The sequence below is a fragment of the Lycorma delicatula genome, chromosome 7 (assembly GCF_047948215.1).
Source record: "Lycorma delicatula isolate Av1 chromosome 7, ASM4794821v1, whole genome shotgun sequence".
NCBI classification, from domain to species: domain Eukaryota; kingdom Metazoa; phylum Arthropoda; class Insecta; order Hemiptera; family Fulgoridae; genus Lycorma; species Lycorma delicatula.
In genome coordinates, this window is record NC_134461.1 from 94420214 (window position 1) to 94996929 (window position 576716).

Sequence of the window (576716 nt, forward strand, 5' to 3'; positions counted from 1 at the left end):
TACTGTGATTCTAGAGGCTAAACAGAAAAAAAAACGAAAGGCTATCTTAAGTATTTATTATATTATATATGGTAAGATCTATGATACTACTTCTTCCATTTCCATAGCGGATTTTGTTTAGTTAAACAAACATAGAAAAGACTGCCAAATCAATTTAAGATCTTAATTAATTTAATGGTTGGTTAACAACTGGGATGCACATCTAGTTTCAATCTGTTTTAAACAATTCTCTCAAGTGTTTTCTTTTTGTGATTTATTTTTATGCATATTAGCTCCCACTCTTTTTATTTACCTGTTACTATTTGGAAAATGTCTAAACTTTGCATTTCCAAAATACTACTTATAACATGTTAGTAGTAGTATCAATTCATAGTAGGGGAATATAATATGATAGATAATTTTTTATAACTGTGTATTTAAAATAACGTAGCACGAATCACCAGCCTGTTACACTGAACAAAATCTTTCAACACTCATTCTTTGTTTCCACGTTTTACAAACAGAATTTTTCAACATTTGTTCCTCATTAATTTGTATTTATATATAGTATTTTTAAATTTTCATTAACAACTTTTTTTGTCTCATTCGCACTTATGTTTGCAATGCGTAAGCTAAAATCTTCATTTAGATTAGAGTGAGTAATGACTTTATAGGTCAAAGCAGATGTATAATAATGAACATTAACAACAAAATAATTGAAGCTTTGGCTTCGATTATGACCAAATTTTTGTAGAAAACATGATGTTCATTTCAATGAGTAAAATAAATGAAATTTTGCAAATGGGAGAAATGAATTATTTTTTCAGACAAGTCATACATGTACTCAACACAATGTGTGTTGTGGCTGAATTAATAGCTACAAAAACCTGTATTCAAAGGGTCAAAGCTGATATTGGTGCACACAAGCAGTACTGCTGGATAAATTATGAATGCACTTTTGATTTTTAATTTAAGCTAGAAGCAAGGAGAATATTGGAAAAGAATATGAATGCTAAGAATGATGAAAAATGAATAGAAATAATGTTAATAACTAACCATCCACCTAGTTCAGTTTTTGTAACTGGCAACATTCATTATCATAATGTAAAATTATTCAATACACCAAATTCAAATTGTAGGAAACAATAATTGTTAGGCAGTTCTAAACAGAAATAGTCTTTGCTCAGCACCTAAGTTAAAAACTGAACTGCGTGATTAAATAAGCTTTACTATGAAGATTACAACTATAACAGTATATTGGAGGATTACACAATGTATTAAAATTGCCATTGAACTCTGAACACAATCCAAGTTAATTTGGGTGAAAATAAAAAATGCAGAAGAAAATGTGTTACATCTGCAAAAAATAATTAAATTAATGGCTAAGAAATCTTCTGAATATGGAAACAGTGTGTTAATGATAGCAAAAGCAATGATGATATGGATGGAATAGAGCCAATAAATTATTATTTTTTCCTTTTTATTAAAATAGAAAAATGATTTTTAACATAAATTCAGCACACTTGCTTGTGTCTACATTCCTCATGCTCACTCCCTGATCTAGCCATATTTCCCATCCTACACAACGGAGCTTTCTAAAGTTTGATGATAAATACTAAATTCTAAATGGCAGAAAACCTGATCAGGTAAATAAATATGGTGTATGATGATTTTAATGTTAACTTTCTTAATAATTGTTGTCTTGTGATTGATGAATTCTTAACTCAATTTGAGTTAACGGAACTAAATATCTATCTACCAGCTTGCTAGAATTACAAGAATGTCTGTAATCTGCATTTACAAAATTAACTAAGGATTATTTTTTATCCTTTTATGGAGATTTATGGTCTCTCAGAACATAATTAACTATCTTTATCAATAGAATTATTTATTAATGAAAACATGCAATGTGATAGGAATTACTTTTTTCTTTTAAAAAGGTAATAAATAAATAATCAATTAGAAATTTAGCGTTGCATTAATGTTTTTCATAAGTCCATTATGTATCTTATTTATAAAAGTAACTATTATGTACTGATCAGAATAAAATATTTGACATCATCTTCAATTCAGGTGGAGGAGCGTTTTTTAATAATAAGCAGTCTTATTAGCACTATGCTACGCAAAGAACAGTGATATTTCTGTCATGCCCCAGTAGATTTTTTGTAATTTCATTTAAATCTTATAATCATATTGTGTGTGACTGGTACTGTTAAGTAAAAGTGTGGAAGTAAACCACACTTGCATATAATAGAAAAGCACCTAATTTGTTTTAAATTAAATTTGAATTTAATTAGGTAGGGAACTAATGACTCAGAGTACTGAACTTTATACAGTACATAACCTAGGAATTATTTTTTAAGCATTCAGAACCATAGTTAGGTATTGTTTCAGAGGATGAGATGAAATGACAATTTTGTAATGTTTCAAAACTCAGTACCTCCAGATGAAAGACCAAGATGCTACCACTCGGGTCACAGAGGCCGACGTACAGTTCATAACTTAATGCTTGCTAACCTCTTCTAATTAAACTTAAACATTAAATTGGCTTATTGTTATGCTAAGGATTTTTCCTTAACTGATGGGAAAAGTGTTTTTGTTTTCTTCTGTGATAAGTAAATAGTATCTTCATTAAATCTACCTGACCTTATGCAAAATGTTTAAAGATTGGTGGGCCTCAGAAGACCTCAGAAAATTGCATGATTACATGAGTTAAAATTTGCCCTTTAAATTTTATTCAATAGAAAGATTGAAACGTTTATCTAAGGGAGATGCAGATAATGGGAAATTTTGAATTTAATGTCAGCAGTCCTGTAGGTGTACCCTAAGTGGGAGAAAGACGTTAAACTGCAGAGCAGTAACATTACATAGCAGGACATTTAGTTGTGATGGAGCAATGGAATGCTGTAAAGTGTTCATTGCCATAAGGGCATTTTATCTACATTGTGATAGTTGCACAAAGAGTATTTTGTACATTATGAGTTCCCACCCTGTGATCCTTCCTCACACACAATCAAAATTTAATTGTGCAAAGAATACTCCATAACCTGAAATTTCATCCTTACAAAATTCAAATTGTCCAAGAACTGAAACCTAATGATTTTGTATTGTATTTGCAATTTTGTGAAAAACTGTTGTCTAAAATCAGTGAGAATGCTAACTTTTTGAAAATCTTTGAATGTCAGATGAAGCCCATTTTCACTTAAATGGATATGTGAATAAGCAGAACTTCCATTACTGGGCACAAAGAAACCCTACTCAGCTTCACCAGCGTCCATTTCTTTTTTTTTAACCTCCGGGACCACCGTTAAGTATTGCTTCAGAGGATGAGATAAATGATTTGTAGCGTCTGTTAAAATGCTATGCCTAACCGGGACTTCTGGAAGAAAGGCCGAGAAGACGGCACCAGCGTCCTTTACAGTGCTAAATTTACTGTATGATGTGGAGTTTCGTGTCGTGGGGTAGTAGCCCTAACTTCATTGAAAATGAAGTGGGCTCTACTATTACTGTGACGTCTCTACGTTGTGTCAAGATGCTAGAGACTTTTTTGCTTCTAGCAAAATTCTAAATCAAATTCCTAGCAATTTTTTGTTTTTCTTCCAAATCGTGGCCTTCAGCTAACCTGGTTTCAACAGGACGGAGCCACGTCCACAGTTCCCTACAGTCTATGGCAGCAGTGAGACGTTTGTTTGGAAATTGCATAATTACAAGGCCTGCTAACATCGTTTAGCCGTCCAGTCTCTAGACCTTTCAGTCTGCACTTCTTTTTATGGAAATATCTGAAGAGCGTTGTGTACTAGACTAAACCAAGAAGCCTTGCCCAACTCAAAGCACAGATTGAAAAGGAAATCGAAAACGCTCAAAAAGAACACATGCGCGGTGCTATGCAAAATTCTCAGAATTGACTTACTGAATGTGTACGCAAAAAATGGACAGCATTTAAGTAAAGTAATTTTTAAAAAGTAATGTATATTGAAATTTACATTCTTGTAGAACATATTTTTAACATAAATTTAAGTAACTACTTCATTGTTCTATTTATTTAACATTTTCCTGTTTCTCGCGCCATCCTACATACTTTGTTTCAAAATCATTCATTCCTTACTTTCTCATTTTTCTTTAAAAAAATTTTAAAATCAACCAAATGAATTATAAACGAAATGCAAAAATACAGTTCATTTGTATTATAATTGTTTCACTGAAAAATTTCATAATATTTTCAGAGTGGTTTTTTGTTCCCTTAACTGGTCTGTATAAGCGCTGATTTGTATAATTGTAGTAGAAACGTCAAAATAATACATGCGTTTTATGAATCTGCATTATATATCTATATTACTTTTAGAAATTAGATATTCTTAATTAATGTTCTCACTGGAATGAAATTGTACCGAAAGCCATGTATGTAAACATGGCCACAGTTTTATACGCAAAATTCAAGGCTGGCTCTTGTGGAGGATGTGAGTTGAGGTTATGTTATTCGGTGTACGTTTAATAATAAATTGTTTATTTTTAAAAATGTTTTTTGTTTAGTGCTGCTGGGCGGCGATTCGTACCGTAATAATATTTTTTATGAAGTTTTGAGTAGGGATTAACTTTTTTAACAATTTCGTATACGATAAATTAATTATAATTTAGTGTCATAGCGTGTTGTATTTTTTAAGGTTAGAGGAACTGAACAGCGTGGATTTTTCAGAAAGTAAACTATGCTGATTACTACCAATAAAGTGTTATTAAAGAAAACAAAAAGAGGAAATATTTTAAAGGTAATTTACGTATTTATATTATATATAAAGGTAATATATAACCTATATAAGGTAAAAGGTATTTATATTCTTTCTTTGCACGTATTTTCAGGCTGTGTCATTTTATAATTATTGTTTCTTAAAAACAAAAATGTAATTCACGATTAATAATGTATTAGGATGAAATGATGTGTACACTATTGATTCAAGTAATGTACTTAATGGGATTTTATATAGTATCTAATAACAAAATTAACAAGAACTTTATTAAACCGAAATTTTCGCCGAATAAAATTTCATATAAAAATGTAACAATTATACTAGTTTTACTGTGAGAACTCTTCTGTTGCATAAAAACTGCTGTATAGAACAGTCTGTTCAGAATTATCTGATATTAACCATCTATTATGCATTTTTATTACTGTTGTCTTAACCAATATGTAATGACTCATTGGTAATAATATTCACAGCTATGTTTTTTACACAGTGGTTTACAACAAAAAGTAATTCTTAGGGTTAAAATAGTATATAATAATTAACACAAAATATTTACAGACTGGTCAAAAAAATTCCTTTACATGATGTAACACAGAAATCTGAAACAGTACCTGAAATGCGTCTGATATAACCTTACTGTATGAAGGAAGTTTCATTCCTTAACAAGGATGAAAATTATTTTATTCTTCGGCTTTGATTGTTTGGTATAGAATTACCTTCTCTTTTACACAAAGAAGGAGCTCCAGCTCATTATGCTCGATTGATAAGAGAATTGTTCATAGATTGGCATGGACTCCAGAATTCAGTGGCCAATTACAAGTTCAGACTTAACTTGTGACAACTCCTTTTGAGACATAATCAAAGAAAAAATCATCAATTTGAATCTATAGAATGTTGATAAGCTGAAATCTGTTTTTATCCTATCTAAATCTGTCTTTGATCCTTCCACATGGAAGAAAATTTCTTAGTGCACTTGGTAACTGATAAAAACTTTGTGTGGACAGTGGAGTAGCACATCACGTATAATTTATGCTTTGTATTAAAAATATTAAATAAACTAATTACAAATTATTCATATTTATTTCTTTATATGGAAACAGATTTTGTGGCCACTCTGTATATGTTGTAAGTATTGAGAATTGTCTAAAAGATATAGGGCATATACACATCTATTCATTAACCATAACATGGAGATTTACCTCATCAAAACTAAAATCTCAACAATATGAAATTTAAAAGCACCTTAAATTTGACAAAAAAACTAACTTATTAAAAAAACAAACATCCTGTAGTTGAATATATTATTTGATTACATACCAAAGAGTAAAGTAAATTTTTTGAGACAATACTACCTACAACTCTTTCAAAGCTGCTATTAATTAGCTACAAAAAATCCCTTGAAAGAAAAATCTCAATGTAAATTGAAAACAAGTTGTTTATAATTTTAAAGATATTTTTATTTCACTTGTTGGAGTAAACAAAGACCCGATTGAAGCGGTGAACTATTTTGTGTGCAGGAGTGGAATGGACAGTTAATTCCTGTACTATGTAGAATTATGGTCAACCTAATAATGGGATTAGTATTGCAGTCAACATTTTTACATAAGGTGCCACTTACTTTCTGGCTTAGGCCTTTTTTTTCTTTAAGAAGTTTAATATTAAGAATCACCTGTTATCGACTAGAAAAGATGTAGATGTTAACAACAGTTGTACTATTAGCTGAGTGCCGCCCCTAGTTTTACCTAACCTTGCTAGTTGGTACTGAATGAAATGTTTTTATTTTATTTGCAGGAGCACACAATAAGCTATTCATAACTTGTCACTGAATTATTCTGAAGGCGTACCTTAGATCCTTATGGTAGCCCTGAAAAGGGCTGTTCAGGCTTTTTGCAGTGGTGGCCCTTTTCAGGGCCACTTGTAATTAATATAAACCAAGGTGATGTCAGTTAAATGATAATATCCAGGGTAAAATGTGAAGTTATGATTTTTTTCTGCATTTCATTAGCATTATATAACTATCTATTTCTTGACATGTACATACAATATCATGCACACATAAATTTTAAAATTATTGATTTAACACTTTGTTTCTAAATAACCTTGAATAAATATAATATTCACTGGTTATTGCATTCATGTCTAATCAGATCAGCTGCTTACTATGATGAAAGTGAATATATCAGATTTTAATCACATGATTTTCATCAGTTTTTTCTTATGTTAATATATTTTAATTTTGCTATTGATTATGTTCAAGGTTTTGCACGACTTTGCAAAGTTATAATTATTGATGTAACACTGCTACTGTTCTTCCAGAATGTTGTATTTTTTGCACACAGTAGCTTTTCTGAGTAAATACATTTAAATCACAACAGTTATAGTTGCTCTAACTTGCAGTAATAGCCACTTGACCAAGACATTACTAAAATCTTATCATTATTGATCTGCTTTATAAAAAGAGGTACTGACAGGGTAGACAGTAATGGAGCATCTATTGACATTGTAAAGAAGATCATGGTTTTAGGAATTTGCAAATTACTGTAAATTACATTTTTAAAAATGAATTTTTCAGGTTTTTTGAAAATTGCATTTTAAATTACTTTAAGAAACTGTGAAAAGTTTAATGAAATAACCGAAGATTGAATGTTAAACTCCTGCAGATGTTGAAAAACAATTGAGTGGATGAGTAGAAATTAACAGCAGTTTACCTATTGCTGAAATCATGAGTGATGTAGAAATTGTGCATCCATTATTCAGAAAATCCACCATATGGAAGATGCAAACAATGATGTTGACAAAAGAGATGTTGAACTAGACTGAGAATCAATAAATAAAAAGCTTTAGAAGCAAAACACTTTAGAAGCATGGCGAGAGAAAACATTACAGGCATTTGTATGCCTGTAATGGCATACAATGTATGGTATCTGTAATGCCTGTAATGTAAAATACTAAGTATTTTGAAGTAAAACTGGTACGTACAGTGATGCAAATGAATATAAACAATATTTGTTATAGCTTTTTATAATTGTAATAAATTTTAGTATATAAGGTAGTACTGTAATTAAAAATTTAAATCATAATCGTGTATTTTTTTCGTAATTTTGTAATGAAAATAAAAACTCTTGTGAAAGAAAAATACAGTACAGTATTGAAAAAAAATTGAAATGATTCATATTAATAAAGACATGGTCTACTAATTTATTTATGGCTGTGTAATGCCTCCAGTGTACACAATAGCCTGGTTTATTGATGTTGTAAATTCGATTTCAAATAGTACAGTCAATGATTATTATGATCAAAACATGAAATCTTATTGTGATTTTAATAACTAACGACGACAGTATATTAAATTCTAACCATAAAATGGTGAACTTCTTTTTTGCTGAAGAGTACGGTTATATTTCTATATGTTATTTTGATTTTTATGGTTTTTTTTTTTTAAAAACATTGTAGATTTTAGTACTAATTGAAATTTATCAAATTCATCCTCCATATCTCACAGTACCATGATTTGAAATATAATTTAGCAATTTGAATTTTGTGTAAGACATACTGTAATAGGATTGATTCTTTGATTTTTATTAAATGTATGTAGTCCTACCATTGTCTTCTTGCATATTTGTGTGTATTTACTTTAAAAAAATTGAGATCATCAGCATTAATATACAATAATTTTCAGATTGTGAGAGAACATTATTTACGCGATGACCTATGGTGTGGTGCTGTAATATGTGAGCAGTGTGCTCAGAGTGAACAACAATGTGTACTTGAAGAGTCGCCAGTATCAGACAGCACTGTGTTCATACAACCTCACTATCTTCTTTTGGATACCAATGTTGTTCTTGACCAGGTACAGTTTTCTGAATTGAGGTTTGAAAATAATAAAATGGCTGTATAAAAAAACTGGATAGTTACATCATTAAGTATTTACTTGTCTTTGATGATTGAGGGTGATGTTTTGTTCAATAAGCTTAATGAGTTAAATAGTATTACCAATAAATAGTTATAACATTGTGTAACTTGTGACCATTAACTTATAATCAAGGAATAAGTATGTCTTATATGAACTGTAATAATAAGTGACTTGTTTGAAGGGAAATTGTTAGATTGAATTATTAAAAAATTAAATCAATTTTAATTATTATCTTATCACAACATGTCAGTTATATTTTATTTTTGTCTAAACTATCATTTTTTATTGATTTAAAAAAATAAAAGTTACATTTATAAAATTAGATTAACATAAAAAACATCTAATCATCTAATCTAATTAATTATTATCTAATACATCTAATCTAATTATTTTAGCGCTTTCTGTTTCATATACCATGAATTTATTAGTTTAATTATTTTTTCAATTCATTTGTGAAAAATCCTTAAAAAATTATTTTTGCATTCTTTCACTTTCCATGCCAAAAGAATTTTATGATACTTATTTTACAGTGACAAGTAAAAATGAAAAATCTTACTTGAGAGAATTGATCCTGATCTGTCTTTCTCTTGACTCACTATTTTTTTGTTTGCCTGTTTATTGGTACTGGTCTGTTCTTTTATTGAAGGAAAGTGGAAGGTTTTTTTAATATACCCTTTGTACAGATGATATTGCTTTGTTGGATTATTAGTTTTGAAGATCCCCTTGTAGTTTGTGATGATTCTTTTTTATATATTATAAAATTTTTGCCGAAAAATTTTAATATTACAATTGGCAATTAGCTGGAATGTATAATCTAATTTTCCTGACTGTAATTTAGATGAAAATTTTGATTATTTTTTACCTTCTGGGTTTGCAGAATTTTTAAATGAATTTTTTCATAAGCAGCTGTTTTTGGTTTTTAGTGTAGTTGGTCAAAGAAAATAAATAAATGTATGTTTCTAAAATTGAACTGAGATGTTTATTTATTTTTTCAGATAGATGTATTGGAAGAGGATGTTTTACAAAATGTAATAATATTACAGACAGTATTAGATGAAGTTAAACATCGTTCATCTGCTGTATACAGACGATTTAAAGAAATAATTTCAAATCCTAAAAGAAAATTCTATGTTTTTGTTAATGAGCATCATCGGTATGTAATAACAAGGATTTTTGTTTTAATTAAGCAAGCACTTAGTGAATAAAATTATAGTTTTTATACTAAACAGATCTGACATTTTATTCTTGACTTGCCATTTTTTGATTTGCTTGCTTGTTTTTGTACTTGAAAGCAGATATTTTTTAAATATGCCAAACTGTTTGGCAGATGCAAAAAATGGCAGAATGACCTTACAAAGTTTGTAAGAACTTATTAAAGAAATTGATATTCATCCTTTCTTTTGAAGAAGTGAAATTATATCTTTCATATTAAAAAATGAAAAATTAGCATCTTTGTAACTAAGTGACTAATAATCTTATAAATTTATAAGTAAGTGATTTTGTTGAACATTTTATTATAAATACAATCAGTTTTTTAAAATGTATGTATATATAATTAAAATATAATGCAATACATATTTGTAAAACAACAACTTTATTTATATTAACAACTTTAAAACCATTTCAGATAGAATATTAAACATAAACATTATGTTATTAAACAGCGTTAAAACACATTTTAAAACTAAAAACACACTACAAAATTGATTAAATAATTAAATACAGACACACAGCCTTAAGAAATAATATATTCAATAACATTGTTATGTTGTTTCCTAACATATTTTGGATATTAGCCCCTAATTTAAATTTAAGATCCAATGTTGCATAACCGATACAACCCACAAGGATGTGTTATACTGATATTTGGCAGTCATAGCAAACACAAAGGGCTGGATTGGTCTTAGTCATGAGATGTCTATGAAACTATTCACACAGTTACCAATTCCAGGGCTGTGGAGACTGTTGCACCATCAATTAAGTGGTTGGAAGAAAATGGTGTTACAGCTTGTGAACTTCTAACTTTGGAATAACTACAAGAGACAGCTATAAGATTATCTTTTCAAACAAAAAAGCAAATGACAATTGACAGTTTTTTCCTCTGTTGTAACAAGTACTGTTTTCTGTACTTCTGGAACCACCATAAGGTATTACTTCAGAGGATGATATATATGAATGTAAATGACAGTTCAGAGTACTGTGACAGTATAGTACAGTACTACACTATGACAGAATAGTATGACAGTACAGTTTGTAATCTTGTACAGTCTCAGGCAGTATGTTTTTCCTTTCTTAACCATCTTACTGTATCTTGTATCTAAGTAGGCCTACTGTTTACAACTCTTTGATTTGATGACTTAAATGTTGAACTATACAATTCAAATATTTAGTGTTTCGGTAAGAAATTATATGTTTTAATCTTAGTTTACTGTCTTAGCTAACTTGTTTTTGGGAAAAATAAAGTGGCCTATTGTAATTTTGACAAATTTGATTCATATTATATAACTTTACTCTGACATGGTTGTTTTTGGTCGTCTGGCACTACTGTATTTCTATCTGTTCGAATTGGAGAGGTTCTACTGTATTTGGGGAAAAAACACTCTATAACTGGAATACTGTTCTCAAATGTTAAATTAGGTGAATACATTCAGAAAAAAGTAGTTATTAGGCATTTTAACAGATTTATTGATAAAATTTATTTTTCCGCAGTTCGCAGAAAAGTAAAGTTGGTAAAAAACAATCAAAAAGGGTCCTTTTCTTTTGTGTATTTCTCATACATTTTCAAGGAAAATTTCAGTAATGAAATAAAATGGGATAGTTTGAAAGAAATTAGATTGGGGAGTATAATAAACCACCTATAGTTATTTTGAAGCAAATTGTTAATAATTTTTTGAACTTATTGCTTAGATAAAATGATTGTTTATTTTTAACCTTTTCATTGTTAATGTAGTAGCCAACCATCAGGACCCTCTGAGCTGAATTAATTTTTTAAATGTTTCAAGTTTTATAATTAAAAATAAGTAAATAAAAATTAAAAAACCTTACCTTATGTTAGGAAAAAGAAAACTGATGACCAAAAATGTTAAATTTTGACTCTGAGCAAAAAAACACACAGAACTATCACTGAGATGATAATCACTTTCAAATTCACTCAATTTGGAATATTCATCTTCTGATTCACACGTATTTACAGCTTCTATAAGCTCCTCTTCCATAAGAAAACACTTACCACTTCTTCAATCACTATTTGGATAGTGACTTTCATCGCTATTTGGATCTGCTAGTAATACTAGCAGACACCTACTGTGACATGCATAAAAAAATCCACAATCTTCTTTGATCTCTTTAATTAACTGTTTTTTTGTTTTTAATCTTTTTTCACTTTTAAATATTTTAAGATAAGAATTTAATTTTTCTAAATAAATATTTAAAAGTTCATCATAATTTACTATTCTGACTTTCTCCTGAACACTTTCATAAAGAAAATATATTATGTCAAACGCAGATGAATATCTTGGTAATTGGAAATCAGTAGGTATAACATGAACTGATTTGTTTATTGATATATTAAACATCATATTATTGCCCAAAAATCAGCATTAGTTCATTAAATTCACTTTCTTTAGGTTTATACATTTTTACAAAAATATCCCATAATTTCTTCCCAAATTTCAACATTGATTTTGTATATTTTTTTAAAATTGGGCTAAATTCCCATTCTCATTGGCAGCGGTTTTAAGACATTTTTAACTAATGAAATTCTAAACTCTTTCATTTCTTCTTGAAATGCTTTTCCTTTTCTACTTCTTTTATCAATTCAGGTTCCACTTTGTATATTTTTATTGAAGCCATCTAGAATTTTACTGGAGATGATAAAGTTAAATCGCATTAATCAGAATTTAATTGTTTTATTTTATTACCCAATACGTAACCTTTTGCTGTTAATTCTTCTAAAATTAAAGTATTTTCTTTTGTTGAATAAAATGATTTTGTTATAAAAATGTCATATTTATCACCAAACTTGGAGATCCATATTTTGATATTAGCTTATTGTAATTAATAAATTCAATTTTGCATTACCCAGCATTTGATACAAGGGTTTTTTTTTCAAGGTCCGATCGGTCGCAAAATAAAAACCCGCGCAAAGATTAAAGAGACATATCGCAAAGAGAGTATGGCCTTCAATCACACCGCATCACTTCGTTTAGTTTTGAACACGCAGCTAGCACGTAAGCATGTCTATAACAATAGCATCTCCCACCAAGTGTGAAGTGCCTGCAGTAATTCGATTTCTTCAGGCTGAGGGGTGTAATGCAGCTGAAATTCATTGACGAATAAGTAATGTGTATGGTGAAACTTCAATGAGTGACAGCAAAGTGCGACAATGGTGCAGGAACTTTAAAGCAGGATGTACAGATGTTCATGATGCAGGCGGTCAGGGAAGGAAGTGAGTGTCAACCGATGATCTCGCTGAGCGAGTGGATGAGGCAATTCGAGAAAATTGCCGGTTCACAATTTCTGTATTGAGTGATTTGTTTTCTGAAATTTCAAGGTCAGATCTCTACACCATTGTGAGTGAGAGACTTTAGTACCGCAAACTGTGTGCGAGATGGGTTCCCAAGATGCTGTCCGACCATCACAAAACAATGAGAATGTGGACGCCTTCCTAACATTTCTCCAGCGCTATCACAATGAAGGAGAAAATTTTTTGAACAAAATTGTCACAGGGGACAAGACGTGGTCCATTTCGAAACTGAAGAAACAAAAGAACAATCCAAACAGTGGATGCGTTCTCATTCTCCCAGTAAACCAAAGAAGTTCAAGCGAATCTTCTCGCAACAGAAAGTGCATGGCTACTGTGTACTGGGACCAGAATGTAGTTCTCTTGGTGGAATTCATGGAACGTGGCACGACCATCACTGCAGCCTCATACTGCGTGACTCTTCAACGTCTACAAAGGGCAATTCAGAATAAGCAGAGAGGAATGTTGTCATCAGGCATTGTCTTTCTCCATGACAATGCTCGGCCGCACACTGCAGCTGTAACAAAGAAGCTCCTGCAGCGTTTTCATCGGGAAGTGTTTGATCACCCACAATACAACCCGGACTTGTCTCCATCCGATTTTCAACTCTTTGCTCACATGAAATGCTGGCTAGGAGGACAACATTTTGGCACAGACATCAAGCTGCAGACCAGCGTAGAAACATGGCTGAAAACACAGGCGACTCCATTCTATGATGAGGGTATTGGAAAGTTGGTACCATGGAGAGAAATAGCGTAACTATGTAAGTACTTGTTACAAATAAAAAAATTTTATTTTCACTGTGGTTATAATTTAGTGATCGATCGAACCTTGAAAAAAAAAATAACCCTCGTATTAACTCTCCCTCTAATTTGATATTAACCCTCAAGTGGTGGTTTAATAATCAGTGAGATAATTTTTATTAATTTTCATCGTTTATTTTGTATTATATTTTCCTTGAAATATCAAGCAAGCATAGTTTTTACCGTTTGCTACCTACATATTTATGTCTATATTTTCTATTGAAATAATATTTGACATAATTTTATTATGTTGTAATACAGTTTTTATGTAATCTTTTAGTAACCAAGTGTGTGTCATTCTTCCTTCCATTTTCCTCCTAGAATAAAAAATTATTTAACATCAAAAACTGGATTAATTTCTTTTATTATTATTTTATGATAAATTTATAAACTACTGTTTAAGTAAATATTATATTTATTTTTGTGTATTCTATGGATTAGCTGCAAATGATAAAAATAATTTTTTTAAATTTATTTTGTACATTTGAAATTGAAAAACCAATTTACTGATGTTTTAAAAATAAGTATTAATGATTTAATTAATGCTCAAATATTTCACTATATAAAGTGATGACTTTTTATTTGTTCCCAATAACCACAAAAACTACTGAACCAATCATTAAAATCTTTTTAGTGTAGCTTACTTATCTAAAGCTTACTTACTGAATGTTTACTACAGTTCAAATCTCACCAATCTCGCTAATATACAAAACATAAATAAAAAAAGGAAAAATAAATAATCTAGAACTTCTTTTACAACATTGATTGTCTTTGTTCATAATTGATTATTATTTATATCAATATAGACTATTTCAGAAATTTATTATGTATGTTACTAAATTTAATGTTATTATCTAATCTGGCGGTGACCTGTGAGAACTCACCCCCACACGAGTAATAACACTTTAGATTTTTATATCCCGTACTAAAAGTTGCATCCACATAAGCCATATATATAATTGGCATAGATTTGATTTTCATTTTGGTATTACTATTTTCATAATGACTTGGTCAGCAAAATTATTAGCATGACAACTATAATTAATCACTTTTTGCAACCACCTGATCAGAGTATAAATAAACAGTCTGTTTACTTTCTAAAAATATTTTTTTTCAGGATACTCCATCATCTGTTAAAAATATTAATTAAAAATTATTATCACATTTTAAAATATTTACAATATGACCATTTTGTGTACTAAAGGTTACATTCCAATTTCATGATCTGATTATTCATAATATTCCTCACGATTTTAATACAGAAGTGGACATGAATATGTTAATATAATATGATACTTTGTTTTTTAAATAATATTGTAACCAGTGTTATAGTATCCTGAAAAACGTGTTTAGAAATTATGTAGTCAGAGTGTATCTTTTCTAATTTGTGTTCTGATGGTGTCACTTACTAGTAGAATCAATAAATACATTGTTCTGTTTCATATTCTCACACTGAGCTTTGCTTAGTGTGAGAATATATTAATACAATTATATTATTTGTTGCTTTTACATATTTTTTTTTTTTAATACTAGCATTTCTTATGAAATTGATAAATGTGATCCATCTGAATTATTAGCAGCACTAGTTGGAGTTGTTTTGTGTGAGAATAATGAAATTTATTATGTAGCCAGATATTGAGATGAAGAAAGGACGAAGCAAGATGAAATTTGTAGGACTGAATAATATCCCTCTATATTTCCATGAGCTTAGGATGTTTATATGCCTTAGTATATTTGACTAAGTGAAAATTGCAACGCTTCTCACTTTTCTTAGTAAGCATTGCCTGAGATGCTTGTTATTCTTGTAACTCTACCATTTTCAGGATAAGCTGGTGTTCCACATCATTCATCTACAAGTTTTATGGTTATGGATTTACCATTCACACACAAAAAGGATCGTATCTGATCACATTTTGAGAGTAATTAAATTTTATATTTTTGTAATATTTTTCAAAATAAATTTTACTAATACATTACTGTTATTCTTCATTTTATATTTCAATTTTAATGTAAAATAAATTAAATTTTTTAATTTGTTATTTTAAATTGTCAGTTTTACTGTAAAATAAGCATAAAAGATTAAAAAAAAAGAAAACTTTATTATTGTCATCTTTTATTAATTAGTTTACTTTAAATTAAATATTATTAATTTTTTTTACTATATTAAAAAATATTATCAGTTAAATGATTACTCTTGTTTTAATTTAAGAGAGACATATGTTGAACGAGAACCAAAGGAAACTGTTAATGATCGTAATGATCGTGCAATACGTAGAGCTGTGTCGTGGTATGAAGCTCATTTGGCAGCCAGTTACCAGAATAAAATCACGTGTGAAGGGGAAGTACGAGTTTTGTTATTAACTGATGATGTTAATAATAGAGATAAGGCTGTTAATGAAGGATTGCTGGCGTCCACTGGTATGTTTCATCTGTTTTTAAAAATATCATAAGTGTTATTAATCTTTTCATTGCTAATATAGTAACCAACCATTATGACCATCTGTGCTGAAATATTTCAGAAAATGTTTTTCTCAAATTATCTGTGACGGGCTTTATTTTGTACAGTCGATCACCAACAGGCTGATTATTGTTATTATTGAAATGCAACATTCGTAACAATAACAGGTATCGATCACGAGAAATGAAATCAGAAAATTGAGAGGGTGGCTTACGGGAAATCAGTGGTCCAGTATTCCACCAACGAAAAGTTTTTCATTCTTGCATAAGCATAGTAACATCAAAGAATATGTATAATTCTTCTGGCATTACGTCTCCATTTTTATAACCTTGAGTTGGGTGATGTTGGCATATTTTGTGTTACAAATAGAAAATATTTATTAGTTTCAGAACAAATTTTTTGCATTATTTCAAGGGAGAAAAGTAACTGAAAAATGTTCAAAGCAGTTGGTTCATTTTGGAAAACCACATATGAAATTCCTGACAAACTGTCCCTCAAAATTATACACTTCTAGATTGAATGCGTCATTACTACACCATTCAAATGAAGCAGATTCAGGATTTTTTTTTCGTGACTTGCTGTGGAGCTGGTTGGTCAACTACAGAACTTAGTATCACTGGAATGATAATCACTTTCAAATTCACTCAATTTAGAATATTCATCTTCTGATTCACATGTATTTACAGCTTCTATAAGCTCCTCTTCTGTAAGGAAACGCTTACCACTAGTAGAAGTCATTTCGACTACCCCTGGTACTCCCCCACAACAACACGAGAAGGAGCAGCTGAACTCTGTGCTTGTTGCACTGAGTTTTTCACATGTTTTTTTTTTCTTCACAGAGAGCAGCAGAATGCAGATAGACACTTGAAACAAGGTTAGTTGTATTCATAATAGATGGCAGATGCTGTCTGCCAAGTTTCATTGACGTAAGACAATCGGAACACCTCTTTATCAGTTTGAATTTACACGAGATTGCGCTTTAAAGATTGAGCAATTAAAAGGTTAATGTCTCTTTTAAAAAAAAGATGAGTTATTTTAACCGAAAGTGTGTTTTTTTGTAGTTTTATGTAAATTGTATGTCAGAAATTGAAAACAATTTAAAATAGCTTGCAAGATTTTAGAGTGAATGTATATAAAAAATAAGTGGCTTTGGCTTGGAAATATTTACTTTAATCCTCTGGATTATTTCAAAGAAGATATAAAGTATGCAAAGTGTTGTTTTGATGATGCTTGCAGTGTGATAGTCTCTTACCAAAAGATAAATTTTGAGGTTGAAGCATTTGCTAAATTTAATTTTTCTATGTTTAATTGTTAAAAAGTTATTTAAGGGTTCTCTTACTTTATTAACTCTATGTAATTTATGTCATGTAGAATTGATATTAATTTTTTATTAGAACATTATATTATCTGCATAATGTTTCCATAATATTTTTTATGCATATTCTTTACTATGTACCATTGAAAACGTCAAAGTTTTTGAATTTATATTTCTTACATTTTTGCTGAAAGTCCCAGTGGAAAGCCAGTTCTTATAAAGTCTTTTTATTGAGCATAATGAAATCATCCTCTTTGAAAATAGAATAGGAAATGGAATACTATGAATGTAGATTATTTTATATATATATATATACGAGGGCTATCCAGAAAGTAAGGAACGTTTCCACCTGACACCGTCAGGCGTACACCAATCGCGTATATATTGGTGTGCTCATGCTCGGCACCTCAGTCAGCGTCCAGCCGTGACAACGGGAACATCTCCACACTGCCCGTTTTTTTATATACAGATTTGAAATGTGTGCTGCAGTCGAAAATCCCGCCAGTTGTGAGGTGCGGTCTGTGATTTGTTTTTTGTTGGCAAAAAACTTAAAAACAATAGAAATTCATCAGGAACTGTGTGAAGTGTATGGGAACAACGTAATGAGTGAAAGTCTGTCAGGAAGTGGTGCATTCAGTTTAAAAATGGCCGAATAAACGTTCACGATAAAAAGAAGAGTGGACGTCTGAGCATTGTGACTGACTGAACTCTTGAACTCGTTCAATTGGGAAATTTTTCCTCATCCCCGTACAGTCCAGATCTTGCTCCAAGTGATTTTCACTTGTTCCTGAAAATGAAGACCTGGCTAGCAACACAGCGTTTTGACGACGATGAGGAGCTCCAAGTATGCATCACTGAGTGGTTGAGATCACAGGCAGCAGAATTCTATGACACAGGAATTTTAAAGCTTGTCCACCGCTATGATAAGTGCCTGAATTTGTATGGTGATTATGTTGAAAAGTAGTATTTTAGTCCTTCTTTCACATTTATATAATAAAAAGTTTTTCTTGTACTTGGTTTTTTAAAATTCCAAAACGTTCCTTACTTTCTGAATAGCCCTCGTATTTTTTCAAGTATTAAATCGGTTTGTAATTTATATATATTAGTTATTATTTTCAGTAATCATTAATTATAAGAAAACCTTTATTTATTGAAACTTAAAAGTAATTTTAAGTTCAGTACCCTGGACATCCCAGCACATCAATAACTGTAGACAACATCGAAAAAATTAAGAAAATAATTATGGGCAATTGCCAAATCACTATCAGAGTCAATAAGGACTACTATTTGGAAGTTTTATATCATTTGCAAGAAACGATCCAAAGAAAACGCTCGGATTCGTGGTGAAACAATTCATGGCAATTGCACGATAATGAAGCACCTGCTCTCACTGCACTGCTTGCTTGTGAATTTTTGGCCAAAAACAAAACCGTTATGATGTCTTAGCCTCTGTATTCACTGGACGTGGCCCTATGTGGCTTCTTCCTATTCCCCAAGATGAAAAGAACCATGAAAGAACGTTTTGCCAACATTGAAGAGATAAAGACAGAATCACTGAAGGAGTTGCCATACTAGGAATTGCATTCCAGAGGCGCTTAGAAGATTAGAAAAAGTGATGGCAAAAATGTATTATATCTGAAAAGGAGTACTTTGAAGGTCAAAAAACCAATATTGATGAATAAGTAAACAATTTTTGAGAAAAAGTAAAATTCTGTGTATTTTTTTTATCAAACCTCATATTGCTGAAGGAAACAAATAATATGAAATATTAGTTACATAAAACATTATTTGAAATCTGACTAATGTTGGTATGTTACTCTTTCAATCTGTATGCTCAACAATTTTTACTTGAAAACATCAAATAATATGAAAAATGTTTGTTAGAAATAATTCTTTTTTGTTTGCTTTTTTTTTACAAGATTGTCTATTCATTTATTCATCCATTAATAAAATAATGAAAAGTTTGATTGTATAACTTTACTAGATATTTCAGTTTCTGTAAATTAATTCATGTCTGCTTATGAGAACATAGTTATGGCTTTGGCATTACCATAATACATAAAGAAACTATAAAAATGTAACAGTGATCAAACTTGATATGGAAAAAAGTAGTTGTGATTGTTTCTCTGCTATTGTTTCATGACAGATTCATGTTCTTTGGTAGTCAGATAACTTGGAAATTAAAAAAAATTTGTTGAAAATTAAACAATTTTCAATAGACTTTTTAATGAAATTTTAACCTTAAGACTAAATTAAGATCACAAACTATTTGAAGAAAAATTAACAATAAGATTAACAAAATTAAATCAAAGCTTCATTTATAAATGTAATTACTAGTTACTTACTACTGGTTGTATTATTTTACTCTATTTTTTGTGTAACTATTTTTTTTGTTCATATGCTGCATATTCATCCACACTCACTTAAAATCATTTTGTTTCATGTTTTATTTCACTCTATTTTTTCTTAAACACCAAATCAACATTAAAAGAAAATTCTGGTTCTCCTTTTGTGCTTAAACATGTTCTACTGTATCCTTTGTTTTTTGCCCTATTTTGGTTGATTATGTAAAGGTTAAATGTTTCACCATAATTTTTACAAATCTTAATTTTGAAAATTTGTTAAGTTTGTCTCCTTGAGTAATGTATAAATGAGTGTATATGCTTTAAGAGGTCACTGAGAAAAATTTTATTTGTTTGTTGAAATTTGTGTATTACAGCTGCAGATTATGTTAAAAGCCTAAAGGATAATGTTAATTTGATTGATAAATTATCGCGCCGTGATTATACATTAGAGAGCAGTAGTAAAGAGCCACTGTTTCCATCGCATTTGTCATTGTCTGAGATTCATGAAGGTATTAAAAGTGGAAAACTTTATCAGGGTTCATTTCTTGCTTCTCGTGAAAACTTCCTAGAAGCTCAGGTTAATGTTGAAGATCATGAAAAACCGGTAAGTACTAGTTTCTTAATTTTATTTAATAATATTTATTTAATTATTTATTATTATTATTTAATACTCTTTACCACTAAAAATATAAAAGACATACTCTGAATGTGACCGGCTATTTGTCTTCACATAGTTACATATAAATTCCAAGAGATGGCAGGAGATGTGCTTTCAGTTATTTTGAGGCAAGAATTCCTGATACAAGATTATTGGGAACCATTTTACTTCAGTTATCAGATGAGTTCAATGACTGTGCATATGTAAAAAGACACATGCATTATTTTTTCATGTTTTTCGCTCATTTTTAAGTAATTTGTTCACAAACTATTCCTTCCAAAACTTCATTTTCGGCTTGCTTCGTTTGAATTCAAACAAAATTTTTGAGACAAAAATTCAGAAGGTAATGAATAAAAATATTTATATTATTATTATAATAAAACCATATTATACTATCCCCTGCCTTGGTGCAATATTTCTTCAAAATTGCTGTTTTATATTACCATCAACATTACTACTGTTATTATTATTATTCAGTGTCTTTTACATGAAAAGAACTCAATCTAAAACATAACCAAAATCATCACCTTTAGTTTGTAAATTCTAGTGTGCTCAGTGAGACTTGTGCTGTTTTCACATAAACTTTTTCTTTTGAAATAATTATACAGTGTTCCGTAACCAGACTGGTGGCAGAATTCATCAAAAACACAATGTATATATTGTTTTTTATGATGCATGAATGCATGTTTTAAGTTACTCTAAAATTGTTTTCACATGAACTTTTTTGTTTTGAAAATGTTTTCTACCTACAGCCATAAAACATCGCCGTCTGCGAAGGTTTAGATCTCATATGAGGTCGTTAAGATTTTCTTGAGTCAGTAAGTGAGGCTCAGATGACCTGCTTTGTTATAAAAGTTATATTACTACAATCTGTTTTTTTTCTTTTTTACTTCCATCAGACTGAGCTCTCTTCATCTAATTTCACATGTTCTGGAGGGTTTGGTATGGGCAATTATTTGCAGTGTGGAACTGGTCTCATTGCAGATTGCAAGTTAGGGTACACCACTTTATGTTTTGATTTTGACGTAATCCCTTTAATGCTCTTTAAGCAGAAATAACCTTATGATTTGGGTTCCCTCCAAATCATAGGGATAGTAAATGGCATGTGGCGTGTGACATTTATCCAAGCAGTGAGAAGCCTAGAACATGATACACAACAGATATGTGGGGCCCAGCCCTTGTTTGGTCCCCAACTTTACGCCCAAAATAAAGTTCATAACATTTTTTTTACTAATGGAGTAAGGTTTCACCTTTGGGACTTGAGCATCACTTCAACACATATATAACAAAAATTGTTAGGTTGATTTAATCTCGAGGCATTTTGTAACTAATGACTAATTAAAAGAAATAAAGTTGTAAATATGTAATACACAATAATTCAGAACACAAAGCACTCATAATGATGTGTTTACTGGTTCATTACTATCTCATAACTGGCATCGTTCTGATGAATGTGTGCTACTCTAGATCACGTTTGTATTCGTCTATACACGTATGAACTTGCATAACAGTAGCAATGCTACCCTTTGAGTTAGCTCATTTGGTTCCATCATATTTACAATGCTGTAGGAGCTTTTACTTGACAATGGACAAATAGATGAAAAAACGTTTTAAAATATTAAAAAAAATTAAAATAACAACTGTAGGTGATGGAGAAATTTCTAATATATATTTGAAAACAGGGTAAAAAACTGCATTAAGTACACCTATTGATACTCGTGAGACAAAAATCACTTTTTGTCTCACAACAAATCAGTTGAGTTAATCTTTTGTGGATATGAGAGAATTAAATCACAGAAACACTTATTTTCTTTGAATAGAAGAAATATGTCACCATAGAGATGCCAGTTTATGTCTGCATATTTCTTGGTGAATAAATATGTGAATGTTTTTCAAGTTCTAATGATATTTCTGCCAGAAGACTATATGACTAGGATGAACCCCATCAGGTAGGTCTGGTCACTTGAAGTGTTTATTGTGTTAAGGTTATGATTTTAATTGTGTTTTTTTTATTATTTACTTTTATAGTATATTGATGGTTTCTTGTGCAGTATTTGGTATAGAGATTTGTTATAACAAAGGAGGAAAGCAGTTTTAATTTTGTTCTTAAATCGTTTTGTGTTCTTTATGTATAATATGAACTAGTAGTTTGTCTGAATGTCTGGTGAGACATACAGACAAAACATCACATACATTTTATAATATTTTTATGTAGTGTTAGGTTTATAGTATATTATTATTGTGGAGTTTGGTTTTAGAGTTTTTAAGTAGGTTAAGTTATATGTGATTGCATTTGGCTTCAGTTTAGTGGCAATTTATAATTCAGTATGTTTGTGAAATTAGATATTTGTTCAGCGAGTACAAATTCGACTGTATGTTAGCGTTAGGAAAGGGTCGTGAAGGTAAGGTCTTTGTCCAAGAAACTTAAGGTCTTCTGTTGTTATTTTATTTGGTAAAAAAAAATTTTTTTTTTTTAAACATTGTCTGAATTATGGTGAATTATATTTTGTATTATTTTATGTTATGCGTTTTTAATATAATAGTATGATATTAAAATTATACAATTAAATGTCTGATTTGTATCACAATCATCTTAAAATAAGAATTATATAAGTAGTTACAGTTTCTCATATAAAGTGCTTTATTCTAAGAGCCTAACTGAAATAATAGTTTGCTAATAATAGCAGATTAATATAAACATCAAACAAAGTTAATTTTTTTTTACTGTGTTTAGATTTTGGTTCAAGGTCGTGAAGGTTTGAACAGAGCAGTTGATGGTGACACAGTTGCTATTGAATTACTACCAGAATCAGAGTGGTCTATTCCTAGTGAACTTGTCTTGCAAGATGAAGAGATTGATTCAGGTTTGTGCTTGCTTGTTTGTTCATAATTTTGTATAATTGCATAAAAATTTAATTTTTACACATCCTATGTATAAATGCTCTGAAATGACTGGAAATTAGTAAAATTTCTATTGTACTCGATGAGTTATCCATTTCTTCAGAGTTTGATTGATTATAATTATATAGCATTAAAACTACTGTTTATTATTAAAATGTTTGATGTGCAGTTTATTTTTTGTGCTGTAGTGGCTACAGTTAAAGTGAAAATTTTTAAAGTCTTATCACAGATTTATCTGTATACATTTACTGTATTTGTGAACTTCAGGAGATTATGTTAATATTTTATGCATGCAAACTACCTTCTCTAATTAGAACAAAGTAAAGACTATTTTATTAGTGTAATGTTCAACTTACTGAATCAAGAAAGAATTAGATTAAATTGAGGATATGTTATTGACTCATTTATCTAAGAATAAAAATTGAACTGATTCATAGTAGATAAAAATATTAAATTGATCAAAATTTTTTTTTTTGACATACTGATTTTGATTTTCTTTTTTCAGGTGATGTTCTTGAAAGAGAAGAAGAAGAAGAATTGGGAAAAGCTAAGAAAAAAGATGTAGAGAAGCAGCCAACTGGCCGTGTTGTTGGTATTATAAGAAGAAAGTGGCGCCAATATTGTGGAATTCTACAAGAGAATCCTGTAAAAGGGGTAACTACCAAAATTCATTGTCAATTTTTTTCTTATATACTGAAACTGAATCCTTTATATTCTTTTAAACTTGTGAGTTATGTTTGAATCCACCATTTACTGGTTAGTATTTCTCTTAGACATGGCACTTTTTTTTTGTTTTGCCGTAATCAGATAAATATATTAAAATCGAGTCTAAATTTTCAAAGTAGCATAGATTTATTTTCATTTATTCCATATGCATATTGTGAAAAAATTAGACATTAAATACTGAAGTGTTAACTGCAGTAAGATTTCAATGGAATTGCTAGTCATCATAAATGTACATGGAGCTGGAAAGAGATGCAGCTATCAAGAGTAATCTTCTTTTTTTAATTAACAATGAGGTTGTAGTCTTTGTAATGTCATTGGAAATAAAGTGTACTGAAGGTAATTGAGGAAATCTTTTTTTTAATAACTAATTTTTTTTAGTCTTTATTATTATTATTATTATTGTCAAAAAAAAGTTAAAAGACATCAACTTAGACTATAAAATAGAATTGATATTTTTTATAAATCATAAATGGGACTTATCTACAAAGAAACTATCTTTCAATTTGATATCATGGTATATCATGGCATTTGCTTAGTAGTGCTATGCAGTAGAATTCTTCAGCATCTTTCTCACACTACTTTCTTGTGATTTTATCTTGTCATTTTTAGTTTATACACTAGTTTTGTGTAGTGCTCAAGGTGATATTTCCTTGAAAGGTAGTGAAAAAATGAAAAAAAAGGTATTGAAGAACAGCACCTTTTGTCTGGGTTAAATTCTGTTTTAAATCTGGAAAATTGTATTGTTATAATTTGCTAGCTTTTGGAATGATCAGGTGATTAAATCTGTTGAGAAAAATGTCTTGACAAGTGATAAAATTGCATATTATGATTTGGAAATCAGAGTGCTTTGATTGATTGATATGAATGAAAAAATCATTGCAGCAAGTTTTCCATATCACCAAGTTTTTGAAGCACATTACTGGTGATTCATAGCATCCTTTTTTTTTCTTTTAAGCAAAATTAAGTTTCTTTTCCTCATAGTTATACATTAATTATTTATATATATGTCTTGTATTTTTTTATTTGCAGTATGTTCGTCATATGTTTATACCTGCAGAACGAAAGATTCCAAAAATAAGAATTGAAACTAGACAAGCAAATATTCTTATGAAACAAAGAATCATTGTTGCTATTGATTCTTGGCCTCGTACTTCTAGATATCCAATAGTAAGTAATGAGTCTGCTTTCTTTTTGAATGGTTTTTGTTGAGCTATTTTTTTCTGCATAATTTGTTTGCTGTTTGTTATAAAATATCCAGTTGTATCATGTGGCTTTACATACAGTCACAGTTGTTAAAATGGCTTTCTTTGTAATAATATTTTATATCTGTTATTATTGATTTTTTTTACCAGCTGTTATAATAATTGATACTAAAGTATACATTGTTCCAATCCTGTTCTCTGAACTATTTTCATTAGTTCTATTAATTGCATGATTTAAGGAATTGGCTATCTCTTATTGTTGCCTTTTTATATTTAAACAATCATTTTTAAGAAAAAACCTACATTATTATTTTTTAATTAATTGATGAAAATGGAAAAATACTAATTTATTAATTGTTGAGCTTTAAAATGTGTTAGGTAAATTATCCTTGAGTACAGTAAAAACACCTTTTTTTTCTGTTAAGCTACATAATTAATTTCGAAACCTACTCTTTCCGTTGATTGTGTATTTGACATACAACGTTTTTTAATCTCCTTGGTGATATTTAATATGGTATATAAAAAAAACTAGCAATTCATTTTTTTAAGATATAGTCATTTTAAGTTCTACGTGTATTTTTATAATAAAATAATTACTTTTTATTGAAAAAAAATAATCAAAATTATGAATTCTCTTTTCATATTTTTATGGAAAAGTATTTATTTCTAATTTAATCACATTTTCCAATGTTTAAAGCCAGATTAATGCTTACAACTGTGGATTCTTCTTTGCCATGGCCTTTATGATATTAATATGTTTTGGAAAAAACAAGAAGAGGAAAGTGAATAAAAAAATAAAAAATATGAATAAAAAATACAACATTTATATAAAATATAAATAAAAAAATGCTTTCTGAACATCCTAAAAGCTCAAGATTGTAACTTCAGTAGCCTGGAGAAAGAAAAAATACAACATATGAATGTGTACAAGACATATACAAAAAAAAAAGTCCAATTTTTTGGGCATATTAGTGATTTTAGTCATATTCAGTAATTTCTTCATTACCATATTAAAGGAAAAACAATTATAATAATAAATTTTAATGTTACGATATAAATTTTTTTAATGAAATACAAAATTACTTGTTTGAGATTATGTTTAAAACTTTTAATATTAGTAACACAATTTCAAAAAATGTTTTCAACTTTTTAAAATTTGTGGCTTGTGTATCAGGGAGCTTTTTTAGTAATTATTCACAAAAATTGATTTTAAATAAATTAAAGTCAAAATAATTTTTTTTTCAGGAAAGGGTATTAAGTTATTTTAATGAATTTATTGTTAAACAGAATACATTTTGATCCTTAAAATGTTTTGGGGGCTCAAATTTAAGTGGAAGCATTTGGATAAAATTAATTTGTAATTCTCTAGGTGCTGATAATAAATTTTAAAAAAATAATGTTTTTAAATTGTTTTAAAATATGAAGATAATAATAAACAAGTAATAATTATAAATAAACTATAATTCTAAATAAACAAGTTGTACTTCTTTTACAAAGGGAGTGAAAACTTTTGGCTAATTTTTTTTTCATATTAGAGAGTAAGTAGACTAGCAAATATCAAAAAATTAAAATTTTTCTGTTTCAAATGCGATTGGTAACTTGAAAGATGGATTTAGATTTATAAATTTAGTAAAAAAATTTTTTTTAAATTAAAAAATATTTTTGTTACCACAGACTGTTAAAGAGGAATGGGTAACAAATTTTTAAAGTGATTTGAAGGGCTGTAGATGTGTAGATGTAAAAAACTCCCATTAACTCGCTTTTCTGAAGCAAGATATAGCTAAAAAAAAATAAATAGTCATTTTTTGAGGATATAAAATAAAATGTTTTGGTAATTTTTGATCTTGATTAAAAAAATCTTGAAATTTTGTAAAAAAGTTTTTGATAAAGTGCCTCAGCAAAGATTACAAATTTTATTTCAGCCAAAACACCCCCACCCCCTTTTCCAATTTTTGAAAAAATATTTTCTTTCCCTCAGAAGGTAGTACCTGCCAAGTTACTATTGAGTTTGAAGGAAATCAGTCAGCAGGGTGCAGAATTATAAGATCGATTGCAGGCCAACATATAAAGTATATATGAACAAACATCTAAAAAAAATAGATTTTTTGGATTTGGGAGCATTAAAATAAAAAAAAACACAGATGATTATTTATTTACAATTTATTTAAATCCTCTTTTTTCTTTTTTTTTTTTAATGTCTCCTTATGATGCAAGACTTAGAAAGTGACAAAGTTTTAAAAAAAATTATTTTACCAATCTATATTTTTTTCAGTTATAGCTCTAGCTGCAATAACAACATATACTGCTATAGCCAGGAAAGTAAAAAAGGAAACATTTGTCACAATTTAGCTGAGTTAAGATCTTATGAATTTTTCACTAACATGTTAGCTATTCATTTAAAAGTGGTCTACTGTTTCATTTGAACATTTGATTTCAGTTTACAAATGGTTTACAATTATAATGTGTAAGAAGTTAGCAGACTTCAGCAGAATGGAGGGGATTAGTTCTCACGTATGCATGATTTCTGACAAAGTTGTATCTCTGACTGCAGTTGTATGTTGGCAATAAAATGAATAATTTAAGAACTTGTGTTTGTTGTAGAAAATTATGCTATTAAACTTGTATGATTGTTCATTTGGGTACTTCTATAATCATACAATTCAGATGATGTAGCCTAGCCATTACCCATTCCTACTCTGTAAAGCAGAGATACTACTTTTGTTCTAAGGAAACCTTAGGAATGTTCACCTTTTCTCATGTGGCCCTTTATATTCTGCAACAAAAACAGTTTTTTTTTGCTGAAAATAATTATTAAAATGAATGCAATATTGTTGATCAGTAATGTGCAAAATCTGATCGTGTATTTGACATGCATCAATAATTTCTTGAAAAATGTAGTACACGTGACAAAAGGTTTCTTTTAGTAAAAACAATTACTTTCCCATTTCCATATCATCTAGGTCACATTTCTTATACAGAAGATTAAAATTAATTTTTCTATGAAATTCATGGGATTTGGGGAATGTACAAGGCATATTCATAAAGTAAGGGCTTTTAATTTATATTTAAATATTAGCAGGTCTGAACATAGTTTCACGCATGGAGGGCCATCAGTTACAAAGCCATTGCAGTTGTTGTTTTGATTTAGTAGTTGTTTGCCTGCCAGTGAATGCAGATTGCAATGTCTGCCACAATTGTTTCTCCCTACAATTGTGAAGTGTGTGCTGTGATTTGATTTATGTGTGCAAAAGGATCTTTGCTGCTGAAATTCATTGGTAGTTGTGCCTGGTGTATGGACAGTAATGAGTGATGGAAAGGTTAGATGATGGTGTGGAGACTTTAAAAATGGCCACACTAATGTGCATGACGAAGGAAGATTAGAGTGGCATGCCCAGTATTCAGACCAACAAAATCATTGAACAAGTGAACCGAAAACTGTGATGTGATCAGCGATTGAAGATTACTGCTCTGACTGATGAATTTCTGCATGTTGGACGCATCTCTATCTACACGATTAGCACAGAAAAGCTCGGCTATCACAAATTGTGTGCAAGGTAGGTACCAAAAATGCTCACCGACCAACACAAAGAGCAAAAAATGTGCAGTGGACAAGTGTTTTTGGACCACTATTGACAAGATGGAGATGATTTGTTTTCCCACATTGTTATGGGCGACGAGACATGGATATCCTACACCAACACAGAATTGAAACAATAGTCAATAAGGTGGTGCCATTCAAGTTACCCAAAACCAAAAAAGTTTAAGCAATCTCCATACTCGAGTCGAAAAATGTTGGCTGCCATCTTTTGGGATGAAAAGGGAATCATTTAGGTTGATTTTTCTGGAACATGGATCAACAATTACAGCTGACATGTACTGCGAAATGCTCACCAAACTGAGATATACGATCCAAAATTGATGATGTGGGAAACTGTCGTCCGGCGTAATTCTCCTTACTTAACCAAGAAGAAGATTCAAGATTTACATTGGAATTTTTTTGACCACCCTGCATATAGTTCTGACTTTGAACTTAGCAACTACTTCCTCTTCTTGCATTTGACAAAGTGGCTTGGTGGACAATGGTTTGAAAACGATGAGGAATTCAAGACTGCCGTTGTCAACTGGTTCAATTCTCAGGTGGTGAACTTCTAATCAAATGGGGTGGGGGGATTAAAGAAACTGGTGCAGTATTTTGAAAAGTGCTTAGAACTGAAAGGCAATTATGTGGAAAAGTGAAGTAGTTTTATAGTAAACTAAAACCATAAGTAAAAACCATTTCTCAAGAGTTAATTTTTTTAATAACCAAGTGGTCTTTATTAATATGACTCATAGTAAGGATTTTCTGGTGAATCCAAGATCCTTTCTTTTCTTTCGTTTTCCTGTTTAGCCTCCGGTAACTACCGTTTAGATAATTCTTCAGAGGATGAATGAGGATGATATGTATGAGTCTTGTACATTCTCAGTTTGACCATTCCTGAGATGTGTGGTTAATTGAAATCCAACCACCAAAGAACACTGGTATCCACGATCTAGTATTCAAATCCATGTAAAAATAACTGGCTTTACTAGGACTTGAACACTGTAACTCTCGACTTCCAAATCAGCTGATTTGGGAAGACCTGTTAACCACTAGACCAACCCAGTGGGTTGAATCCAAGATCCATTGAAACTGGATTTATATAAAAATAGTAATTATTTTTTATAAGCTTTTAAGCGAGTCTTACTAAGTTTCAATTAAATGAAACATTTTATACCACATCTAATCCGAGTGTAGATAGTACTCTGACTTTATTTTTAGGGTGGTAAAATTTCCTTTTTTTGCCAAAATGCATTCATTCCTAGTTTTATCTCATTTTATTGGACTAGATTCATACGTTTCATCTTCTCATTCATCCCTCAGAATGTTTATTTTATGTTTTAATTTTATAGTTAAAAAATTAAGAATTTTCTCTGTAGGTATATGTCCTTTGAGTAAATAAATAAAAATAGAAATTTTATGAGTAATGCATTGGTTGTTATTATTTTTATTAGGGGCATTTTGTTAGAGCACTTGGTAAAATTGGTGATAAGGATACAGAAAATGAAGTTTTGCTTCTTGAACATGATGTACCACACTGTAAATTTTCTGAAGCTGTTCTCAGTTTTCTTCCAAAGATGCCATGGTCCATCACTGAAGAGGTAAGCATTAAAGAGTGTTAATTGAATATTTCTATGTAATAAATTATTGTAATACATTGTCATTAAGAGGTAGAATAATTTATTTATAATAATTTTTATTTTTAAGTTTAATATTTTCAGAAATTTAAGAAATAGAAATTAAAAGTTATCGTTCATCTGATATAATGATATTATTGTTCATATGAATGAACAATATAAATTGAATAAAAACAACATTTTTTCATATTACCTGTAATAAATCTTTCGTAAATATGTTTGTCCAGAAAGAAAAGATTAACAAAAGATATTTAAGGATGAAGTCAAAGGTATTGACTTCATCAAAGGTATTTATGTTTTAACAATGAAGTAAGGTAGAAAAAAATGATAAAACCTGTTCTGTCTTAAAGTAAATTATACTCATGTAAAATCCATTTACCAAACTCTATAATTAAAGAAATAATGGCCTGAAAAAAGTTGAAAAGCGTACACATTCATTGAATTACTGTTAAATTATGTATCTGTAGAAGAAATTACAGATGTTACTAGGCTTCTACAGTTATAAGAGGATTTTTCTTGGACAAAGATATTTTGAAACCCACCAGATTAGTTTAATGGTTAAACTGATCATAGCAAAATCAGCTTCAAAGGCAACAGTTCTAAGTTTCGAGTCCTTGTAAAGGCAGTTGCTTTTATATACAAGGGCTGTTAAAAAAAGTAATGGTAATAATGACCCTGAGGAAAAATGTGTTGCAAAGGGTGGTAATACTGCATACCATCATGTATACTGTTTTAGCCATCTATAACAGTCAGTTTCAAGTCAAGTGGTGCAGTGAGTGGACCATTGGTGAAGATGTTATGAACCAGGTGACCTTCTACAAGTGGTATAGTGTTTAAGGATGTTAGAGAGAGCATTGCTGACAAGCTGTGCAAGAGGCGCCTTTCAACTTCTCACACCGAGGTTGTAAAGAATACAGCTGCCGCTACCATCTGCGAAGAATAATAAATTACTGTTAGGGAGCTTGTCACTTGTCTGGACATTTCAGTTGGCAGCCCATTTTTTATTTTGCCTGATGATTTTGGGCGACGCGTGTGTTGCAGATGGGTGCTGCGCCTGCTCACACTGGATCAAATGCAACATCGTGTCTGTATGTCAAGATCTGTTATTGTGATTTGGTGGGGAGAAGCAAATGAAGAAATGAATTGACTAATAACCGTAGATGAATCTTGGCTGTATCACTATGGTCCGGAACTGAAACAACAAAATTCTCAATGGAAAAAGGCACAGTCGCCACCTCTGAAAAAAGCAAAGATAATCACAGTGTCGATAAGGTTATGATGATAATCTTTGATTCCAAGGGTTTTTTGAGGGACAGCATGTTGAGGGCCAGGACAGCATGTTGTCTCTAGGAAAAAACGGCTGCACAAGAACTATACAAAATTTTACTGCATCATGATAACGTGCAGCCCCACGTCGCTCATACTGTAGTTGATTTATTGGATGCTCACAGCATCACAACTGTACCCCACCCACTGTACAGTCCAGATTTGGGCCCTTGCAACTTCTCTGAAGTCTAGTTTTTGCTCAGGGGACGGAAATTCAAGACCAATCACAGGCCATCAAAGCTGTGTAGGTGTGCTGCAAGGAGCTCGATAAAAATGGTTTGGCGTTCGTATTTAAAAAGTGGCAGGAACAGTGGGAAAAGTGTATTAGAACCAAGGGGGTAACTTTGAAAAACTGAATAATAATTTTTTTCTGTTGAGTTTTTATCGTTACTTTTTAAACAGCCTCCGTATATATGGTTTTGAATGCTAGACTGTGTATACCAGTGTTCTTTAGTGGATTTCAATTAACCAAACCTCTCAGGAGTGGTTGACCTAAGTCTTTTCCAGACTATATGTTTATCAGTGCATTTACACTTACGTTGCAGCTACATCAGGCTTGGCAAGCCAGTAACAATAATTGCATTTTCCTCTATACAAGCATTCAGACCTGGCAGTAGCTGGAAAACTGGATGAAGAAAACAACAAAGATAATTTGAAAAGTTTAGGCTACTGAAAAATTCTATACTATTGATTGTCAGTTATATATTGTTCAAATAATTTTAACAGCAGTTCCATTACTTTATAAGATGTAGGTTGAGTTGAGTGAAGAACGAAGTAAAAATTACTTGGTTAATAATAACAAACAAAATAGATATATAATCAGTTGGTTGTTGTGTTTTGATGCAATCAAGGTTGTTTTATATATAAGGACTTATAGTTACGCAAGAAGTTAGTTTGGACGTTATAAATTTTAGGAACAGACATGCATTGGTTGTTGAAATGTAGTTCATCAGACTGAGAATAAGTTAGGATAAGTTCATATATGTAAGTAGAACCAGATCATTGCAAAAGGTTTTGACATTAAACTCCCTTCAGAGTCTATTTCTTTTCTCATACAGAGGGGAGATATTGGTTTGTTGAGACTGCTTTCATTTATGTTCCTGTAAAAATCTGGTGCTTATCTGGTGGTGTATTGAGATTATATTTTTTTATTTGAAAAATTTGAAATTTTTATTTATTCTCATTTCATTCTGTTGAAATAGATGTAAATATTTTTTTCAGTCCTGATTATTATTTATCATTATCTAATAAGAAAAATGAATATTTCTTATCTTATCTGTTTATAAAATAATATTTTACTTTTTACCTAAGGAGAATTTCAGTTTTTTAATTTGTTATAAATTTTGTTAAACATTTATTAATTTAATATCACTAAAAGATAGTAAAGTTTAATTTAATAGGCTTATGCTCTGAATTTCAACACAAATTTGAATATATTTAAATATTTGACAGAGTTATTTAATGCAATTTTTTCTGGGGCTTTCAGTTTGCCCATGCCATGGTGGCCCTCCTGGCATTCCTATTGTTTCCTGCATAACTTCCTGTTTCCTATATATAATAGTAATTATTATAATAATTTTCTGCAAAATTATAATAATAACTAGAACAATTGTATAGAGGAATAATACTTTTCTTGAAATAGTTAAAACTGGAAATCAACATTTCCTTTTATATATGCTTTAATGATGAATCTATTCTTGGGGAGGTCGTTAACTTGGGCTCTGAATTCCATTCTGGCCTATAAATATCCATGATGATAATTATAAAATAATTTTACCTCTAATTACTAAGGCTTTAAATTTTCTTAGTGGTCTTTTAAATTGTAATGAGAAAAGGTAAAGTACGGAAAACAATACAGACGAATTAGATGTGTTTTCTCATTAATTAACAGTAAGAAACATTGAGATTAGTGGGTGAGGGAAAATACTTAGAGTTAGAAGACCTAGTATTTGAGCTAAACAAGAGGTTGAACAATTTAACAACTGAAATTGAAGTATTAATTAATAATGAAGAAGAATAATTAGCTTGAAGAATGAGTGATTTGGACAATCTATTGAAAATTAGTGAAGATAATGAAAAATTGATTGTTATAGAAACAAATGGTCTTGTGAATTTCAGATATTAATGGATTTGAATGGTCATAATGATTCTGACAAGAATTGTTTTTCTGATTCTTTTTGCAATGTTCAGTTGTATAATAGTGTCGAATTTTCCGAGAATAAAATTCAGGATCAAGAAGGGCCTGTTAACGACAATGTTTTATGTAACAAAAGCTCTATTCAGATGGTGATTGTAGTGGCTGCCAATCAGGGTCTTAATTTATCTAGAATTTTGGATGAATATCTTCACTCTCTGTATAAAGTACATGGATTTGTTTATCTTGCAGCCAAGGCCAGTAATATTTATGATTCTATCGGAAGGATTCATAAGCTGTCGCATTTGAAATTTAATGACACTATTGTTCTTCGTGGCAGTAATGATTCCATACACTTTTTAGATAAAGCTAGAATTACTCATTTTATTGAGGTTTGGGAGAGCTTAGTGGTGAATTGCATTAATGTAAACTATTGTAGCAACCATACTTAATAGATATGATATACTGCGTAATTCTAAAATAAATAAATTAATCAAGACTCCTAATATTAAACTATTTAATTTAAGTCAATTATTTGGTTTCAAACTAATAAATTTGTGAAGAACTGAAAGCTGGTTTCAAACAAGACATGGAATGCATTTAAATTTGTTAGGTAAAAGATTGATGGCCAGGAAGATTGAGAATTTGTATTGTGTAGTCGTAAAAATACTGTGATAATGGACTGATGCTAGAAATGCCTAATAGTAATACATGTATAGCAAGCAAGATATACAGTGAAGGTGTAAATCACTCTGGATAACAACACTCTTTATGCTATTAACGAAATAGGCTTTGGTACATCTATCTGTGGTGCGGCTGGGTCAGTTCTTGATTTAACGGATTGCAATTCTTATTTTGTTGGTTTCAGCCTCATTTCTACAAGGGTAAAAATAAAGAGAAATAAACTTTTTGATGTATTAAAATTAGACTGTGATGTGTTGCCTGTGGATTGTGTTTTAGACTAGGATCTCAAGAGGGTAAAGTTGAAGTGATCCGCCTTTTTTTTGATAACACTGTGATGAATGGTGACTAATAGTTGTAATGTTAAGGTCAATTTGCACCATCAAGACACCTAAAAAAATGTTGAAAGTAATTATCAGTATGTAGTAAAATAATAACTTTCTGAGTGTTCATTTTAATTCTCAAAGTTTTAAGTGTAAATTTAGTGATACTGAGGAGTTTTGTTCATATTACAAGCCTGATGATGTGTTGTGTTTAAATGAGCTCTTTCTCAGGCTGAAAAAAAGTTAAGTTCCATAAGTACATGTACTTGCTAGCTCCTACTGTCAGAAGGGATATGTAAAGAGTGGCTGTTTTGCTTAAGGCTCAACTGTTTGATGTTATTGACTTGGGTGATTAATGCATTGATAAAGATTTTCAAACCTGTGGTCTTTATCTTTTGTATGAAAATAATATTGTAAATATCTCAATTATCATTTCTATGCTGGAGCTCGTGATGTTTTTCATTTTCAGCTAAGAGTTGTGTTTGGCTGATCTTATAAAAAATTAGCTTAATGCTGCAAATTACTAATTATTGATTTGAATGAATCTACCAGGGATACTAGACTTATGTGCAGCTTGCTCAGGTCCTTTAACTTGTATTATACTAGCCTTGCTCCCACTAGAAGAAACTCTTGCCTTGATTATATTATTACTACTTTTAAATCTAGTTATAGTGCATTTGTTAATCAGTTGTTTCTTTCTGATTATGATACCATATTTTTGCATCTATCACAAATTGTGGATAAGAAATGTTTTGAGCTATCTTCACTTAGTAATTTATCTGATTGTTCAACATTCTGTTATTTATATTGAGAGACTAAGTGTTGCTGATTATGAGCGAGGTAAATTTGACTTCTTTTCTGCTATTAAATGCTGAAAGTTTGGCTTGTATGTCTTTTCTTAGGGGTTTTTATGAAGTGGAAGGTCTCTTTATTTTTTCTCTTCAAAAAAAATGTGTTTCGGCTAACATAAGGAAGACTGAAAAATGATATACTATCAGATGGGCAATCAAGGATAAAATGATTTATTTAATCTCTTTAAAAGTATGCAGTCTGTTTTAAAAATAATTATGTGCAATTAAAAAAGCTCAAAGTGGAACAAAAATTAGCAAAGAAAGTATGTGAAACTTACATTTCTGGTGCTGCTAACAAATTTGATGCTGCGTTGCAGATAAAGAAAGAAAGAATGAATGTAACTATACTAAAGTTAATGGAATTGTAATTAGTTCTGATGAGTTCAATTTTTATGGTATCAATCACGTTAACATGATTACTTCCAAGAGTGAAGGTCATGTTAATGACAATGATAGAGGGATAATTTGTGAATTTGACTGGAAGCCTGTAAGTAAAGCTGGTGTACACAGAGTGGTTATAAGGTTTACAAACACCAGGTTTTCTGGTTGTAACTTTCATCACTTCATTAAGACAATACTTTTTTATATTATTGCTTCTCTGATTTTGGTAATTAAGTAAAGTTATACCTGTATATTGGGGCTGAACCAGGCAGCTATCACCCTATTAGTCTTGTTCCTGTCTTTTCCAAGTCATTGAGAGCTTGTATGAACTGTTCTTTAGGTGCTTTAATGAATATGAGGTTTTATCACCTAATCTGTTTGGTTTCTGTCCTAACAAGTTTACAACTCGGGCACTGAGTGTATCACAAAATTATTAATAGATATATTTGAAAGTAAAAATATTCTTATTCCTTACATTTTGTAATCTATCAGAAGTCTTTGAGTAGTAGCGTCTCAGTCTTTCATCTGGAGGTCCAGGGTTCATTGATCAGGGAGTTCCTGATCAGGCATATCATTTTCATACGCACTACAAATCATTCATCTCATCTTCTGAAGGAATACCTAACAGCGGTCCCAGAGGTTAAAAAAAAGCTTTTTATACTATTTCCCATAAACTGCTTTTTGAAAAGTTATCTCCTTATGGAATATTAAACATGCATTGAGGCTTCTTCAGTCATATTTAACAAAAAGAAAGCAAGTTGTAGTTATACATGGTGTCCTGCAGCTCAATTTTGGACCCCTTCCTGTTTTTGATCATGATGAATGATCTGCCTCTCATTATTATTTTCTCATCATTATTTTTTTAAAACATGTTATTTGTTTTAAACATTTCTACTGTTTTTTTAAATTTAGTTAGGGCCTGCATATTATTGTACAAAAGGTCACAAATAACCCAAGGATGTGGAATCCCTAATTATAAATAAATATTGCACTGATAAGTAAAATGTTTTTGTACAGGTATGATTACTCGAAGTAGAGTTCTAAGGTTCATATCCTAGTAAATACAACTGCCTTTACTACTTTGACTTATTTTACTTTTATATAGATTTGAATACTAGATTGTGGATACTGGTGTTCTTTGGTAGTTGAGTTTCAATTAACCGCACATCTTAGTAATGGTCTACCTGAGCCTGTACAAGACTACGCTTTATTTACATTTGTACATATCATCCTCCAAAGTAATACCTTTTGATGGTTTCATAGGCTAAATAAAAAAAGAAATTTCTTTCTTTTTTCGAAAGGTATGCTTACCAGTACTGTGTTTTTTCTTTATGTTATGAGCATAAAATAAAGTAAAATTATATATAGGCCTACTAAACATACTTACTAACTAGAAAATGATACCAAAAACATGGGAGAACACATAGGCTACTCGCACCTAATATTATACTATCAGTACCACTAATTTCTTTTAAATTAAGGATTAGTGAGATACAGAATTATTTCATCACAAATAAAAGATTAAACAATTACAACACAAAGCACTAACTACATACATTGAATAACAACCAAAATGCTTCTCTCCATGTACAGGCATAGTAAATATATGCATTGCCATACAGAGACACTTGGGCGCCAACGTACCAGAATTTGTAGGGATTGAGGGCCAAAAATTTTTTTTCCCAATGGGTTTTTATTAAATGAAAACAAAACCCAAGTGTGATGTTTGGTTTGATAGCATGTTTGAAAATCATGTTGATAGTGGTAAACTTATTGGCTTTCACTTAGTAGACCCCACTTGGAAATCATTCCAAGTTTTGTTTATTCTGTGGAAGTTGAGATTTTGTTTCAAGCCATATGGTGTATTTTAACCATTGAAAGCCATTGTGTATGGATATAACACAAGAAATAAGGATATTAGATTTTTGCTTCCTAAGTGTGCGAAGGAAGTTGCTTGTTAGCAAAAAAGTTAATTAGGCAGGCCTTGAGCATGAACTTGACTCTATTTTTGACTGAAGTTACTTCTTTCCCAGAAAAGGACAATGCATATAGTATTGCAATTTTATTTTATTATTTTAGGTAAGTATAGTACTTTTGATCAAATATGTTTTTAATATTTGCTTATAAAATATTTTTAGGTTTGATTAATAAAAACTTCCATTATAGGCTCATGAATATAATAGCTCATATGAATATGAATGACATTTAATTTAATGACATATAATTTAATAATAATTTCTGGTATTATCAGTGTATATATAATTTTAATTTAATTGCATTAGTTATTAAATATTGTCATTAATTGTTATTTTATATGTGTACATGATTGTAAAATTGTAAAAGATAAAAAGTCCTCTCATTCTAAAAATAGCATATAAAACACCAGAAATAAAATAACATTACACAGTACATTGAAAATAAGTTCCAATAAATATTTATTAATACATTTTTATAGTTTTTAGTTATTTTCCAATTGCATTTATAAGTACAGTAATTTTGTTTCATTGTATTCATTTTGTATAATATTCATTTTTAAATATAACACATTTCTTAATTTTAAAATTTCTTAATTTTTTTTTTTTGGTGGTGATTCAATTCAAATTAAAGTTTTTTTTAGAGATAGTTTCAGTTTAGATAACTATGTGACAAAAATATATGTATCTCTCTATTCTCTGTGGTGGCACTATTTGATGATGTGCTACTTGTATTTGCAGTTGTGTTGTTAGTTTGAATCTGTGCTGCTGGCACAATAGCTTCTCTGTTCGGGCCACCAAATAGTGTTCGCAGCACACTTTGCATTTCAGAATTCAATTCAACTGCTGCTCTTATACTGTCATGCGATCTATCGGTCGATTCAGATTCATCTGTTGTGTTGTATGCTGGTGTTCGGTTGTTTACTACTTCTATTTTAGGAAGTTCAGTCTTTGATAATCTTGGATGTTTTGTTTTTTTCCTTTTTGTTTCTTGTTGTTCTGTTACTGTAGTGGTGTTAGTCGATCCATTTTCTTTTTCTCCTGCTTTTTTTATTTCCTTACGATTTTTTCTCTCTGTGGTTTCTTTCAATGTCCATGTTATTACTTTATTCATTTTCTGCGTAGCTAAGACCTTTAAGTGTTTCATTGCCAGGAGTTTTCCCTGTTAACATAAATTTAGACATTTTATAGTTGAAAAATAATCATTATTTTATATAAGTTTTGATATGTTTAGAATATTCTTATAATGACTGTTCTAAGTTATGGAAAGACTATGTTTGTTGATGAGAGAGTAGGCTGTTTTTTAAATATTGTGTGATTTTTATAGTAAAAATTATTAAATTTTTTGGGGTATTATATTGGTTTGGACGGCTACATTCCTAGTTTATCTAAAAAACTTTCCTTTTCCTTTTATAATAAAGAGTACTTAGTTCTGTCACATAACAAAAATTAGTTGTGTAAGGATTGTTGTGATCATACGTGTGGGAATTTTGTATTGTTTTACAATCCCAGAGTATTAATAGCATGCAATTAACTAATAATTATGATTATTATTTTGTGAATATTACATTATTTATTAATTAATTACCATGTTTTTATACAGTTTGCTATCTATTAATTCAACTCCAAGTGTTAACCTAACTCTGGTAATTTTTCTATTGAAATATATAAGGGGTTTATAATAATTAAATTTATATGTATGCTGTTAAGATATATTCACTGTGAACCTGTTGAGCAATCTTGTTTGGCCATTATTATATTATCATTGATAGACTTCTGTGTTAACTGGTCACTCACTTTTTAATGCTCTGTAATGTTATAATTGTACATATGAGTGCTTCATAGTGGTGCTCTTAAACTTAACAGCAGCTCTAATTGGCATAATATTCAGTGACTGTTTCTTCTCTGGCTGAAAGATTGAAAGATTTATTGCCATCGTAACAGATTAGGAATAATCATAACTTTAGATTCATAATAGTGATAAATAAATTGCTAATGAAAAACTGCTGCTGAAAAATAATAAGAATTAACTATGTTATGTGCTATAAAAATGCTTAGCACTGGCAAGTACATAGAGTGAAACTGGATTTTTATTGATCTAGACTATCAGGCCATTAATTTCAAAATAACTTTTGTAATGCCAATGCCAATTCCAAAAAAGAATTGTTTTACTTTAACTTTATTTTATATTTAATGTAATTTTTATGTAATAATAGTAACTATTATAACAACATTTATGTACTGTTCATCTGCTTACCTCAATGTCACATAAAAAATTTTCGATGGCTTCTAATTTTCTTGAATTCTTTATTATTTCCCATCTAGCAAACATGCCTCTGTCATATACTGATATTACAGTTTCCATTTCACGTGCCTCTAAATAAAAAATGCACTCAGTTATTTTCTGTATTAAATTAAATATAGTAGTTTATCCTTAAACATTTCTTGGGTGTATATTTCTATGAATATACATACACCTAGGTGTATTTTAAAAATTAATAGAATGACTGATTTTTTTCTGTGCTGTGGTTTTATTTAATAAAATTTTAATTGAACGAAGTGAATTTTAATGTAGAAAAACAGACGTGATCTTCAACCATGAACTTATCTAATTTTCCTGATTTATTTTACAAAATGTAAATTAAATCCCATGTACATCACAGCAGTACATTTATATAATGTTATTTATATAATCCACCCTATTATTTTTTAGACTTAATTATACTGAATTTGCTTTTTACAATTTAATGGACCTTCCTGGCTTTTCCTCTTCTGGCTTTCAATTATTATTTAAATTCCATCAATTTTATTTAAGTATTTAACATATTCCTGGCAGTACTTCTAAAGAAACCATTATGGCCTCACACACTGATCTCTATTATGATTAGAGCTCTGAATGTGTACAAAAGATCTGTTTTATAGAAAACGTTTTAAATTTTAGTGAAATTTTGTTAAGGTTTGGTGGAACTGTGCCAGCTTTCCTTGGAATGGGGGCTGTTTCCTTCACTCAGGAGCGTTAAAAGTGATGTCCATCTTCTGTGTTCTAGTCAACATGTTTGACCATACCATGTTCCTGGCTACTCTTGTTAGCTGAACCCTGCCTATTTCCTAATGGCATAAGTAACTCCAAAAAATCCTGTAGAATCTCTATAATGGTACTGTCTTGTTATACAATCAGCAGTTAAACTCATTCTCTTGCAGTAAAGCTATGAACTGTTGGATAATTTCTTGGTAGAGGGCAGCATCCACAGTTTTAGATGCTGCCTAACAAGGGTTCTATATTCTTTGGCGAAACCACGCTTAGCTGTCTGTTTATGGGAGATAGAAAAACCCCTTTAGGTTTTTAGTATTCCAGGTCCAGTAATGTCTGGCTAATTAACATATAAACCACCCTAGCTTTTGTGTGTGCATTCAATACAGATTATACCACCTTACCACCTCACTGCAGAGGAGCGCAGAGATTTATCAAGAGACTTGTATAACTGCTGCTCCTGAGAGAATCATCGTTAAAAATGACCTGTGTTGGGTACAAACTTCTCATCACTGGTGCTTCCTTTCGACTCCCTGAACTTTTGTCATTAATTATGCAACCTTGTTCATTGTTCAAAGCCAATGTTTGACACTTAGCCCTCCCCACTTTAGCAAGTGTCCTCCTAAAGGATGGATGTAAAGTTTTATTTGGGGAAAAACTAAAAAATTCTAAAAACTAAGTCTTGTCATTGTCACTTAGACACATTATCTTTGTACATGCTTGACCAAGAGGTACATGTTGTACCTATGTACAGAGGATAGTATTGAGGGGCTCTGCATCACTCGGACACAAGTTATACAATAGGATTAATTTTTTTACATGCCATTACCAAAATATTTTGTTAGACAATGTCATGAAATGCCATTATGGACCTAAATATTATAGAGTGATCATCACTGTGGTTTAGCTTGGCAATGGAATTTTTATTTTATGCGATTTTAAAATAACATAATTTTAAAACTTATACAACCACAATAGCTGTCTGTAATTTATAAATAAGTTATTATTCCTGTGATTTATTTTTTGTAGAAATATATCAAATATTGCAAACCACTTTGATTGATTTGCTTTTAAAAAATGTAGGTTTGTTTATTTCTATGATAATTCAGAGGGAGTGAGTGAGTAGAGGAAGTACTTAATTTTTTCCTTTTAAATGAATCTTCTCAAAATTAGGTGGCTCATTGTAATATTCCAAAATTGACTATTATAATAGTCAATTTTAATTATATACACATAGTGTAGTAGGCTTGCTGTAAAAAATTACATCACACATCACTAACCTATGTACAAAAATCTTTATTAAAAGGCTTGCTGTAATCTAAAATTAGATTTAATTTTAATTAAAAGGCTTGCTTTCTCTAGTTAACAATAACAAGTTTTATTGTACTTCATTAATCCAAGATTTCCTTCTAATTTTCTTTTTGAATAAGAATTCTTTAAATATAACATTATTTCATATTTAATTACATTCCAGTACTAAGTAGTGATATTGATACAAAATTGAAAAATATCTTAGCACAAGTTTGGTTTATTCTTTCATTGAAGTTTGTTGAAATTAATTTTTCTGCTACATTGATAATTTTGATTGAATTTCCATTTTTGTATGTTCAGACAAAACTAACAGTTTGAATGGATCAGCTCACTTTACCAAGTTATATTATCACAATCCACATTTTATTTTCTATATTCCATTTATAATATATTTATTTATTGATTTATTATTTATTGACGTATTGTATTTATTCTATTCTACACACTTCTGTATTCAAGGAAAATTCAAACAATTAGAAATTAAGTTATTTTTTATGTTCTAAATAATAAGTTGAATATATCTAATAAAATTAAAATGTATTGATATTATTATTAAATTACAAAGAAATAATAATTATAATTTTTTTCTTGTGTTATTAAAAACAGGAACTACAAGTTCCTGTTTTACTTTAAGTTATTATATACTGTTGGGAGGGAAATGGTAGATGGGCATCACACATATATTTGCATTCATGCACATATGCACACATTTTTACGTGAAATTAAATTTAAACAATTACAATTTTTATTTAAACTGAATAAAAATACAACCGTAATAAGGCCGTAACTAAAAGCTTTGCCCTGACTTGAGACAAGTCATTCCCAAATTGGCATATCAAGATAACAAGCATTCTATGCCAAGCTTATAAGGCTTTCTACGTCCACTGAGTACCCATTACTTACTCAGTTTTGACTCAGCACCTCAGCAGACAAAGTATAAGCAACCCTTAAGTATATTTCCTTCTGCCAAGAAACAACAATATACTGTAGACTGAAAATCAGTCATAACAAGATTCAAGGGACTGGCAGTATGTGTTCATTATTTCTGGATGTTTGTTATGAACGAATGAGCCTGTTCATTGGAAAAATTCTTCCCTCTTAAACATAAAGTAGATTGCTAAACATAAAGTAGAAATCATCGCTGACATTATTTGTTTCACAAAATTCATGCAATTTTAAACTGTTGAACTGTATGGACAGAAGTGATGATTGGCTTCTCAGTCATCATGTTATCTTTAATTTTGCTTTCAATTTCACTGATTTGTCTGTTTCATTTCATTAATTATTTCTTCAACTGCTGGACTTTCAGTTATTAACATATCATCTTCAGCATGCACATAATCATCTATATTACATTTTTGGAATCGTGGGTCCATATCCACTCAGAGTGGATTCTGGTTCATAATCATTTTTAGTTGCAGTTGTAGCAAATCTGGTCTTTTTGAAACAATTTTGAAATGTAGTTTTGTAATCTGATAGCATCCAAAACACATTTGGATTAATTTTTTTTTTCTTAGCAGTTTTATTAATTGTAATACTAGTAAATGTTTGAAGTGAAGTTTAAAAGAGTAAATAATAATACCTTGAGCCATCATTTGTAGCTTTGCAGTAGTGTTTGAAGGCAAAAATACAATTTTTATGTTAGTGAGGTTTTCCAGTGTTATATGTGCTTGAAACTTATCAATTAATTGCAGGAAATAATATTGCAGTAAAATTGTTAAGTCATCAACATCTTTGTACTTAACCAGATGTTTTTGATGTTCTTAAAACAATGGGGGTTTCTTGATTTTCCAATAACCAACAGATTTCTTTTTTCAGTTCATATTCAAACAAGAACAGTAAACCTTATTTTTGAATGCATTCTGCAAACCCATTTTTCTTCTTTAAATTTTAATGTTTTGTCTGGAGTTAATTTATAAATAAAATAAGGTCATTTCATCAGCATTAAATACACATTCCCATTCATGACCCAATTTATTAGTAGCCATTTTTCACTCAGCCAATTGCTAATATAATTAGCTATGCTGCCTTCTCCATTAATTAAAAAAAAAAAAATGATTTGCTGTCCGTTTTTAAATTGGTTCAGCCACCCATTGCACAAACAAATCCTTTTTATCCTAGCTGGTCAGCAAATTTTTCTCCTAAATTTTTAAAATGGGTTCATTTATGGGAATATTTCACTTTTCTTCACTTTGAACCACATGTAGTCTTTCAGAAGCTATCCTTAATTTATCATGGTTCTTCCAAATCATTGAGATTGTGAAACACATAAGTTTTATACATGTCAGAATTATGTCATCAATTTTCTAATTCCTGAATAATATCTAATTATTATTAATAACTAATAAGTATTATTATTTTTATTATTATTATTATTATTATTATTAATAATACTTATAGTAAATATCTTATTACTAATAAGTAATGCCTAACATTATTTCTGTACCGTAAAAATTTACCACAACATGTTTGTGCAAAGTACACTGATTTCAGCTGAGTTAACACATGAATGTTCTATGCAAAGTAGCAACAAAATATGGTGGTAACTAATTAATTATTAATAACTGCGGTTACATATGCTAATTATTTATTTAAAGATTGACTATCTGAACTCTACTGTAAAATTACTCACTTCCCATGGCGTACCTGTATAAACTTCGTAATAGTGGAGGAATGGAATATCCCAGAATCCAGAAATATCCATTACAAAATTGTACATAGTTTATTACTGCATCTGGTTGTTTCTTTTAACTGAATGATGTCATAGTATTTATGGCTTTTTTCATTTTTGTATATGTATTTTAAAATTATTTGTGTTTTTAATTATTCAGGGAACAAATTTATTATTCAAAAGAAAGTAATTTGCTCATTTAACTTTACTATTAGCAACAAACTTTACTATACATTAATAATGTAGGAAATTTAACTAATTTTTTATTGGTGTTCGTTACAACCAGATTCTCGATACAAACTACCTTGTTATTAGGAACTTCATATATATTGCCTCTACTCTAATGGAAAATAGCGTAAACATAGTATAAAGTATAATTACATATTACAAAGTATAATGTAATTATATTTATACTGAAAGCATAAAATTGACTGAAAGATTATGATAAGCTTGTTAATCTTTATGAATATTAATTTTTATGAATATTTATTAATTTATCAAAAATAAAAATTTGAACTAAGTTTAGGCATTATTTTCTTATAATTACTTTTGTGCTTTTTTTGGAAATAATTAATTTTTTGGTTTCTTACAGTACCTCTGCTACTTGTATTTCTTTCCAATGACGTTTACAATTTTTTACCTTCATCCTTTAATTTTCTGAGCAGTTTCTCTGCTGCAATTTTTTCTTTCCTTATTGCTTTTCTTTGAGTTTTAATTCTTTCTATATTGTTTGTTGCTTCTCTGACTTCACCATATAAACAATCAAGTTCTTTTGCTTCCTCGTCTAAGCTTTCTTGGAGTTGACTGAAATGTACATAAAAAAATCTTTTGACTGAAATGTACATAAAAAAATCTTTTGAATAACTACTTTTAATAACATTTGAATTAAAATTAATAATATAATATTAGAGTTTACTGCTGGAAAATAACCTCTATTAAAATAAAATGTACCTGTTAATTTATAGATTTCCATAAGACCTAAAAACAGCAAAACATTAAAAAGTGTTCTCTCAGATTCCCTAAATATTTTGGAATTTTAATTACAAAGCTTACTACATTCACTACAGATACAGCTTGATTTTATTGGTTAATTAATAAATAGAACAGATCTAAATTATGGTGACAGAGTTCAGCTTTTACAAGAGGTATGTGATTTATTTAATAATAAATTTACAATAAGTAAAATCAAGACAATAAAAAGGTTTTAAGAGACCAATGCTGTAAAGAATGGTCCTCACACTAGTAGACAGAGAACTGTCACAACTGAATGCATATAAAGTCATTAGATGTATTGCAAACTTTGCTGTTGTCCATTATGAAAAGTTATTTTTCAGTTCAAAAAATAAGAGCGAAATAAATTTCGCCCTTAGGAGCTACATCTGGTGCAAGAACTATCACAAGATGATTTCTAACCACAGAGTTGAGTATTGTGAATAATGCAAAAATTATTCAGACGCAAATTTTTTAAATTCAATAATATCTACTGATTGAGCGACATTTATGTTAAATGGTCTTGTGAATAAGCAAAACTGTCAATATTGGAGTGATAATAATCTCAGACGGATGTGCTCATACACAGCACCCTCAGAAAGTGAACGTTTGGGCGGGAATCTTTGGTCATCTTACAGGAGATGCTTTCTACAACTTGTTAGCCAATAGGATTTTACCAACTATCCAGGAAAATGTTGTACAAGAATTAAATAACGTATGGTTTCACCAAGATGAGACACCACCTCATTATTATCTAAGGGTACAACAAATTTTAAATGAACATTTCCAAATTGCTGGATAGGTCATAGAGAAGCCATAGATGACCTGCCAGAAATCCAGAAGGACCTATCAACTTTGGATTTCTTTTTACGGGGGTACCTGAAACAATGTTTACAAAACAGAACTTGTTGACGAATCGAAAAGAATAATAATTCACTTATCGCCTTGTGTACTGATAATAGAAATATAATTTCTAAAATGTTTAACAATGATATTTATATATAAAAAAAATATTTTTTGTTGATTAAATACTTAACGTCAATAGTCTTATGTATTTAATTCTTTGTACAATTAAACAATGTTAAAATTTAAATTAAATTTCAATGAAATTGCAGGAAGTGTGGATTAAAGAACCCAAAAAATTAAATTTTTTCTTTTTCTCAACAGTGAACCCAAAAAATTAAATTTTTTCTTTTTCTCAACAGTTTTTGTCCAGTAGTTATTTAAATTTGACGTTCTTAAATCAGTAATGATTTAAATACAGATTTATAAGATTTAACTATGGTTTTAATAATTTAACGAATAATTTCATATAATAGAATTTCATTTTTTAACATAAAAATAAAAATGTTTTCAATTTTAGTGTTGTCTTTAGTGAAATACATTGTAAGATAAACCGTATATTTAAAATTAAGAAATTCATTCAATGTAATTTAATAGAATTCTTTTTAGTAAGAAAGCTTATTTCTAATGATAAAATGGGCCTAGACAGAAGAGATGTGTATCAGTATTGCCAGACTTGGCGGTTTATTTAAGCTATGAAATTTGATTAAATTTTGTTCAGTAAAATAACATAGGTTTTTCTTGCTTGTACTGCATATAATTATTACAGAATGCTATTTGTTTAAAACTATATCTAAAAGAAACAGTTGATAGGTAAGTTAAAATAAAAGAATTGAATAATTCTTAAGTAACTGTTATTGTTAAAATCTTAGAATGTAAAAAAAAAAATCCATTTTCAATGATGATTGACTTCCTTTATAAAGATTTTATAGAGTTAAGTTTTTGGAAATGTAAGCAATTTTTAATTTATATAATTTGAAAAAAAGTTGTAATGTACTACATATAAAGAGTATCTTGTGAATGTGTGTTGTGGCAGTCAAATCAACTACATTTTTTCACAAACTATTTTCAGTGATTTTTTTTTTTTATAATTGGCCAAATGTTCTTTATATTTAATTTTTTTAAATTTCTTGTATAATCACTTAAAATAACTGTTTCATTGAGTGTACTATTTCCTTTAGTCATGGAGAGTTTTACATAATTTTGTTATTGGCATGTTCATTTCAAGGAATTAAGTTATATAACTAAGTTTTCTAGTAGCATAAAATAATTTTGTAGGAATCAGTATTAATACATTTCTTAAATAAGTCTTGGAATAATGAAGTTTTCAAATTTATTTCCATGGCTATTACCACATATTTCATTATCACAACATCTTAGGGTATTCTGCATATTATTTTGGTTAATTTAGACTGTTTTTATTCCCCTTTCAGTTTGTCTATATTAAAACCATGTTTATTAACTGTTGAGTAAACTTTGACTTATTTATTAGTACTTATAGTAAAGAGTATATGAAAAATTACATCATACTTTTCTTGATAACCAATTATGTTTTAAAAGAAGTTACTTATAAATATTATGCCATTCATCCTCGTGCTGTCAAAAAGGAATCCCCATATTACCGTATTATTTGAGTTTGTTTTCAGAACTGGTTCATTTCTTTGCCTAAAAATATTATAATACAACTAGAACTTTATTATGGTGCCAATGCTATCTTTGCTCTTCTCATCTTATTATCACCCTGTACAGTATCTTTAAAATTATCTATTATATTGGCATATGGCATATAGCATTCAGCAACATTAATTCTTAAACATATTTTTAATTAGAGCCACTAATTGTCTGTTCTGTGAGTTGCTATACTGGTATGGGCATCCAAATCAAGTATAGTATACTTTAATACTTTAATACTTTTTCTTTACTCTCAGCTATCATTTCTTGTTGGCAATTTTGACCAAGATGAATGTAAATAGTACTGCTAAGCGGTTGGAACTTACTAAATGATTATGCTTTACTTTGTCCATTTTCACAACTTTTGCTTTGGTTTTCTTATTTCATTGAATCCCAGTTTTATTCATATTTTCTTCTAAGAAATTTACAATAAAAATAGTGTATTCCTTTATTTTGTTTGTGGGTGATCTGTTGCAAATTTCAGTTGCTTTCAGATTTTCTTCTTTACTATAAATCTATCTTTTGTGTTGCTCTGTTACATACTATAAAATTCTTGTATACTGGTGTCTTGTGAATAGATTACATCAACAAACAAATTAAATATCATTCAAGAAATTGATAAGGGTATAAGACGGGCAAAAGTTGGATAATAATATGAACTGTCTCGGCTGCTATTGGCATATTTCTAAAAAAAAAAGTAAAGAAATTGAGGATACTGTTAGGTATTCTTTCACAATACTGCTCATACATACTTCTTCTAGTAAAAAAATTGACTGTGTTTGTGTTAAAATTTGTTCATGAAAATATTCCTACTTTGGCTCAACAATCAAGATAGTTTGATTTATATTAAATAATGATGCTCATAAAGTATCAATGAATGTTTATTATTTTTCATGATCAGCGCAGAAATATTTTGCATGGAGTTCAAAGGAAAAGTAATTCCATATCTGTAAATTACTTAAATTTACAGTATGAAGGGATAAAATTTTAAACAAGTAAAATGATACATAACATTTACTTTTTAATTGCGCTTCATCCAGTTTGTGTTCAGATACAACAAATATAAAATGAATGTAATTATGTGCATTTAGTTAACTTTCTGTTAATATTTTATTGTTTTTATTCGTTGAGTATAGCTAGTCAATTACTGCGTGCACTAACAAGAAGGTAACCTTCAAATTTTCCCTCCAAGTGTTTTAAGTGTTTGTTAATAATCAGAATTGAGGTAGGATTCGAAAATTAAGGTAAATTCTCCTTTTTTATTAATTCTTTTATTATATTGCGAGATAAAAATCATCAAATTTAATCTTCTTACTTTCTTTCCAGCTTTAGAATAGTTTTTGTTCTGTTTGTACATAATGCCTCCCTTTTTCATTTTCTTTACTTACAAATAATTTTATTATAATTTTATTCTTTACATACTTTACTTTCATATTTTGAAAGTCATCTTTATGGCATAAGATTCTCTGTCATTTGCTGCAGTAGCTTACAATAATTTCAAATTGAATGTTGTACTTTATGAACAAAATTATACTACATGGTTATTGGGATTTGCCAATAATTGATTTAATTGAAAATTGGGCAGTTAGTTAAACTGAAACATTTTCTGAGAGCAAATATATAGGTTATTGATTATACCTATATAAAGATAAGAAATGTATAAAATAGAATCTCTCATTTATTCATGGTTTTTTCATATTTTTTTCTTTAATTCATAATTTTTGTTGCTAATATGTATTTTAATAGTGCTTATATTCTATTCATGATGTGTTGTGTTCATGTAAAATTCTGTAAAATGTTTATTAGTTAACTATAATGCAAAGAATAAATTGTGAAGTTTAAAATGTGTATTTAAAAGTTTATAAACTTCACATTGTGAAGTTTAAATTGTGATAATAAAGCAAACAAATAAACTCAAGCGATAGAGTTATACTACTTTGTTATTTTACCTTGGAAGATTGTAAGTTAGACTTGTTATTTCCTGAATATTCTTTACACATTGTACAAAACTGTGCAGCTGTTCACAGAATGCAGCAAAATTTTCTGGTGATATTTTTTGTTGTTGATTGAAGAACTCTAATGATAATTTGCTGTCCATTTGTTGAAATAAAGTAGATATTTGCTCATTTATTTGGTGACCAGATGTTGACATTTCTGGTTGTGTTAATGAATCAAATGAAGGTTGTTGCAGTGAAGTAGTCTTTGTCTTCATGTTTGTTGATGTTAGGTTATTTATATTACTGTTATTCATAGTTGAAATTGTGTTGTTTGTGATTGTTTACTTGTTTCTCATGTTTATTTTTATTCCATTGTCTGCTTACGTAAGTCTTCCATGTTAGTTTAGCTTTATCTTTTATTTTGTTTTTAGGTGTTTAGCTTAAGTTTCTAATACATTTTTTATCCTCTCTCGATGTAGAAATTGTACTACTGAAATAATAAATGGTTAATTTAAATAAAACTTATTAATTTTAATCTTATTTAAATGTGATCTTTGTTCATTAAGTGAACACCACTTCATTTATTTTTGCATTTACTCGAAAATAGACTTATACCTATATTTTTATATGCATATTCAACAGTCCTGTTGTGTATAAATAACTGAAAAAAAAATTATTAAAAAGTATCATATAGGCAAACATAACATCACTGGAGAAAAACTTCCAAATATGTTCAATTTAAGTGTAGAAAAATTTAAAGTGGCCACAACTACAATGAAAAAGCTAATAATAACAATAATAATAATAATGACTTGTTTAAACAAAATTGCCACATTGCAAACTCTATAAAATTGATTGAAACCGTCTTCTGGATCAGGCATTTCAATCTGCAGCATTAACTGCAGATAAAATTTACTCTTCATTTTTCCACCACTTAATCAAGTAATTCATAGAATGATATAATCATTCTTTAGATTTTTACTATCTTCCATAATACCAAGCATTGCATAAAAATAGTTATGCTATTAAAAAAAAAAATTGATACTTTTTAATAAAGAAATTAATGATTTACAATATAGCAAATTTTTCTGTTGCTAGATTATATTAAGAATTGTATTGCTTTAATTTAAAAGAAACTAAAAAAAGTATGTTTTTTCCACAATATTCGTAATAAAATTCATAATCTGCTGATCTTAGAACTGGCAGAGCTGTTAATATTTTGATAGTTTTGTTTCTTAAATAGTTCTGTCTAAAGTAATTAAAGGTCATATATTAATTACATTTGATTGTTCAATTTTGGTACCAATTAAGATCTTTTCAGTCTGATTTTTCTTCTATATCTCAAGTTTTTGATGCTATAATTTTGTTACCTGACACAGGAGCTTGAATGTTGACCATCTTAGTTGCTATATAATTGTTTTATTCATAAAAATTTTTTATAAACTGTCTATATTACATACCAAAGCTTTATGCATTACAAAACGCATAGAAAAACATTACATAAACTAAATAAACAAAAGTAACATTTGTTTATTTTGCTTTATACAGTATGTTCAGAAAGTTGCTGTGCACTGGAATTACAGGATGTAATGATGAAATTTTCTTTATTAATTTGTATTTTATTTCATTATTTTATAGAAATGGGTATTACTGTATCTGGAATAGTTTATAAAATATGTTGAAAATGACTCTTCCAACGTCAGTACAACACTGCTTACATTTCAATTTATTTTTAAACATTTTAACCAACTGATGTACTTCAATGCTCGTACATATGTTGTTATTGCAGTTTTTAATTTATCAATCATTCATGGTCTGTTATGATACACTGCTTGTTTTGCTGCTCTTCATGGAAAGTAATCTGAGGGAGTCATATCAGGTATCATGCAGGCCATAAATTCCTCAAAATGGTTTGTTCACCAAAGACATTTCATAAAGAAGTCATTAACCTGTTAGCTGTAATACACTGTGCCGCAATCTTGTTGGAACCAACCGTGATTGATTTTCACTTCAGTTAACTAATGAAGTTTATTAAAGACAGCACAATAACAATCATTGTTAACTATATTTTCTAAAAAGATTGGACCTACAATGTGCATTCTACTCACACCGACCCAGATTTCAATTTTCACTTTATGTAAAAATTAATTCACGAGGGCTAGTTGTTAATAATAGTTGTGTATTTTGTGAATTAATTTACCCTCCCAGATAATAGCTTCATCGAAAAACATAATTCCACAGGTAAATGTGGAATTTTGGTCAATAAAATGTTTAAATCATTAACAATAATGTAGACTTTTGGCATGATCTGTAGGTTTCATTTGTTGAACACACATTACTTTGTAGGGGAAAAATTTCAGTTCTTTTCTTACAGCTTTATATGCACTAGCAAGTCTGATATCTTGCTGCTGTGCTAACTTATGCATTGACTTTGATGTTCTATTGATCATAGCATCTGAAATATTAAGCAACTTCTTTTCGTTTAGTTTAGGTCTTCCACTTTGATCAGCCTCCCATAGGGCTTGTTAGCTGAAATTTTCAATAAAAGTTCAAACTAAATTGTGATGAGGAACAGACATATTTTTAAACTTTTTAAACTTGTGCTTCACTAAATCAGTGTACTTGTCACTTTCACGAAAAACATTCGATGAGAAACATGTGTCACTCTACCAAAAGAACTGTTTGTTTCTTGCAATTATTGATTCCAATAAATGAAATGAAATCCAATAAATGAAATGAAGCAAAACGAAGCACATTTAAACGAAAGAACAGAATGCACCGTATAATTATAAAGTTTACTCCACAGCGACTTTCCGAACATCTGTGTAATCATCAAAGTTGGAAACAACTTTTATTGTAGGCGAACATCCAGGTAAGTTATTTTCCGATAAACAAGCAGGTCAATGCCATATGGTTTCAAACTAAAAAACTTGTAACATTAACCTCAGTTATGTAGTGAACAGTAGTTAAGAAGTATATAAGAAATAAAGTACTAAAACTTTTTTTGCAAACAAAAATTCCTTAAGGGTAGTAATGAAACTAAGTACTAATACATATTATATTAACTAATTTGTTTTCTAAATATCTTTTTAAATAAAATGTTATAATATGAATTTTTGTTAATTTTAAGTATGAATTTAGTTTTCTTAAAGTAATTTTTGTAAAATTCACAAAGACATCTCCAGAAATGAAAGATAAGCAATTCTTGAAGTAATGAGAGGTAATGGCTATGCTTAAATATATTCAGTAAGTAGAACATTTTATGAAAAAGTAAAAAAATTAAACAAAATTTTTTTCTTAAATTTAAAATGAAATCAAATATATAACACTTTAGCATTAATTTTTTTATGTTTTAAACTGATACAATTTTGCTCTAATATGTTTTATAGTTCACTTTTCTTTATTAGATTTAAAGTTATATGTACAATATAGAAAAACATTTTATGCACTCAGACCAGCTTGCTCTACATGTTGAGGTTCTTTCCAATGATGGGTACTTGTAAATGTAGTATTATATTTTAATTTTATCTTTATATATATATTTTAATATATATTATTTTTATATATTTTAATTAGTTAAGTAGATAATTTGGTTATTAGCTACTATTTGCATGGATTATGCTAATCTTTTCTATTTTATTAAACAATTTATACTTATATTTATATACACTTACTTGTTCTTTTTACTTACTGTAATTTCTGTTGAATTCTAGATGATTTTCTTGGATTCAATGAATTGTACTGTTCATAGTATATATAATTATTATTTTACTTTATTTCCACTTGATTTTATTTATTATTGGTAATGTAATTGTTTCTTTAATATCAATAATTTTGCAACTGAAATTATTTATCATATGGTTTGTTTTTGTTTAAATTAAGTGATCACATGTAGGCATATAATTTTCTTCTTTTTTATTGAATATAATTATGGTTTAATTAATTTTAGTATTTAATCTTCTTACATTATATAAGTTATTTTTCCTTTAATTTATACCGTATTAGAAGAGGTATTTATTTTATAATCATATAATGAAGAGTAAATGTGATGAAATCAATCATTTTTGTTTCCAAGAATAATTTTTTACACCTACTTTAAAGAAGGAGAAGATTCTATTTAACCATATTTTTTTTATCGATTTGTATGAATCTTTTTATAAAATTAAAAAATTTTCTGTGGAAAAAACTTGTCTTCATAAAATATTTGAAGTTAATTTTTGTTATTTTTATTATTTTTAGTACTGTATTTTTATATGAAAATTTTAGTTCGTGCTTTGTAGTAAGCATTTTTTTTTTATAACTTCTTTGCATTACTTCCACTTATTACTTCCTCAGCATTACTAGCTGATGCTAGTTTGTTGAATTGTTTCTTGTGAATAAAAACTAATAGATGAAAAAATTCATCCATTTTTTTTTAATATAGAGGTTTACAGACCTCTGTGTACTTCATAAAACACTGAAAAATGTTTAAAAAAAATTAAACCAATTAAAAAATATAGTAAAATTGTAATTTATATTTTACATAAACTTTAAATTTTGAATTTAGTGTTAAATTAAGAATAAACTATTCACCAAATTGCTTGGTGATCCTGATGTAGAATTAATTATTAAAAATCAGCAACAACACCATGAACATACTTTGGCAACATGTTATGACACTTAGTAGTTTGTGAACAAAGCTATGACACAAAAATAAAATTACAGTTTATGCTGTGATTTTGAGGCTTAATAATAGGGAAAATATTGTGAACAGTTTTATTTTACTTTTCAAGCACTTTTCTTTGAGACTATGACATTTCACTTTAGTACTGAAATATCGTTAAAAATTGAAGAAAGACTGAAATATGTACTCTTTTTTATTATTTTTTTTAATAGGTTCACATTTAAACCTATATGAAATAAGAAAAAAATGCCTTTAAAACTTTACGTAATAAATAACCTTTTTTCACAGTCTTGTTCAAATTTTGGTGTTTTTAGATAAGTGATTTCATTAGGTATTGGCCATTTTTCATAAAATACAAGGTATGTTCAGAAAGTAACCACGCTTTATTTTTTTAATTTTTATTATTAATTTTGCAGATTATTGGTCCTTGTCCACTTCAAAGTACTTCCCTCCCCAACTCGCACACTTTTCCCAGCAGTGTTTCCACTTCGCAAAGCAGTCCTGGATAGCTTCATCTGAAATGGGCTTTAAGGTCCATGACGAATTGGCTTTAATGTTATGAATAGTCCTTTCACCATTGATTTTAATAAGAAAAAATTGCAAGGCACCAGTAGGGAGGCTGAGGAAGTACAGTCATCTGATTTTTGGCACAAAACTCCATTGTCGTGGTGGAGAACCATAAGTTGTCTCGCCACAACTCTCTTTTTCACATAGATATTTTCACATAAATGTAAAATGCCTTTATAGTACGCACCGTAAACATAAAATGCCTTGATAGTACGCACAGTTCATGTTTCACCTAGAGGCAAGAATTCAAAATACCCAATTCCATTAAAATTGAAAAATCAGAGAGCATCACTTTGACACTGCATCGAAACTGACATGCTATGTTGAGGCATGGAGATCCATTATGATGATTGAACTTTTGTCTTGATGTCATAGCTGCAAACCCAACTTTCGTTTCCTGTTATGATCCTTTGCATGAATGCTTCATTGTCATTGGCTTGTTCAAGAAGTTGCTGACAAACATCCACTCGATGTTCTTTCTGCTGTTCGATCATCAAACAAGGAACAAACTATGCTGTAACTCGATGCATGTTCAATTTTTCAATCAAAATGTCATGGCATAATCTAATTGAGATGCTAACCTCCTTTGCAAGTTCTCTGACAGTGAAACGACAATTTGCACCCATCATATCGTTGATTTTTCGAACGTGGGTGTCGTCAGTGGAAGTCAAAGGCCTTCCTGGTCAAGGGTCATCTTCAGTTGTCTGACAACCGCTTTCAAATGATGAAAACCATCTCTAACATTGTGTACAACCCAGAGCATCATATCTGTAAGCTTGTTTCAGAAGTTGAAACATTTTTGTGGAAGTTGTCCCTAGTTTCACGTAAAATTTTACATCGTATCATTGCTACTGAAAATTGCACATTATAAAAATCACTACTGACACTTAAACACGTTGCACACAAATAACAATAACACAGAAACTATTCAGAATATCAGCAATCTAAGAGTGTGTGGTTACATAGGGGGTTATGCAGAACACCATGCTGCCAACCGCAGATCACTAAATGTCTTATTGGCATGTAATTAAAAATGTTCTGTATTTTTCTGAACAGACCTTGTAGCTGTTTTATTCATGGATGTTTGTTTTTAAAAATGAAAATAACTAGTATGTACATTTTAATAAGGTTTCTACGAGTTGTGAATAGTAATTAAAAATGATTATTTTGTTGTGAATGTACAGATATTATTTTAAATACGATTAAATATATGAAATATGTGATTAGTTATTTTGCATCAGAACAGACAATGTACAGATCTTCCAAGAAATTACTAGCTTGGCATGTATTATTTTATAAGCAGCTCCATGATTCAATCCATGCAATTTTTTGTTATATGACTAAAGCATTTCTTCTGTAGCAGTTAGTTATTAAAAAAATTGTTTTTTTCAAATCATCTTCATCATAAAAATAATTGATCTGTATTTAAAATTTACTTTTATAACAAAATAAAACATACACTTATATATACATTTTACTTTCTATTATTATACATCCACATTCTAAAGAACAGTAGACTGTTCTGAGTGTGGCACTACATGATAATGCTGAATCTTAATTGCTCTCTGTCCCTTCTGTGAATTATTGTACTTATTGTCATCTTTAGAGGTTTCTTGACTATAATCAAATAAAATAAACTTTAAAATAAAACCTTAAAAATATTTCCAAGTTTAAAACTTAAAAAAAATATGTTAAAAATTACAAAAATTAAATAAAATGGACTAAGGACTATTTCAGTTAAAAAATGTAAACAATGTTGTTTTATACCCTATACAGTTTTTCTGAACGGTATAATTTTTATTATTTAAAATATTATTTTTAAAAATCTATTATTTTTATAATTAGTTACCATTTAAGTGCTAAACAAAAAGAAATAAATATTTTTATTGACTGTTTAGATTCTTTAATACATGTTAACAGATGAGGTTAATCATTAACAACTATTTTAATTTTTTTATCTCGCTGTTTATCCATCAAGGTTGTTTATATTTATTTTTTCTTGAAAGAATAAAATTCAACATATATTTTAAATTGCAGTTAGTTGCTGATTTTGGTGTAAAATTAATCTTAGGAAGTATATATCTTATTTTTGAATCTTCAATGCTAAACAGATTTTTAAAACCACATAATCTTAGTATGACAGATGCAACACAAAAATTCTACGTGCTGTATTAATATCATGGCTTTAAGTCATGTGTTGTGGTTTCAGTTCCTGGAAATTTTTTCAGTTTTCATTAATCTATTTCATATTCCTTATCAAATTACATCTGCAAATTAAAACATATCTTTTACATTGAAAATAAGTCATTGAAGTACATGTAAGTCATTGAAAATAAATTTAGTTAAATGCCACCGTTTAATAGAAAACATTTTTTTATTTAAACAAATTTAAAATAGTTTAAATTGTTATTAAATAGAAAACACAATTTTTAGAAATTGTTTTCTAAAAACTGTTTAACTTTTGAAATCAGCGTGTTGTATTAGTGGTCACAGTGTAGCCATTGTTGTGTGTATGATGTATAAGATTATTTTGATGTGTTTGTAAGTCTTAAGTCATGTTTGAGATTCAGTTAATTTTAATTTGATTTGAACACCTCTGTGACAGTATACTGGGTGTGGCTGTAGTTGCTGGTGTTGGGTTTCAATTAACAGCAGTATCTCAGGACTTGCATATTTGTATCTGGATGTAACACAGATTGTTACAGGGCTCAAATGTTATCAGTATTGTGGTTTCAAATGTATTTATTTCTAATTTATGAAAATGGTTAGTAATTTCTTTTCTTTAATTATGCCTGTCATTTGATGTGTTATGCTGTGTTTTTTCATTCCTGGTTTTTTTTTACAGGATTTAAAGAAAAGAGTTGATCTAAGGAACCTTGATGTTTGTTCAGTGGATCCACCAGGCTGTACTGATATCGATGATGCATTGCACTGCCGTAAACTTGATAATGGAAACTATGATGTATGTTATTTATATACTATTCTATTTAAATTATTTATTTATATAAAATCCATGAGTCAATATACATATATATACTGAGTTTTTACCAAAATTTCTGGATAAGCTACTATCAAAAAATTTTTGTAGTGTAATTATTTTGTTATCTCAAGCTGTAAAAAAATCCTGCTTATAAGATTTTACTGTTAATTGTGATACTAGTATATTCTACTTTGAATAGTGTAAGTGGATTTAAAAGTTGGCATTCAAAAAAATTTGGTAATGTTAAAATAACCTCTTCAACAATATATGTTACCTTAAAAGTAAAACCAAAAAAAAAAAAAAAAAAAAAAAAAAAACTAAAGAAGTTTAAAAAGGTATTTGTTTTTTTGTTTATCTTAAACTGTAGTTAAGTAAAATTTGTACTTCACTCTGTCTATGCAAGTTGATATTTATTCTTCTATATTGGGTTTGTTTTTTCAAGAAATGTAGAAACCTATGATTTTTAACATTTTGAAATTTGAGCCCAAGTATACATCCACAAAGTACATAGTTCACATTCCTGAAGCAAAAACATGCATAGCCTGATTTAATTCTATATTAAATCAGTTGGTTAATTTTCATTGTTTACAGCTGGTTAATTTTCATTGTTGAGTTTCAAAGACTCATTCAATGAACAATTTCACTTTGAATCATTTAGTTTATCACAATCTTTCAGATATTAAATAAAATATTAAATACACTTCAGTTAGTTTTGAATTTGTGGCAGTGGTGTATGTTTTTTTCATTCATCACTGCCTTATTGAATGCAGTTCTGCTTTATGTGATTTCATTTATATTTTGTTGTATAATTTTTAATTTTTTGTTTTGAAAAAAGATTCATAGTTTAAATAATACGGTAAAATAGAATAGAAAATTGAAAAGCTTAGACACTTGTGAAGAAAGTAGGCACTTTACTTTTGTTAAGCTCTTCTAATATTTTCAAGAAGTCGTAACTTGCTATGAAATAAAATAAAATTATTATTTTTAATTTAAATAATGCATTATTTTTAATTTTCTGAGGATATAAAATATATTTTTCTCTATATTTATAATGAAAGAATATAATCTTTTTTCATAAAATGGTATATAACATTCTCAGGATTGCAGTACATGCACGGTTATATGGTTCAGGATTCAAGCAGTTAATGTTTATCTTATTTTTTATTCAGGCTTATCTTTTACATCCTTATTGATTTATAGTGTGACTGTATTTATTCATTCATCAAAGTATATCTAAGATTTATTAACTTGATAAAATAATTGACGTTTTCAGTTAATTAACTCATGAAATTATAAATTTATTTATTTTTGTTTTCTTATTAAATAACGTATTTTAGGTTGTGTGAGTAATTATTAATTATGCTATAAGTAGTATTATTTTTAATATATTATTGTTGTAAATATTCCTGTCAGATTTTAGGATTTTATATGAACAGTTATGATTGATTTTAGAAAACTACTAAATTCTTTTAAGTAAAAAAAATACCCCTTAGATTAAGTTAACAGTTAAGAAGCTTTTGCATTTTATTCTGTATTGTATTTTTTGAAACTAAGTGTAATAAAATAATAACATTTTGTATTATTATATATGTGTACAAAATGAATAAGTAATATTAATTATTTTTTGTGTTGCAGGTTGGAGTTCATATAGCGGATGTGAGTCATTTTATTAGGCCAGGCAATGCACTGGACAAAGAAGCTGCTCTTAGAGCCACTACTGTGTATTTGGTTGATAAACGTATTGATATGGTTCCTGGTAATAATCATTTATTTCATTTTAATCCATTGTCTTACTTGTGTGTTTATGTAGAGTTGACTGATATAGTACTCATATAGTATAGTAATCCTTTTTATCATATGTAAGTTGTATTATATGGGTTCCTTCAGTTAACAGATCTTTTCTGCAAATGAATTCTCGGTCAAAAATTAAAAAATGTTTCATATGAAAACTGTTATAAATTCTATTTCCTTTAATTCTTGTCCTGTATAATTTTTTCTATGTAATACATCCCCAGTAATGTAAACCCAAAAACTGTTCCTGCAAATGAGGGACAAATCCCCCACTTGAAATTTCAAAGAATTTCTTATGAAAGTTGTTGAAAATTCTATTTATTTTAATTATTTTCATTGATTAAAATTTTCCCTAAGTGCAAACTATTGGAGTAAAATATGAAAAAAAAATTTCCAAAAGAAGGAACCCTCATCCCCATTTCAAAATTAAAAAGAAAATTTCCAAGGAGTTGTGTCAGATTTTAGTTTTATGTGTTAAAATTTTTGCTAGAAGTAAAACTTGAGCATTAAAAAAAAAATACTTTTACAGTTTAATATTTTTACTTTTATACTTTCCTTGCAATTAGTAAAGTATAGTAATCAGTGAAAAATAGGGTATGGGTTATTGATATTTGGAATGTCAATTCTGGTTTTAAACTTATAGTAATAATATAATAAAATTTCATCCACCATCACAAAAGAAAGAAGTATTAGTTGTAGATTTTTTAGTTTCTTCCATTTAATATAGTAAAGAAAAATCAAACAAATTTTCTTAGAAGGTGATTTTGGAGGTGGGAATCTGAAAAAATAAAAGATACACTGATTTTTTGAATTTTTAAAACTTTTTAGTTTATTTAAACATATAATGATAATTTTACAATAAAACTTCATCATAAATTACCCCCACTCCAGAAAGGAAATCTTAAGTAACTTTTTTCATATATAATTATTTTTGTACTTTATAAGAATTAATAATCAACACCAGGAAAGTATTAAAACTTTGTTATCAGATTTTTTCTATTTTTTGTAAAATCAATTATAGTAAGTAAGTGGAAAAAGTTTATTTTTCTTAAAGAAGGACTGGCATACTGACAATTATTTCAAGTGTGAAGAAGTAGCTTTTAGAATTTATAGCTAAAATTTTAATTATATAAATTGCCACATCTGGTCAAAATAAGCTCATGGTGCAAGTTTTATTAAATCAGATTTTGCCTTAATTCCATATAAACAAAAAACACATTAGATAGCGGGCATAAATATCTTGCTTCAGTGAGTTCATGCAGTGTACATGAAATTCATTGTTTGTTAACCCTCGTGGTAATTTTTAACTTGTTGCTTTACATTTTTTGGGCCAATCTTATATTGAGACATATGTAAAACATCTGAGGTACAAGAGTTGCCATTCTGAGTTGTTTTCTTTCAGAGTAATGTTGTATTCAATATACAATCAATCCCGGTGGTGTTTGGCTTACTGATAAGCAACATTTAACATTAATGTCATTTAACATTAAACGAATTAAGTAAAACATTTTGCCTCAGTTCTGTATGAAATGCTAAAATATTGTGAAAATAGATTGTAGGTTAGCAATGTACAGAATAACTGAAATTATATTTATGTGATCACTATAAAAAAATTGCACATTCATCTACCTGTGAAAATTGTAGAACTGTAATTTTCTATTAAGTTGATCTCTTATATGATTAGTCACTAGTTATGCTGATTCTCTATAAAACATTATAGTCTCTAATTTTAAGTCTTATTGTTCATATAATAATAAGTTATCTGCCTAAATTTGTGCCTAAAACTATCTTCTGTGTTCTGTAAATGCAGGGGCAGAATGATTCAGAACTGCCTGGTAGTTGCTTAGATCTAAGTAAAAATTGGTGCATAAAAACAAACATTCTGATTTATAAAGCTGAATAAGAAATATTTCTTCCTCTTTGCCTATTACATGTTGGAAAATTTCTACAAAATAATTAACCACTTAGAATAATGAAATCTAAAGAATGCATGTAATCTGTGTTGGTGGGATTTTGTGATTTGTATTGTTTGGAAATATAATATATAATTTTTAGTAGTCTTATTTTGGAGTATTATAATCGTTTATATAGCTCCATTTAAGCTACTTGAAATTTTTATTTACATCTTTTTGCATACTCCATGGAAGAGCAGTTTTTTATTGGTGCATTGTGTTTGCAGTCAATACAGAACTGTTGATACATTATACATATACTAATCTCATCCTTAGACGGTTGTGTTTATGATATTTTGGAGATACAGTTAAACCCATTGTTACAATTACAATTACAAATCTGTAATAAATTATCTGTCCAAATTACTTAATTTTCTCATGTAATTTTGTGTTACAGAACTGTTAAGTTCTAATCTGTGTTCCTTACGAGGTAATGAAGAGAGATTTGCATTCTCTTGTATCTGGGAGATGACACCGGATGCTAAAATTATTAAAACAAAATACTGTAAGAGTATTATAAGGTCAAGAGCTGCATTAACATATGAAGAAGCACAGCTTATTATTGATGATCCTCATCAACAAGATGTTCTTGCTCATTCACTGCGTGGTTTACTTGCATTGTCAAAGATTTTAAAAAAACGTCGTATTGATAATGGGTAAGTGTCAGATTATTTAAATATTTAATTGTAAGTATAGATGTATTGTGTAGTCATTTTCCTTTATTAAATTTAATTTTGTAGTTTTTTACAGATTTTATAAGTAAATAAAGTATAAGTTTTAAAAAAAATAAAAATAGTTTGATTGTTACTTATAAGAAGAGAAAAATAAATATTGTAAAGATATTTTTACCTTATTATATAGTTAACTGTGCATTCAATCTGTTTATATCAATCTGTAGTGTTTGTAAAACATAATGGAGTAAATAATTAACTAGTATACCATTTGACACAGGGGAAAATGACTTCCTAAGTTTAATGCTTCAATGACCATATTATATAATAGTCCATTTGTTAAAGTAGTTTTTTCATACTACAATCTCCTTCATGTTATAAAAAGTTATTAGTCATTCATTTATTTAAATTTAACTAATTTATTTTTAATTCTGTACTTATATTTATGTTTTATTGGCTGTATAAATTATTTATTTGGTGAATATTTCTTAGAGGTTCTCTATTCATATACTGTTTGATTTGATTTTTTAAATTCAATAAATAATTTTTTAATTTATTGAGAGTTGCAATTTAATAGTATTTACTGTTTAAATATACTTTATTAATTTTTATACTGTATTGTTAAATTCTATTTATGAAATTAATGATTAACTTTAATTTACTGTATTAGTCTTGTAATACTTTTAGTATGTTCTTTAATTCAGTCAGGCTTTACATTGATAGATTAATCATTTTACATTTAATAACTTGTTTAAATAGTTTTCTAAAGTGTAAAGTAATTTTCTAAAGTGTAACAATTACTTTACACTTAAGTTATATACGAGGTGCGACAATAAAGTAATGAGACTGATGTGAAAAAAAATGTTGCTTACCGCTTTAGTCATGTTTAGTGTTGTCTCCTTCAAAGTAGCTTCCCTCTGATTGCACACACTTATTACAGCGCTTCTGCCATTGATGGTAACATTTCTGGAACTCATCTTCTGCAATATCCTCCAAGACCCTCGTCACAGCTTTTTGGACATCTTGTGTTGTTTGAAAATGGTGTCCTTTGACCGCCATTTTGACTCTTGGAAATAGAAAAAAGTCGCACGGAGCGATATCTGGTGAATAAGGTTGCTATGGTAGTACTGAAATTTGTTTTGAGGTTAAAAATTGCTGTACTGACAGATGGGATGGCGCATTATCGTGATGCAGAATCCAATTATCAGCAATGTTGGCACGGACCCGAAGAACTCGTTTATGAAGTCTTTCTAAAATTTCTTTGTAGAAATATTTGTTAACTGTTTGTCGAGGAGGCACCCACTCTTTATGAACAATTCCCTTGGAATCGAAGAAGCACACAAGCATGCATTTCACTTTTGACTTTGACATGCGAGCTTTTTTTGGTCTGGGTGATCCCTTTGAGCACCATTGCGAACTTTGGTGTTTTGTCTCTGGATCCTATTGAAAAAACCAACCTTCATCACCAGTGATAACACGGCTCAACAAATCTGGATTGTTTTCTGTTTGCTCTAACAGATCGGCTCCCACATTTTTCCGTGTTTCTCGCTGTTGTTGTGTGAGATTTTTGGGGACCATTTTTCCACAAATCTTTCTCATACCAAGATCTTCAGTTAATATTAGACGAACCATTTCTCGATTGATGTTGAGTTCTTCTACAATCATTTTCACAGATAATCTTCGATCAGATCATACGATTTCACGCACCCTGGTCAAGTTGACATCTGTCCGTGAGGTTGATGGTCGTCCACTGCGGTCTTCATCTTCAACATTCGTTCTGCCTTGACTAAAAATTTTATGCCACCGAAAAATTTGAGCCCTTGACATAACCTCCTCTCCGAAAGCCTTCTGAAGCTTACCATAAGTTGTCGTCGCGTTTTCACCCAATTTAACGCAAAAAGAAATGGCATACCATTGTGCAGTATTTTGCGGTTTCATTTCTGTGACGAGAGACACAAACACGTGTTCACTTATTACAGCACAACTTACGACTGAGCAGTCGCATTAATGTGCTGCTTGGACTAGAAGTAGCTTATAGACCAACGTCAAAGATCAAAGGCCAAGACCAAGGCCTACGCAAGCTGCAGGGTTGCCACATCTTGCAAAGAAAAATCAGTCTCATTATTTTATTTTCGCACCTTGTACATTTAAACAACTTATGTTTTATATACTTTACACAACAATGTACAATGTATATTACGCTTTCATGTTATATACATTTGTTATCTTTTCATATAATTTATTTTTTTTAATGATATATCAATTTTTTGTTATTTTGTCTTTTTGATCCTTAATATTAAGTGAAAATAATAAATAAATAAAAAATGTATGTAAACAATTATTCCAGTCATTTAGATTTAACTTACATTATTCCTCATACTGATTATGATATATATTCAAAATAAATGGCAAGGCATTTTTCATATGCTACAAAAATTTCATATCCCACCCACAAGCTTCAAGTTTATGTGGCGATATCATCATGCAAAAAAAAAAAAAAACATTATAATGATATATAATAATTCATACATTTTTTATGTGAAAAAAAATTGTTGAACAGTTAAAATATAGTTAGAAGTAAAATAGTAACAGTAACATACAATTCTGTAATGCAAAGAGATTTTTTTTTTTTTTTTAAAGAGGAGCTCCATTTATGGGCTCCACCCTGGAGCCTGTAAAGGGTGGAGATTTATTAAATCTCCATCCCTGGCTAACCACCCATTCTGGAAACCGCAGATGTGCTCATTACTTAAGGAGGGCGTATAATGCCCATACACACAATTGGGACACCACTAACATACGTAAAAACCCATACAATCAACAACACACCTGAAGAAGCAACAACCAAAAACATCACATGTGCATCCTACAGACATACCTCTATCAGAAAAGAAAATATAGAACAAACACAAAAGAAACACCCACAGCAATCACAAAAAAAAAAATCACATCCACACTCCTCACACAAACTCACACCCAGCAGTGTACACAAAATATCACTAACCGTTTATTTACAGCCACTATCAGCTGCTCTGACCCTGCGAGCACACCATCAGGCTTCAGGGGAGTGCCTGCAGTCTCATCACACCAAGACGACTTCCAGATGCTCAGGAGACCCCCTAGGCGCTCAAGCCGCGAGCCTGTCCTGCCCGGCACCCTCCGATGCCTCATTCTCCGTCAGGACTCCCCCCATGCATATAACTTCTTGTTTACTTTCTTTACATAAAACTTCACTGTCTTCCGCTCATTGGGTTCTCTCATCAGTACACTCTGTGTTTCTTCTGACTGAAACATGGACTCGACACTAAGGGTGGCCAGCATTTCTTCACGTTCTCTCCCAAAGCGTGGGCACCAAAAGTACACACAGGAGGGGATTTCCTCCTCTACGCGTTCAAAACAGAGATTCAAAAAATCTTGACAGAATCTGAACAAATACAATCTGTAGCCTCCATGGCCCATCAGGAACTGCATTAAACTACCCCAATGAGCCGTGGGTTCTCCTACACTAGCTCCTGATGTCTGATTAAGCGATATGTCCATTGTCCCTTTGTTCCTCTGTCCCAACACTCGTGTCAGATTTTCATCAACTCGTCTGTGATCTCGGCCATTAATCGCCTTTTATCCGCAGGAAGCAAAGGTCCCTGTTCTTGTAGTCTTTTCTTTTACATGATTATCACATCTATAGACATAAGCCCTGCCAGGACTTTGGCCACTTCCTTGGAGACTGTGAGATATGCGGATATTATCCTTAAACAGCTTCTTCTATGCAGTGCCTCTAATCTGCCTAAGTATTTGGCATATCTAATTACATTGGCCCATATCTCGGCCCCATATAGCATTGTAGAGTATGCCGTCCTAGCCAGCAACCTTCTCCGCAATTGTGAGGGTCCTCCATAATTAGAAAGGAGACCAACTATCAGCCTCAGAGTCCTCTCCACCTTACTTGCAGCCTCTATAGCCTGGGCTTCAAATCTCTACCTTGCATCCATCCAAAGACATTTTATCGCTGGTCTTGAGATGATCCTTAGAAAGACTGAAAGAGATCTTAAAAAGACTTAGCTCATGCTTGAGAGTTGTCTTTTATTATATTTCCCTGCATTCCTTTTCTTATTTTGATTGATTTTGATTTAGGCCTTTTTGACTTTATTTCTTATGAATGGTGATTTTCACATGGATAGTATTTGGTATTACAGACCTAAAAAAAACTTTTAGTTTACATAAAAATAAAACTAAATAATGTAAAATGAAATAAAACAACCAGAAATATAAAAACTCACTAAACACTAAAAACAACGCACTAAAAAATAAAAACAATAATGCTTTTTCAGTTCTTTTTTTAAGTTTTTAAAATTTGTGGAGATAAAAACGAGTTTATGGTTTTTATTAGTTTTACTTTTTAATTAAAAAAAAAGGATGTAATGCATATAATATGATTGTTTCAGAGCATTGCAGTTGGCTTCACCTGAAATACGATTTCAAGTTGATAGTGAAACTCATGATCCTATTGATGTACAAAGTAAAAAATTACGAGAAACGAATTCAATGGTCGAGGAATTTATGTTGTTAGCTAATGTTAGTGTTGCTGAAAAAATATTAGAAGAATTCCCAGAATTTGGTATGTTGAGAAGACATCCAAAACCACCACAGAGTAATTTTGATCCGTTGGTTAAGGCTGGGCGTCACTTGGTATGTTTGTTATTTTTTGTAAATACATTTTCTATTTATGTTCATATCAGATAGATAGACCACTCACTTTTTGTTTTTTCCTCTAGCAGCTGTCTTTCATGTATATCTCTAAGTATTAGCAAATAATTTTAAAAAAATTTAAATATATAATTACAAAGTGTACATATTGTTTTGGTAGAATAAAAGGTATGAAGTTTCTGTAAATATAAATTAAGTCAACCAATGTTCTTTTAAATTTAAATTATCTGTTGGTATTTACAAGATACATTTTAAATATATCTATCTATAAATTCTATAATTTATGAGTGACAATTGAATGCTGTGTTAATTTTAAATATTTTTTTTGTTTGCCATTATTCATATTCTCTAAATTGGACTGGATTGTTTTATTATGAATAAATTTACTTTAATGGTCAAAGTAGATGATTCAAAATGCTAGAGGAAGACTTTTTGTGTTGTTATCTTCTGTTTCTTCTTAATATAGATTGTACAATGTTTGTGTTCAGTTTTATATCATTATTGATTTAGGTCTTCAAGAATTCTTACGTCAAATAGAATTGTATTTTCGTTATGCCTGAATTCCATTGTTCTGTCTTTGTTTTAAGACATTCCCAGATGAGAATGTCAGTTGTCTTTTTAAAAAAAAGACATGTAAAGTTTTTTTTGTATCGTCTAAATTATTTCTGATCAGAATTTTCTAAGTAGTTTTTTTTTTGTCTTCAGTCATTTGACAGGTTTTATGCAGCTCTCCAAGATTCCCTATCTAGTGCCACTCGTTTCATTTCAGTAGACCCCCTACATCTTACATCCCTAACAATTTGTTTTACATATTTCAAATGTTGCCTACCAGCACAGTTTTTCCCATCTACCTGTCCCTCCAATATTAAAGTGACTATTCTAGGATGCCGTAATATATGGCCTATAAGTCTGTCTCTTTAACTGTATTTTTCCAAATGCTTCTTCTTTCTTCATCAATTTGTCTTGCTTCCCTTTTCCCTATACTTTTTCTGAAACCAAATCGGTCTTCTCCTAACACTTCTTCCACTCTCCTCTCAATTCTTCTGTACAGAATTCTAGTTAAGATTTCATTAAAAGATTGTCAGCTTAGGTTTGGATTTTACCCTTATTATAATGGTTCTGTTCGTTATGCATTTTGAAATATTCTACTCTCTTCCACATCTTCTTGTCAAAACCTACCCTTTATTGTCAAAGCCTGCTCTTTATTTGAAGCTGAGTTAATTATTCTAAAATCATCTGACAAAAAGTCGCTTTCCTCTTGATACCAAACCTCGCTAATTCCTACTACATCTATATTTAACCTCTTTCCCTCTTTAAATTTTCTAACTTACCAACCTATTTTAGACTTCTAACATTCCACACTCAGACTTGTAGAATGTTACTTTTTAATTTTCTGGTGACCCCTTCCTTAGTAGTCCCCACATGGAGATCAGAACGGGGAACTAGTTTACCTCCGGAATATTTTACCAAGGAAGACACCTCCATCTTTGTTACATGAAAATGCAGAGTTACATTTTCTTGGCAAAAAAAGCAGCTATAGTTTTCATTGCTGTCAGCTGTGCAGTACTCAGAAGATTGAGTGATGTTGATGTGGCCGTTTAAGTTTTCCTGACCTACACTCTTTAACAACTACTGAAAGAGCTGCTGCCCTCTTTCAGGAATTATTCCTTAGTCTGGCTCTCAACAGATACCTCTCTGATATGGTTTGCACCTTCAGTCCAGGTACTCCGTATCACTGAGCACTCAAGCCCCCTCACCATTGGCAAGGTCTCATGATTCATAGAGGGAGAAGTACTGTTTTAGTAGCTATTAAATCTTCATTACTTTAGATTCAGATGTTTGAGAACTATTCATAAATTAATTTTGGCTCTGCATTAATACTGTTTGTTTTGAGAATGTTTTTTGTTGTTATTTTCATGAATGTTTTGTTAGTACACCACGTAGCTTAAAATTAATAATCTGTGTTAATAGTTTCATAGTGTTTTTATATACCATATGTTCAAATGTATACCACTGCATTTGCAGTCTTATTGTTAATTATATACTTTTTCTTTTAAAATGCAAGTTTTGTGGTATAATATCTGTGTAAAAAAATTTTAGGGTTTTGAAATTGACATAATGAGTGGTAAAGGATTGGCCAGTTCATTGGATATGGCACATAAACCAGATAATGCTTATTTCAATACGATGTTAAGAATATTAGCAACACGTTGCATGATGCAAGCTATTTACTTTTGTAGTGGAATGCTTCAAAAAGATGAATATTTCCATTATGGTTTAGCTACGCCTATATACACACATTTTACATCACCTATCAGGAGGTACGTATATTTTTAATTACTTCTACATAAAATGTATTGTTTTGTTATAAATTGTTAAATCACTATTAAAAAAGGAATGTGTCTGAATACTTTGTATTGATTTCTAACAATTAAAGCTGATTCTCCAAGTTGGTAGTTAAAACTTCAGTATGACTTGCTGATGAATATCAGCCTTAGACAAAACTGAAGTACCTCAGTGGTACTTCAGTCAGATTAAATTCTTCTACAGAATTCCTTTCTATATTCTTTATTTCTACCTTCTTGGATTGGTATCTTGGAAATTGCATCAGCTGCTGCCATAGCTTCATCCAAGGTGTCATGCTGATTCCATCTTCTTATTGAAGCTTAATAGAGAAGCAAGTCTGCCCTGTAAAACTGTAAAGAATTACATTAAAAATCGTGACTAATGGCTGAGATACATTTTGGTTCAAACCAAATTTATTACTACTTTTAAAGTTTACATTTGATTCACACTGGTAAATGTTAATTTTAAATCATGCATTTCCACAGTTTTGATTCATTTTGCTCTACAATTCTTTTTTACATTTTTATTCTATGAAGGCAACATAGTGATTTCTTAACATATAAGAAATCCCTTATATGCATAATAGTATATAGCATACAATATTATTTTGTTATTGACAAAGCAGTAAAAAAATTAAACACTCTTGACATGTCAAACATTGATAGGGTTGTATGGGCCAATTGGCAAACAACTAGGTAGGAATTATTGTTGATGAGTTAAGCATTGAATTATTTTAATTGTTCTTACAATCTTAAAAATTAATACAATTGTTTATTCTTTTTATTTTAGATATGCTGATATTATAGTACACAGACTGTTGGCAGCATGTATTGGTGCTGATGTAACTTATCCAGATTTAATGGATAAAAAAAAGACTCATGGATTATGTCATAATCTAAATTATCGAAACAGAATGGCCCAGTATGCTGGACGAGCTTCTGTTGCCCTTCATACCCATGTAAGTAATAGTTTATTTATCTCATTTGTATATACATTATTTATTTATAGTTTTGCCACTAGGCTTCAGTAAATAGTGAGCTTGCCACTAAGTAATATAGCCTTTTGGAAGGGAGTATTATGAAAAATGTTTATTTATTTTTTAATGAAAATATACATAATATTATAATAAATGATAACATAAATGGATATATAAGGTCTATTCTAAAAGTACCTGACCATAGGCTGTGGAAAAACAAATATCATATCTGGTGGCTTTCAGTTGTAGTCTCATTTGTGAAGTAGTTCCTTGTGACTTCATACACTTAAACTGGCAGTCTTTCTATTTCCAGAAACAATTTTCATAATTCTCATTTGGAATCCTTATCAACTGTGTAGTATTAAGGTCACCTGCCACTTGTGATTTCCACAGGTCTGCACCAAACTCTTGTACCAAACTGCATCCTAAGGTCAACAGAACCTCCAGGTAGTACTGTTTATTGACAGTTTGGCTATCTGGTGCTTTTTTCATGACAACTCCGCATAGTTAAAAAAAAATCTGCAGCAAATTCATTTTGCTCCTCACTTATATATGAAACTTATTAAAAACAAATACATAATGATCAAAGGACCAAAATAGGTCTCAGTTGGTGAATTCTGTTAATGATTTATATTAATGTTGATGATTATAATGAAAGTAACTGAAATAACTTTAAAACAAAAAATATACTTTTAAGTTGTTAACTTTTGATATTGATGGTACCTTAACTATCTTTGGTAGATCTACCATCATAAGTGGCCTTCAAAAGTATTCTTATGAATTGAAATAATCAAAATAAACTAAATTATTAAATCTTAGCTGAATAAATAAAGGAAAATGGTTCACTAAAACTAAAACAAAAGGTGTTTTTCATTTTTGTTTCTTTGTTTAGACATGAAAATGATTTTAAAATAGACAAAATTTAAACACATTAATAAAAATTGAAGTAAAAAAAAGTATAATAAAATAGGAAAAATTATCAGTTTGAAAATTCCATAAAAATAACTTGAAATGGTAAGTGTAACAAGATAGTAAAAATTTGTGTACGATACAGAGACCAATCGTGTATATCAATAATTGTACAACAGACTACATGTACGAGGTCTGTAAATAAAGTAATAAGACTAGTTTTTTTTTTGGCAGGAAAGTGGCAACACTGTAAAGTTACTAGTAAATTAGCTGATTTATATTAGGTATTAATATTTTTAGTCTATTTTTGCCACATGAGACGTAAACAAATTTTTTGTGAAACAAGTTTTTGTTGTGCATTACAAAAATGAGTGATACTAATTATGAGCAACGTTGTGCAATCAAGTTTTGAGTTAAAACTCGTGAGAATGCTACTGAAATTTTTTCAAAATTGAAAAGGGCATATAGAGATGATGGTCTGTCACAAGCTCAAGGTTTTAGGTGGTTTAAAGCATTTTCAGATGGCCAGGAATCAGTTGTGAACAATCCACGCTCTGGAACACTGTTAACATCAAAATTGACGACAATGTTGAACAAATCAGAGACTTGATATGGTATGACCGGCAATTAACTGTCAGAATGATTGCAGAACAATTGAATTTGAACCGTATCACAGTCCATAAAATTTTGACAAACAAATTGGACATGAAAAAGGTTTGTGCAAAATTGGTCCCAATAAACCTCTTTGTTGAACAGAAAACAACAGGCTGGAAGTGTACCGCGATCTTCTAGGGCAAATTGAAGCTGGTCCTGATTTTCTAAAAAAAATGTTATTACTGGTGATGAATCTTGGATATTTGAGTATGACCCAGAAACAAAACGCCAGAGCAAAGAGTGGCCAACCACCACGTTCCAAAAATGAACAAATCAAAAATCAAAACTATGCTAATAGTGCCTACTATGCCTTATGGCATTTTCCATAAGGAGTTTTTGCCTACAGGACAGACTGAAATCAATATGTTTACTGAGAAATTCTTGAAAGACTGTGGAAAAGAGTTGCCTGTACAAGACCAGCCATCAAAAACAACTGGATGCTGCATCATGACAATGCACCTTGTCACTTCACAAAGAAAAACATTCCTGTTCCTCAACCGCCTTATTCACCTGACTAGAGTCCCTGCGATGTTTTCCTGTTCCCGACTTTAAAAAAAACACCTTAAAGGACACCATTTTGGAACAATAGAAAACATAAAAAAAATATATAACCAACCATCTGAAGGATATTTCAGTTTCTGAATTGCAACACTGCTGTGAAGAGTGGTAAAACCGTTTGAAGCGTTGCATGGCTTCCCAGGGAACTATTTTGAAGGTGATAATAAGAGTTCATGCATAATTGGATTGTAAATAGAACATTTTTATGAACCAGTCTTATTACTTTATTTATACAGACCTCGTAACTTTGTTCCTGAGTGTAGTGCACATAACACAGGTAACACATTTGTACATAGTCAGCAGTGAAAGTGATAAGAATATGAGTTATTTAGGTGTAATTTATTTTAGAGGACTGTGTTTAATTGTGTTGATAAGTCCATCCACAGTAAAATTTTTAGCTTTGGTTCTGTACAAAATTATTTATTTTGATCTCCAGAAGGGTTCATAATCCTTCTGTAGATTGATTTTTCCATTCCTCTTTCATGATTCTTGATCTCTTTTTTTCTCAGGATTGATACCATAGGATTATCAGTCGATCACAAATTCCTTTCAAGATGTTTGAGTTTATTTATTTATTTATGTGTTTATTGATGATAAAATTTTATATTTTTTATGATTTAAAATTGTTAAATTTTTATAATTGAAGAGTGCTGGTAATTAACCTGCTGATAACACTTTTAGTATCATCAAAGAAAAAAGTTAAACTTTTTTAATGTAGTGAACAAAGTAAATATTTATAAGTGAACATAATTATAAATTAAATTTTCCTTTATTTTCAGATGTTTTTTAGACATCGTATACAGGATGAAGAAGCTTATGTTCTATATGTAAGAAAGAATGCATTGCAGGTTTTAGTACCAAAATATGGACTAGAAGGTGTGCTTTATCTTAAACCTCCAGCAGGTTCAGCAAAAAAACAACATCCTGAATTTATTTACAATGATGAGGTATGGTACATAAATATTGTATTTTATATACAGGTGAAAATTTTTTTTTTTTGTGTCCACCTGAGTAAAAACCTAATCAATTCTGGTAATTTTCTTCCATATCTCATTCCAACATAGTAGCTAAAAAAATAATACGTACCATCAATTCTTTGATGTTAGTAGTAGATTTTAGGACTTTGTTTAAGGACTTGTTTAACTGTAAACAATGACAAACATTGCAGCCGCAATGTTTGATTTAGTATCTTATTTTGTTCTTAATACTTATATGTTGTAGTGTGCTATTCTAATTTCTTGATGATAACATTCTTATTTCCTTTATTTTAATCTTCTAAGCTGTACTATAAAAATATAGTAAAATATATATATAAAAATTTTTTTTAGGGAGGGGGTAAAATTTGATAATTTTATTACTGAATATGATTGGAAAATGAGACCATCTTTTATTTTACAATAATAATATCACAAAAGAAAATAAAATTATAAATTTCTTCATCCAAATGACTGCCTGTTCCTTTCTCTAAGTTCTTTGATATACTAAAGTAGTTAAAAATATAAACAATAAATTACATTTTATTCCCAACATTATCAAACTATTCTTTTTAATGTTATCTCCCAGTGACTGTAAAGCACTTCTGTAATTGTAGACGCTTCTTAATTCAATCTCAAAGAAATTTTTATTTCTTTTCAAAGCTCTTTATCCAGCTTCAATAATCCTGTCATTATTATTGGAGATTTTACAATTTAAACATTTTCTCAGTGATCCAATTTAATGATAATAGAACATAACTGAGTCTGCTATACACAGATGAGGAAGAACATCCCATTTTAGTTGACTGTATTAAAGCACTAATGTAAAGATGAGCATTATTATCTAGAAGGGAAGAAATGAAACTGAATTATATCTAGCATATAGCTGAATTCACTTGTTCGTTCACTAGAGTTGACTGTTCATTAATATTTTTTAAGTATTAATGAAGTTGGTGTGAATTACACCAACTTCAGCAGTTGGTGTAATTTTCAATTACCATTCAGAAAATGGTAATCACTGTCTTGCTTTCTGAAAAAAAAAAATGTTTTTGCTTTGTTTATAGAAAGTCACTGTATTTCTCTGCTGGAACTTTGTTTTCTTCAATTTAAGATTAAATTCCTGTACCCATTCATGGATATTGGAGTCTCTTCTCTGGTCACAATAGAGTTGAACATTTTTCTTCTCTTTCAAAGTGTTGAAAAAAAATGAATAATACCTTTGAATCTTTTTTTCTTATACACTGATATAAGGAGACAACTAATAGAAAAAAAAAGTAAAGAACCAAAAATTAAATTAACAATTATAACCTAATCATTAAAGGTAGCCAATCACTATTTTGTACTGCAACTCTACATTCAATATTTTCTCAACACTCCCACATCTATTCTTTGTATACGTTTGTACAGTTATTAGCCAATTACTCTGAAAAACCTTATCAGTTTTTATCCCATGTTTCAGAAGGGTTAATTCTTAAATTCAAGAAAGATTTGAATAATGATTCATTCCACATACGTGGCTGAACATCAACATCATTCATCGACTCATGAAATGAGAGGTTTTAATAAGTACAGCTCGCTAGTTTAGACATGTCTACTAAAACAGTTACATCACAGATATATTATGAAAAGAAAGGGAAGAAAATTCTCTTATATTTGAAGCATCCTCCAGTTTGCTGTAGTGATAAATATAGGAATGAAATAAAGGAAAATTTTTAAAGAATTTTTTTGAAGTAATTATAAAATTTGTATGATCATTTATATTTAAGTTATTTGCTTGTAGTTATATATATTTATATTTGCACTTATATATATTTAAGTGTGTTGCTTGTGTATTTTGAGTCAGAAAAAACTCTGGTATTAATTAATGATTATGTTTCTACTTTTCAGAATCAGACACAGAGATGTGGTGATATAATTTTCCATGCCTTTGATCCAGTAATTGTACAATTAAGTTTAGACACAAGTAATGTACAACACGAAAAGTTAGTATTCAAAATGGTTTCCCCAGTAATACCTGGATTTAGTGTATCACCACAACAAGATCAGGGTCAAGAACAAGAACAGCAAGAAGATGGAGAACAGCAAAATACTTCTGCTGCTAATTTAAATGTTGATAAAGATACAACTGAGATATTGGGTAAAAGGAAGGATGTTACTCAAAGTAAGCAATCAAAAAGGAAAAGGAAAAAGTGATAATAAATATTATAATAATTTTATTATTATAATTATTTGTGTAGAATTTTGACATTAAAATTAATGTTTTATTTTTAAAATTTTATATTTATATGGACTGTTGCAATTTTCCTTTTAAGTGTCTGGCTTATGAAATTTCAACATAAGCAAATTTCCTTCTCCATCAACTGATTAATTGCCAGCTTGATTTTGTGTGACATTCTGCACTGCATGCTGCGTGTGTTAAACGCTGTATGTTTGCTTTGTTGTCATGAGGCTTGCCTGACCTGCCAAATGGGACAGTGAAGATTGATTCATTTTATACTATTTTATAAATTTACTGAATAACACAAGACAATATTCAGTGATACTAAAGAATTTTTTCTTTTTCTTCCTTTTATTTCTGCAATAAGTGCATTGTTCTGAAAATTTTCAGAGAATTTTTTGGTGGTTTTCTCCAATATAAATATCAATTTAATTTGCCTTGTTTCTGTTTATTATAAATGTTATTAATTTACTGAACATTGTTATTTCAATTAATTCTTTATTATATATGTATGTATTTATTTAGCAACTTATTTATAAATATGTAATCACATTTGTTTTGTAATGCAATATTCGGTACAATTATAATTCTTTTATGTTTAATTTATCTGCATTACTATTGTTGTGTGGGTGTTTATTTAATATTATTAACAATTTGTTTTTTTGTTGTAAATTTTAGTTCTCATGCTCACTGTTTTTTTTTTGTTTTTCATTTTTATTTCAAATAGTTAATTTTCTCTTCATCTTTTATTTTTTATGTTAACCTAAGTTTTAGCATAGTTTATATCTAATTTACTGTTAATTAATGTTCATTTTTTAGTGTATATTTATTTAATATACACTAAACTTACTTACCCTATGCACTACACTATACTTTGCTACTACTTGTATTTTTATTGAAAAATGTGACAAGAGTATTTTGTCGAGTTTATAATGATTGCTTTAGTCAATAACTTATGTTTTAATTCCTTCAGTTTAAATTTTACATTGCTCCTCCTGTTGGCCTTTGTAATAGTATTTAGTGCACAATCCACATTGCAGTTTAATTTGTATACTTCTGTATTGCTCCATTTATCAGAGCATTTTGTTAGTTTGCTGTATGATCTGGTCATTTTTTTTGTATTTTTGATATTAACATAGTCCTTTACTGAAAGCATTCTTAAATTTTCATATTTGGTGATTCTTGTCAGCATTACTCTATTTAGATGTGTTTTTGCTTTGTTGTTCAGAGCATGAAGAGATTTTTAGAACATTTTTGAAATTGATAAACACAGGAAAAATTATGATAAAATCATAATTTATTTATGGAATTTCAAAATTATCAAGTTTTGTGCTGTGTGTGTGGGAATTGGTTCTTCTTTTTTTGTAATACAGATCTGTTCTGAAAATAGAGGGTCTAGTTATACTGTAAGTATAACTGATGAAGATTAAGCTAAAGTACTGAATATTCTTGTGTTATTCCAGAAAGTCTATAAAATAGTATAAAATTAATCAATCTTCATTGTTTCATTAATATTAAGATTATTAATATACTCTTCGTGAATCACCCCCTGCATAACAATTGCTGCAATAAATCTATCCTGATATTATAATATGCATGGAACAATAGTAATATTTAAGAAATGTGAGAACTGCTTCTTTCATATATTTTATACTAGTTTATTTGAATTGTTTCTGTCTATTGATACAGTTAAGGATTATGAATGTGCTCGATGAGCTTTTTGACACTAATCTGAACATTGAGTTGGTTTTTTCTAAAAACATCTTTAAACTCTTGGAACTCTGCAAGAGTATTTATTTAATTATCCTATGTGAGAGTTAAACTACTGTTATTAAAGTAGGGAGATATATAGAAAGTCTTCTTTTTTTTATTAAACAAATGTAATTTTAGAATATATTTTTTCTGTATTTTTTTAAATAAATAATTTTTTACATAAAAAAAATGTACAATAGCAACTTACACCAGTTTCCAAGATTAAATAAAATCCTTTTTTAATTCAATAAATATATAACCTGATTTCTAATGTAGTATAACTGAAAAACAATTTATGTACTTCTCACAATATATTTTTATAAAATAAACTTAGAAATATTATTCTTTACATTATATTCTCTTATTTAAAAATTTATATTGAACTTAACAAACATATGTTATGATTTACATAATATATTTGTAATAAAAAGAAAATCACGTATGTCACAAAATATAATAAATAATCATAAGATAAAGTAAAATATATAGAACCAAGGTGATTCTTTGATAATGTGTTAAAAAACAAACAAAGAAAATCTGTAAATATAGCTAAGAACTTTTATATCTTGGAAATAATTTTTTGTAAAAATTATATATTTTAAAATATCAGCAATGCAGTGAATGTAATTTCACATATGAATGTGTATTTGGTGAATGTAAAGCCATATGATTTAGAGTAGGATTATATTCAGGAAAACAATGAAACTTGAAATAACAAGTATGAGTCACATGTCACATAGATGGAAGACGTAAAGTACTTTAAGTTTTATTCATCCTAAATTTTACTGGAAAATAAAAATTACTTCTTTAAAGCAAATGTTTTTAACTGTATGCCTTGCAACCTGACAACAATGTCTCAGGGGTAGATCCTATAGGTAAATAAGCTAAAATGCAGTCAAAATCACTTTCAATGAAGTGACTCCTGTAGATGATGTAAAAACTACAGTACATGCATGCTGTAGGCATTGCTTTGCTTAAAGGCTACATCAATAGCAGTCAATGTCACAGTTACACTTCTGTTTAATTAACATAACTCAAACAACTTTTAGCTGTTGTTTTAGAACGTCGTCATTGATAATATGAGCAAGTTAATTTAACATAAAAGAGCTATCAATATGTTGATTACAAATTTTAATTAAAGAAATGAATGATGTCTAGGTTTAAAAAATGTTCAAAACAAATGTTTTTTCATTATGTAATGAATTTTGTATGAAGTGGAATTGAAACATATACATATACATATAAAATATATCAGAGGTAAATTAAAATATTTCAAGAATAAATCAACATATATAATATATTAATATAGTGTGTGTGTGTGTGTGTGTTAATGTGTCCGTCACCGTTACATTCATTTCATAACATTACATATAGGGGTATGTTATATGTATGCTGTGTATATGTGTATATATTTATGTAAGTAGTGCAGATGCACATGTTTGAGTGTGTTTAGGTGCAGTCAAATGTTTGGGTGACTGAAAATTAACCAGATGATAAAAATTATACAAGTTCATGAAGCTTTTTAAACTAAAACAGTACAAGAAATGGGAATAAAATTTAAATTTTATACTAATTTGTTTTACATACTTGGTTAAATTCAGTAAATGAAATGTAACCCTTTTCAAAACTGAGATAATATAACTTAAAACAATAGAGTTCAGATGAATACCATTCAATTCGCTACTAATACAGGAACTGGAAGCAGTTAAGTACTGTTGTTTAGAAACAGATATTGAAGAAAAAATTAAGCTATCATCTACAACTTGCAGCACCCTTACACATGTGCACTTATAACAGATTTTATATAAAATAACTAACTAAATGTAACATTAAATAATCTGACAGGAGGAAAAAAAAAACAATATGTAACAAAACACTTTGGTTATTCATTAATTGCTTAAATATAAACTATACAATTTACAACTATAAATAATAATAATAATATAAACAATAATAACTATAAAGATAATATATTTACTTAAAATTTATAAAATAAACCTTATCTGTTATAAAATTTGACAATACTAATAACAATAATACCATAATAATCATAACAAACTTTTGGTTTTTCATACCCTTATAAAATGTATTCCTATGTATAAATGTAATTGTTAGTATCATGTATAAATATATAAACATTCTTATATAATAATATAAACATAACAATAGGTTTTATGTATAAAACTTGGTGAACAAATGTCAAGGCAGATTAACAAATAGAAAAAGTCGTATAACTAAAACATCAATAGGAATAACCTTTATTATATAAGAAATACCTTTTCAAATAATATATATTTAGTCTTTATAAACCTTTTAAAATATTTATTTTATTTATTTAGTTAATAAAATTTCAACAACAGGGGACGACAATAATTTCTTCAACAGGAGACGACAGCATTGGAAAAAGAAATGGATTCTTGCAATACAACATATTGCAGCATTGAATCCAGAAATAAAAATAAAATAAACTGCTTACCACTAGTTTTGTTGATACTGCTGCTCATTTTGTGATAATGCAGAACAAATCCAGTAATATGTATTATTATTATTGGAATTTGAATGTATGTGTTACCAGTGTACTTTTGTTAGTGAGGGGAGTTTATTCAAGAATGAAGTAATTAACTAGATAAGATCATCTAACTTTAATAGGATAAGTCATTGATACTGTTTATGGCAGTACGACTAATTATTAAAGTCGCAGGAACATGCAATCCGTACAGAATTATGAATATTTCTAGAATATTATTGACATTGTTAATCCACCTTAAAAGCAACACCATTCTAATAAAAATGGTGATGAAATCTATTTACAGTCCTAAAATTAAGGCACTCTCATCGGTCACAGGTTAGTAGGACGTTTTTTCCTAAATAAACTGCTCAGTACATTGGGTCGTTTGTCTTTCCGTGCTGTGTTTGATGGTTGTTCGCTTTCACTAGAACTCTCACTCTGTCTGCGCTGATCGTTTAATTGTACACTAGGATTTACACCGGCTTGTGTTTGGTATGTACTACCAGGTGCTGGTGGTGGTACATAAGATGGAAGTGTGGCTGAACGATTGTTGTTGTATATAACACCCGTATTTGTACCAGTTCCACTAGCAGAAACCTAAAATAAGTAGACAAAAAAATGAATACCATTATTATGGTATTATATAATGCTATAATGGTATAATGCCATAGCAGTTTACAAAAATTACTTGGATTTAGTGTTAGGTTAACAAACAAGGGTCTTGTATAACAAGAAATAGGTTGTAGCAAGTCTGTTAATGAAGTCAATCAAAACTATTTCATAACAGGAAATAAAAACATAGATAAATGCTTAATCAAATATACAAGAGAAGACATTGACACTTAATACAAAATTTTAAGGGAAAACAGAAATTGTCACTTATTAATATTTAATTTAATGTGCATCACATTTACTATTTTACTTATATGATTGATTAAACGGTGATAGTTGTCAACAATTTCATTTCATATCATTTTGTTCAGTTACTGCTGTGACAGGATGACTAGGTCTTCTTCTACCTTAACCTTTTAATAGATCATGTAGCCTTGGAACTGGTTACGTGCAGCGTCAGTTTTAAATCGCTGTTACAAAATCATTTAATATGGGATCTAAATCGGTTAATTTTTTTTATATTCACAAAGGAATTAGTTTTATTAGACAATTTTAACGACGTTTATACAATGTAAAATGTTTTATTTAGATTAGAAAGAATATGACCATTTTTTCTCAGAAATGTGCTTGTGTGTGTGTGTGTGACTTGTGTATTATAATTGCTGAGGATTACAGATTTATTTATTATTTACAAAAATAACTTATCTTACTAGCAACATATCGATGTATTGAAACACATAATAAATTATGATATACGGCACACAAAAAGAAATAAGGAATTTGTGGTCATAAATACATCACTTTTACTTGAGGTCTATAAATATCTTTTCTGACAAATGATATCGGAAAACATGTAACACACATCGATTCGTAATGAATAACAGTATACAGTAAAAATGTTTTTTTGTCAATCTGAATAGCCTTTTGAGTGGTGGGGATTTTTATAAAACGTTTTCTGAATCTACTTTCACTTATACTAACATATGTTACTAACTGTGATTTATGACATGGGTTTTTCGTCATATTTTGTCCAATTTTCAACCGATTTGCTTGAAAGTATTATTTTTAAAATCAGCAAATTATGTTTCATAAACACAAAGCGAAAAAAAAAATTTCGCTAATAAAAAACATGGTAGAAATGCGCAAAAAAAAAATTGCAATTAAATTATCGTAATTTTTGTACTGTTTCAATTTTTTTTTGTTACAGGCATTAAAAATATCCAATTGTAATGGTTATTTTTTTGTCAGAATCTGTTAAATCTCTTTAATATACTGTAATTTTTTGAAATTTTTTTCACAAGAGGGTAGCATAAGACTATGAAGGGAGGCAATCAGATACCAACATATTTTCGCTGAGCGCTAATCAACCGCGGATCATTGTGATGGGAAAAGGTTAAACAGTGTTTACACCATTTAAACACTAGTACAAAGAGATCATACACATTATCACCTTACATTTTCAACAACAGTTAGACGCACTGATTAATTTTCTCAAGGAATTTGGATTAATATGCCATTCAAGTTTAATGTAAAGAGATTACTCAGGCAAAACCACTTCAAATGTGCTTCTTTTATAACTGTTTATAGAATAACTGCGAGTGAAAATAAGCAACGCTGATGAACCTTCAACTGAAGGTTTTAGTAGCGGTTGTCTAAGTCTGAGTTTTAGTAGCAGAAGACAGAAAGAAGTCATCATTCATGACATTATCATGAATGAAGACTCCTACATTAGTAGGAGTATAAGACCCACAGCACAGTCCATGCCTCATTTAATAGCCACACTTCATATAATGGCATACAATTAATTTCTTCATTGCTGAAATGTCATATAGACAAAATTTTAAAATATGAAAACTAATCTATTAACAAAGATTCCTTAACAATAATCCAATGAATTACAATTTTAGAGTCAAAATAATTATTTTTGTTCATAACAGAATAGCCCTATGCTTAATGTTTATGGTGTTCACACTGTTAATAAAACTAGTTAACTTTATAGAAACTTAAAAAAAATTAAGTATTTGCAATTAATTTCAAACGGCATGTTGTATGTGTGTACACACAATATACATAAAATCAGTGACTAAACTATCAGTATAATTTGATTGTACTTACTGGTCTTTGAGCTGCAGTTAAATTTCCATATACTGAAAAAAAATGAAAAGACACTTAAGTACAAAATTAAAACCAAATAAACATTATAATAATATAATGCAATACATATTAAAATGTTCAATATTCATATTTACTATTTTTCATAGCTTTATTCAATATGTAAAAATGACAATTGTTCATCATTGTAGAATAAAAAGAGATCTAAACAATATATTTAACCAAAAATTTTTAAAACTACAAAAAATAACTAACTACACAATATTATATTTACCAGTTCCATGTCTGTATGAGTTAACATCATTAGGCCAAGGTTCTCTGTGTGGTACAGATCTGTTAGGAGGAGCACTCACTGGCAATGGTGGTGGCATTTCTATATTTAACAAGAATATTACAAAAATACATTACTAGTAGCTAGAAATGAAAAAAAAAACATAAGTAATAAAACATAAACAAGTAAGTAAAAATGTTATAATGCTATCTAAAGGTTGTTTGCAGAGTAGTGTTTTAGGACCCCTGCTCTGGGTTGTTGAATTCAATTCTTTGATGCGGCTGAGGTTATCCACGATGCCACTTCATTGTGTATGATGCAGATGACAGGTTTTTGCTGGTTAAAAGAGATTTGAGTAATGAGATTTGAATTCAGGGCAACCCAGGCTTGCAAGATACTCCAGTTGTGGAGTTTGCAACATAAGATGGTGTTTAACCCAGAGAAAAACGATGATGTTGCTCAAGGGCAGACTGGCTGTTATGCAACAACTTCATGTATCAATGGCAGGTCATTGAATTAGATATGTCCTGCTGCAGAAATATCTAGGTGTTATCCTTGATAAGAAGCTAAGATTCAAAGAGCACTTACAATATTCTTCCTTCATTCGGTGTTTGGAGAGCAGTTCAGCCTGATTGGGAGCTTAATTTAAGAACCATGCATGTTCTACATAAGGGTGTATGCTGCATCTGTCTGGGCTCATGAAATGAGATAGAAATATTATAAGATTTTGTTGAGGGCCCAGAACCTCATATTTTTATCTGTGATTGGTGCCTGTATGACTGTCTCTCAAGAGGCAGTCCTTGTTATTTCTGATATTAAGCCCATTGATATCCTTGCAACTGAGCACCAATTACACTGTGATACTAAGATAGACCAACTTAGCACTGGGCACATAAAAGAAATATACAATCAGGGTTTCTATTTATGACAGGTCAGATTGACTGAATCGCCTGATGGTCGTTACATGCATCACATGGGATTTTACCTGACATGAGAAGTAGAAGACATTAGAAGTTAGGTGGATTTCTCCCAATTGACATATTACAAAATTTCTTTCTGAACATGGTACTTTTTGAGATAGGTTGGTCAGACTGTTTGGTGTGATTAATTTAGGCTTGTGTGCAGAGTGTAGAGCCACTGATGTGTACTATGTCTGTCTCAGGTACGAAACTGAACGTACCAAAGTAGTAGAGAGCTTGCAAGGATCAATTGTGGTTTTGATGAGCAAATAAACTGGAAAACCAAAAGGGAATGGAACATATTTGCTGGCTTCCTGGATTCTTAACCCTGTGGTGGATGGCTGAGGGGAGTCTGATGCTGTTATAGATGTATGGATAAAAATTGCAACCCAGGTGGCTAGAGACCTGCCTAGGTGCTTACTTCGCCAAGGAAGGCAATTTAGCACCAAGCCCTGGTTAGCTTAGATATTTGCCATTAGGATGAGATGGATGTCTGGAGAACTGTGTGATGTGGGAGGGTGCAAGTTTGACCTTACTCTCAAAAGAGGACCAGAGCAGAGAAAGATAGGGTGTTTTTATTAGAGGCTTATTATATTTGTGAATCTGTTTCTTGATTTTTAAGTAAATCAAGAAAACTTGATATTTACTTTGATTTCAAGAAAACTTGAGTAAATAGAATTGTAGGGAAAATTGTCGTTGCAATCAACATTTGTTTTGTTAGTATGAGGATAGTATTTCTGGTGTTTAAAGACTCAATCAAGAAATGACCTGAATGCATAGTCTAATAGAAGTTAGATAAAGGAAGAGTTTTTGTGTTAAACCTTCAGTGTTAGAGGAAGGCACAGGGATTGCACTTCTGCGAATTGGTTAATTTGGTAGTAAAAAGGGTTGTAAGTTATGGTAGGTGGTCATGGTTGGAAGAGGCCATACAAAGGTGACAGTAGGTTGTGTAAATGCACTGATCCAAATATCTGTGGATCTGCAGGAAGCTTTTTAGCTTTAAACATTTACTTTTGTACAGGAATCAGCTGAACAATAAGACTGTTTGGTTTCTTATGATTCTTAATCATTGTGATTTTGAAAACATTCCTTTATGTCTGCCTATATATATATATATATATATATATATATATATATATATATATATATATATATAAAAACAGGAGTTGTGAGACCTTTTTGCTTCTAATAATTTTACATTTGCATAAATCTTAAATAAGTAGGTGTACTAGTTTCAAGTTCTGTGTCAACAAAGATAAGGTACCAACAGAGTATAAATAAAAATTGTGTATTCTACAATAGAACAATTACCATGATGTGTAGGTAACTCCATCGTTGACCGGCTATGGGTTTCACCATTGTGATGTGAAGTTATGGTGGTATCACCACCCTGATATGACTGTGGTCTCACTACATTATTATTATCAATACCATCTGTAAAATAAAAACGTATAATTAGTAATATGCATACTGAACAAATTAAGTCATAACAGAACTTATCCAGTATTTTAAACTAACACTTAAGAATGAGTACTAAAAAATTCCCAACCATAAAGGGAAAGGTTGTAGTAAGCCATACTTATGCTACTTCGGAATTCAAACTGAAGTATTTCTACTTTGGGGCACCAAAAAAAAAAAAAAGTAAACACTGGTACTGAAATATTGTTGCTGCTACTTATTTAGAAAAAAAAAAAATATATATATAATATACTTAGCAAAATCAATTCTTTTGTTATTCCATATTCCCCTCTGTATTAATTACGTCAAAGACAAAAGTATAAAACGGTTTACCACCAAGAATACAAAATTCAATAATTCTTACCTTATGCTTATTGTTATTTCATAGTGTGCTTCCAGGGCGGAAGCACACTATGAAATAACAATGAGAACTATGAGGTTAACCATAAAAAAAACTTTTTAAAACTTTTTCTTTTTAAAAAATCACACAAATTTAAAACATTAAAATTGTAAATATATAAAAATATATAGTCATAAAAATTAAAAAAAGTTTTATTATGTGGCTACTCATTGAGTGCAGTACTGCATGTGTGGCTAGCCACATAAAAAGTTTTTTTAAAATTATTTTTATGACTACATATTTTTTTTATATGTTTACATTTTTAATGTTTTAAGTTTAATGTGTTATTTTTTAAAAAGACGTTTTTTTTAACTGATTGTGAGGGAAACTCTTGAAAGTGCTATTATGAAATAACAATAGGCGGAAGGTAAGAAGCATTACTGAATTCTGTACTCTTGGTGGTAAACTGTTTTATACTTTTGTCTTTGATATACATATATAAACATAATATTTAAAAAAAAAAAATAACTTAAGAAAGTCTGAAACTATAATGTAATAAAGATAAAATCATTTATTTCAATTTTTTGTTAACTTTGTTGGCTTCAGAAATGCAACTTTTACCATGTTGAATCAAGAATATAATCTGTCATTGACAATAAATTATTAACTGCTTTCAATCTTGTAAGATGTCTTCACTACTGAAGTTTTCACTGTTCTCTTTATATAACTGTCATATAATCTCTGCTTTATATGATAGCATATAATCTCTAAAGTGTTTTATTATCAACATTCAAATCTGCTTCTGTTAACTGTATTGCTCATTGGCAGACAATAATAGATTATACTCATTTCAAAGTTGATAACAATGTTATGACTCTGATCAAAGTACCATGTTAAATTTACCAATTCATATATATTTAGCTCGGGTAAATATGGTTCTTATTCAAATCACCTTAATTCCTTTTAAATCCAAATTTTTTCTATCTAAATTGATCACACAGTTATTTTCTAAAAAAAATAATTAAAATTGACAGTTAAATATTAATAAAGAATGTAAATGACACACCATTCTTAAATATACTCATACTATAAACAAAATTAGAGAATGAATAAATGAAAGAGTAAAAAACAGAATTCTTTTTTAAACTTATAATTTAGAAATAAATAGTTTATATATTTATTCATATGGAATCTAATCACAACATACATCATAAAATAACAGTACTTTTTGTTTTGAAAATATGTCTTTCAATTTTACACACTGTTTACTTCATTGATGTCAAGAGTTAATATCAAATGTAATATGAAAAGATATGAAGATAAAGTTCATTATTATTCATATATTTTTACTGAAAGTTTTAAAATTAATTACAACAGTTTCAATAATATTCATACGTAGAAAATTTGGCAAAATTGATTGAGAAGTGTTACTAAGTAATTATCATATTTACTCTTATTGAACAGCTGCTATCAATCAATTTTCATGAATAGGACCTAAAAAAGGTTTTTAATTCTTTATAAAAATAATTTTTTTTTTTACCCAGTAAATAAAGTAAAATATAACACAAAATCGGCTAACCTTGTCTAGATCTCATTTGTACAGGAATGTTATGATCAATACTGTTATTAGACAGTACTGCTGCATTACTGACACCTCCACTGGATGTTTTGACAGGTACTGGAGGAGGTGCACCCCGAGGGGGTATGACAGGAGGTCTCTCACCAGTCCCTCCAGATGAAGTGCTATTTCGATGATGATAAGCACCCTGCATACCAGAAGAACTACGACGACGTGTCAGTTCAGGTGTAGAACCACGACTGGAACTAGAACTGATATCACCGCCACTCAAAGGAGGTAATCTATCTACACTAGGTGAACCCTAGAAAGAAAATTAATATTAAAAAATACAGGATGATTAAACAAAATAGACACTTTGTAAAAAAGATACTTCTAAAATATGGAGATATTACTTATGTAATATCTCCACTTATGTAATTTTACTGGAAATTTTTTAAAGTTTGTATGTATAACTGTTCTATGTAGGCACCCTGAATCACATGGCAAATATCAACACAGTAATTCAATTCATACCAAACCATCAAAGAATATCCAGCTCAACACTAGCAATAATATTTGTGGTATGTTGTTTTAAGCCATTTACATCTAAAGGGGGGGTGAGACACAGTTTTGTCTTTTATAAAACCTCACAAAAAGTAGTCTCAGGTATCAAGTCTGATCTTCTTGGTGGCCAACATACCAACATCATGTTTTAGTCAATCCAACAACTTGGAATGAATCCACCCAGATAATTTCAAATTTCTTTATGCCAATGAGCTTCAGCACAACAACAAAGTTTTCAGTATCTTCCTCAAATTTAGGCATTAATCGTTCATTTAAATGTCACGGGTAAATTCTGCCAGTTAAGAGTATGTTTGTGAAAAAAGAATTGTCAGTCCATATTTTTGCAGGAAGAGCGCAAAACTTTAGCTTCACATATATGTTGCAAAGTTTCTATAGGGTTTTCAGTTTCCCAATTCATATGTTTTTCTATTAAGCTTTTGAAAATGTAAAATCTATACTTGTCACCAAAAATTAGGTGCTGAAAGAAACCATCTTTATCAACACAGAAATCTTTATATAAGATTTTATTCCTGTCACTTAAACTTTATAGTAACAACAATTTTCAACTTTCAGCAAAATTTTCCACACGATCAGTGGAAGATAAAACTTGCTGAGTTGATTAGCAATTGATGTTGAAATGCAGTTGGTTAGCAGTTAAAACCATTCTCTATAAAACCATACTATTTACTGTCTTTAAATATAAAAGTTAAATCTTTTATAAACCATCAGAAGTATCTAGTAATCACCTTTGTTTTTATCAAGGCATGCAAAATGGTTCTTATCAAGTATATTTTTAAAGTACTGGAAAACTTTTATTACATAATTAAATCACAAAGACCATACTTATGATCTAATTGAGCCCTTCTTGACAAAACTGCGTTAGGCAGTGTTGCCTGAAGTGGAGCTGAAAAACTGACAATGATTTTTTTACTAATATGAGTCATATTCATAAAGTAAGGGCCATCGGCTTATATTTAAATATTTGCGGGTCTGAACACAGTTTCATGCATGCAGGGTCATCTATCGGCTACTTAGAAAGCCACTGCAGTTGTTGTTTTGATTCAGTAATTGTTTGTCTGCCAGTGAATGCAGATTGCAATGTCCGTGACAATCATTTCTCCCACCAGTTGTGGAAAGCGTGCTTGATTCAATTGTTGTGTGCAAAAGGATCTCCAGCTGCTGAAATTCATTGGGAATCATGCCTAGTGTATGGACATACAGTAATGAGTGAAGGAAAGGTTAGACAATTGTGTCAAGACTTTAAAAATGGCGGCACAAATGTTTGCTACTGTTTAGTGGGAAGGAAAGGGCATCACTTTGTTTGATTTCATGGAACGTGGATCAACAATTACAGCTGATGTGTACCGCAAAACGTTCACCAAACTGAGACATGCGATTTAAAATTGACAACGCGGCAAACTATAGTCCGGCAAAATCCTCCTTCACAATAACACGCGTCTTCTTGCATTTGAAAAAGTGGCTTGGTGGACAATGGTTTGAAAATGACGAGAAACTCAAGACTACCATTGTCAACTGATTCAATTCCCATATGACAAACTTCTATGCAGAGGGGTTAAAGAAACTGGTGCAGCATTTAGTTTTAGCAAACTAAAACTGTAAGTAAACACCTTTTCTCACAAGTTAATTTTTTTTAATGACCGAATGGCTCTTACTTGACGAATATGCCTCATTTCACAACTTTTTCTCCTATTTAGAAGCAGAATTCAATTACTGTCTCACAGCTTCAATAAATAATAAATTAATTTACCTTGTGATTTTCATCATAACTGAGTAACTGCAAGCTGGGAGGTAGCTGCGCATGAAATGATATTTTATTAATCCAGTCTTCCATTTCAGATTCACTTGATGCAAGGAACAAAAATTCAGAACCATCTGTACAACACAGCCTGAACACATACTTCCTCTTTGTATAATCTTCAGCTTTTTCGCATTTTGCCTTAAATATAATAATAGGTGAAGTGGCAGCTCTGCTTGCTACAAAATCATCTTGATCTTTGAAAAAACATAACAACTGGCCACACAATACTGTAAAATAAAAAATTAGAAAAAATGTTATGAAATAACAAAATAATGTTAAGATATAAAATTATCCTCTACTATATAAAATTAATGTATATTATACCTTCCTAGCACTATGAGAATTTATGATAGAAAAGTAAGTGCCAGATGGCAAGTGTAACAACCAACAAAATAAATATTGTTCATGTTTATTACATAAAATCAGAAAAGTACAGTTAAAAGACAACTAGTGAAAATAAACAATTATTTATAACAATTCAAAAAAACAGTTTTTTTTACATTGTGCAAAATCCATCCAGATTATCTTTTCCAAGTTATTATTCATATAATAATAACAAAACATATAGTATATGTTTTAGAAATGTCATGGGCAAATAGCTCAAAAAATGGTTTTCTGGAAGGATTAGCATATATTTAAAAAGTAAGATTCCTTTACATTTGTTAAAAAAAAGGAACAAGTGCATTTAAATTAAGAAAAACTAAAACTGAACATTTAAAAATACATCTCTTTACCTACAATTATTAACAAATAATTAAGCATTGTTATTAGCTTAAAGTTTTTGAGTCCATTCAGACAGTAATCTAAATTTGGAAATTATTTTAAAGTCTTAGTAAAACTTGATTTTAAATAAGTTTTATTGTTAATAGAGTTGTTGATTTTGAAACCAGAAAGGCAAAAGTTTACTATATACATCTTTTTCTTTCATTGATCACATATGATATTATAATGTGGGAGGCTAATGCTGCAGTGGAAAAAGGTTTTTAGAGTAGAAAAAAGAATTACATAACTAATGACTGAACAAAGGTACAACCTTTAGTATGTTTTTAAAGACATCTTTAAAAAAATATAATTTATCTTTCCCACATATTTTTAAATTGATTATATTTGTCATGGAAAAAATGAAATTATTATAATAATAATAATTTACCATGCATGTTATAACGTAACATTAGATTCAAAGAAATGTTTCACTTTCACTTTTGGACTCAGCCTCAAGTAGTAAAAAACTAAGTCCATATTATGTAGATATAAGATTATTTAAGAAATCAACAAAAAAAATATTTAATCTGTCCTTGAAAAAAGTAATTTCCAGTGTATGTTAATAAATTTTTCTGTATGTTAATAAACTTTTCTAAGTAGAGTTTTTACTCAACTGATGAATATTTAAGACTGTTTTCAGAGTTACATAATAAATCTTAAATTTTGTTTCTATCATAGTGTGACGTTTTATGTTCTGTTTTTGTGTTTACCATACTTCTAATCAAGAATATGAGATTTTTCTTTACTGTGCTGTTTTACTATTGCTTTTAATTTTAACTTTATAGCTGCTGTATTGGGTCATTCCACATCAAATCAATGAAAATAGATGCACTTTTCAGATTCCTGTCCAGTAATTCAAATAAAATTTACAGGTTTGGCTCTACCCATGAAGTGATGCAAAAATTTTTTTTTAGATTTTTCAGTCACTCAGTTTTTTGTGTAGGACCCTGTAAAAAATTGCTAAAAGCAAGGTTCGAGTAATTATAAAAGAATAGATTTCTCAGCTCCTAAGACAGAAAGCTCATTCTGGCGCCATTTAAAGTTCTTGGAATAGGCTTTTATATGGTATGTCACTAGACAAGGTTTTGTGATATTAATATTTCAAGGTTACCAAAACATTATTTGACCTTGAATATATCCAAAGTGTATTTTTTTAAATTAAAAAAAAATTTTTTTTTTCTTGTGTGTTGTACATGTGGTAAACATTTCATAATGGGATAACATTAAAAAATAATTTTGTAGTAATTAGGTACAGCAGAATATTCCAATTATCCCTAAGTGGCAATTGCTAACTGAGATTCAATCAGTGAAAACCTTCCCCTTCCAGACTGGGTCACTTGAGAAGGGTTGCATGTCATGACATGCACTCCTATTGCCAGTAAAAGAATGTACATATTTCATCCTGTTGAGACAAGTAAAAAGTAATATTCAGTCTGGATTATTATTTGAAACAGAAGGTTCAGAAGGTGTACTCCCCAAGAAGATTGACCATATCTATAAAGTGATGCAAAAAATTTTTTTTCAGATTTTTCAGTCACTCTTTGTTAACTGAGCTTGCCTTTCTCTACAGGTTTGGAATTTTATGACTAATTCATCACAGACTTGGATCAGAATACAGTAACCAGCATGGAACCATCAACTTCTACAGCTTCAAGTAAAATGTACTGTTGCAGTCCATTTGAGAAGTCGTCATAATTCCTGTAAGAAAAACCTGACAAGTGTAAGCAAGAACTTGATGCAAAAATTTACTTTTCGTTACAAAATTTGTGGTACTTGCCACAAACAGTTAGAAGCATCTGCTAAAAATAATGCTGAAGAATCTACTTCTGATGAAGAATTCCAACAATTAGATCCTTTGTGTTCTACGGAAAAAGATGAAGTTATAAATGCTTTGAACAAAAGTTTGATTGTTTTAAATGAATCTCTATTCAGAAAAAACGACTATATGAAAGAAAATACCCTCAGAGAAAGCTTAAGAAAGCAACAGTAGTGTTCAAAGGCAAAATATTAAACATGGATTCATATTCTGAACAAGATGCTATTCCTCTCTCCTCTGACCATGAAATTATCAACCAATTGAAGGAAAGATTTCATACTACAGATGATAAGAGCATCAGGATGCAAATATTGACAATGCAAATAAGACATTCAAGATGAATTTGGAGTATCAGACTACACTGCAAGGAAAGCTAAAAGCCTGGTTAAAGAAAAAGGCGTCATATCATGTCCTGATCCTAAATCTGGTAAAACTTTAGATTTTGAAACAGGAGAAAAAGTAACTGATCTGTATGAGAGTGAGGAAGTAAGTCGAATGATGCTCAGAAAAAAACATTTTATTTACCTACAGATAAATGGAACATGAGAGCATGTTCAGAAAAATTAATTCTGTCCATTAATTAAAATTAATCTCCATGAAGCTTTTGCATTTGTTTATACAGAGGTATCCATTGCTAAAAATATGATTTTCAGAGTTCTGTGAACTCAGGCCTAAGTACTGTGTTCTTGCAGGTGCAAGTGGAACCCACAGTGAACCAAAATGCAAAACTATGGTTATGCATTGGTAGAATGAAAGAACTGATAGAAGGTGATAAACCAATTAAGTCTTACAAAGATATGATGTTTGTATAGTGTGCTAATCCAACTGAAGCTTGCTACTTTGGAAATTGTAAAAATTGTCCTGGTTTGAAGAAGTCACGGGAAGGATTGAGGAAGCTTTCGAGCTCAACTTTTTTTTTTCTTTTATTTCTTTCACTTTTACAGAATTAATAATTAATGGAGTAATCCTAATACTAATTATAATATTACTTAACTTAATCATACTTAATTTAACATTGTTTTATAATACAATTTAATATTTATTACTTAACTTAACTTAATTATACTTAATTTATATTATTTGTAAAAGATGAAAGATTAGGTGTCCACAAGGGGCTTGCCCGTTTTGTGGCAAGCCCCTTTTCTATTATATTAATCTTTTTAGTTTGAGTAAGGGGAAAAGTAAACAGTTTTATCTTATATAGGAGGATTAGTTTTGGTTCAATTCATGATTTACTCTGGTGAAAACTTATCTTTTCTGCAGTTAAGTATAGAGAAGATCAATCGTCGCCAAATATTTATGTTTACTAATAAACCTTTCATCCAGTGCTACCCATTAATATATATATGTAAAAAATCTATAACTACGTTAAGACCAATAGTATAATGTTTTCAACTGCATTGAAAACATCACAAACAGTGGGTACAAGTTGAAAAAATAACATCACTTGAGACATTAGTCAAACCTACTCAAGAAATCAGTATACTTTTTGAAAAACTTCCAAAACTTCTTCAACACTCATATCTTGCTAGTCAACAGTCCAGTTACTTCACCCATCTGAAGCAATCCCTGAAAGAAAGTGAATATCTTGTAATCTGCAACTTCGCTGAGAACTATTCATTCACTCTCCAGGATGCAGCCCAAGGTTTCCACTGGAAAATGCACAGGCAACAGTTCACCCTTTCACAATCTATTTCAAAGATCCAACAACAAAAACATTGATGTATACATCTCTTGTTACAATTTCTGACTGTCTCACACATGACACAACAGCAGTGCACCTTTTTCAGAAATACTTAATTGGTTGCAAGCGGTCTTATTTTATCACAAAACCAAACCTGATGTACTACTACAGTGATGGTGCTGCCTCTCATTACAAAACACTCAATTTTCTCAACCTCTGTTACCATGATCAGACTTTGGGGTCAAAGCAGAATGGCTTTTTTTTTGCCACATCTCATGGCAAAAGTGCTTGTGACGGTGTGGGAGGGACTGTTAAAAGGCTTGCAGCTAGAGTAAGTCTTCAAATTACAAATTGCAGTTAAGTGGTGAGTACGTAAAAGTTCATTATTTTATTTGATTATGATTACATTGCAATCCCATTATGAAATGTTTACCACAAATACAATACATTAGGAAGCAATTTTTTTTTTTTTCAAATTTAAAAAAATACACTTTTGGATATATTCAAGGTCAAATAAATGTTTTAGTTACCTTGAAATATTAATGCCACAAACTTTTGCCAAGTGATATATTACATGAACGCCCATTCCAAGAGCATTAAAATGATATCAAATTGAGTTCTCTAGCTCTTATAGAAGCTGAGAAAATTAATTTTTTGTAGTTACCTAAACGTTGGTTTTTGTAATTTTTTTATAGGGTCCTACATAAAAAACTGAGCGACTGAAAAATCTGAAAGAAATTTTTTTTGCATCAGTTTATAAATATGATCAATCCTGTGAATTTTGTTGAAATTGGTGATGGTCAAGTTGTGAGGCTTGTTAATTTGACATAGAATGACCCTAATTACTTTTTCTATTTACTGTATTGACAAACTGCCAATTCCAATAGGCTTTGCTGTAATATGATGTGTCATGTAGTACTAAATAAACCTAATCAATCTCATGCTGATCAATGAATTTAAATGTAGGATTACCAGTGTATAAAGTTTTCCATGACCGTACAGCAGCTTTCTTTCCTCCGCTTTGCAGTTCATGTTTTCTATCAAGTATACCTTGTATCTCAACTGGTGGTAACTGATCAAGTTGTTCCAATTTTTGTAGTTTACGAAAACTTTGCGTCCTCCGTCTGGTTGTAAAACTTGGTGTCCTCTTTGGCTTTTTAAGGTCGACTTTCATACTTTCAGCACGTTTAATATCACCTATAAACAGTAAAATTATATAAATTAGCAGCTAATCTTCATCTGAATATGGTTGAACAAAGAACAATTGATGCTAAGCAATAGTCAGGAAGTGAAATTATATCATGAGTTTCTGATATTTTGGAAGACAATCACTTTCAAATTATGCATTAATACTTGCCTCCATATTAAGTAAAGTACTTATTATGTTATACATGCTTAGATTATACAATTTCTTATTTTCAATTTAATAGTGATCTGCTGTCAAATTGCATTACTTGGACAATGTGGTTTTTACTAATGTCACTTCCAAGACTAGAAGAAAAAGAATTTTCCACTACTGCCTGGAATTTAGGTTTCAGTCCTTTGCTGACATATTGAAGGACTTTGAGAGGAACAGTGGGACAATGTAGATATTGGTAATATTAATTTAGCATATGAATTATTTTTAAAACATACTTTTTCCATGTTACATTTTTAACAAAGTATTCCCACAAAAAAAATTAAATCAGATTTAATGGTATAATAATCTAAATGTAATGAAAAGGTATGTGTTACTCTCTTCTAGAATTAGTGATTAACCAAAAACCAAGATCTTCATCATTTAAATAATTGTAACAGAAAAAAAAGTATATTACAAAACAAAATTGTGATTAGTTTATTTTAAATGCACCAAATAGATGAAAAATTGCACTTTATTTTTATTCAATTCGTTGCAGTTAAATTCAACTTCAAGATATGATAATAATGTGCCAATCGCATTGGCAAACTGTTTTAAATTTAAAGCACATCAAAACTTGAATATTATACACACACACTTACATACAAAATTAACATGTATTTTTTCCTAATTTGCAAAGTCATTTGACATGGAAATTATCCAAATATTAATGAATAAAGTGAAATTTTTAATGAATACCAGTATTGTAGTAATATTGTATTTATCTGTCATATTATAAAAAGAGTTTAAGTATTATAATAAAAAATACACTATGTTATTAATATATATATAAATAACAATTACGTTGTTTTAAAGATTTGTTAAGTACACAAATGTTCAGCAGCAAGTATTTTTATTTACATACCCTAACCTGATTTAATGCCTTATAAGTTTTGCTTTTTAAAGTATTTTCTTATATATGTCTATGTATTTAATAACCAATATTATAATGACTTACCTTTTCTTAAACGATCACCAAATAATGATGAAATACTGCTGGATTTCTGTAAAGCTGCAGGTGATCCAGAGGCATCAAGTCTAAAATTAAACATAAAAATTAAAATATCATAAAATAACTAGTATTTTTTAAACAACATTTTAAACAGGGCAATTGATTTTTGGAACAGGTAATAATGTTTATACCAACAACAGTTTTTTTTTAGAAAATAAAAAGAGATCTGTTTCTTTAAACAACCTGTTCACTCATAAAAGTGATCCCATTTTATTATAATAAAGCACTTAAGAATATCTAACTTGATCCACCAACAGATTGGTTTTTGTTATACATACAGGCTATCTATGTAGCTAGATAGATAAACATCACCCTCAATATGCATGGACCAGCTTAATTTGTTGTTTTTATTTAATAATGCAATAACTGTGAGTGGATTTATAAACTACAGCATCAAAATGAATTATTTAACGATATTTCAATAAGGCCACATTTTGAACAAAAATTGCTTTAGTGTAATTAGACAAACTCATAAGAAATATAATATTTGAAAATGTTATATATTTTTCTCTTATAAGGTAACACTATTATATAGATAGCATATAGGCATAATTAGTTTACCCTGAATCAGTAAGATATTAATTAAAAATTAATTGTACAGTTAAATAACGTAAAAAAGTACACATATTAGTTAATTGCTTACTTTAGATTACCCATAAGTATAATTCATTTTATTTAATATTATCAATAAACAAAATTAGAGATAAAAATAAAAATGAAAGTATGTAATGAGATGCTTGTTTAACTCTTTTTGGCTGGTTAGAGTAGTCACAGAGGTTATTCACTAGAAGTTTATAAAATTTGTATTAAATCATTAACACACTTGCCTTCTGTGCAATTAAAATTTAATTAATTTGAAAAAAAAACGAAATGTTATAATTTTTTTTTCATAATTAGGTAGAACATTTGAAAGTAAAAATATTACATAAAGAAGCTTCTAAGTACAGCTCTGTAATAACTTAACCAAATAACAAAAATGAATTTTATAATCTCAAAGCCTATTCTACACAATTTTTTTAGATGAAATTAATAAAAAGAAAGGTGTATATAAAACAACATCCTTTCAAAGAGATGTTACTTTTAAATTCTAATAACCCTAACAAATGCACACGTATGTACAGGAATGAGATTACTCTGTCCTTGTTATATGTAAGAAATTAAAGGTCAACAAGTAGCACAAACATTGAACAGTGAACTATTTCATTATCAATTTTCTGAACGTATTACAAAATATATAAATATATGTAATTAATTATACAAATATAATTAAGACAAAAATATAAATTTACAGTAAGAAAGAAGAAATGTTAAACCAACTATTAAGAATAAAAAATAATATACATAAAGAAAAATGAAGAAAAAACAACTTAAATTCCATAAAGAAAGCAATATACTAAATTATGGTTAATAGATTTTTTTTTTACTAATTTCATAAAAACAGTAATCCAAGGATGATTTAAAAAGTAAAGAATTTTTGGCTGCAATAAATTAAAAATAAATCATAATTAAAATATAAATAAATTTGATATTTACAGAAAGATTTTTTGCTTTTCTCTGTAATGGACATTTAAATTAAATCATTTATTACATGTCACTAACTTTGCATCATTATACAAATCTGCCTACCTAAAAATTCTTTTTGGAATAAAATGAAAATTACTGGAAACCAGACTGAGACTGGACACTATATATATACAGACTTGAATAATTTCCAGCAAATCTTTTTAAGCAGGGCTTGAGTTGCAACAGCCAAGTGTAAGCGAGCATTATTGTAAAACAAAAAAAATGTACTATCATTTTTGGTATTACAGAATAAAGTAATGAATATTTTAAAATAAGCCTCTGAATTTATTTTTGCTGAACTTGGCATGAAATCAACAACTAAGAGGTCTTTCTGTTTCACAAAAAACATTTGCAATCAGCCTATATGCTCATAGTTTACTTAATTTCCTTTAATTTTGAAAGAGTTCCTGAACTAAGTACACCAAATCCATGCTCCATAATTAGTAACATTATGGTTATGAAATTCAGCATGTTACTCCTTGTAACACAAGATAAATGTTGAGGCAACTTCCATTTGTCTTTTCTTCATTGAGGAAACAATCTGGGACAATTTTTTTTTCACCCAAGGTATTAACTCTAAATTTCTTATAGGAAAGCACTTTAGATATGAACAGTGAACTATGTGACCCTCAACAATGACTTGTATGTCATTATTAATTTCATTATCAATTTTCTTCTTAAATTTTTGGCCACAAGAGAGAGTCATTGACTGATATTCATTTTCATTCACATTGTTTTAAATAAAGATTTTAATTTACATCCCTGGAAGTCTCATTATGTCCAGTAATTCTTTCCTGAGAACTGAGACCACCATATGGAATTTTCAGAAATCATGTTAGGGTGGAAGGAAGATAATGCTGATCTGTTTGATAACATTCTATGACCAACAAGGCTATTTTCCAAGTCAGTGGTTTAATAGGCATAATTTTCACTATTGAGAGGTGCTGATCCAGGTTGAAAAAATGCAGTCATGTCCAAAAGTAAGTAGAATGGTGTGGATTGACATTGACCTAAGTCCTATCTTTAACAGTGAACACTGTTTGCATATGCTCATGAACTTTGTTGCCTTTTAACTCATTGGATAACACTTTGCACTGCTCTTATTTATGTAGGGCGATGCACCTGCAAACTTTGCTCTTGTTTGCAAATGGCTGGACATTCAGTTTCCAGGAAGACTGATAGGCCATCATGAACCAACTGAGTGGCCTGGTAGAAACCCTAACTTAACATCTTGTGACTTTTTTTTTGTGGGGTTGGGCTAATGAAGTTTACAAGACTGCTCCAAGAACTCTTGATGAAAGAATATGTGATGATTTGAACGCAGTAACCCACTATTTCTTAATAAAAGCTGTAGATAATGTAGCAAAACATTTACAGAAGTGTATTTACAATGCCGGTGCTTATTTTGAATTTTAAGGGGGATTATTTGCAATGGTAATACATGTCCTTAAGCTTCTTTCAAGGCCAAATACACATTAGATTTATATACATACTACTTAGGATGGAATTGAAGTTAGGTACTGACTCATCAGTCACTCCATATAGTTAATACTTTAGTTAACACCTTCATTCTGTTATCAGATTCTACAATGAAAGTGGTTAGATAAAAACAATTAAAAAATCATAGATGAAGATTTTAATTTTATGAAAGATCAAATATTAAGAACATAAGCTAAACTGTATCAGAAAATAAAAAGCAAAAAAAAAAAAATATAAAGCAGAATGCACTTTAATTAAAAGACTTCTCATGTATTTGTATTACCTTAAACTGTTATCAAACTGTACAAGAGCAGATCTTGAACGAGCGAGCGAATGACCTGACCTGTTAGGACTATCACCACCAATAACAGAAATGTTATCAACCGATGCAGTTTCAGATTCTGTATCATCAGAATCAAAACGTGTAGATGCAATAGAAGTAGCAGCAGTTGAAGAAATAGGAATACTAGTAGAACCATGCAATAACATTTTAGGCTGAATAGGTGGTGTATCCAATAACATGCTTAAAAACCGTGCATTAAAAAAATTACAAATATGATTAAAATCATGCAATTTATTATTATTACTAATAATAAACAGCAAACTAAATATACATATAATTAAACCACTACCAATAAAATCACCAACAATAAAACTAAACATTACTTTACAAATTATTTTGCTAATTATAATTTCAATCAACTTTTCAATGAGAATGATTAAACTTATGAACCTAACTATACTCACACATCTACTTGAAATAAAAATTGCACAATAAAAGTTTTTTATGCTTATTTTATTATCTAGCTGAACAGATCTAAAATTTACATAAAAAGAAAAGTTTGGTCTAGGGTAATTTCAGGAAATACATTACCATTCTCAAACATTCTTTCACAAAAAAAAGAAGGGTTTCTTAAAAAGCTTATTTCTTGCTGAATGACAAAGCTTGGCCTTTTCAAACCAAGAAATGAATCACTTTTATGAGAGGTCTTAACCCTCATACTTACATGAAAAAGATTTAATTACTGTAATATTTGAATTATTCTTTTTAAGAACAACCTCCATCTTCAGAGTTAAATAAAAAGTTCATAAAAAATCAGTCACCAGTGTGCTTCAAGGCCTCTAAATTAAGAAAAATTATATCAAACCATTATTTAAAAAAAAAAGTCACTGCAACTAAGAGTCCAATTATAACAAGGTTGTGAAGGACTGATTCTGTGTGGTCATGCTCTTGGAGCAACTATTTTTTGTTACAAAAATTGGAATATTGTGATATTTGAAACAAACTATTCCTTCAGAAAAAAGTTAAACACAAAAATTAATTTAAACTATATATTTTCATTTTTTAATTAATAAAATTGTAAACATTATGGTATTATAACTATGAGGCATTTTCATAAAGTAAGGGTCATTTGGTCATTAAAAAAAATTAGCTTATGAGAAAAGGTTTTTATTTAGTTTTAGTTTACTACATATATACTTCACTTTTCCATATAATCGCCATTCAGTTCTAAACACTTTTCGTAAAGTTGCACCAGGTTCTTTAACTTTGTATAGAAGTTCGCTGAATAGAAGAATTGAACCAGTTGACACGGCAGTATTGAGCTCCTTGTCGCTTTCAAGCCAATTTTTCAAATGCAAGAAGAGGAAGTAGTCGCTAGGTGCGCAGGACTAGATGGAGGGTGGTCTAAAAGTTCCTAACAAAAATCTTGAATCTTCTAGGTTAAGGCAGCGGTGTGAGAACGCATGTTGTTGTGAAGGAGGCTTACGGGACGATAGTTTCCCATGTCGTCGATTTTGAATTGCATGTCTCAGTTTGGTGAGCATTTTGCGGTATATGTCAGCTGTAATTGATCCATGTCCACAAAATCAACCAAAATGATGCCCTTTTTGTCCCAAAAAATAGTACCCAACATTTTTCGACTTGAGTATATTAATTGCTTAAACTTTTTCGATTTTGGAGAACTTTAATGGTGCCACTGCACTGACTGTTGTTCGATTCTGCATTGGTGAAGGATATCCATGTTTCGTCACCCACAACAATGTGGGAACACAAATCATCTCCATCTTGTCGATAGCGATCCAAAAACGCTTGTCCACTCCACATTCTTTGCTCTTTATGTTGGTCGATGAGCATTTTCGATACCCACCTTGCTCACAATTTGTGATATTCAAGCTTTTCTGTGATAATTGTATACAGAAATTCATCAAGCACTAATCGTCAATTGCCAACCACATCGCAGTTTTCGGTTCACTTGTTCAATGATTTTGTTGGTCTGAATACTGGGTCTGCCACTCTACTCTTTGTCAAGCCATTTTTAAAGTCTTGGCACCATTGTTTAACCTTTCCTTCACTCAATACTGTAGGTACATACACTAGGCACAACTCCTGATGAATTTCAGCAGTTGAAGTTCCTTTTGAACATAAAATTGAATCACAGCGCGCACTTCACAACTGATAGGAGAAATGATTGTTGCGGACATTGCGATCTGCATTCACCGGCAGGCAAACGACTACTAAATAAAAACAACTGCAGTAACTTTGTAAATAGGCAATAGATGGCCCTGCATGCATGAAACTGTGTTCAGACTCATTAATATTGAAATATAAGTCACAGGCCTTAATTTATGAATATGCCTCATATTTAAAATAGTGTTCTGTTTTCAGAAGCCTGAAAAAATTCACTTGCATTAGACTTATCCTTCGTAACCACCTTCAATTTACAATCAAATCATTTTTTAAATATGATTTCTATAGAGACAAAAATGGACCAGAGAATCCATTGCCTTTTGCCCTTGGAATTATAGGTATCTTGAGCATTCGCTAATTAAAAAAAAAAAAGAAGAAATATTGCAATTTTCATACCTTACAATACTTAAAAATAGCTAGTTCTACAACTTTCAGAATATATCAAGAAGAAGCATCATAGAAGTTATGCCAACCGCCAAAATGCTGCATTTAATAAACTGATTACAAAAGTTAAAAAATGTTGGATGATGAACTGGATGGCACTGGCATTCAGGAGTGACTAAAGACATGTAATCTCAACTATAATTTAGCAGTCAGTCTTGTCTGATTACAAGGCTGAAGAGTCTTGAATTATTGTTATTAACTGAAAAAAATCCACGATAGCCAAAGCAAACTAATAATATGGGCATTCAAATCCAATTAAATTACTATTAACTTTATTATCAGGATTGAATCAGGTTCTATGTTATCACACAATTAACTAGTGAACAAATTAAAGCAAGAACAATGTTTTTGTGGTGTGCAATTCCTCCCTCTCCAGGATTATAGATATTTACAGTAGCACATCACATAAAATCAAACTTCCCATTGACTGTTTAGATGAGATATCATTTATCTTATATTAAATATGTAACTTAAATTGGGACAGGTAAATTCATCATAAAATTTTATTTTATAATTTCCAAATTCAGTAAAATGTTGATATTCATAAAATTAGTAATTATTAGCTACAAAATATCAAACATTAACATAACAAATAAATCAGTAGTTTTAGATGACATAACCTTCATTTATAAAGAAAACATACATGCTGTTCTATATACACTATGATTAAGAACCATGCTGGATTCACTTGATAAAAATAAAAATTAATTAATTCTGATAACATGCTCTGACACCAATTATTATACTACATTATTTTTTTTTTTTTAAAAGCTACCTGTTATTTTTATCTGGTGTTTGTGTTTCAACAATGCTACCAGCTGGTGATCCAGCACTTCCATTAACTTCATCAATTCTTCTACCTTCCCTTCGTCTCTCCTAAAAATGAAACAGTGTCGTATATAAATATAATTAAAATAAATCTCTTTTTAAAATTTTATTTTGAAAATTATTTCCAAATATGATTGACAATTTACTTTGTCTGAAAGAAACTACATTAACTGAGAACTGTCAAAATAATTTTAATAATTATTAAACAAATTATAGTGTGTTCCTTGTAAAACTTGGAAATATCCATTACAAAAACTTTACCACAATTCTTTGTCAGTAGTTTATGCTATTTATCACAAAAGAAAATTAAAAAATCGTTAAAAAAGGTAAGGGAAGTGATTTCACTCCCTAGTCATCTTCACACATTAAGAACAGATATTAACATTAAAAAGTATGATTTTGTTTTTTTTTTTTTTAATTTTTCACTACAGAATTATTCTCAGATGACAAATTCATTGATGTCTATTGAACTGTCTCACACACACATAAATATATATACGAGGTGCTACCCAAAGGTTTGGGGAATTTGAATTTCGAGCATGAACCATTGCTGGTACGACCTGCTGTCGCTAGATGTAGCTAACAGTACTCTTTGTGAATCAGTATTCCAACAGCTGTGACAGTGAGAGGCTGCATTGTTGACTTTCGTGCGATTGTGTAACGTTGTGTTTTACTGCTTCGGCGAAGTTCTAAATGGCAGATTTTAAAGAGCAAAGAACCTGCATCAAATTTTGCTTCATGCTTAAAAAAACTGGTGCAGAAACCCATCGTATGCTTGTGGAAGCATTTGGTGACAATGCTATGAGTAAAAGTAAAACTTTTTTGTGGTACAAACGATTCAAAATGAATGAACGACAGTCGATGACGATGAGCGTTGAGGAAGACCATCAACAAGCGTAACACCGGAAAACATCGCGAAAGTGTGAGAGGCTACCGTTGCAGATCGTAGACAAACAATCCATGATGTTTGTGCAATCGTATAAATGTCATATGGGTCCGTGCAACGCATCTTGTTGGACAATTTAAAAATGAGACGCATTGCTGCAAAATTTGTACCAAGACTGTTGAACAGTGACCAGAAACAAAATTGTGTAGCAGTCTGAAGTGAATTGAAAACTTCAGCCAAAAAATTCTCCACCCACCCTATTCGCCTGACCTTGCCACGTGTGACTTTTTTCTCTTTCCGAAAAAAAAAATTTCAATTGAAAGGCCGTCGTTTTAACACAATTGAGGAGATTCAGGTAGAAATCCAGAACGTGCTTCAAACACTTACACCTGCAGACTTCCAGGGATCCATGGAATCATGGGAAAAATGCTGGGATCACTGTATCAATGCCCAAGGGGATTATTTTGAAGGAGACAGTGGAAATTATAAGTTATGGTAAGCTATTTTATTTTTATGGTAAAATTCCCTGAACTTTTGGGTAGCACCTTGTATATAAAGTATATTAAGAGTAAGCATTATTTACAAATGTAGCTGAGGCTTCAGTTATATCTGTTTGTTGAGCTCCTTCACATAAGCAACAGATACCTTTACAAACAAAGCAGTTTTTTGTTTACAACAATTTGATTTGTATTTTTTTAAAGTTTAAACAAACAAAGGACAAGTGAAAGTAAAATAGATTTTATTAAATTTTTGAATGCAAGAAATGTGAATCAGCACACATATTTTGCCAATTAGTGAAGTTTATAGTGAAAATGCAATAAATGATGAAATGGTGAGGAGATTGGTAAAACAGTTTAATGAAAGAAAGATCACAAAAACATCTGTGCTGTGGCATGGAAAGGACAACTATCATTTGTTAATGATTTGTGATCCAACACATAAAAATAAAAAAATGAGAACAGATGGTATATGATTTCATCCACAAATTTAAATAACTATTCTGTTTTAAATTGCAATAGTTTAAAATAATGTAAATTATGCTCACTCGCTGGGGGTAAGTGTAAGGATAACTCCACAGATGCATGATTTTACGCAAGTATTCGGGGATTGATTCTAGACAGTGATAAATGTTTTATTGATAGTGGAAATGATGTTTCAAAGCAGTTAAAGGTTGGTTTAAAAACGGACTGTTATTATCCACTTATAAGCTTACTAACATTTATTTCCCAAACATCTTTTGTATAATGTAGCAATAAGAAGTAAATAATTTTTAATTGGTTCATTCATTTATTTGCAATAAATTAGAGCAATCACAAAATAGATTGAATTTAAATGCTCATATTGGTGTGCTCCAATAGTACTTCAGGATTCAACGAATGAGACTGTTTAAAAAAAGGGCTGATTTGAGTCTGAACAAGACCTATGTCTCATCTAATACAATGGTTCAAATAACTACTGTCGAAAGTTCAATTTCTCAAAAAAAAACTTTAAAAAAATAAGTATTTAATGTTAATTATGAAAACATACATCAGCAATCCTTTGGACTTCTCTTCTCTTGCGAGCTTCAATTCGTTCTCTTTCAACACGTTCTTTTTCAGCTTGACGTGCTGCGTGTTCAGCCTCTTGTTGAGCTTGAAATGCTTGTTCCAACTGAAACATATTTTAACAATTTTTTAAATAGTTCAGTTATTTCACAATACTTCAATTTTACTTCAGTAAAACACGTAACAGACTAGAGCATTACTAATTTATGGATAAAAGCTCAAGTGAAACCAACTATATTCAATTATAGTATATTCAAATATATAACAATTATATTCATTTTTTTTTCTTCATCAATAACAACAATCATATATCGAAACCAAATTAACTCTTTTTTTTAAGTATAATGATCCAAGATTCTAAAAAAAAAAAATGCTAATTTTACTGTGAACTGAAATTAGTCTTATTTTAGAACATTTAAGCACAATTAAACTTTTTGTAAGCAATAATAATAATGAAGTATAATGTTGGAGCCATAAAAATATAGCTTTTTTGAAAATTTTCAATTTAAGAAAAGTAAAAGTTTAGTAGTTTTTGATGATTCAAACTGCTCTTTGACATTCCACAGAAAGTATATACATGTGCATGAATGATATGTCGCCATTCATGCAGCAATTCTTTCGGACTAACCTTTGTAATTCATTTAAAATGTATTCAATGATTTTAATGGGTTTTTTTATAGTAAAGCATTATGTTACATCCAATAATAATTCTCTCCAACCAATATTTTGAAAAAGAAAAAATTGATAATTCAATGTGCTTAGTCCCACGCAAGACTCAATCAAAGAAAATTATTGTTTTGATGTCCTCTTTCTTTACCACCTAATTTTCTTTATATTCATTTCTTCTTCATGGAAATGTATGACATAAATTATATAATATGTAAATCTGAGTATAATGCTGCCATATTATCAATAAAGAAATGGTTGATGGGATAGTGATTTATTTCTTAGGAACTAATGGGGAGTGATTTTTCTTGTGGAACTGTCTGTTTTTATCTAGAGATAATAAAAATCCTAGTAGCTTACAAGCATATTGGGTCAGGTTGGATCTCTTAAATTAAAAAGAAAAAAAAAATTGAGAGTTATAAGTCACTGCGTACAATGGAATAGAAGATAATTTAAACAATTTCACTAATTTAATTAAATTATATGTCAACATGAAACAAATAATTTTTTTAACAATATTATTTATTATGTAAAGGAAAACTGATTTTTGTAACAATAATTTAACACAATAAATAATTATTTATATGCAGTAATGCAACATTTATAGCAAACCAGTTATAAAAAAAAAATATTTTTTATTTATAAATATTTTCAATGATACAACCAAGATCTGTAATTTATATACAAACAGATAGATGAAAGATAAACAGATAGGTCATATACATAAAGACTTAACAGCACCACCACGTCATTATTAAAAAGATGTGACCTTGTTACCTTGCTAAAAGGTTATTCAGAACCTGACTATTATACATCTGAGTATATATGATATAAATCTGATACCAGTTTCCTGTCTTATAAGCACATTCCTAATGGTACTATTAACAATTTCCTTTAACAATATATTTAATAGTAATTTTTTAACAATATTTTTAATGATAAAAGCTTACAAAAAAATTTTTATTGACATGATTAATTTTAAATTTACACAAGTCCAGTACACCAAATTTTAAAATAAGTGACATTTATCATCTTAATTGCTGAATGTAATTTTGAGCAATTTTTGACAAAATAATGTGTAATTATTAACAAAGGAGCTAAACTGAAAATTGCTATTTTATGTAAAATAAATACATTTAACAAAATTAACTTACCAATGTAATTCTTTTCAATGCCACAAATTTATCTTCCTGTGCCTGAATAGTTTTTTCAAAGTCATCATGTTTTCTTATTAGATCTTCAACTTGAGCTATAGAATCTCCTAATTTTCCATCGTGTAAAGTTGGCTCTCTAGACTGGAGCCAATTCTCCAGCTGATCAGCTTCCCTTTTGAACATCTTTAAAAAAATAAATATTTATAAATACTTATTTAACACAGTAATACAATTTCTTTTGAATATAAAAAAAGTCTACTAAATATATAAGTGATAAAGAAAAAGACAAGCAAACCCAGTTATACTTTTAGTAAAAAGAAATTACTATATGGAATCCTTCAGAGATTAACTTTTTTTTACAAATTAAATATTAACTCCCAAACTTATTTCAATTTAGTTATGCACTTTAACACTAAACACTGAGTGGTTGAGTCTATAGCAATGGAACAGTTTTATGTGGCCTACCCATAAGTTCATGATGAAATTTAGAACATATATAAACTTATTTTGATTGATAAATAATAATAATGCATTATTTGTGGATTATGTAGTCAGCAATGGGTAGAAACACTACTCTATGGATAAAAAAATGTCCCAGCACTTTCCTGGATGGATGACAGGAAACCATTGTAAAACCTTGAGCAAAGCAATATCACAAATCCACAATTAATTAAAAATGAAATACAGATATGGTTTAAATCCTCTTAATAATTTAAAATATAAATGTATGAAATAATATTGAAGTAAATTCAAGGACAAACAAAATAAATAAAATAACTACAAAATAAATTAATAATTAATATTCATTTAAAATAAATGAAAATTCAGAAGGTATTAATGGAATTTATTTGAATATACATATACATTCAAAAGCAAAAACAAAATTTAGCAATTCACCACAGTATAGAACCAAATAAGAGCTCTTATCTTATTTTTTTTTCATTTTTATTATTTTCCCTAATATATCAATAGTGCTTTCGAGGAATTCCTCATCAGTTGACAAAAATTAAAATTTAAAAATTACACATTAAAATACTAAGTTAATGCATATATAAATATGTATAGTCAAACAATTATTAGTGGCTAGCCACTAAATACAGCACTGTTCTAATTTAATATAAAGTTTAATTAACACTGCCAAAAGTGCTGCTGCTACCTGTGCAACTTTAATAACAGCATTATTATCAAATTCTGTCTGCAGATTGATTAGGCTGAATTTCCCTTCATATTTATAAATATGGTATTTTTTGCAAAATGTTCAATTTTTTATTATTCTAACTAACTTGAAAATACTTTCATTTGTAATTTCAATTATTTTCAAGTTAGTTTCTAAGTTAATAATAGTGTTTATTTATTATTAGATGGTCTAATAATAAACTGAACTAAAATATCTAAAATGTACCAAAAACCTTTCCTTAAGGGATCAATTAGTTTTTCCAATATTTTGCTTTTGAATTAATTAGTATAGAGTAAAATATGGACAATTTAAAATTTGATTTTACCTAATTAATATATATATATATATATATGTGTGTGTGTGTGTGTGTGTGTGCATGTGTTAAATGATGATGCATAAATTCAGGTTTTTTCATCAACAGTAATATTGTTAATATAAATTAAAATCTGTAATTTTATTTTAAACATATTGGTAGGAAGATCTTTTTAACTGGTTTGATAATTTATTAAAAAAATGGCAATGGAACCATAATAAGGCCCTTTTCTTGTAAGCTAAAGTATTAATTAGATTAATTTATTTACTTGGAAAAAGGTTCTGTTGACTTGTTTGATAGAGATAAATATAGTTGTTATAGCAGTTTACTTAACTACTGGTGAATATAGTTGTTGAAATGAATATGAAAGAATAAATGATTGTTGTTTTTAGTCAATCTTTTGCAATCATAAAACATGGGCAAGTTAAAAGTTTTAATTTACTAAATATCTGCATTACTTAGATAAATTATTATTATTACACATTAATTTATACAGTCCTGTGTTATAAGTTATACTAATTATTTTCTACAATAAATCTATCTATAAACCTAATATCATTATTTTACAAGCGTATAACCTAATTGCTTTCTTGGACTGTCCATAACAACTAAGTTATATTTATATATTTTTTTGTTTTTTGTTTTATTATATAAAAAAGTAAACTAGTAAAAAATGTTCAAAGTGTTTCATATTATGGAATTTTCTTTATTAATTTATTTTTTTATTTTTGTCTTTATATCTGTATTTATTAAAAATTAATTCAAATTTATGATGGTTTTTTACTAATTAAAATGAGCATCTACATTTTACATTTTAATTTTTTTAAATGGATCTTGAGTGATTGTGGTGGTGATGGTTCTTTGATATTTCAATAACGTTCTTCATTATACTTTAAGCAAGTTTTTTTTTATACTATACATGCAATGGTAAATGTCTTTTTAAATCACTATGATGTAAAGCAATTAATAAAGTAAATTGATATTTAACTTAATAGATTTTATAATTTATAATCAAAAAACCTTTATTAACAATGCAATAAGACAAGAAAACTTTATCATATTATCTGATTCACCGTTCTAAGCCATATTGTAATATTTGAATCACTCAATTCTAATGTATGAATAAAATTAAAAAGATGAGTGCACCTGTGTGTCCAAATTTTGTTCATATATTGTTTTTCTTCTTTCCCATGTTTCATGCAACAATGCATTTCTTTGTTCCAGTACGCGGATTTTATCTTGTATCTCATTGGCCAAGAAATGTCCCTGAAACATAAAATTATAATGTTATGATTATATACATCAAATCAATGTGTAGATAGCAATATATAGATCAATAAAAAATTAAGGAGCAAGGCATTCTCTACACATAGGTGAATTTAAAAAAAATTCATAAAGTTAAACAAAAGCTAATGATCAGTGATATAAATAAATTGTTTATAATTATAGAGAAAAAGAGGCTTTTTTATAAATAAAAAAAACAGCATGAAATATGAATAAGGAATAATACCTGTTTAATAAGGGTATTTCCAGTAGCATAAAAATCCGTAAAAGCATCAGATCTACTGTTAATTTCAGCTCTATGTTCAAGATGCCGAGATATTAATAACTCAGCACCAGAAACATCATGTGCCAATTCAGCTGATGTCACTTTAGCTATCATTTCATTGATCCAAGCCCTAAAAATAAAAACAAAAAACAAAGAGATGATTATTTCATAAAGAAAAACTCTGATGTGGATACCACATGACTTTCTTGTATGCCTATTAAATTACTTATACACATATTTTTTAAATGAAAAGAACAAAAAAAAAAATTATTTCATAAATAACTTCTGATATTTTTTCTTCTTTAATTTATTGTTATTATTGAATTATTATTCATTTTAAAGATTTTTTTACAATCAGAGGTTAATAATTATTAATAGATCAATATATTTAAATTAAAAAAAGGATATAAAGTCAGATTTGAACCAATGTGCCTTCTCCTTGTAAAATCCAAATATTTTATTAATTAAAATTTTATTTGGCTATAACTCTGGAATCAATGAAAATAAGTACCACTTAGATATATCGTTGAAAAGCTCTCAATGAGGACTTATTACTGCAGTTAAGAAAAAGTCCAAAATCCTATTTTTTTTTATTCTGGGCTTTTTTGGACACTTTTGGTCCAGTCGATTGCAATCAAAAGAGGAGGTGCACAACTAGATATTACAATAATCCTAAATCCAAAATTTCAACAACCTACGACTAATCGTTTTTTTAGTTGTGCACGATACATATGTACGTATGTACAGATGTCACTCACTAGTCAGTGATGAAACTAGTCAAAATGGATTCAGGGATGGTCAAAATAGATATTTCCATTGAAATCTGAAAACCTAAATTTTTCGCGATCATAATACTTCTTTATTTCATACAAGGAAGTAAAAGAGAGAGAAAAGCATTAATCTTTTTACAAAAATATAACAGTTTTTTTAAAATAACGTTAAATGCTCAAAATATAAAAAATCACTTACAAACCTATGAAGAAATACAAATGAAATAGATAGTACATCTGAAAAGAAATTTCCAATAAAACATGCAAGAAAATGTTAAAGAACGGAAATAAAATATTTCTGGGAAATTCAAAATTAAAAAAAACAAAGAACATATAGATTTTTGAAAGGTGTGTTTTAAAAGAAAATAAATGCACAGAATGTGAGAAGCAGCAGATTGTGACTTTGCAGATAATTAAGCAAACAACTAAATATTTTTTAAAAATCTATCAGAATAAACAAACTATTTGAAATTTTGAAAATGAACTCTGCATTTATCTTTCAGAATTGCATAGCACCTAAGCAATCTATTACATTTATTTACTAAAGAGGATGTGGGATGTAACAGCTTATACAAAATTCGGTACTTAAGTTATGTAATAATTGTTCTGTAACCTATTACTGTATTATTTCCACTCATCTATTATAATTATTAATATTTTATACAGGCCACACACAGCCCATTTTAGCTCAAAGTAAGAAATACAAACAGAAACTCTCAAAAGATGGGTATTGCAAATTATAGACATCTTTGGTTTTCAGAACTTACGATTAGACACCAAGTTCTTTGTCTGTAACCAATGTAATACAATATTTGGGAAACTAAAAATAGGCTAATCAGAATATTGATTACATAATTAAAAACTGATAAGAACTAATTAATAACTGCCTCACAAAATTCAAACATATTGATAGGTTTTGGCCAATGAGATGCAACCAGCATTTGAACTGCCGGCTGAATCCCTCACTAAGGTTTGATATCAATTTTTCAGGATCTCTCCAATTGGAAAAAATGAACTTTGGATTTTGGCTGCAATATATAAAAACTCTTTCATGATTTCAGAACAAAACTGAAAAACCAAAGTACATTAACACGAAATCAACCATTTCATGACTGCTTTCATTAAATTAATTTTCTTTTTTGTTTTTAAAAATGAAAAAATAATTTTTTAGTCAGTGTAAATAGGAATTTATACATACATCAAATCTCTGTATTGATCAAAATATGTCTGTAGTTGTTCTGCTTGTTGGAGTTTGTCTTTCCGTTGTTCAGCTTTTTCAAGTAGCTGAGTCCAAGCATCAAGACATTCTTCATGTTTAACTTCGATGTGTTCCCTAGCATCAGGAAACAAGCCAGCCAACCTACCAGCTTCTTCAACAACAGATTCAACTTGTTCTTTGACGGCAGCAAGATCAGTTTCAAAACCTTGATGTTTTCTAACTAGTGCCTGTATAGTCTCTAAATCTTGTCCATAACTTTCTGATGATAAAGTGGCATCTTTCTCTTGAATCCAAGTGATGGTCTCATCTGCAGTACGATCGAACACGTGGACCTGCTTAGCACCTGCCAAAGCCTACAAGTAACAAAATAAATAATATGTTACTGAACCATCTATGCGTAACCCAAAAGATCACAATCCTGTAATAGCAAACTACTTCAAGATGTAATAGTAATGCTTAAATAACAATAATAATGCACTAAATAATACTAGATTACAAAAGAAATATGAGATTTGGCAGTACCTAATCTAATAATCCTGCACTCAAAATTGCAAGATGCATAACACTTCTGAGATGTAAAATAAAACATATTACTGTGTTTGCAGATTGATAAAGAGGTAATAATTTCCAACATACCTCCTGACGGGCATGTGCCAGTTCCTTTAGATCATCCCAAAGTTGCTGAGTCTCTTCAAGTTTACCCTGGATACGTGCAGCATCAGGGTTACCCTCAGCGACAAGAGAACGACCAGTTTCAAGACATGAAGCAACACGACTCTCGCTGCCACTCAAACCGCTAAGAAAGCTTTCAAAGGCCTGTTAACATTAAATTATAAAATAATCTTTATTTTAAAACTTTATTTAACTTTATATTTTTAATCTTTATTTTTGAACTGTATATGTGTGTATGTTCTTTTATTTATTTTACTGAAATTAATCTTTTTAAGATTCATATTATCCCTCTGTACTATTAAATTATATTTAAAATCTATTAAATAAACCACCTAGTACAGAATATTGAGATGAAACATATCTTACCTTATGTCTTATCTCAATATTCTGTGCTAGGTGCATTATTTAACAGAATTTAAATATATATATATATATGACATTATTCCTCGAAGCCAAGAATGAACCTCACTTAAATACAACAAAGTATTTAGACTAAGATTTATGAGAATAGTTCATTTCTCATTCAAACATTTAACTGCCAATTAATGTTAAAAGGATAAAAATGACAATAAAGTAAAGAATCAACAAACATTCAACATGTATCACTGATTGTACATTAATTTACTAAACAAATTTTAATAGGCTAATGACTGTTAATTCCTGAAAATGTTACAGCGAGGATATTGAGGATAGCAACACAGAAATAGAAGGCTCTTTAATAGAGCATAAAATTGGAAAGTTTACACAAAGTCCTTTCAGATTACAATAAGAAGGATTAGGAAGATTATAATGTTCAGTCACTCATCAGTCTCCAAAGATAGCAAAATCATCAATTTTATTTGCGAGTTTATTCTGGCACTCTTTAGATATTTAGAATTGGATAGGCAAAATTATTTTCTTTGGGAATGTAAAGTAAGCATCATGGCTAAATGTATTAGGCTGTTTCCACACCCTTCCATTACAAAATAAAATAAATATCAATAAATGAAAACCATAAAAGCAAATTGTTAATTTACCTTTGATAAACTCAAGTCATATAATTCAATCATATGTTAAGATGAAAGTAACATTAAATATATCTACAACCATTTCAGAGACAATTTTTTTTTAATTAAATTTTTTTATATGCACAATTAATTTCATTTTTCTGCAGAAAATATGTAGATCTAATGTTGCATTAGTAAACTTAACATTGAAATAATGCTGTCCACCTTTCTTACTTTCTACAAACTAAATTTCAATGAAGTAAAGCCCAAATGAATTTATCAGATATTAGTTTGTAAAAGTTAAAGTTATTTGACCTTAGTAATAATAATATAAAATAAAGGAGGTTAATATAATAATTAGTCAGAGATACAAACTTGTATTAGCAATTCAACATGTTCAACATCTCTGCCATAATCTTCAGAAGCGGCAACTGTAGTCTGATCACCGATCCATTCAGCAACTTCTTCTGCCTCTCTAAGGAACCGGAATAACTTTCTACTCTGAACAAGTCGTGCTTCACGTTCTCTGGATAACTGCTGCATTAAACTCAGTTCATTTTCTATATCACTCTAAAGGATAAAAAAAATTAAATCCAGTCACAGTAATATATATATATATATAAGCTAAAATTACCAAACTAATTTCCAGTGATCAATTTTTGTGGTATCCTGCATCTTCAGTTGTTATTAAATTCTTAAACGAATATTATGTTAATTTGTCAAAATTGTTTTTTGAAAATTTTGAAATTTGTTATGGGTGATACACAAATTCTGCTGTCTAATACTTGAAAAATTTTATTAAAATGTCATAAATAAATGTCATATTAACAAATCATAAATAAATATGTTTTAATATAATTATAGAGTTTATTAACAACTGAAGATGTTGGATCCTGCCACATCGATTCTTGGAATTAATACGGTAAGTTTAAATCCATTACCGTTTTGGTGGTTTACATTTAATTTAATATTAAATACATAAATCAATATCCAGTCAATAGGCCTTTAGTAAGTTTAAGCTAAATTTCTTATCAAATTTATAAAAGTAAGTGAATTTATTTTTAAACAATATGTACAAATATTTTAATGTAATAATGAAGCTCACCTTTCAAGTCAATTCTTTTTTTCAAGCTTTTTTAATATTATATCTTTTGTATTTTTTAATTGTACTTTATTATATTTTTTTAATATTAAACTAACTAATATAATCTAATACAAAATGAATTCTGTTTTTTTTTTTATCTTCAGTCATTTGACTGGTTTGATGCAGCTCTCCAAGATTCCCTATCTAGTGCTAGTCGTTTCATTTCGGTATCCCCCCTACATCCTACATCCCTAACAATTTGTTTTACATATTCCAAACGTTGCCTGCCTACACAATTTTTTCCTTCTACCTGTCCCTAGAATATTAAAGCGACTATTCCAGCATGCCTTAATATGTGGCCTATAAGTGTCTCTTCTTTTAGCTACATTTTTCCAAATGCTTCTTTCTTCATCTATTTGCCGCAACACCTCTTCATTTCTCACTTTATCCACCCTCTGATTTTTAACATTCTCCTATAGCAACACATTTCAAAAGCTTCTAATCGTTTCTTCTCAGGTACTTCGATCGTCCAAGTTTCACTTCCATATAAAGCGACACTCCAAACATATACTTTCAAAAAAATATTCCTGACATTTAAATTAATTTTTTATGTAAACAAATTATATTTCTGACTGAAGGCTCGTTTTGCCTATGCTATTCTGCATTTTATGTCACTCCTGTTTTGTCCATCTTTAGTAATTCTACTTATATAACAAAATATACCAAATAACAAAATTCTTCTACCTCCATAATCTTTTCTCCTCCTATTTTCACATTCAGTGGTCCATCTTTGTTATTTCTACTACATTTCATTACTTTCATTTTGTTCTCATTTATTTTCATGCGGTAGTTCTTGCATAGGACTTCATCCATGCCATTCATTGTTTCTTCCAAATCCTTTTTAGTCTCAGCTAGAATTACTATATCATCAGCAAATCGTAGCGTCTTTATCTTTTCACCTTGTACTGTTACTCCGAATCTAAATTGTTCTTTAACATCATTAACTGCTAGTTCTATGTAAAGATTAAAAAGTAACAGGGAAAGGGAACATCCTTGTCGGACTCCCTTTCTTATTACGGCTTCTTTATTATGTTCTTCAATTATTAGTGTTGCCGTTTGGTTCCTGTAAATGTTAGCAATTGTTCTTCTACCTCTGTATCTGAACCCTAATTTTTTTAAAATGCTGAACATTTTATTCCAGTCTACGTTATCAAATGTATTCTGTTATGAAACCAAATTAATTGAGAAAAATGAACAATTAATTAACTGCACATTTTTTTGCTTTCCGTCTCCTGGTTCCACTGAATGTTTTGTATAGAAAACACATTGTTATGCATTATTTACTTACCCTTTACAAAACATCCTAAAACTTAAGTAACACTATTCATAAAGATTGAAAAGAAAACTGTGAGTACCACATATGCTGCTCATGGCCTGCTAGAGAATTTTGTGAGTATCATATATAGTATACTTTCACGTTAGCACAACCTGAATAATTTTTACATAGTAACTTGCTATACTTAATTTACACTTAGAATGGAAAAAATAACCCATATTACTGAAAAATAGACCATGTGCCTATAACTTAGAACATGTGCATTCCAGTAAAAAATTAGAAATGAAAATGATAATAGAAAAATGAGTGAAATTTACACTTCCAGTAAGAAACTATTGCAAAGAAATAGTTTATACTTCTAGTAGACCAAGTGGAAGTATAAGATATTATACTCTTATTTATATTTCTTATCTTAATATTTAGCACATTATTCTTTATGTCACATTTCATTGCCTTTGTTTTATTCTTTTATTTACCTTTAAACTGATTTTCTTTGCAATGGACCACTATACCAATCACCCCTTCAGGATTGCTAGTTTCAGTAAAAATATCAATGTCATTAACAAGAAGTCGTAGTATATTTTTTGAACCTGGGCTATTTATCCACTCTCAAATTTTTTTTTAAGTCTCTTTACTACATCTTTCAAGTATATATATATATATATATATATATATATATATATATATATATTATAAAGCAATAAAAATGCTTCTTCAAAATATATGTATATATAAATTATAATTAATATTTAAAATTCAACAATTCATTTTAATTAAGATAATTTTTCAAATATTTTGTCAAGTAATAATTTCTTCAAAACATGAAGTACAGCAATTGTACAACACAAAATGAAAAAAATAAATTTCTAGTTATTACAAACCTGCTTTTTAGCAATACATGTGCTATCAAAATGTCCTCTATCAACAAGCCCATGACTAAGTTTAGCTAATCTTCCCACAGTATGTTGGAATGCACATAATTCTCTTTCCAAACCTTCTAATTTCTTCAGCAGGCTCTGTACAGAATCCTCATCTTTACCAAAATCTTGTGACGTCAATAATGGTCTCTTTTCTCTTAACCATGCTTCTGCTTCACTTGCCTCGGCATAAAACTGTTAAAAAAAATATATAAATGATTAACAAGACAAAGGAAAAACTATTATTACATTCAGCTGGCTTAAGCTGCCAGCAGTGTGTAGTTTTTTAATAAGGATCTTTGATTAAACAGCAAGATACATATTAGAAGAGGAATGAGGAAGTAACAATATCCTACTTGCACAATTAAAAAATTTCTTCAACTTAGATGGCTAAATCCCTAAATCAACAAAAACGATTATTAAAAGCTGTGAAGCTGTTAATAATTATATTAATATGCTGTTGATAATTTGATCTGGTTTTAGTTATTGGGATAACATTCCATGAATTATTTTTATCTGTATGAAATAGATATTTTCCATACCTTTTGATATTACTTAGCAGGAATTTTTTTTATAAGACATAGGATCCAAAATTCACTATAACCCCACCGAACAGCTATACTGAGCTGTAAAGTGGATGAATATGAATTGTTTGGAATTAAAATCAGAGTATAAAAATTTAGTTTTCTCCCAATATAAGGTAAATGATGGGTTTTCTCGCTAATTAAAGGGACCTTTTAACTGATCAGAAATGTATAATATATAAATTATCTCAAATAATTTTATTACTTTAAAGAATATGCATTATCTTAATCTTACTGGTGAGAAATATTTCATTAATTTACTTAAATGTTGCATGTAATGTTACAATGTTATTATAACAAGACCGATCTAGTTATTAATTGACCTACAGCTATAGTTACCTAATATTATCATTACAAAGAATATAAAATACAACTGTTGTGAAAGAGATTTAATTCAAATTAAATAATACATTTAACAAAATGAATCAGCTTTAATGTATACTACGAAAATGCACATGATTTATCAATAAACTTACCATTTGAGATTCAACAGCATCCAAAAGACGTAATCTTCTAACACTAGCCAAATCTCTTAATTGACCTAACCTCTCCTGCAGTTCAGAACAACTGGTTTCTATTCTGGCAGCAGCAAAATGTCCACTTCTTATCATCTGCTGAGCTCGACTGGCAAGTGCAGCAACAACAGGTTCCCTTGATGCAATCTCAGCTTCTAATGCCTAAATTCAAGAAAAATTCTATCTACAAAACTTTATTTTTAAGACTATATAAGAACAAATAAAAAAGACTGTTGTTTTAATACTTTCGCTTAAAAAAATCCTTGAAAACAAATTATATCAGAAGTATATTATAAAATATAATATACTTGTTTATTCTCATGAAAAATATTTTAACAGAGTTTTCTTTTTTATTTTTTCTGTTTAGCCTCTGGAACCACCGTAAGATATTACTTCAGGGGATGAATGAGGATGATATGTATGAATGTAAATGAAGTGTAGTCTTGTACAGTCTCAGGTTGGCTATTCCTGATGTGTGATAAATTGAAACCCAAATCTATATAAAACTACCTGTACTAGGGTTTGAATCTTACAACTCTCGACTTTGACATCAGCTGATTTGCAATGATGAGTTCACCACTAGATCAACCTGCTCTAGTTTAACAGAGGTCTGGAGTTTAGCAGAGTTATTACTATATTATAAAAGTGAACTAAAATCCATATAAATAAAAATGTGTGTATTAAGATAATTTCACTGCCTTTTTAACAAAAGAAATTCACTGCCATAATTGAAAAAAAGTGCATTTAGTAGTGCAACCTTAGCAGTTAATGCTACTTAAAAGCAAGCAAAATACAAGAAAATAAAGTAGTAAATAAGGTTAGGTTATAAGTTAATGCAAAAATTATCTACAATTCCTGTAATAATAAAAAATTAAAATAATACATTAAATTTTTGTAATACAGTAAAACTCTTGATTTTTTTTCATGGGAATGAAGAGAAATTATTACCACAAAAATGTTACTGTGAAATATAAAAAATTGATGTTTTTTAGGTGTTTCATAAACAAGAGAATCCTAGTTATCATTATTTTACACTTTTTCTTGACTTTCTATATGGCAATAAAAGTCCAAATTGCATCCTTTATTACTCTTAAGTGATTTGAGTGTTACTCACCCTTTACTGATTTGAGTGTTACTTTCTTCCTTTCCTAGCAGGATTGCTTTAACATGACAGGAAAGGAGAAAATAACACTCAAATCAATTATGATAATCCTAGAATAATATAATATTGTGAAAATTTTACTCCCATGACTTCTGAGACTCAATTGATCATAGAAAATCTAAATATTCACAAACCTTAATTTATAAATAGTTACTTTAATTTTTTTTCGAATTTATTGAAATACGGTTTAAGTACAATATAGGCAGAAAATACTTCTTTTTTTTTTGATGGACCATTAAAATAATTTTTTTCTCTACTATACAGAATACATATTATATAAAGATAATACATATTATGATAGGTTATCTCTAAAAGCAAAAACCATTTCATTATAAAAAAAATTATGAAAACTTTATAAATATTTTTTGTATTTCACTTACACTACATACCTTATACTACTTCTCTATAAATTAAGACCTCATTAATTAAGACATTTAACGTAGCAACATACCAGCTTCAATATACCCTCGTTGTATTCTTCTGCCACCAGTCCAATCAGCACTGATGAACAGCATTTTTAAGTTCGTCACCCACGAATTGCTTACCACTCAAAAGTTCTTTCAATTTCCCAAACAAATGGTAATCAGAAAGAGCTAAGTCCAGACTATATGGTGGGTGATCGTAAATTTCCCATCCAAATGTTCTAAATCACATGTCGCACCCGCAACATGTGAATGTGCATTATTGAACAGCAGGACAATGCTGCTGCCCATGTTGCTGATTTTGAATGGCGCACTGTAACTTAGATAAGAGTTTCACAGTAGGCTTCTGTATTTATAGTCGTTTCACGTGGCATGAAATCAATCAGCATACGCCAAACTGATCCCAAAAAACTGTGGCCACCAGTTTGCATCCAAGTGGCTGTGCCACTTGACCTTTGTTGATCCGGTTGGTGATTGAGGATGATGCCATTCACTTGACTGCCGTTTCTCTCTGGTGTGTAATATGAAATCCACGTTTCATCACTGATAACAACTGAATTAAGGAACTCATCACCTTTTCTCTGTAGCGCATCAAAAATTCCAAAGCAGATCCCATTCGGATGTTTTTGTGATGTTCCGTTAAGACGTGCGGCAACCAGTTGCACAAATCTTTCTGAAGCTAAATGGTAATGAACAGATGCAACCAATTACAGCTCTTGAAACATCAGGAAAAAGATGGGCCAGATTGGATATCGTTGAGTGATTATCTTGTCTGATTTCATCATTGACACATTTCAACAATTTCTCAGTGATTATTGAAGGCCTCCCAGAACGTTCCTCATCATGCACATTAATTTTGTAATTTGTAAACCTTTCACACCATTTTCGGACATTTCTTTCATTCATTACATTATCACCATACACAGCAACAAACTACCTATGAATTTCAGCCAGTTTAACGTTTTAATAGTTTAAAAAAACATATGACTACATATTTCACAGTCGCCAGCAACATCAATTTTCCTATTCATTTTATAAAGTAATAACTCAAATGTAATCAAAGATACTACAACTTACAAACAACAGTGCAGTGTGTACAGTACTAGTATGGCAAGAATGACACAGGTTCGCCAACCTTAAGGAGAGAAATTTCCCAGCGGACTTTACTTTAGAGATATCCCTCATATATACAGTACACATAAATAAAAAAACAAAGATTTTATAACAAAAATCATTCATAAGTGCCATTAGGTTACCGATAACCTAACATTTAAATTGCTTATGAAATTTGCTCTCACTAAACACATAAGTCTTACGAGTAAAACTCAATGAATTAATTTTGGAAATTGATTCAAAAAATCTTTTTATTCAAATGGTCACTTGCTTGGAAATACTGTATCCACGTGAGTGATTAATCCAAGACTGTCAGCCAAATGTAATCATCATAATAATAATATCAAGTGCTACATTTTGAACTAAAATTCTATCACAAAATTAATGTAATTTGATTTTGAATAAAACTGATGCAATAAAGAAACAATGATCCATTGTACCTTAATAATATTGTTTAACCATACAGTGGACAGAATAAAGAAAAATACAATAATAGTAAATTAAATCCCATTTGCTACTTTGTACACTTTAGTAAGTACAGACTGCTTTATGGATATAATTTTCATCTCACATGAACCTTTTTTATACAAGATCTTGAACATTGTCAAACCAATAAAACTACATGTTACTCTGAATTATGTTCAATTCATTCAAATTAGGATGACTATTCTTTATATTCTAATACGAAAGTAAGCTACTATACCTTTCTGTTATACCCAATACATGAAAAACACAATTATATTAAAAAATAACAATTAGTGAATAATGTATTGAAATTACTTAACAGAAGTAATGCGAAAACAAACTGACAAGAATAGATGAGAGTATCTGCTATCCATTGCAGTTCATCATCGGTATCTCTAAGGAACTGATGATATACAATAATAACCATGATACTGAGAAAGTTGCTAAAACACATTACATTATAATTTAATGTTTCAGCACATCAAAATAACTTCATTTGAGTCAGATGCAGCTAAAAAATTAAAATATGTAAATAAAAGATAACATAACAGCCACATATAATAAAAATGTTTCCAGTAATAAAATTAAACAGTGATAAATGTTTTTTTCTTTAAGTCAACTAATTTCACATTCTAGCGATTCAGTGATAATGACAATAGAAGTTAAAGTAATTTAAAATGTAATTACCTGATGTTTCTTTTGTAGGCTTTGCACAGCATTAAGGCTGTTACCTAGGTCTGTAGAAGAGGCAATTGGCTCCTTCTCTGCTATCCATTGCAGTTCATCATCAGTATCTCTAAGGAACTGATGTAATAAAAGTGCATCCTCCAAGTTATCCCTTCTGATCTGCATCGGTTCTTGAAGTGAACGATACCTGAGAAACACAAAACAATTAATAAATATATATTAATCACTACATCAAAATAATACACGATTCTACATAAATTCTATCATCTGCAGCAATCTCGAAGAAGGTATAGTTTACAAATGCTCAGCCACAGTGTTTATATAGTAGTCATATATATAAACATAACTACTTCCATCCAGTTTCACACTTAGTTTCACTCCCATCCACCTACATACCAGAACCCTAGAGGTTTTTGAGGAATTTAAAATAAGTTTTAATTTTCATCTCGGACAAATAAACTACATTTCACATAAAGACACAAAATAAACTGAACTAAACAAAAGAATTAATTAAATTCATGTTTATTTTAATGATTTAGTATCATGAACACCATCAAATTTTACAGAAAAATAAGATTTACATTATCTGATTTTAAATGAAAATAACCTTTTAGATAAACCAAATTTAAAAGAATATTAGAAATATATCATAAGAAAAGAGAAAACAACAAAGTAAATACAATAACCTGAACCTAATTAAGCTTAAAAATACAATTTCCTTTTTTGTAATTAATTTCAATAAAATCATTAAGTCATGTTAGATACTAATGAGTTGAACTGAACAAAATGCTTTAGTAAACAATCTTAAAAAACTAAATAACAAAAATATGCCAACTCGATTAATGACGATAATATGAAATTAAATATCTTGCACCAAGTTTATTTGGGTACTGCAGTTCAATTTTAGGTGGGCTCTATTTATAATCTGGTTTCATAATGTTTATTTCCCTAAAACAAAATTCACACAGTTCATGGCCAACTTAATGCAAAATATCCTGGGTAAAACTAAATATTATACTTTCTCTCACAATTTTACTACAAAAAACTTACACCATCACCATCCATTCATTCAAAACTCATAACTTCACTACTACTCAGCAAGCAGCTTAAACTCTCCTAATGCCCATACCTAAATGTGAACCTAATACACTAATACAGAAGATTAAAGACATGGAGATATTAGACCTACATGAATGGTCCTAACCTAAATATGAAGATAACCATGGAATAAAAATTTATAAAATTTGATTATTATTCTAAAATACTATATCTTGACATTCAATGTTAATAGAAGTCTTTGCCCTTAGATTATGCCTTTATCAATAACACCACATAAATAGGTCAAATCATGAAATATTTCTAAAGTATAATATTCAAGTATATTAAAGTATAATATAAGAACTAAATCAGGTGATATTTAAGTATGGAAACAGCTTTATAATGCATATCTGAGACGTATTTGGAGGCAGAAAGAAATGGAGTTCTACATATTTAAAAAAAACCTACATAATGGTGGGTTTTTAATTTTTTTCTGCCATCTTGGATCCACAATACTGAGTCAAACTTAATTTTTTTAAATGGAAAGGTGGACACATAACACATGATTTCGATTTAAAATTTTACAAGAAAAACAATGGTGAAACCCATTTTTCTGTTAATGCCTTCGTTATTGAGTTATAAGTATTCAAATTTGCAGTGACAGAAAAACCATGTTAACAATAAAACAAGGTAAAACATGCTACATGAATAATTTTATTGCATTTTAGATTCATAATGCATACAATAACAAATTTTAAACAGTGCTTCTATATTGATAATAATAAACAGTAACTAACAATTAACACAACAATAAATTAAATGGCTATATCAACTGATATTATTTTCTAAATAAAAATTAACTCCCAGTATTAATATCGGCTGATATTTGTTACTTATAAATTAAAAAAATTATCTGGAAATATTTAAAGTAGATAATATCAGTTGATATAGCTGTTTAATTTGTTGTGTTGTTAATTATTAATTACTGTTTATTATTATCAGTATAATGGCACTGCTTAAAAGTTACTATATGCATTATGAATGTAAAATCCAATAAAATTCTTCATGCAGCCTGTTTTACCTTGTTTTATTGTTAACACAATTTCTCCGTTATTGCAACTCTAAATGCTTATAACTCAATAACAAAGGTATTAACTGAAAATTAGGTTTTACCATTGCTTTTCTTGTAAAATTTTAAATCGAAATCATGTACTTAAAAAAATTAAATCTGATTCAATATGGCGGAAAAAAATTAAAAACCCAACATAATGCAGATTTTTTTTTAACTATGTAGAACCTATTTCTTTCTGCCTCCAAATACCTCTCAGATATGCAGTATAAAGCTGCTCCCATTCTTAAATATCACTCTAAACACTAAAATCATAATAAAGCCCTTAACTTACATAGAACAGATTATCAACCAAAAAGTAAAACAAGCATTAGATTATAAAGGCCTGAGATTTCTTTACATATCAATTAAAAAAGTTTAACCTTTTTTTCAATTTTATATGACTGCAAAGCAAAACAGTATTTTACCTGTTTATAACAGTATTAGCTCGCTCCTGAATTTCATCTTTCATAAAATGATTTGAAGCAAGAAATTGTGTAGCAGTATCTTTAAGTTGACTACACTGTTCTCCATGGCTTGTGACATCATTCTCTAATAAAGCATGTCTTTTCAAAAGATTGCCAACACTTGCCAAATCTTTACCATGATCTTCTGATTGTAACTGACCTTCTACTTCATCTATCCAAGATTCTAATTCTTCTAAAGTTCTGTTGAAAACTAATGCCTTAAAAAAAAAATCAAAAGAAAAAATGTACACCAACGTTCAGCAATAATGCAAATAAATTAACAATATATAGTGTGAATTACTTTAATGAAAAAAATAATATAAAAGGAATTTTTTTATTTATTTAATTCTTGAATAGATCAAATACAATGATAAAAAAGCATAACATTTACAAACATTGCATATTAATCTTAAACAAATGGTAATTATTTACTTAGTGTAGGATAGTATTATGCAATTTCAAGATCAAGGCTTTCATTGACCAAGGAAATAACAACCTAACAACATTTAACAGGCAATAAACTCCCTCACAGTCTACAATGATTCAACAGATCATTAAAGGTTTTAGTCTTTTCCTAAATATTTCTTTTATTATTTACAGATTTCAAGTTGTAGTAAATGACTGAAAAGTTTAATGTATGCCTTCTTATAAAGTTAATGAAACATTTTTCTGTCTCCATGGCAAAACTTATGGTGATATGAATAATTGTCCTAAGCGTGTCGTGAATTCAATTCTTGTAATTCAACATTATTAAAAGTAGCGAAATCATTCATCTTCATGCAGTACAGAACACTAATATACTAAATACATATTCTCATTTTCATGCAGCACATGCTTCATTATAAAGATCATAGGGGAAGTAATATTTGTTTGTTAATCTTTACTGTGCAAGAGGTCTACATAACCAATCTCAGACACAAGTCTAGTCTGTGTGAGTTCTCATTGTGTTCGTTACAATTTTACTGTTTCTGCTCATGTTTAAATTAATAAGAAAATAGAGAATGCTGGAATATGTGAAATGAGATGTTTGTTTCAATATCTTAATGCAATTGTACTATATTCAGTGTCAAACAAAAGTCTATGGAAATGTGATGGATCAATTATCAGTTTGGTGATGTTGAAATTTTAATGCATGGAGAGAGAAAATTAGTGAAAACTTTTAATGTTTCTTGTACATTAACCATAAAATTGCCACTGTTTATCTCAATCACAGAAAAATTTATGCAAGGAGGGTTCTTCATAAGTTTGGTGAAGACAAAAACTATACAGGTGTTGTGTTGTCATTTTTTAATTGCTACGCAAAGGATAGAAATGAATTCCTAACACATATCTTGATAGGAGATGAAATCCAGGTTTTGTTTGCTACACCTGAGACTTGGTAGCTGTTTTGAGACTGACTGCTTAAAGTTTTTTGTTTGGATGGTGAACAGGAGTGATACCATTTTATAACTGATGTTTAGTCTCAGGTGTAGCAAACTAAATCTGGATTTCATCCCCTGTCAAGATGTGTTAGGATTTCATTTCTATCCTTTGAATAGTGATTTAAAAATAACACAAGTACTAAAACTTTTCCAAAAATTTAAAACATAAGTGAAAGTTTTTCAGAAGAATTAAAACCCCTCTGGGTTAGTTGCGAGAACAACTAACATGTTACATGTTAACAAGTTCCATTAAGGATAAATTTCATATAATTTTGGTAGCACTGAATTCAAATCACAATGTAAATCAATTATAAACAAGCTCATAACTAGTCTCTTGTATATTTTTTGTTTCATTTGACATTAGAATAATGATTAACTGTTAGCAATATAGGTTCTCTTTGTTAATTACATAGTTATTTGTGAAAACGCTTGCCACAATGGATCATTCTAAGCTTAGCCTAATTTGTAGATTTGTTGTTACCTAGTTATGTTATCTCTCTGAATGCAATAATTTTTTTATGACTAAAACCAGATGTTTTAAAAAGTACATTTTTTATAAAATCAGCCAAGCATTCTATGTTGTATTAAAGAGAAACACATATTGAGTTACATATCTGTTTTTAATGTATAATTAAAAAAACTTGTTTGTGTTGAAAAGTTAGAAAAAGCCGAGTCTACTTTAAAACATGGTTCTGATGTTTTAAAAAGCATTCTTGGTGTAATGTCTGAAATAATGATAGTGTAAAACATTACATGAGAAACAGAGAAATTTTAAATAAATAGAAGAATATAGAAAACCAAAAAATGTTACTACATACCTGATAAGCATCATTAAGTCTTTCTCTCTTCAAAGTACTAGCATCTTGTAAAGAACGCCATTCTGCTTCAAGTTCATCCAATCTTGCTTGTATTTCCATACCAGCAAAGTGTCTAGCAGATATGAGAGATTCGCCCTCTGAAGTTACACTACCAACACGACCTCTGTTAGCGGCTAATTCTGACTCGAATGCAGCATGCTTTTGTATTTTGCTTTGCAAATTAGTTGGATCCCTGTAATTTTCATCACCTGCTACTTGTTGTTTTTGTATTAACCATCCTTCAACCTAAATTAAAAAAAAAAAAAAACATAACAACTGAACATTTGGAACATCAAAGCTTTAAAAATTTAATTATGTGCACATACATATGGTGCAAGTGACGGGTTTAAGAAATAATTTCAGCAAAGGATAACAAATTTAATCAAAAATTATAAGTTCATTATATCAAATTGAATTAAACTGTTTGTGGGGTGGCTTGCTATTGTCATAATTTATAAAGGATTTTCCACAACTCCAAGAAACTTTCTAAGAGTAGCGCAAAGAACAAAATGGGGTAGGTGAGTAGAGAAAAAACTATCTTTTCAGTAGAGGACTGAACAATTTAGTCAAATTGGATGCTACTCATACCACACAATTTTAGGAATAAACAAGGGTTATTTAAAAGTGTGAGCCTCCTCTCAGAAGGCTCTAATTTCTGGAAAAATAACAATTTTTTGCAGCATATTTTTAAACTGGTCAATGCAAAATAATTGATCACTTATTAATATGCAATCTCATCTTGAATAAGGATCTGCGAGGAATTGTGGGCAGGATACATACTGCTACTTGAAGGGAGCCTTAACCTATCTTCTGGGTGTTTGTCTCATGCTGTAATACTCCTAAGTACTTTACTGTTTTTTTCTCATCCTTCAAGCTGTTATTCCTTATCTGTGATTAATCAATTTAATCAATGTTTGATTAAGGGGGTGTAGGTAGGACTTTCTAGATTCGTGCCAGTTTGCTACAACAACTGGATTAATGACAGCTGTGTTAACCTTCTGCCAAACTGTTTTTAGTATCAGATAAGAGCTTCTTTTCACTCCTACCTACAAAAGTAATACAATAGTTCATTTTTATGTATTTTTTTAAATATCTGTTTTACTTATATATTGTTTCTTAAGTAGTTTTTTTATATAGATTATACCTAAAATTTAACTTAATTAACACATATCAATTAGAAATTCCCAATTATCTAAATTAATATAAAAAGAAAATAGTCGATCAAGATATTACTTCACACATTTAAAATTGTATTTCAATAAGTACTACTTACTTCATACATATTTCTTAGGAACTGATGTAACTGCCTCGACTCAAATAGACGCCGTCTCCGTACAGCACATGACTCTTTCAGTCTATCTCGTCTAGCAGTAATAGCATGCAATCTTTGAGTAATACCAGCAGTATCATAATGATGATCAGCCAACACTTCAGTGCCAAACTTTTCTAATTCCTCAATACGACTCAGCTGTGCAGACACTGTTTTTTCAAATGCTTCATGTTTACGTAACAAGACTTCAACTCCAGACAGTGAATCCTGAAATTGGAAGAATATGAGAATGCCTTTTTGTATTTTTCAATACACTATCCATCTAAGTGATAAAAAAATTATTTTAATCAACGTAGTATTTAATTTTTCAGATTATCTCATAAAATACTCTATTGTAATTCCATTACGTAACTGAAGAAAGTAAGGTTTAATATAGTAGTATAGTACATACTTACACCAAGGTCATCATTGTTCAAGAAAGCTTCTTTTGTTGCAAGCCAATTATCAGCTTGATCAGCTTGTTCTCTGAATTGTTGTAATTGATGAGCCTGATTTAATCTCGCTCTTCGTTCCTCCCAAGCTGCACTTAATGTGCGCCGTAATTCTTCTAATCGTGCCAGATCCTCTTCAGGTGGTGGATTTAATCGTAAACCAAATTCTTTTAATGCTTTAAATGTCTCTTGGCGACCATCAATCTCTGCCTGAAGTTGAAAAACAAATAGATAACTGTAGTACACTGAATTTTTAACAAATATTATTCTTATTTAATAAAACATGAGTCATTCATTTACTTAACAATTACCCTTTAAACAAAATGATTTGATGATTTATTTTACAATCAAATCTATAATAGAAAACCAAATTAAACATTTTTGTGGTATACATTTAAAAAGAAAAAGTACAAATTATTTATCACATGGTTAAAGTGTACATAGTGTACATAACTGAAAATACCACTCGCAAATAAAAAAAAATTCCATCAATAAAAAATTTCCATTAGCATAATTTTGATGTATAATACAACATTATAACTGAAATGTTCTTTCACAGCATTACCACTAGTTAAAAGATAATCAATGCATATTAAAATATACTTTTAAAACAAAACTCTAAAATTATATTGGAATTAGTATCATTAACAAGTTTTTTAATCCTTAATCCAAAACATTATATGACTGATGTAAATTGAAACCTAATAAATTTTTTCATTATAATTAAAATAGAATACCTTTCTTTCATGGTGTAATTCTAAAGCAGCCTCAGCCTCAGCAATGGTAGCTGGTAACTCAGACGATCCCATCCTTTTAATAGTGTCTAACACCCATACTTCTAATTCTCTTAAATCAGCCCTAAATTTATGAGTAGTATAAGCTGCTGTAAGGCGATCACGTCTAGCACGACTTAATCCTTGTAACTGTCTCCAATTATCTTGCAGTTCTGTCAATTTGGCACGTATTGGAGTTGACATATCTGGATATTTCTGGACTAAACGACGACATTCTACATCATGCTCCTGATTAAGAAAGTGATAAATAGATAAATTAAAACTATTTCTGAACAATAATTCAAACAATTTTATGAATACACTAATTTAATAGTAATATAAAAATTACATTTGACTGCAATATAACATTAGGTTAAAATCTTAGTATAAGCAAACAATTTTACAAGAGTAATTTTTGTTTAATACATTAAAAACTGAACCCAAAATTAATGAAACCAGTCTCATTACAAATACTAAAATCTATTAAAAAAATATAAAATAAAAAAAACAAATCCAAAAGTAGCTTACTTAAAGAAATTACAGACATACTCTTATCATCAAGCTTTGGTTTAATGGTTTATCGGAAATAATTTAAAAACACATGTTTAGAAAGCTATCCATCATCGTTGGATAAAGAAAATAGGAATCACTAAAGAAGTTAAAAGAGATGTTTGAATATTTTGAAGAATGCTGAAACTTCATAGATATTACAAGTAATGTACAAAACAAAAAGTTTTAAGATAGATCAGAGATAAAAAGAAATTTGAAGCAAAATCTTAAAAATTAAAATTGTTTAATATCAATAAATTTTATCTCAACATTCTAGGATTAGTTAGATAGCTTGGTATTTAATGGAAGAAAGGTAAAACAAACCAAAGAAGTTGGTGATGAGAACTGAAGTGAAAATTAAAAAAATAATGAAGTATTCCTGACAATGTTACAAAATTTTAAAAGATTTTGTGACATATATCAACATAATGGATCTTGTGACCTGATTATATTCATAATTTTTTAATTATTTTTAAATTAAAAGTTACAATTTAAAACTTAAATTTATTACTTTAATTTTTTAAGTAACATTAAGTGCATTAATTTCAGAGAGAACCATCTCTAGGCCTAACAATACTTGTAACTAATACACATATCAACCAGTGCACTAATACCTAAGTTCTAAACCTTTTAAAATTACTTATCCATAATTAAATCACCTTTAATTTTCCATCTATTGCTGTCATGTCACGTTCCAGTGCATCTTGTTTCCGCTGTAAATGTTCAACAGCAGCCAAATCTCTTCCAGTATCCTCATTAGACATTGCCACTGCCTTTTCAGCCACACGTTGTGATGTATCATCTACATCTCTGTTAAAAGAATGTATTTCCAGTGCACCAGATAAATGTTCTCTATACTCACACAAAGCTCCTTGTAAAGCACGCCATCTATTAAATAAACAAAAAAAATCATAAATCAATACTTCACATTAAATTGAAATGAAGAAAATATTAGACGTACTTAAAGGTAAAATACTAAAGTAAAATAAAAATATATTCTATAAAATGCACACACACAAACAAATAAACAATTTTAAATATCATCAGAGCTACAGCAAATAAAAATATTAAAACCAATAAAAATATTATCCAAATAAAAATAATACCATACTGCCTAAAAAATGATTATAAATGCTAATTAGAAAATTAGAATGTACTGTAGGGTGAAAGACAATATGGTAGTAAAACACAGTGAATCAAAGGCTAAACTGACCATAAAATGTAAAGGACAGATGAAGAATAAAAAGTATCCAGATTAGAATATTCTCCTACTTTTTATTTGGGAGGATAAGAAAGCCTGGTATTACCTGATATGCACTTCACCATTAGGCTTATTGTGCAACCACTCAATAGGAACTGGAATCATGAGGTTAGTGAACAGGCACTTCCCCACACCAAAGATCTATTGTTCTACAATCTTGGAATCCTCAGTGTCATATCTAGCATCTGCCAAATCTACTATTATATAAACAAAAAAAGGAAAAGATGTGAACCAGATAAGGAAAAGAGGCAGGTTAATTTACAGAAGAAAAAATCTGACTTAAAAAACCCCAGGAATTAGAAATAAATTTAAAAATATTAACAGCAACATATCACATTAAGAATCAGAAAAATAATTTGTTTCTTTGTTTTGTTTTCAACATTTAATCATAAAAAAAAAATTGGCAACACAAACATCAACTAAAACGGAAATGCAATATTTAGAAACGAATGCAACTAATAAAAAAAAAAGACATGGGTACAATCAAAATTGAAAACGGTACTCACTTATTATTAAAGTGTTCACGACGCTGTTGAACTGCTCTAGTATCACTACGACCTTGCCTAATAAGTTTATCAGCCAAAGAATTAATCGCTTTAATACGTGAATCATCAACCCGCATATCACTATCAACGTCATCTAATTTACGCTGCAAAGCCAAACAATGTTCATAATCACGACCCATATCACCTGCTTGTACCATCATTTCTTTATCTCTGATCCATGCTTCAATTTTTTCAACCTGATTATTAAATTCCAATATATCCTGAGCTTCTTCTAGGCCACGACCACGATTATTTGATTCTTGTAATAGATTACGCCATGCTGTAAGTAATCGATCCAAAGCAGTTTTAATATCTCTTGATCCTTTATGTTTCTTCTCCAGTAACATTTCACCTAAAAGTAAATGATAAAAAAACAATATTTAAGTAAAAATTACATTACTACTCTTGATCAATTTTGCATAAATAATACAGAAAAAATTTTGGAGAAACTATTAAAATTTAACTTTCTTACATCCACTATCAGAGATGTAATATTAAGAACGATCTTGTGGTTCATACCACACCTTGTATTCATATCATGTTTATCCAGCTACTCAATCTCATTCAATATCATCAATTTCTATCTAGTTGGCCACAAACAAATGCAAAGGGTTACACGTGATTTTATTTTTTTGTATGGCTCAGAAATTTTTCTAAAATTATTTTTTAAATTTATAATATTAAAATACAAAATATTATACTATCTATTAACTCTATCCATTCAAGTGTTGACTAACTGTCAGTGGATCAAATATTCACAAATAGTTGATAGCAAATTTAGAGCTTGAAGCTAGATGACTTCTCACTCCACTTGTGTTTCATTGTTAACCTTAGCTTTAGCTGATTTGTTATGAAACTGGTTAAAAATTATTTAGTTAGCTAGTAATAAACTCAATAATTTATGAAGCAATGTTTTAAACCGGTGAATGGTTTTTCAGTTTCAATTATATATTTTTTTTATTATTGCAAAGAATACAGCAATCATAAATAAAAGTAAAATACCAAATTAGTTCAAATTAAACCAAACTCAATAATTTGTTTGTGTCTACATGTACAATATTCTTGATTTTTTTTTTTTTAATAGGATAAATAACTTATCGTGTTAAAATAATTTTTTTTTACTTATTCTGGTTCCAGTTTAACTTCTGAATGTAAAATGAGATCAGAATTTTGAGCAAAAATCAAACAGAAGTATACAAATCCATTTAGGTTTGAAAGTGTTTATTTAAAAATATCACTCAATAAATATTTATTATATTCTTAAGTCTGTTTTCCTCAATTGTCATTGATTCCAACTATATAAAAGGTTTAGTCTCTTTGCAACTACTGCATTTTATTTGTACACACGAACAACAGACAATAATTTAGGGCAGGTTATATTTCTTATTTAAGAATAAAACTAAATAAGTTTATGTTTAGTTTTGTTCTAAATTTATTTTACTTTTGTAAATAGAATAAAAATTGTTTGTTTTATGTAATTTTCTTATTTAAAAAATGAATTTTTAAAAACATTATTTGTAAATTAATCTAATAATCACCCAGAAACATTTCTAAATTATACTCTATGTTTATGAGTATCTTGAATAAACAAATATTTTTAAATCTGATACTGAACCAGAATGTATGTAATGTTTTTGTCTTTTAAATATATTCTGGATTAATATTGTATAAAAGTAAATAAAATATTTATCTATTTCTGTTTGTGCAAAAGAACTTTTATACTGCAGAGCAACGATATTAAATGGGCCCTAAATTCTAGTAATTAAGTTAAAATAGTAAAACAAAAAAAAAAAACCATATTATATGTGATTACTGTTTTCTTTTGATTTTCCCATTTTAAAACTGTTCTTTTAGAAGCAATAAATTTTTGAATGAAATCCATTATAACAGATATCAATTTTATTAACCAGCCAAAAAATCCTACCTCAACCAATGTAATTAGTAGATATATATACTACTTCACTGAAATTAATTTTTTTAAGATTCATATCATTCCTCTGTACTGTTAAATTATGTTTAAATATGACAGTACTTCCATGGGATCCTACATCCTCAGTCATGATTGAAATAATTCTGTTATTGCATAATACAAATCTAAAATAATTGATAAGTTTTTAGATTTTTATTATGTAATAATGAAATTATTTCAATCATGACTGAGGATGTGAGATCCCGCTAAAATAGTTTCATAAAAGATTAAAATAAGATATGTCCTTACCTCAATATTCTGTACTAGGTGGTTTACTTAATAGAATTTAAATATACGAGGGCTATCTGAAAAGGTTTGAGCTTCAACATGAAGATGGCAGCACTCTTCAACAAAAGTTAGGGAATGTATTTGCACATGCGTTGAATGATAAACTTTCAGCCATTTTGGACACTCAGTTGTTGTTTGACAATCGTTTGAGTAAGTCATTGTGAGTGTTTTTGTGTAAATCAAATATCATGTTGTGATTAAATACTTGCATTTGAAAGGTAATACACCTACACAAATTAAAACCGAATTAGATGCTGTTTACGGGGACTCTGCCCCATCATTTGCCACGGTGAAAAGATGGGCAGCTGTATTTAAACATGGTTCTACTAGCTTGGTTGATGATGAGCGTTCGGGATGGACAAAAACTGTAATCACCACCGATATCATATAAAAGTTCACCAAATGGTACTGGACAACCGACGAATTAAGGTTAGAGAGATAGCAGAGGCTATGGGCATATTGAAAGAACGTGTTTGTCATTTATTAACTGAAGAACTGGATATGTGTAAGCTACCCGTGCACTGGGTGCCACATCTGCTCACTTTGGACCAAAAATGCATTTGAATGAACATTTCCAAGTCCCAAAAAAGACGAAGATTATTGCATTGGTCGGGAAGGTGATGGCAACTGTTTTTTAGGATAGTAACAAAATTTTGTTTATCGATTATCTTCAAAAAGGTAAAAAAATAACGGGACAGTATTACGCATCATTACTTGACAAGCTGAAGGCAGAAACTGCAAAAAAATGACCATTTGAAGAAGAAGAAAGTGCTTTTCCATCAGGACAATGTGCCTGCTCACACTTTGATGGTTGCCATGGCTAAAATTCATGAATTGCACTTCGAATTGGTTGACCACTCACCGTATTCACCAGATCTGGCCCCAAGCGACTTTTTCTTGTTTTCTCACCTTATAGTTTTGCTTGGAGGAAAGAGATTTTCATTGGACGAGGAGGTTATGACATATGTAAATGCCTATTTTTCAGAGAAAGTCTCCAGCTACTACTTGGAATGGTTAAAGAGCTTAGAGCATTGCTGGAAAAAGTGAATCAACTTGAAAGGAGAATTTTTTGAAAAATATAACTAACTATATTTGACAGAAAGAATATGTCTTTCTACATTAGGCTCAAAATTTTTCAGACAACCCTCGTATATGTTATTTTACTCTATAAATCAGGTAATTTATAAGGAAATAAATTTTATTTATTTATTTAGTTATAATTAACAAGAACAGTTGAGGTAGGCTTTGTGAAAATTTTTTTAATGTAATACTGTTTTCAGACCTTTATCCTTGATTGTAGTAATACGTCCTTGGTTGGCAGTCAGTTCTGCTTGGAATGCTTGATGTTTCTGTAACTTCTTAATTTTATCTTCCAAGCTACTGACTTCACCTTTACTAGCTTCTACTTCTAATTTCTTTTGTTTCTCGTCAATCCAAGATTCAGCCTAGTAAAAATCAAAACAAGATGAGCTTTATAACAAAAAAAATCCATAAGTAATCTCAGTATTTTGCATAAGTAAACAAGAATTAAGTAAAATTGAAAGGACAAGTTTAAATTAAGCCTTATTTTTCCTCTCCTGAAAATAACAGAATGCAATTAAAAATATATAGCATATAAAATAAAAATCTATAATTAATTTGTACACATGTAGTATGTATGTGTGTTTGTATGTGAACACACATAATGCACAGTATATAACAAATTTTAGACTGTTTCACATGCACAGAATGTACATGTACATTCTATTTGAATTCTAAACTTCAAATATATATATAAAAAAAACAATTATCGTGAACTTACCTCAGCAACATCTCTGACAAACTGTGCATGTAGAAGAGCATCCTCGAGACGTTGTTTACGTGCAGCACAAAGCTGTTTAACAGCAGCTCGTCTAGCCAACACCTCACTGAGTCTTTTTGCAATCAGGCTACTTTCAAAGTGGTTTTGAGCTAATAATTTATCACCATGCTCTTGTAATGCTTGTACTTTTTCTTCCTGAGTAGCAAGTAACTTTTCAAAAGCATCATGCTTCTTGACATGGGATGTTACTTCATCAACTGAATCCCCTAAAAATTAAAAATAAAAAGTTATTTATAAAGTGTTTATTAAAACAAATAATTTATAAATTAGGAAAGAGTAAAATTAAAAATTACTTCTTTTAATAATAGGCTCCACACAGATGTCATGTAAATATTATTTGTAAGACTGACAAATAAATAAATTACATATATCATACTAAGTAATTTATGAAATTTTATGGTTAAATTACACAATGTTCTATGAATTAAAGTGGTCCATAACATTTTTATTTTTATTTTATTACCACTGAACACTATGAAAGCAAGCTTAGTATCACAAATAAAAAAAAGAATGCTCTGCTGTATGATCTGAATGGACTGTTTTTGTTATAAATGAGATGAGAATGAGTTGTTAGAATGAGATGTTATAAATGAGATGAGAAGCCCTTAAGTCATCAATATTATTATATAATTAAGTAAAACCAAGCCTTTAAGTATATCATGCTTCAACAATACCAATACTGTTTTAATTTCACTTACATTGATAAGTACTGTTTACTTATAATTATTTTAAATTCATAGATCTAAAAATTTATGACAAATAATTTTTTCATCATAATAAGACTACAAAGGATGCTGTATAGTTTATATAGCTAACAAGATCTTAAAGAAAGATTTCTTTCTGTTCCGTGCAATTCAGATTCATCGACGAATAGAAAAGTCGGGGTTGACGTTAATCTATGAACTGTTGAAAATCCAAAAACTCTTGACCAATCTGGTAAAGAGGTATTGAATGGCCCTTAACTTTTCCAAAATTCTCAAAGCCAAATGATTACCTTTATAACTTATTCACATTTTGTTCCAAGTCCAACATTAAACCTTTCCTGAGCCTTTAATAGAAGCCCACATTGATCTGCTTATATAACTTAACAATTTAAACAGCTCTTTACTAATTTACCAGTAATAATACTATTTCAAGATTAAAAAACATAAGTTACAAAGGCATAAACTGATAAATAGAAATTTACCAAAATCAATGCCAGCAAGTGCAACCTCCTGAGAACCACAAAGTGTATCAATTTGTTTAGCGTCCCTGAGGAAGAAATGCAGATCAATCAATTGATCCAGATGCACCTTCTTATGCTGCCATGCTGCATGTAAACGTTTGCGCTCTTCTAATAACTGTGCAAATCGCTCTTGAATCTCCTGAAAAAAATATCAACAATGAGAAAATTAGGTTATTTAATTATTAAAAATTAATAAGGGATAAATTTTTACAAGTGTATAGCAATTAGTGAAATGAGAAATGATTAATTCAAATTAAGTTAAGTATTTTAATCAAACATTTATTTTTGGGAATAACTGGTGAGTTTCAAGTACGAAAATAGTCAAAATTTACAAATGCATTATTATTACATACCAGCGAACTAAAAAAAAATAACCTTCATTCATGTAATAACCAAAACAAGTTTTAAAACGGAAATAAAATACACTAAGACAATTCATAAATATTATCCAAAAAAGGGATATTTATTCTATTCTTCATTAAATATTCATCCTTTTTAATTTCACTGAATTCCATATTAGCTTTAATGTAAAAAACACCATAAAAAAAGCTTTAAAATTATAATGAAATCATAGACAAGCCATGAAAGTTTTACTTATGTTCACCACACTTCCAATTCATACAGACACTTATAAAAGAGTCCAATAACAAATGTTTGGTGTTAAAAAACAGCACTGAAAGGTGGATTGAAGATCCAAACAAAGAGTTTTTAAGATCAATCAGAGAACAAATAAACCATACAGCAAATTCTTTCTAGAACTACATTGGTACATTATAAACTACTCCTACGGTTAATTGATTCATTAATGAATCAAAGTCTCTTTAGGAAGAGACAAAATATTGGGATTAAATTTTAAAACATGTTTGTACTGTACTTATATAATTTTTTTTATGTATAACTTGAAATAAATGTAGATTTTTTCATGAATCGTCCTCAACAGGATCGGTTTGTAAGTCGAGAAAGAAGTAGAATACTAGAGAGGTTTCAGACCCTGGAGAAGCTGTCTAGACCAAACCATGAGTCTCAACTCAAGCTAATAAAGGATTAAAACAGAAAAAAGCAGTCATGGTAAAAACATTTGTATACTCAAAAAAACATAAGACTGCATCCACATAGAATCCCTACTAAAAATTATAACAACTTTGGACTTCGTTCCAAATTAATAAACATGACAAGTCAAAAGTGAAATTCAGAGGTAAACCCTCAGAACATTTCAGATCAAAACAGGACTATGCCAAGGTAATGGACTCTCTCACCACTACTACTCAACTGCGCTCTGGCAATGGTAATGAGGGAATGGCTCAAAAAATGCCCCCAAAAATAAAAATAAGCCAAAAAATCAAAACAAACTGTTTTGGTTTTGACGACAACCTGGCACTGCTAGCAAAGAACATCAATGGCTAAAACACAAATGTAAGAACTTCAAAACACTGCAAATAGAATTGGCATCAAAATATCATTTGAAAAGACAAAAATTATGGCCAAAAACTAACCAATAAAAAGAAATAAACATAAGTGATAATAAAGCCAAAACAGTAACCAAAATTAAATATCTTGGAGAAATAATAACAAACAAACTAAATGAAAAAATCTCATTCCAAATAAGGACAAACAAACTTGCTAAAGCACAAAACTTAACCTCGTACATCTGCAGTAAAAAATATTTATCTATAAATGCAAAAATAAGACAATATAACACAGTTATAGAACTGGAAGCCACCACATATGCAGCAGAAACACTCTTCCACCTGAACAAAAAATCCAACAGACCAATCCAAACAAGACCAACAGACTCCAGAAAATCGAAAGAAGAATTGGAAGAACCTGCATCAACAAAAAATACTAGATAGAAAGATGGGCAGTGGTGGATCAAGCCAATTACAAAAAGTTAGAACCCATCATTGATACCATACATAAGAGGAGACTAGGATTCTTTGGACACATTATGAGGACTTCTGAAACAGCTGGTATAGTACAATCTCGACTCAAAAAACACCAAGACAGGATGCAGCTGGATCATAGAAATAAGCAAGGATGTTATCTAAAGAAAATTGGCCTTACACCAGAAGACGCCTCATAAAATTCAACAAAAAAAATCAAGGACAAAAACACTTGCTTCACATTTACAAGAAAGAAACTCACAACATAAACATTTTCAACACCAGGAAGGTCACGGAGGTTAGAACAGTTGAAAAAGTACTAAGAGGGCTGCAAGGCCCAAACAGACCCTTCAAAGATACTCGAGTAATGGAGTGACTAAAGTGATTGTATGTGGTCATAAAATATCAGGAAAAAACGTTCACCAATGTTAGAGTTGTAAAAATTAATCTAAACTTGAATATAAATGTATTCAATTTTGAATATAACATTTTCAGGCCATGATATACCATCATTACCCTTCAAGGGATGTCACAAGAAAAAATTAAAAAGTCATGTAATTACAATTACAGTAATGTTAAATATTCTGTTAATTGTTTAATAACATTATTCCTTATCATAGTCAGATCTAAAATCTTTAGCAGTGATTATAGACTAAGATTTTAGAAATAATGTAAAAAATATGACTTTTAATTTTTACATGTGAATATAAATTTATGAAGACTACGGCCAAGAAATGATATCCTGAGAACTGAAGTAAGTCCCTCTTCAAATTTATCACATCAACCTAGAAAGCAAATAATTAAAGATGTAGGTAGTATTTAACAAATAAACTAAATTAAATGATTATGTAAAGCAGATTAGAAAGAAACAGAATAGTGAATTAGACATTAAGTGACTGTTGATAAAGAAAAATTCATTAATTACCTGAGAAGCATAATGATTTGCTTGAACCATTCCTTCTCCCAATTCCATAACTGAACGAAAACTTTCTTCACGGGCTTCTATTTCAGCTTTAACAGCTTCATGTTCAGCTTTTAATGTTTGTGCACTTGCTGCATCACGCACCTTTTCTTCATGCATCATTGCAGTTCTGAGCCCTGATGCCCAACCCATTAAATCTCGAACCTGAAGAAATAAAAAATGCATATACACCATTAACGGGATACAACATAAGTATTATTTTTTCACAAGGCAAATTCTCATTAAGTGATAGCACATCTAAACAAAACTGAGCTAATAGTTTCTTATACTATATAAGTACTCCTTACAAGGCTTTGGTAAAAATGCCAATGTGAATTCAGTTAATTTAATTTAACCTGAGCCATTAATAATAATTTAATTTAATCCACCATTCCAATTAATTTTACCTGAGCCAAGAACCTATGTAAATCACAACTAGCTTGCAACATTTCTCGATGGTGAGCAGATCTCTCTTGTAAAGCACTCCAGCTTGAAACTACAACAGACTGTTGCTGAGCAATGTGAACAGCATTGTTACCTGGATACAATGCCTGTAATCTTACTGCATCTTCTACCAATACCTGAATAACAAAAAGAAAAACAGTTTTTAAGCAATCTTAATGAAACACCACCCTCTAAAAATTATTTATATATTGCTATTCAAAAATAAATTGATCAATACTTCTTTGATTACATACTTCTTTTTTACTGTGTGAAAAATATCAAACCTGATATTAAGGATAGATAAAAATACTATTCTATCACAGAGATTTGCAAATATATAAATATATTAGCAAATATATAATGAGCTTACCGACAAATTATAATAGTGTGAAAACAGTCACATTCATTTAATACAATGTACAGTAGACTAATTATGGAAATGATAAAAAATAATGTCTACACTACAAATAGAAATGTTTGTTGAAATATTAAAAAAACAGCTTTGGATGTAGGTACTAATTCTTAGTCCAGGATTCAAATAGTAATTTAACTAGGTTCAGTTGAGAGTAAATAATCCCTAGGCCAAGGCAAATAAACCAACTTCCCAAATGCCTTTTCCCCTTTCCTTTTTGTTTATTCTTTTTTTTTTAAATAGGTACCATAGGAATATCATCAACACATTTCCATCTGATGTAAAGCTGGGATCTTTTCAGTAGAAAGTAATTGGAAATAAACATAATTTAATAGTCATCTAGTTTATTTTGTACACTCCTGGGTTGCAGTATAATTAAAGTATACATTAAAAACATACATACAAATATATAACATCTTTCAAGTTTTAACTCAAAACATAAAATATTCAATATTTTTGAACAATATAAAGTTTTATAGAATTAAAAATTTGTCATATATAACATAACATATATCATTTTATTTTTTTAAGTACATTAAACTGATTTCCTAAACAATTTAAAAAGAATACCATTAACCCTTACGGCCTCAAGCCTATTTTGTAAGTACTAGTTAAAAGCCTCAAGCACGTTTTTCAGAAAAAGTAGATCTTTGGTAGAAATGCCACAGAAATAACAATATACATGATAAAATTATGAAAAAAATTGTAATTACTCAGTAAACTATGTAGATTGTGGTGCTGTGATCCAAAATGGTGTTACACCCTTGATTAATTATTTAAAAAATAAAATTCAACTTTTTTTCCCAAGGAGTTGCCTGTGATGATACTGTACTCCAGTAACTCTAATCTTTCTAATTATCCCCATATTCAGTATGCAAGCTATAAAACCTTTCATTTCAGAAATGGTAATATTTTTCCATTTTCGGTATGGTTCAGACAGCCTATCTCTATTTGCATTTAAATATTGATTGGCTGATCTATTGGTTTCTTTCACCATCAGTTCAAATAAATTAAGTGTAAATAATAAATAAAAATAAATTATAGGTGTGGAACCTGGATTAGGCATATGTTTTAGGCCGGGGAGTTCCAAAAATTGATGTGGAAGAGGGACATTATCTTCCGGTTCAATGATGTTTCTGTATGCCTCATCTTCTTCTGAATCCCCATCACTATCGCTTATGATTAATTCATCATCTTCTTCAGCCCCACTGTCACTAGATAATTCGAAATCGCTATCAGATCATCAACAAAAAAGTTACTAATTTCTGCATCGGTAAGACATCTACTAGGCTCGGACATTATAGAAAAAAAACACCGAACTAACGAATAAATCTGAATGTTTTACAGATCACGGTAACTAAAACTACAACTAACACTATAATTGAAACTCTAATTTCATAAAATAATATTATAATACCTATAAAAAATCCCTTATAAACACAAGGAGTAACCAAAACATAACCATGAATGTACGGAACAAACTTCTACATCAGAGATTACCGGAATTTTGAAATCGATTATTCTCTAAAATACGTATCGTAAAATGAAAACAACCTACACTATCGATATACAATTCTACGAATTGTAAGCTTTAAGAAAAGATACTATATGAGCGATCTAGCAGTAACATAAAGAAATATATGAACATAAAAACTACATACCGATATATCGTACAGGTGAGACTTTTAGCACAAGCACTCATGTACGATATATCGTTACCTTGAGGCTCTAAGGGTTAATAACAGTACCATCTGCAATAACATTGAGGAAGAAACTGGATTGTAATTTTTATTTAATATATCTCAAATAATACACGTGCATGTGCATGTGCATGTGTGCATGCATGTGTGTGTGTGTGTGTGTGTGTGTGTGTGTGTGTGTGTGTGTGTGTGTGTGTGTGTGTGTGTGTGTGTGTGTGTGTGTGTGTGTGTGTGTGTGTACCAGGTAATCTAGAAGCCAGTATGCTAACCATATAACATAGTTAAAGGTATAAAGAAAGCGAGTTATAATTTTTATTAATCAATAAAATCAGTTGTAAGATTATTCCTGGGAAAAAAAAGATTAGGTATTCTTGACTTCAAAAAGTAGTACCTTTGACTGATGCTAACCAACCAATTTTGAACAATTTTAACAATCACAAACTTTTATTTTATATGGGAAGTTATTTTAATACTGTGATTTTTTTAAATTTATTCTAGTAATTTTTAAATCAGATATAAAAAAAAAATTGTAGAGGTGACATTTTTTCAGCAGACAATACATTAATTTTCATCAATTATAAATCGATTATTTTCATTCAGAAGTTAGATTTGATTTGCTAATGCACAAGGTTATTGCTGCTCAGGTAAATGATGGGTACCTCTAATTAAACTAATGCTGCCATTTAAGTGTCTCAAGAATTAAATTTACAAGAACACACAAGTACCTTTTTAGCGAAAATCAAAATATTAATTTCAGAAATAGAATCGAATATCTCGTAATGAAAAATTTTCACTTTTTTGTTATCAGTGTTTTATGATCAATCCTTGCATAGATGATGTGTATAGTTAAAATTTTCTTACATTGCTGTAAAACAGCCTAAGCAAGAAAATTTTTATTTATTTTCGCATACTTCTCTGTAACAATATCGTTAATAAATCTAGAACTATATATTTTCGTTTTACAAATTAAGATTGCCCTTAAAAACCAATGAAAACAATTAGTTGCTACTATGACTTTTTCTTATTAAACTTAATAGTTTTTAATATGAAAAAATAATAATTTTAGAATACCCATAATTTGATTTCTTACGAGACTCAAGTAATATATTAAAAATAAATCCAGTCTTATATTCTTTTCAATTTAAAAACTATTTTCTAATTTCCCATCTCCTCTGATTATTTTAGTTAACCCTTCCATTTACATTACTCCCAAATAATGTTATGTTTAAACCAAGTCAATAATTAAGGAACACTGTGAGTGCTTCTCATCAGAGTGAATATCTATTTAGAACAAAACAATATCCTAAAAAAATTAATTAAATTTATTAAATTAAGCACACCAACTAAGTCCATTACATTACAGCTAGTCTTTTAGTATTTTATGGGCTATTTTACCAACGTTTTTGCTGGATTAGGTAAGAATATTTATGACCAGATGATAAAAACAATAGATATTAGAAATGAATAAATCAAAAATCCATCTATTAATCCATATATAGTGCTCATAAACAGTATGTCTGAAAATTTCTTGAACTAAATTAAATAAAAATATACATTTAAAGATAAACGAATTTACTCACATCAGCCCTCTACATAGAACCCTTCTCTAGTTATACACTCATTGCAGTACCAGTAGAGCCTGTCAAATGCTCTGGAGAAATCACTTTGTGGGATTGCCTTTAACTGTTCAGTGTAAGCCCTTTGGCCAGAATGTTGTCGAAAAAACGGCCTTTCATCTTCATCTTGAGTTTCAGGAATAGAAAATAGTTTGCTGAAGTCAAGTTGGGTGAATAGGATGGGTTAAATAAGATGGTGATTTGAATTGCGGCATAATAACGTGTTAAAACTGTCCGAGAGATGGTTCTACTTGTATTGACTACAGAAATTTAGTTCAGGAACTTTTCAGACCTACTGCGTATAGGAATCAACAAACTAATAAGTGTGGCCATTGAAACAACTATAACTAAATATATCTGAAACTGTAATTACTAATGTGGATAGGTATTATTATATTTACTGGCTATAAAAATCTACTGCACATTTTGTACAGTGATGTTATTTTAATTCATCTATACTGAGATATTAGATATTGTTACATCAACAAAGAAACAAAAATATTTACCTGCAACTGTGCCTCTAATGCAACTAAATCATTCTCAAATCCTTCATGTCTTCTGATCAAAGCCAAAACTGAATTAAGATCACGACCAAGATCATCCGATAAAGCAGCTTCCTTGTCTTGTATGCGCGATAAAGCATCAGCAACATCACGATGAAACCTATGGATTTCACCAGCTGCTGATAATCTTTGTTCTCTATTTTCAATTAAACTCAGTAATTGCTGCCACGATTCTCTGAAATAAAATATTAAAATCATTTAAAAACTTTAGATATATCAAGAATAAAAATTAAAATGACAAGATATCTGGTAATAAAATTAAGAGCATTAGTTGTATCTGAGATTAGTCAAAGACAAAACACATCCTGAATATATAACATATTACACTAAAAAGCATAATCTGAATAATTTTATTTATGCCATACTACTTTGGTGTAGGAAATTTTTTTAATGGAGTTGTATTATAACTACTGAAAAATGTTCAGCTCTTTTATTTCTTGTTTAAAAAAAATAGGCCAAATCAACTTTTAGCAAATTTAAATAAAACCTTTTAGAATTCCATTAGAACCTATCTTTTTTTTTAATTCCTGAATGTTGTGTTCAGTTGTGTTGAAGTTCAGTTCACAGAAACATGTTTCTAACAATCAAGTCGAGGATTATGTTTACAATTACATTTAACCGATTAAGATTACTTACTCTGCATACCAGGTGTGTAAATATGAAACCGGAATTTGCCCATAGATGGCCCTAGCTGTCAATGTAGTTACCATCAAACTGCATCATTGGTGCCATTTTCTTTGACAGCTGACAAAGATTTTCAACTTACAACAATACAAGTTTCACACAACAGCATGGTTTTAATTAGCATTGAACATGTCGGGTTTTGTACCTACAAACTATGATTTGTGGACAGCACTGATTTTCTGTTACCATTTAAAGAAAACTGCTGCAGAATTGCATCGAATGCTTGTCGAAGCTTATGGTGAGCATGCTCTTGGTAAATCACAGTGCTTTGAGTGGTTTAAAAAAAGTTCAAAAGCGGCGATTTTGACATAAGAAACGAAGAACGTGGAAGGACCATCAAAAAAGTTTGAAGACAGCGAATTGCAAGCATTGTTAGATGAGGATGATGCTCAAATGCAACAACTCGCAGATCAATTAAATGTAACACGAGAAGCCATCTCCAAATGTTTAAAAGCCATGGGAATGAACCAGAAGATGGGAAAATCGGTTCCACGAACTGAATGAGACAGCAAGAAAACCGAAAAACCACTTGCAAAATGCTGCTCGCCAGGTATAAAAGAAAGTCATTTCTCCATGAAATTGTGACAGGTGATGAAAAGTGGATATAATTCGAGAATCCTAAACGTAAAAGATCATGGGTAACTCTAGGCGAACCATTGACATCGATTTCAAGGCCAAATCGCTATAAAAAGAAGACAATGGTCTGTGTTTGGTGGGATCAGAAGGATGTAATCTATTATGAACTGCTAAAACCTGGCAAAACCATTAATTCTGAATTCTACAGACAACAAATGATCGATTTGAATCAAGCATTATATGAAAAATGACCAGAATATCAAAAAAAGACAAACAAAGTGATTTTGCTTCATGAAAATGTACCATCACACACAGCAAAACTGGTCAAGGAAACAACTGAGGCATTCAGTTGGGAAATACTTTCGCATGCAGTTTAGTCACCAGACTTGGCACCATCCGACTATTATTATTATTTATAATCCTTTGATTATTTGAATTAAAAATATTAATGTAGTTTGGATTATAGCACTGCTGAATGTTTATTTTACTGTTTTATATTTCCAATATGGTCTACTTGAAATTAAATAATTTTATTAAAAATGAAATTACCCAAAATGAATTTGGGAAAAAGTAAGCGTGTTTACTTTATGTTATAACATTTTTCAATGAACATGAATAATTATAATTTAAGTAGATTATTTATGTAATATTAAAGTTATAAAAAAAAATTCATAATTTTTTTTTCTTTATAATTTAATAAAAAATTATGTAAGTATTATTTAATATAAAATGTTGATATTTATTATGCTATAAATTAATAATAAAGTGAACAGTTTCATTAATGAAATGATATTTCATTAGAGTTGATGTAACAGATTCAGTTAGAACTCACTTAACGCCCAGGCAAGAATATATATAAAAATATGATTATAACAGGGCATTTTGTCCTATAAAATGTTAAGTCAATAGATTCTATGTAAATTAATATAGATGAGAATCATTAGGATATTCAATCTTTTACAAAATAATGTAAAAAGACTCGAAGATATTTTTACTGTTTTCCTTTTTTTTTAGACTTTTAGACTAAAAAGTTCGCAATTAATAAAATAATCTATGAAAAATTTGAGTATTTATAAATTTTATAATCACAAATCAATTTCAAACTTTTAATTCCTACTTGAACATAATAAACTATTTTATCATGTAAAAAAGTTCATAACTATGGAATCTTGAAATTACAATTTTATATATTATATTTTATACAATTTTAAATTAAATTAAATTTTAAATTATGATTTCTAGTTAGGTATCACACCACAGATTTTCAAGTTTTATCTGATGAAATGAGCAAAGAATGTTATTAAGCTCAAACACAATTTTAACCATATTTTACAAATAACTAAGACAGACATTGATTTTTATACAGAATAATAATTCTAAAAACTATAAATACAAAAAAAATTTAATTAAAAAATATACCGGTTTCACATTGCATATTAGTTGCTCTTAAAGAAAATGATCCAAATAAAAAAAAATATATTTTTAAATATATACTGAAAATTTACCTTAAAATAACACAACTGCTGTAACACCTTTCATTTTCATTTGTTAATTAAAACTTCATTATTATTTTACACAAATCTCAAATCACACAAATCTGATACATATAAATTAAACCTTATTTTCCCACATTAGACATGAGAACACTTAAATTTTAATGACTCATTTTCAAATTATGCAGAACTTGATCTAATAGAAAATATTTTTAGAGCTGTTCATGCAGATCTTTCATCAGAAGAGTAATTGGTAATGCTGTTTATATTAACAATGCTAATTTGAAAATTAATAGTTAATAATATCTAATATTCCTTATTTTCATGTGTTTTAACAGACAATGTGTTTTAAAACCAACTCAGCAAAAAAAAAAAAATAACAATTTACCTAAGCTGTTCCTGGTGTTTTTCAATATCAGCAGTGTACGGACTATCATTTGCAATCAGTTTGTTTGCAAGTTGTTCACACTGGTTGAACCTATCAGAACCAGATTCAACTCTATGTTTTAGATCATCAAACTTGCTTTGCAATATCTATAAATTAAAAAAATAAATAAAACAAGTTAATTGTTTTACAAATATAAATCTTTTTTTTCCTTTATGTAAAAAAATATAAATATAAAAACATCAAATAATTTTCAGAAATAATATTAAAAAGTTATAACAAGTAGAAAAGTAGCCAATTATAAATTCAAAAACAAACATACGTTAATGAATTTACAGGCAGACCATATAAGAAATAATTTGTTTAAATTAACAAAGAACAGTCAATAAATTTTGTCAAACTGGCTGAATTGCTTATAAACAGATCTGAAAACTTAATTCAACTACAATAAACTTTTAAGAGAGTTACACAGCTTTTAAAATATTAAACTTTAATTTGTATTATATTAACTCAAGTAATTTTAAAAATTTAGTATTTTTTTCGCAAAAAAATACTATACTTTGGAGTATCTCCAAAAATGCAATCTTCAAAGTAAATAAGAATAAAAGTAAGAATACCTTTTTAAAACTTCTACTGCTTAGGTGACTACATTAATTTGGATAATATTAAAAAATTAAACAGTAGTCATTCATAATAAAATTTTCAACAAAATCTAATAATACACTTGTTAATAACACTTGTAAAAAAAATCTCTTAAAACATCCTAACGTCCTTGAAAGAAAGCATAAAGGAAGGAAAGCAGAAAGGCCTACTCTAAAATGTCAAACAAGTTCATAGAATAGTAGTACTAAACCTTAGGATATGTACTTGTATCAGAAGTATATAAGGAGGGGAACATCAATTAAAACAGAATAAATAATTATTTATGCAAAGATCTAAAATTTAGTATATTCCCATACACTAAACATTTAAACATGCAATGTTGCCATGTTATGACTGATTACTAATATTTCTCTCCAAAAATAACAAATATATCACCTCCAGAATTGGTCAAATAATGTATGTTATCAAAAATAAATGCATTGGTACAACATTTTTATAAGCACCAAATGTGTGAAAAATCAGTATTTCTGGACTAAACTTTTTTTGTCTTGTAGAAGGTAGAACATTAAATTAATACTCGTATATTCCAGATTCCTTGCACTGATGACAGAACTCCAACTGGCCAACTGCAAACAATCTAATATAACTGTAACTTTATTTGATATAACAATCTAATATAACTGTAAACAACTAAATAAAAATCTAATTAACTGAGTAACAAACAAAATGCCTCATGGTTGAGCTAACCATTATAAATGCCTAATTAAAAATTAACATATTAAGGTACTCCTGAACTGAAGCAGAAGTTCTGCAACAAACAACTGTTATGGATTTAAACAACCCAATAGTGTTAAAACTGTGTTTTCATGTAACACTATAATTTCCCATTTCATAACACATATATCTAAAAATTTTCATTTTTATTGTGAAAAAGTTTCACCGTCTTAATTAAAACCCTACTACTGTTAAATATTTTTTCATGAATATTTTACTAACCGAATAGAACAGCCAGACGATGAAAAGATGTAAAAAGATAAAAAAAAATGCAATATTTAGAGAAGGCCTTAATGGAGCAATTGTAAAAACAAATTACACAGATTATGTTGATAAGCAAAAAAGTGCTTAATTTGACGTTTTTATATAGTGTACACTAAATTTGAAGGAAAGGGCATTCAGAAACAAATGAATCAATAATAGGTGAAGACTGAATTAAGAATTCTACAATGTAACCAAAATAGTAGTAAATAAAATCTATTTAATCAAAAAATATAAATTTCATCTAAAATAAAAAAAATGTATTAAAACTCTACTAAACTAAACTGAACTGAGAAAAAGATTGACTCATTCTGATTGGTTCTAAATCAATAAAACATAAGCATTCTGGACCTAGCCACTGTTAATAGAAATATATGTATCATCATCTGTATACAGCATAACCATGGAACAGCAATAACACAACCGTTCACAATTATTGTGACCACATCATTCAACAAGCTAAAACAATAATAGGTTGGACAGTGAAGTTACCAATTACATACCAGCAGATGTTCATAATCCTGTCCATAGTCATCTGAAGCAGCAGCTTGCACTTGGTCTCTGATCCATTGGTCAAGCTCAGCACTCTCTAACAAATACTCATGCCTACACATACTCTCCATTAATCTTTGTTGACGTGCTGTAGCCAATTTCTGTAATGTTCGTAACTGCTGCTGTATAGCTTGTTGTTTACTGGCAATACCTTTAGCATCAGGATGTTTAGCATTGACCATCGCATTTGCAGCATTACCCATTTCCATTACAATACCACTGTATGTGTCTAATTCAAGTTCTAAGGCCTAAAACAAATAAAATTACTCAACAAAAATAAACAATCTATCAAGTAATTTTTTTATTGCTAGTGTTTTACTATTAAACCAAAATTCTAGAGTTTGTGAAAGCTTTTTTCTTCTACTTATACTAATAAAAGGAATGTTTAAACAAGAATACAAAACACAATTAATTAACCAAATACCTATGTTTTGTAAGGAAAAAATTCATCCACAAAATGTAAATTAAAAAAATTACTTTTTCATAACAGATTACATATAAGTTTTTACAGTAGCTTAGTTCTAGTATAAGATTGTCATTTGAAACAACTTTAATTATGAAACTTAAAATGGATATCTTCCTTATACTTAACACTATAATAACAAACATTACATTTTTTTTAATTAGAGATTTTACATAGAAAATTATTTTGTTTTTCAAATGCACTAAATATAACATATGATATTAAACACTGAAACAAAGCATTTATTAAAATTTAACCTTTTTTACAATAAAAACAAATCTTTCTTAATTTAAAAAGGTAAATCAAAAGGTTGCAGCACTATTTTTGATTCAAATAAAAAACTACTGTTTTTAGGCTGTTCTGTACTGTTCTTAGGCTTGTTTAGTTTGTTATTACAGAGAAATTAGCAGAAAAATGTTTTCTTCAATAAAATATAAATGCCAAAAAGTATCTCAATTAATTACAAATCATATTAGTACCTGAAATGCTATACATCAAGTTACAAGACAGAAAATGGGCTTTCATAGTAAAACAGGTTTTTAGCACTTTAATAATTTATTAAGAAAATCGTTAAAAATCTAAAAAGTAGCAAACCAAGTTTAATTGTTTTAATCACTCTTTTTTTTCTTTTTAAATAATTAAAACAAAATATTAGTCGCTCCATAATCCTTCATGGTAGACTGACAGCATCTTAACCTTCCATCCCAAAGATCCTGGGCTTAGATCCCAGTTGGGCTTCGCATTTTTCATAAACAAGAATTTTCCATATTGCAATTATACATTAGCATCAAGTTAATGTAATGTATTAAACATAGAAATTATAAATGATTTAAAGCAATAAAATAAAATTAAAAACAAAAGACTTTCTGTTCCCAAAATGGTAAAATTTAATTTCTTATAAATAATGAATACTTCTTAAAATTTGGTGTACTGTGCAAAGATTTTTATTAGTTTTTAATGCTTTTACAGTACAAGATAGACATACAGGACACATAGGTTTTTAAACTTAGGAAAATTTTTATACCTATTATCAAGAAACTAAAAAAGATATTTAATACAAAAAAAATTAAAAATTGGGATTTTATTTTAAAGAATATATTATGCAATTTTTACAACATTTAAATACAAAACTGATAATTATAAAGAACAGGTAATTCATGATATACTCTTACATTTAATATATCTAAGTGATTAGAAGATCTTTGAAAAATAATGTTATCAAATCAAAGAAAAATACTTTTTTTTAAATCATCAACTGCATTTTAAATTTAACATCATATATTTAAAACAACTAAATATCAAATTTTAGAAGTTGATTTCTTTATTACCACAAGCAATAAAACACTTCATTACATCTATCCAAGATAAAGAGTGCCAATTTTGAATCAACTTTGAAAAATATGAAATCAAACTATAACCTTTAATTAACATACAAATGTTAATATGTTATTCTTTACATGAAAGAGATACATACTTTGTGTTTAGTAAGTAACTTCGAAGCAGCATCTCTGTCCCTGCCATAATCAGTCGAGCTTAGAACATCATTCTTTTCAGACAGCCAACTTTCAACTTCACTGGCTTCAAAGAAAAACTGTTGCGCTTTCAATGAAAGATCAAGTTTACGGCTTCTAGCTGCTGCCTTATCTTGAAGATCTTGCCAGGCATCTTGCAATCCTGTACAAAGTGATGCCACCTGCAACATATACTTTTATAATTACTTTTATCAATACCTTAATAAGATTATCATGAATGATAATTGAATAAATTTTAAACAATTAGAACATGATTCAAACTGGCAAATTTTAGATGAAGAAGGCAAGGTTCTACTAATGAGTTGCTCACCTCCCCTAGCTAACTTAGTAAAAATACACTCGTCTTCATTGATAAGGAAATTAAATGCAGTAGGGCACACTTGTGTACCACTACTCAATTGTTTATGAAATGAAATTAGGCTACAGAAAAGCTCTAATAAACAGTCTCTCCAGTCATTCCCTTCAATAGATTTAGAAAGGCTTTGAGACAGGGAATAATTTCATGTTCAAGATGGTAAATGTACATTTTTAGTCAATTTAAGTTTCAGCACTTACTAAATATTAAAATAATAATATAAAAATGTACTGTAAATAAATTATATTAAATTACTGTCTACATTAACTAGGAAAAATAAATTGAATTTAAAGTAAAACCAACACTTAAAACCAATATTGAGAAACACCCTTTTATATTACTTATAGTACTACCTCTTTTGTTATAGATTCCACATATTATCAACCCCAAGGGGTAGTTTAAATTAACTAATTCTGGTATACATACATGTTTTATAAATATCAAGTAGCTTAAAGAGGTTTTTTTAACAAAGAGTAATGGACAGTTGGTCAGTTCCTTTTCCTACCAAAATAAATTATGTATTAGATAAATAAAAATATACAATGTACATATGATGTACCTCAACTATATTCAAACAATCATTTCATCCAGGCTCATTCAGTATACCAAATGTACAAAAAAGAATTTTGAATTTTAATTTGTTTTAATATCTCTTCGATGAGGTGTACAGTATTGATTAAAGGCTACAATTAAAGAGCAAAATGGACGCTTTAATTGACACATGACTGTAGATTGATTCCCTACCTTTCTGCATGATAGCATCACTAGCAAAATGACAACTCCTGAACAGAACACACCTTCTGTGTTTTGTAGTTAGCTAATCGTGAATCTGTAGTTACAATTCAACAATCATTCACTAAAAAGTTTAATGTAATCCTCCAAGCAACAGTAACATACATCAATGGCATAATCAGTTTAAAATGCTGGATCTGTGTAAAGGAAAGAGAATGGGACAACAAAGGGTGTCTGAAGAAAATGTTGAATGTGTCAAGGAGTCTTTCCCTGCATGTCCAAAGAAATTAGGAGATGAACTAGCAGTGGCAGTGATAACAGTGTGGAATGTTATAAGAAAACACTTAGCTGTGCGTCCATACAGTTTACAGCTGTTACCTAGCAATTACATTGTGCATACAAACTTTGCAATCGAAATGTCACTGCATGAAGATGACGACTTTCTTCATCATATAGTGTTTAGTGATGAGTCAACATTTCATCTTAATGAAAAAGTTAACACACATAAGAAAAATCCCCATGAACTCTTGCAATGTAAAAGGTACTCCCAAAATAAATGCTTTCTGTGCAATATTCTGATGACAAGTTTACAGGCTGTTCTTTCTGCTGAAGCAAGCATAACAAGAGTTACTTATTTGGATATGCTGTGTACATGGCTCTTTCAGTTACAAGATGGATCAGAGTACTTTATTTGGCAACAAGACTATTCACCTCCTCACTGGCGTAACTCTTTAGCGGATTGGTTGAATCATGTTTTCCCTAATCATTGGATTGGCCAGCATGGACCTGATGACAGAGCTTGTTTGCATTTGTCTCCAAGAATACCCATCTGACTCCATATGATTTTTTCCTTTGGGGTTTTGAAAAGTATCTTGAATATATGCTTTCCCTACCTACCTGATTTGAGACACAGAGTTGAAGCAGCAATGTCACTTCCATTATTCCAGATATGCTGCTTAAAATATAGGATGAATCCTCTTATTAGTTGGATGTGTGCAACATGACAAAATGTATTCATATTGAATGTTTGTAGGGAAAAACTGTAAGAATTACTCTTTCATTTTATTCGTGATTCATTAAAGTCAAAGTTACGAAATATTAAATAGGTTTAAAAAGCCAAATTTTCTTTTTCATCCTTGGTTACCTTGGTTAATAATTAATAAAAACAATACTTCTAATTTTATAAAAAAACCAGGTACAATTCATGATACTAACAATTAAACACATTTTAATAAGAATATTACAGCTAAATTAATAGCCTTAACTTATAAATATAACTACTTTATTCTGTAACCAAAAACTTTTCAAAAATATTTTCAGATTGTAATCTCTAAAACAGCATTGAATACTTCTATAGGAAGTTATTTATCCTTGATGTAGTTTTCACATCACATTACCACAAAACAAAAACAAGTAATACAATCGTATTTCAAGTTATTTTATTGCAAATGTAATGATATTGGTTCATTCAAACGGGTATTATGACAAATCATTGTACGTTAGAAAAAAAAGGAATTTATTACATTTTCTGTCAGACCAAAGTCAGAATCTTTTAACATCAATTTCACAAGTTATAACATTTCAATCAAATTCATTTATAGGTTTTAAACAGTACCAAAAACTATCATTATATTATAATTCTCTTTCAACTCTTTTATAATATTTGTAAACTAAATAAAAAATTTCAAATCGTAATTACTGTTGCTGTGAGTTAATTATTTACAACTCCATGACTAATATCACATAAACAATATTATATACTATAACTACATTGTTATATACTATAACTATTGGTATATTATAGAACAATATTATATACTACAGCTTCAAAAGTTGATAGCTACTGACTAACATTAAAAAAAAAACCTGACGGGTTTAATCTGGATCATAAATTTTAAATATATCTTATATGAAAATAATTCTAAAAACTTATAAATATTTAATCTTTATTGCTATTAAATTATATTTCTATTAACTATTAAAAACTATTCTTAATTTAGGTGATAAAAATTTAAAAATAATATATTTTTTCTTCTTATTGTATCTTAGTTCTGTAATATGAAATTAGAAATAAATGATTAGATATACAGTAAGGTAAGACTGTACATACTGCACTTACTTTTAATATAAGTAAATAAGAGTTATAGTGAATGTATAACCATGAAAAATAAGACCGGAAAAAATCTAGGGTTAAGAATTAAACATCACACTATAATTAAATAAACATAAGACCAGATAAAAAATATAACCTGTTTTGTTTCTGGATGATTTTGATGTATCAATGCTTCTCCAGATGCTAAAGTTTTATCAATCATAGGTTGGTGGCCAATTATTTCTGCTTCTAACTTTTTATGTTTCTTATGCAAAGATTGTGCTTGATGTAAATTCTGACCCAATGTTTCAGATGATGCCAATGATAAATGTTCTCTGATCCAGCCGAGTTCAGTTTCCAATTCAAAACCAAATTTATGAAACCTAAGAGATTCTTCTAATGCTTCACGTCGCTTTCTGGCTGGTTCTTGTAATGAAGCAAACCTTCAAAAATCAAGCATTATGATTATATTTATTGGAAATTATCAAGAAATGATATAATCATGTCTTTAATACACATTTAAAGACTGATTAAAAACAATAAACATTGTATATTACAAAGTAAAAAATCATGAATAAATAACCTACTTAACTATATATTCTAAAACTAGAAGAATAAGTAATGAAAATTTGATGTAACATACTTTTCTTGGCAATCTTGACTAGCCTTCAATATATTATCAGCATCAAAATGACCTTCGTGAGCCATTTCTTGTCCCAATGCAACCAAATCTCCAATTTTCTGCTTCCATTGGCTAACGTCATTTTCTAGAATCTGAAACAATCAATTATCTATACATTTATACACTACCAATAAAGATTCCAAAAGATTAAAATTCTGAAAATATGTCCCTGTATTCATTATTTTTATTCTCATAGTGAAAGGATTTTATTAATTTATTAATTACACCACATCAGGATGTTAATTATTATAATTTTTTTTTTTTAAATGTACTTATAATTGTTACTTTTTAACTGCACAAGACAGAATATAAAGACTAGTAGAAGTCTTGTTATCTTGTTATGAAGGATGACAAAACTTTCCAAGGTTAAGTAAAATTCATGCAACCTGTTATTTTTTCACATTCTACACACACCTGATTTATTTGTTGTATGTCTCCTTTACTCATCAGTCATATATTTGGGAGCAGTTACAAATTAGTCCACCAATTATTTACAATCACAAGAAAAAAAACATGAACCATCTCATACTCAAAAGTCATACATAAGTAAATTTTACAAAATAACAAGTAAAACATTTTGCATTAATATTTCATAACTGAGCTAAACTGATAATGAAATAAATTTTTAATAATTAACTAGAAGAACCAATAATAATAAGTCTATTCATTGTGAAATGGAAATTTGTTATTGAATTTGTTACAAGAGAGTAGACATAAACATCTAATAACAAAAAATAAAATTTAACAATGAAAACAAACTACCACTATATTTTAGCATTAAATATACCCCATATATCCACAACGATAATGGTATAAAATATTATAACAACAAAGACAATCATAAAGCAAAATGTCTGCAAAACTGAAATTAATCATATCAGAGACTTAAAAAATATATCTGTATCAGCCTTAAAAAAATAATTTATTGAGTAGAAAATATTTCTACTCAATAAGTAGAGCGGTTTGAAGCCGCTCAAGCCTTTATCAGATACTTATTAAGTAAAACAATGCTGTCAAGAGTTTTTCTAAACACCTCATCTTGTGGAAAGGTTATCTCTTGTGGAGTGTTCATGTTAATATATTGAGGAGTGTTTCATCACTTTAATATTTAGGTGATAATAGATGTGCCCCCTTACATGCAACAAACTTTAAGTTAAACAACAGTGACTCACACCAGAGGAGGCTACACAAAGAAATTTAATATCCAAACATGTTTTTAACATCTTCAGAAAAAAAAGGATTTGGAAGGGTTTGCTGCATACAAGTTAAGCATGAAATCACCAAATTATGTTTATTCAATAAGAAAACATAACAGATAATTTTCTCATTGTGGCCTCTACTTGTCTCAAACCAAAAGCAAGCTATGAACTTAGTTTTATGTTTATTAATCAGTAAGCTATTCACAAAAAAATATACTCCCTAACCTAGTTGTTAGGTCCCTTCAAAGACTCTTGAAGCCACTAATAAAAGAGTAATGCCAGTTGTACCACTGGCATATGAAATAATCATCATATAAGACACCTAACTTTCTAAAAAAAAGAAAAATAATATAATAAAAGAAAATCAAACCTGATGTTTTTTAAGCAGCTGCTTACAATTTCTTAAATCGGAACCAACTTGTTTCGATTGTAGGTTAGCATCCATTTCTTCTAATTTAACTTTAGCATCTTCCATGGTTCTATTATACATATGTTGAGCAGCAGCCTGTCTAAGACGTCTTCCCTTATCCAAAGATGAATTAACTAATGATTCCCACCTATCATTTAGATCATTCAACATACCACTTACTTCTGCTTTTCTATTGTTATCAGATATTAATGCCTGACCTGTCTGTAAATTAAAAAAAAAAAAATTTCAAAAAATAATTTTACAAAAAAAATAATATAAAAACAACATATTCAATAGCAACTAAACTTTAATTAATGACTTTAAAATCTTTGCAGTGGTAAATGAAAGTTTAATGATGTTTGGTTACCTATCCTCACTCTTCCTTTTCACAAATTCACACTCACTGCAAATGATGCAATGTATGAGTAGTTGTCAAAAGCTATTATTCTGTAGTTTTAAAATTATAAAACCAATATATAGGTGAATCATAAAAAGCGTTTTAATTCTAAAACTTTTAACTCATTTTTTATATAATATTAAATAATGTTGTAGTCTACAAAATATATTTTTTTATTATCCATAATGTTGTGCAGGTCATCCAATGAACTGTTGTGAATTTAAATAAAACACATTCAACTAAGAAATAGAAATATAAGACTATTGTCTTATATTGTTTCATTTCAGCAAAATAACAGATAACATGTTATTCTATAACATGTTAGTGAAAATTGTAGTTACTTATTATTCATACTAGATAACAAACTGGCTACACAATAGCACATATAAAAATTTATGAATATTTTTCATTGATTAGAAACTTTTAAAAGGGAATTATAAGAATACTTATTCTGAAATAATTTTTATCTTACACTTTTTTCAATTAAATTGTTAAGTAAATATAACGAAATAATTAGAAAAAATTATTCACTAAATTGATTTTATTAATTATATTACTTTAAGATCTAAACTAATATTATATTATTATTATTATTTGTATTTTTTAATTGAGGTAAAATAGTTTTTATTAATTAATTAAACATACATCAATAAATTTCAGCTTATTTTTCATAAATAAAAAATGCTGTGCAAATTCAAAATTTTATTTTTGGTTGTGTATAGCTAGTTTCCTCAATCATTTCTTAGAAAACTTCCAAATAGCACTCTTGTTGATTTTTTCTCCTTACATTAGTATAAATTCACATAACATAAATCCATTTTGGAGGTTTGGTTTGTATGGTATCAATAAAATATTCAACATCAAAATGCTCAGAAGTCTTATGTGATCCACAACTAAATTCAAGTAAACTTTTTCATTCCATTCTATATTAATCCAATTATCTAATATATTTCATCATCAAATAAATTGTATTCTATTTAGGGTAAAATTAATAAATTTAAGTTTTCTGAGTTCCAATCAAAAGAATTCAAACAAATCATATGACTCAATAATAACAGGAACTTTAAAATCAATATTTACAGTATCAATATGGGTATTTTTAGGATATATATATTTTTTCAGGTTCTTGATATCAATAATGAGCTCTGTTGATTCTGAGCTCAATAATCCATTCTTCCATTTCATTTTGTGTTCCCACTCCATACTTTCCTATTACTTGTTCTTCCTTCCACCAACCACAATATTCTAATCTATTATTATTATCCTATTACAATTTTAACCTTTCTATTTCATAATTTTCTCTACTTTTTCATATATTACTTCAGTTCCATCAACTTCATATTAGCAAGTATTAAAAAAGCAAATTCTTTCGGCTCAATTCTCTTGACAGCAATCATCCTATCATTAATAAAAATAGTAATTTGTACAAATTTTGCTTTTATTTTTAGAATGATTCCCACACCATTTATCCCTCCTAAATTTCATGAATAGTACAACATGAAACTAATTCTGTTCATCTAACTTTTTCCTTTTCAGCTTACTTCGTTTAATCCAATTTTACCCATTTTTCTCTATTTTCATGTAACCCATTTTTGTGTTATGATTTGTGAGCTCTGTTGATTGTGAGCGTTATGCCAGGCGTTCACTACTGGTAGAGCCTTCTAAGCTGAGCAGCTCAAAGGTTAGGAACCAGACTAACAAGTAGTCCTTTCCAGGTAAGGGTTGTAATGGATGTTGCCCTAACCTGGAATGTCAGGCTACACATCTGATATATGATATTTCATACTTCCAATTTAAAAACAGAAATGAAAATAAAGAAAATGGGTAGAACTGGATTAAGTGAAGTTGAAAAAGAAAAAGTTAGGTTAACAGAAATAGTTCCATATCGTACTATTCAAGAAACAAACAAGGCATGAATAGTGTGAGAATCATTCTAAAAAAAAGAAAGTACAAATAAATGTTATTTTATTTTTTTTGCTTGATGATATCGCCACATTAACTTGAAAAGCTTGTGCATGGAATAGGATAATTGCTTTCCGGAGAAATGAGACCAAAGAATTTGGTTATACTGCCAGAATGTTGACTTTTTATGTCACTACTTAGTGAAGTAAGTTTGTTAAATATTTTTATTAACATTTTAAAATTTTTTTAGTAGGCAATCCGGTTCAGTATCATCAAAAAAGTCTAGATTTCAAGTTAATGACTAAGCTATATTCATATATGAATTGTCTTATCTCAAGTTTTACACAACTATTTGATTACAGTAGCTAAAGATAATAGCTCATAAAATGAGAAATGTTTTGTTATATCTAGCTGCAAAATATTCAATAACATAATACTGCTATTATTTAGTACAAATACTTAACAGATAATTTCTTTAATAAAGAAATAAATACCTTATTGACATTTCTTAATTGGCCTTCATTAGCACGCAACTCTCTTTCAAATGCTTCATGCTTCTGAAGTTTACGTTCAATATTTGTAAGATCCCGATAAGATTCATCGCCAGCAGTTTTTAGTTTTTCACTCAACCAATTCTGTAAGTCCTCAACATCGGCAACAAATTCTTGAAAACTATGTGATGCAACCAATGCTTTACGGCGTTCGTTAGCTGAGGCTTTAACTGCATCACGACGAGCCAGTACTTGCTTCCGACGCTCATCAATGCTATTAAAAAAGCAATTAAAAAATAAATTATTAAATTAACAGTAAAGATAGTATCTAACTACAAGATGATAATTAAAAACTAAAATCAGATTTTTGAGCATTTCTGTAGTTGTAGAAGACATGACATTTTTGGCAGTAGAAAATATTTTTAACAAATAAAATTCTTAATTTTGATATATTGTCAGTTTTAGAAAACTGAGCAAAGCTTGTAGTACTGAGAAATGAGTAGAATGATATAAATACTACTAAGCCTGTACTCTGAAACAAACATAGAACATCCTACATGATAATCATTATCTCTCATCAACTAAGTTACACTCATTCAAAGACAGAGTTTACATTTAAATACCTCATTACTAGAAACTTATAAATATAAGTAAATAATAACAATATTCACTACCTACTTACTTTTTAGCATCGTAATGTCCAGCTTCAATTAATTTATCAGCTATCTCACTGAAAGCTTTAAGTCTATCATCTTGAACATACAAAGTATTCTCAAAATCTTCATGTCTTTTTAACAATGCCTCCACATCATCAATAGAGCCCTAAAGACAAATAACAGTATGAATTAATATAAAATAATGTTTTACTTAGAAAAGAGTCAAATTTAATGAAATCAATAGATTTTCTTCATCACATTTTACGAAAAAAAGAAAAGAAAAATAAACCACAGACAGAAGACTTTTTCTAGATTTTCTGCCAGATGGAAATTACTTTGTAAATGATTTGAATAACTGAATAGCTATTCCTACATACCACTTTTAATTTCTGCATTTTCATATTAAACTTACTACCAACCAGTACCTGTTAGATCTAATCAGATAAAAATTTACAAGGATGATTTTGTCTTCTCATTCTTTTTACCACAAAATACATGCTTAAAAAAATAAAAATAACTTACGCCAAGGTCAGTAAATTCAAGGAAAGCATCATGACTAGAAGTGGTAGTATCAATATGATCTGCTTCCTTATTCAGTAATTGCAATTCGAGACACTGCCTCAGCCAATCACCCTTCTCATTCCATCCCCTCCATATCGCCTCCTGTTCTGAGCTGAGGCGAGCTAATAATTCTTTAACATCAGTTAAGCCAGGATTACGTGATAGTAACTGACCACCCAAATCAGCCAACTCTTGGAACCTGAGACAATATATTCATTACAACTGGGTAAACAGCAATGAATAGTGGATTTTGAAAATAAAGAATTTTGACACCAATGAACATAAAATCTAGATACTGCTTTATAATAAAACTCAAAATCTTACAGAATATCTAAATTCAAATAACAGTTTCAAAAATCAACAGAGCAAAAGCTGATAATAAACAAAAGGCACATATTTCCAGTAAATATAATGTCTATAAAAAAAACTGATTTAATTGCTCGATACAAAAGCAGAATGGCAGCTGTTTCTGTTAATTCATACGTACAATATCATCTACATTTTTCCCTGAAAAAAAATTATAAGCGTTCATTTCTGTAGATTTCAGGAATTCACCCTCATTCAAGTGGTCAGAGTTATTACATAAAAGAATGAGATTTTTACATACATTAAAAACATATATATCATGAGCTAACATGATAGAGCCATTATAGAACTATAATTAGTATCCATTTGATAATTGATAACAATGAACATTATCAAATCTCATTAAAATTAAACTGGAGATCATATCAAAGAAGTGAAATAGTACACAAAATGCTAAGATATAATTTGCCATGCCATTATAATATAAAATATTATTGTCATTCAAACAAGTTTAGTTTATAGCTTTTTCCCAGAATCAGGACTTTAAGATGGGATGTTCTGCCACAATATGTAATCAGTTATATCAGTATTTTAATTATGCTGCATTTATTTAACAAATAAGATAAAAGGTTCCATAAGTTTACAACTAAAAAGGGTAATTTAGGATGAAATTAAATAATTATAAAAACCAACAATTTGCCTGAAAATTCTGTGTAGATATAAAAAAAATATAGCCAAGTGCAAGTTGATGCAAGACATCATCCGAAAACAAAGGTAGGTATTGATTGACATTTATCTAGGTAATAGTATAGGATAGGAAAATGAATTCTTACAAAAAAAATTTCAGAATTCTGACAAACTTGGTGTTAAGAAAACCACATAACATAAGCCAGTTTTTATATTTTAAAATCTAGCAACCATATAATACAGGTAGGAACATATTAACCCCATCACACAAGCTGCATATTTTCTTTTTTTTTCTTTATGAAAGCTAATAATAAAGAGAAAAATTAAATTATTTTTTACACCAAGGAAAAATATAAAACACTTTACTAAATTCTTATAAAAAAATGTTCTGTTGAACTTATGACTTGGCAAAAACATTTATTAGAAAGTAACCATTTTGATTATAGAATGATACAAAGAAAGAATATTATAAATTAAACTTTGATAATGGTGAAATTTTGAATTTATTTAATTTCTTTACAAATTATGTTTATTTACTCAATACTGTTTTGGTAACAAACTGTAATTTGTTTCAATATAATGTAATAAACTGTAAATAATTGTGATACCTATTAAAAACAGTACTACAGAAATTGAATAAAATAAAAAGAATTTTTATGTTGTACTCAATTACCCTGTTTTGATTATTCTATTAGGTGAAATACATAAGTAACTTTGCTTATAATGGAGATTAAACAAAGCAATTGACCTTACTCTTTCATCTTTTGTGTTACTATCACAATATATCTATTATTTGTATTAAGTATAAATGCAGCTTTAATATTGAAATGTATTACGGTTTTTAGTAATCTATTACACAAAAAGAAAAAAAAAGCTGTAAAAAAATTTAAAAGTTTGCTGATGATGAGAAAGATCCCAACTGAACTAAGTATGAGAATTTTTACCAAATTCTTTGTATGTAGTGAGGTATCATACAAATCAGAATTGTTTATTGCAAAAAAAAATCATAAGAAAAGAATTTACTTTTAAAATGTGATTCAAAAGAAGAATGGAAAAACTAAATGAATGGGCAAAATGAAAAATGAAGCGCTAAGAAATCTGGACAGGAGGAGCAGAAAGAATTCGATCATGAAAGGAAGAGGAGAACATTTTGGATGGAGTTTATGCTTTCCAGATCTATCTTCAGGAAAGGATCACAAAGGGAACAATGGAAAGAGTAGAGAAAGGATTGAGATATTTGCAGACATTTAGAAGGGAAGAAGTCCTAAGGAAGAAAGAAAGAAGCTCTTGACATAAAAATAAATGGTTGTGTCTTGAGTCACCAAAATAAAAATTGTTTTTTTTTTTAATAAATAAGGAGTGAACAAACACTATTATTATTAATATTATTAGTAAAATTGTTTAATCTAATTTAAATAAAATTAAAGGTAAATAATAAAATAAACAAGCATGGATATGAATGCTCAAGAGTACATGAAACAGTATATTGAAAATATCATGCCTGATGAATGTAACACGATGCTACCAGTCATGGCTGCATATGTAACACATATACAAAGACATTCCTACTCGGAAACACATCCACAAATCTATTGACAAAGCATAATAAGCATTTATACAGAACTTCTATACTAACTCATCTTGATGTGCAGTTATATCATCACCAAGTTCCTGGTGCTTCTTTAATAGGTTTTCAGCAGTAACAACATCACGAGCAGACTCATCTGCATTTAGTGCATCTTTAACACCGGATACCCAACTTAACTAAAAAAAAAAAAAAAAAAACAAGTTATAAAATACAAACTGTAAAATAGTAAAGCATAGAATAAAAAATCTGTGTAACTATGATCTTCAAACTAATTCCAGATCTTATTAGTAAAAAAACAAAGAGAAAACATTTATAGATTTTAAGAATGATGATGATTCAGTGGATAGATAAACTTTATTTAACATTTAAAAAAAATATGGAATCAATAATAAATTATTAAATTTAATTAAAGAAACATTAACAGACACCACCTCCAAAATAAAATTTATGAGAAAAATCTCATAACCATTCCAGAATAAAAACAGGATTAGCCAAGGCAATGGCCTCTATCTTTTATAATTTAATGAAACCCTTGACAAGATTATGAAAACGTGGAATAAGGAAACTACAAAGCAAAATGCCAGGTTATTTAAATTATGAAGAGAGAAGGAAAAATCTCAGTAAATTACTTAAATTTGCAGATGATCTGACCGTCTTAGTATTAACAAAAAAAATAATAAATATTTTGAAAAAATTACTGAAAATGCAGGCCTACATATCTCTTGTTGAAATGGCTCTATTAAGAAAGTTGAACAATTTTACGTATCTGAGTGAAAAAATGAGAGTTAATAAAATTGAAACTGCTTATAAACTAACATCTAATATTTACAATAAAAAGTCCCTCTCTATCAGTATTACAATTTTTTATAAGGAGATATATAAAAAACTCGAAAAATTCTTCCTGGTAGCCAGAAAAGAAGACAACTTCTTTAGTCACAACTTTATAATGAGTAATAACAGAATACTGAAAAAAATTAGCAGATTTCTGCTGGAAGAAAAACGCAAACATAAATGGGAATGAACAAATTAAGGATGACAAAGAGGTCAGAGGTGCAGAAAAAATATTTTAAACAGGGATCTCTTTAAAAGATGAATTTATAATAATGCCTTTTAACAAAAAAGAAGACAGCTGTGGAAAGAACTGGGCCGAAGAAAGGAAAAAGAGAATGAATCAAATTATGACTCAAAACATAAAAATTTTGAAACTAATAATGTTAAAGTAATTCACAGTCTTTCATTCATTCAAAGCATTATAACTAACATTAACAACAATTGTTTACATAAATTTTGTTCAGATTGGTCATTAAAAAAAAAAGTTGACAACAAAGTTGTAATAATTACCTTGAACTGATTATTTATTCTTATATTGAGGAAAAACAATTATACATGAAAAAGGTTACCTAAGATTTATTTTTTGGGGTGGGAGTAATTTATGATGAAGTTTTATTGAAAAATTTTCATTATATGTTTAAATAAACCAGTTTTAAAAATTCAAAAATATTGGAATTTTTTATTTTTTTGACTCCCCCACCTACAAAATAACTCTCCAAGAAAATCTTCTCAATTTTTCTACATTCACTATGTTGAATGGAAGAAACTAAAAAAATTCAGCAAAAAAATGTACAACCAACAAAAAGTTACCTGAGATTTCTTTTTTTGGGGAGGGGATGCAATTCCATTGTAATATTATTAATAAAAGTTTAAATAAACCAAAAAAAGTTTTGAAAGATTTAAAACTGATATTTTAAAATTTTAATTGGCTACCCTAAATACTGTCCCCAAAGTATTATTTTTATTTTTTTTTTTGTTACTTACACTACTAATACTATTACCGCCTAAGAAGACATTTAAAAAACTGGTTAAAAGATATGCAATAAATAGAAAATAGCTTTTTCAATTAATGAGGAAAGGTAAATTTTGAGAAAAATTTTTTTAAAAATAGATAAGCATGCACACATGTACTGAGCTCAATACAAAGAGGTAATATATTTACAAAATTTTGAGAAAATTGACCCCCAAAAAACCCCCCACTCCTGGAGAAACTGACCCATGAAATTTTACTAAAAATTTCCCCACATACAAAATTTCATCAAAATTGGTTTATCCAGTCAAAAGTTATTAAGCTTCAATCAAACACACTTACACACCTACCTACACATGAACATTACTCCCTCTTTTGTTTGTTTTTTGGGGTTCCTGGGTCATAAAACATCAAAAAATACAACAAAAAAACTCATACCCCATTACATTTTTCAGCTTAATTCTACAGTTATGACTGCAGGAAAGTAAAAGTAAAATTAGTCTTATATGTTATTTTATATAATAGAGTGTGTATATATTATATGCATTATATATCCTGGAATTAGTTTGTTGTTATTTACTTTAAAATTATATGCTACATATTTTTAAATGTTATCAAAAAATAGTTTCTAAAATTCATTTGCTAAAACTGTTTAGAATATAAAATTACATTTTTTAATAACAGATAAAAGAAATGCAGCATCAGCTGCATATACATGGATATGGTTGCATTTAGGATACGGTTCCCTACCCTATATTTATCCAAGACAAATTGATTCCTAACTGACTATGGAAGAAAACTGAAGTGAAAGTATAAATTTTGCTGTTTATAGAATAAATCATTAGTAATTAATAATAATTTAAACTCATGGTAATTGTAAAAGTTCATAAGTTAAAAATTTTAAATTATAAGTATTTCAATAACCAATAAATAATTAACTTACTTTAATTTGCACAACTGTCAATTATTATAATTACTCCTTTTCATGTATTAACATGGAACATTTATCCCCTGATCAAAAACTTCTTAGCAAGTAAACTGACACAGTCTGCACTGTAATACACAACTCACTCATTTACCATACAATACAATTCAATTTTTAACAAATAAGCATCTTACATCTATCTAAAAGGACTGCATCTTACCAAATTTTTTGAACTATTCATGAATATCTGTTGGCCAACAGCATTCTCAAGACGTGATCTACGTTCAACAGCTTTAGCCTATTTAAAAAAAAAAAATAATTTTAAAAACTTAATTACTAATACGAGGCATATTCATAGAGTAAGGGCCATTTGGTCATTAAAAATATTAACTCATGAGAAAAAGGTTTAATTTACATTTTTAGTTTACTACATATTTACTTCAATTTTCCACATAATCACCATTCAGTTGTAAGCACTTTTCATAATGCTGCATCAGTTTCTTTAACCCCTCTGCATAGAAGTTCACTGCCTGGGAATTGAACTAGTTGACGGCAGTCTTGAGTTCCTCATCATTTTCCACCAAACCACTTTTTCAAATGCAAGAAGAGGGAGTAGTCGCTACGTGCACGGTCAGGACAATATGGAGGGTGGAAAAAGTTCGCAATTAAAATCTTGGATGTTCTTCTCGGTTAAGGCAGCGGTGTGAGGACGCATGTTGTCATGAAGGAGGATTACGCTGGATGACAGTTTCCCGCATCGTTGATTTTGGATCGCACATCTCAGCTTGGTGAGATTTTGCAGTACACATCAGCTGTAATTGTCAATCCAAGTTCCATGAAATCAACCAAAATGACGCCCTATTAGACCCAAAAAACCATAGCCAGCACTTTTTGACTCAAGTATGGAGATTGCTTAATATTTTTGGTTTTGGGGAACTTGAATGATGCCACTTCATTGACTGCTATCTCGATTCTGTATTGGTGTAGGATATCCATATCTTGTTGCCCGTAACAATGTGGGAAAACAAATCATCTCCATCTTGTCGATAGCGGTATGAAAACGCTCATCCACTGCACATTCATTGCTCTTTGTGTTGGTCAGTAAACATTTTCAGTACTACCTAGCACACAATTTGTGATATCCGAGCTTTTCTGTGACAATCATGAAGATAGAGGTACACTCAATATGTGGAAATTCATCAGCCAGAGCACGAACTGGTTCACTTGTTCAACAATTCTGTCGGTCTAAATACTGGGCCTACCACTCCGCTTTTTGTCAAGCACATTTGTGTGGCCATTTTTAAAGTCTTGACACCATTGTCTGACCTTTCTTTCATTCCTTCATTTACTGTAGATCCATAGGCACAACTCCCGATGAATTTAAACATCCCAAACCCATAAGAAAATACATCCGGCTAGTGACGATCCAGTCGCCATACCCCCCTCCATTCCTTACCCTGTTGGGCTTTAACAGGAGGATGAATTTAAACAGCCATATTATATTATTTATTTTTTATTTATATACATTATTATTTAATTGTTCATTCAACTGAAGAGAAGCCTCAAAAATTAATGAGCCACTTAAAGGTAGGCTTTGACTACAGTGCTGTGCGAACCAAATGTACACCCTTGTCAAGTTCAGCATTTTCTGCTATTTTCATTATCTTTCTGGTTGTTACATCACCATCAGCAACTTCCATTTTACTCATAAATTCTTCTATTTTATCAGCATTTGTTTTTAAATATTGTTTACTGATGTACGAGGGATTCTGAACTCCTGTGATAGTTTAACGGCATTTTCACTCTTAACCAGACGTTGAAAAATCTCAAACTTTTTTGTCAATTCTAAATTATAACTTCCACATTTACTAGCCTTTTTGCTCCATAAGTACAACACTAGTACGAACAACTGACTCACCCGACGCAAAGTTCACTACTGTAATGAATTTCAGAAACAGAAAGGAAATGTCATAATACAATATTTTTGATAAAGTACTATACTGTGTAAGAAATATGTAAACACTGATTAGATAATAGTGCCCAAATGAAAATGTTTATATAATGAAAGATACGTAAAGTAGTTTTATAAGCTCTTTTCTCATGTGATTACTGTAATTTATACAAAACGTACAGTACACTCATATAAAAACTTTGGTCGCAATTTAGTGAATTTTTATTCTGTAGGCCTAAATAGATAGAGTACTTTTTATTAGTAATTAAAAATTTAATTTACTTTTGTATATCAGTATCATACCTCTAAAATAAAAATCACAAATTTGCCAGGGGGTGATGAATTATTGAATGAGAGAAAATAATTGGTGACGAATTATCGGGATCCTACTGCATGTAAATATATATATATATATTTAATATAAATAAATAAATAATATAAATAAATATAAATAATATAAATAAATATATATATATATATATTAAACTGTTTATAATAATGATGGTAGTTACTTTTCAGTGATTTTTTTTTAATGAAAAAGGTGCAAAATATGGAGTTAAAATAAATCATAAGATGTACAATGGAAATGAATTCAGTTGCAATTTGGCACTGGATAAATTTACTTACAACTTGACACTAAGAAAAAAATAATTTAAAATAAATATATGATTTCTTGAAATAGAAATCTGCTGCACTGCCTACGGCCTAAAAGTCCTTGACATTCGTAAAACTTATTAAGCTAACAGAACTCCTAGACAAATACACATTCTGCAGGAAATATGTAGGTAACAATTGAAAAGTATCAACTGATATGTACCATAAACCGCAATTAAACACATATGACAATCAGGGCAGTAAAAACATTAAAATATGTTATTCAAAATATTTGTATTGTATAATTTTTGTGTATTTTGAAAATGGGACAATAATATTTATTTTTAACACATTTTACATAAATAACTGTAATAAAATAAAACCAATTCCAATATTTAATATCTATCCAGTAAAGGAATTGCAAAATAAAACAAAATATTCCACAATCCCGATCATATACACATCAGAATAATTTATATTTAGATCAGTTTTTTAATAAAACAAGGATCATTAATGACCCAAGTTCCCAACAATTTGTTAAATACATTATAATAAGATCACAAAACTAAATTAAACATTTAACATTCAATTTGTAATTTGAGTGATGTACCTTAACTTTTTCCCACAGTTCTTGTATTTCCTTCTGTCTAGCATTAACATTTGCTTTTTCATTCGGATATGATGCTTTAACACTACAACAGATAGAAATACAAAATTATTAAAGATATACAAAACAGAAATTAGCAGTAGATACATGCAAGTTTTACCGTACTAGTTAGATAACTCAAGTTTCAATGATATTAAATATAGTACTTGAAAATTAATGGAAAAAGTGCCAGATTAGATATTTCACAATTACTGATAACAATCAAGTTATCTCATCGCATGAGGCGAGACCACATTCTGTGATGTTGTTCGACAATGTTATTAAGGAAGTTCAAAAGCTAATCGAAATGTGCTTCAGTATGAGCAGATATAAATTCATAGATTGTTTTTATATGATGCAATCATATTTCGAAATGGTGAGAAGACTGATGAGAAACAACTGTAACTTTTTGATATTATTTGAACAGTCAGGTAAAGATTTATGACAATTATGACGATCATGTCAGAAAAGACATATCTTTTGACGATTTCAACAACATATTTTTGAAGGCATGGGATAAACCTTATGGCTTTTTAATGATCAATAAAGACAGGGAACTCAATAAAGGTCATTATAACATCAGTTTTGACAAGTTTGTGTTAAATATCGGTGACCATTAACGCAATATATTTGTTACCAATATCGATGACTGTTAATGCAAATATTTCACTGTTTGAACAACTAATCAGAAAAATACTTTTTTCATGAAAATTTTATCGTTCATCAAATATAGAACGCATTGCCACGAAAACTGAAAAAAAGAGAATAGTTTGATGTTAAAATTGGCTGACATAGAGGATGTTAAACAACGCAAACACTCAGCATACGTCAATAATTTAAGGAATCGGAAAGAGAAAAACTATTTAAACCCATAACCAAATCGCTCAAGGGCATTAAAGAAGTGTTGAAAATAAAAACAAGATGATAACCAGCACTAATAACAATCATTTTTACAGTAGATTTATTGAAAGACTTACAATTATCAACAACCGATGATGATTATGATTGCCATAGTAATGATAAGATGGATTATGAAACTGAACACGTGGAAATGTCAAGCGACGACACTGGCAACACTCTTGAAAGTGAAAGGATTGAAGAGGAGGCTTTGGAAGAGATAAGGATATGCCATACTTCATAAAATGTGATGTTCCACTTGAACCAAGTAAAGGACCCTCATATGGTAGAGGTAATCGATCGATTGTTTGGTTTAGGTATAGGATGGCAAGTGGATGATCGGCAACAAAGAAGTAAAAATCAACCAACATCAGTTGTACATAGACGATAAGACTTTTGAATTAGCCCTGGAATTATTAGATTTAATGGTTTTCAGAAAAGTGGTATTGGATCCAAAATATCCATCAAATAAACCTATTCTGAAAATTTATAAGAAAATTTTGATGGCTACTGGTGCTGGCAATACGGCGGGGGTTCAAAATGAAATGATCTCGATAACTGAAGAACTAAGAGAAATTGGAATCATAGAATGAACTTTAATGGCTTATTGATTTTGTTTATTAATTTTTTCTTATGTAGAAAGCTAACTTAAGGGATTCCTGCCCATAAATGTTCTAACCACAATTGTTGTAATGGTTATGACAAAAGCGATGATTGTTGGCTCTGCTCTGTGGCTGCTCTTGTGCATCAAAATTTTCACTTTTACCAAACTCTAAAGACTAAAATGTGGCATTTAATAGCTTATTAATTTTATTGTCTATTACTTTCTTATAAAATGACATGCCGAGATTACATGTACATGGTGGTAGCTGCAGGAAACACGCAAGAGGTTCATGAGGAGCACCGGGCATAGGGTTTGCTTTGACCCCAGATGGTGTCTATGACATGAAAGGGCGCCAGTTGTATGATGCGGGCAATGCTGTTACAAGGGATGATGCCATCAATTTACGATACTAACTGCTACATTTGACAAATATGATAAAAAGAATGAACAAAATATTTGATGAGAGGTTCGCGTTAACTGACAGCGGTGATTACAATATGAAAAGGAAACGATTATGTTCTATGGCTGACGCAAAAAGATGATACTGATGCTTTCAATTTTTGACGAACAAAAAATATGTACATCGAATACACGACCAGTTTGAGCAAGTTGTTTGTCAATCTCGAAAGACTGAATCAAGTGACAGATGATCTAAGGGGTGAATTCAGCAAGTTTCTCAATAAAGCCCATCTACCAATAACAAAAAATTATATAGACAATGCTGTAAAAAAGAAATTAAGGAAAAACATCGAACGTTTAATCGAAAATTTTGACAACCAAGATCTCTTGCAAGCTACTCTCACAACATACATAGAGAATAAAATGAAGGACTTTATAGAAGACAACAAAACATATATACCGCAAATAATTTGAAGCATGATAAAACATACTGAAGGCTGAAATTAACATTATAAAACTGCGAACGCATATACATTGAAAATGAACTCGATGGCTTTATAAAAACTATTGCTTTTTCTGTTATGACGTGTATTAATAGAGATGGGGAAAGTGAAAAAGAAGAAGGTGAACAGAAAAACACATCACGGAATCATATCTTCACTGACCAAAACGACAGGGGCCGTTTTGACCAAGGCGGTAGATTATTTATCAGTAGAGGCTCATTTGCCAGGGTATCAACACTGCAGTCCCAGCACCAAGCTTAAAAAAAGATTGAAAACAGGGGACTCTGTTAGAAATAAATTAGATCAAGCCTGTAAACTCCACGACATCATGTACCCAACATACAAAGATGATAGCACAAGTGCTCAGGCGGACAACGAGTTGGCCAAAAGAGCTTGGAAATGTGTTACGGCTTCGGGTGCAAGTGCGGCGGAAAAGGTGGCAGCATGGGCGGAAACCGACGCGATGAAAGTCAAATCGAAATTGGGCGGACGAGTTAGGAAAAAAGCTACTCCAAAAAAGATTATAAAGAAATTGGAAGGAGATTAGATCCAAAAAAAGGTAGTCATGTGGAACTGAAATGCAGTAGTTGTTGCGCTAATAAAAAAAAGCCCTAGATTCTACTCCGTTACATCCACTGTACATTCCGTTACGAATTGTTAGAATACGCTAAACAATTAAAAATCTCATGCTTCTAAGGTGTTTTCATGTGAGACAAGTTGCCAAAAAGCCGTGGAAAATCGAACAGGTATAGTTAACTTAGGTGTTTCTAAAGGGTCTGGTGCCAGCCTCCGTGGTGCGAGTGGTAGCATCTTGGCCTTTCATCTGGAGTTCCTTTTACCCCGGGTTTGAATTCCGGTCAGGAAACATGCCTTCGCTGAACAAATTGGTACAATACTTTGTTACTGACAACAATATAGAATTCAATTATAATTGTCATCAAGCCAATGACGACATGGTTTGCGGTTTTTGTGCGAGATGATAAAGGATGAAATTTGAAAAGCTTATTGAACTTGGGTTTATTTTTTTCTAATTGTAAGAATCCATATCGATCTCGTTATCTTTCAGAGATGTCAGTTCAAAAATCACCATGACCTCTTTCTGGAATTACAACTATTACCCGACTAATGAGAATTGGGATTGCAGTACATAATGACAGGCAGGAGCATACCAAATGTTGAACAGGGTGTAAACAGGTTTACATTTGTATTCTCCACAGACGTGAATAAAAATGTTATAATAAATAAACATATCATAGCGACACCTACCGGCTGTTACGAGTTGGAAGATACAGCCGAATATATTCAAATGAAACTGAAAGAAGTAGGTGGCTTCGTGTTTTTAAAAGCCAACAAGAACACGCTACAGTCCGAACTGAAATCTACCATTTGGGTGGACACTACTGAAGAACACAGCGTAGACCCTCTGTTAGGCTTCAAACCTAAACTGATGGAGTCGGCTGTAGTGCACAGAGAACTTGGTTAATATAGCATCCATGAACATGATCCGCATCAAGTGCAACATCATATGCAGCAGTTATGCCAAAAACAGAATTGTCAATGGCAATTTGTATACTGCACAAATTTCCTCTGTTGGCGGATTCCAGCGATATGATCAAAGAGATGCCGTGGAACCAGATATACCTGTCGCTATCCAAACATTCTATCTATGATGTATATGCAGTTGCATCAGCTGGAATTCCAGCTGATGAAAGGTATCATATTCGTTGCAATTTACCACATGCCATAAAGCGAGTCATTTAGATTTTTCACTTTTATTGCGCTGCTGGTGATGTATTAGTGTGGTGTCGTAGCTGACAACATACAGGTGATGTCATGAGTTTGGTTAGTTGGTTAGTTTGATGTCACTACATCAGTAAAATAATACCGCTTCTTTCACTGTTTCGTCCGAGGTAAATCGACGACCCCTTAATGCCTCTTTGAGTGGAACAAACAAGTGGTAGTCAGAAGGGGCAAGATCAGGACTGTATGGAGGATGAGCCAGTACTTCAAAGTTGAGTTTCTGGAGCATTTCAGCAGTGTGAGCAGCAGTATGTCGACGGGCATTGTTGTGCATCAACACAACACCTTTCGACACCAGTCCTCGGCATTTGCTTCGAATTGCAGGCTTCAGCTTCGCAGTAAGTATCTCACTGTAACGCGCACTGTTTACTGTCGTGCCCCTTTCCTCATAAAGTTCCAGAACTGGGCCTTGTGAATCCCAAAAAACCGTAAGCATCACTTTTCCTGCGGATGGTTGGGTCTTGAACTTTTTTTTGCAGAGCGAATTTGGATGTTTCCATTCCATACTCTGCCATTTACTCTACGGCTCATAATGACAGATCTATGTTTCATCACCAGTGATGATTCTGTCTAAAAAGATGTCCCATTCATTACCACAGCGATCCAAATGTTTTTGGCAGATGTCCAAGCGCATTCGTTTATGCAACTGTGTGAGCTGTTTTAGGACCCACCTTGCACATACTTTATGAAACCCAAGTCTGTTGTGGATGATTTCATAGGCAGAACCGTGACTAATTTGCAGACAATGTGCCACTTCATCAATAGTTACTCGTCTGTCTAAGAAAACCATGTCACGTGCACACTCAATGTTTTCCTCATTTGTGGCAGTAAATGGTCGTCTGGCTCGTTTGTCATGCGTAACACTTGTGCGACCACTTTTGAATTTTTGAATCCATTCATAGACACTCCGTTGCAGCAACACAGTTCCCATACTGTACCAAAAGTCTTCAACAAATTTCGGCCCCTGATACACCTTCCAACCACAAAAAACGGATCACTGAATGTTGTTCTTCTTTGGTGCAAACAGAAAGCGAAGCAGCCATGGTTAACGGCAGGGCAGCGATAATGGAACTAACCTAGCAGCATCAAACCTGCACAGACATAACTACAATTTAACCACGCATGCATCATCTACGCAACACGACAGTACTACCAACATAACCAAAAATATAACTAAATTGCGGATAATAATTGATTTACCCTCGTATAATCCGATTCAGCTAAATCCACACACGACAAAGAAACTTGCAATAAAAATGCATCAATTAACCCAGGTTTGACCTGCAGCCAATGTTTACTGAAAACATTGTTAAATATACCTATACTCTATTTTTTTATATTATTTTTTAATGAAATTATGGATTTCTGAAACTGCATTACTACAGAAACATTATAATTTTCAAACTGAATTTGGCATAATTCATTTTCTTCAAAAAAAAAAATTGCAACTCAATATAATATAATATAGTATAAAATCTCTTTTTCCTTCAGTGTCAGATATAAATCTTGAATGACTAACTTTTTTTACTGTGACATACTATAGAATAATTTATGGATGAACAAAACTTGAGGTGAAAGGTGCAATAGAAAAATATCAAGCATAAATTTATGTTTACTGAACACAAAAGATTTATTTATTACTTACGAGTTAGCCAAAAGATGTACTCTGTTAACTTTCTCTTCAACAGGTGCCAACTCACGTTCTAGCTGCTGATGTCTTCTTTGTAGTGCTTGGACTGTTTTCAAATCTGGTCCTATTTCAGCAGTATCAAGTTGGGTCATCTTTTCTAACATCCAGTCTCTAGCCTCATCACAAGTACGTTGAAACAATTCGACACTAAAAAAATTTCATAATAATTAAAACTACTTTTTTATTCTTAATCAAATGATTAATCTTTCATATTACATAATACAAGAATTGTTTGTATCATTAAGTAGTTACACAAACAATAAAGTCCATTAAACTTATGTGAAATAATAATCTTTAGAATTGTAAGATCTTATAATAACAGACATCATAAGCAAAATAACTAAAATATATTTAACAACTGGTTTATAGTTTTAAGCATGTTATCAAAATATAATTTATATGAAATCACTATAAATCATTATTCTGAATGCAAATAATAATTTTTCAGGAGGGTAGACTCTACCAGCTTTTTTTAAATTCCAAAACTGGATTTCTTAAAAACAGTTCAAACAGTTTTGATAAAATTTTATTATGGTTATTTTTATACCTTAAAAGATTTTTGCAGATAGTCTAAACATTAAAAATCACAATTTCTCTCATTATAGGAAAATAAAAAGAAGCTGGCAACTATGACATTGAACTTTTACACAACTGCGTAAATAAGTATATAAATAAGCATGTATTTTTCTTTTTGTTAACGTCTTATATTACTTTAATTTTTATTAGACTTTTATTGTTACTTTAGTAAGTTTTTATTTCTGACCGATTTGTCATTATTCCCATGTTAATTAATTTCTTTATTCTATTGGTCTCCCTTTTAAATTTATTGCAGTTTCCCTTTATTGGATGCTGAACATGAAAACTTACTTTAATTTACATCTAACAACTATTCTCCAAAACTTTGTAAATGTTTTCCATATTTCACTGTAATATAGCATTTTATGGTCTTTCTTTTTGTTTTCAGGTGAGTAAGAAAAGTAGGAAAACATTTAGTTAATAATAATGAAAAATTACAAAGTTGACTAATTAATAGTTGACTAGAACTTTAACTCTTAGCAATACCAGTGCATTCCCATACTTCAGTGATGTATTACTCATTCTATTTTACTAATTATTTGCTTTCAAGTTCATTCTCCCTTTTCTTTCTTTTTCCTGTTTAGCCTCCGGTAACTACCATTTAGATAATTCTTCAGAGGATGAATGAGGATGATATGTACGAGTGTGAATGAAGTAACTTCATTCTCCCTAAATCATAACATCATTACTTATAAACAACTATCATTTCTCTGAATCTCTCTAGTCTTAAATTCATTCCCTTCCATATGACATTAATTAAAATTACAAATAAAAGAACGCAAAATACACTACTTATATCAATCCTGGAAAATACAAACCACTGTTTTCCCCATCAGGATCTTATAATCTAAATCACTCTTACCAAACTTTTTCACATTTATTTAGTGTACAGTGATTTCCAATAAAATCTCTGGGGAAACACTGATAACATATTTAACTAATACAAAAAAAATTATCAAATGAAAAATATACCTTGAAGCTCCTTCAAGACTACGTTCCTTCTGTCCTTTCAACCAATTAAGATGATCCCACAATTGATGTATATGCCTCTGACGTGCTCTAACTTTATCTAACTGAGAATGGCCCTGTCTAACAAATTCTTCTACTGCTTTATCTAATGCCTCAATACGTTTACTGCTAGCTGATAAGTCAGTCAAAAATTTCTGTAATAAAAAACAATCACATAAATCTTATTTATAAATTTATTAAAAACAAAAAAATATCTAGGAAATCTATAAACAGAGCATCCTGTAAAACAAAAATGGGGAGAAAAAATTACAAAATACTAAGTCGTGCCAAGTTTTATAATTACTTTCCATCTATAACTTAAAAATAAAAACATCTAGTCACATTTTGTGCTTTTCCTTTAAATAGATAATAGCAAGTTGCTGATGTTTAGTAATGGTTAATGATCATTACAAGCAATATGTAGCAGCATTGTGAGTTGATATGGTCATTTGCTTTCAAATGTGTAGTTGACAGTTCCAAGATCATATAATATTAATGTTACCATTTCATCAATATCATCTCTCAGCTACCATTCTGCAGTTGGATTAACAACACACCATCATCTGGCAATCAAACAATACTACAACAAGCTAGATGTTAACTGAACAAGGAATGTGTTCCAATTCAACAAAACTACACTAGTTAAATATCTTGAACTCCCAGAATACCAAACATATCAGTCAGTCAATTAATATACCACTTAAAATATATGATCTATAAAAAAATAAATATAAATAATAAACAAACAGAGAGTTAATTTATAAGTTATTACGTACTTTTTGACTGCTTTCATTCTATTGATAGGGATATATCACCCAAATAGTTGGATTTCCTATTACAGTGCTTGCATAAATGATCTTAATTTTTTTATATTAAATATTATCACCAAAAAAAATAAAACCTGGTTTATATCTGACTGAATCCTCCTAACATTTAAAAAAAAACTTTTCAACTGCATTTGAATAGTGTATTTTTACAAATCAAAATAAATTTACTGATTGTATTTAGTTCAACAGGAGTTCTTAGTGTATAATTACACAGCTCTAATTTTGTATGTTATAAATAACCATGTTTGGACCAGGTAAAAATTATGGTATGAAATATTCTTATTTCAAAAGTTTTTTTCTAATACCAAGTCAGATGTTGACGGTAAATGTAAGCAGAAAGTTTTGAATAAATTATTGTACCTGCAAGTGTATAACTTTGTACCACATGCATAATAAAAAAAATATATTTATATATTGACTGAAACTTAACCACCAAAACAAAGTAAACTTATCAAAATGAGTAAACTTGCATCAAAATTTTAATGTAATTAAAGAATAGAATACCAATTGATGATGTGGCATCTCCTGAAAATCGATTATTGGTGTTAATTTGATAAGTTTTCTTATCTGTTTACTGTGTTTTGATGGTTAAGTTAATATTGAATTTAATTAGCACTGTAGTCAATATGTTGATGAATTATTTGAATTTTCAAAAAATATTTTATATATATATATATATGTAAATATATATATTTACTTTATATATATATATAAAGATCACTTAAAACCAGTTTTATGAAATACTATCTTGGAAAATAAAAATAAAACACTTAAGGCATATTTTCATCATAAAAAGTCAATACCCAAAAAGTTAAAAATTCTATACTTACTTTATAGCATAAAGCTTAAGACATGAAATCTCTATAAAATATATGGCAGATTATAAAACAAAAGTTAAAGTGAATTACACGAAATAGTAAAACAAAATAATATAAAATGTCGAAGGATATAATAAACTGACAGTACTTATGATCAATTTAGTCTCATATATGGATGTGAGTTACTCTAATAATCTAAAAAACATAATAATAAGGCATTTATAAATAATAATTTAAGAGTTACACAGTTTCTTATTGCAAAAAGAGACAACATTTACAAACATATATATGTATATACTATTCTTAGATTATTTACCATAACTTATCACCTACTGAATGTAACAGAAAATATAGTACGAGAATGAATATGTTTTCCAACAGAAGGAATGTACAAACTGTTTGCTTTAAACTAACTGACCAAATCTTTCTTATAGTTGTGATACAAGTAAAACAACTAGCAGAAGACACCAGTCAGAATAATAATTTAACTAACAAGCTATACTCTTTGTGGTATATAAAATAATGTATAACTTATAGGGCTGTAATTTTTTTCATTTAAAATGTTTTGGCATTCTGATTTGCGACAGTATGTTTGTCTCAATAAAGAAGGTACCACTTCCCATTGTCTATAGTAGCATGGAATAGGATGCTTATTACCTTGAGAACAGCTACAGCAATTACAAAAATGACTTGTATCACATCAAGTCATTATAACTTTTTTTATTACAGCAGCTATAATAATATAACTTATAAAACACTATAATTTTAAATGTAAATATTTAATTGCAATTTTTTAATGTTATCAAAGCAATTATAATTTCTCTTTTATTATCTTTTTAAAGAAAAAAGTAATGTAGATAGTTATTGGATAGCTTAAATGTAAAATTTATGGAATACTATTTTATTTAAAAATATTATTTGTCAGCTTTTAAACATCATTTAAATTTGTTTTATTTTTAGTTCCTTGTACGAAGTAAAGGAAGTATTATAATCTCGAAAACTGTTGGTTTTCAGATTTCAACAAAAATATCCCTGAATCCATTTTGACTAGTTTCGGTGTGATGTCTGAACATATGTACATATATATATCTCGCATAACCCAAAAACGTTTAGCCATAGAATATTGAAATTTTGTATTTAGGACTGCTGCAACATCTAGTTGTGCACCTCCCCTTTTGATAGCAATCGACTGGGCCAAAAATGTATATACAGTCAGACCTCTAAATAAATTTGGATTCTGGACTTTTTCTTAAGTGCAGTAATAAGCCCTCATTGAGAGCCTTTCAGCGATATACCATAAATGGTACTTATTTTCATTGGTTCCAGAGTTATAGCCAAATAAAGTTTTAATTAATGAAATATTTGGATCTTACAAGGAGAAGGCACATCAGTTCGAATCCAACTTCATATACATATATTTTTTTTAACTTTTTTTTTAAATTTAAATATACTGATTTTATTAATACTTATTAACCTCTGATTGTATAAAACTTTAGCAATAAATAGTAATTCAACAATAATAATAAAAAAATATGAAAAAAAATCAGAAGTTATTAGTGAAACAAAATTTTAAGTACTTTCCATTTTAATTCAAACATTTTTACAGAGGTTAATAATTATTAGTAAATCAATATATTTAAATTTTAAAAAAAGTTAAAAAATATATGTATATGAAGTCAGATTCGAACCGATGTGTCCATGGTTACAGATCTGACACGTTCTTACTTACACCACATAACTACTTAACCGACGTAAAACAAAATTAATATATAAACTAATATAAAATGCTTATTATACAGATACCACAAAAAATGTGATGCAGTGTGGTATCCAAGATAATGCAATTGTGTAACTGTCCACTTTATTAAAGAATTAGAGGTTGTGTATCTCACTTTCAAATGAAATAAGTTTAAATCAAGTGCTGCAAAAAATATGTATATGTAATTTAATAGGCATAAAAAAGGAAGTCATGTGGTGTCCACATCAGATTTTTTACATAAATATCTATAGAATTGTTTTTTTATTTGTTGAAATGCAGTAACCTCCTGCACAAAGTTTATAATTTATTCATAATTCTTCATTTCATGGTCTTATTTATTGAATGCCAAAGCAGTTCCTTTCACTTTCAAGGAGTCATACAAACTCTTCATTCTAAGCATATAGTGTAGTACAAATACACACTGTACATTTAAAATAAAATATAAGTTTATTTGTTCACAAACTGTATTGCTAAATGAAAACGATCAATGTAAGAAATCTGTAATTTCAATATAATCATTCCAAGATATTAAGAGTAAAGTGATGAATTCTTATTAAGTGATGTGGAAGAGCAATTATAATCTACTGTTTAACACAAAGCAATTCAGCATTACTGCTTTATTGCTTATGATGGCTTAAGGGCTAGGAAGAGTAGCAAAGGAAATGTTTAATCCAAATATAATAGGAAGAAGACCTTGAGAAAGACTGAGAAGACATGGTTAGATTATATGAAGGAAGACCTCAAAAAGAAAAGAGGTGGGCAAAATTATCATGCAGGAACAGTGAAGAAGTAGTTAAGTCAAATGTCCATTTCTACAGCGTAACCCAATAACAGCCTGCTAAATGGAAAGCGAAATGGCTGACTTAATCCAAAATTTTATTAAAACTTATTTTGGCTAGATTATTAATTTATTTCATACTCTAGTAAATAAAGGCTTACAACCAATTACAGCTATCTACCCAGCTTTATTTTATACTGAGATATGAATTTTGTAGCACATGAGAAATGCCAATTCTGACTGGAATTCAAACTCAGAATCTCCTGGATGAAAAGAAGAGACATTACAACTTCACCACTGTGAAGATCAGCAGTAAAGAACACAATCATCTCTTTTTGTAAGAATGATTAATAACTCTAATTTTGATATAGAAAAAATATTTTAAATATTAAAAGTTGAACTCACCTCATATTTCCTTTTTGCAGTTTCAACAGTATCAACTTTGTCTTCAGTTCTTAACATTTTTTCTTTATCTTTTATCCACTTTTCAAAATCGTCACATTCACGATAAAATCCAAATAATCGAATTGAGTCTTCCAGAAGAGCATGGCGACGCTACAACACAAATAAGAATTAATTACCCGTATAACATTTGTATGAAGCACAATTACACTTGATTGTGAAATGAATTCAGAGATGCTGAATCCAACTGATATTTTCACTATCGTTAATTGTAAACTAAGCAGTAATTAAGTATATGTTATTACCTGAGCTAAATCTTGTAGCTTGTTATATGTGACATTGATATTTTTCTGTCTCTTTTCAACATTCTGTGTATCATCATTAGGCCTCTTATTAGATGATTTATCTGGAAAATGGAATTAAAGGTGGGATTAAAAACCTACAAAGAGATTATAATATATTTATATATATATATATATATTCACTAGCATTTCTAATTTTTTATAAAACCAATTACATAATTCTTGAAAATTTAAGATAACTAAGAAATAAGATATTCGAGACAATAATTAAGAACAAGAGAGAGAGAGAGAGACTAGATAAAAACAAATTCAGTTTCTGTAAGATTGATCATGGATACAAACAAAGTAGACAATTTCAATAAACATATTAATCCTGGAAGGCAACCTGAAGAATAAAGCTACCTACAAAGAAGTCATTTGCAGATATTGAAAAGGTATTCAATAATGTAGAAAATAATTAAAACAATCTAAATATCAAAAAAATTTTTTTTTAATTCAGAGAAAGAATTACTCTTTATAACTTACATAAAAATTATATAACTATAATAGGAGTACAAGATCATGAGACAAACTCGTATACAGAAAGCAGTAAATACAAATTCAAACCTTACATGTCTATCTTCCTTTTTTTTTTAAGTTAGAAAAAGTAAATAAACATTATAAAAATTTTGAAAGCAAATCAACCAGTTTTACATGAGGAAGTAAAATTACTAAAATCGGTGTGTAATCTTTTGACTGAGACTAAAAATGAACAAAAACAAATACTGAATGGGGGTCACCAATAGAAAAAGATAAGCTTGAAAATTAGAAGCATAACAGAAGAAATAGACTATGTCAGAAAGATGAAGATAAGTTAAATACTAAGGTAAAAAGACATAATGAAATCCTGAAGAATTTTCATATTTATGAAATAAAATTAGTCTGGTTGAAAAAGAAAAGGAAAAAAGGCAATATGCCCGAGGAAGAAGAATTTTCAAGCAGATCAGTACTCTGATACCAATAAGTAGCAATTAAGGGTTACAATTTTTTTATATTTAGAAGGCATATAGCATTTTAAAACAGTGAAACAGAAAATAAGAATGCATACATATAAGAAATTTTATAAAACAGAAGAAAGTTGAATATGAGAAGAGTTCAAGATAAATCAGAAAACTTACATAAAATGATGCAAAGCCTAGGGCGGATTCTTACTTAAAAAAGAATTGCAGTTTAAAAAAAAACTACCATATACCAACCACAACTAACACTGAAATACGTACTCAATTACTAACCTGTAGCACATAAGCAACTAAATTAAAAGAAATGCACCCACCATGTGGGTGTGTGTTCGTCACTGCCAGTCATATTTGGACAAAAGATAACATCTGTAATTTGTTACCTAATTTTCATTTTAATTTCAAAATTTTCATAAACTGAAAATTCAATTATTTAATAATGTAATAGAAGAATAAAGGTAGAAAGTTGGAAAGTAAAAGGGAAAACAAAGATTATATTATAAAAAGCAAGTTCTTTGGGATAAAGAATGTGACAATTATACTGAGATTAAAAAATTAGCAAAGAAGAGAAAATAATGGAGAAATACACCAAATCTATAAACTAATTAAAAAAAGGAGATCTGTACATTTTAAAACAAATTATAAAACACTTCATCATTTATACAATCAATTCAACATTAAAGAGAGGTTATCTGATATGAATGTCTTTTATTGAACAAAATATGATTCAAATACGGAAAATTTTTATCAAAAAACTACCTAGAATATTTTAACAGGACAATCCTTACTTAATCAAATTGATACGTGATTCAATATAAATACACCTCCCAAGAAGTAGCATTCTGGAAATCAAAGAATAAAAAAAAAAAATTCCAGTTGCTAAAGCCACATTTAATAAAATGGTACATGTAAATCATTTATATATTAGCAGTTAACTATTGCAGGTGTTGATTCAGTTTAAAATCTACATACCAATTTTGAGCAATATAAACTGAATACATTACTTTATAATTTAAAGAAAATAAAAAAATTATTCCTACACTTACTTGTATTTTTAGGTGATATAATTTTCTTAACAGGAACAACTTGTTTAACCATTTTAGTTTTTCTAACACGTTGCATAACACGAACACGTTCAGGACGTCTAACAGGGACAGGCATTATCTTGGGCTCTATTTCACGAACATAATTTGCAGGAACGAAACCATCCTGTCCATTTGCTTTGCGTACACTCCACCAATCTGGGTTAGTTTTATTAAGAAGAAACATAACCTGTAGAAAAAAAATGAATAAAACAAATTATTCTCCTTAAGAAAATTAGGAATGAATAAATAATAGATAGATGAAGGGAAGAAAATACAAAAAACTGACAAAAAAGTTTGTAATACTTTCTTGGCGTTATTTATTCTTAAATAGTGGTAAAATAATTATGTATGAAAAGAGTTATCTAAGATTCTTTTTTGGGGTGGGGGTAATTTAACAAGTTTTATTGTAAAATTATCATTATATGTTTAAATAAACCAAAAAACTTTCAAAATTCAAAAAATCAGTATTTTGTTTCTGTTCCCCATCTCCAAAATTACCTTCCACAAAACTTTTTTTATTTTTCTAAATTTACTAAGTTAAATGGAAGAAACTAAAAAGAAAATTCCACAAAAAATGTACAACTAACAAAAAGTTACCAATGATTTCTTTTTTAGGGTTGGGATGAAACATGATGAAATATTATTATTAAAAGCTATATTATTATTACTTTTAATAATAATAAAAAGTTTTGAAAAATTCAAAAAAATTACATTTTAAAACTGTAATCAGCCCTTTAACCCACAATATTGCCCCCAAAATATTTTTTCTTGGGTTTCTTGCACTACTACTACTACTACGCCTAAGAAGACATTAAAAAATATTTAATAAATAAAAAATAGTTTTTTCAGCATTTAGGGAAGGAGAATTTTGGTGAAAATATTTGTTTAATGATTTTGATAAGCATGCACGCATATACTGAGCCTAATATAAAGTGGGTTTATGTTAGTAAAATTTTGAGAAAATTGACCCACTAAAAAACCCCCCACCTCCTGGAGATACTGACTCCCAAAATTTTACAAACAAATTTCCCCACATACTTGAGTCTTTGCACAAAATTTCATCAATAAATTGGTTAATCCAGTCAAACATTATTAAGATTCAAACATGTATAAACATACCTATGTATCACAATTACCCCACCCCTTTTTTGGTTTTTTGGGGGTTCCTGGGTTATAAATCATCGAAAAATTACAAACCCACACCCCATTTTTTGAATGATTACCATACTTCCTTCTTTCCAGCATACTCTAGAGCTATGGTGTCAGGAAAGTAAATAAAAAAAAAGAAATCTACCAATTCAATAATACATAAACAAAGAGTTAAATAAATTAAAACCAACATGTTTATGAACTAATGAAACAACATTAATTCACCTTTTATATACAAAAATTCTTAAGTTAAAAAAATAACCTGATATGAATTTTAATATGAAGTAATTTTTTTTTTAAAACTATCGAAATTCTTCGACAGATTAGTGAAGTGTATGAGGATAACGCTATGTTCAATTGGAATGATAAGAAATTGGATTTGGGCATTTAAAGAGGGTCATAAAAATGTGCACGATGTGGTACAGTGTATACAACCTTCTGTTATTACTGATGACCTGGCGCAGAGAACTAATGGAAAAGTTCATGAAAATAGACAATTTCATAATTTCATCACTATATAATGAATTTCCATTAATTTCACAAAGTATTTTCTACGAAATTGTGTCAGTATGCTTTAATTATCAGAAGTTGAGCTCACTTTTATGGGTACTAAAAATGCTGACTGAATTGCAAACACACAAACATTTAGTTATTGCTACAAGTACTGCTGCTTATTGATTTTTGCCTTAGGGTGAAACAATAGATGCCGAGACATATTGTGAGGTCTTGACTAAACTGTGTTACGCAGTCCAAAACAGAAGGTGAATCCATATTCAGTATGGGAATTGTGGTATTTCATGGTAATGCTTGATCACCCCCAAGATCTCATCACATAATTTGGCTGGGAACAAATTGATCCACTCATTGCATAGTCCTGACCTGGCGCCCATTGACTACCACATTTAAAGCATTTCCTGCATTTAAAGCAGCATCTTTGCAGTCAGCGCCATGACAACAACGTTAAAACAGACGTTCAGCAATGGTTATCCTCTCAAGCAGCAAATTTCAATGAAGCTAGAATGCAAAAGCTGATCACAATATACAATGGGCGCCTTAATGTAAACAGAAATTATATAGAATTGTAGAATAAGATCCAGGCTTTCAGGAGAATATAAATTTTTCAAAAACAATTTGGTTATTTACATCAAAACAGTACTTGCTTAAAAAAAAGTCTTGTATTTATAATTAATATTATTATTAATCAACCATTTAAGATATTAGTCAATGACTTCAGAGCATGGTTTTTAAAATAATCATAACAATGGTAAGTATTGCATAACATTATATATATTTAATCTACTATGTATTTTTACCTACCCCTGTATATTTTATTCTGTAAATTTTATTTATCCAATAATGAAAAATGCCAACACACAATGTGGGATTCTGTGAAATTATTTCTGTAAATAAATTGTCTTCAATTCTATTCTGTACTGTGGTGAATTAATAATAATAGAAATTATAAATAAGATATTACTATATTCTTATGTTACAAAAACAATTGCCAAACAATTTCTGACTATTTCTGTAATTTAGTCACTGCAAAAGATAAGCACAGATTATCACTAACATTTATTACCTTTACAGAATGAAAATTAAAAACAAGCCGCCCAATTCAGAAAATTTGTATTATGGAAGGTGCATAAAACAAACTTCATTTAGAGCAACAGATGAATTCACTGACTTTGTGAAACTCAATGAACCCTTATTACTGGTTTTTTTATAACAGTAAACTGTAGTTGAATATTATGCAGTACCTCTCCTTTAGCCATAAGCATTCCTTGACCGCTGAACGGATAGAGACTTTTGACTTGTGCAACAGGTCTTTCTTCCATAACAGTTCTATGTTCAATACGCTCAACAGGTTCTTCTTCCCAAACTTCCTGTGGTACAAGGCGTGTCTCCTTCACCCATTCTTCAAGTTCTTGTGTGACTTCAGGTTCACCCGATAACTTAAAAAACAAAATAATCTTTGAAACTTCAAATTGTAATTAATCTTTGACACTATAATGTACGAAAAATGTTTTGAAATAATAAAAAATATAATCTATGAAACCTTATCCAATATTAACAGTTTCTACATTCTACTATTAGTTTTTTGATCAGTTATATAATAAATTCATAAGTCCATATTATAATATAATATAACAAATCCATACTTTGTATAGATCTCAAAACTGTAAACCAGAATATAACAATTATTTTAAGGAATTACAGAGTATTAGTTTAATCAGTGTAATAAGACTCAAACACTATTTACACATATGCACGCATGTACACACATATAGAAAAACAATTTAAATTGTATAGTAATTCATTAAAATAAATTTATATCCTGAATTGTAGTTTTGAGATTCATACATTGGTACGTGAAATTCAAGAATGTGAACATAGGGTTTCATATATCACAGCAGTAACAAGAATATAACTTGTTATAATGATTATAACCTTTATTTGTTTGATTTTATTTTATAGATTAATTAATTAATTTTATAAATTATACTTGACTTAAATCATAGATAGAACTACTGAAAAGTACAATCATGATAGAACTACTCTTTGCTATTTTGAAAGTGATTTATTTTTAAATTATCAACATTTCATTTTTTCAAAAGTAATCTATGTATTTTGATAATTGTACTTTTCACAATGAAAAATGAATTAAAGCACTTCTACTGAAATTGTTATTAAATTACGCAGTAAAATAATTTTAACTATTATTTATATTCATTATATTTAAATGATTCAATAGTTATAATGAAGAGAAACAAATAAACAAACCTCTAGAGTTGATATTCCAGATTCAATGAGTTTAGCTGCTTGAGAATTAAGGCTCTGTATGTCACCTCTGTAAGCATTCAATTCACCCTGAAGATCACGATGCCTTGCTAACAAAGCTTGTGCACTGGGCTCATCCTCACCATAATCGACACTAGCTACAAGCGCTAACCTCTCATTCAACCAAGACTCTGCTTCATTGGCATCTGCATAAAACTTTTAAAAAAATTAAAAAAAATAATTTTTCATTCACAGATAATACTAAAGTAACTGTTCATTGGGAAAAACTGCACATATAAAACAAACCACTTAAGAAAGTGCAGAAAGCTTAAAATTACAGTGAAACACTAATTCTGCTGTTTGTCTGCACAACATACAAACAAAGTTAAAAAAGCAATTGGTACAATTCTAATGTGCAGAGTAGCATTAAGATATACTACACTACAACAGTATTAAAATGAGAGCAACCCTCCTAAATGTACATTTATGTAACATAATCAGTTTATTGTATTACATTAGGAATTAACTAACAGCCACCTTCTGGTTTTGTATATCACTAATTAAGATCAGGTACAACATAAAGGCCACAAAAACATTAACAGCCAATCACCCTGTTATTCAAACATACAAGCATTCACAGATGCATGAATGTAAATGGACAAAATAACAAGTACCAGGAGACACAGCTTCAAATTTTACAATTTCCACTGTATAACAATGATACCATGATGCATGAAATGATAAGCAATCGTACAACTATTCATGTTAGAATTTATCAGTCACATGCTGTCCACTAAAACCTGATAAAAACATTGCATCACCTCCCAACTAGTGAGTGCAAGCACTCTAATTCCTGACAGCGTCAAAACTGATGTGCTGCATTAATTTGGTATATCACAGGCCCTCCTGTTACTCATATGTCACCTTGAGCTGTAAAAAAAAAAAATTAGGGGCTGATCCAGTTGAAAATTAGAATTCAGTACGTCCCCTTCAAAGGACACATACATAAATCATTCTTCCCCAGATTCAGAAGAGTTTTACCAAGAACAATGACTTTTTATAAGGTGCAGACCCAGTCTGGGGCTGTCTCACCATGCACTTCAGCTGGCTTACTGTGCATGACAAAAGCTTCTCTGCTATCAAAACCAATCAATCACAGAGACTAGTCTAGGGCCACCTGCTACGTAATATGAAACTCAAATTTGGTCTGATAAGACAGACACTACATTCATCAAATCAGATTTAAACTTTGAGAAAATCTGGTTGAATGGGTTTGCCCTATGTTTGAAACCATAGCCTTCCAGGCTGCCCAAACAATATAGGTCAATATTTGTATGATTTTAAATATACAAATCATACAAATCATACAATCAACCAACACAGTTAACATTTTGACATTATTTCTATGTCACTAGAAACTAACAGCTACCTACAACACCAGAAACTGGCGACTTTTTGTACACAATTCATCAGTCAGTCATACTAACAAGATGTGTTTTGTCAAAACTCAGTCCCAGTATGGAACAGGACTTCAAGTAGACCAGAGCCAATTGGGACCTAGCATGAGTCATGTCCTAGTTACTAATAGAAAAATAAACACACCTGAAAAGCTTCAGCAGCATCTTCAAATTGCTTTTTTCGTGTATTGGCTAAATCATTTAATATATTCCAATGTTCTTGTAAGCTACGTATTCTAGCATTGATCTCTTCATGCCTAGGATGTTTTTCTGAGACCAAGGCACGACCAGCTTCACATACCTGTTCAGATTTTGGTCTTCGTACCTTCATTTCATCCATTAATACCTGAAAATGAAACAAATCAAAATATATCATTAATAAATTACAAACTTTTTTTAGACTATTTAACATAAATTTAAAAATCTGCAGTTCGCATCACTTGACTTAATTTGTTGTCTTACTTTATTAAATTGGTCTCAAAAGTAACACAAATATTTTTCTGTTGTTGAACATTTACTTTTATTAATACAAGTTTTTAACAGATAACATCAGGAAGAGAATTGTCAGTGAGTGTTCATTCATTACTTTTTGTGTTTACTTGTGCTCCAGTCTTGCACAGGAATGTGACCAATTTCTAACTAATAGGATAATTAAAATATAAAAACCATGTTAATAAATATAATTACAAATTAAAATATTCTTGATTATAGATGCCCAAAAGTGTTTAAATTTATAAGTTTGAATTTATTTTATTAATACATTTCAAAATGAACTTAAGTATATTTTCAACAAAACATTTACTTATTTTACTCAGAAACTGTAAACATATACTTATATTAAATTATAATTATATTATATTATTCTATATTAAATTATTTTTAACAATAGTAATAGGATAAGCCTTAATATAGAAATGAGATTAATATAAAGACAAAACACACATATAGATCAGTCAAGTTAAATTACTTATACAACCTGGCTATCTTAAAACAAAAACATTTAAAATTTTCATGCACTAAAACAAAGAAGAAAAAAAACATACTTTGTGTTTTTGTTGTAAACTGAGTATGGCACGCAGATCCTTGGCTGAAATTCCAGCAGTACAAATTCTTTGCTTTTCAATTAACCAACCGTCTTCATCCTCATGATCCTCTACAAACTGATAGAAGTTTCTAGCTTCTTCTAAACGAGCCCTACGTCTTTTACTACTTTCCATTAACCTGTTGTTTTAATGAAAATTATATATTAGAAATAATTATTTAAGTACATAAAATGTTCAAATATAAATAGTTTATTATCTATTCACCACTTTTTTCTACATTTGTGCTAAAAGAAGTGTATAAAAATCTCAATATTGGATGAGGAAAAGTTAGTAGGCAATAATTCACACAGACACTTACTTTTTTATTTTAGTTTAAGTATTTTAAGCGAAAAAAATTTGAATGAAATCATTATATACTATTAAAAACAGCATGGAGTGAATTCTTAATTTCAGTGATCTACAGAAACCACTTCATGGAATGCGGCTGTTGGCAATAACCTTACTTTACACTCTAATTTTCTACTTCCTGAACATTCCGTATTTTATGGAACTATCAAGTTAAATAGAGAAGCAGTTTACAATCATATTACAAAGGCAACTGGACATCAAGTGGTTATGTTCGATTCATTTTCATTAATTTGATTATCAAGAATAATTTTATTTAAATTAGCATTCTTGGAAATTTGAGAAGGCAGTCAAAATTAACAAAATCTAACTGTCAATCTTTAAAAAATATTTTATAAAGGCTTTTGAACTGGAAGAAAATATTTAAAACTACAAAGAAAATTGATTGGAAATACAGAAATCTTTACAAGAATCAGGTAGAATCATAATTGCATTCCTTTGATACATTATGTAACATCAGGAATGTTTTGGGTATTAGATCCTGAAAATTGAAAAGTGCAGATAAAGTGAAGTGAAATTTATAGTGAAGGAGAAAATACCAGTTGCTGCAGTAAGTAAACTATTTCCAATATATTTCAGAAGTTATATAACAATGGATATAATTTTACTGGATGCATTCTATTAGCATTTCTAACCAAAAAAAAAAAATGGTATATTTAAATATATAAAGAAATAAGACAAGGATTTATTTTAAATTGTACAAACATGAAGCACAGGAAAACAACTGTAGAAAAAGATTATAGCAAAATTATCATCAATACAAGCCTATTGCAAAAAGGAAGACAACAATAAATTGAGTAGAATAACAAAGAGAATATACTCTACATGTGTCACAGAATTTTCATTTTAGGAAAAAAATAAGAATGGATAAGTAAGGAAAATCAAAACAGATAAACACAAGCAAGGAAAGCAACATGCAGGAAATGTGCACATATCTAAAACAGAAAAATAAATTTGGAAAATTTTAAATCTATATATTAATGCACTTCTGCATAACAGTAAAAAATGAACTTACTTGTTATGTGCAGTATTTAATTGTTCCAGTCTAGCTTGTAACAAAGGCGCCTCTTTATGTCCCGAAGCAATATACTGTTGACCTTGCCTATTTAGCCTTCTAACTGTTTCACCCATTGCCACTGAAACTTGCATTTCTGTTAAACTGTGTTTCTGTAACAAATCTTCAACTGCCAACAAATGTGGACCCACATCTTCTGATTGGAATGTCACCTATGTTAAAAAATTAAATAAAAAAGAATACTTTGAAAACTACAATTAATGTATGCTTCAAATATATACCAAACAATACAGTTACAGATTTCAACCATTGAAATATGTAGTACCATAAATAAAAATTATGTTATTAATTACCTCAAGATCATTGATGGTTGCTAATATTGTGTCTGTTTCTCTTAAAACAGCCATTAAACTGCATAATGAATTAAGATTAGCTCTATGTTTATCGAGCAACTGCAATAATTCTCCCCATCGTTGCATAACCTCTGCTTCACGCCTTACAACTCTATCTTTGCCTCTGTAATTTTCTCTGACAAGTTCTTCACTCATATTGCGTAAATCATGAAATCTTTCTTCCTAAATTAACAAAAATAAAAAAATTAATATTTGCAGAATAAAATTATAAACAAATAATAACAATTAATTCAAGATAACTTTTAATGCTAAGTATTTAACTAGTTTATATCACAGTGTTGAAATAAATGAACTTTCACTTAATCTTATAAATTACAAATCTAACTTTAGAAATCATTTCCTTTCCAAGCAATCAGATTTTATTTCTCTAAATAATAATAATGAAAAGTTAATAAATAAATATTAAAATTTAATATTTCAATATGTATGAGCATAAATAAGCTGCAAAATAGTACAAAGACTTATAATTAAAATGTTGATAAATAAAGGAATCATTCATCTTACATTTAAACAATATTTAATAATTAGTCTGGGTGTGAGTGCCTCAGTCCACTGTATATGAAGTCATTATGAAAAGGTTGGTAGTGTTGGAAATGAACCACATGAATGTTGGTAAAAAAATCCATCAGAGAAGACAAAACAGTTGAGGCTGAAGCACTTATCTGAGAAAATGTAACTAAAAGAGCAAAGCTCATTGAAAAACTTTAAATAAGTACCAGGAATGTGAAAACAGTAAAACAAAATAATCTCAAATTCAGAAAAATAAAAGCTAGGTGTATATTTACTGCCTTTTCTACTCTGAGCATAAAGAAAGAAGCCACAGTTGTATACAATATATACAATTTGGAAATAATAGAAATATTTTTAAATAATCAAATAACCTGTAATAAAAATGGGTGTACTAATTCATCACACAGACAAAACAAGCAAGCATACAGGGATGGAAATCCAAACTTACCTTCACCACAGGAAGCAAAAACTATATTTTCATCTGAAAAACAGAACCTTCTTTTGAGATTCATAGGAAATATTCTACTTTAACTTTCTCATCAAGTAAAGAGTCTCCAAGCCTCCTGTTGAGTGTCCAAGCCTCACACTGCTGTTTTAATTATGGAAATGCTACGAGAGCTCAAATGGGATGTGCTATTTATCCCCACTACAGCCTGGATTTAACACCATTGGATTACTATCTGTTCACCCCAATTAAGGAATTTTTGTTAGGGAAGAAATTAAATTTGAATGAGGAGTTAACTGATGCTGTGAAAAAATGAGTCTAATGTAACCAAATGACTTTTTCTTTTTTGGGATCAAGAAGCTTACTAAATAAAATATCGAAACGTGTATTGCAGTAGCATGATATGTTTATAATACATAATTATACAACCAAAAACAAATGAAATCTAGTTTGAAACAAAATAAAATATATATATATATATATATATATATATATAATTAATGCTAAATATAAAAAACAATAAAATTAAAAGTATGGAAAGAAAAAACCAATAAAGAAAAATATTGCTGAGGGTCAAATAAAATAAATGGAATTGAGTAATCCCAATTAAGGTAATTAAGAGAAAGTTTTTTGATGATGACTACACAAAAAAAAACTATTAAATGGCAATAACAATAATAATAATAATAATGACAATTATAGAGAAGCAATTAAAAAATGTTAAAAATGATATAAACCAGTTAATTAAAATGTTTCCCATCACACTATTATACAATATACATAGATGTACATAGATTTGTTAGTAACATATACTCACTATCAATGAAATATAATCATTCATCCAATCACATATTTTAATAAGATAATTTGTAACAACTAACTGTTAAAATAAAATAACAAGTTATACAAAAAACTAAAAATAACTAGTTTGTTATTTAAAAATTATTGTTAAAATAAATACCCTAGCTAATATGTCGGCACTGATGGCTTCATGTTTTTTAACAGTAGCATCAACTTGGGCCAAGCTACTGCCATATCTTGGATCTGACAACACCTGTATCATTTCTTTTAGATAACCCTCTCGCAAAACACTCTACAAAAAAAAAGAATTAAAAGTAACATCAGTTGCTTATGTTTTTAATCACCAAAACAGCATTAAGAGATGTAAATAAACTAACAAAATATACAAAATAATAGTGAATCTATAAAATTACTTAATATACATAACATAAATCAACTATATTAGTTCATTACAGCAATGTCAGGTTTATAATCTTTGATAAAATTCAGAGTTTAAGGTTTGGCAAATACATCAATTTGCCATCCTTGACTATACAGCAAACACATTCGCTATAATTTTAGATTGATTCACAAATATAAAATGTCTCCTGGAGCAGCATTTTGATAATAAAATTACAAAAAGATGATAAATTGAAAACAGAAGAAGCTATTACTACCCAGCGTAAAAACATGTTCCTCGCTCTTAGTAATCCCCTACAAAATAATTGTTCTATTTTTAACAAATGAATACAACAATTTTGAAATGATACATTCGACTAATTCTGCACTAAATATTATAAATGTAACAATGGATGACAAAATATTATCTTTTACCAATTACATGATAAATATTGTGATATACGGTTATTACTGTACCTTTAATTACTTACTGGAAAATCAATTATCTGTTTAATTCCTCAGTTAGAACGCTCTCCTCACTGTCATCATTATCTTCAGTGTAATTGTCACTATTATCACTGTCACTACATAAAGAGACAATGAAAGATTCTATCAGAGAATCTATTCTTGGCTTCAATATTCACCTTCGATTTTTTAACCTTTTCACAGTAAGGTTTCCTATGTTCATTGCTCATTAAATTCATTTTATCTTCACACAGTTTCTGCACTTCTGACATCTTAAACATTGTGTTGTGGCTTGCAACATGTCATTTTACCTCTGACCATATCATCTCAATTGGATTTAAATCAGGGGATGATAAGATGGAAGCCACAGAACTTGATTCCTACTTCTTTTCATCATGTCGTCAAATTAGTATAATTTTATGTTACTTTTGTTCAACTTAATTAGTTTGTATAATTGTGGTTTAAGCATCTGAGATGAAAATGGAATATGATGTTTCTGTAGCAAAACAGTCATGTCTTGTTTCTTGCTTGTGACACTGGAAATTTTTCAGAAAGAGTATTATGATGCAGAATATTGTCAATAAGTACACAGACTCAGGAAGAAAGGTTAGGAACTAATTTTTCTTCAGCCCATTTCAAATAATTTTTAGTATTCATGCTATCACGGTAATCACCACTTTTTAATTTGGCTGTTGAAGTTAACATTGCATTTGGAATAAAACCCATTTAACTTTCGGCATGAATTATAATTAAGCATTTACCCTTACTTATTAGTAAAAGAAGTCCTGCAACACTGTCCTAAAACCTATGATTTTTCCATTGAATTATATGATAAAACATAGGATTCATCTAAGTATACAATCACCCAATTACATTTTCTAAAATCACTGATTGCCTACAAGTATGAAATCCTTTTTTGCCTAACATTATGTTTTTTAACTAAAACTTTCCTTTTGTTTTGTGTTTTATGCCACTTAAAACCTAATTCTTTCAAAATTTTTCTTAAACTAGTTTCTCTGTCGTTAAAATTAATTCTAATTTTCAATACTTTACAGAGTTTGTTGGCAGCTCCCCTACCTTTGAGCGAAATTCATTCACAGTTTGCCTAACCACACCTCTATCAAAATCATCTAATCCAGTAAATGAACATTTCAAGTGAAAAGAATGTTTCTTTTTTTAGGGTAATGAATGAACGTTCTGACCCCTTAGATTAAAGAAGTTCTATTTTTTCTTTTTTTAGGCTTTGAACCTGAATCCTGGAAATGCCATAGGCAGCTGAAGTTTACTCTTTACACTTCTGTGTAGTAATTAAATGCTTATCATTTTTTTAATTTTTCTACTGCTAAAGATTCTTTCTTCATGAAATCATACACGTTGTTTATAATTTTGGGCACCTGTCTTCAAAGTTTTTTATGTTTGACAACAGACTTAAATTCAGCCATAACTAGTCAAATGTGACAGAACTAATTTAAAAAGTTTGTAAAGTAAACCACAATAAAAACTTTTTACAAAATATTGTATCGTACATTAATTGAATATGTAACAAAATACAACACTCATGCTAAAAGAACCGCACTGAGAAACAAAACCACAGATTGGACTTTATATACATGGAAAAGAAAAAGAGCAACAAAATCAATTGTTTTGTATTTGAAACATGAAGTTACTTTCTTAATACAGTAAACACACAAAAATACACTTCTTTGTAAACAACAATTGCATAATGTTTATGCTACTAAGAGATAACTAATCATGGTGTTCCAATATTTTGGAGAATATTTCAGGATTAAAAATAAAAATATTTTAAATTCAGATGCAAATATTCATGTAGCAGCACAGCCAGAAAAGTTTTATTCAGATCATAAAAAAATTTTTTTTTTAGTGTTCCCCACACTAAGTAAGCAGGGCAATTTTTTTTAGTAACTTGTTGCAGATACTTTTATGAGAAGTGAGTTTTGATTGCATGGGTTCACGGAAAATTTTAAAGGAATGACTAGAGTTGAACTATTTTAATAATATGAATTTTTTATTATAAATTTAATCACTTTTTTGAAACAGTTTAAGCCAATGAATTTGGAAAACTTATTTGTTTTAAAAATAAAATTATTTTATCTTTTACTGTTGTATTAAAGATTATAAATTTCCAACATTTTAATTTATAATTTTTTTTTAAGAACTGTAAAAGTGTATTTTCTAAAGCTTACTAAACTGTTATGTCATGGACTTAATTGTTACAATATTGTACCTTCATGTAAATTAATAGTGAACACTATGCATACTATAAGGTAAAATTGTATGTTACCTTTCACACTAATTATTAAAAATATAATGAGATTGAAAGAAAGAACATATATTAATTTATTCATCTTTTCCTAACACCTGTTGATAAGTGGTCAATAGAAAATGGCCTCATTCATCTGAACTACACATTCCTATGTTCCTCTGAAGTTGCAATATGTCATAAAAAGTTAATAATGAATAAATTAAAAATATCCTGACACTGAACAAAAATAATTTGTATGCCTGCTTAAAAGGAATGTTGGACAGGAACATGTACACAGTACATGTAGAAATACTCTGTCATAAATACCTTTCTTTCAAATTTATAATTTAATTGTTCCAATCGTTCTTGTCTCAACAGTTCTTGTCGTAAAGCAACTTCACGTCGATGTTCAGCACCTTCTAATTCTTCCCAACATCTTTCTAAATCATGTATAAGCTGGCCATCAGGTGGTGAAAATGGGGGCTGATTTAATGACTTCAACTGTGTATTTATATGAAAATATAAAGCTTCTATCTCACTACGTTCTTTATACCTGAAATACAAATTATATAAATATGTAAATTAAAACAAATTATTCCTTTAATTATGATATTAGTATTGTTATAAAAATCTATAAATTCATTACACAACATTCTTTTTGTCTTTCCTTGAAATAAAATAGAATAATCAACATATTACGTTAATATAAGTGAAACTTTGTGAGAAAGTACAGAAAGGAATTGTCTTATTATATGAAAAGCACAAAAAATCTATTATAGGTCATATAAGAACTGGGGTACAGATAAATTTTTATTTAACTGCAAATTTTAAAACATTTATTATTAACTGTCAAGTCTTTTATCCATTTCTATCTAACTAAAGAATCCTGCAATCAGAAATCAGAAGTTTTTCTTTATTTAATTCTTCCTTCGTAAAAAAAATGTATTTACTTTTTCAATAAATCTTTTGCTCAATTGCAGTGAGTTGCTTTTTTTTGTAATAAGATATATGGTTAACTATTTACAAACACCAATATTTTTCACATTAAAAAGAAAAATTAATCAGTTTTTTTTGGTAATATAACATTAAAAGATTTGCTTAAACATTTTCATTTTTGAAAGTTCTAAATCCGGAACAAATGAAAAATGAAAAAAAAATGTTTAAATATTTAGCACTACCTTAGGAACACCACCAAGATAAACCACCATAAAATACATGAATTAAAAAATTTTATTTTATATACTAACATAATACGCTTCTCTTAACAATAAACAATAAATGTCTTTACTTTATTTTTAAATTACTTTAAAAATGCAGAGACAGTTATCAAAATGTCAAGAAAACAGTACCATTGATACCAAAAACAAGACCTAGCTGAAAAAATTAAACAATTTAAATTAATTTTCAACAAATTTAGATCAGTTATACTTCCCGGTGGTGGAATAAATTTAAATTTCACCACTGAGTAGTGATTGCTTATGAACACTTATCACAATGTTTGTCATAAATCAGAACTTCAAAGACAAGAATTACCTATTTACTGGCAATGCAAAAATTCATTTTTTTTTACCAACCCTCATTTCATAAATTTCCCTCGGATAATATTACAAAAAAGGATGGTGTGTGGGTTTGTCTGTTATATGTGCTCACATTTTTATTTTAGCTGCTATTGGCATAGAGAAAACCAATGGCGGTAGGCTGGATGGCTGCGCACAGCATACAAACGCTTTATACTTCTCGAACAACTCACTCGTTCAAACAGGTCATTGACAGTTCTTGAATGAGTGATTTGTTTGAATGATTTGTACTTCTTGATACAAATGATTTGCCTAAATTATATTTGTGTTTAGAGATAAAAAAAAGTATTGAGATAAAAAAATGCTGTGTTAAAAAATCAGAACTCATTAGCAAACAGCTAAAAGGAATTTGAAGCTTTTTGATGTTATTAGTTTACTAAATTCATGAATGTTATTTATTTACAATTGGCTAAAACATTTAACAAAATCATGTGTAATGAAACATAAACCATGTAACATTTTCTCACTTTTTTAGGCCCACTTTTTTCCTAGTATAATATTATTTTTTCACTTTGAATATAAAAAAGGACTACAAAATAGAAAATTTACAAAAGAAACTGTTATTGAAAAGATTCATGTATTGAAACAAATGTCTTTTACTCAGAAAACAAATTAAAGTCCAATCAATAACTATATTTCACTTTTAAAGAAATATAGTAGGATCCCAATAATTCATCACCCGTTAATTCATGTCATTCAATAATTTGTCAGCCCTCTGGAAAATTTGTGATTTTTATTTTAGTTACAATACTGATACACAAAAGTAGATTAAATTCTTAATTGCTAATAAAAAGTACTCTATCTGTTTAGGCCCACAGCATAAAAATACACTTAATTCCAACCGATGTTTTTATATGAGCCTACTATATGTTATGTATAAATTACAGTAATTATGAGAGAAAAGAACGATAAAGTTACTTTACATATCTTTCATTCATAAAAAAATTTTCATTTGGGCACTATTATATAATTAGTATTTACATATTTCTTACACAGTATAGTAGTTTATCAAAAATACTGTATTACATCATTTCCTTTTCGTTTCTGAAATTCATTACAGTATTGAACTTTGTGCTGTGTGAAGCAGTTGTTCATACTAGTGTTGTAGTGTCATACCTATTACTGTATACTGTAATTACGGAGCAAAAATGTCCAGCAAACATAGAAGTTATAAAAGTTTAGAATTGACAAAAACGTTTGAGATTCTTCAACGCCTGCATAAGAGTGAAAGTGCCACTAAACTATCACAGGAGTTCGGAATCTCTCATACATCAGTAAATGATATTAAAGAAAATTCTGATAAAATAGAAAATTTGTGAGTAAAATGGAAGTTGATATAACAACCAGAAAGATTATAAAACAGCAAAAAATGCTGAACTTGAAGGGAGGCAGTGTACATCTGCTTCACACAGTATCGAAGTCAAGGCATACCCTTTAAGTGGCTCATTAATTATTGAGGCTGCTTTTCAAATGAATGAATGATTAAATGACGATCCAGATTTTAAAGCCAGCCAGGGTTGGCTAAATGGATTTAAAGCAAGGCACAGAATTTGTCAGCTTGCAATTCAGGGTGAAAAATTAACCGCTGACAGTCAGGTTGTATCTGACAACTGTGATAAATTTAGTTCAAAGATTAAAAGTCTTAATTTAAGTCATATGCAGGTGTATAACTGCGACGAGATGGGATTGTCCTGAAAGGCGCTTCCTAAGAAAACCTAAGCATCTTCTTCCGAGAGCTCTGCGGCTGGATACAAAGTAAGGAAAGAATGCATCTCTGTTCTTCTGTTCTTGTATGTTTTAACGCAAGCAGCTGTCATTGACTTCCTCTAGCTGTTAGTGGCAAGTCAAAAAAACTCGAGTTTTTAAACATATAAATCATGACTTATTACCAGTGAAATATTTTTCATAACGGAGTGCCTGGATGACGCAAGAAATTTTTAGCCAGTGGTTTTAATACTGTTTTATGCCTAGAAGTCCAGCAACATCTTAGAAAAAATAATTTACCAGAGAAGGTGTTACTTGTGACGGATAATGTTCCTTGCCATCTGGTTGAAAAACTGAAAGCACTAGATGGCAATATAATCACTGTATTTATTCCAGCAAATACAAGCTATTTATTCCTCCCTATGGACCAAGGGATCATAGTAAGTATGAAGTAACATTATAAAAAATTATGTAAAATTTAATTTTCTGAAAAAATGAATTATAGGTAGAAGATTTTTGGAAACAGTACACCATAAAGGATGCAATATAAAAGATTGCTGATGCTTGGCAAGACATCCTGGAAAAGACCTTGAAGTTGAGCTGTAATAAACTGTGGCCTTACCAGCTATCAGAAGCAGAAACTGAAGAAGAAAATGCATACAAAAATTTGAAATTGAAAGAAATTTTTAACAGCATTCCTAGTTTAAATGATTTTATAAATAAGGAGATAAAAGAATGGCTAAAATTAGACAACACAGATCTAGGCTACGAAATATTATATTTAATTAAGAAATTTTTAATCATTAAAAATAAAGAAAATTTAAAGAAAGGTGCAGAATATGAAGAATTCAATGATAATCCGGCGAATAAAATAAGCTGCAAAGAAGTTGTGGAGATGGTGACAAAATACATCGAGTGGTATTCTGATCAAAAAGAAGCACAAGTGGTGAAGTTAATTACTATGCAACAAGTTCGTTAATTCGCATTAGCAAATGAAAGGAACGTTAAAGTGCAAAGAAAAATTACAATTTTTTTCAAAAAATAAAATGAATTGTAAATATGTAAACAAATTTAAATACAGTCCCTTTTAGTTAATAGGTTTTATAGATAGAACTGTTTAAATAATAAAACATAGGCCTACAATGTTCTGTAATTACTGAGTGTTAGTCTTTGGCTTGCATATTATAGTGTTTTATGTGCAGTGATGTTTTTTTTTAAGTACATTACAGTATAGTATATATATAATTTTTATAAAAAATTGTTTTAGTGAATGGTTTACTTATGTAAATATACTACATACATACTGCTGTATAATAAAATTCTAAATGTTGAGTAGAATAATGTAGTTAAATTTCATCAGTTTGCAGTCTTTTTATGACACGTTTAATAATGGGAGGGGGGATGATAACAGTTAGACCAATACACTATTAATTTTGATGTAACCCAACTTTTGTTATACTATTCGGTAATTTGTCATTTTCATTAATTCATCACCCCTTAGCTCCCAAAGGTGACAAATTATTGGGGGTCTACTGTATATATATTTTAACAACTAATTTTGAATGACATTAAAACAATATTATTTTCTTTTATTGGTTATTAAAATTAACCAACAAAATCTACTTTCATAATAAAGATAGCATATAAATATAACTCAAAATGTACACATAGCACAGACACAATTAAAAAAAAAAAAGAATAGATTAAAGGAAATAAATGAATTACAGAGATAAAATGAGAAAAATAAAGAAAGAAATGACAAATTCATGAAATGGTAAATGTGGATTCAAGGCTTACTTAAATACCAATTAAAGAAAAGAATATCAGAAAGATTAACAGAAATTGGTAAAAAGAGGAAAAAACAATGATGATAGGAAGATCTAAAATAAAATATACTACCAGTACTGAAATAAATAGAAAAAAAGAACAAAGAATGAAAACAATTTGTGTGAGAAATGTGTAAATGCAGAAATCTCCTGATGATGATGTCTTAAGTATATATATTTAACATATAAATAAGTTATTAAGTTAAAAACTCACTTTGGTGGTTTCTCAACTGTACGGTACTGTTTAAACCTAAGTAATTCCTTTTGTATTCCTTCCAATGAATTTGGGAAATTGCGATCCTCCAACTCTGTAATTTTCTTTCGAATCCATTCAAGTAAATCAGTTGTTAATCTTTCATAATGAACTTTCATTTTATCAGCATCCATCATCTGACTAACTATCTGTAAATTATAATGCAATACATGGTAATAAAAACTAAAATAACACTACCTGACTAAATGTAGTTATTTTTACATATATAATATACTGAAAATCCACAATCAATTTTGTTTCAAATAAATGGTTGTGTACAACTTTACACATAATTTTTCACAGCTCAATTTCTCCTACTGTAAGAACTGTACAATTAGATTTTTTTGAATTATCATAACAAACATAAATTTCAAAGAAATAACAGGCAACGTGTCTTACCATTTTTTAATCAAAAATTAATAATTCAGTAAAAAAATTATGTAAGAAATTACAGAAATTATGGATTATAGAAATTAACATTCAATTTAATAACTTTTACAGACTTTTAATCATTTAGCAAGATAATAATCTACAAAGCATTACTTTAACTTATTAAAAAAAATCATTGCACACATCTGATGAAAATTTAAATTGAAAAACAGTATTTTGAGCAACAGGGTACAAACCAAAATTAGTACAGGTAATTCAATATGTATTGCATATATATGCACGACTATGACTATTTTGTTGGTGAACGTTTAGAGGTTCTTTAATAAACAAAAGATGCAGCAATGTAGCCCTGAAAAGATACGAGACTACACATTTATTTTTTTGAAAATGATAAATATTGGATAAAGAATATAAAAATATAAAATTATGACATCATTTCTAACGATCTATCATTATTTTTCACCAAAAATTTCGCAAACTCTTTAGTCAAAAATGGTGTTTAAAACCTCACATCTCAATAAAATACACACAGTTCAAACAAGTGGACATTATCCTACCCATTTTGTTAATCTATTGGGTCATTCCATGTCAAGTGGTCCAGTTTTGAAAATTGTCCCCAGTTGACCATCCCCAAATATCATCAAATCTTTGGTGGAGGTTCCCCATAGTCTGAAATGGCACTTTACCAAATTGCAGCTCTTAAACCGCTATGGCTGATTTTTTATGGCCTCTTGAAAAAGGGGTTCTTACTTATAGTTTGTAAACATGTCAAAATTGTTATCTTCGACTAACAAAATTGACTATTATAAAGATACAGATTTGAATTTTGAGACTGTTGTTGGTTAACTTTTTATGCTACATCTGAATATGATAGTCACAAGTTTCTTTTGGAACCTGATTTTGAGATATAGCAGCTGAAATTCAGTCAAAAATTAGTCGCAACATTTTGGAAGTCAAAGTTTGAGCTTATACATTTCCTTATCTAATTCTTTAATCGAAATGAGACTTTGTAATTTGAAAAAAGGAATAATTATGCACAGGATTCTGCAATTTCAAAGCAACTGGAATCTTATGTCAGGAGAAATCCATCACCAAATTAGGTCAACAATTTTTTATCATGATTTTTGGCCTATATTCGAAGGCTTATATCTCAGGTATACCTTCTCAAATTTTGTTAGTTCTATAATATGTGGAAAGGTAAGCTTTTAAGCAACATAATCCATGCATTTTGTTTTCTGATCTGTATATTATAGTAGATAAGAAAGCTTTTCAAAGATAATTAATCTTTTACATGTGACAGATTTTTAATCTGCAGACATTTCTAGTTAACTAAAACAGCTGAAGGTGGAAAAACATTCAATGCTTAAGAATATTATTAGATTTTTTAAAGAATGTTCTAAAATTTACAATATCTTAAAAAGAATTTGCAGTGTCCCAGAAAATGTTGAACTAGTGCAGAACTTTCTAAGCTGGTCTGAAAAAATGCATTTTCTAAATTGTTCTAGAAATTTCTAGAATCCTCTGGAAAACTCCATTCTACATTACAGAAAGTTCTAGAACATTCTGCAAAACTCCATTCTCCAAAACATTCCAGAAATTTCAGGAAAATCCCATTTCTTCTGGAACATTCTAGAACTTCCGTTCTTTACTTTGAAGAAAAGGTATATAAGCATCAACATTTTGTGAATTAGCATAGTTGTTAGTGAACAACTTCTATAATCAGTTGTGACATTTATTGTTATCTCCAACTGTGTTTTGAATTGTTTCAAAATGAGTGAAGTTCTTGGCCCCTGCCATTTTGTCAAGCCTGGTGGCTCTGAATGCCCCAAGTCTTTAATGTTTAATTATGGAAAAGCTTTTTTGTTGCCTGTGAAAGAACTATCAGCAGGAATCTAGAATTAGCTCTAATGAAAATGCTGACATATGTTCCTATCATAAAGTTGTTTTGCTGACAAAGTTTGAATTCCTACAGAACTGCTGTAATTCATTTGAAAAAGCCACAAAAAAATTGTGGCTTATTGATTGATATTGATTCTGCTGATCAATTTAAAACTTTAACAAATTATGACTTGAAGCCAGATCAAAAGTTATACCCACGATGTAGGTAAGAATTGTCTCAAAGAGAGATTCGGCCAAAGAATGATCAACCAGAATCAGAATTTAGTGATGTGGAAATGCTAGAGGCTTCTGGAAGAATGGATGCCTGACTGTCACCACTTGGAATCTCTCCTTTGAAGCTTAAATGTGTCAACAAACTGGATTCAAAAGGCTAGCTGAAGCAGAAGGTAAGAAGAGCACAAGATGCTATTGCCACTACAGCAGCAGCTGCCGTTGGTTTGAGTGTTACTGATGTAATGCAAACATTAAAGAGTTAGCAGTGTCAAGGATGTAAAGATCTGATTGAAGAGCTCAAAGCCAAACATTTGATCTCAGTTTGCCCACAAGTTCAGATTTTGACACTGGCACCCCTGTAGCTGGAGTACTGAAAAAACAGCTGATGAATTCCATTTGCATTTTCAATGCAAATGGTGAAGCAGGCCAGGAAGCTCAAATCTGAAATTGGTATTTTGACGACACCAGAAAAAAAAAGGAGGAAAAAATTGAAGGATGATATTAGACTCCTCAATTTTTTTGAAGAGTATGAATTTTCCCAAATCTGTCCATAAAATAAAGATTTTGTTCAGTTAGAATCAACAGTGAAAAAGTCCACATGCAGAAACATCTATTTCTGTGCAACTTAAAAGAGATGTTTATAGCTTACTGCACTCATTATGACCGAGAAATTAGCTACTTAAAATTTTGTGAACTTAGGCCAAAGTGGTGCATTACAGTTGGTGCTGCTGGCACACATTCAGTTTGTGTTTGTACCAATCATCAAAATGTTAAGACTGTAATATCTGCAATAACCATCAAGGACGACTACAAGGTATTCACTGAGAAAACTGTCTGCAGCTTGGAATGTAAGAATTGCATGCTACAGCATCGTGAATAGTGAGTGTCCAGGAAAAACTGGATTGAAGTCCTATTTATTAGATGAGATTAAAGATTATGACTTGTAGGAACTAATCGAATATAAGCAGTGCATTCATACAGACAGAGACACATTAAAGATGTAACAGGCGACTAATGGAAAATTTTATTGAAAAGCGCTTTCCTTAAAGGTTTTTTGCCTGACTAACCACTATTTTGTTTCAAAACATCAAAGTTCATATCTAAAAAACTGAAGGAAAATTTAAATGATAATCATACCATTATCGTGATGGAATTTCCTGAGAACTATTCGTTTACTGTGCAAGATGCTTACAAGGATTCCATTGGAAAAATAGCCAAGCTATACTCCATCCATTCATGGTTTATTACAATAAAAACCAGCTTCAGAATCTTATCATTTGCATGATCAGTGATTGTGTGCGCCATTATATCATTGCTGTTCATATATTTTTGACTGAACTGATCTAATGACAGTGACTGAAATAAAGTATATACACTATTTCAATGATGATTTAGCTGCTCAATACAAGAATTTCAAGAATTTATCAATTTATGCCACCACAAAGAAGACTTTGGGATAACAGCTGAATGGAACGTCTTTGGTACTAGCCATGGAAAATCACCTTGTGATGGAATTGGAAGTACTACAAAACGATTAGCAGTATGTGCCAGTCTTCAGCGACCTATAGAAAACCAGATATTGACACCAAGAGACTTAATATCCAAGAGCTAAAATCCAAGTCAGCAGAATCTCAAATGATGCTTCATTTTTTGAAGCTGATGTTTATGAAACTGATAAACCTACTCACTTTCCAGCTTGCAACCAGACCAATACGTGGCTTGAATGCATGACAGTACTTGGTGGATTGGAAAAATATATGGTATATCTTTTGAAGAACATGATGCTCTCATTAGTTTTATGCACCCTCAGGGTGCAGCTCATTCTTAACATTGGCTCCCTATAAAGGACACTTGCTGGATTCCAGAACCCTATAAAGGACACTTGCTGGATTCCAGAACAGCACAATTTTTTTTTATTCTTGAAGCACCATCAACAATATCATCAGGATGACAATATACATATCCAAAATACATCCAGTCTCTGATTGAGAAACAATTTAAGCTGAAGTGGAATTAAAAGAATTTTCCTAAAAGGTTTCAGACTACTTTAATTATTTTTATTTTATTTTAAAGTTACTGTGTTCTATAATATTGTAATACTTTATTGCACTCTGCTATTACTATTACAACTATATTTCATTTGGTTTATGATTTTAGTATTTTTGTGCATGTGTAATAAATATTTAAAAAAATTGTGCTTGTAGTAGCAGACATAATTAGTTGAAACTGTCTTCTCTTCATTCAACAGGAGTCAAGGTACAGCTAATACAGTTAACCTTTGTATTAACAGGCATCAAAATGGATGATATTACTTAATAAAAAATTACTTTTTACTAGAAAGTATTCATTTAATCCGTAAAAATTACGAAAAAACTTGCTCCCTGTATGAAAGATGCATTATCTTTCAACTGTTTTTTCTGCCACTTGTAAATTACGGGTCAAAAAGCAAACTGTATGGATTTTGTAGTTTAAAACTTGCTCTTTTTAATTAATAAAATCTAAGAAGGTATACCTGAGATATAAGCTTTCAAAAGTAGGTAAAAAATTGAGCTAAAAACTTTTTGACCAAATCTGATGATATCTCCAAATATAAGCCTGCAGTTGCTTTGAAACTTTAGGATCTTACACAAAATTATGTCCTTTTTCAGATTACAAAGTCTCGTTCTGATTAAGGTACTAGATAAGAAATTATATAAGCTCAAAACTTTGACTTACAAAACGTCACAAAAACATTTTATCTGAATTTCAGCTGCTATATTTCAAAACCAGATGCTAAAAGAAACTTATGAACATATTTGAATTCAGCATAAAATGTTAACCGAAAATATTAAAACAAACCAATAGCGTATTACTGCCTTCGAAATTAAAAGTCAAAGTTAGAAATTTATGCTTGAACTACTAATAAGTACCCTTTTTTCAAGAAATCAAAGAAAATCAGCAATATCAAACATAGTGCTACAATTTGGTAAAATGGCATTTAAAACCACAGTGAATGACCACGCAAAAATTTGATGAAGTTTGGAGATGGTCGACTGAGGACCCTGGTCCACTTGACATGGAATAAACCCTTATTCACAGTTCTGTCACATTCTGAGATAAAAGAGACAAATTTTGGAGCTTTATTGCAGTCAATTCCAAAAACTAAGATATGGAAATACCAATCACAACCTGTGTAAAGGAAATTCAAAACAGACGAAAAGAGAACTTCCCAAAACATTTAGAAACTATTGCTAATTTCCCTATCTCTATAAAATAAGATATTCTATTATTTTTTTTTTAGCACCAAACATGGAGAGAAGAGTAGTAATAGAAGACAATTTATTAGATAATAAAAACATCCTGGATTTTAGAACAAAAGCTGGTACTTTCTTATGTATAAAACATTTGTAATTTTTAGTCTTACTTGAAAATTTAGAATTCAAAAATTCAATTTTCTAAAAATTAATAATATATATAATTTATTAGTAGGGGCTAATTTCCAAATTATTAATTTGGTGAATTGTTGTATATGTAATCAAATATATAATCATTGCTGTTATTAATATTAGAACTATTATTACCATTTATTCAGTTCATGACGTCACCTAAAAAAAAATAATTCTGACTCCATGGCTGAAGATGGTAATTAATCTGCATTAATTAACTGATAACTAGCTGTATCTGTACTAATAATTAATTGGTCTGTAAAGGTTTATAAACACAAGAAGTACAATGTTCAGATAGTAATTTAATTGTAAAACTAAAAATAAAAATATATTAATTATATTTAATAGAAAAGATTATATAAGAATTTTTTCAGGGATAATATGCAGTAATATTTATTTTAAATCAAACTATCATGAAACATTGAATGTTTTGTAACCATCATTAAAAATATAATTAATTAATGATTTTTTTTCAATTGATTTTTTTTTTAATAAAAGCTAGTTTTGTGCAAATGAATCTACCAAAAGCCATATCATTTTAAAATATGAATAAAGGCTAGTAATGGACATTCTGCAGGATATCCATTCATTGTTAATTTTTGACTTTGTCACTGTTTATGGTTAAGTGTAATTTAGAAAACAGACATCTAACTTTTTTTGATTAATTTTATTTTAAATAGGGTATAAATAGTTAAAATAATAACTAATACACAAATTTTGCAACCAATTTTTTATTTAATTTTTACTCATTAACCTTTTTATTTATAAAATAAAAAAGTTGAAATATTAAGCAAAAGCCTAAATATAGTTAAAATTAACTCTCCTTGTATACCAACCTCTGTTTTAAATTAGTAGCATCTCAGTCTTCCATCTGTAATTTCTTAAGTTTAAATCAAGGTAAAATTTGGCATCGTTTTACTTGCTACAAAACACATAACTCCACGCACAAGCTTTGAGAATGTGTGACAAATAATTATTATTTATAAAAAAGTTTGGAAGGGATGAAAATAACAAAATGCCAGTTTATAACTAGGAATTTAATTCTGTGTTAATGATTAGAATTAAAAGGTCAGAATACAACAAATCAACTAGTCAGTCAGTTATGCAATTTTTAAGATAAAATGGCTTTTTCAATAAACTTTGAGAAATAAACCCCTAGTAAATCATTTTCTATTATTACCCAAAATTTTATAGTAAATGTGTAACAATAGACAAGTAAGAAATTCACAGTAAAAAAATCTATGGATCTTTTTCATGCTCTTCCTCAGTGGTACTAAAATTGATTTTAAAGTGATTTTTATGTTCTTAATAAAAATAATTTTATGAAGGATCATCCTAACGTTATAATATCTGCCAATCCCTGTGACATAATCCACTGTATTTGTCCTTCACCTGGAATATTCTAGTTTGAATGCCATTAGACTTAATATTTTCTACAGACTATAAATATTCATTAAAATAAAAGCAAAGTAATTATGACAGAACATCAGTCTACAGTTACACATATGAATAAACAGATTTTTTAAAACAACCATTAAACTGACTATAAATATAAAGCGATTATATTAAAATGCTATGCGAGTGTATGAATTAAGCATTCTTCATAAAGTCTCTAGGATAACTAATGTTGCTTCATTTTCAAGGAAATAAGCAGTTGTAGTTGATGAAATATATTAACATAATATATGTATCTTAGTAATATATATATATCAACCTTAGTAATCAATAGTGTTATATTCTAAATAACTAGAACTCAATCTTATTGAACTACCAGATGGAAAGGTAGGAATCTACCCTTACCACTAGCCCAACACAATCAATATTTTTTTTAAAATGAATACATATGAATAAAGAAATAAGTAATTTATTCATAAGTGCTTAAGAATTAATCTCTTAACACAAAAAATAGGGTCAATGGACAACTTAGGCAAAAAAAGGTTCAAAACTATCATTCAAATATGTAAAACTATTTTCCAAACAACCTATTCACAAGTGTTTGAAAAAAAGTGTTGACTTAAAAATACCAGCAGTGAAAGCATAATTTTGCAGAATATGCAGGCAAAACCAACTATAGATTTTCTATTGCAATCTTTTCCATTTTTCATAAAAGATTTTCCACTTCCTATTCCAATCTGTTGTGTAACAACAGCCTTGAATAGAAAAAAGTCCATCCATATATATAGAAACAAATTATTACAATTGTTATGAAAGAGTATAAAGAAGATTAAATTTAATATACAGTATTGCTTTATCCATTTTTTTTTTTTTGGGTGGAGATATTACATTGGTTACTGTAGTAAGTAAATGGATTGTTTGAATTTTTCATAAATTTTTATTGTCAATAAAAAAACAGAGGTCAAATTTAATAATCAATAAATAACAGTCAAACTTTAATATGAATACATCGCAGCATTCATTCAAAATTAATAAGTCATACGATTTCATTTCAGATGAAATCATACTTAAATATCAGTAATATATAAAAAAAATTACTAATACTTGACTAAATAAATACTATGTCAATATTTAATAATAAAAGTTTTGTAAAAAAACTTTGTAATTATAGCTGAAGATGACACACTCATAATGTAATTATTTCTAGAATGAGAAATCAGTTTAAACAAAAAAAGATAACAAAATCATGACATAATTATTTACTCGAACACAACTTGAAAGATGTTATTTTCCTTTAAATACTATATAAATGAAGCTGATTCTTTAAAAGATCCAAGGCTAATAATAAATTTAGATAAGATAAAAAATTTCACAACAAATTTTTTACTAATGAAATAACTTCATTGTTATGTAAATCACATGAAATGGAAAATGAAAAAAAACATACACCAAACAAATATGATGTTAAAGAATTCCAAGAATATATTATAAATAAGACAAAGAACACTAAAGGAGAGTCAAGGACAATCACGTATAAGTTAATATGTAAACAGTTAAATGGATAATAAATTCATACCGCAGAAAGACATCAAATTAAATTAATAATAATAAAAACATATTGTCATCTGTTTTATTACAGGCATTATAATAAAATAAATACATTTATTTTATGCATACACAATGTAAATGTATAACTCAACTTTAAAAAAAATTTGGTAGATCCAAAGGAAAGAGCATTGCAGCGTCCCTTATACCACTGAAAACACTGGTCCTTCAGTACATCAAATTTATGAAATTGTTTTTTAAGGTAAAATATAAATTTGTTATATAAATGCTATCTCATGTAATCTTATGAAAAATAATTATAAGTAATGATATTTAAAAATGCCTAAAAATTATTATTTGTAACCTAAATAAATTTAATACCCACAATTTTATATCGTTCTTTTAACTACGATTTTTTCTTAAATACACAATTTTCCATAAACTCATCTACTTTCCCCTAGAAGACTTTCACTAGAAGGGCCAGAAGCCTACATGAAAAAAATGTATAGCATGTAAAATATGTCACACCTTACCAAGATCCACACTTTCAACTTGAAGATTTCAAATGGTAGACACAGATTGCAATTAATACTTTAATACTTTAATTAGTATAAATTGAACCTCTTATTGTAATAGGATCAACAAATAGAATGGTAGATTCTGACAAAAATTTCTCAAATGCCTATAATTTCATTGACAAACTATATATTTCTTTTTTTAAAGTTTATCCTGTAATGTAAATTAAATCCTATCGTTGATCCTTTTATGTAATTTTTTCTTTCATCACAGGGAAAAAAAAATTAAATCTCAATTTCTCACAAACTTATAGGACTTACAGAGTTTTAAGAAGCTAATTAACCAGTTCATATCTCTGTACAATATGATACATTTACTTATTTTCCAAACAAGTTAAAATTTAAGAAGTCAAAATATTATGAAAAGTTTTTAATTTATTAATTAATACAAATGAAACTTTTAAAAATTCAAATGTTCCCACTCTCAAATGTATGCATATGCATACACACAACATCCTAATTAAAATTCTGGATTCAAAATTTGACGATTAAATCGTTAATATAATTAATGTTTCACACAAATTAAAAGTAAAATAAAATAAATCTTACATTAGCAATCCTTCTCCCACTTTTCATTTCATTTTTCATCCTAGCAAATGTATGATAATAAGATGCCACATAAGTTATAATGGATTTTTCATCTGGCCTGGTTGTATCAACATCTACATAGAAAAAAAAATAAAGAACACACTTTATTGTATTCACTACTATAATAAAATAAACATTAGAAATAAATATCCAGTAACACAAAATTACTATATACATACACAATTAGGTAAATAATAATATTACCTAAACAGTATTTAAATTTTAAATGTATATATACGTGTGTGTATGTGTGTGCACGCACATGCGTGCGTGCGTGCGTATTAACTGCTGATGCAAAGTATGGTAAATCGTTACGAATACATATTTGAATGATTGAAATTTAAAAAAAAACTTCTTTTTTCATAAGAAGGATCATCCATGAAGAAAAGAACAATAAATTTGCATGTAAACTTTTAAAAAATATTTTTTTTGCTATCAACAACAAAATTATTTTTTCTACATAGTTACCAACTAAATTTAATCATCAATCATATAATGGCAGTAGTTTTTTCTATTTAATTAGAAATCTGGCCCTAGTTTTGGTAGCCAGCTAAGCCAGCTCTTTGGCCTTATAATCACTTCCAAAATGATTATCACCCAAAAATTCTTTCAATTGAGGAAACTAGTGAAAATTTTTGGAAATCAGGACTGTATGGTGGGTTGCGAGAATACTTCCCAGCAAAATTTTTGAAGTAATCCTTGAGTTGTTCCCTTGGAATGGATGCAAGCATTATAATGAAAGAAGGCTTGACAGTAGGATTGAACTGCTTCTTAATCTTGTTTTGAGCTCAATTAAAATTTTTACAGTAAACCTACAGATTTACTGATGTACTACTTGATATAAAATCAATAACTAAGAGCTCTTTCTAGTGCCAGGAAATGCTTGCTATCACCTTTCATGTACTTATAAGTTTTCTTGACTTTCTTTACTTCTAAAAGACTGAAAAACCAAGTATCACTTCTTCATAACTTTACTTCATGTAATTATTACATTTCATCTTTTGAAATATAATTAATAATTTAACCACATAAACATAAATTTAATGATCGACAAACACATATATGCTATTAACATACTAACTGAAATGAATTCTGGTACACTAAAATTACCTGAAACATATAAATATACTTAACAATTATTTTGTCCAGTGCAATTATGAAGTCTTGTAATCAGTGAAAATTTTAACTCGGGGCTTAAAAGACTGTGAATGATTACATGATACCGATTCACTTAACAGGCATTTTATTTTTAGCAGTTCTACAATGGAATGTTGGTTGTGATTAGTACATAAATAATACATATATATCACCAGAGACAATATGATTAAGAGATTCACTGCCCATTCTCTTATACTTACATTGATCAAATCAACAAATATCATGTAGAAAACTTTGGGTTCTTCTAATTGTTTGCTCTATACTTTTTCAGACTTTAGTCAAGAAACTCACCTAACACAACTTTTTATGTACCCAAGATGTTTACAGACAAATTCATGCAGAAGAGATCATAAAATATGAAAGAAGAGCAATAAAATCCATCAACAATAAATTGTCTATCTTCACATACTTCATTGTTGACTTTCTGCTTCAGTTCATCACAAAAGAGACTCTCTCTTTTTTCTGTTTAGCCTCTGCCTTGTACAGTCTCAAGTCGACCACTCCTGAGATGTGTGGTTAATTGAAACCCAACCACCAAAGAACACCGGTAACCATGATCTAGTATTCAAATCTGTATAAAACTAACTGCCTTTAATAGGATTTGAACCTTAGAACTCTCAACTTCAAAATCAGCTGATTTGCAATGACGAGTTCAATACCAAACCAAGCCAGTGTGTTATCACAAAAGAGGCTAGACCAGATCAATCTTTGTTGTGAATCTTAAACTTTAAACACGTTGATCTATAATCATTCAATTAACAACATATATCAACTTTCTCAAAGTTGATTTATTTTAGCAACTCATCACATATTTCCCTTTCCTACCTATAGGGCTAATACTTTTTATCGTTTCTTAGAAACTAGATAAGTTTAAATTTTACATTTGACTAATTTTTTCTCATTTTTCCACAAACAACACTCAAGAAAATAATAATAATAATATATTCACAATCATAATTAATCTTTAGCTAGATTTTTTGATCTCGTAAAAATCTATTGTTTCACAATGTAAAAACAAATATCAATATGATTAAACTACGAAATACTATAATCGTAATACTAATCAAGATACAAATGAGATAGATTCACATCAATAACACAGATATCAAATGAAACTGCCAAATTTACAACTATAATTGAAATTTCTAAAAAATAAATTGCAGTGAAGGACATGTTTTCTTATGACAAAATCTCTGTCAACATTACCTAATACAATCTGTTTATTTTAGTAAAGAACAAAATATTATAATTCTGGCTGGATTATGATCAGCACCCAATAAAATCTTAAGTTCATTAATGGACCTTTTATTTACAAATAAATAGTGACATAAAAATTTACAAGTCACTAAAACAGAAAATTTTTTAAATAATCAAATGTGAGTGTAAAAAACAACTTTCTATAATTATTGTTATTATTATATGAAAAATCCAAACAACACAGATTAAATAACTTTTAATATTTTCATTCCAGCTCATTTTCATAATAGTAATCTTACTAAGTTTCATCCTAATTTGTTTATGGAAGACCCAATCTAATCTCACCAAAGTAGGTCATTAATACATTAATTTTATACTATTCAACTGACATAATCTGCATCTTATAAAAATTCTTAACCCTTACAGCGGGCGAATAGTTAGCAAATAGGAAATCAGCTTTTCTGTAGTAATATAGAACCTTGATACAAATCCACTTCAAAGTATACAGATTTAACCACTTTAAAGTAGTTTTAAAAATCTGCATTACCGACATTTTACTTTGGTCATTAGGGTTCCATTAATTATATTGTCTTAGAAAAAAATGCTCAATATCCAGTTCCTGAACACTGTAATGAAGGCAACAGCTACAGTTTAATAATAAGTTTGAAATGGTGCACCTAACTCTTACTTAAACCTAGAACCACGAAGAACTGATTTTTCAATTCATGAAATAATGCACCACAAACACCAGATTAGAAAATCATATCTTAAGACATTACCAAACATTTCTGTTAATATGTTATAAAATCTTAATATTAGGAAACTTTAATTTATAATATGAACATATTTTCAATAAATCTTTTTGTTTTCTGAAAATATATGAAGAAGAAATCTTATTGCCACTGCTTGATGTAGTTGATTTCTATCTGTCATATTTACTGTTTACAAGTTCTGATACAAATTATATAAGCATTATTACATTTTATCTAGTGTATTTCTAGGTTCATTCTGTATATTGTAGTACAAATTATATTGTAATTAATTTCTTATTTTAATATCTGAAATAAAACAATGATTCAGAAAAAATATTCAACATAGAAAAACCTTTCCTTAAAAAAAATTGTATTGCTTTAGTACGAAACATTTAAATATTAATTGTTTTCATGTGATAGTATCTTGCTAGTATAAAATTGTTAAGGTTTAATAATACTATTGACATCAAATTAATACTTTAATGGCATAATGAAAATTGTAACTAAGCATTTTAGGTACAATATTTTATATTTTTATCTTTATACTTAATTGCAATACTTAATAATCTAAATATATGTATAAATACACACTCATAATTTATAAAAAAGCTTCATCATTTTTTCCAGAAAAAAAATATAAATAATGTACGTATTTGTGTGTATATATTTTTAAGAGTTAATGCATAAATAAATATTTCTTCTAGATTATAACATTTTTTGTTAAGTGAAATATTTATTGCCTAACAAATTTTTTCTTACAACTTATAATGATACATTGATCTCTAATATTTTTTTTCTAGATTTATTAATTCATCGCAGAAGATTACAGAGAAGCTTATATATGGTAATATGAAAATGGAATTTTGAAGCATATGAAAATTGCCATGCCTGACTGGGATTTGAACCCAGAACCCCCAAATGAAAGGCTGAGATGCTACCACTACGTCAAGGAGATTGGCAATTTGCTACAAACTTTACGATTTATGAAGAGCTGTATAGAAAGAGATTACACCTTACTAAGATTTTACACGTTCTTCTTTAGTGGAAATGACTATTTACAGGTATCAAGAAACAGTATTCTCCATGATGGTTTATCCTGAGTTACAGCTTACTAACACTTAAAAAGACTAAAGCATAAATGTATGATAAACTATGATATATGTTTGATAAAACAATGTGGAATAAAAGACCATCGCAACATTAATCAACTCATGAACTCATGGAAAAGTATGAACTTACCTTCAGCATCAAGAAGTCGAGGTATTCCTAATTCATTATTGGCTATGTCAAATGCATTATTAAGATTGTCAATATGTTTTGTAGGATTTAATGAATTAAAATTAATTAGATCAGGACGATGAGCATGAATTAATGCATTGAAACCAAGACCACTACGCCATGAACCTGGAATAGAAAATAGTAATAATAATATAATTAACAATTAAAAAAACTTAAATAAAAATATCAATAACAATAACATGTGAAGAAACTGAAGGAAGGTTAAAATTCAAACAAAAATGTTAATCTTCCTGTAGATCACTAAATTTAACCAATGCCAAGTTGTACAGTATCTTTCAGGTACTCCACCACCAGCTACCTCATCATCATTGTAATGGAGGGAATCATAGTGTACAGTAACAGTAGTGTGTGCCTTGTTGTTTTAGTTGCGATCGCTAATTGAGCAGATAAACATCATGTGTTTGCTATTGAAACATTAATAAAAACTAACAATTCTGTTATCACAACACAAAGAAACTTTTCATATATATTTCTCACTTGGTTGAAATATTCCACTTCCAGACCATAAAACAATGTTGTTTATTGGGGGTTAAAAATATCAGAGCCACAGGTTCAGCCTTAAAATGAAAATCAACTGGAAGTCTCAGAACACTAGAAAATGAGAAAATAGTGAGAAAATCAGTATACGATCTCCCAGACATTCGGCCCATAAACAAGCTTCTGCTTTGTGGGTAAATGCAACTTTCTAGGACAAAAACTCAAAAAAACTTGAAAATCTGAATGTATGATTTCAACAAGGTGGAGCCACAGCTCATTCTACAAGAAGATCAATTGATTTTTTAAGAGAAGTGTTTCCAGAGCACTTAATCTCATTACATGGAGATGTCAGATGGCCTGGCACCTTTGCCAGATCTTGCTCCATGTGACTTTTCTCTGGGACTATCTAAAAGCTTAATTCTTCAAACATTGAACAAGAACTACTGATGACCTGAAAGTTACTACAGGCCAAGAAATTAAAAAAAATATCACTGCAAATGAACTTCCCAATGAGGCAATCAATGAACTTCAGAACCCAATTATAAATATTGTGAATTAAAAAAAGTTTGCCATCATTTGGACACTTTAATTTTTAAAACCGCATGAAAAGACTGTATTTTATATATTTTTTAAAACAATAAATTAAATCTGATATAGCATTTTTACCATGGCTTTTCAATTAACACTGAAAATATGGGAAGTTATTTTGCTGCACCTGCATTAAACAGGTGAAAAATTATGAATGCTTTGAATAAATTAAAATATTGAGAAAATGATGCATTGGAAATTCTACTTAAACGAAGCATAGATCTAATTTAATACATCTTCTTTCAAATATTTTCTCAATGCTATTCTCCCACAAGAATTTATGTAACAAAAAGCAAAGCAGTGCTAGTGTCTGAATCTCTTTGAAACCAAGAAATGAAAGAACATTCAAAATCTAACTGATAATATTGAAAAAAACATGCATACACCAACATGAATAAACCATTTAAGATACAACATTCAATACTTATGATTTTATCAGCTATTCTTTTTTTTAAATGAAGAAAAATTGGCGAAAAAATAATTAAAACATACCTGATATGCAATAAAATACAATTGCACATTGAAAATCCCATAATAAAAAATATATTACTAATTTTAAAAAGACTGTTTGCAAGAGATGAAAAACAGAAAACCTAAACACTGAAAGCAATGATATAAACAGACTGCTAACTACCAAACATGAGTTAAGGCTCTATGGAATGCATAAAAATATACATTGTTTTATTTAATCAACTTAAACTTTCTTAAAATTTCAAATGAAAATACTTTGAATAAAGTCAGGATGTTTATTATTACACTGCAATCCAATAATAAATAATGATGTGACAAAAAAAAATATTTTAACATTATCAAGAAGATTAAACTTTTAGTTAAAAAAAATCACATTCACTTATGTTATCTAGGAAGTTTATAATAGGATCACCAGAGAATTTCCCCGACAAAAATCATCAAAATACACCATACAATGAGAAATAAAGATTATACATTCATTCAAACATAGACACAAAAAATAAACATATAGGTAGAATTAAGAATCCCTCCTTTAATTCAAGTTGGTTAAAAACACATATTTAGGAATGAATACTGGTAAAGAAGGGTTGCAAATTTAATCTACAATATGAGAATCACAGACTAAAAAATATATTTTGTGGTGTCTCTGAAGACTGACTGGACTATTCAGATTCAATAAGACAGGAAGAATGATAAATACTTATCAGTATTAAATTTGGGAAATTAAGCCTAATGATCATTTTGTCAGATTGTTAAAATGTAGTTTCCAAAGAAAAATAAAACACCTGTATTTCACTAAACAGTTCTGTTTACATCCTCAGCTACACAAGTTTAATATGTATTACATTATACCAAACTGAAATACACACTAGCCATCTTCAGATTCAACAGCATTCACACAAAGATAATAAAATTACCAGAAAAATCTTGTATGCTGACACCAGGATATCCAGTTGTTTTACGTTGACACCATAACAGCAATGCATCTTTAGCAGATTTCTTTTCACTACTTTCATTCTCTTCATCCTAAAAGAAACATAAATGATGATAAATTTTATTTTAGATTATATTTCTTTTTAATTATTCAGTTAACTACATTTTAGAGAATAAAACTACAAGAAAAGCAAAACTTATATTACTTTTCACTTTTTCTAATATATCTGACATAGGATTCTTGTTCATGGAATCATGTTTGAGAATGACTTGGTTGTAATGTTAAGTTATCTGCAACAATAACAGTTATGGTACCTAACAAACGACATGTATCATTATTACTATTACTAATATTACAAATTTATATATTTTATAACATCCTTAGATAAATTTTATAATAATGGGCAAATCGTCAAATTTCTGAAGATATCACATAAATATTATGACTGACCTGTTGAAAAATGAATGAAATAAAAGAGAAGCTAATTTATAACAAATTAAACCAAAGGGAACATTATATTAACCAGTATTATTTATCTTTCTGTGTGTTTATTTTTTTGGTGGGGGGGGGGGGTCTAACCAATGAATTTTTCTGTAGCCTGATTCAACTAGACGTAACTCAATCCTCGAGGTAGATAAATATGTCCAACAACAAAACCTCAGCTCATTACTAGGCACCTGTTTCATTTCTATAAAATAAAAAAATAACTTAGGATAGCATACATTGGGCAAGATTAACACAAAATCATTTATCAGTATTGCGTATAACTAAACTTGATTATGAACACTACAATTTTCTGAAAGGCTGAAAAGGTAGCAAGTCACCCTTGGATGAAGTAACTTTTTTCACATGAAATACATGGTAGATTGTTCTCTCACCATCCAACCCTCTGGCTTACTTGATTCATTTTCCCCCTAGATGGGTTCTATTGTTTTCCGTCAGGCAACCATAAGATCCATTTTAAGAATTTTGGAAGCTGTTGAATTACTGTAAGACTGTTATTCATGTCATGTAATAGTGGGTGGTGTTCCTGCTTACCGCTTGTGGGTGATAATCAATCTGGGACTGTTTATTTACTATCTGGAGGCTGAGATGTTTATAAGGTAAACAGCTATTCAAATTCTTTAGATATTTCAAACCTTTCCCCTGATCAGCACTCATGACGTAGCCTTAATAACTTCATTCCCTTCAGACCAAATTCTACAACAAATAATATTCAGATATTGTGTTCTGGAAGATGTAAGATAATCTACAAATGCATTTATTTGAAATTTAGGCAACAGGAAACACATTCAATTAAAATAATGCTAATTAAAAGATGGACAGTGCTGTTTTCCATAAAATAACTGAAGTCATTTAATAACTAATAACCACAATAATGAATGCCATTTAACCAAATCAGTCTGTTACTGGTCAATATAACACAACTTCTGTTACCAAATACGTTATGTTTTGTTATGTAAGATATAAGTTATCCAGACATGAGTCATTAAAAAAAAAAAAAGAAGCTCATTCCAGGCTTACTAGAAGGCCATGTACACTGCCTTCTATACTGAGTCAAATATACAGCTGAATATTAGCATTACAAGACTAGTGACATGCAGTGACACTCAGCCATACAAGTACCATTTTCACTCTGTATAGCTTTATTAAGAAATATCATTACTTTAAGACAAAGCAACTATGACTAGTGCCTCGTATATATCACAGTCACAAGACTGGGACAGGTTCTGTAAAATCATAAAAATAATTTACCCAATTTCTATTGTGAATGACATACTCTAGTTTTAATTATTTGTAGTTTATTTTAATTATTTATTTATTGTTTATTTGTTTATTTCTAGTTTATTTATTTATAGTATCAAATATAATGAAAAAAATATATATATGTAATTAAATTAAAAAAATATAAAAAAATGTAATTATGGAATAGCTTTTAATATTATATACTGCCAGCCTTTCATCCGTAGATTCGGGGTTTGAATCCCGGTCAGGCATGGCATTTTCACACACGCTACAAATCATTCATCTCATCCTCTGAAGCAATACCTAACAGTGGTCCTGGAGGTTAAACAAAAAAAAATAATTATATACCATAAGCTACTGTAAATTTATTATAAATTATACTTCTTTTTTTTTTTAATATACACAAATGTACTTCTATAAAAAAAAAAACGCATGCTAACTTTAAAAATGACTGGTCAAAGGGGCACAATTCACAATGTGTAAGGTTTCATTCTGAGAAAATTAACATTTATCTGTTTAATCATTGATAAATAAAAATAACAGATGATATAAGAAGATGTAAAAATAGAAAATGATGCAAGACAATAAATAGTAAATATTAAATGGAGTAGCTGATAACATTATATAACAAATACAAAATAGTTGTATTTTTTTTTTTTTTAACATCATTCAAAAAGTTTATTTGTATTTACTATTTTTCTTATTACCATTATTGATATTTCAAGGGTATAATATTATAATGATAATAAAAATTTATAAATGTATTACATTGTATTTATTAGTAATATTAATATTAAATAATAATGTTTGATTTATTATTTATTTTACTAAACATTGTTTTTATATTTGAGTAGTTGCATAAGCATGTGTGTAGTGTAAACACACATCTGTTTAAAAACAAATTTTATAACGAATACATTAGTTTACTTTTAAATAAATATTAGTTTTATAATATATTAATTACATCAAAGCCTGACAAAATTTTATTGTGTTCAAAGTATTATGTCTGCTGTAGACAGCAAACATAATACTTATATGGCTTCCACAAATTATTTTAATACTTTTATGAACAAAATTTCTGAAATACAGTCATCTTAACAAACTACACAAAATTTTATTCCATGCAATAGACAACACAGTTTAATTAAACATCTAAGCATTAATGACATCATTTAATTTCTACAAATGATATGTTACTCAAAGTAAAATATTATTCACTCATAACAATCTTTACCAGTGATATTTTTTACAAAGAGCATTTGTATGTCCTAATTCAGACTAATAAATCGTAAGGTTCAAAAACATGAAATGAAGGTAAATTCCTTGCATGTAGTAAATTTTAATTCAAAATATTAAACAACATTTTTAGCTAAAAAGACAAATGAATATTAATCCCTTTACAGACAGAAGTAAGGTCCTTCTAATCAAATTATACTTTATGACATGGACTGAAGCATCCAAGACAAAGTTTCTTTCACTGTTATTTTTATCAGACTGACTGTAAATCAATGGACCAATAGATATGCTTTATGGTATTCTAATGGCAGTGATTGTAAGAAAACAACACCTTGGAGAATTGGATATTTAAACCTGGAATTAACAGTAAAATGTGCTTTGTAAATGTAGAACTTTCCAATTCATAAGAACTATGATAAAAAACCAAAAATGTACACATATGATCATAGCCCAAAGATTGGTCAACATTCAGCTGCTGCATAAAGCCTAAGCAGCACTAGAAAGGTTCCCTCACCAGGTTATTGGGTACTGATCAGTTCCTTTTTAATATTTTCCAGTTATACATTACCAAATAGTTTTAGCATTAACTAAATAAAAGTGAATACAACAGAATTAATGTAACTACACCAAAGTAAGCTTTTTTAAATCCTTTGAGGAAAAAGGGCATATTAATATTCACCTACTAAATTTATCTTCATTAGAATATTTCCCAAAATATTTCTGTCCCTGATAACAACATCTACACATCAAGGGATGAAATTTAATGTCATAACCGAAACAATCATTTCCTACTTCTACTTTTCCCATGTTAATTAATGAATATCATTTGATGAGGGGAATTTCAATGAAAGACTTAACATATTACTGAACCTGGTTGGTAATTTTAATTCTAATACTAGATGATTAATCAGAATTAGATTGAAGAAAAATAACTTAAAAGATTTTCTGAAACTTCCAGTAACTACAATATCCACATCCAATGAAAATAAATGTTTTACAGTTGTTAGCAATAATATTTTTCAAAATAAAATAGAAAGAAATAGGTTTAAATAAAACTGTGAATGCTAATTACCACATCAATTTCAATTTCCTGTATCTGAAACCTCAAAATAATTGTCCATATTAAACCTAAAATAAGGCGACGATTACCATCAACTATGTCCTCTGCGCCAATACTTTCCAGTCTCACCTGCAATGCAACAAAAATAAAATTTAAGAAATGATGAAACAGAAAAATCACTTTTAAATTACAAAATTTATAGCATTTTAAAACATATTATATTTGAAAATTACACAGAATTGAATGAGAATCCGGATTTGATTTATAATACATCATTTAAAGTTACATAAAAATCTATTACACATAATTAAACATAGGAAAATTTTTGAAATAAACTGATATAAATTTAATTTAGCCTAATTTTATACATTCATTATTATACAGTTAAGTAGCTTTATTTAGTTACTAGTAATGTTAATAGCTTATTTATCATTATTTTTACTGCAATAATACATTGTGTTGAATTGATTTTTAAATTCAATAAATAATTGATAAATATAACTATGTCACAAACAGTTTTTTTTTTATATATAGATGCTTAAAACTGAAAGAAAATGTCTGAAAAAAATAATCAAATAATTAAAATTATCATGTTTTATTATTCAAATGCTTACACATAATTCCAGAAGGTTCATCAAATTATATTTTTTATAAAGATTACAAAGAAAAATATTTTATTATAATTACGATATACAAACATCAAAACTAATTCTTCACAAAGTCACAGACCATATTTATGTACCTATCAAACCACAAAATCAGCTCGAGCAGACCATGTCAAAGAATTCCCCTGCCAAGACACCAACTCAATTAACCCCATCTATAAGTTCCTCACTGGCTTCAAAGCATAGTAAGTAACCAGCCAGACCATACATTGCTGAGCAGACAAATGGGATTTTTGTAACCATTCTGCATCATTTGTTTTAAACAGATCTCCAAAGCCTTGTCAACATTTTTAAATAAATTTTTAACTGTTATTGTGGTCCCAGGTACCTTGAATTTAGTCTGCAAAATTCTCCTGCAGTACCAAAAACACTACCGCCATTGTAATTTGGTTTGATTGTGGCTGTTTGAAATTTTTTTAGTTGTTTTAGGTGAGTATATAATCTGTTCTCTTAGTAATAATCTCTCAGTGTTGACCATTGCAACTGTAAATAAGTTATAATCGTTGTGGAATCTCAGCAGTACTGGGTCTTTCAGTTCTAAAATAAATCACACTAGCACACGTAAAATTTGGCAAATAGCAATAACAGGTTACATATTCCATTGACTGCTCTTTATCAACAATGAAATGGATGGAAAGCAGATGGGCGGAATGTGATATGGTGAATACGGAACAGGTTCAATAAAAAAAAAAGTCAATTTTGGAATAGTCCTTTCATATTAGATCTGATTTTTTTTAGATTAAATTTATTTTTCTATCAAATGTGAATAATTGTTTTAAATCAATAATCAATAAGTTGTTTTTATAATAATCTTTTTATTCATTAAAAATGTATAACCATTCTTTTTTTTTGAAAGATTACTCCCAAATATAACAACTAAATTCCTGTATTTAATACAAAAGGAAATCATATTCTGCACAAAAACTGTTAAAAAATTAGTGTACATGTAGGTATGCATAATAATACCCTACTACTTTTTACTGGAAATAATAGAAATCATGCCATTTTACCACGTAAAGGACATCAGCTCAGTCCTAATTCATAACAAAAAAAGAGCAAGAAAAATAAAAAGCAATATTGACATATTTCATGAAAATAAAAAATGAAGCCAATAATTTAATTTAGGCTAAACATTTACATTTGGGAGTTACAGTCCTCCAAAAATGAAAAATGAAAGTAGTTATAGATTTTTAGGGAAAAAGATCACTATTAAAATAAAAGATAATTGTTATTAATTTTATTTTTATATTTGTTTTATAAAAAAAAATAAATAAAAGTGTTTTAGTTAAAAAATTAAAAAAATCATGTTTTATATACATGAACTATTTCAAAACTACATTACAAAGTTAAATTAAAAAGAAAGTATTCCAATGATGATTTAAAACAAAAAGAGCATAAAAAAGTAAGTGTAACAAAAATGGTAGTTAACAGTGTAAGATGTAGTTATTACATAAGTTATAAACAATTCCCCTATGAAATTTAGCCATTATTTCACAAAAGAATGGGGTACATTAATTTGTTGCTCTTTTATACTATACAATCTGGGAGGTGCATTTTGAGTGTATTTCAACGAAGAAGATTGATGAATGAAATGACAGGTGGAAAAATGCCAGATCCTTGCCAGTAAACAAATTCGAAGAAATTATATAACTGCTAACTAGTATATCAATCTTTACACTATCAGTCCAACCTTCCTTAAAGTTAAGACATAATTAATAAAGCAATGAAAGCTCAAAATACAAGTCAAAGGTTGCTTTTTCTAACAGTAATGATTTTGTTATACAATTAGTCACTGTGGTAAACAGTATTCACTTGCAGTACTGAATGTAACTTGAATTTCAGCCTTAGCATATTTATAGGCAATAATATATTAGGATCAATGAACAAGGCAATGGAAAATCATATTCCAACTCATCACTTTCCTTAGTAATCCTGGAAGGCAATGCTGGTTAATTTTAGGTTTCAGGACTTACTTTTAATTCATGTCAAGTCCCCTACAATCAAAATGGTTACGGTACTAGACAGTTTTTCAATGAAATTATATTATCTGAAAGTGAAAAATTCTAAAGATGTTCTCATGAAAATCATTTTAATTTTGATCTGCTTTAATTCTTATCTCTGGAAATCTTTGGCTAGAATATAAAAGTAAACTAAAAAATATGTAAACTGTAAAATAAATATTCTTGCAAAAGGGAAATCTTTCATATGTGATTTAATTTAAATTTAATTCTCAGAGACTGTTTTCTTAAAAACAAATCCTCAGCAAAAAAAGAATCATAAAACAGTTTTGCCTTGCAAATAGTGGCCCCATCATTAAAAAAAAAAATAACAGTTTGATAGGCACCATTATTCTTTGTCTAAAGTTTTAACTAATTTAAGTTAAAACTTATAAAAGATAGCAGTCAGAATTAAGGTAAGTTTATTTTTCAAATTTAATTAAAATTAACTAAACTCAAATCTCAGTCAGGTGTGGCATTTTTCATACGCTATAAAATTTCCATTTCATATTCCCATGTACAAGCTTCAAAGCTTATATGGTGAATTAATCATCAAAAAAAGCCGGATACTTTGCTTTGAGTTTGAACAAAACATAAAGTGATCATGAAAAATAAATTCTGTGCAATATATAGAAACAATTCAATCTTATATATCTTTACGGATATAAGTGATGTTCTCTATACTTATCACTTAAACATAAAGCATGAACTATCAAACTGTTTAAAGGCAAAATTTTATTACCATGTTAACAATAAATAGAATAATGGGCACATAACTTTCTAAATATAAAATCTATGTTAAAATGTTAGACATGACTTAGAGACAGATTTGCTAAATATTTTCAACAATAAAATAGGCATAAATATTTAATAAAACATTACACATTCTAGACACTTGTTAATACAAATAAAAGAAAACACTATTCAAGAAATTTCACGAGCATGAATATATTTTAAATATGCAAATACAAAACTTAAAAAAATGTGTAAAAATTTAAATGCAGCTAATACCATATAACTTTCTCCATGTATGATTTGTAAATAAAAAGAAATAAAAAAAAAAAACAAGTCGTAAAATAGAAAAACCAAGTATCCCTTCTTCATAACTTTACTTCATGTAATTATTATATTTCATCTTTAGAAATATAATAAATAATTTAACCACGTAAACACAAATTTAATGATCGACAAACACATATATGCTATTAAAATATTAATTGAAATGAATTCTGATACACTAAAAATTCCTGAAACATAAATATACTAAACAATTATTTTGTCCAGTGCAATTATGAAGTCTTGTAATCAGTGTAAATTCTAACTCGGGGCTTAAATGCATATAAGGTATAAATTTGGAAAACAAGTGACTCTTAGTTATGACAGGCTATTGATCTGTATTTAATTAGACCAAAGTTTCAGGTAACATTTGGGAAGAAATTTTTAGCCTTGATAAGCTACAAAACATAACGTTAAAAAACATCCATATCAGCGATTTGAGGTTTGGATTTGTGAGGATAGTGATAGTGGTGGCCCTTTTGTTTTGTTTTGTAAACATAAGTTTACTTTCAAATCTGGACGCAGGGTTTGCTTTTACTGGATTGTCTCACATTTCAATCTACCTCGAGTCATCACATTAATCAATTTAGATCTTGGATAAAGTCACTAAAAAGTAGACAGTTATGTTCTAGATCATATACTTTTATAATTACTTTAACTCAAAGACGCTGCTGTACCTTATGTGGTTGCATCAGTTGGAGTCAGCTCTATCTACACCATGACAGGATTATGTGTAGCTGAAATGAAGCCCAGACCATATCTGCTCCGATTGAAAAACTTTCTTTCTGTATAGCATTAATAAAGATTGATTCAATCAAATAAATCAACCTTTGGGCAGACATGATAACTCCTTATTTGCACAATAACAAAAAGTTATACATATTAAGTCAATAGAAGGACTTAAAAAGGAAAGACTATTTTAAATCAATAAAAAGATTTAAAAGCATTGAAAATTTATACAACTATTTTTGAAGATAAATATTATTACTTGAAAATCCTGCAATAAGGATTAAAAATTTTTCCTCCACTAATTATCCCTCATTTAATTAAAAATTATTTTTTGATTTAAAGTTAATGGGGTTGCTTTTTTCATGTTTTTTTTAAACACAAAAATATTCGGTTGCAGTATTTCATATTAGAATTATTATTTTACAAGTTAAAAAAACTGTACCCTAATACATAAGATACAATATAAAATTCATTACTGATACTTAATCTGTTCCTGAGTCATACGGAAAAGTACACTCCGACAAAACGCGTGTGCGTACACACCACAGCTGTGCATACAAAAAGATTCCGTCATCAAAGTTTTTTTGTACTCAGAAGACGTAAAAATACTGAAAAACAAAGAAATCCAGGGAGAGGTAATTTTTTTAGCAATCACAGCCTGTATTAAAAAAAGGAGATTGAAAGTGAAAAATTAATGAAGAATCTGAAATCCTTTCTCAATACTCTGCACACAATTAAAGAAATAACTTTTAACATACCCTTAAATTTCCTTAACGTTTTTTTTTTACTTACCTAATTAATGTTAGAATGAGCTAAATCGCTAAGTTTCTCAGAAATGGAAAAAACGATTTTTAACTTCCGTTAAATAACATTAAATATATACTTTGTATTACTATTTTGACAAACGAATTTCTTCGAGTAGAAACTTAACGAACATTTACTGAATAATTTAAAAAAAAGATTAAATGAAAATATTTCTTCCAAAGTATTTTTTTATTTTTTTTGTATTAAACATTGCATTTTTCAACTACGTTTCTCTGTCTCGCCTCAAAAACAACCCGACTGAAAAATTAATTATTCTTTAGCCGATTAACGATTTAAGAATTCGAAAATAACTTTTGCAAAACATATTATACAAGAATAAATTTATAAAAGAATGAGTTTAAAAAAAATAATTTATACATTTTTTTATGGTTTTCCACTGGTGAGCTACATAGGATTCTAAAACGAACTTCATCTTTTGATAATATAATAATTTGTATGTGCATAAATATAATTATAACTACGTATGAAAACACAAATAAGCTGAAGATATGCAGGTAATATTACTAAATTAAGTTGGTTCAACACATTAATATCGCAAACAGTTTCTCTTTACGTATACTTGTGGTGTGTGAGTGTATGTGTGTTCACATACTTTCTCATTTCATACAACTTCTACTATCTCGGATTAAACACACTTGCCGATTCCGGTGAACGCGATCGAGTGAAAATTATTAAGAGGCCTATAAGAAATGTAAACCTAGCCAATGAAAACAACAATACACACACAATGCAATAAAGAATAAGTACAATTGAGATCGTAACACTACTAGTACTAAAAAGAAGGGTATAACTTACTAGAAAGTTGTACGATAGTTGGATATCATTTCACGTAAAATATATTGTAATGCAACCCGTAACCTGACATCGAAATAATTTCATTAGTTTATATCCATAAAAACAAAAGGATACCGTGAGCGTTCTCACGCTCGCACTAATGTTTTTTATTTAACATTTATAAATAACCTTTCTCTTTGTTTACTTTAAAAAGTGTAAATGCATATTTCTTTTACAGACACACGCTTAAAAGAAAAATAAATTGCCGTACACACGTAATACGGTCAGGAATGGTTATTTAACCAAAAAAATATTATTCTAATCTTTTAACTGCTACGTAACTGTTACAGAGGAAAAAATACATCAACATATATCCCGGTCAGGGTTGGCATTTTTCATACGCTACAAAATTACACATTCCACAAGCACAAGCGCTTTTGTAAGCTTCTGTGTAATTCATCAACCAAAAAATAAATAAATACATTATGAAACATATGCTTAAAAGCCAACGTACAGATTAATCATTTTTTTACCATATCTTATTACACAACGCCTGCTCTGAAACGAAATAATTTATCATATTTTTATTATAAAATATAAATTCATCTACAACGTAATAATGGCTGGTTTTTTTTATTTTTATTTTTTTATTATTACTATTTTCATTTTTATAATCGGCTTATCAACGAACATACAATTTTTTTTATTGCAAATAATCTTATGCCTAATTATAGATATTACTCGGAAAACGTTGACCGATACTAGATAAACATTGTTAAAAACAAACGTCCAAATTTGGTTGGACAATGAGAAAAGATTAATTACTACGCAGTTACAGGGCTTGTATTAAAAAATCTCTGCCCGTTACACACACGCTTAAAAACAAATTAAATTTAAAAAAAATAATCAATAAAGGGTGTATTTTCAATCAGTTTTAACTTCCTTGTACGAAGTAACGGAAGTATTTTGATCACGAAAAATTTGAGTTTTTAGATTTCAATGGAAATATCCATTTTGACCATCCCTGAATCCATTTTGACCATCCCTGAATCCATTTTGAATAGTTTCGGCGTGACGTCTGTACGTACGTATGAAATGTATGTACGTACGTACATACGTATCTCGCATAACTCAAAAACGATTAGCCATAGGATGTTGAAATTTTGGATTAAGGACTGTTCTAATATCTAGTTGTGCACCTTCCTTTCTGATTGCAATCGACTGAATCAAAAGTGTCCCAAAAAAGACCAAAATCCAAAACAAAATTGGATTTTGGACGTTTCTTAACTGTAGTAATAAGCCCTCATTGAGAGCTTTTCAATAATATATCATAAGTGGAAGATATTTTCATTGGTTCTAGAGTTACAGCCAAATGAAATTTTAATTAATGAATATTTGGATCTTAGAAAGGGAAGGCACATCGGTTCGAATCATATTTCATCTCCTTTTTTTAACTTTTTTCTTTAATTTAAATATATTGATTTATTAATAATTATTAACCTCTGATTATAAAAGCATTCTTACGATAAATAGTAATTCAATAATAATAATAATTAAAAAAAAATATATATATATATGAAAATATATCAGAAGTTATTAATGAAATAAAATTTTATGTACTTTTCATTAAAAAAAAATTAAAAAAATGTGTATATGTAATTTAATAGGCTAACAAGGAAGTCATGTGGTGCCCACATCAAATTTTTTGACGAAAAAAATACCTTTTTTTTTTTTTAATATAATTACGTAGCGAGTAATTTTGCTTCACTTTCATCGGCAGTGGTATAAAGCGGTAATTGGGTTGTTTACATCTAATTATAACAAAATTTTATTTAATCGTATGAAAAAGTACTTTAACTTAAATGAAGTTATAATTACCACAATTTTGTTCGTAATTGTTCTATTTTCTATTGGGAATATTAACAGATAATTTTTTTGAAATAAAAACATATCACTACCATCCCCGCACCACTAAAATTAGAGTTTTATACTTGTTTAAACCGTCTCCTATTTCAACCGACCGAAACTAATGTTTTTATAATTGTTTTATAATAAACGAGTATTTACCTCAACGAGTATTTCAGCTCTTTTCAAGGGGCTAAGAAATAATAAGTGCTAACCCTAAAAACTGAATTTTTAAAAAACATTTTTTACTGTTTTTTTTAATTTGGCGTCAGAAGGTAAAGCCATCAGTCAGGGTGAAATAGTTTCCAACATTAATCACTTTATTACGGTGGTAACCACTCAAAAACAGTTCGCTTGCATCAGGTTATTTTCCATTCTATTAAATTTACCGTACTTTTTAGTTTTTCATAGCTTCTATTTTCTTTTAGATTATGTTAATCTTTATTCCTTTTTTGTTCTCTCTTACTTGTATTTTTCTACTGATCTTTTTAATATTGTTTTAATCAATATTTTTCTTCGTATGATATTCCGAACTTTCTGATTAAAATTTCAATTAGTATTAACTCTCCTGATTAATTTTTCATTTTTTAACCTGTATCTTCACTTAGATTTCCAACCTTTCTTTATTTTATTTTCTACAGAATCCACGTTTCATATCGATAAAGAAATACAATTTGAACTTGGTATTTAACGAGACATTTCTTCATTGTACGAGGATTATTTTTTTTTCAAGGTCCGATCGGTCGCGAAATAAAAACCCGCGCAAAAATCGGATGAACCTTTAAGCACATGTGTTGCGCAGCGTCTCTAGAATGGCCTTAATCACGCCGCATCACTTCGTTTAGTTCTGAACACGCAGCTATCAAGTAAACATGTCTACAACAATAGAATCTCCCGCCAAGTGTGAAGTGCGTGCGGTAATTCGATTTTTTCAGGCTGAGAGGTGTAATGCAGCTGAAATTCATCGACAAATAAGTAATGTGTACGGTAAAACTTCAATAAGTGACAGCAAAGTGTGACAATGGTGCAAGAACTTTAAAGCAGGACGTACAGATGTCCATGATGAAGGCGGTCAGGGAAGGAGCGAGTGTCAACCGATGATCTCCTTGAGCGAGTGGATGAGGCAATTCGAGAAAATTATCGGTTCACAATTTCTGTATTGAGTGATTTGTTTTCTGAAATTTCAAGGACAGCTCTCTACACCATTGTGAGTGAGGACTTCAGTACCGCAAACTGTGTGCGAGATGGATTCCCAAGATGCTGTCCGACCATCACAAAACAATGAGAATGGACGCTTCCCTAACGTTTCTCCAGCGCTACCACAATGAAGGAGAAGATTTTTTGAACAAAATTGTCACAAGGAACGAGAAGAGGGTCCATTTCGAAACTGAAGAAATAAAAGAACAATCTAAACAGCGGATGCATTCTCATTCTCCCAGTAAACCAAAGAAGTTCAAGCGAACCTTCTCCAACAGAAAGTGTATGGCTACTGTGTTCTGGGACCGGAATGGAGTTCTCTTGGTGGAATTCATGGAACGTGGCACGACCGTCACTGCAGCCTCATACTGCGTGACTCTTCAACGTCTACGATGGGCAATTCAGAATAAGCGGAGAAGAATGTTGTCATCAGGCATTGTCTTTCTCCATGACAATGCTCGGCCGCACACTGCAGCTGTAACAAAGAAGCTCCTGCAGCGTTTTCGTTGGGAAGTGTTTGATCACCCACCATACAGCCCGAACTTGGCTCCATCCGATTTTCATCTCTTTGCTCACATAAAATGCTGATTAGGAGGACAACATTTTGGCACAGATATCGAGCTGCAGACCAGCGTAGAAACACGGCTGAAAACATAGGCGACTCCGTTCTATGACGAGGGCATTGGAAAGTTGGTAACAAGCTACGACAAATGTCTAAATCGGAGTGGCGACTATGTATAGAAATAACGTAACTATGTAAGTACTTGTTACAAATAAAACTTTTTTATTTTCACTGTGGTTTTAATTTCGTGACCGATCGGACCTTGAAAAAAAAATAACCCTCGTAATTCCAAGTTATTAAATAATTTTTTTAGGCATAATACCGTAATCTCCCGAATATAGGTCGAGATTTTTTCCTACTTTTTCATCCATAAAATGGAAGGTCGACCTATACGCGATTCACATTTGGTCCGATTCACATTTGGATTTGACCGGGCTTTTAAGCTGCTTCGTAGTTTATTTTCGTTTTTATGTTAATTATGAAGGGCTTATTACGATTTATATTTATAGTAATAACTACCTTCGGTTATTATTATAAATTAAAGTTCCTGTTTAATGAAAAAAAGGTTGGATGGACGAATCTTTGGTTTAAAATGGTCTGATCCAAAAACTTAGATGTTAGAAGACAGTGATCCATTTAATATTAGATGCATTCAGGGGTCATTTGACCGAAAATGTAAAATTGGAAGAAAAAACTAAACTCGGGTTTAATTGTAATACGTGGTGAGTGGTATGACTTCACAGTTATAGGTTTTGGAGGTAGTTGTGAACAAGCCTTTTAAAGATAATCTTGAAAAAAATTATAATTGCTGGATGCGAAGCAGCAGTCATCAGCTAACTCCTACCAGAAGAATAAAAAAAAAACATTCCGTGAGCTTATTATGTGAGATGATTATTAAATCATTGAACTCGATAACACCAAATAGCATTAGACAAGGATTAAAAAATGTTACATTAGATGGAACTGAAGATGATATTCTGTGAGAGGAAGAATCAAACAATGAAAATAACATTCTACTTTCAGATGAGAGTAGTGATGATGGTACTGTCAATTCAAGCGTTCATATGTTGTAAATGAAGTTGCGAATTAGGTAGATTTTATAAGAAAACTACCTATTGTAATGGGTACCATGATTTGATTTCTAGAAAATTTCGACATATCTTCGCGTATCACATCCCCAGACCCCTAAACCACTGTCTGCTCAGAAGTTTATATATATATATATATATTTCACTTTCTTGTGAACACGATGATTCCCGTAATTTTGCGCCAATCACTTTCAAATTCGGCCAAAATCGGACCTTGGGGGTGGAAATAGGGGGCTTTTTCGAAAAAACCAAATATCGCTATAACTTTCCTAAGTAAAATATCGAATTCGTTTAAAGTTCCTACTATTCTTTGGATAAGGGCCTAAAACTTATCTAAGTAAATTTTTTTTATATCACCAATCATTGGCCCAGGGGGTTGAAAAAATGGGAATTCGAAAACAAAAAATAATCATACCTCCCTTCATAGGCACAGAATCGAATCGGTTTAAAGTGGTCGTAATTTCTCTAAACATTACCTAAAACTTTTCTCAAAAAGGTTTTGATATGACCAACCCTTACGGCAAGGGATGGCCAAAATGTTGCTGGAATTGTAAGAAGATGGGGATAATCGTATGCTAAACATGTGAAACTTTTTTCACATGCAACCATTGTCGTATTGAGTAAATTTGAAGTTTTTCTTAACTTTAAGAAGAAAATTTTTTTTATCCCCTACTTAGAACCGGTGAATTCTACCTCCGTCTTCCGGCGTGCCGAAAGGGATTTAATGAAATGTTTTTCATGAAAATGCAGAAAACAATCTAACTAAAAATTTAAAAACTCCAGTCATTATTTCTTACTAAAAATCTCGAACACATTTTTATATATATTTTTTTATTATGATGCTATTTAGATAAAAAAATTTAACCAAGTATGAATAATATTATGAAATAAAATAATAAAATACTAATAGTATAATAAAAAGTATGTAATTATGTATAATTAATTTCCTTTTGGGGAAACATTTTTTTTAGAGGAAAAAGATCTTAATTTTTCCTAAAAATTAAATTCAAAAAATGGGGTCGAAAAATATTCGGGGTCAGCGTATATTCGAAGAAATATAGTAGCTGTCACACAATACAATCATTTTTCAAGTATGGAATAATGAGTATATAACGCTAAATACCGTAATAATTCAACAAATAAATGTCCACTTAGAGACTAATAACATTTCTGGTAAGTACCGGATGATATAAAAAGGACTTCACAAATTTAAAAGCGTATAAAAATTTATTGAGATAACTTACAAATTCAGTTGAGATGTTATTTCATAGAAAAACACATTAAGTTTGTCACCCAATTAAATGTGGCTTCCATTTGTAATGCGGCATACATACCACCTGAAATCGATTTCATTCCAGACTGTAGCCAACAAGTTGGGCATTACCTCTTTATCTACGGCGTTAATTCGAAGTCTTAGCACAACAAGATCTGCAGGCAAAGGTGGTACATAAATTCTATCTTTAATGAAACCCCACAAGAAAAAATCTAGCATGGTCAAATCTGGGGAGCGAGATGACCTTCAAAACCAATCCACCGACCTGAGAATCTTGTATCAAGAATATCTCGGATATCTAGGCGGTAGTGAGGTGGTACCCTATATTCATGATAGTAATGGCGTCCATCTTGGTCATCATCGTCTAACTGAGGAATTAGAACATTTTGAAACGTGTCCAGATAAACGATACCATTTACGATTGCCTCCAGGAAGAAGAACGGGCCGTATAATCATTGTTTTAGGGCACAAAAAATTGACCTTAAGGTTATCCACTAATGTGCTGCAAAGTTTCATGAGGGTTTTCGCTATCCTATATTTGGCAGTTATGGGTGTTCTCCTTGCCGCTGATGTGAACCATTGACTCATCACTAAAAATTATATTATCGAAAAATGTATCGTTGTCTGCCACTCTATCCATCATTTCCACACAAAACTGCAGTCCATCAACTTAGTCGTCATATGTAATGTATTGAACCACGGTTAGTTTGCATGGCTTCAAATGCAATCGTTTACGTTATATGCACCTAACAATCGTTGGTGGAATACCAGTCTCACGTGACGCAAGTCGAATTGATTTCTTCGGAAAACGTGCGAAGTTTTTTCTGAATTGTTCTCCGGCAGCTTCAAGGACGCGTACGCGTCCTTGTGATTGTTTATGGTTAACAGAACAACCTGTCTCAACGAAGCTTTGCTGCCAAGAGTACTAGGAAATGCCTACTAAGAGGTATCTTACCGTACTCTTTACGAAAATTACGTTGAACTGCAGTTGTTGACTGCAAAACGTGAAACCAAAACATACAGCGAGCATACTGGTTCTGCGCACCAGTAAATATATCCAATTTTTATAACGCTGATGACCGAATTCGATACAATGAAATAAGTGAGTCAAAACTTGATGTGTTTTGCTATGAAATGAGACCTCAAACGAATCTGTAAGTTATATATAAATTTTTATATGCTTTTAAAATTTTGAAGTCCTTTTTAAATCACCTGGTATTGTTCTGGAAAAGAAAACTTAAAAGATGTATTATTTCGTTTCACCGCCTACCGAGTAGAAAGAGATAAAGTAAACACTAAATATAAAAATCTCAAATGTTTGTTGAGTTATTTGCTACAGAAATTCGATCAAAATTCCACCTGAACCCAGACAAATGAAACTAAATACTTTTTCTTTACTCATAACTTAATTGATCGTTCGATCGATATTGAGCGCAAGAGGTGATTCAGAGGAAAATTATGACAGGTACGTAGAATTAAAACGATTATACCTATAATCATATATCTACTTAGTGAATCTAATTATAATTTTATCGGTATTAACTTACATTTTAATACTTTTCAAAAAAATGAAACTGTCAACTACAACAGTATGTACGAGTACTTTTTTAATATATGCTAAAGTTTTAGTTTTTACAGACTTCGATCATTTTTTTTATTCTATATAACACGTTTCATTCGTCTGGTAGTTCTATAGAAAGTTTCTTTCAGTGAAAATAAGTAAAACTATTTAAAAAAATAATTAAAATTAATTCCACCTTTTTCCTGTTTAGCCTCCGGGAATCACCGTCAAGTATTACTTCAGAGGATGATATGTATGAGTGTAAGTGAAGTGTACTCTTGCACAGTCTCAGACCATTTCTGAGATGTGTGGTTAACTGAAACCGGTATCCACGATATAGTATTCAAATCCGTATAAAGGCCTTTACTAGGATTTGAACGCTGGAACTCACGACTTCGAAATCAGCTGATTTGCGAAGACGCGTTTACTACTAGACCAACCCGGTAGATATGATATATCCACCTTACCAGCAAATAAGTGTTAAGTTCTCGAGATCTTTCGGTTTTTTCAAACCATCATCGAGAGTTACAATATTATAATCAAGTCAAAAGTTAAAATACGTATACAGTCATGAGTTTGCATGTTAATAGTATATTGAAGAGAATATAAAGATTAGAAGATTGAAGTGTAATTAAAAGTAAAATCACGTTATCAAAAATGATATTTTAGTTGTTATGATTAAAATTTTTTGTCTGTATTTAGTACTTATTTAAATAATTTACCTTTAAAAAATTTCTGTTCATTAATTAGATTTTTTTTGGTTATTATATACGTGGAATCTCTCTAAATTATTTGTATTAAAATGATTGTAAGAAACATATAAAATTTTTGTAAATGTATTTGGATTGTAAGTATGACCATTATCTAAATATGTTTAGCAAAATTAGAATTTTCGGGTTTTACTGTTTTTAATATTATCAATGAGTTCTTTTTGTACGTATGGAAAATTTATGATTGGTCATACCGACATACATCATGTCGCAATCCTCATAACCCAGACTACATACCCCTGTTTGTTAAGGATAGAATCATTACTGTTTATTGTCTTATTATAATTATTATTAATTTATTTAATTATTTTTTATTTGTAGTGTAAGCAGGTGTTATATTATTTTTTTTATAAAATCAAGAAATTTATTAAAAAATGTTTGAAATAAAAAATTACTTCCTCAAAATAAATGGTATGAAGACTTTTTTTTTTTCATAAAACTGGTTATTATTCGATGGTTACAGAGTATAACTGGATAGTTATATATAATCAGATCATTATATGCAAAACGTCAAGTAAGTTTCCGGTCAGGTAAGTTTGCGATGGAGAATCTATATTTAGAATAAAGATCTTATAAAACTTCTGATTTTATATTTTATACAAAAAACAAAAATACTCTGTATCAAATTAATGCAAAAAATAATACATAATTCATAATAATAATCCTATATTCCAAATAGCCTTAGTTCATACACTATTAATATAATAGTCTGTACATTGTTCCTCTGCATTCATTTTCTAATTTTTTCAAGAGTAAATTTCAGTTCATTTCCATTTCTTACGTACAGCTACGTAAAATATTTTATACAGAGTAGCCGTATATAAAAAAAATCCTGACTACTTTAAAATTAAAATAAACTTCAAAAGTCGATTAAAAAAATAACAAAGATTAAATAATACTATCCGGTCAAGGGACGGAGACTCCTGGACCTACTGGTTCGTTATCCTCATGGCTGTGAAAATAATATTGATAAATAACAATTAAAACCTGAAAAGATCTCTTCCCCCAACGTTTCCTTCGTTCTTTACACATAAACTGTAATACCCCCCCCCCCCCACAAGGGTGCTAGGGTCTCGATTTACGGCTTAAAACCTTCCCTGGAATAAATGATATTATTCTGAAAATTTGACAGCAATCGGTCAGTTAGTTCTGGCGAGACACTATGATACCCCTCAATCATACCCACCAAGGGAGGCTAGGGCCTCAATTTACAGCTTAAAACCTTCCCTGGGATAACATGATTGTATCCTAAATATTTTAAAGTAACTGGTCGGTAGATTCTCGAGTGATACTTTCACCCCCCTCGATTATTTTGAAAAATATCACGTTTGCTGCAAAGTACCAATTGGTATCATCAGGTCATTTTAGTTCTCTATTAAAATACAATATCTGTTTTGCTCGATTTCTTATTAGCGTTGCGCGCGCGCACACACACACCCAATTTTTTTAATAGTACAGATTTTGATTTTAAAAGTCGATGTAAAATTAGCGGTTACTAATTGTTGAATTTTAATAATTTGCACCGAATTCAAATTAAAAATTTTTCTTTAAATTATATTATTTGAATTCGGAGTCAAATTATTAAAATTCAACAATTAGTAACCGTTAATTTTGCGTCGACTTCTAAAATCGACAAGAAAAATATTTTTTTCTTTAAATTCTAGATAAATTTGATTGTTATAATTAACAACTAACTTTTTAGAAAAAAAAATATTTTATAATTTTTCTTTAAATTTTTATAAGATTTTTTTTTTCTAAAAAGTTAGTTGTTAATTATAACAATCAAACTGATCTAGAATTTAAAGAAAAAATTATTTTTATTATTTTTATGAATCATTTAAATCTCTAGAGAAATAAAAAATAATAATATACTAACTGAAATTATTCTGCTGAATTGTAATAATTTAAAAAAATGATGTATCATTTTTCACTAACTCATAATAATGTTAAGAATGAAAAAACAATACATTTCAGAATGTTCTTATTATTTAGTAAAAATATAAATTTCTCATACGGCTGTATATTTTTTTTGCCGATTCCATCAAAGAAGAAAATGAAAAATAATCACTTTATACTTTATACTTTTTTATTAACCCAATGAATACAAGAAAATTAGAAATAAAATATAATAAAAATTTGTACGAAAATATAATTCAATAATTAAGAATCGCTTATAAACGATAACGAAGAAATAAATTATTTCTGCGGTTATAATTTTTAAAACCGGCAGATCCTTACCCAGGACTGAACCGATAACTAATTTTAAAGCTAGCATGGTTACTACTGCACCATCCACTGGTCGATAAGTTAACGGTGCTAACAGAAGATATTAATAACAGACGACATAGGAGATTTAAAAGCATCCCGGAGGATACAAACTACGATGACATTGATGCTTAAACAAAAAATTGTATAAGCCAATGGATATGAGGGAGGCAGCGAGTACAGGAGCCGGGTGTCAAGGTGACAGATATGTAAGCGTAATATATAGAGTGGGGATGCAACGGATCGGTGACCAATGTCATGTTGTGTTTGCTGAGGTGGCCGCTGTTGTTGCATATTACGGCAAGAGCAGGGGGTCAAAGACCTCGGCCGACGACGATGACAATCGTGCAGAAACATATACGCACACACGACGTCAGTGACAACGATCGACGATCAGGGACCAACCAGTGCAGCACTCCGAATTAAATTTATTTTCTAAAATAATAGCTAATTTAACTAAATTATAAAATAAATACCTTCACGCCTAAATGAGCATGTTTTTCACTGTATAAATCTAAATAAATAATAAAAACAGGATATAACAGACGGGAATAACCATGAGACTGCAAAAAAAGTAACAAAACAGAAAATAAAATCATTATATAAAGTTATCGACCTGTGCCGAAAATTTTAGGAATTAAATTAAAAATGATTCTTTGATATAGTTTATACTAGTCACGTTGCATCTTTGCCGGTAAGTTTGAAATCTAATTGCTTGATAATAAAGATAAAAAAAGTAAAGTGTAGTCTTATTTTATTACCCAAACTTTGCCTTTAATATAACCAATTTAATTTTATTATTGAAATTTGCTTTAATAAAAAAAAGTAGTTGCCCAGTAAAAAAAGGATGCCCAGTTAACGGGTTTTTCCCTCATTTTTCATGCCAAATGTGAGTTTTATAAAGAAGAATAAAGGCTTCTCCTGGTTTAGCGGTAAACAGCTATTTCACTTAAGAACAGTCATATAAAAGAAATTGGTATATTTAAAATACATTAAGAAAATGTATTATGTAACAATAATAAACAAGCGTTATGTTTACGATTTTATATTTATAAATAAAAACATTATTAAATTTTCAAACATTAACCGATTTTCATAAACACCTTTTCAACTCTGACAAGAAAAATAATACCGGGACACTGTCATATGAGCATAAGTCCACAACAACGAACGCCCTATACGATATATACCAGGTCTGTTCAGAAAATAACCGAACTTTTTTAATCTTTATTATTAATTTTACAGATTATTGGTCCTTTTCCGTTTCAAAGTACTCCTCTCCATTATTTACACACCTTTCCCAATGGTGTTTCCACTTCGCAAAGCAGTCCTGGATAACTTCATTTGAAATGGACTTTAAGGTCAGTGGCGAATTTGCTTTAATGTCATCAGTAGTCTCAAAATGGAGTCCTTTCATCGCTGATTTTCGGAAATAAAAATTAAAATCGCAAGAAGCCAGGTCTGGCGAATAGGGAGGCTGAAGGAAATTTTTGGCATAAAACTACCGAAATGAGAAAGCTGAGTGTGCGGGCGAATTTTGGTGGTGAAGGAACCATAAGTTGTAAACAACTCTGGTCTCTGTGGATTTTTTTCAAGTAACCGTTGTAGAACGCCTTGATAGTATGCACAGTTCACTATTTCACCTTGAGGCGAGAATTTAATATGCACAATTCCATTAAAATCGAAAAAAAACAGAGAGCATTACTTTGACATCGGATCGAGACTGACGTGCTTTCTTGGGGCGTGCTGATCCTTTGCCGATCCATTGTAATGATTGAACTTCTGTCTCCATGTCATAGCCGTAAACTCGGCTTTCGTCTCCCGTTATGATCCTTTGCGTCAATGTTTCATCGTCATCGGCTTGTTCAAGAAGTTTCCGACAAACGTCCACTCGATATTCTTTCTGCTGTTCGGTCGTCAGACGAGAAGCAAACTTTGCTGTAACTCGATGCACGTTCAATTTTTCAGTCAAAATGTCATGGCATGATCCAATCGAGATGCTAACCTCATCTGCAAGTTATCCTGACAGTCGATCGGCGATTTGCACGCACCAGATCGCTGATTTTCTGAATGCGAGTGTCATCAGTAGAAGTCAAAGGCCTTCCTGATCGAAGGTCATCTTCAATCGACTGACAACCACTTTTAAATCGTGAACACCATTCGTAACATTGCGTACGACCCAGAGCATCATCTCCGTAAACTTGTTCCAAAAGTTTAAACGTTTCTGTGAAAGTTTTCCCCAGTTTCACGCAAAATTCTATGTCGTATCGTTGCGCCCGAAAATCGCACATTACGAAAATCGCTACTAACACTTAAACACTTGCACCCAAATAACAATAACACGAAAACTAAAAGAGATATCAACAATCCAAGAACATGCGGTTACAGAGGAGGTTATGCGGAAAACAATGCCGCTAACCGCACGTCACTAAATATCTCCGTTAGCACGTAATTAAAAATGTTCCGTTATTTTCTGAACAGACTATATAGTACTTACTTATATACTAGCAGTCCCGGCAATACTTCGCTACTATATATATATATTAAATGAATACAATTGAAATTTTGATAAAACATTAACAAAATGAACATTACGGAGGTCACAAAATGTAATCTTTCCCTTTTTTTCCTTTTACCCTTTATCCCTTTCGTTTTCCCCTTTTTTCTTTTTCCATTTTCCCCTTCTTCTCTTTTCCCTTTCTCCCTTTTTTCCCGCGCGTAAATCAGTCCAGTAGTTTTTTAGTCTATAGTGGACACGCATATCAGAAACACTGAAATGGAATCGTAAAATATTTACTACAGCGTGGGTTGCTTTTACTTCCAAAGATAGCGCTGTTTTTTATTTTAAAAAAAGCATGTTTTTACCTGTCACAAGTGTGACATCTTAGGTATATAAATAGTACGTATATAAAAACACGCGCGTATTAGAAGGCAACGTTGTGTAAAAATTTCAAAGCAATCGGTGAAGAACTTTCGAAAATTTAAGATTTTGAACAAACGAATATTTACACTTTTATTTATACAGTTATTACGTAATTATTACAATACACTTTCCCTCTCCGTAGTAGTTATTCAAAAAAGAAAAACCAGTCTACTACACATAATTTCTGTTGGAATAAAGGTTATTTTTAATTACCACATACATTTTCTAACTTAGTTTATTAAAATGAACACAATCTCCCTCACCCCAAAAACGAAAAAAATTCCTAACTAAAGTACCTGTACTTGTAAAATGATCGATATAACTGGAAATCCATAAGCTGAAAAATACAATACCTGGGAGAGAACAATTAGAAAATATGTTTATTAGACGATTAAAAGAACATCGTTTGCGCGTTTTGCATAAGCGTAAATTCCTATTACATCAAAACAATTAAAAAGAGTACTTTTCTTTAGTGTCAATTTTTTTTGAAATTAATTTAAATAAATTGTAATTACTAAACAGAAATATGATTCGGAAATAAATAAAATCACTCGTAACGTTTTTAATGTTAGAATGAATCGAGCTATTAATCTTAAAACTCATCGGCAAATATATATAATATAACGTGACTAACAGTGTTCGACACCTGACACTTTAACTGCAAATCGAAGACCATACTCATAGTAGTTTACCAGACACACAAAGTCCACCCATATGCTCAATACGCCCAGCTAAGGATCGAACAAATCAACCGACCACGGATCCTGCTGTGCTAAACAAATCGCTACGGATTTTCTTGATGGCAGACATCACTCCGTAGAAACATCCAATCCTACCACAAGTATCAGCAATCTCGATCAAAATTACCGAGCAATGCACAGCAGCAATGTTGAAATAACATGGAGGCTAACATTAAATAAAACAAAATGGATAATACTTTAACTAATTTTTTTCACCAGCAAAACTAATTTTGAATTTTAAATTGTTAAAAATTATTTTTTTTTATAAATCTTACACGAGATTTACAATATTTACTTAAATCTCATAAGCAAAATAATAAACGAGTTAAGTTTCATAAATCTTGTAAAATGAGAAAATATGTAACAATAAATCGTTAACTGAAAACAGAAAAATTAAAATCTAAAACTAAACGGACAATTCGGCAGTCGTACAAGGATCAGTAGGCACGGAGGATATAGTATGTGGAAAAATAAATAAACAATTACGAAATAACTAGCAAACCAATCCTTTCCAAACAATATAAACTAGTGTTTCTAACAATGTTTATAGAATATGAAAAATAAAACTGAGGTTACCTTTAGGTATTCCATTCGTAACCATAAAAACTGAAATATCCAATGACAGTCGATCCACGACGACCACCCTCTTACATAGGTTGTATAAAATAGAAATTTATCCAAAAACATAGACAGCATGAATTTTGAACTAGTAAAAGATATAACACATTCAATTACCTAAATTTATGGGAGCAGATAACCGTTTAATGAAATTATGAATGAAAAATTTCAAAAAAAGCTTTTTAACAAATTTCAAATTGAAAAAAAAGAAGATTAACTAACAAGTTCTCTATAATTATTTAATATTATCGTTCCTGCTACTGATAAATTAAATTTCTCACTTATATAATTTATATTAATTTACGTATTCTTTTTTTTTTTTAATTCTCGTTTCTAATAAAGTAATTTAATAAAAAAAAAGATAAATTAGATATTATTTATGAACTTATCTAATTTAAAAAATTAAGTTGTATAATTTTTTTTATAATAGATTACCTTCGTATGAAGAAAAGCGAGACTCTTGTTAACATTTTCCACTTTGTGTACTCTCATTCGACCGTTATTCGGTTTGCCAAGTTTTTCACCGGATATTATTTCCAATAATTTTAGTAATTTTTTTCCGTCGGCAAGATCCGTAAACAAATCGTCCACCTCCATCCTCGCCTGAAACAAAAAGAAAAAAATCCACATTTGATATTATAAACCTCAAACATACGTTTCTAGTATAAAATCTGATATTAATCCATACGAATGATTTAAGTATTAATTATCAGCTAATTACAGATTCAGTTTAATCATCGACTATTTTCTATATATAGAAACAAGGGACGCTCGCCATAGGGCTGCTAAGAGTAATCAGTGAGAGAAAAGGAGTAATCAGTGATGGAAAGGAGGCGGAGTGTATGTTGCATTTGTCGATCTAGAAAAGCGTTTGACAGTTAGATGGATAAATTACTGCTAAATTTTGGAAAAGAAGGGAGCTGACTGGAAAGAGAGGCGCCTAACAAATGAGCTGTATTATAACCAGAGAATAAAAATGACGGTAGGAGATGAAGAGACAGTAAGAATAGGATTGGAAGGGGAGTGAGACAAGAATGCTGCAACCAACACATGTTACCAACACTGTTTAGTATATATCTGGAAGAAATAATTAAATGTCTGAATGGGAAAAGAGGATAAAAGATCAGGGAAAGAAGAATAGTATGTATACGTTTTGCCTAAGACATGGCATTACTGACATGGTTCCACTTTGATGGATACATGAACGCTCAGAATTCACGCATTTGGTGTAAGGAAAATCCACACCAACTGCACGAGTCTCCTCTGCACGGAAAAAAACAGGGCGTTTGGTGTACAATTTCACGTAGGCGAATTTTCATGGCATTCTTTCATGGTACAATGAACAATGAGCGCTACATACAGATGACACAACAATTTATAAACACAATATTTGCAGATCGGCTAGAGTAATCCACCGGGTTGGTCCAGTGGTGAACGCGTCTTCCCAAAACAGCTAATTTGGAAGTCGAGAGCTCCAGCGTTCAAGTCCTAGTAAAGCCAATTATTTTTACACGGATTTGAATAATAGATCGCGGATACCGGTGTTCTTTGGTGGTTGGGTTTCAATTAACCACACATCTCAGGAATGGTCGAACTGAAAATGCACAAGACTACACTTCATTTACACTCACACACATCTTCATTCAGCCTCTGAAGTATTATCTTAACGGTAGTTACCGGAAGCTAAACAGGAAAAAGAAAGACCGGCTACAGTACTCGTGGTTCAGCAGGACAAAGCTACGGCTCATGCAGCCAACAACTTTCTTGGATCAGTGTTTTCATGGACAAGTGAATTCGAAGGGACTGTGGCTCCCTCGGTCGCCTGATGTATCCCCTCCTGACTTTTCCTTGTGAGGATACCTTAAGAATGCTGTTTACAAAATTCATCCTCATACCATTCCCGAATTACAGAGCGAAATTGAACGAAGCGTCGCTGCAATTCCTCAACAAACGTTACAACACTATGTTTAATAACATGAAAGTTGTATTGAATTATGTAAATCACATAATGGAGACCACTTTCAATAATTATTGCAACTTACTCATTTTCCCTTTAAGTTGTGTCACTTTTTGGACAAACTTTATTTTGAAATAAATTTCGTACGAAACGTTTATTGGAATTATATATATTTGCCGCGGTAAATGCACATACACATATGTAATGGTTTCTTTTTAATATTTAAATTGGTTTCAACTATTCTTCATTCCTTTCCTGCTTTGTATTAACCTTTTAACTTCAGCACACTATAATTTTGACATTCTCACTTATCTATTTTACATAAGAGTATCCCAAACATTGATCGTATAGTTTTTACTTTCCACACATCCTCCTTTTAACCAAACGGATGTTTTAGTGCGCGATCGGTAACGCAATCGTTTTTTAAAAAGCTCCTACTACATAAATCCCTCTTATTCGATTTAGGACTTTCTCATTTCAAATTTCATCGAAATTTTCAAAATCCTTTTGTTTCATAATGTTTTAAAGACCTCTATTATTTTTATTTTTGTTTTTCCAAGTATCCATGCTTCACTATCTTTAATACGCACCACACACGTATTTTTTAATAATTTCTAATTCTTAAATCTACATCTGATATTGTAGGCTTCGTTTTTATATGAAAACTCTTCTTCATTACTAATCTCGTTTTTTTGGTTTTTTTTTTTTGTAGCTTACTTCTTTCATCCTTTTCTTATCGTCCTCTTTTTTGTCACATTTCGTTATCACTTTTTCAATTTTACTTATTTTTTAAACCGAATTTATCTCCTAGCAATAAATTCATTTCATTTTGATTTTTTCCAAAATAACAAACAATGTCGTATGCACAATATTATAAATATTTTGACCGTTCAAGAGGTTTTTATACATACAAACCGATAAGTAATTACAGTAATCGAGAAAATATTTTTAAATAAACAAACATTAAAAATGATATAAAAAAGAAACATCAAAATTAATTGCGCATCTTCATACACGTACACGATTCTACAGAATGTTTATGTAATCCACTGGTATAGAAGTAACAATAAGTATAATCAATACCAAGGTAAAATGAGAGCAAAAAATGTGAACGGCGTGTCGAATATGTCTTATCTACAAGTCCACGCCACACTACTTATTATTATTAAGCAAAAAGTCATTATAGGTAAAAAACCGTTTTAAGTAAAACTAATCAATTACTTATGAAATTTTATATGTTTCATTTTTAATTACGTTGGAAACAAATTATCTTACTGTAGCTTCAAACAATTTTAACGTAATAATATATATAAAGAAAAACGTTTATACAAACTTGTATAGAGCATACAGCTCAAAAATACATTGTTATCGAGCTGCGGCTACCAAAAAAACTTTGCCTGGACTTCAGTTTCCCATGAAATCATGCTGAAATGAAATGAAATCATGCTGAAATTAAGGGGTTATATAAGAGGAAAACTTCATGGTTTCTTATGTTTTTTGAACTGAAAAATCGAATAAAACATATCCCAGAACTCCATCTCCCGTAGTTTTCACGGTATACAACGTTACGATACCTTGGATATTAAAAAACATCATAAGAAACTATCAAGTTTACCTTTCGTATAAAGCCTTAAAAATTTCAGTATGACATTTCACCGGGAAAACTGAAATCCGGGCGAAATTTTTCGCTAGCCGTAACTCGACAACAAAGCGTTTTCGGACATGTAATCGTAATTTGTATGAACGTTTTTTCTTATTTCAAGTTATAGAATCAGTATAGAAATTATTTTCCTTTCCTTTTGAATCGCCTATATATATATATATATATATGTTATATATATAAAAACGTTATACTTTCGAGTTATTCCAGAATAGAAAGTTTGCTTTGATTTTGTTCCAGCTGTAAAATGAGGCTATACTGAAACATTAAGGCACAAATCATAGGACGAAATTGATGATTTTTTTTTAAGTGAACATCCTTTTTAGGTTTTGGAATATGTTATTTACTTTAAGTAGATTTCCAATAAAAAAGTGATATTTTGAACGAATATTTTCAGAAAATTTAATTCTGAGAAAATTTGCTTAAGTAATGTCAGCTGAACTCTTATTTCTGTAAATGTTAAATTTACAAAAGATGACGTATAACTGATACATTGTAAAATTAAAAAAAAAAGTTTTATTTATTAAGATATTTAAACTTACAATGCAAGCGATGAAATGAGCGTTTATTTCGTTTATTTAATGCGATAAGAACTTGATTTTGCTAAAAACATCATAAAAAAGATGAAATTTTTCACAAAAAAAGTAACTTGATCTTTATTCTCTGAAACGTCTTAAAATAAATAATAACCGTGAATTAAAAAGACTATAATAATAATAATAATTATGTATGAGTCACTCAACATCACATTTTAGTAGAAATTGTATATATATTTAGAAGAAAAAAAACATTATAAAAACAATATCGCATAAAACAAATAAAACAATAGTACATTATGCCTTGTCATATTCTTAATATAGGGAGGAGTCAATCTTGTTATACTGTAATCATTATTTTATAAATTCTACCTATCAGTTTTATTTATTATTAAAAAATAAATGAACAGAATTTCTAGGCTAGTAGCCTAAAAAGTTCTTCAGCCGTAACATCCAAACAAACAAATGAACAGAGATATATTAAAAAGAGAAATCTCCGAATTTGATTCTCTTAAATAATAACAATAGAAAATAAATAAATAAATTAGTATCAAATCACTACATTAGAGAAGAATAAAATTGCGGATTGGTAGGCAATTTTTAATTTCCTTCACAGTGCACTGGATATCCTGCGAGGTACATGCGCTACATTGTAAACTATCAGTATACTTAAAAGAACTGTATAATATTTGACATCCGATTGGCCAATACAAAAAAACTGATGTGGATAACTCATGACTTCCTTGTACGCCTATTAAAATACATTTACACATTTAAAAAAAAATAAAAAGTACATGAAATTTTATTTCATTAAAAAGTTCTGATATTTTTTCAATTTTTTTTTGTTATGAATTATTATTTATAGAAAAAAATGTATACAGTGAGGAGTTAATAATTATTAATAAATCAATATTATTAAATTAAAATAAAAGTTAAAAAAAAGAAGGATGAAGTCTGACTCGAACCGATGTGTCTTCCCCTTAGATCCAAATATTTCATTAATTAAAAATTTATTTGGCTATAACTCTGGAACCAATAAAATAAGTACCACTTATAATATATCGTTGAAAAGCTCTAAATGAGTGATTATTACTGGAGTCATGAAAAAGTCCAAAATCCAAATTTTTTGGCTTTTGGGCTTTTTTTCGATACTTTTGGTTCAGTCGATTGCACTCAAAAAAAGAGGTGCACAACTAGATGTTACAACAGTCCTACGTCCAAAATTTCAACATCCTAATCGTTTTTGAGTTATGCGAGATACATACATACGTACGTACAGACGTCACGCCGAAACTAGTCAAAATGGATATTTCAGTTGAAATTCGAAAACCGAAATTTTTCGCGATTACAATATTTTCTTTACTTCATATAAGGAAGTAAAAAATTAGTTGTAATAATAAATAATGTTGAATGTGTAGTAGCTATCTACAAATTGTAATTTCACTACACGGTATACTCTAATGTCTATTGTTCGGTAATGATAAAACAAACTCGATGAAACGTGGATTATTTCATTGGCTTTTACAAGCTGAAGCAAACAATAACACCGATATCGATCCCTGTCTGTGTTGTGTTTATGACAATAATGTGATGAATAGCAAAAAATTGAGAAATTGGAGATGGGGGCAACTTTCCACCCGTCTCCAATTTCACAAAGAAAATACACAAAGATGAGGGAAGGGTCGACACTCAATTGCGACAGATGAAATCTCATTTGAAAAGAGTGGAACCGAGGGCAAGGCAATTTTATTATAGAATTCATATTATCTGGGAATACAATAACGCAAAAGATTTATTGTAAAATACTTAAGGGTTCTGGGGTTCAGTCTAAAACAAATGATGCAGGATGGTCATAAAAGATGACGGTCAAGTTCGCCGAGTCTCAAAAACTGTAAAACTGTATTGCGGTACTATAAATTCCTAAAGATCAGGTTTGTTTAAAATGTATTGAGCCTTTGGAAGCCAAAATTTGGGATGCATTTATTGTTATTGGAAAATAACATTATGAGACCGCATATGCACCAATTTTTTTGGATGACCTTCTGTCATTTTTCCGGCAACACTATAATCCCGTCGTTATAGAACTTCTGTGGTTTTTGGTCAAAAAATTGTGACACATGGTTTTCACAGGCCTCTTTTGAAACTAATTTAACACCATTCCAGGAATTCTGCAGAGACTGAAACAAATGATAGTCTAACGGTGACAGCTCCAGGCTATACGGTGGATGCATTGAACTCCCAGTAAAGTTCTCTCAATTTCTGAGGAATCGTTAAGATGTGTGTGGTTTGGCGTTGTCAGCATGGTATATGACCCCTTTCCGTTGACTAGTTCAGGCCATTTCTTTTGAATTGCTAGATATAATCACGGTAATTGTGACAGTACAGGTCTTAGTCTATCGTTCGGCCTGAAGGCAGAAGCTTGCGGTGCACAATGCCCTTCCAATCCCACCAAACGCAAAGCATAATCTTCCTGGGCGTCAGTGTGGGCTTTGCCGCAGACCGTGGAGCTTCTCCTAGCTTTGACCAAAATCGTTTTCGCACATTGTTGTCGTAAATTATCCACTTTTCATCACTCGTAATCAACCGCTTCAAAAAATTGTTCGATTTCGTTACGTTTCGGCAGAGGTGCACAGATAGAATTCGATCGAGTAAATTTTTTGAGTCAGATCACGTGGCACCCAAACTTCGAGCTTCTTTTGTAGCCAGTTTTCTCAAATGGTTTTACACTTTAGTGATATATATAGGTCATTGGTAATGACATCGTTAACATACCGGTCTTTCTCGACTTTTACCAGATTACATACACTTCTGTGAATGGTCGCCCACTGTGAAGAGTATCTTGGACATCGAAATTTCTGGAATGAAAGCAACTGAACCATCATTTGGATTTTGCTTTTTATGAGCCAATAAAAAGTAAAAGAACTACCTATTATGAGTGGCTCTTACAGAACTAACACAAATATATGTAGATAATTTATTGTTTATTCTTTTTTTTACCGGATAATCGAAGTTAATTTTAGGGATTCTCTCTCTCTCTCTGGGTGTGTGTGTGTGTGTGTGCGCGCGCGCTCGCGCGTGTTAATTATTAAACCTAGATATTTTAAAGTAACCCACCGGGTTGGTCTAGTGGTTAACGCGTCTTCCCAAATCAGCTGATTAGGAAGTCGAGAGTTACAGCGTTCGTCCTAGTAAAGCCAATTATTTTTACACGGATTTGAATACTAGATCGTGGATACCGGTGTTCTTTGGTGGTTGGGTTTCAATTAACCACACATCTCAGGAATGGTGAAACTGAGAATGTACAAGACTACACTTCATTTACACTCATACATATCCTCATTCATCCTCTGAAGAATTATCTAAACAGTAGTTACCGGAGGCTAAACAGGAAAGAAAGAAGTAAGATATTTTAAGGTAACCAATAATGCAAAACAATATTAAAGTACATAAGCAGACTATTGTCTTAGAATGTTTGTAATGTAGCACCACTTAAATATTAACTAGGAATATTAACTTAAATACTTAACTAGGATGTACAAAATTAAAGAAGAAATCAACGCCGACCTGCTTTGTCCCTATACCACTACCAGTTGGCCATCTCGAATAGAATTCCGACGTCAAAACGTAGCCCGAACCATTTACTCATTCTGTTATACTCAATTCCACGATTCACCAATAATTCTGCTCTGTGAATTCGTAAATGTTGAAAATAATCGTAATATGTTAATATATACATTACAAAAATGATGATCGGGTGGGAAGTAGCGCCGAGGGCTGAATTGATAGTCAAGTAGAAATCAAGAAGGAATTCAAGGAAAAAGAGCTACATTTCTCATTGTTTCTAGCGTAATATTTTGGTCTGTCATTCTAAATTATTTTAATTTTCCGGCAGTAATGAATATTTAGTTCAGTATAATATTATCTGTACAGGCACTCGTTCGTATTTACAGGATTTTTCAAATAGCCGTTAATAAACTGAGGGATTATTATAACATTTTCATAAATGAGTGATGAAAGCCTACAATAATAACTGTGAAAAAAAATGAAATTACTTTGAAAGGAATAAAGGAAGCAACGTTTAAAAAAAACAAAAAACTTAAGTACATAAAAATAATTAGAACAATAAAATAAATCAAGTGATTTCGTTTGTATTAAACAGAACAATTGCTACGTAGATGCATGGTAATGAAGACAGATTAGTTCATTTACAATAACAGAAAGTTTATTAAAATGACGTCAGCCAACTCAGAGTTCACTCGTTTATCAAAACGAGAATATTTATTTATGTTTTTTAATAACGATCTCTGTCTGCGCTATTAATTTGAAAAACGACCCGTAACTAGAAAATCATCAGTCCAAAAACGGCGGAACGGAAAAAACAATGAGTAATTTTTTCATGTCTTTACATTGAAGTAAAGTCGAGTTAAATTAAAAGTAGTCAAAAATAGTAATATTCCTTAGTTCTTTCAAGAAAATCTTTAATAACGAACTAAACTACACACGTTAATAATACATAAAGCGATTAAACTGGTTTTGATTTTTTATCGTTATAATGAATCTGATTATATCGTTATTAACGAATCTTCAAACTCATGATTAAAGATAGCATGCGATTAGTATAAGCTTTAATCAGTGATCACTGTCACGTCAAATGTCAAAGACAAATTAATCGTGCCATTCTGGTTTTTTTTTTTTTTTGTTTTTTATCAAATAAACATTTTCCCAAGGTCACAACTAATATTTATCGCTTTTTAATGTTAAAAATTGTTTAATTTTAGGTTTAAAACTATTTAATTTTTATGAAAACTTCACCCACATAATAGACCAAGGCCAACAAGAAAAATAAGATTAGAATTTAAAAAAAGGTAGGTCAATTTAATTATAAATAAACCGTAGGAAATACGAAAGGAAGTGAACATTAATCAGTAAAACGTGTTACAGCATAAATAAAACTTTAAATAGAATACTGAATTAAATTAAAAAAATAATATCGTAATATACATTAGATTTAATAATAAAATATATATTATATTAGAAGGTGTAAAACGATAACTTGTTTGTATGCTGCCAATTATTCGAATGCAAGTTAATTTAAAATACCGAGACCTTTCTAATCATAAGAATTAATCGAAGTTAAAATGTAAATGCTTTTAAATAGCTTGTTTCTCGTAAATAAAAATAAGATCAGCTAAATAAAAATAAAAACAATATATTTAAATTAAAAAAAAATTTATAATATATTTAAATTAAAGTCTGATTCGAGCCGATGTGCCTTTCCCTAAGATCTAAATATTTCATAATTAAAATTTTATTTGGCTATAACTCTGGAACCAATGAAGATAAGTACCACTTATGATATACTGTTGAAAAGCTCTCAATTATTACTGCAGTTAAGATCACTTTTGGTCCAGTCGATTGCAATAAAAAGAAGAGGTACACAACTAGATGTTACAACAGTCCTAAATCCAAAATTTCAACATCCTACGGCTAATCGTTTTTAGTTATGCGAGATACATAACGTACGTACATACGTATAGACGTCACGCCGAAACTAGTTAAAATGGATTCAGGAATGGTCAAAATGGATATATCCGTTGAAATCTGAAAACCGACATTTTTCGCGATCACAATACTTCCTTTACTTATTGGTACAAGGAATTAAAAATGTAAAATCGCTCTAAGATCACGGCCTGACCCATTATGACATCCACATAGGTTGTAAAACGTTTCTTTTTTCAGGACTCAATATATAGTGATACTTAACGTGTTGCAAAATTATGAAGCAACATATTTTGTTAACATAAAATAACTTTTCTGATAATCATATTTTTTTGCACGATCGTGACGCACCATATTTCCACCGACTGTTTGTATTCGCGTTGACAACTTGTTATTAAAATTTATCTGGGTTGACGTGTTTCATATGAATGATGTACACAGAGCCCTGTATTTACGTGTTAAGATAATTTCTTGTTAGGATTGACAAAGGAGGTGATTTACCTTCTAACTCTTGATCTATTGAAGAAGCGCATTTGTCAGGTTCAGAATAACATACAACCACAGTTCAAGCTGAAATCATTCGCTGACAAATGCGATTAAAATGAGTATTTAATCATTTTAAAAAATTAAATAACAAAAACGAACACGGGGTTTTTTCAAACAAAAGCATGTTTTTTTCGTATCGCTGATTTTTGGAAAGTGTCTATGTCAAATTTAATACAGCAGGCTATTTCTTACATTGTAAGTTCCAAATAGTTTTTTTTTTATTTACTAAACTCAATCAAAACATAAAAATCTTATCAACCATTTCAAATAGGTAATTACTTTACAATCACTATGTACATATGATTAAGAACGAATAATTTATTCCTGCTGTTTAAACCTTAAAAAATTACGAATTAAAAATTTTATTTTTAGTATAAAATTTAGATTTTATTTAATGGGGTTTCTTTTTAATATTAGATTTAAATTATAATTTATTGAACGAATTATGTCAAAAATAATGTACAACTTACTTAATTTGTATTTTATTCTATTACTCTAGACTTCTATAAACAAAAGAATATTATAATAAAGCCATTTTTGTATTTCTGATAGCTTTGTTTTATTTTCCTACTAGAGGTCCCGGCAATGCTTCGCTATTGTCAGAATGTTTATCACAGTTCATCCCTCACAAATCTCACTACTACATAAATCATAAAAAAAAAAAACGTATAAATAAATAAACCAAAACTTCTTTTACTATTTAATGTTGTTGTATATACCGAGAGATATCGTCTACATCATTGATTTTCGCCCACCGCCGTCACTAAAAATAAAAATTTTTCTAGCGCTCCAAAAAATGTTTAAACTTACAATCTGTTAAAAATAACAACTGCTGTTATATATATTTCCATATTTATTTGTATCAATACGTCGCTTATATCGGGAGATATGCAGCATTAAAGACAAAAGTGGCCTTTTCTCTTTAAAGTGGAATATTTCGGTTCAGAAAAATCGTAGAGAGAGATACAAAAAAGAGATTAAAGCTAACTATTTACGCTTTTAAACGATTTTAAAGCAGTTTACAAAAAAATTTCGTTTCCCCATATGCTACATCACACACGAAGAAAAACTTTCAAATTTTTATAAAACTTTTCTTCTCACTGATTTTTTTTAATCTGATGATTTTTGAAATCTGACGTATACTGTCAAAAAGTAGAGTATTCAAGCTTTAATTTTTTTTAATTCCTCTCTCTAAGCCTCTTGGTTGCAAAGTTAAAGTAACTTGAATACAATTATTTTTTATCATAAAATATAGGTGTCCCTTTCATTTTTTTATATTAGTGTAATAGGTATTTAACTTTAGTTTGAAATATCAGGAAAACATAAATTTTCCTTTTTTTTAAACGGTCATCGCCTTCCTAGACCGCTGAACGCCCCCAATTTTCTGTGGGCTTTCTACCGCCACTCCGAAGGCCTTCAGTGCCCACAAGGGGGCGCTGGAATGATATAGACCATTCGTTCTCAAAGTGGGCGATAACGTCCACAAAGAAGCAATAACCGATGCACCGAGTTCCGCGCAGCATGCGATAAAAGTAAGCGTGTGGTAACAACGACTGAAGAATGCGTCGCGACTCTTCCAATTCGGAGGTGGTTGAACAGTAAGCTGTTCGGCGAGTTATTTGTAAATAGGAGTGAAAGTGACAGTGTTCTATTCACTCATACAGGATAGGGTAGGCCTTTTGCAAACAGTAAAAGTAATAATACGTGCAGAAAGTGAATTGTATGAATTTAACATTTTTCGATTTTTAATGCGATATTAGTTTTAATCGGTCATTACAACGTGTTTTAGTAAATTGAACTGTAGTATGGTATTCATCATTTGATTGTCATTAAAAATCAAATTTGTCTTTTTATTAGAATTACTATTTTGTATCTAATTTATTTTACTTTCTATATTTTTAGACTAATAAATTGTATTTGTAAGAAATTTTTGCATGTGTTAGTCTCTCAATATCTTTATCGAACCGTGAACACACGACAATATATATTTGTATTATACAATTTCAATCATCCAGGGTTAATAATGGAAGGAAGTGTAAAATGGTAAACGCATAAAAGTGAGGAAAAAGCAAATGGGAAGGAATTATGTAACCGGGAACAAAGATTAAAAGAAAAGTATTTTTAATTAATTAATTAAAATACGTTTACTTTTTATTCTGATTTAATTATATATCTTTTCTGTAACGAAATAAAATTTTTTATAACTTCAACTATATAATATTGCAGTCTCCGGTTAAAAACTAGATAAAAGTTACAAAAAATAAAAGAAGATTAAATAAAAAATATTAAGAAACGCCTACATAGAAATATAAACGAACCAGTTGCCTACAGGAAAGAGGGTATAATTGGACAGAAAACAACTTACAATAACTTATATAATATTAAAACAAAATAAATGATATTAAACAAAATTATAGTGAGGTATAATGCATACTATAAATACAATAGAAAGGAAAAAATTAAACAGAAGCGTGCATTTCATTACGACCGAATTGCATGTACTGTAGCCTATTGTTAAGGTAAAGAAAAAGAAGAATGATATCGACCATGCGCTAACAACACAACAGGTGCAGCAGCAGCGGACGCAGTACAAGTGAGTAAATTAGCCTTAGCTGGTCCGAACTTAGACGAGAGAAAAAGAAACGGGTTACCTTGAACGATGTCGCAACTACAATGTCATCTCAGGTGGATTAAATCGCAACAACTCACTAACCACCTACCTCTATATATACATATACATATATATTTACTAAACTACATGCAAAGAGAAACGTCGAAAAAGACCTTTATCTGCTTACATAAAATTAACTAGATACTACAATACTTATATTAGTTGATATTATTTCTAAATCAATACTTTCAAATTAAAAAAAAGAAAGCAATATTTAATTAAAATTAAAATTCTATCAACAAAATTTAAAGAAGTAAAAATATAAATTCAACAACAACCATAACGTTAACTTTATGAAAATGAGAACCCAACTGAACATTATTTTAGTCTCTTCTACGTACATATCATTTTTGTTGTTTTTATTTTTCGAAATTGATATTTAAATTGTGTCATTTTCAACCGATTTTTCCAAGGACAGTACTGCATAGTTTTCGGTCGCAAGGTTAGGATGTTGAAATATAAGAAGTACGAAAAAACCAATCACTTAAATTGTGGTTTTCTTACATATTTATTTATAAGCCTACTAGGAGACCCGGCAATGATTCGCTATTGCTATATTTGAGTATATATATATATATATATATATATATATATTAAATTAAAACAATTGAAACTTTGATAAAACATTAAAAAAAAACTGAACATTATAGTCGGAACTTCACAAAATTTGACCTTTCATTTTATAAAGGTCAGAATGTAAATAAATTCAATGGTCAAAACAGTACTACCTATCGGATTTAATTCAAACTACTCTTTAAACACAGTACTCGGTTCAAAATGCCCCTAACTTTCCTTCTACTGATCAGATCGAAGATTTCAATAGCTTTAAACCTTCTCCGGACAACGCGGACCATTTTGCAAAAACCCGCGCGTAAATCAGTCCAGTAGTGTTTTAGTCTATAGATGATACACATACGAATATTGCCTTTTATTTATATAAATATATATATATATATATATATATATATTTATATAAATATATATATATATATATATATATATATATATATAAAGAAGAAAGTCTGTTTAAATATTTGTTTGTTTATTTGATAAATATCTCGACACCGGTGCCACCTAGCGAGTATAGTTTTGCAAAAAAATTTTTTCGCGTAACAAACATATATTCTGAATATGATCCAAATCGGACCATAAATACAATTTTTCAAAATATCTCGACCCCAGCGCCACGTAGCGGGCCAAACTAATTAAGAAACTTCGCAGGCGTGCGCACAACTCACCAAAGTTTCATCGCAATCGGATGAATGGTATAGGAATGCATGTGGAACAAATAAACAAACAAACTTTCATTTTTATATATTTATATATATCGGGGGGTGCTAGAGTCCCCGTGCCTCATCGCTACCGCCCACTCGTGCAGGCACGTGCAAACAGCAGCTCCGCAGAGGACTGTCCCTCATCCCCGAGCCTTCTCCTGAAGAACCCTCGCCACGAACCCTGCAATGGTGTCAAAACTCTAAGGGCTCTGCAACATGGTAGCGATGATGTTCTCCACGCTGAACGGTCCGGTTATCGTCGAGCAAGCTAGGCGGTATTCATCCTACTGCGGGCACCAGAACACCACGTATTCTGGGGTATCCGGGTGCCGCAGTAAGGGTAGTAGGGGTCATCCGCCCTCCTCCTACCACACAGGTAGGCGCGGAAGACCCCATTGCCGGTCAAGAACTGCTTGAGCCAGTAGTTCAGCTCACCAACCTCCGACTGGTCCACGGCTTTATATACGCGATAAGGCGGTGTGTCCACCTGCCCTTGGTGGACGCATTACACCTAGCTTGCCAATCTCGGAACAGAGCCACATGTACGTCCCGCTTGGGAACTCTCGGTGGCCCAACACTCGAGCCTCTGCCAGCTGCTGAAGAGGTGGCTGCCCCGTGATCACCAGCACCGCCTCTGTCGATACCGAGGCGTATCCTGATGAAGATTGGTTGAGTGGTTTTTGAGTTACGCTCAATTTAAGGTCGATAACAATTTGAGCGGACCAAGTTAGAAGCGTGGTTCATTATGTTGCTGCAACTTGGAACGTTGATTTCTTTTTTACCGTATCTGTTGTTAGTAATATTGTTCGGCGAATTCAGGCAGCGTTGCCTATTTTGAAGACCATGTTGACTGGGTTGTTTTTTATATAAGGATTAGGGTGTATTTTGTATTTTTCATACGCGCTTATGCAGTGAATACAGTGGTAAGTTGAACTTGATATTTGTGTGTAGGGTTCAAAGGTCTTTGTTTAAAATGTTTGATCAGAAAGAGTTGATATTTTTTTTGTAACGTTCAACCCTTTCAATGGATAATAATTCCTAAAGTTTTTAGTCTCAACATAATTCTTAGATTTTAAATTTGATTTGTGAATTTGTATTTTATATCTGATATAGTTTTCACTTTGTGCATTTCCTTCCGCTACAAATCAGCTAAACCAAGGTATCTTAAAATGAATAAATGTAAATTTGAAAGAACTCACTGATTCACTCGTCCCTAATTCATTCATTTCAGACTATTGTAAAATGAAATTCGGCATAGCTATTCCTGAACTTTTTTTTATCAGTAAAAGCAAGCAGATATTAAATACATTAACAATCCCTTCGGGTATTTTTTCTTTAATTAATGACCGGAAGTATAACTTTTGATTCTCTATCTTCCCAACCCTTTGAAATCGACCAAACATTTCATATATAAGTTTTACTATGTCAAATTTAAAGATTTTTTTTTATTTTTTATTTATCCAATTGCGAATTATTATCGATCAAATAGAATTTAACCCAAATAATACATTTTCAAAAAATCAAACAATGGAATAATGAAATTTTTGGGACGATTATACCATACAGTGTCTGTAATATAATAGTGGGGTTTTAAATAGTTATAGCTTTGAAACAAAAAAATTGTAGAAATGAACTATACGTTAAATGAAAGAGAAACCCTCCAAGTTTCTTACCTGTACAGTAGTTTTATGCTTCCTTAGCTGCCCTTCAGACGTCAAGACAATATTCAGTTTCTTGCCAGACATGGCAGAGAACATCCGGCATGATAAAAAAAAATCTTCAGTAATCATTTATTTTAAATGGATTAGATTTCGAACTTCAACGGAATACACTTGTTTTTACAAACCCCTTATTTTTAAATGATTCAGATTTCGAACTTGAACGGAACACACATGTGGTTTTACATAACCCCAAAAATAGAAATTCACGGGAGTAAGGTCTGAAGACCGTGGGGGCCAGGTAATCCATCCTTCTAGTCCGACCCATCGCTGAAGAAATGGTTCGTTAAAAAAAATCCTGCACGATTGTGGCAAGATGTGGAGGAGCTCCGTATTACTGCAAAATGGAATTCTCCGGTATTTGGGGTGCTGCGTACCCTTCTAACATATTCAGGATGATGTTCCCCGTTATTGCTTTTTCAGAAAAAAAAAGAAGGGGCCAATAACTCTGCCTCATCCAACAGAGCACCACACATTCATTTTTTCAGTGTCACGCTGATATTCAATAACCACATGCGGAGGTTCAGTATTCCATATATATGCCGATGTACCCCTCCAGAAACATGAAACGCTGGTTTCATCACTGAAAATGAACTCGTTTAAAAAATCATCCTGCTCTAACCTATCCAGAATATCTACAGCGAATTCAAATCGTTTCACTTTGTCCTGTGGGTAAAGTTGTTGTAACACCTGAATTTTGTACGCAGGGAAACGTAACCTCTTTTTAACACATAGCGAAGAGTTGTTTTAAGAATGCCCACTTGTCTAGAACGTTTCCGCAAGGATTTCTTCGGGCTACGCAAGAAACTTGTTCGTACTATTTCAATCGTTTCATCAGACACTAATGGCCGTCCTGAACGTGTCTGCTTCAGTAGGCTGCCTATTTCTTTGATTTTGCCCCATGACCGAATGCTATTTTCATACGAGAGTGTGTTCATAATACACACGACGGTATTCACGCCTAACACGTGTAACTGACTCAAGCATAGCAACCCACAATACACACTGAACCTTCCTCTGCATCGCAAACATGATAACTAACGCGCGCGTGCTGCTTGCATATACTGGAAACATAACTCGCCTGCGCGAGCTTTCGCACACGTAAACTTGGAGCGTTTCTCTTTCATTTAACATACAGTTAATCGCTCTACAATACTTTGTTCTGAAGCTATAAGCATTTAAAAGACCACTATTATTTTAAGGATGCATTGTATTAAAACTGCTAGGAAATAAATTTCCAGGCGATTCTTCTCATATACTCAAGTACCTACGTAGTAGTCAAGAATGGTTAAAAACTTGAAACGTAACAAGGATGGTTAGTGTTACTACTAAGAAGAGATTTAAAGGGGGCCAAATTGACTTTTCAGAAGAGGGTACCTCGCTTCACTTGTGATTAAATAATGACATTTATCAGGAATATTTATTTCTACAATACTTAAGATAAGGTCGAAATAAATAAACATGAATTTCTTGGTTCCTTAAAATATTTCTAACACATAAAAATAAACTTTTACTTTGTGAATAGCAGATCTCACTCATTTTATCCTACTGAATTTAACAAATTGATATATACAACGAAACTGAATTAATAAAATTTAAATAAAAGATAAAACATAATTTTCTCGATCGCACCTGACTGTTTCGTATGTACAACTACTGAAACTATCGAGAAGGTTCTTCCTATTTTTAAAAAGGTAAAGTTTTTCTTATTTTTAACTATTTCGTTTAACTTCCACGAACAAATCTTACAAATAGCAATAACACAAATTATTACGTACATATAAAAGTTTATTTTCCTTAATTTCTTTTTATCAAATTTTTAAACAGTAAGGGCAAACCCTAAACGTTTATAATTTTATATACTTCTGCAATAGCGTATCAGTACATAAAATCAATTAAATTTTAAATTAAAAAATTTTATATCAATAAATTACATATGTATATTAAAAGCGTAATAAATTGCCTTTAAATACAAACAACGCAGATTGATATCGGAATACCTAAAATTTAACAACCGTATTATAAATTGAATAAAACTACCTTAAAATTAAATAAAAGAAAACGTACACTACAAATAACACAATCAGAACTGTAATAAAAAAAAATCGTTAAAAAATAACAATAATTACAAAATAATAAACGAACGTTAATTTTTATTTCTAAATTTAACAGCAATAAAATTTAACTGATACAGTTAAATAGTAAAGAAAACTATACTATTCTATTTTAAAAGTGTATAAACAACTTTCTTATTATTTTTAATTTTTATATTAAAAATACCCATTCATGACATACAAATGCATGATTACACCTTATGCAACATTGTTTCAATTGCTGTTGCGTTTATCTACTAACTGTGTGTATATCTAAACACAACAAAAATTATTTACCTAGCAATAATTAAGGATCAACTCATCATCATCGGACTGATTCAACAGAAATATTCCTATTATAAGTGCAAAAAAGTACACACCATATTGGAGACAATCCTCAGAAAAAAAAAATGTATATAAACCAAAAACAAGAAGAGTTAGTATTTCAGAAATGTGGAAATGGTAAAATTAGAATGATAAAATTGGTAGATGATTCGTTTACATTGGTGGTACAATGGTAGATAGAAAGATAGGTAAAAAAATAGAAAGGAAAATACAACAATGTAACAGGAATATGGTTGAAATTTATTTAAATATATATATATATATATATATAAAGGTGGTCCACGAAAACGTAGCCCCGCCAATGGACGGTAGTCCAGTTCGATAACTGACGGTCGGAGTATGGAAGGGAGGGACAATCACGTGACTCAAGGGAGGGGGAGTTCGTACGTAGAACGTACGTCCCTTCCTTTGTTCCAATCTTTACTGACAATGTTCTATACGCAAATTTATGATGTTAATGTTCTATTCAATATTCAATTTCTGACGGGGCTATTTTTTCGTGGCTCACCTGGTATTAACAACTGGAATTATTCAAATACCCTTCTCATTTCTCATCTTACACGATTCGTTGAAGAGTTATTTTAGATTAATTTCAGCGCAGGTAGGAAGAAAATTGGCTGGTTGGAGATGGTAACATACTGATAGTATAAGGAATAATAAAGATTGTAGGTGGAGAATATTTACATAACCTCTCTGTGCTCTTTTTCTCCCTTACAGTATACTGTGTGATCCCTCAACTGCAAATATACTTACTAGAAAATCAATATAGCCAAATTCATCGGAAATGGTATTCTACTGAAGTACCACCTAAGTCAATATAATTTTAATGGACTGTATAGCTAATTGTTGGCTGCAATGAAAATATGAAAACATTATAATTACTTTTATTTTTTAAAAAAATTAAATGAATACAATTTTAGTTTAATGAATCTGATGTCAGTTCGAGACATTTGCATCGGTGGTATCCTGACAGAGGCCAAACTGATGCCTGTGATGTGTTAGCAAGTTGGTAGGGTCTAAGAGACCCACCGGGTTGGCCTAGTGGTGAACGCGTCTTCCCAAATCAGCTGATTTGGAAGCCGAGAGTTCCAGCGTTCAAGTCCTAGTAAAGCCAGTTATTTTTACACGGATTTGAATACTAGATCGTGGATACCGGTGTTCTTTGGTGGTTGGGTTTCAATTAACCACACATCTCAGGAATGGTCGAACTGAGAATGTACAAGACTACACTTCATTTACACTCATACATATCATCCTCATTCATCCTCTGAAGTATTATCTAAACGGTAGTTACCGGAGGCTAAACAGAAAAAGAAAGAAACAAAGGTAGGGTCTAAGAGACAATCTCCGGTAAAGGAACGGAAGGGGTGGTGTGTCGCGATTATCATAAGACGGGTGTCTTCCTCTACAAGGATTTTTAAAATCCTTCAGCAATTTTTTTTTTTATAACTTCATAACAAAACTGTTGTTATAGCACGAAGTAATTTCTAAAAAATTAAACACTGACAGATTGAATTGGGACACCCATTAAAATGTTCAAATCTTTTTCACAAGATTAGAATTGTAGTTGTTACTTTTATAAATATAAATAACTATAAAATTCTCATACTTATACGTATGGTGACGGGAGGAAGTGATTATTTGTAATTAATGACGACTGACAAAGCGAGGTAAGCGGTTAACCCTTACACTCCAGACTTCGATTTCAGTCAATACAGTAACTTGGCTCGTTCTTAGTCTAAACAGTTGATTCGTAGCAATATTAAACTATAATATATGTAAAAACTAAAGGCGGGTCCTCCCTACAAGCTACCTCCTCTACAACACTCCTACAACCAGGCATGCGGAAAACGTGCTACTGAATGCCACAAACGTAAGATATCTAACTGATACAGACTTGTATTTATTATTATTATTTGTTTATTATTGTTTATTCTACCATATTCATTTATTTATTTATTTGAATTTGTCGTTTAAATATTAATTATTTATTTCATCTGTTATTTATTTATTGTACAGTATTTATTTATTTGAACAAATATATAAATTATTTTGATTGAAATCACCTATGTTTAACGTTTATAAAATATAGTACGAATTAACGTTTTAATTATCATTAATTAAATTAATTTACCTTTATTATAGTACGAACTTAATATCTCTATAATAATCATAATTTTTTGGTTTTATAATAAATTTAATAATGATAATAATTATATTACTTTTACCCGCGTTTCTTTCACACTTATTTATTTATGAATTTTTTTTTATACAACTTAATAGTTTTATTTTGTAGTTTCGTAGGCCTACAAAAAAAATATTGGTTATTGATGCATACATGGTATTTAGAAATAATTTTCGTAAATAACTAAGCCACGTCAAAAAAAATCACAAAATTATAGCCTATAATAAATAAACAACTAATTTCATATACAGTACTTTTGTATTACGTCATTGTTATTATTTATTTACAGAAAAACCTTAGTTTTAACACTTGAAAAAAGAACATATACTTTCAAGAAATAAATAAATAAATTACTTCATATACATCTTAACAAACAATTGGGCATAAATAATTTTATTTGTAATAACAAATTACAAAAACATGTTTCGCTAATATAATACTGAAGCAATAATTAAATACAGTGCAAGTCATTGCTAATTAATTGATGTGACTTTTGGAATACAACCCACCGGGTTGGTCTAGTGGTGAACGCGTCTTCCCAAATCAGCTGATTTGGAAGTCGAAAGTTCCAGCGTTCAGGTCCTAGTAGTCAGTTACTTATACACGGATTTGAATACTAGATCGTGGATACCGGTGTTCTTTGGTGGTTGGGTTTCAATTAACCACACATCTCAGGAATAGTCGAACTGAGACTGTACAAGACTACACTTCATTTACACTCATATACTTCACCCTGCTTCATTTACACTCATATACTTCACCCTTTTTTTTTTTCTCTCAGCTCCCCTGGGCCGGACCGACTTGTTGGTATTACGCCGCCCAGGGGAGTGTCTTTAAACTCAAATAGGCCTCCCCACCTACCGGCTATATACCGGCAAGGCAGGTCGGCCTACCGGTTAGCTCTTTTTGAGAGTTCTTTATCAATATTGGCCCCTTGGGGACCCAAAAGGGCAATACTAATACACCACGCCAGACCCAGTTCGCCGCGACGCGGTACCGGGTCCCTTCAGTATTCAGTGTGCTCTTGCCTGACTGTTACCCGTGGAGTCCTTGGTGGCTCATCAGTGCCAACACACCGCAGCATGCTGGACCTCACCAGCAAGGCTGTCCACCCAGTCCTATTCTAGCCAACACCTTGTCTTCCTCATCGGAGTATTTCTGTAGAACAACTTGTCTAACAAAACTAGCAAAATTATTCCAGTTTGACTCGCTTCTTAGCATGTAGTCTATTGTTGTCTCTGGAGTTATACCTGTGAGTGCCTTACTATGTCTAAGTGTGTCCCACCTATTGCACTCAAAAAAGGTGTGCTCAGCATCATCTATCTCGTTGCAGTAGTTGCAAATTGGTTCTTCTCTCTTGCCTATTTTGTGCAGGTAGTTATTGAAGGAACCATGTCCTGTAAAAAACTGCGATAGGTGATGATCAACCTCACCAAATCTTCTCGACAACCATGGCTTGATGTTGGGGATGAGGGTTCTCGTCCATCGACCCACAGCTTCCTGCGACCATCTTTCCTGCCAGATATTATAAACGGCATCCCTGACCTCTTGTTCTGGCTTGCCTTGTGCCCTCTCCACCCTCTTTTTTGCGATTAGGTCAATAGGAGGTGTACCCGATAACACGCACAGGGCGGCATAGGACACTGTCCTGTATGCGGACACAACACCTAGGAGCACACACCTGTGCGTCCTCGCCAGTCTCTCTTTGTTGCGCCTGATGGAGAAAGAGCGCCACCAGGCCGGAACGGCATACATAAGCGAAGACACGACGGTGGTCGGCAATAAACGGCGCTTTGAGGCCCGAGGGGCATTCTGCGATGACATAATGATGTTTAGACTTTTTATCATCCTTTCTGCCTTGTTGCATACATTGACTATGTGCTCGGTGTATCTACCGTTTTTCTGGAGGATAACTCCTAAGTACTTGATGTTATTCGCTTCTTCTATAGCATGACCGTTGATGGAAATATTGAACGGTTCTAGCACTGTTCTACCCGTAAAGGCAATACACCGGCATTTTTCCGTAGACAGTTGCAGACCCCTGGACCTCAACCACTCCTGTATAGTGTCGATGGCCGCATACACCCTCTCCCGCACCTCCACGACCGTCCTTCCCTCTACGAGGACTGCAAGGTCATCTGCATAAGCCAGCACCTGAACGCCGACAGGAAACTCCTTCTGAAGGAGTTCATCTATAATCACCAGCCACAACAACGGCCCCAAAACAGAGCCCTGCGGAACTCCACCGTGCATTTGAAAATGTACTGTTTCTTCCTGTGCTTCCACCAGACATCCTCTGTATACTTCAATACTCAATACTTCACCCTGTGAAGTATTATCTGAACGGTAATTACCGGAGGCTAAACAGGAAAAAGAAAGATACGACTTTTGGAAAACACTACTTTGGCTGCTGTTGTGAGAAGTCGCTGAGTGATATTAAGTGCAGTGGAGGGGATGCCATAGCGTACTATAGACCCGTCTTCAGATCTAACATACACTATAATCTTGAAGTATACAACTGATCATATTAAAAAAACAACCAGCCGATATTCAACTTTATCCCAGCACACATAACATTAAATATTTATGCAGAATATGGTTTTCCATTGTCTTTAGCCATCTTGACAAATAGCGAAATGAGGTAAGCAACAAAGGAAATGACCAGACTACAGTTGTGAGAAAAATAAAAAAGAATTTAAGGGTGAAAAAAGGGAAATTCGTTGCACAGAATACTCAGTTAAAACTTTAAGCCGTACGCATTGTTTTAGTGACGGAATTTGTAAATGTCTACCATGTTTTTCTTTCCGGTATGAACAAGGGTAAAAACAGCTGGATAAATAAATAGATATTAAAAAATATAAAACTTGTAATCAATAACTTGAGTTAGAAATTCACATTAAAGTAAAGTATAAATTCTGATTATTTTTTGTAATAATAGAGAATACGATTCTTACAAAACTATCAAAAAATTCTTCAAACTGTAGTATTGTTTTTTTCTTCAATATAATCAAATACTTTAGGAATACTTCTCACTAGAATAAACAAATGCCTTTTTATGTTTATAGAATCTCTGTTCCGAGTTGATTTGTATACTTTGCAAAGAATACATAAATACAACTTTCATTTTTATACTAATAAATTTATTTCGTAATCACAAAATACTTGGTTGTCCCTATTCTATTTAACTCATTTCTTTGATATTATTTATAAAAGCGAGATTATTTTAGTAACAAATAAAAAATAGATAGAATTCCAACTGGAGTAAGATTAAATTATTATTATATCTTTATATCAAAAAAGAGTATATTTATATCAAATATTCAACAAATAAAAAAAAAGATTAATAAAAATCAATTTAACTTAGAAGATAAAAAACCTAAACTTTATCTATTAAAATGTTTTTTTTTCTCATGAAAATTAAGAAAAAAGTGTAACAAACAGCTCGTCCGTGAAGTAGCCTATAGAATTAATACATTTTTTTTTTTATTAACTGCTTAACAATAATTAAAATCCTATGGTGTAAGTTCCTGTGTTTCAATACGAAGAAAACTCACTACTAAAAAACATCGATTTATACGATACTACATAAAAAATATGTAAACCAAACGGTTTAAAAAAAGAAGATATTGACAACACGAATAGGCTTCAATATGGTTTCACGATCCATGCAAACATCGTCGCCACCAATGCTTAGCATAATACGGTCAGCCTTCCTAATGAGATTATATAACTGCAGCAGACTAACAAATAAAGTCAACTCTTATCGCGTTAAAATAAAATTTAGGTCATTTATAAATACAATAGCCTATAAAAGTAAAAGAAGAAATAACAAATAATTAAATTAACTAATATAAATATAAAATTAATAATAATAATCATGTGTGTGTGTGTGTGTGTGTGTGTTGGAATTATAATTAAGTAACCTATGATAGAGCATGTTAAGTCAATAATCCATAACAAAGATAACGCTACTGTAATACTGCGCTTATATGCATTACTACAATAGGCGTTAACAGAGATAAGGTAGCGTTATATAAAACTCATAAACGTAATAAAATGGTTAATATAAACATCGTATAATATTTATTTTTACGTTACTTCTTATCTGCTACAATAATAAATGTTTATTATTCTTATATCATAAAATGGAGAGAAAAATCACACTATAATGTACTTTAGATAAACCTTCTCTTTTAGAACAATCATAATTAATTCTATCATGGAAGGGTTCATTCAAAATTATCTGGTTCGAGTAAATTAGTCCTAATTGACATTTTTTAAATAAATGTTTAGGAAATTGGGGGTTAATGCTCGTACGTATGTACGTGTGTTTGAAACTTAATAACTTTTGACTGGATAAACCGATTGATGAAATTTTAAACGGAGAATCGAGTATATGGGACAATTTGTTGGTAAAATTTGTTATCAATATTTCCAAGGATGGGAGTTGTTGATCCCATCCCTTAGGATGGGTCAATTTTCTCAAAATTTTGCAAACGTAATCTCACTTTATATTAAGCTCAATATATGCGTGCATGCTTGCCTTACCATTTTTACTTCCTTGTACGAAGTAAAAAAAGTATCGTGATCGCGAAAACTTTGGTTTCCAGATATCAACGGAAATATCCATTCTGACTAGTTTCAGCGTGACGAAACTATTGTCCGTAGAATGATGAAATTTTGGATTTAGGACTGTTGTAACATCTAGTTGTGCACCTCTCCTTTTAATTGCAATTGACTGAACATAGTGTCCAAAAAAAGTCCAAAATCAAAAAGAATTTGGATTTTGGTCATTTTCTTAACGATAGCAATAAACCCTCATTGCGAGCTTTTCAACGATATGATATATCGTTGAAATATATATATGTACTTATTTTCATTGAATCCAGAGTTATAGCCAAATAAAATTTTAATTACTGAAATATTTGGACCTTAGGGGAAGGCACATCGGTTCGAGACTTCATCTCCTTTCCTTTTTTTTTTATTAAATATATTGATTTATTAATAATTATTAACCACTCATTGTAAAAAAAGTTAACGATGAATATACAATAACAAGAAAAGAGAAAATATCAGAAAGTTTTTAATGAAATAAAATTTTATGTATTTCTCTTTTTTTTAAATGTGGTAATGTAATTTAATAGGCGTACAAGGAAGTCATGTGTTATCCACATCAATTTCTGTTTTAATTTAGCCCCAAAATTCCCTTCCCCAAAAATCGAAAAAAGCTACCTTTTTATTTATTTCATTTTTTTTTTAAGTCTTCCTAGGCACGGTAATAGCGCAAGCGACCCCCAAAAAATATTTTGTGAGCAATATTGGGGAATTCATAAAATTAAAAATCAAACTTTAAAAATATATTTTTTTAATTTTTCAATTTTTTTTTTTTGTTTAAACTATTATTATTACAAAAAAAATCATCATAATTTCCCCCCCCCCCCCCAACCAACAAAAAGAAACCTTAGATAACTTTTAATTGGTTGTATATTTTTAACGATTTTTTTTGTTTAGTTTTTTCCGTTTAACATAGTAAATGTAGAAAAATGAAAAAAACTTAGGTAATTTTGGAGGTGGAGCAAAAAAATGTTTAAACTTTTTTTGGGATTTTTTAAACATATGATAATTTTATAATAAAACGTCATCATAAAATATACCACAACTCCAAAAAATAAGTTTAAATACTTTTTTCATATATTATTATTACTTTTCCATTACATAAAAATAAATAACCAATTCCAGGAAAATATTACAATTCTGTTGTTAGCTTTTAACAGTATATTTAACTTTTACTGTGTAAACAGAATTACATATCTTAAATGGAATAAAATACTTATTAATTTCTTTTATGAAAAAATAAATCTTTAAATGTATGCGTTCATCCACTCGTTTTTCTTATTTTAAATCTCTTCAATCTGTTTATGTTCCAAGATGAGGATGCAGAAATCTGTAAAATCAGTGCATCCTAATTGTACTGGTAGAAAATGGTAAACCTACCCTGTGTTTTCTATTCAGGATTTCACAATAAGCTCATGGATAACACTGAATCTTATAATTACACTTAAAATACAATATATATATATATATATATATCAAAAACTACATTTGTGTGATTTCTTTAAGTCCTCCCAATTAATACGCATTAATTGAACAATTAATCAACAGTCCTTGATTAATACCGTAAAGGCAAGATTTAAAAAATGTCCGCATCGAATTCAGTTTTTTAATCTTTCTTCTGATTTTTTTTTTTGAGCAAATAAAAAAAAATTCTCAGTAAATGCATCAGAAGAGCGGATTTCCATTTTTAGTTAAGAAAGAAAGGATGTTGCACTGTTGTAATGATTTTTGAAAATAAATTCAAAACTGATTTTTTGACACAACCCCCTTTCCTTCATACCAAACCACATTTTGGATTATTACGAAACTATTTTTATTTTTTATTTTCTTCGAAAAGTCGATATTACTTTCGATGGCATTTTGGGAGTGTGAGGGGAAGTGAAAATTCTCTTACGGTTTGAGGTAAGAGTACGAAAATACCATTCACTTAAATTGGGGGTTACATTATATATTTATAGACCTATATATAAATAAAATTTTGTGGTTCGTACATCTCCAAAACTACTAGATCAATTTCACTGAAATTTATAAATGATGTAGTGTATCTCAATTTGTGCATGTGTATGAGAAAATCTGATGAAGATTGGTAGAGTCCTTGAAATATGCTCAATTTAAGACCGCAAAAAGATCCGTTATGTCACATTGAATTAAATCAGATACTTGATGGTTTTGAATTACGATTTATTAAGCTAACAATTTTGTGTTTTTTTGTCTGTATTATTGTTATTTTTTTAAAATAATATTTATTACACATTTTAAAATAATTAGCTTAATATTTGATGTATACTTAAAATGGGAGCTGTAGTTTTCATAAAAGCATTAGTTTATAAGTGCATAATAAAATATAACAAGAATCCAAATAAAATAACGAAAATAACGCCTTTTTTTTTGCTCTAACTCCGGTTCCTGTGAACCAATTCGCTTGAAAATTCGTAGGGCTCTATTCCCAACAGGTTTACATAATTCCACCAAGTTTCATCAAAATTGGTTAAGATTTGCGTCCGGTAGAGCAAACGAAAAAATTGTAAGATTTTTCATCTGCTCTACACACATACATAAAAGACCCGGCGGAGTAGCGATTTCCAATTTTTTTGGAAATCCGCTAAAAATACTTTTGTCAGAATGTAACAAACCTTAAATAAATTTATCATTCAAATTCAAGATATTTTTATTAACTCCAAAACGACTTATCTTTAAAATATAATCAGAATTTAGAATAAAATAGTCTACTTTATAATGTTCATTATTATACTACTAACATAATCTTATGATACGCTATAGTAATCGTCATAAAAGAAAAAAATTATCTTTAAAGAATTATATATCTTACGAACCAATTAATAGGGAAACCAGTGAAACAATAGGGCAACCAATTAATAGGGAAACAAAACATTTTATACCATATCCTTGTTATTTTCTGCATTACTCTTGAACATTTTAATTTAACAAACAAAAAAAAACCGTAAAAATTACGGTAAATTAATCAATAAAAATACCCTGTTTATTGCTTGTACTTGTGGTAATCCAATTTCGATGTTACCCATTAATAGATAAATTATAGTTTAAAAATATTAAAACATATCATTGAAATTATTAAATACGCTTATCGCAAAAAAGTTATATACGATTTTATTTTTATTAAATTTTGGAAAAAGTTTTACAAATATTCATACATTCTCCGGTAGAAAATAACAAAAAATAGTATTTCCGAAAGAGATGTTCATAATTCCTTATCATAGTTTCTTTCCCCTAGAGTAATGATATTCAATACACAGCTAACCCTGTGATCAACGTAGTAAGAGTACGGATTAAAGGCAGGATATCGCCTGCTTTCAAAAGACTTGCACGGCGATGTGCAACGGGATATCCGACTCATTGAAGACGCCAAGAAACTACTATACATCTCACAATCGCTCTCCATAAGATGTTTGATTGATACTTTTTAAGATCTGTATTAAGATATATTACAACTACCTGTTTTTTGAGCTGTAAACTGAATATCGATATCTTTATTGAAGAAACGATAAATATGTAAAAATCGAATCGGCGATTTACTTTTTTACAGTTATACTTTATTACCAACTCGCTATTACTCCATAAACCAGTTTTAACTGAAAGGCAGGTGGTCTTTTTTTTGTATGTGATGTCTTTTTTTTGACAGGGAAATCAAATCCGGGTATTTCAATTTAGTAGTAACTAAGCCACAAAGACAGTTAATAATATAGTACTATATTACAGTATACTGCAGTAATATATACAATTTATATTCTTCTCTTGTCAAATAATGTACGTTCACAATTTTATATAATTTTTAAGTTATTTATTTGTGTTAAATTAATTTAAGTTTTAAATAGGACAAAAGTTCAAATTCTTTACTGATAAAAAGTGTTTCAAACATATTTATGAGAACACAAACATTTTTAAATCGGTTATCGCGCCAATAAAATAATTTACGCGGTACAATAAGTATTAAATACTTAAGTATTGCAACATATTTAGTTATTAAAAAGCATAAACAAACCACAATTAACTAATTTACTTTTATAAAATTGTTTAAAAAATATTTTACTATTTAAATTCGAAAAATATTACGCTAAAGAGATCATAAATACATGATCACCTTACATATGATTACCAGTATTTTAGTGCTAATCAGCATGATCTAACGATACGGTAATCCTAGAAATTTTCTATATGTTTATTGCTATATTTTATGTGCTTAAATTTTTTATATAGAAATCGTACGTATACTGGTATTGATCTCGTTTTAGTGATATTTAACTTTTTTATAATTTAAAAAAAAAATTGAGAACTCAATATTCTGAATAATCTGAATACCGGTAGCTGATAATTGGGCCTCCAACCAAAAGATTAATTGAATTAAAAAGAAAATTAAAATTATAATATCAATAACACCAATAACTGGATACTTAATTACCAAGCCTACGGTATTTCGGAAATTAACGATAAGTACAAATAATAACTTTGAATAGCACATAATCGAATTAATAATAAAAATCAGAGAATGGCTGGAGATCGACACACCTACAAAAAAGGTAGATCCAGAGGATCTGTTCTGAATTTTTTCTTTAGAAAGCGTTTATGCACGAGCACCACCGTAAAATGTTTGCTTCATGATAAACTTATAATTATATTTTCATACATCTGCCAACAACTAATTAACGTATATTGTATGAACGAACACATACCACTATTTAGATTAAATTATTATTTACATCTTTTTCTACAAAACCTTTCAACTAAACACCATTAATGGGTCCGTAAAAAATATTCTACTTTATATTAAATATAAAAAAAAAAATAAATAAATAAAGACAAAAATATTCTTCATCAGAAAACAAGATTTAAAAATATAGCTTTTTAAATCTATAACAGAAAAAAAAAATTAAAATAACGTTTTACTTTTTAAAATAATCACAATGAATTTAGTTAATATAAACAATTTTGAAATTAATAAACTGAAAAAAAAAAATTAATAACCCAGACCTCAGTCCTCTGTATTCAGCTGTCTACAGAATTAGTGTGTGTGTGTGTGTATAAATATATATGTATATACACAACCCCTGACTGACATTATGATTACTAAAACACTGTTATTTACGTACAAGCTGCTTGTAATTTTATTTATTTTTTAAATTAATATAATTTCGTAGGGTGGCTTTTATTTAAGTAAGTCACGATTCAGAGTTGTGTCTGCGGTCAGATTCTTAACAGCAAAATTGACCGGGAATAAGAGTACAGACAGCACTCGATTAACATCTTCTTACATCCTGTTGTGAAGTTTCATTTTCTCAGAAGAAAACACTAATGATTATTCTGCGAATTTTTTATATCTATACTTGAAATAAAAATATTAATTTCATCAAGAGATATTATTACTTCCTTGTACGAAGTAAAGGAAGTATTGTGATTTCTAAAAATTTAGGTTTTCAGGTTTCAACGGAAATATCCATTTTAACCACCCATGAATCCATTTTGACTAGTTTCGGCGTGACGTCTGTACGTACGTATAACTTAAAAACGATTAGCCGTAGAATGTTGAAATTTTGGATTTAGGATTGCTGTAAATCCCTAATTGTGCAGCTTCCCTTTTGATTGCAATCGAACGGACCAAAAGTGCCTAAAATCGAAAAAATCTGTATTTTTTACTTTTTCTTAACTGCTGTAATCAGCCCTCATTGAGAGCTTTTCAACGATGTATCATAAGCAGTACTTATTTTCATTGGTTCCAGAGTTATAGCCAAATAGAAGTTTAATTAATGAAATATTTCTATCTTACAAGGGAAAGGCACATTGGTCCGAATCCGACTTCATTTCCTTTTTTTAACTTTTTTTTTTAAATTTTAATACATTAATTTATTAATAATTATTAACCTTTGATTGTAGCAAAATGTTTATATGTAATTTAATAGGCGTACAAGGAAGTCACGTAATGTCCACATAAGATATTTTAAATATTTTATTTTAACCTTAATCTATCAGGATCGTCCAGAAAGTTCTCGCCCTGACAAACAGATGGCGCAAGTATGACCATACGACTATGATATTTATCACGTATGATCTTTTAAATAACGTGCTGTGAAGTTTCATAAGTGTGCGTTTAGTTGCTTGTTTGAGGCGAACGAAAAAGGCGAATAAGTTTTAACATTTTCTGAAAAATTGATAAACTGAAAAAAATGATTAAAACTGAAATCAGACCTTTTATAAATTACTTTGTTTTAAAATATTTAATTCTGACAGGCATACTGAAAGAGTTAGATACCACTTTAAAGGATTGTTCCTCTTCGTTTTAGACGGTAAAAAGATGGGCTGCTGATATTACAAGTGGTCGTACATCCATTCCAGAGGATGAACCCTCGGTACGTCCAAAAACCGCTACGTACGTCGAAAACGTTACAAAAATCCACTATGCCGTATGAAATTATTGCCGACTAAAGGTATTCCAGCTTGCTGATATCGGAAACATCTAGATAAACCGTGTCCACTACATTTTACATGACGTTTTGGGTATGAAAAAGCTTTACTCTCGAAGGATGCCGCGTTTGTTAATATCGACCAAAAACACACGGCTGAAAGGTTCTCAAGGGTATTTAAACGCGATTCTTCGATATTTATAACAATAAATAAAACATGGCTTCACCATTACACGCCAGAGACAAAGCAGCAATCTAAACACTGGATGAGAGCAGGTTAGTTGGCTCAAAGACAAATAAAACAAATCTTTCTTTTTCCTGTTTAGTCTCCGGTAATTACCTTTCAGATAATACTTCAGAGGATGAATGACGATGATATGTATGAGTGTAAATGAAGTGTAGTCTTGTACAGACTATGAATGGTCGATCCATACATCTCAGGAATGGTCTCAGATCGACCATTCCTGAGATGTGTGGTTAATTGAAACCCAACCAACAAAGAACACCAGTATCCACGATCTAGTATTCAAATCCGTGTAAAAATAACTGACTTTACTAGGATTTGAACGCTGTAACTCTCGACTTCCAAATAAGCTTATTTGGGAACACACATTCACCACTAGACCAACCCGGTGGGTAAATAAAACAAATCTATCTGAAGGAAAAGTCACGAATACGATTTTCTCTCGTTATGTGGTGATCACAGACTAACATGAAAAAGGTAGGATCAGGAAATAAAAGGCAGCGGAGTATTACACTTTCCTACTGAACCGATTGGAAGGCGCTATTCCGGCTAAATGTCCACATCTGGCCAAAAGAAAGTGTTTTTTACCAGTATGTTGTACATTTTTTTTTTTTTATTAGCCTTGGAAACCACCGTAAGGTATTACTTTAGAGGATGATACGTATGATGAATATAAATGAAGTTACTTTTATACAGTCTCAGATCGACCATTCCTGAGATGTGTGGTTAATGGAAACCCAATCAACAAAGAACACCGTTATCCACGATCTAGAAATCAAATCCGTATAAAAGAAACTGCCTTTCTAGCATTTGAACCTTAGAACTCTTGACTTCGAAATTAGCTGATTTGTGATGTGCACAAACATCTCGGGTTGAGGCTACAAAATTCCATGACCTACAGCTTTGAAGTACTTCAACATGCACCGTATTCGCCGGATTTGGCTCTTAACGATTACTTACTCTTCGGTAACCTTAATTAATGGCTCCCTGGACGAACATTCTGTTCAAATGTCGAAGGTAAGACACACACTTCTTTTACGGAGTGGGACAAGTCGCATCATTCTGAGGGTATCAAAATGTTGGAAAGTCGTTGGACTAAATGTATTGAATTGTAATGTTGAAAAAAAGAAGAATTTCTGAAACATTGAAATTACATGATTTTTTATCATGTAAAACAAATAAACCGATTTTAGTGCAGTTTGCGTCAAACGGAATTGATAATTTTTTTTTTCTGTTTAGCCTGCGGAACCAAATGACATTTCATTTACATTCATACATATCATCCTCATTCATCTTCTAAAGTAATGGCTTACGGTGATTCCGGAGGCTAAACAGAAAAGAAAGAAAGAACTGATCAGTTACAGTGGCTGGTTTCAATTTTTCTAATTTCGTTACAAATTAAATATTGATTACGTTACAAATTAAAGTAGTTTATTTTATATATTTGGAATCATGTAATAATATATTTCAAATATCATCCATTAACATTAACTCGTCAAGAAGGAATATATTCAAATGTTACCCCTCCACCGCTTTATCAGCATTAACATGACTTCTATCTAACTCCTCTACTAAAATCATTTATCAGTACTCCTTCCATATATTTACAGAGAATCTAAATGCGGGTCCTCGCCACAAACTGCCTCTACTTGCCTCCTCAAAACCATATAACCCGGCACGCGGAACAGGTGTGACTGGTTGCCACGTCAAAAAAATCACAACATTATAGCCTATAATAAATAAACAACTAATTTCATATACAGTACTTTTGAATTAGGTCATTGTTACTGTTTATTTACAGAAAAACCTTAGTTTTAACTTACTTGAAAAAAAACATATACTTTCAAAAAATAAATATATAAATTACTTCATATACATCTTGAACAAAATATTGGGCATAAATAATTTTATTTGTAATAACAAATTACAAGAACATGTTTCGCTAATATAATAGTGACGTCATAATTAAATATAGTGAAAGTCATTGCAAATTAATTGATGTGACTTTTGGAATCCACTACTTTGGCTGCTGTGTAAGATGTCGCCGAGTGATATTAAGAGCAGTGGAGGGGATGCCATAGCGTACTATGGACCTGTCTTCAGATATTACACACACTATAGTTCCTATGCTTCTCACCATCTATATTACGAAACTGATGTAGCCAGAGGAAGTTGAATATGTAAAAAATCAAAAACGGTTTCTGGAAACTGTTTTAGACAATTTAATGGCGTTTGTTCAATTACTTTTTTCCATATACAATGATCCAATTTATATTTAAATCATGTGGATGGGCGATGGAGTAACCTACCAATTCAGAAGAGCGTATTTTTATCTCTCTCACTCAATTCTATCTTTCTTAAGTTATGTAAATCGAAAGAACTTGAGCCTCTTTACAAATATATATATATGCATGTTTCGGCGTTAAGCATGTCATTTTTAAACTTCGACCCCCTCTGGAGGGCCTCCCGATGTTTCAACAGAAATTTCCCGAAGATGTCCCCCTAATTTTTGACGGAGAACCCGAATCAAATCACCTTTGATGCTGTTCTTCCTTGATTATGATGAATTTTCAGATGAAGTGTGTGTGTGTGTGTGTGTGTGTGTTTGTGAGTGAGATAAAAAAATACCTTTCCGAGCAATGTAATGCATACAGAACACTTTAATTGCAAGGTTAAGTTTTGTAAAGTGTAATATATTTTATAACAGTTCATACAATTTTGAAATATTACTATTTGTTTGTAATAATAAAAAAAAAGTATAAGATACTTCCCCCCAACTGTATTCCCATTACAATGAGGCTTCTTTCTACCTTCGCTATTAAAATGATCTGTAAACTACTAGTTACTCCTCTCTAATGTCTTTACCTCTAACATCTCTGCCTATAGTAATCACTTTATACCTTTGTCAATAAATTTGAAACTTAATATATCGTTAAAATAAACCGTTATTTTAACGATATATTAACGATATAAAATTTGAGGGTTGTTTTATTTTATTCCTTTCTCTCTATTTGAATTTTAATTTTATTATTAAAATGTTGCTTGAAAAATAGCAAAGTGGAATACCTTTAGTCCAAAAAACCCACGACATGGGAGAAAAATAAGAAAAGAAGAATAGAGCACTTTTTTATAATTTTATTATGCGTTTCACATGGTCATACAATTCGGTTTAAGTTGAAAAAAAAATCGTTCCAACAAGTATTTAGAATAACTCCATTTTTTTAGAAATTAAATACATTTAAGTCCATTTCAATGCACTTGTCAACATATTTCACAAATTTTCCTGCCAACGGATCACAAAACTAGCCTTTTTTGTGTTACCTTTTCAAGCGCAATGAAATAGACGAATTAATATCTAAATACCTGCTTCAGTGTAAATATACTATTCAATTTAACAATAGGTTCACTTTTAATAACCTAGGAATAAGTGCTTCCATTCCAATCTAACCAAGTACTATATCTGGTTGGATGGGATATTATGCTGTGTGTGTTTTTGTGCGCGCATGCATGTGTGTGTTAATATAAAAAGGCACTTAAAAATCATTATCGAAATAAGAGTACTTTATTAATAGTAAAAATATTAATTTTTTCCTCAACCTCGACCTCTATACAACATTTTTCTATCGATCACAGTTGAATTCATCTCTAGACGTCTGGAAATGAATTACGGTTATTTTAGATAACGGTTTTTATAATAAACAACTTCACCCAGCACTTAATTTAAAATCAAAAGCTCGCATGAAATATTTTATAAGATACTGCACCTATATATATTGTTTACGATATATACAAACTTCTTTGTACAGTATTAATAAACAAATATTTGATTTACGTCAAAATTTAGCTTACAAAATTTTTATAGAGCACTTAAAAATGACAGCTATTCCACTGATATTAAAAATAAGATTTAACATTTGACTTAAGATTAACCCTTCTAGTATATATATCTGGAAAACCCCACCGGGTTGGTCTAGTAGTGAACTCGTCATCGCAAATCAGCTAATTTCGAAGTCGAGAGTTCTAAGGTTTAAATCTTAGTAAAGGAAATTACATTTATACGGATTGGAATACTAGATCATGGATACCGGTGTTCTTTGTTGATTGGGTTTCAATTAACCACACATAGAACGGTCGACCTGAGACTGTACAAGACTACATTTCACTTACAATCATACATATCATCCTCATTCATCCTCTGAAGTAATTAATACCTTACGGTGGTTCCGGAGGTTAAACAGAAAAATAAAAAGTATATATCTGGGGAGATCAAGGAAACATGCGAGGTGTACGGTTCTGGAAGGGGGATATCCCTACATAAAGGTAGCACATAATACATACTTCCAGAATTTTTATCCAAGATTTTAGTATTTTTGGATAGACGGTAATTCAAACTGTTAAAAGACCTGTCGCAATATTTTTTTTTACTAACACTTTTCTCTGTTGAATATCAAACATTAAAGACCGGTAAAATAAAAATAATTAAGCTTCTTATAACACACTCTTTCTAATAGTAAAACCTCCTCGACACTTTTCAATCAGGATTTATTTTTTAAGAGCAAAGTAAGGTATTTCAAGCCGCCTATATATTGGTTATACTGGTTGTTTGTTTTAAAATGCAACCCAAGCGAAATACTTTTTAGAAAAGTTAATACAATAATTTTGGAGGAAGAGGTTGGCAGCAATACCTAATGTTGTTTTATAATCAGTAAATATAATTTTCTATTTCTTTTTTGGAAACGGCTAAGAATTTACCGAATAAATCCTCAATTCATGATTTGATAAAGAAATATAGAGGGACTGGTTCCGTTTGCAATCAGAGATATAGCCGAAAATATTCAGTACTTAATGAAGAATCATTGGAAAATGTAAGGTTAAGCTTTTCAAACTGACCCAATAAATTATTACGAAAACTTGCGCAATAAAAAGGAATATCTCTGTAAAGTGTCATTAAAGCTATCCGACTACTTAACTTAAAGTAATACCGAGTTCATGTATCACATGAATTACGCCCAGTTGATTATGCTCCTAGACTCCATTACTTTCAATGGTTTAATCAGTTTGTTTGGGAGAGCATAAAGTATTGGATAATGTATTTTTTACAGATGAGGCTTGGTTGCATTTGAGTGGATTTTTTAATAGTCTGAATGATCACTACTGGAGCTCCACAATCTTCACGGCCTCTACACCCACAGGAAATTTGTGTGTAGTGTGCAATTTCCAGGCGAAGAACACTCTTAGTGCAGACCTTTAACAAGATTTTGTAACGCAATTTATTGCAAATTTAGAATTAAATGAGATAGATTACTAGTTTCAATAAGATCGGGGTCACATATCACACGGTTACAACAATAGACCTTTTGAGAAACTTCTTTGTTGAAAGGGTAATATTGACTAGCTTATCCAGCTAGGTCACCTGATCTTTCTCCTGCTGATTTTTTTCTCTGGGAATATCTAAAAGGTTGTGGATTAAAAAATAATCCACTCACCAAATGAAGAACTGAAAGCCAACACAACTAAAGAATTACGAGAAATTGAAAGAGGTACACTTCGAAAGGTTCACTAAATATGAAAAAGAGGGTAAAGGTTTGCACCGATGAAAATGATGGACACTTTTAAGACTTGTTATAAAAAAAATTTATATTTTTTTATTTGTGCAAACCCAATATTGGTTTGCACAAATGATTGTAATATTTATACCTAATCGCATAAAATGTAGCACATTATTTCTCTTTAAAAAAGTTGTTTTATTTTGGGGGGTTGCGTTTTAAAAAACACCTTCTGTATATTAAAGATTGTCACATAATAAAAAAGATACAATGACATAACAATGAAAGATTTTTTTGGCACGTTTGATTCAAGAACGAGCTACATGTAACTTATATATAAGATGTCATTTTAGGAAAACAGAAATGATTGAAGAACTAAAGTTTTCCCAACTGACTGGATACAGTGTATATATAATACCATATTCCTCAAATAAAGGGGTACATTATAGTGTAGGTTAACATTATGTATCCCGATCATTGTTATGGTTGTAAGACATGAAAAATTAATCAATGTAGGGTGATACTATTCGAGTGATACTGAAAGTAATGGTGTTCCCTGAACAATCACTTCCTCTGGTGAACAGATTGAAAAATAGGGCAGAATATCACCTTTGTTTTTCCTGTTTAGCCTCTTGTAACTACCGTTCAGATAATACTTCAGAGGATGAATGAGGATGATATGTATGAGTGTAAATGAAGTGTAGTCTTGTACATTCTCAGTTCGACCATTCCTGAGATGTGTGGTTAGTTGAAACCCAACCACCAAAGAACACCGGTATCCACGATCTAGTATTCAAATCCGTGTAAAAATAACTGGCTTTACTAGGACTTGAACGCTGCAACTCTCGACTTCCAAATCATCTGATTTGGGAAGACGCGTTCACCACTAGACCAACCCGGTGAGTTAGAATATCACCTACGTTACAGTAATCACGACATAATGGTGATATTGGATAGCATATTCGATTCATCGAAGACAACGAGAAATCACTTCATTCCCAATTATAACTATTAAGAATGGAATTGGATACTTGGTATTTTTTTAAATCTCGCAATTTAAGGGGAGGTAGGCGATTAATTTAACGGGTTGCCAACAACCATTTTGTTTACCTAACCGACCACCGCATATACGTTATTACAAAATATTATATTTCTGAAGAATGAATCTTAAAATATGTATAAGACAGTTGATTTGCATACGATTTTCAAAACTGAAACTTACTGTAATAAACTTTACGTAACATTTTACTAGTAATGTACAATATAAAAGTTACATAGGTCTATATAACCGTATAAAGACCAAAATAATGACGAGTAATATAATGTTCATGAAGGATATGAGATGAAATTATGAATAACGTGCGCATGTGTGTGAAAACAAGTTAATATAACGGAAGAATGAATGGGGAAGTAAAAATAAATTTAAAATGCGTGTGTGTGTATACATATATATAAAATGTTGAGAAGCAACTTAACCGACGACATGCGTGTATGGTTCAACACCGCAAACACAGCAGGTAACCCACACTCGCTGGGAAAAGAAAGCAGATACAAGTTACCCCACGTAAGCAGTAGTGAACCGCATTCATTACAACATAACATCCACCGGTGACACGGGTCCATGCATATATATATAATAGGTTTAAATTAAAGCATATGTTACATGCGTATTAACACAACTAAATTCATTACCAATCCCGTCTAATTAATTATTTCTACATGGGATAACTAATTACGTATTAATTAAATAAATATGGCGTTCTATGAAACAGCAGGAAGGAAATTTCGTAAAATACATAAAAAATTATTACTGAATAGTTTCATATATTGTTTTTTCCTTTCACGAATACTACAAAAAAAAATTAATTTGATATAAAGAATCATAACTTAAAATAAATGTCAGGTGAAAGCGGTCATCGTTAATGAAACACATTACGAATTATGTAATTATAAATGGAATTCATTCGTAAAAGAAAAGTTCTTTTCATGTATGCATGCTCTGTTATATTAAATTTCGCAGAGTTATCAGTAAAATCTAATAAACGTATTAGTGTGTAACGTTTAGAAAAACAAAGCAGAAATATTCATTCTAAAGTAAAATTAAATATTTAAATAACGGTCATTGTTTAAAATAATTAATAAATGTATATTTATTTAAGATGACGCTAGCAATTTTTAATTTTATATGTTTAAGATTACACGGCAATGCGTATTTTAAACATTTTTATACGAGATGTATTTTCGATAGACAAAATTGTAAAAAAACAATAATTTCCATATTAAATTACAAGGATAATAGTTATTAAATTACATTAATTATTTACAATAAAACATAAAATATATATATATTTATAAATTATTTATATACATCTAACAACGAAATTTCAATTTCAGTTTTTATATGAATGTATTCAGATATCAAAATTCACCCCGACGATGATTTGATCATATGCCGTTTTCACCGGATCTTGACGTTTTGACACCTAAGGAACCCAAAAAACCGGATGGAAATTTTTCGGATGTTAATGTTCGTATGTATGTGGGGTTCGGTGTTGGCGTCTAAATCACCTATAATTTCTAGAGCTACTGGCGATTTTAACCAAACTTAGTCAAGATTACTTCTATATATGGGGCATTAATGCCATTAAATTTTCAATTTAGTAGGTCAACGGTGTGAGGCTGTAGAGCAAGATCATACTCAGGCTGGCTGGGTCTCACTCGATCGTCCGGTTGACTCGGTACCTGGTACGTTAAGCCTTGCAGCTACACCAGTCTGCTGACTGTACAAGCAAAATTTGTTCTATGTATCTTATGCGCGCGCGCCCTTTATTCAGAATCACTGAATTAAATAAATGAAAAAAATATTATATTTAAATTAAATAAATATTTTAAATTAAGTTATGTGTGTGTAAACTGTGCATCAGAAACAACCCACAATTGTAGGACTTTGCCGGAACGTGACGATGAAGTCCTGCAACTGTGTTGTCAGATTTTTTTCATAAATGTATTCCTTCCAGTTCAATCATTTAAGTTGCAAATAATCAACTACCCTAATAAAAAGGGAGCAAATTCATTTTTTTAACCGGTGAGATTTGTCTTATGTCATGATCCATACTCTGATTGTTCTGTTTTAAAAACTATACATCTTTCTTAATCTGTTTCTTTCAGGGAATTTCAATTATTGTGGGGTAGATTTCCGATTAGGAAATCCGTTTTTCGACGAGGGGTTACACAACCTAAGTAAAGCCGGGCCTCTACTCCGCTAGCATAAGGTAATAAAAAGAGATTAAACAAGTGTACACAGAGAGATAGAAAGAGAGAAAGTAAAAAGAACGAGTGAGAGGGGTGAGCAAGCACACAGATTATAAAAACTAAATAACAATGGATAATGATGATGATATTGCAAGTACTGTGGAAATTTGAAATAATGTCCTTGGCCTGAAAATTCATCAAGTATAACAACATAAAATAACAATTGAATGTTACACTGGAAAACTGTTTTATAAAAACATCAATGACAGTCAGTCAATGTTAAATATAAATAGCCTTATTCACTGCACTACGCAGTTGTGTGCGATACGGTCGGCTAATTACGAGCAAAAGACTTTATAATTACCTGACAAATCTTTAGCATACAAAAAGGAGAACTAGGATTTCAGGATTGAGCATTAAAATATTTTTAAAATATATATATATTTAACATAGATAAATTGAGAGTCAACTAATTTAATTATCAGTGACAGAGCATTATGTTAAATATGAATAATGGCTGTTCTATTATTTTTTTAATAAATTATACATTAATTTTTAATTTGTAAGGAAAAAACAGTAATATTTTTACTAAAACTTAAAATACATTCTTACAAAAATCCATTAGTAAGTAGCACACATTCTATTCGACAGTAATTCCTAATTTACGTTGTATATACATATGAATAAGGAAAGATTAGAAAAGGTCCTACTTTGTCTGATAAGCATTTTCAGCCCTAGAATTTACAGCAGTAAAAAGGAAACATTTTCTCAAATAGATCCGTATGCAGAACTACTCCAAAAAAAAAACCATTATACACACAATAATCAGACAGTAATTCAATAGGGTGAGATTTGTCCTTAGCACAAATCAAAATGGAAGTCTAGCCAAAATACCTAGCATACTAAGGATGATACCTTTTTAGGTTTAAGCTAGATCACTCCACTAGTTGTCCGGTGTGTGGGTAGACGAGAAACCATATCACGTCTTCTTTCGCTGTCCCCGATTTGAGGATGCGAGGAGGGAAATACTGGACACCATTGATAAAAGGAAAATGTTCCTCCCACGGGGACTACAGCAGATCATGTTGGAAAGTGCGGAAAACTGGACGGCTGTAGCAAGGTTGCTAGGATCATGGAAAAGCTGTTCGTCTGGGAGGAGTCTCGCAGGGGTAGAAGAAGGAGTCGGAGGAGGGTGCGGGGGCGGACAGGCGCGCGGCTGAGAGCCTAGGGGGTTCCCCGTACGTGTGGGGATCGCCTAGGTGCGATGAGGTCGTGGGCAATCCGCTTCTGCGTCCGATGGTGACCAGTGAGGTAAGTAAACTATAGTGTTCGATTGTCTGTGATGTGTTTGTTTATGTGATTGGATGTGACTGACTTTGATGTGATGTGTGGTGTGTGCGGCATGAGGTATCATTTCTGAGTGATGAGTGGATGTCGTGGAGTGTGTGGTGAGATTTAGTCTGATGTTTGGTACATTTTGGGTGTGAGGTCTGTGTCTGTTGACTGTGGTGTCTGAATGTGTGTGAGGGTGTGTTCCCCTTTTCATGAAGTAATGCACACCAGCTGTACCAGGAAGGGTGGATTAGCCAGAAGTGAAGATTTAGACGGTAGTGCGCAGGAACACATTTACATTTAATAACATCTTGCGGAACCTGTTAACGTGCCCGATACTTCCCAGGCGCTCGTAAATGGGGTGCCACCTCTTTAAAAACAAAAGCATACTAAGCATGAAGGATTAAAGTTGAGGGAAAAATACTGATAAATGGAATTTGATAATCCGTAGAAAGATCACGAAAGGAGACAAACAAACCCATCCGAAGGAATGGTTCAAAATTCTAGAGAATGTTTATCTCGGTCACAATTCTTCTGGACATAATCAAGATATCTTTCTTTACCAAGCATGGATATGGAAAACTATTAATCAACGATTTTTCTTAAATAGCTCACACAAACTGTTGGAAAAATATTGTTTTTCTTCAAATATTAAAGATACCGATAAAAATCTCAACATTCCATAAAGAAACTCAACCAATCACAGATTTTTGTGATAAGGAAAATATCCGATTAAACTATAATTCATTTACCCCGTTTCCATTGAAAGGTACACATACATTTTACTATAAAAATAAACAAGATTGAATAACAATTAAATATATTTAAAAAAGTAAACCACGATGTTTTTGAACTTTTCCCGCATCGGTATAGAACTTAAAATTTAATCAACCGTAATAATATTGAAGATTATCTTTACATTATGATCTTACTTATGGTCTTATCTAAAGGAAAAAATCATTAAAAAATATATTAGATTTATCTGTCATACAAAAAAAAGACCAGGTAAGAAAAAATATATACTTCTTAATTTCATGATAGATAAAAAATTAATCCTAAATAATAACACGCTTCTATTAAGAATAATAATCTATTCTGAATAAAGAGCTTTAATAATTTTTTTTTATATATCTGCCGTATTATTTTATTAACATGTGTACAACCCCGATTAACGCACAGTAATCCGTTTACGCTAACATATATATTTAAAAAACTAGAATTTGGGATCGATCATTAAAATATTTTTAAAATATATGTATTTAACATAGATGAATTGAGTCAACTATTTTAATTATCCATGACAGAGCATTATGTTAAATATGAATAATGGCTGTTCTATTATTCTTTTAATATATTATACGTTAATTTTTAATTTGTAAGGAAAAAACAGTAACATTTTTATTAACATTTAAAATACATTCTTAAAATACATTTACATCCTCATATACGAATATCTATGCGTGGGAATATTTTCTAACCAAGATTCTATATTTTTTATACCGTGACACCTCAAAACTTTGAGAAAATAAAACTAGGATAAGATTTGATTCCCTGTATTTTTTCGATCGGATGCAATAATTCCTTTCGTTGTACAATAAAGTGCGTAAAAAGTAACACAACGTTATGGAAGAATGTTTCCTTCTTTTGTTGCAGGTTTAATTGAAGAAAAAAAGGTTACAGAATGCGACAGAGAATATTCATTGTCTCCCGATTCATTAGATGTACCAGTTATGCCCAGATCCACAATTCCTTCACAGAAAAATATGGTGTGGATGCACCAAACAAGTCTTCCATCAAGCGGCTGTATGACAAATTCCAAGAGACAGGAAATGTGCAGATGCAGCCGAAAATGGACGACTGAAAGTAATAACACCAGAAACGTTGATCGACGTGCAAGCTGCATATTCTATTAGTCCCAGGAAGCCTATGCGACGCCTCTCTGGTCTCTCCGTCGGTTGTGCCCACACAGTATTAAGCAAGTGTTTAAAGATGCATTCGTACAGAATTTCTTGTTGTTTCACGAGTTGTTGTTACCTGCAGACACTGGAAAACGTGTAGTAGCTTTATGTCAGCAGCTCCATGTCATCTATGTGTAACATCGTGTCTGTTATGTTGCATAGCAAGAGAAATTGGGAGATTATTGGTGGCATGGTGAGTCGTATTATGAGAAGTAAGATCGCAGAAAAGGTTGAGGATGAAGAGGAGCTCTCCGAGAGTAGCAGTGGGTAGAGTAGGGATGGGCGGACAGACCCATTCAGGAGGGATGGGATGCTTCGGTGTTCCACCTTCGAAGACTGAACGGAAATTCCTGGGGTCCGAAGGTGAGGTTAAAAATGGATAGACCGAAGACCCGGTTTGGAGACCCGTCCGGGGGACCCCGAATTAGAGGTAAGGCTGTTTGAAAGGACCGAGTCCCGGTCCGTCATGCAGTGCATGACGGACCGGATTTTTTTTGAGTAAAGCATGCATATTGTAACGAGTTATGCAATTCGTTATTTTGGATTTATGGAATGGGATGAATTTCTATTTTACAGCTAATCGTTGTAAATTTTTTTAGTCAGAACTTTGTAAATGCGTGATCAGTTTAAGGAAATGTAAAGTACATTTTCTAACAGAGCTATTTCCGTATCATTAAAATTTTGGATCTTACATTTTTAACTACTATGTAGATATTTAGATAAATTCATACAAATAAAATAAATCTGAACGTTGAAAAAAACTTACTCATCAATATATTTTCTTTCATAATTACTAAATAATCGTTTTCGTTTTTTAGAACGGAAGAAATTTAAAAAATTAATATTAATAACAAATAAAAAAGAAGCATGGGTTGATTCTGAAAAGGCAGGAATACAAAGAAAATAAAACGGCAAAATTCCATTTTACATCACCTCCGTTTGTTTTCTGCCATTAGATTAGTTGACTAAAATTTCATTCCATCAAATTTTGTACCAACCTTGTTAACGTATCTGCTTCATCCGTATTTATCTGTTTATACAATTTAATGTTAGTGTTACTCTAAAGATTCTACTCTCTACACTTGCTACTATTAACAGATTAAATAATTATTTAAATACATATCCTTTCCCATGTCCAAAGAATTCTGGATTGGGTATGAGCCAACAGCCTCCAACATTGTCTGCTTCTCAATAATTCATCAAAAAACCTTGCCAATGCATATATACTCCCTTCCCAACACGATAAACTCAATATATTTCAACATTCCTCCGAGCCAGTTCGTACAAGGTCACCTTTTTTATTATTTCCAATTAGAAGACAATTTTTTCAAATTTTCCTTTATTCACAAGCACGACCTATTTCATTCCGTTTTGCTCTTCCTTTCTCACCCAATCCTTTTTTTTTGTTTCTCTCAATATGCTCTAACGGAATGAATTTCACAGTTTGAATTTTGCTTCTTATTTCTACCCAAGTTTTTCCAGTGGTCTCATGTTTGTTCTAAAAAAAAGTAAAGTTACAAAATATTCAATCATCTGCATTCATCTGTTTATTTCCGATCATTTCACAAGTTAAGTACGCAACATTTATCCTCTATATCTAATAGTTCAGTTGTATTTTTGCTACATTCCTACTAATTCTACATTTCCTCATTAGTAAAGCAATTTTACTTTTGTCGTAATTTTATCTGTATTACCCGTTTAATTATTTTATCCCACACATTGGTCTTATCTTCAATATGTCATTTATAATCAATCTATCTATATCACACCATGAAATGTAAAAACAAAGGTATTTTTTTGTTCGATCACAATTTATCTCAACATTTTTATATATTTTACAGTAATTAAAAAAAGCTGAAAACACAGTTATAGAACTTTTCCGTCACGCGGCTTTCTACAACTGTGAGTTGTTTCTGATGCAGGGCGCTTACACATACAATTTAAATATTGATCATTTTATTTAAATATAATATTTTTTTCTTTCATTTAATTCAATGATTCTAAACTAAGCCGCGCGCGCATACCGTATTTAATCGCGCGGGTATGGCGATATTAGCTGCGACGGTCGGCACTAAGTAAACTAATGTAATTTCACGGCTTACTTAGAACGAATTTCGCTTGTACGGTCGACAGACTGGTGTAGCGGCGAGGCTTAAAACACCAGGTACCGAATCAACCGGACGCTCGAGTTACTTTTTTCACTTAGTATTCATTTTTATTTAATTCTATCGCTCACCTGTGACGTCACAACATAGCAGACGACTAAAACAGAAATTTTTTGAGGTGGAGGTGTGATTTTGCCAAAGGTTTTTTTTGAAAATAATGTTATTTTTAATTGTTAACAAATGTGCCTAAGCAAGATTTGATCTTAATTAAGCGAAATCTCTAGATATTGAGGTGACCTTGGCTCTGTACCCTCCTCAATCTTTTAAGTTGAAAATTTAATAGCATTAATGTCCTCCCACATATAGAAGTAATCTGACCAAATTTGGTCAAAATCGATCCAGTAGTTCTGGAGATATAAGGTGATTTAGAGGCCAACACACACACACGTATACACGAACATTAACATTCGGAAAATTTCCATCCGGTTTTTTGGGTTCCTTAGGAGTCAAAACGTCAACATCGGGTGAAAACCGCATATGCCCAAATTAGACTGATTACAAAACTTTCCCTTCTAGAGCTATAACACTATTAAAGCGCTATCTAGACTGGAAAGTAAAAACAGGTAAAATAACAGTTTCTTCTCTGAGATCAGTTTGTAAATCAGAATTTTAAAAAGGCACACAAATATTTTTCACTGTACATCGTTAGCTCTTAAATATTCTCGTATTGTTTTCAAGATACATCACAAAATTTTTTAATGCAGAGAATGTAAGCTATATAAAATAAAGATCATACAAATTATAAGTTATAAAGACCAACAAAATTATACAACTTTGTATAAATTTAAGAAACTGTGTTTTGCGTACTATTGCAGCAAGAACTATAATTACATTTGTACCGTTTAAAATCTTGAAACTTTTCGCCATAAAAAAAATATGTCTATTTCGCTTAACGTTTATTTTTTTATTGAACGTAAAAAGGAACCTTTTAGTTTTTTTAAACAGATTTTTGAAAAGTAAAAATTTAATTGACATTAAAATGAATAATCAATTAGTATAAAAAAACTTAAGGATTTAACGGTTCTTTTATTTAAAATAATTTAATATCAGGAGTAGAAAGCGATTCCATTACCGAATAAAAAAAAATTATAGTATAATTTTTCAGTATAATTATAGTATAAAATTAGAGTATAATCTTTTTTTAATTAAATTCGTAAGAATAACATTCATTTTTATTTTTATCACTCAGGGAAAAGTTGCGTTATAAACTATTTGCAAATGTTAGTGAAGACAATTCATTATTTCATATCATTGCCAACTTTTTTCTACATTACATTAATATAAACCGCATTCCTTACAGTCATAATTCATCGAGAAAAATATTTTATAATATTACAAGTTACAGGTGAGTGAGTACTGACCAATTGTGTCGTTGATAAGGCGCGTATACATATTTTACTTTTACCTTCATTTTTATTATAACCACTAAATAGAATGTTTCTTTTTTATAGTAATTCCATATTATAAACTAACATTCCTTAGAATTTCAACAAGTCAATAGCAGATACAAATAAAATTTATTAAAAAAAGACCACACCAAAAAATAAATTTTGAGTAAAAATACAGATTCTAAGATCAAGTAATATTTTTCTTGAAGTTTTGTACTCGTTAACTTAATATTACACAAGAATTTATCTCCAACTAACAACAACGTCAACCCTTTTAATCCATATAAATAATTTTTAATTTGCCCCGATCTCCATGCCAGAGTGGTAGCGGACTGGTTAGCAGTTCCGATCAGGCATGACATTTTCTCACACGTTACAAATAAACCATTTCATTATCATACATCGGCAGCTGTTACATGGTACCAGCCATAATAAAATGGAATATAGAGAAATTAATTATTGCTGGCCTTTCACTTCTTTAAGTCAATTATAGACATTCAATAAATCTATTCATTGATCCGAGGGAACACATTGTAGATATTTAATTGTTTTAAAAAAAAATTATATTCGAACAAATAAGTGTGAAAGTCCTTAATGGCACATACATCACTGATTCTTCAACTTTCTGAATTCCTAGAAAAGTGAAATTTGGCGATCATTTACAACTTTAATATGAAAAATAAGCATAACTTTCCTTACTAATTAACTTTCAAGAGATAAGATGAGAGGAAATATGGAATACAACATTATTCAATTTATTATCCAGATCAATTGGGTTTTTAAATGTTTTCACTATTACTGTTAAAAAGATAAAAATATTTATCGATTAGATTATTTCAAATTAAAAATATCCAAAAAGAGGAAAAGAGTCTAAAACTGACAACAACAGAACCAGTGCTGCCACCATAAGACATTAATATATCCCTTTCAGTTCAAGAGCACAGCACGGCAAGGGTATAACTTATTTTTTGATCCTCCTCTCATATAATATTCATGGAGTTTATAAGTATCTAATGCATCTTTGTTGAACCGAGCTCTAGGCAGCTTCATTCCTAGTTCGTTTAATGAGTTTACGAGTAGCTTGTTTACATCCTCAGACCACCACGTTAGAATTGATAATACTTTTTCTTACCGGGTAACAACAGAACGGTAATCGTAGACGTTATCAAAAAGCGCTTAACGTAAAATATGGTCCGGTCAGGATTCGAACTATTAACTTCCAACATTTAGGCAAGTTCTATTTCTGTAAGCCAATCAGATATTTAATACCTGAAAATAGAATCAAACTTTCTTGATTAAAATCCTCATCCGAATCCATAATTGTGTATTTTCTATTTAAACCTTATAATCGATCGTATGTATCCATCTACCATGTGTTATCTGTTGTAACTAAGACAACAGCTGGCCACATCCGCGAATATTAACGCATATTATATAACAGCAAAAAATACAACGGAGCATTCAACCGCACAATTTAGTAAAAATCAAATTGTCATATCTCGTACAATTTTGATAACCTTAGGATTTCATTACGATACAACTTGTCCGTTACTGAGATATACAAAAGCAATTTCTATTGACAAATTAATATCGTAAGCGAATCTAAAACTAAAATGTTCCTACTGTTCCAAGTAAAAATGAACATATTCCAAAAAAAAGCTGTACATCTTTGAGCGATTATAACTGTGTGACGTTTTGTAAAATACAAAACTAGTACAAAAACAAAGAATACGACTCTTTGATGCAAATATAAGCCATTTAATTAATGATTTTAAAGATGAAATCAAGAAATAATGTGAAAACTGGTAAGAAATTTTTTTTTAATTTTTTTACGCTATAATAATAATATACTAGTATAATGTAATATATATATATATATACTAGTATAATATAATAATGCAAATTTTGTAAGGCACAATAATTAGAAAAAAGATTTATTCTAGAAAAAAAAGTTATTTTAAAAAGTTAGTTTATTCAATAATAATTTAAATAAAATGTTAGAATAAAAAAAGACGCAAAAAACACCAATAAAGAAAAAAAATGAATAATTCAGGGTTACAAGGTACAAAATGTCAGTCAACTTAAAACGTCAGCATTTTAATGTACGTAAAAATAAAACATCTTATTTATCTGAAACCGTGTTTTCACCAAACGAATGAAGCCGAAGGAACACAAACACATTAAGGTAACGTAACGGTTATTAACGAGCATTAACACAATAGAATACAACCGACGATTGAATAAGCAAAAAAAAAAAAAAATATTTCATTTTAATTTTGTTCAAGCACACAATTAATATAAATTAATATTTGTAAACGGTCTTTTGATCAAATAAATTTGAAGTTTTCCAATTTATTTCAACAAACATTTAACACAGTTCTTTATTTTTTATTGCATTTTACTTCCTGCAGTTTTGGTTGAAGCTAAACGAAAAATTACCTTTATAGGTAATTTTCCTTTAATAAATCCTTTATAGGAACTATTTTTTTACCAGTTAAAATATTTTTACTTCCTTGTACAAAGTACAAGGAAGTAAATATGAAGAATTATTAAATGAACAGGTGAGAAACAGAATTTGCTAACGAAAAGAAACAGGAAAATATCTTTTTTGGAACACATTTCATGTAAAAATTATCTTCAACCAAGGATCATAGAGGGAAAATAAAAGGAAAAAGAAGAAAGGTTAGGATCCTTACAGACATCATGAAGGGAATAAAAAAAAATAGGAAATAAAGGAAGGATGCTCAGGAACGAGAATATAGAGAATGTTCAGTTGAAACTTGTAGAAGGATGGATTAACTAAAAAAAATAACGAAACTATCTGAAGTGAAGCTTCTTAACGCAGGCTTCGGGATGGGGAGTCAACTGTGAAAAAACGTGCGTCACTAAAAAGCGTCACGCAATAACTACATATATATCGATACTAACACGCAAGTTCAGTAAGCGCTCTCTTTTTCTTACATACGGCTTACGCGTATACGCATGAAACAAATATTTTTTATAATGTGTGTATTTCATTGTTAATTCATGTTTCTTATTAAAAAAAAAGTTATCATTTGTGTATACTGCGTATACGTTATTTTGCACCATTAATAATTCATATATTGCGTAAGAAGCTTCGCTTCCGTCGAGTGTCCACGCACTCGTTTTAATTTGTTTTCCCTCGTACGAAGTAAAGGAATTTTTGTAATCGCGAAAAATATCGGTTTTCAGATTTCAACGAAAATATCATTCTGATTATCTCTCAAATCATTTTGACTAGTCTCGGCGTGACGTCTGTATGTACATATGTATCTCGCATAACTCAAAAACGATTAGCGGTAGAATGTGAAATTTCGGATTTACGACTGCTGTAACATCTAGCTGTGCACCTCCCCTTTTGATTTGCAATCGACTTGATCAAAAGTGTCCAAAAACGCCCAAAATCCAAAAAAATTGCATTTTTAGACTTTTTGTTAACTGCAATAATAAGCCCTCATTGAGAGCTTTTCAACGATACATCATAAGTGGTACTTATTTTCATTGGTTCCAGTTATAAAATTTCAATTAATGAAATATTTGGATCTTACAAAGATAGGCACATCGGTTCGAATCAGACTTCATCTCCTTTTTTTTAATTTAAATATATTAATTTATTAAAAATAAACTTAAATATTTATTAAAATCTATTAAAAAAACTTTTACAATAAATAATAATTTTATAATAACAATAAAAAAAAATAAAAAAATTAGAAGTTATTAGTGAAATAAAATTTAATGTACTTTTCATTTTAAAAATTGTGTATATGTAATTTAGTAGGCATACAAAAAGTCATACGGTGTCCACATCCGATTTTTGTCTACATAATTAATAATATTGAAAATTTGTCAAGTGTTTTTAAATCCTTATTAATACTCGTCTACTACGGTTTCAATTTTCAAACTCAAAGAAGATATCTCATAAAAAGACTTCTTGTTTAAAAGAAAATGAAATTCTACGTAAAGATTTTTTTTTTTTATTCCGTCATGGCCTTTGAAACCGTGTAGACGTGAAACCAATCGTTCGACTGGTTTCGATTTTGATGTAAAACAGTTCCTCTGGTTTGACAGCTAATCTGACATTAGCAAAAAACAAACCTACGCGTATAACTAAACAAAATTAATAGCTACTAGAAATAAAGCGTTTTATCTAATCAAAGAGATTTATTAAATGTAAATAAAATAGCAGCGATGAAAATGTCAATCAATTCAAATAATTACGTAAACCGATAATACATTAGGATTAACCAGTACTTTGATCCCATCTCACTTGAACCAAATAAAGTATTTAATAGTTCATGGGGTCATCACTGTTACGGTCACGAAAATGGAACAATCCAATTGACCAATTAAGAAAAAGTATATCAAAGTACGGCATACAGAGGCAGGCTGTTTACTTGGGACGCTGTGATCGAAGTACTAACTTTACGAATGTTTTAATTCTGTTAAGATTAATCCAATTGCATAAAGAAATCAAATTCATAAAAAAATATTGAAACTACAAAAAAATGGACGGCGATGAGTACGTTGGATTCGAAGTATAGACGCGATTGCATGAATTTCTTTATTGAAGTATTGTTTTAATGATTCATGCGCTTTTTTAATTTGATTATTGCACAATCTGTTTTAATAATACAGCAGAACTATTATTAATTGGCCATCTCCCTCAAAAAAATTCAACTGTCTTCCCGTTTCCTCGATTTTCTGCAAATAAGAAAAACTGTTTAATTCGATTATATTACACATTTTTAATCAATTACGAAAGGAAATTAGTGAGGTACACCACATAAATGAATTTCGGAAAATTTAAAAAAGTAAGTAACGTCGCTCGCTAGTGATCCGAATTCTGTGGATAAATGAAGGATGATTCCTGGAATGGAATGGTGATTTGACATCCGATTTATTTTCTTTTTAATGCAACCATATTTTTTCCTGTTTAGTTAGTAAAAAAAAATTATATTTTGCAGCATTTTGTACGTAATTTAAATGTATTATTTACGTAAATTATATTATTAATATGTTGTAAACCCGTTATATGGAGTTTATTAAACTCCGATAAATAAACCAATGATATGACATAAAAATAAGAGAAGTAATAGAAAATTACCTGACTAAATCTGCAAATTATAATAGTTTCAGATAATTTTAAAATTTCATAAATTAAATAATACTAATTCACCCAGTATTTTCTGTAGTGAACGCATTGTGTGCGCACACACGACGGCACTTTCTTTCATTCTCCTAATGTTGCATGCTATTTTATAACATTGAATGAGTAGCTTAGTCTAGTATGATCGAGTCTAGCCTAGGCTAGACTAAACTATTTACTGCATTTTCCTTCTATTCATAAAACAACAGAGCTTTATTATAAATTGTTTAGTTCATTCCATTTCTTAATAGTTATGTAAGAGTCTTCTCAAATCCATCGCCTTACAAACAATCATTTTGATACATGCCGCTTCCGTGAATCTCTTAAAACACAATTGACAAACAAATAACATTGCACAACCTATTATGTTACTTCTCGTAAAAAAAAATATATAAAAAATAATAACACATAGCTGAGAAATTTCCCACAGCACATCGTCGTGTATGTAAATTCACAGTTTTCTCTTTAAACAATAAGAAACGTATCAGATCATTTATGGTGTGTGTGTATATATATATATATATATATATATATATATATATATATATATACATGGGTGTGTACGTAAAAAAAAATTGACGATTTATATTGATAATATCTATGAATCATGAATGATTAACTTAACATTTAATATTATATTTCTTATAACAGAGTAAAGAGGAAAACTGTTATTTTTTTGGAAATTTCATTACGAACTGGTTCGCAGCTTTTAGAGGTGTCAATCTCAATGAGTTGTTAATAGACATCGCATCAATAAACAGTGGCATCAATAGAGTTGTCAATCGGGTTATTATACCGATACTAACAGATGTTTAAGTAAACTGTACAAATTTTTGTTACACTAATTATCTCTGTAAGATCATTTAAATGATTCGAAATACTCTTCACTAAAATCGGGTCACCATGAGATCAGCTTCTAAAAATAAGCTGATCTCCGATTTAATTTCTGGAAAGTCTGATATTATTTCAGCGATTATTTCATCTATATTTCTTCCATTATTAGAAATACGATTAGAAAATATAAGGAAAAGCGTAATAAAACTGAACTGGAAACAACTTAACAGTTAGATTGGATTTTCCCGCTCGTGGTAACAAAAAATAACAGTTATTTAGACAAACAATTAAAAAAAAAGTAGGATAAAATAATTAAAGTCCCGTGGATTATTAAAATAATTTCATTGTACGTTCTTTATGAAGCGTCGGTACTTATCTATTATTATAATACATATTATTATTAACACAGTTAATAAATTCTGTCAAATTAAAGATTATATATCGCCATGGAAATCATCAATAAGAAATAGCCATCGTGAAGTTATCTTGCCATTTGCTCGAGATGCAAATCTGGTAATTAAAAAAAGAATTTGTCATCTGAAAAAATGCTAGATAACTGGCGTATAACGATTCGAAACATACTTCTTGAGTATGTGTAATACGTCAAGGCAAACAATATATAAATCCGCAGAAGTACACGTAGGAAGAGGCTAAATTAGGTGGAATGGAAAGAATGGATTGCAATGTGAGTGTAGCAGGAACCGAAACAGAATAGGAAACTTATACCTGGTGTTCCACAGTACCTTCCACCATTGATTCTAAACGTAATTCTACCCTTCCCCATCTTCTATCACCAATTTGTACCAGTCGCATTCCCATCCATAGGCAAAACTTTCCGTAAAACATTCAATTCAGTTACGACATGCGTTATTACAAGAATATTTAAACTAGCGGACAGAATTGACGGCTTTCTTGGTAAAGTTGTAGTCATTTAAATTTTTAATACTATTAAATAGAATTTATACATTTTTACACGATGAGTTTTTCCTTAAATCTGGCAGGAGTTTTACTCTTCCGCCAAAATTACTTTTATTTATAAACAGGACACATGCAATTGCCTGTTTTTACATTGTTTTTATTTTTAATTGTTCTATTAATTTTTTCCTCAACTGAAGTTTCCTGCAAATGGATTTTTACAGCCGCGACGGGTGGAAAACTCTTGAATTGACCGTTTCTCGTTTCAGAAAAGTCTCATTAAAAGCTCCTTTAAATTCCTGCGAGGATCTAAGGGGAAATTATAGCTTAATTCACAGAACAAATTGTTTAGTTTGTAGTTCGATTGGTTATTTCCACTAGCAGAAAATTTCTAAAACGGGTAGTTTTTTCTTATGTAAGCCTGAGCTTTGCCTTACATCGTTCTTTAGTAACTCCAAAAAAAAAAGTTATTTTAATATATATTTCAGTCGGTCCACCGCAAAATCGTTGATCAGTAACATGCTGCTCCCATCCTGAGTAGACATCCTACATAGCCGACGTGCTATGAGCAGAACGTTTGTCCTATGCATGAAGGGAAATTACTCCTTTGGACAGGATTATTTGCCCAATTTAGCGGTTCGTCTGTAGTAATAGGCCTCTTTCTTTTACCCCGATCGTTCCTCCCGGGTGGATTTCTGCGGGCTTTTTCTACAAGGCTATTAGACCTTGTATCTTACTATGACCTTGATCTTACTATTACTACATCCTTATTATTGTTTGATTTAATAACCGCAATTTTGCCAGCAGACCAGTCCGAGGATCCCGTTTCCCAACTGTTGACCGTATAAAAAGGTCCAATTTAGGGATATAACCGGATCACCAAATTCTTTTTACTAAAATGCAAACCTTTAGGTGTAGTTTCCTTCTTGGATTTTTATGTCGCTGCTAGGAAAACTATCTACTTGTTTATATAGCTATGTTATCTTCTAAAAATTATTAAAAAATATAAACCTTTTTTTTAGTAAATTTTGGCTGATGTATTATGATATTTTAGCGTTCGAAGTGATCACCTTTCTGGTTTTGCGTTCAAGAAATTTTAGAAATTAAACCAGAGCAGTTTACTAAGAAATAATAAAAGAAAAATAGTTTAATCTCGGAAGATTCTAGTAGCCATCTCGAAATTTTGAACTATAAGTACGAAGGTTTTCATAGTAGAAAGGAACAGTTCCCTAAAGTACGTACGCAAGACTGAACTGAATTAACGGCGGCTTAGTTAACGGTAAAGTAAAAACTATAAAACAACTGTACATATATTACTTAAATACTTCTTTTCTGAATTCTTGCATCTTAAAAACTATACTAATAATAAATGTAATAGTTCTAAGTAATTTTTTCCAAGATCACAATAATTTAAAAGCAACATATATGAACTTATTTCAGTTAATGTAGCTCATATAAAGAGAATTTCGCAGATAGTACTAATGAAAGTAGTTTAAAACATCAGTAATAGAATTTATTTTATTACACAGTCGTTTTACAGCGTAACGTGCAGAGATTTAATAATAATAGAAATAAACCAAACTCTACTAACAACAAAAACACGTTAATAAGATAATTCCCAGCGATAGCAATAATAGTAATCTAATTAAGCGATAAAAGAACAAGTTACTTTACATTAATGAATAGAAGAAATCAAAATTATTTACCATTTCACTTTCGCGTTTGAGCTGTTATTAAAGTGAAAAAATCAGTTTATGTGTCTGCATTCCTCACCGTGCATTACTCTTTTATAAATATAAACGAAAAACCACACAGACGTACATTAAATATAAAATATATATTTTATACATAAATATATATATATTTTTTTTTAAGGGCTGTTGAAGAATGAAATCAAAATTATATAAATTTTCAACTCTTCGACCAAAACTTTTACATGTAATCATGAGAGAAAAGTTATTGTTTCAAAGGTTCGTAGCGTTTACGACGTCAGAATGAAGACATCAAATGTTTATTTTCAAATATTAGTAAAGGCTATATTTATATAATATCAGTTGGCATCTGGCTAAAAATAATATGATAAAAGGACAATGATGAAAAAGACAAGTTTAAGAGTAGCACAAGAATTTGGAAGAAAGGGTAGAGGAGTTAACGTTGATGAAGACGTAATAGCGAACCCTTATCATAACAAATAACGAAAAAAATTGAGCATGTTGTAAGTTCTACTCCAATGTTAATAAACTTTCTTCTTAGGACATAGAATAAGTACCATAATATTTTCATGCGATCTGAAAAAATATTATTATTGTTTTCAACACAATGATACAAAACTTTTCCCGTACCCACATTCGTACTGATTCAGTACTATCTTTCACGGTATACATAATGAAGCATCATTGAAGCATCCTCATACTTGATCAACAGAGTTTTTACTTTGTTTCTTCGTTTGAAATCGACTTTGAAAGAAAATTAACACAAGAACGCCTGTGATATAATCGCCGACATGATGAAGCAGCAGAAAGAGATTTCTGGGGTTACGAAAATGTTTCGACAAACTTATAAACGGTATAAAAAGAGGTGAAGTGTCAAGGATATTCTGAAGCGAATGTAAAGTAGAACTTTTGGATGTAAGCGTTTTTGTAAAACAGATAAAGTTAAATTTGTAATTTTTTTAAGCTACCTCGAATATACGCACATAAGAAAATAAAACAAAGAAAATTTAAATGACTGCAAAACACACATATACTTATAAAAAATACACCAGTACATAAAAAGATTTCTTTTCATTATTTTGAGTTAATTAATTACAGGTTTGAGTTATGAACAAAATATATTTTGTCTAAACACAATAATACTCTACAAAACAGCATATATTAAAATTCGTATTTATAAGATTGTTACGAATCGTTGAAGAGTTACAGTTTAAATTTTTTGCAAATATTGGCATTCAATCCATATAAAAATAGTAACATTGTATAAAGTTGATTATTCAATAAAAATTATCTTCTATTCGGTGTATTTTTATCTTTTATCTTTTCGGTGTGAATACAAGCACGTAGAATGTTTAATTAATTAAATAATAGGAAAAAGAAAATTACACGTAATCAGAAACAAGGCTAGTTAATCATTTTAATAAGACCTAACGTGAACTGACAATTTGTATGTTTAAAGAAAAGATGATAATCAAATAGAAAGCAGCATCAAAGAGACAACGAACGCTTTAAAATCACCATATAAACAAATCATAAATTCACAAACATCGTCAAAATCCTTGATATTTTTACACATATACAAAAGAGGACAACATCTTAATGCACTTGAGCATTTTGAAATTAAACAAACGAAAAACAGACTCAAATCCAACACTTTTAAATACGTGTAATTAATATTCTAAATAAAAACAAAACCAGCCGTAACGTAAGTTGAACCAGTATGAGAAAGCACCCTGACAATGAACTTCATTCATCAAACGGGACATTGCTTCGAACAAAAATACAATGAGCGGTTGAAGGCTTTCCATAAAAACGTATATCATAAAAACATTCAAAACAAAATAATAACATTCTGCTTTTTCTTATCTAAGTTGTTAAAAAAGTTTTATTTAATAAAATTTGGTTCAGTTTGAAATTACAGAAGATTTAAATAACTGCATTTATTCATATACACATATGCACATCAACTTGCGATTGCGCTGCCTAAATTCGATGCATGTTTCTATATTAAAGGTTATCACTCTTTTGCTATCACTTAAGATAAAACAAACGCTGTTTATTAACAGCAAATATTCATTTATAAATCTTTTTTCTACTTCTCTCAGGAAGTAACCACAACACATGCAAATTGTTAGCAGTAAACTATTTAATTTATCTTTTTGATTTTTTATTTAATTTTTTTACTTCTAGATAGGAGGAGCTTAGGGAATAAAATTTACGTACGTGAATGTTTTAAACACAAGATTAAACCAGTTATCAATAAAAAGTCTAGTAAGACTTTCCAGGACGAACATTCTTTTTATTATTAATTCATTTCTAACAAAGTTATCTCTAACTTCTACTTAACTCAAATTATTATATATTACATGTTTGTATAATATTATTTGAATATTGTTTGATTCAAATGCAATTGCTATTTATTGATTTTATAAGTATCTTTATCTTTGCCATAAAAAAGGATGGTGGGTGGGTTTGTTTGTGCTCACATTTTAATTTCAGTTGCTATTGGCACAGAGCGGACCAATGGTGGTGCACCGGGCGGCTGCGCGCGGCGCACGAACGATTCAATCGTTGGAACGAATTACATACTTCTTAATACGAACGATTTATCTAAAATTATATTTTGTGTTTTGGAAACAAAAAAGAAAAGCATTGGGGTTAGAGCTGTTTAAAAAATCACAATTCAAGAAACAGCTAAAAATGTTCAGAACTTCGAACTTTTACATTGTAAAAGTTTTTGTTGTTATTACGCTAAATTCATTAACTTTGTTTAGTTACAAATGGCAAAAACATTTAACATCATGTGTAATGAAACCATGTAACATTTTTGCGGCGGCATGTAGGCCCGCCTTTTTCCTGGTCATATCTTAGTATATATATATATATATATATATATTAGGAAGCGGCGCCCCCTGGCCGCTTCGCAGCCAGCATTTTTCTTACTATGTTATAATATAGGGAGAACCAATGTTCGCTCGTATCTCCAGTCAAAGTTAAGGAAAATTTTTAAGTGAGGCCTGATTAGGTGGGACTTGATTCTCCGAGTGTTTTACGCCATTGCCGGCCCCAGTAGATCATTAGGTCTCGAGTTAATGGCAATTTTCGGTTTTCAGCATCTTTCTTACCATTTTATAATAAAGGGAGGATATTACATATATATAATAATTAATATGTCATTATAATATAATTAGTTGAATAATGTCAATAATGTCTATTACTGTATATTAAGATTACCTAAGTGTTTACGGGTTTATTTTAATGTTTTAAAGTTTCCTTAGATCACGTGACCATTACATTCTGGTCGATCAAAACAGTACTCTCATATTATATTAATCATTATTTAGTTTTATATGACGTTCCTTTTCAGTAACTATTGCAATTAAAAAGTTTCGCATTTTTATAATTTAAAATTATTTTTTTGTTAAATTTGCAGGTGGCGCAAATGTGTATGTTATGGTTTTAATAGATGTTTATTGAGGTCCTACATACGATATGAAAATATAATTTATTTATCTCGTGTTTTGGTGGTTTTATTGAATTTTTTTCAACAATAAAAACTTACCTTTTCCCCGTTTTGGGATCTTATACTTGAATTAAAAAATTGATATTAATATACTTTATGCATTTTAATAAACCTAACAAAATGTTAATTTTAGCGGCCATTTTGAGGTGAACCCGACAGCCGATCTCGGCCTTCGTGTATTTTTGTAATCTTCTAACGATGCTTAATCCGAATCCGAAATCAAAATCAGAGACAAAAAGTGTTCAGACATACACATGTACCAAATTAAACTGTTCATTCGTTAAAAATGTATCGCGCCGCTAACATAAAAATGAGCAAACAAAAGTAGATAACTACTCGCAAAGATTAAGCAGCCGAGATAATAAAAATTAATACATTTTTATTATACTTTTATATGAATTCTCTACGGTACGTATTTGAAAAGATGCATCAATAATTTTTTCAAATAAAATTGTGAAGAAATAATTTTTTCGAGACAAATAAGTAAAGGGAATCAGACAATCAGACTCGAATATTACAAACCTCAAACTATAATATTATAGCTAATCCGCGCGCGCGCGCACGCGCACACACACACACACACACACACACACACACACACACACACAGAGAGAGAGAGAGAGAGAGAGAGAGAGAGAGAGAGAGAGAGAGAGAGAGAGAGAGAGAGAGAGAGAGAGAGAGAGAGAGAGAGAGAGAGAGAGAGAGAGAGAGAGAGAGAGAGAGAGAGAGAGAGAGAGAGAGAGAGAGAGAGAGAGTGAATATTATGAAATAATACTGTACAGCTTTAAAACTAACACAAATTATTTATCACGTAAGATTAACAAATATTACGTTATAAAAGATTTTACAGAATACAATGTGCAGTCGCGCCCAACAAAATAAGTACTCACACAATGTAATTAAACTAACACGTATACGATAAGCGTATATATGAAACATAGATATATGAAACAGCACACACGCACCCGCATACACTACAATCAAATTGAAAGACAGAGGGAGAAGAGTATATAAAAATTAAATTACTCTTCAGCAAAAGATAACGCTATAGTACCAACGTTAACAAACTATTATTAGATAATTATGCAATGTCAATCTTTTAGAGTTTATTCTTTTCTGAATTTATTATTGCACAATAACGCTTCATATAAGTTATTTGGATCTTTATGACTTAATGAAGGAAAAAGTACAGAATTAGTCAATTATTTTTTTTTTAACGGGCCGTCTTTGAATCTGCAGTACATCGAAATTTCCAAGATATATGGAAAAATTTTGCTCTACATTAGAGTACATACATACATTTTTTAAATACTTTAAGTGTAAACCTTCTACTGCAACTGGAAGGTTTATCAGTAAAAATAATTATAAAAAGGAAATAATTATTTACGTTTCGATAAAGTAAGTGAAATAGAACAAATTGCAATATCATTTTATTCGTAAGAGTAAAAAAGTAAAAAGATGAAAAGATTTTAGTGCAAATTTATTTTATTTTCCTAATGTGTAAGCTACAATCTGTTCAACTAATGAACAGCAAGAAAACCTCCCCCCACGGTCCAATGAGATAAGGATGACATGTAAATGAGTTGTAGTCTTGTACAGACTCAGGCCACCATTCCTGAGATGTGTAGTTAACTGAATCCCAATCACCACAGTACACACCCGGTATCCACTGTCTAATATTCAAATCTGTATAAAAAAAAAACTAAAGTTTATTAGGTTTTGAACCTTACAACCTTCGACTTCAAAAATCTGCATTTAACTGATTTACAACGACGAGTTAACCAAGTGATTCCCAAACTGTGCCCCGGGGAGCCGAGCCGCGGCCCCTTCACAGGGGCGCCGCGAAATATGGTAAACGCTTTATAATTAACTGAACCAAGACATTTATAATTATTAATTTAATGTTAATAAAGTAAAAAATTAATGAAGATACACAAGTTTTATTTATTTTTATCTCTTACTTACGAGTAGTCATATTTTTACTTAGGGTAGGGCGCCATGGAAAAATTTTAATTGGAAAAGGGCGCTGCGACTCGGAAAAGTTGCAGCGCCAAAACAAAAGTGAAAAATAAGTTATGAAAATTAATAAACATACTGAGTAATCAACCTTTGTACTAGGCAATGAAATACAAAATAGTAATAACAAACCTTATTGACTGCTTTACAGTGGTACACGCCGATTTTTCGGATGTTCAACTAACCGGACTACTAACTTCACACTAGGAAATTTAATAAAATGAATACAATATTTAATAAATCTAAACTCTATTCAAACAGAGCTTACATCAAGAAAAAATGAATTTTTATTGATGTTTGTTTTTACCGATTTACTTCCTTGTACGAAATTAAGGAAATATTGTAATCGCGAAAAATTTCGTTTTCAGATTACAACAGAAATATCCATTTTGACCAACTCTGAATCCATTTTGACTAGTTTCGGCGTGACATCTGTACGTACGTACTTATGTATCTCGCGTAACTCATAAACGATTAGCCGTAGAATGTTGAAATTTTGTATTTAGGGCTGTTGTAACATCTAGTTGTGCACCTCCCCTCTTGATTGTAATCGACTTGACCAAAGTGTCCAAAAAAGCCCAAAATCCAAAATATCTGGATTTTGGACTCTTTCTTAACGGCAGTAATCAGTCCTTATTGAGAGCTTTTCAACGATATATCATAAGTGATACTTATTTTCATTTTTTTCGAATTCATTTTTTTTTTAACTTTTTTTTTTAATTTAAATATATTGATTTATTAATAATTATTAACATTTGATTGTAAAAAAAATGTGTAATTTAATAGGCGTACAAGGAAGTCTCAACATCAGATTTTTTTAAATTGACTTTTGCAATTCGCATAGCATAAAACAATTTAAATTTAAATATTATGTTAACCTAATTGTAAGATTAACTTCTGTAAAGATTGATGGAAACAAATTAATTGGCTAAGCATGAACTATGATCTATAATGACTTGCATTCAAGGCCGTTACATGAAAAAGCTCAAGAATGTTTGTCTATTGTTATGGAGCGACAAAAAGTATGTGATTCTACACAGATTCCTTGTTTAAAACGATTATTTTTTGATTTTCCAGCTCATAAACGAAGATAAACATTAAAGCAAGTACAGATTACAGGTTTTTAAAGAAGTAATAGTGGTTTTAAAAATATATTTTGAATACCGACTCAAAGTTTTATTTTATTAAACATACTACAATCTTTTTCGCTTTTTTTTTTTTAATTTTTAGGAAATTATATATTTTATTCTACATATTAATTTAACTCAATTTCTCTTAACTTAATTTTAATAGGTTTATAAATCAGATTTTTTATAAAAAAAAGTTAGGGTAGTAAATTTTTATTCTCTTCAGATAATTTTTTTGTAAATTCTAATTATTTTATTAGCAAATTTCTGTACTCACTGACTTTTTTTATAAGGTATTACTATATCTGTTTTTACGATATTAAATTGTACGTATGTTTCTGAGTATCTTTTTAATTTTATTGAAATACATTTATTTTTTTTATATTTTTGTATATTCATTAAAAATGGTACCATTAACAAAATACTAAAATGTTATGTCCCAGTATGTATGATAAACCTTTTTTAATTTTCCCATTCTATTTGAACTTTTTTTTCTAAAGAGAAATAATTACAGTAAATACTTACTGTGCTTATACTTATTGCAAATACTGAATCTATAGGAAATCGTTCAGTAAACTGCTGCTACTCCATTCCAAACAACTACACCTCCATTATCGGATGGATTATCAGTGGAATGGATATTTATTTCCTGGAAGAAACTGAGGTACTCCTTTGAGTGAGGTCGTTCGTTTCGTCTCGTGGTCCCAGTCTGGTTGCGATCTCATTTATTATCATTCACTCTTTTCCTTTATCCTTGACATTTTCCTTATCGGATTTTTGCCAGACGGATCCGAATTAAGGATGCGGTCGAGTTATTACGTCTTCGGTATTTTCATGGATCGATGAGGGCAAAGATTTTCTTCCACAAGCCAACCGCAAACAATTAAACATGTGACTTCTCACCACTCTTGACAATACCCATCATTTCAACAGTGACGTTTAGATAACTTCCCTCTTTTTATGTTTTATTTCATCTTTAAAACCGTTCTCCAATTATTACAGAGCATCGTGCCATTTTGAGAAAATTATTAAATACGTAAACTTAGGTTTTTTCTCGATAAATTGATGTACTTTAGCAAATTGGAACTAATTTATTATCTAAATTGAGTACTTTCAGAGTTCTCTCTTTTCTTTAGATCAGCTTTTTTTAAATGAAAAATTAATAAAAATACATTTAAACTTTAAAATTTAAAGAAGTTCAAACGGGATTTAACTTTTAACTAATTGAGAATATAAAAAAAGGAAAACCAGTAAGTCAAAAATTAATTTTTAATCAAACTATATATATTGATAGTCGTATTTTCGATAGTTATCAAGTGATATCCGATTTATCCGTACAGTATTTGTCATATTCCTAATACAGTATGACCGTTTTACACTATGCTTTAATTGTCATTTATTAAATTCTTGTTGAGTTCAATTTGTTAAATTCAATACGAAACTAGTGTGATTTACCAGGCTAATACATCTATTAATACAAAATCTGAATCAATTTTCTAACACAATATGTATGGAAGAACATTCACTTTCATTTAATTTTTATTTTTTTCTTCTTTCGTAGTCCTTTAATGTGATAGTGTTACGCTATAACTAATATGGAAAAAGATTAGACTAAGTGAAAATGTTCCTTTTTTTTCTAAACATGTTTTAAATTTGAAAATAACGACTGTCAAAAAAAAATCTAAAAAAAAAATAGGATGTCTTCTGGGCACGGTTTTTTAAATTCGAATTTGAATTTCAAAAGAGCGCATTCTGAGCGCGTGGCGTGAAAAACATCGCGCTTTAATATAATAATTAAAGAGTTTGCGGGTGCGGGTGACAATTTTGTATACAGTATTTTTTTTTTTTTTTTATGAAATCTTCAGGTATTTTTGTCACGATAAATTTATAAGTTATTATAAAAACGGTAATAATGCCACTGAAATAAGTTAATAAACTTTATTACCATAATTCATTCATTAAATATCGTAGCAGATCTTAAAACAACTATTTTCGATACAAATAAGCCGATTCTGAAAATACTATCGATTTAGAATTGTATGTATGATTTTTTATGACCTTTTAGTTACAAATAAACATACATATATGCATATTTATATAACCTATGACAATCCCTGTAGCGTAAGGATTCCAACGTAGGGTCATACATCTATAAATCGATTCAGCCGTTGAGCTGCTACGGTGGAACAAACATACATACATACACCCTAAACACATAATACTACTTTTGAGCAATCGTGTATGTCCAGTAAATCTTATCTTATATATCTTCAATAAATCTTATCTTATATATATATATATATATATCAAAATGAATATTTGTGTGTTTGTATGTTTGTTTATCCCGTATGCGTTCCTATGCCACTTATCCGATTACGATGAAACTTTGGTGAGTTGTGCCCGCGAAGGTTTCTGAATTAGTTTGAACCCGCTAGGTGACAATGGGGTTGAGATATTTCGAAAAATTGTATTTATAATCCGATTCGGCACATATTCAAAATATATATATTAGTTACGTCACCGGCCTCCGTGGCGCGAGTGGTAGCGTCTCGGCCTTTCATCCGGAGGCCCCGGGTTCGAATCCCGGTCAGGCATGGCATTTTCACACACGCTACAAATCATTCATCTCAACCTCTGAAGCAATACCTAACGGTGGTCCCGGAGGTTAAATATATATATATATTAGTTACGTGAAAAAAAAAATATTTGCAAAAACTATACCCGCTAGGTGGCGCTGATGACGAGATATTCACGAAACAAACAAACAAATATACAAACAGCCTATATATAAATAAAAGGAAATGTATGTCCGCTGTACACTAAAAAACTACTGCGCCGATTTATTCAAGGGAAAATGGGAAAAAGGGAAAGGGGTAAAGGGAAAAAGAGGACAGAGAAAAGAAGGATGGGAAAAGGTTTAAGGTGACGTGGAAAAGGGGAAAGATGAGAAATGGGAAATTGAAAAAGGGAAAAAGGAGAGGGAAATAAGGAGATTGGGAAAGGGAAACAGAGAAATAGAGGAAAAGGGAAATAAGAAAATAGGGAAGAAGAGTTAAAGTGAAAGGTTTAATTTTTGGAAGTCCCATAATGGTCAGTTTTTTAATGTTTCATCAAACTTTCAGTTGTTTCATTTAATCTATATATACATATATTTACACTCAAATCTATCAATAGCGAAGCACTGCCGGGTCTGCTAGTAATAAATAAACCGGAATTTTCCTTCGCAATAACAATTTTGAAATTTAAAAAAGAAGATTTGTAAAAGGATCCCTTATTCGAAAAAAATGAGTTTTATACATAAATCTTCGATCATGTTTGTAAAAGTAATTTCTACCTATACATATGTATATATCTGAATTAAGAATAGAAATTTTTAACGTGAAATTTTCTTTTTCAAGTTGGCGTGTTTCATATCAGACTAAAATCGTCGTTTACATTATAATGTGTATGTTAATAGTCGGTAGGTGTTATTGACCGTATCTTGTAATGTATTCATGCAGAAAGTTTGTTGTGCCACCTAGACCGTGTGTGCTCACAGATACACGTTGCCGTTTATTATTTGGCATTTAACTTTTTATTTCTTTTCTCATGTCAAGTCGGCGGTTAGCAATAGGTATGTTATGCGTTAGTATTTATACATTTCAATGCGAACTGTGTGTCTTCTCCCCTCTCCGTCGTTTGTCTGTACTTTCACCCGTATCTGACTACCACCTGCCACTGCCATAATTTCATTTTATTACCGCACTCGTCTTCTTTCCCATTCATTCCTTCATTATACTATTCATTCATAGAAATTTTGAAATCTTCATTCATAACCGGACACGTTTCTTGTCTCTACTTCTCTGATACTTCAACCGTAAAATACTGAGAAATCGTAAATTTAACTAACCCTATTAGCCTACATATTAATATTATCAAGCAAATACTTTTAACAGTAATATTAATAACGTATTATTTATAAATATTAGTAATACTACCAAATATTTTTTCCTAATAAATTTTGGAAATTCTCTTTAATATATATCAAAAAGAAGTTTAAATGTCAGTAATAATTAAAAAACACACCAGAAGGCGTTTTCATTTATACATCGGCTCAGAAAACAAAAATAGCATAACAGTAATTCTTCGACGGGATGGCATCATCCATTGTGGTGAAGTTTCTGTTACCGAAGTTTCCGGATAAACGGGATAATGTTTTCTAAGCATTTTACATAGGATAGCGATTTTAAATAACACTTAAATATAAAAATAATGCTATGATGTTGTGTGAAAGATTTCTCTACTTGCCACGTACTTAATGAGGGCAGCCTAACAAACAAATGAATGATTAAGTTTTCTCTCACTGTTACCGACGTCACTATAATTGTAGACAAGATTCCCCGGTCAACAAAAGTTATTTGGACATTACTAAGCAGTCGTTTTAAGTCTGGGAATGAGTTACACGTCTTTACGTCACCGGTGTAACAGAAGACACCTGAATATTGTTGACATACGTTTCTTGCGATATTTTTTTTCATTGTATGCAAAAATTAAGCAGATTATAGTTTAAGTAACAAAAGAAAATAACTGCGTTTGAACAGTTTATAGTAAAAATAAAATAATTTAATGTGTTCTTTTTTAAATTATTTTATTAAAAACTTATTTAAATATCAATAAAAAGAAAAATTGACAGGCCCTAATTTTTTATTGATTTTTAAAGCTTCATAATTAAAACAATAGAGAAAAAATAAATGTAGTTAACAAGTGTTAATGATGATGACTTTGTTTTAACTGATATCACTGCATTAAATTAGTACCATATATTTCAACAATTCTTTTATTGCTTTTTAAATTAAACCCGAGTTAAGTTTTAAAAAATAATAAAAAAAGGAAATTTTTAGAAATGAAATGGAATTTCGTAGATCAGGGATGAAAATATACCTTTATTATGAAACGAATTTATTAAGCTTAAAACGCGCATCAGTTAGCGTATAAAGCGACAAATAAAAGCAATGTTTGTATTAAAATATAATTATTAGAAAAAGTTTCGGGGTTCATCGGAGCTTAAACTTGAACGAAGCTTTAGTAGTGTTATAACATCTGTTTTTTAAACAAAAAACATTTTCGTAAAACGCTCAATGAATCTAACGGAAGTAGCAGTACGCTCAACCTTCAGTAATCGCTTATTTGTTGAATCCCAAAAGTCAACAAAATTACTTGGCAATTTCAATTTTAACAGCCGAGAAGATAAACGGATATTCCATATTCTGTCTATCTTATTCAAGGTTTTAGATGTCTACCCTCCTAGTATCCCCACCAATCACAAAGGACAAAAAGGACTCAAAAGAATAAAGGAATTTATCTTCTTTTTCTTAATAATTAGAACTCGTTCTTCAATAATTCACTTTATCTGTAGTGCGTTTTAAGCGAGTCAACAGTGGTAAAAGATAATAATCATATAAAAAACTTAGCATTTTTTAACGTAGGCTTACTTGATTTGTACTTACTAGTATATCAAAGTATGATTTTAGAGTCCACATTTTTTTTTTTAACTTCGGTTTCATTTTTTGTGTCTTAACGTATATTCTGAATGAGAGTGATACGAGTAGATATAATAAATATTGAATACAACGACAAATCATAGATGCTTTAAAGTAAAGCAACTGTTTAATTTGTTGCAAATGAAATTAAATTGATATTCCCATGAGAATTTGTCATCTAACCAGACGCTAAAACTTTCAATCTACGTACAACAAAACTACTATAATTACCACTACTGGAAATAATACTCAACAATGGGAACCTCTATCTGAGAACCATTTATAAGAATTTTATCTCTTTGGGGGATTTCCAAATAATAAGGAAATCGATCGTTTTCATAAAGATTTTTTCGTCTGCTGTACCGGACACAAATCTTAACCGATTTTGACAAAACTTGGTGGTGTGATGTAAACTTATTGGGAATAGAGCCTTATCGATTTTCAATCCAATCGGTTCAGAGGAACCAGAGATAGAGCCAAAAAACGGGGTTTTTCAATACATTTGTATTTTTTTATTTTTTTTTTTGGTTTGATACTTACCAACTGTTGTATAAAAAGCCTATGTAGCATTGCTGAAGTATACAAAATACTTTTATTTATACTGTCATAGGTAATATTTAAATAAATAATAATATATAATAAATTAAATTTTTAATTATGTCACTAAAAACATTACTTCGATTAAGTTCTGATATCCTAACCGAGAAATTTAAATACTTAAACAAAAATACAATAAATATTTTTTTGCGGATTTTCAAAGAATCTTTAGAAATCGTTACTGCGACCGGTCAGATTTTATAAGGGGTGACAGGCAAACCAACTTTTATTAACATATTTATAATGTATACGATTTTTTTTGTCCGCTCTACTGGACGCAAATCTTAACTGATTTTGATGAAACTTGGTGTGATAATATAAACCTATTGGAATTAGAGCCCTATTGATTTTCAAGAGAATCGGTTTACAAGAACCGGAGTTAAAGCTAAAAAACGAGGTTTTGGGTACATTTTCAGCTTTTTTTCGTTCTATTGCGCGCAATTTTTAACCACTTTTGTTGAAACTAAGTAGTATGATGAAATCCAGGTACAAATAGAACCCTATTAAATTCGAAGCGAATCGTTCAACAGCAACTGAACTGAGACACAAAAAACTGGGTTTCTGGGTACTTTTCAAGGTTAACTAAAACCGGAAATCCGCTCTTTTGACGCATTTACTACGACAGAGTTTTTAAATTTACTATAATAACTGCATGGATAGCTACAGTGAATGAAATTTTAAAATGTTGAAGTAAAATTTTCCAAACCTATTGAAACCAGCTAGAATTTAACTATTATTTAATAAACTATCTTTACTTAGGGTTCACTAAAAGAATATAATTATATAGAGTGTTTCTAAAATGGTATGCTGGCTATACTTTTTCGGATTCTACATATAAAACTAAACAAAAAATATCTTTAGGAAAACTGGCAATTTCTTTTTCGTTCTCCCACTGTCCGCCATTTTGTTATTATTTTGTAAAACTTTATATCTCAAGTTCGGATAGAGGAATCAAATTAATATTTGGTAAGCTTATGGTAATACAGTTTTTAAATTAGCAAACAATCACGACTTAAATACTTTCGCAAATGACAAAATGGCGGCCATGTTTATTTTTCAATCCGTTATATCTCCGTAAATATTAGTTTTATCAAAATGTATGTTATTGCTAAAATATTAAGACTTTTATTTTGAATAAAATGACTTTTTTTTTTAAGTCGGTTAACAAATAGCTGAGTTATGGCAGAAAATTGATGTAATTTTCTCCACTACGTTCAATTCGATTCGTTCGAATTGTTAATTCTAGTATAATGTATATTAGTATTTCCGATGACTTTCCACATAGATTGGCATTCTATAACTGGCTTCGAAGAACATTAATTGAAGACCCTTTTTTTTTGGCAAGGATTCTGTTCACAAATGAAGTTTCTTTCAACAGAAATGGGGTGTTCAAAACTATCAGAATCAGATCGACGACAAAAATCCTCATGGTACCTTCCAAAATAGCCACCAACAAAGATTTTCCCTGAACATATGGGCAGGTATTTCTTGATGACTATCTTTTGGGTCCTGTCATTCTACCAAATCGTTTTAATGGAGAAAATCTTTTTACTAATTTGACCAAAAATCATCTTCCACATTTGTTGGAAGACCTACCTCTACATGAGGAAATAACTCGGCTACTTAACCGATTTAAAAAAATAAAATATTATTTTATTCAAAATAAAAGGCTTAATATTTTAGCAATAACATACATTTTGATAAAACTAATATTTGCGGGGAGATATAACGGATTGAAAAATAAACATGGTTGCCATTTTGTAATTTGCAAAGGTATTTAAGTTATGATTTTTTGCTAATTTTAAAACTGTATTAGCAAGACTCATACCAAATATTAATTTGATTCTCTATCCGAACTTAAGATATAAATTTTTACAAAAAAATAACATAATGGCGGACAGTGGGAGAACGAAAAAGAAATTGCCATTTTTCCTAAAGATATTTATTGTTTAGTTTTATACGTAGAATCCGAAAAAGTATAGCCAGCCCACCATTTTAGAAACAATCTGTATATTGAATAAGTAAATACTTGTATTGGTCAAAATAATTACATTATAACTAGAAAACTACAGTACAGAGAGATATTTTGGCATATATCCTTATTATCGGTTAAAAACAAAGAACATTGATCTAGACGCAAGAATAGTAGTTCGTTCAATTTGTGGCAGAAAAGATATTCTTATAACCAATTAAAAAATCCAATATCCGTTAAATAGTTAATTTCCGATACAGTTAGAATATCATTTGTGAAGCGTTAACAATTATTGTTCTGAAATTTTGAGGAAGATGTAATAAAGAATAAATAAAGAAGAACAAACACAGGAAAGTTTCCAGAATATGCCTATGTTTAAGGACTGAACAAATATAATTGAGGAAATACTTTTTATAGGAAAAAAAAAATTAAATTTCAATCCTTAATGAAATCAAGTTCGGGAAAGTATGAGTTCCAGATGTAAGCGACTCCTTTAATGTTATATATAATAACTAAGTTTTTCGAGGGCGAAACAACTGAAATAAAATGCTTTAAGAACGAAAATCTTAAACTGGAAAAGCATATATATTTTTTTTAATCCACGTTATTTATACTTACAAAATAGGTGGATTTCATTTGTAGACAAATTTTTCATAAAAAAATAATGAAGGATTATTAAATTATTTTTGGGTATGAGAATGTATAAATATTTGTGCATACCCTTTTTTCCAAATCAGTTTAAAAATAACTTTTCAAGTTATTTACCAGACCCACCGGGTTGGTCTAGTGGTGAACGCGTCTTCCCAAATCAGCTGATTTGGAAGCCGAGAGTTTCAGTGTTCAAGTCCTTACATGAATTTGAATGCTATATCGTGGATACCGGTGTTCTTTGGTGGTTGGGTTTCAATTAACCACACATCTCAGGAATGGTCGAATTGAGAATGTACAAGACTACACTTCATTACACTCATACATATCATCCTCTGAAGTATTATCTAAACGGTAGTTACCGGAGGCTAAAGAGGAAAAAGAAAGAAGAAAGTTATTTACCAACTATTCGTAAGAAAAATTAAATTTAGCAAAGCTCATACGATCTCTAATCAAAACGATCTATTTTTCGGTATAAAAAATAGATCGGGGATTACTGTAGGCCATTTTCGGAACTACATGTAAAAAATATTATTAATGGCTGCTATTTTATTTAGACTTATTGCAAGCCACAAGTTTCTTACGTAAAATGTTTGTTCGTGCTTAATGAAACGATTTATAAAAAGTCGTATCCTTTCTATTTAAAATTTTTAATTTGTTCCCTCATGCAAACGTTTGGAGGTGTGACGGTCTTATATCGAAAAATAGATCGTTTCGAGGTTGGAGCATTTACTATTAAATTTAATTTTTCTACGTATAATTATTGAAAAGTTATTTAAAGGTTGCCGTATTTTATTAAATTTAAATGAAGTTATTTTTAATTTTTAATTTGCATCCTTAAAGTTATGTAAAACATATTAAGGTTATTTTTTAAAAATCCATATGGAGTTACAAAAAAGAATATTAACCCAACAAATTTTGTTTAATCCGAATACATTGTCACGTAAAAATTCAAAGCGGCCAAATGAATAAGTAACCAATTAAATTAAAGCAACTGCAGTCACATTATAAAAATAATTTGTACGTAAGCCAATTTAAATCATCACCAAAAGCAAAAACGATTCTATCATCCCACTGAATCTGCTACCATGATGTAATAGGAAATAATTATTCTTAATCGTCAAAAGAAAAATGAAAGCCAGTACCGAGTAACAACACTAACAGGAATAGATCTGTTAGTAGACTATTAACGGAATCTATATTCCGTTAAAAGTTACAGGAGCTACATGTGTTACAATTACATCATCAAGTCGGCGAATAGATTATTTAAATCATTATCAGAATTGAATTGAATAACAACAGGAAACGTACAAATAAAAAATTTCTTTTTAGCATTAAATATGCATCATTAATGAGTAGTTCTGTAACTTTTAATTATTTTATAAAAAATACACTACAGAAAAACAATACACATAAAGAAAAGATAATGGAGGAATAAATTTAATGATCCGGATTAAAAAGAGCGGTTATGTTAACAGTTCAGATACTTGATGATTATTCTCGATTCATGTACCTTCAATGGAGCTATATCGATTTAAACTGTAACGATAGTATTATATTACAATATAGTTTTAGCGAATATAATCGCTACTGCGCCCGGCCATGTTTATAAACATATATATAACATCTTTTCATCCGCTTTACTGGACGAATACATCAACCGATTTTGATGAAACATGGTGGAGGTGATATAAACCTATTAAGAATAGAGCCTTATTGATTTTCAAGCGAATCGGTTAACAAGAACCAGAATTTTTTTCTTTTTTTGTTTTCCACCGGAATCACCGTAAGGTATTATTACTTCAGAGAATGAATGAGGATAGTATGTATGAATGCAATTGAAATGTTGTCCTGTACAGTCCCACGTCGACCATTCCGGAGGCGTATGGTTAATTGAAACCAAACCACCAAAGAACATCCCCCGTTCTAGTATTCAAATCCGTATAAAAGTAACTGCCTTTACAATGATTTGAACTTTAGAACTCTCGATTTTGAAATCAGCAGATTTGCGATGATGAGTTCACCACTAGACCAATTCGGTGAGTTAAGAACCGGAATTAGACCAAAAAAAAAACGGGGTTTTTGGATATATTTTCGGTTTTTTTTTCCAACGGGGCGCAATTTTTAACCGATTTTGATGTAACTTGGTAGGATGATGTAAACCTAGTAGAAATAGAACTCTATTGATTTTCAAGCGAATCCGTTCACAGGAACCGGAGTTAGAACCAAAATTCTGGGTTTTTAGGTACGTTTTCAAGGTTAACTAAAACCGGAAATCAGCCTTTCCGACGCATTGCTACAGAGTTCTTTTTCAACTAGTCATCTCGATTTAAATCTCTTTGAACGTTTTTTGAATTAAATATGCCCTGATGTGGTAAAAATTACTAAAAATATTCATTAATAAAAACGAAAAAAAACATCTTATCTCTATCTGTATCAATGTTTTAGTTCTAAATATAACTATTACCTGATCGAGGTTGATCACACACACACGCGCGCGCGCACATAAATCCCGCCGGGTTAGTCTAGTAGTTCGATGACTAGTTAATCTAACTAGTCATCGCAAAATCAGCTGATTTTCGAAGTCGAGAGTTCTAAGGTTCGAATCCTTGTAAAGGCAGTTGCTTTTATATGAATTTTAATGCTAGACTGTGGATACCAGTTTTTTCCCCTGTTTAACCTCCGGTAACTACCGTTTAGATAATTCTTCGGAGGATGAATGAGGATGATATGTATGAGTGTAAATGAAGTGTAGTCTTGTACATTCTCAGTTCGACCATTCCTGAGATGTGTGGTTAATTGAAACCCAACCACCAAAGAGCACCGGTATCCACGATCTAGTATTCAAATCCATGTAAAAATAACTGGCTTTACTAGGACTTGAACGCTGTAACTCTCGACTTCCAAATCAGCTAATTTGGGAAGACGCGTTAACCACAACCCGGTGGGTTGTTATTTGGTGGTTAGGTTTCAATTAACCACACGTCTTAGGAGTGATCGGCTGAGTCTGTTCAACAGTACATATTTACCGATACATTTACAATTACACACCAGACTGCACACAGAAGCCTTTTCATATCTGCAGAGTACTGATGACGTCATGTAACTGTACTGTTACTCTGTGACCTGATATACATAAATAAATAAATATATATATATATATGCATAACGTTCGTTAAAAACAAGAATGATCTTATCTGTTGTCTGGAGTCATGTCAATTCGAGTAAACTTCCTCATTTTAATCAGAAATATTTTTTAAAAAGAATTAAAGAAACCCTGTAACTGGAAAACGTATAGAAAACAAAACTTCCAATTTTATTTATAGGTTATACAGTGAGATCAATTTATCGCACAAATCATTTTTCTTTAGTACACTGATGTTGAGTAAGCAAGAGTAAGAGATGAATTCCATTAGCCCAAATGTCCTACAAAGGGTGCCAAAAAATATGGTGCGAAGGGTTCAGACCTGCCTACAGGAAAATTGTAGACATTTCCAATACTTGCTGTAAGACATTACCAGTTGTGCATAACTACATTCCATGAATCAAATCAAATGCGAGTATTTCTGTATTACAGTCCATAGCGGAATTACAGCGTATAATATAATGATGCGCAAGATAAAATGATCGCTAAAGTGCGATCATAGATCGCACTATGATCGCTAAAGTGCGAACTGTATAGATTATTTTTGAAAGTTTAGTGATTCGCGAATGGTTTAAGCGAAATTTTTATATTAAATATATGCAAAGAGTCTTCATTAAATTCACAGACACGATGACTTTTTTTTTAAGTGGAAATTACTCTGCTGATACCGTTGCAAAATCTTTTACTAGTTAAAATAATTTAAAGATTTTGTTTAAAAACCTACATTGTCTAGATAGACAGTAAAAGAAATAATCATAAATGACCTGATTTCATTTAATATTCAAAGTACTTTCGCATAAAAATTTAAAAGCAATCGGTGGGAAAACTAAACACAGCAGACTATCAAATAAGAAATCAAAGCATAGACGATGATAAAATCAAGCAATATTATCTTATTTGAGAAAATTTTCTTAGAAAGTATAAACGTTTATTTATTTTTATTCAATAATATTGTTGAATAAATACTGTTTAATCACGCCGATACAAATTAGTTGAGACATTAAATAATAAATAAATCAGCATGATTCATGTTCCTAGCAGAATTTCTGTCTAGTCGTCTTCTTAATCGATTATAATAGCAAGACTCAAAAAACTGGACGAGAAATTCAATTTTGAATATATGTTTTAACACAAATAAGGTGAAGAAGTATTAAATTAAAATTTGTCTGACTAAAATTTTTACTACGTGTATCAAAATTGAATTTCTATATATATACATACATTATTAATTTTAATTTTGACTTTTATTTTTTATTTTTTTATTTTATTAATGACTTCATATTTTGTATATATTCAATTTTTAATTTACAATTTAAAATGTTGAATATTAAAAAAAAATTATTATTTCTGTTTTGATTTAATTGGAAAAGGATGTTTTAACAATTTTAAATCTCAATTTTAATTTTAATGTGTAATTTGCAACGAAAGATTTGAAAAATTATAGAGCAACTGATGATGCGAGGTACTCACGAAAGCGCTCTTGCTTGGATTATGGAATAAGGTGTGTCATCCTACTTTATTTTATTAATTCTGTACTTATATTGAACAGATGACTACAATAAATATATATACCGCGGCTACGCCCGCGCTACATGGTTACTTGCATTTCCCATCACGGTCAGGGGATGATTAGCGGGTCAAGGTTTGCATCGCTTGCCCTTCTATCTAGCCAAGGGGTTCTGCCCTTGGACACTCTGTGTTCTCATTAAGAAAATATCACGCATAATTTTAACAAAATAAAAAAATTTTCTAATTTATTTTTATCGATTCCAAAAAGCTGCCAAATGGTATTCGTCTTTTACCATAGTTTCCTTATATTATTTTTATCAAGACACAGGGTTTTTTGGATTTGTTTCTTTTAAACGATTTTCTTCTTAACAAAGGCAGCGTATTTTTAGCCCTATTCTTATTTTTTTTAAAAATAAAGAAAAATATTTTAAAGAATATACTTAAAAAAATAAAACTAAAACTTACGTTAAAATGTTACGCACTAAAAGACTTAAAAAAATTAATACGTTTCCATTTTGTTTTTGATTTCGACTTATTCAACTGAACATCAAATGAAAAGTTGGTAAATTTTTGATTGTACATGTTCAACTTGTAATTTGTCGGGAAATTTAAAAAGAATTTCCAATTCTTTAAATAAAGAACTGGAAATTATTTTTCGTTTTTTATTGTTTTTACTTACAATTTTTTTTTCCAAACTGATTTCATTTAGGTATGTATGTTAATGTTAATAATTAATAGTTTTTGAAACATTGTAAATATCGATATGAAATGTTTACATTAACTATTGTACTATAATTAAAATAAAATAAATTAATAACTCCAGCATAGTTTTGTTTTCTTTTTTGTACTTTTATACTACTTAAACCATACTTATTACTAAATGTAATATGGATCACAAACAGTACATACTCACGATGTCCAAGTTAATAAAAAAATTAAAATTTTAATATTTAAAAATTTGTTTAAAGCAATAAAGGAATTCAAAAATAAATCTGAAGGCGTAAAAACAACGTCATAAATATGTTAAAATTCATTAACGCTCCTTTAGTATAAACTGAAGTATAATTGAATTAGAAAAATTATTGAACATTATGAACTTATTGGTCTTAAAATTTTTCTTCTTATTTCCTTTCTCAGCTACATGGTTCATGGTACGTGGGCAGCATGATTCATCCATCTTCCCAGCAGAATTTCTGTCCTACGTCATCTCCTTAATCAGATACATAATAGCAATAGACTCAAAACCGGGAGAGAAATTCAATTTTTATATACGTAGTAAAAATTGCTAGTCAGGAAAATTTTCATATAATGCTTTATTCGTGTTAAAATACATATATATATATACACTAGGATCCCCGTTGCGGCTACCCCACGCTGTATGGTTACTTGTGTTTCCCTTCGCGGTCAGGAGATATTTAGCCGATCAAGGCTCTCATAGTTCGCCCTTCCTGTATGGCCAATGGGTTCTGCCCCTAGACACCCTGTGTTCATTAAACTCTAGATTGTGAGAATAATGATAAATAAAATTTAAATCTGTTCAATTTCTAATAACTATCAGTGTATTGTAATTTCTTCAGAGCAACATTTGGTCAGTACAGGCCAGTAATTGGTGTTTACATTTCACTTCACGGCTTCGCTCGCAAAATACATAATCAAAATTGCAAGCATAAATTATCATCATTATGTTATCAAATCTCATAAAGATTGACTCAAAAGCGGTACCATGAAACGGCAGAAATTCAAAAAAATTATATTTTTTTACTCCTTAAAATAATAAAACTCGAAAAACCCGAAAATTATTCATAGATATTTATCTGAAAACTATTTTCAAACCTAAATCGAATGAATGAATCGTTCATTAAAGTCGGAAATAGGAAAAATTTGCAGTCACTGTTCGAAATGTTTTACCTTTCTTCATTCCTTTCTAGGTGGAATTTTTTTTTAAATTTACATTCTGGTTTTTAGATATTCACATGAAGATTACACATACCAAAAATCAAGTTGATGATATCTTCATTTGTTACCGAGAAATTAAAAACATAGTAAATCTCACCGTTACTCTATTTTAAATTCGAAATTTCAAAAAATCCTTTTTTTGTGGTGTGCACTTATACCATAAGAACGTATATACAAATTTTCATCAATTTATCTTCAGCAGTTTTTTTTGGGCATTGATGAATCAATCAGGACATGTTCTTTTATACATATATTTTACAAGTTGAAATAATAAAAATAAACAAAGAAATGAAACGCAAAACATAAGAAAACTGAATTATCATAAGGGAAAGTAATAGTATACATAAAAAATGTTAAAGCTTTTGTATTTGTTCGTACTTACAAACGATGAAAAAAATACGGAATATATTTAAAGTTGACTAGCACATGCAAGGAAAAGTTCTCTCTAGCATTTATGATTTACATACATAATGTTTTTAATAAAATAATGTTTTACATAAATAATGTTTTTTAAATGCCTGAATACGGTATTAGTTAATGGAAGCGAAAAATGAACAATAGAAAAGCCAGAATGAAAAGAATGAGACTTATAACGTATTAATAATGTAAAAACGAACAAAATAAATTGGCCTGACAAAGTTTGAAATGAAGTGGTCTTCAAAAGAAATGGAAAAGGGTGGAAGTTATAAAGGCATCTTATAAAAAAGCAATTGGATCGGTGAGTAATATATACCTGGTTATTTACGGTTATTTTAATATTAAAAGATTACACAAATAAAACGTACATAGTAACGAATGTAAAGGAAAACAAATAATAAAAATCTGATGTGGATACCACATGATCTCTTTGTACCTATTAAATTACATATACACAATTTTTTAGAATGAAAACTACATAAAATTTTATTTCATTATCTTCTGATATTTATTCATAATTTTTTTTTTATTGTTATTATTTATTGTAAATTATTTTTACAATCACAGGTTAATAATTATTAATAAATCAGTATATTTAGATTAAAAAAAAAGCTAAAATAAAAATGGAGATGAAGTCTGATTCGAACCGATGTGCCTTCACCTTATAAGATCCAAATATTCCATTAATTAAAATTTAATTTGGCTATAACTCTGGAACCAACGGAACTAAGTACCACTAATGACATATTGTTGAAAAACTCTCAATGAGGGCTTATTACTACAATTAACAAAAAGTCCAAAAACCATTATTTTTAGATTTTGTGCTTTTTTGGTTCAGTCGATTGCAATTAAAATAAGATGTGCGTAACCAGATGTTACAACAGTCCTAAATCCGAAATTTCAACATCCTATGGTTAATTGTTTTTGAGTTATGCGAGATACATACGTACATACATATATACGAACGTACAAACGTCACGCCGAACTAGTCAAAATGGATTCAGGGATGGTGAAAATGGATATTTCCGTTGAAATCTGGAAATCGAGATTTTTCGCGATCACAATACTTCCTTACTTCGTACAAGAAGTAAAAAACAAGAAGCTGAAAAATGAATATGTTGAAATAATAATATTTTGAGACAAAAAGGAAATAGAAAATTTCATCAAATATGTCAAATATTTAACTTAAGATAAATGTTTAATTAAGCGTTTTTCAAAATTTTCCTTTAACTCAATCAATGATTCAAACATCTCAGCGAAACTCTTGGGCTATGGTAGTAGCCCAAAATTTTATATGAAGAGTTCATATTGAAGTATTAAACGAATCAATTGTTTTATTTACGTGCAGATTTTATATGTTCTGAAGAAATTTGTGAAAAAAGGCAATGGGTGCAACTGATTGTTTTTGAAAATAAGTCTTACGATATTTTCTGAGCTGTAGATCACGAATAGGGGATATGCACAAATAATTCAATTTTTATAAAGAAATCATCTGCAAATAATTTTAATACGGGATACGTTTCGATGAACTACTTGACAGCAAAGAAGGAAATTTTCAAAACGGAGCAAATTTAGCCCTAATAACAATTTTAACTACCATGGATTATTTTTAAAATTACCTTAATTGTACTTATTTTAAAGGGAATTCTCTACTTCACTTTTTTTTCTAATGAAACTTAACGTAATTTTATTCATTAAAAAGTTATTTAGAAAATGTAACAAAAATTTTATTTTGTATTTAAAAAAATGCCATTTTTTTCAAAGGTGAAATTTTCGCCTGTACATCGTAAATGTATTAAAAAGATAATAGAATTAATAACTATGAATGAATTTTGTTTACATTTCTCCAAAATGAGTTTGAACAAAAGCGATTTTTTATCATATCCTGATTTATATGCGAGCCGAAACATTTCCACTGTCTGTAATTAAGACTCCCCGTTTGAGAGTCGAGGAATTTTCGACAAAAATTCAAACAAGAGATAAAAAAAACACAAACTGAGTCTTTTAGTGAATGGTTTAACTTCTTTTGAAAGATAGCGACTTTTCGTTCACTAAAATAATACACACTAAAATGAAAACCGGTAATACCGGTTTTTTATGTACTTTTTTTATATAAAAGGTATTTTCACTATATATTCACGATGACTAAATAATCATAAATAAAATAAATAAATAATATTTATATTAATACATATTTTTCATGATTATTAAATATTCATACTGACTTGTTCACGTTTTTAATCTTTTCTCACCACGAAAAATGAAACCGCCATTTTTATTCTTCGCCAACAAGCAGGTGTACGTTTCCGTTTCATCTATATTTCGTCAGATGGCGCAAGCTACAATCACATGTTTTACTCGTTTCTGATCAAGCAAAATGAAAACCACCATTTACATTCTTCTACAACAGCTAGAAAGGTGTTCGTTTCGGCTATATATCGTAATATGGCGCAAGCTATCAGGGTTCAGAAAATACTGGATATATATATATCAAAAGGTTATTATGAAAAGATTGTTTCATTTATTACACATATAAATATAAAAGAATATCAATATAATAATGGTAATGAATAATAATAAGGTAATTATTTTTTGTGTATTATTACGATGAAAAGTAAATACAATAAAATTACAGCTGAATTATGATCAAAAAGAAATAATCAACACATACTTTAATAATACATAACAAAAATAACTTATATCACAACCTCAAAAAAAAATATTTCAGAGTAAAAGTGTTATAGCAATTAAACTAACACGGTGGGGTGTATCCTTACCACCTCCTAAAAAAAAATAACCGCCCCTCCCAAAAAAAAAGAAATTAGTAGAAAAGAGGCCCAAAACATAATTGTATGTCCTGAACAGTGGATACTTAAGTATCAATAATAAATTTAACAATTCATCAATTTTTTTGTATCGTACTTTAAAAAATATATCGTAAAAAAGCCTTCAAAAGAGAAAGAAAAAAAATTAATGATTACCTTCTGTAAGAATGAGTTCATCCATTTTGTAAAAGTTTTCTTTTGTATATGTAATCGTTCTTCCTGTAGGGCCTTAATACGGCCCTGCTCGAATTTGAGCACATCCTCTCGCTGCGTCATATCCTCGGTAACATGCTGCGAATCTGCAAAAAAAAAAATCAGAAAAAAATAACGTAAAAACTAAATAAATATAAACACAAGCGGTAGATATAAATAACATAATTATAAAAGTCGCGTCATATCTTTACTTACGAGTTTAAAGCCAAATTATTCACTTCATAATAACGGTAAAAATAACCCAATGGTAGCCTTATTTTATTCCTTGACAACTTTGTTTTCATCAACACAATTTCATTTCATTAGTGAAATTTTTCTAACAAAAAGCTGAAAGAACAATTTAGGACAAATACACTTTTCGACTACTTTTAAATCAATACGATGTTCAAAATGTCCTCGTGAAATAAATACACAAAAAAATTCTAAAATTCTGTCTTATAAAATGTCAAATAATTAATTCTATCTTTCAATCTATTCCCTTATTTTTTGACAGAAGCGAAGCTTCTTAACGCAGGGTTCAGAATAGGGAGTAAACTAAGAAGAACGAGCATCACGCGTTACCTCTATATATAACTCTGTTTAGTAGTTTAACTTTTCGTTATTTTATTTTGTGTAATCTTTTTCATAAGAAATATACAAAACATAAACTAAATGATAAAACTAAAAGAGGTATAATTTTTTTATTTATTTATTATAAAAATATATTTTGTTTATAAGAAAAGTAAATTATTATAACCGTAATTTGATGAAATAATTAAAAATAACCAGTAGACTCCTAGACACAAGCATCAAGTTTAAACTCACTCACTATTGTATCTCACTGCATAAGCGCGTATGAAAAATACACCAAGTCAACATAACCTCAAATTGTGGTTTTATCTGTTGTCGACCTTAAATTGAGCATAACTTAAAAACTTTTCAACCAATCTTCATCAAATTTTCACATTCAGAACTTTAGAGACACTACTACAGCATATCTAAATTTCAATGTAATTGATTAAGTAGTTTTGGAAATTTTTTAACCAAAATTTGTACATTTTCATACTCATATCTCAAAACGTAATACCGTAAAAAACATCTAAACTGGATGGGAAGAATGGGAAAAGATTACTTTTTAGTCAGTTAATAGAACATACTCGCACAATTTTACATTGCTGAATTTTACTGAAAATTAGTCAAAAATATCTAGTTTTCTTTAAATTCTATTTATGAATAAACTGAGTGAAACACAAATTTCAAAATTTGATAGAAAATCGTTAGAAGAATAATAAGACAATCCGCTATTTTTTTATTTTAAAAGTAATTTATTTAGCTTCAAACTCAACAGCAAAGACATCGCACCAACTATGTAAGCTCACCTTTATTTAAATGGAACCGGTAAGCAGCTGAAATCATAATAAATTGTTAAGTGACTGCAAATAACAGCGTTAAATTTTATGTATAAAATGTATAATTAATAATAAAATTCGATGATTAATACTGGCCGGAAGACAAAATAAAGCAAAAGATAATGGTAAAATTTAACCGATAAACTAGCCTTGGATTTAGTAACCTTCTGTATAGAAACCCAAACGTTTACAGTTTGTATCAGCCCGGGAAAAATGCAGTACACGTCTTGGAGATGATCTTGCTTCAGCGGATAATAAATACTAAAAAAAAAAAAACTAAGAATTTTTTAGAGAGAGAAAGAGAATGTGTAGGCGTTCCCTACAAATATTTTGTAAACATTTAGCAGATATTTTACAATTATCTACTTCAAATAAATAATAACAAAATAAATATTTCGAATATTTTTCTATAAATATTCCAGAAAGAGAGTTGTATTTTATTTAGAAGGTTAGCAGACTTAATTAAATTAATCAGTTTTGACAACTCTGAAATATATTTCACAGATTACGAGCGTTCATGTTATTACATTCAAGCATAATTCTGTCACTTTTAACTATCTATCCCATTAATAGGCAAATTTCTGACTTCTGCTTACGTAATAATATTGCATGAAAAATTCCTTTCTACTTTGGCACCAAGACAAAATTATTGAAAAATAATTTAAAAAAAAAAATTATAATTAATATTATCGATGAACGGAATTTAAATAATTTTAATAGATTTGTTAAAAACTATAATTTAAATATTACTGCAAGTAAGATAACACACTCGTAAATATGACTAGATATGTTTTTCTAGTAATAAATAAAACTATAAACTATTACTATATGTTTGAACAAATTTCAATATATCAATCAAATAAAGAAAGACCTTGAATTACTAAACATTATTTTATTAAATCATTTCAAAAAAAATTCTTTGTAGGTTATAATTTTTATGCACTACATCAAGTGCATTATAATATTAGCTATCTATTTTCAAATTATAATGAAAAGAAAATATTATTTTTTACATGATTTGTCCTATCTTTCTTATGGTTGTTACGCAGATATCGTATCTGATGAGATAAATAAAGAAACTGATAGTCTGAGAGAGGTGTGATATTTTCACAACACAGCCAGTCCCTGTGTAAACAAAGCAAAGGAGTCATTTGTAGAGCTAAAAACCATCTCCATTTCGATGGATTTGGCATGATGATATGGAACAGAATAATTGGTGGAGAAAAAACAACTTCAAACTTTACATAATCTAATATACAAACATACAAAAAAAAAATCAAAAAAGTCAAATCGTGGATACGTGCAGGGCCAGGGAGGCAGCCTCTTTGCTGAGAGCGTTCGGGTCCAGCAAATGGCTGGATCTGGACGTTCTGATGACGCATTGAAGACCCTCGAGGTTTGTGAGGTGGGTGCGCGATTTAGGGGGGATGGTATGCGTGGGGTGCATACCCGGACCCAGACTAGGTGATAGGGAAGGGAAGAGTAGCCCTGTTGAGGAGAGTCATCATGGCAACCGGGAGGGATGTCGTGATGTCTCAATGATCCAGGAGGAACCCCGTCGAGAGATCAGCTTCAAGCTGCACTAAGGGGGGGCTAGTCTTCAGACATGTCACTTGGGACCACGACCCAAGTAACGTCTTCTAGGCGGTTACCGGTTGCTCTCAAGTGGTAAAAAAAAAAACATAGTAAAACAATAAAGGTATAAAATAAGTTATTATAAACAGGAAATCGATACCCGTAATTATTAATTAAATAAACACACTTTTATATTTAAAAAAAAAAATATTATTTTGTTTTTCATAAAATTACGTACAGCAAATTAGAAAAGTCATTAAACCAAATTTTATAAACTCATAGCTGTTTATTCTTTAATAACATTTAATATACATCTCAAACTAATAAAACACGAAGGAAGTAATCTCTACGTAAGGATGTGGAATCCTGGAAAATTTGTTTTAAAACATCTAAATCAGCCGATTACTTGGAATGATTAATATCATTCTTGAGAGTGCATTCTTTCGAGTCAGTTCGATCAAGTTGCGACACCCTTTGATTTATTATTCCTCACATAACAGGAAATTCAGTAATAGTGTAAGGTTAAACCAATCATCGTCGGTGTTGAAAAGTCCTTCCAGATGATTCAGAGTTACAAGAATGTTTTTGTTCTGTCACATACGACAACATTTTATAAAACCAACGTAATTATCTTGGTCTCCGCTTCTGTAATTTTATCGATGAAATTTGTTTATATAATTAGAGAAAAAATGATCACAGGATCTTTTCACCCGATAGGAACTGTGGTAAGATTTCGGTAAAGTTCAACCCTTATACCTATTTCTGATTGTAGAGCCTGAAATAGATGATCAGAGAATTCTGGAAAAAATGAATCAGTTATACGAACCAAAACTTTCTGTCCAAATAATATGATAAAAAGTACAATTTCGACATTTTATAAATAAATAACGGCCAACAACAAAGTTAATTTTGTGAAGAATAAAAACTACGTATTAATAATCGATATTATTTAAAACGCAGTACACAGTGACTACCCAAACGTAATATATATCAACGGTTCAATAATATTTTCAACACTAACTACAGAATTCGTATGAATATATCATGTACATTTTGATAATACAATATAATACCTAAAACACCGCTTAAAATTATTTTATTATTTTTTTGTTATTCTTATTTATACACGCGTCATCAATTTACTGAATTGTTTTACTAACGTTTCTTTCCTTTTGAGAAAGATTAGGCAAACGTCGAGCCTCCCCCCCCCCTAACCTTTCTTACATAATATTTGAAAGGCTTTCTTTATAAACAAATGATAATGAAAGAAGCACCTCGTGATCACAATCTCATCAGTCATATATATAAGACCGTTAAAATATTACGTAAGCAGTTCTTTTTTTTATAACGATTTTAGCAGTCTCCTACTGCTAAAGAACAATACCCTCTTTGTTTTTGCAGAGAGAGTTAAAAGTAAGGAAACCCTTCAACAACTTTAAAACTGTTCCAGATAGAATACTGTAATATCAGGATAAGGTATCGGTCAATTACTTTACCTTTTGACGAGAAATAAAATTTCCCTTCTTGGAAGGTGGTCCAGGTTTGTGAAAATTTAAAGGTTTCGTTAAAACAAAAAAAAAAGATTGTATAAATAAAAAGTTGGTACGATGTCTGTACCCAAAATGGGAGCGGAATAAAGTCTGGATTTTGACAAAATTACACTGATAATTTAAGGAACTGTTATCGCAAATAAATAAATTTATAAAAAAGTGATTAAATGGATATTATCGAACAGATTTATTTAAAAAACATAAAAAATAAAAAAATAAAATATATATATATATATATATATATATATATATATATATATTTATTAAGCATATCGTTTGCTTTTTTACTTAAATTTAATTTTAATAAATGTTCGAAATGTATCAGTCGGTTGTAAAAGGATGATACTGCTTTATTAAATGATCTGCTAGTGTTAATTTGTACTGATTCACGAATTCTATTTTGTAAATCATCGATATCTTGGGAGTTTATTATGATAAACAATACTTTTTAAGTGGTTCTGTGGAAAGTAATCCGATGGTAACAAGTCTGTGATCTTGCTGGCTACTCTATTCAACCCCTTTGGCTAGTCCACCTTCCAGGAAAAAATGCATTTAATATTTCACGTACCTGAAACCGAAATAAGGCGGAACACCATCTTATTGAAACCACATATTTTGGAAATTGGAGCCAACAACGTTTTGAATGTTTGGAATGATAAGTTAGATACGCAAAGCCTCATCGTTTAAATTTCCATCAATAAATATAGGCCCTATAAATGGTCCACCAATAATACTTGCCCGTACTTTTATTTTGACTGGATTCTGTGTACATGCCTCACGATACCAGTGTGGATTAATATCAGTCCAGTATCGACAATTATGGCGATTTATATTGTCATTTAAAAAAATGTGGCCTCATCACGAAAAACTGTTTAATAAATTAGGATCTGCACCAATATTCTTCATCATAATTTCGCAGAACTCAAGTCTTCGATCGTATTCATCTTCATTATGTTCTTGCATCTTCAATATTCGTACGAATATTGAAGGGTTTGAAATTTTCACTTTTTAATGTTCTAGTCCCTGAACTTTAGCTAATGTTATGTTTTAGTATGTTCTGCTGCTCGAGTCGATAAATGTGGATTATCAATAAATTCTTACATAATCTCTAAAAACAATTACAAAAAAAAAAAAAGGTAAAAAAGATGTAAATGACAAAAGTGCCTAGGAAAAGTGGTAAAGATAGAGAAAATCAGTCGGCCAACCGATCACAATAAATTTTCATAAGAAACAGTTTCATTACTATACAAGTATAGTAATGAAACACTCTAAATGGAATATTACACAATAACGAAGAAAGCTACATTTTTGAAACAATGTTAAGAGACCATCAATGATCAGCTTGACAATAATTTTATTTATTTACTCATTAAATTGGAACAAAAACAACAATTTTTTTGTGATAAAAAATATTTTTTTTACTTTACTTTTAACATAAATTTTAATTAGATTATACTAAATTCTAATTCAATTCAGTTTAATTTGTTTTTATTTAATTTTGTTATTTGAACTTACTAGTAATTTTCAAAATCCAGATTTTATCCCGCCACAATTTTTGATACAGATAACAAATTTAGATTTATACCATTTTTCTTATCTTAAAAAGACCTTTAAAATGATATACCACACAAAGGGTGTTACCATATAAAAAAAATATTTCAGTAATAAGCTCTGGGACCTCCGCCCCTCCAAGAAAGGGTTGAAATTCTACTTCTCGTCAAAATGTAAAAGAAGTTGACCGGTATTTTATCCTGAAAGTTACAATATTCTATCTGGAACGGTTTTAAAGTTGTTGAGGGGTTTCCGTACTTTTGACTCGCTCTAAGATTTTATCTAAACTTTGCTGTTATTTCACTAAAGATTACTTATTAATGTTTGTTTTTTTTATTATTAATAGATATTTTTTACATGACGATTAGAAAAAAATTAAAGATATCTTAAAAAGAAAAAATTGCATTTTATTTAATTTCCTAATAAAATAAAAAACAAAAAAATAAAAGTATTAAAATAATAAATAAAATAATAAAAGTAATAAAGAATTTCACTAAGCATTGATTATCGTTTAAGAGGAATAAAAATAAAATTATGCTTTCAAATACTTCACAATAAATACATGAATAAAATGAATTAAAAGGTTTTTATTATTGTTATAAACACAAACTATTACTTTTATTAACATTTGTCATTATTGTTCTTATCACAAAGGTAAAATTAAAATAATAAATTCATAAACGTGAAATTTTCAGAATTAAGAGTTCTATTAAAATAAGCAGTACACTTTATTAATCATTTTTCTTAAATCGGTTTTTTATAGTTTTTAATTGAATGAGTAGTGATACAACAAAAAAGGGGCACTCTATGTAAATGAATTTAGATTTTAAATTGTAGTCATTTTCAGAACTAGAAGTAAGATCTTAAAAAACAGAAGCGAACGTATCGACTTAACGCTCTTTGGATTGGAGTTAATAAACACATCAATTAACTGAAAATCTAGATACAGATATACGGTACATCAAAAAACGTTTTAACAGTTTATTCATTTACTTACACAATACTATTTTAATCGGACGCTGGAATATATAAATTAAGAAGCAATTAAGTATTGTATTATTAAATACAATACTTAAAAAATTAAAATGCAGTTTAACTTTTACGAATAGACGGATTAGTTTTAAGTAAGGTGTTACAATAAACTTGCTACATTAATCTAGTAACTTTTATAGAATTTGTTAGAATCAAATGATAATGAAAACATATCTAGAATGTTCCTGGTTTGTTCTAGACAAAATGAAACGATTTATATATTACTAACATCCCCGTCGTGGCTTCCCCCGCTGGTTATTTGCATTTCTCGTCGTAGTCAATTTTTTTTTTTATGTTTCTTAGTCAAATAACCGTAGCCGGGATGCACTCAGTCGCGTCGAACATAAGGTAACAGTGGCAGTATTGGTTGAGCAGCCGCGCTGTACAGTCGTGCCCCTTAAAAAATCGAAATTCAAAAAACCCATATCTGAAGAGTATTTGCAAGCCCAAATCTGCTGAATATCTAGTTTAGTATTATCGGAAATAGGGAAACTTTGCAATCGTTATTCAAATACCTTTTCGGGATTTCAAAGCCAAAAAAGAAAAAAATATTATTTGTATATTTAACATTAATTAGTCGAGATTAGCGAGCGAAGCGAGAGTGGGTTATGTTGATATATTAGATCGTGGATACCGACGTTCTTTGGTGGTTGAGTTTCATCAATTAACCACACACCTCAGGGATGGTTGACCTGAGACTGTACAAGACTACACTTCATTTATATTCATACCTATATTCCTCTGAAGTAATACCTTACTTTGGTTCCGGAGGCAAAACAGAAGAAGAGAGGAAAAGGTTATGTTGATATACGTATGATTCGTGAGTTCAATCGTACTCCCCCCCTTTCAAAGTCGAATTTAAAAAATCTAGAAACTGGTTTTTAGATATTTACATGAAGATTAAACACACAAAAAATCAAGTTTATATCTTCATTTGTTACCGAGACATTAAAAAAAAAATAGCCGGGTTGCAAAAAAAATCAATTCTTTAACCCTTTAAACTCGGAATTTAAAAAAGTCTAGGAATCGGTTTTTAAATATTCACATGAAGATTACACACACCAAAAATTAAGTGATAACTACATTGTTATAGAAAAATATAAAAAATAAAAAATACTAAATTTCAAGTTACTCCATTTTAACTCTTAAATTCGGAATTTTAAAATAATCTTTCTTAATGTGCACTTACTTGGTAAGGAGAACGTGATAACAAATTTTTATCACTTTTATTTCAACATTACTTTATATACAAAAAGAGAGAGTTTACAAAACAACTCCTCGGTTTTTTACTTACTTACTTTACTTACTTACTCGGTTTATTACTTAAGCAGCATTATGTTTAAAATATTACTTACACGAGTATATATTTTGAAAGGGTAAATCCTGAAATTTTTTGGTGTAACATTCTGCAACATTCGTTGCCCACGTTCGTTACACGTCCAGACGGTAATCCGACTCTTCCCATGTACTCGTCAGCACGTCGGGTGTAATCGATATTATTGTCGCAACAATCCTCTCCCGTAGGTGGTTGATGTCACGGATTTTCTCCGAATAAACAAAGTTTTTCACACGCCTCCACAAAAAGAAATCTAGTAGGGTCATGTCTGGGCTCCTTGGTGACTATGGCATCGGCCCTCCTTTTCCAGTGTACCTGTTTTGAAACCGAAAGTTTAATGCAGTACGGACGCGGTTGCTATAATGCGGCGGAATGCCGTCTAGCTGATAGAAAATTAATCCTTTTTCTTCTTCAATATTGTCAGTCTGTGGAAAGATGTAAAGTTCGAGCATATCACAGAAAATATCCCCATTAATTGTGTTTTCCACAAAAATCAACGGGCCTACAATACGGTCATTCATCAGTCCGCACCAAACACTGACTTAAGGAGCGTCACGCTTATGTAGCTCTGGTCCCCAAATCCTTCAATCGTTTTGATTTACTGACCCACTCATGTGGAATGTCGCCTCATCTGAAAACATGACATTTTTCAGATAGTCCTCATTTTCATTAATGTTGTTAAGCATTAAAGCTGAAAACTCTAATCTTTTCACTTTATCATCGAGTTTGATTTCAAGTAAAAGCAATATCTTATACGCACACAGTCTAAGCCTCTTACACAGCACTTTGTACACTGTAGATTTAGGTATTTCTAACTCTAAACTGCGCCTTACTAATGAATTTTTCGGGCTACGCCGACAAGATGTTCGGATCCGTTCCACGTTCATTTCAGGTACGGACGGCCTTCCTGTTTCCTTAAATTGATTAAATCACTGGAGGATGTTTTATTTGTAGGCGCGGCACCGCCATATTGACGTCGATAATTACGCTGCACTGTGATAACCGATCTTGTCTCGATAAACAAAATCTCACACTCAGCTTTCTGCTTCGGTGTCTTCATGACTGAGAGTTAGACTACCGACCGGATACGTAGTGAAGGTGCCAACCGCGACGAATATTTGCGAAAACTTAATAATATAACAAACACAAATAAAAAAACCGGATGACTTTAAATGATTCCATTATTTCAGTATGATTTTTTGCAACCAAGGAGTTATTTTATAAACACCCCATACATAGATTACGGTGCAGAGTAAAAGTTTAGTTACAATACATTTTGTCACAGTTTTACAATACGTAATAATCTGAATAGAACCCACCCACCATGCTCATTGTTAAAAAAAATAATCAAAACAGTAAGAAATAGTAAACCTCCCCTCCAAATATACTTACGCAATACATAAACGACCCCTAGTGCCTGTTTTATGAAACTGATTTTTTCCTTATCATCCAACGATGTTTTATCGCAACAATTAAAACAAGCTATCGTATAATGGTTATTTATAGACTAATTTAACAAGATAACGTAATTCGTAAAAGTATTTACTTTTTAAAATTCGTTTCGTTGACTATTCAAACTATTTTCGATCGGAGCGTTATGTGAATAAAATATAAAACAAACAGTACTGCTACGACACGATGACATTATTAGTGTATATAAATAGTTATGACAATAACGAAAAAGAAGAGGTGGAGGAATCGGTTATAACAATGTGAAGCCTCACCCATCAAGCTACCGATAACATGAACAGTAAATAATACAACACGTATCCTTATTGTGACGCCGCAATTAAACAAAACGATTCCTTCCTTCACAAATGACCGACCACAAATATTATTCTAGTCTCATACTAAAAAGAAATAAAAAAATGCTTGTTTAAGGAATGATGGAAGTATGAGGAGATGCGCAAAATCATGCCTGTATTATAATTCTCTGATAAATATGTTTTACTGATCAATCCACAAGGTTTCTCTTGAAGAATATTGAAAGGATTTTCATTAAAAAGGGGGGGGGGGATTCGCAGTATAGTATGGTTTACTTCCGATAGACCACTTGTAAAATTTTAATAAAACTATTAAGTTTTTCAGTATTTATTTACCTCAAAATCCTTGAATTTTATAGAAAACTAGCTGACCCGGCAATGCTTTGATATTGTTAGACTTGAGTTATATAGATTAAGTTAACACAACTGAAAGTTTGATAAAAAACTGAACATTACGGGACATTGCAAAATTTAATCTTTCTCTTTTACTCTATTTCTTTCCCAATTTCCCCCTTTCCTTTTCCTCATTTCCCCTTTTTCTTCTTCCCATATGTCCTTTTAAAATGTTCCCTTTCTCCTCTTTCCCCTTTTCCATGTCCATTTTAACCTTCTCCCCTTTTCTCTTTTCCCCTTTCTCCCTTATCAAAGTTCCCATTTTCCAGCGCGTAAATCGGTCCAGTAGTTTTTTAGTCTACAGTAATCACACATACGAACATAGCCTTTTACATATATAGAAGAAGAAAATCTGTATGTATATTTGTTTGTTTCGTAAATATCTCAATCCCAGCGCCACCTAGCGGGTCCATTTTTTGCTAAAGTATTTCTTTTCACATAATTAATATATATTCTGAATATGAGCCAAATCGGACAATAAATTCAATTTTTCGAAATATCTCGACCCCAATGCCACCTAGCGGGTTCAAATTAATTCAGAAACTTTTGCGGGCGTGCTCACAACAACCCGCCAAAGTGTCATCGCAACAGAAGAATGGGACAGGAACGCATACCGGACAAACAAACATTTTTTATATATATATATATGATATATTGAATATCTTTCCTCCCAGTAAAATTTTAAAGTAGATAACCATTAAAAAAATTACTTGGAAATTCATATTTAAAAAAAAAAATACTAATAACAACCGAATAACTTTCATTTTAACGACAGTTATTAATGAACAATTTACTGTAATTTACTTTTAACATTTCACGGAAAAATAACATAATTAATAGATAAGAATTTCCGTTAACGGATATAAAAATAATGAAGTAAATGTACATAAAATTAACATAATATATATAATATGTTAATTTTATTTACATAAGGAACTAATTTGCCTTTACCAACCATCATCAAATTGGATACCAGAGTTCATCAAGTAATATGAGTACCGGGAGCTAAATTAACCAACCTTTGTACAAAAACAATTTTTCATTTCCTACCGGGATATTATATATAAATATGTATACAAACACACACGTTCAAATACTATATTTATATTAAATGTTATTTACATTTAAATGAAATTTTATTTTTTCTTATCAACTTGTTTCAGATTCTTCAACTTGTTTTAATGTTAAAAATTAAAACAGCAAAATGAACAGATTTAGTTGCGTGCAGCGCCGTAGATTAATCATTCCGCTTGACAGCGCCAGTAGTAAAGATGGCGACTCCTGAACAGAGAGACTGTATTTTGCAGTTTGTTAAATGTAAATCTGTAGTAACAGTTCGACGTGTGTTCCATAGATGCTTTAATTGTCATCCTCTAAGTGACAATAACATTCGTCGACAGGATTATCAGTTTGAAACGACCGGATATCAGTGTAAAGGGGGACGAACAAGAGTGCCTGAAGAAAACGTTGAATGTGTCAGGAAGTCTTTCGTGCGTAGTCCTAAAATAATCTGTTAGGCCAGCCGCGAACAAGCAATGGCGGTAATGACAGTGAAATGTTATAAGGAAACGCTTACATATGCGTCTATACCGTTTGCAGCTGTTATAAGCCTTTAATCCTACCGACTACGCTTGTCGTGCCGACATGGCGATCGAAATGTTGCAGCATGAAAATGACAACTTTTTTGTATTGAGTTTGGTGATTAGTCGACATTTCATCTTAATGGAAAAGTTAACACACTTACATAATGTCCGTATCTTTCTTTCTTTTTCCTGTTTAACCTCCGGTAATTACCTTTCAGATAATAATTCAGAGGATGAATGAGGATGATATGTATGATGTATGAGTGTAAATTAATTGTAGTCTTGTACAGTCTCAGTTCGACCATTCCTGAGACGTGTGGTTAATTGAAATCCAACCAACAAAGAACACTGGTATCCACGATCTAGTATTCAAATCCGTGTAAAAATAACTGACTTTACTAGGACTTCTACGTTGGAACTCTCGATTTCCAAATCAGCTAATTTGGTAAGACGCGTTCACCACTAGACCAACCCGGTGGGTTAATGTCCGTATCTAGGGATCAAAAAATTTCCACGAACACTTACAAAGAGAAAAGAAATCTCCAAAATTAAATGTTTTCTATGTAAGTCAATATTCTGGCGACCGTTTTTTCTTCGCTGAAGCAAGCGTAACAGGAGTTGCTTATTCCGATATGCTGCGTACATGACTATTTCCTCAACTGCAAAAAATGTTATTTGGCAAAAGGTTGGATCGCCTTCTCACTGGCATAACTCTGTATAGGATTGGTTGAAATGACGACGTTTTTTCCAACCGCTGGATTGGTCAGCATGGACCCGATCTGATATTATATTTTCTTTTGGGGTTTTATGCAGGATCTTGTGTATGTGCCTCGGCTACCTCATTTGAGGCACAGGATCGAAGCAACTATCGCTTCCGTTGCTTCAGACATCCTGATTATTGATCGAAATCTCCTATCGATTGGGGTGTATGTCGGTAAAGAAAAGTGCTCACACTGAACACTACGATTTTATTTCTGATTCATTATTGTAAGTCAAAGTTACGAAAACTTTAAAACCTCGATATTCTTTTTTATTCGTCTTGAATATACACTGGTAATTTATATATTATTATACCGGTTTATAATAAATATTCAAAAATAAGCCCGCCATTTTCAACACATTTTTTGGCACACTTCTGCACTGCTTTGTTGCTCTTTTTAGTTCTTCAGGGCTATCCTTAGGTTGCTCAGCTGCATTCATAATGCGAGCAATTGATTCCTCACAAGATTTTTTTTTTGTTTTGTATACAACACTGTATTTTTCATCCATCCCAAACGCAGAAATTTAAAGGTGTTAGATCAGGCGATCTTGATGGCCAGGAATGTGGACCTCCACTACCGATCCATTTCTCTTTACATGAGTGGAAACGGCAAAAGATAAGTGGGGAGACGCGCCATCGTCTGGAAGTATACTTTGCGACTCAGCGCTATACTCGTATATACAAATATTCAAATACTAAACAATTTTTATTAAATTTTTTCTTGCTTTCAAAATAAATAATATTTTTTCTTATTTAAGTAAACTGGGTTCAATATTCTTCAACTTACTTTTTTTTATTAAAGAAAAAACGATAACTTTCAATTATTGCAAGTACAAATAATCATACTTGTAATTAAAATACAGTTTAATTCAATTAATTGATAAATTATTTAATATTTGAAAATGAAAAAATCAAGAAATACTTCAATTAAATTAAAAAGTAACAAGGAAGTTTTCCCCTAATATTCTAATTAAAACGAGAATTAGGCTCGACAAAAAAAAATATTCACTGTGAGAAATCTTTCGTTAATTTCAATAAATCGCAATTAATATTCTATATTAACATACCATATGTTGTAATACCCTTGTGGATGAAACACAATGAAAATAATTAATTTTCTATAAAAAAAGCAACTCAAATCAATGGATCCGTACACGAATATGCGACAACATAGCAAATACTGATATTTGTGACAATTTCGTATACATCAGGTTTCAATCCGCAGATATGAGAGGTGTGTTCTTGCTCTATCATTCAAATATGTAGAACAGCATCTTATCTTAAAATAAATTCTACTATTATGCAAGTATAAACCATGTAAAAAATGTAAACAACAACATTTTAAAAGTACATTAAAAAAAAAAGAATTCTTAGTGTGCTTATTAAGATACGAAGGTTAGATTTACTAGGAAAAAAAAACATTTTGTAAGATTATCAAGATACTTCGGACGCCGACAACAATGACATGTCCGACTGAGTGAAGTAGTACCGGTCGTTACTTATGTATTACCTAAATCTGTTTTACGTACGGTTCAGTATGCTAAATTATATACATACATATATATATATATATAAAGGATTAACACGTATATTATATTACATAAGGATTAACATGTATATATATATATATATATACACCCTATATATACACATATACATACGTTTAAGGTTGGTGTTAATTATTTTTTAAATACAGATACCACTTCGAATTTCATTGTTATATTCTCTATTCTTGGAAATTTTTCGAAGATTTCTCCTGACTATTGCCTTAAGAGGTGAGATCCCCGTTTAAATTGTTCAATTTTTTTCATACTGTTTATCTTAAGTTGATTTCTTATCCAACATGCTTTTTGAGGAAATAAATCACCAAAACATATTCACCACGAAGAGAATGAAGCGCTAGTTAAAAAAAAAAAGTTTCCTATTAAAGTTATGTTTATTTTTATGGATTTAATTTGTATCTTCATATTATTGGTAAAACGCTTAATAAAGAAGTAAAGAATAAAAATTTAAAAAAATATTTTTTGTCAAGAGGAACGAGCCGCTATTATTTTAAGACGAAACAAAATAAAATAATGGATTGTCTGTTCTTAAGTATAATAAGATTCCATGCCACGCTAACTTCATAAAATGAAAGGGAAATACTTACAGTTATCTTTTTTTACGGAGTCAATATGATGTTGTTTATCAGAATTTAAAGACGATCGAAATATAGATGATATTCAGCCCTGCAAGGGGTATGTTCTGCATGTGACATAGTCATACGAAAGACTTGTATAAATATTATACAGAACGGGTATAAATAAATCCTTTACATTTATGAAAACAGTGAATTATAAATAATGTTTCTACTCAGTAGTGAAGTAGAAGCCAGCCATATTGCATTAAATTTATAACTTGAAATCATAAACACAAACACACACACTCATTTATATATTTAATGATTAATTCATCATATAAACTTAAAGCTTGTGCACGTAAACATGAAATCAAAATTTGTGGCACATAAAAAATGCCATGCCTCACCAGGATTCGAACCCGGGACCTAGAGATGAAAGGCTGAGACGCAACCACTCCACCACGGAAATAAACCCGTTTAATAACTATCTAATAATAAATTTAATAATAATAAATAGCAGGAAGGCCACATTCCACTTCTATTTTCTGAAATCATTTCTACTGGGGCTCAATCAACAACGTTAATGACTGATAAACGAAAATTCGAGCGTTCAGTTCTTAAAGTAGACTTCATTTAAGTTTTATAACTGTTTGTTGTCCTGCTTCACGTAATAGTTATAACAGTAAAAAATAATTTAAACTTTTAATACTTTATATTTTGTGTCGGTAAATTTTATAAGTCATCAACCAGAACGATTTTTTATTTTATTTTTCTTCTAATTTTTCTCATCTATTCAATTATATCATGAAACACTTCTTTCCTTCGAACGATAGAAATGTGTTATACCTTTCAAAGAATGGTGACTTTTATATACAATTAACTCAAAATCTGGCTCATACTAAAAAAAATCATTCTGGGAAACTGTAATTGTTTTTCTTATTAAACATAGGATTAAAAACACTTATTTACTTTATCGAACTTCTTTCTACTGAAAAAAAATAAGATTAAATATTCTTTTTTTACTTTCCCGGCATCATAACTCTAGAGCTATGTGACAAGATAGCTCAATAGAGCTATGTGACAAGATAGTAAGGTAATCAGCCAAAAAATGGGATGTAGGTTTGTTTTGTATTTCTCGACGTTTCGTAGCACAACAGGAACCCCAAAAAACAAAATAAAAGTGGGGGATAATGTTCGTAATATGTTCGTTGACGTGTTTGAAGCTTAATAACTGTGACTCCATAAATCGATTTTGATGAAACTGTTTAAAGAGACGCATGTGTAAGGGGCAATTTATTGGTAAAATTAATCTCCAGGTGGCGGAAGGGTATTCGGGGCCAATTTTCTCAAAATTTTGCAAACGTAACCCCACTTTATATTAAACTCAATACATGCGTGCTTACTTAACTTACAATTCTGAAAAAAATATTTTGTTCCAAAATTCCCCCAAAAATCGAAAAAAACCCATCTTTTTATTTACTGCATATTTTTAAGTAATTGTTTTTTTATGTCTTCCTAGGCATAGTAGTAGTGCAAGCAATCACCAAAAAAAAAAAATATTTTGGGAATAATATTGGAGGTGGGGAAGCTGATCAAAATTTTAAAATATAGATTTTTTTAACTTTTCAAAAACTTTTTTCTGTTTATTTAAATTTGTAATATTATTATATAAAACATTTACTAATAATATTACAACAAAATTTTATCATAATTCACCATCCAACACCCCGAACAGAGAAATCTGAGGTAACTTTTATCACGTATTTTTCTCCTGTATAAGAATAAATATCCAATGCCAGGAAAGTATTAAAATTTGTTGTCAGTTTTCCCCATAAATATAAAAATGTTACCAAACATTTTCTTAAACAATTGATCGAATAAGATCTAAATCACAGAATTAGTCGTACTAAATACATAGCAGTTTCAAAAACACAAAATTTCATGAATCATTGCAATAATTGTATGAAAATATGTTACTCTTTGGTTGAATGATGAATGCTTGCTTTTTATAATTCTAGTACTACTAATATGATGATATGATAAATTTTTCTTGATTACGAACTGAAAAAAAAATTAGGTACCGATTTAAGGTTTACTTTATTCCTATTGTTCTGACCATTAAGACATTAACCCAAAATCTATTGTTAACCCTTAGAGTCTCAAGGTAACGATATATCGTAATGAGTGCTTGTGCTAAAAGTCTCACCCGTACGATATATCGGTATGCAGTTGTTATGTTAATATATTTCTTTACGTTACTGCTAGATCACTCATATAGTATCTTTTCTTAAAGCTTACAATTTGTAGATATCGATAGTGTAGGTTGTTTTCATTTTACGATACGTATTTTAGAGAATAATCAATTTCAAAATTCCGATAATCTCTGATGTAAACAGAAGTTTGTTCCGTGCATTCAGGGTTATGTTTTGGTTACTCCGTCCGTTTATAAGGGATTTTTTTATAGGTATTATAATATTATTTTATGAAATTAGAGTTTCAATTATAGTGTTAGTTGTAGTTTTAGTTACCGTGATCCGTAAAATATTCAGATTTATTCGTTAGTTCGGTGTTTTTTTTCTACAATGTCCGGGCGTTGTAGACGTCTTACCGATGCAGAAATTAATAACTTTTTTGTTGATGATACTGATAGCGATTTCGAATTATCTAGTGACAGTGGGGCTGAAGAAGATGATGAATTAATCACAAGCGATAGTGATGGGGATTCAGAAGAAAATGAGGCATACATAAACATCATTGAACCGGATGATAATGTCCCTCTTCCACATCAATTTTTGGAACTCCCCGGCCCAAAACAGTTGCCTAATCCAGGTTCCACACCTATAATTTATTTTTAATTATTATTTACACTTAATTTATTTGAACTGATGGTGAAAGAAACCAATAGATCAGCCAATCAATATTTAAATACAAATAGAAATACGCTGTCTGAACCATACCGAAAATGGAAAAATATCACCATTTCTGAAATGAAAGGTTTTATAGCTTAGCTTGCATACTGAATATGGGTATAATTAGAAAGATTAGAGTTACTGGAGTACAGTATCATCACAGGCAACCCCTTGGTTTGGTAAAATGTTTTCAGTGCACCATTTTAGAATTATTTTGAAATTTCAAAGCATAAATGATACAAAAAAATGGTAACACAAAAATTTCAATAACTCTGTAAATAATATGAATTTTTAAATGAATTTTTTTTTTTTTTTCAGAAATAAGTTTAGTTTTTAGAAACAGTGATAGATTAGATATAAATAGCAAGGATTGTTTTCAAATAAAGAACAAATTCAGTATTTTTTTTTTAAATGAAAGAAAGTTGAATTTTATTTTTTAAATAATTAATCAAGGGTGTAACACCATTTCAGATTGCAGCACCACAATCTACATAGTTTACTGAGTAACTACAATTTTTTTCATAATTTTATCGTGTAGATTGTTATTTCTGTAGCATTTCTACCAAACATCTGAAAAACGTGCTTGAAGCTTTTAACTAGTACTTACAAAATACGCTTGAGGCCGAAAGGGTTAAGCACGTGACAACTCAAAATTTTAATATAAATAATTTACTTAATACAGAAAAAAAACTAAGCGAATGCACTGAAGATAACATTTTAATAAAGAAAGAAAAAATAAATAATAATGGAAATTATTCCATTACTATTATTACGGCATTCTGGGGCTTTTTATAGATAAGTAAATAGAAATACTTCGCCTATATTTACTCAGTTGTGTTTCACAAACAGGTAATGAATGTGCCCATACCGATTTACTTCCTCCACGCAAGCGCAAATACACATACAACACACACTTTTATCTATCCGTTATCACTGAACACAAGTAGTACACACCAACATAAATATGGCAATACATTCCTTTTTAGTTGCACAACTAACTTAGTTAATAACGTTTCTTCCAAGAGTTCAAGCTGTTTAACTTTTCAAGGAAATTAAAAATAAAATATCTTAATATAGATAATTTTTAGGTCATAACTCGGATACCAGTTAATTAAACTAGACTTGGCTAGTTATTTAAGACTGATTTAGAAGGGAGGAACATGTATTTTTTTCAAACATTTTTTTAAATTACAAAAGAAAAGTTATTACGCTATTTATTTTTTATCAAGTCTTTAGATTTAACAAAATTTTTAGAATACACTAAAATAACCATTTATTACTTTAAGAGAAATGTTTCTCATTTTTAATGTGGTGTTTCCTACACTTCCAAAGAAATTCGAACCCGAAGGTTCCGGGTTTGAATCCCGGTCAGGCATGGCTTTTTCACACATGCTACAAAGCATTCATTTCATCCTCGGAAGCAATACCTAACGGTGGTCCTGGAGGTTAAAAAAAAATTCCGAAAAGCATAGAAACAGCTGCTTTCACAGCTGAAAAGATGAAGGCGATTAAATGTAATCATTTTTTTAATTTAATTTCCTTTTTTTAAATACCAGATATACTAATTTAGTCAGAAATTTTTTAGAAAGAAATATGTCAAACATTTCTACGATAATTGAAGACATCAGTCATTCTAGAAAAATTTGATACTGTCTAGATTCTAGACAGGCGTGGCCAACAGCTTTTGCCTCGGGACCGAATTTGAAAGAAAAAGTTTTTCACGGGCCAAATGAAATATTAAAATTAAAAAATTTTAAATACAAAAACGATTCATTTAAGTAAACAAAATTTTATTATGGAATTTGTTGTACTTTTATTTAGATTCATTAAAGAAAAAGTTTGTTCACAAATATAAGTTGAGCTGAAGATTACTAAATATTTCTTGGGAATTTTTTTAAATTTCGATATTTTACATTATTCAGTCGCTTATAAAAAATGTAATTCTGAAAAAATGTTATACGGGCCGCATAAATTCATTACGCGGGCCGTATGTTGGTCATGCCTGGCTCTGGAAGGTATCACGACTACTTTCGGATTTGTCAAAAAACCTTTGAAGTGGTATAACATTTTAGTTTGGATGATTAGCTAATTTAAACTACGTGAACGCGTACTACCCTTTTTAAAGGGGGAAATACCGTCAAAAAATAATTTTTTTGGCAGTTTTAGTCTTTTAGCCTTTTCGATTCTCTGAAATCTACTCTTTTTAATGGTATATTCATTATTGTTATATTTCTAGTAAAAATTAAAAAAAATATTTTGTAACAGGTTGTCATGAAGATGCAGGGACATTTTCAGCGTAAAAAGCTTGCTTTTCTCTCAGTTATATTTTAAAAAACTACGTAAAGTACAAAGATAGTTCATTCACCATCTTAAACAGAGCTCTTTACTATACTTAGATCATATATTAGTCACTAGGTTTCATCAGTAGTATTATTTTTTTAACCTCCGGGACCACGGTTAGGTATTTACCTCAGAAGACGAGATGAATGACAGTCTTTATAGCGTGTGAAAATGCAATGCCTGACCGGGATTCGAACCCGGGATCTCCAAATGAAAGGGCGATACGCTACCACTCGCGCCACGGAGGCCGGATCTTCAGTAGTAGCATAAGAAAATAATTTTTGTAACAGCTGATGTTTACCGTTGTACCTGCTCGAGTTCGTATATTTACTGGCTAGTTTACTCGACTTATCTGAGTGGTATTTGAAATTATTTATTTATTGTTTTTGACTAGTTTATGTGATGTGTCGGTATAAATGGGTGCATTCTATGTTTTTTCGAAAATTTTATTTGAGATGTGCCGTGGTGATGAGCTAGTAAACTGTCAGAAGGCTATATTTGTTTACGTTTATCTATTTTTTTATAATGGGAAATAAGCATAGACCAAGAAAAAAATCTGGACAAACAAATAAAAAATTGTTCGCAAAATTAGCGTTGAGAAAAGGTGGACTAGTAAACAGAACTAAACTGTTGACGGTGATAAAAATATTGCAGAACCTTCCTGTGGAAAAAATGTAACTAACGAAGTCATTGGTTTATTTCCTAAGGTAAATAAAAGAATTCTAGATTTTGAAAGCAATACGCGTAATGTTGGATATTGTTGAAAATTCAGAAGCTGCTGAATATTTATTTATTCACGTCAAATATTTACACAATTTAGTAGACGCTCTGGCTTGGCCAAAATGTTTTTCTGAACAATTATTTATAGATTAGGACACGTCCGACTTTGTCAAAACAGTTAAAACTAAGTGTAAAAATTGTGAAGAGCTAATTGCTGTCTCAACTTCACCAAAAGTTTCTAATAAAACTTTCGATGTAAACCGCAGAATTACAAAAGTTTTTACGACCGTTGGTAAAAGTAATGCAGCGGTAGAACAATTAATTTAGTGTTGTGATGAACATGATGCCTTTGAGTAACAAAAGTTTTCATCAACATTCCCAGTTTGTATACAAAAGTGCAAAAAAAGTGCGATTCAAAAGTTGCGTAAAGCTCGTCAGTCAGTTCGGGAGTATTATAAGGAAATAGATCCTAAGGTAACTGATGATAGTACTTTTTTCCTAGCAATTAGTTATGAGATTTTACGTCCAATTATGGCGTAGGCTGTGTGATTGAAATAGAAACTGGCTTAGTATTTAATTTCTTGTTTTGTCTAAGTTTTGCAGAAATTGCGTACTAACTGAAGTTCGACTACGCGAAGACAGTGCGGACTTTTATTTTTAGTACACAGGACATGAAGCTAGTTAACAAAAATTATGATGAGTCATCGCCATGCATAAAAACTAGTGCGGCCAAAATACTATGTAAATGATCAATATTATATAGATTTCGGTACAATATTGTAATAAGTGATGGAGATTCAACGGTCAAAATTAAATAAAGAAGAATGCATAAATCATATGTCAGAACGACTTGGTACTGCATCACGTAATTTGGTAAAGTACATGTAGGGCCCAAAAAATCACATTAGGTGGAAAGTCAAGAGTAATCTGAAAGAATGTACAATTATAAAACTAAATACTACAATCTATTGCTGTAAATGTCACCAAAGATGTTGGGATTATGCGAAACGCTGCTTTGGCCACTCTTCACCACTTTGTTTCTATTGACAGTGACCCAAAACACTCCAAATGCCTTACAGGTATAGACAGATGGTGTTTTTATAATAGGGCTATAACAAAATATGAAATCCCTAGAAACCACGATATAAAAACACCTATTAGTTTGAATGTACTCAAAAATACAGCCCCCGTTTATTAAAGGCTAACAGCAAAATGTTTATTGCAGCGGTGTTTGAGAGGTCAAATTCAAAATCCTAACGAATATTTGAACAGCAGAAACGATGTGATTGGAAACGATGTGATAAAACTAAAACTGCATTCAAAATAATGATTGAAGCAGCAGTAACTGAAGCGAAAGAAGTCTTGTGTTGGCAAGACGCTGTGAGAACCGAAGGAAAGCAAAGAGTACCAAGGTTCGACGGGAAAAATATCAACAGCGAAGAATGAGGTAACGGCTGGAGAATCTAGGGGATGAAGAAATGAAAAAAAGAGAAGGAAGATGTAACATACGGAGCAGGGGAATCTTAATGTCTTATGTAAGTAAATTGTTCAAAATAAAATGTTAACTTGTTTTCTAGAAATTAGATTTCTCAATGCAAATAAGAGTATAACTTGTTAATTTAAAAAGGTACGTAAATAAATAACAGTACAGTAAACATTTTTATATAAATAACAAAGGAAGGTATGCATCAGATAGTTCAGATAATTCAATGGCTGTTTATCGAAAATATGATTTTTAACTAAAAAAATCCATAAAATCATAACTTTAGTTCTATTTAAGATAAACGCATGATTTTTTTTTTTTTTAATTGTTCAGAATAATGTGCTCTAGTGGCATCAGTAAGGTGATTCTCAAATTCCAGACTGGACATTTTTGATTGAAGGGAGAAGTTGAAGATTATTTATAAAAGCCAGGAAATAGTTTGTAAATTCATATAACATGTAGTTCTAAGTGCATAAAATACGCGATACCAATGTCATTAGTGCATAATATTCTAAACAAATTTTAAAAAAGTCTTTTATTTATCTTCAATAGAACTAAACTTATGATTTTTCTACTGAAACACGGATGCTCCATTCCCTAATTAAAGGAGTTGCAACGGTGTGTTAGGTTGAAACCCTTTAGAGAATTCATCAGAGACAGGATCTAACTAAAAGATCAAATAACTCCCTATGACAAAAAATAAGAAAGTTGTGAACTAAGGGTAATTCTCCCTCTTTGACTTCATTATGACATTTATAATCATAATGATGATTATGAATATTACGAACGTCATAATGAAGTCATTATGACGTTCATAATGACTTCATTATGCATTTTCTGCTAAAATGACTCATAATGACTTCATTATGCATTTTCTGCAAAAATGACATACTGCGAGTAATACTCAGTGCATGAACTTAACTGTGATGGCCGTTGAATAGTTAAGACGGTAAATCCGTTTCCGTAAGCGGATATCCCCCTTCAGTTTAGGGCTTCCAAATTTTTAACATAGGCACATTACCGATATTCTACAAATTAAGAATACTAAAACAAAAATTTTGATGTTTGCTGACGTATATATCAACATACCCAATAGTACTTTACACGGCAATATATTTTAATAACTGTAAATTAACAGTGAAAAATTTATAATTTTCAAATACATTAAGTTACTGTTTGTTGTAAAAAATATAATGTCTTAAAAATTAAATTAAAAAAAATTATTATACGTTTAACGAAATAAAACTTTGTGACAGTCAATATTCAAACTATATCTTAAATTTATTTATATATTAGTTTCCATTTACCAACAATCTCTAATAGTATGTTCGAGCGCTTTCGGATTAGTAATCCATCCAGGATCATTGATGTGTTATAATTATAATTATTTACTTCACGTATCATTAATTATACTAACTTGAATTTTAAAAACAAAAATTACAAATATAACGATCAATTGTTACATTTAAAGATTGTCGGTAAGTGGAAACTACTATATAAATTATATACCAGTACCAACAGGCCATGATTAATAGAATTAATATATCTTTAAAACCACTATTACTTCTTAAAAAAGCTGACAACAAAAGTCGCGTGACGGGAAAGTCCTACAACTGCGGGTTGTTTCTGATCCACGGCTTACACAACCACACACATAAAACTTGGTTTAAAATATTTATAATTTTATATAAATATAATATTTTTTCGATTATTTAATTCAGTTATACTAACTAAAGCAAGCGCGCATAACGTATTTAATTCGCGCGGGTGTGGCGGTACTAGCGGCAATGGTCGTCACTAACAAAACTAATGTAATTTAACAACTTACAACAAATTTCGCTTGTACATTCGGCATATTGGTGTAGCCGCGAGGCTTATCGCACCAGGCACCAAATCAACCGGGCGATCGAGTTCAAGACCTAGTCAGACCGAGTCACTTTTTTACACTTTAAATATTATTCATTTATTTATAATTCCACCGCTCACCTGTGACAACATAGCAGACGTTTCGAGCATTTTTTGGGGTGGTGGGTGAGATTTTGGAAAGTTTATTTTTTTGAAAATATTATTTTCTAATTTTTAAAAAATGTGTCGAAGAAAAATATGACCTTAATTAGACGAAATTTCGAGATACTGAGGGTGACCTTACTCTACAGCCTCATCCTCTGACCTTTTAAGTTGAAAATTGAATGGCATCAATGCCTTAAATATTAACATTGGTCAAAATCGGTTCAGCAGTTCTGGATTATAAGGTGATTTAGAGGTTAACGCCGAACACACACACGCACACGTACATCAACATCCGGAAAATTTCCATCCGGTTTTTTGGGTTCCTTAGGTGTCGAAACGTCAAGATCCGACGAAAACCGCATATGCCCAAATTGGATTGATTACAATACTTTCCCTTCTAAATTTATAACTCTGTTATAACGATATATAGATGGACAATAAAAGGAGAAAGCATTAGTAATACTCAAATAAATGTGTAAGGCGTATGAAGAAAAAACAAATTAAAATACAGAGAAACTGAGGGTAACATTTAACGTGAATTCCAAAGCAAAAAAAAAAAAATCTGATTGTATAAAAAAATGAGAATTAATCTAATCTAGTAGTCCAAAATATTATTTTGACTGCGAGTCTTACCATTTTTTTTAAACAAATTTCCTTCAAATATTTAAGAGTTTTTTTTACCTTCAAAAGGTATTTATAAAAGTAAACAATGGAAAATAGACGCTCCAATAAGTGTTTCTGCTACTAGAGATTCTGTTTTCTACGTTGTGGTTGGAGAAAACATCCGATTTAATATCGAGATTATTTCATTCAATAAAGCCGGATCTAATAATCTTTTGTAATGAAATAAATCATGACGAGGAAGGATCTAAATTTAATCATAATATTCACAGTTCTAGAAAAATCACAATGTGTTCTGAAGATAGAATAAATAAATTCTTCCTACGTATTTAAATTTGATAAAATAAACGAATATTTAATTTATCAATTAGAATGAATTCATACCATTCATAATATGATTTCATGTTATAAGGGAACCCTTCTTCATATAATTTCTACGCTATCACTCTCTCTCTCTCTTCCTGCCTCTCACATATAAACACTAAATTTTTCCTGAAAACAACCACTTTGTTTGTTTGTTAAAACAAAATTTGATTAATAGAAAAAATAACTGGTCGCCGCCACTAAACGTTAAATTGTTTCCTCTGTGTATGTTAAACCCAACATACATATAAGAACAGTACATGTGCGACAATCTACAAATTTAATAATTTATTTTTAGGGGGAGGAAACTTTCCACAAAAAATCCCATAATATGATTAATGATAAATTATGCGCGCGCAAGCACACACACACACACATTAGGCAAGTAAGCAAATAAGAATTTTTAGATGATACGTACATTTTTGGTTAAATTAACTCACCGTCCTCTGGTTTTTAAATGTTAATTAATGAAAAATTAACGTAGAGCTTCTATTTTAAGTTAATGCACAAAGCTTTTGGTTTCATAATTTACAACCTGCCTAATATACGTGAATCAATAATAGTCTACAAAATAAAATTTTATTAGATCCAAAAATTGATACCTGAGGAATAGGCTCCCCAAAAGTAGATTACGATTACTAAAAAAATTAAAATACTGTATGAAAATAATTACATTATTTTTTGACACAACTGTTTGCTGACATCTTTTATTAACCTCCACTCAACGATTAATTGAAAAAGATCATTTTATATTAATAATTAATTATTTCCTTTCGTAGAATAGAAAGACAGACGAAGTTAGAAAATTTAATTTGTTTCAATTCTTTAGTGCGACTTCCTCTTCCTTTTTTTACTACGATTCTCTTCTTAATTATTGAACCGGATTATAATGCAAGGGATTCGGCTTTTTAATAATAAGGTCCACTCGACAAATATCATTCTCTGAGTAATAGATCAGATAGTTCTTATACAAATTTAATAATATAGATAGATATAGAGTAGGAGCATTAGATTCAAAACATGAATGTAGGGACAACATTTTCTTGTCGAACAAACCACGTGGAAAAGATCTCTAAGCATGCCTCAATTAACATACTAAAGGTCGAAAGCTTCACTACCATTCCGACATTTGTTTATAAACAAAAAAATGTAAGAATAATCTTTTTTCACTATTTTGATTGTAGGTTGTTAAATATTGATTTTACAGAAAAACTATTCTTATCAAAAATGTAGAGCGGAAAATTCTACACAAAAACGTCTATGGACACATTCTTATCAGATCAAAAACAATCGGCTGGGTAATAAACAGTAGCGCTCTATATACTGGCTAAGCGTAGAGATATGAAATAGCTGGCGACACCGTTTCAACAAGAGCGCGCGATAAAAAAAATTACCTATAACTTATGATCTACGATAAAAAATGCAAAAAATCAAAATCTTATCAAAAAATGGTACTTAAAGGATTAACTTTTGGTAGACTAAAAAAAAATTTGCTATATTTAGGAATAACATATTACAGTACAATGTTGTCAGGTCGAAGTATTTTCAGATTTGTTTACCAAAGGTCTGCAAATAAAAACCAAATTCAAAACACCGAAAAACAACTATGCAAATATATTCTTAAGGTGATTATTTATGAGTATAATAAGTTTCTTAGCAAAATATATAATCGTTTTTTAAATATTAGTTTTTTAAAAATATTATATTTCAAAAAACGTATTTTGGGACTTTCACTAAATACAAAAACCCCATCATAACTTAGTAAAATTTTACGATATTAAATATTAAACAATAGTTTAATAAAAGATAAAAGAAAAAATATTTACTTTTAGATGGTGATATTAGTTTTACGTAAATTTTAATTTCTGAATGAGTTTTGTGAGCGTAATGTTTGTAAAATGCGTCAGTGCGCATCAAACAGTGAAATTAACAATATAAATAAATGTTTATAAGAAATTAACAAAAACAGATTTTTAAACTTTGTAAAATTATCCAGAAATATCTATTTTATTGAGTGATAACCTTCGGTTTCATTATTAAAAAAAAAAATTTTTGAAATATTTTATTGTTTGTAAGTAATAGATCATTCTCACACTTATTTATAATCTTATGAAAACGATACTAGAAGTTTTCTGTATAAAACATTTCTTCTACAACTTTTGTTTGACACATTTTTCGATAAATTCAATATTTAGCTAGTTGCAACCGAAAAACGGAACTGCAACGCGTTTACATCGATATAGAATTGGCCATTTTACTAATCCACCCGGATATCTCGAAATAGTTTTTGGTAGGCTCTTGACTTTTGGTACGTTAATTGAGGCATGCTTAAGGAGACCTTTTCCAGGTCTGTTCGGCAGGAAAATTTTGCATCTATATTCACGTTTTGAATCTAATGCTACTACTCTAATAAGCATTTCGGCATTGTAAAAACATTGTCATTTTGATTAAAAAGGAATGAAAAGTATTATTACATTTAATTTATTCAAGGAAATTTTTTAACTATTTTCAACAAAAGATTCCATCGAATGAACTACCAATAACTTTTACAATTTCCAAGAAAAATCTCCATCTTTTTAAAGAATTAATTAAACCTAACCATTTTAACACCACAAATGTAATTAATGTAAATGTTTCGTTGGTCCGTAGTATTTTTTTAATTTATGAATTTTAGAAGAGATTATAATTAGTCCATCTTTACCAATCCAAAAGAAAAAATTGTTTAGTTAAACAACTAACTGCCAAGATAATGAATTCCGATCGATCTATTGGTAATTCACATACCCGAGTTCACAGATCTTAGGCATCATCAGTAAATCCACATAACCAAAAATTGGAAAGAAGAAATCAATCAAAGATAAGAAAAAAATAATAGATGATTAGGAAGAATGATCTACCTTCAGACGGATAGGAATAATTATACGAAGGAAATCTGAAGACATTATCTACCCACAATTCCATCGGAAGAATAAATTTTTACCCAGATGACAGTCAGACATGACTAATCTTCGCTCATCTGGACAAAGTTACTTTTCTTTCAGAAATTAAAGAGCTGTTTGAGAACAGGTGGCTCAACCTTTTGAGCCTTTGAACCTTATTCAGGTTGAATAAGATTCTTGAAGGAATAACCCTACCATCCCTGAAATTATTACGAAATTATTCAGCTGAACAACATATTAATCTATCAGACCCTCTTAGGAAACGTTTATCTAATTGGATAAATATGGACAGATTTTAATCAGTTTTTTCTTTATTTATTTTAAGTACAAAAATTCTTGTAGGCTCGATTTCCACGTTAAAAAAATTAAAATATTTAAAATATAAAAAATATAACACGCAGAATCTGACTGTGGAAAAGATGGACAACATACAGCACATTATTTTATATTAAAAAAAAAAAAAAAACTAAAATTATAGCATAAAATAATAATTTAAATATTTAATAGGTCACGATAAGTCAACACCAAGACAAGATATTAACGCCGATGAAATAAAAAAATATATTATTTTAAAATTATTATAAAAATAAATCAAAACAACCGGTGCAAATAGTTCGTGGTACTAATCACAACATTTAAATCTACTATTGAAAACAGCAAAAAATTTGCCTTAAACTTTAAATTTACCTTTAATTTCGACAGAAAATTAAATTACCGGATTTTAATGTTTGTTTTACGGGTAGTATTCATAATAAAATTTACGGGAAGAAATAAAAAACAAATGTAAAACTGAAATCGGTGAGAGAATCAAAGCCATTTCGATAGGTAGCCGAAAAAAATCATAACTTTTTGGATACAATCATAATTTTTTCCCTTACGTACTCATTTTCTTAGAAAATTAAAGAGTATAGTTCAACCTACTCCTTGAAAATCACTATTCCAGAAATATAGAAACAAACTTGAAATGCTGACGATGACCTACCAATGATTTCTCATTCAAAATTTAATTTTTTTTTCCCCAAGATGGGCAATTCGGCCTATATAAGATGAAAATAAATAGAAATCAAAAGAAAAAATGAATTAACAAACTACAGGATATAAAACACATGTGCGCGCGTGTTAAAAGATAGAAGAGATAAAAGCACTTGACGGAGATGGCCGAGGTCACCGGTCGCGGTCCAATTATAACAGTGTGTACTAGACCGATATCAAAAGCATATTATTACCATATAATCGCAATACACAATATAGAAGCGAGTTTGGTGCAAACATCTTACTACTGTCAACAGTTTTTATATTGCCTAGTATAATATAAATCAGCAATCCTCCGAACAATGGAGGGCAGTCAGTAGTTGAATACCAAAAGAAAAATAGCGTTCAAAGATAGAATTCTGGGCTTGAAAACAGGTACCCCCACTTAAGCAACGTAGACCAAAGAAGGTTAGATATCTAATACTCGATAAATTTTGCGTGTGTAGTTTCTGATACCTAAGCAATATCTTGTTTAATGTAATATATAAACAAATAATATATATATATATAAATTATGACAGGTTCTAGCGTGAAAAAAAATTTAATTTTTATTCTAGAGAAAAGACAGTAACAATAACAATGTTGCAATATAATTTGTCTAACTACTGTTGTGCACTGCAGCTCGTAAGATAAGGCATAACTTTTCTTTCGAAAGTTACCACTGTATAACGCCCGTTCTGGCGACAAATATTTAACCATTAGTTTATCTATAAATATAATCAATTCATTTACGTCGTAAATGAGAGTAGATAAGGAATTTTTTTTAATCATTCATATATTTTTACTAAGTTTATCAAAACGAACACGTTCATTTTTTTATTGTGAAAAATAACCATTCTTGAATGAAACAGCTACTATTTGAAAAAAAAGTCACATCTATAAGTACAAGATATACTTTTTAGTTATTATACAAAATTAGTAGATATTTTTTTGATATTTTTTTTTTGCGTTTCATTGATCGTAAAGTTGTCAAGAGGAAGAAGTTGTTAAAATGGAGAAACCTTGTACTTATGTTTAAAAAACAAAAATTTCAGCAAAGAAGCGAAATGAAATTTCATTGGGAAAAAGAAAAATGACTGGGAAGTAAAATAAGACAATCCTTACTGTTTAATATTACTAAGCGAGTCATTAGGATTCAGACCTATCGGCAAAGACACAGCGCGCTTGATCTAGCCAAAATCATTTCGTTATTTCCTAAATATATAAATCGGTTCCTTGTTATTAAAGCTATAAGAAGATCTTTCACTTAAGTACTGCATTTGAACTATCCTTATGTAAGTATACTGCAAAATAAAACGAAACAAAAATCACGTTCAAACGCTCCAGAACTTTTCAGCCCTCCGAGTTCCCCCCTTCACCATGGGCCCCCTCGTAATTTAGTAGGTCTCACCTAAAAACCCTAAATAAAAAATAATGATTGATATACTGTTTAAAACAGAAATAACCTCCACCATTTCTAAAGGCACGTCTCTTTCGATAAACGTAAACAAAGAACAGTTAAAAGCAATAAACAAAAGTAGATTCTAAAAATGAACTAAACATCAGCTAACAGCAGCGTTCCTTGGATTATCAGATTGTGCCTACTACTACCCTTTGTTAAAATCCTAGTAAATATTTCATACGTAAATAAAAATAACTGGCTTTCCAGAAAGTTTTATTAAAGATAAAGAAATAAATCAAAAAGTATGTCTAAGTGTGTAGGGTGAAACCTAGATAAACAAAAGTTTTAAATGTTGAGAATAGAAATCGTTTCTACCTCTATTTTACTTAATTTATGGGATTGATTTTTTTTCTAAAATGCTATAATCGAATATATTATTATAATGAATTTAAATTTATAAATAAGCTTATCTCGCACGGGGAACAAGTAAGCTTATATAGCTATTTTAATCAAAAATGTATACGAACCGACAACTGACATCTAAGTGAATCCTCCATCTTGAAGATGTAAAAAAATTGTTTTGCCATTTTTTCGCTTCGGATAAAATCCCAGTAAACTAACTTAGTTGATAGTTGTACAAATATCCACAAAATTTAAGTTAAAAAAAATTCCAATGGATAGTTTGAAAATTAGAGAAACGTGTAAGAGTAATATTTAACGTCTGAAGATGTTAAAATTACCATAGATTTATATATAAAATCTTCAAAAAGTATCAAAGTTTAAATTAAAACAAAACAAAATCAAAAAATCATAATTCAATTCTGTTCTGGTTATATTCTTAAACTAGGTACTGTGTGTTTCAAAATAAATATCCGGTTTTAAAGTAATGTAATATTTTTTAAGTTTTACTTACATTGATAAATTATGCATGAATTGAAAGATCAACTCGAACAATTTTCCTATAAATGTTCAATGTGATCATCATTTGTCACACATCCATCAGATAGGAAAAATCATCCCATACTTTAATCAAAAAGTCTGGAGTAATTGATGCGACAGCTGCTTCAATCCTATCTCAAGTCAAGTAGGTCAGCCGGTAACAGTGGCACATACACCTGATCCTTTATAAACCCCTCTCCAAAAAAAAATCGCTTGGGAACAGATCGGGCGAACCTGGAGGACAAGACAAACAAGCCCTATTATCTGGTTCCCGGCGAAAAATCCAACGGTCGGGGAGAATTTCACTCAACTGATCATGTACAGCGTTATGCCAGCGAAGAGGCGCACGATCTTGTTGCTAAATAAAGTTTTGTGGTTCGTGTTTCAGTTGAGAAAAGAGACATAGTTGTAGCATATAAAAACAGTTCATTCCAGACGCACTTGTTTCCGCGAAAAATAACGACCCGTAAACTTTCCGTCGGGACACGGCAAAAAAAAAATCCGTTTTGGGGAATCTTGTTTACATTGCAGTATTTCGTGAGGATTTCCTGATTCCCAGATACACACATTACGAGTGTTTATTTTCCATTACCATGAAATGTTGATTCGTCACTGAATACGACACGAAAAACAGTCTTCATCGTCACGGTGCATCATTTAATTTGCGAAGATAGCACGCAAACCATAATCTGTAGGCTTTAGAGCTTACAGATATGGACAACCTAAGCGATATGGACGCAATTGTAAGAGTTTCCTTAAAACCCTCTACACAGACGTCACTGGAGTTTTTAATTTGCGGCTAGGCTTTCTAACGGATTTCTAGGACTACGTAGAAAAGACTCTCTTACACATTCATCATTGTTTTCGGACATACTCGGTCGTTCTGTACTCTTCCCTTTACAAATACAGCCAGTGGCTTCAAATTGTTTATAATATCTACGAATGTTATTGCCACTCGGGGATCAAAACGGAACTTCAACGGAACGTATGTTGCACAGTAATTACAGAATCACAGTTTGCAAACTGTAAAACAAGAAACACTTTCTGTTGGGAGGTCGCCATCTTTGCTGCTAGCGCTTTCAAGCGGAAGGAACAGGAAATAGTTTACGAGCTTGCACACAGCTAAAACTATTAAGAGTTGTTATTTCATTTCGTGTATAATTAATCAACGTATGTGAAACATGAGGAATATTACATAGCTTTAAAACCCGATATTCATTTTGAAACACGCGGTATAATCTTAGGACTAGATAAACTTTGTCCAGCATTGTTTCCACATATTAAAACATTCCTGATAATCTTTAATTCGAAATGGCATTCACTTTGCAGTTACGTTTTTCGTAACGTACTATGGGTTCACAAATCCCTTCATTTAAACGGTACTCTCAACTTGTTTTACAACCAGAAATCACAAGTGTGAAAAATGTTTGACTAACTTGGGGAATCGATAGGTCTGGACTAAGCAAAAAGGATAGAACGAAAGATGGCTTGATGGAATTTTCAAGGAACTGGAATTTTTCGGGAAAAGTATCAAGATTATGAAGGAAATTTTCTTTATATAACTTACTAAATGAAGCACATTGATGATATAAGCCTTTTCACTAGTATCAACGTTTCATCTTCTTAAAGGAACGGCCTACCAGAACGTTGATCTCTTTTCGCTGAAATTCAGCTATTTTAAAACAATGATAGTATTAGCGCAAGCCCTGTATCAAATTTTTTTCAACAATGTTAGAAAAAATCACGAACGCACATCAACATTACCGTGCTAAGCCCAGCCAGTCAATTTCAGCTCCTTCCAAAAACAAATGAAAGATTTTCAACACGCCTTGTTTACTTCAAACGATAATTTTTATTAAAAAAAAATTCTAGTAAATTAAAACTCATTCCAACAGTAATTAATATGAGACAAAATCACGTATTACCTAAACTCAAAAAAATATTTTCAACACAACATTTCAACATAATGTGCGAGATTTTTACTACTTCCCAATACAATTTAAATACATCACTGTCGGGATTACTTGTTAGTCATTATTTTAATTCTACGAAAAATTTCTATAACTAACTCGAAGAATTTTTAATTATTTTTTACTTCTTTGTACGAAGTAAAGGAAGTATTGTGGTCGCGAAAAATTTCGGTTTTCTGATTTCAACGGAAATATCCATTTTGACCATCCCTGAATCCATTTTGACTACTTTCGACGTGACGTCTGTACGTACGTACATATGTATCTCGCATAACTCGAAAACGATTAGCCGTAAGATGTTGAAATTTTGGATTTAGGACTGTTATAATATCTAGTTGTGCAACTCTCCTTTTGACTGAAATCGATTTGACAAAAAATATCCAAAAAAGGCCAAAAATCCAAAAAATATCGATTTTGGACTTTCTCTTAACTGCAGTAATCACTGAGAGCTTTTCAACGATATATCAAATGGTACTTATTTTCATTGGTTCCAGAGTTATAGTCAATTAATTTTTTAATTAATGAAATATTTTGATCTTACAAGGAGAACCCACATCGGTTCGAATTCGACTTCATTTCCTTTTTGTAACTTTTATTTAATTTAAATATATTGATTTATTAATAATTATTAACTTGTGATTGTAAAATTTTTTTACAAAAAAATAATTCAATAACAATAAAAAAAATATGAAAAAAAAATCAGTAGTTATTAGTGAAATAAAATTTTATGTAATTTAATAGGCGTACAAGGAAGTCATATGCTGTCCACACCAAAATTTTTAATCTGATATATATCTTATAATAGATATTTTGATACGAATATTTTCATACGTTTTAAATACAAATTTAAAAAAAATAATTTTATAGCTATATGACATTCAGTAAAGATACAACAATGTAATTTGATTAATCAATCGTTTTAAATTGAAAAGGTTATTTATTTGCCGAGTAAAAATTAATAATGCGGGTATCTTTTTAATGAAATGTTTTGATCTTACGTGGTATACAGTAACTTTATGACACGTGTCAAGACAATCTTAATTCTCATATTTGTGATAACCAGTGGAAAATCGACCGGGTGTCCATCAATACGCATTAAACAAACGATTTTTTATCTCGGAAAATAATATCCCCAAGCCAAATTACATTTAAATTAGTTTATTATATTAGCTAAAAATTGTAAAAACTCAAAATTTAAGAAAAATTCCGATGAGTAAAAGATATTTTATGAGATGAAATGACAATTAATACTTGAAAACATACCTAGGCTGTACGTATATTCTCCAACAAACAACATTTTGAAGAAAATATATAAAAACACTCCACTAAACAACAAAACCAGTAAAAATAAAATAGAGTATTGCAAAAAAAATCTCAAACTCTCCAAAAATTAAATAAATAAATAAAGGAACAAATTTAACGAAAATCCGTCCGTCACAATCGTAAGACTTAACTCGACTAACAAGAGTAACAAAGTGATTCATACAAATTCGTAGCCCGACTAGATCCAAACGAAACGACGCGGGGAATAAAGACAGACATTCAGAACTAGACGGAGAGGAAATGGAAGTTAAGTTACAATAATAGCACACAACATTCACTCGCATATGGTGGTTACAGTTCAAACGGTTAATATTCTAACTAACCTTCACCCTAAGCAAACGTATCTAGACAGGCAACACCAAACAAAACAAATATATATATATATGTAAGATAACGTAAGTTTCTATTGATAGAAGTTGAACATTTCCAATATTTTTTTTTTATCTACGTTATCATTACAGATAATTATTTAAGATATATAACAGTGAAATCCTTATAAAATTGAAAATAAGAATTTTCCTCGAAGAAATTTTTAATCTCTTTATAAGTTTAGTGTTGCAAGAGAGTGGTGTTTTGTGATAAGATTGGAACTATGACTTCAGATGCCTAAGCGGACTCGAGCTCTAAAAACTTCGTTTCTCAATCTTCAACCATTATAATCAAAGGCAATATTCATTAATAATACTTCTTTTAATTATTAACGGGTGTTTTAGAATTCCAACCAAAATCTTAAATTCTATAATTAGCCACTCTTTGAAGTTCGTGGAATCCCACTATGTTGCTTAATTTAATCGTCGGTGAACAACCGTGTAAGAATGCTATTATATTTTCAGAAGTTCATATATTATAAAAAAGGCATTTTAATTAATTAAATCAAAACTTTGTCTACATATGTATAGTAAATTCACGACTATTAGTTTTTATCCCCGGCTATGAATATTCTGAAGGTCTTTTACTGTCACCAGTAATTTGACTGAAAGTCTTATGTACTTCTTTATTTTTTTCAACTCTAATCTTTTACTTTGAAAATGTTCGATACATTCTAGTTTTTTAATTATTTGCTTTACATACTAAAACTTTGTCACTACTAACAGTTTTTATTATCTACATACTTTATTTTCAAAAATAAAATTCGGTTAACCGTCTTCAAAAAAACTGTGGATGTTTTCATAAAACAACTACAAATTTACAAGTTCTAGAGAAAATAACTAAAAAAAAACTTGCGCAATTCTGCGCAGGAGACAGATATTTTCGTTAATTTCATTTTGTTTTAATATTTTTTAATTCGTTTTAATATTGCTAACAAAAGAAACTGCTGATAAAAAAAAAAACAACGTTTTAACTTGCAAACTTTCAGCATCATAACGAACCACGTTTTTAACGTTTGACCTTAAATTGAGCGTAATTCAAGAACGACTCAACCAATTTTCATCAAATTCTCACATGTACAACTTCATGTACACTACTTCAGCATAGCTAAATTTTAATGAAATTGATTAAGTAGTTTTAAAGATTTTCGAACCACAAAAATGTATGCATAGGCCTACACATATAGAAAACCCCAATTTAAGTGAATGGCATTTTCATAAAGAAAATAGTGAGTGGTATTGTTCTCAAAATGTAAAGACAATTCATTTTCACCCCTCACTCCGATTATGCGACTGAAAGTATTTACGTAATTTTCTTCGAAAAGTAGGTAGGTAACAATAATATTTTTTAATAAAACTATGTTTCAAAGACCTTTACATATTTGTTTTTCTTTCTGGATTTCCTACCGCACTTCTTTGCCATTAAGCTGTTGGTTGTAGAAAATTTTTAAAAGTTTATTTTTTCAATAAAAACTGTCATTGTACTATTAACTGTTTTTTATTATCATTTTCAATACGGCCATCTTTTGGAATATAAAATAACAGTTATATTTCTTGACATTGTTATGCCCCTCACATACGCTTTATAATCACGATTCAACAAGTAAAAATTCTATTATTTTTAGATATTAAACTCATTTTGTAAACATATAAAAAAGATGTTTAACCAAATCATTAAAAATAAAACTCTGTCGCAGTAAGTTCGCCAGAAGAGCGGATTTCCGGTTTTAGTAACCTTAAAAACGTACCCAAAAACCCAGTTTTTTGCCCGTAACTCCGGTTTCTGCGAGCCAATTAGCTTGAAAATCATTAGGGATGTACTTCCACTAAGTAAACATCATCCTATCAAGTTTCTTCAAAAACAGCTACACATTGCGCGCAGAAGAACCAAACAAAGCTGAAAATATACCCAAAAATTCTGCTTTTTGGTTCTAACTCCGGTTCCTGTGAACCGATTCGCTTAAAAATCAATAGAGCTCTATTCCCAATAAATTTAATAATGCAAAATCAGTTAAGATTTGCGTCCGGTAGAGCGAACGAAAAATCTTATAGATAGATACAAGCATCCATACATACTTTCATTATGTACATACATCGTACAAACATTGATTCTCAATGTTTATGTATATAAACATTGAGAATCGTATTCAGCGGATTCCAAAAAAAAAGTTGATCCCTCCTCCAGCCACACTTATAAAATCTGACCGGGCGCAGTAACAATTTTTACATATTCTTTGTAAATCCACTAAAAAAATGTATTGTATTATTATTGTTAAAGTCTTTAAGTTCTCGTCTAGGACATCAAACCTCACATCAAAAAATTATTTTTAGTGCATAAAAGTAAACGTTTAATTTTACAGATATTATAATTTATTTTAACATTACCTGTGACAGTTTAAATAAAACAATCTTGTATGCTTCACTAATGCTACATAGGCTTTGTATAGAACAGTTGATAAGCATCAAACCAGTCTTATTTCTTAAAATAATTTATTTTTAAGAAAATAAACGGAAAAGTAAAAAAATTTCACTCAATAGAACGAAAAAACTGAAAATGTACCAAAACCCTCGTTTTTTGGCTCCAACTCCAGTTCGTAAAAACCGATTCGCTTGAAAATCAATAAGGCTCTGTTCTCAATATGTTTACATCACCCCACCAACTTTAGTCAAAATCGGTTAAGATTTGCGTCCAATAGAGCGGGTGAAAAAACTTTATACAACATATGCATATAAACATAATCGGATGCATTAGCGATTCCCAAATTCTTTGGAAATTCACTTTAAAAAAAAGTATGAAAATAATAAAAAACTAACAATAAAAAACAGACACTTAAACTGTCAGAACACTCACAAAATTTACTAAAAATAACTTAATTAGAACTAGTTATCAGCAATAACATATCCCAGTTTGTTTTTTTAACAAAAAAATATAATTCAAGTGGGAAAAAAATCGATAGTAACTACTCAAATCTCATAAGGCCTAAAAATATTGCACATAAAAACGACATTATCATCGACAAAAATAACAATTACGTATTCAAACCAAATACGGCAATAAAAATCTTGTAATATTATTATTCTCTAGTAAGAAACAAATCAACACAATAAATATATTTTATTAGTAATATGATGAGCAAGTTACGTTAAACCATGCACTCTTTAATCTATAAGGACCGAGATTAAAAATAACTGAAGATATCCAAACTGCACGCTTTAATAACCTTTCATTATAATAGGCAAAACTTAAAACTAAATCAAATAAATATGTTCATTTAAGATCACTTTTTCTTATTAAAAAATAAATTAAACATTACAAAAACTTATTTCTACTGATATTTTTGTTTTTAATGTTACTTATATTTTACTACTTCTAGAATATCTGGCAGTTAGTCGATATTAAGCAACTATGCAGCCGGCTATATTACAAGTATACCTACATCAGCAAATACCTACCTGCCTTTAAGAAAATTAATTGAACAAAATAAATAAAATGAAAAAAAAATAATTGTACGGTCAGAATCAATTGAAAATTTTTATATATACTAACCAAATTAACTCTTTTATGTAAACTAAAAGTTTCAGCTGGATTGCTCTGAAAGACTAACTACAGTTTGTTGCTGATGAAAGATACTTTCTCTGGATCACCGATAAACATTTTTATAAAAAAAAACTTGATTCTTTAATCATCTATATCCTAAACAAGATAGAACCAATCAACTACCAGATTTTCATTTTCTTAATGGATTATCTCTACATAACCCGTTCATCAACCTTGCATGGAAATTAAGCATGTTTAATGGAATGAAGCCACATTTCATTCCATTGAAGAGTTTGAGAAAGTAAAAGTCAATAAAACCTATTGCTTCCTTAATGGAGCTCAATGGTGTTCGGACTCTGACTGTGGGCTTGCTTGAAGACTGCCTTCCCTTTGCCTTCCTTTTGCAGAGAAGGGTCTTTTCACAAAATAAAAAAAATTCCATTACACAGATGAAAACACTTGGGTGCTTTTGTCATAGTTATATATATATATATATATATATATATATATATATATATATATATATATATATATATATACATGATAGGTAAAACGATTCTATTAAGTAAAAATTTAAAGTAAAAGATTAAGTAAAAGAGCCAGACTCTTTTTCCAAGCTGTTCCTGCTGAATGAACTGAGATATGCTGAAAATGTTAGTTCAATATAACTGTTTTTTTTTTTTTTTTATCTAAACGAGATAAAAACATTACGACTCTGGATTGTTTTCACAGTTTTAGATGTTATGCTTTTTTTATTATGAAGAAGGAGCTGGCATCAGCAGCTATGATCATTAACCCGGTGGAAACTGGTAGCGTATGAAAAGATGCCATGCCTGACCGGGATTCGAACCCGGGACCACGGCACGAAATGCGAGACACTACCTACTCACCCACGGAGGTCGGCAGCTAGATGTTTTTTTTTGTAGTAGAGGTTTAAAAAAAAAGTTTCTCTACTGAGAAACTAAATAAATAACAATAATAATTAAAATAATATAATTAATAATCCTTTTAATAGGTTTATAATTTTATGCTACATAATATAAAGTTATTAATGTATGTCATAAGTCGCTCAAACATCTAGAGAAGTTTGTTCTATTTTTTTAAATTTCGTTATTTTAAATTAATTTTACAATTATGAAGATGCACTTTCTCTTTGATCTGTTTTTGCATAACTGTAAAACAGAATTCATATTTCATTTATATAGTACATTATAATAAAAGAACATATTGTGAATCCGATTTGCAATCATTGTAATTATAAGAAAATGACTTATTTACTTTTAAAATAATAAACGTACAATTAATTTTAGAGAATTAAACGTTAGGATGCTGGGAAAAAACTGTACAAATTCTACGAAATTTAATTCGTATATATTATAATTGATCGGGGCTGTATACTTCGCTTGTCTACCCAGAGGGGATCCGCCCTCTGGATTCCCGCATAGTTTGCTTCGCTCGCCATTCCCGCAGAGCTCGCTTCGGTCGCCATTTCCGTCTAGACAGAGGGGTCCCCTCCAGTGTTCGTTACCTTCATGGTTGTGAGACTAATACTGATAAATAAAAATTAAAGTATTCAGGCTTTACAGATACCTGAAAAAGAAGACTTAAAATTAAAAAAGAAAACCTAAATTACAAAAGATAGAATAGTAGTAACTAAGGTGACTACACGGTACACCCACCTTTTTTCTTCGTAATGTATACGTTGCAATCTTTTCAACTCGTGAACCAACCTCCCTCCCCAATGTAAATGAATATCTGTTGTCTTGTGCAGACTCAGGCCGACCACTGCTAAGTCGTGTGTTTAACTGAACACACCTTTGAAGACGAAAAATTCATAACTTATTTCTATTGCCACGGTGACGGAGATATAATAATGAAATAAAAGGATTAATTTTTTTTCTTTAATGAATCTTTCATTAACAACTTCACCCCCATTGGGGCCATGGCCTAGGTCTATGGCTTAAACCCTTTTTTGGAATAACACGACTGTATCCTGAAAATGTAAAAGCAATTGTCGGTTGGTTCTCGCGTAATGCCAAAACAAACAAACTTTCAGTTTTATATATAAAATCCCGTGGCTGTTACTGGATCAGCTATCGGGTGCCGCCCCTGGCGATAGGGTACGCTCGCCAACGATGATTGGAAAGCACTACCAAAATATGTCCAATGTTTTTTTTCCAGGGTGGAAAAAACCAGTGAAGACGCAAACGGCTCAGAAGGCGGAAGAGAAAGACATTCCCAACGGCGGAGGGAGCGGACGAGGCTAGGGAGATAACTCGAATAAAATTCAGGGTAGATAGAACTCTGTAAACTGGAAAGAAAGCGATCTATCCAAGAGAAGGAAACTCATTTAAGAAAATCCACTGATCCTCCAAGTTGGGGGTTAGGCGTAGGGTTAACAACCCTACCCTATAAAAAGACTCTTGTTACGAAACTCAATCGAGAGGCCAACGTTCACATTGGACTGTAGCGCAGGTAAAAAAAGAAATAAGATACACTAAAAAAATTTTAACTAAAAGAAAATAACGCCTAGAAAAACTAAAATGAAGCATTTATTTCATTACTGTTGGCGTTTTACTATAGTTTAAACACCTTGAAAACTGTATTCAGACTTCATACAGAAATCCTCCATTTAAATAAAGTAAACAACTTGAAATTACTTAAATTAGGGTCATAGGGTTTTTAGTCTGAAACTGCAATTTAATAATAATTAATAAAAGAAAAAATTACACTAAATTGTATGTCCTCTTCATTATATAACCTTAAGCCTTTTTGAAACAGTTTTAACTTTTCCATTTACAAAAAAAAAGAACATTTGTGGAATTAAAGACAAAAATAGTATTTTTGTTAGACGTTTATATTAACACTTATTGTTATGTAATTATTACAAACCTTAAAAAATTATTTTAAAACTATAATTTTTATAAATGTTTTATATTTAAGAAAAATATTTTTACTCATCGACAGCAACCTGCGTTATTTGTACATTGCTAAAATACCGCATGATTTTAAAGACTTCACAATTTTAAAAGCATATAAAAATTCATATAAATATCTTACAGATTCGGTTGAGGTCTCATTTCATAGCAAAGCACACAAAATTTTGACTCACGTAATTCATTAGTACCAAATTCGGCCACCAGTGTTGTTAAAAATGAATACATTTACTGGTGTGGAACGTGCTCCCTGTGTGTTTGTTTCATGATTTGCAGTCAGCAACTGCTGTTCAACGTAATTTTCGAAGAAAATACGGTAGGGAGCCTCATAGTAGGCAAACAATTTACTCTTGGCACCAAACCTTTGTTGAGACAAATTTCTGCGCTCTAAGCACACAAAGAGTGTACGGCCGGTTCTTCTTTCAGGAGGCAGCCTTAAACGGTATCGTTTATCTGGAATGCTTCAACATTTTCTAATTCCTCAGTTATGATGATCGCCATGATGGACGCCATTACTGTCAGTAACATGGGGCATCACCCCACTACCGCCTAGAAGTCCAAGATTTTCTCGATACTCGATTCCCAAATCGGTGGATAGATCGTGAAGGACCAACTGTATGGCTTGGCTACCTCGCTCCTCAAGACTTGACCCCGCTAGATTTTTTTCTTGTAAGGTTTCATTAAAGATCGGGTTTATGTACCGCCTTTGCCTGTTGATCTTGTTGAGCTAAGACTTCGAATTAACAATTAACTTGCTGGCTACAGTCTGGAATGAAATCGACTTCATGTGGGATGAATGTCGCATTACAAATGGAAGTCGCATCAAACCAAAAGTGAATGCTGGATGACAAACGTGATGTATTTTTCTATGAAATAAGAGCTCAACCGAATCTGTAAGTTTTCTCAATAAATTTTTATACGCTTTTAAATTTGTTAAGTCCTTTTTTAATCACTCGGTATATATACCATCCATTATGGTGAGGTTTAGATAAAATTCCAGACTTCAAAATTGTAGGATTTGTTCAAGATTTTTATATGAAATCCAATTAAATACAAATATTATCGGAATGGAACAGACAATAGGTGCGTTTGTCTTTCAATGAGGAAGGTATACATTTCGAAGTTCACTGGACAAATTATGATTCAACATAAATGAAGTGCCTCCTACCTACTGTTGGATTATAATTAAATACGTTCTGTCCAGGCCAGCCGTAGGAGTAAAACAGTTACAGTAACTACACGAAGAACAGATGCAGGTGTCCACTGGCCACGAATTAGCAAACCGCAATAGATATGCTGATTTCCGGATTAACAAATGAATTTTCTGACTTCCAGAATTAAACTTAGTTTAGTCATGAAATACGTAATTATTTCCTTAGAAAGCAACGAACATTTAGATAAATCAATTAGTCTTTTCAAATAAAATTTAAACAGCAACGTTTCTATCAGCCTTCTACATTCTTGAGGGTTACACTACCGTGGAAACAGAACAAACAAGATGGAAGACAACCGAGTCAAAAGGTGACAATATATTTAAAAAAAGAGAATAAATAAAAATATTTCTTTAAGCATTATAATTAAGACACTTTATACCTCCCTTCAGAATATTTATCTACATAACTACGTTGTTTGGAAATTAGAAATTTTGTATTTTTCCTAGGTTTGGATCAATTTTGTAAATACGTAGATATCGTTTATATCAGTTAAGCCTTTTCATTTAAGAATGATCATAGTTTCTATTAAAATTAAAACGGGTTTATTTGTGAATTTTTAATTTACGATAGCAATACTATCCGTCCAAATTGTTTGTTTCAAAAGACATTAAGTACTATCCGTTTTAATTTATACATTTGAGCTCTAACAGATATTATTGTAATTCCGTATAAGGGTAACGATATACAGTCGTATTAGCTGATCTAATAACATAACAATAAGAGTAAAAGATATGTTGAAGTATTCATCAAAGCGATATACAAGTGTAGATTTACGCAGTCGTTATTACAGGCTATTCAATAGGATGGAATCACGCGTCATAATTTGACCTTGAAACAAATCACGACATACTATAGATACACACAACGATGCTAGTTGCGAGATGATGTGGAAGTGATGAACCCAATAATAACAACAAAGAGGAGTTAGAGAGAAACAAGAAGGAAGAAAGAAGGTAATGAAAGACCGGACGTGAAAGAAAGAAACAAAGTAAGGGTAGAGAAAAAGGAATAAACCGCGGTGGAATCTGGTATCAAATTATAATATGAATACGTAACCGATATACGATATTCACTATTACCACAACATTATAATGCTCGTTCTGTTGATTTACATTTCTACCCGCGGTTGTTCCTCCATAGAAGAAAAACCTTTTAATTATCTATAAATTGGATTACCCAAAAAAACGCCGGGTGATTGCCACGGTTAATTTAAGATGGTTGTTCAGTTCTGTTACCAGTACGTAATTTCATGTCCTCAAAATCATCATTTCTATGATTTGACCTCTGTTTGACTTTCGAAAAATATTTTCTACACCAGTTGCTTAAATTTACATTTGCCTTAATTATTAACCTCCTGATGATTGTTTTCTGAAATGAAAGAGGCGAGTAAATTAAAAAAAAAATTAAAACTCAAGAATCTGGAGCACCCCGTTCCTGGAAACAATTATTTTTTAATAAGAAATCCAAAAATATTGTTTAAAATGTGATTTTAATACAATCAGTTCTACACGGGCAAGAATGGAGCTCCGAACGAAATAAAAAAAATTTCTAGTAAAGTTTTTTGAAGGTTAGTTTCAACCGTTTACGTATTTTGTTAAAATATATCATCAATATTTAAATGATAAAAAACAAAATAAACGGAAGTATAGTATATTCAGCGTACTATATTGTTGCTGCAGAATCTTTATTTCAAAGAATCCTTTCAACTCATTGTTTTATGTACATGGCAAAACAGTTACGAATAATATTTTTAGATTAAATTCTAATGACTTTAACTTTATTATCAAATTTGCGGGAAAAGGTTCAATTTAAGAAAATATTCTGCATTTTTAACATCAGACAGTACTAGAAAACTACTTTTGTGCCTCCTATCAATAAATTTCATTCGCTAATATTAAAAAATGTCGCATTGTTATAAGAAGTTACTTACATTTCTTTCACAACTTAGAATATAACGAGCGGAGTCAGTCTATTATTGTTTTTAACTGAAATTCTCATACCTACAGTCTATTAGTACACACAGATAGCATATTTTGAAGATTACCAGGTAAATTATTTACACCAAACATACGAGGAATATGTTTATCTTCCAACACCACCGCATCAGAAAAACTTTCAGATTACTCTAAAAAGTTTTAAAAACGAAATAAATAATACAAAGATTAGATAAAAGAACATTACACAAAATAAAAAAAAATAAAAACCGAGAGGCAGGTAGAAAAAAAAAGGTAGTTGATATAGGTCTAAACAAAAAAGGGATGATAAAAGAGTAGAGGGATGTTGACATGTTGATGGGTAAAACTAAAACAAAAAACACGCAGACGGAAGTAAAACTTTCTGTAATTCAAGGACACGCAACCGAGTATTATATGTATTAGTGCGCGCGCAGCACCTAAAACATACGCGCGCGCGATCTTTCGAGGGAGCTAAGCAAAGGTATGGCGATGTCCAGCCTAGTCCCAGCCACAGCCGCATTCCATCAGTCCCGCCTAAAGACTCCAGATAGCTAGCTGCCTTCACCCGTCCTGCTATTATACCACTACAACTTTTATACAACGCAAGAGTCAAGTCGCTGGCACACCGGGTCATAACGGTGTAAACACATTTAAGTCACACGTACACACAACACTGAAATAGAACCACTCCCAAGTCCCTTGATACGAAACTCCCCCTAGAAGTATACAAACCATAAAGGCGCAACTCGTCATCATAATACTGTATTTAACTACTTCACTTGAAAAACTAGGAATAATTAACTAAAATATAATGCGTATATCAAATTTTGATTTGATTTGAACACAGTCGTTCGTTAATGTACATATTTTAAATAAATTAAAAGATAAATTTCATTGAACTTCACATAAAAACAAAACTTAAATATATACAGTAATAATAAATTAAACAAAATGTTATCGGTACATTTATAAGGTTAAAATTAAATAGGGCAATTTTATTCCGTAACAAATAAGAAATTTTCATGTAAGATAAAAGCATCTTTTTTTTAATTCAAAGCAGTATAAAACTCAGAAAAAATACAAATAATATTTTCACTAAATATAAAATAGATTAATCCGTCACAGGTTCGATTCTCGGCAAGGGCCTAGATTTTTTTTCAAGAATTATTTCATCTATCAAATATTCGTTGTTAAAATAATATTTATCATGTTCAAGACCGTAATAATAAATAATAAAAGATTGTTTACTTAAGTGCGTAGTAACGGAGTAAAAAAAAAAGCATTTCGCTAAGAAAGTATTTTAATTATATTTATTCGTAATTAAATATTTCATTATGTTTCAATGAACGCCTGACACAAACCTATAACACCCTACCGTTCCACAACATAGTTCAGCGGAGATGTGGAGATTCCACATTAAAAATTTTATGAAGTGTTAATAGGCAAAGTTGTGAAAATTTTTTTTACACGAGATGAAGATATTTTTGTAAATATCTTTTATTAATGCACCAATCATTTAATCAGAATTATGATAAAGTTCATCTTTTCATAATTTTTTTAATCAATTCCACCATTTTTTTGTAATGTGAACACAAACAAATAAGGCAGAGTTACAAAAATAATCCGGCTTAATTTTCCCAAAAATTGAAAGACAACATAAAAAGAGAAAAACCCAATTTACAATAAAACACGTCAATTTTATGTATTTAGTTGTAGACCAACTAAATATAAATAATGCCTGTAATATAATCGAACGTATATATATATATATATATATATATATATATAAACCAGAAGCAAAGCGAGCCCTTCCCGTCTGGCCATGGAGCTCTGTCCATTGGACCCTCCTGTGTTCATTAAACTCATGCTTGTGAGAGAATAAGATAAATAAGAATTAAAGCCTGTTCAATTTATAAAAACCATAAGCGCATTGTAATTTCTTCACATCAATAGTTTGCTCAGTACAGGTTTTAACTTTCAGTAATGTACGACTTTGAGTGATATATGGGTTTCAAACCAGTCGGCCTCCGTCTTAAAAATATTAGTTATAACTGATTACCCGTACTTTGTACGGCTAAAAATGTATTTTGCCCCATTCTTACCGTTACCTGACAAAACCATTATAGGAAGTGATCGTACTTCGTTTCTCTTTTTTTTTGTAATTACTTTTATGTTTTTTAATCAAATCTAGTAACCGAAGGCAGATACAGCCAGTCGCGTCGTACATACAGTAACAGTAGCTATGTTGGTTGAGTCGCCGCGTCGTATCCCTTAAAAAATAGAAATTCAACTTCATTTAGATATTTATCTGAAGAGTATTCTCAAGCCCCAGTCTAATGAATACCTCGTTTAATATAGTCGGAAATGGGGAAAATTTGCAAGTATTGTTCAGAATTTTTTACTTTTCTTCACCCTTTTTATGTTTAACCTCGGGGGCGACCGTTAGGTATTTCTTCAGAGGATGAGATGTGTAGCGTGTGTGAAAATGCCATGCCTTACCGGGATTCGAACCCGGGATCTCCGGATGAAAGGCCGATATGCTACCACACGCGCCACGGAGGCCGGAATGTTGTATGTAATAATTATTACGGTTGTAATTATTCACTCCTCTTCCGCAGATATCAATATCATTCGTGAATCTTCTTTGGAGACCATGATTTTCATACAAAAACTAATCAATGGATGTATTTTTTTCAACTTTGCATTGGCCACAGCATTAATCTTCTGTTCATAATTCACATGTTTGAAAATCGAATCTAATGTAACACAGAACACGATTACTAAAACGGGATAAAAAAAACTGCCACGTAGCCAAAAATAATTCGTCCAGTTGTGGTGTCTTTCCTCCTACGCCAACACCGTACTGTTGATCTGTGTACGGGCATTGCATCCGTTGACGGTTTTATTTCTCAAGGACAACTGTTGACAAATTTTAAATTCATATAATAAAACTTTTAAATTTTTTGAACACGCTTCTACAAAAAGAGTAACTGTATCTTATATTTATCAATTTGACATAAATTTGATCAGGGAATTCTTTTATAAACACCATACATTTATTTCATAAGTATTGGAAGAATTCGTGTTTTTTATAAAACTTGTATGTTTTAATACATTTAGAGTTTCAATTCCCCCAACTATTTCCAAACATTACAAAACTGTTTGCAGAACAGCTCGTACCCTTAGTCTTACAATTAAAAATTGTAGACAATTTATAATTATACTTGCTATTAGATTATTGTATTCCTTATAAAATATTCCCAGCTCTGAAAATCCAGCTATTATTATTCCATTAACACTGAAAAAATACAATTACAATTTGTCTCTGATGTTTATATAAATAAAAAAATAAATAATAATAATAATTTAAATTCATTTCATATATCCCACATAAATTTAATTAATTAATGTGTTTAATATTAATCCCTTGATCTGAGACGAAATGTAATCATTCTATTTTTTATTTGCGACGCATGGAAAGATAGACAATGAGAATACTGTAATAAGAATTTAATTTAAAATAATAACGGCTAATCCTAGATCGCGTCGCATATTTAATTATTTAACTCGTAGAACAAATTATGGAGTTAATATCCGTGAACAACTTATGTTCTTTGATTACTTTTTACCGATGATGATTTAATATTATAAATCTTCAAAACTTCAAAGTAAAATCTTCAGGAATTACGTAACGATTGCCCTTTATTTTTTCTATTGCATTAACGTTGTTTTATTTAATTTCATTCGGTTGTTTTATCGGGTTTGTCCTGGGAATTTCTGACAGATGAGAAGGAATTTTTATATTTAAAAAAAAAAGACTACTGTCTATTTGATATTTACATTTAAATATTTCTCTATTATTTAATGTTAAATCTTGTACTATTCTCGCTCCAGACATTAATTGTAAATATTTTGAAATCATATATTTAATTTTTCTTCTTTTGAATTTAATTTAATTTTGATTTTCGTGATATTTTGAATCGGTAACGAGGGATGTTTGATAAGCCTTTACGAAGCCAATATATGGCGCTTATAAACAAACACTGTTGAGTAGTTTCCCGGATTCCCGCTAAATATATCGTAAGGACTCCATAGATTAAAAACAGTTTAGATATGATCATTCATTTTGGAATGATGATATGAACACAACGATGCTAAACATTTCGGATGCCCTGTTAAAATTATAACCGCATAGAATATTGAAGAATATCTATGATACAGAGATGCAAAAGTAAGTGCGTGAGATTCCTAAGACAAAACACCTCTTAAATGAAGGGAAACATCATTTCATACGAATATTTTCACATGCAAAAACTGTGAACAAGATGGATACCGCGTTTGCTCACTACTGATGAAAAATGTGATTAAGTAGATATTTCTAAATACGGTTTTGAAGCATTTCAACATATTGAGAGGAATTTTTTCACCATTTCACGGCAGTAAATAAAACTTAGATTCATCAATGAAACCAAGAAACAGTAGGTACAGCAGGGAACTTGTTCCGAAAAACGTTCCATCAGTAGGAATAGCCACTGTCTTTTGGGATACTCGTGGTATAATCTTCATTAAAAAAAGGGGATTTTTTTACAAACCAAGATAACTCACTGGTTCACTTTTCTGACGTATCAGAAATAATTTGTTTCTAAATATGGGAAATGAGTTGCAGTTGCAGTAAAAACATTTACGCGAAATGATGATATTATTGCCGAAACATCATCCTATTTTGAACACTTGGATAAATCATACTATAACAACGGATACGAAATATTTTTAAGCATCGTTGGACTAAATTGAAAGATTACATTGAGAGATGGAAAAGGTTTTTCCCGAAAAATTTTCTTTCACTTTTGCACAGACTTATCAAACGCCGTGATAATAATATGTAAATAAATGTATGAACAAATAAACAAATATATGTAATTGTATTTCACTACATAGCATTTTTATATTATTACCTTACAAACACATCTTCCTACAACTGAACTTTCTTTTTTTTAAAGATAGAAAGCAATATATACATTATTTAGACAGAATGTTTCTAAAATTGTGGGCTGGCTATACTTTTTCGGATTCTACTTGTAATACTAAACAAAAAATATCATTAGAAAAAATAGAAATTTCTCCTTCGTTCTACTGCTATGCGTCATTTTGTTATTTTTATATAAAACTTTATATCTCAAGTTCGGATAGAGGAATCACGTTGATATTCGGTAAGCATCTTTGTAATAAGGGTTTTAAATTAGCAAAAAATCAGGACTTAAATACCTTCGCAAATTACAAAATGGCGACCCTGTTTATTTTTTAATCCGTTATATCTCCATAAACATAAGTTTTATCAAAATGTATGTTGTTTGCTAAAATATTAAGTCTTTTATTTTTAACACAATTACGTTTAATTTTTTTAAAATCGGTTAACAAATAACCTAATTATGGCAGAAAATTGATGTAAGTTTGCGTCTGTTTTCATATCCTCCACTTTACGTTCAATTAAAATAAATATTAATTGTTTTAATTTATTTTTAATTCTAGTATTGTAAATTAGTGTCAGATTAAGCAACAATTTTCTCACAATAAAATTTAATATTACAAAATAATAAAAAAAAACAATTGATATTAATTTTTCAGTTTTGAATAATTTTAAATAGAGAATATTACAGCTGATCGTGTTAACAATGTAAAAATGAAGTTTATTTCAAGGAATGGTGTTCAAAACTATCACAACCAGCGTATTTGGAGTGACGAGAATCCTTACGGTTACGGTACCTTCCAAAGTAGCTATCAACAAAGATTTTCCCTGAACATATGGGCAGGTATTCTTAACGACTATGTTTTGGGTCCTATCATATTATCAAATCATTTAAATGGAGAAAATTGCCTTGCTCATTCGACCGAAAATCTTACATATTTTTTGGAAGACCTACCATTAAAAGGAAGTATGCGATTTCACCACGATGGAGCTCCAGGACATTTCAATCCGTTAGTATCAGATTTCCTGCATGAAACTTTCCATGAAAAATGGATGGCCGCAGAGGACCAGTGCCCTGGCCGGCCCTATCACCTGACTTAAACTCTCTTGACTTCTACCTATGAGGCCGTTTGAAACATATTGTTTATTCAACTCCAATATTCAACAAAAGATCCAAAATGGATTTCAAGAAATTACGAATACTCCCGGAATTTTTGAACGGTTAAGACAATCTCTCAGATAAAGACTGAAGACTTGTGTAATTTCTAATTTTGGCCTCTGATCATCTCTTTTAACTTTTAACAATTGTTAACTGTTTATTAAAAAAATAAAAAGTATACTTAATGTTCTACAATTAATGTAAGATTATCACAGATTGTAGTTTTATTTTTTTTTATTCTTAGGTCTATTACTGTGAGAAATTATTACTTAATTTGATACTAATTTACAATACTAGAATTAACAATAAAAAAAAACACAATTAATATTTAATCGAATTGAACATAAAGTGGAGGACATGAAAACAGACAGAAAATTACATCAATTTTCTGCCATAATTTGGCTATTTGTAAACCAATTTTAAAAAATCAAACGTAATTTTGTTCAAAATAAAAGACCAAATATTTTAACAAACAACGTACATTTTGACAAAACGTATATTTATGAAGATACAACGAATTGAAAAATAAACAGGGACGCCATTTTGAAATTTGCGAAGGTATTTAAGTACTGATTTTTTTGCTAATTTAAAATTTTTGCTTACCAAATATTAATGGTAGTTCGGATTCCTCTATCCGAACTTGAGATATAAATTTTTATATAAAAATAAAAAAATGGCGGACAGTGGGAGAACGAATGAGAAATTTCCATTTTCCTAAGGATATTTTTTCTTTAGTTTTACAAGCAGAATCCGAAAAAGTATAGCCAGCCCACCATTTTAGAAATTCTATGTGTATATAACTGCAAATACTTAATAAAAAAAGTATTAGAATATCGATCAAGAAAATAAAATAATAAAAAAAAAATTTTTTTTTAGTAGTTAGTAAGATTAACAGACCGCGCATCATATTAAACAGTTTGATGTAATGAAACAGGGTCAATAACAATGCCATCATTGAACTCATATACGTGTTTATAAATGATCCTATAAGCGTGAAACACTGCCGATGCGTGACAGTACAATTAAAATCTTGTAGCATGTTACTACAGTTAAGCTAAATAAATTAAAACTTCCGAACGAACAGATGTTAAGCGGGCGCTCGAACCTTATTAACCATCAGGCATATAATTCAACCGAATACCGCCAAGGAGACCGACCGTCCGCCCACGGGTAGAAGTCATAACGTTGAACAACAACAACGTACTTTTTCCTGTTTAGCCTCCGGGAATCACAGTCAGGTATTACTTCAGAGTATGATATGTATGAATGTAAATGAAGTATAATCTTGTACAGTATCAGGTCGACCATTTCTGAAATGTGTGGTTAATTGAAACCCAACCACCAAAGAACACCGGTATCCACAATGTAGTATTCAAATCCGTATAAAAGTAAACTACCTACTAGGATTTGAACGTTGGAACTCTCGACTTCGAAATCAGCTGATTTCCGAAGACGCGTTCACAACTAGACAAACCCGGTGGGCCTGAACAACGTACTTAGTTTGATCATTTCGCAGTCTAATGCAAGATTATACTAACTCAGAAATGTACGTATTAGCCGTCACTCCTCATTTCAATATATTTTCAGTGCAAGAGTACCGCATTTCTACAGATATTTAAATTCATTAAGAAATACAGGAGTAAATTATGTTTCTGTACCTTAATTAGTAAATTAACTCTGCAGTAAAAAACTTGATATAAACTTCAATCCCTGTTTTCTCAAAATTTAATTGTTTAGACCTGCATTACGTGAGATATAATTAATTACTTATTAAATATATGATACCGTATAAAATTTCAACGATAACAATTACAATTTTAAACATTCCGTCGTTTCACTACAAACTAATACAGATATGCATTTAATATATAACTTGCAGGCAAAATTACACCTAGAGTAAAAAAATTCCCTTTCGGCATGCCGGAAGGCGGAAGTAGATTTCACCGGAGCTAAGTAGGAGATAAAAAAGATTTCTACCTTAAACTTAAGAAAAATTTCAAATTTACTCAATACGACAATGGTTGCATGTGAAAAAAGTTTCACATGTTTAGCATACAAAAAGCCCCCCCATCTTCTAACAATTCCAGCAACATTTTAGTCATCACTTGCCATAAAGGCTGGTCAAATCAAAAATTGTTTCAGAGAAAAGTTTTAGGTAATGTTTAGAGGAATAACGACCACTTTAAACCGATTCGATACTGTGCTCATTAAGAGAGGTATGATTTTTTTTATTTTCGAAACCCCATTTTTTCCACCCCCTGCTCCAATGGCCGGTGATATCACAAAACTTTACCTATACAAGTTTAGGCCCTTATCCAAGAATATAAGGAACTTTAAACAAATTTGATATTTTACTTAGCAAGAAAGTTATAGCGATATTTTGTTTTTTCGAAAAAGCCCCCCCCCCTTACCACCTTCATGGTCCGATTTTGCCCATTAACGAACCCGATCAAGATTTTGGGTCGTTATATTTTATGTATCAATTTGAAAATGATTGGCGCAAAATTAGGCAGTTATCGTCCATAAGAAAGTGAAATATATAATATATATGTAAATGTATATTATAATGTAAACGGACCAATGTAAATGTATATATATAAACTTTTGAACTAACGGTGGTTTTGGGGTCTGGAGGATGTGAAACGCGAAGGAACGTCGAAATTTTCAGGAAGTCGAATCACGGTACCCATTAGAGCTTTCTTATGAAATCTATCTAATATCTTATGAAAAAAAACTACGTATAAAATGTGGATTCAAATGCATTAAATCAATCACAAATCCACCTGAAAACTTTATAACTCAATTAAATGATTTCTTCAAGAATTCCCTCCTGAGTTTTTTCCGAAAAATAACTACTTTAATATCGCGGTTTATCAATTTTTGTTAACCAAAAAGAAATGGGGTTTGACCGCTTTAACTATCATTGAGGTTTTTTTTAATTACCCGAAATAAGAAAACTTAAAAAAAAACCTAAAATGATTTGAGTAACAACATGATCTAATTTTTCTCAAGATAATCCAATACATCAAAGTAGATTATGGAGGCATATATCCTTACAAAACCTAAGTTGATCATTATATTTTCTGGTTCCCAAGTCAAAATTAAGTCTGAATAACAAATTATGCTTCAACGCAGGAAACGGGAACTTAAAGGACAAATAAAGTAAATTAATAAGTTGGATCGAGATAATTAAAGTTTCCTTGGGAAAAATATGGAGAAACTCAAATCCTAAAACGCTGATTTAAGAAAAAAAAATCAAACAAAATAACTATTAAATTTGAAGTCTATTTGTATGAAAAAAATCAAGAAATTGTACCTGTATGAAAACCTCAAATCGCCGAAATTACGTAAAATAAGATAAGCTTAAAGATGAAAGATCATACTTTTAATAACTTTTTTTATTGTATTTACAGAGTTTACAAATAGAAAAAGGATATATAAAAATCGTACTTTTCTGTACCTATAAAGCGGCTTGTCCTCACTCATGAACGCCCAGCAAAAACTACTGAAGATAAATTGATGAAAACTTCTATATATGTTCTTCTAGCAGAAAAAGTGCATACTAAGAAAAGATTTTTTTGAAATTCCAAGTTTAAAGGGTTAAAATGGAGTAACAATGAAATTTACTATTTTTTTTTAAATTTCTTAGTAGCAAATGAAGATTCAACTTGATTTTTGGTGTGTCCAATTTCTAGATGTTTCGAAATTCAACCTTGAAAAAATGTGCAATTTTCCCCACTTCCGACTACACTAAACGAAATAATAATCGGATTGAGGTTTGCAAAATACTCCTCACATAAATATCTAAAAACCATTTTCGGGTTTTTTGAATTTCGATTTTTTAAGGGGTACGGCGGTGTAAGGCCGCGACGGTTCAACTAATTTGGCTACAGTTATTGTATGTACGACGCGACTGACTGTATCTGCCTCTGGTTACTAGACTAAAAACATAAAAGTAATTAAAAAAAAAAGAAATGAAGTACCGTCATTTATTAGTGGTTTCGTAAGGTAACGATAAGAACGGGGCAAAATGCATTTTTACCCGTACTTTATACGGGTAACCAGTTTCAACAAATGTTTTTTAGCTGGAGGCCGACTGTTATGAAACCTACATTCTTTTTTGTTTAGCCTCAAGAACCACTGTGAGGTACCACCTTCAGAGGATGATATGTATGAATGTAGATGAAGTATAGTCTTGTGACATGGGTGATTAATTGAAACAACCCAACCACCAACGAACACCGGTATCCACGATCTAGTATTCAAATCCGTATAAAAGTTAACTGCCTTTACTAGGTTTTGAACCTTAGAACTCTCGACTTCGAAATCAGCTGATTTGCGATGACGAGTTCACCACTAGACCAACCCGGTGGGTTCATAATTAAGGCCTGTACTGACCAAACTGTTGCTGCGAAGAAATTACAATACTGTGATAATTTTTATAAATTGATCAGGCTTTAATTTTTATTTATAATTATTCTCACAAGCATGAGGCTAATGAACACATGGAGTATAGGAGGCAGAAAGAGCTTCCTGGCTAAAAGGAAGCGAGCCCTGATCGACTAAATATCCCCAGACCGCGACGGAAAACAAGTAAACATGTACAACGGCATGCTAGGTATATTTATAAAATTATAAACGGCACATTTCATTATTTTAAGATGAGTTCTTAAAAAAATAATTTAGAAGAGAAACAGGGCTAAATTTAATATACAATTAAATTTGATTACAGAATTAAAACGGCTCAAATTTGCATAGTTTCTTTCTTAGTCATACAATAAAACAAACTTCTTTTCAGGTCGGGATATATGCTATCCTTTTTTAAAGCTATCCTCCTTAACTCAAACTACATATACAACACGTAATATAATTTCATTCATTACAATAGCTAAACAAATAAATTATATTTATAGACTCAGCTACAAAACTTCCGGGATTTCGGTTGATCCAAGACACTTAACCCTATTTTTATCGCGAATAATCGAGGGTAAATCGTGCACGTTCAATAGGCAACATTCGCACGAAGCCTAACCCATTCTACACAGCACTGAGTTTATAATCCTAATCAAGTAATAGTTTTTACAGTACCATATACGTATGCAATGCAATCTTAATAAACAAGACTAACGCGACCTTGATGCATTCCAGCAAACCAACAAAACAACTTCAGCATTACTATATATTTTCATACACCCAATCTTTATGTATTTTTTAATTTATTCCATTTATAATAACAGACAAACGCCCAATTATTATTATTTATTTACTTATATTCATCTTACTTTGTTATATATTAAATATATATTTTATATTTAATTATATTTTTAAATAATAACAACCTGATTTTTACCAGAATTTAAGTAGGGTATTTTTTACTTAATTCAAAGTAAATTTACTTTTTCTTTTTAAAAACATAACTGGATCTAAAGTTTATCTGACATCGACAAACGGATTAAGTAAAACTTTCTCCAAATCAAATAGTAAGGTTCCCCAAAAAAGTAAATGCACAGAGTTAACTATAAAAAAAAAACAATCTAGAAAACCACGACTGAATAAGGATTTTTGCACTATAATAAACTGGAAACGGATTCAAAATTTTCCCGAAGTTATGCATTTATACAATGATCATTAATAAATTGGTAAGTCCTACTTAATTCAGTTGTTAATAAGCTATTAATTCAAAATTTGTTGATTTTTTTTCTATTTAGAACGAATAAATAATTACTTATAGGTATTTTCACTGAGATGATACTATAAAAAAAAACTACACTATGTCGAGTATTAAGAATGAAGAACGGAATTTCAGAAAATATAAGTATGCGTTAATCTATGACATAGCTGCAACTTGTCAAAATAAAAATTCGGATATTTACTTACCATCATATACTAAAACAAAATTCACATTTGTTTCTGGACTGAGTTAAAGTAATTTTTGATAATGTTCAGCTGACACATCGTAAGATTACAGTAACTGCCATGTGCATAACTGGATGATACTGCGACTGTGATGCACTTAAGTTGAATATAAGAAGCTAATTTTTTTTAAAAATAAATAAACAAAGAATTCCATACCAAATTTTCTCCCCAGTTTTTCTGAGTATTGGTAGAATTTTTACAGGCAAATCATCATTTAACAGAGGATGCAAACACCACATTAAGTGAACCATGTCAACTACCATGACCGATGATTGTATTTAACTAAAATAAAAATGTTTATTTAATCAATTCCTTACTTCTACAAACTGATATTGAAAGTAATAAATTATAAAATCAGAAAGCTATAGGCAGTTTATTTTCCTTAATGCTTTCAAAGACATAATAACTTTAAAAATGGAAACTATTACGGCAAAGTTGTCAGGACATATTCTGAGGAAAGTTACTTTCTGTTTAAGTGTTGTAAAAAACAAAAGTGATATATTGTTATAATAGATAAATGCATATATACAATGCTTGTAATTTTAATAAAAAAAAAGGATATATAATTGTATATATACCTGATAAACCAATAAGATATATTTTACAAAATAATAACGTTATTAACAAACATAACTGGAATCAATAAAATTAAGTGTATTAATTGCGATAGTAAACATAGGAGAAAATATCAGGTCACTATAAAAAGGTTTTTAGAGCATTACAATAATTTCAAAAAAGGAAATATTAAATTTTCAAATGTAACTGAACACCTACTGAAAAATAACCATAAAATTACTGACATTAAGAATAATTTAGAAATTTTAGATATAAAAAATAAAAAAATAAGAGATATATTAGAGAAATATTATATTACTAAACATAAAAAGTAATATAATTTATTAATAAACAAATAGAATAATATAATAAAATGTTTAAAATAGTAGAAGATTTATAATTTTTTAAATACTATTAATTATCTTACCATGGTGGATATAAGAAGTTATAAATATGGCGCTAATACATATATACTAAGTTTTTTAAAAATTTTAACTATGTATTTTAATTTACAATTATGTGTAATTTATAAAAATTAGTCTGCTAATAATGGAATAAAAATTCTGAAAGTGCTACAGGTAAGCGACTATTCTTACCTTTTACTTAACTGTATCTAGTGTAGTTAAATAATTGTTTTTAAAATAGTTTAAAAAAAAATATATATATATATATATAACTTTCATATCAGGAAAATATCAATGATACAATGTCACTACATGCAAGTAATAATATATATATATTTTGAGTTTTTGAGACAAAAAATGTATTTAACTGTAAACACATTACACTTATCAGAATTTGTTAATGAACTGTAATTAAATACTTCCATATCAAACATTATGAAGTTAAATATGGTAATGTTGACCAATGTATAAGAAGTAGAAGATAAGCAAAACATTACAATTAAAAATCACATTTAAAAGGATCATTATTATCTTTTATGAGAGCAAACTGGATTATGGAGCAGTAAAGTGTTTTGTTTAAATATATGTTTCTAAATGAACATAAAAAGTAGAACATCAAGTAAGCAGACCAACATTTCCAGTTTCTTAATAAGAAAATATAAACCAGAAAATTTTAACTAACTGACCAAAGACTAAAGCAACATAACTCACAAAAATAAGATCTATTTTTAAATTTTAAAGTTATATAATTTAATCCGACAAAGAAATTCATGAAAAATAAACTTAAAAAAAATTATCAATATAAATGCCAAAAAATAAAAATTTCATCAATAGGGAATTGGGTAAGAATAAAGCACACTTACTAATTACTATACTAGTTATTTGCTAAGTAGGCAGTGATTTCCTTTTTTTTATTTAGTAGCTCTATTAATAAAAAAAAAAAAATTATTTTTTTTCTTCATTAAAATTTATAATATATTTCGATCAACTTATTTAAACTGTATCAGTGAATAAATACAATGAAAATCTTACTTCCTATCAAAAATTCTCTAAAATAAGACCTCACCGCTTGGCGCTATCATCGTCCAAGCTTTGAATTATCCGGAAATCTGCCCTCTAAAATAATTATGCAATTATTCAAAAAAGAACTTCATTAACACATCACACCAATTAAATGACTTACTTTTATAGAATATATTTATTCATTTTATATTATATTAAATGTTCTTTGGTATTATTAAAATCATGATTTGCAGTTATTAAATAAAAACACTCCATTTAATTTTAAAAACCGTAATAATGAAGTTCATCAATTATATTACAACTTCATAAAAACTAATTTTATGACAACTTAATTTTAAATGAATTCTGAACCTTGAATTTTAATTAAATCAGACGAGAAGCATAGATGCTGAATTTTACAAAATGTATAAATAAAAGTTTGAAGGTAAACAAACTTACAACACAACTTAAATTGTTTAAGAAAAATTATTTCAAATAGTTGAAAATCTACATGAAATGATGGTAACTGTAGAAATACTATAAAAAATGAATCAGCGCCCGGCGAAAGTTTTAAATTCATCAGAAAACTACGCCAAAATAACCTGTAATCTCATCTCTTAGCGGAGACCTTTCAACAACGTTCATAAAAATTAACGGTAAATTCAGTAACACTAATATAAATTCCAGCTAAAACCTATCTAACGGAAAATTACAATCAATTACATTATTTCAACAGCATTTAAGTGAACATCAACCGTAAATATATATATAATCAAAATCTTAATACGTGTAATCTAACAAATTTAACGCAAGAATGTTAAACAATAAAAATCTCTGACCTTTAAAACGATGAAAATTATCCTTTTGGTCGAAAGGAATAATCACAAATATATAAAAATACTAATTTATACAAAGACACAATTAAACACAATATAATAGAATAAATTTTACGAAAAAACGAAAAAGTCGACTAAACTTTCAAGATATACTGAGAAAACCGATCACACATCACACACCAACAACAGGTGTTTGTTTGACTAGCTCTTAAAACTTTCAAGCAACGGAGCTAGAGTTCACGTCGCCACCGAGCAATGGCGGATAGCGTTCCAATGTTGTGGTAGTTAAAATACGAATACAACTGCCATCTCGGAGATAACTATTGAAACACGTTAACAACGTACTGCCAATCAATGTAAAATATGGGCAAGCTACAATTTAATTCTTCTTATTATTGTTATTTATTATCCAATAAAAATCTCTATTATCTAACCAATTTATTGGTTGGTTATCTAGACGCAACCTATTTTTCACCCCTTTTTTTGTCTGAAACTACAATTACAACTAGTATATAACCTACATTAAATTTGTATATTTAATGTTAAATATCTTAAATAATTTGTGTATTTAAATAGACGAAGATTGCGGGCGTTGGCTTATGTTGATATTTTAGGCAGTTTAGTGCACAGAATAGTTAGTTCGTTACCTAACCCAGCCTTAACGTTCAAAATGAAATAACTATCTACGATAATATTATGAAAAAATATAAATACAAATAAAACCGCAATTCAAGATCAACAGCGTGGCGTGTTGCATTTAATTTTTTTGTTTTATAGCATAATCTATTAACAGAAAACTGGATTTTTTACCATCATTTTTTTTTATATCCTGGTGTTTAATACAGAACTAAAATAAGTAATTTTTATCTCAATTTATAAACGATCAGATATCACACATAAACAGCTGAATACATTTTTTTTAATTTGCAATTTCATAAAGTTTTGTAAAATATGTCTTAAAATACCACCAAGGGTGATTCTTACTGGAGAAAACGTTTTTGGCACTTATTGACACCTAGAAAAAATTTGTAAAGCAAAAATTATAACTTATAAAATTTGCAAAAAGTTTTTATTTTAAGCTTGAATTAGAGCATCAATTTTCTTCCTCCTATGAAAGTTTTTTCGTGATTTTCAGATGCTGTATTTTATTAAAAGAACGTAAAAATCAAAAAGAAAGATTTTAAAATGCAGATATTCTAGCAACTTTAAAACAGTTGCCATTACTTCAGAACAGTGGTTCTCAATTTTTTTTTATGCAACTCTCACATGAATTATAGATCAATGGCATACCACTGAACTATTAAATATGTAATCTGTTATTCGGATAAACAGTTTTATCTCAGAATGATAGTATATATTTTACAAAAACACTTATTTACTTTACAAATAAATATTACCATTATACTTTTACTTACATTATTGATTAGAATATTCCTTTTTAAATTAAAAATTTAGTGAAAAGCATGGTGCTACATGGATGAAACAAGAAAGAGATATCTGGTTCAGTTGAACCAGATATCGCATTTGAAGCAAAAATTTGGTTCAAGGTTGTTTATTACAAAATTTATTCTTTATTGTGACATTTATTCTTTACCATGAAAAAAATACAATTTCTCAAAGACATGTGGTATAGAAAATTGAATGAAAAATAATGTTTTTCTGGAGAGCACTTAACCTTTAGAAAAAATTCACATAACTCTAATTTAGTAAATTTCTTTTTCAAACCTCCTTTGCAAGATAGTTCTATCAAAGATTGTGTTTTGTTGTTAGTTACAGTTTCAGGCAAGCAATGTTTGGAATATGTAAAAAAAATTGTTAGGGATGTAGGGGGTATACTGAAATGAAACAACTACATAGGGAATCTTGGAGAGCTGCATCAAACCAGTCAAATAACTGAAGACAAAAAAAAAATGGTTTCAGGAATGATATCCAGTATGAAAGGGTTCTGTATTCATAGGAATTCAGAATAGTTTCTTAAAAATATTCTTCAAAAGTTTCAGGGGGCATTAGGCAATGGGATTTTATATTATTGGTGACATTATCTTTTATTTCAATTTTGTGTAATATTACAAAAGATTGCAGGTTTTCATTTGAAATAGTATTATTCATAATTTAAAATTTGATAAATGCCTTTATTTTGTTGTCTACTGACAATCAATTTGATGTTTCACCTTGTAGACTTAAATTTAAGTCACTGAGGCAATTGAAAATATCTGATAAGTTGGGTAGTGTTATGATCCACAGCTTGTCTGTCAATCAAAAATGCAGTTTAAAAGAGGTATCCAGTAATACCAGACCTCTGAATGTAGCTCAAATAACCTGTTTAGCACTTTTTCTTTAAAAGTCACCTGTGTGTAGCAGTAACTGCCCATTTCAGAACACAGTATTTATTTATATATTTATCAACGGCATATGCTAATTCACAAAAGATACAATGTAACAATAATCGTAACAGGAAAAACAAACATACAACAAAACAAGGATGAGATATTGTCAATTCAGAAAAAAAACAATAAATTCACAGAAAACAGGGCATAGTAACACACTTGCAAAAAGATTGCAGAATCCAGCAGGGGAAGACTCGAGGCAGTTGTTGAGGCAATAAGTTGCAGTAGAACTTGAGGAATCTTTTATGCTATTAAAAAACTCTGATATTCTGAGGGATAGAGCTGTAGATATGGGAGATGTAATCAGCATAACACTTCAGGTAATGTAATCTTCACTTCTGGAGATGTAATCAGTATAACAGAAGAGGGTTTAAACTTGTATGGATGATTTTCTTCCTAACCACCAAATGTCTAAGTTCAGCAGAGAACCAGCAAGGGAATCGAGGTTTACCAGTTTTTTTCATAGGAGTGTACTCACTGCTGTGCAAATTCTCTGACTGAAGTATTCCAAAACAATGGGTACATGGAACAAAACAGGACCAAGCTGATAATGCAGTATGCTGAAAATCTTGTCAACATCACAATGATGAAAATCAGATACAGCAACCTGAACATTAGTGGTTTAGGGAGCAAAAGGTCACAGTAGAGCAAAGCTCACAGGATGAGCAGGTTCTTCAGTAAGAATAGGATCCAGAGCAGGTAAAGCACAAAGAGAGGAGTTGGAGCTGAATACCAAATCAAGGGTAACATTGTGCATTATTAATTTGAGATAATTCAAAAGTAGAAGCCATATCTATGATGACCTGCAATCTACCACTTGTAGGAGTAAGTATAGGTGCAGTCCAACTTTAGGTAGATTGAAGTCACCAATACAAAGTTCAGAAATAAGGCTGGAACAGGTAGACATTACTTCATCAACAGCACCACAAAAACTATCACATACATCAGCTGGTTGTTGAGATGGTATATATGTGCCACAAACGTCTTCGATCGCTGACGATCAGATATCTCTTCAACAATGGACTTAACATTAGCAGTATCATCCTTATGTCCTTTCAAGACCTTCATTTCATCCTGTAACTAATATGTATTAAAAATAAATAAGTGTTTAAAGCTTGAAATTTAATAAAATTTACTTTGACACTCTCCTGGAACATGTTTAAACTGTTCTGACATACGTTTTATTGCTAAAGCTTCTCTGTGGATGCAGCAATTCATGAGGGTAAAATTTTCTGTAACCGATTTTAGTTTGGTGGTAAACACCTCCATATTTTCCTTTCATAACTTAAACACCACCAGAACAGAAGCCAACACACTGGTTTCCAGTCCAGTACATTTTCTTCAAAGAAGTCATCCAGTTTTTAGAATATTTCATCTTAGGTAGTTCATGTTGATAGTGCGTAAAAAACAAATAATCTTGTTTAATTGTACTTTGGAATATATATGACATGTAAAACATAAGCTGAGAATGGTTTCTTATATCTGTGTTCTCATTGAACTGTATGACAAAAATCATTGACTTTAGCTATTAAGTTCTCTTTAATGTTTAATGGCTTACAGCAGAATTGCTTTCAATTCTGAAGTGCATGGTATCATTTGACAGTAGTATCATAGCTAGCTGTTTAGCTGATGATTCACCTAACATACAAATCACCATATCTTTCACAGCAGGAAACAACATTCTTTACTGTTTTTATGAGCGTTTCCATGCTTTGCTATTCTTAAGTTCACTAAGAAAGATGCCTCAACTGCTTATCAAGTTATTGCCTGTAAAAGATGACATAATTTTCTTGGTGCATTTTATCTCGGATAATTTTTGAATAAAGTAATCCTTACATATGTTTTCTAATGTTGAATGTTTAGTTCTAAGGTCCTGTGTTTTAATAATGAGGGTTTTCATGTTTTGGTTTGAAAGAATTATAAAAAAGGTTTTGAGTTTGTGGCCTACTGTTTACTTCCATGACAGTAAATCCAATATTAATATACTCAAAATCATATTTTCTAATAACTATTTGTACTTGAGTAGGAAACAAATCTTGACTTGCTGCAAATTCTGATGTAGAGCTCAATGATACAGGGTTTTTAGCTGATGATGTTTTTTAATTGCTCTATTAAGGCACTTATTCATGTTAATTAATATTATGTCAAGTAGACTAAATCAAATTAATTTAAGCAAAGTATGTAGGCTATATAAGAAAAAAGTTCCTTTTGAGAACTGTAATCCAATCTATAACTTCAATTTCATCAAATGAAAAAGTAACATAACAATATTTTCAAATTAGCTTAACAAGAGTATGTAAAATTTTGAAGCAACTGTACCCATCTGTCTGTATCATAACCATGACTGATCCCACATAACTACTGGAGGAAAGTATGGCAATCATATTAGAGTGGCCATTAAAAAACTTGTTCATACATGTGTGACACGATGCATGAAAGGGACAGACAAGTTGCTACCTGTGTGCTGTGGCATATAAGAACTTGTCAATGTTGCATGTTCATTCTTGTAGTTCAATAACCTATATATATATATAATTTTCTCAAATTAAGAGAAAAAGAAATGCATGATAAAACAATTTTGTATTACAATCCATCAAAAAAGGTTTGAGAACTGCTAATCCATTGTAATAATAATAATAAATAAATACCATTAATAAATATCTGTAGTACTAATAATGTTGTACGGTATTTTAATAATGATAATGTAACACTTTTTGTATTATAACAATTATTTTTTGTATTGTTGTGCCTGCAAACCACCTTGAGAAGCTCTGTGTACCACAGTTTGAGAATTGCTGCTTCAGAACATTCTTTCACATGCTGAAATGAAAATTGTTTCTCTTATTTATGGCTTTATTATTTATTTATAAGTAGACTCTTGAAAAGCTAAAGCAGTAATATTAAATTTATAAGTAATGAATTTAAGATATTGAATTTAATGGTAATAAATAAAAAAGTAGTATTTACTTTCAAATACATCTTAAAAGAAACAAATTTAAATATTTATTCAAAAACATGCTCAACCCAATGACTGATCTTATAATCTGGAAATTTTCTGTTGATCATGAAATTTATCATGGAACTGATGAAAAATTTTGAATATGAATTAGGTAGGGAAAAGTTACATATCTTCTTTGTGTAAAAATTACTCTTTTAGTAAATCATAGGAAATTATATAAAAAAAGAATTAAAAATTTTAATATTACCATATGACAATTTATTAAGCACTTTAACAATTTTCCACTGAAGTTAGGATCTCTAAAAATTAGAGATTAGGATTAAGTTAGGATCTCTAAAAATTACAATTCTGATATTTTTGTTTGGCAAGTAGAGAATAGCAGTTGTTTTTAGATACATATATGCTTCAATTAAATAAACTAGAAATGAAAATTTGTTAAAGGATTGTTAAAATAGATTTTTTTATAATTAAAATGTAATTTTGAAAAATAAAGATTTCAATACAAATAAAAATTTCAGTAATCAAAAAAGTTGAAATGCTTCTGAAGCATTACCCAGTCGAAAGAATTTTCTTAAAGAAAAAAAATTGATAGGATTTAATTACAATAAACCTTATTTTCAACTTCTGAAATAATATTAAAAACAAAATCATGAATTGGTTTTTATTTTTACAGTATATATCCAGAAATATTTAGGATCCATACTTTAAATTACATTGATAGAAGATAAGAAAAATAATTTTTGGTACAGTAAACGCACTTCTGACAACTTTATAGTTCCGTAACCCTTCAAATGCTTCAGAGCACAGCATCCAGGAATTGAAAGTTATGAAGTATGGCTAAAATGCCAATAACTAAATCAAATTTTATTAGTATTTTACTGTTTGCCATTACATATTAATGTTTCAAGTAATTTTTTTACAACTAGCAGACATAACCATCATCAACTTAAATGTAACCATCTTTATTTAATTGCTCTATGGCTGAATGTGATGAAAATATATACAGATGAGCAGGAACTTTTATCAAGAAATTAAAGTAAATTAACTCACAATCAAGTAATAGTAACAAAAATAATAATCAATAAAAATTTAGGAAAAATAATATTTTATTACAAACAACGCAGTGAAAGAATCACTTTACAGATGAAAATTTCAAAGCAAACTTCAACAAAAAAAAACTGACAGCACCAGTTATATGACTTTCCCATTACACAACTTTTTTTTTCTGCTGGACGGGTTACACACACAACATAATTTAAAATACTAGTATTTATCATTTTATTTAAATACAATATTTTTTGTTTATTTAATTCAATGATTCTAACCAAGCGCATGTGAAAACTGTATTTCATTCGCGCAGGTGTGGTGGTACTAGCGGCTACTTTAAATATTATTTATTATTTAATTCTACTACTCATCTGTGACGTCACAACATAGCAGACGACTATAGCAGTAGTCCAGTTGCTAAGTGGGATGTGAGGTGTGTAAGGGGGGATAGCTGGGTTAAGACCCCACTTTGATAGGGAACAAATTTGTGGATCCAACAAGATGCTAATAAAAAAAGCTGCAATGAAAAAGACCCGCTGTACTGCCTTCTATAACCTAAGTCTAAACTATAGGGATTTGAACTAAAGTTCAGTTCACTAAGGGAACTAGGACTAAATTTCATTGTTGCAATCACCATCTTTGGTGGTATGTTGTGCTAATTGCCTCAAATTACGAGACATTCATGAAATTGGCTCATAATAAGTAGAACTAGGCGCAGGATTCGCATTTCCGTGAGTTTGGTTAGCTAGTTCAGAGGGATACGATGTAGGACATTCAAGATGTCCGGATGAGGTCTACAGCGAAGGCAAAGGCTGAGTTAATAAACTACCAATACAAATGTCTACCAAGGCATTTATATCAGTGTGGAATCCAAACGAGGCCAGGCTTATTACTATGAGATATAAAAGGTCAGAGGGTGATAGATGACTCCCGTTAAAACCCAGCAGGGTTAAGAATGGGGGGGGGGAGTGGTGTGGTGACCAGAATGTCACTAGGTGGGTGTCTTCCCCTAAGGGGTTGGGATGTACTGACTTCTACAATGTTTCAAAATTATTACTATATTTGGGAGTGGGGGTGCAATTTTTAGCAAAAAAAAATTTTACACAAAGATGTTATTTAATAATTGTTCACAAAAATATTTTTTTAAAAATGCAACAAAAATTATCCCTTGTAGTGCGCGCTATAACTTCAAAATGAAAACCATTGTTAGGGGTGGAGGTGAAATTTAGCAAAAAGTTTTTTACAAAAGTTGTTTACTTTAACATTCACAAAACTATTAAAAAAAAATTCAATGAAAATCACCTGTTGTACTGCCTTCTATAACTCTTCAAAATTAAAACTATTTTTAGGGGTGGGGAAGAGATTTAGAATAAAAATTTATTACAAAAGTTGTTTATTAATATTCACAAAATTATTTTAAAAAAAATATAACCTTAAAAATGCAAAATCTGGAGACGATTTCGTTTTCCCCCTTTATTCCCCAACCCCCGACCTATTAAATTGGAAATTTAATAGCATCAATGCCCCTACTATAGAAATATTATAGTCAAGTTTGGTAAAAATCAGTCAAGTAGTTCTGAAGATATAAGGCAATTTACATGCCTCATATCACATATTTTGCTGTGGAAATTTCAATGCCATTTTTCAGTCTTCTGGTGTCCTTAGGATTCAATTTGTCAAGATTCAGTGAAAACCAGATATATTCAATTTTGACTGATCACTATATTTTCCCTTCTATACAGCTGTAGCTGCTATATAGATGAGAAAATAAAAGTGTAGATTTACATCTTAACATTTTCAGCAGATGAAGAAACAGGAAAGATATAACAATAAACAGATCATCTAATTAAATATGTAAAAGAAAGTGAAAATAATAAGAAAAATGAATGTCTCAGTAGAACAAAAAGTAAGGGTAAGTATGAAGGAGCTAAAAAAAAAATGACAGATAACTAGAATTTTCAGTTCAGAGGGTATAAGCTAACACTTATCAACACCTCATTTAAATATAAAAAAGTTTAACAAACATATAGATAGAAGAAACCGGAAGATATTTACTTAACTATTAAATCTGGCCTCCTATATGTACATTGTTTATTTAATGTTTTTATGATGAATAATAAACAAAAGGAATCCATTTTTTTGTTTTTCTCTATAATTTTATTATTTGGCAACACAGTTTAATAGATTTCTTAATTGTTTTCCTATAACAATCCTTATTATCTATTTTTTTGGCTATACCCAACAATCTCAGCATAATTTCCTCCTTTGTTCTATATCTTAAAATTAATGTTTCCATAATTTTTTATATGTTTTCATCAGTACTGTCTTACTGAAACTCATCTGAAGCTACAGTTACTACTTGGAAAATCCATGGACTGGTGGTAAATGAACATCCTCAATCATTATTTCTTCTGGATTTTCCAAACCAGCAATACTTCATCTATTATAAATATTTTAAATAGAATTGGTGATTAGGCAGTATTTATTCTTTTCTGAAAGTATTCATTCTTCATAACTACAAACATACAAGAAAATAAATTCCCTTCTTAAAAGTAAATAGCAGTAAAAAAAATTTGTTCAATGTTTTGAAATAAGATAAAAAGTTGGACAAGTAAGAAAAAAAACTTAAAATAAGTAATAAATACAATAAAAATATTTTTACATTATTTATTTACAATTAAATAACAATACTATGAAAATAACAGATAATTACATCACTGGAGTACAGCCCTTGCCACATCTTCAGCTTCTTTAACAACAACATTAATGATATCATTCAATTTCTTTTTTGAAACTCTTCTAGGTTTCAATCCACAAACTAGTTTCGGATCCTGACAACGTATATTCAATTCACCAGTTCCAATAGCTTTTCCGACTGATTCTATCCATTTATCAGCTGCTAGATTATTAGTCAAGTTCTAAAATGAAAAGAAAAAAACTACTTTTCAATACTTTTAGTATTATACTAGTACTTGTTTTTACACATAAACATAAACATTTTAACACATAAACACATTTTAACATAAACATAAACATTTTTCTGCTGAGCAAGAGATCATACTTGCAGAAGCTTCCTATTACAAATGGTAATTGATGGTTGGCAGGATTTATGAAATGAAATGTTTTAAATTTGGGAAGAAGGTATGTTGGTGGTAATGCTGGCTTAACTCAAATCAAAGATATTTCAGTGAATGATGTGGGCTTTTGCCAGTTGATTTTGTGAGAACAGGCCATATAAACAAAAAACTTTCTCATAGATTTAAATTTTTATTTAACAGGATCAAATAGCTTCTAAGTGTGGATGTTACACACAAGTTTCAATGATATTCTACAGACGTTTAAGATTGATATAAAGAAAATGGAAGATGAATGACAAGAAATACCAAGACAAGCAACTGTCTGACAAATGACTTTTTATATAATCGTAATTGTTAGTGTTGAAATTTTTCAACTAATTAATTAGGTAAATGCATAAGGTTAAAATAGGCATTTTTATCTTTATACAATTGTGTTTTTTATTTTTTTTTGTAACTATCTCAACTTGAATTATACTAAGAGAGACTTTCAAGGTTTTTACTAAAGAGAACAGTTATGTAATGATAAATACAATTATAAATGGATTTTAATTTCAGAACTACAATTGTTCCACTGGAACACACATCTATGAAAACCTGCTCTTTTTAGGAAGAACATATCTCCAACAAGAAGTTATTTAAAATAATAATTTATTTCATTCAAATTAACTGCAGAATACTATTGGTTGCCTATTATTTTATGAGAAATATAGACCTACCATAATTACTAAATTTATAATTCAAATTTAACTGCATTAAATTAAACAGGCAAAGCTAATAATGGCATGGTAATTAGGACTATAATAAAGAATGCAGCTAATAATAAGCAGCTTTAGGCAGCAAATAAAAATTAACAGAAAGCTTACAAGCTGACTGGTCTGTTCTGGAGAGGTTTGAATATTAACAGACACAGAAACACTGGAAAGAATGTGTATGTAAAGTTACTAGCTACACTGAAGTCTGTAAAATCTGCCCATTTACAGTGAAAATGCACAACTACTTTCACTCATTCTTTTATAGCATTATTCTTTTTTTCTTTTACAAGACACTATTTATAAATGCCTATTTTATAAAAATAATAAAACTAAATCTACAATTCTGAGAAGTGGTTTTATTTGCCAACATATGAAACTGATGACCTTAATGCCTTATTTTTTGAACATTGCAATCAATGTTGATTATTAAGACTGGTTGTCCTAAACACAAAGCATCTCAGACAGTGATACGATACTAATAATCTATGACAGTGTAATTAATCTACATCAGTGATTCTCAACCTTTTTAGCTTCATACCCTCTGCCGGCCTTCGTGGCATGAGTGGTAGTGTCTTGGCCTTTCATCCAGAGGTTCCGGGTTCAAATCCCACTTCAATTAGACTACGCACTTATTTTAGACCATTACTTGATTGAGTATTTAAACACCAAAAATACTATCCTCATACCAACGAAACAGGTGCTGATCGCAATGATAATTTTGTCCTATAATTCAATTTACTCAGTCCTCTTGATTTACTTAAAAATCAAGAAAGAATTTCACAAATTTCATAAGCCTCTAATGAAAACATCCCCTATCTCTCTCAGCTCTGGTCCACTTTTGGGAGCAAGGTCAATGCCTACATTCTCCCAAACTGCAGCTCTATCACAGAGTTCTTCACACATTCATCTCATCTACCAGCAAATAACTCAGCAAACTGGGGCTCCATGCCAAAATGCATATCTTGGTGAAGTAGGCACCAGGTGGGCCTCTAGCCACATGAGTTTCTATTCTATCTACATATTTATAACAGCATCAAACCCCCAGAGTCTGCAGGGTTGAGAATCTTAGGAAGCCAGCAACTACATTCCATTCCCTTTCGGTTTTCCAATTAATCTGCAAGCTACTTTGGTAAAAAAATTACATATTCTGAGAAATCAACATGCTTCTATTTATAAATCAAGCCATACTGATAAAAGTAGGCTTGAAGCATCTTATCTTGTAGCATTACAAGTAGCTAAGATTCCAAATCCCATGCAATCGCCGAAAACCTCATATTGCTTGCTGCAATTGATACGGTTAGTGTTTTCACAGGGGTGGAAAAAGCAAAAAAACTGAAAAAATTCTACTTCCTAATGACACAGTTACAAGGTGAATCGATGATAGAGCTGCCAATTTTCACGATTAAATAATTCAGCAAAATAGTTCAAGTGAATTTTTTGGTATTCAATTTGATCAAATAATAGATGTGGCAAACATTTCTTGGTTCTTTTGTTTTGTGAGATATATGAATGTGATAGAGACACATCAATCAAATGAAATATGTTGTTTTGCAAATCAATACCTGGTCATCCAACATGAAGTCTTTTTGATGAAGCTACTAAACTATAATAGAGATTGGACAAAATGTATTGTAGTACGGAGTGATGGTGCAAATGTGATATCAGGAAAGAACAGTGGATTTCTGAAAAAAATTAAAAGATTATCTTATACCAAGGATAGAATGGACACACTGTTTCCTTCACAGACATGCTCTGGCCACAAAAAATTTGCCGTAAAATCTCAAATTCTTTGTAAAGCTCTAAAAATGATTAATTTCATAGAAAACAGAAGAGCTTTGGGATAAAAATAAATTAATTGACAAAAAAAATTGTAAAATACTTAAAAGTGAGGAATATTTGTTGAAAGAGATCTGGTTAATAAAGTGTACTTTTCTATAAGTTAATGGAATTATTGGAAAGACTAAGTGGGGAAAAAAAGGCTAAAACTAGATTCTAGCTTTGTTTCATGATTTAAAAAAAAAAAAAAGTCTTTAGCAACTGACTGTTGCTGAACATTTTTTGCTAAGGGACTGGGGTTTCAGGGGTTAGGGATGTGATGTGTGTGGGGAAAATGATGTGATCACAGTGTTATTGTTGTGTTGATTTTATGCCAAGCAAAAAAAAAAAAAATTAAAATAGTTACATGATAAATATACATAAAATATTGTAACTGGATCATATATCATTATATACACTAACTTGTATCCACAACATCAAAAGGCTACAGCTTCATTAAATATCTATGAAAAAAGAATATTTATTTTAGCAACAAGATAGAAAAAATAAATAGTAGAAAATTATTAAAAAACAACCCTAAGCAGGGTCATATAAAAGTTAAAAATGTTACTTAGATACTTAAAATGTGTTGTAAAGACAAAACTGAAAAGTACTTGAAATTGAATAAAAAGAAATCAAATAAAAAAATCTGAAAAATGAATTCAATTAACTAAAATAAATTTATAACAATTTGTCAAGACCATCTCATTTGGCCAACACAATTTCTGGCTAACCCAGTTCTTAACAGGGCACAGGGTCCTTCTGGTCATGTTGAAGGTGGATGGTTAAAAGAGGTATCCGTGAACAAACAACTGGACCCCTCTATGTAGACACGATTGTACCAAACATGCTATCTGGAGTCAACAAATTCAGGGCTGTGTCAGAATATATAACAACGATACTACAACAGCACAAAAGAAGGGATGATGAGGTAGCGAGGGGATGATGGACAGCCTCCTGTGGAGTCATTGTTTGTCTGGGCTTGCTGGGATGGGTGATGATGATGAGACACGAGGACTCTGTTGCCCTCGAGCTGTTAAGACCAAGACTCAGGTGGGACCCCCTTGGGGAACCCGGTTAGAGGCAAGTAACTGTTATGACCAAGACCCACGCGAGTCTTGGTTAGGTTGAGTTGGCAACAACACCTCCCGGAGCTGAGTTATGCTTAACTGCGGGTGGGAGGGATGTATATAAAACCAAAGAAAAAAAGGAAGTAGAGGAAAGAGGATTATTTACATCAGAATAGGAAAGAAATTATCACAAGCAAGATTTGCCTCTGAAACAGTGAAGTCCAACTACTAATACTTGAATCTTATCCATACATTTGCAAATTATTCATATATTGTTTGGTAAACATACACAAAAGAAGATTCAGTGTTCATTTCATCTTCAACTAGCTTAACATATTGAAAACGATGAGTGACTGAATTATTGTCAATGGTTAATAAAAAATACATGTTACCCTCAGAATATTAATTAAGGATGAAGAAATATTTAGCTAAGTGGTACAAACAATGCAAAGAACATGTATCTTTGAAATGATGAAAATCCTCATGAAACTAATTCCCACATCACTTTTTTATAAATAGGGCAATATAAGAACCAAAGCTTTATTAAACCTGATATTTTCAATGATAGCCTCACAGTAATGGTTACCTTAACTTTTATTAGAATGACTATCATAACGTTTAGAAAACATCACACATTCAATTAGATGAACACATATAACGATGCAACACTAAAAACAGTCACTCTCCATTCTTCACATTTTGTATAAGTGGGTTACTTTGTGTACTTCTTTCCTACCTGATGACAACTTCGTAAAAAACATTGTTGTCAGAATTATTTACATTCAAAGAAACAGGCAACAATACAAGAATGATCAAAAGACTTTTATATGACAAGAGTGATCAATCTTCTAAACAACTGGCTGCATCAGTTTTCTAGATTATGTTTTGCTTTTATTCCGAAAATGGATGCTTGTATTGTATATTTACAGTGTTTATTTTTGTAGTAATTTTAAAGTTATTAAATTACGTGCTTTGAAAGTTACAGAAAGTGAATCTGATAGTTCATGTGATAATTCTTTTTTCATTAAAAACTTGATAAAAAGAAAAATTCATGGTAGTTACCAAAATGTGGCTAAATACATTAGAAATCACAGCTATGAGATAGGTGATTCATTCAATTTCTGTAAAAAATATTTTTAATATTGTTGATGAAAAAAGAAAAGAAATAACAATAATAATTTTTACAAGATATTAAGGCAGAAATGAACAAAATAGATACTTGGCAGGGCTAATTACAGTTAACACAGTAGCTAAAAGAAGTCCTAAAATAGATGAAATGCATGCTAATCTTCACATCTTCTTGTGTATAAAGCCAAAGTTATAAGTTAAAACTGGAAATTATGAGGATGTCTTCATTTGCCATAAAGCATTTTTGAGTTTTTATAGAATAAAAAATCGACGAACTATGTTACTGAAATCACATTTTTCAGGATATGGTGCTGTTATTGGTGATTGTAGTGGTAACAGTAAAAATAAGCAGAAAATTACCAGATGATACCAAAGACAAAATAGTAAATAATACTGCATCAATAAAGATGAAAAATCACATTATGGTTTACAAAAATCAAAGTCTTATATTAGTAAAATGTAAAAAATATTTTTAGAAAAACATCCTGATATAAAAACTTCTACAGAAACATACAGAAAATTGATTTAAATAATTCCAATCTAAAATTCAGGTACCCTCGTTCTAATACTTGCAACAGATGTGATATTTACAAAGTAAAAAAGACTGCTATTACTTCAAACTGGAAAATTTGCTAAGGGCACAGAATTTGTATGATTGGAAGAGAAAAAAGTGTGCAGCTTCATTGCTTTATTGAATGCGGCAGCCATAACAAAAGATTATTGTAAAAATTTACTAACATCAAATATAACATCCAACAACATTTAATATAAAACACAATTAACTTTTGTAAGCTTCAACATAAAGTTTAATCCAATAGTGCATCCTACTTCTACACATACCCTGAAATCAATGCAAAGAAAGGCTCAAATGAATTGACAACTTGTCTATATAATTTTTTTCAAAACTGTCTGCCTAAAGATATTAAAAATCTAAATATTTTTTTTGTGATTCCTGTGCAAGGAAACAAAAGAATTTTACTTTCATATGACTTTTACATTTCATGATTCATACAATGAAAAGGTTCAACGAAAAAAGTCATGTTTCAGAAAGAGCACAGTTATAATGAGTGCAATAAAAACTTTGATTTAATTAACCAACATAAATGGACAGAAGTAGAAGGTAAATGGTCAGTGGAATTCAGTACTACTAGAATTAATCCTTCTCCATTTAAGTTAACTAAGATATGATTTTTGGATGGGCTCAGGTTCTTTTAAATAATACATTAAAACTTTACCATTTAAACTGAGACCTGTGAAATGTGTTCAAACTTCAACTCACCACATCCGTACAATAATTGTGAAAAACATATACAATGACATATTTAAAATAGGATAATTGCCACAAAGAACAATTATGAAATACTACAGACTACAAATGATAAACCAAGCAAATTGTAAAGTGGAAGCATTCCAAAATTAAAAGAAAAATATACTGCCTTACAAGATTTAAAAAAAATTATTTCTAAAAAAAATCAAAAATATTATGAATCATTACCACATTTATCAGAAAATTTGACACAATGAATGTTTCTATTTTTAGTATGTTGTAATATTTTTAATTCAATAAAACATAATATTTTGTTAACTATTTAATTCTTTTTATAGTTTGTACCATTTTCATTAAAAAACTGATTTTTCATTGTTTTTTACAATAATATCTGTTACAATGATAATTTTTACATTGTTGTAACTAACACTAAAAAAATAAATTAATATTACTGATATGTATATAATAAAATTATGCATTTACTTTATTATAAAACAAAAAGAAAACTTATACTTCATTGACTATTTAAAACATCATATTGGTAAAATAATTAAATAACTGTTCCAGAAGTCTTCAAAATTTTAAATGCTTTTCTTAACATTTTGTTGAATAGAAAATTGATCATTTTTGAGTTTTTTTATATGTATTTTCAGAGCATCAGCTCATTTTTTTACTCTATTATTCATCATCTGAAGAGAGAATTTCCAAACTGGTGGATTGGCTGTGTTGGGTCACACGCACGGTCAGCCAGATCTCTGATACGAGTCCTCTCAATTTTTTTCATATGAGCACATGAAAACATTAGTATATGCCCAAGTTGGAGAATGTAAATAAATTTTAATTTTACAAAGAATAATGTTTGTCACCAAAGAAATAAAAACAACCCAAGAATGCTGGAGAATGCAATTTTATCTGTAACTCTATGAACTGAAATGTGTATTCAGGCTGTTGAACAATTTGAACAATCTATGTAAAAATATAATTTTGTGAAATTTAAGAAATAAAATTGTTTATTTCATGTAATTATTTTTTATATAAATAAGAGTAACTGACAATGATCATGACAATGATGAATGAGAAGTAGACAAAATAGAAATTTAGTGAAGGAAGGATACTAAGAAAATACTTGGACCGAGGATAAAGATGAGAAAAATACAGAATAATAAGCTCGACCTTAAAACAGACTTACAGATGTTATGTAAAAATGAATAGTCTTTTACGGGCATTTAAAAAAATTGAGTTGTAGCAGATTAATCATGAGGATTTTTGACAAACATAACGGAGGCGAAACTAATACCAGATGATTTAAAGAAATCAAAGATCTCAGAATTAAACACTTAAAACACACAGACATACAGAACAGAAACATATTCAGGAAGAAGGTACAAAACTATGACGGGTTCCTGAAAAGAAATAGTGAAATAATAAGAAATGTTCCGAAAGAAACAACTTTTCAACAACAAATTTGTAAAAGAATTAACTGTAGTAAACTGACTTTTATTTTTCTGAAACTTTCATTGTTTTTCACAAAAGAATAAAAAAATAAAAAAAATAAAGATTTTTTAAAATTAAAAATCTTTCATCCATTCTTTAATGATATTTCACAATAATTTACACAAAAAAAAATGTTTAATTCATGACATTGGGATCAAATTTAAAAAATTATATTTTTTAGGCAGTAAGATTAAACAGGATGGATGAAGTAATGCAGTTAGGGAATATTTATGGTTCATGACAGGCAAAATTAGTTAATAAGGTAACAAAGAGATAAAAAGGCACATACTGTACAGAAAGAAAAATTGGAAAAAAATAAAATAGATAATTAAGTGTTAATTAAATGTAATTAATTGAATAAAAGAACAATCCAGAATTTTCAACAAGCCACGTAACTGATTAATAAAAAAACAAAACAAAAAAAATTGTAGTAATGTATTAAAAACTTGTTAGTGTAGTAGCCATGTAATTAATCATATTCTAAAATTATTGTGCGATTGTTTAAAATTTTCTGATTCTTCCTAAGCTTCTCCAAAAGCATGGAATTAAATTATGACAAATTGGAAAAGACAGAAATTTACAGAATCGTGGAAAAAGAATTATGCTGGTGGACCACATATTCAAAGATTTTGATTTACTTAATTTGAGAATGTAGGGAAACTCATGCTATTTTAAGGTTATAAAATAATTATTTTATATACAGAACAAAATTCATGTTTACTTACCAAAGGAACAGAACAACGACCTTTTAATACATTCTCTGCATCAGAATAAGCAAATAACATGACAGCTACATCAGAGGGGCACATTTTAGTAGCTTTATGAAGTAAAGATGTATCTAAATCACAATTACTTTTTACAAAATGAATTAAGTATTTTTTGTCCTTTAAATTTTTTATCACATCCTTCATTTCTGTCTCCAACTGTTGTTTTAAATTTACCCTGATCAACTTTTTTAATTCTTTTAAATAATTATCTATAAATTCATTTGCATCTAGTAAAACTGAATACGAAAAATATTGATCAGTACTTTTCAGTAATTCACTCTTAAAAGTCTGAAGTTCTAATTCAAATTTTGATATATTATCACTTTCTAGTTTTTCATTTTTTAACCGATTTACTTTTTCACCATAAAATTTAATTTTCTCTTTAATTAATTCACTATTCCTTAATGCTATCCTTGCATTATCGCCAGTGACAGCTTTAATAGATTTATTATTTGTACCTTTGCTTTTAATATCAATTAAACAAAAATCACTTATATCGCCAGTATTATAAACATGTGTTCCACAACAAGGTTCTTTTGATATTAAACGATTATCAACATCACAGATTTCAATCAACAAAATATTTTTATCTGGGTATACTTCCCCTGGTATTAGTAACACATCGTCCAAACATAATAATTCACTTGAATTGACTGTTTTACGTACAACTGGTAACTTTGATTCTATCAAATTTTTTATAGAATTCTCTAATTTCATTACATCTAATTTGTCAAATTTTCCTTTATACACAGTAAAACTAAATAACAGATGATCATCATTAATAAAACTAGATTTCTGGGCAGTGAGCATAAACATTTTATGTAAAATACAATTAATAAGATGAGTCGCTGTATGATTACGCATATGACATAAACGTTTGTTTTTATTTAACTGAAGTAATGCAGATACTTTACCACCACTGATTACAAAGTGAACAGTTTTGGATGAACATGAATTCATTATATTATCGTTGATTTTCATTACTTTACAGATATGTAAAACACGATTATGAGATTTTAAAACCTGTTGTACATCTAATAAACAAAGAATATCATCTGTCGAACTATCAATTAGACTTATTGAACCGGTATCACTTGACTGACCACCAGCTTCTGTATAAAAGTTTGTCTTATTTAAAACTATACCGACTTCATCACCAACCTTTAAATTCACATTATTTTGTTTTACTAAAACATTTATATTATTATAATTACTACTACCATTGTCATGGAATAAAATAACAGATAGTATTTCTGCCTTAACATCTGGAAATACATAATTGCTGTTACTTGATTTTTCTTTATCATAAACATACTTAAACTGATCATCTGTAACTGGTACACTGTGATAAATTAATTCATCAATACATTTATCCAAAAAGGAATGCTTGTTTGATGAAATTTTCTGCATCCTCTCTTTTTTCAATTCGAATAACTTTTTATCAAAGTCTTCTTTATAAAAATTAAGACCTGAAACAAAATCCACTTACCAACAGGAATTAATAAATAAAAGAATCAAAATAATGAAAATTATCAACTATTAAAAAGAATTATAACTTTTAAGCTTCTAACTGAATCTGAAATTCTTAAAAAATTAACAGTTCTAATAAAATACTCTTCCCAATTTCCATAAGTGGTGTTTTAAGATCTAGCTTGAATACCTGAAACAAAGTGTCAAACCCTAAAATCAGAGGTTCTTTTATAATTAGTTTCTTTAATTACACTTCTGTGAAAATCTGATGCAACTGGTTAGTTTATTTGGATATTACCACATTTCACATACTGAAAGTCTGGAGATGGGAGAAGGTACTTCCTCAGTGAAATAGATGAATTTCTCTGTTATTCATTTATTTACTTCATTTCTTCCTAGTCAGGATGTTTTTGTAGGATTCAGTGTGATGCCAAGACCTCTGCTACTAAGGATGAGGGGATATTTAGTGTTACTACAATCTCCATAATTCTGTAGTATGGCAAAAGTAAGTGTACACATGATCAACTCAGAGATTCTGCTTCCTACCTGTTAGCTGTATAAAGTCTTAACATGAAACTGAGGTGCCTATTAAATAAGGCCCAAATGGCTGTAGCTATTTTGGCTATTTTGGTTGTAGCTAATTTTGTGCGGCTGTCGAAATGCGCATACGCCCTGGCTCCCCAGTATGCCTTGCACATATGCAGATGCCATTTGCAGTCATAGTATCAATGTGTATGGTTCACATTGTGAAGCTGGAATGTTTCAAATAACTGAACAGCCCACCAACTGTAAAATATGGTTACGGTTTGATTTTTGACCATAAGGAATGTGTCAACAGCAGACATTCATTGCCAGATATGTGAAGTTTATGGACCTAATTCAATTTGTTTAACATTTTTGATCCAATACAGTGAGAAAGGAAATGAACTTTTGAATTACATTGTCACAGGGGACATGGGTTTCTCACATCACTCCAGCATCAAAGCAGCAGTCAATGGAATGGTGACACACAACATCTCCAGTCAAAGTGAAAGCTAAACAGACAATGTGAACAAGCAAGATTATAGCAACTGTGTTTTGGGAAAGACATGGTGTGCGTACTGTTAGTCGATTTTATGCCCAAAGGGACAACAATAAACTCAGCTGTGTACTGTGAGACCTTGATGAAGCTTCAGTGTGCCATACAGAATAAGCAACATAGCCTACTCTCATCTGGAGTTTTGTTGATATATCACAATGCATGACCTCATTCTGCCGCTTAAACTCTAGTTATCAGATCTTTTAGATGGGAGCAGATGGACCACCCACCAAACAGTCTAGGCCTTGTGCTGAGCAATTACCACCTGTTCCACTACCTGAAGGAGTTTCTCGGCAGTTTTGGTTTGACACTGATCAAGAAGTGAAAATAACGATTGAAGATTGGTTGTCTTCACAGGTGGCTGATTTCTATGACATGGGCATAAACCTTTAGTAAAACACTATTATAAATGTTTAAACAAACAAGGTAACTATGTAGAAAAGTAACAAAGTGTAAAGAATGTAATAAAAAAAAAAAAAAACATTTTGACAATATCTATGGTAGTTTTTTTGTATTAAAAATGGACCTTACTTAAAAAGTAACTTTCGTACAATACAAAACACCAATCAGATATTATTGAACTGATTTTTTTACTTTTAATTCCAACAACAGAAAATCCACTTTATTGCACTAGGCAATTCATTGCATAGTTTCACTAAGAACAGAACACTACTGGCTAGATGCGAACAATTTTTGTAACATTAAGTTATATTTATTCTTCTTATCAATGTTTAAAATCTTCAACAGATCTTCATCACTTTCTTACTTGATCCTGCCTGCAAATCCTAAAAAAAACTTCTTTGAATTAATTTAAAAAAAAGATTATTTTTTCTATTAGGTATCCAGGATATATCATTTGAAAATTATAGAGTGATTTTTAAATTGACTAACAATGTACTTTTATTAAGATGAAAATCTCAAGTAACTTCTGCTCTAAATTAAGCTTCTTCAGAGATTATTGGTGAGTATTATACAGTTGGATATGATACTGCAGTTTGGACTAAATTTGAAGGATCTTTGTTTTTGATATGTTTTAGTTTGTGTGATTTAAATTCTGTTTGTTCAATTGGAAAGTAGTTTTCTGTGTACTGTAAGTTCAAGTGTTTTTAGGTTTTGTCCTTTATTTTTATATTATTTTATAATACTGAAAACGTCTTTAAAGTAACGTAAGCCCATTTTTTAATATGTGAAGAGGAGATATTTATTTATTTAAGTATAAAACTTTAATGATTTTCCCAAATACAGTAAATTTTATCAAAACATAATTAACATAATACAATAGAGAGAATTAACATAATTAACAGAGTAAGAAAATTTTTATATGACTTCCAGTAATGATTATATATTTCAATAACTATAATGAACTTAATGTGCAACATATAGAGATGTGAAATGAAATTGCTCTGTAAGTTACATAATGGTGATCAAAAAGTTTCTGGATAAGCCCTATTTACAGAAAAGTACTTTATTTATAAGTTGGACGTAATCTCATTTGAAGTAGTTACCCTGGGCAATAATGAACCAGTTCTAGCATTCTGGCAACTTCTGGAATGTGGCCTTGCAATTGTCTTTTGTAAGGAACTTACGATCAACATGCAATTCGCACTAAATCTCAGCAGTGGTATTAAAGTGGCAACCTTTCTCCTGCTTCTTTCATCTTTGAAAAAAGGAAGAAGTCTGTAGGAATTAAATCTGGTAACTAAGGGAAGTGTGGAAGCAGTGACGTGTTGTTCTTTGAGACAAAATTACAAACAAGAAGTGCTCGATGACAGGAATCAGTTTTATTTAATGCTCTCCTACAAACACGTCAGAACTTGGCAATAATTTTCCTACTGATGGTCTGCCCAGACGGAACGAATACTCAGTGAATTTTTCCCACATTTTCAGGATATTGTTAGTGGAAGGTCTTCCAGATGGTAGTTCTTCCGCTTCTGAAGTGTGGATGCAAACCGAAACATTATGTATGAGCTTGAAAAAGCAAAGTTAATGATTTTCCTAACTTAACACAATAATCCACATTGGCTTTTTGTTCCAAATTCTTGCCACGGCATAATTGCAGACTATCACTCGCACTTTATCATGAAAACACCAATTTAATAACTTCCTATGTAAACACAACAATGTTACTTGGGCACACTGCATAATAAAGTTTAGAGGTTAGATTTGCTGCTTGCGTAAACCCCATGTTGTCATCTGTTGGCGCACTAAAGAACTAGTATGGGAACTTTTTGATACCATGTAATCAGTATGATAATAGAATATCAATGTTATCAAATACTTACCAACAGCTGTGGATAAATCTTCAATTAGATCAACATCAAGCCCGTATGTATCATACAGTTTCAATGCTGCATCACCACTAAGTGTTTTACAGTTATCACTGTGAATAATATTACAGATAACATCATTGTAAGCAAATGGTAACCCAGCAGCTTCAACACCAGTGAACACAGATGACAGTCTATTATCTTTATTAACAATTGAATGCCACTGTTTAGCTGTACTACGTTTAATTTCCTTGATTAATTCACTCTCATGTTCTACCATTAAATGTATCTAGAAAAATAAAACAAGAATTTAAAGAAATTTCTTCCTTGCACAGTATGATGTCACCTGAAAATTTTAAAAATTATGAAAGACTTAATTTCAAATTGTATGGAAATTGTTCTTCCAAAGCTAATTTTATGGACTGTTGTTACTATTGACCTAAGCCAGAAATGGATGTGAAATAAATATATAATTAGGAGACTGGAAAAAATTGTAAATTACTGTCCTTTTTCACCACCCATCCCTTTTCTTTATTTTTGATTTTTTTTTATTAATTTTGGTTCTGAGTGTAGCTGTTACTCTGCCAGATCTGGCAGGGTATGCTAGATCCTGGTACCTATGATACTGGGATCTGATGTGCTGAAAATCTCAGAATGAATGCATCCTTGTTATTTGATAGAGAAAGTCAGACTTGTAGCCTAAGGTATCAACTGACTTCCTTTTCCTGTCTGATGGCTGCATAGAAACCCTAAAGTAGAAGTACCACCTGGTAAGATCAGGCTTCGTAAAACACTAATATCAACCTATTAATATAATGCAGTTATACAGAATAACAGGATTCACATTTTCACCACAGTTTTGCTATGACATACATCAAGGAAAAATTATGTCAGATTAAATTTGGTAAAAGAACAGGCCCTGCTTAAACAGATTGCCGTGAAAAAGTCTTCTTTACATCTCTATTACTTAGGCCTACAGGCTTTGCTCTACATCTATAATTAGAAGCAGTCTAACATCATAGCTAAATTTTGCAACTGGAAGAATAGTGACTTCAAATCTAAATCTTCTTTTCACTTGAAACCCTTCATGCTGTAGCAACAAATTTATTGGAATGTTAACAAAATTTATGAATGGGGTTTCTCAATAGAGCCATAGTTTTTAAATGAACTTGTTCAAGTTTATTTAAAAAATAATAACTTAATTGATTAGAAAACTTTGCCCCTTTCAGTCTCAGGAAAAAACGAGAGAAATCTTTATAGAGTTCCTGAATAACAAACTTGTAAATATTTTTCACAGATTATATTTTTTATTTATCTGGAAATCCACCATTTTAATTTTCTTCCTGAAGTTTCTTAAGTTATACCTAATTGAAAATATGACTAAGTGTTTACTGTGACAATCTCATAACCAAAAACAAGTAGATACACCTAAATATTACAAATATCTCAACACAATCAGTATATTCTCTGAGATAAACAAAGATTAATATTGAGCAAATCTATAAACCACCTATCCTATAGAATTAATGCAAGATCCATCTGTGTAAAATAAGTCAACATTTTTGCATCAGTTTTGATCACTACTTCCTTCACATTATTTGACTGTTTTAAAAATTAAATCCTTTGTACCATATGGTCAGATATCATTTTCAGAATAACACAATTTTACACAGCTATCCTACTGTTTATGGACAAATTAATACCATTAAGGTAATCCTTTTACAAAAATCTAGAAAAATATATTCTGTAAAACTAGCTTTCTCATCTTGGTTACTAATCAGATTACACCCAACATTTCAAGGGTAATACCATTTTACAATATCAACTGTCTAAATCTGGTTATAACTCTGGATATAATGAAATAACTGTAAAAACAAGCAATTTTTACATTGTAAAAATTCACAGTCTCTTAATTAGAAAAGTAACAAAGCAGTTTGACTTAGTTAACCCATTTCTTCCCAAAAGAACAATTTACAAATTTTTTGTGATTTTTTTTTCATTTTATCTACATCTTTATTATCCAATTTAGAAAATAAGACATGCAAGGGAAACTCATATTTCAGGTTTTTGAGTTATGACCTGTTGCATTAATACAACGTTGGGAAATGATGTAAACAATAAATATACAACTGATAATTACGTAAAATATTTTTATTAATAGTAATAATAATAATTTCAGTTCACACTATTTTCTGCAATATTTATAATTTTACATTTTACTTTTCAGCTGTTTTATGAAATCTTTTAAAACAGTTCATATATAAAAACACTTGGAATTTCATGGATTGCAGTATGAGTTAGGCAAATACTTCCTCACTAACAATAAGTTAATGTAATATTACACATGAAAAAAATAATAAAGGTTTGGTAAAAGTATGGTAGATGGATCTAACTCAAGACTTTTATCTCTATAAGTTTTTAATTGCCGGAGTTTTAATTTACATGATAATACAATAAAAGTGGATGGTTACATTGTGGATTCTCACAAGACAAATCACAGAAATATAGATTATAAACAATAATTAAATGCTGAGTAATGATAAATATTAACCAAATGTTATGATTTATATATAAAATTTCTCAAAATAAACAAATTAATTTACTGAGATGAAAAATAAATCCCACGTGCCATGCAATTATTAAGATAGATGAAGGTCTTTCATATCGAAAACTGAACTTGTTCTAAGGTGGTTCTTTATACCTGGAGGGGAAGGTGAGAAGAAATCTTAATAACTACTTGAGCTGATCAATAAAAAAATTGTTGATCAGTAATTTCTTACTTTCTTCCTGGGTTAGAATATCCTCATTTTTTGAAAATTTTAAGGTAGGATGGATGCATATTTCCTGAAGAGGGTTTTAAGGAATTTTTGAGTGAGGTTGTTAAAGGACATATTTTGTTCCTTTTGCAATGAAATATCTTGATTTCACAGTCCCTTTGTTAATTAATTATTTTTACATCCTTAATCCCTTCTTAAATGATTGTGTACATACTGAGTGAAACTGGACCTCTTAATTCCTTCCTTATATATAATACAAAACAATTAACAAAGGTTAAATTCTTTGTCCCCATAATGCACCACACAAAGTATCAAGGATATAAAATTTGCTGAGATGGTTTTTTGCATTTTTTTGTCTTTTATGAATTCTTCTACAAAAGGAAAATTTTCCTCTACTAACTTTCATAACTGAAAAATTCCACATTTGATTGTTTTTTAGACCCAATTAGGCATGCTACCCAATGTGTAACTGAATAAGTTAACAAATAACACCTAACAAAACATTTACAGCAGATTTGTACATAATTTTGGCTGTACTCAAGTAAGCTTATAATAATACACAATTTTTAATATTGTGGAATTATGTAACAAAATAATTAAATACTCAATAAAAAACAAAGAAAATTAACAAAAGATTATTTGGCAGCATTTAAAAATTATACTTACTTTTTTAATATTTTTACTAATTTCAGGGTAAACTGGTGACAAAATATCAGAAACTCTATTCACCACTTCTTGTATTAATTTATATTCATTTTGAGCTTTAAAATCATTTCCAGCAATCGTCAGAGCTTTACGTAATACTCGTCTCAATTTATGACTGAAAATATACACAATTATTCAAATTCAACAATAAAAATGTAGACTTCAGTTTCATCATAAATATTAGCGTTATAGTATTAACAAACTTTATTTACTTGAATTAGAATTAAAATAATTATTCACTGAATCTTTTAGTACCAGATGATCTCACCAGACATCTTATAGAAACAGCTAATCTACAGATATTATAATTGTAAAACTACACATTTTATTATAAATATTAAAACAGTAAATCTAAGACTATGATAATGAAATAAATTATTACTTTTGGTCAGGAAACATGTTATCAGCCAGTGCAACAGTACACATGCGTGAATGATCAGCAAGTATTCGGTAGGCAGCATCCAAACCATTTTTATCACATGAGCCAAATTTACCACTATAAGGTGGTGCTCCTGTAAACTAAAAAGAAAATATAAACTTATGAAATAACTAATTATATTTGATAACCATTGATTTACAGATATGTATAAATTAAAGGCACAACCTCAGCCTATGAAAAAGCTATTACTTGTTACAACACTACATTTCCGAACATATTTTTGAGATTAGGGAGAAGTCGGCAGGTTTTCAGTCCTTGTTTACATCATACACTGTCATTCTACACAGTTTAAAAAGTGACGCAATCTTACAGAAGAATTTCTCCTTCCTTTTTTGCAGGTTTAATTGAGGAAATGGGTTACACAATGCATCAAAAAAATTCATTGTTTTCTAATATATTAAATGTGCCAGTTATGCTTAGACCCAGAATGTTTTACAGAAAAGTATGGTGTGGATGCACCATACAAGTCCTCCATCAGCCAGCTGTATGACAAGTTCCAAGAGTCAGGGAATGTGGCAGATGCAGTAAAAAATTGGTCAACCAAAATTGATAATACCAGAAAAGTTAATCAATGTGCAAGCTGCATATTCTATTAGTCCCAAGAAGTCTGTGCGACACCTGTCTAGCCAGTCTGGTCTCTCCATTGGTAGTGCCCACATGGTACTGCGCAAGTGTTTAAAGATGCATCTGTACAGAATTTGTGTTATTCATGAGTTTTTACCTGCAGTCACTGGAAAATGTGTAGTTTTCTGTGGTTAATGATTGGTTTTGGTATGAAAAGGTTTGGTTGTTCATTGATGGATACACATATGCACAGAATTCACGCATTTGATGTACGGAAAATCCACACCAGCTGTATGAATCTCCTCTGCATGGACAAAATCTCTGTATGAATCTCCTCTGCATGGGTGTTTGGTGTGTAACACAGTTTGTGTTATAAACAGCTGTTACTGTGTAATAACACTGCTTGTTACTGATAAACTGAGTATTACATTCAAACAACATGTATCTTTCACACAACATAATGTAACAACAAGACCAGTATAACATATTCCTTCCAATTAAGAAGAAAGTATAAGAAAATAATCGTGAAAGGAATCCAGAAGGGTACTAAAAGGGATCCTTTTCAAGGTTTTGTTCTTTGTAATATTGTCAATGGCACACCTCTAACAGCTATTGTTCGACAAGAAGGGTTATCAGACCAAAATAGGAATTCATAGGAAAATGTAAGGGTGCGAACGATAATTCTCACCTTTCAACAAGAGGAATGAGGGAGTTCTGCAGGTCAGGGTATATGGAAACTACTCGGGTCAGCAGGAAGCGAGATTAAGCAAGTGGTGCTGCAGGTCATGTTCAACACAGTTGTGAAACAGCATTATCAATCAATGTATATTAACATCAGGTAAAGTGAAAGACGACAAGTAACAGTGGGAGAATGCAGGAAGTTTATCAGTGAGTTATTGGTAGACAGTAAGTGAAAGAGACAGTATTACATTCATTCATAAATTGTAAAGTAGTTTACTGTAAACAGCAAAGGTATTTGCAGTGAATGGAATTGTATGAACCTTAGACTTGTCTAATATTATCTGGTTGTTAATGCAGTACTAGGTGTAAAAGGTTAATATTAGCGATTATTATAATGTTTTAGTCAATTGGACTATATTCTGGTTTTATGATTTAACTACCTTTAAAAAAATCCTGTCCTTATTTGAAATTCTATTCTGTAAGTAATTTATTATTATTGTTGTTTATTATTATTATTATAGTTTGCTGTTTATTATTTTAATTTATTATTATTATTGATTTACCTTATTTTCTATGTTCTAAAAACTAATAAATTTTAATTATACAATTTGTATTTGTTAGTATATCCTGGTTTAGCCGCAAACATGCGACAATACATTCATGATTCACAAAAATAAAATAAAAATACTTGCAGGTATATCTTTATTTTTGTAGTGAATAAACATAACCTTTTTTTCTATAACTATTACAGAAAGTTAAGCTGGAATTTTCATCTAATAAATCATTCTATTTGTCTCTTGAGTGAAAAATTCAGTTACTGATTTTCAGGAATATTGTATACTCAGCAGAAGAATTAATACAATAGAAAATAAAAGATAAAAATTTCCAACTACTATTCTTTACAGATAGACAACAATGTTCCTGCACTAATTAAACATAAAAGAAATAAGGAAGGAAAAAATATATTACTTAAATTTGTTAATATTATTTTTTTTTAATAATTATTATAAAGTAAATAATTAACCTTAGTTATTGTATCAAACAAATCTTGAAACAGATCGGTATCATAATTGGATGCTTTTCCTTGGACCACAGCAACAAATCGTTCCAAACCCATTCCTGTATCGACATGGTGTATTGGTAATGGTTTCAATAAACCATTTTCATCACTAGAACATAAAAATGAAACAGACTAAATAGATAAACATAATGATTAGAAAAGATCACGAAAAAGTAGGCAATAAGGTTAATGTCTTAAATTCTTTTATGAAATATAATATTTGAGTTGAAGAGCATTTAAAGTAATTTTAATTAATAATTTTTAAGTGATCAGCTGAGACAACTAAAAATCAACTTAAGCATTCATAAGAAATGGATAAAAGTACAATGTATTTTAAGTTATCATTCAATGCAAGTTGAAGTACTCTTAACTATAAGAACTGAAGAAACAGAAGAGATTGCACTTTGCCTACCTAAGATGTAGAATAACAGAAAACCAGACACAATGTTTGCAATCATTGGGCGATCTATAAGAACAAAAAGAGGTGAATTAACAGCAACCAGTAAAAAGGGAGTAATTAACAAAATATGACAAGCTTAAACAGATATGAAAATTTGTAATGAAGAATTTAACTATTTTTTATTGGGATTTGCGAATCATAATGAAAAAATGTCTTCACAAGAACAAATATGTTTAGTATAGAAAAACTGCTACATGACTTATAGTCAGTGTTACAAATCTGTTTGAATTTCAAATTAACAGAAACATTTTAAATTCATTTTAAGATTTAAATGATGAAACATTTTTTTTTTAATATCTAATTGAACATAATGAATATTTATTTTGAAAATGGTGGGGAAAATACAATTTATATATATATATAAACTTTAAATGTTAACTTATTTAGAATGTTTTTATTATCACAAAAAAATTATTCTTAATCATAGTTCAGTTTTGAAAATTATATATTTATATTCTGTAGTCATTCTCTGGTCAATAATTTAATTTAAAAATTACATAATCACAAAGAAATTACTGTGAGAAAGCAAATTTTTGTTTCACATAAGCAAATATATGTTTGATAAATCAATCTACAATTGATTTGGTAATTATTACCAAACAGTTAAATAAACTTATGTAATAAAACTTCTTATCAAATTCTATTCTGCATAATCTAACCTTCCATTTCTCATATTAACTAACCTTGTGAATCACACATATTATGAATCACACAACCTTTTAATACATTAAAATTATAAAATAAGAAAGAAATAAAGAAAAAAACATTTTTATGAATTCTATCTCTTTTAGTTTTTTGTTGTAATGTACTTTTGGCTTTTGTATTCTGTTCATAACACCTGCGTACTAAAACATGAAGTAAAATAGATTTTGTGAAAATCTAATTATGTATTTAGTTTATTTCTTTTGTTGTGATGGATTTGCATCAAATAATGGCTTCATCCATCAATTATTTGAATATTGTAAAATGTTAATTTTTTAAATTATACAATTAAAAAACTGCTTTTACATGTAAAGGCTGGTTTTACATACATGTGAAAACATATTTTATTTGCAATGTTGGGACAAAATATAAAAATCTAAACAAATAAAAAACTCCTGACAATATGGCAATGATATCATCTACATCTGCAAGAAGAATACTTCTATCTAAAGGTTGAATGAGCTCGCTAGTATGGAACTAAAATCAATTACATGGAATTACATGTACTTATGTGCAAGAAAAATTTCATGTGTGTGCTTAATAGGTCAAGTTAATCAGCATTTACAACTATTATAAACTTTAATGAATGGCATTACATTACTTACATTGAAGTTTAATGTATTAATTACACAATACATATTGCATATAATGACAATTGCATTGTTTTTATACTTAAATTAGGATAATAATATTTAATTTTTTTTTAATCACCAATTTTATTATTTAATATTTAACAATATTTATTTAAAACTAAACTTTGGTTTGTGTAACTTCTATTCTGTTAGGCAGAATTTAATATACAATTATCCAATCTAACTGATACGATATTATTTAAGTTTAAATATTTATTCAGTTCAGTCAATATTATGTTTATATTTGTAATATTTAAGCAACTTAGTCATATTAAATGTTGATTTATTATTGTATGACTATTATTATTATTAACTTTTTATTTAATAGTGGGTGTCTGATTCTACAGATGATTTAGATTTCATTTATGTTTTTGTTGACCAGTATTATATCTGTTTTTTTAACATATAGATCAATATATGGATATTGAATCTGCATGTGTGTGTGTGTGTGTGTGTGTGTGTGTATATGTGTGTTTTAATGAATGTGTTATGATAGTAACCTGCTAATACCAAAATTCTTAGAATTAAACTAGATATTAATCAATATTAAACATCTTTTTATAAATAAGAAAGCACTGCTACTTATATTACATGAATTTAATACAGTTTTAAACTGCACATGCAAAATAATTGTAATGCATCAAAACTGTAGAAATTTATGCAAAACTACTGATATAATAATGCTTTATTTAAATAATTTTTTGGTTGATCCAGATATAATCAAATAAAACATGGGTCACTTTAAAAGATGAAGGAATCAATACTATAAAAGTTACAATACGTATTCCACTCTGACATTATGAGGAGTGTTTGATAAGTGCACAATTTTTCTACAGTGATCACCCACCAGACTGGTCTAGTGGTTAATCCGTCATCACAAACCAGTTTTTTAACAGATGATTTTTAAAGTCAAAGGTTCTGAGGTCTAAATATTAGTAAAAGTTAGTTTCTTTTACAGATTTGAATACTAATAATGGATACTGACGTACTTTGACGGTTGAAGTTCAATTAACCACACATCTCAGGAATGGTTGGCCTGAGTCTGTACAAGACTACACCTCATTTACATATCACCCTCATCTAATTGGGCTGTGAGGGAGTGGTTACTTTGTTCATTAGTTGAACATAGTTTAACAGTGTTCACAAACTGTAAACATATAGTTTAACAACAAAGTGTTCACAGATTACAACGCACACATTACGAAAATAAAATAAGAATGTAATAGTTCTTTTATTTAGTTCTAAATTTAGACGATCCAGTAAAGATGCATATTGCCTAGTTACAATTTTTCTCTTTTTCAGAAAAGTCAATGAAGATTATGCCATTAGGAACCAAAAGATCCCATCACATTTTCTTCTGATGGCTATCACATTTTCTTCTGATGAAAGAAGAAAAGGTGATGCCTTCTTTGGAGCAAGTTCACAATTGCAACTCATTGTCTTGACTATTCCTTGGTTTCAGGTTAATAATGATGTATCCACATTGTTTCATTAACTTTAATAAAACAACACAAAAATTTCTCTTTATTACATTAAAACCGTCACAATGAAACAAATATAGATATCTTGCTTAGAAATGTTTACTTATTCATACATTTGATAATTGTTGGAAACATGGCACCCATCTTATGGGCAGTTTTTGATTATGTAAATGTTGTAAGTAAAATCATATATAAATTGTAAAATGGTACATCATATGTAAAATATGATACACCCATTCAATTAAGATGTCTATATATAATCTAAGCAATCTAATGCACCTTTCTCTTTCTTCCACTTCTTTCTCTTTCACCCACTTTTTAACTCAAGTTCAACACAAACTACTGTAAACTACATGATTATCAATATATATAGACTAAAACTTGATATATGCTTCTAATGGATACAGAAAAATGATTTCATAGCTAAAGTGCCTGAATTATACATTTGTAATTATAGCTGTGAGTTGAACTGGCATGTTGCTAAATAAATAAATAAATATATATATACGAGGTGCGACAATAAAGTAATGAGACTGATTTTTCTTTGCAAGATGTGGCAACCCTGCAGCTTGCGTAGGCACACCATCTTTGACCTTGGTCTATAAGCTACTTCTAGTCCAAGCGGCACATTGATACAACTGCTCAGTTGTGAGTTGTGCTGTAATAAGTGAACACGTGTTTGTGTCTCTCGTCACAGAAATGAAACCACAAAATATTGCGCAATGGTATGCCATTTCTTTTTGCGTTAAATTCTGTGAAAACGCGACGACAACTTATGGTAAGCTTCAGAAGGCTTTTGGAGAGGAGGTTATGTCAAGAGCTCAAGTTTTTCGGTGGCATAAAATTTTTAGTGAAGGCAGAACGAATGTTGAAGATGAAGACCGTAGTGGACGACCATCAACCTCACGGACAGATGTCAACTTGACCAGGGTGCGTGAAATCTTACGATCTGATCGAAGATTATCCGTGAAAATGATTGCAGAAGAATTCAACATCAATCGAGAAAGTCTAATATTAACTGAAGATCTTGGTATGAGAAAGATTTGTGCAAAAATGGTCCCCAAAAATCTCACACAACAGTGAGAAAAACGGAAAAATGTGGCAGCCGATCTGTTAGAGCAAACGGAAATCAATCCAGATTTGTTGAGCCGTGTTATCACCGGTGATGAAGGTTGGTTTTTTCAATACGATCCAGAGACAAAACGCCAAAGTTTGCAATGGTGCTCAAAGGGATCATCCAGAAAAAAAAGCTCGCATGTAAAAGTCAAAAGTGAAATGCATGCTTGTGTGCTTCTTCGATTCCAAGGAAATTGTTCATAAAGAGTGGGTGCCTCCTGAACAAACAGTTAACCAATATTTCTACAAAGAAATTTCAGATAGACTTCGTAAACGAGTTCTTCATGTCCGTGCCAACATTGCTGATAATTGGATTCTGCATCACGATAATGCGCCATCCCATATTGCTCTGTCAGTACAGCAATTTTTAACCTCAAAACAAATTTCAGTACTACCACAGCAACCTTATTCACCAGATATCGCTCCGTGCGACTTTTTTCTATTTCCAAGAGTCAAAATGGCGGTCAAGGGACACCATTTTCAAACAACACAAGATGTCCAAAAAGCTGTGACGAGGGTCTTGGAGGATATTACAGAAGATGAGTTCCAGAAATGTTACCATCAATGGCAGAAGCGCTGGAATAAGTGTGTGCAATCAGAGGGGAATTACTTCGAAGGAGACAACACTAAACATGACTAAAACGGTAAGCAACATTTTTTTTCACATCAGTCTCATTACTTAATTGTCGTATATATATATATATATAAGAATGATATAATGCTTCATAAACGAATAATCACTGAACTAACAAAGCAGGATTAGGTAGTTCAGCTTTACCTAACTAGCACTTCAGGTATGGTGCTAAGCTTATTATACAGCCACTAGATTGGAAACATAGTTCTAGAGTTGATCCATAAGTAATCCTCCCTGTCATATAACAATGATGTACTGATTCTTCACATCCCAGCACCCTAGCATGGAAGAGCTAATAGGAGCAAAAATACCAGCAAAACTGGGGGATAGAAGAAGGGATCAAGGAAAAGAAAAGGAGTTGAGTAGTAAGAAAGAATAATCTACTATCATGAGAGATCAGTTAGTTTAACAACTTGGCCCCACGTCAAAATATCTGATAGTAGAAATAAGTAGATGAATGTATCATCAACAGATATGTGTAAATATAATGATATTTACACTTATCTATAATTTATATTTCTGGCTGTCTAAGCTGAAAAGTTTTTCCTAAATGTCGACTGGTCTGCTAATTAGTATGAATGCAAGTAAGGTGGTAAATGATATTCAGTTCGGGATGATTCTTGTAAAGTGAAGTAAACTAATTGACCAGTAATAGTTTAACTTTAGCTTTACTATTCTGGATATAGATTCTTATTGGACTATCTCAGATAAGACTCTGCGTCAAGACACTAGTGGATGGTGGGTATCAGATTCTTGTCGTCAACTGATACATTGCATGGACACCAGCACTTCTGAAATCAGGAAACATCTTTTCTTTTACTCCTCGCACAGTTTTTTGAATATTTCATGAAGAAAATAAAGGAAGTATTACTGTACTTCTACTGTACATTAGAAGATGTTTTAAGCATCATGCATTTAAAAAAATAAAATATTTGGAATTTTAAACAAGTCACTGTACAAACTAAAAAATTTATTAATATGTAATAACGTAATAACATTTTAATTGCAATTAGAAACTGAAAATTGTGTTAACTAAATTCAAGCATTTAATTAAAATGCATTTACTGTAATCGGTTATAATTAATCATCTATTTTTTTAATTTATAATGTTTTTTTCAAATTATAATAAAATCCTTTTTAGTGATGATTACACTACTTGGATATAAATGTAATGGAATATTTACAAATACAAACAATAAATTATTTAATACAAAAGAGATGGGATTAAAAAACTAATAGTAGGTTAATTTTCTATTACATCATTTTTGAATATATTTATTTTATATTGCATTTTTTTTTTTTTTTAAAAGAAAAGAAAAATTGATATGTACTACCTTTTATTTTATTTTGTTTCCATACCAAAATTATTGAAAAACATTATGTAATAGAAGAATTTAATAAAATAAAATACTGCATATGAGGGTGAATCAAATTTAAATGGTAGTTTTGCTATTCTATGCAGCAAACAGTACTGAGCTGGAGTAATGTTTGGTGTGTTAGAGAGGCAGAATCAGGTTGGTTAGCTCCTCCACTCTGTTCTGTCATCAGCAAGAGGTTCCATCATCTGTTGCAAAATGTATAATCATACCATTTTTAACTAATGAAGGCCTTAAACCCGCAGGAATTTTAACTCATTTAAAAGTACACGTTGGGGACGTTACATTGTCCCAGAACTGAGTGTATATGTGAGCCAGATAATTTAAGGACGGGTGAGAAAGTGTAGAGAGTAAAAGTCATGATCAACACCCAAGGTCAAGTCTCACAGCTGACAACATCTGTGCCATTCAAGAGCTTATTGAAGGTAATCACCGGTTTACTGCTGAGAAACGTATCACAAGTTGGTATCAGCTATGGGAGTGCTCAATCCATTATCTCTGATCATATTGACTTTAGAAAAATTAATGCTCGACGGGTTCCAAGGTTGCTGACCGAAAATCAATAACAGATCAGGTTGGAGATCTGTGAGAGACTTCTGAATCAAAAAGGGGACAATTTTTTGAGGTGCATTGTAACATGTGATGAGATGTGGGTCCATCATTACACTCTGGAATCAAAAATGGTGAGTAAGGAAGGAGTGGCAAAGGAAGGATGGGGGCTGCCTAATGAAGGCCTAAACCCATCTGTTAACTGGAAAAGTTCTTGCAACGATTATTTTTTACTAAAGGGGAGTTTTACTCATTGATTTTCTCCACCATCAACAAACAGCAAATGCGGCTGGCTTATTATTGACAGCTGCTACAGTCAACAAAATCCACCTACCAAAACAAAAGACAGGGTATACCCATTAGAGGTGTCATCCTTCCTTCAACGCTAGGCCAAACACTGTGATTTTTACAAGGGATAAATTGGAAAAATGCACTGGAAACCCTCGATCACCCTTCCAGTGGTTCAGATTTGTTCTTCTGTGATTATTTTTTGTTTGCGCCCTTGAAAGAATTGCTTGGAGGGGAACAATTCGAAAACAATGATGACATTGAGGAGTGTGTGAGCAATTGGTTGACAACTCATCCTCAAACTTTTTATGAACAAAGAATATTCAAGCTTCCAAATCATTGGCAAAAATGTGAAAATTGTGCAACTATAAAGAGAAATGATGAAGGTATGAATTGTGTATATCATTAATCAATAAATTTATTTTTTTTAAATTATCCTTAATATTTAATTCACCCTTGTAATAAAGTATATGAATAATATACTTAAAAAAAAAGATATAATAGAAACAATACCTATACCTCTATATAAAATCAGTATCCTATCGTTTACTGATGGAAGAATAACTGATTGCTGTTGAGATCTAACAATGATAGATCATAGCAACTATTGATAGTAAAATTAAAATAAAATATAAAAATAATATTTACCGGTTGTACTGAATGAATACAATATTCCACAACTCAATTACTTCATCACACCCTTTATTAACAAGTGCACTGCGATTCTGCACTGAAATTGGTGAATTATTTTGATAATCAAAATGAATTTCAGTACAAGGACCACAAGGTCCTGTTTTACCCATTTCCCAAAAATTATCTTTTAAGCCAAATGGAAGAATATGATCCTCAGCAACACTGAAATAAGAAAATGAAAAATGTTAAATTAACAAAATATCGCACAGTATTATTATAAGAGTATAAATATACAGTAAAAGTAAGCAAACAGAAATAACAAGAGATAAATTAAAAATTAAAAAACAAAGTGCCAAAAAAAACCATTGCTGACAAACATTGCTCTTTAATGTAGGATAATTACTATAGTGTACATAAAATCTAAAGGTGGGTCCTCCTACAAGTTGCCTCCACTCCAATCCTAAACTGAGCAATCGGAACATGTGCTATTGGTTGCTACAAAAATAAAGACCTCCAAATGATTCAGACTTGTATTTATTATTATTTTTTAATTACTGTTTATTCTACCATATTCATTTATTTTTGCTGTTATTTACTTATTTCGATTTTTGTTTAATTATTATTTATTTTATCTGTTATTTATTTATTCTATTGTATTTATTTGAGCTAATATATAAATTATTTTGTTTGAAATCATTTCATGTTTACATTTATAAAATGTATTTAATATAAATTAATTAATATAAATTATAAATGTAACTTAATATTTCTGTTATTCATAATTTTAACAATAAATTTAATAATGATAAACTTTCATTTCTTTAACATAACACTTTATTTATTTTGGCATCTGTTCCCCATGTTAGGGGTGGCTTATTAATATGGTTGGGAAACCATACACCTAGGTGGAAAGCAACGGGAAACTACCACTTTATACTATTCCCCACGAACACACATGATGGTCCTCAATGTTAAAGAATCCGCAGTTAAAGATTCCCCTCAATCGGTTCTCTGAGAGGGGGAAACATCAAGGTCATATGCAAATAAAATTAGAATTGGAACTTCGAATGTTTTGATGTTACTTAAAGCAGGAAAGCTAGTATACAAAAAGAGAAATGGAAAAGAATATGTTGGATGTGCTGGGTTTGAGTGAGGTGAAGTGGGAAGGAAGGGGGGGAGTTACAGACTGGAGGGTACAAAATCTTTTCTTCAGGCGGAGATAGTAGTGGTGAATATGGAGTGGGAATTTTGCTGAGCCCACAGATGAGAGACAGTATAGAAAGAGTAAGATGTCGATGAAAGAATATTGTTGTTGAGATTGAAGGGTAAAGGAAAAAATCTAGTGATAATACAAGTAGTGTATATGCCAACAAACCAACATCAAGATGAGAAGATTGAAGAATGCTATAATAAGAATCAGGAACTGATAGGTGGCGAAAGGAGAGGAGCTTGCATTATATCGATGGGAGATTGGATTGCAATGGTAGGGGAAGGTTCAAAGGGAAATGTTGTGGGAGACTTTGGGTTAGGTATACGAAATGCAAGAGGGGCAAGATTGGTGGATTTCTGTAAGGAGAACTCTTTGGTAATTGGTAATACACTATTCCAAGCCCACAGGAGATGCCGGTACACACGGACATCAAGAATAAATGGAAAGAGGACCAAATAAATTACTTTATGATAGAAAACAGGTATAGAAATTGTTTAAAAAATTCAAAAGCGTATCCAGGTGCAGATATAGATTCGGACCATAATCTTGTGATGGAAGAGTTATGGATGAGGATGAAAAGAGTGAACAAACGAAAAAGAGTAGAGAGGTTAGATAGGGAGGTACTGAAAGATGGAGACAAAAGGGAAGAGGACACAGACCTAAACAAGAGATGGATATATATGAAGGAGGATTTAATAGATGCTATCAAAGATGCTGGGAGTAAAAAGCAGACCAAGAAGATAAAGAAAGAATGGGTAATAGAAGTGATGCTAGACAAAATAGATGAGAGAAGAAAGTGGAAGAATGTCAGAACAGAAAAGGGTAAGAAGATGTACAGGAAACTAAATAATGAATTAAGAAGAGAGACAGAAAGGGCATGGCAAACATGGTTGATGGAGAGGTGTGAAGATATTAAGAAATTGGAGATGGTAGGGAAGTTTGAAGAGATGTATAGAGTAATTATGGAACGGGTATTTAAAAAGGAAAAAGGTAAAACTAGAATAGAAATAGCGACAGAAGATATGCAAGTGGTTGATGGGAAGAATGAGGTTCTAGGTAGATGGAAAAAATATGTGGAAGGACTTTACGAAGTAGATAAGAGATCAGAAATCCTAGGAATAGAAGATGAATAGTGTGAGGAGGAGAAAGGTTGTTACATTATGAAGGAAAAGGTAGAATAAGCCTTAAAGGAAATGAAGAACAGGAAAGCATGTGGAGTTGATGAAGTACCAGCTGAGCTATGGAAAGGTTTAGAGGAAAGGGGAATTAGGGATAATACAAGCCTATGTAATTTGATATATGAGAGTGGTGATTGGCCGGAAGATTTCATGACTATGGTCCCAATCGAAAAAAAGAGTAATACATTGAAATATGAGGAATATAGGACCATAGCCTTATATTGCATGCAGCTAAGATACTACTAAGAGTGTTGAATGGGAGACTTTATGGAAGACTAGAAAGATCAGTTGGGGAAGAGCAGTTTGGGTTTAGAAGGGGGAAGGGGACAAGGAATGCAATAAGGTTAATAAGAGTGATTGGAGAAAGATATATTGAAAAGCAAAGAGATTTATACGTGGTCTTCATAGATCTGGAGAAGGCATTTCACAAAATGGAATGGGATAAATTGCTGAGAATCTTAAAGGAAAAAGGAGTCACTTGGAGGGAAAGGAGATTAATAAGAAATCTGTATTTATCTCAGAAGGTAAAAATAAAGATTGTGAATAGTTATCGGAGGAAAGCAGACTTGGAAGAGGGGTGCGGCAGGGATGTTGCATGTCACCGATTCTGTTCAATTGTTACCTAGAAGTGATAATTGAAAAGTGTCTAGCTGGTAATAAGGGTGTAAATATTGGAGGAAGGAGGATAGAGCGCATTACGTTTGCTGATGACATGGCAGTGTCGGCAGAGAGTAAGAACATGATGAATGAAATGTTGAGAAGAATAAATCAAACCTGCGAGGAGTATGGGATGAAGATAAATACAAAGAAGGCAAAAAGCATGATAATGATAGGTCAATTAAGAAAGAGTTTAATGGATTTGACTTTCGTATTGATTTAAACATAAGTTTTTTTAAAGGTCCTTCAAATGTTCTTGCAAATCAACTAAGATGTCGGAGACGAATGAAAATGATAATCAATATAAAAAGGGAAGGAAGTTACTATAAAATGAAACGGATGGCACAGAATCGACCAGAATGGAGGGCGGCCATGTGAGAACCTGCCTTTGGGCAGAACACTTATTATTATTATTTATTTATTTATGTATTATTTTGCACAATTTAATATTTTTATTTTGTACAGTTTTGTAGGCCTACAAAACTCAAAAGAATATTAGTTATTAACATTTAATAATTTATATTTGTTAGTATGTTCTATTTAGAAACGATTTTCGTAAATAAATAAGCCATGTCAAACAGAATCATAACATTATAGCCCATAATAAATAAACAACTCATTTCATATACTTTTCTATTACATCATTGTTACTGTTTATTTATAGCAAAACCTATATACACATACCTAACCTAACCTATACCACATACTTAAAAAAAATATATCATTTCAAAAAATAAATTACTTCATGTACATCTTGAACAAAATATTAGACAAAAATAATTTTATTTGCTATATATATAAAACAAATTACCAGAACATATTTCATTAGAATAACAGTGACATCATAATTATATACATTGTAAGTCACTGCAGATTAATTGATGTGACTTTAAATACACACTACTTTGGCTGCTGGTGTGAGAAGTCACTAAGTGATGTTAAGAGCAGTAGAGGGGTTGCCATAGCATACTACTAATCTGCCTTCAGATATTACATATACTATAATACAGTGTGTTATACATCTACCTATATATAGAGATATATTTATATTGCCTATGGCACTTCCAGTAACATAAGGATTCCAAGTTGGGGTTGTACATCTAAATCGGTTCTGCCATTGAGCTGCTAGGGTGAAGCAAACATACATAATACATTACATTTCTTTTGGGCAGTCATGTAAAAACACATTACATGATAGTTAAAGAATAAACCCAAATTCTAATGGATAATTTCAACAATATGTTGAAATCCCTACAATTAACAGTACAACTTAAGTTTTAGCCAATCAAAATTGTATTATTTCTCAATGTTTTTCCTACAGTTTGCATTTGTAAATAGCACCAAAATAAATACCTAAGCACACACATATAAAAGTGAAAATTAAGTCACTAATTAAGACCTTATTAATCATTTCATTAAGGTCTTAAGTAGTGATATATGTCAGCATACACTCTCCGATGAGAGTTTATCCAGAGTTTTGTGTCCATGGAGAGACAAAAAGTAAATACATGCTATAGTATGGTTAACAGGACATATAGCAATAGTAAAATAGATTTGATATTTATTAATGTTATTAGATAAATACAAAAATCAATAGTTTAAATAATGTTGGAAAGGAAAGTACATATGATGAACAGAATTTATCAACTAAATGACTAAATATTAAAAGACAAAATTGAAAACTGTAACAATAATAAACATAAGAAATACATATATTACAAATATCCAAATGCCATAATCAGAAAAATTACCAAAATTTATGAAAAAATGAGCAAATAATCCTGACAATTTCATAAGAAAGATAAGTAGTGAAAACGTTTAATTATATTTTAATTAATTTTTGATATTATTTAAATAATATTAAAAAACATTATAAAATAAAAAACTGAAAAGTAGAAATGTATAAAAGTATACACTTGAAAACAAAATGTAAATATTGCCAATCTGATATAATTAGATAAGGCAATTTACATTATTTATGTAAATACATTATATATTTATAAATATACATAAATTATATATAAATTTATACATGTAACAATATATAAATGAATACACGCAACTAAAATTAAACACCACATTGCTAGACCACAATTATGTGTCTGTCTAATTAAAAAAAAATATTTCTAACATTAATATCAGTGACTTGGAAAGATTAATACAATCATTAAGAATTAGTAAGCTAAAAAAAGCCATACATAATTACAAAAGTTTAAATTTAATATTTATTATCTGAGTTACTTTCAAAACAATACTTAACTGCATAACTACCTAACAGAAAATAACTAATCACCATGTTTTTGGATCTAGGTAAACCATTTCTTTCATTAAAAACACTTCAATAAGAATTTATCTTTTTAAATTATACTTATATTTACTTAAAATGTAAAATGTGAGCCAAATATAGGCACATAAATGAACAAATTATAATAAATTAATTTATAAAATTTTTAACTGCTTACCCAACAGACAACCATATATCTTTAGTTTCTAAATCTGGAGGTAAACTACTTTCTATATCACCATTAAAATAAGTAACAAATAACTGATGTGGAGAAATAGAAATAGGAGGTGAAGTCAAGAAATTCCATGCCATTTGGCAAGCATCTTTCTATAAAAAAAAAAACAAAACAAAAATATAAGTCAATAATTAAAATGATAAAATCCCACCAAGAAAGCGTATCTGTATTGCAGTCACTGCAATACACACTTTCTGAGACCATATTATAAATCATATAAAACAAATGATAAAAACAAAAAGGTTATTTTATTTAACTTTAATTTAGATAATGAATACTTTAAAAAATCCATCAAATGTAATGTTACATAATAAAAACTACAAAATAAATTAAAGGATTTTTTTTGTAATAGATTAACATAGCCATCCTCCTCTATGAATCATGAGACCTTGCCGTTGGTGAGGGGGCTTGAGTGCTCAGGGATACAGAGTAGCTGGACCGAAGGTGCAACCATATCGGAGAGGTATCTGTTGAGAGCCAGACTAAGGAATGATTCCTGAAAGAGGGCAGCAGCTCTTTCAGTAGTTGTTAGGGGCGTGAGTCAGGACGACTTAAACGGCCGTATCAACATCACTCAGTCCTCTTGAGTACTGCGCAGCTGAAAGCAATGGAAAACTACAGCTGCTTTTTTTTCCAAGAAAATGTGGCTCTCTGCATTTTCACATAACAATAATGGAGGCGCCTTCCTTGGTAAAATATTCCGGAGGTAAAATAGTCCCCCGTTCGGATCTCCGGGTGGGGACTACTAAGGAAGGGGTCACCAGAAAAGTAAAAAATAACATTCTACGAGTCGGAGCGTGGAATGTTAGAAGCTTAAAAAAGGTTGGTAGGCTAGAGAATTTAAAAAGGGAAATGGATAGGGTAAACGTGGATATAGTAGGAATTAGTGAGGTTCGGTGGGAAGAGGAAGGCGACTTTTGGTCGGGTGACTTTAGAGTAATTAACTCAGCGTCAAATAATGGGCAGGCAGGAGTAGGTTTCGTGATGAACAAGAAAATAGGGAGGAGAGTGGAGTATTTCAAGACGCATAGCGATAGAGTCATTGTAATAAGGATAAATTCAAAACCTAAACCGACAACGATTGTTAACGTCTATATGCCTACAAGCGCCCATGATGATGATGAGGTAGAATGTGTATACGAAGAGATTGATGAAGCAATTAAACACGTAAAAGGAGATGAAAATTTAATAATAGTTGGAGATTGGAATGCAAGCATTGGAAAAGGCAAGGAAGGAAATATAGTGGGTGAATACGGGCTGGGCAAAAGGAATGAAAGAGGGGACCGACTTATAGAGTTTTGCACGAAGTATAATTTAGTAATTGCCAACACCCAATTTAAAAATCATAATAGAAGAGTATACACTTGGAAAAAGCCAGGCGATACTGCAAGGTATCAGATAGATTACATCATGGTTAAGCAAAGATTTAGAAATCAACTCGTGGACTGCAAAACTTACCCTGGAGCAGACATTGATAGCGACCATAATTTGGTGATAATGAAATGTAGATTGGGGTTTAAAAACCTGAAGAAAAGGTGTCAGATGAATCGGTGGAATTTAGAGAAGCTTGAGGAAGAGGAGGTAAAGAGGATTTTTGAGGAGGACATCGCTAGAGGTCTGAGTAAAAAAGATAAGATAGAAAATGTAGAAGAAGAATGGGAGAATGTTAAAAAGGAAATTCTTAAATCAGCAGAAGCGAACTTAGGCGGAATAAAGAGAACTGGTAGAAAACCTTGGGTTTCAGACGATATATTGCAGCTGATGGATGAACGTAGAAAATATAAGAATGCTAGTGATGAAGAAAGTAAAAGGAACTATCGGCAATTAAGAAATGCTATAAACAGGAAGTGCAAACTGGCGAAAGAAGAGTGGATTAAAGAAAAGTGTTCAGAAGTGGAAAGAGAAATGAACATTGGTAAAATAGACGGAGCATACAGGAAAGTTAAGGAAAATTTTGGGGTACATAAATTAAAATCTAATAATGTGTTAAACAAAGATGGTACACCTATATATAATACGAAAGGTAAAGTCGATAGATGGGTGGAATATATTGAAGAGTTATACGGAGGAAATGAATTAGAAAATGGTGTTATAGAGGAAGAAGAGGAAGTTGAGGAGGATGAAATGGGAGAAACAATACTGAGATCTGAATTTAAGAGAGCATTAAAAGATTTAAATGGCAGAAAGGCTCCTGGAATAGACGGAATACCTGTAGAATTACTGCGCAGTGCAGGGGAGGAGGCGATTGATAGATTATACAAACTGGTGTGTAATATTTATGAAAAAGGGGAATTTCCGTCAGACTTCAAAAAAAGTGTTATAGTAATGATACCAAAGAAATCAGGGGCAGATAAATGTGAAGAATACAGAACAATTAGTTTAACTAGTCATGCATCAAAAATCTTAACTAGAATTCTATACAGAAGAATTGAGAGGAGAGTGGAGGAAGTGTTAGAAGACCAATTTGGTTTCAGGAAAAGTATAGGGACAAGGGAAGCAATTTTAGGCCTCAGATTAATAGTAGAAGGAAGATTAAAGAAAAACAAACCAACATACTTGGCGTTTATAGACCTAGAAAAGGCATTCGATAACGTAGACTGGAATAAAATGTTCAGCATTTTAAAAAAATTAGGGTTCAAATACAGAGATAGAAGAACAATTGCTAACATGTACAGGAACCAAACAGCAACAGTAGCAATTGAAGAACATAAGAAAGAAGCCATAATAAGAAAGGGAGTCCGACAAGGATGTTCTCTATCTCCGTTACTTTTTAATCTTTACATGGAACTAGCAGTTAATGATGTTAAAGAACAATTTAGATTCGGAGTAACAGTACAAGGTGAAAAGATAAAGATGCTACGATTTGCTGATGATATAGTAATTCTAGCCGAGAATAAAAAGGATTTAGAAGAAACAATGAACGGCATAGATGAAGTCCTACGCAAGAACTATCGCATGAAAATAAACAAGAACAAAACAAAAGTAATGAAATGTAGTAGAAATAACAAAGATGGACCACTGAATGTGAAAATAGGAGGAGAAAAGATTATGGAGGTAGAAGAATTTTGTTATTTGGGAAGTAGAATTACTAAAGATGGACGAAGCAGGAGCGATATAAAATGCCGAATAGCACAAGCTAAACGTGCTTTCAGTAAGAAATATAAGTTGTTTACATCAAAAATTAATTTAAATGTCAGGAAAAGATTTTTGAAAGTGTATGTTTGGAGTGTCGCTTTATATGGAAGTGAAACTTGGACAATCGGAGTATCTGAGAAGAAAAGGTTAGAAGCTTTTGAAATGTGGTGCTATAGGAGAATGTTAAAAATCAGATGGGTGGATAAAGTGACAAATGAGGAGGTATTGCGGCAAATAGATGAAGAAAGAAGCATTTGGAAAAATATAGTTAAAAGAAGAGACAGACTTATAGGCCACATACTAAGGCATCCTGGAATAGTCGCTTTAATTTTGGAAGGACAGGTAGAAGGGAAAAATTGTGTAGGCAGGCCACGTTTGGAATATGTAAAACAAATTGTTAGGGATGTAGGATGTAGAGGGTATACTGAAATGAAACGACTAGCACTAGATAGGGAATCTTGGAGAGCTGCATCAAACCAGTCAAATGACTGAAGACAAAAAAAAAAAAAAAAAAAAAAAACATAGCCATGAACTTAAAAAAAAAATTGTAAATGCAAATTTTTTCTTTTTTTGCATTAATTTAAAATTCAACTTCTTTTTCCAAACTTTTCTGTATCTTTTATAATAACCATTTTTCTTACAATCCTGTATCTTGAAAAAATGTCTTAAAAGGTAATGTTATTTTTAAAGAAAAGTATCTTAAATTAGATTTTTTTCTAAAAAATGTACATTATTATTTTTTTCAGAATTCTTTTCTCTTACTTCTTTATACATTTATTACCTCTCTATAATTTGTGTAAAAAAATTAGTAGCGTAAAACAGTAAAAACAACCGTAAAAGTAACATTGATACTTTTAATACATCTTCCCATATTCTTATCTAGCATAACTCTGAGTTATTGTAGAATTAAAAAATTGTCACTTGATCAGATATTGCACCAAAAAATGCATAAGAATTATGTCTGCAGGCCTAAATTCAAACTTACCTGAAATACAATTTACATCACTTTCAGAGATTATCATTCTGACACTAAGTCAGTCTTAGGATCTAGATGCGCTACTCCTTTTTTCTGTTTACGCTTCAATAATCACATTATTTTAATAATTTTTTACTAAAAAAATTCATTTAAAATCATAGGTTTAAAGCACATAGCTATAAAAAAAATTCACAGGTACCTTAAAATAATCACCGAATGACCAGTTACCAAGCATTTCAAAAAATGTGTGATGATATGTATCATGACCTACTACGGATAAATCATTGTGTTTGCCACCAACACGAATACATTTCTGACTATTAACAACTCTTGCATGTGATGACTGTTCATGGCCCAGCAAAACATTCTTAAACTGAAATCAGAAACAGAAACAACATAATATAAAGTAAACAGTGTAAAGAAATAAAAGTCTATAGAAAAGAATGTCAAAACAACTGTAAACAGAAAAAACCAGACATGGCTAATAATAATCCTAAACAGCTAATTAATAATAAATTATATGATATGCAGTTTTTAGAATAAAACTCTATTAAATCAATGGTGTAATATTTACATGATCTCTTATAATGATAGTTTCCACAGGTGGGCTTACTACATGTAAGCAGTATCATAACATCACCTATACCTTTGCTTGGTAGAAAAATGCTGTAGACAGTGTGTTACTGGTAGTGTGGTTTCAATTTTCTTTGAAGAAACTGGCATTCAAAATATAAGTGATAAAGAAAGCATGATAGATTTCAAACTACAAAATTGTGTTATAGCCACAGTCTCACAAGTTCACAGTAAAGGTCTTCTGTAACCACCTCTTAAAACAAGTCTTTGACTATTTTAACCACTACTTCTCGAATATGTAAGAAAATAACTGCATAATAATATCATTCTGTAAAAAAAAGCATCCTTTATGCTCCAGCTACATATCTGGTAACAAAAAAATTATAACTATAATGACTAAACGATAATTTATAAATTCCTATGGTTAAACATTTATTTGTACTTTCTTAACTTAATATAATTTAAACTTACCTGATTCATGCCGGCATTAACGAATGAAAGAGTAGGATCATAGAAGGGCATAACTGGACTAGATCTAACAAACACATGATTATGGTTATTAATAAAATAATCTAAAAATGTCCTACGCACAAAAGACGAAGAATGTTTTAAAACTTTCATTGATATCCAGATTACTTAGATTCTTATTTTATTGAAACTTATAACAAATCCGACCTACACACCTAACCTAGACAAGTAATTACATCTGTTAATACTAAATCAACACAAATGAAATCATAATAACAAATAAATTCAAAAATTGTATTATAAAAAACACATAACAATAACCTAAAAATAAGCGTATTTCATAAACACAAACAGAATGATTTCACAGCCTTTTAAATATTGCTTTCCTGCACGTATCAGATTTTCACACTATCTGTAGATTTATAATATTTTATTATTTTTAGAAGAATATGGTAAAGCAAAAATGTCATAAGTAAATACTGATGTTGCAATATAAGTATTACACCGTATAATTAAAAAAAAAAAAAAAAAATGGTTTATAAATTTACGATACACAACTCAAGGTAATGTTTTCATTAATTAGCACAAATTAATTAAATGCAAATATTTAAAATACCATTCAACGCAGAAAGTTTGCTTTCTTTCCCGATTGGAGTAATATTTAGATATATTTGGAAAGTGATTATAGATTTTCAAAAACTTTTGAAAAGTTTAATCACTTTTATCAAAGGTTAATGATACTTAATATTCAAAATAGTTTTGTCACAACACTAACAAAATAACACCAAATCCCTTTAAGGAAAATATCTAGTTAATAACAAAGCTTTGAAAACGTAACTTTTTCACAAAATTATACCTTAATTTGTTTAGCAATTCATAGATAGCGCCATCTATTCTACGATGAACTCCGAAAGGTGATACTTTGGAAATTCTGCGGTCAAGAAATTAGCGAGATTAATGTTTTCTCGAAAATATACAATTTTACGTATGTTATAAAAATCCTTGTTGCTTATTTATTCTTACTAGTGAGATATATGTCTCATTATCTAATTTTGATTAATTCTTAAGTAAGGTCATATTGAATAGGTACGTCTCATGCAAAAAATAATGAAGAAATTTTTAGGTTCTAGGAATTCAAAGGTGAGAGATGATTCATTCTTTTTTAATGTTGGCAGTACTGCTGTATATAGTTCGGATGCAAATTAATTTTATCAGTTTGTTGTTATGGACCAAGTTGAATAAGGTGTGTGAAAAATGTCTAGGCAAAATGAAAGACAGAGCTATGCTCAGACGTACAAATTGGTTGTTGTTGGAGGAGGTGGTGTTGGAAAATCAGCAATCACGATACAGTTCATCCAAGTAAGTTAATGAAAAACTAACAACGTTTGTTTCTGATTCTGAAATATAACCTTGATATTACAATTAATACACTAAATTATTTGAAATGTGTTAATACTTTTTAGTTATGCATGCTATTCATTTACCGTTTTGAAATATTAGAAAAATAATAAAATATGAACATTAAAGATAAAATTGAAATCATGTGTTCATATTTGAATGTAGGTGGGGGAATGTATGAATCGAAGGTCGCCTTTATAGTTTGTGTCAGATTATTTGTACAGAAATTCTTAACCTCGCCGAGTTGGAATTTGAATAAAGTCATTGAAAACGGGTAATTGTTATCGGGTTGTTCTTTATCTCTGTCGTTATGCTTTTTGAAGATACATTATTTTTTTGCTTCAGTTAAATAAATTAGTAAATTACATTTTTATCATAATTATTTTTGTAAACAGTTCCTTGAGTTTAATATCATTTACTTAAGTCTCAATAAACTTGAAGTATATGTTATAGTTCATTAAAAAAAAAAAAGATAAGATTACACAAGGAATTAACATTATTATCGAAATTTAGTTCCTTCATTTCATTAAAAAGCTGTTGTGTAAGTGCAGTGTTGCAAAATAATAAACATTCCTGAGCGACACATTTAAAAAAAATGAGTTTAGTGAGGTTATTTTTAAACAAAGATCTATCATTATTCTGAAAGTGGTATTAATTAAATCCGTTTATGAAATAAGTGTTAAAAATCCTTTTTAAGAAGTTAATTTAATGTTCGGATATAGATTCAATTTAAAATACATTGTTATAAGATTTGAACCCTAGACCCTCAGCAGTAAAGAATATTCAGCATAAAATAATATTTGTATCATTGCTAATCACTGATTAGAATTGGTTATAATTATAAATGGAAGATAATTTCTTAAATTTTTGTCCTAAAAATAAATTTAAATTCTCTGAAACCATTAAGTAATTTCATTTTCTTAACGTTTCTATAAATGTTTACACTACATATTATTATACTGATTGACAAAAATCAAAGAATTAAAAAGATATTTGCATTCTATTCTATAATTGGTGGTAATATTGTTAAAATTATTTGCCAACCAGATGTTTAGGAATTTCTGTTTCATGTTTCTCGCTTTGCCATAGGTTGCTGGGTAGGATCATAAGGTTTAGTAATTTGTATGTTTTTTTTTTTTTTTTTTTTTTTTTTTTGGTAACATATTCTTAACTCGTTTTCTTGATGTATGTTTTCAGATGTTGTTTACAACACACACACATATTTTGAAGTGTGTAATAAAATTTTAATTGTTTTAACACATTTTGCATATTGATGCATTTTATTTATGCTAGGTTTTTGTATTAGTATATTTTTTCTGGTTTACACTTTGCTTTTATGTGTTTATTGTAATTAAGTGTTAAAGATGTGTTATATAAATCAGCTTTGTAAGTTTATAATATAATTTAAAAGTATCCTTAAAAAATACTTCTTGTAAACTGAAGGTTGGTACCAGATTACTTAGAATACATTTACCTAATCTGCTATACTGTGATTATGCAAATTATCAATATATCTCCCTATAATAACTGTGGTTAAATTCTGTTATTTGGTAGACTCCCATATGATGCCATTTCATTTCTGAAACCTCCCAATATGCTATGCTGGCTGTTATCTATTGTATGTTTATCCTAAAATTTATTACAAAATTAAAATTAATATATAGATCTTCAGTTTTATTTTTATGTAATGAAAGTTATTATATATATTTTATTATATAAGTACAATTATTGCCTAAAACTGGTTAAATTATTTTTTATGCTATTTAATTAATTTTTTCTTTCCAAAAAATGTACTTAACTGTTTAAAAATGATTACATAATAAAGAAACAGTTTCCATTCATTTATTTTCATAATAGTTTGGTAAGGTGTAAATAATTGTTTAAGGCCAATATACGTTAATGTTCTTTTTGTATTATTTTTTAAGATAAACATAGATATAATTTAGAGTCTATATGGCATATTTGAAAATTTTCAGTTGTGTAAAGGCGTCATAAAGGTTTAGGGCATGCAATGGGGTATCATTGCTGAGTTAATTACATTTACAAGATGATAGAATGTAATGCCAAGTTTATTGTTGAGTATAAAAAGTTTAAGTAAATTTATTTTATTTTGAAAGTAGATAAAAATATTTCTGAACCTCCCCATGGCAAGTCAGTTACATTTTCTAGTTCTCTGCCATTATTGGATTATATTCTTCTTCCATCTGTATTTGGCTATCATCCGTTTGGAAATTATTTTTTTACGTTATTGATAACGTGTATAATCATGGCCAAAGTAAAATGAGAAAGCAAAACAGTTATATCTAAAGTAAGATATGTATAAAATTATATATTTTAACACACGCACACACACACACACATACATATATATATACACACTAATCTTTTTGGTAATTGTTCCAAGAATATGATTAACAATCACAAAAAAATTACATAATAGTTTTATCAAATTAATGAACATTTTTATGTAATTAAATGAAACAAAGTAAAATATAATCAAACATAATTTTGTCTCTTGTATTAGTTAAACCAATGAATTTAATCATTACTTTTCAGAGTGCTGTAACTATTCAAACCTTTTTTTGTTCAGTGTTAACAATAATGGTTGGTAGATGCTATATTACAAAGAATGTAGCTTTTAGGTTGTGACTGTATAATTTATAATAGTCAAAAGTAAAAGTATTGGAGGTGAGAGACAGAAGTTTGTTAATGTTTACTCTAAATGAGTAATCAGACCGGTCATATCTGTATTTGTGTATTTTTTCTAAGTTTATTGTGTGTTAGAGAGGTGCAAATGACTGTTACCTTTTTTCTGTGGTGAGTGGTGAATGGAAGCCCCTGGTTAATCAGTTTTATTTTAATATTTATAGTTTTCAGTATTGTTTCTTATTGTGTTACCATTCAGTTATTGTCATATTCTAATGAACATTACAACTAGTATGTGAACCACAGGTTGTAGATGGCTGTGGTTTGCAAATCAGGATTGCCATATTAAATTATATATTTATATACTGTATGAGGTAAAAGCACCAAAACTGATTTAGTATTTCTTATTTAATTTGCCTGGAACAATATAATCAATCATATGTTGTGATTGTATTTGTAATTTCTACTTTGTAGTAATCCACTTCAGATTTATCTCTTTTGCGACTTGACTTCTTTTAAAACTAGCAATAGAATTATTGTCATGTATCACAGTACATAATTCAGTCTAAATGTTTCTGTTCCTTTTTTAATAAATTATTTAATCTTTGAAAAGATCTTCCCAAAAATTTACTTAAAATTAATTTTTTTTTGTAAAACATTTTTTTGTTGATAAGTTATTAACTAGTACCGATTAAAGTAATCTGAATTTTCTGCACACAATTATTTTAAATTAACACTTTCAGCATTGTCTGTTTATTCCATATTAATTTTATAAGTGACATTTAATTAAAGACACCTGTAGTTAAAGAAAAAAAAATAGTTGTAAGTTTCATACATTGGCATTACTATTATCAATTAACCAGTGAAATAATTTAAAATGACTGAATAATAACTACTTAAGTATAATCAGTTATTCAACAATGCCAAATTCTCTTTGAAAGTACGCTTTTGAAGAACCCTGTTATGTGATAAGATTTCAAGTTTCTGAGGATGAAAAACTTTGTGAAATCTACTCCTTTAAGCCAAAATTGGTATGATTTTGTGAATTGTATACATTTTACTAGTGAGTTAACAGTTCAGAAGAGGCTGAATAAGTATATGGATAACCTAGATGAGGGGAATGACTAATTGATTATTTAACATTTATTCTCTAATCTCATTTTGAACTTATTCAAGAAAGTTAAATAAGTTATAACCGAGTTGCTGAAAACTGCCCATTTATCATTTCAACTCTGAAGCGTTTTTGCCCAGAACAAACCACAACAAAAAAAAACATAAAATTTTATTCATAACAAACTGAACTGTTTTAAAACATTGCAAGATTAGTTCTTTAAGAACAAAGTTCAAAAGTTTGTGCATCAATCATTAAGAAATAAGACCTGTGTCATAACTTAAACAATAACTATACTGATTGAAGGAGATAATATTTTTTAGATAGAATAGTGTCTTGTGATGATATCTACATCCATGATAATGAGGTGGAATCCAAACGACAATAGGTGGAGTAGAAGAAGGATTCTTGTTCTCCAGCCAGGAATAATAATTTCAAGACCCAGCTAATGGCTGGTAAAATGATCTTTTAGGGTGTTAAAGGTATATATTTTTTTTTAATATAAACTACAACATACTGTTAATAACCGCTACTATGGAACTAGTTGACAATAAAATAAGCCTGTGGTGGTAAAAAGAAAAGCAGAGAAAATTTGTTAGTGATATAAGCATACCAATATCCGATGATTTTGTTGGAAAATTGGTAACCACTTAAATATCTTGAATGAACAATTTTAAAACGACTGTTGTTTTTACTTATTGATTATTCCTCATATTTACTTATTACATGTATTATATCATTATTACTTATTATAATCATTTTTATATTTTATAGGATTCCTATGATCATTGTTTTCCTTCGTTTTTTCTTAATCCTTTAGGGAAAAGCATAGTTCTTGTTATGTGTGGAGTAAATCACGTACTTATTCCTGACGGGTTGTTTATAATGAGCAATTTTGTTATAAATACATCGTATTAATAGGAAAAATTCAGCCTGTTAAATAATTTGTGAATATAAACTATCATCAGTGATCCCTGCTGTCATGTCTGAGAGCTAGTAACCCGATTCATGTCCCGCTGACAAGTCCCCGCCATAGCTCACGGTCTTCTGCCATTCGAATCAATGTGCCTAACGTTTCTCCAGTCGCCTCTTCAATTTGGTACATCATCTTTTCGGCGGTCTTCCGCGTGTCCTGCTGCCCTCCATTTTTCCCTATACGACTAGTTTATCAAGATTTTCGCCGAACCGTCGGATTATATGGCCGGTAAAGCGAAGGATTCGCCGGAAGCAGATTGTGGACAACCTCCTCTACTTACCCAGCTCGTTTATAATCGAGTTGTTCGTCCTCTTTTCCGATGCGCCTAGGATCATTATTCTGTAGGCTCACATTTTGAATACATCAATTCCCCTCCGGTGTTCCACTTTGATGGTCCAGGTCTCAACGACCCGGGAAGACTAGTACATGAAGCAGTCTTAGCTTCGAATTTTTCTTGATTGCCCTATTCTTCTAAGTAGCAGTTAACTTCGTAAGCGATTCCTTCGCCAAGGTAATTCTTCGTATTAAAACCGACGAGCCTCCATCTTTATCTTTTGAAGAACCTATACATACGAAACGGTCCACCTCTTCGAAATCACACAGCGCATCACTGGAAGATCGTTGACGCTGTCTACAATCATAAATTTTGTGTTTCTGATGTTTAATTTCAGCCCCAGTACATCACTTTCTTGCTGAACGCGATCAATGATCTTCATTTCAACTTCACAGCCTGCGATCAGGGTCGTATCGTCAGCTAACCTCGATAGGAGGTCGTACGCCGGCCTCCTATCGTATATCGTCATGCCAGTTTCTCAGGCTCTACCGCATGATATATTCGCCGTAAATCTTGAATAAGATTTAGAATACACCCTTGTACTTCTCTCGACGGGTAAAAGTGTTCTGTTGTGTCATTTTCTAGTCTAACCACCGCGCTGGTCTTTACATATAGCTTCCGAGTGAGAGTAACAAGATGATCAGGAACGCCCATCTCCTTCAATACAGATCTTTCCACCTGAACGAGTCGAAAGCCTTGGCGTAATCTAGGAAGCATATTTCAAGAGACCTAACATCAGCTGCTTAATAATTAGAATTTAATCGCGCGTACTCCTTTCTTTGAAGAATCCGGCTTGCTCTGCGGGAATTTCTCTGTCCATATAGTATCGTTGACGTCCATGGAGTATATACTCGTACAACAAAATTTTACTCCCATGTGAAATCAGAGAAATAATTCTATAATTTTCTCAGCTTGTGTGCGGCCTTCTTTATGTAGAGGTACGAACACCGAGGTTGCCCACTCATCAAGCCATTTGCCGGTTAACAATTTACAATTTTACGTTTATATAATTATTTTGATAATGTTGTTACGGAAGCGTCCATTCAACTAAAAATTAATTAAATCTAATCAAATGAGAATTTGATCGCTATTTAACAGATTCTATTTTTAAATTCTAGCTGAAAAAAATTTCATGTCATCAAATGCTGTTTGCTGAACACAGTTGTTTATGTTAAATAAAAGATGATAAAATAGACACATCATTGTAATAATTACGTTAATCAGTATAATAATATAATTACGTTAACGTAATGTAAAAAAGGGATTATTTTTCTTATTTATAAATGACTAATTGGTTGCAAAGAATATAATTTTACTCGACGATTTCGTTTGTAATAAAAACGTTGTTACTATTTGAAAGAAATCATAGTTGTAATATTTACATAAATTTATTATAACAAGTAACCATATGGTGAACTAATAGCGCTACGAAAATAATGTAATTTTTGTTAATACTAAAAATACATTTAACTTAAATATCTGTTCTAGCTCTTGGCGGGCGGTACAAAGCATGTGTTATTGCTATAGGTATATAATACGGTATTAATATTTATACAGGCTGATGTATTGATTAAGAAATGTAATAATACATTTCTTAAAGTGGAATATTTATTGTTCCAAACGATAGATGTTGATGATGTTCACAGGGTCATGGAGTGTAATTATTTCCCCCACGCAAAAAAAAAATTAATTATATTTTGGAGTTTCTTATTAAATGTGATACCAGTTTTATAGACAACCATATTTAAAAAAATATATATTTAGTTTGCGAATACTAATTTGGAGGTATTAATTAACACCCATCATTGTTTTAATAATAACCGAAACTATCTGAAATTTTACGAGAGTGAAAATATAAGTCTACATATCTTAACTGCATATTCTGAACTGGTCGTTATAGAGTGCATATACCAACAAAAAAACGAAGGAAAGTTTTCTGTAAAAATGTCATTAGCCTTTTCTTTCTTTTTAAACTAGTTCTTAATAAAACAATATGAAAAAGAACAGGCTATAATTTCGTATAAATTATGTTTTTTTTTTCTAATTCTTGGCCTAAAGTTGTAACAGTTCAAATACAAGAACCTTTTTTTCGTTTAACCAGATTATAGTAATTAGGTTAACAGGATAATTAAGAACAAAAAGAGTATTCATATATATTGAAAGAATTTCGCCTAAATAATAAATGTCAACAAATTATTTAAATTATTCCAATATTACAGTAATAATTATTTAGGAAGTAATATATGTCAGATCAGATTGCTAAAAATAAATTCATGATTCCGCATCTTCCGCATGAGTAACAGCATCTACTGATAAAAATAATAGAACTGAATCCGCGTAGGAAATGAGTCATTACATTCTTTCAGAAGCGGACGATTACTGTACTATATTTTACACCCTGTCATCATTCCTTCTTTCTAGCCCAAATTCATTTTAAGCAGCTGGTTGTTGAAATTAACACCTTACTAAAATACTGTCCCTTATTGTTATTTATAATCAGTAATTCTGTACATTAAATTATATGTGTTTTAATTTATACTACTATTTAAAAATCTGTAATTAACATTTTTTCTAAATGTATCGACGGTTTGAGATACAAAGCTGTAAAAACTGATTTATTAGTTTCTTTATACTGAGAAACTTTACAAAATAGCGGTTGACGTATGTTTTAAGAACAATCGTAAAAGTCGTATTAACTATATTTCATTTATTTAAACTGGAATTTGCGGCGTATGTTCTGCCGTACATTCCTTAGTACTTCTCTCTCATGATTTTATGTTATAACTTCAGTTATTAAGGAAAGTTTGGGAAATTACATGAGAAAAATAAACACTGGAATTGAAAGTGAAACCGTCAAACCAGATGGGAAAAATAGATGGGTAAACTAAGTAATTAAAAATATTTATTTGATTTTCCGAGTTCGTCGTATTTTTTTATTAGAGAATGTAAGCTCAAAATAGAGTTGATTTGACAAATTTTGATTTTAGGAATTAAAGTTTTTTTGGGGTCAAATGCATTGTTATACCGGAGAAAGCAGTTTTCATCTGTCTATAATTTAGTAATTACGGACGAACTGGATCGAGTATCGTAAGCTTAAATAACGCAGTTTTTAATATGGTGGGATGTACTTTTTGATGAAGTTTTTGGCGGCTACTACTTATATAGGGTGTTTAAAAACCGTGAAATAAAAACTGGTTTTTTAATCTAGAGCGACGAAGAATTTTTTTCATAACTTTGTTGTTTATGATCGGATTTGTGTAAATAAGGTTTCATTTTCTTCGTCATAAAACGCTTAAAATGTTATGCAATAACATTTAAATATGGCAACGGTTGCAAAGATATTAACAATTAAAAAGTTTACTTTGGCCGCCATTTTGAAGTGGATTGAGAGATCAGGTTCAATATTTTTATACAAATAAACCAAAATTTCAGTTGTTACGATTAACCATTCTTGAGAAATGAATATTTTTAAAAAAATACAAAATGGCGGATAGCCGGTAAACTGAGCGTTTCGGGACATGTTGGTATAGTTTTTTCATTATTTCGATGTGGAGTACCACCCCTGAATTCTGGAAACGGTTTTTATAAATACTATTTAATTTTACTTTCCCATCAAGATAGTGCTATAACTCTAGAAGGGAAAGTACAGTATTGTAATCGGTCCAATTTGAGAATTGAGGTTTTCACCGGATCTTGACGTTTTGACACCTAAGGAACCCAAAAAACCGGATGGAAATTTTGCGGTTGTTGATGTACGTGTGTTCGGTGTTGGCCTCTAAACCACCTTATATTTTCAGAACTAATGGAGTGATTTTGACCAGATTTGATCATATGACTTTTGTATATGGGGCATTAAATTTTCAAGGGGTGAGTTTTTAGAGCAAGGTCACCCTCAGTATCTTGAGATTACGCGTAATTTTTTAGGTACATTTTCTAACAATTAAAAAATAACAATATTTGCAAAAAAAATTTTGCAAGATCACAATCCCACCTCAAAAAATGCTTTTAAGTACTGCTATGTTGTGTCACAGGTGAACTATAGAATTAAATAAATGGATCATATTTAAAATGTAAAAAAGTAACTCTGTCTGACTGAGACTCGAACTTGATCGCCCGGTTGACTCGGTACCTGGTCCGTTAAACCTCGCCGTTGCACCAGTATGCCGACCGTAAAACCGAAATTTGTTCTGTGTAAGTTATGAAATTACATTAGTTTAGTTAGTGCCGACCGTGGCCGCTAGTATCGCTACAACTGCGCGAATTAAATGCGGTATGCGCGCGCGCTTTAGTTAGAATCAATGAATTAAATAAACGAAAAAATACGGTATTTAAATAAAATTATATACTTTTAATTAAGTTGTGTATGTAACCCGTGTATCAGAAAAAACTTTGTTGTCAGCTTTTTTTTTTCAATCATTACTGCTTTACTGAACGATGGAAATGTTCTTGTCGAGTGTCGGAGGTTATATCCGGCCGCGCTATCGAGACGGATATATACTTTTGTTAGCCTGTATTAGTTTGAACAGAAGATGTCTAAATAAATCTTAAATTATTAGACATGTTAACTGTAAATTCGAATTCACTCAATTTGTTTGTTTCTCTTGATTAATGTATTAAATGTTTTGTGATGTAAGCACACAATCATTTCTTTTAAATTGGTTTTGTAAATATCGGGTTTCGTACTTGATTTACTGTAGTTAAACTCATAAATAATAGGTGCGTTCTTCGATTCATAATGCAGTAAAGACTGTTAAAACAAAGGGGGATTTAACTCCTTCCTTTCACCCCCCCCCCCACACTTCAGTTCTATCTATAGAAACGAGCCGACAACTTGCACGCATACGCATCATAAAAATACTGGCGTTATCTTGAGTATGGTCTGTAGGAGAGGTAAAATTGTGTGAGTTGCGTATCAATGATTTGGACCATTTTTGTGGCTCCAAAGGTTTTCTCAGTTTATCTTATGTAATACACATCGGATAGTCTGATAAAGCCTTGAAATATGTAAAGTTAAGTGAATTTTAAAATCTCCGTCATTTTCCGAGGACTTATTTTTGTTTTTAAAATTGATTGTGTTAAATTATCCAGCTGAACAGTAATAGAACAGTATTAATGTTTTACTCTTGTAACTTAAGAAGTAAACATAAAATATAAACCTGCATTTATATTAAAATTCTTACAAAAAAAAGGAAAATAAAAACAATTAAATCTTAATAAATATCAGTGTCGGAAATATAAAATCTAGCTATTTTATATTATTAGTATATTAAATTGATCTGTTACAAATTTTGTGGTCGTTTGTGAATGATAAATATTAAAAGGTATATCAGGCAAGATTATCTCATTATATTTACAAATTCTATTAAATTAATATAATAAATAGTTAATTTAAAAAGTTTGATAAAATATAAAAAAAACATTTGCTGAATTTATCAAAGAAATTGTTTCAGTTATTTTCTGACATTTCTGTATTTGTATGAGTCTTTTGATTAGAAAATCCAATAGTTATTGTATATAGTCTACAGTGAATATCATGTAAAAAAAAAAAAATAATAAAAAACAACTTTTAATTGTTTGGGGATATTTTTAATTAAATTTGTTTTTATAATCAAACCTAAAATCTATAAAACAAGCGACAAAAAATAATACTGAATAAGTGAAATTTGTTTAAAAAAACATTTTCCTTAACTTTACATGCAACTACAGAACTATAAAAATAAAAATATACACTAAGGATTTACGCCGTAAATTTCATATAAGTAGGTAGGATTATTTATTTTGCTACCTTTTGTGGTAAAAAGATCACAAAATGTAACAAACATCTACATTGTAATAAGGTTTAATTATATCAGTATATTAACTCCCACTCTGTTCGGAGTTAGTATCAATATATTAAGGATTAATATAAGGTTGAAATTTCTATATTAGGTTATAAATATCGTCTTGCATAAGCATGCTGCAGGGTGAGCAACTTAAAACGGAACCGCTACTTGCTTACACTAAACATATTTGCTACATGTAACATTTTATGAATGAAATGAAAAAATGAAACCGAAAATTAGATTAAATTCTGCGTATGCATTAGCAAACGTTAATATATTTACTATATTTTTACAAAAGATGTTTGAAGTGAGCACCCTGCGCAGTGACACTCTTTTGTGCTCCAGTGATCCATATTGAGAGTAATCTGACGCAAAACCTTGTTGTCAATGCCATCCATTTCTAATTGAATGTACGCCTTCAGTTCACCGATAATATGCGGTTTCGATTTTTAATTAACTGTATCCTTCAAATAGTAGCAAAGGAAAGAATAGCTACTAGACAATCTGGGGAACGCGGGACTACTGCCGTTTTATGGTAGTTTTTTTTTTTTTTTTCAGTTCTATCAAAGTTACATGAACTTGCTAGTGAATCGTTTGATGTGTGACACGTCGCTCCAACTTGTTGGAAGCAGACGGAGCGTACTCTTTTTTAGATTTATTAACCCAGTGGTAGAATATTTGGAAAATTGTTCTGAAATCAGAAACAGCGTACCGTAGACCGATTTTCTCATCATGAAGTGGTCGCTCAGATAAGTAGGAAGAATTTTTAATCATCCAGTACTTGGTGGTAAAATGCCCAAACGTGTTCGATAAATATCATGCCGAGGAATTACACTGTCTTTTTGAGGTAAAATACAGGATCCGGTCTGTTTGTTTATTGACAGTGTTTTTGAGAAGCCAGTCGCAATAATGATGACGTTGTGGTTTGTCCCTTCTTAAGTTCTTACACAGTTACACTATACCAGGGGTGGCCAACAAGTCGCTCGCAATGTCCGGGGCAGGGGGGGGCGGAATTCCGTGTACCATGGACTTTGAAGCGATTGTAGAAGACAAAACTTTCTAGCAATAGTTTAATGCATTCTGGGAATTTGCCAAGGTCATAAATTCCTAGAATTCTGACACCTTGACTGTGATCTCCGCCCACCCAGCACAATACATTTTGACTTGTGATACACTTGTCACCGGACGCAACGCGTGAACGCAACAGTTACGACTCGACTCATCGAAGAACACAGTCAGTTAGCTTGAATATTTGGTAGTGTCATACGGTAGCTTCTTTTCTTTTGTATTAACAGTATTATTATTTATCCTGGGTGACCACTTTGAGTTTCAATTTGTTTCTGTTTAAAATGTAAGTACCTTTTCTTTGTTTTAAATTAAATTGCTTTTCTTACCTATCTATTTACTTGATAAGTGAGCATTCTCAGCAAAAGATCTCTAAATTGGGGCCATTACAGTGAGATAAAAATAAGTGACAGTATTACAAATATACTAAGAATAACAATAATTCTATTTAAATTAAGAAGTCAGTATTGTTTTGCAATAAACATTAAACTTTAAATTCAATACTGCATTTTAAGTTAGTAAAAATCTATCTTAAAAAACTGTCGGAAAATCGAATTTTTTAGGTACCGCATGTACGGAATGCTGCTATCAAAAGTTGGGTCTGGAAATTTATTTTCTTCATGAGCCTATATCTCGAAAACTTAATAAGTGATTTAAAAAATAATATATTTTACTTATCTACCTATACCTTGCTGGAATGCACCTTGTACTGAATCACAGTGTATAAACATAGTATGCATTTCACACCCCTTAGACTACGCCTATGACAAGTCGATCGCGACACACTTTTAAGATAAAAAGTCGATCTTATATACAGAAAAGTTGGCCACCCCTGCACTATACGGTTTCAAATTTAAATCGTGAAAACATTTTATTGCAAGCTGTTTGTTTTACTCCCACGTTTTTGCGATAACCTTCATTGACTTTTTAAGTCTGGCAGAAATTTTTGTTTGAATATCGGGTAAGGCCTGTTTGAGTCCTAACGGAAGGTAGCCTATTTTGTTTAGGGTTTGAAACCGACCCCGTTGTATGTCTTTTTTTAACCAAATCTTATATGCTACTCTGCTGGGATACTGACATTCGGTCATTTTTCCGCGCATATTTGAACCGATTTTTTTTTGGATCCAGAATACTTATAAACCGCTGTAGCAACCCTTTCCTCGGTCGAATTAGGCCTTTTAGCAGAATACATTTGCGAAGAACGAAATTATATTGCACTGAAGCATGAAAAATTTACAACTGACAACAATAAACGAGAATAGTAACAAACACTACCACTAGTGGCGTTAATCGTAGCAGCGTTAAAGGTTACATCAAATAACTGAGGTTCGAACCGGGTTGGTACGTTTTTAAGTTGCTCACCCGGTACTTTCTTAAATAATTATTGGAATTGGAAGTATAGAATATATTACTGACAACAGAGCAAAACATTTGCTCTGGGGAATTCCTCCTTTTACAACAACCTTTTGTAATGTTAAACAGTTACAAGTTTGACAGTACAGTTTGTTACAGTTGTCAGGCACTAGTACAACTTAACATCGACTTACCTTACATTAATTATTGAAAGTAATCTCCACGAACGTCCAGACATATTGGTACAAGCGTTTCTACGTATTCTCGAAGACTCACAAGTTGTTCGTGTGGAATATTCTTGATGAAATGACGAATAGCAGTTTAAAGTTCCTGGCGGCTGGGGGTTTTCTCGATAAACATTACTTTTGCATAACCCCCAAAAGGAAAATTTGGGTTGGCTTAAGTCTGGAGAACGAGGAGACCACAAGCCGTTAGAAATGATTCAATCTCCGAAAACCTCTTGCAGTAACTTTATAGACTGGACTGCCTGGTTGTATGCATGGCCGCGCGTCATCTTGTTGAATCCAAGCATTATTAATTCGTCTCGGTTAGCTCTCCTCTAAAGTCGTGAATGATTTCACAATAACGAACTGAATTTATTATTTCTGCAAAGAATATTTACCGACTATTATTCTCCTGGATATTGCAATCCACACCCTAATCTTTTGGTCATGTAAAGGGATTTCATGTGCAACATGCGAGTTGTTTGTAGACCATATACGTCAGTTCTGTGCATACACATACCCTGACGAACTACCTTACGAACACTTTTTTTCTGCTGGGTTAATATCCGCATGAACTTTTGGGACAACTTTGCATAGCAGTTAATATATCTTGCAATTTTTGTTCATCGAGTACTGATGATCTACCACTTCGCTCGTAATCGTTTTTCCGATCCAGTCTCCCAAAATTTCTGGATTAGCGCTCTTACACTGCGTCGATTAGGAACCGGTGTACGTGGAAATCTAACAAAAAACTGGTCTTCCATTGTGCTTGTACGTACTCACTGAAGACGTATTTAACGAGAAATATTCGTTGTGTATCGCCATTTTGAGCGCACACGAAAAGATACAGTCTCAAACGTTCAAATGCGACATGAATAACGAAGCAGACACACCTTGTCTTAAGCCAAGCCTGACTGCCTCGAGGAAGTTAACTGGACACAAAGCAAGATTACCAACCTTTACGGAAAACATTCCTAGCGCACGAAATATAATCTCTCAACAAGTAATCGTATTTATATAGGTGTACAGTTACTTTGCGGTCGCACTTATGTTTAAAGAAAATGCTTTAGTTCATTATATACATACTAGTTTAACTTAATTATACCAAGTAGTTCAAACAAACATGTTGGCAAAATTTCTACACTTACTTACATATACCCCCTTACTATAATTACCATAATTTACATATACCTACAAACTCATAAAATTGTATTGAATTAGCATTGATTGATTGGGAGTGCATTTCCAATAATAAAATACTAAATTCCAGTAATAAAATATTATTGGATTTTAAAATTATAAGTCTTCAGTCTCAATATGAGAAATTGGCTAAAACATTTATCATACTCAGTAGCCACAATATCGCCAAGAACTTTCCTAATCAATGTCATTAGAAGAACTAATTTCTTTGTTTTTTTTCATTAAGAAACCAATCTGGAGGGCTTAAATCATCCGCTTTGTCAACTTACACAAGTACTTGTCTTGGTCCCGGAAGGTGAGACACATAATATTAGTAATCGTCGGGCATATCTGTAGTAATCACAGTATTTTTACATTAAACAAAGATTATCAGTCTGAAAATGTATTAAATAAATAATATGTCTACGGTTCTTCGACTTAAGGAAAGAAAAATAACCATTTTGAGGGTGCTTTGATTTAAATGATCTCAAATGTAACCAGCTGATATGTAAAATTATGGTATTATATAGTATATTTATTTTAACCAAGAAACTAATTTGTATTATACTTAAATATATATATATTTATTTGTGTGTTACGGTAAAACCCCGAATACCGGTAAATCTTAAGTTTTACCGGTAAATTCTAACATTTACCAAGTTACTTGGCAAAAGTCCGAAAAATCTTGAAAAGACATTTAATTCGGACTTTCACCAAATCGTTTTGGTCATTATTGACAATTACCATATTCTGTTGGTAAAAGTTAACAATTCTGTAACGAAATCACTTCTAAATAGAAAAGAGCATGAATTTAAAAATGCTCTTCTCAATTTCGAGATCTCAGTTCAAAAATCGCATTAAAATTAATCATTCTCAAACGTGAGAATAATCAATTAATAATTAACTCTTAAACCAAAGACTGTGTCTTACACAGTCTGGGTCTAAAACCCGGATTGTTTTTTAACCCAATTTATTTTCAATTTTTGCTGCGGGGAAAAAAGTTTTGAATCCCAACTGAACGTTTTTCATTAAATACAGTCATTTTGTTCGTTCAAACCAAACTAAAACTTAAGGAAAGATATAAAAAACCTAAAAAATATAACTAAAAATTCTGTTTTTTAAAATATAGCCTTCCAGTTTTCTGTTCATAGTAAAATTTGTAAAAACCTGTTTCATTTTTCACCCGCAGTGCACTGAAATTCCGAAATTAGGAAGAGCATTTTTAAATTCATACTTTTGAATGACTTCGTTACAGAATTGTCAACTTTTACAAACAGTCTATGGTAAATGTCAATAATGACCAAAACTATTTGGTAAAAGTCCGAAATAAATGTGTTTTCAATATTTTTCGGACTTTTACCAAGTGACTTGGCAAATGTTAGAATTTACCGGGTAAAACTTAAGATTTACCGGTATTCGTGGTTTTACCGTAACATATATACATAAAATTTATTTAAAAGACACTTTTGAAGACTTGCAATCGCAGTAGATTAAAAATGTTTTCTTTAGTTACATAGTAAAATCAAATTCATCCAAAAGCTGCATCAAATTCTGTCCTTGTCCTTTTTTCTCTTGAAATTTTGCTAAAATGGGTCTTGAGGGAGTTAATTGTTTTGCCCAACAGTATGGCACAGCGAAAAGAAATCAAATAGAAAAATGAAATGTCATTGAGTTTGTTTTTCTGATAAACTTTGTTTTCTAACTTTTATTTATGTTGTTTTGCGGGGAAAGTTTGAACTGATGCGCGTCATTTGCGATTGATAATGTTGTGGACGAAGCAAACTGAATTATTTCAGTTTTTGAAGGCTATAAGATTAGTATCCGAAGATCAGTTTATTTTGGTAGTGTTGTTTATTTTCTTTCGAATGGGTGGCATCTTCACACCTACCAGACTAATATATATTATTTTTAATTTTATATTTGTCCTATAATCCTTTTTTATGGATTTTCCAAATGGTTCGCTTTTTCACTCTCATTTTGGCTTATTTTTATTTCTGTTGGTTCACTTTATAACTTATTAATTGTTCGTTTAATCTATTCTCTTTTGCCTTTGCCTTTTGCTTTGCCTAGTTTCCTTTTGGGATTTTGTTTAATGTTGGAATAAACAGATAAATGATAAGTAATCAAGAAGTTCGTTAGAACTTCGCCGGTAACAGTCTGCAGAACTGGACGGCAGGGCGAAGTCAACGAACTGTGTTCACAGTTCTAAATTTGACCTAACCTAAAAGTGAAATGAAAATTGGGAAAAATATATTATATTTTATTATAATATTTAGATTTCATTATATTTCGGTTCAGTTAGATTTGTAATAAAGAATACTTTCAAAAAAAATACCTCGAATTTTGTTAGTTATTCCTCCCATTTGATGAATCGCGGGACTCGAATATGTCACTTTTCCTCAAAAAGGTGGGTTTACGAATCGCGCCGCTAGGTAGCAGTTCTTGATAGTACTAGGTAGCGTACAAAAACTTGATAATGTACTTGAAATAATAAAATTAAAATATATATATATATATATATATATATATATATATATATATATATATATATATATATATATACTACAGCTTGTTTTAATAGTAAATGCTTTTATGTAAGTGAAAGTACTGAAGACGAAACAATTTTATTAATTCCCATCACTTCATTAAAAAAAAATAAAAGTATTAGTTTACATGAGAATATAGCTGCTAACAAGAACAGTAGGAAAGTGTTACAAATGTGGCAGCAAACATTTGTTACATAAAACAGAAATAAATTCGATTGGTAAAGTTTTATTCTACAAGTAGAACTATTTGAACTAATTGATGAAGAAACAAAAAAAAAGTTCATTTAATAATAATATAAAAAGTGTGTCCACGAATTCTATAAAAATTGAGGGTTCACTTACAAAGTAGTAAGTGTAATATTACGTCAGGATCTTCGATTCGTGATGTTTATGCTAGTTTTATTAAAAAAGGAAAAATATGGTATGAAGTGAATGATATGACTATCAGCAAAAAAATTGGCCGAGAAATTCAAAAGATGTATATTTGTTTGTTCTAGAAAGACAATAAATTTGAATAATAAATCCATAGGATAGCAATCAGTAATTCATAAAAATAAAAGAATAATCTAACAAAACGCAGTGGTATTAAAAATTATATTGAAATTGTAAAATGTACGATAAGAATCTCGCAGATATTGTTTGTTATGTTCAAAAAACAAAAATTTCTGTAATATAAATAATACTGTTTTTAATAAAATGATACTGATATCAAAAAAGTTAACACACTACATTTCTATTATCAAAATCTGTTATTAATTTAAAATTTTGTTTTTTAAAAAAATACATGTTAAATATATGTAATAGACAATATATATTCAATAATAGATAATAAACAGTGTTTTAGCGTTTCATATAATAAGCAATAAATAGAAAAATCTGTTACAAAAACTCTTACCCGATTTCATTTATGTGCAATACTATCACACCTACAGAAATAATACAATTCTAATAATTATTTGTCGTTTAATAAATGAAATCAGGCCGGTAAGAGTTTTGTAACAGATTTTTCTATTTTTTGCTTAATATATAGAACGCTTAGACATTGTTTATTATCTATTATTGTATCTAAATAATTATCTGTTATTGTATTAATTTTGAATGTCTACTGTTTATTACACACATTTAACATGTATTTTTTATTAAACAAAATTCTAAAATAATAACAGATTTTGATAATAGAAATTTAATGTCTTACCTTTTTTGATATCAGTATTATTTTGTTTAAACAGTTTTATTTGTTACAGAAATTTTTGTTTTTTGAGTGGAACAAATGATATCAACTAGACTCTTACCGTACGGTTTACAATTTCATTGTAATTTTTTTTTGTGAACTGATTACTCAATTCTATAATATTTTGGAATTCCTTTTTCTTAAACATATTAATTTTCATTGACAATTTTATTATTGCGTTGACTTAATTTAAAAAACAAAAAAGTTTCGTCGAATAAACTGTTAAAATTTTATTTTAGTCTTCTCTGTTGATGTCTGTGATTTTTCAAAAATAATTGCCTTTTTTGAATTTGAGTGACTCTGTTTACTTAATTACTTATCCGCATTTGTTATTTTAAGGTTATTTAATATTTCTCAAGTTATGTATTACTGCAAAAATTAAAAAAATAAGCTTTTTGGAACTATATCAGAAGGATTATTTCTGGGCAATTTCTGCCATCTTTTAACATTTAGCAGTTACACCGTTCACGTATGTCTGCTTTAAAGGTCTGATTAGTCCTCAATGCATCAGTTCTTTCGTTGTTGCATTTTGATAAGAAAATAGAATAGTTTGATATTGTTGTTACTATCTGTATTAAAGCGAGTAAAAGCTGAAAGAGATCCGGCTTGTATTGCTAAAGTGATCCGTGTTTATTGGTGGGTAGTGGATGGTGCGTGGTTGCACGCGCTGTTGTCCTTTTGTGGTGTGCTCTGTCCTCTGCTCGGTGACGCAATCGTTGTGGCGTCATATTCATCGCGAAACGGCCTGACGCCTACCGCATAAAATTGTAAATTCTGTGCGAGTCTGTATTCATATGTATGTTTTACTTAATTGCGTTTACCTTCGTATGTAAGCGATACAAATGTGATACCTGTTTGATAGTTAGGCATCGCTGTACGCACCATCGTATTGGAATAGTGAGCGCAACACAAGATTTATTTGTCGGTCGTGCGCAATCTCAATTATCAACTTTTTCCTCCCACTTTGATATGTCATTTACTGCAAACCCGTTTAATTTAATCGAAAGCATTATTATACAAACTTTTTGGGTTGATTTTCACAAAACCGTGGAGATTAACCCAGTACGATTTGAGTCCCAGCTATGTAATTTATTATCCAAAATATCCAGGGTGCGTCCAGACTAAAAGCTTAAACTGACAAATCTCTGGGAGTGAACTGTTTCTTATTTAAAGTGAATTAAACAAATTTCAGTGGCTTGAAACTTTGTGTAGGTTGATAAAACTATATTACTTATCAGAAAATCACAAGCAAGTTCCAGATTGATTTCATTAATGAATTTTTTTTATTAAATTTGGAGGTGCTTAAATTATATTTCTGTAAAAATCATATGTTACACAATCTGCTTGAGACACGGCATTGAAGATGAAATTATTTTTCTTTATTTTTTACCTAAGATCAATTTGTGTGTTGTTTTAAAAATCTTGGCAAGCCCAATTAATACAACATTGCTCTTGGTTATTGCTCATTGTTAAACTATTTAATTTGGGGCTTTGACTGTTAAAGAGGTTTTGTAAGATCCTCTGTATAAACATCAATAAAGACTGATGCTTATGCTAGTGAAATTGTAAAATGTTCTTTAAATTAGACTTTTCTACATAACTTTTATTTCTTTATGTGTTTAGTTCTCAGGATTAAGCACATGCATGAAAATATGGTATCAGAATTTGTATGTGTTGAGTACATGCCTTTCTGGGATTTGAACCTGAAATCTTCTAAAAGCCAAGTATGTTACCACGTCTTCATAGAAGTCAGGAATATATATTTGACTCAGATTGCTACGCTGAACACCATTGTTTTACTGAAAGTAAATTTAAATGAAGATGGTGTGCTCTTAATGACCATGATGATATGTCTTTCTGTCAAATAAAAGATATCGTGCCCAGCCAAGTAAAAGTATTTTGTGCTAAATATACTTCATTCTTTTATTAACTTTACTTTATTCTTTAACATAATTTGTTAAAGTTAAACATAATTTGTCATCTTACTTAATTACCTAGTGTATGGAACCATTCATCATTGTTATGCAGTTGTCACTAGGCAGAATGTAAAATGGAAACAATATACTGATAATCTGTGACTCAACAGTTCTGCAATTCATTAACTGTGATAATAGTCATTTTCATTTAATTGGACTTTGGTATTGCTCTGTTGATGGATAATTGGTGTTATGTAATTATATTTCATATGATTATATAAATGAATAGTTTAATAAAAAGTACTACAGTTAAATTAAGTTTGTTTTTTCAGAGCTACTTTGTGACTGATTATGACCCTACTATTGAAGATTCTTATACCAAGCAGTGTGTTATTGATGATGTTCCAGCCAAACTCGATAGTAAGTTAAATGAATTCAAGCTTTCCAACACCTTTATTGTATATTTGTCATAAATTTATAATATTTAGTGTTAGCTTTTTTGGCCGCTTGATTGATTCATTTATTGTGGCTTTTATTTTCTGTATTACAGTGAGTTATGCCTGAGATTTAAAAAAAACAGTGTACTTATTTTAAGTAAACCATTTTCTGACTGATTAACGCAATTTTAGGATTCTTTAATCCACATAAACTAATTTTATGTGCGCATGTGTAGGCACTTTTTTGTACATTCCTGTATTTCATTAAATAGTGAAATATCATGTCCTTTCAACAAACAGTTTGGTAGCTGGATCATAGTTACCACAACCAGGTACACCGTGGTCACGTCTCTTGGTCATAGAATGTGCTTGATCAGTTGGTTGGTTATACATTGTGATACTGTATGTGGGTATATTAATTTAATTAATAAAGATATATCATGTTCATTAATTATTTATAAACAGTTTATTTTAACTTATCTCAAGCTTATAATTATTATATATATATATATATATTAAGCTGGCAGTTATGCACCTTGTTTATAACAGAATCACAATAATAAACTAAAACATTACTTTTCACTTTGGTTAAATTAAATTTATTTTCTTTTATTCTGTAATTTTTCTTAAGTTATAATTATTTTTTTTAACAGAATCCCCCCAAAAGAATGAATAAATCTTTGAATGCCAGAAACATTAACTTCTCAACAAATCTGACAAATGATTATGCTTTTTCAGGTTTATCTACATTTCATTGTATCTTTATCCAGATGAGAGCAGCACATTATTACTGGTAAATGATTTTGTGCAGGAGCTTAAGTGTGTGCTGCACTACCTGTGTAGTACTAGATACTAGTGACTTACCTGAGATGTGACTCAGTCTTTCTTAAGAAAAACCCTCCTTACCTATTTCTGGAATTCTGTGGTTTGTGGAAGTATCAAATTGAGCTATATAAACTATTCAACCCAAGCCCCACTGGAAGTTTGGAAGGTTTCTAAAACTGTTACAGCTATGGTTTAAGAACCACCCCATCGGACAGAGAAGATGGCATTAGATATATTTTATAAACAATTCATTTCAAATCAAAATTTTATGTTATTTCTCCTCATCATCATTTTGATTGTAAAGCATAGCTTTGGTCTGTTCTACAGTAACAGACTACTACTACTTTATCTCATCTCTTTTTTCCTTTCTTTTTTTTCTGTTTAGCCTTCAGAATCACTGTAAGGTATTATTTCAGAGGATGAATGTGGACATGTATGAATGTAAATGAATTATAGTTCTGTACATTCTAGGTACCATTTCTGATTTACTGGATTGGTCTAGTGGTGAACTCATCATTGCAAATCAGCTGATTTTGAACTCGAGGGCTAAGGTTCAAATCCTAGTAAAGGCAGTTACTTTTATTCAAGTTGAATACTAGATCTTGGATACTGGTGCTCTTTGGTGGTTGGGTTTCAATTAACCACCCATCTCAGGAATGGTCGACCTGAGACTGTACAAGACTACACTTCATTTACATTCATACATGTCATCCTCATTCATCCTCTGAAGTAATACGTTGAGTCAGCTGTTGCTGAGATGTGTAGTTAATTGAAACCCAACCACCAAAGAACATCTGTAACCACGATCTAATATTCAAATCCTATTGTAACTGCCTTTCTCTCTCCAGTCCTGCTTTGCTTTTCCTTACTATCAACTGCAGAATTTCTTTGCTTTGTTGTACTGAAGTATTGTCTATCAGTAGTCAATTATATACATTGATAATTTTGTCGTAAACATTGTATATTCAGACAAACAGTATTTACAAAAGTTTAAACATATAACCTGCATCAAAGCACAGTCATGGAAACTTACTTTCACGTGAGATATTCAGTTTGTCAAGTCCTTAAAAACAATCCAGTGGTGGTATCTTGTGTCAAATTAGTTTTGCTCAGAGAGTGTGTAAGTCACTGTTCTTGTTTGTTCATAAGTTGTTAGTTCCAGTTATTTTGTTATTCCATGTCTGATTGGGATTTGAACCTGAAATCTTCTAGATGAAAAGCTGAGATCACTATCATTTAACCAGAGAGATAAATGGAGTTCCTTGTGCATTCTTATTGATTTTATTTACAGTTTTCTGAAAATAAAATCCTTAATTTCACATAGTAAAACTACGAGAGGTTATCCCTGAAGTAAAGACCATTTCATTGTAAAAAAAATTATTCTGAAAACTTCATAAATAATTTTTATTTTTCTTAAACTACATACCTTATACGGCTTCTCCATATAATCGCCACATGAATTAAGACATTAATCGTAGCGCTACACCTGCTTCAGTATACTCTCATTGTATTCTGCCGTCAGTCCATTTAGCCACTGATTAACAGCATTTCTAAGTTCATTGACACCTGCGAATTGCTTATCACTCAAAAATTCATTCAATTTCCCAAACAAATTGTAATCAGAAGGAGCTAAGTCTGGACTATGTGGTCAGTGATGATAAATTTCCCATCCAAATGTTCTCAGTAAATCACATGTCAAGATCCATAATATGTGGACATACATTATCATGCAGCAGGACAATAGTTGGTCAATCACCCATGTCGTCGAATTTGAATGGCGTGCTGTAATTGATGTAGAGTTTCGCAGTGGACTTCTGCTTTTATAGTTGTTCTGCGTGGCATGAAATCAATCAGTAGTATGCTAAACCAATCTCATAAGACTGTGGCCATCAGTCTTCGTCCAAATGCCTACAGCTTGACCTTTGTTGGTCTGGGTAGTGACTGAGGATGACGCCATTCATTTCATTGCTGTTTTCACTCTGACATGTAATACAAATCCATGTTTCATAACTGGTAACAGTTGAATTAAGGAACTCATCACCTTTTTCTGTGTCGGCAATCAAAAATTCCAAAGCAGATCCCATTTGGTTTTTTTGTAACATTCCGTTAAGATGTGCGGCAGGAAAAAGAAGGGTTAGGTTAGAAATCATTGATTTCTGATTTCATCATTGATGCGTTTCAACAAGTCCTCCATGATTATCAAGGGTCTCTCTGAATATTCTTTATCATGCACATTAATTCTGTTATTTCTAAACCTTTCACACCATTTTCGGACGTTTCTTTCATTGATTACATTATCACCATACACAGCAACCAACTGCTTATGAATTTAAGCTGACTTAACGATTTGATGGCTTAAAAAAGTATGACTCCACGGTGGCAACATCGATTTTCCTATTCATTTTATAATGTAATAACTTAGATACAACAATGTAGTATGTACATTACTAGCGTGGGGGTCATGAATGACACAGGTTCACCAACCTTAAGGAGAGAAATTTCCCAGCGATCTGTACTTTAGAGATATCCCTCATAGTTTATATTAAAAATACTGCAGATTATTATTTATTTTTTTCAACTATTTTAACTACAAACTTTTTTCTGATTTTTAAAAACCAAAAGTTTATTTTAAAATTAATTTCCTGTGTGAAGTCTCAGTCTACATTATTGTTAGATTTGGGTAATTGTTACCAGAAGCATTTAAAAATTTTCTTTAAGTGCATGTCATTTTTCACATTTATTAAAAATTACTTAAATCTTTTCAAATACAGAATTATTAACATTTTCTGTAAGCAAACAATAACTTTTGTGTATTATGAAATCATAGACTAATTTTAGTTGTAGCTAAATTTTAATTTGTAAAAGAAATTTCATTTGAAAATGTATTATTTTAGCTTATAATTGTTAAATGAGTTGCATATAAAGAATTCTAGTGGTAGAATTGGAACTGTTTCAGGCTTATCAATAAAGTAGATTTGAAGTACTGTCAATTGTAATTATAGAAAAGTTGAAAGACGTCTTGATACTTGGTGTGTGTAGGAAATTCACTGACCAGAATTTTCATCATATCAGATAGGTTTAATATGTTTATTTAAGTTGTTTGAAATAGTTTATCTGTATTTTTTTGTGTTAGCTAGTTGATTAACCATAATCATTTTCTGTATTATTAGATTGCATAGAGCAGAAATTATATAAACCTCCCTTGTCCTGCTGCTACTATGCTGATTTAAGTTTAGTTGATTGTTTCTGTTCTTTCTCCTGCTTTTTTATTTTATTGAAAATTAAATTATTTGTAAGCTATACTTGCAACAAAATTTTAGTGTTTTTGTTTGTTTTGTTTCTTAATTATATGCAGTGTAAAATTATATTTTATTGTTTGGTACTTTGGCTTTAGAACTAAAACATATTTGTAGTACTTCATTCTATTTATTCACTGCCGCTTTTGTAGTCATTTTATAGAACTGTTAATTTTTTTTCTAATGAGTGTACTTATTGTCAGATAAATTTTACTATATGAAAATTGTTTCATAGAATAAAATTTTACTCGTCATTTGAGAAGAATACTGAAGGAAGTTAATCTTTATAAAACTAAACAATAAAAGGGTCTTCCTTTTTTTGTGTGCAAGTACATAAAACATAATAAACAATGGCATAGATTTACATATGTATATTTTTCTTTTATAGTTCTTGATACAGCTGGACAGGAAGAGTTCAGTGCGATGAGGGAACAATATATGAGGTCAGGTGAAGGTTTTCTCCTTGTATTTGCTGTTACGGACAGAGCTAGTTTTGATGAGATATTCAAGTTTCACAGGCAGATTTTAAGAGTGAAAGATAGAGATGAATTCCCCATGCTGATGGTTGGTAATAAAGCAGACTTAGAACACCAGAGAGCGGTGAGTAGCTTATCAGTATACAATTTTTAGTTTTAAGTCTGCTATGGAAATAAATCTGAAATTTCTTACTTATACCTGAGTTCTTACTTACTGATATTTTACTATAAAAAATCTTTGTAAAGCAGTCTCACTCTGTAACTTAGAGTATTACATTCAAGTGTACAACTGTTTCATACCGAACATATTGGTATAGAACAGTGATCCTCAACCTTTTTAACGTCACAACCCCCAAAAAGTAAAAAAAATACATAATGAATATTTCACAATCTCCCCCCAACCTCAACCCAATGAAACCTAGTTAAAACTATTTAGTTGCATTGATACTGACAGGTGTGACATGCATGTATGAAGTGTACAAACATAAGCAATTTACAGGTTCTAGCTTAATGTGTACATGCTCTTGTAATTAGGTCAGCTTGCATATTATTTGCTGTGAGAGCAAACATATCATGTGCGTATTCGAACATGCATATGATACATTTGAATATGTTATGCTGTCAGCAGTACAGAAGAAGCATAAGGGGTTGCAGAATGTCAGTTTAGTTTCAAATGTGAAGCATGCGTCTGGTGCCTTTAAGTTTTTTTAAAAGCGTAGTTTCATTGAAAATAATAATTGAGGTTTTGGTTTTTTAGTGTGTGATCAAATGGTATAACTGTGTTTTTTTCAATTAGATTCTTATGCAGAATGGATAAATTTATGAAAAAATGAGGTGAGCCATCTACATACAGTGAATCGATTGGTATAAAGACAAGATTGAACAGTGACATTATTTAAATTACAGTTTTACCTCATGGGATGGAAAGCCACAGTGTGTTGTGTGGTTTGAAGTTCTCTCCAGTGAAAGCATGAAGCCATCAAAATTAATTCAATACTTGGAACTAAACATCGGGATTATACAGCAAACCCTTGGAATTTTTCTTAAGAAAATTACATACCTTGAGTAATCAACATGCTTCTATTTGTAAATCAATCCATACTGAGAAAATACACTTGAAGCATCTTACCTTCTAGCAATAAGAGTAGTTAATAGGTCCAAACCCCATTCAGTTGCAGAAAACTGCAGTTGATATGGTCATTATTTAATAGGCATGGAAGAAGCAAAAAAATTTTAAAAAATCCCACTTTATAACACAGTATCAAGGTGAAACAGCCGCCAACGTTTGCAGTCAGATAATTCATTGAGTTCAAGTGAATTTTTTTAGTATTCTGTTTTATGAATCGACAAATGTGCCAAACATTTTTCTGTTCTTATGTGTTGTGAGATATGCATGCATTAGGGACAGATAAATCTAAGAAAATATATTGTTTTGCGAATCAATACCTAGTCATGCAACAGAACAGTGTATTTTTGATGTTTTTTATGAAGCTACTAAAAACTAATATAAAAGTGGACAAAATGTGTTGTATGTTGTGATGATGTAAAGGCAATAACAAGAAAAAACAGTGGATTTCTGAAAAAAAATTAAAAGATCGTCTTATACCAAGGGTGGAATGGACGCACTGCTTCTTTCACAGACATGCTCTTGCCACAAAAAATATGCTGGAAAATCTCAAACAAATTCTTTGTAAAGCTGTAAAAATGGTTAATGTTATTAAAAGTTTACCATTACAGAGTAGGCTGTTTGCTAAACTATGTGATGAAGTGGGTGAAAAGAAAAAAACTTTCTTCTTTTCCACACTGAAGTCAGATGGTTATCAAGGGGAAAGTGTTAAGCTGGTTATTGGAATTGTGAGATGAATTAGTAATATTTTTTCAAGATAAAAAATACGCCATTCTCAATGCTTTTACAGAATAATGAATATATGTTGCTGTTGGCTTACTTAGCTGATGTATTTTTGCATTTAAACAACTTGAATGTAAATTTATAAAGACGTGATAAAAACATTTTTTAATGACAAAGTTTACGTTTCATTAAGTAGCTTGATAACTGGATTATTCGCCTTCAAAGCATAAATTTTGTTTATGTTTCTACTCACTTCTGATTATATTGAGAAAGATTTGGATGAAGAAGACACTATTCACCATAGCAAACTGTGGTGATAGCATATTTATACTATCCAAAGATAGCATGAAGGTACAATTTTGCATGAGCTAAAAGTTCAGTTGACAGAGTATTTTCCTGAAGATAAAAATAAAAAGAATAAATAAGATAAGATAAGCACTGAATCCATTTAGTAAAATGTTGTTGCAACAGCTAAGTTTTACCAGTTGAGATTGACAACTAGCTCAACATGGCTGCTGATAGACGTTACAATTAAAATTCACATCTGAACATTTAGATACATTTTGGCTTGCTTGTTGAAGTGAATATGGAAATTTAGTCACAGAAGCATTGAATAATCTCTTTCACATCCCTGTGAAAAGGGTTTTCGTCTATAGTTGCATTCATCTTTTATCACTTGAAAACAATTTGCTTTTGTGTTTTTAATATAGATGCATGCATGGGAAAACTTTTAAGTGAAAAACAAACGCAACCATCTCATTAATTTATTTCCTTTACATGTGTACTTATAAATCTAAGTAAAATGTTTATAATAAATGATTTTTTTTCTCATAAAATAATTTCATTATTGTTTACATCTAAAGTTTAGGCTAATTTCATGACCCCCAGGTTGAGGAACTGTGGTATAGAAAGTAAAAATGTTATTTATATGAATTAGAGACAACCTTTTTTTTTAATAAATTTTTCATAAACCAATAAATTACTAATTAATTCATCCCGTAGTCAATTCTAGTTAGATGTTGATTATATAAATATATTATTTATGAATATATATTTAGTAAAATATGATACCTTTATCAAAAACTCTCATAAAAGTAGATTATTTTATAAAAATAGATTATTAAGTAGATTTTATTTGTTCATGTATTTTCTGAAAAGTCAAAGAATATGAATATAATATAAAAATGATATGTATATATTTTTTAATTTAGTCATAGCTGCTTACAAGTTATCAGATCCTTTGCTGTATGATAATAAATAGCTAATTATATTCTCAGCATTTGCTATAACAAACCATAAATAAATTACTGGAGTAATTTATTTATGGTTAACAAACACTAATTAAAAAAATACACAATTATATAAAATGTACACAGTTATTACTGTTTTCATTGTTTAGTAATTAGTAAAAGTGTTTATTTTTATTATTTCATAAGAATTATGAATAATATAAAAATTATATTATGAATTATGAATGTATACATATTATTATTTTTTTTTTTATTACTATGTTGCCCTTGATTATTTATATAACAAATAAATTATACTTAACTAAGGATATCATTTAAACAAAAAATGACTGGGATTAGTTATTTTTGTGTCAAAAATAGTAAGTTGTTTTAGAGCCACAAATATCTTCTTATCAGTTCAGTCTTATTCAGCAGGTTCCATCTTAATCTATCACCAGCCATTTGCTTCATTGCCTCATACTTATCAGCAACATTTGGCAACTTTTAAAATTGTACTTAAGGCCTTCCTCTAGCTCATTGCACAGATATTATCTTGAACCATAAAATTATGCCTAAATATACACCCAAATTATAAATGCCTTTTGCGTTGAAAGTTTTTAAGATCAGTCTCTGTTTCTCCACCCACTGAAATATGTAATTTGTTACTCTCCGTTCTTCAAATGTTTAAATACAATTGTAACAAACAACCAGCACTTTTCATTTATCCCTGCTGTTTATTTTTATTATATTAGACCAATTTGATTCAATCATTAAATTTATCATGTTTTCTGAACTAAGTAGCCAATATAATACTATTCTAAAGATATTTATTATTTTAATTTTTCAATTTTAAGTGTTTTAATAACATCCCATTTTTAAATTTAACTCTCACGATAATACTAAAAAGATTTATTGGCAGTGGCAGTGTAGTGTATTGTAGTACCTAAAATACATCCGGTTGATAACCAGATTTATTCATTATATTTTCCATAACCATATTTCAAAAGCCTCTGATGTCCTTTATTCCTGATTTCTTCTTAATGGCCATGTTTCTGAGCCATAAAATCTAATACTCCAAATACAACTCTCTTTATTAGTTTCTTTTTTCATATCCAACATGAGGGCTCTTTAAACTCAGTAGCTGCTTCTTATTATTAAACATGATGTTGGCTTTCCTAATTTGCTGTCGTATACCTCTACTATCATACTCTGTGAATAAACTATTGTAAATATAATGGCATTGATTTTTACACAAGTATGGGCAAATTTACAATGACAAAATTCACAATAAAACTGATTAAACGAATTGAATATATATATATATTTTTTTTAAAGTACTAGCATGTAATAATCGAGTGCGTATTAGAGCAAAAGATCTCTGGCCAATTGTACCTAATAATTTTTATGACAAGTTTAAATATTTTTTAAGGTGATTTTTATAATAATAATAATAATTTGTTTTCAATTATTAAGGTATTAAATACATTTAAGATAATTGTTTTTACAAGGATGATTGTAAATACAAAACGCTCTATTATTGATCGTGCTTTTATTACAACCTAGGTCTAACAGTGGAATAAAAGATTTCATTGTGTGTTTATATGATGTCTTATAAATGAATTTACTACTTTGGTATTATTCAAAGTAGACTATATTATCAAGCAAAATTATGTAAATTATTTTCTTAACAAGTTGATTTTTATTTCATTTTCATTTATCTTAATTAAATGTATTTTTTTCTTACAAGAAATATGTGAATTACATAATTTTTCACTCTCTATAACATGTACGGATTAAGAAATACAAGTATTTTAACATTTGTGCAATATAGACTGGTTCAGCTGGTGAATGTTTTTATTTCATACTTGAAAAATTGCTCTATAAAGATGTGAAAATGTGTTTTATTTGTTATGTTATGATGAAAAATAGATATATTGTGAAGTGATGAATTGTTATAAATCCCTCAGAAATTTAATATTATCAACCAGATATATTTTAGACACTACACCGATGCCAATAAATGTTTATTCTTATCCTGAGAGATTAAATTTAAAAAAGGGATGCGTTATTAAAACACCTTAAAATTGAAAAATTAAAATCATAAATATACTTTCCAATATTATTATATGGCTACTCAGTTCAAAATATGTAATAAATTTAAAGAGTAGTCAAATGGGTCTAATATAATAAAAATAAACACCAAACATAAATTATAGAAAAGTGCTGGATATTGTTACAATTGTATTTAAATTTTTGAGGACTGAAGATAAAAGATCTCAAATCTTTCATAGTGGAAAGGAATAAAAAAAAGGTAAACATAGTTTAGACTTAGTTTTATATTCCTTTCTGTGGATTCATAAAATTTTACAGAAAAAAAAATTAGCCAGTGGCATTAAATCATATTAATATAACTTGGCTCATTGCAGTTTACCTTTTTGCCGTTATTTGTTCTTATAAAGTTAAAATGATTTTCTTGTGTTTTGGATTGTAGTAATGTGATATTAAGCTCTTGAATCCGTAATTGTATGTGAAATGTGTACCATTTATATTAATCTAATCAAAATTAAAAATTTCAATAATTTATTATTAGGTAAAATATTTTGATGTATGTCATTTTATTAGAATTATCATTTTAAATGCTGTTCTTTTGCTGTGTGTGTCTTAAAAAAACTTGTTATATAACATTATTTTTATTGTTTATTGAGACAGGTTACTACAGTGGAGGCTCAAAATTTATCTCGCCAGCTCAAAGTACCATATATAGAATGTAGTGCAAAAATACGAATGAACGTAGACCAGGCATTTCATGAATTGGTTCGTATTGTTCGTAAATTTCAGCTGTCTGAAAGACCACCTATTAAACCAAATTATGATAAAAATAAGAAAAAATGTTGTATACTCTAATCGTTATACCTACATTTTTTAAGCATTTAATTTTACTGCGTAATAATCATCTAATTGCCTTCAACATCAGTACAGCTGCTCACTGGTAAATTGCACAAATTTTTTGATGTGTAGACAAATGATTTAAGAGCTACATTCAAGACATGTTTACATTTGCTTTTTCTACATTAGCATATTATAATTTACTCCAGAATTTGATTCAGTTCTGAATTTGAGTATAAGACATTTTCTTCAAGAATAAAAAAATGTTATGATCAAATTATAGTCAGATTAGTATTATTGACACAGAGACTAACAAACTAGATTTATTTTAAAATTCCTTTTTTTTGGATTTAGGGTCATACCTTATTATTCTTAGTAATCATGGCAGTAATTTATTGTAATATTATTAACTTATTTCTGGAATTTTTTTCTTAAACTCTGTAATATTAATTTGTTTGATACTGCTAAATTACAATATGATAGTTGCTTGTGAGGATATAAAAATAGAAAGAAAGTAAATTTTATGTATTTCAATATAATTTAAATTAAATGCTTATGTTTACATCTTTAGCATCTTTTACAAAATGCAAAATTTATAGACTTTAGTTTTGATCCAAAATTAAGTGATCAGTTTGTGTTAGTATAATTTTTATTCTGTTAATAGGATTATGAATGTCTTCTTATTGAAAATTTTGGGTGCTATTGTTATTTATATGTTTTGTAATATATTTTTTACACATTTTGGAATATGGATAAATTTCAGTGTCCACAAATATAATTATTAAAAATAGTAATTTATCTTTGATAAGTGAACTGTTATGTGAAAAAGTTTTCAATACTGCACATAATATTTCTTTGTACAAATATGTATTTAAAATATTATGATAATATGTTATGTACCATCTCTTGCTTATAAATTTACCTACCATAGGGACCTTTACTACCTTATTGATAATTTTTTATTTTATATTTATTTCTTTTCTGACTCGATTTGTCTTCCATATTTTTCTTGTTTACATTATTTACATGTAAACTAAAATAAATTATATACTACGCATAAACTATATATCATATACTATACTACTATCATACATAATAAATGTACTATCATACATACAGTATAAACTATACTTTGCATATATATATATATATATATGCAAAGTATTAGTAGCAAGGATTTTAATTTTCATTGAATATTTTAATTATTAAGGAGTTATATGCTGTATATTCATTATTTTTTCTATCAAAAAGTTATATTTTAGTTTTAAATTAAAAATAAAGTCATTTTTCTTCTAAGCTCTCATTTCACCATACTACATGAGCACTCTTGTTGCACAGTTTTGCAGATAACAAACAACCTTGTTCTAAACTTTTTCCATCCTGTATGCTAAGTTCCCCTTTAATTAAAAATGTTATTAATATCATTCATCCTACTTACTTTCTTTCTTTCTTTTCTGTCCCTTAATACACTGTTTTCATTAGCCTTCAGTATGAAATAAACTATAAATGATTGTGTGTATTACATAAGTGCGATTATGTTTTCTCAGGAAAGTTCTTGTTTTATGGAACTCTAAATTTAAGAAAGTGAAAGATGATATTGAAAAAAAAATTATTAAGTTATTGAATTAACTTTGAAACATTTTGTTTTATTAATAAAAATTCTTTTAACAGTATAGTTGGTGTTAATAGATATAAAAAGCAATATTGTAATTTATGTATATTATTATTGTTCTGCTTGTTTCATTGACCTATTGTAATATATATATATATTTTTAACTTAAAAAAATTTGAATTAATAATGAAGTATAAATTTGTTTGGACTCTAAAAAGCATTGAAGAAAAGATTTCTATTTCTGTTATATTATTTTTCTAGCCCTCCTTCTTTTATATTCTATTCAGTTTAGCAGTGATCAAGACAGTGATTTTTTTTTCTATATATTTATTTTCTAGAAATTTGGGATTTCTCATCTTTTACCTAGACATTGCAAACGTTGATAAATGCCATATTTTACTGTTTTAATTGAGAATGACGAAAATAATTCTAATTCTTTCTCTTTTATAAGTTAATGAATATACAAGAAATAATTTCAATATTTACTTGAGTATGTAGTTGAACTTTGTTTCTTAAGTTATGGATGGATAATGTAATCATCATTATCCACCCATAACTCAAAAAAAAAAGTTGACAATTCAGAGTGGTCTCACAATTCGGATTTGAAATTTTATAGGATTTGGTGCTGTAACTGTGTTTAGATTATGTTTTAGTCATTTTATGCTTTTATATATTTCCTTAATTAATTGTAAAATATAAATTTTTTTTAATGGTTTTGTGTGTTTGTACATGTGAAATTATTGAAACCGGCTGGTTTCCGGTTCTTTAATTATTCCAAGTAATTATATAACAATATTCTTCTATTTTTATAATTTTGTATGTATGTATGAATGAATGTATTTATATGATATTCTGTGTTTTGAATTATAACTTATATAAGCCACTTAAATGTCATCATCAGTGATCAGCTGTACTTGTGATGATTATGTGCATTGTAATTGTGCGTACATGTATATTACAAGTTATGGTGTAAAGACAAAAACTAAATAAACTTAAGATTGTGTAGTGACATGAGTCTTGTCCCTTGAAAATGCTATAAAAAAATTCCAAACTGATGTTTTTTTTTTGGCAAGTCATTAGACACATCTTTCTTAACATTAAGTAGTTGAATTCTACTGAACTGGATGCACGTTCAGTTTAATGTTTATACATCTTTTGTATGTTATTATGTGAGGAATGAGAGATTTGACTTTAATCAATTAGAATATCAGTTACTTTTTTGGCTCTTTTGTATATCCCTCAAAACAAAATGGAATCTCTGGATTAGCACTGGCAGAACAATCATTTTTCGACACTACATCAAGAATGCAGTTGTTACTATGTTCTTGATTGTGGAGATAAAGAGTGCTTAATTCCAATGGGAGGTTCCAATCGATCCTATGCAAAATATTGGAAGGGTGAAGTAAATATATGGACCATCTGCCCAAAGAAGGACTGTGAGTTCTCTGAGCCATTGGGGATAGATTATCTATACCGATTGAGTTCTCTGAGCCATTGGGGACACATTATCTCTCCCGATTACTTGTCTTTCCTAACAACATAAGATTATGGGGATATATTCAGCTGATAGCAGTATTTTGGTTGTCTCTTGAAAACTAAATTAGTTAAGTAAAAGATGTGAATGATTGCTAATTATTCTCTGATCCACAGTGAGATTTTATGGACGTAGTATTGATTTTAAGTTGTAAGCATAATTGCCAAATTGTCTAAAAATTACAGTTTTTCGAAAAAAAATTTTATTTTTGTATCATTTATTTATTTTATATAATATATGTTTATTTTTATTATTTATTCACTACTTAATCTTGAAGCTTGTGACGTGAAAATTTTCAGTGTATGAAAAATGCAATACATAACCGGGATCCAAATCCAGGACCTCCGGATGAAAGACTAGGATGCTACCAATCTGCCACAGAGATTGGTGGAAAAAAAGATCTTTATTTTTACCAATAAATGATTTTAATTTTTAAAGTAGTTAACATAATTTACATTCTTGATTTACTTTTTTGTTAATTATCTAAAGATATTAATGTACACATTGAATTCCAAACTTGCTTTAATTGCATAGTGCAAACACATTTCAGACAGGCTTGCATCACTAGGTAATCCTTTGTTTATTTAGTTTTGTCGCTTTATGGTGATAACATACTGCACTGCGCACAAAAATGTATTTAATAAATAATTATCATGTTGATGTATTGTATTAATTATATTAACCGTACATATGATTGCCAGTTAAGTGTTCCCTTTTAAATAATCATGTAACATTAGTAATTTAATACTGATTAGTTATTAATTATTTTACTTTAAATAATAATATAGTTTATATTAATAATAATAATTTATTATTATGTATTTAATGTAAGTAATACTTTATGATTGTGTTCGTTTCTGTTCTTAATTAATTATACACTTTAATGCTATTCCCAGTACCTAACTGTACTAATGTATTGAATCTTCTTATACCTATACTTTGGTCAGTGAGAAAGATTACTTGCTAAAGTATTTTATTATTACCGATTTTCTAAATTGAATTAATTGGGAAATGTTCATCTCTTTATCACATTTAAATTATTTTTGTAATTAATATCATTCTTAATTTAAGAAAAAAGGAGTTTATGATACTTAATAAAAATCTCTATATATTTAAGTTTATCAACAGTTTAAATTTTTCACGTGTGACAATGATGTATTTAAGCTTATGCCATAAAGCTTATTGTCACAGATTTATAAATGATTTAACTTGAAGTGTTGTTTATCTATGCTTGCATGTCTATATCGATCCTATCAGAAGTGGAATTTATAGTGGCTTATCATAGTCTTTCAGATGTCTTAATCATTTGTTTACAAACATGAAGTTTTGTGAAAATTTGTATATTCATTCTGTGTTATATGAATATTTTTATTTTTTTTTACTACTTGTTTTTATTATAAAAAAGGTTTATGTTATTTTTAAAGCAATCTCCATTTTATGTAGTTAAAAAATAATGGGACACTTTTTTCTTTATATAAAGTTATTTATTGATTATTTAATCACCATTGCTTAATCCATTTATTTCTGAAATAATAAAGAAATAATACAGCGTAATAAAGCATAGATTAAATGATGTATGTCTATGATATGCTTTATGGAAGATAGCCTAAATTTGCTACGATTTTGTTTTAAAATTAGTAGTATTAAATATTATGTCAATTTCTTATTGTTTATTTTTTAATTCTGGATGGAAATCCCAACATTTAAACATGTTTTTCTGTGGAACTGAATCCTGAACTGACCTGGGTTAGAAGCAGATTGAATGCATAAGTATACTTAACTACAGTGTGTGTAGATGTATATAAGCGTAATGTTGAATTTATCCTTTTTAAAAGATTTGTAAATATAGAAAAGCATTTAAACTAAGAAATATTTTAATATGATGACTTTTTTTATTGGTGTGGGTGTGAATAATACTGTTTGTAATTTTTTTTAAAGTTAATACATATTTTTAATTTTTGAGAAATATTTTATAAGTGAATTTGAATATCATAAATCTCCAAAATTAACTTTTGTCTTTGGGTAAAGTGTGTTGAAAATGCTTCAATTATCATGAAATAAACCAAAAGAACAATTAATAGAAAAACTTTGATCAATTAATTGAATAATCTCCTTGATATCAGGCAGTCTGTTTTTTGCTGTGCCAGTGGTACAACTTATTACATTGGTGTATATTTTTCATCCATGCTGATGTAAATTATCATGTTCAGATTAGTTTTGTATGGAATTTATAATCAATAAAATTATGCATTATTTTTTATTGTACATATTAAGAGTGATTAAATAGGTAATAAATTCTCTCCCCAAATCTTTATTTTCATTAAAATCTAGGAAAAATCTTTCCTCATAATATAAAAATTGATCTTTATAGTTTAATATTATACATTACCCCTAATGCATATACTTAATGGTCAGCTCTGCTAATAAAATACTTGAACATTATGAATTGCTTTTTGTTCTAAGACCTAATGAATATATTTATATTGAAACAAAATCAGCCATCTCAGTGTAACTTTTATTGGAATTATTTTAAATGAATTTATTCTTTAAGCTTATATCTTTTAAAAATGTATTTTATTTGTAGGAAAAAATATCAATTTGTAAAATCCTACGAGGAAGTATATTAGTAATGTTCTTTCAGTTTAACAAAATCGTTACTGATAAGTAAACTTAACTAATTAATGATTTAATAGAATTAGAATTACTGGGGGCAAGTATAGTTATGGTGTCATGCTTCTGTAGGGACACAATAAATGCATTAATATTTTTGTAGGTTATGGTGGGGATAAACATGTTGAAGTGAGAAAATCTGTTTTGTGAATAATACTAGTTTACTAATATAATCTAGTATATATCAGCATAACTTAACATGGCTACCAAATAATTTATTAAAACTTTCCTTCCAACCCAAATGGAACTTTTTATATGTTTAATAAATGGGGGTTTGGCAAAAATATAACAAAAAATTGATTGAAAATATATTGTCCATTTTTTTACACATTAACTAACTATACAAACAGAAGATCGCATTTTCATGTTGTATAGGGGGGGGGGGCATGTGTATAAGGTGTGAACACATGATTTTAACCTGTATGAAAGTTGAAAATTATGAAGCAGTGTTGAAAAATGTGCAATTATATAAAATAGCCTAATGTGGCACCTGAAAATTTAATGCAAATAATATTGAGTTGAAATTAGTAGAAATTATGCTATAAAATTTACTTACTTGATTTCACAATTTTATTGCATTTTTTCACAATCACAAATCGTAAACAATTATACTAAATACAGAGAAACAAATAAACTGTGTGTAGCCCTAAATTCACATTAATGTCTACTGTGTAGTAAAAAACTGTAAATTTTGTTGACTGACAAATTGCTTGACTTATTTGTAAATATTTTAAAACATTAAAACTTTCAACATAAATATTGGGACACTATAATATTTCTGCACTGACACAAAACAAACAGCGAAGTCCTAACTGTAGTATTATAGCACTTAATTGTAGTAGACTACATGTTACGTATCTCAAATTTACAACAAATAAAACAACCACTAACGTTATCCAACAGCAAAATAAAATAAGAAAATTTTAGGCCTCTGTTTTCTCTATAATTGAAAGTCAAACTTCATTTGATATCTTTTTTCTACTTATATTTACTTTTTTTACTGGGATTTATTTTTATTTATGTTTGGTAAGTAAGCAGCAGTGAAGAAAGATATTTTAGATTAATGGCTTGTCTCTATAATTATTATTATTACTACACATCTTACCCGTTTAAACATTATTGATTAATTCAAGTAGTAGAGGTATGGAATGAGAAGCTGTAATGGGAGTGTAGAAATTATTGACTTCTGATTTATGTTTAATTCAATACTTCTAATCTTTTTATTTTTCTGCTTAGGTGAGAAAAATAAATGTAATTTATTTAAATGAGAAAGAATTTATGAGTCCCCAGTTTAATGAAGATACAATTTGATGAAAACCTAACAACTTTTATGGAGTTAAATGGCCTGTGCTAAAAATTTAGCTTTTAGAAATTTTTGTTGGTTATTGAATCGCTCTTAATTACTCATAATTTAGCTAATAATAATTAAATCTTAGTGTGTACACTCTGAACGACCCTGTAGTTTTGAATTTAGTTTAGTCATTACACTGGAAAATTGAAGAATTTCCATTTGTAATTATTGAAATTCAGACGTGAAGAGGCAAAGATTAAAATTAAGGTGCCAATTAAAATATCTGTTTTTGTTACAGACTAGTTGAAATATAAAGTAATCATTGCAAGTAAGCTTTTTTCAACTCACCTGTGACCTAGGTTGTTATATTAGCCTAACCATCTCTCAGTAAATGCTTTATATTGACTGTTTTTATTTTTGTACTTCAGTGCGTTTATTCTTTTCAGTTGCATATATTGATTATTAATTCTTTTAATTGTGTTTAATGCTGTTAAAATTAACTTATTTATACTGTTAAATTTAGGCCAATCATTCTGAGAATCTGCTGTTAATTGAACCCTGAAAACTCTTAATAAAATTATTAACCTGGACATTAAAATCAGATATCTGTAATTAAATTTTAATCAAGGGTATTTATATTTAAATAGATGAAAAGTAGATATATTTATTCCTTCTTGCAACTGAAAAAAGTTTCTAATTTTTCATTTATAGAATATTAATTTAAAAAAATAATAAAATGTTCTCGGATTATTAAGTTCATAATATATCTTATGTAGATAGAAAAGTTTTTCTTCTATCTTTATTGTATGTAATTACAGTTTTGAGTTTCATGGGACCAGAAAAGAAATAAGATATTATTAACAGGGTACTGACTATATAAAAAATTAACTATTTTTGTAAAACGTTTGTAGAACACTTAATCATCAATTTGTGATCATATAACTTTGTTGGTACCTGAAAGCAAATGTGGTTAACTGATCATCACAACTGATAATTTGAAAATAATGTTCACTAAGAGTATACTTCAGTATTTTAACTTGTAGTTTTATGAGTTGGGAGAACTTAATCCAATTTCTGAATTGTATTTGGAGACTTAGCATGTGTTAAAATGATGCTTTAAGACAAAAATGATATAAAAAAGTGAGAAAACGTGTTTGACAATGAAATGACATAATATGTCCAACATGTATAATAAAATTGGACAGTTTTTATTCAATTTTTGTTTAAAGACAATTATATCTCTGACCAAAGCCTTTGTAAGTTTAATAAGAATGCTTATGAAATTCAAGTTTTTTTGTTCAAATTTAAAATTATATTAGCATAACTACTTTTAAGTTACATGACATTATGATGTGTTCAAAGTAATTTGTAGTTTTATTCTTTTTTGATCAACTTTTTGTAATTAGTGAATAAGTATTTTAACAATCTACTACTACTACTACTACTACTACTTATATATCATATCCTGAAATTTATTTAGTAATTTGCATAATGTTTCAGTGTTTGTATAAGATTGTTGAATTATATTACTTAATTAAGTACAATTAAAGTAATTGATGTACTTAGATTTATTGGGTGCTAGATTTACTAATATCTAGTGTTTAGGGATTTTCAATATCCTTATATGTTAAAAATGCACATTTATTAATAGTATAAGGTGTTCATTTATTATGAGAATTTAGTGAATTGGGAATCTTATTATAATTTTTAAGAAAATGACCAAGTAAAGATAAATTAGTTATTACTAAAACAATCAAACACTATTCATGAATATTGTTAACTTGTGTTAGTGATTGTTATAATTGTGTTTATATATTGTTGAAGTTTGAGGAATGTTTCTTGACAACCTCTTTTGGATAAATATATTTTCTTAATTGTTTAATGTTTTATGTGAAATTTTATAGCTTTTCTTTTATACTTCATTTAACTGAATTCTGTGTAACAAAGTTAAATATTTCACCATATATTTTTTAAATTTACAAAACTTTTTTTAAACAAGAGTTAAATTTTTTTAGATTTTTTCATAATTATACACATATAATTTCATTTAACATATTTAGTGCTGTTGTTTAAACCACTATGCAGGTGCTTTAAAGTCTAATATATATGGGCTCAATGCAAATTTAATAAAACTAATCTATTACTTTTTCTGTGTTAAATATCTTGTAAGTGACAAAATGTGGTGCAAAAAAAATCTCTAAAATCATTTATAGAATTTTTTTTATTACTTATTCATAATTCCTATCTCTTCACATTTAACAAATGTGTTTCTTATCTGTTCATAGTTAAATTTGTTATTTATTCTGGCCTTGTAATATTAACTAGGTATTTGTCTATAATCATGCTTGGTATTGCTTCAGCAATTATGTGTAAAACTAAGTTCATTGTTAGTACATTTCTGTTAGATTTGGTTTTGTTTTTTAATATAACATTTTTACTGAACAAATCTTTATTATGTAATCCACAACCTATGTTTTGGTATTTTAAACAAATAAACCTTTGTTACCTCATATTTCCAAATTCTCGTTAGTACATTTTGAATTTTAATCCACTTTCAACTGTCTTATTTCACCATGCCAAGAAATTAGTGTTAATACTTATGGTAATGATGGATTATTATGTACTATTCATTACTTATATACTGGATATGTTTTACAATAAACAAAAAAGTGCTCTCACAGTGAATCCTTTTTATGACTGATTTGGGAAGAGGTGTAAAGTATTTATTATCTTTTTTTAAATGTATATTTATTATATAAAAAGAATTTTTAATATTTACAAGAACTGAAGCTAGTGTTATTTTTGCCTCTACTGAAATGTTCTTCACTTGAAAAAAAATTGTTTTATATTTATTTATGAAAGAACTTAATAATGATTACAATATTTACAACTGGAATTTGAGTTTGTTGTAATTATTTTTTTTCGCTTCGTAAAATTTATCCTCCATTCTTAGAAATACTATAAACTTTTGTACTGAATTGATTACAATTTAAGTTTGAAATTGTGAAGTTATTATAATTTATTATGTGATAATGATTAATTTTTTATGATTTATTTATTGCAGTGAAAACAATTTATATATTACATTGCGCTTATTTAAAGTATGAAAATTACAATAAAAAAATTGAAAATTCAGTGTCATTTAAGACTCTGCTCTTGTCCTGAAATCTGGGGGTTTATAATATTAATTATGCTTTATTGAATTAACTGTCTTCCTAACCATTGTAACATTCAGAGTTTTATATGATATGCTTATATTGTTATATAAATATCTTTAATTGTACTGTAATTTTATATGTATTCATAATGTATACTCCACAGTGGGTGTTGTATTTTACCATCTCACTGTAAAGCTTTAATTGGTTTTTTAAGTGCCTTCATAATATTATAAAACATTAACATAGATACTACATAAATTATATGATGGTTGGAATCTTATGAATTATCAAACATAATAAAAAATAATATTGTACATAGTAAAATGATATTAATAAAATTATTAACGGAACCAGTGTTTGTTTTTATTCTGACTGATTTACTTCTACTTTATGATTTATTTTAATTAACTTTTCCTTTTTCCTATCAGGAGTGAAATGTTTTTGATAATTAAAACTTTTACTTTTGAATTTTTTATCTAACATAATTTTTAAATGGTTTTTAATTAACTTATTATACATTGAATGACATCAATATGGCAAATCCTTTAGTGTGGGTACAAGTGGCTGTTAAAAAAGTAATCTTAATTCAATAAAAAGCTAAAAGGCAATGGCAAATTTTTAATTCTCTTAAATATGTCTTCCTACACTGACTTCTAGTATAAATGATAGCCTCATGTAATCTGTTCATTGGAAGTATCATTTCATTGTTAGTTGGTGGTTGTTTAAAGTGAGTTTTCCTTTATCTGATTGCATGAAGGAAGAAATTTGTACAGTTTTCTCAACTCAGAAGGGGTGATAAGGATAAAATGCATCTGCAATATGGGAGAGAGTTGTTTGAGGAATGAAAAACAAAAGGTGGCACTTCCACTTCAGACAATATTCAAGTATTAAATCATTCACAGTAATTAAGTTGGAAGTAAGCTGAACACACCATGGCTCTATATTCTCATTTGTTTCTAATTCTTTAAACTTTTGAAGTCCGTGCTTGTTGGGTTCAATGACAGTCGTCAGATATCCACAAAGTGAATTATTTTAAATTTCTCATTAGTTTTTGAAATATTAATAAGGTGAAGCCTCATTTCTGAAGTGGATAACAACCATTGATGAGGCATGGGTCTATAACAGACCTGTGCCTCAACAAAGCAATAAAGTTAATCCTGAAACATCCTTAAAAATTAAAAAAACTCTTATCGTCTGCTAGAAAGCTGATGACAATGATATTTTGGGATGTGGATGTTTTTGTTTATTTCACACCTAGAGGCAGGCAAACTGGTGGATTATAAAAGCTATTGTGTCACTGAAGGCAAAAGACATAGTAATCTTCCAAAAGGTGTAATTTTACTTCAGATTAATGCTTTAACTCAAACAGCCAACAAAATAATGCTTTGTCTACAAGATCTTGGTGTTGAGTTGTTGCACCATTCACTGTACAGACTTGGCTGTAAGGAAATATTTTTTATTGAAAAGTTTCTTACAGAAAGTAATTCATATACTAACTAAAAGGTGTATTTATATATGTACTATTTACATAGATCACAAATGTAGTATATTTGCCTCTATGAAGAACATAAACAGAAAACTTTATTACTCACTCTTCCTTGTAAGTCTGGCAGTGGGGTACTTGTTCTTGAGGGATGACAATGTCATTTTTGGAAGAGTTGTAACTCATATCAGGTCACTATAATTGTTACCTTTACAGCAAGTAACATACATTTTCTTAAGCTGTATTGTCCATAGTTATATATGTACAGGTTGGAATTGATATAATATGTTTATCAATCAAATTTCATTAGAGTATTTAAGAAGATATGCCTGAAAAAGTTTGATCTATCATTAGTTAATTAATAATTGTTTAAAAAGGGTATGGAACAACATTCTCTTTAAGTTTCTGCAGAAGAGAGTTTTTGGCTCTTTTATGACAATTTGGTTATGCTGATTGAATTATACTATCTGTTTATCACACTTTTCATTATCATTTGTTTGTTGCTGGTGGTTAATCTTAAAATTTATTTTAGGTATTAATAAATGTGCTGTTATTCAATTTAACTGGTAAGTATTTAATTGTTAGGTTTACTTTTGTTAAATTCTTTTACAAATAAATTAAAAATCACATACTTTACTGCAAATAATTATTATGGCTTTACAAAGCTTGTGTTTACAAAGTGGCAGTCAATTTTAGGGCAACTGATTTACTAACTTAAAATTTTATTAATGTATTTATTTTTTCAAAACTGCAATATTATTATTATTACTATAATTTAGGCTTGGTATGCACATGTATGAAAAAATTCATAATATTCTCAAAAGCTGTTTAATAGCCTATAAACTTAAAATAAAATTTATTTTCATTGGTTAACATTTACAGTACAAGCTACCCCTACGTAAGAAGATATCAAAAGAGGAGTTTTTGTCTCTCATCAAAAATTATCACTGCAATTATGCAAATTATGTTTAGAATACAAATACTCTGGCAACATTTTACGTTGTATAATGGCCTTTTATACTGATAAAATAAGTAATCAATGTGACATTGTTTTATGTGAAAGTGGCTGATACTGAACTGTATATACAAAACTGCCTAAATGGGACAGAGAAAAGATTAGTTACTGGGATGTTAATAAGATATTTAAAAAATTTTTGCCTTCACATGGGTGTACGAGGGGTGTCTGAAAAGTTTGATCCTAACATAGAAAGATGTATTTTTTCTGTCAAATATAGCTTTATTTTTCTACAGTCTCCTTTCAAGTCAATAAACTTTTTCCAGCAATGTTCTAACCTCTTTAACTTTTCCAAACAGTAGCTGGTGTCTTTCTCCGCAAAATAGACCTTACATATGCAATAACCTCCTCGTCTGATAAAAATCTCATTCCTTCAAGTGAAACTTAAAGGTTAGGAAACAAGAAGAGGTTGCTGGGGACCAGATCTGGTGAATACGATGAATGGTCATCCAATTCAAAGTGCAATTCGTGAATTTTAGCCATGGCGACCGTCGAAGTGTGAGCAGGTGCATGCATTGTCCTGATGGAAAAGCACTTTCTTCTTCAAATGTGGTCGTTTTTGCAATTAATGCCTTCAGCTTGTCAAGTAATGATGTGCAATACTGTCCAGTTATTGTTTTACCTTTTTGAAGATAATCAGTAAACAAAATTCTGTTACTATCCCAAAAAACAGTCGACATCACCTTCCCGGCTGATGGAACTGTCTTCGCCTTTTCTGGAGCAGGTTCACCCTTTGCAGTCCACAATTTTGACTGTTGTTTTGTTTCAGGAGTGCAGTGGTGGATCCATGTTTCATATAAAGTTATGAATCAATGCAAAAAATCTGACTCATTTTGGTTAAACTGCTCCAGCAGGTTGTTGGAAATGTTCATTCGAATGTGTTTTTGATCCAAAGTAAGCAAACATGGCACCCAATGTGCGAATAGCTTATGCATATCCAATTTTTCAGTTAATATATGACAAATATGTTCTTTCAATATGCCCATAGCTTCTGCTAACCTTAATTCGTTGGTCGCCCAGTACTGTTTGGTGAACTTTTTCAATGATATTGGTGGTGGTTGCAGTTTTTGGCCATCTCAAACGCTCATTATCAACCAAGCTGGTATGACCTTGTTTAAATTCAGCTGCCCATCTTTTCACAGTAGCAAATGATGGGACAGAGTCCCTGTGAACAGTCTCCAACTCAGTTTTAATTTGGGTAGACATATTGCCTTTCAAATGCAAGTATTTAATCGCGATACTCTATTCAATTTTTTCCATTTTTACAAAAACACTCACAGTGACTTACTCAAATAATTGTCAAATAACAACTGAGCATCCAAAATGGTTGAAATTTTAGTGAGTATCTTTCAATGCATGCGTTGCAACGTTTCAGACAACCCTTATAAAATTGAGTAAATTAGAAAAGTAGCAAATTAGGAGGCATTAACTGATTCTCATTGCATGATGTAACAGATGCTGTAATGAATTAGGCACATCATATAATTCATTGAATTGATTGGGAGAATGAAAGCATCTGATACCTTGTAACTTGTTTTACCATTAAGTTATGGTGGGAGCTATGAAGTTATGTGCACCATGTGTTTGCTGTTAAAGCATATGATACAAGCACAATATGATAAGCACAATGATACATAACCAAGCAGAAAAATGTTAATATTCCTCATAATGATATAGTGCCTTCTGCCCATGCAATAAAAGCCTTGAGAATATGGGCTCCATATTGAAAAGAAACCTGGATATGTTAAAAATGTGCATACACCAGAAAATGTTACAAGAATGGAGACTGATCTACAACAAATCTGGTTAGCATGACTGCAGTGTCATTAGGCATTTCTGATCACAGTGTATGGAGGGTTTTATACTAAGATCTTCAGTACTACACATACAAGAGTTCAGATCATGATTGCACTGAATGATGTTGATCATACAAATCAACTTGCATTGGACATGATAAATTTAATCCAGACCTTCCAAACAATCTTTGGATGAGTAATGAGGACAATCTTCTTTTGGGCTTAATCAATAGGCAAACTTTAGCTATTGGTCAAGTCTAAATCCTCAAAGATTGCACAAAAAGTGCCTCCATAGAATCAAGGTGACAATCTGTGTGCCATTTCATCATTTAAATTTATAGAGCCATACTTCTTCAGGACAACTGCATACACTTGTGTATGGAGTTGCGTTAAAATTACATAAGCTTGATACAAAACTTCTTTCAGCCTAAATTAACTTGTCATTCTCTTAATCTAAGCATATTATTTCAACAATATGGTGCTATGAGCCACGACAGTTGTAAGGAAATATTTTCCTAATCATTTCATTTTAAAGGATAGGGACATTCCATGGTCTACAAACCACCAGATCTGTCTGCAAGTGATTTCCTTCTTAGAGACTTGAAATTACGCAAATTTCCAAACATCACCATTACGTAACTCCCTGGGTCTTAAGAATGGTTCCAAGAAGAGGTGGATCTAATTCATGTGGCCACACAGCAAAATGTGATTGGTAACCTATGCACAAGACTGTTGGATGTTGAAACCAAATATTTGTCATTTGTGAGATGTTATTTTTAAGCAAAAAAAAATTGTAAATAATATATTTTAATTTCATATAACGTAATGTGCTGAAGTAATCCTTTTTTATTTATGGTGTATTTTTAATCACTAATTTACCTGTATATAACTGAATTACAAGTCATAAATAGCTATGTTATTGTGCAGGGATGGGAAATGTAGTAATTTTTTTTAATAAGCATGATAGTATGAGAAATATATTGTTCAAGTTGAACGAGTCAAGTAGTAGTTGAACCAAACAATGACTAAAAAAATATTTAGTGAAAATGTTACTCACAAAATTTTTATTAAAACACAAAATATTGTGTTTAAAAATTGTTTTTAAATATAAAAGAAATTCTGGAGTTATGTAATTTAAAATCTCCTCTATTATACTTACATATTTCTTTATATATTATTATATAGTCGTATATTTTTTATTCTAGCTGAACAGTTTTTTTATGGTAATTGCTGAACTTTTACACAAATCAATAAAACATTGTTGGCAGTTAATTTTCATTTTGGTTTTCTTATTGCCTGATGATGTTTACATTTACTACTTTCAATGCTCAAATTACAAAATTGAAGAAATTAAAATTAGTTGTAAAAGAATTCATCAATAATTTAAAAGATTCTTCAGAGGATCTATTCTAAAATTAACAATAATGATCTTAATATTCAGAATTGATGGTGTAAAGCTAAAAGATAGGGATTTTCTGTTAAGAATGCCTAGCAATAATGCCATGAATTTAATTGAGCATCTAGTTTAAAATTGTTTGCACGAGTCTGAATAATGGATAGATAAAGTTGTAGTCTTCCCTTTTTTATATTGAGTACAATTTTCTACCTTTTTTAGCATCATCATAATTAAATCATATTTTGATGTGTTTCAGATATACTACATTTTCAAAAATTCGCTCTACAGGCCAGTACAGTGACTTTTCAAAATGGATGAAATATGTCAACATATATATAATTATGACTACAACATGATTTAATTATGACAAAGCTAAGAAAGGTTGATAATTGTATTCAATACAAAAATTATGACAATCTTAGCAGAAAACTTTTATTAAATTTTAAAGGATTAGTTCTCAAATCGCTGCATTACACTGATGTGCTCAGGAACTATTTCCTAGACTGATAAAGTACCATGTTAAAATACATAATAAGAACAAAACGTGTATTAATCTATTTGTTCACATAAATTTTTCTCAAATTTTCTTTTTTAATTAATAACTTGAAATTATGAGTTAAGAGGGAGTGGGAAAACAAAAACAAATTAAATCTTAGTACTTTAAAGCAATGCAACTTTTTATAAAAATAACATATGAAGTTAAATTTTCACACACACACACACATATATATAATAAAAAAGCCATATTTTACTTACCTTTATTAATATTTACTTTAATATTAATACTTACCTTTATTAATTTCTTGGGTTAACCAATCAACTACACAAACTTATAAATTAAATACACATTTCACTTTGAATTCTCTAAGCTTCCTCAGGTGACAATACACATTCATACACACATCATACATATATATGATTATTTATGTGTAATCATATGCAGCAACTGCACATTTGTGACAAATTGAATTACGAGGGGTGTCAAGAAAATAATTATGTTTTGTAAAGAAGTAGGGACAGCAGTACTTTCTTAGTGACAATTGTTAGCATGCCTCAGTATGCATCAATAGCTACATGAAGATCTACAACACATTGTATTAATATTTCTAACTGTATTATGTGTGACTGTATAATGATGTGTAACTATATTTCACATAGTTTTATTTTTTTTAAATTATAACTTTTTTACAGGGTTCAATGGATACATGGTGTTCAAGAAGTAATTAAAATTAAGCAAATTTTATTGTTTAAAAGCTAATTAAATGTATAAATAGAATGTTATCACCATAAGACTTTGGGGGTTGGCGTCCCCACGGGCCTAGCCTCTACAGCTTTTCTTCCCACTACACATTTAGCTGCAGCAGAATACTTTTCACTATACACGTACGCTACACCAGGTACACTACATGAATTACAACATATACATTTACTCGACTACACAACTACATCCAACACAGTTTTCTCTTTCACTTACACTTGATGGTGTTGCGACATCGTACGAAATGCAACCGTAACCCAAGGTGGGAACTATCGTGCCGATGGGTGAATGCCTCTACGTAGTGAGTCTCGAACGATGTCCTCTGGGCACCAGAGCAAACCCAGTTGTATTTAGCTCTAGCTCCAGTACGCGTGCGCTCTGATGGAGTGGTCTATTGTATCGCCGGTTCTCGTGGGACCAAAATTTCAGTTCCTACAGACAATTCTATGATGATTGGTGGTCCATCTGAAAAAACCACCACTTTAAGTCTGGTGAAAAAGCCTCGGTCAGCTTTGTCTGACGAGGATAATTTTGCCACAGCCAATGAAGATGATGTTAGGTGCAAGAATGTCCGCTTTGTTGTTGTTAAGAATAATAAAGAGGGTGGCTCCCTTCAAAAGGTCTCACCTTTCTTGATTAGTAAATGCATCACAGGATGTATTGGTTCTCCGAAGAACATTAAAAAATTACGTGATGGGACAATTCTGGTGGAGACATATAACGACGAGCAGAGTCGGTCTTTGTTACGTCTGACCAATATGTGCGGCATAATCGTAAGTACGGCATGCCACAAGACCCTAAATACCAGCGCAAAATCACAGAGGAGTGATTTTTTGACGTGACCTAGAAATGAATTTGAGGGAAATTGCTGATGAACTTAGTACTCAGGGTGTTGTAGAGGTGAAACGTATGATGAAACGGCAGAACGGAACAGAAGAACCGACGCCGTCCCTTATCTGACGTTCGGTCTTCCTGTTCCTCCAGAGAGGATTAGAGTGGGTTACCTCTCTGTTCGGGTACGCCAGTTCATTCCCAACCCACGGCGGTGTTTCAGGTGCCAAAGGTACGGTCACACTACAACATCTTGCTCGAGGTCGGAGATCTGTGCTCGATGTGCTACCGCAGGCCACAGTGACGCTAACTGCGAGGAAAGAGAAAGATGTGCGAACTGCAATGGTTCGCATACGGCTCGCTCCCGAGATTGCTCAACCTTTAAGGAAGAGAAGGCGCTTCTCAAGATCTGTACTGAGCAGAAACTATCTTTCCCGGCTGCACGCAGGGAGTATAGGAAGTTGGTTAACTCACGTAATCTCGTTCAACCTGATGTGTCCTTCGCCACTGCTGTGTCAAAACAGACTGCTACACCTGTTCATGCTTCACAGTGCGGATCCTGCACGGAACTTAAGAAGCTCGTTCAGTTGCTTTCTGATCAGGTTACTTCGCTTACGGTCACTATTTCCGTGCTGACGAGGATGAGTGAAAGTCCTGCGTCTCAATAACGGAATCCAGCAGTGTGGTCCGTACAAACGTTCCTATTCCCAAAGTGCTACCGACAGCCACTATTTCCGGGCTGACAAGGGTGAGTGAAAAGTCCTGTGACGCAGTAACTGAATCCAACAGTGCGGTTCATAAAAAAGTTCCTGCTCCTAACGTGCTGCCGGTACGGGCAGAGGTTACCACAGACGGCGGTAAGCCGACTAACAAGGTCTCCACGAAAGTGACCCGCATGGCCACCCCCTCTGGGATGTCAGTAGCGACATCCCGTTCTCATAAATCTCCTCCGCCGTCACCCCATATACTGGAGGATATGGTTGAGGAACCTCCCGACCCAAAGGCGTCGGAGTTATCTAAGGTGAAGAACACAAAAAAGAAAAATAGAATCACGTACAACTGAATTCTATATGGTTTCCTGATTATATTTATATTTTTTACTTTATTTTAATTTTATGAACATTATTCAGTGGAATGTTCGGGGTGTACGGTCCCGCATTGCAGATATTGGAGTACTGGCGCAGCTGCATGATCCGATTGTCATGTGTTTCCAGGAGACTCATCTTCTGCGACATGACCCAATCACACTCAGGGGATACTTGTGTGAGAGATTCGACTGTGTAGTGGACGGTAGAGAGAGTGGTGGTGTGGCTATTTTCATGAGGGATGAGGTATCAGCTACAAGGATTCAACTGACCACTCTCGTTCCTGCTGTTGCAGTGAAGATCTCTGTCCCCTTCAAGTTGCACATCTGCAATCTATATCTCTCGCCGAACACTGAGTTCAGTGCTCCGGATATCTCAGACCTCCTCGCACAAATACCATCTCCATCATTAATAGTGGGAGACTTCAATGCCCACCATGTTTCTTGTGGCTCGACTTTCTGCTTCACTCGGGGAAATATAGTACACGATGTGAGACAGGACTTGGACCTTTGTTTGCTCAATGATGGGTCTCATAAATTCATGTCTTTATCATCTGGTACTGTGTCTAATATCGATCTCTCCATGTGCTCGCCGGCTTTACTCCCTCGTTTTGATTGGTCTGTTTGTGATGATTTTCATGGCAGCGACCATAAACCAATTGTTCTTCGTTTCGGTGTGGACCACGAGGTTCGGAGAAGGCCACGGAGGTGGATTGTCGAAAAGGCGAATTGGGATGGATATCGTATGGCCTTCCAATCGCAGTGTGACGTCGGTGCGGACATCCTTGAGCAACTTTCCTCTTTTACGTCCAAAATACTTGAAACTGCCAGCAGATAACATCGGGTAATCCTAAACGTCCTTCCGTTCCGTGGTGGAATGATGATTGCAAGTGTGATATTCGGAATCGACGGCGAGCACTACGCAAATTCAATAATAGACCTACAACTGAACATCTAGATATGTACCGCAGGGCTAGGGCAGTGTGCCGTCGGGTCTTCTTGACCGCTAAGAGGAATTCATGGACGAAGTATGTGAACTCCATCTCACGTACTACTCCCATGTCTACTGTGTGGAGAAAAATCCATGCAATTTTCAGATCGCCAGGGCAATCTATTCTCGGTCTCGTCGATGAGGGAGAACTCCTTACGTCATCTTCGGCTGTAGCAAATACTTTAGCGAAATCTTTCCGTTCGGTGTCTCTCACTTCGTCATATAGTAACGACTTTCAGAGGTACAAAGCACGGATGGAAGTATTGGACGCATTGGAAGTGTTGGACGCACTTAGGAACTCACGTGACACTTTCCCTGGACCGGACAACGTTCGCCTTTTTATGCTTTCGCACCTGCCTGACTCAGTACTACAACATCTTTTGAGTATTTACAATGGTTTATTCTCCGGACAAGTCTTTCCGCCCGACTGGTCGGAGGCATTTATTATACCAGTACTAAAGCCTGGCAAAGAGAAAACCGATCCCTTAAGCTACCGCCCTATTTCTTTAACAAGCGTGTTGTGTAAAGTAATGGAGAGGATGGTGAACCGCAGGCTTGCGTGGTACTTAGAGAAACATGGCTTTCTTTCTTCGGAACAGTGTGGTTTCCGACATGGGAGATCTTCCATTGACTATTTGGTGTCGATGGAGACAGCCATACAAAACGCCTTCCTGAACCGCCAACACCTCGTTGCTATCTTTTTCGATATAAAAAAGGCGTACGACACGGCCTGGCGACGTGGCATTCTTAACACCCTTAGGAGGTGGGGGATCACTGGCAACATGCTTGCTTTTATCTGGGGATTCTTGAATCAACGGACGTTTCGTGTTCGTGTAGACGATTCGCTTTCAGACAGTGTCGTCTCCGAAAATGGGGTACCGCAAGGTAGTGTCACCTTGTTTTCTGTGGCCATAAACAGCATTACCAATTGTGTTCAGGCTCCTGTCTCTTGTTGTCTTTTCGTTGATGATTTTGTTATTTACGTTGCGAGCCGCTCTACACCCACTGCGGAGCGACTGATGCAGAACACTATATTTCGCCTTGAGGCTTGGTCAGGGACTACTGGTTTCACATTTTCACCCAAGACGAAATGTGTAGTCTTTTCTCGGCTACGGAACCCTTCTAATCCGCGGGTTTTTCTGAACAGGGAGCTTATTGCTGTCTCTACTTACGTCAGGTTTCTGGGTTTGCTTTTTGATATCCGTCTTACTTGGGTCACACATATGAGGGATTTGAGGACAAAGTGTTCCAAACTTTTGGATATGATACGGGTTCTAAGTAACACCAACTGGAGGGCTGATCGGTCGTGTATGTTACGTTTTTACTACTCCCTTGTTCGTTCCCGTTTGGATTATGGTTGTGTCGCCTATTCTTCAGCTCGTCAAACCGTACTTAAGATGCTGGACGGTGTGCATCATTCTTTCTTCGGCTTGCCACGGGTGCATTTAGATCGAGCCCTATCGCAAGCTTACTTGTAGACAGTGGCGAGCCACTTTGGGATAGACGAGACCAGTTTTTGTTATCTTATTTTGCCCGTCTCAGCGGACAGCCGAATCACCCAGTTCTTAAGAATCCTAATATGAGGAAGTATGAGGACCGTCCACGTTGTACTGCGCCTGTGGGTGTCCGTACACGACGTCTGCTGCAGCGTATGAATGTTGGCACTCCCTCGTTCTTTCCATCATGTCCGTGCTCGAATCCCCCGTGGAGAATAAACCATGTAAATTTTACGTTTGATCTTACAACGTATGACAAACAATCAACGCCACCTATTGTGGCAGGTGTTCCAGTTTCTCCTCACCAAGTCTGACCCAGACGTGGTGGTATACACTGATGGGTCGAAGCATGACGGTAACGTTGGTTGTGCTTTTGTTTTCAATGAACAGACTTATATGTTTGGCCTACCCGGTGTTACTAGTGTGTTCACCGCGGAACTACTCGCTGTGGATAGGGCTCTAAGAATCGTTGGCCCTTAATATAGGAACATTCTTATTTGCAGTGACTCGTACAGTGCTCTCCAGGCGTTGGAGCCTCCTTTCACCACCCGAGTTACCACCTTTGACTTTATTTGTCATATAAAACAATCACTGCGAGCAAGGTGGCAAAGTGGCTGCCGTCGATAGTAAACTTCGACGGATTAAAGACTCAGTGTTGCCGTGGGGCTCCTCTTGCAGGAACTCTCGTCGTGAGGAAGTGGTCCTCTGCTGGTTATGGTTGGGGCATACGAGGATCACACACGAATATCTAATGTCAGGAAGAGACCCACCCCTGTGCACACGATGCAACTGCCGCATGACTGTGCACCACATTTTCGTGGACTGCGTATGTTATGCGGCGTTGCGTCGTCAGTTTAATATACCCAGCAGGATTTGTGATGTCTTGGGCAATGACGGCAGGGTTTTGGAGCGAATGTTTCTCTTTTTGCATAGTACTGGGTTACTGCAAAGGATTTAATATACTTATATATGTTTTTCTGTAAGGAGAGTTTTTTAATAATTTTAACCATTATTTTCGATTTGATTTTTTACTTCTATGTGTTTAATTTTACTATCCGGGGTGGCGATTTTTGCACAACCCATCAGAGTTAGGTAAGTTTTTATACTTTCTTTATTCTATTATTTTATCATTAATATTTTATCAACTTTGTCTGTGATATTAGTTTTGGGTTTTATTTTGCCTTCTTGGCTTGTTTTAGTAAATTTTTATTATATGATTAATATTACGTTTACACCTTGTATAGCTTATTATTTTGGAGTTATATTACCCTTTTAATAATAACTACCGGGCGATGATAACGCCCAAGCGTTTTTCGCCCACAAACCAAAAAAAAAAAAAAAAAAAACCATAATTTCTTTTACAATGTTATATGCCTTTAATAATATAGCATATTACTGACACAAAATAACACAAAATATTGTAAGTATTCTGACCAAGGTTTATATCACAGTTTCCTTTGGTCCAACAGGGTAAATGTCAGAACAGTTAATTTTAATTTCTGTGGCCTAAATAAACTGTAATATTCCAAACAATAAAATATTATTAAATGCTTATCAAATTGTTTTTTATTTATTTGCCAATTTATAATCCTCAACCTTTATTTTTTAATATATTTTACATATATTTGTGTTATTTAATAGAAAAATGAACGTATTCTATAGGCCAATATATGGGTGTATAATATTTATAATAAACTGTGATGCTGCTCTCATCAAAGTTTTACCACTTCCCTTGATCTATCCAGACAAATTCTGGCATTTGTCTGACATGATGACAATTGAAAACATGCTTGAATGATGTAGATAACATTTAAAATTTTTTTTTGTGAAAATGACCCAGATTGTTGTAAAATTATCGATGTTAAACACAAAAGTCTGTACAAGCAACTATTAAATGAAAATGAAAAGGAGCATAACAATTAACTTAAGATTCATATTTTCAAAAGGTATGATTGTACAGTTGTAATAACTGATCGTTTTGCAATACACAAATAACATTTCTTCTTAAAAATGTATGTGATTAATATATAATTCATGATGCAAATCATTTTAATTCATATATAAAAAAAATTAATTTTTGGTCCCCCACATTGAAATAAAGAAAAAAGCTTTATATCAACATATATCCAGAAATGCTTAGTTTACCGTTTATCTGCCACTTTGCATTTTTAATATAAAAATTTATTTCTCAGGAATGGTAGTGAGCTGAAATTTTGTACATTGCTAGGGTACCTAGAGATTTACTTAATGAAACTAATCTCTCAATCCATTTCAAAATGGCGGCCATATAAACATTTTAGTTGTTATTTTATTGTAATATTAAAGTATTAAATTATAATTTACTACACAATAACATTAACAAAATTATTTCCGTTGAGATCATTTTGAGTTATTTAATTTTAATCAGGAAGAAATGAAAAGTGGTTTTTTAATCTAGACACACTTCATGAATTTTTGTCATAACTTATTTATCAACAAATTTAATAAATATGGTGTCATTTTCTTTATCATAAAATGGTTAAAATTTTTTAAAAACGTAACTTTTAAATAAATCTGTGGTTGCAAAGATATTAACAATTAAAATTGTTACTTGGCTGCTGTTTTGAAATGGATAGAAAGATAAAATTCATTATTTTTATTCAAGTAAACATCTAGGTACCCTAGCAGTATATGAAATTTCAGCTTGATACGCTAACCATTCCAGAGGAATAAATCTTTATGTTAAAAATACAAAATGGCAGGAGCCGGAAACTAAGCATTTCTGGACATAGGTTGATAAAAAGTTTTTCCTTTATTTTGATGTGGGGGACCATCCCCTGAATTCTTGAAATGGTTTTATAAACACCCTGAACATGTATTTTTTTTTAGGAAATTATCCATATCTACAACATAATGTTTTTACTTCTGATAATGAAGTTTGTTTAATAATAATAATATATATATATATATATATATATATATATATATGTGTGTGTGTGTGTGTGTGTGTGTGTGTAGCATAAAAAATCAGTAGTATCTACTAATAATGGGGGTACTAGTTTCCCTAACAGGAGGTCAAGAAGACTTGTATATTTGAAATAAATTTATTCATAATTTTTAATTATCTTCATGAGACAAAAATAATGGTGCAAAAAATCATCATTCACATAAGTCTGACCAAAATGATCCATTAAACACTAGCATACGTCAACATACCTTCACATTTCATTATATTGCAACACCATAAAAAATAAAATATTTTTATTTTATTATTTTCACAATAAAAATACACAAACTGAAATTAGAGAAATTAAATTTTATTTATTAAGAATTAATAAAAGTAACAGTAAAAAAAGTTAAATACTGATATACAATTATTCATTTTTTTATAGAAATAATATTAACAAGTGTCTTAAATTTAATTTCTTATTAAATTACAGACTCTTCAACAAAATTATTATAATTCTGTACACGCATCAATAATACTGTCGAAGAATAATAAAACGTATTATGTACATGTTTTGATCCACTCATCAATTTTCAAGTTTTAAAACTTCTATCACATTGTACTGCCCAATATAGAATTTCTAATGGCTATACCTGTTTCATAAAGTTCATTTAGTACAATTTTTTACTATCCTTATTACCCTTTCACAAGTAATATCATTCCTTTTTTAATTATTAATGGTATTTGGGATATTAAATAAAAATATTAATAAAAATTAAGACACTACTTATATTTGACTTTCATTCAAGTTCCAGGAAGCATGAACCTACATGGGAAACTTAAGTTTAATGCGCATAACAAATTAATTCATCTTAAATATAAGAATATAAAGTGGCTATATGTAGGTAAGTTTGGCTTACAACTGAAATCTAATTAAAATTTTAGTAAATACAAAACACCTTGCAACATACAAGATGTATATGAATTAACTATCAATTTTGAATTGATATAAAATCTGTATTAGCAAGTTTTACTAAAAGTCACATTCAATATAGGAGCTCTTTTGTTATATGCAGAATATCCAAATGATAAAAGTAGCTCTTGCCAGATCATGCTGAAGCATGGTGCATCAATTTCTTGAATTGCAGTTCAAATTTTTGCCTATTCAACAAGAAAAACAATTATTATCTTGTAAGCATGAACCTTAATAAAGCTTCAGAAGTAGTGACAAAATTTGTGAACCTATTATGACCAGGAGATTTAAGAAGTACTTGATGAATAAAACTGACCTAATAAGTTGGAACACTCTCTTGCTAGAAAAAAAACTGGTTGGGATTTTCTATCTATGGGAAGGCATAGCTCTCAAGTATGTCAAGGTATCAGTTTTTTAAAGCTAACTGACTTTTGTCATGGGATAAACTACACCATCATTGATATTTGAGCTGGCTCTACATGTTCTCTGAAAAATAGATTTTTTGACCCACTTTATACAGACAGAATACTTATTGATCTTGCCACATAAGTGAAAGGATGTCTCATCTGAGTAACAAATATTTCTAAAAAAGAATAGTCTTAGGATACAACTATCTAGCAGGTTTATAGTAAAATCTATATCGACTAGTTTATCATCTGTAACCTCTTGCATAATCTGCAGTCTGTAAGGATACAATTTTAAACATTTACATACAACTGAACTATTGCTCTAGAAATATTCAATTCACATTTGCTTGTTGACTTGCCTGAGCTTTGAATGTAAGCCCAACATCTTCATTAGAACTATTAGCCTACCAATTCCTTTTTTGTAAACATGCTCCTAGTTGCTTTAATATTGTTATACCAAACATGTGTAGTTGTACAAGCTGAGGTGGAAAATCCATTAAATGGCAGCACAGATCTATTAAAAAACTGATGTTACCTACTACTATCAAGTAAAACTTTATGGAGTTCCTTTTTCAAAGACGTCTTTCAGTAAATTACTTCATTTATATCAATTATCTTAGTGCTCAATTAAAGTTGTACAGATATTTATAGATATGGTGTAGTGAATTTAATGAATTTAATATTTTTAAAGCTATGGGAAATAAAATAATTAAAGAGGTAGACCTTTAAGACCGTGCCATGTGAATGGTCATGATGGTATGGTTTATAATAATTATTTTTTTGTTCTCAAGATTTGAATAGTTTATCCTAAAATAGATTTAACAAAAAGATTTATAAAATATTTCTTCTATCTCTTTCTTTACAAATAAAACTGAATGATTATTTTTATCAATGATCCTAATTTAAATAGAGCTTTAGAATGGAATGGCATACCAGTTACTTACGATAAATTTCTGGCTTTACATTAAGATCACTTAAATTTGATTCTTGTATGATCAGAAGAATAATGTACTTGACATAATTTAATTTCAGAAGATGGTAAAGGGACCTGTTTTAAAATAGCAAAACACAGTGTCACAAGTAAACAGTTTGTAATAAAATGATGTGAGAATGATTTCTAAGCATTAAAGTGAGATAAATGCAAATAGAAATATTTTAAATAACAGAGTAAAAAACAAAAGTAAAATGTCAAATCATGACTGTTTCTTACTTTTAAAAGATATCATTAACAGATGTGTCTGTTGCAATGCAATAAACTCAAATCCAAACTGCATAAATGTTAGTTTTTCCATTTAACTGTCTGAAATGCACAAAAAATAATTAGCTGTAAAAAAATAATAAAAAATAGATACAAATTTAAACATAACACGTAAGTCTCTCAACATATTTTTTTAACCTAAATATTTTAGCAAATTCTTGCCTTCTTGATGCAAAATTTAATATACAAATTAAACGTATTTGCCAAATTTCAGGAACTGATTCAGGACAACAAATGAGTAAAAAAGGTCAAATCGACATAAGTCCTTTTTTTCTTTATTTTCACACCATTTTGTGAAAAATGGCGTCAATTTCTGTCAAAATGGTGGCCATCTTAATTTTTTAATCTTCAATATCTTTTTAATTATATATTTATAAAATTTTCTCTTATTAAAAAATTTATTAGTTATTTTATTTTGAGCAAAATGACACCTTTAAATCTTGTAAATCACCTTGTAAATCTCTGTTGACAAATAATTGAGTTATTACAGACAATTAACCTGGCAGTACTCTTCCGCACCATAATGCAAGCTGATAATTTTTTGCCTGCTTTTATTTCCTTCACTAAATGCAACAAAAATGATTAATAATAATTAATAATAGAAAATTAATCAAATTTATCAGCTTTCATCATGATGTGCAAATGTACTGCCGGGGATAAATAGAGTGTGCAATAACTTGATTGTTTGTCAACGTATCTTTACAAATAAGGTGTCATTTTGTTCAAAATGAAATGCTTAATAAATTTTTTAAAGTAAAAATTTGATCAAACTAATAATTACAAAGATATTGAAAATTAAAAAATGAAGATTTTTAAAGGTGACGTTTAAAAAATTTTTTATTTTGTAGAGTAAGACACCAGTCTTAGATCTGCCAAATTTAATTACAGTAGGTGTACCCATTCCTGAGAAATAATCTTTTTGTTGAAAATCATAAAATGGTCTAGAAAAGGAAAACAAAGCAAAATAAGAATTATGTTGTTATGAACTTTTTTGCTCATTTTTGTGGTCCTGAATTAGTTCCTTAAGTTCAGAAAATACATCCTGGAACACTCTGTATAATCAAGTAATCAAGTCCAAAAAATCTGGATTTTGGACTTTTTCTTAACTGCAGTAATAAGCTTTTATTGAGAGCTTTTCAATGATATATCATAAGTGGTATTTTCATTGGTTCCCACAGTTATAGCCAAATAAAATTTTAATTGATGAAATATTTGGATCTTACAAGAGGAAGGCACATTCAGTTCAAATCTGACTTCATCTCCTTTTTTTTTAATTTAAATTTATTAATAATTGAGTCGCTCAGAAGCCACTGTGGTTAAGTCCATTTTTGATCTTTTCTGATTTTTGTAAATTTTAATGGAATAAATAATATTCTTTTTAGTTATTAGTTAGTTACGATTTACTTGTTGCTTCATTTTTTCTAGGTCAGACAGCCCTTTTTTTATAGTTTCTGAATATGTTGTATAATAATTTCAGAAGACACTGTGGATAAGTCCACTTTTTACCAATATTTTTTTACGTAAACTTTGAAATAAAAACAAAATTATTTTTCTTTTGATATTTGCTGGTAACACTGAAAAACATCAAATTCATAATAAAACTTTTACTTCTGATATATAGAATTATTCGAGATACAGACTTGAAAAGAATGCCAATTTTTAGTGAGTTTTATATACGTGCTTTCTTTTAATTTGAAATATCTAAACTTTGGTTAAAACATAAAAATATTATATTGAAGTGTTTGTGAAAGTTATAGTGTTATCAAAAACATTAAATAATTTTTCTTTAATAACTGTAAAAACTCGTGACTTTTTAAAATAATAAAAATAGATTTATTGTAATGGTATAAAAAATAAAAATGTCAAGGGAATAGAACACAGTGAAAGTGAAAATGATATGCCATTTTACCCTAATTCAAGGAGAGTTAATCGTATTGATACTGATACAATGTCAGAGAACGAAAATGTAGAAAATAATGCAAATGACTGAGAAGTTGGTAGGAAACATAGCAGGAATCCTGGTAAATGGCCTCAAAATACTGAAAAACTACAAAGGATACATGTAAACAATATCAAAATAGAAATAAGAGAATAATTCCTGCAAAGAAATTTGATAATAAACCTTGTAATTGTTGCTTTGTAACTGCAGAATAACCTTTCCTCAAAGAAAGAAGACGATGAATAGTTTGTACCAGCTTAATGATCATCATAAGCAAAATATTTTTTAAGGGAGTTGATTAAAGTTTGTGCTATCAAAAGACAACGACCCAGAAATAACAACAAAGGACCAAGATCTCAGTAATTTGAATATTTTATTATTCTTAACGGCCAAGATGTTGGTGTTTGAAAAGAATATTTTAAAGAAACATATCAAATAAGCAACGGGCGACTATAACATTTTTGTTCAAAGGAAGATCTGAAGGACCACTGGGGGCAGGATATTCCAGGTAACAAAACAGATTCCCATTTAATAAAACATATAAGTTCATTTCCTGCTATTTCAAGCCATTATACAAGAGCTCATAATCCCAGATGCCGATACTTGGATTCAGACCTTTCTATTGCAAAAATGTATAAACTGTATGTTGAACAATGCAATGAAGAGCAAATTGTACCAGTAAAGGAAAAGTTTCATTACCATATATTTTCAACAAAATTTAACTTACACTTTAAGCAACCTTCAAAAAATACTTGTCAAAAATGTGATTATTTGGTAATAAAAAAACAATCTATAAAAGATGAAGAAAAACATGCAGCTGAAATTAGACATGACGAACACTTGTGAAATGCAGAAATTGCCCATAATAGTATGACTAATGATCGATTAATAGCTTCAAATGAAATGTAAATGTTTAGTTTTGATCTAGAAAAAGCATTACCATTTCCAAAACTCTCCACATCAGTGGCTTATTACATGAGAAACTATAATCTTGGTTGTCATGATTTAAAGACTACTGACGGCTACATGTATGTTTGGTCTGTAACCCAAGGATCGCAGGGTCCACAAGATGTGTCATTGTGTTTTAAACACATTAAATTATATGCAAAGAATTTTCTAAAAGTTATAATGTATTCAGATTCATGTACAGGACAGAATCGAAATATAAAAACTGTATTAAGTTTACTGAAATTGAATCAGATTGAAGGTTTAAAAGCTGAATCAACTGAGCTTAAATTTTTATTAAGTGGACACAGTTATTTGCCCAATGACGCAGTTATAGAAGTTCATGCAAAAAAACTTCAATATATTTAAAATAGCCAAAGAAAAAACCCTTTCAGCGTTGCCGAAATGAATCACCAAGATTTCCTTTTCACAAAACCATTGAAAGCCGCCATTACCAACAGAAAAAAATCAACAAGTAGACTAACAGTCAATTGGCTTAATATGTGGTGGATAAAACTAGAAAGGTCAAACCCAAGCAGCATTAAGTTCAAATATAATTTTGACGAGGATGATACTTTTCATATAATTGACATAAAAACAAAACAAAAATAGATAGACCAGCAATCTTAAAAAATATAAATCAACCATTGTTGTATCCTAATGGTAGAACAATTTCAGAAGTATAAAAAATAATTTAAGAAAACATGCAGACAAATCTATATACATTAAAAAAAATCTACCATTACAAACAGCATCATATCATAAACGGATTTTTTTTGCTTTATTTATAACATGAAACATTTTACTTTAAAACATATACACCACAATATTTGAACACTTAAAATTCTCCTTTTATTAATTAAAAGATTTTAAAATTTACAGAAAGACAGATTTATAAATGCAATTTGTACTTCCAAGTTTCAATTTGGTTGTGTAGACCAAATTAGAGGATCATACAGCAGGCAGGGCTCAGGTTTATCTTTTGTAGATTTGTGAACCTAAAATGAGGTAAATTTTTTTTAGTCTGTAAGTATTCTCAGTGTTTGTGATACCAACATCCAACATTATAAAATATACATCTAACTATTACATATGAATAAGAAGAAATAAATTATAGAATTATAAGTAAAAACAAATTAAAAATACCAAGTCAACAATATGATTCAAACAATATAATGGTCTAAATTTAATAATAATAACATAGACATTACTATTTCCAGAAACAAAATCAAACACAAAAAACCATATATAAAAATGGTAAGAAATCAGAATAAGAAACTTAAATTTTATTTACATGATTAAAAAAAATGAAATACAAACCGGTGAGTGCAAAACTGTTTTAGCATATATGTATTCTTCACTCTGTGGAATTAAACGAGCCTCATAATTTAATAAACTGATTCTGTCTCTTTGTGTTGCAAATATCTGTAAAAATAAAATATAAAATTTAAAATTAGAATATACAACTAATTTTCCTAAAAGAAAAGACAACAGACAACTTTTACAGCTGGAGTAAAATAAACAAATTAATTTTTTATGAGTAACTGCAGATCCTACCATTCATTATACTACATATTTTATAACACTGTGTTACATATAAATAAAAAAAAACTACAATGCATCCTTTTAATATGTATTTCATTATAAATTAATATGATTAAATTCATTACATCAACGTACATAAAGCTTTTGTGAATTGTCTTTATATTGAATGGAAATGTAGAGTAAGCTGAAAAGTTCCTGGCTTTGCCTAGAAAGAATGGAGCCAGAGTTTTGAAATTATGCATTTATTCAATATATTCTTCCCTGAGACTGATACACTTGGCACATTGTTGTTGCAGCTTTTCTAGTCCATGCAAATAAAAGTCGATTAAAGTTTTTTGCAAAACCAGCTCTCAGCAGTCTCTTTGACATCTTCAATGTCCTCAAAACGAATACCTTCAGATGTTTCTTCATGTTCGGGAACAGATAATAGTCCGAAGGGACTAGATCTGGTGAGTATGGAGGATGGTTGACTGGATGGAGGTCTAGGGTCGTCAATTTGGCAGCCACAATGTTGGACGTATGAGCAGGTGCATTGTTATGCAACAGAAGGATCTCTTTGCCAACTGGTCCAACAGGTTAGCATAATATTGTCCAGTTACAGAATAGTCCACCAACAGAATGCCATCTTTCAAAAGTTAGCTGCTAGTTTAAACTTCTGATGCAATGCCGCATAACAGACAATCAAGGATGTGGTGTACAGTTAGATGCCAGGCAGTCACAGCGAACACAAATGGGTGCAACAATCTGAGGCATCAGATATCCATGAATGAGCCTAGTGTACCCTATCCATAAATGGCAAATAATAATCTCCTCACGATGGTTATTCCTAAATGAAGAGCTCCAGGGTGACACAATGTCTTTAACTGGTCGAAGTTTATTACTGAATGTAGCGTTCCATTCACTCTGCCACTCATCATGAACTAGACTCTTTAGAAAACTGACAAGATCATTCAAAACGATGCAATTAGTGAAACGAGGTTGCGAACAAGCCTATTTTGCTGCACGATCAGTGCACTCATTACCTGAAATTCCAATATGACTGGGGATCCAGCACAAGCTCACAGTTATATTATGTTGAGTCATTTCAGAGATGATAGACTGTATATCACAAACAACAGGGTGTTTGCAGTACATGTCACTAATTGCCTTAACACATTCATGGAAAATGAGAACAGACAAGTACGTGTCGAAATGTTGGGCTAATTATATTTAAGGCCTTATTAACAGCATACAGCTCCACAATGAAAACACTGGCTGGGAAGGCCATATATGTATGATCTATTATTACCAACCACAAAAGCACAACCAGCAGAATTAACATTTTTAGAGCCACCTGTAAAAATTATAACATCAAGATTTATGCTGTTTATAGTATAAAATGTTTCTCGTAATATTGTAAAATTCCTTTTGGCAATTTTTTTATTTAAGTTAATTTTTTCAATAAATTTTTTTCTTTATAAGATAGATATAATATCACAACATTGATTTATTATTATTTTACTAAAAATAAAAAAGATAATTATATTATAATATATATATATAATAACATATTTATTATAATGTAATTATTTTTCCATTTAATAATTTATTTAATTAAATATAAAAATTTAATTTAAATCTAATGAGTATAATAAAGGATTTATTACATAATAATCCTACGTTTAATTAAATTTAATTAAAATAATGTATTAATTCTTATAGTTTTTTCATATGTAAAATAGTTTTTGCAAAGACAATCACATAAAACAAATAATTTAATTAAATGCATCAATAAAATGAATATAATAAACTAACAGTTATTGTAAATTAAATAGTATTGAATAAGGTATCTAATTAAAATAATACCTATTTTCATTTTAATTTAAAACTGGGTATATTTATACAATCTTTTCAAATAAATAAACCTAAGGAATATAATTATATTACTATAATCTTATCTAAAAATAGATAATTTAAAAAAAAACCTCATGGGTAACACCTTGATTTAAGATTTAATTTAATTAACATGATTATATCTATTATTTTATACTTATATAATTCAATTATTAAAAATAAACATATTTTTATATTTAATCAGTTATTTAATTAAACCAATTTACTTTAAAGATAATTTTGCTGGCTTTCAATTATTTAGATTAATTAGCTTAGATTTTAATTAATGAGTGTAGTGTAGCTTCATCTAATCCCTTAGGCAGAAAATCCTTTATTTAGTAGTTGTGCTTAGTTTTTAGATTATTTTATTCTATCTATTTGGTCCTTTCTTTTTTAAAAAATAAAAATTTGATCTTTGTTTTAATATTTGGCTTTGAGTTTATAGCATGTAAATTTGAAATTTACCTTAAATTGTTGAAAAATTATTTATAATTTTTGGGTCATTTTGAAACGAAATTCGTTTTTTTGTTTATCAAATTACCTGGAAATTTGATTTCTTTTTATTTTTTATTTTTATTTTATTTTTTTGTTGGTTTTAAATTAAGGTGGATAAGCTCTTTTTTTATATAATTTATTTATTTTCTTTTTTTGTTATATTAATATCTTTTATCATTTAAATTTTGTTGTAGATTAAACATTTTTTAATTAATTACTTTATTTTTAATAATGATAGAATTAGTTGATTTAAACTATTTTAATATGAATTAGGTAAAATATATTTCTGCCTGTTTATCAAAAACATGTCCTTTAGTGATTTATTTAAGGCTTGGCCTGCTCAATGATTTTAAATAGCTGCAATATTTTGACTGTGCTAAGGTAGCATAATAATTAGTCTTTTAATTGAGGTCTGGAATGAATGGTCTGACGAGAATTATACTTATTTTTTTTTTTTTAATTTTATCTCTAAGTTAAAAAGCTTACTTGTTGGAAGAGGGATGATAAGACCCTATAGATCTTTATTTTTTTAGTTTATTTTTGGATTTTTTGATATTAAATTTTTTTGGGGTGACAGATAAAATTTTAATTATTTTTTTTTTTACATTTATTTATGTAATTTTGATCTTTTTTTGGGTTTGTATTTTGGGTTTGGTATATACGGTTGCACACGAACAGAAAAGTAACTAAGCTTTATTCGATCAGGAATGGTAGAAGGAGAAAAGGTTTGAACAGGTGAGGATGTTGATACATTAACACCATTCTCCTTTCTCATAATCCTCTGTACAGACATTACTAACTGCGATGATAACTCTTCTGTAATTTCAGGCAATTCAACGTCAGCCAAGTTATGGCAATAGATCACTCCCTATGTGAAACTGAGCATCCTATGTGGTTTCACCATCACCATCCTTCCCTATCCACATAAGGGCTATGAGTTTTCTATATTGCTATTCACTATAAACTTCAATCAGGAGAGCACCACTATTAAGTTTTGTTTATAAATTTCAGAGAACCACAAGCACTTATTATGCAGAGATGATGCACTTCAGGAAGCGAGAAATCTTAGCATTTACCTTCTTTGTATCTCAGCACCAAGAGCCTCATACAGAAGAATTTAACCTTCTTGTTTCTTTATTATTAGCTATATTTTCAGCTGAAAAGGTCAGTCGAAGTCTCTTCAAACTCCCCTGTTTTTTGGAATTTTCAAGTTGACCAATAATCACTGAAAGATTATTGTTTGGGACTGCCATATGGTTCCCACAGGTATCAGCAATTTAATGGACAATTCCAGCAGAGCGCATGCATACTGGGGCTAGGGTTGCATACAACTAGGTTCACCCTGGTGCCCAGAGGACATTGTTTGAGACTCACTATATAGAGCCATCCACTTATCGGCATGATAGTTTCCACCTGGTGTTATAGTTGCATTTCATAAGGTGTTGCAACACTATCGAGTGCAAGTGTATGAAGAAATAGTGTAAAATGTTGCTGTGTACGAATGTATGTTGTAAATTGCATAGTGTTCTTGGTGTAATGTATGTGTGAAGTGTAAAAAATTAAGCAGCTTGGTGTGAAGTGGGAAAAAAAGCTGCACCGCTAAGTCTGTGGGGACGCCAACCTCTTAAAGACTTTAGGGGATTTAAGTGAAACTCCCTCTCACCATCAGGGGTTTAATCTTTCGGATGACAATCTATAAAACAAAATAAAATATTAAAAAAAGATATTTTGTTAAATATAACAAGTTTTTTATATTCTCAAAAACGGTAACAGGGAAATCAAAAGTACATCATACAAAATAAAATAATTAAATTATTTAGATATAAAAAATAAAAACTAATACTAAAAAACTTACATCAATTACAGCTTTATGACATTCTATAGAACGAGCAATTTTTAATCTCTTATCTATGTTATCAATCAATGATAGATAGGATATTAAAATATTTGTGGGTGCTTCTAATGAATGTAACCGCAATACAACTTGTTCCATGGGCACTGATGCCTTCAGTTTACGACCTCCAAGCCACCTCTAAAAATACAAATGATAAATAATGAAATATAACTAGAGAAATATTTTCTGATAAGAAATAAAATAAAAAAATAGTGGTATAGGGTAATTATTGAGATTTTCAAATATCAGTACTTTCATTCACATCACACCAAATGCTATTCAGTCCAGATGAATAGGATTATCTGTTCTGCAATGAAATACTCAAATTGATAATTTAAATATTATATTAGATTTTTTGGGAGGGACTAGTTGATTTGACATTACCCTTTAGCCACTTCAGCTAACAGGCTTACTGTACAGTCATTGAATAGAAAAGAGAGTTCAACAATTGAGAGAAATGAAGAATTCGAAATTGGGAAAGTTTGTGAGAATTTACAATCTATTTAGGAAATTGGAAAGCGATCGATTTTGCATCTTTCCCAGGATTTACAACACACATTAATCAATTTTCAATAGATTTCTGATATTGATAGTTAAAGCTACCAATGCTAGGAACTAATTGATGCATACAGTTTCAGAAGTGTGTTAGCTCTGGCTAAATTATAAGCAACTATAGCGAAATGTGATTAAATATATTTCATATCTCACCTAATAAGTCAATCATCACTGTTAGCTGTTCTTTGGAAATGGTAAATTTCTAAATAAACTTTACTTCTTAGCATGGTTATTCCTTATTCCATGCACTGCAAAACTTTGACTCTTCTAGTTTTTTCTAGGTAAAATTTCACTCTAAAGGATGTTAAAGGTATAAAAAATGTCTCAATTGATCAAGTTGAACAATATATATATTCATTTTTTCACAAATTTACTCAAATGGTTTCTATGATAAATGAAACTGATCAATACTTTCTTCGGTGATCAAACATTCAAGTTTTTTTAGATTTGATCAAGGTTTGTTGAATCATAACATTTCTCTTTTATTTTTTTGTAAAATGAACTCAAAATTTTTTAATATTTCTGTAAATGTCAATTTCACCCAAAAGGGAATCCAATTTTTGAGTATTTAGTAATTCTAATAAATAAAGAGTATTTATTTTAAATAAAAATAATTTATTTATAAAATAGACTTAAAAACCTTAAAAATTTTATTACCTTCAAGTTTTTAAGTTTATTTATAAAATAAAAGACCTGGAAGTAAACAAATAACACTTTCTCAATTCTTTAACCTTTAGAAAATGACATCAAATTAAAATCATCAATCTAAAAACTTACTAACTTTAAATTTAGTGTCAATATCAGATAAAATTTAATGAACTGAAACAATATTATTTTTTTACCTTTATGGAGTTTTTTATTTATCATTTTCAGTGTAATCTTTTAAATTTTATTTTACATTTTATAGTGTTATTTTAATTTAAAATATGGATAGGCCTACTAAAAATGTTGCCCGCATGAAAATACAATGTTCATGAGAAATACAAAGGCAAGTAGTTTGTGATAAAAATAAAAAAAGATGCTGAAAAATTTTATTAAATACAAGACTGAACAAAAGCTCCTGAAAAGTGGGGATAGTATTTTTTTTCTATCTTATCAATTAATTTTTTTTTTTTAATTTTCATGTAAAAATGCTTTGAATCAGGATAACATTATATTATAACAAACTGCTACAACAATCCAATACTAAACGATGACAAAAGAAAAAGTCTTCAAATTTGTTTACGCAAATATATAGTTTTTGTTTAAAAATCTTCCTTTAGTTACCTATAAAAAAACTATAATGGATCACCAGATAAACTTTCTTTAGAAAATAAAAACAGAACTGTCAAAAAAAGTTTTATTGCTGAAGAAATATACAGAATGTTTTATGAATAAAAAATACATAGGGGTCAAATTGAGAAGACCTTCTCCTTTTTACTTCCTTGTACGAAGTAAAGTAAGTATTGTGTATATGTAATTTAATAGGTGTACAAGAAAGTCAAGTGGTGTCCCCATCAAATTTTGTAAGTCTGTTAATAAAAATTACTTTTTATGTTAATTATTCTCTTTTCTCTACACTTCTTTTTTTATATTGTAATAATGAACCGGTATTTTATGGCATTACTATTCTCTTTTTTTCTGTTTAGCCTCTGGAACCACCGTAAGGTATTACTCAGAGGATGAATGAGGATGAAATGTATGAATGTAAATGAAATGTAGTCTTGTACAGTCTCAAGTTGACCATTCCTGAGATGTGTGGTTAATTGAAACCTAACCACCAAAGAACACCAGTATCCACGATCTAGTATTCAAATCCATATAAAAGTAACTGCCTTTACTAGGATTTGAACCTTAGAACTCTCAACTTCATCACTAGACCAACCTGGTGAGTTTATGGCATTAAATACAATATTATACTGTTTGTATCAGTAAATGAATAACTGAAATACTATATACCTATATACTGTAATCAATATACCTTTGTTATAAAAAAGTTTTCAATATCTTCCCAAGCTTTTAATTTGCCTCTTACTAATAAAACAGTCCACTGGAATTGTTTATCACTGACACCATGCTGCTGAGCAATAACAAATGGTGAGTAAGCTGATCCCTGTGCTTCAGACCAATGATTTTCACAAGCATATGAAAGACAATCAACGACTGATAATCCAACTTCATCAACATCATCATCACTTTTTGGTATTTTGGCCATTTTTTGCCATTCTGCAACAAAATATAATCATTAAAAAAATTCTGAAAACGTTATTGAAAAGGAAGTATATTGTACAACTCAATTCATATACAGAGTGTACAACACAATTTATGTACAGAGTGATCATAAATTACTAATAAAGCTCATTTTCGGTGTAATGAACAAATATCCAAATATCAAATTCAATATTCAAAGCAATGAACTTACATGCACGTGTTATTGTTGAACAGGACATCTCAAAGAGTTTTGTTATAACACTTATTAAATTGAAACAAGTTTCATAAGAACATTTGTGGTGATCTAGACAATATTCAATTTCACGCCACACATTATGAAGAATATCTGGAGTTATTCCATTAATTGCACGTTTGATTCTTGTTTTCACTGATGTTGACAGCCTTCATTGCGTACATCCTGTCTTGACAAACTCCCAAAGAAAACATCAAGTGGTGTAATGTCAGGAAATTGATTGGTCCATCACGGCCAGTCCAACCTTGAGGAAATTTTTCATGTAGGTAGTCCCTAAAATGTTAACCCCAGTTGATACTCTATCTTGCTGGAAGTAAACAACTGGTTGCCATTGTTCAATTTGTGGTAACAATTTCCTGTAACATGTCTAGATAACTAGTGCTAGTAACCTTTGGCTCCACAAAGTAGAATGATCTGATCACTTAATAAGCAGTCAACGCACACCAAACGTTAATTTTAAGGCTATAAAGTTGAGCTTGTCAAATGGCATGAGGATTCTTGCTACATCAAATCTGACAATTATGGCGGTTAACATGACCAAAAACATGGAAGGCAGGTTCATCAGTGAAAATTAATTTTTTTAAATACATTATATTTGTTCACTTTATCAAGAATCCATAGCAAAATTGTAACATCGTGGTTTATTATCATTTTCAAATGCATGCACCAACTGAATTTTCTATACATGAAGTTATAGGCACTTGTGTAGAATCTTCACAATTGTTGATTTGCGATATTCCCAGTTATAAACTTGCACGAAGAGTCAATTTAGCTGGGTTTCTCTGAAAAGATTCTCTTACTTGATCTACAACTTTCTCAGAGATGGGAGGTCTGCCAAGCACTTTCACTTCCTGAATCCTTAAAGTGCTGATACCAACTTTAAAAGTATTTATTAAGGGGGCTAACAACAGTACTCTAAACAAAAATGACTACGAACAATAATAACAGACTCACTTTCATGAAACCATTGTATACACATGTTTTCTCCAGCACAGTTGCAACTTTTCAACTGACAATCCTCCCTGCCATTACAATGCGCCAAAGTACTTGTTCAGTGTCATCAGTAACTAATCTTCACTAATGTTTGAAAACATTCGCTATATTGCTTTTAATCCTTACAATGCACTGAATAATTTATGTTCATCTGTAATAATTATTATTATTATTAAAAAATATAGCACTATTATTTTTTGTAAGTTTCCTGTTTGAATGATATGATTACTATTTTTATTAATCACTAAAAAATATAAACAGCATGCATTGAACTGTACTAAGCTTTCTTTTAATTTCAATGATCTATGGAAACCAGTTCATTCTGTATCATTGGTCATAGATATTTTACCATATTTTATAACCTTCAATTTCCATGAAGTTACTCCCAGAGATATTCCAGGTGTTGCAAAACCACCAGGTTGTAAGGGATGCAATTTACCATCAAATATAGAACCCAAAAATCTATTATACCATTTACAAAATAATTTATGAGTTACAGTAATAATAGGGTTATAATTCCCTTCTATAATACACATCTTTGTATTCAGATTCCAAATGGATCAGGCAAATTCAATTCTTCCTGATAATACATACAGGTCATTTATAATATTGATGTTTCCACATTTTTAAAGTATGAATTCTCTAGTAATTCAGCATAGTTGAAGATTTAAAGAACCTTTATAAGACAACAAAGAACAAGAAAAATAAAATAGAATAAATGATAAATTGTCATTCTGTCCTGAAAACTCATTTTTTAAAGTATAAAATTCAGTTTAATATGGTGATAACTTACATGACACCAATTTCAATATGGAAAAATTCATTTATTTTTTCAAAACTGACTTATTTAATATAAATAAAATAAATTGTCATGTTTACAATTTTTTTTTTTTGTATTCATTCATTCGACTGGTTTGATGTTATTCTCCACTTTGTGCTGTATTAATATTATTAACCTTAAACTGAATACAACCAACATCTTCGGTCATCTGTTTTATAAACTCCTAACTTTATTTTTGTCTATAGATTTTATGCTGAATACATATTTCTAATATCATATTAACTAAATTTGGATGTTTTAATATACAGTTAAACTAACCTAAGTTCTTCTTACAAGATTTTACCACCAACTTCTTTTCTCTCCTATTCATCTTAGAACTCTTCATTTCATACTTTATCAACCCACCAAAACTTCAACATTCTATACAATAACACATTTTAAAGACCTCTAAACTTTACCTGCCTGCTTCTTCTATTGTCCATTATTACCATAAAGCACTACAGTCCATAAATATTTCTAAGAATATCTCCTACGTTTTAGATCTATATTTGATTATAGAAGGCTTTGTTATAAGAAAGCTGTTTGTTCCAATTTGTTTTTGATTTTAACCTTCATCCATCCTTTGTAATTTTAAATCTAAAATGCAAAATTCTGTTGACCTAATTTATATTATTTTCCCCAATCTTAATCCTGGGTGTTAGAAAAAAACTGCAGTTTTAAGTTAGTTTATTAATTGTATAATTACAAATACATGTAATTTATTATATGAAAGTACAAATTTTTATAAATTTTTTTTTAACTTGCCCTGAAGACATCAAACCAATAAATACCCCTCATTCTATGCTCTAGGAAGCATGGCTGGCTTGCTTCTAATGCTTCTAATGCTTCTGGCATTGCTGGCTGTTGTTATTCTTTGGTGCAGGTGATCAAAGACCCAATTTTTCTTTGTGTACAATGTCTTTTACATAGCCCCAAAAGAAGAAATTGTTGTGAAGTAGATATTTTGGGTGATCAAGTAATGGGAGGAGCTTCTCTGCCTATCCAGCCTTCTGATAACCTATTGTTGACCACCACATAACCTCATAACCTCACCACCACATAACCTCTGCATGATATGGAGGACTCCATCCTGTTAGAGAATTAGGCTGCCCTTATTTTGAATGTGTGGAAACACAAAATTCTCTAATATGTCTGAGTACACTATGCCCATAATAGTTTGCCCATATAAAAAATTTTGAGCCTAAGATTTATTTGATTATACATGAAACCACACCAGATGTTCACTTTCAGACAGTTGTAGGCAAATTCCACCAGTTTGCATGTAATTTTTGAGCCCCATAAATGGTCATTATAAATTCTACTCTTTGTGGTTTATCATTAGGTTTAATTTCATTGAGTATAGCTGCAGTTTATAAACATAAAGTTTCAATCAATCACCAACAATATCATGGACAGTAGTTTTAGGAATTTTTAGTTGACAACTAACACTACAAATTAAAAGTTTTGGATTTCGTTGGAAAGACAGCCAAATTCTTTTTGTGTTTTCAGCGCTTGTTTTAGGCCTACCTATTGAGTGTTCTTTCAAAAACACTTCCAATTTCCGAAAACTGTTCACATCACTTATGTAAGCTTTTATTAATGAGGTGAAAAACGCTTTTGAGAGCGTTCTCTATCTGCAAGACAGTAGTATCTCTCACATGTATAGCCTCAGAATGTTACTGTGTTACCACATTTTGCTTCTTGGAAGCATATTATTAATGGTCCATAAGTGAGCATCAACACTATCATCGTCAATGCGGAACCAAAACCTCTAATGCTCCACTGAATAATGGTCATAAATAAAGATAAAATACAGATAAATATATATGAAAAAATTAGTTGTAGGTGATAGTTTTTCTTTTTCAAATTTTTTGTTTTAAAAAATTTTGATGCCCTGGTGTCAGGAGGCTCCTCTACCATAAACACTACTGAGTGCTACACATAACATAAAAATTATGTTCATTTTTGAAACCTCACAGTTCACTTTTGGACATATGGTACTTCATTCCTTATGCTTGTACCTGTCACATTTCATATTGATATCAGAATACTAAAAACATAAATACTATTTACAGCAAAAAAATATACATATATAAAATATACATCATATACAGAAAAAATATATATATTCTGTAGTATGTGATTTAAAATACAAACCTAACAGTTTGATAAATTTCTCTATGTACTGGCGATCACTAGTACTGACAGTAAAATGATTCTGTAAACAATTATTCAATCTGTTCAACTGACGCTGAGGATTAAGACAGGCCATCTCAAATTGTTTAATCTGAAATTAAATAATAACTCTTAAAAAAATCTCACAACAGAACCACTTACAAAACCATCAATCTGCTAATGCAAAATATTGAGCGAAGAACAAAGATTTCAAATTTAAGTTAATAGTAATTTATTTTTATATCAAATCACTTTCAGTATTTCATTAAATTATCAGGAATATATAATAAAAATGTAAAAAAGTAAAAGCTGTAAAAAATTTTAATTAACAATTAACTTAATTTAACAATTACATTATTAACAAACAATAATCAAATTAATTAACTTTACTATCCTACAGTTTCAAGTAATTGGAAAGAATTGTTAGGATATACATAATATTAAATGAATCTTAAATAAACAAACATACATAAAAAACTTACCATATTAATCCCAAGAATTGATTTTCAGGAAATCATGAATCTTCAGCTGGTATTTATTTCTATACTTACATTAAAATAATTTTTTTTTATAATTTGTGAATTTTGAGTTGTTGAAATTGTTAATGTTTATAAATTTTGAATTTTGTCACAGACAAATATGCAAATTCTGCTGTCCAGTTTGCATATTGTTCATAATAAAATTCAAAATTTATAAAACATTAACAATTTCGACAAATTTAAAATTCATATATTATAAAAACAACTTATTAATGTAATTATAGAATTAAATACAAACTGAAGATGTGGGATCCTGTGAAAAACGATTCTTGGAATTAATATGGTAAGTTTAACTTATCTATTAACTACGTTTTGGTAGTTAAATTTCATTTAATGCTAAATTTTATTATCACAATGGTCAATATGTTAATGATTTCAATTTAAAATACATATATATATATATTTAAATTTAAAGACATTTCATTTTATAAAAAAATATGAGATCTTAGAAAGTAATTTGTTAACAAATGATATTTTTTCCAATAATTAGCCAAAAAATGATCAAACTATCATTTTGTATTGCATTTTAATCTCTCCAAATCTAAAAATCTCACTTAAAATATATTGTATAAAAGGATGTGAGCTTTGCTTTATAACTTGTGAACAGTTTAACCAATAATGTTTTATATAAACATAAAACATATTTGAATGTTTACTTCTACACAAACACACACACACACACACACACACACACACACACACACACACACACACACACACACACACACACACACACACACACACACACACACACACACACACACACACACACACACATATATGTATATGTGTGTGTCTACTGATAATATGTTTTATCTACTGATTTTCTTTAAAAATAAGATTAGGATTTGGCAAGATTTTTTAATTCTGTCTCAGAGCAAGTTGGAATTAATTTTTTCTTTTAAGTTTACATTTGAACTTTTTCTTCTATATTACCAGAACCAGTAGTGATTACAATACAGCTGAATATTTATCAAATTGTCGCAACAACTCATTACTGTCAAGTTCTTATTTTACATAAGTACTTATACTGATAATAAATAATTTTGAAAATTGCAGAATGAATACTTACAGAAGCATCTTTAGTTCTTCCAAGCATCCTATAAAAAAAAAAATAACAGTACAATAATTTATGTAGTAATATACTGAGAAACAAAAATATTACTTTCTCTAAAATAATAGAAGAACAAGTAGTATCACTTAAATTTTAAGCTGTCACAAAACCAATCAGATGCACAAGTGCTTTCATGCATCTTAATTATTATTATTATTATTTCCCTTTTTTTTAAAATATAAGCAGATACTAATCTTTATCTTCAATAATAGATTTTATCATGACAATATCACAGAAAGTGTAACTCTGTGTCCCAATGATCTGATTTTACTATTATACAATTTTCTCAAGCCCTTCCCGCATTAAAATGTTTTGGTAGTGTAGTTAATTACTAAAAATAATACAAATGACTAAAAACAACAAGAAGATTCATACATTCTTCTACATTATCTGCAACAGGAAGAAAGCTAAATAACTATTTGGCAAATAGTTGCCAAAAAAAGAGAATAGTATTAGTCTTTAGCAAATAGTCCAGATGTAGATAGAAATAATCTAACAAAAATACAATTGAACAGTAGCTATGAAATATATTACTAAGACGAGTGCCCAAATTAAACTACAAGCTTTCAAGAACTAAAGAATTTAAACCAACAACGGTTACAGAATTTTTTATACTTTTTCACCAACAGAATTTCAATTATATATTTTTACACATACACTGATTAAAACAAAGGGAAAAGATATATGTAAATTAAATGTCATATCTGCAAAGATTGTAGATGACCTGATATGAGTTACAAGTCACTCTCAAAATTGACAACCATCCCTAACATTAACAAACATTATATGCTTGGCTCTCTAGGGAAATGCGACGAGAGAGATATTTTCCCAATGCCTACTTCATTGAACCAAATGAATGCACATCAGCTTGCCAAGCTCATAAAAATACAATTAACATTCACCTTTACAAGTGAAAATCTCACAGAAATTGACTGTGACTGGTACCTCTTGTACCTTAGGTGGTTTCTATCACACCCATAAGCAGGGCTAGGGAAAATAGTGTAAAGTAACAAATTAATGTTAAGACCTGGCTGGCCCAGCATAAAGCCTGCTGCGTTAACAAAGAAGGCATCTTCATGATATATATATATATATATATATATATGTGTGAGGAAGTAAACACCAACTGAAGTTTTGGGATCCTGTGAAAATTGATTCTTGGAATTAATATGGTAAGTTTAATTTATTTATTTACTGTACTTTGGTTGTTTAAATTTCATTTAATATTAAAGTTTACACATTACATGTGTATACGCACGCGCGCGCGCGCGCACACACACACACACACACCCTGAACTGGGTTAAGGAAGACCATCTATCAGCTATTTAAAAAGCTACTACAGTTATTGTTTTGATTCAATACTTGTTTGCCTGCTGGTGAAAACAGATTGCAATGTCCATGAAAATCGTTTCTCCTGCCAGTTGTGAAGTGTGAACTGTGATTCGATTTTTATGTGTAAAAGAATCTTCAGCTGCTGAAATTCATCAGCAGTTGTGTCTAGTGTATGGACCTACAGTAATGAGTGAAGGAAAGGTTAGACACAATGGTGTCGAGACTTTAAAAATGGCTGTACAAATGCACATGATGAAGAACAGATTGGCAGGCCCAATATTCAGACCGACAAATCATTGATCAAGTGAACTGAAAACTGTGATGCGATTGGCAACTGACGATTGGTGCTCTGGCTGATGAATTTCCACTTGTTGGACGCACCTCTATCTACACAACTGTCAGAGAAAAGCTCTGATATCACAAATTGTGTGCAAGGTGGGTACCAAAAATGCCCACTGACCGACACAAAGAGCAAAGAATGTGCAGTGGACAAGCATTTTTGTACTTCTATCGACAAGATGGAGATGATTTGTTTTCCCACATTGTTACGGGTGATGAAACGTGAATATCCTACACCAATACATAATCAAAACAACAGCCAATGCAGTGGCGCCATTCAAGTTCCCCAAAACCAAAAAAGTTTAATAATCTCCATACTCTAGTCTAGTTTATTATTATTATTATTATTATTATTATTACAAGTTGAGAACTTCCCAATGGAAGACATTAAGCATTGATTATTCATATTTCTTTCGCTTGGTATTTTTCTTTTCCCTCCAAAATTTTTTCATTCTTTTGGAAAAGGCCTTCAAACGTTCTTCAGACCATTTCGGACGATGTTGTTTAGGCTTCGGTGCTTCTGGTTTAACTTTCCATTTACCTATTTTATTTCTGTATGTGTTTCTGTCTATGAGCCTCCAGCATGCTCTAAATCTTCTCATGTTTCTGCCAGCCAGGCGATTGCAACTTTTAATGATGTTAAGTACGCGATTATTCTTTTGGTCAGTTGGTTTTCTGGCAGCCTGTAAAGGTGTCCAAAGAGTTTCATTCGTCTTCTTCTTATGTCAGTTTCGATATTAGAGTATGTTTCAACAATTTCGTTCGGTTGTAATCTGTATCCTTCTTCAGTTTGTCTCGGTCCCAATATCTTCCTTTCCTGTTTCTTTATTTCTTCTATTTCGGTTTTCCTACTTAAGGCCAATGTTTCAGTGGCATATAATAATGTGGGTTTAATAACTGTGTTGTAATGCTGGATTTTCGTTAGGCACGAGAGGCATTTCTTGTTTAGAGATTTTGCACTAAACCTAGAGCTTTCCTGACCTTCTGCAGGCAGTCTAATTGACTTATTTCTCAGAGCTGTTCAGCGTAATAAATTCTTTAAGTTATATAAAGTGAGGGACTTCATTTATTACACCATATTTTGTGTTTAAATTTGGGATTTCTATTATGAAGTAGATGAATACTGTTTTTTCAAACGAAATATGTAGTCCCACTTTTTCTGCACATTCCTTGAGTGTTTCTATTTGTTTTATTGCAGTCCGTTCATCTTCCGCAAGGACTGACAAATCATCTGCAAATGCCAGATAAGGGATACTTAAATTTAATTTTGCGAATCCCAATGAAATCGGTTTCCAGTATTTTTATTGTTTGTGTGTATCCTCCCATTCTTTCATCACTTTGTCCAATGTGATGTTAAATAGCAGGGGGGAGAGTCCATCCCCTTGTTTCACTCACGTCTTAATTTTAAAGGGTTCTGAGATTTTGCCCATAAATTTTATTTTAGATTTAGTTCCAGTTAATGTTTGTTCTATTAATCTTTGAGTTTTCTGATCTAGTCCTCTCTCTTCTAGAATTTGGAAAACAGATTGTCTGTCTACAGAGTCGTAGGCTTTTTTGAAATCTACAAATGTGCAGATCATGGGTTTGCTTCTGTTGTTTTTAATCTTGATTATCTTTTTCAGGCTGAGGATCTGTTCTGGGCATGACCTGTTAGGTCTAAAGCCTGCTTGATATTTTGATCGGTATGGTTCCTGCGTTCTTGTAAGAGTCAGGATGATAGGATTTTGTATGCAACCAGTAAAAGGGAAATTTCTCTGTAGTTGTTCACGTTTGTCCTATCGCCCTTCTTATATATGGGTGAATTAAAGCGGTTTTCCAGTCTTTCAGGATTTTTTCTGTTTGCCAGATATCTTGAATAATTTTTGTGATTTCCTTCACAGAATTGGGTCCTTAATTCTTCAGGAGTTTGGCTATTATTCCATCTTCTCCTGGGGTCTTATTATTTTTGAGCTTTTGAATATGGGATAAAATTTCATCTTGAGTTGGAGTGAGGGAATCTTTTTTTGTGACACTTGGTGTGACTCTTGGAAATCTTTCTTTCGGTTCGGGGCAGTTTAACAGTTTCTCAAAATATTCTGCGAGTTCCCGACAATTTTCTTTGTTTGTGAGAGCCTAGTTTATGAATAGCCTCATATTTTTAATCAAGTTAAGATAAAATAAACAATAATATAGGAATAGTTAACAAAAAATTAAACAATGACATGTCATGTCAGTACAAAATGCTGCAATAATTTAATTATGAACTGATATCAACACAATTAAAATTATTCAGGGGAAGTAAAAATAGAATATTTACAATGGTATTTACAACTTTTAATCTTTTGAGTTATATCACATGTATAAATTTGTGATATAATTCACTAATTATATTTTTGTTAGAAAACAAATTAATTTTCTAATAAAGAAAATGTAAAAAATGAGTTTTCAAAATCATAACTATACAAAGTATGACAAATAACAAAGTGCAAAAAAAATAAATCATGACAAAAAAATATTTTTTCATTAAATACATATATAACTAAAGTGTTAAATGCATAACATACGTCAGAATATCTGTGATTTCTTGAACTTGCATTCTTGTAGCCAGATGATTAACATAATGGTTGACAGCCACAGGATTAGACATTAACAACTGATTAAAAAGGCCTTTCTTCAATGTTTTCAACAAAAATAACACAACCTGAAATATTAAAAGAAAGGAACGGCATTCGTTAAAAATAAAACAAAAAAGGGTTATCCAAGTTACAACTCAATATATTTTCTCTACTAAACAGAAACATCCTATTATATCTCGAAAGAAAGTATATTAATGTTTTGCTAAACACTACTTGTCCCTTTCTTATGGCTGTGACCTATGAGACTGATGTACAAGAGGAAGAAGACAGAGTTTTCTTTCTTTAGTAACCATATTAATAAACTGAAAGCATCTATTTTAGTCCAGTGACTCACACATACTACAAAATATTGAGTTCAGTAAAAAAAAAAAAAAAAAAAAAAAACAACAAAAACAGTTCATCCTTTATTTTTCCTGGTAAGCCTGGCACAAGATGACTACCATTAAACAAATAGTTATACTACACTTAACATAAACACAAGGTTGAAATATGAACCCATTCTCATACCATTAGAGGAAAATGCATATAATAAATTCTTATGGCAAAAGAATAAATTTTGATTTTTTATTTTAAAATCAGTCTGGGGATAATTTGGTAATATGTTTTATGCAACTGTCATATGAGTGGTAATGAAAGGGAATGTACACCCTGCATTAAACAAGTTGCTTAAGTCTAACAGGAAGGTGTGAGGTGTGATGTTTGGTAAAAAGCAAAAATACTGACAATATCTGAAACAAGTGGGTTCCTCAAGGGAATCTTTTTCTGTTTCTTAATAAGTCACTTTGTTATGGATGGCTTGCTGGTTGATTGTAAAGAGAAGGATTCTGCATGTGATAGTGATTAACTTTGCTAATCTGAGAAAAATTTTCCCAAAACTTCACAGGTAACAAAATAGATCTCTGAGCATGGATGTTCTATAAAGTAAAGTCTAGAAAATTAAGGATTGAAAAATGTTGGTGGTATACTTAACTATACAATAAAATCTAAAGGTATTGTTAGTTCTCAGGTTGGATGACTTATGACAAAAGTCATACGTTGTTCAGCATGACTTAGCTAGTCATACATTGTCCAGCATGAGTTATATGATTTAGCTAGAGTAAAGACCAGCAATATATTCTGAAGGAGAGTATATTGTGAAATCTTTACAAACACTTTACTCTACAATTGCTTTTTGTAGAATTAATGTTAATGAGGCTAGATTAGGAGCACATCAGAGTGGAGGAGCAGCTATATAACTAAGAATATAACTAAGACAACAACTGACATCAGCCCCAAGGGTCCAGGTTCTGGCTGGACGGGTCGGCTAGTACAATATAATCATATTTTCTCTTTCTCTCAGTAATATGCGTATCTTTAATCACTATATCACCTATATATTTAATTCACCTATATAAACTGGAGGATAATGCAAGAGAACCACACAATGTACTCCATTACAGATGAGATTCAATACTGATATATAATTTTTTAAGTAATATTTTCGATAAATTTTACGAAATTCCTATAAAACATCCTGTAAACGTTTGGAAGAGGATAAATATGGTTCTATTCTTGATGAGATCTGATAAGGGATTAAGACCGTGCTTGAGATAAGACTACTCTTGTGTTTTTTCACAGATGATTTCAGGATAAAGAGTTTGACAAAGACAATAATATAAAACATCTGCTAGAGACCTTCCAGATACAGCTTTGGCAAATACAATACAAATTTCCAGGTCATATTGTATGCTTTTCTACATCATATTGAAAAAAATCAGTTTAAAAGAACTACTATGCAAGAGTATACATATACATACACTAGCTCACACATAAACTTCCAAGTGAATTTCATATAAAGTTTTTTGAAATTTATTATTCTCAACAAATGTTTGGTGAACCTAACAATGTAAAGCAATGACCTTATTGATAGATAATAGTTATGGCTAAAATAAGTGCTTCTGATAGGTATGAAATAATCTGTAATTATAACATATGCTTCAAACATTACTAAACCTATTTAAATTTGAATCAATAAATAAAATGATAAATACATACAATAAGAATGGAATCACCATCTCCCATAGAAACTGCAGCAGTCAACAGTGATTTCTTATTCTCAAGTGATTTATATAACTCTAATGAACAGGGTTGGCCAAGTAGAATCTTAATGATAGTATCATTCACATCAGGAGCCACCCAGCGATCCTAATCACAAAATTAAACAAATAAAAGCTAAAATAAGATTAATAGTTAAACAAAAAAGAATCATCCATAAATACAAATAATATAAGAATGGTCATTACTGTAGAGCACCAGATCAGTAAGTAAACATTAACAATGTACACTATAATATTAATACATGATTATTTGACAATCCTTATATAATATATTAATTTTGTATAACAAAATATTATTTAAATTATTAACATAACAGAAAATCATTCAAGCATGTATTTTAATTTTTCAAGTTTTCATCTAAACTGGAATTATTTAAGATAATTTCCTACATGCCTTTAAAGAAGAATTTTATTCAATTAGAAAATTCTGAGGAATGTTTTTAATTTCTTGAACAAATAATATTACAATATAAAACTGGTCCAAGCAATGTATAAAGATTGTAAGAGTAAGGTGAGAACAAAATGGGGATAACAGATGGAGTGTACTCTCCTCTATTATTCATTAAAGTGATTGATGAAATACAGAAGGAAGTGAAGGCAAAGTTGTGAGAGTAAAGCATGGCTATTTATAGATGATGAGGTAATTTGGGGTGATAGCAAAGGAGAGGTGCAGAAATTCCTGGATGTGTGGAATGGAAAAATAAGGGAGTAGGGAATGAAGATCAGTGTGGAGAAAAGCTAAGTAATAGTGTTAACCAAAGGAATGAGGTAAGTTTTGACTATCTAGGGAGTGTAGTAGCACAAGATGGGAAATAGGGAAGAGAACTCAGAAAGCTGAAGGATTTTATTAGAGCATTAGGAGCTTGGTTTGGAATAAAAAGGTACCAAGAAAGTGTAAGAAAGTTCTTTATAAAATATATTTCATCCCAACTCTGATATATGAATCATAAACATGGACAACCTCAGGACGGGAAGAGAGTAGAATACAGGTAATGAAAATTTTTCAGAAGCATGACCAGGAAACCTAGAAGGGACAGAATTAGAAATGACGATATTTGAAGTAGTTTGGGGATGGAGAGAATGATGGAAAAATTTGAGAACAGAATGAGATGGTTTGGGCATGAAGCAAGGACAACTGAGGAAACAGTTGTAAGAAAAATTCTGGAGTGGCGGGAAGGAGAAGGGAGAATCCAAGGTAGACCTAGGAGGTGATTGATGAAGAAGGTAAAGAAGTATACTGGCAAGAGATCTCAAGAGGCAGAAAGGGTGATAGAGAAGGGATAGTGAAGAGAAAGAATAAGATAGCAATCACGGACGCACCACCTGACCCATGGCAATGGATAAGAGCTAAGAAAAAATAAACCTGGAAAAAAGACTATCAAGAATCTAAAAAAATGAAATCTGTAACTGAATATGTACTCTGATTTTAAAACAATCACCAGTACATGTAGATTAAACATTTCTATTTATTTATAGTATACAACAGCAACAAGTTGACACCCAATAACAGTTACTAATACATAGTAATTAATCTTTCACCGTTACCACTCTGCCAAGAAACTGCAAATTAATATGCAAACTATTGGATCAATCAAGAGAAAAAAGCTGACAACACATTTGTCGGACTTTCCTGTCACGCGGCTTTTTTCTGATGCACGGCTTACACACACACACAATGATTCTAACTAAAGCACGCACACATGCTGTATTTCATTCGCGTGGGTGTGATGGTACTAGGGGCCGCTGTAAATATTATTCATTTATATACTTCTACCACTCACCTGTGACATCAGAGATCACAACACAGACGACCACAGCAGCTGTACATCAGTGCTATTTTGGTGAGAGGGAGTACTAATGATGCAGTATACCCACTTAGCCACTAGTTTACTTAGATCATTTTTTGGGATGAGGGTGCAATTTCACAAAACTTTTTTTTTCAAATATAATTTTTTATTAATTGTTAACATATATGTGCCTAAGGAAGGTAAGTAAGAGCCTACCTTAATTAAGTAAGATCTCAGGATACTGAGGGTGACCTTGCTCTACAGCCTCACCCCCTTGACCTTTTAAGTTGAAAATCTAATCATCAATGCCATTAAAATCTGACCAAGTGTGGTCAAAATCAGTTGAGCAATTCTAAAGATATAAAATGATTTAGAGGGGGGGGGGGACATTGCACACACACATACATACGAACATCTGGAAAATTTCCATCCAGTTTTTGGATTTTTTGGATCCTTAGGTATCAAAACATAAAGATCCGGTGGAAACCGCATGTACCCAAATTGGTCCGATTACAATACTTTCCTTTCTAAAGCTATAGCTCTGCTATAGCATTAGATGGGAAAGTAATAAATAAATAAAATTATATTAGTAATAGTTGTTTTATTTATAAACTTATTCTCATGTTTTGTTTTTGTAATTGCATTTATTTTAAAATTAATCTTTAATTTATTGTAGATGATTATTTACCAATTGAAATGTGCATTTAATTATACATTTGTGTTAATGATTCTTGAGTGTTTTTCTTTGCTATTTCATTATATAATAGAGCTCTTTCTCTCTAAGTACATGAAGAATATAAATAATTAAGTTTATATAAATTTCTACATTGGTTTAAAAAGTTTAAAAAAAATACTATGTAGTTATAATAATTTTGGGCTAATGTTTTTGGTATTTAAAACATTCTGATCTTATGATCAAACCTTATAAGATTGTAATAATACAAATTTGGAAAGCTACTGCTTTCCAAATTTGTATTATTTGGGGTGAGAGTAGATTATGTACGAAACTTTGTGTGGAACTCTAAATAAATAAATATACTCTTCTAAATTCAAATTTTTCCCCACTTTTAGCTATATTAAAAATTCCTGTGATATAGATAACATTTAATTTTAGGAAAACGTATATGACACAGATACAGAACAGCTTCCTGCCATAAAATGACTCATTTGTACTTTGGTATTTTTGTTACAAAATTAAAAATATAATTTACTAGTAATAAAGACTATTGCAAAAAAATACAGTGCACTCCAGAAAAACTGAAACACACACTCAAGAAAATGTACTGAACCCAAAAATTATTAAAATAGGATCAATGCTCTGAAATAATGCATGGTTTAAAAAATCTTAGCCTCTTGCATATAAGAACAGTCATAAAACTGACAAAATAAATACTGAAAGCAATAATAATAATTCTTTTGATTTGATTAATCTTCCTATTCTAAGAATTTTATCACGATTCAAACACATTTTTTGAGATCACTCTCATTATAAAAACTCAATAAAAAATTAAAATCAATAAAATAAATAAATATATAAATTAAAATGAATATATTATAATATAATTATAAATTATTAATCAATAAAAATTTATTACCACTTTCGGTATAAAAACTACTCTCAAGAAATAAATCCTTGAATTTCAACCTACTAATGTACTAATAGTTTTTTATCAGAAAATTTTATAAGTTTACTAGTGCCCTGGCCTTAATAAGGAAAATGTTTCAAACATTTTCCAGTAAAAAAAATTACAATAACACAATAAAAAAAATTCAAATTTAAAGATGATTTTAAAAAAACAATCTTCAGAAACTGAAAGCAATTCTTTTATCACTTAATTTTATTAATTTGCTTTAAAATAAAAACTTCCAACACATTTCATCAAACAATTAATCAGAAAAATAAATAAATAAAAAAATACAAAGAGATTAGTGCTTTATTTCACAACCCTAACTAAAGCAAGAAAAAGAACTGATCATTCAAGAACAGTAAACGAATGACAAAATGTCTAACAAGATATAGGATAAGCCTCTTGATGAACTGTACTTAGAGATTAAACTAAAGACATCATGTGAAAGAGAACAATGGATGACATGATAAAGAATGTAAAGGTGAAAGTTAAAATTGAAAAACAAATGACAATAGGGAGTATATAAAAAAAAGACCAATGAGACAATGTATTCTTCAGAATACAACAGAACATTACAAATAAAATATTGGAAATGAAAGGGCATTAATCCATGGTAAGTGGATGAAGATCACTATTGAATTATGGCCTTAAATGATGTCATACAGGGGAAAATTACTTTAACTGTTATATAATGATCAAAATTATTGTTAAAAATCACTCATTTTTTATTAAACAGAATAATTTTAAACATTTACATGGTGCCATTATATTAACTTTATATTACATTATTCTTTAAAAGTATGAATATCTACATCACCACAGTAAAATTCAACCAAAATGCATAGTTTAAAGATGAATACAAATATGATTCCATTTAAGAAGTAAAGCATACATAAATTTATACATTTTACCTATCTAATTACCATCATTTGCCTTCTTAATATCTTTACTTCTTCTTCGGCAGGAATACTGGAACGATTCATAACATCTGGACCAGAATCAGATTCAAAGTCTAGAACTAATAAAAATGTAATACCAGCATAAGCAAAAGTAAAAAACATCTACAACAAATAAATTCAAATAAAAACTACATTTCCCTGGTTAAATAATAGCATAAAGAAATATTTTTACAATGAAAAAAGCATTAGATGTAAACTGCATAATTAACTCAAATTAATTTCATACAGTTCTCTTCACAAGGGTAATTCGCAATTTTACTTAATAAAGAAATAACAATAAATATCTGATGCATCATTACTTTTTTAACTACTTATTGATAAAACAAGCTTAACTTTTTAACAGACAATATGGCAAAAGAAAATTAAGGGATTCATCAATACTTATAAAAAGAGAAATTACTTAAACTAGTTGGTTACTTAAACACTGGTATTGAAATACCATTGAAAGCATTGAAATATATTGATAAATGAAATCAGACTAATTTCATTTACCCTCAAATCGGGACCCCAAACTATTTTTTTATTATGAAAAGTTAATAGTTTTTACTATATTTTAATATGCTGCACGGTGTAATCTTAAAAATCATTTATTAATTAATTATTATGAAAGTAGATTAAGAAAATTCAATTCCCAAATGGTCACATGACTTTCAATGAATTAACCAACATTTTATTGGTTACAACCAGTCTCAAAAATAAAAACTGCTTTCATGAGAACCAATCAGTCAGAATTCAACAACATAGCCATTTTTTTCCTTACTGTATAATTCTTCATTTCACCTCCAAATTCCAGAACTCATATGTTAGAATGTAAGTACTCTAATAGTTAAAACAACAGATATATAACAAAATCTAAAAGAGGTTCATGCTTAAGAACAAGTATTAAAGAGAAATTACATTTTGATAATGTTGAAGAGCTACACCCTTAAGTTGTTTAAGTACACCTTTCATTATTCAGAACTTATGCTGCTGGATCATTAATATCTTTAAATAAAGTCCTTGTTAGACTGATCAATATATGTTTTATTTATATTTAAGTTATAACAAATTTAGATACATTTTCACTTATTTAAATATTATATCATTAGTAAATTATGTCACATTGTTAAGTTTAAAATGGTGTACATGGGCTATATTAATGTTTTTAGACTATTATAATTAATGTACTTATATTTAGTTAAACCTTTTAAGTTACATCTTTTACTATTTGATTTAGACTTACAATACTATTAGAAAGAAAAAATATATAATATAAAACAGCTATTGAACTCAACTAAAATAACAAATTTATATGCTTTACATAAGTAAGAAAAAAAGAGTTACATAGTTTACTTACCATTAATAAGGACATGAAATTGAACAACGATCACCAATAAAATCATCAAATTTCATAAAATTAATTTTTAAATGTGTTCAGATCACAATTAGTGATAATCAGAGATTACACTAGTATTACCATTTAGTTATCCAAGCCATCCACACTCAAAATGAAGTAGGAGAACTGGGACTTCACTATATAATGGAATTGTTTTTGAATCCAAATTAAAATTATTCACATGAAATTTCTACCAGTAGGAAATACCATGTAAAATAGATTACTTGATCATATTTTGAATTCTGTTTGACTTGTCATCAAAATAATAATTTTGGGAAATTCTGCTTACATACTAGGGTATTCAGGAAGAAGGGATTAATGTTTGTGCAGACTACAAATAGAATACTGTAATATCTGTTTTAGTAATGATATTATTAACAATATATATTGATTATAAAAGGCTCTTACACCATTAATGACTAAATAATTTTTTATTTAACAAATTTTTTTTTTCATAAAAATATTTATTATTAATTAATTTGAAGCAGTATTAAAAAATGTATACCAGCTGTCCATTATTCCTTATCTAGCTTATTTTTATCTCATACAATAACTGATGAGCAACTTAAAAACTGAACTGAGTTGGCTTGAACTGCAATAATTTGTGTGAACTACTAGCAATTTTAACACTGCTATTACTAGCACTACTCATTCTTAATAGTTGTATTTTTCTAAAACTCCTTATTTGACTTAGAAAGAGTTACAATAGTGGAATTTTATATGCGTTCCGAATCCTTTCAAGAAACACATCAAATATTCATGGAAAATTTTCTGAATCTTCATTATAGAAGCAAAAAATACCATACAAAATTTGGTTAAAAAATGGTGTACGATCAATGAACTGATGGTGAACAATCAACAAGAAATAAAAATGTCACTGACAATGTTTTGCATCAAGTGACTCTCAATATTGCTGCACATGACACTCACTTCGAACATCTTTTGTAAAATAATTAATTTACATTTTCATTTTTTCATTTCATTCATAAAATATTACATTTCACAACTACATTCAGTCTGTAGCAATCTGTTTTTTAAGTTTCTTACATGGTATCCTGTAAATTTAAAAAAAGAACAGGTTCAGTCATTTGACTGGTTTGATGTTATTCATTATTCCTTTCTATTCTGTGGTAATTTTTTAACATCAATATAATTATTATATACTAAATACCTTTTATCTGTTTTGTACAGGCTTTTCATTTTAAGCATACCAACATTTGCAGCTCTGAAACTGTTATAGCTACAAACAAATTTTAATGGGGAACTTCACTAATTTTTTTAAGTATTAAAAATAGTTTCCTCAATTCATTTCCATTTTTCCAATATGGCAGCCAAATTAATTTAAAAAAAAATAGAAATACCTATCTCCTTCTTCTGCCAGTTTTTAGTATAAAATATCACATTATGACTGGGAATTTTTCCCTAAATGTAACTGTTCAGGAGTTACAAGGTCTCAATGTAAAAACCAATCTAGCAGCTAAGATAACTTTTTTCACAATAACTTATATGTTTACTTCCTTGTACAAAGTAATAGAAATATTGTGATCACAAAAAATTTTGGTTTTCTGATTTTTAATGGAAATAACCTTTAAACCATCCCTGAATCCATTTTGACTAGTTTCAGTGTGACTGTATGTACGTATATATGCACATATATATCTCACATAACTAAAAAACGATTAGCCGTAGGATGTTGAAATGTTGAATTTAGGGAAGTTGTAACATCTAGTTGGGCACCTCCCCTTTTGATTGCAATTGACTGGACCAAAAGTATCCAAAAAAACACAAAATCAAAAAAATTTGGATTCTGGACTTTTTCTTCACTGCAGTAATAAGTCCTCATTGACAGCTTTTCAACGATATATCATAAGTGGTACATATTTTCATTGGTTCCAGAGTTATAGCCAAATAAGATTTTAATTAATGAAATACTTGGATGTTACAAGAGGAAGGCACATTGGTTCGAATTCCCGACTTCATATACTTAAACTTTTCATATATTTTTTTAACTTTTTTTTTTTAAATTTAAATATACTGATTTATTAATAACTGTTAACCTCTGATTGTAAAAAAAGCTTTACAATAAATAATAATTCAATAATAATAGAAAAAAATTGAAAAAAAAAAAATCAGTAGTTATTAGTGAAATAAAATTTTATGCACTTTTCATTTTAATTCAAACATTTTTACAGAGGTTAATAATTATTAATAAATCAATATATTTAAATTAAAAAAAAAAAAGTTAAAAAATATATATATATATATATATATATGAAGTCAGATTCGAACTGATGTATGCATGGTTACGGATCCGGCATGTTCTCACTTACCCCACATAACTACTTGAGCGACGTGAAACAAAATTAATATATAAACTAATACAAAATGCTGATACAGACACACAAAAAAATTTCATGCAATGTGGTGTCCATCACAATGCAATTGTATAACTGTCCACTTTATTAAAGAATTGGAGGATCGTATCTCACTTTCAAATGAAATAAGTTTAAATGAAGTGCAGCAAAAAATGTATATATGTAATTTAACAGGCATACAAGGTAGTTGGTGGTGTAACTGTACACATACAGGTCTAACTGTAGATAAGTTGTAGTTCCCTGATCAATGATTGGGAAAAATATTGATGACAGGGAAAAATAACTAAGAATAAATATGTCTTAAAATTATTTTTTATATCAAAAACTGGCAAAAGATTGGTTTGTATTTAAAAAAGTAAAGCTGGCTGTCATTCTGAAAAAATGAAAATGAACTGAAGAACACCAAAGCCATATTTCTAATGCTTAGGAAAAAAGGAAAAGTAAGTGAAGCTCCAATACAAAATTTTTTTTTCGGTATTACATTTTCAGAGATCCTAATGATGGCTCACTTAAAATGAATACCTGCATAATCCATTCTCTGTCTTCTGCCACAATGTTACCTTCTACATATCCCTTATTACAAAATTTACTAAATCTGGATATCTATAAATTCTGCCACAAATTTCTCTTCTCACCTATTTGTATTAAGGCAAATTTTCATTTTGTAATTGATCAATCTATCAAATTTTAAACATTCTCCTGTAACATCATATTTTGTATTCTTTTCCTAATGTCAATGTTTCAGTCCCATCAAGTGCTAAGTTTTACAGAAATATTATAATTCTTAATCCATGTTTGATGCTAGCAGACTTTTTATAAAAGTTTGAAAACCCCTTGGTTGTGTCAATCTGTTTTAAATCTCTACTTTATTTGTCTGTCCTTTGTGTTTTTATTACCAAGAAAATAAAATTCTGCATCTTCTAATATATTATGATTCTCTTAATAGTTAATTTCTTACTAGTTCACTTATATTTACACTTAAAATAATTACTTAACTAAAATATTGAAGAAAACAATATAACTTACTTTTATTCAACGATTTTTGAGAAATCAAATTACATAGAGGTATTCTTTTCTTATTATCTGTAAAGTAAAATTTAAAACATAAATTAACAGTAAATTAACAGTGACGGTGGTTGAATAACATATTCAACCACCTCATAAATCCACTGGTAGACTTGGCTGCATGCAGCATTCATTCTTGTATATGAAACAATTTAATCTATCATTAGTCGCCAGGATAAAAAATTCTTTTTGAAAATACATAGGTAATACTCAATAAGAAACGTGCTGGTAATGCTATACTGACAACAGCATACTCTTGCTCAAATATGACACAAGAATCAATACCAAATACTTTCACATTTATCAACAAATTGCAACCCATCTTACAATTTAATGCAGCTAAAAAAAAAAAAAAAACACAAAAACTAGACCTTACCATATGCAAAGTAGACAAGAAACTTACTTTTACAAGATATAGAAGACTCAATTCACCCAATTACACTAACATACACCTTTTATAAGTATGAAAAAAAAACTATAATAAACAAACTCATATTGACTAATCATTAAAAGGAAAAAAACAAAAGCGAAAGCTCTAATGCTTCAAACACAAGAAACAAAATAATTGTATAATGCTATTAATAGAGAAGTGAAAAAAACGGAAAAAAGGAGGTACATCAAAAAGAGACTGCAGGTAATAGGAGAGGACTGCTCCAAACACAATAATAAAGAATTTTACAGAGTAGTTAGGTTTTTTAACCAACAGCATTTGGAATAAAGAATATGAATGGGGTAATAACATGTTAACCAGGAAAAGTTTTGAACACATGGAAAAAGTATTTCAGGAATTTAGTAAGTAGTGATAGTACACCAGGGTACAGGGAGGAGGATTACGAGGAAACAGGGGAAAATGACATACCAAAACCAACATTTGAGGAAGTAGGAGGTGCACTGAAAAGTTTTCAGAATGGGAAAGCACCTGGAAAGAAAGCAACACCAATGGAATTGATAAAAAATGGTGGAACCACTACGCAAAGGCAATTACATGAATTTATTATTATAATATGGAGAGCAAAATACTGACAGAAAAATGAAAGGAAGTAGTTATAATACCACTACACAACAAGGGGAGCAGAAATTATCAAGGAATATCGCTCCTGAATACAACTTACAAAAATAATGTTAAAAATTTTACTTGGAAGGATAAAAGTACATGGAGAAAAAATAATTTGAGACCACCAACTAAATACTGGAAATATGACAAAGATATATATGTGCGCTTTGTGGATTCTAAAAAAGCACACAAATTTCTAATCTCACAAGATCAGAGATTTGAAAATGAATGAAACAATATATCAAAGAAACTTATTAGAAATGGTAAAAATATGTATTACATGATCTAAAGGAAAGATTAGGATAGACACCGGGTTGGTCTAGTAGTGAACTTGTCATCACAAATCAGCTAATTTCAAACTTGAGGGTTCTATGGTTCAAATTCTACTAAAGACAGTCGCTTTTATACAGGTATGAATAATAGATCGTGGATCTGCTATTCTTTGATGGTTGGGTTTCAATTAACCACATCATCTCAGGATGGTCAACCCGAGACTGTACAACACTAAACCTCATTTACATTCATAAATATCCTCTGAAGTAACCTTAATAACATTCATAAATTAACCTTATGGTGGTTCCAGAGGATAAAGAAGGAGCTAATATAAACTTTTGAAATGAATACATGAGTGAGACATGGTGACAGTGTATCACTTACATGCGGTTTATTCAGAAAATAACAGATCTTTATTTTTTTAATCTTTATTATTAATTTTATAGATTACTGGTTCTTGTCCTCTTCAAAGTATTCCCCTCCCCTATTCACACACTTTTCCCAACGGCGTTTCCACTTTGTGAAGTAGTCCTGGATAGCTTCATTTGAAATGACCTTTAAGGTTTGTGGTGAATTTGCTTTAATGTCATCTAGTCTCAAAACGGCATCCTTCCATTACTGATTTTAATTTTGGAAATAAGAAGAAATTGGAAGGAGCCAGGTCTGGCAAGTCGGGAGGCTGAGGGAGGACAGTCATCTGATTTTTGGCACAAAACTGGCAAACTGACAAAGCTAAGTGTACAGGTGCATTGTCATGGTGAAGGAACCATGAGTTGTCTCGCCACAACTCTTGGTCTATTTTTGCATGTAAATGCTGTAAAATGCCTTGATAGTAGTTTTGGTTCACTGTTTCACCTTGGGGCAAGAATTTAAAATGCAAAATTTCATTACAACCAAAAAAACAGAGAGTGTCACTTTGACACTGGATTGAAATTGGCTTGCTTTCTTAGGGGGTAGAGTTCCTTTGCCAATCCATTGCGATTATTGAACTTTTGTCTCAATGTTGTAGCCGTAACCTTAGCTTTCATCTCCCAATATGATCTTTTGCATGAACATTTCATAGTCAATTGGCTTGCTCAAGAAGTTGCTGACAAACGTCTACTTGAAGTTCTTTCTGCTGTTCTTCAAACAAGGAACTTTGCTGCAACCCAATACACATTTTCAATTTTTCAGTCGAAATGTCACGGTGTGATCCAATTGAGATGCTAATCTCTTCTGCAAGTTCTCTGACAATCAGTCGGTGATTTGCAAACACCAGATCATTGATTTTCTGAACGTGGGTGTCATCAGTTGAAGTCGAAGGCCTTCCTGGTCAAGAGTCATCTTCAATTGACAGACGACCATCATTAAATCATGAAAACCATTCATAACATTGCATACAATCTGCATTGCATCATCTCTGTAAGCTTGTTTCAAAAAAGTTTCTGAAAAAGTTTTCCCCAGGAAAAATTCCCAGTTTTATGCAAAATTTTACATTGTATTGTTGCTCCTGAAAATCACATATTATAAAATCGCTATTAACACTTAATCATGTTGCACTCAAATAACAATAACTAAATGAGATATCAACAATCCAAGAACATGTGGTTACAGAGGAGGTTATGGGAAACACAATGGTGCCAACCGCACATCACTAAATATCTCTGTTGGCGCATAACAAAAAATTTTCAGTTATTTACTGAACAGACCTTGTACTATTCAATATAGTAGTGGAGGATACACTAAAAAAATGAAAGGAGCTCCATGGAGAGCATATGTAGGAGAAAATATAGACATCCTGGCCTTTGCTGATAATATTGCTCACACAGAAGAAAAAAAGAAAAATTTTAAAAAATTAGCAAAGTAATGGTGAATGAAGCAGCAAAAGTAGGGCATAGTAAATCAGTGAAGAGAAGACTAAATACATGAAAACTAGCGGAGGAGTTTTTTTTTGGAAATCAGAAAGTACAATTCTGAAATAACAAATGAATTCAAATACTTAGGGATGACAATAACAAGAGATATCAAAAGAGAAAGTGAGTTACAACCAGGCTGGCCGCAGCAAACAGGTGTTACTGGGAGATGACAAAAATCTGAACAAGATACTGTCATTCTAATAAGAATATAAAAATCATTGATTCAGCCTATAATACTGTATGTTTCTGAAACAACATTAACTAAAGCAGCTGAAAGAGAGCTAATAAACTTTTGGAAATAAAATATTAAGCAAGATATATGGACAAATTAGAAAAGGTGGTAGCTGGAGAATCTAGCATATCAAAGAGATAAGAGAAGAGTCAGGGACTTGACATAATCACACTGATTAAAAGCAGAAGATTAAGAAGGCCAGGATATACTGTAAGAAGGGAAGAAGTTACAAAGATCAAAAAAGTATGGGCAAAATGGCCTATTGGCAGAAGACCCTGGTGATGGGCAGAGACAAGTAAAGTAGGTCCAGAGATGGAAGCGAAGAAGGATAACAGAAGATAGAGACAGCTTCTTGACAAGGCCAAAAACCTACTAGAGTTTGAGTAGCCACAGAAGTAAGAGTAAATATGTTAATTAATCATCAAATACACTAACAACATTTTATATAAAACATATAAAAGTCAAAAACTGAGTAATATAATATGAGATTTTACAAAGTTTAACAAAAACAAGAACTTTAAAAATAATTATTTTACCACTTATAAGAGGGTTTTCCTAATCACTGCAATGTGCAATGTGGGTTCAATTATCAACATTGCCTTTGGAAGGACTACCTGATAAAGGAGAGCTGTATAATACCTTGAAAAAGATCCTTCAGAAGTACAATTTCATTTAGATGGTAGCTTTTTTTTTTATTAATTTTTGACACTTTTTTGGTTATTAAGATGCCCAGTTTCAATTCAAATAAAAACAATAACTTCAATGAATTAATTAATCTTGACAATTCCCACAATTATCCTTTTCCTTCTCTAATAAAATTATCCAAATATTATGCTATCCACAGACTTAAACTACCATACCCCTTTTTAGATCAGAACTCTAAAATAAAACATAAAACTCTAGATTATTTAACATAATAGCAATAAATTATGTTAAATACAGCTGAAAACAGTGCCCACTTACACAATGATAAACAATATGAAAACTTAATGGATTAGAATAACATTTTTTAAGAAGCTGAAAAGATGAAATGGCTATTTTAATCAGCAATAATAATTTATTACGAGTAATGGCAATAACCAAACAAATTAATATTCGAAGGTAGGGTGAAAAGTTCTGGGTCTCACACTAGCTCGCTTAATTTCTCGACGGCGTCGCATGAGTCCATTCTTCATTACTTTATTACAAGAGTTTCAAGTTGCTGCATTACTTAGTGTAGAATAAACAGTCTGTCAAAGTAGAGAATTAGGGTGTTTTTTTTGGAAAATAGAAAAACTGGAAATTTGTGTAGCGATTAAATATTCTTTTCTAAAAGGCTTAAGTTCAAAGGAGATTAAACAAGATTTGATAAGATACTGAGAGACTCTTCTCCATTACATACAAGAGTTAAACGTTGGGTCGCAGAGTTTAAAATGGGTTGAATACACACTAGTGACGAACCATGCAGTGGATGTCCTTCTGAAGTGACAATGCCAGAAATGATAGAAAAAGTGCAAAAAATCGTTTTCTCATATCGACAAGTTAGCAGAGTCTGTAGGCATGTCAACAGAACGTGTGCACAATATTTTGCACTAACAGTTGGGCATGAACAAACTGCATTAGACAGGTGCTATGTTTGCTCATGCCTGACCAAAAACAGTGCTGAAAAAATATTTCAAGCAGTTGTCTCAAGTTCTTTCAGCGTATTCCAGAGGAATTTTCACGTTGATTTGTGATGGTTGATGAGACTGATCTGGCTCCCAATAATTATCACTTGTTTAATCTAATCTAAAAAAATGGCTTGGAGGGAAGAAATTTTTGACCAATAATAAAGTTACTGGGACCGCAGATGGTTATTTTAAGGAGTTGGATAAATTAATGCACTGAACTGGCAAAAGCACTCTTGTGGAATGCTGAGCTAAGTCTATAAACCTTAATGGTGACAATGTTGAAAAATAAACCAAAATTTACCTAGAAAAATGTTGTTTCCTTATCCAGGCCTGGAACTTTTCACCCTACCTCATAAACCTCTCTTTGTATACTTGGGAAAAAAAGGTAAAATTAAAGGAATGAAGTTTTATTACTTGTGTACCTGTTAACTGGAATGAGCTGTCATCTTCAACCGTATCTTTTTTCATTTCCTGAAATAATTTTACAGTACCCTCCAATGATACACCACACATACTACTACCAACATTCTGAAATAATAAAAATATATTAGAACATACAAAAATTAAATAATTAAAAAACAAAATCATTTGTAATCTGACTTATTTCACAAAATAATTTTAAATAATCTGGTTTAAAACATATTATTCCATGTATAATAAATGTAACATTTAAAAATAGGTTAAAATTTTATTATTGTGATGGAGATGTACAGACTGAACCAGGCAATTAACTACTTTAGATAAATGAGACTACTGTCACAGAATTCAAGTAACTAACATGAAAATTCTACATTGAAAAGTTTTGTTTATAAAATATTTTAATTTCTTTCATTTTAAATAAAATGTAGATTTCAAAAAATATTATTTATATCTGTTTTATTTGTAAAGTGTAATATTCTCACATACTATTTCAAATAATGTTGGGGGAATTTGGAAAGTTTAATAAATTTGGAGGGGGAAAGGCCAAGATTTTTTTTCTATTCACTAGATGGATAATATTTTCAAATAATATACTTTTTCCAACAGTTCTGTTAATAATTTTATAATTTTTTTAAGGATCATGAAATCATAGTCTGTCTTTCCTTTTACAAAATTCTTTCATTCTTTTTCTTAACTTTCATCTCTTTCTTCAGTCTATCCATCATGCTTTCTTTTTAGAATCATCCACTAGGTTTTCTGAAATATTGTCTGTCAAAAATTATTATGTTTGTAAATAATTCATTATCTTATTATCTTGTTCGATTTTTTAAACCAGCTTCATTTTTGTTTTCCTTTTTAAAAAAAAAATAAGTATTTTTTTTTAATAAAGTTTCATCCATTTTTCATAAGTGAACATAAAATCTGGGTCTTATTTTTTTGACTGTATGGTCTATTTATTAAAAATTTAACAAATTTCTTCTGATTTTCTTAACTAATAAATATTTCTTAGGTTAGGTTTTTTAGGTAAGTTTTAGGTCACGGATTTTTCTTACATTTTTTTTTCAACTTATACTACATTTTTTCCTGAGAAATTCTGTAGGTCTTCTGCACTATAGAGTGTTTTAATTTCATGTTTTTGGATAAGGATTTTTTATTGTAAATGTTTCTTGTAAGATGATAATAAGCCACTTCCATTTGTTTCTGAATTTTATTCCTTCTTTTTCTGAAACGTGCTGCGTTTTACTAAAATATTAAAAATTTTTTATTCTTTTGTAGATTCTTCTTCTGAAATTTTCATTGTCCAAAATCTACTTTTATTATTGGAAAACTATTTTAATTATCTATTTTTCCATAATTTTTCTTTTTCCGACTACTTTTTTTAAACTTTTAAAAATAAAATGACATTTTATTTTCTTATATTAAAGATACATGCTGTTCAAATTGGTATTTAGTTTTTAAAGCAGTATTAATATCAGAGCAGTATTTTCTTTACTGAGTCACTCAGGTGTACTATTTCCAGAGGTTCCTACATTTTGATCACATTATCCAGCAACTTGTACTAGTACTACTAGTGTGCTGCCAACTTTAAAATTACTCCAATTTTTTTTCTACAAATATTCCAATTATTTATGGAATATCTGCAGCTTGTAACTTGTCACCAATAGTGTCCTGTAATTGTAAAATTATAATTTATACTTTTGTGGAGTATATGTCTAATTCTGAAATTAAATATAGTTGTGTCTTCTTTAAAAATGAACCGTATTAACAATTACTAAATCAAAATCTGTTAATCATTATTTCTATTATTTTTAAAGGTACTGATTAACTATTTCAGTTAGGTAATAAATGTCAACAATACATGTTAACTAGTCTGGGGTATATTTTCATCAGGCAACCTATATGCATCAGCTTACCAAATGTAATTTTATACAGTAAGTGTATCTTTAACTAATTCTTCAAAAAATTAGAAAATCCAGCATTCGTAAAAATTTACCTAGAGAATATAATTTTCCAAATAAGTGTAACATTTTATTGAAAAATTACAAATTAAATAGTATTTAAGTTTCTAACAAGCTCAGGCTATGTACAGGAAAAATTGTAGCAACTTGCAATATTAAAAAAAAATCTCAAAATATTATTTTATTTAAGGCTTGAAAATTGCTTCCATGAAGAGAAGTTTTAAAGCTGTCATATGTTCAATGATCTAGTTGCTGATGTGTGATCTTGTTGTTCTAAATGCACTGTAAATTGTTCAAGGATACTTAAGGCATCATTATGATTATCATTTTTTCATCAGTGTGCTATTTTATTACTTCTTAATTACAAATGTAAAGTATGACTTAAATTCCCTGTGATCTGCTTTTTTGTCTAACTCTACCTTTAACGTAAACTGAGTTATGGAAAAAATACAAGAAACCATTCATTCCACGAAATATATTTTTCAGGGAATGAGTTGATTTTGGTGAATTTAATAAAAAATAATCCAAGTAACATTTATTTTAGTAAATAAGTTGGAGAATTTTAAAAACTTAAAATTTAATAATAAAATGAGTATTTTTTTGAGAAAAAAAAATCATTTTCCAAATGTTTTATATTTATAAAAATGTAATAATTAAAAATCACCAAATAATAATAATAAGGATAATCATTTTTATAAAACTACATATGACTTGTGTATTTAAAATAATTATACTGCCAATATGAAAAAAGACTTGATTACACATCGGACTGCTGTGCCACTGCCTGTACTCTGAAATTCAAATAAAACAAATTGTTTTTTTTTTTTTTTTATCAAATGTAAACATAATTTCTTGTATTACAGCTGCACAACATTTTTGTGTTTATTAAATTTAATGTTTAATATTATTGAGATTTTAAACACTGTGATCAGGTATTTACTTTAAAATGTATATTACTGTTTACTGTTTTACGTAAGTTAATAAAAAAATAATGAAAAATAAAATATTTAATACTCAGTATATAGGAAGAAACTGTTTAACGGTGTTTATTTTTGTGTTTCAGAAAATGAAGTAGGAAAAATAATTAGATAATAATCAATTATTATCTCGCCTTTCATACATATCTGTACTTTTTTTTGATTCGGAAACTGCCTGTTTGAATAACTATATAATATAAATTAAATATATTGATGAAGTTTGATTTTCAATTTTTTCTGACGGCAAACTCGCGCCGAAACCTTAACAATTTTATTGTGTTTGTAGTTTGGATTTACTTCACTAATAACTACTACTTTTTTAATTTTTTTTTTTATTCTTATTTGTAGTAAAACTTTTTTTACAATCATAGATATTAATAAACAATATATCTAAATTAAAAAAAGTTTAAAAAAAGAAGAAAAGGAGATGAAGTCTGATTCTAACCGATGTACCTTTTCTTGTATGATCTAAATATTTCATTAATTAAAATTTTATTTGCTTATAACTCTGGAGCTAATGAAAGTAAGTAGCCAAGCACTTATTAAATATCGTTGAAAAGCTACAATGAGGGCTTAATTACTGCCGTTAAGAAAAAGTCAAAAACCCATTTTTTTTTGTTTTTGGGCTTTTTGATTCAGGGATGATTAAAATACAAAAGGCTCTCCTTTGATAATCAAAGGCTAAGGATTATCACATGCATTCAAATAATAATTTGTTACAGTGAAAGAACTAAACACAAGGTACAAGACTGCAAAATGAAAATCTGTGGAATTAGGAATGGGATAAGTACAAATATATATATAGGTATCATACACAAGAATTATTTCTGTCAGCCGGTCATGGATGTTAGACATTCCAACCAGTACTGAGTACAGTACTACTTTCTTTATCTGTCTGCCTCTGGAACCATTGTAAGGTAATACTTCCAGAGGATCATCAGGATATTGCAGATGACATCATTCCTATGCATAAAATTATTTCTTGTTTAAAACAGTGCAGAAATTAAAACATACTGTTTAACAACAATAACTGTTACAATCAGGATAAATAAATATAAACCATAATAATTACCTCTTCAGCATCATCAAATGAAAAGAAACTGTTTTTCTGAGCAGCACTTTCAAACCAATAGCTATCTTCCATTTTGAGTACTTAATTTATCTGACCAGTCTTATTTTAGAAGTATGAACTATTAATTTCACAGTTAAAAATCATGACCAGCTGATTTTTCTGTAACAGAAAAACAATTTGTAAATAAAGTTAACTGTAATAAAGAGTAAAAAATATTCTACTTATGTTAAATTGGAAAAAGATTCATTCAACATATGGATTTAAGATACATTTATCTTAAGGGAATATCATGGCAACAAAATCAAACTGTGCACTGCATTTAATGAACAATCACAACCAGAACAGTTTTTTTTTTAATTTGCTCCTAACGCACTTCTTTAATAAAAGAAGTCAGTATTATACAAATGACATAAATTAAAAATACATAAAGCTTCCAAAATTCAAATATATTGGCTACTTAACAATCAACTATCATTCATACTGAGTAGTTAAAATATCTGTATTACACACACACACAAACTGCTACAGATAAAGGCAGAACATATACAAACATTAATATTAACAAATTAACAGAAAATAGCTTATTGTATTACAATATATACTGCATGATGGATAAAATTTATTTATTTTTATAGTCATTATCTACTGTTTTTAATTTGGTTTTAATTTTTTTCAACATATTTCCATGTTAGCAAACCTCTAATTTATAACTGGGCTTTTCATAAAACATGTAAGGCACAAACATTGAAGTTACAAAATAGCTTTAAAATAAGATATTAATTTTTTTATGATAAGTAAATTAGGTTGTTTAATGTCAGTGATTATAATCTATATAAATGTTCATTTGTTCAAAATCTTAAATCTCCAAAAGTTCTTCACCGATTGCTTTGAAATTTTGATACAATGTTGCATTCGAATATACGTGTATTTTTATATACCTAAGATGTCACACCTGTGACAGGTAAAAACATGCTTTTTTTGAAAAACAGCGCTATCTGTTGGTTGTAAAAGCAACACACACTAAACTAAATATTTTACAACTCCATTTCAATGTTTCTGATATGTGTGTCTGCAATAGACTAAAAAAACTACTGGACCCATTCACGCAAGAAGAAAAAGGGAAAAATCAGAAAAGGGAAAAATTGAAAAAGATAAAAAGGGTAGAAGGGAAAATGGAAAAAAAGAAAAAAGGGTAAAATGAAATGGAAAAGGGGAAATGGAAATAAGGGAAAGAGAATAATGGCATAAAAGGGAGAGGTGGAGAAAAAGGGGGAAATTTGGGAAAGGGAATATGGTAAAAATGAAAATGGGGTAAAGGAAAGGGATAAAGGGAAAAGGTTAAATTTTGTTAAGTTCTGTAATATTGATTTTGTTAATCTTTTATCAAACTTTCAATTGCGTACATTTAATCTATATATATATTAATTAATCTTGTTCTGATGGCTACATTATACCAAGATTAAAAATTTTGCAATAGTGAAGCATTGCTGGGTCTGCTAGTAGTAAATATAATTTAGTAATAATTTATATCTTTTAATTTTTAATAAAAAATGAAATTTGAAATAAATTTTTTTAATGACAATCAAATCTTTAAAAACGTAATAGCTTTAAAAAACTTATTTTAAAACTTTTCTGCCAAAGAGTGTTTCAATGATTTTCTGTATTTGCAACCATCCTTCAGGGCGTTTTTTAAATGAGATAATACACGCTTAGAATGTGGTCAAAAAAACATTGACTTTAAATGATGTCTACTTAATTAGTATATTACTGTCGTGTATTTTTGTTAGTTTATACAATTCATAATGATCTCATATGTTTTAAGAAGTGGTCCTTTTTTGTGTCTATATAGTATGCGTGCATGTGCGCGCGCATGTGTATGTATAATAAAAACAAATGAAGATTGTTAGTGCTGGTAGATTTATGCCTATGAGATGATTGGCAAATTTTGATTACATATTGCTGTGTAGGTATTTCAAACATCCCTTGTTTTTCATTTGAAACTGTATCCTGTTTGATCAATGCAGAAAGGTGTCTAACTGAAACAGTTTAGTTTAGTTTAAATATTACAAGGAGTGTGTTGTTTGTAATAATTTGTTTTGTTTGTTGTTCTGATGGCTACATTATACCAAGATTAAAAATTTATGAAACTGTTTCCTCAGAGTCTTTGTTTATGTATGTAATGTATCTTTAGTTTTGTTTATCTTCATTTTCATTTTTATTTTGTGTAGATAAGCGTCAATGAGTGTGCTGTTACATTCTTTTGTGTATAGTTTTGGATTCTTCTATTTGGTCTTTAGCTGATATGTATTGAGTGCTCATATATTGTGGTCCATAATCTAAAAGGAGATATGTGAAACAGGATATTATGAGATAGTGTGAATAAAGTTGTCAGTTTATAAAGGTTTAATAAAAGTCTAATTAATAAAGATTTCTGTGTATTTTTAGAGTGTATTTGGGTAGGCTTTATTTCTTTTATGATGGTAAAGTCAAAATAATTTATTTGTTTATTATATTTGATTAGACTGTAAAGTTCAACTAGCAGTGTATGTTTTTCTTTATTAGTTGTTCACAGTGTTATTACGTTAATATAATGAAATTATGTCAATATATGTAACAGCATATAATTTTGTGAGCACATCTGTGTTGGTCAGTAAGTGTGTTTGTTCTATGTATTGTAGAAAAATTTCAGCTAGGATCAAGGTAAAGCCACCATCAGGCTGCAGGTAACATTTGTTTGGTTATGTAAAATAAACAGAAAAAAGTTATGTAAAATAATTTTGTTTTGTAATGATGTTTGGTATATTTATAATTGTCATTAATATTATTATGATTCCTGTTTATAGCTCATCTGTGATTAGTGTTTATGGTTTCTGAACACTAACTCTTTCTTGTGGTATCACAAAGGAACTTGTTAAAATTAATTTTAAAAAATATTAATAATAAAAAACAACTACAAATTCTTGGGTTAATAACAAAATAAATTACAAAATCAAAATATATTGAGTTCTATAAATAACACATAAATATGATACAGATAAATAATATAAATGATACAGATATAAAGTAGACCTCAAAGGATATACAGACGTAGATTGGCTGTAACCTCAAAATACTCAGAAAGGGCTGGTAAAGGAAAGGTAACAATTACATAAATTTTGACAGATGATAATACATAGTAAAGAGTACAGCAATACTACATTTTACTTGTACGCTGAAAAAAAAACTTGTCTGATTGTTATGATATCCCACTGAATTCAAGAGCTTGCTTGAAATTTTAATAGTAAATAAAAAGGCTAATTAAATTTAAATACCGTATTTTTATTATGAATTACTAATCTGCTAGACAAAATTAATAAGAATGCAAACAATACTACTACTGTACGTGGATATTTACAAATGTAAATGTTTCCAACTACTTGAAGCCGACACCAATATTTCATACAAAAAGTAAATACAACAATAATTTACACTAATGTACAACATACTAAACTACTAAAGAAACTAAATACAAAACAAAAAATCCTAAAATTACAGCACTTCTAGTTCACACATCACTCTGCAAAGGAATTAAAGAAAAATAAACAACTATCATTCACAAACAATCTTATCATATTTTAGATTAACCTATAAACATAATTTTAACACGTCAACGAAAACTTTCGATATATCGATGGTAACCTATCATAAAAACTACACTTAGAGATTGGAAGAATGGTACCCGTAAAAATTCGATTGTAATTAACGCATTTATTATTATTATTATTCGGGCGCAATATTTGAAACTTTGCTATTTGAAACTATAATAGACTAGCCGGTCAGCCCACCGGCTGGTCTACTGGTTATCTCGTCATCGCAGATCAGCTGATTTCGAAGTCAAAAGTTTTAAGGTTCAAATACTAGTTAAGGCAGTTACTTTTGTACGGAAGTGTATACGAGTGAATACTAACAAGTGTATATGGTGTTCTTTGGTGGTGGTTGGGTTTCACTTAACTACACATCTTAGAAACAGTCAAGCTGAGACTGTACAAGACTACATTTCATTTACATTCATATATATCATCCTCTGAAGTAATACCTTATGGTGGTTCCAAAGGCTAAACAGAAAAAAGAGACTAGGCAGTCAGGGCCAGTTCACTTGTCCGACCATTTAGCCTGGAGGTTGAGCCTCCTGAACCCTCAACGCATTCATATCTCATGTTTGTGAGAATATTAAGTATTTTACAGATATTCATTAAAGAAAAAAAATTACTCGTAGTAATTCTACTAAATTCGATACCTCTCTTGCCATAGTGACAAAAATAATAATGTGAGGCACATACAGCAAATGGTATTTTCTGATTAAATGCAGGCCATCCTAACACAGCGCGCAGTGACTTTTAGCTTGAGAATATAAAGGCCTAAACTGTGTATACATGTTTAAGTTTTTTTGTATAATAAATAAATATAATTGTAAATATGGTCTAACCAAATGTTTGAGATTTTTGAATAAATCTGATTTTAAAATGTGTATTGTGAAAAGTAATTATATATTTATTGTCAAACCACACCTTTAATAATTCTAGAGCTACAAGATAATTTTCATTTGTTATTGGGAGATCATTAACAGTAGCAGATCTCATTCTTTAAAGAAGAATGTAAATGTGTAATTTTTTAATGTTAGTTAAATCATCTCTATTATGTATTAAATCAATAAATATATTAAAATAATACTGCCATTCTAAGACATTACCTTTAAATATGGGTATATTTATAGGTTGAAATTGAGTTTGTTTAAATGATATATTTGTACTAACTTCTTAATTAGATGATTTTCGATTAGTGTTATTTATTAGATGTTGCAATTTTCATTCTATAGTACACAAGTTTTCCTCGACTTGGTTACAATCCAATGATAAAACATCATCATCAAAATCTAATTTAAGTTTTGGTTGAATGATGTCATATTTGCCTTGTAAATCAAGAATATTCCTTAACTTAATTTTCAAGGTGCGATTGTCACCTTGTGAAGGATCAAATTTGTCAATAAATATGGCAATTCTAGTTATACAGGCCTTTATTAACCCTCTTTGTTTAATTAATTGTTCCTTTTCCATAATAGTAATTTAAATGTGAAATAAATTAATGATATTACAATAATAATGATACAATGTAAATTAAATTAACAAAGATTTTATGTAAGTGATGTAGTATTACATGTGAGAGTCCCTTTATGCAGTAGATTACTGAATATGAAGAGTCCTGAATGATGTTTCTTCAAATGGATGATTCATATATACATCTGCGGTCAGAGGACCAATAAAAATGTATGTCGAAAAGTGGTAATGATTCTTTTAATAAATTAAGTCTTTGAGATCTTGGGCTTATAATTATTTTATTGTGATGGTAAATATCATTTATATGTATAACAGTAATAACTTTGTAAATCATTAAATAAGTTTATTGTATTAATAAATGTAATGAGTGAAATAAGACTTGATGAGTCTTTAGAGACTTGTAATAATCTCATCAAAGGCTGAAATAGGACTTCCTGAATGAAGTGAGGAGTTTGCTTATATGTGTATGGAGCTACTGAATCGTCAGGAGCCAAGTACATCTGAAAGGAGCCGAGTGATGCTGACAGGAGCCAAGTGCATCTGTAAGGAGCTGTGTGAACTGTATGAAGCCACTGGATTGTCAGGAGCTGAGTGTAAATCCAACCGAAGCCGAAGATCTTTTAATTTTAAGTCCTAATTTAAATGAAAATTAATGTTTCTCATTAATAGTGAATTTTAAATAACATGAATGAAACCTAAGTCTATACTTATTGTATAGACTTCCTTTTTACAATGGTTTATTGAGTTGCATTCAGCTGATTCTCTGCTTCTTTATGTTAGAATCTGTAATATTAAATCAGTAAAAATTCATTTATAAAATTATAATTATTAACTCTATATAGATACAGTACACATTGATTATAATTTCTTTTTAATGAATCCCATTTGTATGACTGACTTCTTGTAATTTTTGCTGGGAAGAAGTTTTAAAACTGTCACACAAACCTTCTGTCAGAAAGAGTAGACAGTATAAGGCAAAAGTTATGATGGTTGGAATTGTAACTTTCTTCAGGATTCAACCTAATAGTTCAAGAATTTTTTTGAAAATTTTAAGGTAGCAAAATACATATGCCTGCAATCCAGAGGCTTACTTCATGCTCTACTGAGCCTACAGGATTTTGCTGCATCTTTTTCTATTCTTATCAAGGTGTAAATTTTTGACTTTTTGGTTTCTAGTTAACAAGTTTTTATTATGTGGGCAACATTTTTTGGGTTTATTCACATTCTAAATGAAAATAAAATTATAATTTTCATGATAAAAACTGAAAGAATATTTTTGTGTACAGTATTTAGAAAGTGAGATAATTAATTTCTTTTGTCCTTTTTATGATCTAAATTTAATTAAATATTTATAATACCTCTACAATAACTTATGTAATAATTTCTTATGTATTTCTATAATAAAAGTGTTAGTATATATAATATTCATTCAAGACATTACGTAGAGCACTATTTTGTAATCTGTGTCAGATCAATGACTTCAGTTTCAGTAAATCTGATTAATAAGAATTTACATCCTACAATCTCTTCCATTTTTTGATGAGTTATTTTTTTTTTTTTTTTTTTGATAAAGTAGTTCCAGTGAATGAATAGTTTTAATACTGAAGTGGCTTGTTCTTACTTAAATACCTAATCATAATTAATTTCATACAAGTAGTTAATGTTGATTAAACCTGTAAAGAATGGTTAGTATGATAGCCAACAAGAGTGAAAAACTGATAGATAGCTTAGTAGAAATAAAAATTATATTTTATAAAATAAAAGTTAACCTGAAATTTGTGCACAACAGTATCAAGGGTCATTTTTAAAAAATTTAAAATAATAAATTTTTTCTGGGTAAGATTAATTTTCCTCATGTCCTCCCATGTTGCTCCATATGTTCATACAATTTGTCTGCTAGAAATCAGCTTTCAGTCATACCATCAAATGTACTGATTAGTTATACCAAATCCAGCAGAGATTAGTTAGCAAGTGTTAGCAGTGGTTGAGTATGGAAAGTAGTCTGTTGCTATCCCCTTCAGAGCTGATGGATTACACAGTCCATTTAAAAAATATGCTTTATATATACCATAGAATTTAGTGTACTTCATCAAAAATTGAATGAAGACTTAAAACTAGCTTTTAGACAGGCAAATTTGTGGTGAGAGATGACTTGTATGTAGAGAGTGTTTCAAAACCACACACCTAAACTCTATGAAGTGATTGTTCATGCAGAAATACAGAAAATAAAAGTTGCAATAAAATTAGGCAACTAATTAATTGCTTTGTTTTCTGTCCTTTTTTGTTCTTTTCCATGTTCTAATGAAATTCTGTACCCAAATTTATACTAACATTCTTTAGAAAATAAACAAATATAATGGGCTTGTTTTAAAATTTTAGAATGATAATCATCTTAATTTTTAAATCATTAATATCTCTCTCTGTTAATATTAATTTTTCAAATTATGTTTTTATTTAAGAAATAAAAATGATACTGTATTTTGTTTAATAATATCTCTAACAACTAAGTTAAAGAAGAAATCATTTGCATTTGTTTCCTTAAAAAAATTTGCTTTTTATAACTTTTTCTTACTAGTCAGTTTATTTGGTTGAGTTTAAAAAAGTATATAATTAATTTCCAAAATTAAAAAAACTACTAAACAATTTAATAATAATGGTAAATGTACTACTTGTACATGAGCAAAAAAAAAAATGACTATAAACAAATACTAATGTAAAGCATAAGATAAATTATAACTGGACCTTTTTGTTCTATAATTAACAAACTTCACCAAAAGATTTGAATCTAAGTATAATTTATATTTTATAATAATGAATTATAAATTAATAAAGAAAAAAAAAATCATTGAAGGAGGTGGTCCAGGTAACATCCTTCATATAACATACAGCTATCTAGACAATGTAATATATACTGATTATATCATATATGTAGATGATGTCGTACTAAATGACAATGCCATACAGACTTTAAAAATGTTAGTATCTTCAAAGAAAACACTGTAGCAATTGGGTTAAATGATTTTACTGGTTCTCCCTGATAAATCCATCAAATGAGATGTATTATATTTAACTGTTCATAAGCAGTATGATTGAAATGAGCAGGGTTGAAATTAAGTGTAAACCACGTGTTTCATATGAAAATGAATACGACCTCAAAATGGGAAAAATGACAAACTAATAAAAAATATATGCAAATATATTTAACTGTTTATTCATTAAGGTGTTACAAATTAGTGATGTGTCAGAAAATATCAAACAGTTTGACTAAAATGTTGTTTCTCAGAAAAAAACTAACTGTTATTTTGCTTTGGTACAAACTGTTTTTTCCATTTAATAGTAATACTGCATAACAAACACACTGAATCACCAAACAGTACGTCATATCACTCTAACAGACATTAAGTAGATAAAGTGATAAATTGTTGGCTGAGAACAGGTCATTTATCCAGAAATTTATTATTTTATCAATATTAAATACCTTGTAAGCTAACTGCTAAGATTGAAGTTTTCATCACCAGATAAATCTTATCTGTGAAAATACTATAATATTAAAGGGCAGAATAAAAGTCGTAAAACTGTCAAATATTGCAATAAAGTGATGTGTGGAATTAGCTGGTGTCAACCGAAACGTCCTGCAGCCTGTAACCAATGTGTTGAGAAGATATTAAAATGAAACTGTTGTTTTTAAATGGAGAATACAAGCAGATTGGCAATATAATGGAAAAATGAGCCATGAGGATTAACAGATTAATAATTCAACCAGATTTTTCCCAACAGTTTATACAGAAAGTTGTTTTTTTTTTATCTAACAGTTCTTTTTCGTTTGACAGAAACACCCATCTCTATTACAAATGCACTTATTAGTAAGTTATTGATAATAATTCCAGCATCATATTATGATCACTTGTCATCAATAGTATTCAGAGAAAACTATTGATGAGGCTATGAACTTTGTCTCAATATTAAACTTTTATTGATGACAGGTGGGTTTTCTTCAGCTTATTTGACTTTGACTACAGCAGTTCTTGTGAAGTAAGTTTCATTTGTAAATAGAAATTTGCTCAAGAAATCAGGATTGATACACCTTTGCTAAGAGCCACCAAACAAATCTTAACAAGTAGGATGAGCCATTAGAAGGGAATCCACATATGCATTACTGGGATACAATAACCATTTATTCAGGATCCTCCAATTATTAGCATGATTTACATGAAATTATCTAGATTTCAAGTATAACTAAGAAGTACGAATGATCTGGTCATTGTGTTAATATTTTTCTTTGATTTAAATGATCTTACACCTTGAAAATGGTGATGAATTTTATGTAATGCACTGATACTGATAGAAATCTGATACTGGCTACTTTAACTTTATGTCCATACAATAAATGTATAAATGCTTTAGCATTTGTGTATAGTCATTATGAGACATTAATCAACAAGAACACAGTAAAAATCTAATGCCAGAAAAGCATTTAACAATTAATATTTTAAATTGGCTAACATAACATTATAAATTACATAAGAATATCATATAAATTGCAGTTATCATCTTATTTAAATGTTTTATCTTACTGTTAGAATAATTTTTAATTTTATACCCTAACATGAAATAAATAAAAAACTAAATAAGATGCTGTAAAAAAGCTGGTTAAATTGTAATAACTTTTTTTAGCAAAATTGTACTAAACAATATTCCTAAAATTCGGAAAATCCAATATTTAAAAAAAATTCATGTAACCAATCATTTAGACAGCTAAATATTAAAAAAATAGATCTCAACTCCAAAAAAAATTCTTGTTTGAGAAAATGAAGTGACAAAATTATTTTTTTCAGATTTGTGTTAAAATTTGATTGTTCACAATAAAATACTTAATAACAAAAATCTAATTTGATAAAAAAATCTAATTTGATTTTTAAGTCTACAGATTTATTACTTATTTAAAAATTGGAATTTGAAAATCCCTCTTTATATTATTTGGTAAGAAGACATTTTAAATTTGTGTAAATATTATATTAAAATTACTGAATTCATTTTGACTATAATTTTTTCGAAAAAATGGATTTGGAAGAAACGAACCTGTTTTATAAGCTTTTTTTATTTTTGTATAAAAATATCATTTCCGGCTTTCTTTTCTGCTGATAAGTTTATAGCATTACTAAAGATTGCACGATTGCAAGATTGAGTCTGGTGGATGGAATGAAACGATTACAAATAGAAACAAAGGTTTTTTATTGTTTCATAAGTATTTTGACGGTGTGATATTAGTTAAATTACGTTAGATTTTTAAATCAGTAAAAAACTGGTGTAAATTTCACTTTCGTTATTAACGTTATTCAAATGACACCGGTACATTGACGCTCTGGAATCTCAGGTATTTTATTGTCAGTCGACCTTGATGCTTATTTAACCTTGAGTGCTGTCGTTTGACATTCCTTCTAACATTCAGGCAGACAAACATAGTATACGGACATGGTTTAACTTCAGTTTAAAATTAAACCTGTTCTATAAAAACTGGTTTTATGTCTACCTTTTCACTGTCCGTTATGCTTGTCGACTTCTCGCATTCATTTTAATGGTGCTTTATTTTACATTACGTATCTTTACTGCTGCCGCCTACGTGTTGCCCTTTCCCCTCTCTTTGTACACTCGCCCGGTCTACAGTTATTAATCTGTTTCTTTCCAGTTTTCTAGTAACGTATTATATTATTGTAACAAATAAGGCGAATAAATTTAATATCTTAATTTTAATCTAATTATGCTAACGCATGAAATAAAGTAACGAATATTGGTTAAAGAGGTAATAAGAATATAAGTAAAATGTATTCATAAAAAAAAGCACTAAACAAAAATGTTAGATATAATTACCAAACAGTATATGTCAGGATATGTATGCCATTAGCTTATCTATTAATTATCAAATCATTTATTTGATTAGTAAATATTCTATTCAGAACGATAGATGAGTATACATTATATAGATCATGAAGGAATAGGTAGGTGTGTTATTCCATGGATAAAAAAAGAACTGCCTCAGCATTTGCCTGGATGGATCAACGAAAATAATGGCAAAATATTGATGAATATTAGGATTACCATACGTCCGGGATTAGACCGGACAGTCCAGTTGTTTAGCGCTCTCCGGAGTTTGAGAATTTTATGCTGGCGAGGATTTTTTTTAATTTTAGACCTATATGTTCGACATAGCGTTTTTAAACATTCTCTTACGGCTGTGCATCTCTCAGCCCGACTTTGGAGCAAGCGCTGACGTCGATTTTGACGGAGACGTGACTACTGGTCTCGCCACAACTTTTTACTTAGTCATTTGACAACACAATAGGGGCGATGTGTTTATTATTTTTGTGTGTGAAGTAACTCGTCTATATGTTTTTGATCATTTTATCTCTATTCGTTTTTTGTCTTATCGTTTAGCAATGGGCAAAAGAAAATGTTTGTTTAATGTTAACCTGCAACAGGAATACAAATTTTTGAAATTGTATAGTAACAGTAACAATGAACGAGTTTATTGCACACTATGTACTGGAAAATTTTCTGTTGCACATAAATGAAAAGGTGATATTGAAGACCTTGTGAAAACAGCAAAACATAGGAGTGCTATTAATGCTACTGCTTCAGTAAACATAAGAGATTTTTTTAAAGCCAAAGATGGGAATAATAATAACAGTGATCTGGAGTGTGGTGCTAGGAAGCTACATTTTCATACCACACTGCTAGACATGAACTCAGTTTCAAAACATCAGACTGCACATCTAAACTGGTTAAAAAGGGTTATATGACCAATAATTTTTATCTGCTAGAACCAAAACCAAGGCAATTATTGCAACATATCGTGACTGATTCATAATTAAAGCCAAGTTTCTGAAGATAAATTGATGAAAATTTGTATACAATTAGTAAAATTTGTATTCTTAAAATTTAAGTGCACATTAAGAAAGGTTTTTTTTGAGATTTTCAATGACTACAATGGGGTAACATTAAATTTTACTTATTTTTTTAAATTCTTTTTTTTTAATTTCTTGGTAACAAATGAAAATATCAACTTCAGTTTTGGTGTTCATAATGTTCATGTTTAATATCTAAAAATCACTTTCTAGATTTTTAAAAATTCAACCTTGAAAGGGGTGAAGAAAGATAAAAAAAATTCGAACAATGATAGCAAATTTTCCACATTTCTGACTATACTAAATGAAACATTCACTTGGTTGGACTTGCCAGTACTCTTCAGATAAATACCTAAAAACAATTTTTGGGTTATTTTAATTCTTATATTTTAAGGAGAAAAAAAATATAAACTGTTTTTTATATTTTTGCCTTTTACGCTATGGTTATTTAATCAAACTTTATGAGATCTGGTAAGATTGTGATGGAAATCTATGTTTCTAATTCTGATTGTGTATTTCGCAAGCAAAGCTGCATTGGGAAATCTAAAAAACAAACTGCTTCTCTGAAGAAATTACAGTACACTGTTAGTTTTTATAAATTGAATAGGCTTTAATTTTTATTTATCATTATTATTCTCACAAGCTTGAGTTTAATGAACACGTAGGGCAGATCCCTCTGACTGACTATTTTTCTATCATTCAATTCATATACATTTCGTACTATCTGTGTTTATTTCTTTTACATACTTTGTATTTCTGAATAATTACTCTTTTTTTTTTAATTCCAAAAAATAAAATATGCTTTGCATTGAGAAATTAATTTTTGTATTCATGTTCAAATTCTGATTATGTATTTTGCGACTGAAGCCGTGATGAGAAATGTATTAATATATATATAAATGGTAACCATATGAAATAATAGTTAAGCAAATATATAGAAGTAATAGATAAACAAAGTAAAAAGTATAAAAAATAACAACTGGTTGTACATGTTTTATTAGATGTGGTAAATTCATATTCTTTTTTTAGTTTGTATTGTTTAAACACTTATCTACAGAATAATATTTTATACAGGAAAATTTTTTTACATCATTTCAAATAGATCTGAGGCAAACTTTTAAATAGGTTGATAATTTTTAAAAGATTGCATCTAAAGCAGAATAAGATTCTTTCTTATGCACCAAAGTATTGAGCCAAGTTACATGGGATTAGCTCTCTTGTCTGGTGTTGAATAGAAGTGAATGTTTTAGGAATAAGTAAATAAGTTTTTTTTAGCAAACATTTATAAATACAGATACATTGATAACTTAGCACATTATTTTTTTCTAATTATTTGTCTATATTAATCATACTTATTAGTGCTAAAAAGCAAGTTTCTATTATGAAAACGTATTTTATCTCCCAAGAAATTAATAATACATACGAAATGAGAGTAAACAAGTTTACTTGATTTATTTTAATTTTACATGGTCTAAGGGAGGTTGATAGAATAAACAACTTAAACACATCAGTTTTATATGGGTTTAATTTACCCATAAGATATGAAATTGTTTTTCAGCTTTATTTTTGCATTTTTATAAAACTATTGTTTAATTAAAATTAATTGCCTTAAAAAATTAAGATGTCAACCCGTAAGGCGGGCAATATTTATGTCAAAGTAATGTGAACTTACAACAGTAGAATTTGATGAATTTGGTTAAGGCTAAATCAATATAAAAAAATCTGAAATTGAACAACTTCTACTAATTTAAAATGAATAATTAATTATTTTAGCATGTTTCATCATACTGTTGTTTTATAATTATATCAATTATTATTCATAACCAGTAACATGTGAATTAAATCTATTTTAATTTGAAGTAGATAAAAAAAAAAAAAAAAAAATGGTTATTATTACTGCTCGAAATGTGATGTCATATGATCATTTTTATTATTTTTGAAACAAGGGATAACTTATTCAACTATATTTTGTTAAAAAAATTATGTTTACATTGTCTTTTAACAGAAAGTAAAAATATTTTTAAAAAACTGTTTTTAATATGTGTTTTGTCATAAAAACAAGTAGTGTCATATAAACACATGCGTGTGCACACAAACACACATTTGAAACATATCATGAACAATAGAGATCTTTCAAATCTGGATTGAACACCACCAGTGTCTCAAAAAACATCTAGTATTCCTAGCAGCAGTCTGAAAAAGATTAACATGGAGTGAAAGTTATCACACATACAGATAAGCGTTTTACAACTTCCCTGTTTAAAAAAGTGTACTGTAGTTGATTTTTAAAGTCTCAATAACAAAAATTGTTGAAAAAATGTTCAATATTGTTAATTTTTACTTTCCTAGTGAATATGCTAGAATTAAAGGAGAAAGTACGGTGATCATGTAAAAAATGGGATATCAGGTTTTTTTCTAATCTTTAAATCAAGAGTCCAACAACAACAAAAACATTTGTATGTATGTATATGTGTATATATACGTGTTGTACTGCTTTTGGCCTTATATTTCAGATTGACCAAACCGATTTTCTTCAAATTTTGCTCAAATATTTCTATATACTTGGCATTCATCAAATTAACTTTTTTCTAAATTCATTAAGGGAGTGGGATATATTGTGAAAAAACCAAATTTGATTTTCTTCCAAGACATTTAAAAGAAAACTTAAAAAAAACAAATCTATAATCTAAAGTGCATGTATAAATAATTAATTTTTTTAATCAACCCCCACCTTGTTCTTTTGCTCTATCTCCCTTTGTTTTAAATATTTTTCAAGAACTTTTTTCAAGTTTATACTTCGCACATAGAGTTATCAAGAAATGACTACAATTTTTAAAAATTTTTTGAAGAAAAACTACTACTAAAGATAAATAAAAAAAATTTCTGCATTTTAGATGCACACATTATATTTTTTCTAAATACAGAGATTCTATAACTCTTTCTTATTTTTTACTGTTTCAAACTATCAATTAGACATTTATGTTATTATTTTTTCCTAAACTTAACTGTTTAATAAATGAAAACTATTTTCATTTAAAAACAGTTAAGGATAATCTTTTAAAAATAATTAAAAAAGTAGTCTTCTATTTTGTTTACATAGTCATATTGTCATCTGAGGTGTTTTCAGATTATTCTGAGGTTTTAATTATATTCTGAAAAGACTTCAGTTAACAATATCATAGTAGGTCTTAACTCAGATAATTTGTAATAGTTTGCTAATTTCAGCAAGTTTTATTTTTCTTTTAATAAGAAAAAAATGGAAATAATAATTTTTTAGCCAATATTGAAGTAAGGGTTTAATATTTAACTTCAATGCAAGTTTTAAACTGTATGCAATATATATATATATATATATATATTTATATAATTTTTTAATTGTTAAGAGTGATAAATGACTCGCTTTTAAGTTAATGAACTTGTACTTTCAAACACCTTTCAGAGTTAATTATTATTATTATTAGCACCCTTTTCAGTAGAGATTCCATTATCCCATTACACTTAAACAATACGAAAACTTACAAATGGACTAAAATTTGACAAACTAATGAATTGATGAACAAATATATTGTCAACCGAATATATATTATTTCATTATATACTTAAAGGGTTTCTTAACCTTATCATGAAGGGTATCATTAGCAACAGTGCAACTAGAAACTCCATTGAAGAAGGCTCTAATAATAATTAGCTTTGGAAGGTATTTGAACAAACAAGTTCCATTAATTTGAAAGAGTCGTTTGTAATATGCAATAACTTTGAAATTTTATTATATTTCAAGTTTTTTATTATTTCATATAAATAAAAAAACTATGAAGACTTAAGGACTTTAAACTTACGGATGATGAAGACTTAAAGTTTTAATAAGGTTCTATTCTTAAAAAAATTTCATTTTAATTAATTTAGGATCACCCATAATTTTTTATTATTCTACTGACTATATTTATCTCTACTTAAACTCTCTTCTCCAAATAAAAGAAACATTTTCACAATTCCATGTGTAATATTACATACAATGCTGTTTTCTATGTAAAACATCTTTACATTCTATAATTATCTAAAGTTTCTAACATTAAAAAAATTCTACGAGTATCAATCATTCTGAAACTTTAAGCAAGTTTAAAAATATTAGAAAAAAATGGGTTGATATGTTGTTTTACATAAATAGAGATGTAATGCTATACAAATCTCAGAAACATGGATTGTAAATCTTTAAATATTTTTAAAACGTGACGTGAAGAATGTATAAAATTAAAAAAATGTCTGCTATAATAAAAAGATAATTAATCTTTTATTCTAATCAACATATAGTAATATATTACACAGATCACATTATTGTAAGATAAATTATAAATATGAAAAAAATTATAAGATAAAAAATAAATATGATTAAAGTCCATATTAATTATTTAAATATAAATACATGAAATAATATTAAGGAAAATACTTACATATAAAAGATTACAACAAAAATAATTCAGAATTTGAAAGGGGTTATTGAAAATTATTTTAAGCATTTATTATTTTATTTACACATTGAATGGGATGTAGAAGTAAGTTTATAAAAAAATAATTTATTAATATTTAAAAATTCATCAACAAACTAATGTAATTTCTACAATATAAAATAAAATCTGTCAATTATATTTTAATTAAATTGGGAGGAAGATTTTCAGATGGTTCAGTAATATGTTAAAAATGGTAAAAAGAGAAAAATGGGTCTGGTTAAGTAGAAGGGAAATTGTTAATTTTTTAAAATAAGTTAGAATTCTTTTTAGAGAAGATTGCACATTTATAAAAAATGATTAAGAGGATGTGTTAACATATTTAATTTTCTCTTTATCAGTTTACACGATTCATACTTTTTTCTCCTGTTTAGCCTCCGAGAATCACCGTCAGGTATTAAACTTCAAAGAATGAATGAGGATGATATATATGAGTAAGTGAAATAGTCTTTGTACAGTCTCAGATCGTCAATTTGTGAGATATGTGGTTAATTTAAACCCAACCACCAAAGAACACAGGTATCCACGATCTAGTATTTTAATACGTATAAAAGTAATTGCTTTTACTGGGATTTGAACGTTGGAACTCTTGAATAAGAAATCAGCTGATTTGCGAAGACGCGTTCACCACTAGGCCAACCCGGTGGGTTGCACGATTCTTACTTATGTGCGCCATATTGGACCTTATAATACATTTTTATATCTTAAATATTCATCCTGATTCTTTTAAGAGAGCCTCACGAACGATGACATTTTGCTTTAGACGGGAAATTAAGTAATCATAACTGTTTTTTATGATAAGCTTAATGTTTTATTAAGACTTTTCAATGCAAAACAGTACAATTTTATTTTGTTACAAATAAAATAAACCTGATCATTCCGAATTAATAGTTGATAAAAAAAAATTTTGGAGGACTAATTAAAAGGAGATGCCAGTTTATTGATCATCTTTGTAGACATAATAACTTCACGTTAAACTACAGTACATAGGAAGAAACATTGCATTGCAGAAAAGGAAGAGGGGATTGAGATTATAGTATGTGGTAAAGAATAAAACGAGTAGAGAATTACTGCCAACAAATCTTTAAATTGAGGAAAAGGTAGAGTTTCTCTTCGAAGTGTCTCTTGCGCAACTATATTTTATCTTTAAAATTTAAAATAATAATTCAGTACAGTGGATGGATTATAACATTTTAATTTGTGAATATAATTTATATATATGAGCGGAAAGTACAGATTTTAGTTTTTCATTAAATTTCAACTATACAAAATTTGCATTTCTAATTACAATTATTACAATCTTTATCAGAATGCTCATAATGTATGCATATTTTTGTATTATATACCGATGTCGCAAAAACCCCAAAAACAACTTAGCTATGAATGATTATTTTACCACTATTTATTTATCGAACTTTGTAAATAATTTAAGCATACTTTAAAAAATATTTCTATTATGTAAGATTTCTATTATTTCTTTGTAAGCAATAGGATTGAAACAAAGATCATATGGTATGCTCTGTTACATTGTAACACATATTTCATCACGTCATTTTGCGTATGGTAATATTTAGAGTGAATCACTGACTAAGTCACATTCAGTAGTAAATAGCTATTTAGTTCACACTGGTTAAATAAAATAATTTGACTTTATATTATTTCTGAATTTCATTTTTAAAAATCGGGTAAACTGTTCTCGATAAATCGGTGATTTACTAGAAAATTATGTAGTACCTGAATTTTTGTACGTAGATGAGTGACGTAAATTTTTGTAACTGGCGCTATCTATGTGCTGCGTATATTTAATTAAAGTAATCTCAGTAAATTTGTATAAAACGTTTTTTATTTTCATGTAGTCTTTGCTATCAAAAAAAAAAAACGAGGCAATAGCTCATTATCTCAGTTTGTGTTCATTATCGCATTAATCCATTACCTTGATTTGTTCCATTTCTGTTGGATTCGCGTGAATGGCTAAATGTGTCTTAACAATACTTTCATACTAAAACTTCTTTAACCAGACAATAATCTGTACAATTTAATTCTTTGTGGCCCTTTAAAATATAAACTAAAAAATAAATGCATACTTTTAATATATATTTCAAATATTTCCTGCTCTTTTACTTCACCTGCACAAAAAATATTAAGTTCACAAAAAACCAATAAGGAAAAACCCCATTAATCTATAATTCTATTTTTAGATAAAAATTTCACTAGATGAAAATAAAATTTTCCTTTGAAGATTTTTTTTTTCATTTTGATGTGTGTTCATTTTGAAAAAAATGTGTTAATATAATTTAAAGCTGAAGATGAATTTTAGAAAAAAACAGTTCATCATGAGATGAAAATTAAAGTATGATTTTAACAACTTGCATTGAAATTTTTCTGGTATTTCTCAGAAATGGTTTCTTCCATGTTCCTTGAGGTAACAAATTTTTTCACTTTTCTCAGTAAAGATATATATATATATATATATCTTCATGTTAAACATGGAACAATGGATAAAGCAGGAAAAGTGTTAAACAGCTTTCATTTGCACAGTTTTTAGGAATTTAGTCTGCGAGTTCCATTCTAAATAACTGAAACTGTGGTTGCTTTGTTATTTGGTAACCAAAGAAACACCAGATATTACAGGTTGTAATTTTTATAAATCATAAATATTATTTAAGATTAAACTTAATTGTGCCTAATTTTGTTGTTGAGACTTTAATGTATTTAACTGTAAGATGGTGGCAAATTAATTTAAGGAAATACTAATACCAATGATTGCATCATATCTTTCAGTAGAAAGTATTTATTTTAGGATTAAAATTTTAAATATTTACATTCATTATTTTCTTTTAATTTTTCCTAGAAATTTCAAAAATTTTTACAATAGGACTACTTACTGTTTGGTTCTTTCTCTTGATTGTATACATTATTTTAATTAACAATATTAAGTAATTAAGAGTAAATTAATTTTATAAATTAATCATTTTACTTATTAAAAACCTAAACTTTCTGTTAAGAGTATTGTCACAAAAACATATTTTAATATTTTTAATTAGTTTTTGTACAAGGTGTGTATATATGTGTAAGTTATTTCAAGAAAATAAAAAAAGATTGAACTGATTTTCACTAAATCTAAGATTTTTTTACATTATATTAGAAATGAATTCAGTTACTGAATTATATACAAGCACAATGTAATAGCTATTTTACTGTAATGTACAATAACTGTACATTACAGCTATTGAAAGACTAATAATATTGGGAAAGTTTCTGCAACGCTCACATTTACCTTTCACTGCAATATTGGTTGGTGTTGTAATATAACAATAATATAGTAATATTGTAGCCGCATGAATTATAAAATAATGCAATACTGTAACCTAACAACTATGCAACTTTAAATGCTCAACATAATGAGACTAGTTTGTAATAAATAGATTATAATAATATAAAACATTAATATGCAGTTTATTTCTATAACGGACAAAAGGGTGCAGACACACAAACATCTCAAATACATAATTAGAGTATGTAAACTATCAAGGTAACCAGGATGTAGAATTAATTACATTTTATTAAATGACATTAATGAATTATTCATTAATTATTGAAATAATATTTATCTACTGAAATATTAGAAACATTTACATAAATCAGCAACAATTTTCCAAAAATCAGTCTTTCTCAAAAGTGCTTTCTATTTCCTTAAACATTTTCACATAAAAATGCAATAAAGTTAAATAAAGAAATTAATAAAAATGCAATAAACTAAGTGTAATTTAACAAAATATTTTTTCTTTTTGAAAATCAAATATAATATACAAATAATACAATATGATAAAAATTAAGAAATATACCATACCATCTTGTCATGGTTAAAGTTATATTGAAAGATAAATAGTGTAATAAATAAATAAAATAAATATGAAATAGCTAGGATATAGAAAAAAACAAATAAAAAGACAGATTATCAGAAATTATAAATAACAATTATGCAATATTTTGTGTATAACTACAAAAAGATCAAAATGTTCATTAAACAAATTTGAGCCTGATTAGACCTTTTGATCAAATTATATTTTTACCTTAAAAATTATGCAGTATTCAAAGTACAACTGAAAAAAAAAATCAAAATTCTTAGTAAAACATTTTGACCTCCTTGACGAAATGATGTTTTTATCATAAAAAATATTATTATAATAAAAATATAATTAAAATATTATAAGAGTATAATTGTTAAAAATAAAAAATAATAAAAATTAAAATCGTTTTAGTAACAACATGAAAATTAGAGTAAGAAAAATGAAAGTGACTTTTCATTTAACAAAAAACTTATATAATAAAAAAATTCCTTTCAAAAATTGAGAAAATTAGACATTACAGAACAGTTATTTTACCAGAAACCCTACACAAAGCGGAATGTTTGAAAACTTTTCAAAAATTAACATAATTAAAATGGAGAAGAAAATATTAAGAAAAATTCACATCCCTAAGATCGTCAAACAAGAATATAGGCTTCAAATCTCAGAAGAAATTTACAGAAATTTAGAAATAATAGAAACTACAATAAGAAAAATAATTAAATTTTATGGATATCTGCACAGAGTGGATGAGAACAGACTAAATAAGCAGTTATTTACATATTCTAAAAATAGAAAAACAAAAATTGCATGGTTTAAAGAAGTTGACAAGGATTTAAAAATATTAAATATCTTAGAAGAAATAACTGAAAATAGTAACACATTTAGAAAAGTAATAGATGAGTCTAAATTTCCAGAAAAGCCAAAAATTAAAAATGAGAAATTAAAATTGAGTAAAGGGAGAAGAGAAAAACACAGGAAAAGAATGAAACAATTTTGGAAAAAGAGAATGAAGTCTAAAGATGTGCAACGTGGTATTAGATGGTCCAATCAAAAAAAAAAAAAAACAAAAACATTTGGATTCCAATCAACTAATTCCTCTATATTATTTTTAATTAACAGCCACCACTTGAAAATCAGATAGTGTCAGAAATTGTGAAACATTAATAAACTGTTGTATGATACTCTTAACAAGGAAACATTTAAAGTAAATTTCAAAATTTATTACAAAATCTACTTAATGATATTAGAAGAAACTAATAAAATGTGAAATCACATACCAGCTTACTCACTTGTCGTAAGGGTGGGAGGGGGGTGCAAACTGAAATTTAGCAATCTGGCAATTTTGTACCAATTTTCAGTAACATTTTTTGAACTTAAACAATTTTGGCCATATCTAACTATTTGCAATTGATTTTAGCAAACGAGGTATCATTTTATTCACAATAAAAGACTTAACATTTTATTTAGTAAAACATAATTTAATAAAACTAATATTTATAGAACCATTAATGATTAAAAACTTTATTAGCTGCCATTTTTACTTCCTTGTATGAAGTAAAGGAAGTACTGTGATCACAAAAAATTTCAGTTTTCAGATTTCAATGGAAATATCCATTTTGACTAGATCCGGCATGGCATCTGTACGTACGTATCTCGCATAACTCAAAAATGATTAGCCATAGGCTGTAGAAATTTTGGATTTAGGACTGTTATAACATCTAGTTGTGCACCTCCCCTTTTGATTGCAATCAACTGAACCAAAAGATAATCCAAAAAGATTAGGATTTTGGAGTTTTTTTTAACTCCAGTAATAAGCCCTCATTGAGAGCTTTTCGATATAACATAAGTGATACTTATGTTATAAAAAAAATATTAAAAATATCATAAGTTATTAATGAAATAAAATTTTATGTACTTTTCATTTTAAAAAAATGTGTATTAATAATTTAATAGGTGTACAAGGAAGTCATGTGGTGTACACATTAGACTTTTTAATTTTCAAAGGTAACATTTTCAAAGTTATTTTCTAAAAGTTGTTGGGTACTATAAAACAGATTTCATTAAAATATCTCAATCGTTTCTTAAGATATACATTTTTATTAAAAGAACACAAAATGGTGGACAGATGGAAAAAGAAGCAAAATTTGTCCAACAAGAACTTTTTATTTAATGTCTTGAATCAGTCCTTAAGTTTGGTCAATACTGCCCAGGAGGAATATGAATACTATGGTATTTCTTTTAACGATGAGGTTGAAAATCAGGCCAAAGCTGGGATACATATAACTAAATTTCAACTTTTTTGGTCAATGGGTTTTCAAGAAATGGGGCAAAAACTGTTTAGAAATAAAGTTGAATATTCCCCAACCCTAAATCCATTGACTTAAGCATTTTTAAGTCAATAGTTAATAAGAATTTTCATCGTACCAACGTTCAATTCCTTTATAACCACTACAAAAAGTAAAAAACACAAAATGGGAAAATACCCCTCCCCATTTTCTAATTTTTTCCAAAATTTAATGCCATTAATGCTCTATATATCGACATTTTTTGAGACATTCATGAAGAATTTATTTTGAGTCTATTAGTAAATAGTAATTAAAATACAGCCCAATACATGTTCATACATCTTCCAGTAACTTTTATGATTTTTTTTGGATTCAATGGGGTGAGAAATGTTGACAATTGAAAAAAAAATCTATCTTGGATAGATTTTGGATCTATCTTTATACTTTTCCTTTATATCTGTAGCAAATGGGCTAGTGCCAGGAATGTAAAAATCAAATATAATTAACATTAAACTTGCACATTTTCAATAAAGTAACAAAAAAAAGTTAAAACTTTTTTGCCAAGTTCCTTACTTTTTACAGATTTTATAGTTGTTTCAAGGTTTAAAATAAATTAAATTAAATTCTGTGTTTTAGGGGTATGATTCCTTTTTAAAAAATAAATATTCAACATATTTCCTTTATAAAGGTGTAAATTATTTGCAGCAAAATAAATATTATTATATGTGAATTTTGTATACTCTTTCTTTCAAATCTCCTAGGAAAAGTATATCATTTTTCTTCATTACTGTAGCTGACTGGATAGAATCAATACATTTAACAAATTTCAGTTTAATAGAACTATTATAAATATCCTAAACTGTCATTTTTATAGCTATTTGCATCTGCTAATGTTGGGTTAAGTGGTCAAATAATGGAGATTTCTTTGATAATTTTATAATTATTTATCAAAATAAAATAATAATACAACTTAACGACGATAACATATCAATATACACTATGAAATGTTTGGTAAATAGCATAAAAAAATATGATAACACTTCAAAATTATTAAATACTTAATGACTCACCTACCAAAATATAAAGGTAATATGATTAAAGAAGCTGCTACCAATTAGCTTTGAAAAAAAATTTCCAGTGTGTGTTGTTTAATATTTAATAATTTTAAGTATGAGATATGTATTTAAATAAAATGTTATTAACATATAAACTAATTGAAATCATTATCAGTGACAAAGAAATAAATGTTCTGTAAAAATATTTCATTAAAACTAAAAAAAAATTATGTAAAAATACATACAGTCTTAGACATTTTATACATGGTACCATAATTGTTATCAACTTACCAAACTATTTAAATTAAAATAATGACTGAAGATTATAATTCATTTCTTACCTATCATGTAAGAACTGCTTTAACACTGATTAAATAATTTAATTCAATTTTATACATTATGTAAAAAAAATGTTTTAATTGTATATTCAATTCTGACTATGTCTAAGTTATTTAAAAAAGTGTATTCAATTATGAGAATTCAATTTTTTTTTGGTTTTTGCAGATAAGAAGACCCTGAAAGATCTATCGTTTCATGAAAATCTTTACCAAAATCTGTAATTGGATCTGAAACCTTCAGTTTAAGAATGCTACTGATGACTGAGCTATTAAAGAAATTAGTATTTACATAATTCATATTAAAAAGCAATACTGTTACTGTAAAAAATGACAACTGTAACACAGTCTTTTTGGAGTACACCTTTGTACTCGGAGTCAAATCATTAATACTTACACATGGATTGTTATGGCAATTGATGGATGTAATAATCTACAGGTAAGAAAACAATACATGAACTCAGCTGCCTAATGAGTAATAGCGGCTTGCGTATAGTTACTGTGGTACTGTAGCACTCTATTTCCATTTGATATTATCAATAACATTTAATATAATGAAACCTTTTTTCTTTAATTCTTTCTTTATACTTGTACAATGTCAGTAGCCTTCAGCTTAATGTCAGTAGCTGTCCCGCAGTTTAAGAAAAAGATACAAAAATCTTTGTATGGAACTGTGCGCTTGTGCGCATGCGCACATAGGAAGCTAGAAGCTGCATGCAAGCCTGCAAAGGAGAGAGAGCACTGTCAACCCTGGCGTGCTGGTGGAAGATAGTTTTTTTTTTACTCCGCGTGTTTTGTTTTAAAAATTATGTACCATATTCTTGAATGGGATAAAGTGTAGAATTAGATTATTATCCTGCTTCCAGCTATTCTACTTGATTCATTTTTTCGATTATTTTATTTTACAGAAAACTTTAACCATGGACTCGAAATGGCCCAGAAAAAATTTTCTGGAGCAGCACCCCCACTAATTTTCGCTACGAGCCGCCACTGCTAATGAGTATTATCAAGAAAGCTGTATAAAATCTAGAGATTCAAGAATATTATATAAATCAATCAAATTTTTATTGATTCATATTTTTATATTTGTAATAGTTACAGTTCAGAAGAGGCAACGACATACCAACAGTTGTCACTTCTTATTGAATTTTTGTTGATTAAATTGTATAAAATATACACGATACGTAGAAACAGTGGGTTAAAATTCATTCAAATTTTGTTAAATATAATAAATAAATATACAGATTGTACCATGAAATTTTCCCATTAAAACGTGAAAATAATGAAAAACGTTAATATAAACATAAGTTCTGAAATGCTTCGTTTGCGAGTTACGACTAGAGAAAGATTTCGCCCAAATTTCAGATATCCCGGTAAAACGAGGTCGTACTAAAAGTTTTAGGACGTTAATTAAGGGGACAGAATTAATGATTTCTTATGGTTTTTTTACCTGAAAACATCGAATAAAATAGGCCCCAGAGCCGTATCTGCAGTAGTTTTTGAGAAATCTGTGGTGAAGATCAATAAATTTGGGTAAAAAATCCTGTTTTTCATGTTTGACGCACAATAACTTTGTTAAATTGGTAACAAATACATAAAAATTTTAAACAAAACTAGTAGGGAATTTAATTATTAACAAAATGGTGTAATAAGTTGAATAAAACAAAGAAAAGTTCGAATTTGATTCAGAATTTCTTTATACGAATCTTTACTGAAATGTAGCGAAAACGAGCAGTTTCTGAAGCGGTTGATGGCGAGTGATAAAAAGTGGATAACCTACGACAACGATGTGCGAAAAAGATCGTGGTGGGATCGGCGAGAAGCTTTACGGTCTGTTGCAAAGCCCACACTGAAGCCCAGGAAGGTTATGCTATGCGTTTGGTGGGATTGAAAGGGAATTGCGCATCACGAGCTGCTGCCGCCAGGCAGAACGATAAACTCATACCTATACTGTTGACGATTAGTGCAATTTAAAAGAAACGGCCTACTGGTCAACAGAAAGGGTGTCGTGTACCGTGCTGACAACGTCAGACCGCATACATCTTTAACTACCCGTTAGAGATTGAGAGCACTTGAATGGGAGGTTTTATTGCATCCATCATATAGCTCGGATCTTGCACCGTCAGACAATCATTTGTTTCGGTCTCTGCAGAACTCCCTGAATGGTGTTAAGTTTCAAAAGGAATGGAATGGAAAGTTGGCGGGAGTTTGCAAATTCTCCCTTCGGATTGCAGAGCCTGGACAGTGTCCCTTGCTGCTGGGTGATTCTATCGGGCGTGTTTTTAAAGGTTTACTTTATATGACGGGTCTAATTTTTCAATTTTTGTCTTTATTTTATATTTTGATTTTAAGGACGGATTTAATTGCATTCCGATCCATTGTTAAACCAGCGTTATCGAACCCATTTCATGGGCCGACCGCGGAAGGCTAGGCTTTTGAAAACCTGTCCTCCCGACGTAATTCCCCTTCAGACCGTCCACTGAAGTCCTTTCGGTGCTAACGCTAGATAGGCTAGCAGGAATACGCCACAACGGGGCACTAACTATATGGAGGGAGCAATGCGCCCCCTTCTCCGGAGGAATCGCAATTGCTGATTTAAACTAATTTAATTGTAAGTTTTAAGGGAAAGTTTGAGTAGAAGCTCTTCACCACTTCTTTGTTGGCTGCCCTTCAGGACGCATCTCTGCTGGGCTCTTTCTCGGACTCCCCTCCGGGACGTTGGGTCGCGTAGACGGTCTTCTATCTTCTTCTTCTCCTTCCGATAGCCTCTTCGTTCTTCTTTGGCCTGCACTTTCCGAGAATTGGCAGTAACCGAAGTTACATGCCATTAACATTGAAATTCCCGTGGCCCCGAAGGACTGAACGGGGAAAAGTGCAGGTTTCTTCGTTCTTCTGTTCAGTCAGTGGCCGATGGGCAGATGGCTGCTGGGCTGGTGACTGCTGGGCTCGTTCCCTCTTCTTCTTTCTTGAAAGGAAAGGGAATAGGGAACTTACAATTTTTGATGATACCTATTCGCGATCGCGGGTATGGGGCGGCGATCGCCTTCGTGGAAGAAGCAAGAAGCAGGTTCTTTACTAAATATCATAATCTTAATCTCCAGGACACACGTGTGTCCGGGAAAGGTTTGGGGGGACCGCGTGGCCGCAGTGAAGAAACCATTTTTTTGTTTGTTGAGGTGGCTGTTGTGAGTATCTGTAACAAAAGAAACAGAATACACACACGAAGAAAAAAAAAGTAACACCGCATTCTATTGTCTTTTATCGAGACAGTATAACTTGTTGCCTTGTTTCACAATTAATACTCAAAACTTATTCACTCGCGACCCCGGAAACGTTTCTAACGCGTTTTTCCGTTTATGGCTCATGCGATATGGAGGCCCCTAAGCCTGGTTTGTCGATTCTCGGCTCCCGCACCGCACCATCACGGTGGTTCGTCCAGTACGGCGTGAGGCCGCTTCCTTACAACTGTCGGGGTTGGGTCCTCTCGGCAGATGTCCCGGAGATGACTGTGTTCGGACACAGCCGCTCTCCCGAACAGTCTGCGCCACCCCCACCTCGGACACGGATTGCAATCTGGCATCGGATCGGAGAGTGGCGTTCCTGACGAACCACGGAGCTCCAAATATCGTCCGCAACGCAATGTTTTGGACGGCCTCAATCTTCTTTTGAAGCGAGGAGCTCAATACTGCCCCCCATGCCGGGTAAGCATATGTCAGAATCGGCAGTACGTACAGCCGAAAAATAAGTAACTTAGTTGCCAGTGGGTACGGGCTGGCACTGTTCAGCACTGAGTATAGTGAGACTCTGGCGGCCTTAGCCCTCCGGGTCACATAATTAACATGTTCGCCGAAGGTAAGCCGCTTGTCCAAGACCACCCCCAGGTACTTAACCGTTTTCTCAAAAGGGATTTTCTTCCCTGAGATTTACAGTTGCCTGGCCGGTTTGCGTGTCTTGTATGTGAACATCACGGCCACCGATTTTTCACCGTTGACCGTGATTCTCCACATATCGAGCCACGGTTCCACTAAGTCCAGTTGCCTTTGGAGCCTCCGGACCGCGTAATCCACATTTACGGATTTGTAGAAATATGCCGTATCGTCTGCATAAAGGGCCGTTTTAACCCCTTCCGACAGCGGCATATCGTTTATGTACAAAGTGTACAGGAAAGGAGAAAGCACTGCTCCTGGGGAAACCCCAGCGGCTATTTCTCTAGTGGAGGAAATTGTTTCCCCTACGCGCACGACAAAACGTCGGTCTAGCAAATATGACCGCATCAGTCTGATAGAGCGGTATGGAATCGCCGATTGTGCTAGTTTATAAAGCAGCCCGCTACGCCAAACTTTGTCAAAGGCCTTGGCCACATCCAGAAAAACGGCTGCAGTCACCGCTTTCCTGTTCAGGCCTCAGACAAGGTCATCTATTATTTTTACCAGTTGGAGGGTCGTTGAGTGACCCTCCCTGAACCCAAATTGCTCCGGCCGCACTTCTCCCTTCATGTATCGCCTCAGTTTTTTGAGGAAAATTCTCTCGAACAACTTAGACAATACCGGTAACAGGGAGATTGGCCTATAATTCCGGGGGAAAAGTAGACTTTTCCCCGGTTTGGGTAGACATACGACTTTGGCCGTTTTTCAACAATTCGGGAAATATCCAACGTACAAAATGGACGTGAATATCACCGAAGTAGTTGTAATCACGGAGGCCGGTATGTTCCGGAATGCACGGAAGCTGATCCCGTCGACACCCGGGCCTTGTGGCCTTAATGACTGCGGAAACTTCCGCTTCAGTGACTTGGTCACTCTCTAGAGGGGCGTTTTCCACCTGTGAGAAGTAATCTACAAGAAAGGATTCCACCTCGGTTGTGTGCTCGTCTTTCGGGGTGGGAGGGGGGTTTGGAGTAAATTGCTCCTCCAAGGTGTCCCTTGGCCTTGGCCGAAACCCTCGGCCCTCTCCGCCTCCGAATATGCAACAAAAACCTCGCTGCCCCACAACCGGATGGCGAGGCTTCTTCCCTTCTCGTAGTCTCCTGTTCAACCTGAACACCGAGGAGATGTTGTCAGAGATCGAGGCGAGGTATTCGTTCCACGAATCCTCTCGTTGTCTTGTCAGCAGTTGTTTCACCCTGTCCGTTTGATTATAAAAGGCCCGTTTATCAACGGGGTACAGGGTGATTCGATATCTCCTCCTCAATCGTCGTTTCTCCGCTATGGCGTCGGAGATATGAGGAGGAAGGTCGTTTCGAACAACTGTGCGCGCTTTCTCCGTTGAGCTGCCTGACAGGGCCTCGGTCATTGACGACGTGACGCGTTCGACAGTTTCCTTCTGGGTGTTCAGGAGCTCAAGATTCACCGGCCTGTGCTTCCGTTGGAGGGTCTCGTAGAACCTTTTCTAGTTAACTGACCTTCGGGGTATAGGTGGGGGATCTCGGCCGCCCCCTGCCTGTCCCAGTTACAACAAGACAGGGGAATGGTCCGAGCTGAGGTATTCTATCGTTTCAATCATGAACGGGAGAGTTACCCCATTCATGATTGCGATATCCAACACATCAGGCCTATGTCTACCTGTGCTGTGAACGAATGTGGGCACCTCAGAGCCTACGACAACCAAACGGCGGGCTCGCGCCCTTTCGTACAGCAATCTGCCAGATTGTTTCCTCGACTTTATGTCTCTGGACAGTGCTGGCCAGTCCAGCATTATCGGTGGGATTTTCTCTCACCTGACGGTAGCAGGATGTGATGGGCCACCATCATCAGCCTGCGGGGTGGCGGCTGCAGCCGCAGGCGCGGAGTCCCGGCGTTTCTGGCGCTTCCTAGCGCCAGCCCCGCTTTCCTCTCCACCATCGGACAAATCCGAGGAGGGAGGACGGGGTGGAGGTGGCCTTATTTTTCCTTCCATTCAAGGAAAAATAAAGCTACAAAAATTAAATTTAAAGAAAAATTAAACTTAAATAGTCACTTCTTACAAACTACACTTCCTGTAATAAAACACCACACAAAGAAAAATGAAATTAGAAAGTTAATCTTTCCTTTTATAAAGAATAATTTAAAATTAAATTATTTTATATAAGTTCACAATAGACCTATACAAAACTTGTATAGGCTATTAAAAATGTATTATTAACGACTTAACAAAGTTCAATTTACATAATACAAGAGAGTAAGAAAAAAATCTATACTAAGCTTAGCTGTTTGAATACAATGGCCTGGAATGCAGGTAGCTGGCCGCCCGGCTGGTGTCCTAACGGTACCTCCTCCCACGTTGTCACAATTTTTTGACCGGAAACTACAGTAGTGCTATGGGAAGGAATTATGGTATTGCCGTAAAAATGGCAAAGATATCATCGATAAAATGGTGCATATGTGTGGTCTCATAATATTATTTTCCAATAACCATAAATATGTTCTCAATTTTTGCCTCCAAAGGCTCAATACCCTTTATACAACTTAATATATATATATGAAGATAACTTGTTTTACTTAAAAAAAAGAATAGAAAACCCAGTGGGTTGGTCTAGTGGTAAACACGTCGTTGTAAACCAGCTGATTTCGAAGTTGAGAGTTTTCAGATTCAAATCCTAATTAAAGGTAGTTCCTTTAATTCGGATTTAAATATTAGATACGGGTACTGATGTTCTTTAGTGGTTGGTTTCAACCACATGTCTTAGGAATGGTCGGCATGAATTTGTTCAAAATTATACATTTTCTGATACAAGTTGCATTCTACCAAAAAGTTTCTAATGACTTTAATTGTTGATGCGACTATATAAAAAGAGTTAAATTACTAAAACAGTAAAAATGAATGAAACCTCAAAATCTATAACTGTATTAAGAACATATATAATTTTTTCTTTCATTATTTTTACTTCCTTGTACGAAGTAAAGTAAGTATTGTGATCGCAAAAAATTTCGGTTTTCATTTTTCAACGAAAATATCGATTTTTATCATTTCTGAATCCATTTTGACTAGTTTCGGCGTGACGTCTGTATCTTACATAACTCAAAAACGATTAGCCGTAGGATGTTGATATTTTGGATTTAGAATATTTATTTAACTGCAGTAATAAGCCCTCACTGAGAGCTTTTCAATGATACATCATAAGTGATTCTTATTTTCATTGGTTTAGAGTTAGAGCCAAATAAAATTTTAATTAATGAAATATTGGGTCTTACAAGGTGAAGACACATCGTTCAAATCAGACTTCATCTCCTTTTTTTTAATTTAAATATATTGATTTATTAATAATTATTAATCTCTAATTGTAAAAAAAAATTACGATAAATAATAATAAAAAGTTATGAAAAATATTGAAGTTATTAATGAAATAAAATTTTATGTACTTTTCATTTAAAAAAAAAATGTGTATATGTAATTTAATAGGCGTACAAAGAAATCATGTGGTGTACACATTAGATGTTTACATAAAATATTATTACTATATTAATCCAAACACTTAAAAATTGATTTTTGAATGTGTTTCAACAGAGAATCAAGATGCTATAAGAACTGGAGATGTATATCCCAATGGAATGCTGTCAAGTTTTAATGGATATCTGTACAACGGTTAATTTATTGTACTAATTAGAGGATTCTTTTATTAACATTGGTAATTAGCAAAATAGAGTATTTACTATGTTAAAATATGTTTATATACACACTTTCTCATAAAAATTATTTTTTCTACTTCCTGCTTTATTTTTACTTACTGTTTAGAACCTTTACAGAGAATCCACCGGCTTAATGGTGAAAGCATCTTCCCAAATCAGCTGATTTGAAAGTCGAGAGTTCCAGCGTTCAAGTCCTAGTAAAATCAATTATTTTTACATGGATTTGAATACTAGATCGTGGATACCGGTGTTCTTTGGTGGTTGGGTTTCAATTAACCACACATATCAGCAATGGTCAAACTGAGACTTTATTGAACACTTCATTTACACTCATACATATCATCCTCTGATTACCTGAGGCTAAACAAGAAAAAGAAAGATAGAAAGAATCTTTACAGAGGTATCTACTTCATCAAATCATTTAGTATGAAAATTCAATTAAAATATTAATAATTCACTATAATACATAGGTAAAATTAAAAAAAAAGTAGTACAATTTGTGTAGAAAGAAGAAAAAAAGCCTTAATATCAAACGAAGATGGTAGTTATGAAATCAAAGTTGTAAATAAAAAAAAAAAATAGAAGATAATTTTTTATAATTCAATTTTTTAAATTATTCATAAAATATGGGTGAAATAGTGCAAATAAAAAAAATATTTTTTAAAGTAACTATACATTTAAATGTTATAAAAATTATTATAAATTATTTATTGTAAAAATTTAATAATTTATATTAAATAAAATATAATTATATTGTAATATAATATTAGCATTATAATAAATAATATAATAATTATTTATATTTAAGTATAAATATATATTTTGTTCTGGCAATCAAAATAAAAAGATAAATAAAAAAATAATAAATGTAGAATAAACTAAGAATAATTTCAAAAAGTATATTGGTTCAACTTCTACAATAATACAATTATTAATGTATAATAATAATTTTGATATAATGATTTAGTGATGTTTACAGAGATGTAAACCACACCCAAACTGAAATAATTTTTAAGAATACAACCATAAAAGATTCACAACTAATCTTAAAAGTTTAGGTTTCTACTAATATACAATAATATTCTTAAGTTCTAGTAAATGGCATTAAATTGTTAAGTTTATGCAGATGCTAAAGTATTTTATTTATATAATTTTACAATGAAATTTAAAAGAATGAAAACCATAATGATAATTTATTTAATCTGTTAAACTGTTGCACTATGAAAGAGCTCAGATTGAAAGAGGCAGTAAAATTGAGTTATATTTAAGTATAACAAATTCAATAAAAATTCTGCATTTGGAAGCAAAAATGACTTTCCAATTGTTGAGTACACCTGTTGTCAGTAACCAATAATAATATTAATTATTAACATTTAGTGTTCCTTACTTCTGTTTGAAAACGTTTTTGAAGTTTTATTATAAATTTTTAACCCTTAAATAGTAAGTATGACTTACCTTTATACAATTATTGTTTGTCCCTTTATAAATCTTTTTGGTGAAACTTAAGAATTCTTTCTCTTAATCCGAGATCATAACAGTATGTATGCATATATATCTACATTAGTATTTTTACCCTCCATTGAGGATCTAACTAAATTGATTATAAAGTTTAGTTTTATTAAACCACTTAATCAATAGTTCTTCCTCTGAATTTGTTCTGGCTCATTAGTATCTGGAGGAAAAGCAATTTTCTGTAGTATCTATTTAAGCTTGTCAAATTGTTGATTGATAGTATGGTAAGGATTATAGATAGGATCTATACCCACTGCCTACAAGTGGCCCTGAATTATCAATTCTTTTGCTGCAGTTATTTATTCTTTTTCATAACCCTTCCTTCCTGGTGAGTTTTAGGAGAAAACCCCCTAAATCGTCACTAATCTGATTTGTATTAATATCTATTAATCTGACTAAAAATAAATCTGACTAAGGAGAAACAAAAATAATGTTATAAATAACTAATTCAATATTATGCATGATACAGAGATTTCAACAAAAGTTGCTAATAGTTCTTACAGTTTAAATATATCAAGTTTATAAACAACTTTTAACTCCCATTAGTTAATTAAATAAATAACTATATATTCATACAACTGATATGACTTTGTGAGGCAAACAACAGTACTTTATTTATAAGTGTAAACCACACCCATAAATGACATAATTTTTGAGAATAAAATCATGAAAGATTGACAACTAATCTGAGTTTTAGGTGTCCATTAATATAAAATAATATTCATAAGTTCTATTAAATTGGTATTAAGTTTAAGCACACACTTAACTATTTTATTTGTATAATTTTACAATGAAATTTAAAAGAATGAAAACCATGATATTTAAACAACAATTTATTAACTTTTTGTTAGTCTAATCTGTTGAACAAGTGATAAATAAAGACAATTTTAATTTAGTTTCTAGGACACACTGTTTCCTAGGTATGAATTTTCAAAAATATTATTAAAAGATAATATGATTAACTGAACATATATAACAACTACCTTCAATGGGAAGAAAAAGAGATTAAACAACATTTTTTTTATCAATTGTAAACAGAAAAGTTTACAGCAAAAATTTAAAATACAAAAAATAAAAAAATTTGATCTCTTCAGATTGTTTTAATTATTTTATTTATGTTTTTTATTCATCACACCAATTACTGTCATCATGATTCTCAAATCATCCTTATTTATATACTCAAGCCTACTATCAAATGAATTGATTTTTTTTTTTAGAGTTTCTTGTGTGATCACACAACAGAAATTTCTATTTTTATATTCTACTTTATATAAGTTTCCAAAAAAACTTATTTTGAGATAACTAAATGATTTTTTTTTAAAAATAAAAACTGTTATGTACTGTAATAAACGTAGCCAGAGGTCATTATGCTACTCAAAATATTTTCATGCAAAATTTCAAAAGTAATGTTTCAGCATCTCAGACAGCCTTAGTTAAACCCATCGGGTTGGTCTAGTGGTTAACGCGTCTTCCCAAATCAGCTGATTTGGAAAGTCGAGAGTTACAGTGTTCAATTCCTAGTAACGCCAGTTATTTTTACACGGATTTGAACACTAGATCGTGGATACCAGTGTTCTTTGGTGGTTGGGTTTTAATTAACCATACATCTCAGGAATGGTCGAACTGAGAATGTACAAGACTACACTTCATTTACACTCATATATATCATCCTCTGAAGAATTATCTAAACGGTAGTTACCAGAGGCCAAACAGGAAAAACAGAGAGACAGCCTTAGTTAACACTATGTACCAGTTCATGCTTTTTTCTGTACTCTTTTCTTATTTTAATCAGGCCTTTTTGATTCATTGAGAATGGCTATATCAGTAGATCTTTAAATTAAAATAAAACTAAAATTTTTAAATGTCAGTAATGGTTTTTCAATTTTATTTTTTGAAATTTAAAAAAATTAGGGGTTGATAACTTGTTTCTTTTTAATAAAGCTGTCTTCAAAATGTCAAAATTCAATGAAATGACGAGTTTTATTACATTTGACTTGTTATTATCTTTTTTAACTTTATTTTTCAATATAAATGATTATTGGCATTCTGTAATTGTATGTAATTATGTAAACAACAATCTTCAAAAACAGAATTTTACAGTTTAAGCAAAAATATTAATCAGTAAACACAATAAAATTATAAATTAACCATAATTTTTTAAATATTTTGCTAATGCTGAGAAAATTTTGTTATAGTGATACAGAAGATATGACCACTTATTTCCTATGATTCCTAATGAATCATCTGTTTCAAATGGTTCATTGACAATCAAGTCATGCTTAAATATAGGGAGTAAAATTGCCAAATTACTACAGATAAAAGAGACGGATGTTAATTAATGATACAATTAAAACACTAAATTGGTATTAATAAAAATAATTATGAGTCTTTGACATATACATTTTTATTAAATCCTGTCACAGTTTTTGTAAATTTCTTTTAGTCTAAAAAAAAAAAAAAAAAAAAAACAAAAAAGAAAGCTATTTCATTAATATTAACCGCTAATCCAACTGCGGCTTGTTTGTGGAACAGCACAATTTTTTGAGCATTTTGGGACATTGTGATATATATTAATAAAGAAATAAAATATTAATTTTTTAACACGCTGGCTGCCATGAGATGTATTCACAGATCAACTATCTCTAAATTAATTAATTAAAAGTTGGGTATAAGAATGTGTTTTATATAAGAGTGAGTTATGCCAATATTTCTTTCCAATTTCTTGTTGCAGGATTTTCATTGCGTTGCCTTACTTTTATAATCTATAACATTTACTCTTAATTTGATATGCAGATGAAATTGTAGAAGGTACTGGGAGCTCTAAGTTACTTTGTATGAAGTAATTCCTCAGTGTCGCTCTTTTCTTTTTTCTTAGGCTGAATGGGAATATTGATGTAATACGGAAGGGGAGAATTAAAATGATAATTTTTTGTTTTTAAGAATACACTTGTTTATTTTAGCATAAATTATATGTTTTATTTGCAATGCAATTATTAGGAAATCAATATAAAATAATTATAGTGTATTACAAAGTAGATAAAATATTTATTTTTTTTTTGATGTACATAAGCCAAAATTTACAAAAATTAAACTACAGAATTTTATATTCCAAAAAAAAAATCATAAAATTAGAGACCAACAAAAAATAAACCATAAAACAATAACATCAGTAAAAAATTAATTCTAAAACTGTAACATATATATGTCACAGTCACTCATATATAAATAAAATAAATTAACATTAAAAAATAAGCATTTTTTTTAATACATATATAAAAAAATTATACAAATACTTATATAAAAAAATGAACAAAAAAAAATTTGAATTACATTTATTTTAAATATTATAAAATACTAACACAGAAACTATATTTTTTATACACATAACTAACACTAAATTTAAGAGAAATTTCTTTAAAATTATTATTTTCAAGAGATTGATTACACTTACTGATTTTATAGAATATATTTCATTTCAGTACATCTTTGTAATTCTCTAGTTCTAAAAGAAACAGAACAGTGATATTTCTTGACTCCCTGATTAACAATGGTCAACTGCTTTGTATATAGTAAAGCATCTGTCAGTAGGGAATCATTGATCACAATAAATATACCTGGATTTGTATGATATAACAAATAACACCTATTGTTAAAAACCTATAAAAACCAATTCCATTACATAAAAACAAGTTCCAAAAACTTTGATGTAGATGTAAATAACTAAAAACCCATTAGCTATTCTATTCACTCAATGATTGTACTTTTAAAGCTAGCATGACTAAATATTATAAAAATTAAAAAAAATTGTTAATAAAAAAAAAGAAGATATTGATATTAAAGAAAGAAAACTTGACCTTAACAAGGACAATAAACAGCAACAAAAGGAAAGGCAATGGCAGTGGAGAAAGTTAAGTGGCAGATTGAAATTAAATGATTTTAATAATTAATTACAACAGAACAGATAAAGATAATTTAAAATTGAGGCCAAGTGGTAAAATTACAAGATAAGGGTTCATAACAAAAAGTGATAAGGCAATCAGAAATTGGTTATTAAAGTAGTATAATATACTGGGGCCAATCTCCATGGTAGAATGGTGCATCTCAGCTTTTCATCTGGAGATCCCGGGTTCGAATCCCGGTCAGGTATGGCATTTCTTGTGTGCTACAAAATTCATTTCCAAATCCCATGCACAAGCTTCAAGCTTAAGTGACAATTTCATCAAGAAAAAAAATGCCTGAAAATTAAAAACCAAAGGCTCTTTTTTTAAAATTTTTATGTTAGAAATACAAAAAATAAAAATGGACCAGCATCTAATAAATAAGAGAAACTGGAACTATGGGAATAATTTTTTTATTTTCAGATGGAAAATTTCTCTAAGATCTGTGTATAATGTGTTTCACTATACTAAAAACACAACTAATATGTACTTAATAAAAAAAATAAATTAATAAAGCAAAAACAAATTATTAAATAAAGTAACATAGAAGTTAATTATAAGTACTTGTCATAGTTTAACAGTAATATATTAATAGTTTTACACTTAATAAAATGACCTTATTCTGCCACCTACTTAAAGAATTATTGATAAATAAATAAAAATGTATACTGTTATTAAAGTGATCCAGACTATTATTATTTTAATGGCTCACAGATTTCATGTAATTTTTCTTAAATATATTTAATTAAACAGAAACAAAAAAATAGCACCAAACCGATAAACTGAAATCAGTTAAACACAACAAATATTATATACACCTGTGTCCATAGACGCCCAGTATCATAGGCACAGACTGGTCTAATTGAATGGTATTTTCAGGATACATATAAAAATCACATTGCTAAACAAAAATAACAGGCAAAGAAACAAAACCTTTTTACTAATGAATTTAGTAAATTCTAGAATTGATTTTTAACATTTTTAATCTGAAAAGAAATAAGAGTAATAAAAATTCCACAGAAATAACTAAAAAATCGATCCAATCCGACTATAAAAAAGAGCACTATTTTTAAAACTTTAGTTTTACAATCTTTAGCACAAGAATGAAACATAATACAATTAAACCACTAAAAAAAACTACAAAAGAAGATAAAAAAGTTAACGTTAGTTTTCGTGCTACAATTCATTTTCTCAAGTCTTCTTTTAGTATGGTCCATAAATTTTGAATGGGATTCAGGTCAGGAGAGTTCCCTGGCCATGAGAGCACTCAAATTTTTTGGTTTTTGAACAAGTCTTTTGCTATCTTTGATGTGTGACATGGTGCAAGGTCCTGTTGTAAAATGAGTTCTAGGTTCTTCTGCATAAGTGGGACTATTTTTCGTTGGCAGACGTTAATTTATTGGTCCGATTTCATAATTCCAGCCACAGACATAAGTGCTCTTGGGCCCTCATATGTTACACATCCCCAAAACATATTTTTGGCTGGGTGTTTGGGAGCTTGTTGCAGGTGTGCTGGCATAGTAGTTTTTTCATTTGCTAATTAGCGAATATTTGCCCCATTCTCTCCCCTTGGACAAAGAAATGAGTCTAATCTGAAAAAATAACTTTTTTCCACAACTCAATAGTTTATTCTTTATGTTCCTTTGCCCATTCAAGTTTTTTTGTCTTCATAACCTGTACCAGTAACTGCTTCTTTTTAGGTTTCCAAGCAATCCTCACTGCCAACAATCTTCTATGGATTGTCATATCAGAAACATTAGTCCCACTGGCTCGCAAGTCTATATTAAGGTCAACAGCTGACAATTGTGGATTAATTTTACTTATTAGTAATCGATCCTGAGTAGGCATGGTTTTCTTTTTCTGTTCACATTTTACTTTTCTCTTTAGAGAAATGGAACCAGTTTCCATAAACCTTTTCACAATTTCATACCCCACACAACACTCACTCGCAATCTGTCTGAATCATTTGTGTATGTTGGGACAGAACAACAAATCTGACTGCTTTTGTGGGGTTATATCAATTGTATTAACTAAAAACAAAAAACAAACTTTTAACAGAAACTTTTAACAAAAACAAATTGTATGAATTAT

The 576716-nt window shown here is 30.1% G+C and overlaps 6 protein-coding genes and 1 pseudogene across 16 annotated transcripts; 3 read left to right on the forward strand and 4 right to left on the reverse strand.

Annotated features, from left to right (window-relative positions):
• The first annotated feature begins 4405 nt into the window (after positions 1-4405).
• Dis3 (exosome complex exonuclease RRP44-like protein Dis3) lies at positions 4406-76921 on the forward strand. Its single transcript, XM_075371633.1, has 17 exons — positions 4406-4742; positions 8398-8568; positions 9627-9784; positions 16166-16374; positions 20449-20678; positions 23467-23596; positions 24139-24287; positions 25389-25526; positions 30593-30739; positions 58974-59090; positions 60744-60864; positions 63249-63507; positions 67965-68208; positions 70327-70547; positions 71362-71530; positions 74449-74616; positions 76531-76921. The coding sequence occupies exons 1-17, from the start codon at positions 4683-4685 to the stop codon at positions 76834-76836; spliced, it is 2997 nt and encodes a 998-aa protein (XP_075227748.1). The 5' UTR covers positions 4406-4682; the 3' UTR covers positions 76837-76921.
• LOC142327734 (uncharacterized) lies at positions 38954-54739 on the reverse strand. Its single transcript, XM_075371023.1, has 5 exons — positions 54590-54739; positions 50911-51388; positions 46098-46261; positions 40702-40820; positions 38954-39606 (listed from the first exon to the last, which is right to left on the reverse strand). Exons 2-5 carry the CDS (start codon positions 51210-51212, stop codon positions 39097-39099), a joined length of 1095 nt encoding a protein of 364 aa, XP_075227138.1. The 5' UTR covers positions 51213-51388; positions 54590-54739; the 3' UTR covers positions 38954-39096.
• A 3558-nt stretch (positions 76922-80479) lies between the features above and the next one.
• kst (spectrin beta chain, non-erythrocytic 5 kst) lies at positions 80480-387954 on the reverse strand. 4 transcript variants are annotated; one of them, XM_075371630.1, is made up of 66 exons: positions 387752-387954; positions 327763-327905; positions 246743-246910; positions 225372-225488; positions 221301-221409; positions 218788-218952; positions 214403-214515; positions 204373-204560; positions 199379-199604; positions 196106-196237; positions 194130-194351; positions 193777-193988; positions 192357-192534; positions 191459-191659; positions 189860-190072; positions 188836-189030; positions 185891-186116; positions 183853-183953; positions 183551-183700; positions 178928-179118; positions 177335-177526; positions 171451-171532; positions 168516-168593; positions 165618-165745; positions 162950-163187; positions 162454-162593; positions 161775-162045; positions 158943-159203; positions 157335-157465; positions 156849-157134; positions 153455-153673; positions 151469-151765; positions 149331-149476; positions 146133-146364; positions 141862-142035; positions 141419-141619; positions 138575-138752; positions 137329-137594; positions 136810-136972; positions 133232-133622; positions 132124-132352; positions 130880-131164; positions 130107-130352; positions 129655-129918; positions 128343-128627; positions 126065-126321; positions 123491-123677; positions 119603-119803; positions 118507-118737; positions 115581-115775; positions 114184-114363; positions 113527-113900; positions 111520-111688; positions 111156-111275; positions 108520-108702; positions 106683-106805; positions 104217-104317; positions 100811-101050; positions 97432-97511; positions 96050-96274; positions 90765-91042; positions 88454-88754; positions 86388-86510; positions 84121-84219; positions 83850-83881; positions 80480-81719 (listed from the first exon to the last, which is right to left on the reverse strand). In XM_075371630.1, exons 2-66 carry the CDS (start codon positions 327880-327882, stop codon positions 81453-81455), a joined length of 12576 nt encoding a protein of 4191 aa, XP_075227745.1. In that variant the 5' UTR covers positions 327883-327905; positions 387752-387954; the 3' UTR covers positions 80480-81452. The 4 variants fall into 4 exon arrangements, with proteins under 4 accessions (XP_075227745.1, XP_075227746.1, XP_075227744.1 ...); XM_075371631.1 differs by lacking the exon at positions 387752-387954 and adding an exon at positions 365653-365769; XM_075371629.1 differs by lacking the exon at positions 387752-387954 and adding an exon at positions 362840-362995.
• LOC142327816 (uncharacterized) lies at positions 93313-96056 on the forward strand (annotated as a pseudogene).
• An 8825-nt stretch (positions 387955-396779) lies between the features above and the next one.
• AlaRS-m (alanine--tRNA ligase, mitochondrial) lies at positions 396780-435486 on the reverse strand. Its single transcript, XM_075370622.1, has 10 exons — positions 435143-435486; positions 434298-434471; positions 429931-430079; positions 424439-424645; positions 416517-416661; positions 414191-414327; positions 413770-413923; positions 410342-410615; positions 405470-406980; positions 396780-397059 (listed from the first exon to the last, which is right to left on the reverse strand). The coding sequence occupies exons 1-10, from the start codon at positions 435290-435292 to the stop codon at positions 396856-396858; spliced, it is 3105 nt and encodes a 1034-aa protein (XP_075226737.1). The 5' UTR covers positions 435293-435486; the 3' UTR covers positions 396780-396855.
• A 589-nt stretch (positions 435487-436075) lies between these two features.
• Positions 436076-478556, forward strand: Ras64B (ras-like protein 2). Its single transcript, XM_075371416.1, has 4 exons — positions 436076-436498; positions 457273-457360; positions 461887-462098; positions 467762-478556. Exons 1-4 carry the CDS (start codon positions 436394-436396, stop codon positions 467954-467956), a joined length of 600 nt encoding a protein of 199 aa, XP_075227531.1. The 5' UTR covers positions 436076-436393; the 3' UTR covers positions 467957-478556.
• A 14284-nt stretch (positions 478557-492840) lies between these two features.
• Vps16B (Vacuolar protein sorting 16B) lies at positions 492841-541184 on the reverse strand. 8 transcript variants are annotated; one of them, XM_075371938.1, is made up of 14 exons: positions 541081-541184; positions 537549-537707; positions 533544-533649; positions 527980-528036; positions 523168-523262; positions 518768-518917; positions 516662-516798; positions 512405-512432; positions 510776-510905; positions 506323-506567; positions 503769-503945; positions 499322-499426; positions 495070-495159; positions 492841-493640 (listed from the first exon to the last, which is right to left on the reverse strand). In XM_075371938.1, exons 2-13 carry the CDS (start codon positions 537618-537620, stop codon positions 495139-495141), a joined length of 1323 nt encoding a protein of 440 aa, XP_075228053.1. In that variant the 5' UTR covers positions 537621-537707; positions 541081-541184; the 3' UTR covers positions 492841-493640; positions 495070-495138. The 8 variants fall into 8 exon arrangements, with proteins under 8 accessions (XP_075228053.1, XP_075228052.1, XP_075228049.1 ...); XM_075371937.1 differs by having other exon boundaries at positions 537549-537698; positions 540943-541179; XM_075371934.1 differs by having other exon boundaries at positions 540943-541179.
• Between the last annotated feature and the right edge of the window lie 35532 nt (positions 541185-576716).

Coding starts and splice junctions, on each gene's coding strand:
- Ras64B (XM_075371416.1), top strand. CDS start 436,394: ATGTCTAGGCAAAATGAAAGACAGAGCTATGCTCAGACGTACAAATTG. Junction 436,499..457,272: donor TCACGATACAGTTCATCCAA/GTAAGTTAATGA, acceptor TTGTTTTTTCAG/AGCTACTTTGTGACTGATTA. Junction 462,099..467,761: donor ACTTAGAACACCAGAGAGCG/GTGAGTAGCTTA, acceptor TTATTGAGACAG/GTTACTACAGTGGAGGCTCA.
- Vps16B (XM_075371938.1), bottom strand. CDS start 537,620: ATGGAAGATAGCTATTGGTTTGAAAGTGCTGCTCAGAAAAACAGTTTC. Junction 518,918..523,167: donor TATTAAGAAGGCAAATGATG/GTAATTAGATAG, acceptor TTTTGTGATTAG/GATCGCTGGGTGGCTCCTGA. Junction 512,433..516,661: donor GAAATCACAGATATTCTGAC/GTATGTTATGCA, acceptor TTTTTTTTATAG/GATGCTTGGAAGAACTAAAG.
- Dis3 (XM_075371633.1), top strand. CDS start 4,683: ATGCTGATTACTACCAATAAAGTGTTATTAAAGAAAACAAAAAGAGGA. Junction 9,785..16,165: donor TTTGTTAATGAGCATCATCG/GTATGTAATAAC, acceptor TTTTAATTTAAG/AGAGACATATGTTGAACGAG. Junction 68,209..70,326: donor TTAAGGCTGGGCGTCACTTG/GTATGTTTGTTA, acceptor AAAAAATTTTAG/GGTTTTGAAATTGACATAAT.
- LOC142327734 (XM_075371023.1), bottom strand. CDS start 51,212: ATGAATAACAGTAATATAAATAACCTAACATCAACAAACATGAAGACA. Junction 46,262..50,910: donor CTAACTTACAATCTTCCAAG/GTAAAATAACAA, acceptor TGTACATTTCAG/TCAACTCCAAGAAAGCTTAG. Junction 40,821..46,097: donor CAGAAAATTAAAGGATGAAG/GTAAAAAATTGT, acceptor TTTTTTATTTAG/AGGCACGTGAAATGGAAACT.
- AlaRS-m (XM_075370622.1), bottom strand. CDS start 435,292: ATGAAAGTTTTAAAACATTCTTCGTCTTTTGTGCGTAGGACATTTTTA. Junction 416,662..424,438: donor GTATTCATTCAGTACAACCG/GTAAATATTATT, acceptor TTTATGTTCTAG/TGATGAAAATGGTTTATTGA. Junction 406,981..410,341: donor AGATTTATCCACAGCTGTTG/GTAAGTATTTGA, acceptor ATTTTGTTTCAG/GTCTTAATTTTTATAAAGAA.
- kst (XM_075371629.1), bottom strand. CDS start 362,873: ATGTTGTTTGTTGGAGAATATACGTACAGCCTAG. Junction 221,410..225,371: donor AGGAAATTGAAATTGATGTG/GTAATTAGCATT, acceptor TGTTTCTTTTAG/GATGAAGAGAATGAAAGTAG. Junction 159,204..161,774: donor AATTAAGAAATGTCAATAAG/GTATTTATTTCT, acceptor TTTAATTTACAG/ACAGGTCAGGCATTAATATC.